Source organism: Felis catus, chromosome C2 (genome assembly GCF_018350175.1).
Source record: "Felis catus isolate Fca126 chromosome C2, F.catus_Fca126_mat1.0, whole genome shotgun sequence".
In the NCBI taxonomy this organism is placed as follows: domain Eukaryota; kingdom Metazoa; phylum Chordata; class Mammalia; order Carnivora; family Felidae; genus Felis; species Felis catus.
In genome coordinates this window covers 81,978,350-82,555,065 of record NC_058376.1, presented here as the reverse complement: position 1 = coordinate 82,555,065, position 576,716 = coordinate 81,978,350, and the positions used below count along the sequence as shown (strand labels likewise).

The 576,716-nt window shown below is 40.9% G+C and overlaps 4 protein-coding genes and 9 long non-coding RNA genes across 33 annotated transcripts in view; 7 read left to right on the top strand and 6 right to left on the bottom strand.

The window, feature by feature from the left end:
• The window catches only part of LOC123380003, a 9,916-nt gene extending 1,243 nt beyond the window's left edge, over positions 1-8,673 (top strand). The window contains exons 1-2 of the long non-coding RNA XR_006585202.1: positions 1-3,074; positions 8,136-8,673. The exon at positions 1-3,074 is cut by the window's left edge and continues 1,243 nt beyond it. This is a non-coding gene — a long non-coding RNA (uncharacterized LOC123380003). The remainder of the gene's footprint in view (positions 3,075-8,135) is intronic.
• Positions 8,674-14,363: 5,690 nt separating this feature from the next.
• LOC123380002 lies at positions 14,364-35,379 on the top strand. Its single transcript, XR_006585201.1, has 3 exons — positions 14,364-14,467; positions 19,794-19,972; positions 34,047-35,379. It is a non-coding gene; the product is annotated as an uncharacterized LOC123380002 (long non-coding RNA).
• A 6,124-nt stretch (positions 35,380-41,503) lies between these two features.
• MAGEF1 (MAGE family member F1) lies at positions 41,504-43,217 on the bottom strand. Its single transcript, XM_011286042.3, has one exon. The coding sequence runs from the start codon at positions 42,950-42,952 to the stop codon at positions 42,002-42,004; it is 951 nt and encodes a 316-aa protein (XP_011284344.1). The 5' UTR covers positions 42,953-43,217; the 3' UTR covers positions 41,504-42,001.
• Positions 43,218-72,061: 28,844 nt separating this feature from the next.
• On the bottom strand, positions 72,062-78,204 carry LOC109491712. Its single transcript, XR_002145177.3, has 2 exons — positions 77,858-78,204; positions 72,062-73,564 (listed from the first exon to the last, which is right to left on the bottom strand). It is a non-coding gene; the product is annotated as an uncharacterized LOC109491712 (long non-coding RNA).
• LOC123380001 lies at positions 76,100-95,903 on the top strand. 2 transcript variants are annotated; one of them, XR_006585199.1, is made up of 3 exons: positions 76,100-76,448; positions 76,749-76,928; positions 95,410-95,903. It is a non-coding gene; the product is annotated as an uncharacterized LOC123380001 (long non-coding RNA). The 2 variants fall into 2 exon arrangements; XR_006585200.1 differs by lacking the exon at positions 95,410-95,903 and adding an exon at positions 85,653-85,764.
• A 34,042-nt stretch (positions 95,904-129,945) lies between these two features.
• Positions 129,946-382,461, top strand: VPS8 (VPS8 subunit of CORVET complex). Of its 16 annotated transcripts, XR_006585191.1 has the most exons (51): positions 130,599-130,622; positions 139,623-139,876; positions 140,699-140,767; positions 147,784-147,914; positions 153,221-153,314; positions 157,359-157,391; positions 158,333-158,387; positions 161,672-161,677; positions 166,517-166,641; positions 167,213-167,299; positions 170,075-170,142; positions 171,385-171,538; positions 171,636-171,695; positions 173,210-173,317; positions 176,950-177,030; positions 180,458-180,628; positions 189,398-189,472; positions 190,350-190,385; positions 191,522-191,612; positions 192,005-192,051; positions 193,917-194,006; positions 209,389-209,435; positions 216,523-216,745; positions 220,709-220,798; positions 223,748-223,799; positions 233,256-233,298; positions 234,741-234,813; positions 235,147-235,266; positions 249,105-249,176; positions 254,597-254,716; positions 256,031-256,087; positions 259,909-259,991; positions 260,736-260,820; positions 261,606-261,704; positions 272,968-273,057; positions 276,758-276,804; positions 292,011-292,158; positions 297,048-297,137; positions 300,536-300,578; positions 305,266-305,369; positions 310,621-310,702; positions 311,025-311,107; positions 321,096-321,176; positions 323,002-323,171; positions 325,222-325,387; positions 344,759-344,812; positions 367,499-367,579; positions 378,812-378,892; positions 379,110-379,223; positions 380,065-380,199; positions 381,747-381,883. XR_006585191.1 is itself a non-coding variant. In XM_045037181.1 (50 exons), the coding sequence occupies exons 2-50, from the start codon at positions 139,724-139,726 to the stop codon at positions 381,894-381,896; spliced, it is 4,482 nt and encodes a 1,493-aa protein (XP_044893116.1). In that variant the 5' UTR covers positions 130,599-130,622; positions 139,623-139,723; the 3' UTR covers positions 381,897-382,461. The 16 variants fall into 16 exon arrangements, 12 of the variants coding, with proteins under 12 accessions (XP_044893113.1, XP_044893116.1, XP_044893112.1 ...); XM_045037181.1 differs by lacking the exon at positions 380,065-380,199 and having other exon boundaries at positions 381,747-382,461; XR_006585192.1 differs by lacking the exon at positions 379,110-379,223.
• On the top strand, positions 236,327-238,399 carry LOC123379998. The gene is made up of 2 exons (XR_006585195.1): positions 236,327-237,075; positions 237,326-238,399. It is a non-coding gene; the product is annotated as an uncharacterized LOC123379998 (long non-coding RNA).
• LOC123379999 lies at positions 373,038-377,949 on the bottom strand. Its single transcript, XR_006585196.1, has 2 exons — positions 376,980-377,949; positions 373,038-374,943 (listed from the first exon to the last, which is right to left on the bottom strand). It is a non-coding gene; the product is annotated as an uncharacterized LOC123379999 (long non-coding RNA).
• On the bottom strand, positions 381,488-392,855 carry LOC123380000. Its single transcript, XR_006585198.1, has 2 exons — positions 392,707-392,855; positions 381,488-383,823 (listed from the first exon to the last, which is right to left on the bottom strand). It is a non-coding gene; the product is annotated as an uncharacterized LOC123380000 (long non-coding RNA).
• Positions 392,856-395,224: 2,369 nt separating this feature from the next.
• LOC123379997 lies at positions 395,225-398,159 on the top strand. 2 transcript variants are annotated; one of them, XR_006585194.1, is made up of 3 exons: positions 395,235-396,463; positions 396,700-397,152; positions 397,753-398,159. It is a non-coding gene; the product is annotated as an uncharacterized LOC123379997 (long non-coding RNA). The 2 variants fall into 2 exon arrangements; XR_006585193.1 differs by lacking the exon at positions 397,753-398,159 and having other exon boundaries at positions 395,225-396,463; positions 396,700-396,917.
• Positions 398,160-399,263: 1,104 nt separating this feature from the next.
• Positions 399,264-488,564, bottom strand: CC2H3orf70 (chromosome C2 C3orf70 homolog). Its single transcript, XM_011286039.4, has 2 exons — positions 488,215-488,564; positions 399,264-403,223 (listed from the first exon to the last, which is right to left on the bottom strand). Exons 1-2 carry the CDS (start codon positions 488,408-488,410, stop codon positions 402,667-402,669), a joined length of 753 nt encoding a protein of 250 aa, XP_011284341.1. The 5' UTR covers positions 488,411-488,564; the 3' UTR covers positions 399,264-402,666.
• Positions 488,565-509,479: 20,915 nt separating this feature from the next.
• LOC123379995 lies at positions 509,480-526,559 on the top strand. 4 transcript variants are annotated; one of them, XR_006585189.1, is made up of 7 exons: positions 509,480-509,617; positions 510,905-511,083; positions 513,893-514,026; positions 514,981-515,112; positions 516,135-516,322; positions 517,216-517,332; positions 526,423-526,546. It is a non-coding gene; the product is annotated as an uncharacterized LOC123379995 (long non-coding RNA). The 4 variants fall into 4 exon arrangements; XR_006585190.1 differs by lacking the exon at positions 517,216-517,332 and having other exon boundaries at positions 509,481-509,617; positions 510,905-510,958; positions 526,423-526,559; XR_006585187.1 differs by lacking the exon at positions 517,216-517,332 and having other exon boundaries at positions 509,482-509,617; positions 526,423-526,559.
• Positions 525,405-570,020, bottom strand: EHHADH (enoyl-CoA hydratase and 3-hydroxyacyl CoA dehydrogenase). The gene is made up of 7 exons (XM_003991838.4): positions 569,862-570,020; positions 567,421-567,524; positions 561,859-562,031; positions 555,970-556,081; positions 547,073-547,177; positions 535,128-535,469; positions 525,405-527,778 (listed from the first exon to the last, which is right to left on the bottom strand). Exons 1-7 carry the CDS (start codon positions 569,933-569,935, stop codon positions 526,517-526,519), a joined length of 2,172 nt encoding a protein of 723 aa, XP_003991887.1. The 5' UTR covers positions 569,936-570,020; the 3' UTR covers positions 525,405-526,516.
• Between the last annotated feature and the right edge of the window lie 6,696 nt (positions 570,021-576,716).

Below are 576,716 nucleotides of genomic sequence, written 5' to 3'. Positions count from 1 at the left end.
GTCTACTCTCAGGATTGTTAGTGAGGGAGTGCATGTAAATGCCTGACATAGAGTCAGAGCTCGGTCAATTAATGCTAGGTTGTTGCTGCATACAGGCTTGAGGATTTGTACCATGTGTGGGCTGATGTTGACTGAATCAGGCCTGGGCCGAAGCTATGGCAAACTAGTCAGTATTTTGTGAAACCCTTCCTGAAGGCACTGGTCTTTTGGCTCAAAGAGTTCCAGTCCTCCTGCTCAAGTCTGGTCACTTTCCTCAAAGTCAGGTTGTCCCCCACCACCAGCCCTGCTCTGTCCTTCCTGAGACCCTTGGCTACCAGGAGGGGTCTCGGAGGCAGCTCCACTGGGGGCCCAGGCAGAGGAGCTACAAGCCACCTAGCCTCTGAATTTATTCTCCTGGCTTTGAGTTATCAGCTGGCATCCAACAGAGCAAATGGCAGCAGCTTTTGGATTTCTTTTTTTAAAGTAAGAAGCGAAGGGATTTAGTCCATCTGCATTAAGGAAAGGGAATTCATTCCTCCCCCCACCCCACCCTGTGTTCTGAGATAAAATGGTTCATTTCCATGAAAATTGAAACTCAGAGAAGAATCCTTGTTGCAGTGCCTCTTGGACTGTGAGCTAAGGGGGGTGGAGTGATGTGGACAGGATAGAGAACCGTGCCTTTCGCCATCTTCTGTGGGCACTACAGAGGCCCCCGGTGCATGGGCACTGGCTCCTAAGTGGCCCTTGTATTGTTCTGAGCCTCTGTGCTGGTGGCTGTACAGGAATATAGGTGCTGGCTTAGATTAGAATGTTTCCATAACCCTTTGGAAATTGTATTCAGCCTCCTGTTCCCCATCTTCTGTGGGAACCAGCCTATTACCTGGGCCACTATCCCTCACCCCCAACCCCATATCATTCAAGCTTGCTTTTCTGCTTCTGACCTAGCCACCACTTAGGCCTTTGCATGCCTTGTGGCCACGTCCTTTCAGGGCCTTCCCGTGGAGAATGGACAGGGACAGAGTGGGCAGGCACTGATCCCAGCAACTAGAATTTCCCATGGCAGTCTCCTCACCCTGGGACTTGTCCACAACCAATTCTCACCCCTCAGTAAGGGTGCCTGGCCCCCAGCACCATCTCAGTTAATCGCCATCCCCACCCCCCTGCTTTCTGTCTTTGTGGTTTAAATGGAGCTCAGGATAAAGCCAAGCCTGGTCATCTCGGGGAAGCATTGTTCGTGGTTGGAAATCATGAGTAAATTTTGAAAAATAGTCAAAGAAAATCCTGCTTAGGAAAGCAAGTTTCCCAGCAGGGGGAAAAAAAAGCCAACTGGCAAAGTCCAACAGGAATAATCAGAAATAGTCTTTGGATTATTCACCTTTGGTATCATCCACCCCCTCCCCATCCTTCCCTGAAGCATGGGTAACCAAGAGATACCCACATTAAGGTGATTGTCTAGGAAGAATCAACTTGGACATGAAGCCAAATTCCTGAGCAGTTTCCCCTGCAATCCAGATTCCCTCACACTGCCTTCTCCAACTCCTTCTTCATCCAAATGCAGTTCACATTATGCATCTGCTACCTGGGGGCTGTTGGCCCTGGCAGATGTTTGCGGCAGAACCCTGGGACTGATCCAAGGGTTAGACCTTCTGGGCCCTGCGTGGGGAGGTACAGCTTAAAGGTGTAGGTGGATTTATCTCATCGGCCAAGTATTGCCTGAGTGAGTGTCTGCGAGCACAAAAGGACAGTGAACTCCTCTCACTTAGCCTTGCAAATCAGTCCCCCAACTTTCCCAGCCCATGTGGGGGTATTTTTCTCCCCTAGGACTCAGTAGAGAATAAATGAGGCAGCAGCTCAGGTGGGAGGTGGGGGACCTGGTTCTGAACTGGCTGAGTCATCCCTCTGCTCTTCCCCCTTCTCCCCACCCTCTACCATAGCTTTTGTTCAGCTCCATCTTCCCTTGCCCCAGGGGACCAGCCTCCCTGCCTCCACTCTCCATAGAGAAGCCTTCTTCAAAAGCAAATCTGAGCATGCGAATGGCCTGGGACTTCCAAGGTACAACCAGGTACGGAGCTCTGTGGAGGCCTGGAAGGGAGATGGTAAGGGATGGCTCAGTCTGGGTTAGGCCCCTTTCTTAGTCTAGTGGGGCCAGGGGACTTTCTGTTTGCAAGTGTGAGTTGGTCCCTGCTGGTCCTGCTTCGGGAGACTCTTCTCCCTCAGAGAATGTTACCACCAGGGGCAACACCTAGGCCCCGTGCTTCTTTGACCACCCTGGGGGAGGACAGTGCTCCTTTCTGAACCCCTCCAGTGCCCACTCTGCTCCACGGGACATGGTCCCACAAGGATGCCTGTGGAATGACTCCGGGGCATCTGGAATGCAGCAGGGTCCGGGCAGCTTTGGCAGGGGGTGAAGGTAGATCATGTTTCTCTCACAAGTCCTCCAACTCCTTGGGACCCAGGAGTGGCAGGGCCTCTGAGAGTTGACAGGCTTATTTTTAGTTTGGATTCTAGCTCACCAGCCCAATTGTTTTTCAGTTTTGCCTAATTTGGGCCAGGTCTCGATGGTGTCTCCTAGGACCCTGGTTTGGGCCGTTGAAGGTCTGCAGGACACGAGCTGTCAGGGCAGAGAAGTCCCGCCAGCTTCCCGTCCCTGGGCATTGGCAGAATACAGCCTACGCAGCCACCCTGGGGCCAGGACCAGCCGCTCCAGTTGGAGGAGGAAGGAACCTGGGGCCTCCCAGCACTGAGCCTTTGGTGATTTGGGGTGGGAGGGGTGTAGACTTAACATCCTGTTTAAATTTGGCACTCTGTCGCATTTTTAACAGGGGTTACGACCCGCCCTCCTCCCTTTCCCAGGCCTATCCTTACATATTCCTCTAATCAATTTTTCACTTTTGGCTCTAATTCTGCTCTTCACCTTGGAGCTTTGGGCCCAACTGAGGGAGGAACAGAGTGATCAGTGTGATGTCTTGAACGCTGCCTCTGAACAGAGCTGACCATGGAGAGAGGCTGCCGGGAAGCCCAGCATCAGCCGGGGGGACAGAAGATAGGCAAGAGGAGAGGAGCGTCGAGAAGGGCGATAAAGAGGAGAGGAGAGGGTATGTATGGGTGGGGACTGTATCGTCGCATGTATGTTGGGGCTGGAGCTGGTGGTACAGGAGGTCTGGGAGGAAAGGCGGTAGAGAGGGGGAAATGCCTAATGGCAGGGAGGCACAACTGCCCCTGAGCCCAGACCCCAGCCCACCGGCCCTGTGAGCAGAGGCCTGCCGAGCAAACACCCAGCCCCTCCGTGACTCCCCGGTGGAGGAGCCCACATTCCTGCCCAGCAAAGACCGCTTTAATCAAGGCTCCAGATCCTTCCTGCAGCCGCCCGGGGGGGACTGTAACGCTAAACACATTAGTGTGTGAGATTGAAAGGTAACACATTCTCATGGAAGCCCCCGGAACAATGGGCCTCGGGTCTGGGTTTCATTTGGAAGAACCGTGCGGTGGGAATTTCTCTAATCAAATAAAAGGAAAATGAAAAACTCTATCGTTTGCAAACTTTAATGCTCTTAATTGCATTAATTTGAAAAACATACAAGGTCTTTCTGAGTGTGGTGTTGGAGCCTGATAGGAAAGGAAGCTCGGGGCCTGGCTGGGGAGACGCAATGGGTCTGATGGCAGCAAAGGGTGCCTGGGAGAGGTGGCCCACCCCCCCCCCCCATCTCCTCTCCCAGCCCTGGTATTTCCGGGGCCTCTGTGGTGGCTGAAGAGCCCCTGAGAGCCCCTTCAGGCCACTTGGCTTGGACCTGCTGCTGTCACTCACTCCTCATCTGCCCCAACCTGAGGGGGAAGGGCAGATCCTCTCTGCTCTGTCAGCACCCACGGCCCAGGGCCAGCTGCTCATCTCACAACACACCCCACCCTGGATACTTCCAGAAGCCCAAATCCCAGTCTGCCCCTTCATTTCCATTTCCCCTATAACACCCGCAAGAGCTCACCAGCCTCTTGCTCTGCCTCCATGGAGGACGCAACAGAAACAACCCACGTGAGGGCACTGAGTCTGTCAAGATGTGACGCGAGTTCCCTGAAGCCTGAAGGACTTCTAGCCTGGAGCTGGTAGGTGCTCAGGTGGGCCGCATTTCTCACTTGGAGTTCAAGGGTCTCTCTGGTGTCGCAGCTGCGGAAGGTTGTGGAGCCTGGAGGTTCCTAACCATGCTGAGGTGTGGCCCTCCTTGAACAGCTGGTGAGAGCTGGAGGCTGCTCCTCAGAAAAGTGCACATTTGTGCATGCATGTGCACATGCACACACACACACACACACATATGGGCTTGCACCCGATTTCACAAGTTTCACAGACACAAACGCCTGTAACCCATGTCCATGTCAGAGGAACCAGTTTAAGTCCTGCTCCTGAGTTTTGGCAAGGACACTGACTTGGAGGTCCTTCCAGGGAGTGGGGTTCAAGGCACGGAGGCCAGGGGTGAGGACAGCTCTCCGGATGTGAGGAGGACCTGAAGGAATGATGTTCAGGCCTGTGGCTCACAGAGAGATGTCCCGGGCCCTGGGCGTGTTGGGGTTTCATCCCAGCGCCTCCATTCTCAACCTGCTTGACCTGAGGCAATTAACCTTTGTCTGGAGAATAGTGTCAAGCCCAGCAGGGCAGTGGGGAGGATTAAACAAGGTATGCTACATGCAGGGCAAGCCGTGGGGCTCCGTACACGTTGGTTCTCCTCAGGCCCCCAGTCCTTGGGTGACAATGGGGGAGTGAAGACTGTGTGTACATAGAAGCTTCTGGGTTTTGTGTTTAGTGGCCACCAGACAGGATCCTCTTTATCCGTCCCATACTTTTCTCCCTGAATCACTGTCGTCTTGTGGCTCCTTCAACCTGAGATTCCTGTCTCACCCTTGAACTTGTAGTAAGCTCATCTCTTCTCTCAAGTGTCACCTCCTCTGTGAAGCCCTGCAAAATCCCTGGGAGAACTGATTTCCCCCGGGAGGTAAGCTGGGGATGTTATTGTTCCTATTCTCCGGAAAACGGAGACTCTAAGAGGTTTGTTGACTTGCCCGAGGTCACTCGGTGGCAGAATCAGGACTATTATACCAGATGATGGCCCCCGCTGTCTAGCACGTTCCTTGAGCCCAGCACTGTGCCGGTCACTTTGTATATGTGAGCTTGTTGCATTTTACAGAACCCAAGTGTCTTGGCTCCAGATCCGCATTCTTTCTCGGCACCACACTGCCTCCCAAAGACAAGGATGGAAAACCAGGAGGCTTCCAAAGCTCTTTTTAAATCTTCCTTTGTGAAGAATTCTGTCAGCCATCAGCCAACACCACTTACTCAGAGCTCTGGGTGTGGACTAATGAGGGACACAGTTCTTGCCCGGATGGAATGCAGGCTCCCAGGGAGGCCAGACCTGCAGCCCTCCAGGGGGAAACAGGAGAGAGAGGACATTCTGTGTCCCCTAAGAGTCCCACTCTCATTTCTGCCACTAACCAGCTGTGTGACGTTGAATACGGGCTGCCTCCTCCCGGCCTCAGTTTCCCTGTTTGTACCGCAGGGAGCAGAAAGCATAGGCCTCCAAGGACATCCCCAGCCATAGGATTCTAGGATGCTGTGACTTGTGAGAGTGCCGTGGGCTAGCCACGCCTGGGCGCAGGGAAGCAGTGATCAGCGGGCGTTCTCGCCAAGGTGCGTTGGTCGGCTCTAATCTTGCAGCCTCATTGTCTGCCAGAGCTCAGACTCGGGAGGAGGGGCTCATCTGGGAGAAGGGGAGCCCTGGTTGAAAATGATTTACAAAAGCAGGATGTGCTCAGGTTAGCAGGGCCTAATGGTGTGTCGGGGAACAGACAGATGTGCTCCCTAGGCTGGCAGATGTTATTTTTTAAGAACTTCTGAAGGCAGAGTCCTGGGGGGAGGGAATCTTGTGGTCTCATCTCTTCTGTGCCCCAGCAAATGCTCAGTGACTTATGAACATGACCTGATTTAATTCTCCCACCCGATCTATCAGGGAAGGATATTGCGCCCCACCCCCCTCCCAGCTCCATCCTTCCGAGCTTTGGCTCAGAGGCCAAAGCAGACTGTAAGGTGTGTTATCCGGCTGGGAGCTGGTGGAAGGAGATTCAAACCCAGGCCCCGCTGGTGCCAATGCCCAGGTACCGTGCACTCCACCATGTTGCCCTGCATCCCCTCTCCACTGGGGAGGAGTGCAAATGACAGGGCTGGCAGTTGAATTTCAACACCGTGGATACTCAGAGAAGGAAACCTCAAATGAAAGGGTTGCAAACTGAATACTCGTGAGCCTCAGTCTAAGCAAATCTAGTATACCCAGATCTAAAAATAGCTCCTTATATTGGAACTCTTTCCCATATGAATTCATTCCCATATGAAAAAGAATCACTGGTTCTTTTCTTCAAGAAGCCAACTCCATTAGTGCATTAAAAATACGACTCAAGTTGCCAAATGTGATTTCATATGCAATCCCCTCTCCCCACCCCCAGCCCCAACATACTTCTCACTCCTGATCCCAAAGGAGTACTCCGCCTTGCCTAAAGAGAGGTTTGCCTACAGTGAGGGGGGCTGGTAATCAACATGGCAAACACATGTCCTGGATTTTCTGAGACTGGCTCACTTTCTAATATTAGGTTTCCATTGTCCCATGAGAACACTTGGAACTATCAGGCGTTGGGGATTGATGCTTTGGTTTGTAAAATGTGGTCACCACGGAGGACACTGTCCTCTCAAACCCATTTTCCAGCCCGGCAGGGCTGAAGGATAGGCCTGGTCAGAGAGGGGGTGATGTGGGGCGCCCAGAGCCTAGCCTATGAGGTGGGGTGGGGGACGTTGGGTACAGGGTGAGTCAGCTGAGAGACGGCCCCCTGGGTTCCTGGGATCTATTCATGAGCATGCCATACAAAACAGGCAGGCTGCAAAGATCCAGGGCTCCCTTCACAGGCACTCCTCTGCCTGGGAAGTGGGCGGGCGGGACCTGGAGGGTAGCCAGGGAAGAGCAGCTCCATGATTAAAGGGTTGGAGACCAGGACTTTTGAAGCAAGACTGGGAAGGCTGGTTATTTATGCATTCAGCTCTGGGCCCTGCCTCTACCCCACCCCACCCACCACCCAGCCACTCTGACCCGCAGCCTAGCCCTGGGTTGCACACTGGGCTCTGGGAGGGTGACAGGGAGGGCAAAGATTTCCAAAACCTTGACTGAGGACTTGGAGTGTGTTGGCAGCGGCTGTAACACACATGCATCATGAATCTTCCCAACAAGCCTTTGGGATAGTGGTTACCAGTCCCATTTTACAGGTGGAGACACTGAGTTTGAAATGCTTTGCTCAAGGTCACGTAGCCAAGTGGAACAAGGATCCAGGTCTCCTTCTTCTCCTTCTTCTTCTTTTTCTTTTTTTGTTAAGTCATTTTTTAAATTCCAGTTAGTTAACATATAGTGTTATATTAGTTTCAGGTGTATGCTATAGTGATTCAATAATTCTATACATGACTCAGTGCTCATCACGGTAAGTGTACTCTCTCTCTCTCTTTTTTTTTATTATAAATGTATTCTTTAATTCTCTTCCCCGATTCCACCCACCTCCCCTTTGGTAAAGTATCAGTTTGTTCTCTATAGTTAAGAGTCTGTTTCTTGATTTCTTTTTTTTCTCTCTCTCTCTTTTATTTATTTATTTATTTATTTATTTATTTATTTTTGGGACAGAGAGAGACAGAACATGAACGGGGGAGGGGCAGAGAGAGAGGGAGACACAGAATCGGAAACAGGCTCCAGGCTCCGAGCCATCAGCCCAGAGCCCGACGCAGGGCTCGAACTCACGGACCGCGAGATCGTGACCTGGCTGAAGTCAGATGCTTCACCGACTGCGCCACCCAGGCGCCCCTCTCTCTCTCTCTTTTTTTAAGGACCCAGCTCTTCTGATTCCCTCTCATCTCAGCAAAAACAGACACGGCCAAGGGTGAGGATAGAGAAACCTGACTAACTCCCTCCAATGACTGGGTTGTTCCCCAGCACTGTTTACGTGTGAAAATAGGAGTCCTTAAAACAGTAATTACGAGGAGGTTGCTGTAACGTACCACTTATTGAACAGCTACTACATGCTCAAGACTACTGCATGTAATCCTTACGACGATGCCCAAGGTAGGTATTATAATCCTTGTTTTGCAGATGAGGAAACTGAGGCTTTAAACATTACCTGACGTGTTCATCGTCCTAGAACCAGTAAAAGGCAGAACCAGGATTTCAGCTTTGGTTGTTTGGTCTTCAAAGCCCACAATCCTTCCATCGTCCCATGCTCCACATGACACAAATGTCATATGGCTGGAACTGCTGTATCCATGGAAAGAAAGTTTGGGCCATGACTCAGGAGCATCTTGGGAGCATTCTTAAAGCCAAGGAGGGTTATCCCAGAAGCTGCTGGCTGATTAGCTGTTTTCTAGCACCCGACGCTAGCTCATTCCCATGCTTTGGCTCGTGCTGTTTCCTTCCTGCTTTAAAAATGTTGTGTGTTTAGGGGCGCCCGGATGGCTCAGTCAGTTAAGCATCCAACTTCGGCTCAGGTTATGATCTCACGGTTCATGAGTTTGAGCCCCCCCGCATTGGTCTCGCTGCTGTCAGAGTCAGCTTTGGATCCTCGGTCCCCTTCTGTCTGTCCCTCCCCTGCTCACACACTCTCTCTCAAAAATAAATAAAACATTTAAAACATTGTGTGGTGTGTGTGTGTGTGTGTGTGTGTGTGTGTGTTTATATGTCAAATCCTACCTGTCCTTTAGGATGAGCTCCAAGGGCTCTTCTTCTATGACTCTTCCTTGATCTCCTAACCCTAGTTGTGTTTTCCCTCTCTGAACTCTCTCTGGCTTTTGTGTAGTGGGTAGGACACTGAGCCTCCTCTATTTATCTGGCCCAAATGGTTGGGAGACTTATGTTTGAGGAAGGGCTTCCTGGAATATAGAGTTCCAATCTGGGAGCTTGAGTTAGTCTTGGTGAGGTGGGTGATAGGGCAGCGAGGACCACCTCTCACAGCAGCAGGTGCAAATACAGCTCTGATCATGTCTCTGCTTTCCTTCACGTTCCTTACCAGTCCTGTGTTGCTCCTTTGCATTTGGGTGTCTGAGGTTTCCTGGCAGGCACACCATACCCTCCCTCTTAATGCTACATAATCGTGGTTCCATCACGGTGTTGTAAAAAGAACTCAGGACCGGGAGTTCCACAGGCCTGGGGTTTGGTGGTCTCGGTCATAGATCCCTATGTGACCTCGGACAACTCAGCTGCCCTCTCTGGGCCTCAGGACTGGCCAGTGAGCTTTCCACTAGATCCAGGAAATTCAAGGGTCAATAACAGAGGGTCCCTGCCTTCAAGGAGCTCCCGGTCTAGAGAGGAATATAGTCAGGTAAGTAGATCTGTTGTAAGTAAGGTGGTTAGTTCTTTGGTGGAAGGATGGATAGCACATTGAGGGGAAAGAGGCAAGAACAGAGGGGAGAGTGACGAGCCCTGCCTGGGGGAGTCAAGGAAGAGCTTACAGAAGAGCTGACCTCTGAATAAGGATTTGAAGGATGATGGGAGTTGGTCAGGCAGATGAGGGGGTGGAGGTACCCCACTTTGGGGTTTGGTGACCTGGTTTCATCACTTCAGTTTTACTCCTGAATTCCAATAGTGATGTGCCCCGGGTCACTACTTGGCTGGACATAACTTGTCACGCTTACAGAGACCTCAGCTTAGCCACCATTTAAATCCTGGTGAAACTCAGGAAGAAAGCAGCTCGCAAAGGTGGTAAGACTGGAGCAGAAACCAGAGAAGCAGGCCAGAGGAGGGAGTTTCAAGAAGTAAATATTCAAAAACATTAAGCGCCGCAGGGATCAGGAAAGATGAGGGTGGTAAAAAGTAAGAAAACGATTGGAATAAAGAAAAAAAGACTAGAAGGAAGTATGCCAAGGTGCTCATAGTCCTTTGCTCGCGGTAGTGCGATCCTGAAAGGGTGATCCTTTTTCTGCTCCTCTGCCCTACTCTGTACTTGCCGTTTTTTCTACGATGAAGTATTTATATGATAACCAAGAACTAGAACAATTGAAACTTGTTTGGAAAAGAAGTCACTGGTGACCTTGGCAAGAACAGCTTCAGTAGAGTTGTTCCGCCAAGCCAGATTGCAAGGCATTAAGAAAGTGGCAGGGGGTGAGGAAGCGGAAGAAGCATGCGTGGAACGCTCAGAGAGGTTTGGCAGTAAATAGAAGGACGGGGATGATACCTGGAGGCAGCAGGGCCAAGCAAAGATGTTTGCTCTTTATTTAATGCGGGAGGGACTTTTAAAGGTAATGAAATTTCTTGAGTTAAAAAAAAAATCAAGATCTTATAAAGGACTTTTGTGTTTCTTCTGGATATAAGAGACAGAGGGAGAAAGTGTATCGGAATTTCTGGGACATTTTTGTGGCTTGTGGGGACAACAGACAAAAATGATATGAAACTAGGATTGTCCTGGAATGCAGGCTTAGTGGCTGCTGAATATTGTGTGGGTTTGGGTTTCCAACTGGAAAGGAAGGAAACAAATAAAGGTGAAGATAAAGAGGATGCTAAGAAGTGGGGGATACCCGTGTTTATAGCAGCATCACTCACCATACACAAAAGCTGGATGCAGCCGATGCGTCCACTGACAGGTGAAGAGATTAAGTATGGTATATAGAGATGATGGAATATTATTCAGCCTTAAAGAGGATGGAAATTCTCAAACATAGATGAACCTTGAAGATATTATGCTAAGTGAGATAAGCTGGGCACAAAGGACACGTAGCGAATGATTCCACTTCTGAGACGTTCTTGGAGTAGTCAAACTCAAAGAGACAGACAGTAGGGTGGTGGTGGCCAGGGCCTGGGGGGAGGGAGGAATGAGGTGTTGTTTAATGAGCACAGAGTTTCAGTTTTCATGAAAAAAGTTCTGGGGATGGGTAGTGGTGATGGGTGCACACCAGTGTGAATGTTCTTCGTGCCACAAAATTGTACACAGAAACGTGGTTGAAATGGTAAATTGTATGCGATATATATTTTACTACAACCTTTTAAAGTTAAAAATAAGTAAAGGAGAAGAATTATGAAAGGAAGAGGAGGAGGAAAGAAAGTAGGGGAGAAGGGGATTGCAAGGACTCCACGTAGGCAGAACTGGGGGCCTGGTGTCCTAATGGGGATGCTTTTGGAAAAGTGTGAAGGACATTTCGTATTCAGAGCAGAGCAAGTGGGAAGAGTGGACAGAGAAACAGAGGTGTGATGGAATCGGGGATGGGGACAGGTACCCGGAAGGAAAATCTGTCCCCATCTGCTATGGCTAAGATTTAGAGAGCAGGTTAGAATTATTCATTCATTCATTTGTTCCACAAGAGTGTGCCTCTCGCACCAGCAGGACCCTCAGCATATACACAGCCCCTTTGTGTGAATTAGAGAAAAAGCACTCCACCTCCTTCCCCGGCAGATACAGCCTCAAGGGTGTAGGGCTTAGGAAGTAGACAGTATCTCTGAGGGAATTGGGATTTCAACCCCTACCTGGCCACAGGGCTGAATGTCTTTACATTGTAAATGGCTTCCCCAAATATACCCATTGGCTTATGTATCAGGTACTGTGCTCGACCCTATCGAGTCTTCTGAGCTATGGAAGTCCCAGCCCATGCTCTGAAATATCCAATATTGTGAGGGTTGAGGGAGCAGAAGAAGAGAGGAGAGGCAATCAGTTAGACAGCACAACCTTGAACTCCATGCACTTTGCTTCTGCAGGCCTTTAAGCCCAGGAAGCAGGGATGTGAAAGGTGACAGGAGTGATTGGTGCTGGGCACCGGCATTGCAGACCCAGTGCAGGTTGAAGGGGCAGGGACATGGAAAGGACCACACTGAGGTAGCTGACCTGAGGTCCAGACTTGGGAGGCAGCCTGGCTTGACTGGAGAGCAAGGATCCTGAGGAGAGCGAGTTTGCACGAGGCGCTCAGTTTGCTTATCGCCTGGAGGAACTGGCTGGTAAGACTGGGCACCCTTAGGCAGTGATGCTTCTCTGTACTAAGCTTGGTACACAGAGATACATGGTCAGCAGCAGCTTCTGGATCATCCCTAGGGCAGGATGCCTACAACCAATTTTAATTAGAGGTTGTCTGACCTGCCCACTGCATCTGGTATGTTCTGCTTTTTTCACTATCAACACAAGATAATGATCTTCAGCCTATATGTGTCCTGAGGTAACAAATTTTAGGGGTTGGGGAGACCAGGGTTCAAATCCCAGCTTTTAGCTCTATAATTTGCAAGGTATATAACCCTGGATAAGGGTCAAGTTTCATTATCTGTCAAATAAATTCAATTATACCATGCTCCGGGGTTTATGAAGATTGAATGTGTGTGTATATGTATGATGTGTGTGTGTGTGTGTGTGTGTGTGTGTGTGTGTGTGTATCAAGCACCTAGCACAAGGACTGTAAAAATTAGTAAATGTTCAGTAGATGTCATTTCCTACACATGTGTATGCATGGGCATGCGCACGCACACACACACACACACACACACACACACACACACAACTCTTTCTGGAATGTCTACATCAGAAAGGTCAAGGTGGCGGGGCTGGCTCAAGCTTCCTCCTGTGGGCATACAGAGACCCATTCTGTTTGATTTGTCTTGGGTCTCTTTTCTCCCTCTGGTTCCTCCCCCAGCGAGCTTGGAGCTTGAGCTCCAATGAGCTTGGAGATAAGGTTGCCTCTGCTGACCATGGAGGAGCCTTTCAGACTTTAACACCATACCTTGCACTTCTATGGTATTCGTGGTGACGTATGATGTAGAATGCCTACTGCTACACGGTAGAAAGGTGGAGAGTGCTGTAGGGAGGTAAAGGTTCCTGTGATGAGATGGTACGCTGGGGGAGATGAGGGATGCTGTGATGAGGTAGGGATAGTGGGGGAGGTGAGAGACCCTGTGATGAGGTGGGGTACACCGGCGGGGGGTGAGGGACCCTGTGATGCGGTAGGTAGGGACAGTGGGGGAGGTGAGGGACCTTGTGATGCGGTAGCATGCACTGTGGGAAGCTGCTGGTCACTGAGATGATATGGCTATAGTGGTAAACTGAGGCCTGCTGTGGGGAGGAGAAATGCTCTGGTAGGGAAGTGTGGCCCTCCACTTCGCAGTCCTATTTGTCTTCCCATGTCTACTCTTCGGCTCTTAGACTTCTTCTGGACAGGCTCCCTTCCCTAATGAACCTGTAAGTACTGCTGCCCAACAGACACTACCCTAAGAACAGCCCGGTGACCTCCTGCCCATTCTCCTCCCTGCCTTGCTGCAGGGAGATAGTTTGCTCTGTTCAGAGCCCACTTACCATGTGTCACCCTGATACCTAACACATCTGGCAGATGGATGAGACCATTAATGAGTACGTGGGGGTCAATTCTGTGCACACTTACTGAATCCTCCCAGGTGTCACCCACTGTGTTAATCTCTGGGGATTCAGACCTGAATCAAAACTGGTCTCCATACCAGGAGCTCAGTGGGGCAGGGGACACGGACCTCCTAGATTCACCTGGACTTCAAGTGCTCCCAGAGGCTTGAACCACATCTTCAGATCAGAAAACAGGCAACTAGCTGTGCCGAGGAAAGTCTGATAAGGCTTCCCAGAGGTGGTGACCTCTGGGGTGGTTTTTGAAGGAGGGAGAGGAATAGAGAACCAGGGACCAAGCATTCCAGGCCAGTGCTCGGAAGTTCTGGAAGGTTCTGACCAGTGAGGGGGGTGAACCCACAGAGGTTGTCCAGGGACCTCCAGTGCCGTTTTGATTTGCTGAAACCCACAGGGACGTCAACAGGGTGATAGGGCTGCAATGGGGTACAGCTGTTTCTATTTAGAGGGAGGCAGGAGGGGGTTCGTCAGAGAACGTGGCTGTATCCATCTCTCCCAGTTGTAATCCTTTCATTTCCAGTCAAGGAAGGAGGAAGGTACGGAGGAAGGGGAGGCGCTGGGTGGGCTGGGCCGGACTGGCCTGGCACTGGAGGGACTGGCCATTGGGAGGATGATGTTTATTTGACTATGATGTATATTTAAAGGTCTCAGTTACAATGGGCCCCGGGCGCTCTTTAACAAGCTGCAGCTGTCCGGTTGCTCATTAGCTTTCCTGACATCTTCTCCGGGCTGTTCCTGGGGGAGCAGCCCCCCGGGCTGCTCTCTGTGGGCCTGGGCCTTGGAAAGCTGACATTTTGCCCCCAGCCCCAGAGCCACCATGATGAATGGCGCTGCTGCCCCATGCAGACAAACGTCTTCCTGGAACAAACCCTGTTTGTTTAAGACAAACAATCCGAATTGATTCTGGAGAAAACCCTTGGTGGGAGCCCCAGCCTCACCTGCCGTGACCTGCCACCACCAGCCCTTCTGCTCTCCGCACCACCCCCCCCCCCCCCCCCGCCCCGGAGTGGGAAAAGACACATCCAGGCTGGGAGCTCTGGGCATTGTCCTCAGATGGGCACAGAGCTGGATCTCTAAGGATAGCACATCTTCGGAGGTGAGTCCAGAGAGAACTAACCCTACACAGAGAAGTGGGTAAGCAGGCAGGCACCATGGGAAAGCAGGGGTTTTGGGAGCTTGGTGTGTGTTCTCTTCTGCTCTCTACATGTGTCTCTGCTTTGTTATACCTCCCTTGGCCTCAAGTCCCTCAAACACAGAATAGGCCAGTTTGTGAGATCAATGGTTCTCAACCCTGGCTGCACATTGAGGTCACCTGAGGAGCTCTTAAGAACTATACCCAGGCCCTACTCCCAGAGATCTGCTTCAAGGGGGTTTCGGAAATCTCCATCCCCCCGCCCCCAACGTCCTCTAATGATTGTAATATGCAGCCAGGGTTCCAAGCCATTGCTTTGGGTGGTTCCCAAGGTCTGACTCTATGGCTTATTAGGCTTTCCTTGAAAATTCCTGGTTCCTTAGCAACCACCTCCAGGAAGCCATTAATTTGCAGAATGTGAGCCCCCAGATGTCCCTGCACCAGGAGTTCCTCCTGAACAAACCCGCACTGGACTGGAGTAGAAAGGGACCTCAGAACTGGTCCAAATTGGTTTTAGAGATGGCAAGCCGGAGGAATCCTCTTCTCTGTGTGAGCAAGCCCAGGCCCCACGGAAAGTGGTTCGTATATGTAAAGCATCAGCAAGTTGGGAGGTTATTCTCATTACAGATGGAAATAGTTGAGGACAAAGAGCAAAACTGGAGCCTTGGAATTATAACCACTCCCTGCCTTCCCACCTTGTAAGCCCCTTAAATGCAAGGGTCAGGTCTCCTGGTTTGGTTTGTTCTTTTGATATCCTCCTCCTGACTTGGCACTAAATGACTGACAGATAGATGGACGAATGGATAGATGGGACGAATGGGCGGAGCCATCCTTGTTTGGGGCACTTATCAGTAGACTTGACTGTGGGTCACTTGGACTGCCATCTCCGCCGTCACTGCTGTGAATAATGGAGGAGCAGAGACTGAGGGGAAACTGTTAGCCTTGGGACGAGGGAGAGGGCTGTTAATAAGGAGTAAGTATCCAAAGCTAGTCTTAACAGACTTGCTGTGAATGGCAAAGCCAGATTACATGCCCGTTATACTCTGCTGTGAATCCACAACATCCAAAGCCCATGACACAGCACAGCCAGGAGTTTCCCATCCTCAAAGGCCATTTGGCCAAAAAAGCCACTTCTGCCAAAGGAAGAGTGTGGTCCTACAGGCATGAGATGGAAAAGAGAGGGGCCCAGTGTGGGCTGAGGACAAGAGTTGGAGTCCTGCATTGGGTCTGTGTAACCCACAATCTCTTAGTTCCTCAAAGTACTGCTCTACGCTCAGCCAGCCCCCCTTAGCGATCTCCCCCTTGGGCGGACACTCTGCTCTGCTGAGGGTAAGAGGTAAAAGATACAGTCCCTGGCCCCAAGGAACTGACAGTCAAGCAGTGGAGACGGATAGGAAAAGAGCAAAATGCTAGTGAACCACTGAGGAGGAAATGCCTGACAGGGTGGGGACGTTGGTGAAGGGGCACTTTACCCTCCGTGGGAGTTCTTCAGGGTGGGTCCTGGGAATCTGAATTCTTTTAAATATTCATCAGGGCGTTCTGTTGTGCAGACAGACTAGTGGTTGGTGGGGAAGGAATCCTAGAGGGGACTGCACGTGCAAAGGAAGGCAGGCAACCCAAGGGCACACAGGAAATGGCAAATAGTCAAATGGGTCTGGAAACCAGTTTATTTGGGGGAAAGAAGATGTGACTAGGGTGGGAGAATGGGCTCCAAATGCCTTTTTTGTTAAAATAGCTTAAAATAATTCCCCCAGGAAGCAGTAATCCATTTCAGTCCTCCTCATGCGGTGCTGATTTGCCCAAGTTGCTGATTTGCCCGAGTTGCGGGGAGATCTGGTGCCGATTACCAGGTTTCGCTGCATTAAGTAATGCAACAATAAAATTTGGGTCATTGCAGCACAAAGTCCCCTTTATTTTGACAAGTGTAGTTTTTACTCTGAAGTGTTATCGTAAATAATTAAATTAAACCAGTAAATGGCTTGTAGTATGCTTTGCTGGAGTAACAAAGTCCTTGTAACCCCAGACACTGAGCCACTCCTTTGGGGGGTTCTTGGCTCAGAAACATTTGGGAATTTGTCAGAGCTCAAGAGTATTTGAACTCATCAAGGGAGAGGGCAGAACAGAAGGCTCATCTCCTTTTCCTGCTGGCCCCCTTTCCCCGCTGGTGCGGGGTCATCTCTGTCCCTGCCTGTCGTCCGACCTGTTGCTCTCAGCCCTGAACTGGCCAGGGCTGGAGGAGTCAGGTGGCCTGGTGCACATACTGAGAAGTCTTTTTTTTTCTTTTCATAATCTTGCCCAGGCTGTCAGTAGGTAGGTGCTTTAGATCTTAGAGGGGAAGGGCCTGCAGGGATTCTCGGGACAGTGTAACTCCCCACCCTTACCTGCTCTTCCCTGATAGACAAGGAAACAGAGGCTCAGGGAAGGGAGAGGATTTGCTCTAGTGTTTGTTGGCTGATGGCCAGGGACAAGCAACATGCAGAGTGAGTGGAGAAGACTCAGACCCAGAGGGAGAGTGTGTTGGAGGGATAGGGGCTGGAGGGCAGAAGGCGAGGAGAAAGCAGGAAAAAAAAAAAAAAAAGCAGCAGGGAGATTCGTTGGAGGGTGGAGAGCATTGAGCCAGGTTCTCCGGGGACATCAGGATGAGACCCTGAGGAACAACCGCCAGAGTCCTCAAGCATCCAGACCTCTGCTCCCTGCATCTAGATAGTTCTTACATAAAGCAAGAGGGAAGCCAGATCTTTCCGGTAGAGAGGGAAATAAAGGTGCTGAAGAGAATACCCAGAGGCAGAACATGCTTTTCCCCTGAGGGAGAAGTTTCCAGACCCTCCTCAAAGTGAGCAGATGGCCTTTCTCCTCTTCTCCACCCACTCCATCCCCTACCCGTAATCTGCCAACATCCTGCCTGTGGGACATCCAGCATCAGCTTCCTTCGTCCTCCCCAGGGTCCTCAGGAAGGTGGCAGCTGGTAGCTGGGTTGGAGGGGGATACATTCCCATCACCTCCCCTTTTGGTGGATCCTAGGCCTGTAGGACCCCATGCAGGGATACTTCATTCTTAGAGCCAGAACCCCCGGTAAAGGTTCCAGAACATGGGCTCCCTCAGAGTCCCAGGCCACTTCCAGGAAATGGAAATCCCAGCACTGGGGCTGAGCCAGCTCTGAGGAAGGCATCACAGACAGGTATTCTGCACCATCAGAATGAGGTGCCCGACAGCACACGTGGCCTTTCCAACCATCCGCCTCTCCCCTCAGACCGGGTGTTTTTCATAGCGCCTTTGGTGGGAAGGAAAGCCTGTTGTCCTAACTCCATGGAAGGCTGAGCTGTGTAAACAACACACCTGGAACTTGGAGCGAAAATTACCCACAGGGCAGACAGAGCCACACCAGAAATCCCAAAGAGGAGGTGGCAGAGGCTCCAAGTTTCCACAGTGGCATTTACCAGCACACACACTCAGACGTCGGTGAGGTGCCCGGTGGTGTGGGCTTTTGCCCCGGGGGTGCGGAGGGAGGGTGTTGGAGGCCCGGTGGCCCGAGTGGCGGCCCCTTCTCTCGCCCTGCCCTCCAATGCATCCTTCGCAAAGATGTGGGCAGGGGAGGAGAAGTGAACTTAGTTGACCCAGAAACCCTGGCCAGCCCGGGCCAGCGGGGAAGCTGTCAGGTGCTGCCCGGATCCCTGGTTCTAGGCCATCTCTTGAGCAGTGGCAGTGGCCAGAACAGGGATGGAGAGGGAAAGGTGACTGCACACAGGTGGGTCTGATGCTGCCCCTGGAAATCCACCACCAAGCTGGGTCCTCAGGGGACTCCTTCCGAACTGTCCTCCCCTCCGATAGCCTCTCTCTCCCTCCTCAGAGTCACCATCTATTCCAGAAGCTCACTCTGAGCCCCAAGGCCCAGCTGGGTGCCCTCTTCTGTGCCCCACTGCACTCTGTCACACTCACACCTTATCATCTCAAGTCTTTCTCCTTAAGGCAAGTCTGTATTTGACTTGTCTCTGTGCTCACCGCCATACACAGTAGGTGCTCAGTAAATGCTTGTTGAACAGAACAAGGGCATCTCTAGACCAGGCCTGATTCATGGGACCTTGGCCTGGAGGGAGCAGTTGGCCGAGAGGCCAGGGAGGTCGGAGCCCTGTGCCCTGCCCTCAGCCCAGTCACCCGTCTGTCCCCTGTCACAGTCAAAGCCTGTCTCCTCTTCTCTGAGTAGGTCTGAGGCTACTACATTCCCTCCCTGTTGAGCACGGCGTTGGATGTGTGTGGCCAGGTGTTGGGGGGAAGCCCACGGCTCCAATCAGTGCCAAGGCTCACTGCACCCCTCCCCCCTCCCCAGACAGAGGTGGCCTGGCTGGACCATGTGACAAGGAGGCAGCAGAATTCATTTAGGGAAAAAGGATTTGAGGCTTTGCCTCACTCCTTCAGCCAGGCCAGGGAGCGCCTGGGTGCCCCTCCTGTTCTCCCTCCCCTTGGGCCTTTCACCCCCTAATCCACAGAGTGGGGAGCGGTCACGTGGACCCCCAGCTCTCGACAGGAAGCTGTCGGCACCACTGACTCGCAGGGCCAGCTCCCTCACCGCCTGGAAGGCAGGCTGCCTTCCCCCAGCCCGGCTCACTGAAACCCAACCCCTCTTTCCAGCTGCAGCAAGAAAGAGCCCCAGGCCCAGCCTTCCCCCGGGACCCTGCAGCCTGTAGATCTCACGGTCAGGGAATTTTCTCTGTGCAGTGTTCCAAGCCAGCAGAGCCTCCAGCACAAAGGGCAGGGAGAGACAGCAACCGTCTTCCCCGCTTCACCAACCTCCTCCCCCCCAGTCCGGAGGCAGGGGAGACCCAGTGGACAGAGGCTGTTTCCTGGCTCTGGGGCAAGGGAGACCCAGAGGACAGAGACCATCCTTTCCGGGGAGGTTGGAGCCTTGGGAAGTGATGCCTGGAGTGGCCTGGCCCGGATCCGTTTGGAGCAGTTCCCATTTCTTCCAGCTCTTCCCCCCACAGGGAGGAAACGCACCTACCCTGGTCCTGACATCCCAACAGCCACGCTTGGTAGATGACCTGTGTTACAGTCAGGCCTGCTCAGAAAGGCCTCCCGTGCTCTAGACAGAAGGGGACTGGGGGTGGGTAGTGGAGAGCCACTGGTTCCAGAACTCACTGTTGCCCTTACCTGGAGAAAAGTCTATTTATACAAGAAGAATTGGGCTTTTTGTTGTTGTTCCTAAAAACAGACTCCTCCTCAAACTTCGCTGTCCAGTTATAATCCTGATGACAGTACAGGGACTACCCCTTATTCACGGTTTTGCTCTCTGCAGTTTCGGTTGCCTGAGGTCAGCGTGCCTGGTCTGAGAGCAGATGACCCTCCTGACTGTCATCGGAAAGTGAGTCGTAGCCTGACACTATGTCACAATGCCTACAATGCCTAAATGCCATTCATCTGGCTTAATCTCACCGTGTAGGCATTTTATCATCTCATACCATCACGGGAAGAAGGGTGAGTACAGCCTACTAAGATATTTAGAGAGAGAGACCACATTCACATAACTTTTACAGTATGATTGTTCTGTTTCATTATTAGTTAATGCTGTTAATGTCTCTAAATTAATGTTGTGCTTAATTTAGAAGTTAAACTTTACCATAAATATGTACATACAGGAAAAACACAGTATCTATAGGCTTTGGTTCTATCTGCAGTTTCAGACATCCATGGGGGTCTCGAAGTGGAACCTCTGCAGACTACTGTATAATAGAGTGGAAAGATCCAGAAAGCAAGGGATGGCTTAAACCACAGTTTTACTTACTAACCGTGCTACAATGTAACTTACACCCCAAGACACATTATAAAAAAAAATGGAGCCTCATTTTTCTCACCTGGAATATGGGACCGCTATTATTTGCCTCCATTCACCTAGCAACCATTAAGTGCCTACTGTGTGCCAACCCTTAAGTCAGTTCCTGGAGACTGAAAAGTAAAAGGATTTCCACCCAAGGGGTCACGTCAAATAATGTGTATGAAGGTGCTTGGAAAACTGAAATGTTGAAATAAATAGATGAGGACCAGCTGTAATGATCTCATTAACGTTCTGTGAATGAGGCTGCTAAAGCAATTCTTACAGTCCTTAAACACACTTTTAAGTAAACCAGACTTGTCTCTGTAATCTGGCCTGCACTATTTATTTGCTTAGCAAACCATTTCTTCATAGATAGTGCAAGACGCAAGTCTTCAGACCGGCCTGAGGCCGACTTTATCCCAAATTCAGAGTCAGTGGGGTCTGAATTAATTAGGTCTTTCTGTAGCTTAATGTATAAACCTGGGCTCAGGAAATTTGGCCTTTAAAGCAGGTGCCCTTTCAAATGAGGTGGGTTTCATGTAACTATTTTAACTTCAGCTCCATTACCCTTTATGGGCTGCAGGGCTGCGGGGGAGGAGGGGAGGATCTGGTGTAAGTCTGCTTCCGTGAGTGGGGAACCAAACCAAAAGAACTGTAAAACAGCGGTAAATTCACACTTGCAGCTCCTGCCTGGGGTCTCCTCCAGGCCCTTGAGGGCAGGGGCCAAGGTTCCCAGTCCTATTTATGGGGCTAGCCGCCTGCTGGGGTTTCCTTCTTCTTTGGACTTTCCCCGCAGCACAGCTTTATTGAGGTGTGATTCACAAATAAAATTGTGTGTATTTAAAATGTACAATATGAGGATCTGATATCTGTATACGTTGTGAAACGATTACTACAATCAAGTTAATCAACAATACAACCATCACCTCACATAGTTTCCCGCCTTTTGTGGGGTAAGAAGGGCTAAGATTTACTTTCTTAGCAAATTCCTGGGACGTTAGATCCCCAGGACGTACTCGTAACTAAACGTTTGTACCCTTTGATCAACACTTCCCTATTTCTTCTACCTTCTAGCTCCTGGCAACCATCATTCTACTATTTCTAGGAGGTTGACTTTGTTTTTAGAGTCCACCTATAAGTGATACCATTCAGTATTTGTCTTTGACTTATTCCTCCTAGTATAATGCCCTATACTTTCATTCATGTTGTTGCAAATAATTTCCTTTTTTAATGGCTGAATAATATTCCATTGTGTATGTGTGTGTATATATGTGTGTGTCACATGTTCTTTATCCATTCATCTGTCAATGGACACTTGGGTTGTTTCCGTACCTTGGCTACTGTGAATGATGTGGCAGTGAACATGGAAGTGGAGATCTCTTTGATGTAGTAATTTCATTGCCTTTAGATATATAGCCAGAAGTGGGATTGCTGGATCAAATGGTAGTTCTGTTTTTAATTTTGGGGGGAACATCCATACTGTTTTCCATGATGGTTGTACCAATGTGGGTTGTGCATTCCCACCAACAGTCTGCAAGGATTCCCTTTTTGCCACATCCTGACAACACCTGTTATCTCTTGTCTTGGATAATAGACAACCCTAACGGTTGTGAGACGGTATCACATTGCAGTTTTGATTTACGTCTCTTGGATGTTTAGTGAGGTTGAATATGTTTTCATATAACTGTTGGTTATTTGTATGTCTTTGGAAAAATATCCAAGTCCTTTGCCCAATTAAAATTTTTTTCTAATATTTATTTATTTTTGAGACAGAGAGAGAGAGGGAGGGAGGGAGGGGCAGAGAGAGGGAGACAGAATCTGAAGCAGGATCCAGGCTCTGAGCTGTCAGCACAGAGCCTAATGCAGGGCTGGAACTCATGAACTGTGAGATCATGACCTGAGCTGAAGTCAGATGCTCAACCGACTGAGCCACCAGGAGCCTCTCCTTTGCCCAATTTTTAATTGGGTTACTCTTTTTTTTTTTTTTTTTTTTTTTTGCTATTGATTTGTGAGAAATATATGTGTATGTGTGTGTGTGTGTGTATATGTGTGTGTGTATATATATATATATATATATATATATGCATATATATGACTCCTTTCTGGATGTAGGACTTTCAAATATTTTGTCCTATTCTGTAGGTTGCCTTTTCATTTTATTCATTGTTCCCTTTGCTGTACAGAAACTTTTTAGTTTGATGTCATCTCATTTGTTTGTTTTTGCTTTTGTTGCCTGCAAGGTTGGTGTCCAATCCAAAAACTAATTGCCAAGACCAATGTCAAGGAGCTTTTCCTTTAGGTTTTCTTCCTGGAATTTTATACATTCAGGTCTTATGGTTAAGTCTTTAATCCATTCTGAGTTGATTTTTGTGTATGATGTAACATAAAGGTCCCATTTTATTCTTTTGCATGTGGCTGTCCGGTGGGACTTCTTGTTCTGGCTTGTGGGTCGTCTCCAAACTCCCCAGCCATCAAGTGCCATCTCAGTCACCAGGTCCCAGGACACACTCTTGCTTAAGAACCTCTTGGCTAATCCCGAAAGTCCTCAGCCCCCACCCATAGGTCTTTCCCACTGCCTCTTACTATCTGCCCAGGGGGATTCCAGGTCAACTGTCCCTTTAACCAGTCCAATACTGTAGCCACTAGCCACATGTGGTAAGTTGAACACTTGGGGCTAATCCAAATTGAGATGTGCTAGAAGTGTAAAATATACACCAGGTTGTGAAGACTCAGTCTAAAAAAAGTAATGTAAAATATCTCCTTAATAATTTTTATTTTGATTACATGTTGAAGTAATATTTTGGATATACTGAATTAAGTAAAAAAAATCATTAAAATTTCTCCTGTTTCTTTTTAATTTTTTTAAAAATGTGGCTACTATGCATAAAAAGTGTGCTGGGTAGTGGGCAGTGACCTTTCTAAACCTATGCTTCCCTTTGTCATGATCTGACAGTTTGTGAGTTCAAGCCCCGTGTCGGGCTCTGTGCTGACAGCTCAGAGCCTGGAGCCTGCTTTGGATTCTCTCTCTCTCTCTCTCTCTCTCTCTCTCTCTCTCTCTCTCTCCCTCCCTCCCTCCCTCCCCCATTTGTGTGCATGTGTGCTCTGTCTCTCAAAAATAGATAAATAAACTTAAAAAAAAAAAAGTACCTGCTTTAGATGATTCTTGGGAGAACCTAAATTAGCCAAACTGTGCAAGCACCTAGCTTATACAAGTGAACTCCATGCATGTCGGTTACCTTATCTTTCCTTTCCAAATCCCATTTCAAACACTCCCTGGAGCAGTGGTTCTCAACTCCGGATGCACACAGATCCACCTGGCCAGCTTTTAAAAAGTACACCCAGCCCTGGGCCTCATTTCAGGCTTTATTGGTCTGAGTGGGGCCTGGCTGGGCATCTATATAATTTCAAAGCTCCCCCAGGTGATTGTTATGTGTAGCCAGGGTTAAGATCCCTGCCCTGGATGAACTCTTCACTTCATCACCCTTCAATGCTCTGACCCCCTTGGTCTATGAGGCATCTTTTTAGCATCTTGTATGTGTTTTGTGCTACTTTAAGTATAAGCAACATTTCCGGGAGCCCACCAAATGTCTGGCCCTTTACATATATTGTCTCTAATCCTTACCACAACTCTGCGAGGTAAATTAGATTAACCCCATTCTGCAGATGAGGAAGCTGGGGCTTAGAAAGGTTAAAGCAACTTACTTGTTCAGTAAGTGGAGGGGAACCACGGGGATGCACTCAACCCAGCTAAGTCTGACTCCAGACTGTGAGCCATTGGCCACCTGTGTGGCCTGACTTCATTTTAAATTCTCCAGTAACTAGAATATAAGCTTCTGGGTGCAGGGATGGTTTCTTCCTGTTTGCAACAGGACTCATGATTCGTTCAGTACCCCTTGATAAATACTGAATAACCCTCAAAGTGTCTGCTTGAGAGTGTCCCTGAGCAAACTGGTGGACTGGGACCCACCTGGAGATGACTGGGGTCTGTACTCTGCTCCAGGCAGTGGGCCACAGCATTCAGGACTGCCTACCCCAGGCAGGCCCTGAAAGCGTGCAGAAAGGCTCTGGAAAAGACAGCAGTCCCAGGCGCCTGGTTTTTGTGCTTCCTGGGTTGCTGGCAGGTGGCCCAACCCCACCCCAGCTGTGCCTCCCCTACTAGAAGGACCCCTCTCCAGTCTGCCACAATCAAGGGCTGCCTGGATTTTCTGGACCACCTCTGAGTCCATATAATTTTATTCTTCTCAAAATAGGTGGTTTCTGAAAGGCTTGGCTAAATGTGGTTCAAGTTCTCTACTTTTGTATGACTGCAAATACAAACACTCTTAAATCAGATGGTGAAAGCCTTTGTCTTCACTCACACGATGGACTCACGGGCAGCCGTGCACAGGAGGGCAGGCCTCCTGCATGGTGACGTGGAAAGAAGATTGTAATATCGTGACAAGTGGTGGGAAAATCCAGATGCACGTTCTGGAAATGGCATAATTACAATTATTAAAAGTCTTAAAAGAAGTGGGAGATCAGGGAAGGACTCGCATGAAAATGTTACCAGTGGTTGTGTTGTGGTGGTGAAATTACAGATAGTTCTTGTATGTGCCAAATTTTCTGTAGTATGTCCAAACGACTTTTACAATAGATGGAAAGAAAAATTCCTTTGGGGTGACGCATCCCAAAAGAAACCATAAGATTTGATCTGCATTCCTTCATCTTCTGGCTCAGCCCAGGCCACCTCATCCCTACCCCTTCCTGGGAGATGACAAGAACAGAGCTGGGGGGAACTCAACAGGGCACCCTGGAGAGCTGGCCAGCACCTTCCCTGGGATGAGGGCTTGGGGCACTTTTTTGCACAGCCTGTCTGGGAGTCGAAGTCTGAAGGGCTGTGTCCTCCTCTCGGAGAGCAGGGTCCTTTGGCCTCCATAATCTAATTCCTGTTGTTCTGCAGGAAGGGAAGTGGGAAGACCTCCTTCTGGAACCCGCCAGTGCCTCCCCTACGTTTGGAGTCAAGTGCCGGAGCAGGCCACCCTTGACACTTAAGCCAGTCAGGCACAAGGGCAGGGCCACCCCGTGGTCTGAGCCCGGTGCGTGCAGGGTGGGTCGGTGTCCAGAAGTGCAGTTACTGAGAGTGAACAACCTTCCTTTCCACTTAGGCTCCCACCCTCCCTGGTGTGCCCGGGGACCCCGCCCGGAAGCTAGCCCAGCCCACCCTGCCATTTGGGGCCAGCCCACAGGCAAGCAGGCAGTGAGTACAGTGATTCTGAGCTTTGTACCCAATTAGACCTTGTTCAAATCTTGACCAGTTTCGCCACTAACTAAATGAGCAATCTCAGGCAAATTACATGTGATCGGAGCCTCATCTGAAGAATGGCACCCCGTCTGGTGGGGCTATGATTAGGGTCAAATGAGAGAAAATGGACGCCAGGCACTTAGCACAGGCTGAACAAACAACAGCTGTTGTTGGAGTTTCTGTCACCTTGGCCCCTCCCAAGCTGAGCTCTTGGGGTTTGGGGAGCACCTTGGATTTGATTTTAGGGATCAGCCCCTTTTGATGGTTTGCTCTTAGGGCCCTGCCTCTGGGGCTGGCTTTGGGGAAGCTGCATGACTTAAGGCTGGTTCCTGAGTCCCCGCTTCTCCCTTTCTTTATGTCTACTTGGCTCTGGGGGAGTGAGGCAGTCCCTGGGGGAGAGAACCTCACTCCGTTTGAGGGCGTTACAATCACGGTCCTCTTGCCGGAGGTTGCATGATGATGGTGGCAGGGCTGTCCTCACCCTGCCCCGTCCTGACCACCCCCATGCTCACCCTGGCCACCCCCCACTGTGGGATTGGGCAGCAAGACACAGACACTCCAGTCTAGAAACATACACAGGCTTTGGGGGTACTGCTTTGTGGGGGTGGGGGGGGGGACAGTGGCTGTTTTTATAGTACTTGCAGTTCTGTCATATTAATCACAACAATTTGTCGTGTGGCACTCCAGTTTGCAACGCACTTTCTCATGCCTCCTCTTACTCCTCTCGAACAACCTCGTGGGGTGCTATTGTTATCTTCATTTCACCAATGAGCCCCTGAGGCTCCAAAGGAGTAAATAGTGAGAACACACAAGTGATAAAGTGATGTCTCCTGACCAAAAATCCTGGACAGTAAACAGGGTAAATGGAGGTTGGAGATGGGGTGGGGGCAGTGTTCAGTGACAAGTCCCTGGGGTTTCTCCTTTTGTTTTGACTCCCTGCACACACAGAAAGGAGATCCCTTCTGTTCTCCCTTCAGTAGAGAAAGTGTGAATCCGTTTTAAGTGGAGGTGGGGAAAACAGAGGGGGAGGGGAGGTAATTTTCCCCAGGTGCTGGGTGTGAAATTAACAAGCTGAGAAGGCAGATGCCTCCCTGCCATGGGTGGTGTTTCAAGGGGGGGGGGGGTTAGGTGGCCCCACAGGGACACGCATGACCAAGTCCTTCCTACAATGCAGCCACATCCTTGGAAGAGAACAAAAGTCTCCTTTCTGGTACACCCCTGGCCATGGGGGACGAGAGATCCCTGGAAAGCCCTCCCAGAGGGCAAGACCCCCACAGTGCTCAGAGGGGTAGGAAATGATCCCCTTCTTCCAGTTGTCCTGCGCCTGGGTCAGCGCCCATGTCACCGACCAGCTAGAAGGCGAGGGATGGGGGCAGACTCGCTAAGGCCTGGGAGACGGCTGCTGGCAGCTCGCCAGGCCCCATTCCCCGCCTGCAGAGAGAGAGAGAGAGTGGTGGCCTAGGATCCCACCACCTGTGAGGCCCAAACCCAGTGACGAACACTTGCCTTAAGAGCCCTGGACTTAGACATTGCTGTGCGCTGCTGGGGGGGTGGGGGGTGTCGGGGAGGAAAGGAAGACCTGGGAGAAGTGTCCTGAGGCCAGCAGTCACTTCACTTTGGCCACTGCCGGGTCCTCTACCTTTGTGGCCGGCTGTGTGGTGCTACTATTTTCAGCAGGAGCAGCAGGAGCCCAAATGTCCTCTGCAGTCGGCCAGCTTCCCGATGTGAAACCCTAGCCCGGAGGTCCGGGCCCCTTCCCGGGCCGGCAGGCAGGCAGGGCCTCTCACTAGTTCCTGGAAACTTTATGGCCCCTCTCCCTGCTCTGCTTCGTGCCTCTCCAATAATAAAATAAGGCATTATAATAACAGTTACCGTTTATTGATCACCTACCATAAGCCAGACGCTCCGCGAGGCGTTTCATTTATATTATCTCATTAGTTACCACCTTGTCCTGTTTGTGCGATACCCTGCTTTAGAAAGAGGTATGCGATATACGGAACAGGTATACGGTTTCTAGTCCATTAAATTTGTTGCTGGTGGATTAGTCTTTATATCTATTAGTCCCTATTTTCATGGGAAAGATAGACTTCCTTTATATTGTTTCGCTTTTCAGGAAACTTCCAGAAACCTCAGTCTCAGCCAGGCTGCTGGTGTCCACAATGGGTACGACCTCTGCAGATATGTCATCTACAATTCACAGGCACCCTTCTGGCCCCACCTGTTCTTCGCATCAAAGAGGCTGTATTTTACATGTTTCCCTGGCCTCTTTTTTTCCCCTTGCTCACAACCGAGGCCTATCCTATCAGAACTGGGGGGTGGAAGTTCTGGGTCCAGCTACAGACCGGTGGACCATGGGGGCCTTGGCAAGCCCCTCTCCCAGCCACTGGGGTCCTGGGACACTGCCCCTGCAGGAGCTGACAGGAGAGTGGAGGATTTGTAGGGAGGGCTGTTGGTGAAGGGTGAGAATGGGGAAAATTCCTCCAGCTGGTGGCAGGAGCTGGCTAGCCAGAGGCCTTTTTTCACGGCCCAATGCAGCGCAGCTCTTGTGTTTATGAGCTTTGTGAGATTTAGATCGCTCTGTATTAGCCACAGGTTTTTTTGGGGTCACATCAAAGGTTAGAAAGCCGTGGAAAGAGTTCTTTCCCCATGAATCACACTTCCCAAAAATGTAATTCTCTGAAAGGAGTCAGCTTGCTTTATAGAGCTAATAGGAGAAAAGGGATAGCAGGGGCTCCTGGGGGGAGTTTCCCCGAATAAACCCTCTCTGGAAGACTGGAGAAAGGAATTCTCAGAGAGGAGGGGAGTCGGAGGAGGAGAAGAAAGACCCAATGGGGCCAAATTGATGAACTAGCATTTGGGGATTGAAGGTGGCAGCAGGGCTTCAGATGCTGCTGTCCTAGAAGGACGGGGCCCCTGCATTGCTCAACTCCAGGGAGCACTCTGGCTTGTACGGTGCAGTGCACAACCTGAACAGCCACACATGACAGTCCTATGTTTCCTTGCTCCCTCCTACATGGATTGGTTATCTCTTTAATATGCTGCCATGGAATCCTCTAGGTGGTCACAGATTATAATTATCCATGTGTTTATCTGTACCCCACTCCCAGTCACTTCACAGTTACACTTCTGAGGACAAGGCCCATATATTTTTAGCTTTTGCTTTGCATTCTGCCATGTAGTATATGCTCATTAAGTGCTTATGGACCAAATAAATAATCATTGTTAAAAGAGTTCTTCTAGCACTCGGGGATTGGTATGGCTGACTAACTCAGGCACAAAGAGCCAAGAAGAGCTTGGTTTTGATTTCTTTGAAGAAAAGGTACTATCCAAATACAGCAACCCTCTTTAAGACCCAGATCGACCGCCACCTGCTTTAGGAAACTCCCTTGGTGAATTTTTGTTCACTCAGTCGTCCCTCCTTCATTTCTCAAACACTTAACCAGCCCCTCTCTCAGACACACGATGGGCTGCCCTTGAGAAGCTCACAGTCCTGGTGGGTGACAGATACACGTGCTGGTCGCTGGTCGTTAGAGTTGAATGGTCAAAACCGTGGGCACATTTGAGGCATGAACAGGGGCTACGAGGCACCAGGAAGGGAGTCGCTCATCACTGTCAGAATGGCAGGCTTTACAGAGGGGGTGAGGGGCAGGGGCTTGGAGGAGGGTCTGGAGAGCAGACACGGAGGGAAACTCTTTGCTCTGCTCCTCTCTAGTCTTTGGCTCTCTCAAGCACAGAGAGGTTAAGGAGCTACTCCAGGGTCACGTAGCTAGTAAGTAGGTCTCAAACCTGATTCTTTGGCTTCATATCCTGTGACACACCGCCATCTTGCTTTCTGTGCTGGAGGCTAGGCCTTAATAAAGTGTCCATCTGAAAGCCCTCATGGTCTCACAGAGCAAGCGATGTAAGTGGAGGCCTCTCCAGTGGCTATGGAGTTTATTTCTGCACCATCCTGGTGACCTATGTGGGCCTCCTTTTATCTGTTAATAATCCAGCTTGTTCCCAGATTCTCACCTGTCTCGCTCAACAGTTTGATGCTCTGCTGACCTACTTAGCAGCTCTCATGCTCCCCGCTTTGTTCCCCAGGCCCTGTCTGGCTATCTCCCTCATGGTGGCTTATATCAGTTTTGAACCCTTGGGCGCCTGGCCTCAGGTTGTCATGGGGACACTGGGGGCTTTAGTTCCTCCAGGTCTGGGTACCTCCCTCCACTAAGCCTCCTGCAGTGGCCAACCCCAGAGCCCCAGCCCGCTGCTTCCTGATGTCCCCAGTGGTCTCTTCTGCCAGGACTCAGTCTCCTCTCTCAGCTTCCCAACTGTGACACTGCCCATCCCTGCCCACTAAGTTGCAGTAGGAGAGAGGGCATGGGTTCCACAGACAGATATGGTCCAAGTCCTGCATCTGCCAGCTTTCAGAAGTTCGTTAACTTTCCTGGGCCTTGTTTTCCCATCGGTAAAATGGGAATAACACGTCACAGAAATATATGGACAGGTATGTGAAAATGCTCATTTCTGTACCTGATACATGGCTTAGGAGTGAGAGTTGGTAGCAGTTACTGCTTATAAAAGCTTTTTAGGCGCCTGGGGGGCTCACTCAATTGAGCATCTGACTCTTGATTTCAGCTCCCGTCATGATCCCAGGGTCATGGGATTGAGCCCATGCTGAGCATGGAGCCTGCTTAAGATTCTGTCTCTCTCACCCCCTCTCCCTGACTTTCACATGCTTTCTCTCTCTCAAATTAAAAAAAAAAAAAAGCTTTTCAACAGCTTTTTACCTAGGCTTTGGTTCTCTTAAGCACAGATGGTTTAGCTGTCTACTCCAAGGTCTCCTGGCTAGTAAGTAGGTGATTCTCTGACTCCATATGTGGTGACCAACCACATCTTGCTTTCTGTGCTCGAACCAAGCCTTGATACCCTGTCCATCCCATCAGTCTTGTTTGATCCTGAGCCGTGCAGAGAGAGCTTGTATTAGCCCATTTTACGGTGAGGAAGTTTGGGCTCCATGCACATAAGTGAGTTGCCCAAGTTTGTACTACTCATCGGGAGACAAGTGGGTGGGGATGTGTTTTAGTTCTGCGTTCTGTGGCCTCAAACTAAATCTCTCCCACCTTGCTTCCTTCACTGTCAGAGCATCCCAGCCGTCTTCTGAGAAAGTCCTCTCTCCCCCTGCACAGAATACCAGTGAGGCTGGTCTGGCTCTTTCTGTGGGCCTAAGCAGAGAACAGTGAGAAGAACACTCTAGATATGTCTTGAATGCTGGGGCTTTGGGAACTAAAGAACACAGTGCCTGGAGCTCTGGGAAGGAGGATGCTGGTTGAGATCCACTCTTCATGCCCATGAGTCAGCCCAGACTCTGTTCTTCCCGCACCCCAGTCCCCGGCCAGAGCAGCCCTGTGGCCAGTCGGTGGCTGCCGCCCAGACCCCAACCCCCCCCCTCCCCCCGGCCTCCAAGGTTGGCAGCCTCGTGGCCACGCTGCTCGACTCTGCGCCTCTCCTCCTCAGTTTATTCCTTCCAGATACACAGTTGCTGCTTTTTATTTGGATCGCTTTTCTGTGTTATGGTATTTCGGTTGTTTTTCCAATCCCTCCCCCACCCCCCTGCCTTTCCCCGTGGCAGGATTCCTAAGAAGACTAGTTTTTGGAGAGAGCTGTGAGCACATCTGCTCTCTAGCTGCAGCATTCCAGGAGGGCCCTGTCAGGGGCTCAGGTCTCGGGGAGCCAGGACACTCTGGGCAGCGGAGGCTGGCGCGCAGGGTGCGGGGCCCCCGGCAGTTGAGGCCTGTAGTAGGCACACGCATTGCAGCAGGCGGGGCTGAGCCTCAGGGCCTGCGGGTGCTGCCAGAGCCCTGGAGCCGCGGTTCGCCAACGCCCTGGCCCTGCTGGCTGTGGCTGCTGGCCGTCTCGGCTCAGTCTCGGCTGTGTACGCCAGACTTGGGGTGGGAAAGAGACCGGGAGCCTTCGAAAATACCCTGGCCCCAGTCTCCTCTCGCCTCCGGCTCTCAGGAGTGAGGGTCCTGTGTGTGGTCGGTGTGGGAGTCGGTGGGGGTGTGGGAGTAAACTCGCGTGTACTGGAGAGAGCGTGTCGGTTACCCTCAGGCACCCAGGTCACAGGGCGGGGCTCGATTCTTGGCTTTCCCACCCATGGCTGTGCCCCCTTGCGCAGGTTAGTGGGAAGGGTGACGCAGTTCCCTCACAGCACTGTTGTGAAGGTTAACTGAGTTGATATGTGAAAATGCCTCCTGGCGTTTAGTAGGTGCTCAATAAATGTTTTAGCTATTATTACATATACGTGAGGATAGGTACGGAATGTAGGAGATTTGGAGTGGTGCTTCTTGGACTCTGGAGTGTGAGAATTGCCTGGGGAGCTTGTTCAAAGTGCTGGACTCTGGGCCTCACCTGCAGAGATTCTGATTCAGCTGGTGTTGGGCAGGCTCAGAATTCACATTTTAATTCAGAGGCCTGGTGATGCTCATGCACTAGTCTGTGGTCTGATCTGGAGTCATTTGAGGTATCTGGATAAATCGATCCTTGGAATCTTGGGCTCTGGTACATCAATCAGAACAGCTTTGTAAATGTTGCTGCAGACCAGATGAAGGGGTGGAGTGGGATGAGGCCGAGAGGTAGTCAGGAGCCTTCCCAGGCAGAGCCCTGAGACTCTAAGGAATTAAGGTCGTTCGGGTTTTAATCAAGGGATTTACGCAGGCCTACCGAGTAACTTGGGTTGGACCAGCCTGGTTTACAAACCCAGGGCACAGCAGATGGCAAGGAGGGTGTAAAATTGCAGTTCGCCCAGGGCCAGCGTGGCAGAAGGGTCTGTGCCCCGACAGCAGAAGAAGCAGTATCTGGAGGAAGAGAGAATCCCCCAGATCGAGCATCTGTGCCAACCCCCTCCTCCCCCGGGCCGGGCGTCTGAGTCGTTGGCATCCGAGCAGGGCCCAGGCTCCGCGAGCCGACTGCCTCAGCAGCCGAGCCGGGCTGAGGCCAGACTGGAGGGCATGGCTGAGGATAAGAATCTGGCTCTGTCGACTCCTCCACTCAGGACCTTGCAGTTTCTTGATTTATTGTTCTCCGCTTTCTCTCTTAGCAGAGATCTTTTAGGAAAATTCTTTGTTTTGACTGAGCTAGGGAGAGAAGGACGTGGGCCGTGCTAACGCCAGTTGCCTGCTCCGGGGAGGAGACTGGGGAGATGATGAGCTGTGGGCTCGTGAGGCCGAGGTCACCCCTCCAGGAACAGGCCTGCCAGGCAGCTCTGAGCGCTGGGTCCCGCTTACCTGGGATCTCCTTTCAGGTGGTGAATTTAATGTGTCTATAAGTGTATGTGAAGGGGTGTGTGTGTGTGTGTGTGTGTGTGTAGATGTGCATAGGTGAGTGTTATATATGCATATATTCATGTAATTCATTTGACAACAGCCACAAAATATTTCCTGAGTGTGTACTATGTGCCAGACACGGTCCCAGATGCCTGGGATATATCAGTGAGCAAAATGAAGATCCTGCCTCCAAGGAGCTTACATTCTATGGGGATTTTGTAGTGTAGAGGGGCTGAGTGTGTTTGTGTGTATGATCCTGCTGTGTCTACCTCTGTGAAGAAGGAAGAAGAATAACACATGAGTGGACAGGCAGACGTGGGTCAGGAACCATCCGCCATCTTCTTTTTTCAATTAAAAAAAAAATGTTTATTTTTGAGAGAAAGAGAGAGCACAAACAGGCAGGGGCAGAGAGAGAGGGAGACACAGAATCCAAAGCAGGCTCCAGGCTCTGAGCTGTCAGTGCAGAGCCCGATGCGGGGCTCAAACTCACAGACTGTGAGATCATGACCTGAGCCGAAGTCAGACGCTTAACCGCTTAACTGACTGAGCCACTCGGACGCCCCCATCTGCCATTTTCCAAGTATGTGATCCTGGGCAAGATGCTTAATTTTTCTGACCCTCAGTTTTCTATAAAATGGGAAAACAATCTCTGTCTCATAACTGTTGTGAGACTAAATGCGAAAATACTTGGAGGGCTCTAGGCAAAGTACATGGTATATGACGGTTGCCAAATGGTATTTGTTCTTCATTTCTTCTATGGAGTCGGAGGAGATATATTTACATGTGTGTGCCAAGTTCATGTTTGTGTCTGGGTGAGGTCTGAACATGTGGGTTCTCCTTGAGTGAGAACCCCTGTCCTTCAGAGTATATCTTGTGCTGTGGAGGTGTCTCAGGTCTGATTAAAGGTGATGGTGTTGCCTGGAAAGTTCCTTTCTAAGCAAGAAGGCCTGCTATAAGGCAGGGAGAGAAAGGCCACTAAGTCTGGAGTCCCAGTGCATTGGCTGTTTAAGCCTTGGCTTGGGTCTGTCATGAGTCTTTCCAGCTGCACTGTGACTCTGTTGTTTGAAGTTCTGTTTCTAGTGTCCACAAAGCATTGTGGCCGCCCCTTCGTTGACACCCAGCTACAACAAACTGCAGCTTCTCTTTCCCCAGCTTCATGACTTCCTGGCCACGCGGAGACCTTCATCTGAGCCCGCGGATCATTTGTAGAAGTGAATCTAGAAGATGGATCCAGAAGCAGGCCCCAAAGCCATCTGTGGGGGCAGGACTGCATTTCTGTGTGATCTGTTGGGGCTTCCAAGATCCTCGCTTTCTCGCCCATGACCGGGGGAGAGGTGGGTCAGGTTTCTGGGCTAGACACTTCCCCACGCAGAAAGTCTGGTTTGGGCTATGTGCTCTGGGAGGCTGACTCAGAGCGCCTACCTGCAGCCTCAGTGTCCCTCCTCTGCTCCATCGTTAAGTGTCCATTGGATATCCAGCTGAGCAATCGAGACTCAATGTACCTGAAGCCACATCTGTCTCCTGACCCCTGGCCAGCTCCCTCTGGGCATCCAGCTGTGCTGGCGAACAACTCCGGTTTCTTCCAATCACGCCAGCTTGAAATTGCTGAGTCGTGCCTCGCATGTCCCTCTGTTTCATTTCCCACAGCTAACCAGTTATCAAATCATTTCAAGTTAGTCCCCCAGCCAATCAGGCTGTTATCAGCTCCTATTTGGACTATTGCCAGGGTCTCCCCTTTGTCCTCTCTGCCTCCAGCTACCCCCTCCTGACCAGCCAGTTCACCTTCCTAGAGTACTGCCATGTGCTCATTGCCCCCCTCGGCCACCCCCCACCCCTCTTTGTTGCTCCCTTCAGCCACAGCTCCCTCTCCTCTCTTCCACAGACTCTGCTCCAACCTTCCGGTCCCCTCTCAGTTCCCAGGACGCTGTGCACACTCCTGCAACCGTACCTTTGCTGGGATGGTTTCCCTTGCCTGGAATCCTTTTCCCCATTCCAAAGTTTTACCTAAACCCTAGCCGTCTCTCACACCATATAACACTCCTGGTTTTGAAAACATGCTGAGCAGGTGGGAGAAGAGGGGAGGAGGGAGCTAGAGTTGTTAGCAGTTTGCTAGAGGTAGAGAATTTAGTTCACCTTTGGGGTAGCCTTTTCTTTGGGGAAAAGCAGCGTGAACCTGAAACCATGTGGTCATCATCAGCCTGAATGTTGTGGTTCAGCAATGTAAATAGCCATCCCTAGGGAGAGAGGGAGCGCCTTTACATTCCTTTTTCTCCTAAGGTTTGAGGGGAGGAATTGTGGAGGAAGGGGAAGCCTAGACTGGTCCCTGTGTAGGTGACTTGGCTATTTTCAGCTCAAGTTTAGAGAGTTATTTGCGGGGCGCCTGGGTGGCGCAGTCGGCTAAGCGTCCGACTTCAGCCAGGTCACGATCTCGCGGTCCGTGAGTTCGAGCCCCGCGTCGGGCTCTGGGCTGATGGCTCAGAGCCTGGAGCCTGTTTCCGATTCTGTGTCTCCCTCTCTCTCTGCCCCTCCCCCGTTCGTGCTCTGTCTCTCTCTGTCCCAAAAATAAATAAACGTTGAAAAAAAATTAAAAAAAAAAAAAAAGAGAGTTACTTGCAAGAGATCGCAGGCAGAGACAAGCAGGCTTCCTGAGGAGGTTGGAGAGGGCCTGGCACTGTTGCTTTGGGACCTGGGTGACATACCTTAGCTAAGAGTGGGGGAGAAAGATGCTCTGTCCACCTCTGTCTAGACGCAGCAGCTCTCCAGAATCCTGGGGGCATCACAGGAGGCAGCAGCCATTGATGCGGGGGGACACCAGAAGGAGCATCTCCAGCAGAGGCTCCTTTCATGGGCCTCCATGAGCCCGGCATGGTGACTGCTGTGGACAGATGATTTGTGACGTCATCAGAGAAGACACTGGGAGCTCCCGAAAATATTTGAAGGAAATGTTGCAAAGAGTAAGGCTCACTGTCATTGTAACTCATTGTTAAAATAGCAACAAATCATTTATACCCTTGGCAGGTGAAAACCAAATACCGTAGTGATGGATGTAAAACCATGCCACCCCATTAACCACAGGTGCCCCCTGGGTGCCAGTATTCCTGAGGATGTGTTTTCTTCTTTATATTCTTATGGAACTTTCCAAGTTTTCAACTATAAGCATTTGTAATTAGAGAAACAAAAGCTATGGAGGGAGAATATTTTCTCTTTCCTTCTCCTTCTGGGCCCAAAGGACACCTCGGCCCAGCCTAAGGTCACGGTGCTCTCTTCCCCTGGTGAACTCCTATGGTGACGCTTGGGTACAGATCCATCTTCATTCATTGTTTCAGGCACTTGTGCCAAAGGAACTCGCATGACCTTCTACTTGACCCCTCCCTCTCGGCTCACTCTGCTTTGGGAGCTGCTTCTCTGAACCTGCCTGGCCTGCTCCCACCTGAGCCCTCACACTTGCTGTGCCATCTGCCAGCACCCCCGTTCCACAGTCCCCCCCAGAGAGCTTGTGGGCTTCCTGCTTATCACCTACAGTTTTGACTCAGATATCATTTCCCAGAGAGGCTTTCCCTAATCAGGCTATTTTATTGTAATGATTCTTTTATTTTTTAAAAAGTTCATTTATTTTGAGAGAGAGAAAGAGAGTGCAAGCAGGGGATGGAAAGAGAGAGCGAGAGAGGGAGAGAGAGAGAGTCCCAAGCAGGCTTTGCACTGTCAGTGCAGAGCCCGATGTCGGGCTTGATCCCATGAACTGTGAGATCATGACCTGAGTAGAACTCGAGTGGGCTGCTTAATTGACCGAGCCATCCAGGAGCCCCTAACCAGGCAATGTGAAATTGCACACCCTTCCAGTACCTGTTCCCTGGTCCTATTTCATTTCTCCCTAGGACATAGATCTCCATCTGACATGCTGTGTGCTATACTTCTTTACCTTATTCTCTGTCTCCTAATACTAGTATGTAAGCTCTGTGAGCACAAGGATTTTTGTCCCTTTTGTTCTTTGCTGTAATCTCACTCCTTAGCATCTGTGTCTAACATGCCTAACGTGTAGAGAAGATGCTCACAAAATATTTGTTGAACGAGTCAATACCTTTCATGATAACAGTTGTCACCATGTGCCAGATACTGTGGCAGGTGCTTGGTAATGCCCTCATTCAGTTTTCACAGATTTTGAGGTAGGAAGCCAAAACTCAGAGAGGTTAGGTAGCTCAGGTGGCAGACAGTGGGACTGGAATGCAGGTCCGTCTGCTTCAGGGGCCGGGAGCTTTCCATCTCAGGTCTCCTCTGTCCCCGTGGGTCCAGGGGATGAGGCCACCGCTCACTGTGCTCGACACCCAGGAGGGCTCCTGAATAGTTTCAGGCTGAGGCTGCTGCTTCCCTTGCACTAACTCCCCCACTGTGGGAAGCACAGAACTGGTGCTTAGGGGGCTCATTCCTCAAGAATTCCTCTCCCTTCTTGTGACCAAAGGCCCATAACCCTACAACCAGAGAAGTCCCCTTGCCCCTCTCCCTCATCACTTTACTCCCTAGCTTGAGTGCTCTAGGTTATGGTATAACTGAGCAGGATGAGAGCTTTTCTTTCCATTTTCCCAAAGGGGGGTTCGTTGCTCCCCAAGAGCCTTCCGAAGACCAGAAGGGTAGAATGCCCACAAGAACCCAGAACGTTTAAGTTCAAGTTCTAGATCTGCTGCTCACTAGCTATGTCATGAGCTTGGGCAAGTCATTTAACTTGTGCATTGACAGAATGGAAGGAATTATTCCTTCCTTATGGTTTCCCTTATAGCATTGTAATATTGAGGCTGTTGTGCAGATGCGTGAGACAAAGCAGTTTTCATCCTTAGCATCATGCCTGATGCTGGTTAGGCTTAATAAATGCTGGCCGTTACCATTGTCGATCACGACTGGCTTGGGAACTGGGCAGGGTCTGCATTCAGTTGGTAGAATGTGGTGTGGGGTGTCGATTGTAGCTGACCACTACTCCCATCACCCCCTAAACTTTTTCCTAGAGTTTCAGTCTTCTGAGTTTGGAATTCCTTGTTCAAAGGCACATAGTCATGATTTTTAAAAGGCCTTGATTAGGACACTTTTCAGAATACCTAACCTTAGTACACTCTGTTTCTGCTGGGAGATGATTGTTACCATCTCTGCTGGGCTGCACAATTTGAGGAATAATTTGTACAAGCATCAATTGCCACCATGACCAAGGCAAGGAGCATAATTATCTCAAGTGGAAACTGTGATTGAGCCTGTGAATTGAGGCCTGATTTACAGGGGCTCTAGAGGAGCTGCCTGCCACCTCTGGGGCACTATGTGCCTGCTACATGTTGGGGCTGTAATCAACCCGAGCCTGTTTCCAAACACCCATTCTCCAAGTTCCAGTGGGTCAAAAGTCCCCACTCTGGCGAGGGTCAGGATCTCTGCTGAGGCCGTGGTTGAACTGAGAGCTTCCCATTGTTCAAGACATGATTCACAGTTTTCAAGGAAATTTCCTTCACTGGCTTTGCTTCCGAGTTGCAGCGTGATACGTATGGTTTGGAATAATCCAATGGTCACCACTCCCCCCCCCCCCCCAAGCAATGCCCTGTTTCTTCCGCCACCGTTTCACCCAGCAAACGTTAGTTCTGCTTGTGCCTGAAGGGGGAGAGGGGGACCCAGACCATTTTTCCCCTTCATGTGAATGACCGTAAGCAACAAGAGACGTCATCTCTTGCCCTCACTATGGCCAATGTCTGCTCTACACATGCGCCCAGAGGCCATGTGTACTTCTTGAGAAGCTGATGATGACATATGTGACATGGGAGATCTTTCACGCTGAGGCAAGGGTACGAGTTCTGGCAGCCCTTTGTACCATGTGGGAGCAATGCTGGGAATCATATTTGCAGGTCCACAAAGGTTACTTGCTTGTTCCCTGGCATGGATGTCTTAATTTGAGGTGTAGTGGAGAGAACAGACTAAACAAGACTGAGGTAACATGGCCTGTAAAGGGCAAAACACGCTGACTTTGAGCACAGAGACACGTTCTACATGTAGTCGATGCTCAGCACACTGGGGAGAGAGTGAGCAGAGCTACAATCGGTGTAACAGATAACCCCTCGACTTTATTTTAGCTTCCTTTCTACCCTCCTGCAGGCCAGTGTCTTGTCATAATTAGCCTGGCTACATAATCCTTGTTTGTATCTCCAGAGAGGCAGCAGTGTTTCAAGGAAAAACATGAGTCCAGAGACAGATGACCCAAGCCTGGAAAGACTCCCAAAAAAGAAGGAAATGTAAAATAGTGACCAGTGCTAGCTTTTGACTCAGACTTCAGTGGCAATCTTTGTTATACACTGTGAGAGCTTTCTAGCTTCTCTAACTCTCTTTGCTTCGTGCAAAATGGAACAGGTATCTACCCTGTAAAGTTGCCATTAATTGTTAAAAGTGTTAAAAAACAGGCTTCTCGGGGCGCCTGGGTGGCGCAGTCGGTTAAGCGTCCGACTTCAGCCAGGTCACGATCTCGCGGTCCGTGAGTTCGAGCCCCGCGTCAGGCTCTGGGCTGATGGCTCGGAGCCTGGAGCCTGTTTCCGATTCTGTGTCTCCCTCTCTCTCTGCCCCTCCCCCGTTCATGCTCTGTCTCTCTCTGTCCCAAAAATAAATAAACATTGAAAAAAAAACACACACAAAAAAACAGGCTTCTCTTAGGTAAATAATGGCAAGGATAAATGGCAAGAATTACCATCTTTACCATCTATAAAATGGAGGTATTTAGTAATACCTACTTTGCAGTATGGTTGTGAAAAGCAGGGGGGAAATGCCTTTAGCCTATATTAGATGTTTAATAAATGGTACTATTATTAGTACTATCTTTGCTAGGTGTTACATGTCTGAGTTTCGGCAGTCACATCTGCTACAGGTAAAATGGGGGAGTGTCCCTATGCTAGGTCACTGCCATAAAGACTACCATGGCGACTGGAGATAATTATACAGGCCCCGCCTGTGTTTTGGAATTGTGATAACTAAAACCATGCACAACATACTGGAAGCCAGGAATGGAGAACAATGTGCTAAAGTGAAACACACTAGATTGGGGGACTGAGCGCTTGGGGTTCTAGTCTTGGTGCTGCCTTTGGCTGACCTAGAGACCTGAGGCAAATCAGCAAGTGATCTGCCCCTCAGGTGCACACATTGCTGGTGAGAAAATGCAAATGTGAGAAATTATCACCGTCACTGTTCCTCGAGGGCCAAGCCAGTCTTCCCAAATGAATCTTGTAACCCGGCAAAGTCCTCAGCATACAGTGGGCACTCAATAGTTCTGTTTAGTGAATTATGAACTGTCCAGAAGTCATCTTTTGATTCACTAGTACACTTTTTTTGTCCATAAACTTGGAGCTTTTGGTCTCCATCTGGTTTGCTGGATCTCTGGGCCTGTGTCCCAAAGTTATTTGTATTCCACACCAACCTTAACATACTCAGAAATGTTATCTGAACACAGCTGAAAGCAGGGCAAACCGGCAGTAACGAGAAGAACAGCAGCTCTTCTGTCCATGGCAGCTGCAGGGGGGCTGGTTTCACGGTCCCCTCTACACCCATCTCTGGTTTGGTTTCTACTCTCCCTGTTACTCTATGTATCTTTTCTACAGGACTTACCCCCAGGATGAAGGTGGCAGGCATTGCAGAGGCCCCCAGCTGCTTATGTAGATGACCCTTCATGGCTAGTTAACAATGTGAGCACTGCTGGGGTGCCTGGGTGCTCAGTCGGTTAAGCTTAGTTAAGCTTCTGATTTTGGCTCAGGTCATGATCTCATGGTTCAGGAGTTTGAACCGTATAGGGCTCTGGGCTGACAGCTCAGAGCCTGGAGCCTGCTTCCAATTCTGGTGTCTCCCTCTCTCTGTGCTCCCTCCTCCCCCATTTGCACTCGAACTCTATCTCTCTCAAAAATAAACATTAAAAAAAAGAAAAAAAAGAATGTGAGCAATGCTTTACAAGTCTCCTCCAAATGGGAGGTGGCAGGTGGAAAGCAGCAGGTGGAAACAGGGATGAGGGCCCTAGGCTTCCTAGTGGCAGGGGAGAAATCTTGAAGTGGAACTTCTTGGGGTAGTAGGGGATATCACATGAACCCTCCACCCACATATTATTCTAGAATTGTTACAGTATTTGATCTCTGACAGCTTTGGTAGAAGAGGGGACCTTGTAGAGGTTGAGAGAAGGGAGATGGAGAGGACCAAAATGCTAATAGTCACCATCACTGTTTGTGCACTGTAATGAGTTGCCCTGGAACAAGAGCACTGTGGAAGGTAGGGTGTTCTTCAGCTCTGCTACGTATCAAGTTTTCTTCCCATGTTATTGAGGAGTACCTGTGACTTTCAGTTCTTTTAAGCAGTCCCATTTCCCACTCCCAACTTCTTTCTCTTTTCCTTTCCCTCCCCTCCACATGCCCTATCTTTCCCCTGTACCCCTAAAGTCTGACTACAGGTAATTTCAGGCAAGCCCAATCATCCAGCTGGGTTAGGGGTCCCTCTGTAGCCTTCAACCAACTGCACTGTAACTTCTGGTTTATTTACTTCCTTTCCAGTTCTGAAAAGTAGGACCTTTATCTTGTTTAGCATGCTATCCCCAAATGCCCCAAACACCACACAGAAGCAGATGCTCAACAAATGTTTAATTTATTAAGTGTACCAGGATAGACTTCTAATTTACTGCATTTTCATTTTTCTCTAGGTACTAGAATAGCTAAGCAAATAGAGGTACATGCTAGTCTTTTTTCTTTATACAATATAGACAAAAAGCATCGGGAAGCTAGATACCAATCAGCTATACTGCTGAGTTCCTTCAAATCATTAACGTACAGCATTACAATGCTGTGTAATTTGTCCAAGATCACACAAGAAGATGTAAAGTTTTCAATCCATTTTACAAAACCAGCAAAACTCTACAACAAAATCCTACAGGAAAAAGTAGAACAATCTCATTTATAAACATCAGTGTAACGGTATGTAAAATGTAACAAAACATAGCAAGATACAAAACGTAGTTACACAAATTCAACTTCTAATTAACGGCCTACACCCAACGATACTACTTATGACTCAGACAGTAGCTTTCATAACCAGGAGGACCCTGCTGGCCACCTATCCACTGGCCCTCACCAAGGGTGGATACCAGCCCTTTGATTGGCTCTAGCCCTAGCCCTCATACTGGCCTCAGCTCTGGCCTTGGCCCTGGCCCTGTCGGCTTCGTCTGCCAGGGCCTCACGGTACTGCACTGGCCAGTGGTGGGGTTCTTTCTTATGGAGTTTGGCCACGAACCCCAGGACTTTCATCTTGCTGATTTCCAGGTTGCTCCGGGGACCCCAAGAGAATTCACATTCCGGCGGATTGGTGTGAGGCACCTGCCTGTAATTGAGGTATCGCTGCTGCACGAAATCTTCCAGAATAAGCCTCTTCGGGTACCCAAAGAGGAAGTGATACTTTGACGGACGCATCCCCAACCGACGCAGCATCTCCCAGACCTGTGTCTCCCTGGCACTATTACCTTTCATGTAGATAAGGCCCAAGATCATTATTAAGAGCCCCAATCTGGGGCCATCTCCTCCCAGATCCTCCTCCTCCTCCTCCAGAGGTTTTAGTTTGTTGATCAGGATGTAAGTGTGGTGCTTGCGGCCAAGCTGTTTTAGCTCGAAACCAAAGGCATACCGCAGATGTTCTGCGGCCCTTGCGATGATCTCAGGGAACAGATCCTTCAAGTCTCCGATAACGTATTTCACCATCTCGGAGCGAGTGATGGGACTCTTCTTCTTGTCCTTCACCAGCAGAAACTGCACCAGCTCGGCCACCGTCCGATCCAGACGGCGGTAGGCCCTGCGCCGGGCCAAAGCTTTGGCTGCCAAGGTCCTCGCGCCTTTTGGGGTGAGGGCGGGCTCCGCAGCCCCCTCCTCCCTCCCGGCGCCAAGATCCTCCTTGGAGCTCTCCTGCAGGAGGGGACTCGGGGCCTCCTCCTGAGAGGCGGTCAGGGCCTGGGTCTCACCGTCACGGCCGCCATCCTTCCCCTCGGCCTGAGGGATGGGGAGAGCCCCGCTCTCGGGTTTCTGCAACATGTTTTCGGGAATGCAGGTGCAGAGCGCGTACACGGGCCGAGGGGTGTGCAAGCCGCTGCGCAAACCCCGGCGGAGGGGTGGGACAATGGCTGAGGCGGCGGGAGGAGGACTAGGAGAAAGGTCAGAGGGGGCTTTCGGGCTGCTGGGCGGCACAGCAGAGGACTCGGGACGGTCGCCGCAACGCCGCGGCACAGAACACCTACGGCGCGGCCCCGGCGCAGGCTCAATGCGCGCTCGCGCACCCGTTCGCCCGGCCACTTCCGGCCAGCTCGGCCAAGATGGAGGCCGCGGGGCCGCGCGAAGCCCCTCCCCTTCCGGCTCCCTCTGGGTTTGGATTTGCGTGCAAGGGAGGTGGGAAGTGTGCATTCTGCGCTTTTAGGCTCCAGAGCCGGAGGGGCTAACTAGGGCTTTTTCGTCCAAAGCACGCAGAATGGGAAATGTTTCCATGGACAAGGTTGAAATAGGGATGGAGTACCAACCACGTCTTTTCAGCAAGTGCTTATTTATAAGTGTGTGTATCAAGGATTTTCAGCGATTTTACTGGTTCAAGTGCATAGTGCAGGGAAGTGAAGGCTGGGAGATAAGGCTGTGGGGGCCAATTAGTGAAGAGCTTTGCAGAGGACACTAGGGATATTGAAATTTATTCTAAACACGATGGGAAACACTACAGGGAGTTTAAGCAAGGGAGTGTTGGGGCCAGATCTGTATCTTTGCAGTTTGCCCGGTGGCAGTTTGCAGGATGGATTGGAGTAGGGACACCGAAAGCTGAGAATCCAGTTTGGAGTATTATTATAGTGCAGAATAGGAACTGAGACTTGGCCTGTCTTGTTCATTGGTGTATTACCAGTGCCCAGAACAGTGCCCGGCACCTAGAGGCTCTCCATAAATATTGTAAAATGGATAATGACGGAGTGAGGATAGCATATTATACAGGGATGAAAGAAAAATGATAAGAGATATAATGAAGTACAGCTGGCAGAATTAGCCACTGACTGGAGGAATGGGGAGATTCTTTGACCTCATCAAACTTAGCTAGTCCCATTACTTGTTCTCTTTTTATCCCCAGTTTTTTCCTTTTTCAAATTTTATTTGAGAAACAGAAAGAGCACGCATGGGAGGGTGGGGGGGGGGTGGTGCAGCGCTGGAGAGGGAGAGAGAGAATCCCAAGCAGGTTCCACACTCAGCATGGAGTCTGACCCCACAATCTTGAGGTCATGACCTGAGCTGAAATAAAGAGTCCCACACTCAACCAACTGAGCCACCCAGGTGCCCCGACATACCCCCAGTTCTTTCTCCTCTCTCTCTCTCTCTCTCTCTCTCACTTTTCCTTCCTTCCTTCTTTCGTTTCTTCGTTCGTTCGTTCGTTCCTTCCTTCCTTTCTATTTCAGGGCTCAGCTTAAATGTCACCTTTCCAAAGCCTTCCTTAATCTCCATGTGTGGAAGTTATTTACTGCCATCTCTCAATCACCATAGCAATTTACATTTATTTAACATCCACTTATATAGACCTTGTTATGTACTAGGCTCTAGTCTAACCAGTTTTAAAATATTAGTTTAATTCTTATTAAGGTAAGTACTATTGTTATCATCATCCCCATTTTATAGATCTGTCTCTCCTCTGGCATTTGCTACTTACTACCTATGTAATCTTGGGCAAGTTACCTAAACACCCTGCCCCTCAGTTACCTTACCAGTAAAATGGATATAATAGCTGTAACGGTATTATGGAGATTATGTGAAGTGACGCATATATTTAATGCAGTGCTCTACACATATTGAGTGTTCCATAAGTGGAACTATTAGCTATTACTTATTGCATATTTTAGTGTGTGATACTGTGCTAAGTATTTACATGTATTAACTCATCTAGTCATGACAGCCCTGCCACAGAAATGGTATTATCATTTCCATTTTATGAGCGAAGTAGCACACAAAGACGTTAAGTAACTCCCCAACATCCCATGACTGAGATCTGAACCATGGAGTATGACTCTAAAGACCATGCTCTTAGCCACCATATTAATCGATGTTAATTATTGTTGACCATACTGTGCTTTGTATTATTATTATTTTTGTGTTTACCTTGTTACCCTTTAAAACCAAACATCCTAAAAGCTAGGGCTATGTCTTTAACCCTTGAAGAACCCCTCAGAATCAGCATTCACTACGTAATTGTCACTGAATAAGTGACAGAAGGCTTTACTTGTTTCCATAGGAAATAACATTTACTTTAAGTAAATATCTGTTTGGTTTTTCTACATATAATCATGAGCTCTTTGTTTTAAAGACTTCTGAAAATATATATCCACTAATACTATATGATAAAAATGGAAAGTGTGTGAATGAAGAGAAGGATGTTTATTACAGCCTAGCTTGAGGCTGTTTCTTATGAGTTTCCATTGTGCCAAACGTTTTGTGTACAATATAATTTAGTCCTCACAAATCCCTACTAAGAAGATATTATTATCCTCATTTTACAAATGGGAAAATAGTGCTAACCAATTATCCGTGAAGAGCTGGACCAGCCACAACCACCTAGATCTCTCTATTCTGAAGACTGTACTCATGACTGTCTTCATGTACTCCTGCTAGACTGCCTGGTTATCTGTTTCTCCTGAAGGTAGAGAGAACCACTCCCACCTGGAAGGACAGTGCTAGAGATCCAAGAGGCCATTTCCATATTTCTTTCAATTCAAGAATTGCCAAGGAGATAGGCAGGAGATGTATGCATGGAAAGGAGCATTCAGGAATTACACTGAATGGAAAGAATTTTGAGGGACAAATTAGCAGTAATATGACTGGGTTTTAAAAACTGAGTAATGTAATGCTACCCATCAAAAAAAGGAGGAACCACTGAAGCAACATGGATGAGTCTGGCAGACATTATGTTGAGTGAAAGAAGAAAGAGACAAAAGATTACATGCAATATGATTCCAGTTAATTGGATGTTCAAGACAGGTTAACGTAATCTATGGCAATAGAAATTGGAACAGTGGAGGTCTGGAGTGGGGTTGGCTGGAAAGTGGTATGCAGGAACTTTCTGGGAGTGATGGAAATATTCTGTCTTGATTTGGGTGTATTTGTCCAAACTTACCAAACTGTGCCCTTAATTTCTTTGCATCACACAAAATATAAATTATACCCCAAAATTATTTTTAAAAATATTTTTAAAATACCAAACGAATAGGGCCTTTGGGTATAAGAGGTGGGGGGGGGGCGGTATAAAAAGTGTATGGCTTTGTTTAATCATTTGCCAATCCCTGGATGCTACAATGTTCTACAGTGTTCTAGGTCAATGTTCTACAATGACCTAGGCAGTCATTTTTACAGTTTCGATTGTGCCTGTCTTATATTGGACAGGCAGACTTTTAAAACAATCCTTACCTAAGCTATTACAAGGGAGGAAATGTATACATATTTGGTTGGGGGGTGGACAGCAAAACAAATACTTTGGTGACTACTACCTTGAAACCTTCATGAGGGATGATCTTTTGTAACCTCGAGTAGTCTAGGCTACTGTTTAGTATGCGGAAAGGGATAAGGGAGTTACACTGGAAAAGCAGAATTGCAGGATGAATTACCCTGGAAATGTCTAACACTCTGTGGGTGTAGGAAAGGTGTGTCCCAGAACCAAGCGCTGAACTAGATCAGAAGATCTGAGTTCTGGTGTCCCTCGTCACTCATTCTGTGACATCGCACAGGACACTTAACCTCTCTGGGCTACTGTTTCCTCATCTTTAGGCCCGACAACCCATGCTTTGCCTGTCCGCAGAGTTATTTTGAGGGTGAGATTATAAATGTAAACATACTTTTAAAGTGCTCTATCATTAAATATTAAATGTTACAGACTTTTTTTTTTCTTTGTAAGAGAAGTGGTAGAAAAATCTCTGTAATGAGTGTGACTCGTCTCTCATGCAGACATTTTGGAACGAGTTTACACATTCCTGGTTGAAAAAACTGTCTGGCCAAAAAAGATTAAGTACAGAAATGTCAAGTCCTGACACTCCTTCTAAGGCCAGCGAACGCTTTGGTGGACAGCCAGGGTTATCTCTCTGGATTCCTTCTAAACTTGGCAATAGAGTCCTCCAAACTCTTGAGTGCCTTCTTCACAGAGATGCTGAGTAACATGTCACCCCAGATTTGAGTGAGCCCCAGTCCGCACAGGTGCTTGTGTCTTCACTATTTCTCCTGACAGTTTTGACAGCCGCCCCGCTGATCCGGCTCAAAGACGGGATCAGAGGAAGAGCTTTGTCCTCTGTCCCCGGGCCAGGGGGAGAAAGGAGCCCAGTTTTGTCCCAGCAGAATGGGGAGAGCCATGGGTCCTGTATGAGCGGCTGGGATTGAGGCAGGATGGCTAGGCGGATGATTCGATCTGACTTGGGTAATGAAAATTGTTTGTTACTGTTTGAAGAGCAATTGTGTAAGCAACAGTGCTTCTGTGTTAGGCTGCCTGTGACCCACCAGTATCTGTAACATAACACCCACCCCAGAGGAGGAGCAGACCCGGGCCAGCCGGGGAGGGGAGAGATGCAGGAGAGGGGGGCACAGGGCCCCTTTCTCCCTCCTCCACTGTCCCACCCCCTCTCTAAACCTCGAAGGAGAGTTGGCGAGAAGGCATTTGCCACCTGGACACAATGAGGCCCAGTGCGAGGGGCAGGCGTGAGGCTGGCTGCGAGCCAGGGCCCCAGTCTGAATGGCCGTCGCCAAGGGGCTGCCAACGGCCCATCTCTATCCCGGAGAGGCCAGGCCAGGACCAAGGCGGGGGCCCTCAACCCCCACCTCCGAGGTCCAACTCGCGCCATTCGCTGGCCGTGATCAGAATGCGCGGGACCCACGGGCTTTGAGCAGCTGAACGGAGCCGTTTCCCCTCCGCTGGCCGCCAGTTCATTTGGATTAGAGCAGGCTCTCCGGAGTCCCTTTGTTGGCTGCTTGTTATTCCGCACGCACGGAGCACTGTGCATTCATCTTTATTAGTTCTAATTGCTTCCCTATTCTAATGGGATCTTGATATTCCCATACAATTGAAAGGAAATGTATTCATTAAAATAATTCTTCTCCTAACTGCCGCTTCAAGCTGCTCCTCTAAGTGACATTGTCTCTCTCGCCGTAGCCTGCTGAGGCCTCTTATTAAGACTCTAGTCAAAAGCCAACTTTGGGCAGCAAACTTTCCTTGCAGGAGTTTCCAGACACTGAAGAGAGGGCGCTTTTTAATCGGCTCACACGCTGAAGTTGGAGGCCAGCTGGTATAATTGGGGGTGCTGCTGCGGGTGGGTGGGGGGAGAAGGGCTTGCCTCCAGCTCTGCCTCCCATAACAATGACCCCTTTCTGCTCACCAACTGGCTAATTTCGAGAGGGCTTTCCCCCCCTGTCATCTGTGTGAAACTTCTTGTTTATGCCACAAGCAGTTACTAGGTGTGTTCTAAGTGCGAGGCTCTGAGCAAGGTGCCGTGAGAAGTGTGAAGACGGAGCTGTGGTCTCAAGGTGTTTATGGTCTCCATGGGTGGCTCCCGAGTCCCAGTCCCTAAAGTTAGGCAGGAGAGGAAAGGCTGGGACCGCTCTCAGTCTTCGAAAAAGCTTAATAGGATAGAGAACTTCGAAAAGCAGGCTGCTATTCCATAAATGTGTTTGATTTAATAACCAAAATCTTTCAAGCCATGAGATCGTGGGGGTAATACAAGAAGCTTCTTTGGGTCGTAGGGAGCCACTGATCTGTTTGGGGGAAAGAAGCCATTATAAAAAAAAAAAAAAGAATGTGTAAACTTACGTTCTTCACATGAGTAGTGTAAATAACATGCTATAGGAGTTGGCGGGAGGGGAAGGGAGCATGTGCTGGGCACTACGTTGTTGTTTGAATGCGCTTCAATCCCTGTAACGGCCCTGCGAGAGACGCGTGATTATCCCCCATTGTACAAACGGGATCTAAGAGGAGATCAGGCAGTTTGCCTGGTGTCGAGAGTTGGAGGCAAGATTTGAACCCCGGTCTTGTGATTCCAAAACCCAGGCTGTTCTCACGGGCGGCGTCATGCGATCTCTCATGCGGCATCTGTCAAGAGCCCTCAGAGGCGTTTCATGGGGAAGGTGGTGTTTGGTTCCCCTTGAGGCCTTTGAGGAGAGTGGGTTGTCAGCAGGTAGAGTGGGGTGCACTCCAGAAGGAGGAGTCTGGGCAGGAACACAGAGGCGGCGTCGGGGGGGGGGCACCTGGCATATCAGAAATGACAGCAGTCCAGGTGGCCCAGTGACTGGGGGGTGTGCGGAGGAGCAGTGGGAAGGCAGCCGAGAGGTTTGTGAGGGCCAAATTGTAAAGAGCCTCGCCCTTCGGGAGTTTGGATTTTAGGTTGTAGGTACTTCTCCAGGGAGGATACTTGAGCCTCCAGGTACACACAGTATTTCTTTCAGGAGCATCAGTTTTCCTTGAGGTGAATACATTTAAACATCTTCATAATAAGAGAAATTCAGATATATCATGGAATAGAATGTAAAATTCTCATGAATTTTTAAGAGAAAACAGAAGCCTTCAAAGAGCACTTGGGTGTGCTGGCAGGAACTTCAGGCGACGTGGTCCCCTGGGGGACCTGAAGGCATTTCTTTTGTCTGCTCTTGGTGCACTTCGGGGGGGGAGCGGGGCGGGGAGGGGAGTTTGAGAAGTACTGCCTTTGGATGAAATGTTTTGATCCCAGCAATAAAATGATTAGCTGTATTTTAAGAAGGGCGACAGGGGCTTGGAAGAAGGATCGGACAGGGCAGGGACTGAGGGCAGGAGTCCAGTGAAGAGAATGTTGTAATAAACTCTGAGAAGGCATGAAGGGCCTAGGGGGCTACCTGGGCCTCAGAGCCCACCTCTTTGCGTTGGCCCTTCTGGAGGGGACCGTCTGAGGGGAATGCCCACCCCCTACAACACACCTCCCCACAAGCCGCTCTTTCCTCTTGAGTGATTACTCTAGGATGGCCAGGGAGGTGGTAGCAGAAGCAGCCAAAGGAGGGCCTGGGCCAGGAATGATTCTGCACAGAGGACCTTCGTGCCCTGGTGTCACTTCACTGGCACACCGCCTGCCAATCACCTTCCAGCCCAGCAGGTTAACCGCTTAACTGCCGGAAGGCAAGTGGTTGGACCAATGATTTTCTGGTAGGGGTGGGGGCAGATAGGTCCTGCCTCCTCTACCGGTGGACAGGGCCTTTGTGCCAATGTGGTGGCCAACACCCAGTGGTCCAGAGAGACTCAAAGGGAGGAAGGAGAGAATATGGCCTCTCGGTTTAGGACCAAGGCCAAGCTTTACTTCTCCCTATCATCAGTAGCTAGAGGTAGCCCACACCTTAGTTAGCCAGTCTCTCCTTTTGGAGGGGTGACATTTTTTAGATAGTTTAGAATTTGCCTCTTTCTTTCTTTATTATTTTTTAAATTTATTTTTCAGAGACAGAGAGAGACAGAGCACAAGTGGGGGAGGGGCAGAGACAGAATGGGACACAGAATCTGAAACAGGCTCCAGGCTCCAGGCTCCAGGCTCCAAGCTGTCAGCACAGAGCCTGACGCGGGGCTCGAACCCACAAACCATGAGATTATGACCTGAGCGGAAGTCTGGCACTTAACCGACTGAGCCACCCAGGCGCCCCTAGAATTTGTCTCTTAAAGAATTCTTCTTTTAAAGCATGCAAACATTTCTTGGTGCTTTATTTTTTTCTCATTTTAGAAGGGTTCATTGTAGAGCATTGAAAAACCCCTGAACATCCAAAAGAATAAAACAAAAAACACTTATAATTCCGCTACCCAGGGGTAACCACAGTTAACAAATACCTTGGTGGGTATCCTCTCCCAATTTTTCTAAGCATATACATTTTTTAATGGAGTTATAGCATATACTGCTATATGTACATATAATACATACTTCTTTACAAACTGTGCATCTTTCACACTAATAAATATTTTTCTATAACAATTATTTGTGGAGTCCACAGACTCCCTGTTGCCTTTAAAGCCTATTGTTACATACTTAGGTTGTTTTCAGTTTTTCTTTACTAAATACAATGCGATGAACTTACTTGTGGCTAAATCTTTCACAAGGCAATATTACAAATAGTATTTACTGGGGCGCCTGGGTAGCTCAGTCGGTTAAGCGATTCAGCGTCTGACTTTGACTCAGATCGTGATCTCACCGTTTGTGAGTTCGAGCCCTGCATGGGGCTCTGTGCTGATGGTGTGGAGCCTGCTTCAGATCCCTGTCTCCCTCTCTCTGCTCCTCCCTCCCTCCCTCCCTCTCTCTCTCTCTCTCTCTCTCTCTCTCTCTCTCTCAAAAATAAACATAAAAAAACACACATTGTATTTACTTTTATTTTATATTATACAAATAACCATTTCATTGCAGAAAAATGGAAGTTGAGACAAAAAAAAGTAAGCACCTATATTCCTACCATTCAGACATCATACCTATTTATCTTTCAGAGCCTGTCCTTACAGATTTTATTCTATGCATATATTTATATGTGTACCCAAATATATGCACCCAGTAAAGTCTGTAAGTCCGGTATAAATATATTTTTATTAAAATAACACTATTTGGGGCGCCTGGGTGGCGCAGTCGGTTAACGTCCGACTTCAGCCAGGTCACGATCTCGCGGTCCGTGAGTTCGAGCCCCGCGTCAGGCTCTGGGCTGATGGCTTAGAGCCTGGAGCCTGTTTCTGATTCTGTGTCTCCCTCTCTCTCTGCCCCTCCCCCGTTCATGCCCTGTCTCTCTGTGTCCCAAAAATAAATAAAAAACGTTGAAAAAAAAATTTTAAAAAAACAAAAAAAATAACACTATTTGCCAGCCTGCTTTTCCTTCTTAACATATAATGATTATCCTTACCACTTAACAGTGTTCAATATTATTTTATTGCTTTCCAATAATACATTGTATAATTATATATATATATATATATATATATATATATATATATATGTTTATTTATTCTTTTGTTTTTTATTTGAATTTTTTCTGGAGTATTCTTTTTTATTATATTTTTGAGAGAATTCTTTAAATATTAAGGATATTAAAATTTTTGGAATTTTACAAATTTTTCCTGGGTTATTATTTTTCCTTGAGGCTTGTCTAAGGCAAGTCTTTTTCCTTTTATTTTGTGATTATGGAAATAAAACATGGTGATTGTACAAAAATTAAAAAATGTAGATAAAAATAAAAAAATTAAAACTAAATAATCCTAAATCCCCCAAGTGAAGGTAACCACTGCTAATATCTTATAATCTATCTTTCTAGATTTTCCTGTTTCCATATATATATATATATATATATATATATATATATGGATATGACCATATAGATAATGATTATTTTAAAAACAAAATTGAGATTCTTGTATATATATTTCTGTAACCTACTTCATGCACTAAATTCATTTAGAAAATCTTTCATGTCAACACAAATGAATTTGAACCATCATAAATTAAATTAATTTTATTTTAAAAATAGACCATATTTAGGGCACCTGGCTAGCTCAGTCAGAAGCATGTGACTCTTGATCTCAGGGTGCTGAGTTCGAGGCCCACCTTGGGCATAGAGATTACTTAACAACAAAAAAAACACCTTTTATAAATAAGAAAATAAAATAGATAATACCTTCACATAGTTCAAAAATCAAAGTAATATAGGGTGCCTGGTGGCTCAGTTGATTAAGCATCCAGTTTTGGCTCAGGTCATGATCTCACAGTTCATGAGCTAGAGCCCTGAGTCTGGCTCTGTGCTGTCAGCAGAAATTCTCTCTCTCTCTCTCTCTCTCTCTGACCCTCCCCCATTCTCTCTCAAAATAAATAATAAACTAAAAAAAAAATAAATAAAAACAACATAAAAACAACATTGAGAATTCTTGCTTCCATGCATGTCCTACTTCACCTGGTTTTCTTTCTTTCTTTTTAAAAAAAAAAAACCACACAGGGTTTTATTAGTTTCAGGTGTACAATATAGTGATTCAACAATTCCATACATCACCCGGTGTTCATCACGACAAGTGCACTCCTTAATCCCCATCCCCTATTTCATCTGTTTTTCTGATTTCCCCTCCCATAGGTCATTGCTTTTAATAGTTACAATGTTCCCTTTTGAAAATACAAGCAAATGTAATTATGTATGCCATGCCCTTTCTTATACAGAAGTTGCACACTCCTTACTTAAAACAGAACTTAATAGTGTGTAACATAGACTTTTCCTTATCAGTACGTAGAGAGTTTCCTGGTATATCATGGTGTAGATGGACCCTAATACCTACGCAATTTCGTATAATTGGGCATTTTGGCTATCCCCAAATTTTCAGTATCACGAAGAATGCTATAATACATGCAAATGTAATTTCTGTATGTGTGCTAATATATTTGCAGGAAAAATTCTCAAAGTGAGATTGATGAGTCAAGGGGTAAATATATTAATAATATTAATAGAAAATGCCAAATTGGCCTACATAGGGGTATACCATTTTGTATTCCTACCAACATTGTACGAGAAGGCCTTTTTCCTACAACTTCCTCCAATCAAGTGTATTTTGGATATGAACAGATCTGCTACATGAAAAATGGGTATATCATTGCAACTATAATTTGCACTCTTCTTATTATTAATGAAGTTGAATGTTCTTTCATGTGCTGAAAAGCCATCTGGTTTTTTTTTTTTTTTTTCCTAGAGACATTATTTTTTCTGTTGGGTTGTTGGTCTCTCCTTGATTTACGAAATAAAGTATGTATTATAGTGATTGACCCTTTGTGGAACGAGTTGTGATTTTTTTCCCTCCAGTTAGTCATTTACTTTTTTTTTTTTTTAACTATGGTGCTTTTATCATACAGGAGTTTTAAGATTTTTATATTGCTATATTAATCAGTATTTTATTTCATGATTTCTGGATTTTTAATCAATTAAAAAGGTCTTCACTACTCTAAGATTATAAAGGGGTTCTATTGTTTTTCTAGTAATTTAAAAAAATAATGTTTTAATTTGTGCATTTGTGTTTAGTGGATCAATCCTTTCCCTTGGATAAATTTTATACATGGAATTACTGGCCAAAAGGTATGTGCCTTCTTAGACTTTTTTCATACATGTTGCCAAAATGCCTTCTAGAAAGATTGTACCAATTTACACTCCCTCCAACGATGTACAAGTGTTGATTTCCCCTCACCCATGCCAACTCTCAGTATTATCATTCTTTTTAATCATTGCCAATCTGATCAGCAAAAAAGGGAAAAAAAGGGCTCTCATTGCTGTTTTAATTTGCTTTCTTTGAATGCTAGTGAGGTTGAATATTTTTTCAATTTATGGCGGTTTTTGATGTACAGAAGTTTTTAATTTTTTATGTAGTCAAATCTATCAATCTTTTCCTCTATGGTTTCTGCTTTTGTTGACATATTTAGAAAGTTCTTCCCCATCCTAAGATTATAAAATATTCGCTTATTATTTTCTTCTAGTACCTTTATGGTTTCATTTCCATCTTTACCCATCTGGTATTAATTTTGATAAATGGTGTGAGCTGGGAAATACCTTGTATTCTTTATTTATTTATTTCCCAAATGGATACCCTGTCCTTTCATCACTGTTAAAAGGCATATGTGTGTGTGTGTGTGTGTGTGTAACTATTCCTAAAATGAACATCTTGAACAGCTGGATACTGAGGGTAGTACAGCTCTAGATTTTGGGTCATCATTGGAAATATCAGTTATCATACCAAACAGGCAGATATGGGACTTACCAACATATGTGGGCTTTTGAGTCAAACTAACCAGCATTTGACATTCAAATCCTATCATCACATCTCCATGCTTGTGCAACTTTGAGCAAGCTCATACTCCTCCTTGAGTCTTGGTTTCTTCATCTGTAAAATGGGGTAATAACACTTATCTTACAGGGCTGTGATGAGAATTAGATGAAGTAACATTTGTAGCAACAGTTGACGTATGCCTTACGTATCACGGTCAACATACATCATTTGCCCTTCACGCTGTAACTGTCTCATGATCTCCTGCAGCCCTTACTGTAAATAGGATATGCTGGAGAGGGGAGGGGTTAAGTGCTGTGTGTGCTTTTTATAGGTTTTCTATCTTTACACTTGTGATCAGACTCTCATTTGTTATGTCTTGTTGCTTTTAGTGTTTTTTTTCATTAACAGCCTTTCTCTCCCCTTCTAAATATGCTGCTTTTAATCTTATACCAGCTAGGAAACCAGACAACTGGATTATTAGAAGTGTATATAAATTAAGAGTAACTGGGATCTGAGTGAGGGCCTGAGGGCCTCTCCTGTTGTATAATGTAGTGGTTCACAAGTCTGCTTGCACATTAGAATCACCTGGAGAGTTTTTAAAGCATATCCACGCCTGGGTTCTACCCCAGACCAATTAAATCAGCATCTCTGGTGGTGGGGCCCGGGCTTGGGTGTGTTTAAAAAAAAAAAAACTCTGCAGGTGATTCTAACTTGTGAGCAGGACTGAGAACCATTGGCTGAGTGCACTGGCTTTGTGAGATCTGTATTCACACTCAGTGGTCTTCCATTCTGGCTCTTTCCCAAAATGTGCATAAAGTTGGGGGTTGGCGGTCACTATAGAGCAGAAGGCTAGATGGTGGAGATGTCAGAGATGTTCCAGAGGCTGTTGCTGGCTGAGTAGAGCAGCTCCAATTCTCAGGTCTCTGTAGCCCTGAAAGTCACATTCCTCTGGGACGTTTGGAAATGGTGTTGGCAATTTTTCTTCAAAAAAAAAAAAAAAAAATAGAGCTATCCCAGTCCCTTCCCTCATGCCTCCTGCTTCGAGGGGCTTCCTGGGACCACACTGGTTTTGACTCCTGAGGAGAGTGGAGGTGATGAGAAACAAACTTTGAGAAAATACCTGTAGATTTATTTCTATTTTGTTTATTTGCTTATGTGTTCTCTTTTCCTCTTGAGCCCTTCTCAGTCCAAAACACATGTAGATGATACATGTCAAGCCTGCTTGGTTCCCAGCTTCAGTGGATCTGTTCTCTTTTCTGTTCTTTCTTTCTTTCTTTCTTTCTTTCTTTCTTTCTTTCTTTCTTTCTTTCTTTCTTTCTTCTTTCTTTCTTTTTTTTTAGAGAGAGAGAGAAAGAGTGAGCAGGGAGCATGGCAGAGGGGAAGAGAGAGAATCTTCAGCAGGCTTCATGCACAGTGCAGAGCCCAATTCAGGGCTTGATCCCAAGACCCTGGGATCATGACCTGAGCCGAAATCAAGAGTCAGACGCTCAACCGGCTAAACCACCCAGGCATCCCTCAGTGGACCCATTCTATCCATGGATGAATCCACTTTCCCCAAAGGCAGACTCACCCCCACCAACTATTGGTGGACCTACTCTGCTACTTGGTGAAATAGATACAAGTGTGCTCAATACAGCCCACAGGACATCCTAGCATCATGTCTTTTTGCTACAAGATCAGTCTTCATCTCATTCTCCAGTTTTGATAACCTGACTGTGGGCTTAGCCTATGGGCTTGAGTCCCCTTCTAGATCTCTCACCTGCTTCCACCAGGCCCAAGGGGAAGAGTCACCACCTTTCCTAATGAATTAAAACCAACTCCTCCAAGCTTAGCCATGAAGGGAGAATCTCTGTGGAGAGAGGTGACTGGACTTTTCCCCTGGGGTTTCTCACTCATCATGGACACTAGTCAGTGTCCCCACCCTCCAATACACATATACACACACATAGGATCCATAGACTGGATCCTTCAGACCAGCCTTTATTGCAAGTTGGGGATAACAAAAGAGAAACGGAAAGAGTAACATGACTTCATATAATCTCATTTACAAGACAGGACTTGATCATGAGGGCTCAGGGCCTGCCTTCTCCTAGTGAGAGGGATGCCCCTGTGTGGTCAATACCATCACAGCAGCCCTGGTTGTGGGGCAGAAGCCTGGACAGCTGCCCTCTTGAATGTTCAGATGGATCCACTAAAAGAATGAAGCCGGGGTGCCTGGGTGGCGCAGTCGGTTAAGCGTCCGACTTCAGCCAGGTCAGGATCTCGCGGTCTGTGAGTTCGAGCCCCGCGTCGGGCTCTGGGCTGATGGCTCAGAGCCTGGAGCCTGTTTCCGATTCTGTGTCTCCCTCTCTCTCTGCCCCTCCCCCGTTCATGCTCTGTCTCTCTCTGTCCCAAAAATAAATAAAAACGTTGAAAAAAAATATTTAAAAAATAAAAAAAAAATAAAAAAAAAAGAATGAAGCCAAGAAGGAGATGAGAGTTCCCCTTCTGCCGGGTGCCACTGTCTGAATTTAGTTTCCTGTCTGAGGAGCTGCCTCTTCCTGGGAGAATTGACATGATTGCCTCTTTTTGTGGGAAATGGGACCTTGGATTTAAGTAAGGTTTTACTGATCATCAAGGCTGCACTCGGGAAGGAATGGAGTGGGCACACACCAACTCACCTAACTGCCTTGACTGCTAGGAGGGTGGTTTATAGCCACCAAAGACAATGTTGTTGTTGTTTTTTTTCTTTCTTAAGATACAGTCGAGAGGCATAATGTCACAACATTGTGAAATACTCTGTGGTGTTGATTCACGATAGAGACATAGGTGAGCACGCCAATGGTTATTTATAGAGTGCTGATGATACACTTTTCAAAGAGATTCCAATAGTTGTATAGGGGGAGAAAAATACAAGTGTCTTAGCAGTTTGCTGAGACTTTTTCTCTGTCGGGTAGTCTACCAGTCTACCTGGTATTTATGGGTGACAGAGCTCTGCCTATTTTCGCGTTGATTTCTTCTTCACACTCAAGAGAGACCTCACCCCCCATTGGGGAATGGCGTTAGCCTACCGCCCCAACGAAACGCAAATGTAGCGGGATACAACAAAACACTGGGGTCAGAGTGTGATGTGCTGATAGGCTACCTAATGCTGTCTGTCTCGTTTGTGTTCCTGGAAGTTGTGTGGCTATCATTCTTTGGTCCTTATCATTTGGATAACCCCATAAACTCTGGCCCAGTGATCCTCAGTGGAGTCAGTGCTGCCGCCTAGAGGCGCTTTATACATGTGTGGTGTGTTTATGTTTGTTAACATTTGCTGACCGTGCACGTCTTGGGGAAGGCAGAGGGAAGCAGACTTCTTGCCTTAGGTGGGGCAGTTTTGTTTTTCTGTTTTTTTTTTTTGTTTTTTTTTTTTTGTTTTTAATTTTTTTAAACGTTTATTTATTTTTGAGACAGAGAGAGACAGAGCATGAACGGGGGAGGGGCAGAGAGAGAGGGAGACACAGAATCAGAAGCAGGCCTCAGGCTCTGAGCCATCAGCCCAGAGCCCGAAGCGGGGCTCGAACTCACGTACCGTGAGATCGTGACCTGAGCTGAAGTTGGAGGCTTAACCGACTGAGCCACCCAGGCGTAGGTGGGGCAGTTTTGTACAATGAAGATTGTCCTGCCCTTCATACGACTTTTGAATGCTCCACCGGATATTCATATAGGTAGAAAATCTCTACGTTGGTCTGAGCTTAGAATGTCATTCCATTTTGTATGTAAAAACAAAGTACTTTTTGTAGTTTTAATATACACTGAATTTTTCATAAATGCTAACATCATATAAATCCAGAGAATGCTGTGTTTTATGCTGCCCAGGAGTTGTTCACCAGGTCAGGAAACCACAATACCAGTAGCAAAGTGCTCATGGTATTTGAGTTGCCAAAATAACATATCTGTATTCATACATAACTGCATGAATATATAGCACTTATTTAGTTTTGTTTCAGAACGTCAATTACAAAGAAGTACCCATAATGTTCCAGTCAATGTTTTTTACTTCTCTTAAATTCAAACTTATTCATTATAAGTGGGTATAATCGTCTTATATCTTCTAGTGTAGTTATACTCAAACATTTACAGATTAAAATGCATATTATCTTATTCTGAATTATTTCCTTTTCATTCTTTATCCCATAGTTATAGCAGTACATTTATTCTTTTAAAAATTATGTGTGTAGGTGGGTTATATTATCTCTAAATTTCATTTCAGCATAGTAAAGATGGTCTTATTTGCTATAAAATATTTGCCATAAAAGGGAGCATCAGGTCAGCTAGGATTGGGCCCCCCTGCTCTAGGCAGCCTCCTGGAGGGTATTTTGTTTTATCTAATTTTCTTTAAAAAAATTTTTTTTTTCAACGTTTATTTATTTTTGGGACAGAGAGACACAGAGCATGAACGGGGGAGGGGCAGAGAGAGAGGGAGACACAGAATCAGAAACAGGCTCCAGGCTCTGAGCCATCAGCCCAGAGCCTGACGCGGGGCTCGAACTCACGGAGCGAGATCGTGACCTGGCTGAAGTTGGACGCTTAACCGACTGCGCCACCCAGACGCCCCTATTTTATCTAATTTTCACAACAGTTCTATGAGTTTGTTCGTGTTATGACCACCATGTTGCACGGGAGGAAACTGAGGCACAGAGACGTGAGGTAACTTGTCCAAGGTTACACATATTCTAGAGCCCTCTCACTATTCCAGTTCACTATTCTGCCTTCCACCCACTATGTCTGCCCCGTTCACCTTGATTTGTCCAGGTGACCGAGGCCTTTCTACCTGGAAGTCCATCCTCTGACCCTGCCAAGCCTCTTACAGGGCTTGGGACACAGACTGGAAGAAAAAATGTCTTTTCCCTTTTTGGTAGAATCCCTACAGACTAAATCAAAGGGAAGTGTTTTTCATAGAGCAGACCGCTAATGAACTTTGTTGAGGGAAGGGAATGAATGAGTGAGTGATTTGGTGGTATTTTGGGGAGAGTGATGCAGGGTCCTTCGGAACAGCCCTTGGACTTTTAATAACTTATTTCAGTAAGTTGATATGAGTTATCCAGGGGTTGGCACTCAAGGACAGACAGCTCAAGGGTGGACACTTCCACTGTCTCCCCAGGGCTGAGGAAGGCTGGTCACTCTCCCCCCCACGCCACCCCGGCCCAGGAAACACAGCTGTTGAAATAGGAACCAGCGCAACTTTCTCACTCTTTCCCCATAGTCATTGACATGGGCTCCAGGCCCTGGAGGTGGGTGTTTTTAAATAACAGCCTTTCTTTGGGCCCTTTGGTCTGTGATCTGACTCTGGCTCAGGGATGCCAGCTCCTACAGCATGGGCAACACACAAAGGGATGCTGTTTCTTTTCTTTTCATTTTTTTTTAAAGTTTATTTATTTATTTTGAGAGAGAGAGAGAAGGAACGTGCACACAAGTGGGGGAGGGGCAGAGGGAGAGGGAGAGAGAGAATCCCAAGCAGGCTCTACACTGTCAGCATGGAGCCTGATGCAGGGCTCAAACTCAGGGACCATGAGATCTTGACCTGAGCAAGTCGGTTGCTTAACCGACTGAGCCACCCAGGCGCCCCTGCTCTGTGTTTCTTATGGATCTTTGGCAGGGTCTCACTCTGTGCTTCTTTATTTCTTCATTCAGCAAATATTTTCTGAGCTCTTGCTTTGTGCCAGCTACTGGGGTGCAGGAATGAATAAACAACACATGGTCCTCACCCTCCAGAGGCTCAGATTTAGGACAAAGGACTGACTTTTGCAATAAAGTGTGGACTGAGTTGTGACAAAGGACTATACAGAGGCTCTGGGAACCCAGGTCTGACCCAGACTGGGGAGAAGAGGGAAGCCTTCCTGGAGGAGGTGTTGACTGTGCTTAGTCCTGAGGAAAGGTTATGATTTAGCAAAGACAAAGGATGACCATATTAGGATCCCAACACACTTAGTTCGGATAATTTGAGAAAGGTTTGTGTACAAAGGGGTTATTTGCAAGGGTGTAGGTAGGGGATAGGGAATGTCACAGGTAGCACAGAAACCCAGGGGGAGCAGCAGCAGAGTTATCACCACCTTTAGTCCAGAAGAAGTGGGGAGAGGACCTACTGTACTCTGGGAAGACGCAGTGTAGTATAGGCCACCTTGGAAGAAGGAGTGACCTTCCATCTGGGACCAGCCAGCCTAATACGACCTTACAGGGAGGCATTAAATGCCCTATCCTCCCTCTTTTCTAACTTTGAATCTCTGCTGGTACTCCCTATTGGCCAAACCCAACCAGAAGCCAGAGGGCCCTGGGGTTTGTTGATGTGATCCTGCAGGGCAGTCTCTGGGGGCACCGAGCAGGGCAGAGAGTGCATCTGAGAAGCAAACAGTAGACACGGGGCGTACTGAGTTAGGGAAGGCATCGCCAAGTAGAGAACTGTTTGTGAAGTCCCGGAGGGGGGCAGACCGCCAGTTGGGAAAATACATTCTTTAAAGCTAGGGCCATCATGAATGGCCTTCCGTGCCCTTCTGAGGAGTTTGGAAATTTAACCCAAAGGCAAGGGGATCCCTGAAGAGTTTGGGCGGGAGGTGATGTGATTACAATTGCGTTTTTAAATGGCCACTCTGACTCTGGTGTGCAGATGATTTGAAGGCATCTCTTTGGACTAGAGACAGTGAGGCCTGAACCAAGTCAGGGGCACTGGGGAGAAAAAGAAGTGGATGGATTTTAGAAACTTTTAGGAAGTAGACTCAAAATGTGATGAAGAATCAGATGTCGTGGTTGAGAAAGAGGGAGGTGTCAGGACAATGCCCTGGGTTTTCACCTGAAGCTCAGGCATGGGAGGGGGCAGTGTGGCTGTCCAGCCGTCTCCTCCTTGGCTTGGCTTTCTGGATCCAAGGGAAGGCTTCGATTGGCCCTCACTAGCAGGACCTCGGGCTTTCAAGGGGGATTTGCAGGGGCTTCCTCATCATGCCACAGGTTGGCCTCACTTCACCTGTTCCAGGAACAAACTGGCGTAGAGAGCATTTTTTGCTGCAACCCTGGGGTCTACTGAGCCAGGACCTGCTCCCCTCCAAACTCCTGCCCTTCCCATCTGGAGAGAGGATGTGTTTTCTTTTAATGCGCTTCATTGCAGGGGCAAATGAGGCCCAGCTGAGGGGAGGGAGCCAGCAATGACGGCAGAGTACAGCTTTGCAAGCAGGGGCGAACGCTGGGGTCCCGTCATCCCCAGTTTCCTTCCCCAGCTTTTCTGAAGGCCCCGTCCCCGGAGGCTCATATTTCATCACTGGCAACTCTGAAGAACCTGCTATCCAGTAACAGGTCCCATTCCTTGGAGTTCTCTGCCCAGAAACCTGGAATAATTTTCTTTTGTTTTGGAGGGAAATGCTGAGGTAGTTCTTTCATGTTCTAAGAACTTGGGTAGTCATGGCAACATATAAGGGTGGGGCGAGTGAGGTGGGGGCTTCTTAGCAGCACTTCGTTTCAAATGCCAGATTAAAGGAAAAACTTCTTTGGAGTTTGCCTCATTAAGACATAGCTGGATGCGGGCTTGCTGGATGATTTTCTGGTTCGTGATTTTGCACATTACATTTTGCCTACGTTTTCTCACCTGATGGGCAGTCTTCTGGGTCTTCTCCCTGAGAATTTTGGCTCAGAGACTTCTCCAAGAATTTCAGCTCATTCCTGGCAAGAGAGCTGGTGGGAGGGTTTCCTTTGTTCCTATCTGGGGTCGTGTCCTGTCAGCCCCTTGCTTACAATGGGGCTGCCACTTAAAAGGGGGAAAAGGTAAGGTGTCTACTGAGGTTTTTGTTCAGTATAGGGAAAGGGAAGATGTTCACTGAGCAGCCGTTTTGCTGTGTTCTACTCTTTGGGTCCAGGATCTTTCTCCCAGAGTGTGGGACCAAGGACTACCTGGGGTCCAATGCTGGCTCTGGCTCTGGGGTCCTGGGGGATTCCTTCCAACTGCTGTCTGAGGGAATCTAGGAGAAAATAAAGGTGGAAACATTTAACCCAGAGACTGAACTCAAGTGCTTTTTTCCTAAACGGCACCGTATATCCTGGCTTGAGGTGATTTCAGCATTCTCCTTTGCTGGGACTGGATGCCCCATCCCACTCCAGTCCAAGCCTTCTTTCCCAGCAGGGAATTCCAATTCTGACCCCTGAAGATGCTTGATCACATTACACTTGTTCACGTGTGAGCTAAGCTATTTCCCACGCCCTGACACCAAGTCTTGTCATTTATTCCTGCAAAGTATTTCCCAGATTCACCTTGTTATTAATGTTCTTATTAACAACAGCCCCATTTATTGAACATTTACTGACAGCCAGGATTTCTGTGTGTCAGTCACCTAATTTAAGAGTCACCACAGACCCTGCGGGGCAGGCACGATTATTCTCATCTTACAGAGAAGGGAACTGAAGACCCAGAATGCTAATAGAAAATACCTCTTTCCTCTACCAGTCCCTCCCTTATTCTCTCTTTTTTGGGTGCTTCCCAGCTGGAGCCACCGCTACCCTCCACCGTCAGACATGGCTTCCCAGGTTCCCGAGCCAATCCTGTCCAGGCAGGTGGAATCCTGTCAGAGCATCAGAGTGCATTGGCAGGATCCATTCCTGTGGAGCTCCCCTCTAGTTCTGGATGCTTCTGCATCTGCAAGGAAAAAAATCTTTTCTGCTGTGACAGATCCAAGCCCCAGGGTGCAGGGGGTGAGTCCTGGGCCCCAATATGCCCCCGGGTCCCATCCTTCCTTACCTCCCTCACATATCAGCCTCGCCGATAGGGTAGCCATTTATTAAGCACCCACTGGGTCAGGCGCTTCACATACATTATCACATTTAATTGTCATAAAAACTTCAAAAGACAGATATTAGTACATCCGTGTTACACTTGAGGAAACTGAGGCTTGAAGAGATTACGTCACTTGCTACAGGATTCACAGATGGTTGGGGGGAGGGAGGATCTGAACAGGGTTCATCCGAGATTGGAGGCTTTGTGATTTTCCCTTCGCTGCCCTTCCTCCCAGGGGCTGGGCTGATGTCACATTCTACCCATCAAAACTCTAAATCCCTCTTCGTTTCCTGGGAAGCTGACAACCTCAGGGGCTAATAATCATAGTTAGAACAGGTACAAGTTTGTGAGCATCTACATGTGCCAGAAGCCCCACAAATGACCTTATTTGATCTTCACGCCTGTGAAGGGCAGACAAGGACCCTGAGAGATGTGGATACTGCCTCTGATCATATGTCCACTCAGGTGAGGGAGCTGGGATGCAAAGCAGGGTTGTCTGAGCCCAGAGCGCATGTGCTTCACTGTTCTTGCACGAGCTGGCTGACGCTGCTTTCCTCTCCTCACTGAGGTCCAGCTGCCCCCCAACCAGCTTGCCCCTGCCTTTCAGCCTCTGGACTCCTGCTGTCTACCCCACCTGCCTAATGGACCATCCTTCCAGCTCAACTCCAAGTGAGCTACGTCCGCTTGCCCCTCTGGGCACGGTGCTTGGTGCTGCTGGCCAACCTGGAAGTCATGTCAGTCGCTTTGGCCTAGCTTCCTCCATAGCCCAAACTCTGCCCTCACCTGTGTGTGTGTGGAGGTCCCTGTGTGATTCTCACCACCCACCATGTCCCCACAAGCTTGACGGGCTACGATAACCTGTTTGTGCACTTCATGGCTTTCTAAGGTGGCTCGAGTGAGTCCAAACTCTTCTGCTTGGCTTCCTGGGCATCATATAGCTGCCCTGCTTCTATCCACCAGTGACAACCTTTCCCTGTGGCCCTGGGACCCCCAAATTCTCAGGTCAGTCCCTATTCTTGGCCGAGCCTGGCTCAGGGCTTTCTTGGCATTGGCTTACGCTCCTTGCTGGGTCCCAGCTCCCTGCTGACCTGCTCAATGCTGATTCTGCCCTGTCTGCCATTTGATGCCCGCCTGAGTCTGTGTGCATTGACTCCTGCCCCCTGTCTCCCTCTGTCCCCAAGGAGCACATGCCCCAAAGCCTCAGCGTGTCCCCACAGGCCTGGGTCCTGCCTCATGACCCCTGTCCAGTCACTTCTCCTGCCGCCCTTGATGGGACATTATCCAGCCTTTTTTTCTCAACATCTTCCAACTTGGACTCTGCTCCACTTAGAGCAGAATCAATCACTCAACTAATAATTTGTGCCGGCGGCCCATATGCAAGACATTGTGTGGGGCACTGAGACCTCCCAGCTGCCTCTTGCTCCCAGACTCACTGCCACGTACCCTTTGTGCCAGGTTTTTTGCTGTTCTACTGGATTCCACTACAGCAGACCCCCCTCCCCTGTCCCCACCTCACCAAAGGCCTCATATGCTCTGGAGCTTTCTCTGAGGATATGAGGCAGGGCTTTCCAGGGTTCTTTGCACACAAAGAAAAGGACACTGTTTGTGTGGCAAATTGGGGTACATGGAGGAATGGCTGGCAGCCCAGGAAAAGCTAGCTGGGAGGTCCAGACACCTCAGGCTTGGTTCCAGCGGCTACAGGGATGGATGAGTCCCTGCTCACCTGGAACCCATTCTGTTGAGAAGCTCACCTCTAAGCCATGGCAATAAAAATAGTAACTCCTTTTTATCGGGCGATTAAAATGTGGCAGGTGGTAGGGTAGGCATTTATATTGCCTCTGGTCCTCTGAGGTAGGTCACCATTGTCCCCATTTTACAGATGAGGACCAAGGCAGAGAGACTTTCACCAGCTTGCCCAAGGGCTTTGCCTCTCTGAGCCTCTAATGTGCTTGATGTCTGAGTCATGTGACTGACCCCACAGCATCCTTTGTTTCCCCAAATGGGGACCCGTCTTGCCCCGAAACCGAGCTGTTTGAAAGCAAAGCTGTGTCTGACTCCTATCCACATCCCCACTGCCTGGCACGCTATAGGCGCTCCATGCTGCGCTTTCTCCAGGTCTTTCTGGGAAGCCCAAATGTCCTTAGGCTCCGTTCTCACTTTGATCCCAAAGGAGTAAATACAACGCCTTGCACGAGGCAGGGCCAGACCTCTTATCTGGGGAGGATGTTTGGGAAGGGAAACCGAGCTGCCACCGAGTGGCTTGGTGGCTGTGGCCCTCTAGGAGTAGGGTGTTTCCAGGTCAGAGGCTGTAGGAGCCCCTATGTCTTTGCTCCTCCTCAGCAAGGCCTCTCCGTATACTAATGTCTCTGGTCGTGGCTTCAAAGAATCTTTCCCACTTCAGGTGTTGAGAAATCCTAGCTATCTCTGACTATAAGGATGATCCTGTCTTTATACCCGATTCCTCATGGCAACCCCTGGCAATCCCTGAGAGAGTGAGAGGGTTGGAGCATGGAGAAGTGGGTCCTGTTACCTCACTCCTGCCTCTCGTCTTTTTGTTTGTTTGTTTTAATATTTATTCATTTTTGAGAGACAGAGAGAGACAGAGTGTGAGAGGTGGAGGGTCAGAGAGAGAGGGGGACACAGAATCTGAAGCAGGCTCCAGGCTCTGAGCTCTCAGCACAGAGTCCGACGCGGGGCTCGAACCCACGTATCATGAGACCATGACCTGAACTGAAGTTGAATGCTTAACCAACTGAGCCACCTAGGCACCCCTCCTGCCTCTCTTCTATCCTGTACCATAGACAGTGTGAAGTCAGTGTGACCCTAGGAATTGCTGAGCTCGTCCAGTCTCTCCATGTATAGATGGTGAAGCCAAGGCCAGAAGAAAGGAAGTGCATCCTGCAAGGTCACATAGGGAAAAGAAGTAGAAACGCCTTGACTCCCCATCCCATCCTCTTCCCACAGAGTGGTTGCTCCAGCATCAACTCTGTTCCCAAAGCACTGCCACCCAGTTTGGGGTTCTGGAGTTTGTTGATTTTCCTCGGTTGCTTCTTGGTTGGAGGACTTTGTACCTCACCTCTGGGGAGTGGGCATTGGCGGGTAAGACCACTTAAGGGCAAAAATTCAAATGTGCCCTATGGGTCCTTTTTGGCCCTTGCAGCTTGACAAAATGGCGGTCTGTGCTCATGTTGCCCACACTCCCTCTGTTCTCATTGTCTGGAAGCCTCGTGGGAGGACACTTGCCTCTATTTTGAGGACTCTCGTTGCTATGGGCCCATTACTGGTGCAGACTTTCTGTCGAGTGGAGGTATGCGCTCTTTGGCCACGCCAACAGTCTGACTATTCTTCAGCCTGACAGGACCAGTAGGGTTAACAAGGAGCCGCTCTCCTCTTTGTCGTCACAATTTCTTACCGAGGGAAGGAGCAAGCTTTCTGCCATCGACATATTTTCAGCTGAGTTATATTTTGCATAAAGTAAACTTAGCAAACAGAGAACACAGTGAGAATATATTTGGCTTTGAAGCGTCAGTGTTCTGACAGGCATTTCCTATTAGCTATCTCTGAGCCGACCAGCCGGGCTGGGTTTTGCTTAAGTGGCATAATTCTCCCGCAGTGGAGACAGCTCATTCATTAGTCATTCCAAAAGCCAAATACAAAATATCCTTCTCTAAGCCAACTCCACCAACCAGCTCTGCAGCCGGGTGGAACAATGAAACTATGTTGCTTACCGGGCCTGGCAAAGGTCAGCCTGAGAGCCACCTGTCTGCCTGGCTGTGGAGGATGGCTTTGGCTTTTGGCTGGAGTTCTTCATTCCCTTTGGAGCAGGAAGGACACATCTTCCTCCGGGTGGCAGAGGCCTGGGGAACCTTTCAAAGGGTGGGCTCCGTCCCATTTCACTACTGAGTCATTTGCAACAGCTCAAAGCCCTGGTCGAATGCATTCTATTTTGTTTATGTTTTTTTCCCCTAGGTCCTAGAAGCTAAAGGTCCTGGTTCTAAGAGGAAGCACAGGAATGTGTCCCTTCCTGCTTGAGGCTCTCAGCTGAACTTAGCCATTCCTTGATTGGCGTCTTGCGTGTTACCTCTTTTAATCCCCGTGCAGTGAGGGCTGGGGTCCCCATTTTACAGATGAGGAAACAGGAGCTCAGAGCAGGGAAACAACTTGCCAAAGGTCACACAGCCAGTGTTCAAAACTGTCAGGCTCCAAAATGAATCGTCTGTCTTCTCTTTCAGGAAGCTTCCTTGGGGATGATTATCTGAGTTGAAAATGAAAATATACGTGGGGGCAAGGATCTCCTCTCAACTTTGGAAGAACTAAGCATGCCCCTGTATTCCAGGCACCGCCAGAGTAGGGTGAACTGAAAAGCCAACCAGGAAGAAAGCAGAGAAGGCATGTTGCTCTAAAAGGAAGATTGAAAACGTCCTAGGGTGGGAGTTGGGGCTGGGTAGTTTTGGTTTTGATGGGGGCAGAGCTTGGCCTGAGGTGGGCCAAGAGCTGGGACCAGAACAGGGACAGGAAAGGGGTTGTTGCGGTTCCACGGCCCAGCTGGGGATTCCACACACGCCCCACTGAAGGGGCCATCTAACCAGGCCTGACCAAGCCGAATGCCAAGGGGTAAAGACTCCATTAACATCCAGTAACGAGGGGAACACCAGAGGAGTGCCGAGAAAGTTCCTGTGCAGAGGTGAAGAGCTGGAGGTTGTGACCACAGCTGGTGGTTGGTGTGAGACTCCCCGGAGGGCCTAATTAGAACTGCAGGTGGACAAACACATTCACAGGTGCCCAGGCCAATGTGGAGAGTTGGGGGGAGGGTGGGGGAGTCAGGCCAAATCAGAGGTAGAATATGTATCAATAAGCTAGGAATGAGAATCGCAGAGTTCTTCCAAAGCAGACATCCAAAGCTAAAACTCTCCAGCGGTACCCTCCTTAGCCTGGCAGTAAGACCTTCCTCAGGCGGGCCTCGAATTACCTGTGTAGCATCATTTTCCATCCTCCCCTTCACCCCTCTACTTTCTGTCTCGAACTATATACACAAAACCAGCTGATCTAGTAGCTGGCACATATTAGACGTTCACTGACGGGTAGCTGTTGCTGTGGTTTTCCAGGGACTCAAAATGGATTTAGAGGAGTCCATAGAAAGCATACTGACTGTGGAGTCAGGGCTACAGCTGTGTGTCTAAGACCCCAAACGACTTCGGACAAGTCATTTCAGCCTTTCCAGACTTCAGTTTTCTCATGTAAAGAGTGAGGGATATAACTAGATGTCCTATAATTGGGTCCCTTCCAGCTTTAAAAGAAACCTACACAAAACCAAAGCACATATCACTGATAGAGCATAGGGATTCCAGCTCTGGTCTTCCTGGTGTGAGTGCTGAGCAGGAACCAGGGGATCGGCCCTGACCTTCATGGCCTTCTGGGAGGTGTGCTCTTCTCCCAGGCAACGCCAATCCTCAGGGAGACAGAAACTCCCTCTCATCCACCTCCCAGCCAGTCATACTTTCTTTAACATTCTGGAGAGGGAGGGAGACAGTCTGTCATGGAGCTTGTGGCAAAATCCCTCTTTCTCCCCCAAACGCCAGCTATGATTAGCTGTGTCCTCGCCACGAAACTGCAGGGGTGTGTGCGGGCGAGTCACAGCTGTTCAGTTCACATTTATAGAGTGCTTGCAAGTGGGGGGGGGGGTTGTTGTGTAGCTGTCAGAAGCACCCCAGTTCTCTTTCTCTACTCCAGCAGTTGTTGAGAGTTTAGAACCCTGGTATTTGGGTTACAGCATTTAAGAACCATCCTTGATGGACCCGTAGTTTCTAGGCAGCTCCTTATGCCAGAACTTTGCCACACAGAGCACGTCCCCTGGAGGTGGGCAGGGACTTGCCCCTCATATCATGTCTCCACCCCACCCCACCTGGGAGGGCCGTCACAGGGTCAGACTGAGGCCTGGGCGCCCTCTCTCTTGAACCCCTCTCTCCATGGTCCCTGCCCTCCTCAGGGCTACTGCACGGGAATCAGGAGATCTCTCCAGGAGTTGATGGTTTGAACCTTGCAACATTTAGACGCTCCTGCTCCTACCACCCCACCCTACCCTAGGCTCATCTTGTGGCTGTTGATGTCAGGCAGGGCTGCAGCTAATGGGACGGGAGCTGGGTACTCGATTCCCAAAGGTGACCCCCCCATGCTCCCTTCCCATCCAGCGATGGAAGACCATGAACTGCCAACAGGAGCTGGGAAAGAGGTGGAGGCCTCTTGGGTGAAGGCATCCTGGCAGGCAGGCAAGTCCCAACAGGCTGACGAGGGCTGCAGCGTGCAGACAGTGAGTCACCCGGGTCCCCGCTGCTTACTGGACAGAGCCCGAATAATGACAATAATAACAGAGATCCAGGGTGCTATTATTAACTCCCACCTTTGCTCCCAGGGTGGTATCTCCTCCATCCATCTGACAACCCTGGGGGGCAGGGAGGAGCTGAGGGCAGGGGTTTTATTGCCCTGTCTCAAATAGGGGGAAACTGAAGCCAGAGTTGTTCTCCAGGGTAGACCTGAGAAAAAGACACCGGCAAAGCTCTAGGCCCAGAAGGGGAAAGAACCTTCCCCTTCCTGTTTGTAGTTCTAGAGTCTGTCCTCTAATCCTTACTTACATTATCCCTAGGGTGAGGGATGATTATTATTCCATTTTAAGGATGAGGTACCTGAAGTTCACAGAGCTCCCATGGTCGAGCAGCAAAAGAGTGGCAGGGTCAGAATCTGAACCCAGGTTGTTGACTGTGCCTCCTCGGCCTCCCGTGCAACTGTGCCCCCCACACTCAATAATCCCAGGGTCTCCACGGCTGGCTTCCTAAGCCTTTGGGCCTGGCCTTTCTCCATTGCCTGCCTCTTCTGGACTCACTCTATCTCAAGATTAGGGCTCTTCCCAGGGATCCCTGGAGGCCAGCTTTCATTTTCATCTTTGAGCAGCCGTGGAAAAGTAAAGACTCCACACTTTAATTTTGGGGTCTTGGTAGTTATCTGGTATCCACCACCCACTCAACTCTACCCACTAGTTATTATAATAACAACAATAATAATTTAGAGAAGCAGTGATGATGTGCCCAGCATTCACTGATCCCCCTTCGGAGGTGGACACAGGTAGATATGGCCTCGCCCTCTTTCAATTTCAGAACGGTCCTGGATGTGGGAGCCAAGAATATTGCAGCCCAGCTTTAGTTCTGGCAAGGATGCCATACACCGTGAGGCTGTGTGAGCCCCTAAATCCCTCTGTACCTCGTTTTCTCTCAGTAAGATGGGGTTAATAATCTTGCAAGATGGTGTGCTTTAAGCGTCTTGAAAGTATGTCATAATAAGAATTTTTTCTTTAGGCATCACCACCCCATATTGGCCACCAAAAAGGACCCAGGAGTCTGATGCCTTCATGAGGCATTATCTTCATGTTCCAGTCTCTCACTGTTCTGGCTGCCCACCCCTTGGGAAGGGTGCTGGGTCGGGGCTGGGAGCGGGGGCTGATCCCCTGGCTGCAGTGGGAGTCTCGCTTTTCCAGCCCTCATCCTCAACAGCTGCCTCTGCCAAGGCCCTGGAGCTAGAAAAAGCAAGGCCATTGCCTGCGCGCAATAAATGCTTTTATTAGTCCTTTTATTAATGATGGTTGGTATTTGTCGAGAAGCTGGGACAATAGTTATTCCAGTAAGAGGATATTAAGCTCCTGCGGACAGACCCTGTATATCTAACATGCTCTGGCCCCCGCCGTCCCCAGGCACTGCTTTATTACAATGCAGCACACCCCTGGCCTCCTAGCAACTCCAAGGGAGAGGAGGGGTGGGGGAGGTAGGGATAAGCTGGCGTCATTAAACACACAGGCCTTTTCAGAGGTTACCGTAAGCCAATAGCAGGAAGCTTTTGCTTCCCCCCTGAGAGCTTAGGGAGACTGTGATTTTTCTATTCTTTTTTTTTTTTTTTTTTTTTTGCCACCTCTGGGCTCTTGGCTATTTTACAGCTAGAGCTGCTAGTGATGGTCGGTAAAGGAGGAAGACATCCGTGAACTGTTTGTTAAATTTGAGACCATTCCTGTTCTCTGTTTTCAGCCATTTTACGTTATTTTTTTTAAACAAACACAGTCCTTACTATATGCCGGCAGTGTTCTGAGTGCTTTTCAAATACTACTTTATTTAATCTCCGTCATGTCCCTCTGGGGCAGGTACTAGTATTATCCCTATTTCATAGATGATGAAATTGAGGCCCAGAGAAGTTAAGTGACTTGTCCAAGGTCACACAGCTAATAAGTAACAGAGCCAGATTTGAACCCACGCAGTCGTCTCCAGAGTCTGTGCTCTTTATCTGAAATTTTATTTTTTTAATTTTTTAATTAAAAAATGTTTTAATGTTTATTTATTTTTGAGAGAGAGAGAGACAGAGTGTGAGTGGGGGAGGGACAGAGAGAGAGGGACACACAGAATCCAAAGCAGGGTCCAGGCTCTGAGCTGTCAGCACAGAGACCAATGGCTGGGCTCGAACCCATGAACCGTGAGATCATGACCCAAGTGAAAGTTGGACACTTAACCCACTGAGCCACCCAGGCGCCCTCTTTGTCTGAAATTTTAAAACTGAGTCTGAAAAGAACTGGGAAACCTTTCCGAAATTCATCAGCTTTATTGCATTAACAAAGGGAATTTGATACTTTCATGTAGGGGACAGTATAATAAATTATAATAACAATCCCTAGAGTCAGAGTGGCTGTGAATTGAAAGGATCTGAACTACTCCTCGGACGAATTCGACAATTCTCTCTTTAGCATCCCTCATATGTGAACCTCCAGCTTTTGCCTGAATACCTCAAGTAATGGGGAATCATTACCTCATCCGGCAGACCATCCTAGCTTTGGACAATTCTCACAGTTGGGAATGAAAATTCTTCTTCAGGCCAGACTGAAATTTAGCTCCCCAACTCAGAGGACCTACTTTGTCCTCTAGAGTTGGGGACAGGGAAGCTTTATCTCTTGTGTACAGGTTAGTCGTTAACATACTTGAAAAACAGCTTTCAGGCCCCCTTAAATCTTTTTCCTCTTTGGCGTTAAACTTCCTTCGTTCTTTCATGGTCCTTGCTTGTTATAGTTTCCAGATTCTTTGTCTTCCTGTTTCCACTCCTCTAATACAAGATAGTTTTTGTCAGTGTTCATCCTGGAGTGGTGTCAGAAGGGAAACACAACACGTCAGGTGTGGCCCAGCAGAGCCGAGAAGAACGGGATCATCACCTCCTTCTCTTGTTCTTGACATTTCTGATGATGCAGCCTAAACTTGCTTTAGGTTTTTTGAGAGTCACGTTGTGCCCTTGACTCCTACTGAGCTTGCGGGTCAATGTGTAGCTCTGTTAGTTCTATCTTTCAAACTCTGAAATTATATAGCTGTGCTATTTTGGGGGCACTTTTCATTGACCACTAGTAAATGTCATCTTGTTAAAGTCGAGTCCTGTCGAGGTTGACTTGGAACCTTACACCTTTACCCTATTTTTAGTGATTCCATTTTGTATCGTATGAAATTCTGATAAATAGGCTATCTCTGTTTCCATTCAGGTTATCATTCATTTTTTTTTAAAGCCGAATAGGAAATTTTCCAAGGTTGGGCTTGTGGAGAAAGAGGAGGCAAAGCTGGGGTGACGTCAAAGGGCTGTTTTCTGTTTGGATCAATATGAGTGACCAGCGTGCACTTTCTGGGGAGGTGAGTGGGGTAACCAGGCAGACTCTTACAGCATCACTTCTGCGTCAGAGCCTATGACCCATGACGGGGCAGGAAGGCAAATATTGATAGCTTGGTTCGTAGATCTGATTGTTTCCTACGTGTGTATCCTCTGCTGACAAGTATGGAGAGTTGGAATGGAGGATGTTATGAAGTGGAAGCAAGGCCCTTGGTGAGGAGACAGATATGACTTCCAGACCAGAAAAAGCCAGGTGATTGCTGTAAGCATCAAGACCTCCAGAAGTAAAAAGAAAAAAAAAAAAAAAAAAAAAAAAAAAAAGACCTTCTCAGAGCAAAAACAGAGCTAACAAAAAAAGACCTTTCGCAACACTGCATGGAGTTTGAATACATTCTTCTCAGCTCAAAAATCATTCCCTTCTGTCATTCCTTGGAGGTCACACCTAAAAGCCAAAAGAATCAGATGGAGGCCACATCATTGGGGTTCACAGCAGGGACTCTCTGCTTATGCCAAAGGGTGTTGGAAATCAATTTAATGTTTCAATCTCACTCCAGTAGCCCTTTAAAGAACCCAACCCACTCATGCCACATGCCACATGCCACATGCCACATGCCACATTTTTAACTCTCTTCCTAATATTCACCCAAACCATTCTCCTCCTTGCCCATCTTGATCCACTCCTTCTTCCCCACAAGCCCCCTCCCTACCCCCACTAGGAGTCTGGCATGTTGTGGCGTCCCAGACACTTGAGTTGGATGTAGGGTCTGAGGTAGATTTTGGTGCTTAGAGGGTAACTGTTGGTGACTGAGGTTATGGGATTTCCAAGACAGTCATGAAGCGGAAATGGAACCAGGCTGCCAAGTCCCAGGTACGGCAAGCCTGGAAAGCTGAACTGAGAGACAGCCTGGGACTGTGAGAAGTAAGGGAGATGATTCATTTTCAGAAATACCAAATAGAAGCCGTGCTGTCTAGGTAACAGTAGGTTTACAACCTATTGGAAGAATGTAAAACTCCCCCCCCCCCAAAAATGGAGCCCCCAACCTTTAGACACTTCACTTCCTGGTTCTTCTTCCCCTCTCCATTTCGTGGGCTTATTTTTGCAGGATTTGCGATGAGCATATGCAAAAGAACAAAGGGAGGAGGGACTGAAAATCCCTGGGTCACCTCAGGGAACGTACACTTGTTCCAATCAAACTACTTTTTGCCTTATATGGGCATAGACGACTTCCAGGTACGTCTGTAACCTGTGTAGTTCTCAGCCAATGAGGAATCAGGGGAGGGACTTTCATGGTAGGAGATAAATTATCTGCTGTAACTGCCCTGAGTGTGCTTGTCCATCAGACACCTGCTCTCGCAAGACATTGATTAAAGCCTCGCTTCACTGTGCTGAGTTTCCGCATCCCTCATTTGAGTGGGCTGATGGGCTCATTTCTTTTTTTTTTTAATTTTTAAAAAAAAAATTTTTTTTTTCAACGTTTATTTATTTTTGGGACAGAGAGAGACAGAGCATGAACGGGGGAGGGGCAGAGAGAGAGGGAGACACAGAATCGGAAACAGGCTCCAGGCTCTGAGCCATCAGCCCAGAGCCTGACGCAGGGCTCGAACTCACGGACCGCGAGATCGTGACCTGGCTGAAGTCGGACGCTTAACCGACTGCGCCACCCAGGCGCCCCGATGGGCTCATTTCTAACAGGACCAAGTGGGAGCCAATGTCTGGGGCAGAACCGAGCTATAGACACTGAACTAATGAGCAGGCAGGGTTTTTATGTGGCTCCTGTGGCCCAAGCAGAAGCAAGCTTCTTGGGGTTAAGTCCCAGGCTAGGGGAGAACCTCCCCAGCTCTGTGACTCCCTGCTACGCACTCCAGCCCTCACGACCACCTCAGACTCTATCTCACTCCTGTAATGCTCTGAGACTCTGTCTTAGTCTGTTGGAGCTGCTCTAAAAACACCACCATAGACTGGGTAGCTTAAGCAACCGTTACTTCTCAGTTCTGGAGGCTGGGAAATCCAAAACCAAAGGACCAGCTGATTCAGTGTCTGGTGAGGTCCCATTTCCTGTTTTGAAGATGGCTGTCTTCTCCCTGTGTCTTCTTGTGGCAGAGGGGTGAGAGAGCTCTCCAAGGTCTTTTTTCTGAGGGCACTAATCCCATTCATGAGGGCTCCATCCTCATGACCCATTCACCTTCCAAAGGCCCCACCTCCTGATACCATCATATTGGGGACTGGATTTCAACCTACAAATTAGGGGTGGGCAGGGCATGGAATTTAGTTCATAATAGACCTCTGCATCAGTTTGTTGAACTTGATGTGCATGGCGCATTCTCAATGGGGTAGGTACATCCAGCGCCCATAATTGTGGTAAGAGTTGTTCCTTGCCCCCTGCTTCAGCCCACTGGAGCCCCACGGGGTGGACCACCCTGCCTGGCCTCTCTGCTTGGCTGGTGGGCAGTGGCAGGGGTACGGGACACTTACTGGCATCAGGCACTGTGCCTAGTAAGATCTGAGCTCAAACAGGGGGAGGCCAACCTCAAAAGGATGGAAACTACTTACCTGCACAGAGCCAACATTTCCAACATTTATTAATTTAATAAACGGAGACCCTTGTTCAGTTATTAAAAAGAAGGTGGAAGCAAACGGAATCTGTTCTTTGGTCATACACATCAAGGGAGCGCACAAACAAACACCCAACCCCTACAGACTTTACCATTTGTCTTTTGGTCACACCAATCCAGTCTCTGGCAGACCATAGACCTTATTTGTTGTTACGGTTATTTGCTACTATTAGACACATTCTTCCCTGCTTGTGGTCTGCTTCTTTCAGGTCCAGGCTTGTGGGCCTATGTTAATTTGCAGGGTTGAGTTATTTACACTGTGTTATAATCTAGTCTATCAGTTTCCTGCATTTTCCTCCTCAAGATGATCACTAGTTCAAAATAAATGAAATCCCTAAATGCAGGGGGCGGGGGCAGGCGGGTGGAAAGGGGGCAAAGCAGGATTTGAGAGGAACTGTAGCATTTTCTCTGTATCTTGCCTCAGTGTCCTAGACTCCAAAGGCAGGAGAAAGCGGGTAGGTATTCCCACTCTCTGCTCACTGCTTCCGGCTCGGAAGCAGAGGGAAATGGGGAAGATAACACAGATAAAAACAGCAACTCCACCCAAATGACTCAAATGAAGGCACATCTCTGAGTCTTTGTGTTTTCCTGAAACTCCAGGCCTGAACCCAGGAGAGAACTGTCCAGCTGTCTGTGCTCTAATGGGAACCATAGAAGTCTCCAGAAAGCCTCCGACCTGCTCTCTTCTCACTCTGGCTCTGTTTCCTTCTTTGGTGAGGGTCCCTATTTGTCAGAGCAGAGGGGAATTGCGTCAGTCCGTTTTGAATCAGACAAAACAAAAATAAGTGGGCAGCCCTCCTTGGAAAGCAAAAACTGGTGGTGATTTTTTTTTTAAACCACCCCTGGCTTGCTAGGCGACACCAAGGATATTATGGGGGGGGGCAGGATTTCAGGTACATAGGGGCAAGAATGTGATCACCCAATGGGATGGCAGTGGTGGGGGTGGGGCAGAGGGTGTTGGGTAGGAAAGTAAGGATTGGATTCAACCTCATGGTTCCCTTCTCCCCCTACAGGTGAGAAGACACACAGGACAGACAGCAGCAGAGCGGCACAGGGACGTGCAGGTGTGGGTGTGTGTGCAGGAATGTTCATGTACAATCCACACTGCTACAAGGAGTAGGCAGAGAAAGGTGTCCAGGAGAAGAAAACAAACGGGGATTGAAGCTGCATAAGAAAATACTCTGGGCAATAATGTAAGAACCATATGCTGCTTTCATCCACTCAATAGGTATTTATTGACTGCTGCTCTGGGCAGGGCATGTTCTAGGCTCTGGGGTTACAGCCGTAGGTGAAACCAAGCCCTTGCCTTCAGGGAGCTTATGTGCTAATGTAATGCATGTCAGACACTGACACACATTATCTCATGTATTGATCCTGTGAGGTGATCACTATCATCCCCATTCTACAAATGATGAAACTGAGGCCAACAGAAGCTTTAAATACTTGCCAAATCTCAAGCTGAGCCAGACTTTGAACTCAGGTCCATCCCAGTCCAGAGCCCCTGCTTTAAACCCCTGGAACGTGATAGACTACCCTACTGGGGCATCCAGAGCTAAATCCCCCCCGGCCCTGCCTTAGTTATTAGAACTCACTGGACAGACCAGTTTTCCTCCCTGAACCTCAGACTATCCTGTAAAAAAAGAGGGGTTGCATTAGTAGATCTCTGAAATCTCTTCTAGCTCTAGAGTTCTATTATTATGGGAAGAACATGCTATACTGGTATCTCCCCCCTTCCCACCTCCATGTACTTCTTGTGGAGATGAGCAGACACTCAGGAGATGTTCAAAAAGAGACAAAATACCCAGAGACAGTAATATTTCCCACACTGGGTTCCAAGGATTTCTTTCTAGGGATTCTGGAGTTTTCTGTGAGAATTTTACTTTTGTGAATCAGATTCCTTGAGGGAGAGAGAAACTCCAGAGGGAAGCAGCCCTGGGGTTGCCCTCCAGCCCTGCAGAAGAGGGAGAGAAAGGGGGTGGGAGGGAGGGTGGGGAGCAGGGCCCGCTGGAGGTCAAGTCTCAGCTAGGCCAGGCAATTGTCTTTCTTCCTGGAGGTACAGGGCTGGGGCAGTCCCCAAGTAGTTCCTTTTTTGTTTGTTTTTTAATACCTAGCAAGTCCATACCTTGCTCCGATCAGTCTCACCTGAGGCTGGGGTGGCAGAAGGCAGTGGGCCCATCTGGGACCGGAGGGACAACGCCTGGGAGGGCAGGTGTGGCTCAGGCTGCACCCAGGATTCTGTGAGGATCGAGGATCCAGCTAGCATGTTTGAGGGAGGAGGGACGGGTTGCCAAATGGTAACATGTGACTGAGCAAGGTGAGCCTGGTCCCAGCTCTTCACCTTAACCCTGACTCACCTCGCCTGACCAGTCAACCGCTCTAATGTGAGCTTTGTTGACTGGGAAAGTGAGGCGGCAGGAGTCTGGCTCACCCAGTGGCTAAATGCAGCCCGGGTCCCCCTGATAAGCTTAGTCAACTTATTAAATTACACAGGAAAAATCGAGATGGAATATTAATTCTGCACACCTCTCCTCTCTGCCTGGGGAAGCTGCCTTCCTGGGTTTCACTTTTCAAAGGCTGAAACAGATACGGAGATTTCGCACTTAATTAAAGGAGAAGGGTGCTCACTTCAAGTCTTTTCAAAACCATTTTGGTTCTGAGCTTAGTGGAGCCAGTGGAGACCCAGTCACCATCTGGCATGAAAGGTGTTAATTTGGAGTCTCTGGTCAGCTCTAGACATCAGATTCAGAAACAAAGAGAATTAATTTCAGAGGCCCCCTTGGACAGCCCCTCCACCTCCAGCCTGTAATTTGAGAGCCGATGTATTGCCTTGCTAGGTATTAAAAAGTTAGGTCTGAGAGGTCACCTGCAATGCAGAACGCCAGGTGCCAGAACTCACCCCACAGGGCAGGATTATCTTATCAGCCAGGCTGATAAAACCCAGGAAAGTCTGGCCATAAGGAACAAATATTTATAAGCCCAGCACCTTTCAGTCCCTAACAGATTAGGTACAGAATGTGAACAGGAACACAGGGTGGGTTAGCAATTGACTGTGGACATTAAAGCCTGGTTTCTGATCAGAACCTTCCTGGCTTGTCCCGGCTCATTAAAAAAGCATGTTGAATGTCGAACTGTTTAGAAGGCACTTTCACATCCATCACCTCACATGAGCCTCACCACAGCCTGGTGAGACCTGTTACTAACCCTTTTTACAGTTGGGGAGACTGGGGTGCAGAGGTTAAGTGATTTGCCCATTTGCACAGCTAGCAGGTGGAACTTGAACTGAAGTCTTCTGATTCCTGATCCTGGGTGCTTTTCATGCTCCCATGGTGGCCTTGACTGGGTCTCATCTGGTCCCAGGCCCTGCTCACTGGGCAGATGACGCAGACCAGAATTCTATGAAAAGGTAAAAGGAGATGAACGCCCCCATGGGGATACTCGAGGGGTGCTATAAAATAGCTGTTGCCCCCGAATACGTAATCCCTCATGGTCTCTACTGGGGCTTGGAATTCATTCCCTTGGGTCCCCAAGTCTTTTCTGTTTATTCATTCTCCCTTCATAGAAGTGATTAAATGATTAAATGCAGATGAATTAGAATGAGAGGCACTTGGTGTCAGAGGAGGAGTCACTGATTGGAGGGTCACCGATTTGCCCAAGTATGCAGAGGGGTGGGTGGGAAGCCCCTTCCCTCTGGGAACCCAGGTTTCTCCTCTGCCAAAGGCGAAGTCACTAGATGATCTTGGACAACCTTACTGCTTAGACCTCTCAGGGGAAATCCCCCAGGGGCGAGGAGCCCCTTATATTCCTCTTTCCATCCTTAGCCAGAGGGTGGGAGTGTTCTGGAGAAGGCAACTTCTAAGCTAAGAGAAGAGGTGAGTAGCTGGGGTCAGGACCAGCCGTGCAGAGGCCTGAAGGTGAGCACAGATGTGTGTGTCTGAGTAACCACAGGCCTGACTTTAGGTTACAAGAAGGTGAGATGTGAGACTCAGAGATAAGCAGAAGCCTTGTAAAACCAAGTCAGGGAGCTTGGGCTCTATCCGAAAAGCAATAGGGAGCCAGAAAAGGTCTAACGCCAGGAAGTGGCATGACAGCATTTGTGTCTCAGAATGTTGCCTCTGGTGCAAACGTGGAGAATAAATTGAAAGGAGGGCACAGGGAAAGCCAAGGCAGACGAAGGGCTCCAGGTGGACTTTCTTCTGCTTCCCCTCCCCTTTCCTCTGCCCTAGACTGGACTGCTTGTATTTGCCCGTGGTAGTAATGGCCAGCATTTATAGATAGATGCTTACTCTGCGCCAGGTGCTGTGCACGCTTTGTCTCCTTTAAGCCTCCTAATAACCCTATGAGGTAGGAAGTAAAACCACCCGTATTTTACAGAAGAGAAAACTAGGCTCAGAAAGGCCAGGTGCCTTGCCCTGGGTCACACAGCTGGTAATCGTAGCAGCAGAACACAGACAGAGATGTGGCTCATTCCAAAGATCCTGCTTTTAACCACTGGATGCCCTGCCCCCTGAGGTGGCCGTCACGGCGCAGTTGGTCTGCACTCTCCGATGGCAGGATGGAGCCCTGTTGGCCAGATTCCTGCAGCAGAGGAGAAGGAGAGCAGCCATAGTTGGTACAAAAATGATTTGCCGTGGCTCTCCTTTGACCAGCCTGCGGGTTGTGTCTGGAGAGGGTGCGAGGTCTTTGGGAGTCTTGGGGCTCCCGAGGCTAGTTCACCTTGGCCTTTGGAGGAGAAACAGAGCTGAGGATGGGTCAGGCTCTGGTGCTAGTGACCCTGCCCTTCATCCCCCTTTCATATGAAGGGGTCTCCTCTCAGAAGCCTTGGGGCTTCTGTGTCATTTCCCAGTCCAGAGGGGAGCCAAGAAGTCACGCTTCCCAGAGGCTGGAGACCACAGAGGGAGAATGGCCACCATCTCTTTCGCGTGCTGCCTCTTTCTAAAGGAGGAGCAGGACTCCATGTCTGGGTCAGGGAGGCCTGAGGGGTCTCCCGAGGTGGTTAGAACGGGGCAGTGCTCCCAAAGGCTGGACTAGAGAAGAAGATCAGACTGTCACCTCTGAGCCCTCAAATGGAGCAGTAAAATTCACCCACTTCTAGCCAGTGGTAAGGAGCAGGGAGGCTGCTTACTGAGGGCTTGAAGTGCAGGCTTCTGAGCCAGACCCACCACGAGGAGCCGGGCAGCCTTGGAATAATCCCTCCTCCACTCCCTGCACCTCAATTTTCCCCCTGGATGAGGTATACCCTGCACCCACCTTTTCCCCAGCTCTGGAGTCTGAGTATCCAGGGCCTGGATGAGGCCGTGGTCCAGGCTGGCTGCCTTCACAGCCGTCTCCAGCCGTCAGGGTCCATCCTCTCTGAGGGCCATTCTGGAGCCAGGCTGGGCAACAGGCGGCCCCTGGGGCCTTCCACAGCCTGGGGAAACACTGCCTGCCCACTGTGGGCCAGCACCCTGCCCATGCCCCACTCTCCACCCCCTACCCTGTAAGGAAATCAGCCCAAAGGGATTTGCGCTGGCAGTTGGAAGACAGGGCTGGCTTACACCTGCAGCAGGGCACACTGATTAATTTATTTTGCATCATTTTGCATTACCTGGCTCCAGGGCCTCTAGCTTGACATGCAGATTTATGTAAAAGAGTCCTGACATGCAAATGAGCCAGAGCTGCCACTCGTTTTAGTAACAGGCAGGCCTGCATCACTGGTCCCCAGCCCAGCTGTTCTTCCCATGGCCCGCTGGTTCTCACAGGCCAAAGAGGTCCATCCCACTCTGGGCAGCCTCTGCTCTGCTCCCAGCCCGGGCCAGATGAAAAGTCAGCTTGACGGCGAGGTTAGAAGGAGGAGGCTAGAAACACTGCTTCCCAGAGGAGTTCCTGGCTGAGTTCCTTGTTGAGAGATGGAGAGCCGCGCAAAACAGAGAGAGGCAGACAGGGACTCGGAGGGGCTGGGAGACAGAGCTGCGCGTAAAACAGGCACAGAGAGGGACAGACAGATGGACAAAGAGCAGACAGAGGTGGCACAGAATCAGGGAGGGTGACCACCAAGGAGAAGCAGAGGCAAGAGAGGAGAGATGGGGGAGGCAGGGGAGACAGGAGAGACAAGGAGGGGGATGCCAGTGGGGGGTGGGGGCGGAGACCAAGAAAGGAACAGATTTCGGAGTTGCTGTGGAGGAAAAAGTGAAGATATAGCAGCAGCCTGGCTTCGGGGAGGAAAAGCGAGGGAGGAGATGGTGCGACAGCTTGGGGTGGGGAAATGGGGAAAGGAGTCACGGGCGGAAGTGACAGGAAAGACCTGCAGGGAGAGACACCGGAGCTCCCCTCTTAGAGGCACTGGCAGCAGCCTGGCAGAAAGCATCGCTGCCACCTCGTAAACCCTTGGTTTGTACCCATCTATCTATATTTATACACATAGCTATAGACACATACGGATCTAAACCACACAGGCACGCATGGGCTAGCGTGCATTCTGGATCCATCAGGCTCCAGAAGCCAGATTGGGAGGTTATCTAGGACAGCAGCACGCAGTCCTAGAACAGAGGAAGGTTATCGCTTCATCAGAGGGCCAGGGGAAAGTTCACGCCCCCCACCTCCCAGCTGTCCTCTGTGGCGGCCAGTACCCCTGGTGCCAGAACGCTCCTTCTGCACCTGTCTGAGCCTGGCTCCCCAGCTCTGTCCTTTGTTTGAATGTGCTCAATCTGAGCATGAAAGCAAGCAGAAGAGTGGCCAGGTCAAAAAAGAAAGAGGAAAACCTTGTTCCCACAGCCCGTTTTGTAGGGAGATTGACTTTGTAAGAGAAGAGGGCTGTGTGTAGACCCTGGGCGGGTGGTCTTGAGGCACACGGGAGAAGGCTGGGAAGGCGCCCTGTGGCTCTTAGATAATCTCCACTTGCCCCACACAAGAGCTCCAGCAAGGGGACAGGAGAGGGTACTTAAATTTCCAAGATGGCGCCCCACATCATCATTTCCCGGGAGAGGGAGCTGTGACCCAGAAAGGTCCTACAGCTTGGTCAGCGCAGAGGTAGGCAAGGGGCCTTTTGCCAAGCAGCTATCATTTCCTCCAAACAGTCCCTTGGTATTGATGACCTTCCCCTCTCTTTTTCTGTAATGGCTCTGACTCACCCACATCAGTGCTGAACACGTGTGCTCACAGCCCTTGGAAGACAGGACACTATTCGTTTTAAGTTTATTTTATTTATTTTGAGAGAGAGAGAGACAGAGACAGAGACAGAGAGAGAGAGAGAGAGAGAGAGAGAGAGAGAATCCCAAGCAGGCTCTGCACTGTCAGCACAGAGCCTGACACGGGCCTCAAACGCACAAACCGTGAGGTCATGACCTGAGCCAAAATCAAGAGTCGGACGCTTAACCGACTGAGTCACCCAGGCACCCTGAGTGGATGCTGCTTTTATTCTGAGACAGATGAACTTTGTACATGTTGTGAAAGTTCTGTGCGCAGACCCTCCTATGCACTTTTCACTGAAGCCCCAGGAAGACCTAAGGGCTTGCTTTAGCAGTACTTGTTAGGGCTGCAGTAGACAAAGCCAAAAACTAGCTCAGCCCAGGGAAAGCGTGTCACGTGCACCCCAGGATTTCACCTGGCAGAGATCAGCTTTTCTATGCGGTCTCCACGAACCCAGCTCATCTCTGGGGACCCCCTGACCCCTGTCCCCACGCACTCACCTAGAAGCAAAGGTCAGCTCCTCAGACTCGCGTTACCGCCTGAGCCTGATCCAGTCCACTTGGTTCAGCCACTCTGGCCCAGTTCTTTGGGTCACCCTGGCCAGCTTCAAGTGTCACCTTCATGTTAATCTCTAGTTCATGGGTTGTTAGCCTCATGGAGTGAGGAATCCTTTTGAGAACATGATTAAGGTCATGGAGGTTCTTATAATAATGCCCATATTCACAAAGATGTTGCATGGTGTCAGGGGATTCATGGACTCTCTGAAGACTGGCTGAAGAGTCCTGACATCTTCAGGCCTTAGGAAGCCAGTTCCAGGGGTGGAGGTCCTAAGACCCTACCCATTTCAGAAGGAAGCTGTAGCCCTGATAAGGGGGCATTCTTGGACACTTTCTACCAAATGTCTTCTTTTCCTCTTTCTGTCTCAGAGATTCCTCTCCAGGCAACTATTTCTTCCATGTCAAAAGTCAGATGTAAGCTACACTATCCCCTAGCTACATGTCAGACAAGCTCGGATGACACATAGTCCAAAACTCATTGCTACTTTCCCTTGGACTCTGTCTCTCTCTCCATCTCCCCTCCCAATGGCCCTTCCTCACTCAGTCCGTGATCCCGACTCCTTTTTGCCGGGACTCAGATGAGCACCAGATCCTGACATGGCTCAAGGAGATGAGCAGTGTAGGTGACTCATGTGCAGAGCTGAAAGCTGGTACATCTTGTCCCCTCCTCAGCCATGGGAGACCATGGATGGCCACGTTCTCAGAAAAAGGGCCTCCGAGGGCAAGAGCGGGTGGGAAGAGCAGAGAAGCCAGAGGAGAAACTGGGTGGAGGAGGGGAGCTACTGAGTGAGGAGTCTCTGCAAATTCCAGCCCCTGAGCACTGCCCCCCACCCCTGCTGCTGTACTCCTTTCCCAAGAGCTGGTGAGAGTAGGTGGTGGGCTCCAGGCCTTGGGCCCAGGCAGGAGGAGCTGAGAGGCCTTTGTGTGGAGGGGAAATGACAGGAAGGCTGGAGTCTCTGGGGGGCCAGGGCAGGGTAGGGGCATGGGAAGTTCCTCATGGAAGGCCCAGGACTCAGGGTGGGCCGAGGCTCAGAAGAGTGAGGGCAGGCCTCTCACCGAGGGGGTCCAGCCAGCCTGTGGGGTGGCCCAGGCATCCAAAAAGCCTTTAGATGGAGAAAGCTGCTTAATCTTCCCCTGGAAATCAGGAAGTTGGAACCCACACAGCTGATTAGGGGGCCAGAGGAGCAATTTCAGAAAAAAAGATTAACAGAATTAAAGTTGGCTCATGGGGGGAGTAGAAGAGAGGGTGCCTGGGGCAGGTAGGGGCTGAGGGGGTGGTCCGTGAAGCCCCTGCACCCTCAGCCCAGCTGGGAGGGGCTTCTGGGGAGGAGGTGAGGACCCTTGCTGGGGTGGGGTGTATGGGAGGGTCAGGCCTGTCATCTGGGGGGGCTCCAAGGGGGTGAGAGAAAAAGTAGACAGGGACTATGACAGGGGTCTGAAGATCATACAAGAGCTCTGAGAGGGGGTAGCAAGAGGTCAGGAACAGAGCCCAAGTCGGACCTCCAGTCCAAGCAGGGCCACTGTGGGGGCAGCTCTGTGGTGAGCGCTTGGTCCTCTAAAATGTCCCTTTCCCACCCTAGCTCTTCTGGCTATGCAGGAAAGAAGGGCAAGAAAGTCTATGGTGGGTGGGTTACTGTTGGCAGAAGATGTCCCCCAGGCCATCCTGGGGCTGGGGGTGGGGGCGGCAGGTACAGGGGCTGTGGTCCCAGGAGACCCTAGGTGGCAGGACAAGGACAGTCCTGGACAATGGCCTTGTCCCGCTTCAGGTCTAGACGGGAGAGCTGGGGCCGGAGGACAGCCAGGGTCTGCTCCAGTCACACGTGCGCATGCACACACACACCCACTCAGCCATACTTGCTCGCTCTCACATTCCCTACACCCTCCCCCCCACCTCCACGCATGCACACTTAAACATACATTTAAATAACTTGCAGACGTATATTAGCAAAAATATTCCATCTGGGTTGGGATTTCTCTCATTGCTTTGAATTCCCCTGGGTTTTAACTTGAAAAAAAAAAAATGGGAAGAGGCAAAGATTTGACTAATGTTGGGTTAAGGTTTTTTTTCTTACCCCTTTCTTTCTTGGTGAGTGACTGCCAAGAATTTATGTTTGTAAAAGGAAAAGAATTAACTGTGTTGATTAAGAGGCAAACTCCCTGGAAATGTTCTTTCTTAACCCTTTGGTACCTTTTCAGTGAGAGATCCTGGGGCTTTCTGGAGCAGGGCTTGATGTCCGTCCCTCGGCTGGAGGCCCAAAACCTTCTGAGGGGCTGATCTTCCCCACGGGGGACTCACAGAACAGAGGCAAGCTGTGCGCTCCTAGTGCTCGAGTGTGTGTGTGTGTGTGTGTGTGTCTACGAGCAGATGCATGGCTAAGGGGGGTGAGAGGCTGTGTGTGACTGAGTTCTGTGAGTCTGCATGTGGGAGAGGAGTGTGTGCACATATGTGAGCGTGTGTATGCGGTGACTGTGCCCCAACAGCAGGTGTGGGGTATGCTGGGAGTCTCTGCAGCCTGCTGGCTGCATGGTAAAACTCCAGGAAGGTGAGGGGACCTTCACCTTGACCAAATTAGCAGGAAATGATTTGGCAGGAGCGGAGCCCTAGGGGACCAAACATAGAGCAGAGAGGCCGAGGGCTTGGGGGTGGGGAGGCTTCGACTGAGGAAGCAGGTTTTTTCCTGCTATCTAGCAGCTGTTACCATGGACTGACCACAACCCAAGGCTAACCCTGGCCATTGGTCAGTGTCCTTTCATAGGGAGCAGGGGGTGGGAAGTTTTTCCCTTTCCGGCTCAGCCTAAGCACCCACCACGGGTCTCCCCCTTATTCCTTTGGCAGCTTCCTAGGAGTCTGGATTGCATGACTCCAAACTAGGGCACCAGAGGGGCTGAAGCCTCTGGGAAACGGGGGAGCTGGAGCTGGGGTTTAAGGATTTGACCAGAGATAGGATGTTGGAGAGAGAAAGAGAAAGAAGAACTTTCCAGAAGCTCAGAGCCTCATGCATATGCATCCAGAATTACAGAACACTTTCGAAGTTTCTGAACCCTTTACCTGGCCTCACTCCTCCTGGACTTTGCACAGGCTGTTTCCCTCCCTCTGGGCAGACCTTCCTATCTTTCCTTTGTTTAGCCGATTCCTACTTGTCCTTCAAATCTTGATGTCACCTCATCCAGGAAGTCTTCCTTGCTACATAACGTAGTTGTCCCCCTCTTACATAATAGCACCCTGGGCACACAGGTACTTTTCATATGATATAATCCTTACATTTCTTGTCCGACTTTCCCACTGGACCCCATATTCCCTAAGGATAGAGACATTGTCTTCTTTATCCTGAATCCCTGGTGACTAGTACTGTGCCTGGCACACAGCATGGGCTTAGTCAATGCTTGCAGAATTGGGTTTAAGCCCTTGACTGCTGAAATCAGTGTTAGTCACTCCATAGGCTGTGATCTAGAGTACCTTGTATACGGGCCCCCATATAATACTTCCCACAAGATTAGCTGCACATATATTGAGCCTCTCAATTTTCCGTGAGTTCTCCAGGACAGGAGTTAGGTCATAGTCATCTCTAGAGCCCACACAGTGTAGGACAAATAGTAAATGCCCAATAAATGTTGAATGAACGAAAAGAGTAACCACCACATGATAAATTCCCACGAACATACACAGAGTAAGCTAATTTTGGCTGGAAAGATTGTTGAGGGCTGGAGGACAAAGAGAAGGTGCTATCAGAGCAGGGTGGAGAGGAGAGAAGGCCCCCAGCACTGCCCCCAGCACTGCCCCAGGCCTCGAGGGGGGGGGGGTGTTATTTTACATTATCTTCTCCTTCACCCTGTGAGGGAGGGGTACCTATGTCATCTAACATATCAGGAAACTGAGACTAAGGAAGGTTAGGTAACCTGCCCAAGGTCACACAGCTGATAATAGGTTAAGCTGGTTTGTCTCAGCCCAGAGGTTATGCTTCTCTGAAACACTATGCCATGTTTCATGAAAGTCATGAATTTTGAGCTTATAAAAGATGAGAGGGGCACAGCTTCATAGAGAAGGATCTCAAGCCCAGGCAGGTGAAGAACTGAGGGTTTCCAAGAAGGATGAATGGTGGCTAGCTTGTCCCATGAGCTTACATAAGCTACTATGTGACCAGGAAGTCAGGAGAAAACCAATATGACAAGGGACAGTGTCACTGTGGAGGAAGGTGCAGGCCAGAGAGAAAAGAAGGCCTGTAAAAGATAGATCAGAAGCCCCATCTTGAAAAGGCAGTGGAGGGTGATTTTCCAAAGGAGCCAAGACAAGAGTGCTTACTGGGTGGCAAGCCCTATGCTGAGCCATTTAATACATTTAATTCTTATAACAAAGCTTTGAGGTGCGTCCCACTATTATTCCCAAATATTGATGAGTTAGTGGTGGCCCAGAAAGGTTAAACAAGCTGCCTAAGTTCCCATAGCTGGTTAGGATAGACCTGGGATTTGAACCCAGACAGTCTGATTCCCAAGCCCATTCTCATGGCCACTACACCAAGGAAGGAGAGCATGGTTATGGAGGGTCCTTAACATGGAGGGTCAGACTGGCAGTCTAGGAGTATGATCAGATCTGGTTTAAGGGATAGGAGCCATCAAATTAAAGAAAAGACTTAAACCCCAGTCTGATAGGTTAGGAAATCATTTGAGGCTGGGGAACCCTTAGAAGTCAGGGGCAGGGGCAGAGCCTTTATAGTCCAAACTTTCTCTGTGCATTGGAGAATTTGTCTGTGTTTCAGGGACTTGGGGGTTCACCAATCCATCAACCCTGTCCTACCCCCATGAGGAGGTCCCAAAGGGTTCTTCCTAAGCTACTTCTCCTAGAGAACACTAACCTATTTCCTCTCCCTTCCCAGCCCACCTGTAAGGAGGGGATCCAAGCCAGAGACAGCAAGCAGGCTCTGCCCTTGGCCTTGCCCTTGTTCCTGCTGGATGTTTGCTGTCCTGGGAGGACTGGGTACTTTTCTGCTGAGGACATCTTCCTTTCTCCATTCAGGGCAGGCCCCCCAACACAGAAAAGGGACTTAAAGCCTCTTGGTAGCTCAGCTCTGACTTCTCCCTAGTTAAATGGAGACTGCCATCTCCCAGCCATGTTCCTTTGTGGTCTGGGTGGGTGGATGTCACTGTGTCCGGCCAGCTCTATGCCTCTGTGCACAGAGTCCAAAGACACTTGAGAACAGCCAAGCCATGGGCTGATGGAAGGTGATGACTCCCATACTGTCCTGGTCTTATGGTTGGGTTTTGGGGATTTTTTTGGGGGGGGGGCAGGGTTGCTTTATATCAGAACACCAAGAGAGATTCTCTTGGACACCACCTTCAAGGGATACTTTCTTTTTTTTTTTTTTTTAATTTTTTTTTTCAACGTTTATTTATTTTTGGGACAGAGAGATACAGAGCATGAACAGGGGAGGGGCAGAGAGAGAGGGAGACACAGAATCGGGAACAGGCTCCAGGCTCTCAGCCATCAGCCCAGAGCCTGACGCGGGGCTCGAACTCACGGACCGAGAGATCGTGACCCGGCTGAAGTCGGACGCTTAACCGACTGCGCCACCCAGGCGCCCCCAAGAGACACTTTCTACCCAGCTTTGGAACTTTGAGTCTGGAGGGAACTGACACTCTGGGGTCCCCACAGCTTTCCTCATGGCCTCTAGGCAAAATCACCCCCCCCCCCCCCCAGGCAACAGATAATCTTATAACATAGCCTTGAAAAATCCACTTAAATAGCCCTTTACGTTGGTACAACACGTTATTGTCACCAAGCATTCTTGCATCCTCAGCCCAGGGGACCCTCTTCACATCAGCCCTGTAAGGCAGATAGCTCAGAGAAGCTCAGACCCATTTTACAGACGAGGAAAATTAGGTCACATGGTTGCTGAGTCACACCGACTACGCTGTTAGATTTCTAGGTCATGGGACCAGACATGGGCTAGGGGTGGCCTCTGGATCGAGGTAGATGGAAGGAGATGGAAGAATTAGAGGGGTGAGTGATCATAGGTCCTCTGTGCCCAGAAAGTCCCACCTTGAGTCACCTGCCTTTCCCTGACCAACACACCAGCAGCCTCCCTGCTGAGCGGTGGTGACTCATCTCCCTTTTGCCACCTCCCCAAGGTACTCTCAGCCAGGCCCTCCTCCTGGCTTTCGCAGGATCTGACTCAAGGTCCATTTCAGGTAGGCAGTATCTGTGGAGCCTTCTGGTATACATCCACGTCTAAACAAGAGGAGTCATTTGAGAATTATTCATGAAGAACAGAACACCATGAACGGTATTTGGGCTCTTCAGGGAAAAGAAAGACAAGGCTACAGGGGTGGTGGCAATTGTAATACCAATTACATAACAGCATCAACAATTACATCTTGTCTTTCTTTAGCACCTGCTTCCAAAGAGCTTTAAGTACCTTCAGGTTTATTAGGTTATTTTATCTCATAAAAGTCCCACAAATGGATGGTGATAGTTACTATTCATTTTATAGATGAGGAAACTGAGGCCCAGAAAGGTGTTAAGTGATTTGCCCAAGGCCAAGTGAGGGATAAGGCTGGGTCTGTCCTATTTCGAGAAGTTTCTCTAGGTGTTTCATGCATGGGACTCCTTTTTGGTGTCTACATTCCTATGAGGTAAGGTGTGCACAGAGGAGGTGACTGACAGCAGGCTCAGAGGGTTGTGTACAAGGTCACTCAGAAACAGTGAGTCAGGCACACTATGTTGAGGTTGGTTTCCTCTTTCACTTCCCCAAACTATAGTTGGGGAGCGAGCTCACTTGTTGCCTATCCCAAGATCAGGAGATGAGTTATTTGCACAGTTGCCCCTGAAGGTTTTAATAGTGGTGATCTGAAAAAGAAGTCAGCACTCTTACCCTGGGACTCCTGCTCTCCTGACCCAGCAATGCCCCTGCCAGATAGGGGTGTCCTCTCTTGCCCTGTCTATTAGCACAGGCTCTGTACTGATTTCTTGACCTCTGGTGTCATTCTCATTCAATTCTCTCCATGACTGATTTTCCTAAAGCTCTTCTCACCTCTCATAAATAGTCAGTGGAACCCCATTACTTCCAGCCTCAGCTTGACATTCAGGGCCCCACCCAATCAGGTCCCAAACTGTCTTCCCAGGCTTGGCCCCTCCCCCTCATCCTCCTCTGCAAAATCCTGTCTTGAGCCAAGATTGTAGGACTTGTCTGGGCATGCTTTGTGTTTTCCCAACTCCACAGTTGACCGCCATATCATGCCTTTGGCCTAGAAATCTACTCCCACCCTCTTTGCCTGCTGGATTTTTATTCATCCTTCAAAATCTATGACAAATGCAACTTCCTTCATGAGGACCTCCTTGATTCCACCACCAGGAAATGATCTTTCCTTCCTGGGATGTCTGACTTGTTTATATACGTCTCTACACAAGCAATTCTTGGATTGTGTGTGCTGTGGTGATGGTGTAAAGCTTCGGAGGTTTGTAAAACTCCAAAGATTGCAGAATTCCACAATGTTGTGTGTGTGTGCATGTGTGTGTGTTTATGTTTTGGTATGAGGGGTGAGCACAGCTATGCAGAACACCTGAACACAAAGAAGGGATTGGGCATTTACTGGGTGTGGAATATGTCAATCACTTCTGCCCTACCAATGAACAGAGAGCCAGATGTCTCCCTCAGAGGAGAGAGAGAACATTCATTATAAAACTTATAAACATACTTGGAGGAAGGAAGAATAGAGAGAGGAAGGAAGTGAGTAAGTGTGTATGGATCATTCACTATATTCCAGGCACTATGTTGGAGAGGAAATGTCATGTGAACAATGAGCTCATTTAACCCTCACAATAGCTCTGAGGGGTAGGGATTATTGCCCCCATTTTGTCGATGTATAGTTTTGAGAGTCAGGTTCTTTGGAAATGGACTTCCAGAGGAAGACCTGAATGCAGAAGGTTGGTTGGGGAATGCTCATGGAACAACTCCTATAAGGGAGTCATGGGAGCCAGACTGGGCAGGGGGAGCGGTTAAATGGCAGTGGGGTTGCCAGGAAGCCTCAGCTGCTCCCATGGGGCATGCTGAAGCTTGGGTGGCCCTTCAAAGAGGTTTTCCCATCGAGGCCATGGGGCTGGGTCATTGTACCCTCTGGGCATCGCTTAGGCAAGACAGCTAGCTCCCTTCAGCTGAGGGCAGTTCCTGGGAAGTCCACACACACTACACACACAACCCGAGCCCCGAGAGGTGCCTGTCTGGCACGCACACAACACTGCCGGCCGGTGGAAGGGTTAGGGGCTGACCTCGGGCCTGTCTTGGTCCTGAGGCACCATGTGGCTTTCAATTCATCTCAGAAGATAGCCTGGCTGCTCTGTGCTCAAGATGCATCTTCGGAAGGCCATGCCCAGAACGTTCCCAATGGAAATCCCCTCATGAAGAAAACGGTCTCCCCTTTGTATGAAAGATCTTGAGTAGATCTGGTGTCAAATAATTGCAGTGAGAAGGCAGGTTTTGCTGATCTAGTTACTGAAGTTTTCTGTTACTATTTGGCTCTTACTCTTTGGAAACTTTGATGGTGGAATCCAAGTATGATATTCAAAACATTTAACAACCAGTAACACAACCTGGACAGTTTAAGTGAGTGTAGGCAGTATGTATCCTGGGTGGACATGAATCAGACCTGGTGGGTGCTGAAGGACAAGGCTTCCCATGAGTGCCATGTACTGAGGAAGAACCCAGGAAGGGCTTTCTGCAGAAAACAGAGAGAGGTGGGTTTACTGATGAAATAGGATGTTTTGTTCAGAGGTATTAATTTAGTCTGTAAGCTTCTCCATTTTGCAAGGATTGTGTCTTACTCCCCCATACCTAGCATAGTAAAATTCGTTCCATGAAATCCATACGGCTCTGGACAAGGCACTATCCTGCTCTGTGCCTCAGTGTCCTCATAAGATGAGAACTTTCCACACCCTGTTTCTCCTTGAACAAGAGAATCTGGTGAAACCCCCGCAGGAGAAGGGAGGTGAGCAGGCCAGCCCCAGGGCCTCCTGTCCTATTTTCACCAGAGCAACTGTCCTTGTATTTGTTTATGCTTCCCTATGGCGCCACTTAAACCAGCATTCCCCAGTTGAAAACAAAGCCTAGGAGCTACTGGGTTGCATTTGATATCTGAGGTCCTTACATACAGCTCTGACATGCTTAGATATGAGTGAGCAAATAGACAAATGGACAAAGGAAGGAACAGAAGAATGAATGAATGAATGAATGAATGAATGAACGAACTCTGCGCACCTATCTAATGCAGGCCTGTCCCTGGTCACCTTGTTTTGGATGGCAGAGGGCTAACTATGCTGGAGAGTTTGGAAATCTACACAGGGTTAGATCAGAGCTCTCCCGGTGCACTGTTAATCCCGGGATTCTGTCTCCGCCCCAACCACCAACAAGGCCTCCTCCCTCCAGGCGCCTGGGATGCCACCAGGTCTGAACTGCGCTTGTCTTCTTTGACTCTCCCAGTAGGTTGACTCAGCTGAAAGAGATACTGACAACAACAGCAGGAGTCACTGGCAGGTTTGGCAAAAGAATCATTGGGTTTTCTCGGTGTGTGTCCCGGGGTGTGGCACCAGGTCTGGCTTGCTTTGGTTCTCTTCCATCACAGGGAAAGGACTCTCAATTTTGGGCTTGCCTTCTGTGCCTTCATATTCCCTTCCCTTCATTCCTCTAAGGCAGTGGTTCTCCACCTTGGCTGCACTTTGGAATCACCTAGGGAGACTTAAAAATTACCAGTGCCCAGGGGCGCCTGGGTGGCTCAGTTGGTTAAGCATCCGACTCTTGGTTTCAACTCAGGTCATGAGCTCACGGTTTGTAGGTTTGAGCCCTGTATTGAGCTCTCTGCTGTCAGCAAGGAGCTTGCTTGGGATTCTCTCTCTTCCTCTCTCTCTGCCCTTCCCCCACTCACACGCACACTCTCCCTCTCAAAATAAATAAATAAACATTAAAGGAAATTACTGGTGCCCAGAGATTCTGATTTCCTAGTGTGGGGTGTAGGCTTGGCCATAGGATTTGGGAAAAGCTCCCGAGGTGATTCTAATACGCAGCCTAGGGTGAGGCCTGCTGGTCTGAGGACATGTAGTAGGGAACCCAGCTCCAGCCTAAACCATTTCTACCTGTGGGATTCAGATGTGTCTGCTGGACTGGGGGAAAGCCTGGGGCACAGGCATTTATTAGCAGGGAGGGGAAGGAAAGAGAAGTGGAAGGGGGTGCACCTCACTGCACCCCTGCCTCTACCTACCCTAGCATCTCAGCCCCGTGGAGAGAGAGGCCTCAGAAGAAGCCAATGGGGCTACTTCCTAGAGGCTCCTGTAAGACTCAGGGAGGGCAGTGGTGTTTGGTGTCCAGGTGACAGGGTGTGACAGAAGCGGGAAGGGCGCAGGACACCATGAGGCTCCAGTGCGCCAAGGATAGCAGGTGGGCAGCACCACCCTTTTGAGGAGCTTTGAGACGAGGCACTGGGCACGGGCAGCAGCATTCTTACAGGCCAAGCCAGCAGCAAGTGACGGTGGGCCACATGGCATCAGAGAGCAAAGAGGGGGGAGACGGTGAATGTTTGGCAGGATTTGGTATCCACTCTCGATGGCATCCTATTCACGAGCACATGCGGGGCACCTCCGAGGAGTCCTGCACATCACAGAGCGAGCCTGTGGCAGGTGGGGGCAAGCGGCCGCGGAATGGGGTGATTTCACTGATGGGAGCCCGCTGGACTTACGGGATTGGTGAGGTCTGTAAACACCTGGGTGGCAGATACAAGGCACAGTCACGAAACTGGAAGTGGGGCTGGGGTGATAAGGTACCACAGGGGTGTGCCAGAGAAGCAGACATTTGCCAGCCTGCTCTGAGATGGCCTCCAGTCAGGTCAGTGCCCCTGAAACGGCTTTCACGCCACGTGCTCACCATCCAGTCTGGGCCCTCGCAACTCAAGGCTCTTCTGCATACGCGTTCTCAATGTGAATTATGTGCTTTACTTCCTGTGCAAGTTCTTTCTCTTTTTAAATCACATTTTCTCCTAAATTAGGAAACCTCTTTAATTGTTAGCAGGAGCTGGGGTTCCGCTCCTTTGCATGGACAATATCATTAAACATTGGAAAATAAACAAACTGGGAAAGTTTAAGACATTTTCAAACCCTTTGCTTCCCAGAGGGCGTCTGGGGCCCTGGGCAGGACAAGGTTCTGCTGGCCTGGGTTTATACTGTGTTGATGGCTTGACCCCTCCAGCTGTGAGAAGCCAAACTGACAGCAGGGTTGTTTTTACTAAACTTCGCAGGATTGCAAACTTGATTTGGGAAGCATTTGTACTGATTTGCGCTGAGGTCTCCAGCGGCTGCTCCGAGCTTCCTCCTCGGGCAGAGTGCATGATGGGAGTGGGCCAGTGGCTCTCGTAGCTGACAGCTGTTGTAAACCATCTCTGTCCTCCAGAGTTATTCCACAGGGCTGGGGGAGGAGAGGAGAGCCGTGGGAGGGGGTGGTGTGTGAGAACATTTCTTTCCATCTTGCTGAAATGTGAGTCTAATGAAATGATAATGAGGTTGTGGCCTTTAAGCTCCATTGAGCTTCTTGCGCATTGTAATTTTACCCAGAGTGGGCCTAGTTTTTGAAATGATTAAAACTATGGATTCCTAGGCTTGTGTGGCTTGAATTGGAATTCATTAGAGGCCCAGAGGTGAGGGATAAACATTTCTCCCCTAGTTCAGCCAGGAGACAGACCTTATCTTGTGTGACTCTCCTGCCTGCCCACCCACCTCTCTGGCAGGACCCCTGGCTGCACCACCGGCTGGTGTGGGAACCCCAGGCGGTGCTGGCAGAGACAATAAATAGCATCTAGCATCCACAGCGTGACAGGTTATAAAGGTCCCGACAACGCATCCCAGCCCATTTTCCTGGGACCTCTCCCTTGTGTCGGAGAAGGGAAATTCTCAGTGTTTAGTCTTGTTCTTATTTTCTTACAGGCATGTTAAGTGAAATGCCTTCTCTGTGAAAAGAAACACACAGAAATACAGACATGCTCCAAAGTGTGACCCAGAAGAATGCTGGAAGGAGAGACTCCAGCTGGGAGAGGTGGGTGGCTGACAACGTGGCCTGAACTTGGATCTCTTGAGCTCATCTTTCTGAGAATAGAAGACATTCTCGCCTCCGATTTTTGTTGTCCCCACCGTGCAGGCTCCCAAGGGTGCAAGATCACTCCTTTCAGGTTCTCGTTCAGGTTCTCTGGGGCGGAGACTGGCATCTTTAAAAATAACGCTACTTTGAAAACAGTATGGAGGTTTCTCAAAAAATGAAAAAGAGAATTAGCAGCAAGTTCTCTTCTGAGTATTTACCTGGAGGAAATGAAGACAGTAACTCGAAAAGATATTTGCACCCTCCTGTTCATTGCAGCATTATTTACAATACCCAAGGTGTGGAAGGAACCTATGTTTATTAATGGATCAATAAATGAAATGTGAAATTATATATACAAAGTATATATGTTGCACACACACATAGGAATATTATTCAGCCATAAAAAAGAAGGTAATTTTTTTTTTTAGATGTTTTATTTATTTTTGAGACAGGGAGAGACAGAGCATGAACAGGGGAGGGTCAGAGAGAGGGAGACACAGAGTCTGAAACAGGCTCCAGGCTCTGAGCTGTCAGCACAGAGCCCACGCGGGGCTCGAACTCACAGACCGCGAGATCATGACCTGAGCCGAAGTGGGCCGCTTAACCGACTGAGCCACCCAGGCGCCCCAAAAGAAGGTAATCTTGCGGTGCCTGGGTGGCTCAGTCAGTTGAACAGTCAACTCCTGATTTTAGCTCAGATCATAAGCCCAGGGTCATGAGATTGAGCCCTGCATTGGACTCTGCACTGAACGTGGAGCTTGCTCAAGATTCTCTTTCTCTCTCTGCCCCTCTCCCCCACTCATGCTTTCTCTCTGTCTCAAATGAAATAAAATAAAAGTTAAGAAAAAGGGTAATCTTACCACTGTGATAACATGGATGGACTTTGAGGGCATTATGTTAAGTGAAATAAGCTAGAGAAAGACAAATACCGTGTGATCTCACTTTATGCTCAATCTAGAAAACAACCTCCCAATCCCCCCCCAAAACAAAACAAAAAAAACCACCCACATTGGGTAAAGGGGGTCAAAAGATACAACCTTCTCATTTACAAAGAAATGAAGTCATGGGATATAATGTACAGTGTGATGACTGTAGTTAAAATAGTGAATTGCATATTTAAAGGTTGACAAGAGAGCAGATCTTAAAAGTCTCATCACAAGGAAAAAATTGTAACTGTGTGGTGATGAATGTCGACTAGACTTATTGTGATCATTTCCCAATATACCCCAATATTGAGTCATGTTGTATATCTGAAAGTAATGTAATGTTATGTCAATTATATCTCAGAAAAGAAAACGCTTACTTAATATCAAAGGAGGCCAAAAAGAAAATAATTCCGGAAAACGTTGACAGCATAAGGATGGGCATGTTTCCAAAATATGGGTGTCTTGTTCTACCTTAGCTTTGTTCTTAACTCTGTTCTTGCGTTAGAGGGCCGAAGCAATTTATATACACTTGGCCTGGACCCCTGCTGTGTTCATGTGGAGGCCACCATGTTAAAAATGGCCAATCTCCCATCTTAATATCTTCTCTGACAAGCCTGAAAGATGACATTCTAACAGCCCACCTGGGGCTTCTTGTTCACATCGAGGTTCTGGTCCGAAGAGCAGGCTTTATCTGTAGCAGACTGGAGGTAGTGTAAATGACTTAAGGAGACAAGTTGCTGTCCTCCACATGGGGCAAAGCTGCCTGGCAAAAGTCCCCCATTGGCTGCCACCCCTCCTTCTTTTATAGCCTCACCGGGCAGTCATGGTCATAAAACGTGCACAGCAATAGTTATATTCAGACTGGAGCATCGAGGTCCGCCTCCAAGGTCATATACACCGTGATCATGTCCACATTTTGGAAACGATGTGCTATATCTTCAGTTTTCTTGCTCACCTTTCGCAAGTCACCTCAGACATCACCATCCTGAAGCCATCTCTAAACAAGGTGAGTGGGGTGCCTTTGCTCTGGCTTTCCAAAGCACTGTGGACATCACTGCATCATTATTCCTATCTAATACTCTTTGTGGCTCCCACTAGACTGTGGGCTCCTTGAAGGCAGGGTTTACTTTTTATTCTTTTTTGTGTCTCATTACCCAGCACAGCGTCTGGCCCATAAATAGACTGGGTGGATGACTGCTGGGTGAGTGAGGGAAGGAAGGAAGAGATCCATGATGGATGTCACTTGATTCCCAGGACAACCCTGGGAGCCAAGGAGGGCAAGAATATGAGCTCTGATTTCCTGGGGGAGGGAGGGGGGCGGGTAAGGAAGTAAAGGAAAAAGAAAAGAAAAGACAAGGAAAGAAGAGAAAAGGAGCCTCCAGGAGGGTAGGGTCCTGCTTAAGGTCACCTGATTCCTGGAGCCGACACCAGGGCTGTGGTGCAGTCTGGATGCACTGACAGAAGTGTGCATGTTGCTACCCACACCAGCTCTGATTCCCTTCAGGCACTTTGCTGTTTGAGAGTCTCTCCCGAGGTGCCCCCTACACAGGTGGTTCCCAAGCGGTTCATATCAAGGTCCCTTTTATTTTCTCCCCCTGCCCCACCCCCAGCACCTGGGCTTTGAAAGATTTGGCCTAGCAAATGAACTGCAATTATGCGGTAATAATGACTCCATTTTCTCGTTTTTATTAATAAAAGACATATGCGACATGACACTCGGGGCTTTCTGTTGAGAGAAAACGAGTTCCCCCCACTAGGTGAACAGAATTCCGCCCAGAGGCAGACGGTTAACAAACCACCTTCTCTGGCTCGGGCTGGGAATCTCAGGGCTGCACTTGGACAGCCTGTACTCCATTCAGCCGGCCGCCTGCCCTCGGTCTCTGGAGTCAGAGGAGACAGGGGCCGTTTCAGCTGCTCCCAGCTTGCCTTCCCGTCCCCGCTGGAATCAGCAGACCCTGACTTCTGGAGAAGCGTTACTGCGATGTGTCAGCTGCTCTGGGAAAGCCCGAAGTGATGTATTCCAAGACCTGTCAGGAGAAAGGGTTTACGGTCAGTTAGGAACTGTAAACTCCTTCCCATGGAATTGTCGGTGGAATTTTAATACTCTGTCTCCCTCTGTCTGGGCACTTCCTTCCCCTCTTGGCCGGCTCCTCGATGCATATGGAGCAGGGCTCGTGTGTGAGGGTCCCCAGGGACAGCACGCAGCTTCACTTGGTCCAAGTGTCGCGGCTGACTATGGGAGGTGAAATTCAGAGAGGATGCTTTCCTCCCCATTCCTGGGCCTTGGCAGGACCCCCTGCGGCTCATTTCCCTGGTGCTCCCTTTCCTTTTCAGAGCAGCACTGAGGCCCTGCACAGGCCTGAAGGGAGGGAGAAAAGGGAATGCTAGCCTGGTCTCATTCAGGCAACAAACACCGAGGCCCTCTGTACTGAGGGCCCCCTATATGCTATTCAGTTCTGATCACCTTGCAGGCCAGTTAGGAACAAAGAGGAAAAAGGGAAAAGGGGGAAAGTAAGAGAGAGGAGGTGGCCAGGAGGAAGGGTTGTGGTCAGGAATGACCTCGGGAGGCAGTGAAATCGAAAACCGGGCTCTACGAATGATTTGGAAGCCCACATGACCCCCTTCCTGCAAAATGGCTCCCAGCCCTCCGCTCCTCTCTCCAAGTGGCTTGTCCACCACATCTATGCTGATAACTCCCAAGTCTCTGTTTCTCACCAAAAACTTCGCTTTTGAGTGTCAGATCCCCTCTATCCAAGTAACTTTACCTGGAGGTCCCAGAGGCAAACCATCCATGACGGAACTTATCATCCTCCATCAGTTATTTCATTATAATCTCTGGTTTCCTCCTCCTCCTCCACCAGATCACTAGCAATCTGGGGCTAGGCCCCATGTCTTGGTCACCTCTGTGGCCCTAGCGCACAGTATAGCCTCTGGCACATGGTGGGTGTCCAGGAAAATTTGTTGACAAATGACCAGTACCACTTCATAGAGGAGGCAGCCCCTGCAGGATTGGTTTCCCTCCTTTCCCCCTGAAACCCTCACATCTGTTTCCCAAGGACACAGACCATCCCAGGGCTACGACTCTCAAGTAGAATTAAAGTGGGAATGGTGACATATCTTCGTCCCACTGGGAATGCTTTGACCAATTTGGGGGTGGAAGGAGATTGTCAGGACTTACCTTTCTTTCTTAAGTCATCAGCACAGGGTTGGATTTGCATATGTTAATGTGGAGAACTGTAGCGATTTAACGAGAAGCAGTGGGCCATGTGGGTGAGGAGAATTCCTCAGATATTTTTTTCAGATGTCTTAATTCACTCTCTTTGTTGTGTTTCGGCAGATCCAGGTGTTTGGATTGAGTTGGTCCTGGTCCCCTTTCCCCTCCCCCAAACCTCTGAAACCACAGATCTTTCTAGATGCCAGGCTCAGCCTTATGTCCGGAGGGTGATGGGGGGAGCATTCTGCCCACCTGGGAACAACCCCAGGGAGTTGGCCCCAAGGAGCCAACCCCAGGCCAGCAAGCCCAAGCCCAAGCCCAAGGGTTGGGGGTGAGGGGGTTGGGGAGGAGAGGATCGAATTCCAGAGACAAGAACCCTCTATGGAGACAGCCCGCTGGGCTTCCAGCCCTCCATCTGGGTTCCACTAAAAACACATTTTGCGTGTTTCTGTTGTTCTTAAGTCTGGGTTTATTTCAAGGGGAAAATTATAAAGAAACATCTCTGCCTTTATTTCAACAGCAGCTTGTGCTTGGGTAGATTTTCATCTGTCTGGCCTGTCCTGCCTGAAGGTAAAAGGAGGGAATAGGGTGGGGTCCCAGAGAAAACAGGCCCCTCGAGGCCCCCAGACACCGAGGCTGTAGGCTCTGCTTGTTGTCAGTGTCCCAGACTAGTGGGTCTGTCACCGATTCTCACCTGCCCAGCAGATAGCAACATCGATGGCAGAGGAGAGTGGTGATGGTTTGAGAAGTGGGGACAGGGGAAGCACAGGGCAAGGGGAGAACTGCTGGGGCTATCCCACCTAGGACACCTCCACAGACAAAGGCAAGTGACAGCATCCCCACAGGTATTCAGAAGGCTTCCCCTCTGAGCCCCACCTGAGTGGGCAGGTGACCACCCAAATGAGTCTGGGCTTTGCCCTGATAGGAAGCCAGAGGTGGTAGAAGCCCATCCTGAGAATTCAGGTTCTAACCCAGTCTGAGTATCCCCAAGATTACCCAGAGTCCCTGAACTTGAATCATCCCACACCTTAGAGATACAAAGGATGAATGTCAGAGCTAGAAGGGCCCTTAGTTACCTAGCTGGGTGCTTTCATTTCACAGGTGAGGAGACAGGGCCCAGGGAGGGGCAGCTACCTGCTTAGGCCACACAGTGGGTCAGCAAGTGGACTAGACCTACTTCCCAGGCCTTGGTGCTATCTGACACTGCAGTCTGCCATGTTGCTTATTAGGGTAAGTGAATGGCCAGATCTCCACGGAGCGGCCAAGAGCTCTTATAACCATGCCATGCATGGACTTACACGTATATGTGCACACAACATGTACACTGTCCCTCGGACTTTGTCAGCAGAGCTCATCTGGGTGGGTGGGTCCAGAACACCTGGGCCCCAGAACAACCTGGGAGGCCCCAGAACAACCTGGGCCTCTCCTCTCAGAAACTCAGGCCCCAGGCAGAAATGAAGACTCAGAACACCTTGGTAAATATGGTCCTGTCTTTGCACAGAGCTGATGTCAGTCACAAAGAGGGTAATTCTCGGTGCAGGCCCTAGGCCCTGGCCTTCACCCACCAGAGAGCAATTCTTGCAGAGCTCGCTCTCCCTCTGAGAAGAGCCTCTGCAATGACTCAAGTTGACCTGCTTAGGAAGGATTTGATTGCCCCCTGGTGGCCATGTGTGGCATCTTCAGCCCCAGTTCCCCAGGGCCTCAGTCTACACAGTCATCAAACAGGCAATGAGCTCCCTGCTGTGGGCCAGGGAAAGGAGTGGCCAGTAGACTGTAGGAGATTGATATGCAAAGCAACAGCTTCAATGCAGGTTGATTGATGCTATTATAGAGGTAAGCTTAGAGTACAATAGAAGCTAAAAAAGAAGGGGGTGAGTAGGTAACATCCCAGCTTCCAGGCGAAGGAACCCAGGAAAGATTCAGTCAAGGGGTGTGGGCTGGCAGACTTCCCAGGCTATGCATCAACAATCGATTATTAACATTCATTTGTCCTGGAGTTTACGGTTCACAAAAAAAGTGGCAGTTGCATTTTCCAGTTTATCCTACTGATAGTCTCATGAAATATATATAATTGTCTCCATTTTACAGATGAAGACACTGAGGCTCAGAGACACTAAATGATTTACTCCAAGTCACAGTCTTGTAATTGACTCTTATTTGATTAGTACAGTTTGCAAGCACTCCAACTAGACCAGACAGCCTATAGAGAGGTGGGTACGCCAGGCAGGGGTTGAGGCGGGGGGTGACCACAAAAAGATTGGTAAGTTAGGGGTTTGAACAGCTAAGCAGCCCTCTCCCATCCTCCAGGGAACAGGGTTCTCTTTCCCCAGAGATGCACAGTGATGCCTGGTGGGCCTCAGGGGGCTAATGAAACTGAAGAATCCTGGGCCTGGTGGATACATCACATGCTCCTCACAAAGCTAGACGTGATGGACACGAGAGTGATGGTTAGTTTCCTCTTCACTGCCTGCCGCTGCGCGTGTGGTTGGATCAGAGCTCAGGAGCAGGAGCTGAGCACAGACGCCTTGCTAGAACCGTGGTAAGGTTGGCCGGCTTCGGGATAGGGCACAAAACCCCTAGGAGGATCCTCATCTTCTACACCCCTCCACTGCCAATGACACCCTGCAGATCCCACTGGACTCCTTGGTAAAGAAGGAACAGTTCAGTTCAGCTATTTAAAAGCAGGTGGAGTAAAATGGCCGACAGCAGTTGGGCACAGCCCTGGCGGTAGGGGGAAATCATCCACCACTATCGGCCCTGGAGACAGAACTTGTACTCCCGGCTGATGGGGCTGGGGGTCCATTTAGGCTCCCCTCTCATCCTCATGCCTCAGAACTAGTTCATCAAGGGGTCTTGCTGACTCCTTCCCTAGAACGTTCAATAACCCCACTGCTGGCCTTGCGTCCAGGGCAAGTCCCATCACTCTCTGCTTGGAAATCCAGTTTGTTCCCCAACTGTTACTCTCTCTCCTCCACACAGCCTCCCTCCTTTGCCTGGGTCCCATCTGCTGGAGTCCCTTAGCATGCGTGGTCTGAGCCCCAGGATGTACAAACATGCCGTAGGTGTGGACGTAGTGCTGGGAAGGGGCTGGAAAAGGCTGACGAGAAAGAGCAGGGCCAGAGTGGGGTGAAGAGACCATCGTGTGGTAAAACACCGTGGTGGGCTTGACTGAGTGGCTGCGTGCAGCAGCTGGGCTGACCAAGGTGAGAGTGGCACATGTTAACATTTAGGTGAGAGAGGATGTTAAGCCCCTGCTGGGGCTCCCAGTGACTTGTGCTTCCCCCAGGATTCTAGGCCATTGTGTTTTCTAGTGAGCTACAAAATGGTAGTCCTAGGAACTGGTATATTCTATAGGCAGGACTCAATGAAGAAGGTCCTTTGGACCAAAGAAATTGGCAGGGAATGAAAAATATAGATTCAGTGAACCTTCACTGACAGCCTACTATGGACCCAACACTGTGATAGGCACTTGCTCATATTTAGTCTCATTTAATCCTTACCACAGACCTATAAGGCAACGAAACTCAGAGAGGTTAAGTAACTGGCCCAAGGTCACAAAGCAGGAAGTGACAGTACTAAGATTCAAACCCAGACCCTCTAATTCCCATGTAGTTTGTTACAAGAGCATCTTTGGACTTTGCTAATTTCTGGACATGCTGTGGAGACTTCCACGAAAGAGTCAAATATTCGGGAAGCCAAACATTCAAGAGAGGGAGTGCCAGGTATTTTTATGTAAGCAGATTGCCCCTGCCGTGGAGTCTAATTTCCCTGCCAGCTCTGCCCTATCCCAGGACACATATTCTCTGGCATGCATCTGGTTTTGTCAGTGCTCTGTGGAACTGCATTTTCAAGGACTCCATCACTCCCCAGGCATACAAATGGCTCTCTCCTTCATTTTTCCTGTTAAGCAGATTTAAAGAATGAACTAAGAATCTTGGTCACCATTAATTTCACAGCCTACAATTATTTGCATCCTTTTTTTGCTTGAGTCATTTTAAAAAGCCCTTACGATTCCTTTAATCCCCTTTGGTAGAGCGATTCCATTCTCTTCTCCCTTAACCTCCTCTCTCCTGAATGTCCCTCACCCCCCACCCCCACCACAGAAAGCTTTAAATAATGCAGCAAATTCTTGTTTCATTTCCTTTTCTCTGTTTCCAGATGGATTTTTCTCCCCAGAACGTCCCTGGGAATCATTTCTGTCAGATGCTTCATTGGGTGTCCCTTGGTTTTTATACTCATCTCTCCTCTTCCACCCTCCCCCCATCACCCTCCCCCCACCCCGAAATTGCAATTTGCTATTTTAATTATAGCCTCTCTTGTCACACTTGAGGGTTTTTTCTCTTTGCCGTCCTCTACCTTGCTTAGATTCTAATCCTTTCTTCTAGTGCAGAGAATTCATTAAGATTTCTAGATTCCTCTGAATTTGCTTCCTTGACTGTGAATAATTCTACTTAGTCTATGCGTGATTCTGATTGTTCAGATGCTGAATTAAGTTGCTGAGCAGTGGGGTCACGGTGGCCTGTGTGAATCAGTGGCCCCATCCAAGGGCAGATTGAATCACCACTCTGGAGATGGGGTGTCCCTGGGTCCGTCTGGTCCTTGGAATCCTGGGGCTGACCACCTATAAGACCTGATGGTGACCCTAGGGCAGCTGGCCACATGCCTCTGCCTCCCTGGCCAGCTGGTGAGAACTCCTGGGACTATATGTTTTTGGGTTTCATGAGTTGCTCCTTGTAGTCTGCACTGGGCTGGCCTTGACCTCAAGCCATCTGGGTCACCTGCCATTGTTTCCCAGGTGCCTGCTGGGCCTGTGGGCTGAGACTGCAGCTGGAAATGAGTCTGGGCAGGAAGTGAATGGGGAAGTAACCTGTGTCACTAGGAAGTTGATGAGGGGAAGACCGGAAGGCAGTTCTCCAGCACATTCCAGGCATAGAAACTGAGCTACTCACCACAAAGAAGAACCACTTGAAAGCTACCACCCATCCTGTTTGGGCTCACAGACCTGTCCCTGTTCTGTCCTTCAGCCAAGTATGTCGGTCAGTACGAGTGAAGGTCATTTACTGTGGGATCCTGTAAACCTCAGTTTTGAGCCTGGCTCAGGCAGAAACACGGGGTGCTCCAGGGTGGCCTAAAAGTCCCTCGGAGAGGGTGATACTCTCATGGCTGCGTAACCTCAGGGCTAATGTGATGTGATGTCTGTGAGAGGCCACTAAAGGGCAACAATGATATTGTTTCACAGGTGAGGGCATGAGAGACACATCATTCTCTTGTTCGTTCATTTCCTACCTCATTCTACAAGGGATTTGAGGCAAGGGGCCCCGACTGGAAAATGGACAAAGGAAAAATGACGTTGAGATCCTAAAGTATAAGATAATGTCTGAGATTGTCTCCAGTGGGAGTAAAGGAGGTAAACAGGAGGTTGGCACTGTAAGGCTCGGTGAGTAGGGAGGACACAGAGGTGGAGGCCCTGGAGGGCCTGGTGTGGGATCCTCAGGAGCAGCAGAAGAAGCAGATGAAGCTGTATGCTCCTAGTACACCAGACCTAGAGAGCTGCTGCATTGGAAAGCAGCAGGAACAGATCTTCTAAGACATCTGGAAGACCAAACAAGATGGCAGAAAATGAGGCCAATAAATGGTTCCAAAAGTTGGGGTCATAGCTATACCTAATTGTGACAGGTACTAGGTGCACTTTATATCTAACGGTTTTACATACAAAGGATCTGTTTGCAAATCACCACCCCTCCCCCCCCCCCCCAAAAAAAAAACACTAAATAAGGACAGTGCTTTTTGGACATAGGCAGTCAATGTCTTCTTAGCCCATTAGAAAAGTTGCTATTTTTATTGATCTGTAAAGAATCACCTGAATGCCCACCACAGCTCTGAGACAAGTCCCCAGTTCCTGCTACCAACCAGACTGCTGTTTCGAAGTTCAAGGGGCACTCCACAATGCACCGGATGGAGTAAGGGCTGGCGGGAAGGAGAAGCTCAGAGCCGTCTGGGGCCATCAGGGATGAGTTCATGGCCCAATAGGGATGTCAGGCAGGCAGGATGCAGAAAAGGCAGAGGTACACTTCCCTAGGGAGGAGGGCAAGGGTGGTGGTGGGAGTCTGGCTGTTTAGGGGTTGGTCTGTCAAAAGGGAAGGTATCTGGAAAGGAGAAGTAGAAGATGAAGCTGAACAGATGGTGTTGCCAGACCCAGGGAGGTCTTGAGTGCTGGATGAAGGAGGTAGGTCCGTGTCCTCGAGCAGGGCCCTCCACTGAAGGTTTCCAAGCCCAGCAAAGCTGGAGTGAAAATCAGATTGTAGGCACATTGGTCATATGTAGGATAAACTGGCCAGTGGGACTGGCCAGTGAGGTCTTGAAGGAGGCTTTGGCTCTGAGTCCAAGGGCATAAAAAAAAAAAAAAAAAAAAGGTGAAGCGGAGAGAAAATGACAATAGGAGAGGACAGCCCAAGAGGGGGAGGGTTTGAAAAGTCATGAAGAGGAAAGTGCCAGCAAGAGACAGGGGTACCTTATGGTCCCAGATGACTTGCCGGGAGGGGCTGATTAGTTAGGGTAATTACTGCTGTCCATCACTTGCTAATGTGTGCACAAGAGCATTCCACAGACTTTCCCCAAACCTCCCCCAGGAAAGCGGCACATGGAGGCAAGTAGGGGTTAATGTGGTCTGCAAATAAACTGAAGATTAATCCTCAACAGTACTTAGTGCGGGGTAAAATGTGATAAATTATTCACATCGTACAGTGTAATAGGCAGGTTGAATCTGTGGCACTAGGCCTCTTGAGCTGTATTTTACACTTAGGTCCTACTTTTATTCCTCTTATTTAATCATTTTCAGAACACCTGACTTAAATAGGTGTTTCAGGTCCCATTTTTTCCCCTGCAAAAATAAATTATGTCATACATTCATCTCATGACATTCTGACATTTACCATATTCTTACATTAAAATAAAAACGATTAGGAAGAAATGAGCTTCGTAATTAGGCACAGGAGGATGCTGAAACACAGTTTTCCTAAGGTTATCCCTTCCGGCCTTCGTGGAAGAAGAAGGGCTGTTCTATAGAGAGCCTTCAGAAAGCTCGTTTGCATATGGGATACTCCCAATTTATGGTTAATCTGAGGGAATTAAATCTGTTCCTTTAGAGCTGAAAAGGATGCTGTCTCCTGCAGAGTGGGGTGTCTGGGTAGAGGTTCTCATAGCCCTCTGGGTGTCTACAAAATGTACTATCGCGAATAGGGCTTTTGTAGCCAAGAGCCTCCCGCTCGTGGGCAACCTTTCAATGAATCTAGTCCATGGTGGCTAATTGCCCTGAACAATGGTGGACTTGTCTTCTTCAGGCAGTCTCCCCCAAAAGGACACAAGCCTCTATGAGTAGAAGTTACTTGGGGAGGGTCCACTTCCTTCACAGTTCCACTGTCTGGAACTTAAAGTCGGAGGGAAAGCACTAAGAAACCACAGGAGCAAGAGGGGAAACTAAGGTATGGCTGAGAGATGGGGGACAGAGCTTGGGAAGGAGAGGGGAGAGCTGGCCAGGAAGTGGCAGACTGAAGAGTCAAGTTCAAGGAAAGAAATGGCCCCTGGAGAAAGGCAAACCGAGGTGGAAGGCGAGGGACAGGGAACAGCAGGGTGGGAGAGAGAATGAGGCTCTCCGAAAGAAAAAGCAGACAGAAAGGAGGGACATGGGAAGAGGCCACCAAAACACCAGGAACAGCGTGGGAGGCAGCGTTCCTGCCCAACCGTTCCGAGGAACCAAGCAAAGGGTAATTTAACTTAGTCGTCATCTGTTCTTATCCTTAGTCTGCTTCTTTCTGCATAGAGCCGGACACAGACACACACGCATGAATAGTTCCTGATTTGTTCATTGCATTACTGTCTGTAGAGTACTTGGCAAACTCGAGCTGTTTCCTTCTGTCCCTACCCAATGATGTTCTTGGGTATGCTCCTCTCCTTCACTTCAATAGGCCAGGCTGAGCAGGGCAGTTTTGATGTTTAATTGCAAATACGAGACAGATGGAAACTAACAGGGTCTGAAAATGCTAACAAAGTGGTGGGCTCTTTATGTCTCAAAAATGGGGTTTTCGTGCCCTGGGCAGCCCGTTCGGCACACCCTGTGAGATGTGACGGGGGCTCCGACCAGGACTTCTTTCTGAGGGAGGGTCTGGCATGGATAGCAGGGGCTGGGGCAGAGCGCTGGGAGCCTTTTCTTGCAAAGGAAGAACAGTCAGCAAATGTTTAGAAGCATGTTTCTTCTGGACATTCAGCAATGACGGCAGAAATTCCAGATTGGTGTGTGTGTGTGGGGGGGGCAGTTGTTCATTTGTGCTGTATTATATAAGAAATCAGAGAGAGACAGAGAGAGACAGAAATGCAGCCCACATTTCCCAAAGGCACGGAAAGGTGAAAAGACTGATTTTTGCCACTAAGGTGAGAGGTACCTGATGTTCAATAGTGGTGTATACCAAGAGAGTAGGGAATGAGTGAAGGAAGAAACCCAGCATGCTTTTTGGGAGGCTGGCTGTCAAAGCCCTAAACAAGGAAACATCTAGCTGCAGCCCACGCGGGGGCTGCTCGGAGCACGAGGAGGGTGTAGCTGTCTGTGTGCTCCGGGTCTGGACCCCTCACAGTCCTGCTTCCAGGCTCCCAGGCAAGTTCATCGGACGTTCCCTATTAGCGGTCCTTAGCAGTAGATGGTGAGCCCGGATGTCACCACCAGGCCCTGGAATGCTGCCTGTATGCCATCAGCACAGAAGAGAGGCCTCCTGCCCAGAATCCCTGGCGCAAGACAGTGCTGAGGACAGCCAGTGGCAATGTGGAATGCTGAGACGGGCACCCTTAGCCATGAAGGCTGCCAGGCCCCCATGGAGCACAATCGGTGCAACACAGCCATGAACTGGAAGAAAAAAGTTTGCAACATTCCCTCTTGGCACAACCCTTCTGAATGTCTTGCTTAAGGTTAGTCTTTATTTCATTTGGTCAAGTAAATGGAGTCAATTTTTACTGAGCTGACATGTAAAGACTGGCCTTCAAGGAGCTCCCAGTCTAGTAAGTCCTGTCTGAGGGGCAGATGAGTGTTCTGTCATCTCTCATCATGCATGACAGCCATTTGAACAAGGTACAAAAATGGCATAGAAGAGGGAAGAAAGGGTTTATTTAAGGGACACCTAATTAAAAACCAGCAAGCATTTGTTAAGTATTTACCATGTTCCAGACACAGTGCTAGAGTCTTCCATCAATTAACTCCCTTAACAATCAGAAAAACCCAATGAGATAGGTTCTGTTAGTATTCTCATTTGACAGAGGAGGAAACAGAGGCGCAGGGGGTTTAGAAAAGTAACTCAAGTTGACATAGCTAGTAAGTGGGAAAGCAGGATTTGATGCCCCTACGTTCCGCTGACTTCCTAAGATATTAAATGAAAAAGGAGTTTGCCTGGGAGAGAAGGCATAGGAAAGCATTGCAGGCAGGAGGAAGAGCATAGACAAAACAGGGGAGCTTGAGGTCCCACAGCATGTCCTAGGAATCATATGCAGCTTGGTTTCCGCAGAAGCAAGAAGTGTAAGCACAGGAAGGAGTGGAAAGTGAGGCTGGAGAGGCAGGCAGGGGCCAGACCATGTGGGTCTGAGAGCTTAACCTTCACCCCCTTGTCATGAGGCACCCTTAAAGGGGATCTTCGGGGATGGTGACAAGGTCAGATATACTCTTAACAAATACCACTCTGGCCACTGGATGATTTGGGTGGTAGGAGAGGGCAACAGTTGGGAGGCTGTTGTCACAGTGAACAAGTAAGATGATGAGGAACTAAACTAAGGCAGTGAAAGTGGACAGCTTTTTGAAAATTCGTTTAGAACATTGAGTCGACAGGCCTCGGTGGTTGTTTGGATGTGGGGTTGGGGGAGGAAGGAGTGAGAGGTGGTGAGGACGAGCCCTAGGTCTCTGGCTTGGGAACTGCTATGGCCACCAGTTGGGATAGAAAAAGCAGGTTTGTGGGAGGGTGAAGGTAGGGAGCCAATGAGTTCAATTTTGGACATGATGCATTGGGGGTGCCGAGGGACACCCAGGTGTGGAGAGGGCAGCAGGCAATTAGATACATGGATCTGGATGGCCTTGGCCACCATTCTATCTTCTCTGCCCCCCGTCCTTCAGACAGCTCTTCCTCGGGAACACAATGACAGGACACTTTAGACGGCGGGATCTGGGGCTGGCAAGGCTAAGCATGATTAATGCAGAAGAAACGAAGTCAGTATTGGATGGCAACAAACCCAGACTCTGTCAGACACAGCAGAAAGTGATCAAAGAGGACAGGATGAAGGTGGCAATGGATGCTCAGAATATTCACTCTACCAGACAGTGGGAATCCATGAGAGATTTGGAAAGAGAATTCAATGAAGGTATGATTCTCTTTTCTTTTTTTGGGTCAACGTTTAATTCAATACAACGAAAACCTGTTAAACGGCCATCCTATTCACTGGTTTAACATTTATTGAGCACCTACTTTGTGCCAGGTGCCTTTATAAGAGGCTGGGGATATAGCAGTAAAGAAAACAGACAAAAATCCCTGCCTTGTGGAGCTTACCTTCTGGTAAGAGAGGATGGGAAGACAAATGATAAGAAAAGAAATAAAATATATAGTATTTGGGTATCCACAAGCTTATACAGCATCTTCATGCAAGTTAGGGGAGAGTCACTCCTCTGGGTGTGAGAGGCAACTCTGTGCCTGGGTGTGCAGCTTAGTGTACAGAGCCCGAGCCCACCCTTGCTCCCTCAGCCAGGTGTCCAACCTGCGTACCTTGACCCGGCAGACCTAGATAGAATGCCAATTGCATGATGGAAATATGTCAACTAAGGGAGACCGATGGTAAAGGGAAAGGGATGTTGCAATTCAAAAAATTAGACTCCACGAGAAAATGACACTTGAACAGAGACTTGAAGGGGATGAATTAACAAGCCATGTGGCTCCTTGAGGGAAGAGCATTCTCAGGCTCTCGGGGAACAGGAAGTGCAAAGGCTTGCGATAGGAGCCTGCCTGGCATATCTAAGGAGCAGCATGGAGGCCTGAGGGCCTCGGAGAGCAGGGAGCCTGGCTGGAGCAGGGAGAACAAGGGGAAAAGTGGGGCGACTGGATCAGGAAGGCAGCTGGGGGCCAGATATTGCCGAGTAGGGCCATTGTAAGGACTTTGGCTTTCACTCTGAGTGACATGGGAAGCCTTTGAAGGGTTTTGAACAGAGGAGGGACATGCTTTGACTTATTTTTAATGAGCTCCATCTGGCTGCTGGGCTGCGAGTACAGTACAGGAGGGAAGAGCAGAAGCAGGGGACCATTGAGGAAGCTACTGCAGTGGCCACGGTGAGAAGAGATGGCAGCTTAGAGCAGGGGGGCAGCAGGCGAGGTGAGGAGCAGTGGTCAGATTCTGGATGTATTTCTTGAAGCCAACAGAATTCGCTGGTGGATTGGATATGGGGGGCGGGGAGGAGAAGAATGACTCCAAGCTTTCTGACCTGAGTGGCGGAAGGACAGAGTCCCTACGTATTGAGACAGAGTAGGCTGTAGGAGGCAACATGATGGGGCAAAATGTCAAAACTTTTCATTTGAGTGCTGGTGGGAATGTGCAAACGGCCCTCCCCTGGAATGGGTCCTGACCCTTGCCACAACCCCAAATTACCAAGGACAAAACTGAGATCCAGAAAAATTTGCCCACACCTTGCCCAGCTAATAGGTACTAGGACAGTACTGGGACTCAAAGGGATCTGTGTGACTCTGACACCTGTGCTCTTCAGCCCATACTACATGATCTCAGAGAATCTCTTCTCCACCGGGGGCCAGGCAGGAGCCAGACTGAGCTACTCAGGAGCCAAGGCTGTCTCTCTCATTCACCTGGATGTCCCCAGCACGGGATTCTGTTGGAGGAGCCAACTTGGTTGTCCTCTCAACTTGGTTTTGGGACCTGTTGAGAATCACACAAATAGAAAAATCAGCTTTATCTTTGGTAAACTTGGGATAGAAAATGAGGCTGAATGCATGGACACAGTGGACTTTCTGATGTGGCTCCCTGAGCTGAGCTGGTGGAGCTTAGACACTGCAGGCCTCTTCTGGAACCATCACCTGAAGGGGCAATCCAAATGTAGGTGTTCTGCAGACAGACTGGCTCCAAGAGAGAGAAATGGAGAGTAAGGGGTTGAACTTGGTATGCTCAGGTCTTTCTCTCAAACTTGCTCTTAAATAAATCACTTCACCTCCCGTAGGGAGCATGGAAATGAGGTACCCACCCCCTAAACCTGGCACACAGTAGGTGCTCAGGAAGTGTTTATGGATTTTTTTTTTTGGTTTAGCTAAAATAGGAGCAAGCACTTTTATTTTGCAAAGACTGTAGAAGGCAATTTACACGCACACATTTACTCCTCCTTATAAGCCTCTGAGGTAGGCACTGTTTTTATTTCCATTCATTAAATGAGAAAATGGAGGCATTGAAAGGTTAAGTACTTAACCTAGTACTTAAACTAAGCAGTTTGTCCCAGAGTCAGACTGTGGAATGAGCACATTGAGTCCCCTCATGTGCTGGTAAGAACCCAGGCGATAAGGGTGTTATTAGACATTAGTATGAAGTGTGCTGGGAATGCAGATGACTGAGCAGTTAACTCTGCCTGGAGTTAGTGTGGGAGGCAGAGGGGGTCATGAACCGTCACAGAAAGAAGGTGACAGCTGACATGGGCCTTGAAAGATAAGTAGGGATTTGTCAAAGGGACAAGATGAGGTAAGGGAGGAAATGATGTTCTAGCTGGAGGGAACAGTGTGAGCAAAGATCCTGAGACTTGAGCTATATATGGTGTGTTTGGGGAATAATGAGTGGACCAGATTGCCCAAAATAGAGATCACAAAATGGCAGCACCACCCCCCCCGCCCCAATTCAACCTGAAAATATGAGTTGTTTGGCTTGTATTAGATATAGATATATAGATACAGATGTAGATATATAGACATAGGTATAGAGATAGGTATAGGGATAGATAAAGATGTATCTTTTAATTGTCCCAACATTTAAAAATGGAGTGATTTTGCATAAGACTCTGGACTTTTGGGTCTTTTTGAAAAAGCAGAAGATAACCCTAGGTAACCCTACGCTTGTGTTCACATACGGCCACCTTGGCTGGGAGCTGGAAAGCTGCAACCTCCTTCAGATGGACAGCCGTGCCATAGGTTGCTGTAACCCTTACCACTTCCTTGCATTCCTGGGCCTTGGCCTGCTTCATCCATTTATTTAAGTAAGCTACCTGGCTTCTATGGGCCTTTGAGTTTGCAACCATTGGACTAGACGATCAGACTTAGTTTCGAAGGGCCCAGTGTTCTCTGTCAGGGTGTAAATTTTATTCTAAAGGCAATCAGTCAGACGTCTTTGAAGGTTATTAAGCAGAGGAGCGCAAGATAAGAGGACTACAGAAGACAGGGTAGATGGGAGAGGGATGGAGGCAATGTTGAAATTATTAGGCACGAGGGTAGCGGTGGATCCCCCTGGAAAATTCCTCTTTTGACTGAAGCAACAGTTGTTCCAGGAGAGTCATTGCTGTGGGCTCTGGACTTGGAGTGAGAGGATCTGAATTTAAAAAGAAGGGCCTTGGGGCGCCTGGGTGGCTCAGTCGTTTAAGCGTCCGACTTCAGCTCAGGTCACGATCTCACGGTCCGTGAGTTCGAGCCCTGCGTCGGGCTCTGGGCTGATGGCTCAGAGCCTGGAGCCTGTTTCAGATTCTGTGTCTCCCTCTTTCTCTGCCCCTCCCCCATTCATGCTCTGTCTCTCTCTGTCCCAAAAATAAATAAACGTTGGAAAAAAATTAAAAAAAAAATAATAAAAACATTAAAAAAAATTAAAAGGCAAGTACTATTAAAAAAATAAATAAAAAAAAATAAAAAGAAGGGCCTCCTTCTTTCAAAACTGATACTCGCCCCTCTTTGCAGTAAATGCTGTCTCCTTAGTAAAGAAGAAGAAAACAAGCACAAACCTGGGTCCAAGTCTTGGCCCTGCCATTTGCTCCCTGGGTATGTCAACTGGCAAGTCTGGCAAGTCTGGCAAGTTGTCTGGCAAGTCAACTAACTTCTCTAAACCTCAGTTTCCTCAACGGTAAACCAGGAATAACATTACCCCATTTGCAGGGTGCCTGTGAACATCGAATGACGAAATGTGTTTGAACATGTTTGTAGAGAGAGGGTAGAGGTCCTAGGGAGAGTAGAGGCCTACTGGGATTGATATTACAGGAAGCCGCCACATGTGGGGTTTGGCTCTAAGAATGTCAGACATCTAGAGGAGGCCCAAACGCCCAGATAGCTGGATTTCTGTCATCCGGGGGCTTTTACCAAAGATAGGCCACGTGAAGCTGCATGAACAAAAACATAGGCATAAGAACTTACATCCTCTGCTTTCCCCACCCTCCACACACACACACACACACACACACACACACACACACACACACACACACAAAGCTTGGTGCAAGAGCAAAAGCCCAGCAGATGGTCTGAGCTGGATTTGGTATGGGGGTTGAGGGTGGGGGATTCAAACCCCCTGTGTCCTGCATACAAAGTCTCTATGACTTAGGGATGGAGGTGGTACAATCAGCCTGGTTTCAGCCCCTCCCTTCCTCTCTCCCTTCTCTGCCCTGCAGCTCCCTCCTTCCCCTCCCCCTCACCGTCTCTGGCCCTGCAATTCATCACAGCTCTGTGTCTATGCCCTCTGCGACCGCATCTCTCCGCAGCACTACTTTTGCATTTTGATGTTAAAACAACATTTTAGCCAATATGTGGCAGCGCTTGGAGGTTGTGCAAAGGCCTTTCACATCTGTTATTTCATTTGATCCTCCCCAGGTCACCATCAAGTAGGCAGGGAAGGTATTATTAGCAGGGGTGATAGTTAAAATATTTAGCAACCAATATAGTATGGGCCCAACCGATTGGAACGGGTGCAGGTCATAAGGCTGCGAGAGTGTCCTCCCTTGGTGGAGGAAGGTCTAGGAAGGGGAACGGTCCCAGCATAGGGACCGGGAATGTGGAGGCAAAGCAGGTCACATCTGAAGGACTCAGGGAAGTGGCTTTTTACCAAGCAGTCTGGAAGCATTTCTGTCTCCCAGGCGTGTGTAACTCCTGCAGTGCTGCCCGTGACTGTCAGTCCAGTTGTGCTGATGTGGGAATTGAGATTCAGGGAGATAAGTAACTTGCCCAGGGTTAGAGGTGAAAAGAGGACCAAAAGTGAGGTCCCCTGACTGCACGGGCAGAGGTTTTTCTACCACCTCAGAGCACATGCTAAATACAAGAGCTTTTGTTTGTGTTTCATCCTCCCAGATGACAGCACAGCAGCCTTGAACACCCATGACTGCGGCTCTTGAAACTTGATCTCTGACCTCATACTTCTCTTCACATGTCTGTCATCACGTCTTCTTATCTACTCACCATCTCCTCTGTCTCACCCTTGGATGTGTCATGATTCTGTCCCTGAATTCCCACACTCGACTGTCGCTTGGATGGTCTTCACTGGTCCCCACACCATCTGCTATTATCTGGCTCAGAACAATTACCCAGAAACTTCCTGAGGCCCTCATTCCTCTCCTGAGCTGGCCGATGGACCTCTCCCCCAGGTATCCTCCTAACTACCCCACCTCAACATATCCCCAGTGACCTCACCACCTTCTCCTCCCAAACTTGCTTTCAGTGCCTATAAATGACAGCACCATTTTCCCAGTCACCTGGACCAGACAAGAGTCACGGGGCAGAATACCCATGGGCCAGTGCCCCATGATAGCCATCCTCCTGCTAGCACCTGATGCTCTCAGAAACCCTGAGGGAAGCTGAGTTCAGAAGTCAAGGCTGAGGCTGGTGTCTGATCTCCTGCCACCCTGTCCCACCCTGGGATCGTGATTCCATTTTCCTTTGCACTGGTCTGGTAATTTTTAGGTTAATGTCATTTGAATTTTCATTAAACTACTACAGTGTTTAAAAGGTCCTAACTTTAAAAGTTAAAAATAGCCCTACTATGTATATAATGCAAAACAAATTGCTCCTTGCTTCATTTCTCCCCACTTCTGATTCTGACTTCTCAAAGGTAGTTGCTTCAACATTTATTTTTCTTCAGGTATTTACCTTCATTTGTCTGATGGAGGTAAAGGCTTGCATTGTAATTTTAGATGTTTCCAGTTTAGACATTATCTATAGACTTCTATTTCAGATGCTGTCAGTGCCCCACTTGTACCCCTTAGACCTTCCCGTGAAGCAGACTTCCTCACCTCCAGCTGCCAGGGCCTGTATCTCTGTGCCTGAAGGTTTTGGGGCTCTGTCCTCACAGGCGGCAGACTGACATTCTAGGAAACATGTGCGTGTACACGCGCATGCTCTCTCTCTCTCTCTCTCTCTCTCTCTCTCTCTCTCAAAATAAATAAATAAACCTAAAAAACATGCATGTGGGATTAAGCCAGACACCACTGTGAGTGATTAGAACTTAGTCCCGCCGGGAAGACCCTGGGAAATGGGACAAAACACACCCCCCAGAATTATTCCCCCTGAGAGGGAGGGAGCAGATGTATTTATACACCAACCCCTGAGAGTCATTAGTTGAGGACTGCAAGGTAGGGGAAATGGAATATTCATTTCCTAGAATGTCAGTTCACTGCCTGAGAAGTAGAGAGAGCAAATCTCAAGCAGGCTTCGCGCTGCCTGACGTGAGGCTTGAACCCACAAACCTTGAGATAATGACCTGAGCCAAAACCAAGAGTAGGACACTTAACCGACTAAGCCACCCAGGTCCCCTCTAATCCCACACTCCTTATTTGTTGTTTTCCCTTCCCTGTGTCACCTTCTCTGAGTGTCCCCTGCACTGCCCAAATAAACTACTTGTCGGCAAATCATTGTCTCAGGGTCTGCCTCTGGGGAAATTCAAACTAAGACAACTTCCATAGGAAGATGGGGATTTATTTCTCTTATAGGCCCTTTGCCTGAACTCACTCTCTCTCTCTCTCTCTCTCTCTCTCTCTCTCTCTCTTGCTCTCTCCCAGTATTGTTGAAGTATGATTTTTAGTTGAATCAAGGTTCAGTATTTACGTTATTATGACTAAGTAAACATTGCTCACAGCTGAGTGACATTATAAACTATGTGTGATTACATTTATTTTTGAAATAATATTTTCCCCCTAAGGTTGATACTTCTTTTTTTTCTCTGCTTAGTTTTTTTCTATGTACTTATCACTAATTCATCCCCAGTCTTTCTTATAGGCTAGAACTCTCTCTCTCTCTCTCTCTCGCTCTCTAGTCAAATGAATCAGGTTATCTATACGTATGTTGCATTATTTTCTTGGAAACTTCACTCCTGTAGCCTGAAGATTTCCTGCTTCAATCTGGATTGGTTTCTTTCCTCGTTTCCTGCACGAGTGTCATCCTGGAACTTCCCTCATCATCTTTCTGGAAAGTTCTTCAGTCTTTCTCCTGTATTAGATTCTCTCTTTTTCTTGTGTCCTATGTTTTCTTCCTTGGTTTATACCTCATTACATCCTTTAATATCTTTATGAGAATGGATACATCAGAGACCAAGTTTTTGAAACCTGACATGAAATGTGAACTTACTTCACATTTTATTGACACCTTGAATGGCTAGAATATTCTAGATGTAAAATAACTTTCTTTAAAAATTTAGAAGAAATTGCTCAATTGTCTTCCAGCTTCCATCCAGCATTGCTGTTATTTGTTTTTGTTTAACTTTATATAGTAATTTATTTGAATGATATGTTTAATATTTATACATGAATTGTTTTAGTAGCCATTTTATAATATGCTTATCCATTTTTATATTTGAAATGCCTTATATATCAACCTACAGTTTTTTATTTTGTGAATTCTTTTTTGTGATAATATTGAGCTATATTTTTGGACTTAGAAAATTTACCCATTTCAAGTGTGTACTTTAATGATTTTTATTATATTTACCAAGTTGTACAACCATCATCACAAACAAATTTTAGAACATTTTCTTTAAAAAAATTTTTTTGAATTGACTTTGAGAGAGAGAAATTGGGTGTGAGCAGGGATAGGGGCAGAGAGAAAGGAGAGAGAACCCCAAGCAGGCTCTATGCTGTTAGCCTAACATGGGGCTCCATCTCACAAACTGTGAGATCATGACCTGAGCTGAAATCAAGAGGCAGATGCTTACCTTACTGAGCCACCCAGGGGCCCCAGAACATTTTCTAAATGCATATTTTCTAGAATACCCCAATAAGATTCCTCATGCCCTTTTAGCATTGCTTTTGACAAGTCTGATACATTCTGAACCCTAATCCTCTGCATGTGGCCTGATATTTCTATCTAGAAGCTTTGAAGATCTGCTTTTTATTTCTGATCTCTGAAATATCACAATGATGGGCCTAACTGTCCTAGAAAAAAATGTTAAGTCATTTCTTTGGTTATTATTTCCCCAATTTTTCTCAGTTTCCTCTTTCTGGAACCCCTGTTTTAGTGGTGAGCCTTCTGGAATAATCCTTTAGTGTTCTTGTCTTTTTTCTCTTATTAGTTCTTTTTTTTAAAAAAAAACAAAACAAACAAACCTGTAATTGTTTTACTTTTGGGAGATTTCCTCTAATTTTTTCCTGCAAACCTATACAATTTAAAATTTTTAGCTATGTTTATCTCCAAGAGTCTTAAAAAACAAACAAACAAAAAACTAAGCCTCTAAAGTTTCTTTTTTCTATAGCTCCCTAATCTTGTTTCATGGGTGCAATGGTTTTCTTTCCCTCTAAGGATATTAATGTTTCTGTTAATTAAAAAAAAAATCTCCTTAAATTGTCTGTTTCTCCTAAGTACACTAAAATCTCTTTTGTGTGCACAGGGCCAGTCGAGTGGTGGACTATACTTCAGGATTATCTGGTAGGAAGCTGACCTTTTTACTGGACACAGTCCTCCACCCCCAACCAAATGTCAGTATCAGTAGGTCATTCTGTAGGTTCAGCTGGCTTACCCCACAGCCCCTTCCCTAATCACTTTCCCCTAGAATGTAAGCCAGGTTTTCAGTGTTCTGGGAGCTCAGCACGGGAAGAGGTAGGTGATCACACTGCTCGGGATGAAGTTCTCACATAATGCCCCTGTTTTCAGTACGGTGATTGACATCTTCCATCTGCGTTGCTTAGTGTCTTCCCCAAGTCCAGACCTCTCTCCTTGACCTCTCCAGAGAGTATACCTCCTGTATTTTGCTGGGTGGGTAGAGAAAGCCATGTGGATACAGGGCTGGGTCAAGGAATTGGACTTTCAACTCATACTGATTTTTTCAGTCCAGCTCCATCCCATCAGCTTTAGGGTTACCTGACACCTCTATTTTCTAAACATTTCTATTTGTTTTCGTTTTTCATATCAAGTTGGCTTCCTTCTTGAAAACTTCTCAGCCCCCTCCCTGCCCTGTAGGCAGCTTTCTTGTCTTTACTAAGTCAGTCAATACTCATCCAACTGCCATTCATCTTCTAATTTTTGTTTTTGACATCTCCCACCAGCCATTGTCTCTTCTCTGTTCCTAGAGTTCTTGTGGGTTTACACTTTATCCTTTACTGTCATTTTAGGAACGGAGTCAAGTGCATACGTTTAATGTGCCAAGTCTAACCAGAAATTCCCTTCTCGTTCTGCTGCTACACTCTTAAACCTGACTCATACTTCCAGTCTGAACTGCTTACTACTCCCCAAACAAACAGGCTCTTTCTGGCCCCCTTACTTTTGCTAATAAAGTTTATGGAAGGCTCTCCTCACCTTCCTTGCTTCCTTCAAGGCTATTCTTCAGTATCATATCCATGAAAATGTCTCCAGTTGTCACTGCTAGAAAAACATCTTGGCCTCCTCTAATGACGATTGCATGTTTCACCTCTCCCTAAGGCACTTTCTACCGAGTGGTATGTACATCCATCACCTCTCTTCTTCTTTGAGGGAAGGGACAATATCTTAGCATCTTAAATCCCCTTCAACTAGCACAATATATATTTGTTGAGTAATGAGAATTGTAATAATCAAATGTCTGCCCTACTGTGTACATTTTTTAAATGTGCATTTTAATCACATTGTCTTCTAATGCAGTAATTCTGCAAAGTAGAGTATTAGCTTCAATTAAAAAAGTTTTTTTTAATGTTTTATTTATTTTTGAGAGAGAAAGCACAAGCAGGAGCCAGGGAGGGACACACAGAGAGGGGGGACATTAGATCTGAAGCTCTGCGCTGGTAGCAGCAAGCCAGATGTGGGGTTCAAACTCACAAACTGTAAGATCATGACCTGAGCCGAAGTTGGATGCTCAACCAACTGAGCCACCCAGGCACCCCTAGCTTCAATTTTTAGATGCAGAACCTGATGCTTCAAGATATTGAACAATTTGCCTGAGGTCTACCAAGAGGCAGGATCAGAATTCAAATTCTGTTTTTTTTCTGTGTCTAAAGTCTAAATCCCACCTGCTGTGTTTGAGTTATCTTTATTTTTTTAATTTTGTAGGTTACTTTTGTATTATGAACGTGGGTACTTAGCATTTTTCTTCCAACTGTGTGTTACTCCCACCATTCTGGAAATGTAGGCACGTTATGGTTATCTTTCTCTTCTAAACCCTTGTCCCTCAAGCCTGAGTTCTCAGCTTGGCCACTCTGGATCTGTATCTGTCATTTATTGGGTATTTAATCTCTGCCAAACAATAAATAAAGTTAAGGGCACGGGCTCTGAAGATAGGTTTAAATCCAACTCCTTAACCGATAGCTATGAGAATGGGCAAGCTACAACCTCTCTGTGCTTCAGTTTCTTCCTCTGTAAAATGGACCTAATAATAGTAGATACCACATAAGGTTATGGGGAGAATTAAATGTTATGTATTATGAATTAAATGATTCATTTAATTCATAGTGTTCCCATAATGATTAAATCACTTAAATTAAATATTAAATATTATGTATTAAATGAATAAAATACAGTAGAAACTTGGTTTGTGAGCATAATTCATTCCAGAAACATGTTTGTAATCTAAAGCACTTGTATATCAAAGCAAATTTCCCCATGAGAAATAATGGAAACTCAGATGATTTGTTCCACAACCCAAAAACATTCATATAAAAATGATTACAATACTATAATATAGTGTAAAATATAAAGAAAAATAAACACATTAACCTGCAATTACCTTTTAAAACCTTTGTGGCTGGTGTGAGGGAGACAAGAGAGAGGAGGGTCATTGTATAGAATGACTTTCACTATCGCTAATGAAATCACTGCTATCTATTGGCTCAATGGAATCTTTTTATGCAAGGGGGCCACTGTATACACTTGTATGGATGTTGACAATAGTACAGTATTAATAAACTCTTGTCGTATACTGTATGTAATGTAACTGGCGATAAGGCAGCAGAAGAAAGGGTCTATATCTGCAGGCAGCCTGACCTAGAATGAAGCAAAGCATTCCTAAGCTTACTCTTGTATGGAAAAGCAAAGGACTGTCCATAGGTGCTTTAAAGTGACAAAAAATACATTAGTGCCAGTTGTGGGCACCTTCCAATGTTCTGAAAAATCACTGATTTCTGCCAAACACCATGGCCTGAGACTAAGCATGTGAGCATGGGAGATGATCACCCACAATCCTGCAGTGAGAGAGAGAGAGAGAGAGAGGGAGAGAGAGAGCGAAGAACCACTGGCTCAGTTGTGATCATGTGACATTTGGCATCATGTACTACTCATTTTGCAAGACATTGCTCATTTACCAAGTTAAACTTTATTAGAAATGTTTGCTTGTCTTGCGGAATACTTGCAAAACAAGTTACTCACAATCCAAGGTTTTACTATGTATGTAAACTATATATGTAAACTGCTTAGACAAGTATGGACTCCTTAATGTTACCTATTATTTTCACATATTTTATCTCATTTAACTTAATTTCACATCAACCCTATCAGGTAGAAATTCTTATCCCAACATTGCAGTGAGGAGCCTGCTGCTATACAGATATAAATGGAAGTCTGACTCTTAACCACTATGCTACATAGCCAGAGAGATAGATGATGTTTGTGGACATTTTTTAGGCTTTTAAAATTTGGTGAATCCATGAACAAGAAGACAGTAGGCATCTTTGGTCTCCAGTGCAAGTCTAGAGAGAATATAAGACCATCATTAATGTGTAGGGATAAGAGCTACCCTGAGCTGAGAATCAAGAAGCCTGGCCCCAAGCCCTTATTGCAATGGAACACTTCCCTCCCCTGCTGACAAATCTTTCCCCAGTCTCAATTCTCTACTCTGTAGGATGAGGGGTTTGCACTGGCCATCAGGGGCCCTTTGGTGCTCCTCCATAGGCTCCCAGAAAAGCCAGGGTGTTATCTGCTGAATGCCAGCACCATCTGGTGGCCATGGGCCATAACCTAAGCCCATTACCTCCCACTGCCACCTGGTGGTCACTAGTGCCACATTAAGTTTGCGTGCAATTAAAAAAAAATCGATAATGTTCGCACACATTATTTTTACAGCAACCTATTAAGATAGGTAGGGCAGATGTTTAGTACTGACTTTTAGCGACAGGGAGCTTGTGCCAGAAGGAACAAGATGAATGGCATGGAGTCACACAGCAAGCTGGTTCGCTGTCAGAGCCTGGCTTAAGAGTTTCTGGGAGATTAAGCTATCTCTGAAACAGATTTTTAGCAGATAGTTATTGAGAACCTACCTAGTGCAAAATGTTTCACATAGGTCATTTCATTTAGTCTGAACATAGAAATGAGACTCGGTGTGGTTAAGTAATTCACTCAGCATAGGGTGTGACACAGGTAGGATTTGAACTCTGATTCTATAATTCTACCCAGCCATATTTATCCTCCTCCTCAATACCTGTGGCTGCTGCATGGAATAACCAAGGCTTCTACTCTCTAGAATTCTGTAACTCCTTTTCAGGATTGAATCCCTAATTTTCAGCTGGGCTGATAGTCACCCAGAATAAAGACTGTATTTTCCAGCCTCCCTTGCAGCTAGATGCGGACAGAAGTGGTAAAGGCAATTTCAGGTAACCATCTTTGAAGGGAATGGGCACAATTTTCTTTGGTGGAAGCTTCTAAAATTTGGCTCCTAGTGATCTCACTTTCTGGAAGTCACATTCTTGTATGATCCCCTCCCCTTGAGTGTGGGCTGGAGCTAGTGCTTCTAACAAATAGAATGTAGCAAAAAGTGATGTGGAGTCACTTCCAAGATCAGCTTACAAAAGACTGTGACTTCCATCTTGCTCACATTCTTGATGGCTCTTCTTGTTTGCCTACTTGGATGAAACAAGTTACCATGTTGTGAGTTGCCTTGTGGAAAAATCCAGGTGACAAGGAAGTGAGGGCACCTCTGGCCAAAAACCGGTGGGAACTGAGGCCCTCAGTTCAATGGCCTGCAGGGAAGCAAAGCCTGCCTTTACTCACGTGACCTTGGAAGTAGCTCCTTCCTAATTTGAGCCTTGAGATGTCTGTAGCCTGAGCCACTACCTTGATTGTAAGCTTGTGAGAGACCCTAAGCCAAAGGATTTAGCTAACCCACACCTAGATTCCTGTTCTACAAAAACTGTAATACATGCTGCTGCTTCAAGCCTGTAATTTTTAGAGTAGTTACAAAGCAGTAGATAATTTACATACCTTCTCCCTTCCTTTTCTCTTCCCTGACAACTGGAAAGTGAATGTGACGGTTGGAGCTGATGTCTTGGACCATGAGATGGCCTTGGGAATTGAGGCTTTCCATGGTAGAACAGTGAGATAGGAATCTGGGTCCTGATATAGCGGAACATTGCTATTATTTTGAATTTTCTCTCATTCTCAGCTGAGCCCAACTCTTCCTTTGTGTGTGTGTGTGTGTTAAAGAGATAGTTTGTGTCCTTCTATAGTTTGTGCCCCAAGACTATACCCGTGAAAGATGGTGAAATAGGTCAAGTTTACCTTTGATGCTTTTGTTGTTTCTGCATCTTCTTTATTCTCTCCTTGCTCTTTCCCTGGTCTAATGCCCAGTCCTCTTCAGGGCCTGCCCAGGGTTCCCTTTTCTATACCAGGTTCCAGTCCTGGACCTCCCTTTCCATCCATTTTTTGCTCATGAGTTCCAGCAGGGCTCCTGTGATGGCAGTCCTCAGTTCAAAAGACTGATATGCTGTGCTTGGTTTTTGCAAAGTATAGGTGGGGCTGGAAGACATAATAAGCAGATTTCAAGTGATGGCATTTCTGGAATTGTGAAATTATAAGAAGGAGAAATGCTTTTAAATAGTGAGACCTTCCAAGTGTCTCTGAACTGAATGCACATGGGCTGCTACATAGTCCAAAGCTGAAGGAAAGAGGGATATGGGAGGGCACTAGAATGAATGGGTGAATGGCAAATGGAAGGCAACTTGTTGTCGAGAATACAAAATGGCAGAAAATACAGCTATTATTTCTTTTATGACTTTGGGGAGCAATTTATTACTCCTGAGTCCCCTACCCATTTCCCCCGCCCACCGCTTCTTTTGTGATTGTTGCTATTCTAGTAATGTTTGGATCTAAAATCTGATTCTTGCTAAAGGTCAGAAGCATTTGGCCTTTGAGCTCTCATAATTTATTTCTATTATGGATCTTAGTAAGTATTCCATTTTTATTGTTTCTTTCTGGCCAGATACCAAGGACTATTTCTCACGTCTGTGTTCCTGGCACCAGGCATGGTGTCTGGCACATAGTAGGTACTCAATACATGCTTCTGTATGCTGTAAGGGGGTTCTTTATTCCTTAGGAAACATCCTCAGCTCAGTGTATGTGATACCCTTTCCACATACAAATATAGACTGTCATTGCAGAATCCATTCATTCGTTTAATAAAAAATTATGGAGCTCCTACCATATGCCAAGTACTGTCTTGGATGCTAGGGAGAAAACCATAAATGAAGAAGACAAAAATTATAATTTTCATAATGCCCATGTACCAGTGGAGAAGACAGAAACTTAGTGGATGAGTAAAATACATAGCATGTTGGACTGTGATAAGTACTATAGAGAAAAATGAAGCCTAAAATGGTGGTAAGGGAATGCTGGGGGAGGTAGGGGTAGTCAGGGAAGACCTTATGGAGATGACCATGGAAGAGACTGCATGCACTCTGCAGATATTCTGAGGGCTTCCCGATACTTCTTGGCCTCCCTTGTAGTAAAGCAAGGCCAGGTGGCGGGTGCTGGCCAATGGACTATGAGCAGAAGGGGCACATGTCACTTTCTGGCCAACGCAGTTGAGAACTAATGGGCCTTTTCCATCCCCCTGCCTTGGAGAACTTGGAGGCCATGTGTTCAGCTGAAAGCATCACCCGATGGAAAGAAGCTGGGTCCCTGAGACCTGGATGGAGAATACTCCTCTGCCATCTGCCTGTATTTATTGCCCTGACTAATGCAGTGGCATTTGAGCAAAGCCCCAAAGAAGGCAAGGGAGTGAGCCATGTGGTTATCTTGGAGGAGAAGAGCATTCCAGGCAGAGGGCACCTGAGAATGACATCTGGATGAGCTTGAGTAACTTACAGACACCCAATTTCACTTCTCTTGGATATTTTGACTCCATTAAGAATCCTGTATATCAGGCTCCTTATTAAAAAAGGAGAAGAGCCCAATTTATCTTGTGATTGTGAGCAAAGAAAAAAACGACACAACCCATCTCCTAGTCTCTGCCCCTTGTTACCAGGAACCAGCCATTTTTACCTTCAGGATAAATGTGGCTTACTCATGATGCAATGTTAATAGCAGTACCTGGACCATGCTCTTCATCCTTCCTGTTGTGAGGAGAGCTGGAGGACTAGGACTGTGTACGGGGACATCATCCAACAGCAGGAGCCCTTGGCTGCTGCTCCCTTTCTAGCTCCTGGCCATCAGAACAGCCAGCCTTTGCTGACTTGCATGCTCCCAGGCTGTTACATCACACGTGAGTTTTTTGTCTCATTAGTTAAATTTCTTCTAAGACCAGTTCACAGAAGTTCCATTTTCATTACCAACTGCTCAACTGTTTTGTCTTACTTAAAAAGACGAGTTTAATAATTCAAACATTCTTCTGTCTAGGCCTTACCTACACAAAGTTAACTTTGACAAATGGTACATATTAAGCCAAAACATACTCTCTGAATGCTAAACATAGTTAACTTTTGGTGCTGTTTCCAAAGGCAAGAAAATTATCACAATATTCCATATAAAAAATTCTGGTATAAAACCTGACACCATTTTTACCATTTTATTTTTTTATTTTTATTTTTTTCTTCTGGTTTCTTTTTTTAAATTTTATTTTAATTGTAGTGCAGTGAACATACAGTGCTAAAATGTTCCCTTTAAAAAAAATTCCAGGGCCTATGTTTAGATCATTACGAATGAAACTTTAAGAAACCTGCTAAATCAATGTTTCTCAAACTTAAATGATGTTCAGATTCCTTGTAAGGGAAAAAGATTCTCCCAGATCTCTAAAGTCAGCTTAAATTATTTTTTATCATGTCGCCTACATATGTATATGTATACCTATGGAAACACAAAACTAAGGAAAAGCCTCCTTATTTTTGTAGATTTTATGTATCTATAGAACCAAAAACAAATTTATAAATTAAATACAAAGAGGGACGCCTGGCTGGCTCAGTCGGTAGCACATGAGGCTCTTGATCTCAGGGTTGTGAGTTAGAGCTACATGTTGAACTTACTTAAAAAAACGAAAAACCAAAACTACCAAATGAGAAAATTAAAATTTATAATGTTGATTTAACATAAGGAATGCTATCTTGCTGAACCCAAATTGCCCCTCACCACATGAATATTTTACCGATCACAAGAGCACAGCCGTATTTAACCACATACCTTCTGATGACTCAGTTCTACTAACCTTTGTTTATACGGTATACCACAATATAATCCAGCTATACCTTGGTGTGACCACATTATTTATTTTTAAAGTTCTTCTCTCTTTTTTTTTTTTTCCTCATAAGTCTGCAACAATTCACTCAGTACTATTTGGTAATCACAAATCCAAACATAGGCAGTGAAATTGCATTCCCAGAATAACTATAAAGGGTTGATAAATTTATAAACATATTCCATCTTGCTAGTAATCCAATACAAATTAAAATGCGAGGCCATTTCCTCTATCAAATTGGGAAAGCTTTTTTGAAAAGATAAAATAAATGCTGATGGGTATGTGTGATGGGCACCCTTGAGTACTTCTGGTGAGAATGAAAACTGGCCTGACCTTTCTGGAAAGCAATTTGGCAGAAGGTATTCACAGAATGAAGAGCTTTCAAAGTCTCTGAGTCTGTAATTTCACTTATAGGGTTTCTATCTTAAGGAAATAATTTTTACATGGGGGCAAAGATTTCTGTATAAGGATATTCATGTCAACGTTCTTGTTAACAGTGAAAAAATAGTTAACCCCCGAAATGTCCACAAATTAAGAAATAAACTATATTATCAACAATTATGCAGCCATTACAAAGAATATTTGTGACAAATTTTAATAACAGTGGATGGTGCTCAAGATACAACACTGAGCCAAAAACCAAATAAAAACAAAAAAAAAAAACTGGTACACAGAACTATATATTTATACAGTTCTATTATGTAAAAGACTGTAAATGTGCAAAGAAAAAGACTCAAAGAAAATAAGCCAAAAGTGCTGTTTCCTGGGATGTGGATAATTTCTGCTTTACTTTTCATATTTCCTGAATTTTCCAAGCTTTATATAATAAGCATATAATATTTTAATTTTTTAAAGTTTATTTATTTATCTTGAAAGAGAGAGAGAGAGCATCAGCAGAGGAGGAGAAGAGAGAGAGGGAGAGAATCCCAAGCAGGCTCCCTGCTGTTAGCGCAAAGCCCGACAATCTCATGAACTCATGAACTGAGAGATCTCATGAACTGAGAGATCATGATCTGAGCTGAAATCAAGAGGTGGATGCTTAGCTGACTGAGCCACCCACGTGCCCTACAATATTTTAATTTAATTAATGCAAACAGCCTGTGTCAGTTTAGACTGCCCTAAAATAATTCTTATTGTGATTTGCAATCATTTCCCTATAACATCCAGCAAGGGTCCTAGATTTACTCCCTAGAGTTACACAGAATACTTCTCCAACTGCTGTACAGATTCAGAAAGGTCAGGGAACAACCTTCCCCACCCCTCAGTATCATAATCCAGTCCCCCACTTCTGCCAATTTCCTTTCTGCCCAACACTTTTAACAGTTCTCTGTTAGACAGAGTTTCTGATCTCACCAGCCTGCTGACTCTCTTCTAGCCAGGCTCCTGTTTAATAGTTTTCCTCTAAAAATGTGATACTGAGAACTGAAGGCAGGTCTTCAGACTTCTAAGGCACAGCTATAGTCATGCCATTTTAAGCAGTTCTCTGCTTAAGAACCTCCAGGGCCTCTTACCAGAAGAGCAGACACCCCCAGCTTGGCATTCAATGTCCTCCTTGGATCTGGGCTTTGTCTTTCCAGCCTTATATCCTGTTGTACCTTTAACATATTCCATGCTGTACTTTCAAGCTATGGGTTGCTATGCATTAGTGAGTCATGAAATCAATTTAGTAACCAGCATTAAAAAAAATAGACTAAAATATAAAATGCCGAGTTGTATTGCACATGCTAAAGGTGATTACTGTCTAGGATTTACACACAGTGTGTGTGTGTGTGTGTGTGTGTGTGTGTGTGTGTGTGTATACATGCATAAATGCATAGTGTTAACCTGAAAAATACAAGTTTTTACCAGCAAAAATGGGTCTATTAGGCAATAACCAAGAATTGCATTTCCAGACAAGCAAGCTGTGGCAGAACTATAGGCAAGTCCACCAAAGCCAAGGAACTTATTTAATGGAGAAGAAGTAAGTTGGGAGGGGTTGTTTTGAAGGAAAATCCATTGGTGAAAGCAGGGATTCAGATTGTTCATTGGCTGAGTCCCAGGGGTAGTTGATTTCTCGGAGGAAATGCAATGTACATCTTTCCCTGTTGGGTCCTGTAATCCATGATTCGCTCTGTTGAATATTCTTCTGTTGGGGTCTGTAATTGACAATTCTTCCTGTAATTGACATTGAGTAGTAGTTGGTTCCCCCTTCCAACTTCTCCTTTTAGCTTCCTGAGGCCCACCTCAGGAAAATAGTTCCACCATTTTTCTTCATCTGTGTCCTAAAGTGATGGTCTCTTACCTTTCTCATACCACTTAAAAGAGCCTGACTTGCATTACAATGCACTAGCATTGTAGCTAGGTCCCTATATGGAGTTCTTAGCCCTGGGGGCAGGGCTGTGTCTCACCCACCTCTGAGCCCTTCAGAGGCTCAGAAGTGTAGTGTGCCTAGTTGCTGTGCAATAATATCTTCCCAACTGAATATTTTCGAAATCTCCTTCTAGGAGCATCTTCTGTTCTTCCTCCTTCCATTTTCTTTACTATAGGCCCCAGTAAGCATAAGATCTGTGCTTTGGGGCTAGGGTTAAACACAGTGGTGGCTCTAAAATCCAGTCTGTCCTGAAAGCTTTCATCTTTCTCCAGGAGGAATAAGAGAAATAAACATACATTTTTATCCATTTAAAAGATATCTCCTTTATTTGAGAGTGTCTCTCCTATACGTTTGGTGTTAAGATGTATTTTTTGTGGATCAATGTTGACCATAAGTTAGAAAATAATAGTTGTTTTTTAGTGTGGATTTATTGTCCTTACTTGGCAAAATAAAAAGCTGGCAATTCTTTGTGCGTCTTTAAAAAGATTTAAGTAAAAATTTACCGGTTACAAATTCCAAAAGTCTGGAAATCAACTACCTTTCTTGCCTGGCTGAGGTAGGGTCTCTTTCTTTTTTTTTTTTTTATTATTTTTTTAAAATTTTGTTTTTCAACGTTTATTTATTTTTGGGACAGAGAGAGACAGAGCATGAACGGGGGAGGGGCAGAGAGAGAGGGAGACAGAATCTGAAACAGGTTCCAGGCTCTGAGCTGTCAACCCAGAGCCCGACGCGGGGCTCGAACTCACGGACCGCGAGATCGTGACCTGGCTGAAGTCGGACGCTTAACCGACTGCACCACCCAGGCGCCCCAGGTAGGGCCTCTTTCTTAAAGGCCAGATGAATTCATTGACATAGGGCTGGAGGCTTTTGTCTTCGCATTTCAAAGACTTGTAGGTACCGGTCTGCGCTTCACTGACGTTTCCACTCTCCTGTTCCGCAAGATGTTAATCGCCCATTAAGTCCCTGATGTGAGACATTGAATCTCTGGCCCTTTAAATGGGGGCGTGGTGTAGGGGGGCGGACCGCCCAGGAGTGACAAGAGTGCGGGGAAGAAAGCGGAAGCGTGGCCATCAGTGGTGTAGACTGCGCATGCGTGAGGCTGGAGCCAGGGGGCGGGGTCACGTGGGCCGCGGGTCCTGGGCTGGAATGGCCGCGAGCTCAGGTAAAGAATCTCCTGGGAGCGGGCCAGCGGGGTGGGGACTGTAGTGAGGGGCTGTCCCCCGGGCGGGAGGAGAATGCGCCGGGTTTCTGAGCCTCGGCCCTTTCCCCCGCGCGGTGGCGCGGCCCTGGAGTGACTGACGGAGCAGCCCCAGGCTGACTAACTGGACTGGGGCCCACGAGCTCGGCAGGGTTGACACTGGGGTGGAGGGGCGTGTCCGGCGTTTGGCCTAGAATTGGCTTAGGCGGTTTACACTTGTTCCTAACAAATGTGAGGCCGAGGGTCAGGTGCACCCGCTTCTCCTGATTGTGAGACTAGGCGGCGGGTGATCACCCTCCCCCGGATGAAACAGATGTGCAATCCGCCTTTCAGGCCCCTGGTACAGGTGTAGGCTACTTTGTCTCTTGAAGGTCGGGACAAGTGCGCTCCCCAAGTGTGGGGCCAAGGCTTAGATGAGGTGTCCACCTCTTAGGATTGATGTGCACCCTGTGAGGCTGGTTCCAGTTTGTCTCTGCCTGCAAGTGTGCTCCAGAGTGAGGGCAGCAGGAGGACAGGTGGGTCTGTAAAGTTTGAGGCCACTCCTGTGTCCTGTTGTGTTCTCCCAAGTGTGGTATCTGGGGAAAGAGGGAAACAGAGCTGCCTCAAATGTTTGGGTGTGCTTCAAAGGGAGGGTAGGGTGTGATGAAGTAGGGTCAGCTAGGGAGGTTCCATGGCCGTGGGTTGTCAGGAAGAGCTGGGAACCTTCTTCAACTAGGCATGCCTCTTCCATAACCTCCTAATATTAGACTCATACTAGACATGGACAGAAAGGCTTGTGTCCTCTGCATGCCCACCGTCTACCACACTCTTCCCTCCCCCCTATAAAAAGAAAACACAAGCAAAACAATCATGGAGGTTGACTTGTGGCACCACCTCTCCTTCAGATGTCTGTGATTGAGAGGTAGTTAATTACATGTCAGGTGTGTGTGTGTTTGAAGTCTAATACAAATGGGGATGGAGAATCTACATGTTTGTGGAAGACATGGGTTTGCTTATGGTTAACTTTAAGGAGAAAGTAAATGGATATTGAATCCTCTGTCAACAGGTGACCTGTTCCATAGAAAGCATAATAAAAGATAAGTGGGGTGGGGTGGGGGAATTCTGGTTGAACTATTGGGCTTCATATGTTAAAGAGACATGTGAAAAAATTCTAGAGTGCTAAGATAATAGTATGTTGATTATCCTTTATATATTTTCTTTGCACCTGGACCAGCATCAGCAGATGGATGTTTTTTGTCTTCGGAATATTGAGGCTTCTTGGCACTTTATAACTGTTTGTCACTCTTTTATGGAGATGTCAACCATTGTGATACCAAATGTCAGTTATGTAGGTGAATTAAAAGTAAGGCGTTTTCAACTTAAGGAAGTATGTTTAACTTTCCATCTGTTTCTACTTTTCACAGCGGTTAGATAGTGTCTTGATTCACAGCGTCAGGTGTAATCTATATATAGATATAGACTCGAACTGTTCGAGTCTTAATTGAATCTTGAATTAATGTTTTAATTATCTTCATTTCTGTGTCACAGCCCCTGTGTTAACATCTTCCCAGAACAAAGAGAAAACTCCTACCTTCAGTATTTACAGATTCCAGGGAAGGATAGTGATTGGCTGAACGGGTACCAGAATGTCATGTCCTACTCTTCTGGCTAGGTTGGAGTGTAGGACGAGCAGTTTTCCAAAGGAAAGATGTTGAAGGGATGTTTTAACCATAATCAAATTTGTTTTTCTTCTGTGGTTCAGTAAGAAGTTTCCTTTTGCTCTTAAAAAAAAAAATCTCTTGTGACTCCACATCCTTCTCGACCCCCTAACCAAGAGAAATTGAGATGACAATTAATTGGGAGCTAATTAAGATGAGTGGGAAGGCTACCATCTACTCAGCCTACAACTGAATGGAATCCTATCTTCTGTGCATTTAACTGAAAAGAATTCACTCGTACCAATTTAGGGAAGAAGAAAGGGGAATATATTTCAGTCTACACAAAGCCCATGTACTTCTTAGGAGAAGTTCTCTAAGGGTGGGGTGGGTCTTTGAAGAGTAATTCTTATAATACTAAGGGCCTACTGGAAGCTGGAAAGAAGTGATTTTTTTTCCTGTCTCATTTCACTTATCACCTCTGTACACATTGATATAAAATTGATGAATAATATTAGGATTTATGCATAATATAGATGTTTGTAGACATGGATCTTACCATTATTTTGTATATTATGATAGGGGTTAGTTTTTTCTTTTTTATTTATTTTTTTTAAAGCTTTTCATTTTTTTTTTTTTAACGTTTATTTATTTTTGAGACAGAGAGAGACAGAGCATGAACGGGGGAGGGTCAGAGAGAGAGGGAGACACAGAATCTGAAACAAGCTCCAGGCTCTGAGCTGTCAGCACAGAGCCTGACGTGGAGCTCGAACTCACAGACCGTGAGATCATGACCTGAGCAGAAGTCAGATGCTTAACTGACTGAGCCACCCAGGCGCCCCAGTTTTTTCTTTTTTAGAATGTGGCACCCTGAAGGTTGTGCCTGATGGTTCATAGCAGTAACTTAGCACCATGCTCAGACAGAGCGTGAGCAGGGGAGGGGCAGAGAGAGAGGGAGACACAGAATCTGAAGCAGGCTCCAGGCTCCGAATTGTTAGCACAGAACCTGATGTGGGGCTCGAACTCACAAACTGTAAGATCATGACCTGAGCCGAAGCCGGACGCTTAACCGACTGAGCCACCCAGGTGCCCCCCTCACTTTTATTTTTAACATTTGTTGTTCTATATGTATTTCCTAAGTTTTAAATAACCACTCTTCTCAGCCATTTACCAAGAGAAGAGAAAGGGAAACAGGTTTGGGCTTTTTCATAGTGGCTGCTCTGAGCATTGTGGGCTTAAATGTGCCTATTCTTGGAAAGAAACTTGAGCCAAATATGCATCTCATCTGAGTGTATAGTAGCATTGTGTCTAACAGAGGGTCTGTTTCTGAAGTCCATGAGTAAGGTGAAACTTGAGTACTCCTGAAAAATACCTGGGAGGGAGTCTCCCAGGTTGGAGACCTGTCTCTCAGGAAGTGCAACGCAGCCAGTTTTTCCTCCATGTTGGAACAGCATGCTATTTGTTATTTTGGGCACAGATGAAATGGATCACTTATGTACAAGGCATTCAAGAACTGAGACCAAAAGGGCAGCAGATATCCATCTCCTGTCGCGTGCTCACCCTGAAGTGTATAGTATTGGGTGGAATGGTGTGCAGAGTCCCCATGTATTTGTGAATCTTTTTTTTCTTTCTCTTTGCTGAAGATAATAGTTGAATTCCTGTAAACAGAATGGACATAGGATGCATCTCCATTGTTTTCATCTTGGTTTTGTAGTCTGAGTTAATGTAAAAGAACACAAAACATATGAAATTGTGGAGTTTGTGTCATGTTATACATGAACTAAATGATCATTTTTTAAAAAACACTGTTATGGATTTTTAAAAATCTCACCTAGATGCAAAGAATGGAACTTGCAAGGTGGGAGGCTTTGGGGGTAGAATGACTAACCATATCTTATTTTGAATGACCAGAACTGCTGTTTGGGGCTGTAGAAGCCAGTGAGTGATGCAGTGTTGCTTGGCTGCTTATTGGCCGGAGGGGGTGGGGGGGTGGGGGGGGTAGGGATTGAGGAGAGGAAGGAAGGATTGATGGGTTGATTAGCATTGGGAATACATTGGTGAGCAAGGTAGATCTGGTCTTTGCTCTCCTGGAACCTGAGGGAAGGGAATCACGGTTCAGACACTGAAACAATGATTGCAATGTGACAAGTTTAGTGAAAGAGGAGAACAATGTTATAGGTGCATATTAACAGGGAACCTGGTTTAGTTGAGCAGGACAAAAAAAGTCTTTTTGAGGAAGCAACGTTTTAGCTGATATCTGAGGGATGAATATGATCAACAGTAGTTGACAAGCCTGATTACAGAAAGGTAGAGCTCAATTATAACTTGGCTTACTATGGCACAGATTCCTATAGGCTGTGAGTCAAATAACAATTATAGGTAATAAAACTGATACATTTAATTTGCAACACAGGTGTTAGTCCTGTCTTCCAATTCTTGTGTTAATCAGCAAATATTTATTGAATGTCTACATAGCTATGTAACTCAGTGAGCCTACTGATGTGGAGTATACAAAGAAGCCTGGCTTCATTTCTGTTGGGGACAAAAGACATAGTCACATGGTAAGTTAATGAATCAATATGAGGAAAGTGCCAAGGCACTGTTGTAAAGAAGACATGGATTCTGGATTCAGAGGTTGCTTAGGGAAGGGAGGAAAGAAGGAACTTAGATAAATGGAGAGGAAAAGGAAAGGGCAGGTGAACTAGCACGAGCAGACATGGAGGAAGAGGGGAAGCTCTTCTTGAAGGACTCTGAATACAAGTTACCTTTTGTTGTAAAGGAAGGTAGGGTCAGCTCATGTGATATCTGGAATCCTAGGCTTAGATTTTGGAATTTCATACGGTAGGCATTGGGGAGCTGTTCAGAATGAGTCCATTTACTAGAGAAAGAGCACAGAAAACAAATAGAAGTTAATCCTCTATTGTATTTTTCTTCACAAACAAACCACAAGAAGACAAAGCAAAACAAAGCCATGGAAGAAGAGAAATACTTAGATTGGGAAAGCTGGAAACAAAGTTGGAATGTAAAATTGTTTCCATACCATGATTTCGTGATACCGTTCTGGGGCTACAGTAAGTTATAAAAAGAAAACAGAACTTGATTCGATTTCATCATAATGTGAAAAGTGTCTCATATGACACTTTTAGGAGGAAAGGAATGTCAGTGAATTAAATAGGATCCTGGAATTTGAAAACAGTTGGGAAGGTCTGCCGAGGTGAAAACAAAACTGTGACAACAAAAAAAAAAACTGGTCAAAGAGTTTCATAGTCACCCTGCCTAATATAGGTTACATTCTAGAGTTCTTACTCAGTTAACCAGGGTTGAAATGGGGTCATTGCTGTTTATATGATACATATATTTATTTTTAAATGATCCTTGAATCTATTATTACTTGGTAGGGAATAACCTTATTAGTTAAGAGGGAATAGCCTTGAGAACTGTCAAGATGTCAGATAATCTTAAATCAGAACTATTAAAATGTTAGTTTATCAGGACTCAGAAGATGACAGCATACTGGGTAATCATGATTTTATGATATTTCCTGTCAGAGTAATGTGACTTCATTCTGGGGGAGACTAAGAAACAATTGATTTTACCTATTGTGTTGTCTGCAGGTACTGTCTGACTTGGCATCTCCTTAAGAGCTATAGAAACACTAGATAGCAGGATGGTTGGGTGGAAAGCTAGTTGTAGAATTTAGTCTTGAAAGGAAATTATCAGTAGTACTGGAATATCACTTAAGTGATATCTGTAGGCAGTGTCTGCATCATGTGTAATAGGAAGCATCGTATATTAAGCATTTTATCATTGGTCTGCATATTGGAATGAAGAGCTTTCTCAATAAATATTTGGGCACACAAACTCATGAGGGAGGGATTAGTATTTCAGAATATTGGCAATGTGACCAGAAACAAAATAGTTGAAGTTTGATAGTATTCATTTCTTTCTTTCTTTTTTCTTTTTATTAAAAAAAATTTTTTTTTTTTAGTGTTTATTTATTCTTGAGACAGAGACAGAGTGTGAACAGGAGAGGGGCAGAGAGAGAGGGAGACACAGAATCTGAAACAGGCTCCAGGCTCTGAGCTGTCAGCACAGAGCCCGACACGGGGTTCGAACCCACGAACTGTGAGATCATGACCTGAGTCGAAGTGGGACGCTTAACCGACTGAGCCACCCAGGCGCCCCTCTTTTGTTTAATTTTTAAATGTTTATTTAATTTTGAGAGAGAGAGAGAGACAGAGCAGGAGTGGGGGAAGAGCAGAGAGAGAGGGAGATACAGAATCAGAAGCAGGCTCCAGGCTCTGAACTGTCAGCACAGAGCCCGATGCAGGGCTTGAACCCATAAACTGTGAGATCATGACCTGAACCGAAGTCAGCTGCGTATCCAACTGAGCCACCCAGGCACCTGGATAGTGTATTCATTTCTTATTCCTGCTGTAACAAATTACCCCAAATGTAGCTTAAAACACAGATTTATCATTTTACAGTTCTTTAGTTCACAAGAGCAGCACTGCTCTTACTAGGCCAAGATCAAGCTGTGCAGGGCTGGGGTCCTTCTAGAGGCTCTGGGAGAGAATCCATTTCTGCCTTCTGCAGCTTCTAGAGACCGCCTAAATTCTTTGACTGCTGGCATCCTCCCTCCTCCTTCAAAGCCTGCAACACAACGTCTCTGTGACCCTGCTTTTATTGTCTTATCTCTTTCTCTGACACACTCTTCTGCCTCCCTCTTCCACTTTTTAAGACCCTTATTGAGCCAACATGGCTCATCCTGGATAATCTCCCCAAGTCAAGATCTTCATTTTATCACCTCTGTGAAGTTCCTTTGGACATTTAAGGCCATTTAAGGTAACAAGCTGGAGATCAGGACAGACATCACTGGGTATTTTACTTACCGCAGGTAGATTCAAGCACAGCTCAATTTCTAAAAAATTGGACTCCTTTTTTAAAGAAAATCTGAGCATGGTGACCTTTTGTTTCCTAGGTCTATTTGGGTTGCATAAATTTGCTCACTAACATAAAAGTGTAATTGCTGGTAACTGATAAAAGAGGAAGTTGATGTAAAAGCACAGATTTATTGATTTATTGATTTATTGATTTATTGATTTATTTGAGAGAGAGAGAGAGCGCCTGCAAGTGAGTGTGAGCTGGGGAGAGGGGCAGAGGGAGAGAGAGAGAATCCCAAGCAGGCTCTACACTCTACACAGCCTGATGTGGGGCTTAATCCTAGGACTCTGAGATCATGACCTGAGCTGAAATCACGAGTCGGATACTCAACCAACTGAGCCACCTAGACACCCCTAAAAGCACAATTTTAGAATGAATTAGTAGTATATGACAATTATAATAATTAAACGTTTTTCCTGAAGGGTCTCTGATGCTTTACTGGGGGCTGTACTAGTATTAGATAAAACCCTTAACGTTAAGCTCATAAAGAAACTTCTGAGAGCAGAAGTAAGTGTACTCTTCCAGTAAGGTATCCTTATGATAAGCTTAACACTGGCCAGACTGTTACAGAAGTACTGGATATTGTTTCAGGATGTTTAGCTCTGGAAGAATTTGGAAATCTTGAGGAAATTTTAAATGATAATAGCTAGTATTTCTTGAAAACCTATTCTGTGTCCAGGCATTATTCTAAATGCTTTATAGTCATAATCTAATATATTCCTCACAGTAGTTCTGCAAAATAGGTAGCTGCATTCCTAAAAGTCAGGACTCTCCATTGTGAGTTAAAAAAAAAAAAAAAAAAAAAAAAAAAAAAAAAAAAAAAGAGTTGGGAGAGTATGCTGGCTTATAGAGCCAAACCACCAGAAGACTGTGGCTAGAGCGAACATCATACAAGACTGGAATAAGGGGGCCTGAGTGGTATCAGGACACCCCTTCCTCATCTTCTCTGGTTCTTTTTGTAGGTTGATTTTATTGTTAGAGAATCTGTTTCTAGGATGTAAATTGAGTCCATAGTGGTGGATCTCCAGTGGCATTTATAGTATGTGTTTAGTTGATACGTATTGAATAAATGACCCCCTTTTCTGCAGAACAGGGTGGGGTGTAGGGTGGGGGTGCTGCTCAGCCTTACTATTCATTGTTTAGAACACAGTGGAAGCAGATTTTCCTCACCGGTTCCATTTTAATGAATCTCCCTGAAGCACTCTGGCTACATTATGCAGTCTCTGTTACTAGGGGAGTTTTGATTGGCAGCCTCCACAAGAACCACATGGTTTGAAGGAGCCCTTCCTCCAACAAGAGGTGCTGTTATGGGCAAAACATATATGGCCACAATATTTCATCTTCCAAGATATAGAAATAGAGTGGCTCAGAAAGGGTAGACAAATTAGCCAGGGTCACAGATTGGAGCTGGTAAAGCCCAAAGTCAAACCTGATTTTAATGGACTGTTTGGCTTATGTTCTTTCCACTTTGCCAGCATATCACAATAATAGGAACTTGGTGAAGTGAAGGTTGAAAGTGGAGTAGAGTAGCATGGCAAGATGGTACTCTTTGTTTAAGGGATGATCACTTGAAACTTCTTGAATGTTGTATTGGTGTTCATAGATGCTGAGCTGCCCTGAGAACCTCTTAACTAATACCAGATAGGAGATATAAAAAAAGAGCCAGAAAAAAAATTGTTTTCCTTTGTGAGTTGTTTTAGAAAGACGAATGTGAAGAGTGAAATATTTTAGGTTATTAAATCATTTAAATAAAAGTGTTTTTTTTTGGGGGGGGCTATTGTGGTCTTTTCCATTCTTTTTTTTAATGTGTAAGGATAAAACTTAATAACTGTCCTCAGGAATCACTGAATGTGTATTAGATTGTGCATGTTTGCGAACATTCCTTGACTAATTGTAATCATTTTTCCTAAGTGGAGCAAATACGAGAGAGCTTTATTAACAAGGAATTTGTCATGAGTCAATTCAGTGCTCTTCGAAGAAAGTCATATTATTGTTAATATTGCTTCTGCCCTTGGCTCATTGCAAAAGGGGAAATATGTTTAGTACCTGAGGTTGGAAAGCTACTTTCAAATGTTGCCAGATACAGAGTGCCCTCACTTATGTCTTCTAGGAATGTATTTGATATCATGTGTTTGTAGAACAGAGCTTTAGTCTATCTTCTGTAACATGTGAAAGAAATTAGTCTGTATTTGGTAATATACCAAATGTACTAGCAAGAAAAATTGGTTTCAGCTCTTGAAAAATCTGTCTTCATGAGTCTACATGTCTTACATATAGTAGTTACTCGTTTCTTTTAATCTGATAAAAATGAAACTTGGAACAAAGTGAAATTCATCATCAGTACTAAAAAACAATGAGCCTAGTTGGATAAAATTGTCAGTGAATTTTAGGCATTAAAAAAAACAATAACAGCAACTAATTTTCAACTGTATTTTATTTTTTTAAAAAGCTTATTTATTGGGGTACCTGGGTGGCTCAGTTGGTTAAGCCAACTGTTGACGGATGCCAACAACAAAACTGATGTGTATGCTTTTCTCCAGGGGAACTGGAGTTTTTTGGGGTTTAGGAGTGTAAGGTGGGGGGGGGGGGCGGTTAATTGCAGTTCTTGGCACCAATTTACCCTTATTCTCTTAAAACATAAATCTGTTTGGTCCCAAGTCTAGTGGCTGAACTTATCCCAAGTCTATCACTGTCACCAGACTTAATGACTTTGGGTGGTGGACCCCTTCCCAGACTCTGTAGTGAGATATGTCTCCTCTGTGCTTCCATAGAAGCTCTTTCCCAGTATCATACCTCAAACCGTAGGATTGATTTCTCTTTCCTTCACAGTCAGGTGATTGAATGAAGAATCCATTTCCACACAAGTCTAACCAAGTATGTCTTTGAAATGTCCAATTGATGAAATCTAAATGATGTATATTTTTTCTTTTTAAAAAGAGATCAGATCATTCAGGTCATCATGATCTAAGGCCAAAAATCAAAACAAAACAAACAAAAACTTGCTTGGATTGACTGAACTACAATTATTATAAGTAAATATGGAAAACGAACCAGACCATGAAAATGTGGAACAGAGCCTTTGTGCCAAGACTACAGAAGAAGAACTGAATAAGTCTTTCAATCTTGAAGCTTCGCTTTCAAAATTTTCTTACATAGATCTGGACAAGGAACTGGAGTTCAAAAATGATCTGGTAAAAATTCAACTTTTGTCAAATGATGTTATTTAACCAGAACGTTGGTTAGAGTTAGAACCTAAAGACTTTTTATCATTTTCACATGAATTAGTAGAAGTCTATGAACAGGTTTATGAGATCATATCAGTCTTCATTTGTGTACATTTACCATTTATGAAACACTTTTAATATATGTTCTCATTCGAGCTTCACACACTCTGATAAGCCACTTCATAGAGGAAGAAACTGAAATACAGCTGACCATGTTAACTAGATGCTCAAGGTCACAGAGCTAGTGGTAGGTTTAGAAATCTTATGAAGTGACTTTCCTCCCATCGATTTGATATTAATAAGTTTTTGTGACCAGGAGAATATTTAATGGCAATTTGTTTGACCTAATCATTTCTCACCATAATTTATGAAATAACTAAGAAATGCAATGTCAGACCTTTGTATATTGCTTATGATGTTGTACATTGCTCTGTATATTGCTTTTTACACTTAGAAAATTGGGGCTTGTCGTAAGACATGCTGTTTTATACTATTTAAGAATGCAGATGCCTGAATCCTTGAACAGAAGCTTTCTGGAAAGGGCTGTCAGGATGTTGCAGTTACTGCATATTTGTTTTTAATAACCACTGAATATGTGGATAGGAGAGGAAACAATTCTGTAGTCTTTTGACCTTATTAACGTGGACTATTGGGTTGGTGCTCTGCGTGATCAGTTTGTTGGTATGTTTATCTCTTTAATTGGTAATGGTTCTAATAAATTAAAGCACTCCCACAATTCTAAGAGGGAGAGCAGCATTATATGAGCATTAGTTTCTTTTCTCTATTTAGATTGATGACAAGGAATTTGATATTCCTCAAGTTGATACGCCTCCAACACTGGAAAGCATACTCAATGAGGTAAGTATGTATTAATGATCATTGTCATTTTATGGAATTGATTTTAATGCTTTTGGATTAATTATAGTGTATGTATCTAGATCTGCACTGTCCAGTATGGGAGCCACTAGTCACATGGAGCAATTTAGATTTAAATTAATTATAGTTCAATAAAAATGAAAAATTCAATCTCTCAGTTGTGCAAGGTGTATTTTAGGTGCTCAGTTGCCCCATGTGGCTAGTGGCTACTAAGGTGGACAGAACAGATACAGAATATTTCCATTGTTGCAGAAAGTTCTGTTGGACAGTGCTCACCTAGATTATGAACTTGTCAAGGGCAGAAGCCGTGTCTTTTCATGCCTGTGCCAAGTACAATGCCTCATACTTGGTAGATTTGAAAAAATGTTTTATGAAGCAAGCTAAAATACTAAATTCGTGTCACTCTGGAGCTTTGTATAATGTTTCGATAATGTCCTCTCTATGAGTGATACTCAACCCATCCTCTGATAGTAAAGAGCAGCTGCAGCCTTGAAATGCACCTCATCACTCTTCTGTGTAAAGAAAACAAAACTTGCACAGTTTGTCTTATGGGTGCCATCTTTGTTAAAAAGTTGGTCAGAGTTTTGAAATGATGTTACTTTCTGAATTAGTGGATCATAAAGACTTTATAAAGGAGCTTGGTGGCAGTAACATGTTGGTGAAGTATGTGAGTTTTTATGTACCTTGTGTCTGCTGACAGTTCTTTAACTCTGTCTTCTTGATCTTTTAAAAACTTGCTTAAGACTCCTCTCGGAGGTTTTAGGTTCTAATGCAAGAAAGATTTTTTAAGTGTGTTAATCTACTTCAGATCCATAGTTTTCTAAAAGATAACGGTGCATAGGTTCCCCAAAAGAAATGCCCACTGATCCCATAGCTTTGAATAAGTTGAGTCTTGGTTTTTGTTACTTTTTTACCTATACTTTTGGGGTTATAGGCAACACTTTGTAGGATGTGAACTACTTTCTCTGTGAATTGTATCTTTTATTTTTCTTGTATGACTTTGATATCTATTTTTTGCATCAGTTTGATATTGCTGTTACTTTGAATATATTTTAACTTCAAAAATGTATGATCTGTGCTAAGACTTAAACATTTTAAATTTTGACAAGGCTTTGGTAAATGAAAGATTAACCAATTACAGTGATATTTATTGCTTTCTAATAGGAAATCTTTCATTTAGAGATGAAGAGTGTAATCTTAGTCATTTTTGTTAACATCTTAATCACATCCTCATTTCACTAAGTGTGAAATAAAAGTAATATTAGAACGTTGTGTATAAAGCCATATTTAATCATATTTGTGCACAAATGGTGAAGAAAATGCTCATGAATGAAACAGGTTCATAATGAAGAAAAACCATCTTTGCACAATTTACTTATCTATAAGTAACAGTAAGTACAGTCATTAGTGGCTTACTGAGAAGATAATACTGTTATCATCCTCAGTAGTAATTTGGGTGCCTCAGGTATTTGGGTCATAGTGTTACATGCCAGGATTATAAAATGTTGTATGACTGTCTCTGACTTTGGGAGAGACATAGGACTGCAATTTGGCTAGCCTTCACACCTCCAAGGAGCTAGGCAGGTGGATAAGTGAAAGTAAAAATAAAACTTAAGTTGTAGAACATTATGAAGACTACAGGGGGAGAAAGTATTAAAATGATTTTAGAAAAGGACAAAATGGAAAGGGCAAAAATGCAAAGTGTAAGTAAGCACTTGCTCCAGGATATGTGATATGTGGGTGTACATATTCAGTAATGTTCATTAATGTCAACCTGAAGAGAAGCTGGGAAGAAATGGGCATCCAAGATATGTTATAGGATGGAAAGTTAGAGATTATTGAGATACCCTAAATCTCAGAATTTAGGGTATGAAATAACGTTACTAGGCCTTGTCATTATTTGAAACTGTGCTACCTCTGAGGTTTTTAATTGTGAAATTCCATTCTTTCACCATAGCCGCCTGCCCACCTCCCCACCTCCCCACCTTTTTCTTCCGTTAAACCTATTCTTTGGCCTAATCAGGACCAAGTCTCTTCATCCTTCCTAGTCTTCCAGTCTGGGAAATTCCTGCTTCACTTCATTACTACTGTGCAGCCAGAAATTTATTTTGAACTTTTTATTGAAGTGTAACATATATATAGAAAAAGTGCACAAATTGTAAGTGTATAGTTTGGTGAATTTTCACAAATTGAATACCCTGTGCAGCTAGAATCCAGATGAAGAAATAAAACATCACTAACACCCCAGAACCTCTTCTTGTGCCCCTTGAGTACCGAAGCCGAGGATAATCACAGTTCTAACTTCTAGCATTGATCAGCTTGCCTGCTTTGAACTTCATATAAATGGAATTATACAGTATGTGCTTTTGTGTGTCTGATCTGTTTTCCTCCATATTTTATTAGATTCACTCATATTTTTGTATGTAATTATTCATTCCCATACATAAAACTATATTATGTGTATACCATTGTTCATTCTACTTTTGACGGGCATTTGTATAATATCTAATTTCTGGCTACTATGAAAATTTGCTGTGAATATTCTTATTCATGTCTTTAGGTATGTTTATACACACATATAGGGGCGCCTGGGTGGCTCAGTCGATTGAGCGGCCGACTTCGGCCCAGGTCATGATCTCGCGGTCCGTGAGTTCAAGCCCCGCGTCGGGCTCTGTGCTGACAGCTCAGAGCCTGGAGCCTGTTTCAGATTCTGTGTCTCCCTCTCTCTGGCCCTCCCCCATTCATGCTTTGTCTCTCTCTGTCTCAAAAATAAATAAACGCTAAAAAAAAAAAAAATTTATACACACATATATACACACACATTTCTGTTGGTTATATACTTAGGAATAGAATTTCTAGGTTGTCAGATACAGGTATGTTCAGCTTTAGTAGATATTGCCGCAGGTATTGTTTTTATGTTTATTTCTTTTTGAGAGAGAGAGAGAGAAAGAGAGAGAGAGAGAGAGAGAGAAAGTGGGGGAAGGGCAGAGAGAGAGAGACAGAGGATCTGAAGTGGCCTCTGTGCTGACAGCAGCGAGCCCAATGTGGGCCTCTAACTAACAAACTGTGAGGTCATGACCGGAGCCGAATTTGGACACTCAGCCCACTGAGCTGAGTGCCCCGCCTTAGGTTTTTTTAGAGTGGTTGGAATAATACATACTTCCAGCAGCAGTATATGAGAGTGCTGAATACCATAGCCTCATCAACTTTTGAATTTTCTCTTTTTCACTGTATCCATGTACAGTGGTATCACATCATTGTTTTAATCTGAATTTCTCTCTTTGAAGACTGATGAAATTGGGTATTTTGACATAGGTTTTGGGCTTTTGGATATCTCTTGTGAATTGCCTTTTCATGTCTTTTGCTCACTTTTTTTTTTTTTTTAAGCTTACAGGAGTTCTTTTTAAAGTTTTTTTTAAAGTTTGTTTATGTTGAGAGAGACAGGCAGCATGAGCAGGGGAGGGGAAGAGAGCGAAGGAAAGAGAGAGAATCCCAAGCAGGCTCTACCCTGCCAATGCAGAGCCTGATGTGGGGCTCGAACTCTTGAAACCGTAAACTCATGATCTGAGCTGAAACCAAGAGTCAGATGCTTAAACGACTGAGCCTCCCAGGCACCCTGTAGGAGTTCTTTACATGTGATGTATATAGGCCCTTTATTAGGTATATGTATTACAAATATCTTCTTCCATTCTGTGGGTTACTTTTTCACTCTTTTAATGGTTTCTTTTGATGAGCAGAATTTCTTAATGTAGTTCAGCTTATTTTGGTTTTCTGTTATGGTTAGTGTTTTTGTGTGTCTTGTTTTGAGAAAATTTTGAAAATTCTGAGGTCATGATGATACTATCTTGTTTTAATATCTTTATTGTTCTACCTTTTAAACTTTGGTCTGTGATTCATGTGGAATTTTTTGTGTGTGATGGTGTGAGGTATGAGCCAGCACCATTTACTGAAAAAAAAAAAATTCTTTTCTGTGGTGTCACTTTTGTTTTAAATCAGGTGATCATTTTTGTGTGGGTCTGATTCCATTGGTCTTTCTATACTTGCCCTAATACCACATTCTAATGTTTGTTATGATAGGTCTTGATAACTAGTAGTTTCAAATCTTTGGTGTTGTTCTTCAAGGTTGCCTTGCTTATTCTTGGTCTTCTGCATCATGTAAATTTTAGAATCACTTTATTAGTTTACACATACAGACACACAGACACACAATGAAATTTGAAAGGATTATGTAGATTTTATGCATCAGTGTGGGAAAATTAATATCTGCTGTGTAGCTAGTAGTTTTAAATTCAGCCTTATTGATAAGCTCAGTTCTCTTCTTTCATTTTTTCTTTCATGTGTTTTGTAAGTCCTCAACCCTGGCTTCATTTAATGGATCTGTTTTCTTTAATTACATCCTCAGGGTGCTTAAGAAAATCAGGTAAGATTCTGATTAGCCCTCTTGCTTCTTGGTGCTGCAGTTCTAATTTTTGAGTTCTTTCCTTTCTTTTCCTAAGGCAGTTGTCCCACCTCTGTCCGGCTCTCAAGAGACCGTCTCTCCTTGTGGTTCTAATCTTGTTCTTCGCAGGTGTGTGTGTATGTGTGTAGATATGTGAAAAGCAGTTGGCAATATGGGCCTGAACCTCAAGAGAAATGTTGATACTGAAGATGCAGATTTTGGAGTCATTAGCATGACATAGTACTTCAAGCTATAAATATGGATTAGCTTGCTCATATAGAAAGTATGTGAAGTAGGAAGAGAGCTAAGAATATAATCCCAGGGAATAGCATGATTTAAAGGTTTGGCTGAGTAGAAAATAGAGAACATGACTGGTAGAAGAGGCCTCGTAAGTTGGGAGGAGTAGCAGAAAAGGGATGCACTGGAAGCCAAGGGAAGAGAAAGTTCCAAGAAGTAGGGAGGGAATGGTTGTAGTGTTAAATGATGCCAAGGGGACAAGGGCACGTTACCTGAAAATAGGCCTGTGAATTTGGCTGGTAACTTCAGCAAAGGTAGTAGTGGCTAGCAATGGTGGAGAAAGTGGAGATAATGAGTTTTAATGGAAATGGTAAGGCAGAAACGTAGTCCAGCTGAAAGAGGAGTATGATCAGAACATTTTTCTTTAATGTCTGTTGCTCAGAATCAACCTGTTCAAAGCTGAACTCCTCATTCTGCTTTATCTGCTATTCTGCTTTTTATCTCAAAAGTATTACCTTTTGCCTAGTTGTTCAAGCTAGAAACCTTGGAATCCTCTTTGATTTCTCCCTGATGTCCCCACCTCCCATCCCCTGCCATTAAATAGTAGTGGGGAGGGGGGGCACCTGGGTGGCTCAGTCCGTTAAGCATCCAGCTTTGGCTCAGGTCATGATCTCATGGTTCATGAGTTCAAGCCCTGCATTGGGCTCTGTGCTGACAGCTCAGAGCCTGGAGCCTGTTTCAGATTCTGCGTCTCCCCCTCTCTCTGACCCTCCTCTGCTTGTGTACTCTCTCAAAAATAAATAAACGTTAAAAAAAAAATGGTAGCCAGGGACTTTGGGTTTTCTCAGTAATGTCTCTTTCATTATTCCTTCTCTTGACCTCTTCTGATGAGTTCTTAAGCTCCACTCCCCACCTTTAAAAACATTTTTTTAATGTTTATTATTTATTTTTGAGAGATAAACAGAGTATGAGTGGGGCAAAAGTGGGGCAAAAGGCGCCCTCCTCTTTCTTTTCCCTTGACACTGCAGTAGCTTTGTTACTGGTTCCTTTTAAATTATTTTTTATTTTTGAGAGAGAGAGAAAGAGTGCGTGCGTGTGCGTGGGGGTAGGGGAGGGGCAGAGAGAGAGGGAGATACAGAATCTGAAGCAGGCTCCAGGTACTGAACTGTCAGCACAGAGCCCGATATGGGACTCGAACCCAGAAGACACGAGATTATGACCTCAGCTGAAGTCAGATGTTTAACCAACTGAGCCACCCAGGTGCCCCTACCTTGTTACAGGTTCTTAATAGTTTCTTTGTCTCAGTTTCCCTGACTACACTCATCCATCTTCCTGCTGCCCCATTTATCTTTATAAAACGTTGGTCCCATCATGTGTGCCTACTTCTTAAACATCTCGGTTTCCTTCCTATTGTCTACTCTATACAGTACACTAATTCAGTAAATGAATGAGTAGTAATTATATGCCAGGCATTGTACCGGGCAGTAGGGATATAGTGGTAGACAAGGAGGACATAGGCCCTGCTGTCACTTGGCTCATGGAATATAAAGCTTTTTATAATTTGGTCCTAGCTTATCTTTCTAGGATCATTCTAACTCCTCATAATATTCCAGTCATTTGGGACTTCTTCCTTTTCTAGGAGTAAAATTCACCTTATGAAATCACTGTGTTTGCAGATGCTCGCTCTTTTTTTTTTTTCCACACTGTTTTATTTTTATTTTATTTTATTTTTTTGTTTTTTGTTTTGTTTTTTTCTTTAATATGAAATTTATTGTCAAATTGGTTTCCATACAACACCCCGTGCTCATCCCAACAGGTGCCCTCCTCAATGCCCATCACTTATTTTCCCCTCCCTCCCACCCCTCCATCAACCCTCAGTTTATTCTCAGTTTTTAAGAGTCCCTTGTGGTTTTCCTAACCCAGAATGCTTTTCTTTTGTTTGTCCTATTTCTCATGGTATACTATTTGTAGTCAGGTGGTATTTGTTTTCGTCTAATTAGCTACTGGCTGTTAGTTAACTAGTAAAGCTTATTTACGGGTTTGAATTTTAAGAAGTGTTTTGCTGCTAACAATAATTTGCATAACTGCTTCTGCTGCTTCCTGCTACAAGGAAGAAATTTTTGGAGCGAACTCTTTGTAGAGACAGATATCTATCTAGATTTGGAAATTAATTTTCTATGCTTCTCTAGTCAATAACAATGCTTGGAAAAGAGATGAAAAGCAGAAATAAGCATGTGAGCATTTTAGAGAACACATTTATGCTTGTCTGACTTACAGGGTATTTGGAATTGTGAGTTTATTGATCCATATTCTTCCAATTTAGACTGATGATGAAGAGGAGTCTTTTGTTCTGGAGGACCCTACATTGTTAAACATTGATACTATTGATTCTCACTCCTATGATACTTCGTCTGTGGCAAGTTCAGACAGTGGTGACAGGACCAACTTAAAAAGGTAGGTATTCATGTAAATCACACTGGCATATGGTTGAAATATTTTATCATTTAAAATGTAAATCTCTCTTTGGTGTGGTATGGTCTGCTGAAGCCTTTGCATAGGGAATGGAAGGCCCACTTGGGTGGAAATAATATGCTTATTAGACCCTAAAGATTTTGGCACTACTGAGGGGAGAGAATAATGAAAAGGTGCATGCCATGACCACTGTCCTCTGCACCCCCAGCAGGAAGCCATAATAACAGCCAGGGACTTCCAGAAGCAGTAGAGCCTTCGGAGGAAGCATTGGTCAAACTTGGCACTGTGTCTGTGGTGGAAACATGGAGCTAGGTTCATTTCGTCACCCTGTGCTCTCTGCACTCCCCGCCCCCTTCCTCCCACTCTCAGGTCAGCTCCAGCATTCCTTCATTCCTTTGGAATGGGTTCAGAGGAGAATCACAAAATGATTCAAGATTTGGGAAAAAGATTTCTAACCCTAAATAACTTCATTTTGGCTGCTTTTCACCTTCCAAATTCTTGGAGAGCACATGAAAAGGAAAGAGAAGTGGAGGAAGCATAATGTAAATACTTTATTGAATTCATGTGTAACTTTAATGTTGATAAAGTCATGTGTATTTTTCCTTTCTTAAATGTTGCCTGTATTAGTGTTGTCTTCTTTAGGTTGTCAACTCTTGTTGGATAGGGACCATTGCTGGATATATTTACCTGTTCATCACTATCTCCTACAAATAGATAAATGTTTTTTTTTCCAGCTTTATTGAGATATAACTGATGTATAACATTGGTTAAATGTAACATATACAATGTGATTCTTTGATATACTATGTATTGTGAAATGATTACCACAATAGGGTTAGTTAACACCTTTATTACCTCAGATAATTACCATTTCTGTTGTGGTAAGAACATTTAAAATCTACTCTTTTAGTAATTTTCAAGTATATAATACATTATTGTTAGATAATGCTGTTACATCATGCTGTACATTACATCCCCAGAACTTATCTTACAAGTACAAGGTTGTACCCTTTGACCAACATCTACACTTTTCCTTCACTCCCCAGCTCCTGACAGCTACTGTTCTATTCTGCCTCTATGAGGTAGGCTTTTTAAAATTCCACATGTTAGTGAGATCATATAGTATTTGTCTTTCCCTGTATGACTTATTTCATGTGGCATAAGGCCCTCGAGGTCCGTCCATGTTGTTGCAAATGGTAGGATTTCCTTTTTTTTTTTATCATGGCTGAATAGTGTGTGTGTGTGTGTCTGTGTCTGTGTCTGTCTGTCTGTCTGTCTGTCTCACCTCTTTATCCATTTGTTTGAAGGTGGACACTTAGATTATTTCCATATCTTGGCTCTTGTGAATAATGGTGTAATGAACACAGCAGTGGAGATATCTTTTTGAGATAGTGATTTTTTTTTTTTTTTGATATATCCTCAGAAGTGGAATTTCTGGATCATATGGTAATTTTATGTTTAATTTTGGGGGTAACCCCTATATTGTTTTCCATAGTGGCTGCCACCAGTACACAAGGATTCTCTTTTCTCAAATCCTCACTAATACTTGTGATCTCTTGTCTTTTTGATAATAGCCATCCCCATAGGCAGTATCTCATTGTGGTTTTGGTTTGCATTTCCCTGATGGTTAGTGATGCTGAACATTTTTCTATATGCTTTTTGGCCACCTGTGTGTCTTCTTCAGAAAAATGTCTGTTCGGATCCTCTGCCTGTGTTTAACTTCAGTTGTTTGGGGTTTTTTTTGCTGTTGAGGTGTAAGAGTTCCGTATGTAGTAGTCTTCCTTTTCCGCTGAGACTACATTCCAAGACTTCCAGTGGATGCTTAAAACTGCAGATAGTACTGAATCCTATATAAACTATGTTTCTTTTTGTACATACCTACGATAAAGTTTAATTTATAAATTAGGCACAGTAAGAGATTATATATAATCAATCAATAATAAAATAGAACAATTATAACAATATACTGTAATAAAAGTTATGTGAACATGGTCTCTTGAAATATTTTATTGTACTGTACTCCCTCTTCTTAACAATGACTTGAGATGATAAAATGCCTCTGTGATGAGATGAAGTGAGGTAAAGGATGAAGGCCTGACATCAGGTTAGGCTACTGTTGACCACCTGACAATACCTCAGAAGAAGGATCATCTGCTTCTAGACTGTGGTTGGCCACAAGTAACTGAAACCAGATAAAGGAGAACTACTATATATTTTGGATATTAACCTTTTACAGATAAATGGTTTATAAATATTTTCTTTCTCTCTCTCTCTCTCTCTCTCTTTCTTTCTTTCTTTCTTTTTTTTTTTTTTTTTTTTAAGTTTTAAGCACTTTTTTTTAAGTGCTGTGAGCTCAGAGTCTGATGTGGGGTTGGATCCCACTAACTGTGAGATCATGACCTGAGCCAAAATCAAGAGTCAGATGCTCAGTAGACTGAACCACCCAGGGTGCCCTGGTTTACAAATATTTTCTATTCCATGGGTTTTTAAAATTTTGTTGATTTTCTTTTGCTGTGCCAAAGCTTTTTAGTTTGATATAGTCTCATTTATGTTTGCTTTTATTGCCCCCCCCCCTTTTTTTTTCTTTTTTCTTTTTTGGTGTCATATACAGAAAACCCATTGCCCTCAAGACCAAGGTCAAGGAGCTTTTCCCCTATGCTTTCTTCTAGGAGTTTTATGGCTTAAGTCTTATATTTGAGTCTTTGATCCACTTAATTCATATAAAATTTGTGAGTGATATAAAATAGGGGTATAGTTCCTTTTACATGTGATTACCCAGTTTTCCCAACACCATTTATTGGAGACTGTATTCTTTCCCCATTGAGTGTTTTTGGCTCCTTTGTCAAATATTAGTTGGCTGTATATATAACTATTTATGTCTGGGCTCTCAGTTCTTTTCCATTGGTTTCTGTGTCAGTTTTTATGCAAGTACCACACTGTTTTGGTTTTGACTTTGTAATGTAGTTTGAAATCAGGAAGTGTGATGCCTCCATCACCAGTTTTCCCAACACCATTTATTGGAGACTGTATTCTTTCCCCATTGAGTGTTTTTGGCTCCTTTGTCAAATATTAGTTGGCTGTATATATAACTATTTATGTCTGGGCTCTCAGTTCTTTTCCATTGGTTTCTGTGTCAGTTTTTATGCAAGTACCACACTGTTTTGGTTTTGACTTTGTAATGTAGTTTGAAATCAGGAAGTGTGATGCCTCCATCTTTGTTCTTCTTTCTCAAGATTGCTTTGGCTAATTGGGGTTAGTTGTGTTTCTAAATACTAACAATGAGATATCTGAAAAAGGAATAAAATAATTCAATTTATAATATTATCGAAAGCAAGAAAAAGGAATAAGTTTAACCAAGGACATGAAAGAGCTATACACTGAAAATTATATATAAGACATTGGTGAAAGAAATTAAAGACACAAATAAATGGAAAAATATCCTGTGTTCATGGATTAATATTAAGATGTCCATATTTCTCCAGACCATCTGTAGATTCAGTGCAATCCCTATCAAAATCCCAGTGGCACATTTCATAGAAATAGAACAAAATCTCAGTATTTGTATGGAACCATGATAATTTAAATTATTTTTTTAAGTTTATTTATTTTGAGAGAGTGCGCGCACGTGCATGTGTGCTTGTGAGTGGGGGAGGGGCAGAGAAAGAGGGAGACAGAGAATCCCAAGCAGGCTCTGCACTGTCAGCACAGAGCCCAGCATGGGGCTTGAACTCCTGTACTGTGAGATCATGACTTGAGTCAAAATCAAGAGTCAGACGCTTAACCAACTGAGCCACCTAGGCGGCCCTATGATATTTTTAAATGAATAAGTCACAGGAATAAAAGGCACAGGATAAGGAATACAATCAGTGATACTCTAATAACAATGGAATGGGACAGCTGCTAGCTATACTTGTGAACATAACAATGTATAAAATTGTCAAATAACTAAGTTGTACATCTGAAACTAATGTAACATTGTCAACTATACTAAAAAAGAGTGTGTGTGTGTGTGTGTATATATATATATAGTCATATATATAGTCATATATATATATATATATATATATATATATATATATATATATATATAGTCTTTATTTTTTGGTCTCATTTAATGTCAGAACTCTTTTGCGTAGCGTTAGTCTGGACCCTGCTCACTATTTTGACCTAATCTCTAAGCACCCCCACTCCCATCCTGCTGGTCAATGCCTTTTGGGTACTTACATTCCCTCCACACACAGCACACATTGACATCCTCATATTTCTGTTTGTGCTTTTTTGTTGCCTGCCAGACTCCTGGTTGTCTATCAAGGCTAGATCAGACATCTTTTTTTCTATAGTTGTCCCTGATATCCCCCCAATAAATAGGATTAAACTCTTCTTTATTTCATTTCTGTAGTGCTTTATCCATTGTTCTTTTCTAACATTTTTTAAAATTTTTTTTTAATGTTTTATTTATTTTGAGACAGAGACAGAGCATGAGCAGGGGAGGGGCAGAGAGAGAGGGAGACACAGAATCCTAAACAGGCTCCAGGCTCTGAGCCGTCAGCACAGAGCCCAACGCGGGGCTTGAACTCACGACCCGTGAGATCATGACCTGAGCCGAAGTCGGACGCTCAACCGACTGAGCCACCCAGGCGCCCCTCTAACATTTATCTTTTAAGAGTGAGTTACTTATTGGTCCCTCTAGCTATGCCGTGAGGTCCTTGAGAGTAGGAACCTTGCCTTATTTTTGTATGCCTGAAGCATACTTTTAGTCACATGATGGAGGTGCTCAGTGTTTGGTAAAGGATGATATTATTTTTTGAATGCTGATGAGTTGGGTAAGCGAAAGGAACTATTAGTAGGAGCAGCAGAGAGGACTGTGGAATTTGAGGTGCTTGGTTGAAGAATGAGAGAGGGCAGTTACAGATAGAAAGGCCAGAAAGGTGGGCAAGGGTGGAAGGAAGGGAGAGGTAATGTAGACAAGTAGGGCAGGGCAGGCAACCTTCTGGTGAGGAGTAAAACCCCTTGCCATATTTTAGGTGGGGAAGGAACAGTTTGAATCAATGAAAAAGGAGTGATGGCTTTATTCACTTTCCTACTTGTGCTTCTCTGGGGTTCAAGGTGGGTTTAGTACAACATCTTAATTTAGGACTGTCAGGCTCTCAATACCTCTTTGCAAACAGAGCTACAAATTACCTTCAGTGTTGTTTTCTGCTTTCCTTATTTTTATGTGTTTTTTGGTCTTTCAAAAAAGACTTTTTTTTTTTTTAATATTCTTAAATGCTTCCCCCCCCTTCTTTTAGGAAGAAGAAATTACCTGATTCTTTTTCACTCCATGGGTCAGTTATGCGACATTCACTTTTGAAGGGAATTTCTGCCCAGATAGTGTCTGCAGCTGTAAGTATTTTGTTCTCTTTCCCAGCTTTGTAACCTGCAATGGCATAATGAAGCAGGAATGAGCATAAAACAAAGCACAGCACTTCTCTTGGCCCGAGGCTTAAAAAAAATAGAATCTGGCTTTCATGGGTTTTGTGTGATTGTTTTTGACTCATAAGACATGGCTATACATCTTGACATAGAAATTAGTGCAGCCATGAAATAAAGGTCTGCTCAGAGTCTCTGGTGTGCCTAAATGAAATATGGCAGCAAGCCTAAAAGGAACACTATCTGCCTTTTCTTTAAATTCCTTTTCAGTTTAGTTGCCATCTTGTGTATTTGGTTGAGTTAGAGTGCTCGTTGTTTTTTTTTTTTTTTTTTTTTTTTTTTTTTTTAGTCTTTTCATATGGAGAGATGATTGATCAGAATCTTTTACAACTGAGTGATTTTTTTTTGTAATTCACAAAACTCTTTTCATGTACCTTATTTTATTTACTCTTACAACTTTGAAAGTAAGGAAAGCCATATCCTGTTTTACAAATGAGAAGAGAGACTCAGAAAGGTGATCTATTAACTTGTCTTACATCATTGAGTTTGGAGATAGCAGAATAATTACTCAAAATTGGGGTTTCTGGCTCCAACTGTAGTGCTGCTTTGTTGTGAAATGGGGGTGGTATTGGTGAATGTGGCCAGAGTATAATGGTTAGAACAGAGCATCTGCGGTCTTTTTTGAACATTTTTTACAGCACTGATTTCATGCAAAAATATTTAATAGACCATCAAGACAATAGATGATGATTCTGGTAGGCTTTATCAAATTTTTCTTTGACCTCAGAGCCTATAATTTTATGTAGTCTTTCAATTTTAGTTTTCTGAATTCATTGTATAGATCTTATGTATAATGATGATGATGATGATGATGATGATGGCGACCACGGTGACATATTCATGTCCCAGGAACTTTGACGTTTTTAATGTTTTTATGGAGTTTAATTGGTATTTTGCAAATTCAGTTTGGACAAAATTTTGATTTCCCAAAAGGGTAAGAAGAGATTGATACAGGAGTAGCATCACAACATCATAACTGCATTGCAATTGTCATATTTATCAGAGAAAGCTCGTATAAAAACCAAACCAAACAAACAAACAAAAAAAGAAAAAATAAGAAAAAGTGTCCTCTGTGGGCAGTTGGTATACCCCGACCTAGCTTATATATCATGAAGTCAATTTAAATAGATAGTCAAGCAATGGAGGAAACCTGGGCAATTGTCCTTCCTCTTTTAGGTGGAGAGTAACTCATATTTGCTAGAATGGGAACCACCTGTTGAGGATTACATTTCCATGACGTTTTCTGAATTTAATCCTTATGTAGGTGATGAAATTCATTCCTTTCAAGATCAAGATGAACCAGAACAGTCATTTGACCCACCTGTGCAGTTTTAAAAATATTTTGAATAATGGAGACTGAACTAAAACTCAGACGCTGAACATTGATTAGATAAATCTGTTATTTAAAAGGGTTTCTTCTCCCTCTTGAAGAGGAGGGAAAAATTCTAATAAATCCCAGAGTGTTTGCATTCTGTTCTTATTTCATTGCTATGGCTGAGCTCCTTTGGTCTTTTAAAATGAAAACTGCTTTTCCTATGACAGTCTTCATACTCTGCCTTCCTAATTTTGGATTACCAGCTCAATTTAAATTGTATGCTTTTCTGTGATGTTCGGTGTGTTAACATGTAAAGCTAGTTTTATTTTTGGGCATCTCTCCTGAATAGTTGTTCAATGATGCCTTCAGCCATGTGGATAGTGGTGTTATTAGGGCTGCCTGGGGCCTTGCTCACAATGGCTTTGTCGTCCATACGCATAGAGAACAGTTAGGAGAGATGGAATTTTTGGAATTGTGAACTTCTGATTCACAAATGAAAGTAATATGACAGATGACTGTATTTTAAATTTGTTTAGACTAATTTCAAAGGGTATTTATCACTTTTATGATCGCCTAAGGTAGTAGAGATGCCTTAGCACAGTGTTTTTTCCGAAATGCGTCTGTTGTGTAAGAATCTCCTGGTACTGATTGAAATGCAGATTCCTGAGCACCCAAACGTGCTTAATTGGAATCTTAGTAGTATAGCATAGGAAATCTGTGTTTTAACAGTATAACAGGAATCTGTATCTTAGGTGATTTCAAGGTAGCCTGGCTTTTGAGAATCATTACCCTAAGATGTTGCCACACCAGTACTACAACTCTGTAATCTCTTGTGCTTCGCATATGTCTGTTTCTTTGGCTTAAAAAATTTTTTTAATTTATTTTGAGAGAGACAGAGCTAGTGGGGGAGTGACAGAGAATCTCAAGCAGGCTTGTGCTTGCTTCGGCAGCACATAAACCAAGCAGGCTCTACACCGTCAGCACAGAACTTGATGCAAGGTTCGAACCCAAGAACTGAGATCATGATCTGAGCCAAAACCAAGAATCGGACACTTAACTGACTGAGCCACGCAGGCACCCCTGGTTTTTTGGCTTTTAAAGGAAGCTCACTTTTCATTTCATTATTCAGGTTCCATTTTGAATATAGTATGCTTTTTATCTGCTCTTTCATTCTTTTTCCCTATCCAGGACACAAATCAATCATTCATCAGATATTTATCGTATGCATCTTAATTGTCAAGCATGTTAGGTGTACTTTACATACACATATCCATACAGAGTGGGGTATATCCTCCATCCAGAACATTGAACATAGCAGCCTTGTGATTGTTCTTCCTCATACTCCCATGCACTAGAGTAAGTTTCTTGAGTTAGTTCCCAGGACACTCTGTAAAGTTGGATAAAATTGATTCTGCCTTCTGAGAGATTATAATAACTAATTGACCACATTGACAGGGACAGACATAGAAAAGAACGATAGAAATGATATAAAGAGCCAGGTCTGGGAACTGGAAACTCTGAGTTTGAGACATACTTTTCTATCACTTCTTGAATAATCTTGGGCAAGTCAGGTACACTTTTTAAAACTTCTGTTTTCTTAGTCTGGAAAATCAGAATAAGGGGCGCCTGGGTGGCGCAGTCGGTTAAGCGTCCGACTTCAGCCAGGTCACGATCTCGCGGTCCGTGAGTTCGAGCCCTGCGTCAGGCTCTGGGCTGATGGCTCGGAGCCTGGAGCCTGTTTCCGATTCTGTGTCTCCCTCTCTCTCTGCCCCTCCCCCGTTCATGCTCTGTCTCTCTCTGTCCCAAAAATAAATAAACGTTGGAAAAAAAATTAAAAAAAAAAAAAAAGAAAATCAGAATAATACATGTTTTATCTATCTCTTGCAGATTGAGAGTCAATAGTGTAATACATGTACATGAAAGCTCTTTGCTACTATGGTGCTAATTATTGTAAGCTCTTACTATTTAAAGCTATAGAAGCATTAAATAGATAACTGGACGTTTATATGATACTTTACATATAATTTGTACCTCAGGACAAATTATTGAGGTACATAGGGCATTATTTGCTATTTCCTTTAACAGATGAGGAGGCTAATACCCAGAAGGTTAGGTGACTTTCCCTAGGTCATAGAGTTACTGGTATGGAGCTGGGACCAGCACTTAATTTTTAATTTTCTGATGCTTGCTTGAACTGACTGAATACACCCAGCTTGGGTTTTATTGAAGGATTATTAGATAATTTGCTGGATAGGAAGCTTAGAGAAAGAATATCTGTAGCATGTTTCCCTTTTCTAAAATCTTTATGTACTCCTGTCATTGTAACCTATACTACTTAGAGTGTATCCATGTTATTGAAAATAGGACTTCTTTCCTCTCTCTCTCCTTACGTTTTCATTTATAATCATGCCTTTCTTAAAGCATTTGTTACCGTTAGTAAAATAAAATGATCCACTTTCATGCTCTTTATATTTTCTTGGTCTGTACAACTTTTGTGGTTTCTCTTAGTTGGGGGCAAAAATGAGGATCCCATCTCTTATCTGAATTGATTTGGATTAAAGTTTATGTAAAGAGAGGGGCTTATATCATTTTCTGTTTAAAAATGAGAGTATGTTTTCAAATACTTTTTTAATTTCACTTAGGACAAAGTTGATGCTGGCTTGCCTACAGCAATTGTAAGTACACTTTAAATAATCCTTTAAAGGTAAGCATTCTATTTCATTGGGTTTTCTTAGATTTATTCTTCTAATGTTCAGAATTATTGCATAAATTATTATGATAATAAATTCATAAGTCATTTACTGCCAGTAATCAGGTTTAACATTTTTCCATATTGAATGTTCTCTTTCTAGTGTATTGTTATTCTTCCATATAATGGAATAATGGTTAGCCTTTTCCAGGTTTATTTATATGTGGTCCTCCCATGCCCAAGTAAATTTGCTCCCTCTGTGATTTGGCCTCCCTTTGGTTACAAGGGAGTGGAACACAGCATTTGGTGAAATCACTTTGTGGTAAATAGTACATTTAATAGTTCTGAACTCCATTGCCAGGCCTGCCAAATAGTAAATCTGTGGTGCGATTATAGAGAACCGGGGATATTGAAAGCACACTAGTGCCCTCTTTTCTTGAATACTTCCAGCTGCCTCCTGTAGCTTTCTTATTAGTTAGTTAATCGGTGAGGAAGTGGGCTGAAATTTGAATATTTCTGGTGCCTTTTAGCTCCTGTGAATAAACTGAAGGGCTTTATCAACCCCTTTCCCACACCTCGTAGCTGGCTCTTGGTTGGGTAGCATAAGTGCCTCCTACTTTGTCTGGACCTCTGAGTTTTGTTTTTTTTTTAAATTGCTTTAGAATAGAAGTGGTGTGTTTTTGCCTATAATGTTGAACATATGATATTTTGATATTGTTACCCTTAGAGTAAATTTAGAGGGATTCCCAGAAATAAAAGGTCCTGAGTTTCATTTCCCCTTTTGCCTCCTAGATGAAATTCTCCTTATTTATAATAGTTGGTATGTCATCTGGTGCCTAGAGGAAAGAAAACCAACAAATTCAACTCGCATTGTTTCAAGATCCTCGATGTAATGTCTCAAAACATAATCTTCCCTTTTGTTCTCAGGCAGTGTCCAGTCTGATAGCAGTGGGTACATCTCATGGATTGGCTTTAATATTTGGTAAATTTTCTAAGTACTTTCTTTATTGTGAATCCTTTTATATTTTATATCTTTTAATAACAGTTTAATTGTAAACTTTATATTCTTGTAAAAAAAACAAAAACAAAAACAGGAGGACTTGAAAAGTAGCAGTCAGTAGTTTTATAGTTAAAATTACTTGACCCAAGTTCATTTTGTTGCTCATTGCAAGTTGATTTTCTTCTTTAAGAATTTATAAGTTATCATATCATATCTTTTGATTCTACAGACCTAGACATAAAGAATATAAAGTTGAAAGGGACCTTGGGTTGTCATCTTGTCTGCCTCAGTTTGTGGTAGTGGTGATTTTTGATTCTAAATCATATCCTAGCAGATCTTCAGGAAAAGAGATTCACAGGCTTTCCTAGTAACTCAAACTGACAATAAGTTCTTTTTCATTTACATTGTAAATTCCTCTAAATTGAAAATTTTCTAGCCCATAATCACATGTGTTTGTTGGTTGAGAATATAACATTCATTCATTTGTATGTTAGATGATAGTCTTAAGTATTTTCTCTTTCTTTTTCTACCTGAGACGAAATAACCCTAGTTTCATTACTCTTTGCTTTTGAATTTAGTACAATGAGCAGTACATTTTCTTCTGTTTTTTTTTTTTTTTAATTTAAAAACTGTTAGATAATATTTGTCTGGCAGTTTTAATTGTTCTCTTCTGAATCTTAAGTCTTTTGCATCTCTCCTAAATGGAATTCCCAATAACACTGTATTTTATTAAGGAATCTACAGGATTTGTAGAAGGATCACTTGGGAATACTTTAATAACAGTACTGCAATTTGATCTCTGTGGGGCTTACAATCATTTACCGTATGAATGAAAAACTGGTTATTTTCCCTTGTTTTCGAGCAATTTTTGAATTCCTACTTATAAATACTGAATTCATATTCATAACAATTTGAATTCCTGTTTACAAATAATCTAAATTATCATGCGATTTTTCAAAGGTGATTGATTTAAATAGAGCTTTATTGTTTGGAGGTAGGAGGAATGGACACAAAAATATAATTCTTTTGAGAGTACTTTAGAATTGATTCTTTCAATAATTTTTTTCTTATTTTATAATTGATCCGTGTTTATAGTAGAAATTTGAGATGAGCAAAAGATTAAAGATATAAAATAGCAGATTCCAGCATCCTGGAATAATCCCTGACATTTCTATATGGCTCTTTAATCTTTTATTTTGTACATGTGTGTGTATATGTACACATCTAAAATGGAATCATGTGAATTTGTAACTTGCTTTTTGTTATAATGAACATCTTTCCATGTAGTTATATATTCATCTCTAACATCATCTCTAATGGCTACACAGTATTCTTTTAAATGGATTCACCACAATTTACTTAACCATTTCCTACTATAGGTTGTTTCTAAACAAACAGTATAGCAATGAACATCTTTGTAACTGCATTTTTGTGCACCTGATTACTTCTTTAGGACAAATTCTTAAAAGTAGAATTACTTAAGGTCAGAACATTTTATTTTTATTTTTTCCAGGTTTTATACATTTAATGAATGAATGAATGAATGAATTAGGGTATGAACATTTTAAACACTTGTGATATAACCTGATTGCTTCTGGGAAGTTTTAGCCACCTGCTGTCCTATCAGGTGTAAGAATGCTTATTTTCCTTTGGGAGCAGAATTGGTGTTAGATCAAAAGAGTTTGGGGAAAGGATCTTACTTTTTAGGTCGGTCCTCTTTTACATGAGGTGGGTGAGAACCAGAGAGGTTAAGCGATTTGTACAGAGCCAAGTTCAGAATTAAGAAACACTGAATCCTACATCAGTGCATTTTCACCATTCTCAGCAAGTCTGTCCTGAGAGAAAAGGAGGCAAATTCCAAGATATATGAAGAAAAGAATAGAAGAACTAAGATGAATGAGGATCGAGTATAATGTGTATGTTTGTCTGTCAGCAGAATGCAAGTTGATTTTTTTGTTCTTGCTTACTAATGCTCACTTTTCCTCAACTCTGTCTACTTTGACATCCCTTCCTTACCACAAAGTTATAGGAATATGTGTCTGTTTATAAGCAAACCCATGTAAAGCTACTGCGACAAATTAAAATGAATACTTTAAAAACCAACAGAAAAGTATGTGATGTCTTTTGCTACTGTCTCCTTAATTTCCTTGGGCCTGCTTCTTAATTTTTTTAGGTTTCAACAGCTTTCTTTCTTTTTAAAAAAATTTTTTAATGTTTATTTATTTTTGAGAGAGAGAGAGTCAGAACTCGAGCAGGGGAGGGTCAGAGAGAAAGGGAGACACAGAATCCGAAGCAGGCTCCAGGCTCTGAGCTGTCAGCACAGAGCCCGACACGGGGCTGGAACTCGGGAACCATGAGATCATGACCTGAGCTGAAGTTGGACACTTAACTGACTGAGCCACCCAGGCGCCCCTCAACAGCTTTCTTGTAGATATGATGAAACAGTAATCTTTCTCTACAGTCTCATGCAAGAGAAAATATGCCGAAGTGAATATTTCGAGAAAGAATGATAATATTCTGGTTATGCTTTGGGGTTTTAAGCATGCAGTTATTAACTTTTTGTCATTATTTTTGTAGAATCAGATTATTTGGACAGTGAGTTTTAACAAATGGATTGAAACTCATTTTAATGGCAGTAACAAATGTCAGAATAATGATATTATGAAGTGTCTAGATTAGAGGTCGGGTTAAATCTGGTCTTGTTTAAATATCTTTGGTGATTGTAGGAAAAATGTAGCAGAAGAATTATGTTTGTTTTAAGTAACATTAATTTCTTTTTGGACTAGAGGTGGGTCATTAAAATAGTGATAATTATAAGCTTCTTAGAGGTGATGTATTTTGCCTATTCTTACGGACTGTAGGTATATGATATTTATTATATATCTTGGTTCTTATCTATTATACAAGATCTCAAAAATTCAAATCTTTGTAAAGATGTGTCTCTATTCCGGGGCTCTTAGTTTCCTATTTTGGGGGATTGTTAGTATACTTTCATAGATTATCTTTTTGAAGTTGTTTTTACTTCTACCAAACTTACTGGACTTGGATTTACTTATTGTACTATAATTTGAATATTGTGCATTTTCTCTTTGCCATAACCAATATCTGAATGTAATCGTAAATCAGTTAATCACATTTAGTATCATTCCCAGAAATAACTAAAGGTTGTCACTTATACTTTTGAAATTTTGCCTGTCTTTTCTCTGAACTTTTGACTGATTTCTTGCTTTTCTCTTTCTTTTGATCTTTTCTCCATGGATTCAAAGGAAAAGGTATAGTAATTTTGGTTTGCATGAGTGACTGTTTTTCTTTTGACCTTTTTAGTGTTGAAAGAGAATGCTGTCAGTTACAGTTGGTGCCCTTTTATGAACTGCTTACTAAAAAAAATCCAGCTAACAAACTGGTTAGAGCAGGGATTTGTTAAAAATTATAAAGATATGTGTACCTTCAGTGTTTTATTTTAATTGAAAATATACAAATATTCATTTTCTCCTTAATCCTTTGATAGAGTCCAAAGACTTTTCTTTGAGTTTGTATCTGCCAGTTGGAAGTCTGCGGCTCTTTTTTGGAATAACCTGCATTAGTAATGAGTCATATAAAATTTGCACTTTTACTTAAAAGAAGAAATGGTAAAAGCTTAGGCACCTGTGAATCAGTTGAGGAGTGAAAAATTACAGATTTTTACAAAACAACTCTTTAATCTTCTCCAGTTGTCTTGTCCACATCTTATTACGGGACAGATTTTCAAAGAAACACCTTTACCAAGTTTTTTTTGTGAGCATTAATTTACTTTTCATGGAAACAACTTTTTTTTTGGTCACTGTATTTCATCAGTTAACGTATTGTTTAATTTTTTAAAATCCAGGAACATTACGGTGGTATGAGCAGGTTTATAAATGAACACTGCTAACTTATTTGTAAGCGTCATCATTCTAGATGATAGCCAGTTAGCCATGGGGTTTCTCTGTATCCTGGGCTTCTTTCTTTCAGTGAGCTTTCCAGAGGGGATGAGCACTCCCAATTCTGTGTGTTGGTTAGGTGGAGGACAGGTAAAGTGCTTCACCTGTTTTGCGATCATTGATGAAACATATTTTATAATACCTCCTCTCTTTTCTTTTGGTCTTAGAGAATATTTTAATATGCACAAAGGGTAAGAAAAGAGTAGTATTAAAGAATGATGAATGCTGGCAATAAGAGAGCTCTCTACACACAATTAAACTTGATTTCTTCTAGGATCTAGTTATTTCCTTCTTTGAAGGTCTTTGGGAACTAGTTAAAACAAATTAGGGATGGAGAAATAGAGGATGGGGTCAAGTTTGGTATATGGAAAGAGCAGAAATTCTCTTGAAGTATGTTCAGATTTAGATTTTATGGCTATTACAGACTTTATACATTACTTGTGGCTTTTCTTTGCTATTTAGCACGTTAGTCTTAAGCCCAGAATATGCTGAGGAGATCTGCCCTAAGCAAAGTATACTTTGAAAGATATACTAATAAACAGATATAATTCATTGCAGTGTTTGTGATAACTAGACTTCACGTTGTCTTAATTGGCAAGCTATTATCATTCACAATAATTCCTTGCATTTGTACCATTTGATAGTTTTCACATTTTTCACAGGCATTTTCTTATTTAAACTCTGTGCCAACTCTGTGAAGTTTATTGGAAAACCGATAGTCTCATTTCATATTTCTTGCCTGGAGTTATTTGCTTTATAAGGACCCACTCAAGTTTTTTTGAAAACTAAGTTGAGAATGCCAACCAAATGTGATTTTATTTGGCTCTGTAAATGAAATTAGATGTACTGCTAATTTAATGGTTTCTCCCAACAATAGGCAAAGCAGACTCCGCGAATAGGGAAAAATAGAATTTTTCCTTAAAAATTAAGGTGATCAAGAGCCCCCCTGGGGGAGTGCAATATGGAGAGCTCTGATTTTCATCTCTTACTTCTGTCCAGATCCTTCTGTTCTTTCCATATAACTTTAGAATTCAAGTGTTTGGAAGAGGTTTTATGTTTATTTTTACCAAATACCTTTTCCCAGAAGTGTCCAGAATAATCTGGGATAAAGAATGTTTAGTTACCTCAGTAGAAGAAACCTCTCCCATGAGATTCGCATTTCTTCTTTACACAGAAATTCTCCCTTTTCTGAATTTCATCTAAATTGCTTGATAGGTTTATTACTTTGGTACCACAAATATAGAAAGTATAAAGACAGCAATATGAACTAATAAATATCTTTGTGGAGTTAAAAACCAGGTTACATTTTATACACTATCTCCTCACTGCCATGCTTACCATATAAAGGAACATTATGAAGATAATGAATATGTTGTAAAAATCAAGGGAAAAAGTTGAGAATGCTTTCATTAACACAGTCCTGTGGGATGCAAACTTCATACATACTTCAGGAATGACCAAGTTTGATAATTTGGTCCCCTTTCTTAGCTGGTTTTTAGTATGCAGGATCCATAGTCAGGAAAGGAGAGTCCTGTTTGGGTTTTTTAATCTAGAAGTTTTTCTTTCCCTCTTTTTATTTCCTCTCTTAATGGTATGGTAATTCTTTATCGTTTTCCTTAATTTTATTCTTACCCTCCTTGAGTTATAAGAATACTTAAAATAGTCTAATGTGTGAACTTTGCTAAATCTGAAAGCAGTAGTATCTTTAAGTATTGGTGGATCAGAATGTGTACAGTTTGGATCTCAAAGCACAAAGGATCCCAGCAGGATGCTATTCAATCACTTTTCTGTACCTGGAAGGCAGGTAGCCCAGACTTAAGGGGCTTCTTTGTGAGGCTGATAAGGAATGTTTGTCTTTGTCTTCCTTTCATTCCGTCTGTTGCCTACATGCAGGACCCAAATAGGGTGTGTGTGTGTATATATATATATATACACACTGTTCTATATATATATATATATATATAGAACACTGTTGCCTAACCATCCTGTCTTGACAGTTTGCAAAATAAGATACATGGATAATCCACTAACTGTAAAAGGCAGCCCTGACAAGATAAGATCATGGAAAACACTATTTTAGGCAGGCAGTTTCAGTAAAGTAAAATAAAATGAGGTGTCATGTTCAGAGTTGGGAAAACTGAATAAAGGACATTTTAATAATTTGCATCAAATTGGGAGAGAGAGGAAAAGAATTTAAGTAAAGAAAAAGTAAGGGGAAAAATCGGTAATTATAATAATTCTAGATGTGGGTAAAGATAATGACTTTTTAAATACATAAGACCTTGTATATTTATGAATTTTATTCCTTTTTGAATATTCATCTTAGAAGGCTGAAATCTAAAATAATTTCAAGGGTGCCTGGCTGGCTCAGTCGGAAGAGCATGCAGCTCTTCAGTTCTGAGTTCAAGCCCCATGTTGGGTGTAGAGATTACTTAAATAAAAACTTTCAAAACATAAAAAAATAAGATGGTTTCAGAAAACACTGAATATTTTCTGTATGTCAGATATGATACATCCATTAATTGTGTCAGAGCTCCTTTGGTAGGTGAGGATTGCTATTTGCGCAGTTTAGGAACACAGAAAACTGTATAGTATTCACTTTGGACAAGCAAAAGGTCTACATGGTATTACTACCTAGATCTGAGAATGAGTATCTTTAGGGTCTTTCTGGTAATTAGTTTTACCCTTACAGACAGAAGATTTGCAAATGTGGAAGCTATTCAGATGATTGTCAGGTGCCTCTTGAGTGCAAGGCACCAGGCTTGGTATTCTGGGAATGTTAATTCACTCATGATCTTAGCCGTTAGAGAGAACATAGTCTAATAGTGGAAGTAAGACATACTTATCTCCAGAGAGTAGCATGTAGGTAGTTAAGGGAGGCACAAGCAATTGCCAAATGAGGTCATAGAACTCCATACTGTGCAAATATGGTGAGTTTTTCCCCCAAACAGTTAAAATTTGTAGATATGTCTTTTTTTTTTTTTTGAGAGAATGAGCATGTGGGACCACAGGTACGTGTGGGGAAGGGGGCAGAGGAAGAGGGAGAGAGAATCTTAAGCAGGTTCCACGCCAGTGTGGAGGCCCAGAGGGGGCTCGATCCCATGACCCTGGGATCAGACTTGAGCCGAAATCAAGAGTTGGACGCTTAACCAACAGAGCCACCCAGGCGCCCCTGTAGGTGTGACTTCGTAAATTTTTTATTTCATTGTTTTCAAGTAGGTACAATAATGAACTCTATACAAAATAAGCATTGCCTATGAGAACATTAGAGGAATTTCTTTTAATTATTAAATAATAAATTTAAGTACCTCCTGGAGAAAATCAGAGGTGATTGAGGCAAGATCCTTGCCCTTAAGTAACTTAATCTAGTAGAGATTTGAATTATTTGCTTTTAGCGTATCAAATGTTGGTGCTTGAAAAATAAGTAGTTTAAATGTTTACCCTGTAATTTTCTTTGCATTGTTAATTTCCTTAGGAAACCTTTTCTTCATGGGTAATATAAATGTAAATTTCAGCCAAATTCCAAATTAATAAATTTTGATATTTGAAATTTTAGAGCTACTTTAAAAGATGGTATTCTCTGTAACCTCGCATCCTGAAAACAGCAGGAAATACAATTGTAGAATGAGACAGATGAAAGATAGTTGGTTTGTTCAAAGACCTACAGATACTTATGGATTTTTTCACTTATTGTTAGCATGTTCTACATTATGCTTATTTGTAGATAACTGGTTTTTTCTTCTTTTAAAAATTGTTTTAACATTTATTTATTATTGAGAGACAAATAGGCACAGAGCATGAACAGGGGAGGGGCCAAGAGATGGAGAGACAGAATTTGAAGCAGGCTCCAGGCTCTGAGCTGTCAGCACAGAGCCCAACATGGGCTCAAACTCACAAACTGTGAGATCATGACCTGAGCCAAAGTCGGATGCTTAACCGACTGAGCCATCCAGGCTCCCCTTTGTTCATTCTTAGTGTCTAACTCAATGCCCAGCATCTAGTAGACACTCAGTAAATACATTAAAATGAATGTAGCTTCATCATATGGTTCTTGTGATTGTTGCTACCTCCCAAGTCTTTAAAAACAAGCTAATACTATATTTTTTTTCAATCTTCCATTTCTTTCACCTGATTTTATATGTTGTTTTTTAGATCAGAATCAAGCTTTGCGACTCTGTCTGGGGAACACTAGTGTTGGAGGTCAGTATGGAGCCATCTCTGCCCTCAGTATCAACAACGACTGCTCAAGACTTCTCTGTGGCTTTGCTAAGGGACAGGTAAACGTGAACTTTATTTTATCCATATTTACAAGTAAATAGCTTTTATAAACCAACCTGGCTGTGACACCAAAATTTACTTCCTTAGAGTAGTGTAGATAGTTGTTGCTGCTTTTTAAACATACTATATTCTGCTTTCTGTCTTCTCATCGCTGTGTTACTGGATAGCTCTTTGGGTATTGCTTTCTACTTATGAAACTAGCAGTAAGGTTTGGCCTTTCTCATCTTCTGACTTATACATCACTAGTTAGTTTGGCAGTAAGCCTTTCCTATAAGGTTTACCATTGCTAAAGAGATTGACTCATTAAAGAAGTTTTTTACTTGTCTCAGTATAAGAGCAATATTTGAAATCTGAAGGGAAAAGTAGGTTGGGCAGGATGAAGGGAAGATGAAGACAGAACAAAGGCCCTGTGCTTTAATGGATCTGCAATCTTCAATTATGTTTCAACTTCATAGTTCTTTGCCTGCAATGTTTATAGACCAGGGATGGATTATTTCAGCCAGAAGGCAGGATACTTAAGTCCAAAAAAGAGCAATAAATTGGTTTTTGAAGCATTTAGTTGTCTTGTAGATCACGATGTGGGATTTGGCCAGTGGAAAACTTCTAAGATCAATAACAGATGCTCATCCTCCAGGAACAGCAATATTGCATATTAAGGTAATATCTTTGCTTACTTTGTCTGATCATTTTAGTTATTATGCTTTTGAATGCATCTTTAAGCACATTTCTTTATAAACAGAATCCTTGAAAATGAAGTTTTTTTTTACTAGCCCAATGGGATGTTTTCCAGGTTAGAACTGAAGATGGGCTAGCCTATTGTATAGATGAGTAGCAGAAAGAGAACATTGATGTGATCCTGGACCACAGGTTGTCAGTAGACAGGCATTACCCTGCTGAAAACTCATGGGGAGATTTAAAAAGGTCTTTTTACCCACCAGCATTGCTCTGTGACACTTGGTTGAGAATTACCCGAGGTTCAAGGCACCAACTGTGAAAGAACCAAGGTTCGCATTATGTTTAAAAATGCATCTGTTGGTTTATTTTCTTTCAGGCCTCTAAGGGAAAAGCATTAAGATTTGCATCTTGGCTTTCTCCTTACAATCTGAAAAAAATAAACCAACCTAGGTAACAGATTTCATTTATAAATACAATGTGAACTTTGGATTTTGTATGCTGTCAAGCCCATGTTCAGAAGCATAAAAGGTAAAGGACTGTAACTAGGGAAGTCTAAAATCAGATCTTCTAGATTTTAATCATGTACACATTTGGTTGCTTAGCTGAGCAGACCTCTCTTATCCATACATATGCTTTTTAAAGTCTGTAAGCATCTGGAGTTTATGTGTCTGCATCTAGGTTAGTTACATAAAAGTCTTTTGTGACAGAGCAGCATTGAAGCATTTAGTAACAACGAAAACAACCAGACCAGTAAAAGTAGAATTTCTCCTCTTTCTGAACATCATGGCAATTTTTCTTGACCTCCTTTCCTATGGTATGTGCCAACTTCTAAAATGTTATAGTTGTTTGTTTTTATGTCTTACATCCTTTAATAGATGAAGATTTTTGAAACTAGAATCTGTTTCTCATTTATTTTTGTGTTATGCATGGTAGCTGCTCAATAAATGTTTGCTTGAAGGAATAACTAATTGGTGGTGTTTGTAAAAGGATAGTCCATTTACAGCAAAAAGCAAAATCCTTGAGAGAAACAATAGGAAACAGAAGAGATACAGGCCGACAGGAAAGAGAGGAATACAGCCGAGGTGAAAAGCAAAGAAGTCAGGAGTACCTGGCTCAGTTGGCTGAGCATCCAACTCTTGATTTCAGCTCAGGTCATGATCTCACAATTTGTAAGATTGAGTCCCACATCAGGCTGTGTGCTGACAACATGGAGCCTGCTTGGGATTCTTTCTCTCCCTCTGTCTCTTTCCCTGTCCCATTCACACACGTAGGTGCACACGTGTTCTCCCCACCCCCGTCTCTCAGAATAAACTTAAAAGCACAGAAGTAGTAGCCATTGTTTTGCTTGAGATTGGACATTGCAGTAAGAAGTAGCAAGTGATGTATATGGTTGAATACTTCCTGGGTCTTGGATTGACAACGGCCATGTGTGCTTTAGTACTCTTACTCATTGTTCTCCAAACTTAACCCTGTGTACCATCAATAACAATTTGGGATTACATCCTTTATATATATATATATATATATATATATATTTTTTTTTTAAGAAATATTGTGAATGTACTACTGTACTAATATTTAAGTACATTACAAAACACATACATATAAGTAGAAGACTAATAAAACTGCAAGTTCAACTGCTTTTCCTACATTCCAGGTATATACCTCCCACTCTGGCAGTTGCTCAGCTAGGAGAGTTGAGAGCACAGGTGTGGGTCTTCTTTGTTATGGTTGTGTGTGGGGTTGAGGAAAAATAATTTTACAGTAGCCTCCGGTACCTCAACTGTCCCTGACTTAGAGGATGAAGACATGCGCTTTGGGATGGCTTACCAACCTATGGGGTTAGGGAGACTAGTTACTATAAATGACTCAGGTTACTCACTTTTGTATCATACAGCATTCATATTTACCATACCTCATAAGCCCTTAAGGCTGTCATTGTGAACATTATTCATTATTTTGGGTTTTCCAGAGTAGGTAATAATAACTGAAGCATACCCTGTCAAAGATAGGTGGAAGCACATTTTTGGTAGAGTTACATAAAAAGTTCAACTATTTTAAATGGGTTAATTCTTCAGTTATATAGAAAACATATTCAAATTTATTTCCCAAAGATAGCAAATATCTTTCACTGTGTCTTTGTTCTTGGAAACTAGACAACTGCAAATGTATCCAGTGTATCCTATTCAGTTTAATAGCATGTTAGAAAAAGTTAGCATTAAGAAACCAAGTGAAAACTTTAGGGCTTATATGAGTCATAGTTGTTTTTTTTTTAATTTTTTTTTTTTTACATTTATTTATTTTTGAGAAACAGAGTGAGACAAAGCGTGAACGGGGGAGGGGCAGAGAGAGAGGGAGACACAGAATCTGAAGCAGGCTCCAGGCTCTGAGCAAGCAGTCAGCACAGAGCCTGATGCGGGGCTTGAACCCACAAACTGTGAGATCATGACCTGAGCTGAAGTCGGGCACTCAACCGACTGAGCCACCCAGGTGCCCCTATGAGTCATAGTTTTTATTTTTCTTTTATCCTGATCAAAGGTGTTTTTACTTTTTTAAAGCCTCAGTTTTTTGAAGACAGTGAGTCATTTTTATTCTGAGTATTTAGGATGATGAGCTAAATCAAGTTTAGGTGATTTCAAATGCTATTGAATATGTTTGTTTTTAGATTTTTAAAATGTGAAAGTTTTTTCCCTTACCTTTTTGATACTTGACTGTTTGTTGAAAAATTTGTAAGAAATTAATTTCTTCTCTGTTTAGTTTACAGATGATCCAACTCTTGCAATTTGCAATGACAGCGGAGGCTCTGTTTTTGAATTGACATTTAAGTAAGAGACTAATGGACATTTGTTGAGAAATGAAATCAAAAGACTAACTCTGGTTTAATGACTTGAAGTTAAACATGAAGAGGTCTGGAAAACCCATGTGATTGAAAATAGGTTATGTCTGTATATTATCGTGACCTGGGAGGCATTTGGAGCTCCAGGCCTGGTGTCCCAAAATTCTATCTCAGTAGGTCTGAGTTGGGATGCTGAACTCTTCCCCAAGGAATTCATATGAGCTGTCAGGCTTAGGAAGCATAATTCTGGAGTATGTCACTAATTTTGGTTTAGGCTTCAGGTCTAGGTGATTATAACCCTAACAGACAGGTGTAGAAAGGTTTTTATTACCTTCGAATTGCCCTATTTCTCTTTAAGAGTAAAGACTGTTTGGATACATGGGAGAATAATTATAAGGCAGAGTTTTAAAAAAGAAGTAGAACATAAAATTCAATGTGTACTGTGTTTCCATAAGTTTTCAGAGTAAGGATTATGTTTCTTATATTTCTTATACTTTCTAACACTGCTAAGCACAAGGTAATTGCTTACAAAGTACTGTTAATTCTGCTAATATTTGTTGAGCATCTCCTATGGGTGGACATTGTTCTAGGCACCAGACTTGCAGCTGTGAACCAGACAGGGTTGCTCCTCTGATAGAACTTACTTTCTAGTTGGGGCTGGGGGGTAGGGATACAGACAATAAATGAACACATAAATGAGGTAAGTTCAGATAGTTATGAGTGCTGTGAAGAGAATAAGACCAGTCAGCTTGCTGGAGTGCACCTGAAGATAATTCAGGAAGGTGACACTTGAGCAAAGACCTGAATGATAATCTGGTCAACAAATGCAAAGAAGTGTTCTAGGCAGAGGGATGTTTGAGCACAAAGGCTTGAAGCAAGCGCAAATTTGGCTTGCTAGAACAATGGGAAGAAGGCAGTTGTGGCTGGAGCGTGACTTTGGCAGTAGTGGGAGAGCAGTGAAGGTAGGAGCCAGATCATACAGGAACTTTTACAAAATTGTAAAGAGTTTGGATTTTATTTTATGTACAGCGGCCGGGCATTGGGCTGTTTTTAGGAGAAGAGTGATAAATCTGACTTCTACATTACAGAGATTGTGCTGCTGTCTTACGGAGTTAGATTGTTGGAGGCAAGAATAGGAGTTAGGAGGCTACTGTAATAGTCCATGCTTGAGATGGTAGTGTCTTGAATCTCATTACTAAATCAATTCTGAATGTTTTGGTTACATTTGCAGGAGAGTGATGGGAGTGAGAACGTGTGAATCTAGGTGTCTGTTCAGTGGTTCCAAGGGTGAAGTTTGCTGTATTGAGCCTCTTCATTCTAAGCCTGAGTTGAAAGATCATCCTATCACACAGTTTTCCTTATTGGCCATGGCATCCTTAACAAAGGTCAGTGTGTTTAGAAGGTGAAACTCATAACTTTTAGAGGCTTTGAATACCCAAAATAGAAAATTATAAACATTAAAAATAAATTTTTCTTCTAAAGATACTGGTCATTGGATTGAAACCATCCTTGAAAGTGTGGATGACTTTTCCCTATGGACGGGTGAGTAAACCTCTCCATCTTATTAGCAAAAAGACCAATCCAGGAGGGGGAAAATGACTTGTATGTGGTGAATTTTGTGAGATTGTTAGAAAATGAGGTAGAATGGAAGTCACTGCTCCAAAGATCATTTGTCTGGACTTAACCTTCATGTGACCAAAGCAGCATAAACTGGTGACTAGAGCGGTGTTCTGGGATCATGAGACTTTTAATTTTCTACCTTTATTGTTTTAAGTTGTTCTCTCATAAACAGCTGCTGCTTTGCTACTGAACTACAGATAGAGAACACCCCATCGTAAGATCTAGCATAAATTGCTACTACTTGTGCTTTCTTTGGCTTCTGCCTAGTATTTTACTTTGGGGGATGATACTTCCCAGAATCGATTATGCATACCCCAGTTTCCTTTTCTTTTCCTGCTTGGTTGTTTTCAGAGAGTTGTGATCTTCCAGTGTATATGTGAGGAGAGGTATTGATAGGATGAGATGGAGAACGATGGTACAGAGCCAAGACTAATTGCAAACGCAGTGCCAATACTGAGGGAGATCACTCTTCTGTTTGTTTGTTGGTACTCTGTATCTCTGGGTCCCTGGGGAAGCAGATCTGCTCTTTCAGATGGTGCAGCTAGCTTAGATTGTCATTAACATTTCTTAAACCTAAGAAACCTAAGCTTCCCTGGCTAAGTGAGGTTTATCATGGTGGTATGTGTTTGCATCTTCCTAATGTCTTTTATCGTTTTTACCAATGTTAACATTTTCAAAAAAAGAAACAGAATTTTACATTGAACACCTGTATACCTACTATCTAAATTCTGTTATTGATAGCTTACTTTATTATATATTTAGCCATCTCTCTGTCCACCCATCACTTATTTTAAATGTATTTCCAACTGGGGCGCCTGGGTGGCGCAGTCGGTTAAGCGTCCGACTTCAGCCAGGTCACGATCTCGTGGTCGTGAGTTCGAGCCCCGCGTCAGGCTCTGGGCTGATGGCTCGGAGCCTGGAGCCTGTTTCCGATTCTGTGTCTCCCTCTCTCTCTGCCCCTCCCCCGTTCATGCTCTGTTTCTCTCTGTCCCAAAAAATAAATAAACGTTGAAAAAAAAAATTTTAAATGTATTTCCAACTAAATTGCAGAAGTAAACACTCTTTTGCCTAAATATGCAACATGCATTATTATGTGTAGCTAGAGTTGAATATTTGTTTCTCCTTTGGTGTAGAATTTACTTGCAATGAAACGCATACATCGTGAATATACATTTGCTGAACTTTAACAAATGTATATACTTTTGTAGCCCAAACCTCTGTCAAGATTAGCATCAACCCAGAAAGTACCCTCATGACGCCTCCCAGTCAGTTCCTGCTTCACTGGAATTGTAATGAGAAATTGGGAGATATTTTATCAAGGAACAGTAGTCAGATGCTGTTTTTAATTAATTTTCTCTTTTTCTTGCTGTCTGTTAACTGTGATGGTTTGTTGTTTTTTTTGTTTTTTTGTTTTTTTTGGCCTTCTCTTCACTTAGATGGATCCTTCCAGTGTTCCATTGCTGGCCTGGCACTTTGTGGCAGTACATAATTACGTGAATCCCATGCTTGCCTTCTGCAGAGGAGATGTTGTTCATTTTCTGTTGGTAAATCCTGATATGATACTAGATTTGTTAAAAAGTCTTTTATCATAATATTTTTTCCTGATTTACCAGTGATTTAATATTGATTGTGTCAAAGAAATATGCTATTATAATTCTTTGGAGAGAGAGTGATCATTTATTTTAATTTAGGGCTTTAGTGATTAACACAGAAAACAACTGATCACCTCAGCTCCATGCCCCTTCATGGTGTATTCCTCAGTTCCAACTCCTTTGACCAACAAATAATGGTTTATGTGTATGTATAAATATATGAATGTACATGTGTCTATTAAAGGCTTACCTATCTACATATGCTGTATTTATTAGACAACAGGTATCATTGGTCACGTTCTGTGTTCTCTACACTGATGGACATAGAAACAGTTGAAGGAAGTCTCAAACATTTCTTCTTTCACATAACTTCAAGTATTGTTTGAGAGGCAAAACCAGTATGCTCATTACTACTAGGGAGACCACTATGTTTAAGGATTCAGCTATGTGATGAGAACTAAAAGTTGATGTAAGTTCAGAGTATGGAGAGATTTGTATGGACTGGGTAGGCCCTGTTAAGACTCTATGAAGGATATATGGCCAATATCACAGGAGGGGTGGGTATGCATATTGGGAGAAATAAGATGAACTGAAGTTATAGAGGTAAGAATGTCTGCATAGTCTCTTCTTGGGTTTCCTAGCTCAGTGAAGCAAGGACATAACTGTTCACCTAGTTTCTCCAGCTAGAAACCTAGGGGTTGCCTTTCACTTCCCTTTCTCCTTTCATTTCTGCTTCTTCACTGCTTCCTTTTGACTCTGTCTCCAACATCTCCTGAATTTACTCCCTTTTTTTTTTTTTTTTTTTTACTCCCCCATGGCTGCTTCCCTAGCCTAAACCACTGACATTTCTTTTAGCTGTGGCTCTGGCAGAGCTTTCTAACCAGGTGCTAGCCTTGGTGTCTTTGCATATGCTCTCACCTCTGCCAGGGAAGCTATGTGCTTTATCCTACCTAAATAATGATTAACATTGTCTTCCCTGACTTCCTGAACTGTTCCCTGCTACGTACACCCATAAGACCTTCTGTGTTCTCCTTTGGTAATATTCAGCACTTTTAAAATTACATGTCTAATATTTTTCTTCATCATTAGAGTGAAAGCTCCATAAGTCTAAGGATTCCAGCAGTGAGGATAGTGCCTATATGTAGTCGATGCTTAATAAAAGTTTAATGAGAGTGAGAAACCTGTGGAAAATAAAGTTGAATATATGGTGTAGATTTTTATTCGGTGTGGCAAACAAAAGCCTGTGTACCAAATCTGGCCAACTGCTTGATTTTTTAAATAAAGTTTTATTGGAACACAGTCATGCCCATTTGATTATGTATTATTTGTGGCAGCTTTCACACTACAGTGGCAGGAATGAGCAGTAGTTACAGGACTGTATAGTCCACAGAACCTAGAATATTTATTACGTGGCCTTTTACAGAAAAAGTTTGGTGACCCCCTGATCTAGTTTACATAATTGGCCTAGATTGGTAATGAGGAGTTGTCACAGGTTCTTAGGTAATTAAAGAGATAAAGATGTGATTAAAGTGGTATTTTAGGAAGATCAATGTAGAAGTAGGAGAAAGAATAGATTATAGGTGGTAGCAGGTAAATGGAGGGTTTTGTTCTTGTGTCAAAGCAGGTGTGAGGTTTTTAGACCAGGATGCTTGGTTGCAGTGAGAGTTAGAGATGACATTTTAAAGGAAAGATGAAGCTTCTTATCTTACTGCATCTGGAAACTGAAGGACATGAATGAAACATTGTGATTCTGACTTTGCATTTTAGAAGCATGAACTGTTTGAAAGGTTAGGGTTACAGAGGATTTGAATGTATTGAGATAGAAGTGAAGGTGTGATTCTTAAGTGTTCTCTCAGGGAATGTCCTCTGGGCAGATGGCAATCCAGGTCTGCAGTGCAAGTGAGAATTTCAGAATAGAGATGTAGTTGAAGCTGTGAAGATCAAAAGCCAGAGCATACATAACCTTGGTGGGCACTCACAAGGGAAAGGAAAAAAAAAAAAAAAAAGTCAAGAAAGAATGTTCCAATAAAGGCACCCAGAGGTAGAAGGGGAAGTAAGATGGTATGGTGTCACACAGGAGACATAGGAAAGGTTTCTGGACCATGTCAGTTTCCGGGTAATAGCATTATTAAATAAAGATCAAGGGGGAAGACTGAAGATAAGAACACTGGATATGCAAATGTTCTTGATTAGAAACTTTTCAGAGGACTGAATATCAATGGAACGGAGGTGGAAGCCACAGTGTAGAGCCTTGTTAAAGAAATGGGTGTGTAGGAGAACAAATTCACATAATCATTGCATTTAGCCAAAAGAGGAAAGACAATGATTAAATGTCTGTAAGAAACAAATCAAGGAAAGGCTTTTTTGCTTTTGTTTTTTAATTTGAAGATAGAAAAGTCAGAAACATGTTGGATAGCAAAAGGAAAAGGGCCCTTTAAAGGGAGTGTGAATGAATATGCCAGCAAGGGAGGGGTAATATTAAACAGTGATGGAGGGGGTGGGATTTAGAGTGTATAGAAATGAAGGGATTTTCTTTAGCAAGGGCTCCAGTGAATCTTAGGAGAATAGGTAACGTTGGCATTATTGTTTGTTTGTTTGTTTGTTTGTTTGTGAAACACTTTCAGCATATGCCAAATAGGGAACAATTTGGTGCTTATTTTCATTTTTCAAAGGAGGAAACTGAGAAAGAGTAAGTGATTTGGCCCTCGGTCACACAGCTATAATAGTGGAGCTGAAACACATTCTCCTTCTGCTAGAGTATCATTTCTTACAGGGGAAGTGACTTAGTGAACCAAAGATAAGAGAACATGAAGGGCCTGCATTAAGAGGTCTCAGTTGTTAAGGTGTCTGGAGAGGTCAACACTGTAAGTGATTGGAGCAAAGAGACATTGGGGCTTAAAGGGAAAGAGAAATTGGGGCTTAAAGGGAAAGGAAGACATCTAGAACACTACTGTGGGAGAGTGTAAGAGAACCCAGGTTGGGTGGGATGTCATGCATTTCAGGAGGATTGGATTACTACTGTGTCTCTTTTTCAGTGCTCTGTCACCTTGGAGTAGAAATAGAGAAAGCAAATTATAAGGATGATTAAAGATTAGAGACTGTATGTACACATACGTAAATAAAATATTGACACTTGAGCTTCTCTTGGGAAATTTTGGGTCTATTTGAGCTGTAATAGCATACTTCAGAAAAGTCTAGTTTTGTCACAGCCTCCTTCTTGTTTGTTTTTTTTTTTTTAATGACCTGTTTGACTATCACGCCATGTTGTCAATCCCATTTTATGCTTAACTCTAGCTAAGTACAGTCACTGATGGGATGAAGTTAGTTTGTTCTGAATTATAGTAGAGTGAAAATACATGAAGTACTGACAACTAGACCACTGTCACATATGCCTTGGATTTCACTACAGATCATGGTGTGAATGTTTTTTTTCATTTGCATAATAGTTTCTGTAGTTGCCAATATTTCTGGGCTTATCCATAATGTGAATGGAAATCATTTTCTAGGTGGAGTATAATTAAGTACCTAAAAACAAGTCCCTCAAAAAGCAGCTGGTGTTTAGGTGGTTTTTATTTCATCATCAGGTGAAGAGAGATGAGTCTGGAGCAATACATGTTACTAAGCAAAAGCATCTTCACCTCTACTATGACCTCATCAACTTCACTGTGAGTATTATTCACATTGATGTGCCCCATTCATTTCATGTAATTGTTTTGAGTCCGTGGTGTATTTGAACTACCAGGATTTCTGTCATGAACCATGACCTTTAGGATTATGTAAAATATGGACAGAAGTGAAGTTCTGTTTATACTGAATGGAGTCTGAGTTTGGTATGATGCCATCATATTTTTAATTGCCTTTCAGCCTTATGTCCTGTTGAACACCGACAGGATTAGGAAAAGTTTTCTTTGATGTCCTGATTAGTTCAAAGGGGTGTTCAGAAGAATTTGGGTGGATTTCTTAAAGATCATTGCCTGCCTTTCTTGGAAAACACACTTTTGTACTTTTGGGCTTGTCCTAAGTGGTTCAGGAGTTTATGTAATTCTTTTTTCGTGGCTAAAAGCTTAGCAGAATTTTCTCTATACGACACCTCTCAGTCCTTCCTGAGCAACTTGTTGGTTTAAAAAAAGAGAGTGTGTCTTTTTTGTATCAAATTTTATCTTTTCTTTTTCAAATGGTGTGTCCATTTTGTAAGTAGTGTAATTATAATATTTCTAGGTTTCTATCATTAATCCTTTTGGCATATCAATATCCAGTGAAATATTCTATATATGCATGAATATAGGCAACCTTAGATAAGAGACGGTGCCTCATTTTTCTAATAAAACGGCTAAAAAAAGTTACTCCCCTAACTTGATGATATGTAACTTTTTAGGATATAGATGAAATGATCTTTTCTTTATAATATACAGTTTATTAATTTAGTTGCACATTGTCTTTTCATCTCACATATAGACTATAAATTTAGAAATAATACTTTTTTCCATACTCATTTCATAAAGTAATTTTGTTCAAGTTCTTCTCATGAATGTAAGACATCAGTGTCTTTGTCATCACCAGAGCCCCTATTGAATTATCTAACAGTTTCCTAGAATTCTTCATCATTACTTCTGTTTAAGATATTTGAGATATGGCACTTCTAAAATCTGTGTGTAATTCTGTCCCTGGAAAATTTTCCCTCGACCACAAGTAGCCATTCTCTGAATAGGAGGGCAGTAGGTGTTTTCATTTGTCCTGTGGCTTACCCATGATGCGACACTAACTGCATTGCTTTACAAGTTACCATTAAAAGGCTTGTTTACAACAATGTCAGCAGTTGCAGTCGTGAGGGTCTAATCTTTGAAATAATTGCTATGCCTGCTGACACTCTTTGTCATTCTCTCTGTTTTAACCAGGTGACCTGTGAAAGCATCTAATATGATGTGATTAAAATGACACTTTATTTCTATGGTCTTCTTTCCAAAAACCTATATAACTCGAGTCTACTCATGAGAAAAGCACTAGACAAATCCTGAATGAATTACATTCTAAAAAATACCTGACCAGTGCCCTTTAAAACTGTCAAAGTTGGGGCACCTGGGTGGCTCGGTTGAGCATCCAACTCTTGATTTTGGCTCAGATTATGATCCCAGGGTTGTGGGATCGAGCCCCACATCCGCTCCACAGAGTGTGGAGCCTGCTTGAGACTATGTCTCTCTCTCCCTCTGCTCCTCTCCCCTGTTTGTGTGCTCTCTCTCTCTAAAACAAAACAAAACAAAACTGTTAAAGTTATCGAAAACAAGGGAAGTATATAAAAAAAAAAAACTGTCATAGTCAAGAGGAGCCTAAGAAGATGTGACAACTAAATGTAATGCAGTTCCCTGAATGAGAGCCTGAGACAGAAAAGGGACATTAGATAAAAATGAAGGGACTCTGAATGAAGTATGGATCTCAGCTAAAACTATGTATCAATATTGATTTTGGCTACTGTACTGATACAAGAAATTAATAGTAGGGGAAACTGTGTGCGGGACCGTAAGAGAAATCTCTGTCCTGTCCTCAATTTTTCTGTAAATCTAAAACTGTAGTAAAAATAAAAAGTTTATTTTAAAAAACAGAATTGTGAACATGGCTAAAACTTAGCCAAATCTATTATTACTGTGATTTGTTTTCATATTTGATGCTGCAAAGAGTTCCAAACCTGTCTGTAAAAATTCAAATAAGATATTTTACAGATAAGTGGTAATCTGGATTCAGGTATTCTTTTTCTCCTGTATTCTGTGAAGATACCTAAGTAATTTTTGACTTGAATTACCTAGATGATGATCTTGCTTGTATTTGTGAAAGGAGCCTATCTTTATAAAAATCCAAACAAAGAAGATAGCAACACTGGTTCTGACTGATAAGTGGAATGGTAAATAAAGAACAGATGTATACCCTCCTTAAAAAAAAAGGATGATAAATATTTTTCAAAACTGATGATCTCTCTGTAAAATGTATGACCGTTAGATTTTTCTCCCTGTAAAAAATAAAAAAATAAAAACTAGCACTAAGGTTGTATAAGGCTAATAATGTGTCTTTCCTAAATGATACTTTGTTTTTTAAAATAATGAAGAGAGCACCTTGTAAGTGCTCTTTGTAAAGTCTTGAGTATCAAACTCCCTGTTGTGTGAGAGATAATTTTTGGGGGGGAACCAAAACAGAGAAACACCCTTCCCTTACAGTAGCCACTACACGGTGACAGAATGCATTTTCAGCATGTTAAAATGTATCCACTTTAACTTGGTTTTTTTATATGGCATTATGCAGATAATCTCTGATGACATGGAATAGGTCATATAAATAAAACAACATGAATGCCAGAGAGAGTGTAGGAGAAGCACTCTATTCTGGCTTATTTAGAATTCTAATTGAGCAGCTTTTAAAACTCCATTTATTTCCTGGGGAAGGATTGAAATTAAAAAAAAAAAATCATTTTGAAAATAAAAAATCTTATATAAAACCCAAGAAATTTATCAAAATGGCATCCTTCAGAAGATTTTTAATATTATTATTAAGTTATTCTAAAATTATAATAGTACTTATTAAAGAAAATTTGGAACATAGAGAAATAGAAATAGACTCTCCCATAATTGGTAGGGAGGTTTTAAAGGAAATGCATGTTTTAAACAGCTTCTGTTTTAAAACATATATAAACGCTAACAATCATTTGACCCCCTAGGTTTAGGAGGTTTGTTTGCCCTTTTTAAAAATTAATATCAGACACACAAGAAATGCATATTTTGTCATTTTCCTTAAGTCATTTGTGCCAGTGTACCTTATAATTGTACTGAAACTAACATATCCTGTAATATATCTGTTAAAGCTCTTAGTTACCTTTTTTAAATACTAGGAGTCATTTTAACACCGTGAGACTCAATACCGTGTTGTGCACTGTCACCCACCACAGTGTGGCCACTACTGTCACCAGAGTAGTTCTTGCTGTGATTGTTATCAAGTTACTGAATGGATAAAATCCTCAATGTAATTTAACCTGAGTGGCCAGGCTTCCTTTTTGTCTTGAATGATGTGGGATGGGCCTCACGTTTGTTTTGTGGTGTGCTTGATTTGCAGTGGATAAACTCACGTACAGTTGTGCTCTTGGACAGCGTGGAGAAGTTGCATGTGATCGATCGGCAGACTCAAGAGGAATTAGAAACAGTGGAGATCTCAGAAGTTCAGTTGGTCTATAACAGCAGCCATTTCAAATCCCTAGCCACCGGAGGAAATGTTAGCCAGGCACTGGTAAGGGCAATCCATTATCTTAGTACTGCTTTGATAAACTTGGTATTTTGTTGTTGTTTGTTTTAGAAATAGGAACTGAGGAGTTAGTTAGATGTTTCTTTAAAAGCCACTAGATTGAAGTGGATATGGGTGTGTTTATGACTCTTCAGGGATGTAAACTAAAACAGTAATTCCTGTTGTCTTCTATTAAAAAAATGTGACGAATATAATACCAAAGAATTTTAACTTTTATACTAAAATAATAAAATGAAATTGAAAATTTATGAGAAAGAAATTATAAAAGCAGAATATTTTAGGAAGTTTAATATGGTGGCAATAAGCCTGATAGATTTAAGGGCTGAATGACTGGAGACAGATAGCCTGTGAGGCTTTGGAAATATTTGGGTGATTGGTAAAGGCTTTAGCAGGTGTGGTGGCTGTGGGAACTAAAAGGTAAAGATGGCTCTGAGAGGAGGAAAGAAGGTTCTTTAGAAACAGGTATATGAAATGTAGGAGTCGAGAGAGAAGGAAGACACAGAAGTATGATCTTAGTGTTAATTTTACTGTATTTTAAGCAACCACAATGATAGCCTTTTGCTAAAGGCAGTTTTACACATGCAGTTTACAGTTAAATTTCTTTGAATTGTGATCTCTTGTTTCCAAAAGCAATAATTTCTAAGCAGGAAATTTAGAGGCTTTCCTGGTTAATTTCTTGGAAGAAAAAAGTAATGATGTTCATACTTAATGAGCATTTACTGTGTGATATGCAGCCATTGGTCACATCTCGCTGAGATATTAGGACTTCAGCGTTTAAAAAATATGTGAAAGGGTCTTCCATCCTCAGAATTTAGAAACGAAGAAAACCCAGACTAAGAAATGGTAATGCAGTAGAGTTCACTAAAGACTAATTATTATCCCACACTTACGTATTTTCTTGTGTTAGAATGGTTATTAAAAATGGTGTTTGACTTTGAACTTGTACTTTTGGCCAAGATGGATTAGTGGGCACTGGATTACTCTCCCGTATAGAAGAAAGAAAGAAAAAAAAAACTTTTCAAGATACTGGCTACCAGGTAGTGAAGGCCAGCAATCTCTGACAAAATGGGAAACAAATGACATGAGCCCTGTTATTATCCTAGCTTCTAGCCTAGAGAGAGTTTCTAGGCTGCAGCTCAGGGGTGAGGGACCCACTTGGAGTCCAAAGGACTCTATAAACTGAGACTGTGGAAGACTAAGGTGGGTTCAGTTTACAGGACAGTGTAGGACAGACAGCACCATACCTGTGGTTCCCTTTGGGTATTCAGCAGACAGTTGATCAACAGATACATATGACGGAACTCCAAGAAATATGTGATAGGTTTGGAAGGAACTGTATCCAGTGCTCGCACTGGCTTGTTTATACCAGCCAGAATGGAAAGCTTCATGATTTATAGGGCATTGGGTAGAATACTCAGGTTATATCTTGGTTCAGTAGTGGGTAATAATTAGGACCAGAATAAACACTGCTCTGGTCCCTACTACAGATCTTAAAAGCAAGACCAGAAAGAATCAAACTGTTTCCACATAACTTAACTACCTCACAAAACAAAGCACAAGAATATTTTTTTTGTAATGTTTTATTTATTTATTTTGAGAGGGAGAGTGAGTGTGAGCATGGAGGGGGCAGAGAGAATCCCAAGTAGGCTCTGCTCGGTTGGCACAGAGACTGACACTGGGCTCCATCTCACAAGCCACAAGATTGTGATCTGAGCCAAAATCAAGAGTAGGACGCTCAACCAACTGAGATACCCAGGGCCCCCCCAAAAGCACAGGAATATCAATAGGAAAACAGAAATGTCCAGAACCCAACAAGATAAAATTCACAGAGTCTGCCATTCAGTCAGAGATTACTAGGCATGTAAAGAAGAAGAGAAACACAATTTAGAGTGAGGAGACAAATCAATCAAAACTGACTTAGACCGGAAACAGATGTTAGAATTAGCAGACAAGGACATAACAGTTATTATAACTATAGTCCGTATATCCAAAAAGTTAAGTAGTGACATGAAAGATATTTAGAAAAGTACAAATCTAACTTCTAGAGATAAAAATTACAGTGCTTGAAATGAAAAATGCCCTGGATGAGATTAATGTTAGAGAGTAGACATTATAGGAACATTAGTGAACTTGAAGATAGAGCAATAGAATTTATCCAAAATGAAACACAGAAAAAATAATTAAAAAAAATAGTTGTGACCTGTGAGACACATTGAGTAGGCTAACATATGAGCAGTTGGAATCTCTGAAGAAAAGGAGAGGAGGGGCGCCTGATTAGCTCAGTCGGTTAAGCATCATATTTCAGCTCAGGTCATGATCTTGTGGTTTGTGGGTTTGAGCCCCATGTTGGGCTCTGTGCTGACAGCTCAGAGCCTGGAACCTGCTTCAGATTCTGTGTCTCCTTCTCTCTCTGTCCCTCCCCCACTTGTACTCTGTCTCTCTCTGTCTCTCAAAAATAAATTAAAATGTTTAAAAAAAAAAAAAAGAGGAAAAAAAATGGAAGAAGGAATGATCAAAAACTTTCCAAAACTATAAACACAAATTTTCAAGAAGCTCAGTGAACCCCGGACTTTAAGCTGTATTACAAAGCTGTAATCATCAAGACAGTATGGTACTGGCACAAGAACAGACACTCAGATCAATGGAACAGAATAGAGAACCCAGAAATGGACCCACAAACGTATGGTCAACTAATCTTTGACAAAGCAGGAAAGAATATCCAATAGAATAAAGACAGTGTCTCTTCAGCAAGTGGTGCTGGGAAAACTGGATAGTAACATGCAAAAGAATGAACCTGGGCCACTTTCTTACACCACATACAAAAATAAACTCAAAATGGATGAAAGACCTCAATGTAAGACAGGAAGCCATCAAAATCCTAGAGGAGAAAGCAGGCAAAAACCTCTTTGACCTTGGCTGCAGCAACTTCTTACTCAACACCTCTCCGGAGGCAAGGGAAACAAAAGCAAAAATGAACTATTAGGACCTCATCAAAATAAAAAGCTTCTGCACAGTGAAGGAAACAATCAGCAAAACTAAAAGGCAACCGACGGAATGGGAGAAGATATTTGCAAACAGCATATCAGATAAAGGGTTAGTATCCAAAATCTATAAAGAACTTATCAAACTCAACACCCAAAAAACAAATAATCCAGTGAAGAAATGGGCAAAAGACATCAATAGACCTACAGATGGCCAACCGACACATGAAAAAATGCTCAACATCACTCATCATCAGGGAAATGCAAATCAAAACCACAATGAGATACCACCTTACACCTGTCAGAATGGCTAATATTAACAACTCAGGCAATGACAGATGTTGGTGAGGATGTGGAGAAAGAGGATCTCTTTTGCATTGTTGGTGGGAATGCAAACTGGTGCAGCCATTCTGGAAAACACTGTGGAGGTTCCTCAAAGAATTGAAACTAGAACAACCCTACGACCCAGCAATTGCACTACTAGGCATTTATCCACGGGATACAGGTGTGCTGTTTCGAAGGGACACATGCACCCCCCCATGTTTATAGCAACACTGTCAACAATAGCCAAAGTATGGAATGTCCATCGATGGATGAATGGATGAAGAAGATGTGGTGTATATATATACAATGGAGTATTACTCAGCAATCAAAAAGAATGAAATCTTGCCATTTGCAACTACATGATGGAACTAGGGGATATTATGCTAAGCGAAATTAGTCAGAGAAAGACAAATATATGACTTCACTCATATGAGGATTTTAAGATACGAAACAGATGGACATAAGGAAGGGAAGCAAAAATATAAAACCTGGGAGGGGGACCGAAACATAAGAGACTCTCAAATATGGAGAACAAACAGAGGGTTGCTGGAGGGGTTGTGGGAGTGGGGGTTGGGCTAAATGGGTAAGGGGCATTAAGGAATCTACTCCTGAAATCATTGTTGCACTATATGCTAACTAACTTAGATGTAAATTAAAAAAATAAAATTAAAAAAAGCTCAGCAAACCCGAGCACAAGTAAAATAAAACCATATATAGATTGTTCAAAATAAGTAAAGAGAAAAATATTAAAGCAGCTAGAGAAGAAAGGCACATTAAATGCAGAAGAGCAACAGTAAGTATGAAAGCAGATTCCTCATCAGAAACACTTTGAGCCATCTCCAAAGATATATAGATGGTCAATAAGCATAGCCAAGATGCTCAGCGTTGTTAATCATTAAGGAAATGCATATCAAAACGCAATGAGATACTCACTTCATACCCACTAGGCCAGCTGTAACTAAAAACGTAGACAGTCATAAATATTGGTGAAGATAAGGAAAAAATGGGACTGTTATATGCTGCTGGTGGGAAATGGTACAGCTGCTGTGGAAAACATTGTGGCAGTTCCTCAAAATGTTAAACATATTCATGAGGATTCATTTGAGCAATTCTCCTAGGTATATACCCAAGAGAAGTGAAAATATGTCCACACAAACACTTGTTCGCAAATGTTCATGGCAGCATTATTCATAATAGCCAAAAAATGGAAACAGTCCAATGTCCACCACTTGGTAAGTGGATGAATAAAAAGTGACATAGTTGGGGCGCCTGGGTGGCTCAGTCAGTTAAGCGTCCGACTTCGGCTCAGGTCATGATCTCACGTTCCATGAGTTCGAGCCCCGCGTTGGGCTCTGTACTGACAGCTCAGAGCCTGGAGCCTGTTTCAGATTCTGTGTCTCCCTCTCTCTGACCCTCCCCCGTTCATGCTCTGTCTCTCTCTGTCTCAAAAATAAATAAACGTTAAAAAATTTAAAAAAAAAAAGTGACATAGCCATGTAATAGAATACTGTCCCACAATAAAAAGGATGAACTACTGACATGTGCTACAACATGGATGGATGAACCTTTTCAAAAACTATGTTAAGTGAAAGAAGCCATATGGAAAGATTGATTCTGGGAGATGTCCAGAAAAGCCAAGTTTACGGAGATAGATGTAGAGTAGTGGTTACTTGAGAGTGGGAGTGGGAATAAGGGTTGACTGGAAATGAATACAAGGGGTCTTTGTGGATTGATGGAAATGTTCTAAACTGGATTTTAGTGATGGTTGGGCAACTGTAAATGTATTAAAATTATTGAATTTTACATTTAATGAGTAAATTATGTGGTATATAAATTATACCTCAGCACTGTTATTTAACAAGAGCTATTGACTGTTTAAAACAAAAATAATGTAATGTTTATGATAATGTGGAAGTAGTGTGTATGATGAAAATACTGCATAGCAGGGAGTGGGGCATAGAAGTATATCATTATAAGGATTTACATTATACATCAAATAGTATGATATTACTTAAATGTAGATAGAGATGAGTTAAAGTTACATGTTGTAAACACTAGAGGAATCACTGAAAAAAAGATGTGTAACTAAATAAGTTAATAGTAGTGACAAAATGGAATGTTAAAAAATATTAAATTCAGTGAAGCCTAAAAAATAGGAACAGACAATACAAGTAGAAAAAACAGTTAATATGATCATCAATCTAAAGCCAACCATATCAATTACAGCAAGTGGAAATAGTCTAAAGATTTCAGTTAAAAGGTAGATTGTCAGACTGGATAAAGAAATTTAAGAACCAAATCTGTGCTGTGGACAAAACGCGTGAAGTACGAAGACCTAGATAAATTAAAAGATGATAGAAAAAGACATACCCTGCAAACTCTAATCATAATCACTAGATTTCAGAGTAGGAAATATTGTCGGAGATAAAGAGAAATTTCAAATTGGTAAAAAGAGGTTACAAGAAGATAAACCATCTTAAAGATTTAAGCACCCAATGTCAGACCTCCAATACATGTGAAGCAAACACTGACAGAATGGAAAGGAGAAACTGACAAACCACAATTACACAAAACTCCTTTCGGTCATTAATAGAATTAGTAGACAGAAAATCACTAAAGGTGTGGAAGACTTAGACACTATTGATTGACCAATTGACCTAAGTGACATTTACAGAATATTCCACCAAACAAAAGCAAGTTACAAACTTTTTTCAAGAGCACGTGGAGTATGCACCAACATAGGTTATATGATAAGCCATAAAACAAACTTTCATAAATTGTTGAAGGAATCATCAGAGTAAGTCTGGGAAGAACCCAAATATTTGGAATTAAAAAATTTTTTTTTTCAACGTTTATTTATTTTTGGGACAGAGAGAGACAGAGCATGAACGGGGGAGGGGCAGAGAGAGAGGGAGACACAGAATCGGAAACAGGCTCCAGGCTCTGAGCCATCAGCCCAGAGCCCAACGTGGGGCTCGAACTCACGGACCGCGAGATCGTGACCTGGCTGAAGTCGGACGCTTAACCGACTGCGCCACCCAGGCGCCCCCAAATATTTGGAATTTAAACCACACTTTTATAAATAACCCATGAGTCAAAGAAGAAATCTCAGAGGAAATTGGAATATATTTTAAACTGAATGAAAATGAAATTACAACATATCAAAATCTGGGGCCTACAGTTAAATCCGTTTTTAAGAGTAACTTACAGCATTAAATACGTGTATTAGGAAAGAAGAAAAATCTCAAATTAATGCCCTAAGCTTCTACCTTAATTAAGGAAATAGAGAAATACAACTTAGATTGAAGAAAGAAATAAAAAGGTGAACACAAATCAGTTAAATAGAAAATTGACAGACCTTAGAGAAAATCAAAGGAATCAAAAGCTGTTTCTTTAAAAGAGAAATAAAATTGATAAGCCTCTAGCGAGACTAATTAAGGAAAAGGGAAGACACAGTTACCAGTATCAGGAATGGAAGAGGTGTCATCACTGTAGAGAGTATAGATATTAAAAAGATAATGTGCATAATTTTATGCCAATGAATTCAACAACTTTAGGTGAAATGGAAAAATTCTTTGGAATGCACAGATTACCAAAGCTGACTCAAAAGCAATAGAAAGTCTAAGTCACTGTACATCAGTTAAAGAAATGATTGATTCTCTATAGAGAAGCCCCAGGCCCAGACAGCTTCACTGGTGAAGTGTGTCATATTTAAGGAAAAAAAAAAAACTGTACACAAAAATCTTTAAAAAATGGAGGAAAAGGGAGCATGTAACTCTTTTTATGAGATTAGATTGACTCTGATGATAAAATCAGACAAAGGTACTACAATAGAGAACACTACAGATTAATATCCTCATAAGCATAGAAGCAAAAATACTCAAAATATTAGCAAATAGAAACAAGCAATGTATAATAAGAGTACTAACATGAGCAAATGCTGTTTATCCAAGGCATGCAAGGGTGCTTAACATTCAAAATCAATATAATTTACCGTACTAGTTGATTGTAAAAGAAAAACCATAATATCATCTCAGAAGTAAGTATTTGACAAAGTTCAATAGTCATTGCTGAGAAAATTCACGGCAAACTGGGAATAGAAGGGAACTTTTTCAACCTGATGATCAAGGGCATCTACAAAATCTTAAAGCTAACATCATACTTAAAGTAGTATTGCCAAAAAACCCCCCAAAATCAAAGATGCTGATTCTGATCAAACATCTTCTAGAGAAAATATGGAAGACAGAGGAACATGTTAAAAGATTCCATGTGGATGCAGTTAGCAAAATCCAGATAGTGGGAAACTATGTTCCAGTTTCTTCAACAGTTAACTTCAAGGAAAATAAAGGTTTGAGAGAGATGGAATCAAAACCTATAAATTAAAAGAAAATTAAGGGACCTATCAGCCAGCTCCAACATGTGGCCTTTCATTGATCTTAGATTTAGTCAAATGAAATGTAGAAAAAGCAAAAACAAAACAACAAAAATCTCAACAACATTTGACATTTATGAGACCATTTGAAATCTAAACACTGGATATTTCATACTAAGGAATGATTGTTAAATTTTTAAAAATATGCTAATGAAGTTGTGGGTATGTTAAAAAGGGCTAATTTATGCATATGCTGAATTTTTATAAATGAAATACTCAAAGTCTGAGATTCATCTCAAAATTATACTATGTATAGGGGAGTCAGTGGGAATATAGGTGAGACAAGATTGGTGATGATATTGGTAATTAATGAAGCTGATTAATGGATGAAGAGTATTCTCTCTACTTTTGGATATATTTTTAAATTTCATAGCTTAAGTTTAAAGGTTATCCTAGTTATCAGTTATTGGCCATTTGCATATTTTGGGACATTTATAAATGTTAATATATTTAAGTTTCATAGAAACTGCATGGTTTTTCAAAGATGAAAAATGAATGTCAGAAGTTTGAAACATGTTTAGGGTCATACCTTAAGTGACCGAGCCAAAATTGGCAATCCAAATTTATCACATGGTAAGTTTCATTTCTCTTTTGCTGGGCTATGCTGACTTCCATATATTATTCTGCTTTGTCTTCCAGTTTCTTCTTGTGTTTTATATTGGTGTTTGTTTCAAAGAACATGGAGGTGCCATTTTCAAACAGCCCTATTCTTTGTCAGAAGCAGTGAATACCTGTCTTCCAGTAATGGGCAGGTTGCAGCATTTTCCCTTTAGATTTAGAAAGTTGGCTTATTCTTCCCATTTTTGTATTATTCTGAAAAATAAAAAGGCCGTGGGTAGGCAGAGAATTAACTTTTTGCACTTTGTCTTTTCTGCCACTTCACTGACTGGCGCTTGACTGACATTTTTCCCTCACTAATTTGTGGGATAAAACTGTTGATCTAAAATGTCTGTGTAATTGACATTCTTTAAAATGTCAATTCTCTAATACATGTTATTTTTACTTTTTTTTTTATAGGCTTTGGTTGGAGAGAAGGCTTGTTATCAGTCCATCAGCAGTTACGGTGGTCAGATCTTTTACTTGGGGACAAAAGTAAGCTCTTCCACTCTGACTTGACATTTGTTTGTGCCAGGGTAGTTGCGGCTGAAGGGGGTTGCTGGTACAGAGAGCAGTGCGTTACAAAGTGCATATTCATCATCAGGAATCTAACACTTTTAGGGTGTGTGTGTGTGTGTGTGTGTGTGTGTGTGTGTGTGTGTGTGTGTGTGTGTGTATTTTATTTTTTTTAAGGGATTTATTTTTTAAGTAGTGCCCAGTGTGGGGCTTATACTCACAACACTGAGATCAACAGTTGCATGCTCTAATGACTGAGCCAGCCAGGTGCCCCTTTCAGGGGTATATAGTTACGATTTTTAGCTAATTTATTTTGCCTTTCAGACATTTTTACTTTCATTTAGGTTCTAGGATGCTTATTTTCTTGATTCAAGGATATACTTTCATAATCTTTACATTTATGGTTTTCAAGACGAGGAAGATAGCTTATCATGTATATTTGTCATGTCCTTTAGCTTAGATCAGCTTAGGATATATTAAAATGCATTGAGGTATTTGACTTAAAATAGAATCACTGGAATAGGAACTTGTTTGTGTATCAATTTGTTCCTTGCTTTTTTTTTTTAACTTAGAGAAATATTCATTATTAAAATTCAAAATATTACAGGGATTTGGGGCATTCTTTGTTTCTTGCCTGTGGAATTAATTCCTTGGACTGTAGACTTAACTTTAAATATTTGTTTGATTTACTCTTTAATGTGGGCCCTTGAAAACCCTTTAGTAAATACTTATAATTGTACTATGAAATATTTTTACCTAAAGAGATGTAAAATGAGATGCAGGACTGGGACAAATGTGTCTCCCAAACTAAGCTGTTAAAGATGATCATTTTAATTATTGTTTCTTTATTTTCTAGTCTGTTTATGTGATGATGCTGAGAAGCTGGAGAGAGGTGAGTTCAAAGTAATTTTATACGTTAGAGCTGTTGAATTGATTAGCATCTTAACATTCTGTTTTGACTTTGCAGGAAAAGATTATTTGGATTTGTGCTTTTTAATTTCAGAAGTATACATCAGAATCTTTATAACTATTAGGTACTTGATTTGCTAATACTGACTATAAATTAGGATTAGATTTAGCTACAAAAGTCAGGAAATTTAAAATAACAGTGGCTTCAATAAGATTTCTCTCTAATGTAAAAACAGTCTGGAGGTAGGTAGTCTGTGGCTAGTGCGGCAGCTCAGTGGTCTTTAGTAGACTGTCCTATTCCACCATTCTTGTGTGTGGATTCTAGTCTCAAAGTCATTTAATGTTCCAGTGTGGCTGACGGAGCTCCAGCTGTTAAGTCCACATTCCAGGAAGGAGGAAGGGGAAGAGAAGGGCTGGCGCCTGCCTTTTAAGGTTATCCCCAGGGAAGGCCAAACTTTTCCACTTATTTATCATTGGCTAGAACTTAGTCACATGACCCCAAGTGGCTACAAGGGAGTCTTAGAAGTGTCCTTTTGCTGGTATATTGCTGTCTCAGGTAAACTTGGGATTTGTTACTAAGGGGGAGGGAATGGAGGCACCTGGGTGACTCAGTCCGTTGAGTGTCTGTCTGACTTCGACTCAGGTCATGATCTCACGACTCCTGAGTTTGAGCCCCGCGCCAGGCTCTGTGCTGACAGCTCAGAACCTGGAGCTCACTTCTGATTCTGTCTCTCCCCCCACCCCCGCCCCTCCCCACTCACGCTGTATCTCTCTTTCTCCTTCCAAGATAAATAAAAACATTAAAAAATTTTTAAAAACAAGGGAGGAGGGTGTGAATGGATGTTGTGGTAAACAACTAACCTTTTCTGTTACAGTGACATTCCAGCTGTTTCCTCTTTTCATATTTAGGCCTTGTGGCTACCTGTATTAGCCCATACAATCACTGTACTATGTAGTGCTTTAAGAGATTGTTTTCATAGAAATAAGATAGTCACATGATTATTGGAATAATTTTAGCTGTTAAGCAATAACGTCTGAAAAGGTATTAGGTAGAATAGGAATTCTACCTAGTAGTTGGTCAGACAAAGGGGTTTAGCTTCTCTCATTTACTCATTTTAGAGAGTGGATCATCTTCTGAAACAAGATTGTCTTACAGAAGCCTTGGCTCTTGCATGGTCTTTCCATGAAGGAAAAGCAAAAGCAGTAGTGGGTAAGTTGACAGAATACCAGTGTAGTAGACATTGTTTTTCTGGAGTAGGGAAAATGAATACTAATCACTCATAGGACATTTTTTACCATAGCGTTCAAATATTTTCTAAACAAGATGTCATCAAACCTTACAGACTTCTAGTGAAAAAGGTTAATGACAAATACAGGACATAGAATTTTAAATATTGCTTTTAAAATTCTTTAATTTCATAAGGAGAATTTATAGTTGGAATAAAAAGAAAGTACGTTGATAGGTTATCTGATCCAATAGATGTGAGATGCTCTTACTATGGCATATTAGCCAATATTTTGACATCTAAGGATTGTTATAATTATGTCTTTTGTTAGCACATTATGGATTTTGTTTTTATGCTGAATTTTGCTTCTCTGCAGGATTATCAGGGGATGCCAGTAAGCGAAAGGCTGTTGTTGCAGATCGGGTGAGTATTTTAGTAGGGGCTTTACTAGGGTACAGTACAGATTTGCCTTTGGTATCAGCTAATAATTTTGGGGCATGATTAGGTAAATGGCTACAGTCAAGGAGAGAGTGTGTAAAAAAACAAGTGTATAATTCCCTGGTGTCATCTTGAATTCTTTTAAACTTTCTTCTTATCACCTTTCTTTTTTTCCCTTGCTCACTCCCTTATGACGATGATAAAATTGTAAAACAAAACAAAACAAAAAAAAGAGCCAAAGGACAGCAGAAAGGAGGACGGAAAAACTCAGGGATCTGGATTATTTATGAGTATGATTATATATAGCCCATAGAAAGTTGACAATTGTTAGTTTTTATGAACAGATAAGTAATTATGAGAAATACTACACATGCAAGTGTTTGTGTTGCCTGAGGTAACAGAGATGGCTGATTTTATTATTATTAATTAGCATTAATATGATAAATGCCAATATTTAATGTTGACTTTGTTTTCCTAATCTAGACCTGGTTGAATTTAAATTCATTTATTATAGTCATTCGTCTCTGTTTTTATTGTGCAAGTGCATTGGTAAAAATTACATTCCAAAATAAGTGTAAGCATATAGAAAACATGAATAGAAATTGGTCACTCTTCAGACTCATGAATGATTAATTGTCTCAGTATTAGTTAAAATAGGAATTTATGTTCTGTCTGTGTTCTCGAGGCAAAGACCTACAGCAGAGCTTTCTGAAGACCTTAACTTCGATTTTTCATTGCCTGAGCAACAGAGGTACTACTGAGTCTAGAACCTGGAGATTAGCAAATCAGTACTAGCCCTGAGGCTGCAAGAAATTAGTCTGAGGTTAAAAATATTGGGAAATAAAGCCACTGAATTTTTTTTTTCAGTATATGAAATTTATTGTCAAATGAATGCAAATTGGTGCAGCCACTCTGGAAAACAGTGTGGAGGTTCCTCAGAAAATTAAAAATAGACCTACCCTATGACCCAGCAATAGCACTGCTAGGAATTTACCCAAGGGATACAGGAGTACTGATGCATAGGGGCACTTGTACCCCAATGTTTATAGCAGCACTCTCAACAATAGCCAAATTATGGAAAGAGCCTAAATGTCCATCAACTGATGAATGGATAAAGAAATTGTGGTTCATATACACAATGGAGTACTACGTGGCAATGAGAAAGAATGAAATATGGCCCTTTGTAGCAATGTGGATGGAACTGGAGAGTGTGATGCTAAGTGAAATAAGCCATACAGAGAAAGACAGATACCATATGTTTTCACTCTTATGTGGATCCTGAGAAACTTAACAGAAACCCATGGGGGAGGGGAAGGAAAAATAAAAAAAGAGGTTAGAGTGGGAGAGAGCCAAAGCATAAGAGATTCTTAAAAACTGCCACTGAATTTTTTAAATTATATATATATATATATATATATATATATATATAAAACATGTAATTATATGTTTATACATATATATTATATATATATATATATATATATATTTTTTTTTTTTAAATTTTGTTATATCTTTGGGGTGCCTGGGTGGTTCAGTCGGTTGGGTGTCCGACTTCAGCTCAGGTCATGATCTCACAGTCTGAGTTTGAGCCCTGCGTCAGGCTCTGTGCTGACAGCTCAGAGCCTGGAGCCTGCTTCAGATTCTGTGTCTCCCTCTCTCTCTGCCCCTCCCCTGCTCGTGCTCTGTCTCTATCTATCTCAAAAATAAATAAAAACATTAAAAATTTTTTTAAAAGTTATATCTTTAATAAAACTCAATTCTGTATTATTTAGGAGGACCTACATATATTAAGTATTGAAAAATTTTAGAGATATATTTTGATTTTCTATACAAGGCTGTTTTCCTTACAGATGGTAGAAATCCTATTCCACTATGCAGATCGAGCTCTGAAAAAGTGTCCAGACCAGGGAAAAATCCAAGTGATGGAGCAGCATTTTCAGGTACACCTTTGCATGTGCTTCTAATAGACATTGCTATGAATAGGTCTAATACTGCTCTTTTATATTACTTGAGAATAGGGCTTTCATGTTTTGGTTAAACATTTTCAGCATTCAAAACTTTATTGCAGGGCTTTTGGAGCATTCTAAATGATGAAATTTTGAAGTAATAGGTAACATGGGGATAGATGGTACAATGTGGAGTGTTGATGCTTAGCTCTAGTGCCGTGTGGATGGCAAGGATGTGTACATGAGGGTATATACCTCATATATACCTATAGGTATATACCTATGAACTGACACCTCCCAGTGGCTGACACCTGGCTGATGACTAACATTTATGTTAACTAGGCTAGTTGGAGAAGAGGTGTACCACCAAGGTTTAAATTTAGTTTTCCTAGGAGCACCTGTGATTCAACAACAGCTTGGTCACCTAAAAAACAAAACAAAACAAAACAAAAAGATCTCTAAAACATGCAGGTGAAAGATCTTTAGTTTTTTCTGGAACTCATTGAAAATGGAAGTCAAGGAACAGTTTAAAGACATGTACAGTTTTTGTTATGCGAGTTTTACTGTTTGTAGTGATCACCAGTTATATTTATTGCAAATTTCTGTTTGTCCTTCTCCATTTTTTAGAGCTCCCTCACCTCTCCCTTCCCTGCCTTCACTTGTAACAAATATTGGAGGGTCTAATACAGGAGTCAGCGAACATTTTCTAAGAAGGGCCATGATGGGCAAATTTAGGCTTTGTGGGGAGCATATGGTCTGTGTCATATGTTCCTCTTTGTTTTCTTTCTTTCTTCTTTCTTTTAAACAACGCTTAAAAAATGTAAAAACGATTCTTAGCTATGAGCCATCCAGAAACAGGCTGTGGGCAGGACTTGGTCCATGGGCCAAAGTGTGCACCTTCTGGTCTTACATGTACTAGGCACTGGACATACAGTTTGTAAAATAGACATGGTCCTCGCTGTCTTAAAGTTTGCACTCCAGTCAAGGTTATTTTTCTTGTTTACCTTAATGGAAACATTTAAAAGACATCTAAGGGTTTTGAAGTTCTAAAGAGCAGGCATAGCTTATCTATTTCTGTGTCTCCATTTGATGCTAGTAACTTTGGAAGACAAGGCTAGAGATGGAAGGTATGAGGGAAGGATTTGGTTTCTTGAGCTGTACTCTTTAATGTCATAGTAGTGGGCTTCTGGCAGGGTAACTTTTATTACTATTTGACTGCAAGCTCATTACATTTATCAATAAAATAGAGAAATGAGCCCCTATAAAATTACGGAAAAAGATAACTTAAGAGGAAGGCGTACGGCAGAAAGAAAGCACATGGGGACAGTACTGTTTGGCAGCAATATCTTGTATATAAATTTTGTATACCATTGCAGTGTAAATAGAATACAGTATTTTAACGAGGGGATGTCTATTACCTTGAAGTGATGAGATGGTACTTATGAAAGAACTCTGGCTATTGAAAGGTACACCTTGTTGAAAAAAAAAGAAAAAAACCATAGGGAACACTGGGAGGGGCTAATGAGGGGTGTGTTTATGTGTGATACAGAAACCACAGTGCTGGGGAAGGATATGGCAGAGAGCTATAAAAGAAAGGAAAAAAGGTGATGTTCTGGTGGAGAAATATGAAAGAATCTTGGCATGACAGGGACTATAGATGATTGTTTCTTTTCTTTTTCTTTTCTTTTTCTTTTTTTTTTTTTTTTTTAAATTTCAAGAGCCTGAGTGAGGGAGGGGCAGAGAGAGAGAATCCCAAGCAGGCTCTGTGCTTTCTCCACAGAGCCCAACACGGGGGTTGATCTCACAAACCATGAGATCATGACCTGAGCTGAAATCAAGAGGTGGATGCTGAAACCACTCAGCCACCCAGGCGCCCCTATAGATGATTGCTTCTAATGCAGTTTATAAAATTTACAGAGAAACAAACTGTAGTAGTAATGTGTTGTTCAACTTCTAGATATATGTTGGAAGTTTCATTCTGCTAAAAGAATATCTCCTAAAATTTTTTGATTTATTAATGATTTAGTCTCATAGAAGCTGAAGGAAACAATGGTGAACCATTATTCTGGATTTACTTTTTACCAGTAATTGGGGGAATAGAGTAGATAGACTCCCAAGGGAAAAAAATACCACTTTATTTTAAAGATTGTAATAATGTTGCAAAATAAGCTCAGCTTGAATCCTGTGAGAAAGTACATGTTTCAGAAGAAAACTATGGGCACAATCTCATGGTTATAGGCCTCAAAATACAAATGGATTCACAAAGAACAGGAAATTCTTAAATTTTGACATAATAACCACAAAAATTCAAAGAGAATTGAAATGGGGACGAATGTTGAGACAAGTATCTGTCTACAAAGCACAGAACAGCTACAAAAGATGGAGAGAGGCAGATAAAGATCTATGTAAAAAGCAGCATGAACCTGTAAGACTGTCAGAAAGGAAAATAGTACCTGGATTGTGCCTACTAACATGCTAAGGGTTACAAAATAAGGATTGTGACCAAGATTCACTGAGTATATTCTACATGCCAAGCACTGTGTGAAGTTTTTTGTATTTAATTTTTATTTAATTCTCACAACAACCCCATGGAGATTGATACTGTTTTTAATCCCAATGCACAGATGAGGAAAGTTAGGTTGGGAGAAATTAGGTGATTTTCCAAGGTAACATTGCTGGTAAGTGTTGGGGTCTGTACTCCAATCCAGGCCTTTGTGACTTCAAAGCCCAGCTCTTACCTAACTAGTGTTCTGTATGGTTATTTTCAGAACAAGTGCAAGGAAAAGATCGGTGAGAAAGGGGTGATGTTAATAGATGATCAAGGATGAGAATGACAGCAGACATCTAAGCCATTTAATGCTTACTGTGTGGCAGGCACTGTTAATAATGCTTTACATATATTAACTCATTTAATTCTTTCATAACTGTGTAAGATGAGTCCTGTTCTTATTCATATGTATAGATGAGACTGAGGCACAGAGAGGTTAAGTAACCTGTTCCAGGTTACACAGTTCATAAATGATAGAACTGGGATTAGAATTCAGGAAGTTGGGCTTCAGGGTCCACATCTGGATTGCTATACTGTACTGAAGAAGAACACTTCTTATTTTGCTCCCATTTTCATGAGCAAAGAGAATGGTCTTTAAAGTGGAAAAATCTAGTTAAAAATATATTAAAAAGCTGAAGCCCAGCATATGTGATATATAGTTAGTTGCATAATGATTGTTTAAAACTCAAAACTCAGTAGAATTATAACCCAGGATACTGCTTGAACAGTCTGTGTCATTGTTCATAATTTTTAAGTACCCTTGGATTGTTTTTTTTTTTTAAATAAAGCATATTCAATTAAGCATGGATGCTTCAGCAGAGGAGACACAATTTATTTCACTCAGGAGGACAATTTTCTTCTGAAAAAGATGATCTTCAGCCCATTAGGATGAGTGAAATCCATGTATGGTTGGCTATGAATCTGCCATTTTAAGTGTTTGATCTTAATTAGTCAGTCATGAAATAATTAAATAAGTTGGCTCTTAGAGTTTTTTTTAAAGGAAGAGTGGACTTAAGAAATTATCCACTGATAGTTCCAGTGTGGTGTATGAATGTTTTCTGTGAACTTGCTTGAAATTGACCACGTTAAACTCATAAATTGCCGTTTTGAAAAGGAATTTGAGGACAGCATATCCATGGAATGCCTATTACATAATGTCTTGATTTCATTAAAGCATTTGTCTAAATTTTCCATTATCCTAATGGCTGAAATAGATTGATGAGTAGTAAATAGATAAGTAAATAGTAGGTAGATTTGTAGCTAGATAAACATCCCTACCCAAAGAGTATTCTTTGGTGGCTTGGTATTAATTACATGTTAGGGCTCTTTACTGTGCAATTTTTTTATTAATTTTTGTTAACGTTTATTTATTTTTGAGACAGAGACAGACAGAGCATGAACAGGGGAGGGGCAGAGAGAGAGGGAGACACAGAATCTGAAGCAGGCTCCAGGCTCTGAGCTGTCAGCACAGAGCCTGACGTGGGGCTCGAACTCACGGACCGTGAGATCATGACCTGAGTCGAAGTCGGACGCTTAACCGACCCAGCCACCCAGGCGCCCCCTTGTGCAATTTTTTATAATTGATTTGGGGTGACGATTTAGTGAGTGACTTGTCAAATATAGGTGGGTGGCACCAGGAGTCTGAGTTCAAAATGATCTTGACAAAATGGAACCAAATTGTCATGAGATAAAATTCAACAAGGATGAACATCAAGACTGCATTAGATCCAAATAATTTAAGTACATGAATACTGGTTTGGGAAGATCTAGCTGGATAAGATTTCAGTTGACCACAAACTTAGTATGAGTTAATAGTGTGTTAAGGCCCAAGATAAAGGTAAGGAATAGTTCCATTGGGCTATTGGTTGGAAATAAAAGCTCTGAGGTATTTATGGACTACTGACAGATTAAGCTACATCCACAACCAGGATGGTGGGAGATTTAAAAAATGAGTGAAAAAAATATAGTGGGGTTGTTTAATCTGAGGAGTAAGCAAGTGGAAACATGTCTGCCTTCAGTTGATGATGGGCTGTGAAATAGGGGTTTACTGTATTGCAGCAAAAGGAGGGCTAGTATAAGTGGGTGGAAATTAGGATGTGTATTTCAGTCTAAAATTACCCAGGGATAATGTAAAAATGCTCTTGGATTTATGTGCCTCCTACTGTTGAATTTATTGAAATGGAGGAAGACCAGCTGACTAAAGACATTCTTTGTCAGGCAGGAAGAGCTGATATTCTGTATCAGTGTGAAGAAATGATTGTTGGAAACAGATGACCTCTAATCTAGTGAGTTGAAATTTCTAGTACAACTGGTTTCTATTTCAGTCAAAATACTGAGAATTTCTATTTTACCAGCAGGTGGCACTCATGCTTGCTGTCTCAATTTTAATTTTTACCTTTGATGAAGAGCCTCACCTTTTCCTTGGAGTCAGGATATATAATACCATTCAATATTTTTGCTTTTCTCCAAAGATCAATCAATATTTTATTCTTTCTTAACTATAGAAAGTAACTTTTGGATCTCATAGTAACTTTTTGATAGGCTGTGGCTTTTATTTATCTGGGAAAATATTTGAACCTTTAACTATATTTGTATAGTAACTAGTTGGATTAAAATGAATTGGAGCCACCACTGTTTTCCCAGCATCTGGTTTAGTGCCCTTCAATTTGAGAAATATTTCTTGATGGATTTTTTTTTTTTAAATATGTGTTTGTATTGTATATAGTGCTTGTCTTGGGCATATGTAGTTTTTTTGGTTTGTTTTTAAGTAGTCTCCATGCCCATCATGGAGCTTGAACTCATGACCCTGAGGTCAAGTGTCCCATACTCTACCACTTGAGCCAGCCAGGTGCCCCTTGGGCATATGTTTAAATCTAACTCTGGAAGGTTTGAACTGAGAATAGAACTTAGTACAATCACACAGATGTTCATAATCATGACAAATATTATTATGTGCTATGTGCCTGGCAAGTATCTTATTTAATCTTCATAATATACTTGAGGAGTAGTTATTATTTATCTCCATTTTACAAATGTTTGCATGTGTACACAGACACACAGAGGGTTGAATAACTTGCCTTATGTCATACAACCAATAAACAGAATCACAGTAGGCACCCAGGCTGTCTGGCACAAGGAGCTTTGAGCCTACAGTCTGCTTAGGTTTCATGCACATTTCGTTCTTTGATACTCTCAGACCAATATGTTGTTAACTGGCTCACTTTGAAACAGAGAGGACTAAGTAATATATAAATTTTAGGAAGATATTGAAATGTATAAAAAAATACAAAATTTTATTCTTCATCTTTATTCTTTATTCTTCATCTTTATTCTTTATTCTTCATTTTATTCTTCATCTTATTGGTCCTCCATAGCATTCAACAGTTAACGACTTCTTGAAACTGTCCTGTTGTCTTTTCTCCTATCAGAATTCTCTACTAACTGTTCTAAACTCAGAAGCTGGTCAGTTAACTATGGAAGCAGTTTCATGTATTTTGGAATATTTTATCTTATTATAGTCATGTTTGTTTAATAGGTAGAGGTATAAATAAACATGGGGAATTTTAATAATATAAATCAAGCTAAAGTAATTTGAAAAATAATATAATTTTAAAAGCTCTTAAAAGTAAAGCCTTACATTAATTGTTCTCACTCTCCTTTCTGCTTCATTTCCACCTCCATGAGCTGCAGATCATTCAAGGCCATTGTTATAGCAGCTGTTGCCATATGTTTTTGTATCAGGAGTTCATGCCAAATAGTGGACAGACTCTAAAAGCTAAACACAGAATGAAGCAATAGGAGCCTTCTTTGTCTAATTCATGTTTCCCTGAGATGATGTGAATAATAAGTATTGGTGTCTAGTACATCACCTTATTCCTGAGGCTTGATTAGAATGTTGGTTCTGGGGAGTCAAGTCTTTCCTAGAAGATTATTTTTTTGTCATACCTGTGAGGAAAAAAAAAGGAAAAGTACAAATATACACATACAGAGAAATACCTATATCTACATAGCTACTCATGGTGTCTGTGTACTAATACAGGAATACAGCTGCCTAGTTTTGATAGCCCACAGAGAAAGATCTATTGATCTGTGTATAGGAATGTTTATGTACTTTGGTGTGTGTATGTGTGTGCATACATATACATATACATATACATATACATATACATATACATACACATATATATGTATACATATATATGAATATGTATTCATTGTAGGGTTTGTTAAAAATTTGAATCATTTTCAAATAATGCAGTTTTCATTGCCTGATTGACTTCTAGAATATAAATTATGAGAATTAATGCTGTTGTTCCAAAAAGCAAAGGAATGTGTCTGCTCATTTCTTCTCACATCATCCTTATGAAAGAGGGAAAGCCAGAGATTATATCTTCAGTTGGCAGATGGTAAGATAGTCACAGTGCAATAAAATGATCTATTCACTCATTCAGACAATTGACAGGCTTAAATATAGATTTTCTGTCAGTTCAGTGTTTTATTCACATATCTATATTGCTTCTTTAATTTTAAATTTATACAAATATCTAACAAGAGAAGCAGTTCACCTAGGCCAGTTGATAGGACTGTGCATTGAAGAAGAGATTAGAGAAATAATTGCTTTTTCTTTTTTTGATTTTAATTTTGGAGACCAAAAATTCAGACATTTTTTTTTAGAGACATTCTGCAAGTTTTTGAGACTAAGAGGAATATTCTTAAAGCAGGTATTGGTTCACTGTGTTTGCACTGAAAGACTTCAGGCACATAGCCATAAGCAGCGCATAGCACAGGCTGTACTTAATGGCAGAAGGATCAGAAGTTTGCATGTAGGCCCTTGATCTCTCAATATCCTGTGGAGAGGCATGTGTCTCTCCAGACCAGGTCTGGCTGGATGGTCTGAAGGTTTTGCTTCAAGAGAGGGACCTGTCCTTTTCCGCTCTCCTTTCTTTTAGGGCTCTTGTGAGAGCAGCCTTCTAAATGGGTTAAGCGGAGTGATCATCTTGGGCAGCAACTGCTTAAGGTGATTGTAGACTAGTCTTGGAATGTCTTCTGCCCAGTTTTGCCTACAGATCCTATGCAAAGTTGAGTCTGCGCTTAGTCCTTGCAGTTGGGAGGTAGAGATCTTACTGGTCCCACCTAACTTATTTTCAGGTGTCTAGGAGATTGCCACCAGGGATAATACACTGGACAACCTGCCTTGTCTCTCCATAATTAGATTCTGGAAAGGAAGGCTTAATATATGGAAATAGATTTGGCTTTAAGTAGTATTTTATCTTGTTTATAGTTACAAATGTTCAAAATTGATAAGGACCTGGTTTCTTTAGGAAGCTAGATTGAAAGCATTACCTTGAGTGATTTAGCTCTATTTAAGTGAGTTGAGAACAGCTAGGGGCAGGCATGAGAACTGTGTATCCTCTTTCTTTTTTCTTTTAATTAGTTTTGTTTGTTTGGGGATAATTGTAGATTTACATTCAATTGTAAGAAATACAAAGAGATCCCAGGTACCTTCAACTCCGTTTTCTCCAGTGGGAACATCTTGTAAAACTGTATTACAACTGTATAACCAGGATTTTGACCAATACAGTGGTCATTTTGGCCTTTTATAGCCACACCTTCTTTCCTCCCATCCTTATCCCCTCTTTAGGCCCTGCCAACCATTAATTATTCCCATTTCTATGATTTTGTCATTTCAGGAATGTCATGTAAATGGAGTTATATAGTATGTAGGCTTTTGGGATCGGCTTTTTTTTTTTTTTTAACTCAGCATAATTCCCTGATGATTCATCTAGGTTGTTGTATTCCCTTCCTAATCTTCATTTAGAACCACATCACACAGTACTGTAATTTTACTTCAACCATAAAACCTAAGAAAACTTAAGACAAGGAAAGCCTATTAACTTTTACCCTTTATTTTTGCTTATCACCTTCTTTCAGTGTTCCAGGGTGTCTATTCTTTTGTTTCCTTTCTGATTAGAAAACCTTCATTATCCATTCTTTGGGGGTAGTTTTGCTGGCAGTAGAGTCTTTTCATCATAGAATGTCTTGATTGCCCCTTCATTCTTCAAGGATATTCCAATGAATTTAGTATTCCAGGTTGACACTTACTTACTTTCAGCACTTGAAAAATACGGCTCTGCCACTTGCCTTGGCCTCCATGGTTTCTGATGAGAAACCCAGTCATTCAAATTGTTTTTCCCTATAGCTAAGGTGTCATTTCTTTCCTGCCACTTTGAAGATTTCTGGGGTTTTTTTGGTCTTTAGTTTTCAGAAGTTTGAAAATGTATTTGGTGTGGATTCCTTTACATTTGTAATATTTGCATAAATCTGTGTGTTTATGTCTTCTGCCAAATTTGGGATATTTTTGGCCATTATGTCTTTGAGGACTTTTTGAGTTCTACCTTCTATCTTTTCTCCTGAGACTCTTATGATACATTAGGTCTTTTGTTCTAGCCCCACAAGTCCCTGAGTGTCCCATTTTTTTTTCAGCCTGTTTTCTCCTTCAGATTGGAAATTTCTGTTGTTTGTTCCTTTCTTCCTGTTCATTCATTTTTTTTTCCCCTCTGAACCATCTATTGTGTTGTTGAGTCCTTAGAGTTTTTTAAACATTCAGTTACTGTATTTTTCAGTTCTAAAATTTTCATTTGGTTATTCTTTATATCTTTTTCTATTTCTGTGATGAAACTTTGTATATTTTCATTTGTTTCAAGATTTCAATTACTTATTGAGACAACTTTATCATAGCTGTTTTAAAAATCATTGTTAGATCATTCTGACATCTCTGTCATTTTAGTGTTGGCATCTATTGACTACTGCTTTTTAATTCAGTTTGAGATCTTTTTGGTTCTTGGTATGATTTATGATTTCCTTTTGAAATCTAGACATTGTGGATGTCCAGATCTTACTGTGAGACTCCAAATCTTATTTAAACTTTCTGTTTTAGTACAGAAAGTTTCTGTACTGGTACTGCTTCTGGTACTGCTTCTGATACTTCTGGTACTGCTCTGATAAGGGAAGGGGTCCTACCTTCTTACTGTTAGGTGGGGGCAAAAGTATAGGTTCCCCTCTCAATCTCCATTAATACCTGATAGAGGGTGCTCATCCTCACTGCTGGACAGAGATGGGCGTTCCTGCCCCTTACTAGGCCTTCTCTGGTACTTCACTGACTAGTTAGGGATAGGAATGTCTCAGTACTGCTCCCCATGTGGCCTCCATTGACACATGGTGACACATGCTGGATTGGGCATTGCTGAAAATTCTAATTATTTTGTAAGTCTCCTCTGACACCACTCCATTGGGCCTCATTACATGAATTCCACTAGCAGTCTCCATGTGGGAGGAGTAGGGGTTTGTTACTGCACTCTTAGAACTGAAAGTCCCGACTTTCATAGACTTCTCTGATAACACCCTGCTCAGCAGAGGGAGGACTGTGATACCTTGTTATGTGCTGTGGAGAGTAGAAATCTAGGTTTTCCACACAGCTTTGGCTGGCATGGGTGAGTATATTAGTCAAGGTTTTCCAGAGAGACAGAACCATTAGGGGGTATAGACATGTCTCCCCCCTCCCTCTCTCTTTCTCTCTTTATGTGTATATAGAACCACATCACACAGTATTACAATTTTTGCTTCAACCATAAAACATAATTATAAATATATAAATAAAGAGATTATAAGGAGCTAGCTCACTGGATTTGGGAGACTGAGAAGTCCCAGTATCTTTATTTGGCAAGTCAGAGCCCTGGGAGAGCTAATGTGTGGTTCCAGTCCAACTCTGAAGGCCTCAGAACCAGGAGAGCCAGGGATGTAGTTGCAGCTTGAAAGCTGGCAGGCTTGAGACCCAAGAAGAACAGATGTTCCCTTCTGCATTAGGGAGGGCAATCTGCTTTACTGAATCTGACTCATATGTTAATCTCATTTAAAAACATGACACATCAGACACAGCAGAATAATGTTTGACCAAATATTTAGGCACTTTGTGGTCCAGCCAACTTGATATATAAAACTACGCATCACAGTGGGTGTGGGGGCACAGTTTTTTTCTGTGGTGTTTGACCAGAATAGAGCAGATACTGTTACAAGGGTTGTTGGGTTTTTGTTTTTGTTTTTTTCCCCCCCGCTAGATTCTTTCTTTTCTGGTTTTTTGGCTAGAGAGAGTAGCTTTCGTTGAGCCTTTTTCTATATGTGTGCCTGGGCATTTCCACCTTGCCAGTCTTCTTCACTTCTAAGTCTGGGATATATGATAAAAGGGAACCGGAAAGCTCACCACTGTGTTGTTCCTCAGGTCCTGAGATCCCTGGTAGGTCCGCCATCTTCTTCCACCTTGCAGAGTCTTAGGTTTGTGTTGTATATATTGTCCAGGGATTTTAGTTATATTAGTAGGAGAGATAGGGAAAAATATGTCTGGTCCACCTCCCTAGAAGTGGGAGTCTCCTATGTGTACTCTTTTCAAGGCATTGCAAAGTTCATTGGATAAAGAAAGAGAAGGGAGTGAACAGAAATTTGGAATTGGAAAGAGGTTAGACCAAGAGAACTAAGAAGTGCTGCAGGGAATGGAAGTTGGCGAGCGGCATATAGTAGAGACTTGCAAAGAAGTAATTAAAGTCTACACATGTATTCTGAGACTCTAAACCACTTGTAAAACTGCCCCAATTCTTAAATTTTTAATCTTCTCTGCTTAAAACCCCTTCAGTGGTTTTCCATTATGTTAGAATAAAGTCCAGGATCTTGCACATGCCCCTTTGCATCTACTGCCAGCCTTCTTTTTCCATGCTCTGGTCGTACTGTCTCTCTCAATCCCCAAGGTTCTCTGCTGTCTCCTATGTCTGGACTCCTGCAAGTTACTGTTCCCTCTCACTGGATGGCGCGTTCATCCCCGTAGTTGGCTTGGTCACTGCTGTCTGTCAGGTATTCACTTAAACATCCCATTCCAAGGAAGGCAGACTTAGGTTAGTTAGGCCTCCTTCCTAACATTCATGCCCTGGCATTTCGTATTTCCCTTCTCATAACTTTCATCATCCTTCGTTGTTACTTTTTAAACATCTTTGTACCAGACTGTAATATATGTCTGTTCTGTTAAATCTGTATCATTAACACCTAGCAATGGCCCTGGTCTACAGTAGATGCTTTATATAAATACAGTTTACATAAATATGACTTATACATATTTGTGTGTGTCCTCTTAATGTTCTAGCCAGTTATTTCTGTAGTGTTGAGGTCGACTATACATAGGTGTATTACCTGTGTCATTCATTTTTTTGTATTAGTTATATATTTGTATAATTTAAAAATCAGAAAGTATAGGGTGCCTGGGTGGCTCAGTCAGTTAAGTGTCTGACTCTTGACCTCACCTCAACTCAGGTCATGATCCCACAGTTCATGAGATCGAACCCCACATCGGGCTCTGCACTGACAGTGCGGAGCCTGCTTGGGGCTCTCTCTCTGCCCCTCCCCTACTCACTCTTTCTTTTCTGGTTCAAAATAAATATTTAAAAAAAATTTTTTAAATTGCGAAGTATAAAAATGTATACAATGAAAAGTCTGCCACCTTGATGCCATCTGCCCAGATTCCACCTGCCTCTCACCATTGTTACTAATTTTCATGTAGATTTCCAGATTTTCTTTACATAAATACAAGCAAATGTACACAGTTGTAACCACCCACACATTCATATTTTTTTCCTTCTTTAACACAAATTTTTTCCTTGTGATTTTGTATTGTTTTCCTACTTAATATATCTTGGAAATCTTTTTATACTGGTTCACAAAGAATGTCTTTTTTTTTCCATTTTGGTAGTTGCATAATATTTTTTTTTTGACGCTAATGGTATTTTTTTTTTACTTCTGTTTCAGCTTGTTTCTAGTATATAGAAATGCAAGTGATTTTAGTACTTTGATCTTCCATCTTGCAACCTTGCTAAGCTTGTTTATTCTAATTTTTTTTTTGTATATTCCACCAGATTTTCTACAAAGATAATCATGTTGTCCACAAATAAAGACAGAATTATTTATTCTTTTCCCATCTGGCAGTCTTTTATTTCTCTTTCTTGCCTTATTACACTGGCTCCAGTATTACCTCCAGTATTAATGTTGAATAGAAATTTTGAAAATTGACATCTTTGTCTTGTTCCCGGTGTTAGTGGGAAAGCATCAGTCTTTGATTTATAAATATGATGATAGCTGTAGTTTTTCAAAGATGCTCATTATCAGGTTGAGGAATTTCTATTCTTAATATCCTAAGAAATATAAATGTTGTTGGCTTTTGTCAAATTGTTTTTCTTTGTAGAGATGATCATATAGTTTTTCTTTTTTTATTTGTTAATATGGTGAATTATGTTGATTGGTTTTTGAAACCAACCTGGCATACCTGGGAGAAAGTCATGTGGTTATGATGTATAACCACATGACTTTTTTTATAAGGACATTTATGTTCACTCTTACGTATTATCCAAAGGATAGAAAAATATTTCGAAGGGGCACACGCACCCCGTATTTATAGCAGCATTATCAACAATAGTAGGAGCCCAAATGTCCATCAACTAATGAATGGATAAAAAGGAAGTGTGTGTATGTTTGTGTGTGTGTAATAGAATCTTACTCAGGCATCAAAAAGAATGAAATCTTGGCATTTACAACACTGTGGATAGAGCTAGACTGTATGGTAAGTGATATAAGTCAGAGAAAAATAAATACCATATGATTTCACTCATATGTGCAATTTAAGAAACAAAACATTTCATAGGGAAAGGGAAAAGAAAAGAATGAGGCAAACCATAAGAGACTCTTAACTATAGAGAACAAACTGAAGGTTGCTGGAGGGGAGGTGAGCCGGAGATAGGCTAAATGGATGATGGGTATTAAGGAGGGCACTTGTTGGGATGAACATTGGGTGTTACATGTAAGTGATGAATCACTCAACTCTACTGAAACCAATATTACACTATATGTTAACTAGAATTTAAATAAAAACTTAAAAAGAGTTTGTAGGACGGTTTTTAACTACAAATGGAGATTTTTAGGAGGTTATGTATTTCTTCTGTTTCTGGTATTTTCTCTCTTTAAAGAGATTTGGCCATTTCATCTGAGTTGTCACACTTACTGGGTAAAAGTTGCTCATGACATTTTAATTACCCTTTTTATATCTGGAGAATCTATAGTGATGTCATCTCTTCAGTCTTTATTTTGTTAATTTCTGATTCCATTGTGGTCAGAGAACGTAATTTGTATGACTTAATTCTTTTTAAATTTGAAACTTGTTTTATGGCCTAAAATACATTATCTATCTTAGTAAATGTTCCATATACTTGAGAAAACTGTATATTTTGATGCTGTTGGAGTGTTCTAAAAATGACAGTTTACAGACGTAAGGCTATCAATTCAACATGTATCACTTTTATTATTGTTTTTATATATAATCTTTAGTTTTGGTAATCTTTCTTTAAAAATTTTTAGAGAAATCTTTCTGGCATTAAAATCCAAGCTTTTGATGAGACCAACAAATGTGTAAGACAGTCTCTGTGACAATTTTGGGCTTATGGCTTTGATTTTCAGTTCCCTTTTCACTTTTCGACTCCTGAGTATTGCCCTCACTTTCTTAGGAACTCAGCTGTGTATTATAAGGAATGTTTATTAAAAATTTCCCCCAGAATTTCTAGGGAGATTTTTTTTTCTCTCCAAATTATTTGGCCCACTGTACTCTCATGCAGGGTTGACAGTTGCTGTAGCATTAACACTTTTCACATGATTTTAATATGATTTAACACTTCTCTGTGATTTTAGTTCATGTTTTTCAAGAATCTAAATAAGATTTTAAATCTTATTATAAGGAATATTGGTGACTAAAGGAAGCAGAATGGATGGGTCAGGTATAGCCCCATAATCCTTTTAAGGTTGTTAAGTCCTTCTGATACCTCTCTCAAATGATAAGGGTTCCTCAGTTCTATTTGTTTTGTCAAACACGTGTTAGCATATAGTATTCTCTTCTTCACATAGTGCCTTCTTCCCTGGTGGGATTTTTTTCTACCTAGAATCTAGGCCTTCTTTTTAAAGGAAACCATTTCCCTGCAGCCAGCAGAAAATGAAAGAGTGCTACTGAAATCTAATGCTTGGTTACTTGACAGTTTCCACTAATAATAAGGTTCTGTTTCTCCCTCAGACTGTTTCTCTTGAAAAAGGCCAAAATTATGGGTTGCCATTCAGTTGTACAAGTCTGTACAAGATGAATTTAAAGCAATCAAAATGTTATGAAACCGAGAAGTTAAATCAACCTTGAAATAGCTGGTTTGGAGGCTTGTGACAAAATATGGACAACCTTAATCAACTGAACCACCAACAGGACCAACTATATTCTATTATCAATTTGATGTATTCTCTTTTTTCTTTTCCTTTGCAAATTTTCTTTATAAGGTTGGGAGATAAATACATATGGGTCACCTAATATTTGTTATGTTATTATAAACTATAAATTTGTAATATCTACCTAATATTTTATTTAAAAGACAGATTTACTTAACTGTTTTCCCATGTTGTATGTGTATTTAATTGCAATTTCTTCCTGTCCTCCCTCTTTTCCTGTTGCTTCTGATATAGGGCTGCACAGTGAACACCTTAATGCATTCAACATTTTTTTCTCAAATGTATTCAGGATAAATTTCCAGACAGAATTACTGGGTAAAAGTGTTTTCACATTTTTAAGATATGGCATAAAGCACAGTATAAAGTTATATTCTCCCAACATTCTACCAGTGGTCTTTAGCAGACCACTTTGAGTATGTGTTACATGTAACCAAGGGACAAAGGGGACAGAGTTGTGATGCTTTCTTTATGGTTTCTCTTAAGGACATGGTGCCTGTCATAGTTGATTACTGCCTGCTGCTAGAGCGAAAGTAAGTATACATTGCCTGTCAGATTCAATTATTTTGAACCCACAGTGCCTGTTGCTTATATGGTAATTTACTGTTGTGAATTCTATGAATTTGGATGTATTTTAGTTTAATTTACAGAAATTTGATTCTTTAACAATTTTCAGTGCATTTACCAGTAAAACTAACTTTTCCAAAATAGGTGGTGTGGGCGTATCGTCTGTTTGTGTGGCCTGATAGTGGAGGCAAACGTGGCTAACAACAAGGTAGTCTTACTACCTTGTCCTTCATATATATATACATATATATGTTCATGTTCATATATACATATATATGTTCATGTCCTTCATATATATATATATATGTGTGTGTGTGTGTGTGTGTGTATATATATATATGTATATATATATATATATACTCTTTCATGAACTAGCATTAAAGCACAGTATTACAGGGGCGCCTGGGTGGCCCAGTCGGTTAAGCGTCCGACTTCAGCCAGGTCACGATCTCGCGGTCCGTGAGTTCGAGCCCCGCGTCAGGCTCCGGGCTGATGGCTCGGAGCCTGGAGCCTGTTTCCGATTCTGTGTCTCCCTCTCTCTCTGCCCCTCCCCCGTTCATGCTCTGTCTCTCTCTGTCCCAAAAATAAATAAAAAAAAAAAACGTTGGAAAAAAAAAAAACACAGTATTACATACCACCCAAAACAGGGCAAAATTCAAATTCACAGTGCCTCTGGAGTGTTGGTTTTTAGAGCCTTTTGTCAAGGAGAAATCAGTACATTTAAATTAACCCATCTTTGCTAGTTCACAGTTTTTCACACTTAAAATAATGGCTTCCCCCATGCCAGGTATTGTTCTAAGCGCTTTACATTAATTTGTCTAATTTTGGTAATAGTGAGGTAGGTATTATTTTCAGCTCCACTTTCCATAGGTGGTTCCAGAGACAGAAAGCCGTTAAATAATTTGCCAAAGCTAACTCACACTTCTTTTGAGGAGCGAAGATAGGATTCCAGTACAGGCAGTCTGGCTTCTGAGTCCTTGCTTTTAACCACTAGTTTGTTTCTGAGTGGTAGAGAACAACTGAGGACCCAGTGCAAAACCTTGTACAACCTGAGCTGATGCATGGATTGATATGTAGGTAGCCTGCATCATGCTTTAGAAAGTATGTATCAGTGAATGTTATCAAGAGGGCAGTTATTTGCTAGGTCAGACCTTTAAGTCATGAAGAACTATAGCTTCTGTTTACTTAAGTTCATTCCAGTGTTTTAGCTATACAGTGTTATATGTAATTATCCAGTGAAATACGTTGTGTTCATGATTGGGATATTGTTGAAACATGGCTTTATGTTACACATTTTCTCTTCTATGAGGGCCTATGGGAAAAATTTCCCTCAGGTCTGAGTGCCAGAAATATGTGTACATTTCCTGAATAGTATATCACGGCTCTTAGCTTTCTAGAAAACTTAAATTATTTATACAATTTGCTGTCCATTAGCTATAAGTATAAGGAACTGTGGGGCTGTTATACTAGGCATTGGGTCAAATGTTCCCTTTTGTGTTCTAGATGGTATGCTTTTATGCTTGCTTACTTCTCACCATACTGGCTTTCTTTTTCATCAGAAAGATTCTGTGTATGGGGTCAAATAGGCCAGTTGATCAACTTTGATTCTTTGTGTCTAGGTCATCTTTCAATCTCCTTCCATTCCAAACATGCAGTGATTAAAGGTGGATTAGATATAAAAATAGTTCAGTGTCATCACTCTCAAATGGTAGGGTTTTTGCAATTTTTTCTTAGAGTTGCCGTAGACAGTCAGGCTAAAAGTACTCAGTTCCCTAGGATAAATTGAAGCAGTAATTGTAAGATGTATGTAGCTTCATTCCAGTATGACATCTTTCTTCCTAAACTGCACTGTCTCTTTATGCCATCTTCTTTGATGTTTGGTTTCATTTCTCTGTAGGGTCTTATCTTTATGTTCCCAGATTTCTGAAGTATCTGTGACCTTAAGATGGCTTTAAGGAATGCTTAGGTTGTGCATAACACAAATACAATTTTACAAAACATAATGTAGTACTCAGCTAATTTCAGGTAACTTCTTCTACTTCTAGAGTCATCACTCAGACATTCAGTCTGGCCCCCAGAAGCTTTTTATATTAATATCCTCTGGTAGAGTACATTGTTTTTATAGTTAGTCCTTTTTCACATGCTATTTCTTGTGTGAGTCAAATTATAGACACAATACATATTCTGAATTGATTTTGACTGAGTACTATGACCAATACCCTATGATCACTGTTAGTTACTTCAGTATCATAATTCATAGAAGCCTATCCATACCCAGCAGTAATACTAATTGAACTAGTGTGTGTGTGTGTGTGTGTGTGTGTGTGTGTGTGTGTGTGTATGTATATTCCCATTCATACTTAAGAATTCTTTTATAGTGTAAAATCGTTTTACTGTGGCAGGAATTACACTTCTTTTTCTCTGGAGGACATACCGACCAATATGTTACAGACATCTTTTTTTTTTTGGTTAAAATTTGGCTTCATAGTCTTTTTGTGAATTGTTTAAAATCAGAAGTGACAGGAAATTCTGTTTCTGAAGACTCATACTTTTATTTTCATAATTTGATTTCTTTTTTATTTATTAAAATAATTTTTTTCTTTTATTTATTTTGAGAGAGAGAGCAAGCAGGGTAGGGGCAGAGAGACAGAAGAGAGAGAGAGAGAGAGAGAGAGAGAGAGAGAGAGAGAATCCTAAGTAGATTCTGCATTGTCAGTACAGAGCTTGACGTGGAGCTTGAACTCCTGAACTGCGAGATCATGACTTGAGCCGAAATCAAGAGTCCAACGCTTAGCTGACTGAGCCCCCCAGGCACCCCCATAATTTGATTTATTTCACAATTTCACTTCAGTTTGGCAGTGTATATTTTCTTTTTAGTATTAGACAAAAGATACATCTCAAGGCTTTTTGTAGGACCTTTAATGATTTGTAATTTTGCTTATACAATAGTAGCCATTATTTCAATTTATTTTGAAAATAGGTCCAGAGTTTACTTGAACTATAAGCATAATTTTGAACATTGTTTAAAAATAGGTGCTATGGGGGGGGGGGGTGCCTGGGTGGCTCAATCAGTTTAGTGTCTGAGTCTTGATTTCAGCTCAGGTCATGATCTCGTGAACCGCGAGATTGAGCCCCTCCCCGGGCTCTGTGTTGACAGCGTGGAGCCTGCTTTGGATTCCCTCTCTCACCCTCTCTCTCTGTCCCTCCTCCCTTCATGCTTGCTTCTCTTCTCTCTCTCTGTCTCTCAGACTCTCAAAATAAAAAAACATTAAAAAAAATAGGGGCGCCTGGGTGGGTCAGTCGGTTAAGCGGCCGACTTCGGCTCAGGTCATGATCTCGCGGTCAGTGAGTTCAAGCCCCGCGTCGGGCTCTGTGCTGACAGCTCAGAGCCTGGAGCCTGTTTCGGATTCTGTGTCTCCCTCTCTCTGACCCTCCCCCGTTCATGCTCTGTCTCTCTCTGTCTCAAAAAATAATAATAATAATAATAATAATAAAAATAGGTTCTATCTTATGTGAATTGTATCTCAATAAAGCCATTGTAAGACAAAACCAAACAGGTGCTGCACGTACATGATCTTGACCACTTTGAGCGTATGTCACTGTAAGCCGATATCCAAAAAGAAGCCATTATTCAAATGACTTGAATTATATATAAATCTGAACCAAAAATATTTCTGTTAAATCTAAAGTGAACCTGAAGTGGTCTTTTGATAGCCAGGGTGTGTGTTTAGTCTTGTTCAACATCAGTATTATTGTTCGAGAAACAGAAAGATCTTAATTATCAAACATAGTTGAGGAACTAGATGTTTTAGATCCTGTTTTCCTGACAACTGCATGTTAATATTTTAAGCATCAAAGCTAGGGGAAAAACCTTTTCTATTTTATAACAGCTACATCGAACTATATAATTCATACCACAAAATTCGCCCTTTTTAAAGCGTACAATTCAGTAGGTTTTAGTATATTCACAGAGTTGTACAACCATCACTAGAAGTAAGCCATGCCTTTTTAAAGAAAATCTTTACAAACCGTGATCCTTGTATCAGAAAATAGAACATTTTGAACATAATTTCTTAAAGTTCATTTGAACTTTGTCATTACTTTTATAAATAAAGAGAGCAGCCCAAACCAACTTTGGATTCAAGTCCTACTTAAATGTAGTGGGGATTTGTTTATTTAGCTCTGGCTGGATGTGTAGTAAAGACTGGCAAGTGTTAAGGGTTGACGTTCTTGCTCTGTTTCTGACAGTCTGAGTTTGTACTTACAATCAAAGCTGAGTTCTTCTCATTTTTTAAATTGCAAAATTGATAATGCATGAAGTGAATTTGGCCATTTTCTTAATCAGTTTGAAGCTATGAATGGTAAACCCCCAATAATGTCTTTAATATGATTATTAACGTAAAGTGAAGCTACATGGAAAGACAACCTCTTTGGTCCTCTATTATTCAGAATGGATTTTGTGTTCTACTGGCTACAGGGTGGCTAAGTTTGAAGTGATAAAAAACAGTTTTAAAGTTAGGACTTCCAAGTAACAGAGTCAGCACTCTGGAGTATCATTCCTAAATATAGAAGGAAACACAGGAGCTGAACACTTTTTTTTTTTTTTTTTGGTATGTGCTTTTCTTTCTTCCTTCTTCCCTGATGCTCTAATAAATATTCTTCCAAAATGATGAGAACATGTCTTTGTATTTTGTTTTATTTTTATTTTAAATGTAGAGATAGCAATAAGAGTTGCTGAGTTTTATTTTTCTTGCTTCTTTATTTATAGCCTCTGACTGGTTAAGAAAGAAATATATGGTTTTGCCATTAATCTTACCAGCAATTCATGCTGCTGTTTGTCACCTTTAATGCTCTGTTTACTGAATTTTCACTGTTTAATTTTCCTCTCCAGGGCTTTTGGTGTTGAACTAAAATATATAATTGTCTTCCCTAGCATGTTGTTTTTAACAACGCATTACAGAGTGGAAGGGCTAGCAAATACGGCATTTTCTTTATATTCATTAGAGTTACGTGGTAACTCTTTGTAGCAGTAAAGTTTTATTAATCTCCGTGACTTTTACTTGGTTAATAATTGGTAATCACAAAAATGTGATGGACTATTGATTAAAATGAAACCAACATGAAGAATATGCAGCAAGGGGAAAACTGTTATAAAAATTACATTTGTGGATATGAGAAAAAACAATAAATGGATATGGATTTCCCTCCCAGGACATTGCAGGAACTGTTTACTGAAGAGTGGTATGTCGTTCTGGTGCATTTGTAGCCAATTCTCTTATCATCTGCTGTCTTCCAAGACTTCAGATGAGGCAAGGGCCCCCTCCTACCGGGGGCCTTTTTGTGGAACTGTCATGAAAGACCACACTTGTAGATGAACCAGCTACCACTTTTCACGAGCGACATGACACACATGTAAAGAAATAACATTTCTAAAAACATTTATTTTCACATTTAGTAAAAAATAAATAGTCTTAAGAGATAAATAGAACTAGCACAGTTCTTGTATTAAACAAAAAAAGGAAATGAATGAACCAGGTGAACGAAAACAAAGCAATACAATGTATGAATGGGAACATGGAAAACACTTAATTTTGCCAGTCATCAAAGAATTAAAGACAGCAATATTATTTAATTTACACTTATTAAATTATCTGGTAGTAGAATCAAACACAATTGTCTGGTGAAAGTGTATAATGCTACATTGCTGGTGGCAGCGTAAATTGGTGCTATGATACTTTTTGAAGATGATTTAGTAATTTCAAATACCACAAGATTTTTCTTGTTTAATTTTTTTAAGTGTTTATTTATTTTTGAAGGAGAGAGAGGCAGAACGTGAGTGGGGGAGGAGCAGAGAGGGAGGGAGACACAGAATCGGAAGCAAGCTCCAGGCTCTGAGTTGTCAGCCCAGAGCCCACAGTGGGCTCGAACTCACGAACCGTGAGATCGTGACGTGAGCCGAAGTCAGATGCTTAACGAACTGAGCCACCCAGGTGCCCCACCACAAGATTTTTCATATCTTTTGATTTAAGATAAATTTCTAAAAGTAGAATGACTAAGGAATTAAATCCCCCAGATGGGAAAGAGTGTATATGTAGATGTTCATTGTGTCATCATTCATGATAGTAAAATACTGGAAGTAAGTACAGGAATACTTAGGTAAATTCTAATATTTCAGCATGTTGAAACATTGTGAGTGAGACAAAATGGTAAATATAAGGGTAGGTAGCATCATAGAATGATGTGTATTATATAATGTTGCATGAAAGAATTTGGAATTATATCTACAATGAGTATAACTCTAAAATTACTCATGGACTACTTGCAGAAGAAATATGAAATAAATAAAGTATAATTATTGAGTGTGGTGGCATTTAGATTAATGAAAAAATTTTGTTTCTGCAATAAAATAAATTCCAGATAGATTTTTAAAATAGTGAATATTTTCTTCTTCCTTTCTTATCAGTAATCCCTGCCTAAACCCTTTGGGAATCAAGGGGTAAGAGCTAGATCAGGAAACATATTGGCTTTGTATATGAGCTGGGAATATTTAGATACCAGGAAAGGGGAAAGGATAAATTAGGAATAGTCCTGTTTTGAGTAATTTCTGCACCCAACATGGGTCTCAAACTCATGACCCCAGGATCAAGTGTTGCATGCTCTGCCGAGCCAGCCAGGCACCCCTAGGAATAGTCCTTTTTCATATTTTTTCTACTCTATCATGTTTACTTTATTACCCACTGCCATATCACCATCGCTTTAAGAAGCAGTGTGCCATAATAGACTCAACACAGGATTTAGGTCAGCAGGCTGAGTTCGAATTCTGACTCCATCACATGTTGGCTATGTGACTTATAGCAAATAATTTAACTTATTCAGCTTTTCTTGGTTGTAAAAGTATTGGGAGAATTGATTGAGACTCTTGTTGTTACTGTTTTTGTTAAGCTTGTTTTGTTAAGCTTTGTTGAAATAGGAAAACGAGGACATATAGTTAGCAGGCTGAATTTAATGGATGTTCAGAATATTTCTGAAAGTTTTTTTCTTTCTCTGTTACAGGGATCTTTTATTTAGCCAGATGTATGACAAATTGAGTGAGAATTCAGTGGCTAAAGGAGTGTTTTTGGAGTGCCTTGAACCATATATTTTAAGTGATAAATTGGTGGGGATGACCCCCCAGGTAATGAAAGACTTGATTGTTCATTTCCAAGATAAAAAGTTAATGGAAAATGTGGAAGCCCTCATTGTACATATGGATATCACCAGCCTAGATATTCAGCAGGTGAGTTTATACAAACTTTACTAATATATGGAATAAACAACATTCCTTTATTAATTATACTTACCTGACTGATTGGGCCTCACTGTGCCTTCTATCAACCCCGGTTGTTTACGGAGCGCTTTTGGTAAGATGTCTCTTAAACTTGTCTTTGTCAATATTTCTTAGGACTGGTCTTTAGTGAAAGCTAGGATATGAACTCCTGCAAGCCAAGAGTCTTCTGTTTCTTTGAAATCCACCAAAGCACTGAGCATAAAGTTCACATTTGGTAGTTGCTCAATAAATGCTTATTGACTAATCCTTCTTCATCCATTTGCTTATTCACTAGTACATTTTTCATCCTACAAGTGAATTTCAACTATGAGTACTTCCACGCAAATAATAGAATATTTTTACTTTTAAGAATATGATGCCATTTTTCAGAAAGGTACTTTATATGTCCAGTGTTCATAACTTTCATACATTGAGTTTTGAAATGCAGAACACAGTATAAGAAGCAAATTACAGGATGTCTTAGCTTGACCAGCCAGCCCATTGTTTGATAATCTATCTCCAAGTGTATCTGAGGTCTCTACAGTAAGTTTTCAGTCCTAAATTGAGGAGCATTATATATTTTGGCCTTAGACATTTCACTCTTTTTTGAGACAGAGACAAAGCATGAGCAGGGGAGGGTCAGAGAGAGAGGGAGACACAGAATCCGAAGCAGGCTCCAGGCTCTGAGTTATCAGCACAGAGCCCCATGCGGGGCTCGAACCCACGAACTGAGAGATCATGACCTGAGCCGAAGTCGGACGCCTAACCGATTGAGCCACCCAGGCGCCCCAGTCTATTTTTTTTTTTTAATGTTTATTTATATTTGAGAGAGACAGAGTGCAAGCAGAGGAGGGGCAGAGAGAGAGGGAGACACAGAATGGAAGCAGGCTCCAGGCTCTGAGCTGTGAGGACCCAGCCCTACATGGGGCTCAAACTCACAAACCACGAGATCATGACCTGACCCGAAGTCGTCTGCTCAACTGACTGAGCCACCCAGGCGCCCCTAGACATTTCACTCTTAACTGTTCAGTTCCATATTAGCCCTAGTAATGAGCATGCCACTTCTGCAAAGGTACAAGGTCCTAATAAGTAAGCAAGCCCTATTGAGCTAAAATATGATGACTTAAAGATCTTTGACCAAAAGTACTTTTTTAAAAGGTGCAAAGTCACACAGAAATGAAGGGCTTGGAGAAATAGTTATTGTTTTCTTCCTGGAAGCTCTTTATGAATGGCTGTGAGTTTGCTAAGTAAAGCCAGATACTCTTTTATGTATGCCTTTCTGTTGTGTGGGTAATTTGGCAGAGTTTTCATGTCAGATAATAGTTAAAGTGATTTGAGAGCATGTTATCAATCTAGTTTGATTTACCCATATTAGTTTAAGAGAAATTTCTCATTTCTTATCTTCCCAATATTTTTAGCTTTTCCCCAGCACTATGTAAATATAAATATGCTCTAGTGTTTTTTATGTTAAAATAACAATTTAAAAAATCTCTTCAGTTTCCCTTCTCTTCATATCAAGCCTTCTTTCCTTCTTCCCCATAGGTTACTGCCCCATGTCCCTCTTCCTAGTCATAGCCGAATGTCTTGAAAGCATCATCTAGGTTGTACTTCCATTTTTCCCACATCCTAATAACTCTTCAACCTTGCTTTTAGTGGATCAGCTATGCCCTCCATGTTCACTATATCAAGTCATATTTTTCACATTTTACTTACTCATTTGTTATTAATTCGAGGGGCATTGAGTATAAGGCTCCGAGGATGCTTCAGTGACCCTAGTGGATAATGCTTATCCTCTCAGAGGGTTACATTTTAGCCAAAAAGTTTGACAACAAACAGATAAACCAGAAGTATAAAAAAATAAGTGTTATGTTAAAAGTCAGTCAATATGGTAGAGGATGTGAGGCTACCTTATAGATTGGTTAACTGTAGAAAATCTCCCTAAGGAAGTAACATTGAGTCTGGAATCTGACAAGAAGGAATCAGCAATGCAGAGATCTTGGAGAAGATTGTTCCAGGCAAAAGCAACAGCTAATGCAAAAAAAAAAAAAAAAAAAAAACCCAAAAAACAAAAAAAACCCTCATGTTAAAGTTACAGATAAAGGGCAAATAGACTTGGAGCTTGGTTGAAACAGAGAGGTAGTCCTTTCAGGGCAAGGTCCAGATTTTTCCATTTTATTCTGAGTGCTCTGGGAAATCATTAAACGGTTTTAAGCAAGATGACTCTGGTTTACTTAGGTATAACAGAATGAAGGTGGGAGTCAAGATCAGAAGAAGTAAGATTAATTAGACACTGTTTCAGGAGGTGGTCTTGACCAGAGATGGTTGCAATGAGATGGAGAGAGATGGCCTGATTTTGGATATGTTATGGCAGTAGAATTGATTTGCTAATGAATCAGAGGCAAGAGTGTGGAAGTGTGGGAAAGAGAGAATTTAAGGATGACACTTAGTTTTTTTTGGCTTGAGGTAAATGCAGGTAGTGATGCCTCTAAGAAGACTGCATAGGTCGAAGTTTGAGAGACAAAATCAGGAGTTCTGTTTTTATTTTGAGATTGCTATTAGATATTCAGGTGAAGATACCAAGTAAGTGGTTGGATATATGGATCAGAGGGGAGGTAGGGCTAAAGCCGTAAATGTGTTAATCATCAGTACAGAGATGTATGATCACAGCATGGGCTCATAGGGTGGTTAGTGAGAGAAGAGGTCCCAGAACCTGCCTCAGTCTCAAAACTCTCCCATGACACCTCACTCTGTTTTTCCTCTTAATTCTCTGGTTGGTCCTTATCATTCTCCTTTGCCAACTTCTGCTCTTCTAACAGCCCTCTTCCCTTGTCCGTCGGGAGTGTAACTCTCATAGGAACAGAATATAAAGTACTATACACTGCAGGTCACCACTGTTCCTCTTCTGAATATTTTCACAGATCAGTTCTCTCCATCCTTAAACACTTCAAGCTTCTTTCTTCTGTAGACCTTCATCCTTACTGCTTCAGCCCACATAGTCCCTAGAGTTCATCTCTGCTTTTGCCTCTCATTATATGCATCCTTTAGGTCCTAAGTTAAATATTGCTTCCTCAGGGATAACCTTCTGAATACTCTAGAGCACGTCAGGTTGCTTTGTAACACATCACATTTGTAAATGAATTATTTGTATAATTGAGTAACTTCCCCAGGTGTAACTCACATATCATTTTCTGCCCCTCCCTTCTTTTGTTAAGTGTCCAAGATGAACAGTAGTTCTGTAAGGGTAGAGACTAAGTTGAGATTTGTCTGATCTATCACTTTATCTCTGATGCCTAGGAGTGGGCCTGAATGAATATAAGTGTTCAGTAAATAATTTGTAGAGCTATTGACCAAGGGCAAAATGAGTATGGAAAGGGGGAGGATGGAGAGAAAAATAGACATTGGGGATGTTTGAAAGTAGCCATTGTACAATTAAAAGTAGTATTGAACCTACAACAGCTGTTACCCTGACACTGTGTTTGAGTACTGTTGATCCTTGAACAACAGGATTTTGAACTACACAGATATATTTATATGTGGAATTTTTTCAATTAATGCAAGCACAGTACTGTAAATGTATCTCCTTCTCTTTATAATTTTATTAATAACATATTTTCTCTATCTTTATTGTAAGAATACAGAATATAACACACATAACATATGAAATAGGTGTTACTTGACTATGTTATCAATAAGGCTTCTGGTCAACTGTAGGCTATTCATAGTTGAGTTGTGGGGGAGTCAAAAGTTATATATGGGTTTTTGTGTGGGGGTGAGGAGGGGTTAGCGCCCCTAACCTCCACATTGTTCAAGGGTCAACTGTACTTCAGTTTTTTTCAGAGAAGGACTAAGATAGATAGGGAAGAGTATTTAAGATCTTCTCCATTGTTAAAGCTTTAAGGAAAATAATTGGTGAGACAACTCTTCTTTTTACAGGTAGTTCTCATGTGTTGGGAAAATCGTCTGTATGATGCTATGATCTATGTTTACAACAGAGGCATGAATGAATTTATTAGTCCAATGGAGGTAAGATATTTCCTAACTTGGACACACATTTGTCTATGAATGGCTTTTTTCCTATTCATTTACTTTGAATAGATTCTGTTTTCATCCAATCATTGTTTAATTTCTTGTAGATATATTATTAGACTTGCACCCATTTTAGCTTGGTGCATTAGGTGACCTTGAATTTCATACCTTCTGCCATTGCTTTCTTTTTTGTCTGCATAAATAGGTATTTAAATCCCAGGGAGCAATAGATAAAAGTAATGCCTGCCTGTTAGACTAAGTTGGTTTGTTTGTTTAAGAATTTTTGATATTATAGTAAGTTTTCCAAAAGGTATAAAATATTCATATACTTACTGTGTGTAGTAAATGTACTATTAAGAAATATTATTTGTAGATATATTGTGCTGGGGGAAGGTCCTCATAATGGTGGAATATCTTTATTTGTCAATTGCTAATATGTTGCTTTTTCCAGTTTAGCACTTACAGCATGCATTATAATTTATTCTCCTAATCACTAAAAAGCATTTGGTCTTATTTTAAAAAGAACCAAATGCCGTATCCACTTTGTTATTTGCCTTAAATTGAGGACAGAATTGTAGATAATGGATTGTGGATATATGTAGCACCCTGTGAGCCCATTGTTTTATTACAATGACTAATTACCTGGCTTAGAAGAGCCAGGCATCTGTGGAAGGCATCCAGTCAACCTTTTTTTTTTTTTTTTTTGCGTATTTAATGGCTATCCAAAACTGTCTTTGGTATTGCTAAGTCAGCAGTTGTCTTGTGATATTTCATGCTTTCTTAAACACCCTTAGCTTTGTAGGTAGGTGACTATTACTCTAATTCAAAACTCCTCCAGTTTTGGTTGTTCCTCTCTTCTCTTGGTCAGTTTCCAAAATGTGCCACAGCCCTCTTCCCCTGGTTTTGACCCTGATTGTCTGTGTGTCTAGTAAGGATTTTTTTACACTTGAACATCTCTCAGCTGCTTTCCTCCGAAGTCCAGTACATCCCTGGAAAGAACTGTCAGCTCAGTGAGATCCAGGACCTCCCTACATGCAAAAAATGTTTTGTCTCACTCTTAAACCACAGTTAGGAAGAATTAATGCAGTTTCTGTGGGATCCTCCAATTGGATGGTCCGCGGAGGGAAAGCCCCAAGAAATTCCCAGAGAATCCGGGGAGAGCTCCAGGCCATCAGAGGGTCTCATTTGGGCCACCAAATGTTGGACATCCCAGTTGCAAATGTGGGGCGCTCTGATCACATGGGGGCTGGTGGCACAGGTGGTGAAAGAATTCACCCAAGGCAGAAAAAGAGATAAAAGTTTACTGAATACACCGCAAAGGTGTGGAAGGCAGGCAGGACAGCAAAGGAGAGACAGCAAAGGCAGTGGTGAGTGGCCACAGTTACAGGGTGAAGTCAGGGAATATGGGAAAAATGGAATTTTCTCTTCTTTGGTAATCTTAGGAACTGTGTGTGGTTATAATTGGTCAGTTAGGGACTGTGGCTATTTTGAGGTGGGTCGCTCAATGAACCTATTTGAATTGCCTGTTTGCTTTCAGCTCCTTGGTCTTGGTTGCCGTGGGCCCTTTTACCTTGATCTGGTTTCCATTGCCCAAGCCCGTTCTCTAAAAGCGGCCTCTACAATTCTGCCTTCTCTCAAAAATAATCCTTAGAAACAGATTCTAATTTGATATATTCTATGGTGATAAAAATGATTGCTGGGTTTTTGTTATTGTTGCATTTTAAATTTTAGTTTTGTGTGTGTGTGTTTTAATCCTCAAAATCTGTTTTGCATTTATATCTACACATCTCAGATGGGCTGTGGGCTATTAAGGTTGCCTTGTTTTGTGTTAAGAGAGGTTTTCAAGTTTAATGGTTTTCAGAAAGAGCTTGGTATTTGTTATTAGTCATTTGGAGAGTTTAGCAATGGGAGGTTAGGTAGGTGTGTTCTGTGATTCCGTATTTGTAACTTTCTGCTCACAAGGAAATCACTTGTCATTATTTGAAGTTTAATTATTTTAGTACTTAAAGAGGTCTAAATTAAAAGGTCTCCTGCCTCTTGAGAATTTCTAGATTTTCTGGAATGACAGCGTCATCATATTTGAGATGACTACCAGGGTCTCTGAAATCTTTCCTTAGTTGTAGCTGTGGCTGCTTCTGAGGTAAAAGTAGTGCCTTGTGTTGGGAGGGAAAGAACTTCCTCTAGGAATTTAGGTCTCAGTGGGGGGAGGAGGGCTGCAGATTAGCTGACAAAAGACAGATTAACAGGAGAAAAGGAAAGGTTTATTCACACAAGTACTGGGAGCACTTAGTAATGAGGACTTTACTGACTGGCGGGAACTAAAGGTTTATATACCTGTTTAACAAAATGTTGGTTAGCGGGGAGGGAGGGATTTAGGGCCTTCCTAGGAAAATAAGGATTGGTTTTTTTTTTGGCTAATGAACAGTTTGATTTGCAGTTCCCAGTTCTAAGGGCCTGTCCTCTCCCAAACAGGAAACTCCCTCTGAGGAAGGCCAATGTAGTTTTATCATTAATCTTACTGTGTTTTCAGAGGCTGTGTTTAAATTTAGATAATGTTTCCTTTTGTGTCTGCTGTTCAGATGTTTTCAGTTTAAAATAATCTTCATTGCCATTTTGGTGGGCTATTAATCCCTTCACTTTTTTTTTTTAATCATTTTGATGAGCCTAAGGATATTTATGTCAGAAATTACAACTCAACAAACACCTTCACCTAACTGGTATTTACTAAATGGTCTCTTTCAGTGAGGAATATGATAACAGTTGTTTCCTAGTGATTCTTGAATAATAGTTTGTGTCCACCTTAAAAGTTTTTGTATTTAATCCCAATAGCAAATAACTGATTTATTCAGAGAAAGGTGATTAATAGTAGAAGATTCTTGATTGTTTTTTGAAAATACAATTTTTTTAAAAATGATGGTGATTGTTTTATTTTTAATTTTAATGCAGAAACTTTTCAGAGTCATTTCTCCTCCTCTGAATGCAGGAAGAACACTAACAGGTATTACTTTTCTAAGTCTTAATTTTTTTCTCCTTTTTCTATTTTAAGATACTTAAATTTCATAAAATTCAATTTTATGTGTGCAGTATGAATTTTGATAATCGTATATAATCATATGATCACCACCATAATCAAACGGTAGAAGGAGCTAGAGTTCCTTCACACTAAAAAGTTTCCTCCTGCCCGTGGTACTCAAGGTTTTCCTCCGGGCTGACCTCCATGCAATCACTGATGTGCTTTCTGTCACTACGTTTCTTGTAAGTGGAGTCATACAGTAGGTGATCTTTGGTGTTTTATTTCTTTCACTTAGCTTTATTTCTTCACTTTTACTTCACTTGTTTGTAGAGATACATCCATCTTGTTGCATGTGTTAATATTTTGTTCACTTTTACTTCTGAGTAGTATTTGATGGGTTGGATATACTGTCATTTGTTTATTCACCAGATGATGGACATTTGAGTTGCTTACAATTTGGAGCTGTTCTAAGTAATGCTGCTACATTAGTGAACAAGTTTTGTTTCTAATTAAACTTTTTTTATGAGGAAATTATAGAGTCACGTGCAGTTGAAAGAAATAACACGAGATCATGTATTCTCTTTACCCAATTTCCCCCAGTGATAACACCTTGCAAAACAAAAGCACAATGTCAAAACTGGATATTCACACTGATAAAGTAGAGATACAGTTTTATTAACCACAGGTATCCCTTATATTGCCTTTTCCCCCCATCACCCTTAGATATGAATAAGTTTTTGTGTGGGCAAGCGCCCAACCTATTTTGTCCCCTCAGGTGGCTATTAGGTTGCTGATTTGTACAAGGCTTTTGGTTTTCAGAGCTCTGGTAAAGCTGGGGAAAGGGAGATGGGACTAGGTAAAGTTAAAATGCCACAAAGCTCACAGAAATGAAGAATGCCTTTGATGGGCTCGTTAATAGACTGGACATAGCTGAGGAAAGAATCTCTGAGGTTGGGGACATAACAGAAAAGTTAAAAAAAAAAAAAAAACACCAAAAACTGAAAAGCCAAGGGAAGAAAGACTGAAAAAAGCAGAAGAGAACATCTAAGGCCTGTGGGACAAGTACAAAAGGTGTAACTTACCCATAATGGGACTGCCAGAGGGAGAAGAAAGAAAGGAACAGAAGCAGCATCTGAAGCAATAATTACTGAGGATTTCCCCAAATGTATGTCAGACATCAAACCACAGATCCAGGAAGCTAGGAGAACACCAAGCAGGATAAACAACAAAAAACCTCAAACCTAGGCTATTATATTTAAATTGCAGAAATTAAAGCTAGAGATTCTGAAAGAGGCCACACGGAAAAAGAACCTTACTTACAAGGAGCAAAAATGAGAATGACATCCAACTTCTTAGAAACCATGCGGAAAGAAGAGAGTGGAGTAAATATTTAAAGTGTTGGGAACAAATACTTAAAATGTTGAGAGAAAAGCCCATCAACATAGAATTTTGTATCCTTTGTAAAATTATCCTTCAAAAGTGAAGGGGAAGTAGACTTTCGTAGACAAACAAAAATAGAGGGAATTTGTTGCCAATAGACCTGTCTTACAAGAAATATTAATAGAAAATCTTTAGAGAGAAAGAAAATAATATAGATAAGAAACTCAGATTCAAGAAAGAACATCAGAATAAGTGAAGGTAAAACAAAAACTTTTATTTTTCTTATTCTTTTTTCCAAAGAATTGTAGAACTCACTGTATAAGAATTGCTTTTCAGAATGCCATCATTGCCACTAATGATTACGGGTACACAACTGTCAATTGGCATCCAAGTACAGATTCTTATGCAGCAGCAACACACATGCTGCTCCCAGCACCATGGAGAGTTTTACACGAGTTTAACTTGAACAGAACTTGAGAAACAGGGCTGTAAAGGAGAGCAACTCGAATGCCACGAATGGAACATAAAAGCGACGCCACCATGGAGTCAGGCAGGCAAATGAGAACACATGTCTTTCTGGGCTCTATGGTACAGCAAAATTTGAAGCAAAATTTCCAGGAAAAAATAAAACAAAACAAAACACATTTCCCCCCCTTATTGTTTTATCGATCTGGACGCTTTGTGTTGCGTGTAGAAAAAAATTTCTGAAATTCAGTTCACAGAGGAGAAGAGGACCGGGAATGGGCTTGATTCTTTCCCTGCTCTGGTGTTCACTAGACATGGGCTGGGGAGGGAGTTTGAGCTCTCTTCAAAAAACATTGGCCTTTGCCAGGACAGACATGCATGGCTGTTAGTGCCCCTTGCTAATTGGTCTGCAGAGACCTGGGCTTTGTGAGGGAAATGATCTTCCTCAGGAGGAAACTCAGTTGACAAGCAGGGAAACTGTGAGGAGTAGAGAAAGTGCAACTTGATTCCCCTCTAACCAGCCACTGCTGAGTTCTCCAGACTTTTTACTGGGAAAAAGGGGCTGCCTCAGTGATGCGCAGTCTTTTCAAAGACAGTGGCATGTCAGCCAACATCTAGGGGACTGAGTGTACCCCCCAGAAATCTGTGGTCCAGCAGAGAAACCAAGAGCTTAGCTCCAACAGTAGTTTCCAGAAACATACTGCCCAGTTTTCTCAGGATGTACCCCGACTTTTACAAGCTGCTCTGCCATGAGCCTCTGCAAATGGCGTCTTCTGGTCATGGAGTCTAGGGATGTTGCAATGTTGAGACCTGGACTGCAGTTCTGGGGTGTAATTGGAGTGGTGTCCTCTACCCCGAGGCCAGCTGAGGTCAGGAGCCCACTCCCCTGCTTCCTTCCAAACACAGCATATATAGACCACACCACCAAGCAACAAGATTCAAACAGCTTGGCTTAAGAAGAACTCTGTTTTTCTTATTCTTAATTGACCTGTCAGGTAATAATAGTTCAAGATAATAATAACAATATATTTGATTATGTGTGTACGGATGCTTGTGTGTTTTATGTTTATGTATAAATGAAATGAATGGGAGCAAGGACACAGGAACAGGAGAGAAGAATTAAGAGTATTTTGTTAGTGTAAGATACTTCTAGTACCTGTGAAGCGGTATAGTGTTACTTGGAAGTAGATTTGGATTGTAAATCTATTTGGATTGTAAATCATTAGTAAATTTATGTTGCAAACTTGAGAGCAACAACTTAAAAAAGGATGTATAATTGATATACTAGGAAAATGAAAAAACAGAATTATATAAAATGCTCAGTTAAAACTTCAAAAGGCAGAAAAAGTGTTGAAGACAAAACAAGAATAAAGAATAAGGACAAGAAATAGAAAACAGTAAAATATGGTAGGCATTGATCCAACCTTATCAATAATCATTTAAAATGTCGATAGTCTAAATACACCAATTAAAAGAAAGGGATTATTAGAATGGATCAAAAAATAAGACTCAACTAAAAGTTGTGTATAAGAAACATTTTATTTTTAAGTTAAATTTTAGTTAACATACAGTACAATATTGATTTGAGGAGTAGAATTCAGTGAATCATCACTTATACAATACCCAGTGCTCATCACAGTGCCCTCCTAAATACCCATGACCCATCTAGCCCATCTTCCACCCACCTCCCTCCATAAACCCTGTTTGTTCTCTATCATTAAGAGTCTCTTGTGGCTTGTCTTATTTTGTTTCCTCTCCCCCCATATGTTGTTCCCCCCCTCTTCCCATATGTTCATCTGTTTTTGTTTCTTAAATTCCAGATGTGAGTGAAATCATATTTGTTTCTCTTATTGACTTATTTCACTTAGCATAATACATTCTGGTTCCATCCATGTCATTGCAAATGGCAAGATTTCATTCTTTTTGATGGCTGAATGATATTCCATTACACATGCATGCATACACGCGCGCACACACACACACCCCACATCATCCTTATCCATTTATCAGTTGATGGACTTTGGGGCTCTTTTCCATAGTTTGACTATTGTTGATAATGCTGCTATAAAAATCGGGGTGCTTGTCCCCTTTGAATCTGTATTTTTTTTATCCTTTGGGTGAATACCTAGTAGTGCAATTGCTGAACCGTAGGGTAGTTCTATTTTTAGTTTTTTTAGGAACCTCCATACTCTTCTCCAGAGTGGCTGCACCAGTTTGCATTCCCATCAGCAGTGCAAGAGGGTTCCGCTTTGTTCATATCCTTACCAACACCTGTTGTTTCTTGTGTTATTAGTTTTAGCCATTCTGGCAGGTGTGAGGTGGTATCTCATCTTTTCATGTGTTGGTTGGTCATCTGGATGTCTTCTTTGGAAAAGTGTATGTTCATGTCTTTTGTCCATTTCTTCACTGGGCTATTTGTTTTTTGGGTGTTGAGTTTGCTAAGTTCTGTATATATTTTGGATGCTAACCCTTTACCAGATACATCATTTGCAAATATCTTCTCCCATTCCATAAGCTGCCTTGTAGTTTTGTTTATTGTTTCCTTTGCTGTGCAGAAGCTTTTTATCTTGATGAGGTTCCAGTGGTTCATGTTTACTTTTGTTTCTCTTGCCTTCGGTGATGTGTCTAGTAAATTGCTCTGGCTGAGGTCAGAGAGGTTGCTGTCTATTTTCTCCTCTAGGTTTTTGATGGTTTCCTGTCTGACATTTAGATCTTTCATCCATTTTGAATTTATTTTTGTGTATGGTGTAAGAGAGTGGTCCAGTTTCATTCTTCTGCATGTCACCATCCAGTTTTCCCAGCACCATTTGTTGAAGAGACTGTCTTTTTTACATTGGATGTTCTTTCCTGCTTTGTCAAGGATTAGTTGACCATACAGTTGTGCATCCATTTCTGGGTTCTCTATTCTTTTCCTGTGACCTATGTGTCTGTTTTTGCACCAGTACTATACTGTCTTGATGACTACAGCTTTGTAATACAGCTTAAAATCTGGAATTGTGGTACCTCCAGTTTTTTCTTTTTCTGGATTGCTTTGGCTATTTGGGATTTTTTGTGATTCCATACAAACTTAATGATTGTTCATTCTAGCTCTGCGAAAAATGCTGGTGGTGTTTTGATAGGGATTACATTACATTTATAGATTACTTTGGGTAGTATAGGCTTTTAACAATGTTCTTCCAATCCATAAGCATGGAATGCTTTTCCATTTCTTTGTGTCCTCTTCAATTTCTTTCAGAAGTGTTCTATAGTTTTCAGAGTATAGATCTTTTACCTTTTTAGTAGGTTTATTGCTAAGTATCTTATTGTTTTTGGTGCACTTGCAAATGGGATCAGTTCCTTGATTTCTCTTTCTGTCGCTTCATTATTGGTGTATAGGAATGCAACCGATTTCTGTGCATTGATTTTATATCCTGTAATTTTGTTGAATTCATGGATCAGTTCTAGAAGTTTTTTGGTGGAATCTTTTGGGTTTTTCATGTAGAGTATCATGTCATCTGCGAAGAGTGAAAGTTTGACTTCCTCCTTGCTGATTTGGATGCCTTTATTCCTTTGTGTTGTCTGATTGCTGAGGCTAAGACTTCCAATACTATGTTAAACAACAGAAGTGAGAGTGGACATCCCTGTCATGTTCCTGATCTCAGGCGGAAAGCTCTCAGTTTTTCCCCATTGAGGAAGATACTAGCCGTGGGTATTTGGTGTATGGCTTTTGTGATGTGAGGTATATTCCATTTATGATTACTTTGTTGAGGGTTTTTATCAAGAAAGGATGCTGTATTTTGTCAAATGCTTTTCTGCATCTATTGACAAGATCATATGGTTCTTATCCTTTCTTTTATTAATGTGGTGTATCACGTTGATTTGCAAATATTGAACCAGCCCCACATCCCAGGAATAAATCCCACTTGATCATGGTGAATAGTTCTTCTAATGTACTGTTGAGTTCAATTTGCTAGTATTTTATTGAGAATTTTTGCATTCATGTTCATCAGGGATATTGGCCTTGTGGTTGTCCTTTTTAGTGGGGTCTTTGGTTTTAGAATCAAGGTAATGCTGGCTTCATAGAATGAGTTTGGAAGTTTTCCTTCCATTTCCATTTTTTTGGAACAGATTGAGAAGAATAGGTATTAACTCTTCTTTAAATGGCTGGTAGAATTCCCCTGGGAAGGCATCTGGCCCAGGACTCTTGTTTATTGGGAGATTTTTTTTTTTTTTCTTTTTAAATCTTTATTCACTCACAGAGTGCGAGCAGGGGAGGAGCAAAGAGAAAAGGAGACACAGAATTTGAAGCAGGCTCCAGGCCCTGAGCTGGCAGCACAGAGCCTGACGCGGGGCTCAAACTCACAAACCATGAGATCATAACCTGAGCCGAAGTTGGACGCTCAACCAACTGAGCCACCCAAGTGCCCTGGGAGATTTTTGATTATTCATTCAATTTGTTTGCTGTTATGGGTCTGTTCAAATTTTCTATTTCTTCCTCTTTCAGTTTTTGTGGTATGTGAGTTTCTGGGAATTTGTCCATTTCTTCCAGATTGCCCAGTTCGTTGGCATATAATTTTTTTCATAGTATTCTTTTATAATTGTTTGTGTTTCTGTGGTGTTGGTTGTGATCACCCCTTTTTCATTTGTGATTTTATATATTTGGGTCTTTTTTCTTATAAGTCTGACTAGGGGTTTATCAATTTTGTTAATTCTTTCAAAGAACTAGCTCTTAGTTTCATTGATTTATTCTATGGGTTTTTTTTTCTTTATCATTTATTTCTGTTCTGCTCTTTATTATTTCCCTTCTTCTGCTGGTTTTAGGATTCTATTTGCTGTTCCTTTTCTAGCTCCCTTAGGTGTAAGGTTAGGTTGTGTATTTGGGTCCTTTCTTGCTTCTTGAGATAGGTCTGAATTCCAGTATACTTCCCTCTTAAGACTGTCTTTGCTGCATCCCAAAAGTTTTGGACTGTTGTGTTTTCGTTTTCATTTGCCTCCATGTATTTTTTCATTTCTTCTTCAATTCCCTGGTTAACCCATTCATTCATTAGTGTGGTGTCCCTTTTTTTTAATGTTTATTTATTTATTTATTTATTTATTTGAGAGAGATAGCAAGCCTCAGAGGGGCAGAGAGAGAGGGAGAGAAAAATACCAAGCAGGCTCCGTGCTGTTGGCTCAGAGCCCGACATGGTGCTTGAACTCACAAACTGTGAGATAGGGGTTGATGAAAAGGGAGAGATGAATAGGCTGAGCACAGAGAATTTACAAAAGTGAAACTATTCTGTACAACTGACAATACTGTAATGGTGTTCATATGTCAGCATAAATTTGCCAAAACCCATACATAGTATGCACAACATTAAGAGTGAACCCTGATGTAAACTATGGACTTCATGTGATGATGTGTCACTGTAGATTCATTGATTATAAGAAATATATTACTCTGGAGCAGATGTTGATAGTGGGGGAGATTGTGCGGTGTGGGGATAGGGGATATATGGGGAATATCTATACCTTTCTCTCATTTTTGCTGTGAACCTAGTGAAACGTCTCTAAAAAATGAAATTAATTAAAAAAATTGGAATTGAAGCATATTATAGTTACTCATAATTTCAAGCAATTCAAGTTTATTTGCACTTATGACAACACAGATCTGGAGTACAGTAAAACCTTGGTTTGTGAGCATAATTTGTTCTGGAAACATACTTGTATACCAAAGTGAATTTCCTCAGAAGAAATAATGGAAACTCAGATGATTCGTACCACAACGCAAAAATACTCATATAAAAATGATTATAATACTGTAATATAATACAAAATAAGAAAGAAAATACAATATAGAAAGGAAAACATTAAACTGCACTTACCTTTGAAAACCTTCATGGCTGCTGTGAGGGAGATGAGAGAGGAGGGTTATTGTGCAGGACGACTTTCACTATCACTGATGGAATCACTGCTGTTTATTGCCTCAGTGGAATCTTTTTTGTTTTGTGCAACTTTAACAAGGAGCCTATCCAGTGACGCTTTCTTTTGCCTCCTTTTGAGAATTTTGTGGAAATGTGACATTGTATTGTTTTTAAATAGATTCATTGCTCTCACTGCTACAGCCTTATTTGGGTAGTGCTTTTCTACAAAATTTTGTACTTTTCCCACATTTTATACATCTCCCTAATCTCATTTGAAGTGAGGGATTTCTCTGCCTTTTTCTCCTCCTTCTCTGCAGGTGAGATGTAGACACAGACTTCTTATAAAATCTTGCAATATCGGCCACTTGCATACCTCATTCATACTTCGATGATTTCCTTCTTAACTTCCATTGTAATCATCTCCTTCTTACCGCCTTTCTTTTCAGCCTTTTTCTGCATGCAGTCCATTGTATATGCTCGCATGGATGTTGGCTACAGTACAGTATTAATAAACTCTTGGCATATACTATATTTAATGTAGCTGGCAGCAGAGGAAAGGGTCTATATCTGGAGGCAGCCTAATCTAGAATAAAGCAAAGCATTGCTAAGCTATTGTATGGAAAAACAAGGAACTGTCCATAGGTGCTTTGAAGTGACAAAAAAATACACTAGTGCCAGTTGTGGGCACCTTCCACCGTTCTGAAAAATCACAGATTACTGCCAAACACCGTGGCCTGAGACCGAGCATCTGAGCAATGGGAGATGATCACCCACAATCCTGCAAGTGAAAGAGAGAAGAACCACTGGGTCAGTTGTGATCATGTGACATTCAGCATCTTGTACTACTCATATTGCAAGACATCACTCGTTTATCAAGTTAAAATTTATTAGAAATGTTTGCTTGTCTCATGGAACACTCACAGGACAAGTTACTCACAATGCAAGGCATTATTGTATTTAGAAAGGATTACTGATTAAGAGATGTACACTTGCTTACATTATGCTCACTACTCATATACCAAAAGTAGAAATTGCAGTTTATTATAACCAATCGCAAATTCCTATAATCTGCACACCGTAAGAATTACTGGTCATTTCACCACTCTTGAGGCTCTTACTTTATTGTCTTGTTGCCCTTGACCCCTTTGCCTAAAACTGATATAATTATATTTCTGATTTCTTTTAACCAAGAGATAGACTTATATTATCATGTGACAGAATCTTACTTTTTAGATGTAACTTAGAATAAAAAGGGTCCTAAAGATCATTTTATCTAAGTCTCTTATTTTAAACATTTGTGAACAGTGGCCTTCACAACCCTAGAGCACAGTGGGTGGTAAGAGTCCATGTTATAGATGAGAAGACATTATTAGTCCTTAATATTGCTTAATTGGTCATGACCTTTAACTCATCAACTAACTGCCTGCTCTACACTTTACCCTGGTCCCAAACTATTGGTAAAGCCAACAATATATGGTTCTCTACCCTCAGATGTATTCCTTCTTCTGTATGCTTCATTGACTCATTGGTTTTTTGTCTATGAAAAGAATCTAATGGAAATTCTAAAAACAAGAATTGAGGTGGTTTTTTTCTCTATGTATTCTTTAGGAAGATACTTAACTCAAATGCCAAGTTTTATTTTTTGTTTCCACATAAAGATTTTATTTCTGAAAAGGTTTTGAGAGAATTGCTGAAGATACTTTTTCTGTTTTAGATGAGCAAGTTGTTATGGGCAACAAGCTGCTTGTATATATTAGGTAAGAGATTTTTTTTTTTTTTAATTTATCTACGTGTACTTTTTCTATAATTCCCCCTCCCCCCGCCCCGTATTCTTAGAGGTACTGTCATGTCTTATGTGTATAGTGCTTTTCATGTTTTATTGCTTGTACAGTAGTGGTTTTCAACCATGGGTGATTTTGTCCCCCATTGGTACACCCCCCCCCCCCCGCCCTGATCTTTGGCAATGTCTAGAGACATTTTTGCTTGTCACATTTGGGGCTGGGAGAGATATGCTGCTGGCATCTAATGGGTGGTGGCTAGCGATGTTGCTGAGTGCATAGGGTAGTCCATACAACGAAGAATTATCTCTGTCAAAGTATCAATAAGGCTGAGGTTGAGAAAGCCTGGTGGTAGAGTATTTTATTTTTAGCACTGGAAACTCTGTGGAATATGTGTTCTCTCTCTTTTTTATAAAAGGGCAAGAGATGTGTTTAGGTCATGAAAAAGTTAGTGACAGAGGTTAAGCTGTGAAATGTTTATCTCCTCTCCTTACTCCTCAAACAGAATTCTTTCCACAAACTATGGAGGCTCAGAATTATGTCCCAATAGAACTTTTGGACAGATAGCTGGCTGTCAGACTGGCAGGGCGGAAGGTGGCAGAACCTGCCAAAGCATCATTTTAGCTGCTATCTAGTGCCAGAGTTAACTTTGAGACCTGTTTCACACTTGTTACATCGATTCTTTAGAAGAACATATGCATCATCTCCCTAGTACTTTATTGTCTGTACTTGAAATTTCTTAGAATATGCTGTCTCTAATCCAACATTCAAAATTGATGGCTAGTTCAAAGAAGTTTAAAATTTGTGCCTTTCCCCCCAGAATGAGGACATATTCAGAAGACATCTTTATAGTTGAACCCGCAAGGCATAAACCATAAAACATTAGCCATAAGGAAGGTCTATTTGGAGGTAAAACTGTATAATTAATTTCTCATCAGTTTCTCCTCTCCCTGAAGACTTGTTCTGTTGCAGACATTTTCCAGACCTTTGTTAGACTAGCTTGTTCCCTGTCTTTAATCACTGTTCTTAGAGCCATTGGTTTGAAGTTTGTGAGAACATTAGGCTTTTCACTGGTAAAACATAGCGTAATGGTGCCATTAGGTATTTTTCTGGTGCTGAGTATGAGACTTTCAAATAGTCTGTTCTCATTCCTTCCTGTCCACTTAGCGTGGCATAGGTTTCTTTTAGGAAAAATAAGAAGAAATGAAAGTGCTTACTCTGTCACGGGATGTGTTTATTTCACCACCATCCCTGTTGCTCACAATTTCTGAACTGGCTCTCATCTTGATCAAGTTTGAACTTGATGTGACAAAAGCCGAGTGTGCTTAAACACCAAATGAGTATCTTGGGTTTGAGAAACAATGTGTTACCTGGAAGTTAGCCCATTACAAGTCACCAAATCTATTCTCCTTTTCTTCTAGCTGTTGTCTAGCAGGCCGAGCCTATCCCCTTGGTGACATCCCTGAAGATCTTGTTCCCTTGGTTAAAAACCAGGTTGGTGCTATTTCCACACCTCTTGTTAATATGTACTATATTATGATCCACACCTCTTGTTTTATGATCCACACCTCTTGTTAATATGTACTATAGATGAACTGTAATTGAAGGTTACACGTGAGTCAGGAGCTATCTGCTATGGTAGGAGAGAACCTACCCACCATCACTACAGCCAGTAATGATAGCGGAATCAGGTTAGAGAAGTTACAGCATGGTGGCAATTTAAACTAAATTCCACCTGCCTTTATTTTGTCCAACTGGCAGTTGTTGCTTCAGCAAGATACTTTGTAAGGAGAGAAGATCGTCAACTTTTTTTTTTTAAACTTGAAGGTTTTTGAATTTCTGATTCGCCTGCATTCAGCAGAAGCCTCCCCTGAGGAAGAAATCTACCCCTATGTTCGGACTTTGCTGCATTTTGACACAAGAGAATTTCTAAATGTATTGGCACTGGTAAGAGATAATATGATTTTAAGATGTTTTTAGAGGAACCAGGGTAATAAATTTTTTTTAATGGAAAGAAAGATGTGTATGCAGATACAGTTTTGATACCCTGACAGTGAGCAGTAAACATTTCAAAATGTTTAATTTTGTTGTGCCACCCATATTTTATAATTCTTTATCTCCCTTCCTTTCCCCCTCGTCCTTTTGTCCCTTCTTCTCCCCCCACTCCCCTGTGTCTCTCTGTCTCTTTCTAACACATCCTTATCAAAAAGCTAAAGCAGAATTAGATGTGTGGTACATTTTTGGTTTCATAAATTATATTATTTCATATACTGAATATGGAAGAAGGTTGAAGGACATGTAGTGGTGATGATAGTGGAAATAACTGGAATTTAAAAGGAATCTGGGAGCTTCGTGCTGAAAAAAAATCCTTATACATGTTTAATTAAAGATGGATTTGGGTGAGCCAGGTTGTCTATGAAAATGCCCCCAGGGGAATAATTATATAACACATAATATATCATTCCAATTAAATAGTATTGTAGTTGTTTTTCAAAAAGCTTTTGATGATATGGATAGTGCTTATATTACAGTGGTTAGTGAAACAATAGACCCACAAATGTATAAAACACACAAATGTTGCATATGCACAATATTTAGAGAAAAAAGACCAGAAGGAAATAAGACTTAAATATTATTAGTGATTGTGAGATGGGGCAAATTTCTCTAATGAGGCATACAGTACATTTATGAATTGAATAATGTAATAAACTTAAATAAAAAGAAAGCCTATGAGAAAGTTAAGATTCCCAGTTATATTATTCTTTTAATTAGTTTATTTGAATATTTGGCTTCAGAAGTAGTAATTTTAATTGCATAGGAAGAAGGGAAAAGAAACTTAGAACTGGAAGTCAGATCTGATTGGTTTAAGAAACCTTGGGGTGCCTGGGTGGCTCAGTCGGTTGAGCGTCCGACTTTGGCTCCGGTCATGATCTCACGGTTGGTGGGTTCTAGCCCCGCGTTGGGCTCTGTGCTGACAGCTCAGAGCCTGGAACCTGCTTCACATTCTGTGTCTCCCTCTCTCTCTGCCCCTTCCTTGCTCATGCTGTGTCTCTCTCTGTGTCAAGAATAAATAAACATTAAAACAAATTAAAAAAGAAAAAAAAAGAAACCTTAAACAACCTTAGAGAACATAAGAATACTTGGTCTCCGGCATGTAGGAAAAAAGAAACAAAGTGATGAGGCAGGGGGTACAGAAAAAGTAGTAGAGAGCAACAAAGAATTTTAACTAATTTTCCTTTTTTTTTTTTAAGGGCTCTGGTAGCGTTTGGAATTGTGCTGATATCTGAATTGAGGATTGATTGATAGTAAGGTTGCAGTACAATCTCATTTGCATAGCAAATATGAGCACCTAGTATGCCACATGTACTGTACTAACTGGGAGTGTACCCTTGGCTGACAAGATATAAACCCTGCCTTTGTGGAGGAGAGCTTCTAGACTTTTAGATAAGTAATTATAGCAAAGTGTAGTGTGTGCCATTGGTGAAGTGCAGGATGCCATACACACACCTAAGAGAGGAATCTAATGGAAGGTTAAGGAAGGTTTCTTGTATGAAATGATGTTCATGTTGAGTCTCAAAGGATGGATAGAAATTAGGTTAGGATTAGGGAAAAGTATTCTAGGTAGAAGGACAGAATATATAAAAAGGCCTGGAAACAAGACAGAACAATGTATACTAAGGAATTGGAAAAAAAAAAAATCAGTATGACCACATCTTGAAGTGTAAGGAAGCCTATAGTGAGAAACAAATCGAAAAGGTAGGAAGAGGGGCGCCTGGGTGGCGCAGTCGGTTAAGCGGCCGACTTCAGCCAGGTCACGATCTCGCGGTCCGTGAGTTCGAGCCCCGCGTCAGGCTCTGGGCTGATGGCTCAGAGCCTGGAGCCTGTTTCTGATTCTGTGTCTCCCTCTCTCTCTGCCCCTCCCCCCGTTCATGCTCTGTCTCTCTCTGTCCCAAAAATAAATAAACGTTGAAAAAAAAAATTAAAAAAAAAAAAAAAAAAAGAAAAGGTAGGAAGAGACTGAGTTTTTTAATCCATGGTGAGAAGTTTAGACTTCTACACTAGAGTAGTAGGTAGCCACCGAAACCTTTTAAGTAGAGGAATATCATGATTTGTAGTTTAGAAAAACTCCCCCTAACTGTTGTATGAAAATGGGTTGTAATAAGACAACTTTGGAGGCAAGAAGATATGTTAGCAAATTTTTGTAGTAATCTAAAGTATAGTATAGAGGTGGCTTGAATTAAGGCTGTGATACCAGGGATAATAAGATGTGAAGGGATTTGAAAGATATTTTAGGAAGCAAATTGGCCTAAAACATAGGGCTTATTGTGCCACTGGATGTGAAGGATAAGACAAATGGGAAGTGTCAAAGATTCCTAGATTTCTGACTTGGTTAATTGGATATATGGTGGTTTATTCATTAGGGAATCAGAAGAGAAACTGGTTTCTCAGAAGATGAGGGGTAGGACGAGGTTGTGGTGAGCGATGGGGAAACATCTAGATATTAATTCTCTTTTGGACTTAATGAATTTGAAATGCTTGAAAGGCATGTGGAGGTTTTCTTACATGCTTGTATCATGTGTTGGCTGCATGCCCAAGTACCAGAGCTGGAGAAATTGACAAGACCTAGGATCTGAAATCCTGGACTTACTAGCTGTTTTGCCACGATTGGTTCATCATCCAACTTTCCTAATTCAGTTAATATATCTTAATAAAAAACATTTTCAGGGGCTTGTAATTTATGTGACAGATTTTTAAATCCCATTTTACCACTTTTTTTCACTTTGGAATATTTTTTAAAGTAAGGTTTTTAAATTTAGCTTCCTTGAGGTATAATTTATATAAAATATAGTATGGTTCATCCATTTCAAGAGAAGAGTTTTACAAATGCATACGGTCTTGTGACCACTCTTACAACTAACATGGAACATTTCCATCACATCCTAAATGCCAGCCCCTGGCAATTGCCAATTTGCTTTCTAATACTGAAATTCTGCCCTTGCCAGGATGTCATATAAATAGTATCATATGCTTTGTAGTTTTTTCGGGCTTCTTTCACTTAAAATAATGCTTTTGAGATTTATCAGTGCTGTTGCTTGTATTAATAGATTGGCCCTTTTTTTAATAAGTTTTTATTTAAATTCCAGTTAGTTAACATACAATATAATATTAGTTTCAGTTGTACAGTATCGTGATTTAACATTTGCATACAATATTCAGTGCTCATCACATGTGTACTCCTTAATCCCCATTATCTATTTAACCCATCCCCCCCCACCTCCCCTCTGGTAACCATCAGTTCTCTATAGTTAAGAGTCTGTTTCTTGGTTTGCCTCTCTCTTTTGTTTTCCCCTTTGCTCATTTGTTTTGTTTCTTAAATTCCACATATGAGTGAAATCATATGGTATTTGTGTTTCTCTGACCGACTTAGTTCACTTACCATAGTACTAACTCCATCTGTGCCATTGCAAATGGCAAGATTTCATTCTTTTTTATGGCTGAGTAATATTCCATTGTGTGTGTGCGTGCGTGCGTGCGCATGCCGTATCTTCTTTTTTTTCTAATTTTTTTAAAGTTTATTAATTTTTGAGAGACGGAGAGAGGAGAAGGTATAAGTGGAGAGGGGCAGAGAGAGAGGGAGACACAGAATCCAAAGCAGTCTTTAGGTTCTCAACTGTCAGCACAGAGCCCGATGTGAGGCCCGAACCCATAAACCTTGAGATCATGACGTGAGCCAAAGCCAGACGCTTAACCAACTAGCTACCCAGGCACCCCCACCATATCTTCTTTATCCATTCATCAATCAGTGGACACTTGAGCTTTTTCCATAATATGGCTATTATAGATAATGTGGTTGTAAACATCAGAGTTCGTGTATCTCTTCAATTTATTTTTGTATTCCTTGGGTAAATACCCAGTAGTATGACTGATGAATCATGGGGTAGTTCTATTTTTAACTTTTTGAGGAACCTCTATATTGTTTTCCACAGTGGCTACATCAGCTTTCATTCCTACCAACAGTGCAAGAAGGTTCCTCTTTCTTCATATCATCACCAACGCCTGTTGTTTCTGTATTGTTGATTTTAGGCATTGTGACAAGTGTGAAGTGAAATCTCATTGTAGTTTTGATTTGCATTTCCCTGATAATCAGTGATGTTGAGCGTCTTTTCCATGTGTCTGTTGGCCATCTGTATGTCATCCTTTGGAAGAATGTTCAAGTCTTCTGTCCATTTTTTAATTGAATTATTCATTTTTAAGCTATTGAGTCTTATAAGTTCTTTATATATTTTGGATAATAACCCTTTATCAAATATGTCATTTGTAAATATCTTCTCCCATTCCATAGGTTACCTTTTTAGTTTTGTTGATTGCTTCCTTTGCTGTTTTTATTTTAATATAGTTCTAGTAGTTTATTTTTGCTTTTGTTGCCCTTGCCTCAGGAGATATATCTTGAAATAAGTTGCTATGGCTTATGTCACTGTCTATGTTCTCCTCTAAGATTTTTAGGGTTTCAGTTCTCACATTTATGTTCCTAATCCATTTTGAATTTATTTTTGTGTTTGATGTAAGAAAATAGTCCAGTTTAATTCTTTTGCATGTAGCTGTTCATTTTTCCCAGCAGCATTTGTTGAAGACACTGTCTTTTTCCCATTGCATATTCTTGCCTGCTTTGTCAAAGATTAATTGACCATATAATTGTGAGTTCATTTCTGGGTTTTCTATTCTGTTGTATTGGTCTTTGTTTCTGTTTTTGTGCCAGTACCATACTGCTTTGATTATTACAGCTTTGTAAGAAAACTTGAAATCCAGAATTGTGATGCTCCCAACTTTGCTTTTCTTTTGTCAAGATTGCTTTGGGGGTGCCTGGGTGACTTAGTTGGTTAAGGGGCCGGCTTCAGCTCAGGTCATGATCTCGTGGCTCATGAGTTCGAGCCCCATGTTGAGCTCTGTGCTGACAGCTCAGAGCCTGGAGCCTACTTTAGATTCTATGTCCCCTTCTGCTCTGTCACTCTGTCTCTCAAAAATAAATAAACATCAAAAAAAAAAAAAGTGCTTTAACTATTTGGAATCTTTTGTGGTTCCATACAAATTTTAGGATCATTTGTTGTAGCTCTGTGAAAAATGCTGTTGGTATTTTGGTAAGGATTACATTAAATCTATAGATTGCTTTGGGTAGTGTAGATATTTTACAGTATTTGTTCTTCTAGTGCATGACATGGAATGTCTTTCTTTCTTTTTGTTTTTTTAAAGTTTATTTATTTTGACAGAGAAAGCACGAGCAGGGGAGGGGCAGAGGGTGAGGGAGAGAGAGAATCCTAAGCAGACTCAGCACTGTCAGCATGGAGCCCTATGCAGGGCCAGAACTCAGGAACTGCGAGATCATGACCTGATGTGAATTTGGACATTTAACAGACTCAGCCACCCAGGTGCCCTTGGAATGTCTTTACATTTCTTTGTGTCATCCTCCATTTTTTTCATCAGTGCTTTATAGTTTTTACAGTACAGCTCTTTCACCTCTTTGCTTAGATTTATTCCTAGCTCTCTTACTGTTTTTGGTGCAGTTGTAAGTGGGGTTGATTCCTTGATTTCTCTTTTTGCTGCTTCGTTATTGGTATATAGAAATGCAATAGATTTCTGTATGTTGATTTATATCCTGCAACTTTACCGAACTTGTTTATCAGTTCTAGCAGTTTTTTGGTTGAATCTTTAAGGTTTTCTATATATAGCATCATGTCATCTGCATATAGTGAAAGTTTTACTTCTTTGAAGTTTTTACTTTACTTCGATGCTTTCAATGCCTTTTATTTCTTTTTGTTTGATTGCTGTGGCTAGGATTTCCATTACTATGTTGAATAAAAGTGGTGAGAGTGGACATCCCTATCTTGTTCCTTACACTAGAGGAAAAGCTCTTAGTTTTTCCCCATTTAGGAGGATTTTAGCTATGGGTTTTTCGTATATGGCCTGTGTTATGTTGAGGTGTGTTCCCTCTAAACCTACTTTGTTGAGGGTTTTTATCATGAAAAATGGTATACTTTGTCAAATGTTTTTTCTTCATCTATTGAAAGGATCATATGGTTCTTATCCTTTCTTTTGTTAATGTGATGTATCACGTTGATTGGGAATATTGAACCACCCTTGCAACCCAGGAAAAAATCCTACTTCACTATGGTGAATGCTTTTTTTTTTTAATATATTGTTGGATTTGGTTTGTTAATATTTCATTGAGAATTTTTGCATCTGTGTTCCTGAGGAATATTGGCCTCTAGTTCTCTTTATTTATTTTTTATTTTTTATTTTTTTAACGTTTATTTATTTTTGAGACAGAGAGAGACAGAGCGTGAGCAGGGGAGGGTCAGAGGGAGAGGGAGACATAGAATGCGAAGCAGGCTCCAGGCTCTGAGCTGTCAGCACAGAGCCCAACGCGGGGCTCGAACTCACGGACTGTGAGATCATGACCTGAGCCGAAGTCGGACGCTTAACTGACTGAACCACCCAGGCGCCCCTCTCTTTATGTTTTTTAAGTTAATTTATTATTTTGAAAGAGAGAGAGAGAGAGAGCAGATAGGGGAGGGCCAGAGAGAGGGAGAGAGACTCTCATGCAGGCTCTGTACTGTCAGTGCGAAGCCCAATGTGGGGCTTGACCTCATAAACCATGAGATCATGACCTGAGCCGCAGTCAGAGGACACCAACTAACCCACCCAGGCACCCCTTCTTTTTTTTTTTTTAAGTTTATTTATTCTAGTTATCTTTTTTAGTGGTGTATTTATCTGGTTTTGGTATAAGGGTAATGCTGGCCTCATAGAATAAATTTGGAAGTTTTTCTCTCTTTTCTGTTTTTTGTAATAGTTTGAGAATAGATATTAACTCTTATTTAAGTGTTTGGTAGAACTTACCTGTGAAGCCATCTGGTCCCGGACTTTTCTTGTTTGGGAGTTTTTTGATTACTGTTTCAATTTCTTTGCTAGTTATTCATCTGTTCAAGTTTACTGCTTCTTCCCATTTCAGTTTTGGTAGTTTATATGTTTCTGGGAATTCATCCATTTCTTCTAGGTTGTCCAATTTGTTGGCATATAGTTTTTTATAATCTCTCATAATTGTTTGTATTTCTGTGGTGTTGGTTGTTATTTCTCTACTCTCATTGTGATTTATTTGGGTCCTTTTTGAGAAGACTGCCTAGGAGTTTATCAATTTTATTAATTTTTCAAAGAACCAGCTCCTGGTTTCATTCAGCCCCTGTTCCATTTTTTAGTTTCTGTTTCATTTATTTCTGGTCTTATCTTTATTATTTCCTTCCTTTTACTGTTTTTGGATTTTGTTTGTTCTTTTCCTAGCTCCTTTAGTTGTAAGGCTAGGTTGTTTATTTGAGATATTTGTTGCTTCCTGAGGTAGGCCTGAATTGCTATAAAGTTTTGGACTCCTTTTGCTGTATCCCAAAGGTTTTGGACCATTGTGTTTTCATTTTCATTTGTGTCCATGTATTTTTTTCATTTCTTCTTTGATTTCCTGGTTGAACATTCATTGTTTAGTAGCATGTTGTTTAACCCTCCTGTATTTGTGGTCTTCCCAAATGTTTTCTTATGGTTGACTTCTAGTTTTATAGTGTTGTGGTCAGAAAAGGTGCATGGTATGATTTTAATCTTTTTGCATTTGTTGAGGCCTGTTGTGTGACCTAATATGTGACCTATTCTAGAAAATGTTCCATGTGCACTTGAAAACAATGTGCATTCTGCTGTTTTAGGTTGGAATGTTCTGAATATATATTTAAGTCTATCTAATCCAGTATATCATTTAAACCCATTCTTTCCTTGTTGCTTTTCTGTTTAGATGATCTGTGCATTGATCTAAGTGGGTGGTAAAGTCCCCTACTATAATTGTATTATTATCAAGTAGTTCCTTTTTGTTTGTTACCAATTATTTGATATATTTGGGTGCTACTTGTTTGCTGCATAAATATTTACAATTGTTATGTCGTCTTCTTGCTGGATTGCTCCCTTTATTATTATATAATGCCCTTCTTTGTCTCTTGTTTCAGTCTTTGTTTTAAAGTCCAGTTTGTCCAGTGTTAAGTATTGCTACTCTTTCTTTTGGCATCCATTTGCATGATAAATATTTCTCCCATCTCCTCACTTTCAGTCTGAAGGTGTCTTTATATCTGAAACGAGTCTCTTGTAGGCAACATGTAGATGGGTCTTGTTTCCTTATCCATTCTGACACCCTATGTCTTTTGACTGAAGTATTTAGCCCCTTACATTCAAAGTTATTCCTGATAGATATGTATTTATTTCCATCTTATCACTTACTTTGTGGTTGTTTTTGGAGATTTTCTCTGATCCTGTCTTTCTCTTGAGTTTTGCTGATTTTCTTTAGTGATATATTTGGATTTCTCTTTGTTTGTTGCATGTTTATTAGTGGGTTTTGATATATGGTTACTATTAGGTTTGTATAAAACCTCTTCTGCAAATAATAGTTCTTATTAAGTTGATGGTTGTTCAACTTTGTATCCATTCTCTTCCCTTTTGTGCACATTTTGGGTATATGTTATTGTATTTTATATCCTTTTTCTTGTGTGAGTTGTTTGGCTGAATATTACAGAAATACTCATTTTTACTGCTTTGTGTTTTGTGCTTTTATACTGTCACTTTTGTCCTCTCCTTTCCGCTCAAAGAGTCCTCTTTACTATTTCTTGCAGGGCTGGTGTAGTGGTCACGAACTCCTTTAGTTTTTGTTTGTCTGTGAAGCTTTTATCTCTCCTTCTATTCCAAATGGTAGCCTTGCTGGATAGAGTATTTTTGGCTGCAGATTTTTCCCATTCAGCACTTTGAATATATCAAACCACTGCCTTCTGGCTTGCCAAGTTTTGTTGAAAAATCTCCAGATAGCCTTATGGATTTTCCCTTGTAAGGTAATGACTTCTTTTGTTGCTTTTAAGATTCTTTTCTTCATTGCTATATTTTAAAAATTTAATTACAATATGTCTTGGTGTTGGCCTGATTTTGTTGATTTTGATGGGTGTTGTGTGTGCCTCCTGGATCTAGATGTCTGTTTCCTTCCCTGGATTAGGGAAGTTTTCAGCTATTATTTCTTTAAATAAATTTCCTGCCCTCTTTTCTCTCTCTTCCTCTAGGGCTCCTGTAATATGAATGTTGTTATATTTGATAGAGTCCCCGAGTTCCCTATGTCTGGTCTTAACATAATTCTTTCTCTCTTGCTCAGCTTCATTACTTTCTTTTACTTTTTCTCTGGGTCATTAATTGATTCTTCTGCTTTTCTAGCCTGCTTTTCATTGCATCAAGAATGTTTCTAATCTTGTTTGTTGCCCTCTTTGTCTCTGATTGATTCTTCTTTAACTCTTATCTTTGTGGTAAGGGTCTCACTGATGTCTTCTTTTCTCAAACCCAGTGAGTATCCTTGTGATTGTTGCTTTAAATTCTCTGTAAGGCATGTTACTTATATCACTTTCACTTCAATCTCTGGCTGCGGCCTTATCGTATTCTTTTACTTAGGATAAATTTCTCTGTCTTTGCATTTGTCTAAATCTCTGCCTTATGTGTGTTAGAAATGCTAGTTATGTGTCCTGCTCCTGAAAGTAATGGCCTTAAGGTAATGTAGTGCCCGGGGCCCACCTAGTGCTTCAGGGAATGTATCTAGTGTGTGCTTGTTTGCTCTGCTGTTGTTTTCTGGTTGCTCTATCCTTCAGGCCAGTGGTCTTAGAAGTTCTCCTTGCCTGCCATAGACAATGTTTGGTCCTGGCCTGCATGTGGGCAGTTTTAACTAAGTGTGCTCTGATCTACTTGTGGAATGAGACCTGTCACCACCTCCACTGGAACTGAGGCCTTGCAAAACTTTCTGGTCGGGAGATGTGGTATGGGCAGGGGGTTTGTGTTGGTTTTCTAAGGGGGGGCCCACTGTGCTGGAACTGATGCAGGCGTGACTGAGAAGGGCAGTTCCACCAGAGTACAGAGGGGTGGGGCTTGTTGTAAGCAAGTTAGGCAGCCGGTGTCAGAACTGCACTGCTTCCCACACGTGGCTCTGTGTTTCTGCTGAGGGGCAAGAGAAGAAAATAGCACTAGCCAGCTCCTTTGTTTCCCAAAGAGGTGTGGTGTGTCCATGACTGCTGCCTCTCCAGGAAGAGTTCTGAGAAGAGCAAATAATGTACATCCCCCCCCCCCCAGCCCACTGCCGTGTGCCTCAGCCACTGTTGAGATTGCTGCTTCCACACTGTCTGCCCCCAAGTGGCTTGCTTACCTTCTCTCCAGGAGCCCCTCAGTGCCCTCCAGCTCTATCACAGCTAAGCCTGTGACCTTTAAAATTCCAGGCTTCCCACCCCCATCAACCTTCAGTTTCTTTTCAGTCTTTAAGAGTCTGGGGAGGGTGGGTGATGTGTATTGAGGAGGGCACCTTTTGGGATGAGCACTGGGTGTTGTATGGAAACCAATTTGACAATAAATTTCATATTAGAATAAATAAATAAAAATAAAATTCCAGGCTTTAAGCCCTGCTGATTGCAAGAATTCGTGAAATTCAGCCCCTCTTATTTTCCAAGCTAATGGCTTTGGAGAAACGCTCTCCTTGTGCTTTCCCCTGTGTGCTCCTTTCTCTCTCATTCTTCTCCAAGACTATGGCTCCCTCCCCTCCAAAGGAGCTGCTGTTTCTCTTCTAAACCATGTCTCCACACTTTCCACCATCTTCAGTGTGGCCTCTTTTCTCCCTTTAGTGGAGTTTGTTCAGTCAATCTTCAGGTCAATTTCTGAGGTATGTAGGATGATTTGATAGGTATCTAGTTGTATTTATGGGACTAGGTGAGTCTAGGATCCTTCTACTCTGCTGTCATATTCTCCTGAACCAGGTTGTTCCTTTTTAAGGCTGTGTAATTTTCCATTTTATGTGTGTACAGTTTGTTGATCTGTTCACCAGTAGATGGTTCTTGGTTCTTGTTTTGAACACCACTATTATGAACATTTACATATGGGTCTTTGTGTGGACATACATTTCTTGAGTAAATACCAAAGACTAGAATTGCTGGGTCATTTGTTAAGTGTTTTATTTTACTTTATAAGAAACTGACAGGCTGTTTTCTAAAGTGGTTCTACCATTTTACATTCCTGCTAGTAGTATAGGTATCAGTCTGTTCCTTCATCTCACCAACACTTGCTATAGTTTATTTTTTTAAATTGACCATTCTAAAAGGTGTATAGTGGTATCTAATTATTGTTTTAATTATATTTTCCTTTTAACTAATGTCAGTAAAAATCTTTTCATTAAAATATATTAGCAGAGAAGACATGTTTGTCATCTGTATATATTCTCTTTGGTGAAATATCTGTTCATATTTTTAAAAATTCTGTATTTTATTGCTAGGTTTGAAAGTTCTTTACAAATTTGAAATACAAGTTCTTTGTCAGATTACATAAGCTTAGCAAATGTTTTCTCCCAGTCTAGTTTGTCTTTAAAGACTGATAGTTTTACTCTAAGATATCACTCAGAATTGACTTTTCTGGGTCATACCATGTATACTATAGGCCTGTTCAATGTGTGAATTCAAGTCCTTTTATTTCAAGAAAGTCTTGTTGAATTACAGATTTAAATGCTTCTTCTACTTCATTATTTTGTTTCATCTTAAACTACAATTATTTGTATATTGTATTTTCTTTATCTTCTCTATTTGTCATCTTTTCTCTGATCTCTTTTACTTTTTTATTTAAATTTTATTAGTTCTCTTCATATATACATTCGATTTCTCTTACTTTACTTGTGGTCATGTCTGTGCTTTTGGGTGGCTTGTAGGTCTTTGTGCTTCACAAACTGTCATTCTCCATTAGGACATGTTATTCCTCCAACAAGCATTGTATAATTGGAAGCATCTTCAATGGAGTGATAATGACAATGACATGCCATTTTAGTGGCAGCTGTAAACTACAACCAAAATATGTCATATATATCATAATATTCATACTATAGTATATCACCACTTAATTATGTTTATACAAGTAAACTTTCAATATGTTTCAAAGCAGTGAATACATGCTGCCAAAAGGAAAATGTATAAGAAATTCTTTTCTTACTAGCTGTCACTGCTGTTGTTTTTAATACATATGTTAATTTCTCCATGATTTTTAGTTAAATAGCACTTGTAGCAGATAGTACCTTTTTTTTTTTTTAATTTTTTTTTTTCAACGTTTATTTATTTTTGGGACAGAGAGAGACAGAGCATGAACGGGGGAGGGGCAGAGAGAGAGGGAGACACAGAATGGGAAACAGGCTCCAGGCTCCGAGCCATCAGCCCACAGCCCGACGCGGGGCTCGAACTCATGGACCGCGAGATCGTGACCTGGCTGAAGTCGGACGCTTAACCGACTGCGCCACCCAGGCGCCCCAGTACTTTTTATTTGTACCTGCAGAGTGACATCTCATTTTGGCAGGCTGAGGTGGGGGTGGAGGTATGTGTTTGTATTAGTGTGTATTAGTGTGTTCATAAGCCTGAAGATAGAACTGAGAGACTTTGTAGTTCATCTTTCTGTCTTCAGGCAGGGTAAAATTTAACCCACTTAAACATTAAAATATGTTCTGTTTGAGTTTACAGACTGAGAGTTCCTGCAGTCTCCTTGGTAACTCATCTCAACTTTTCTCAACTAACTGGCAGCAAAGCAGTCTCGTTGAAGAAAGAGCTTTAAAAAAAGAAAAGATTTTATTTTTCTGTCATTAAGTAGACAGATGAGCATCATTTGTTTAAAGCACTTAGTGTGTGTCAAGAGAGGAGAAGGAAGGGCATACTCATCCAAAGTATTATTGCAGAAGTTGGGGAAATTTAGGGCCTACTTAAAGAACAGCAGTATTTTGGTTTGAATGTAACCATAATGTAGTCTTGAAAGTTCATGGCTTTAAAATTCCTTTTTTTAAATCTCTTGGGACACTATGTGGTCTATTTTATTGTTTCAGGAAAATAAGCACTAAATTACTGCTGTATTTCTAAGACCCACATGTGCTAAGTGCAAACCACAGGAAAGATCTTCAAGTCTTTCATCACTTTTATTATTCAATAAATATTTTTGTTTTAATTTTTTTGGTAGTGAAAACAATTTTAATTCCTTCATATATGCATTTTATAGGTACTAGGTATTTTCAGAATCCGATGCTGTCATTTACTTTGGTACATGTTTTGTTCTAAATATATCTGGCTCTACTTGTGCAAGGACATAAGAGTGCTGTACTTGGTGTGTTTTGAAAATGGGATACTTAGCCCTTATATGTAGGCTTGAGGATTTTAACATTGTGACAGTTTTACCATAATTAAAAAAAAATCTGTCATTGAACATCATTTTTTTTAGTTTTAATGAAAATCATGAAAGTTATTTTTCATGAAAGTTAATAAACTGTACTTCAGTTATTATTTCTAAATAGCATAAATGGAATGATGGCTGAGCATGTAACATGTATTTTCTCAAGCCCTTGTTCATAAATTTGCCTCTTACCCTTAGTGTTTCTTCTTTTTCATTGCCTGTAAACTTTGCCCTCCTTTCTGAAGTCACTCTTTGGTTGTATGATAGTTACTATATTTTTATACTTGTTATCTGGTTTTAAAGTCCTAGAATACCATGCAGCATTAAATGCTATAGCTCTCTGGCTAACTTACTAAAAACAACTTACTATTTAAAGGTATAGAAGGAAAAACCTGATGAGGAATGGTTATCTTATTGGGGATTTTACCTGCCTATTAGTAAGAAATTAATATCTTGTTTCCTTCAAATTTTACAAATAATAATTATTTTTAAAAATTTCTTCCTGTTAGACTTTTGAAGATTTTAAAAATGACAAGCAAGCTGTAGAGTATCAACAACGAATTGTGGACATTTTGTTGAAAGTGAGTACTCAGAGAATAGATGTCTTAGTATTAATGTTTAAGAAAGTTGAATTGTTTTATAGCAAAAATAATCTTATTTAATAATCTTATTTAATAAAGCAGTATGTCCAAAGAAATTTTGTTGTGATGTCTTTGTCTTCCAAACCTGAGTGAAAAACTAACCATTAATTCAAAAAAAAATTGTTACTGTATCTCAGCTGTAGACTTGCTACTAGGATACAGGGTACTGCCCTTGAGAGATGCATTTTGTGGTAATTACTATATTAATATGATTTTGTGAAATAATGGTGACTGACTGACTTCAGAATGCTTTAAGAAAATAATTAATGTGAAGAATCTTCTTCTGTCTCAGACCAGCATCGCTGTGTTGCTGTAGTTTGACCGTGGCACTGAGATGGTGGTAACACTTCAGAATGATTAGAGGCACAGAGAAGATCATCTAAGTTTAAATCTAACTAAATTCAGTCCAAAGCTATTTTGAGATCCATGCTGTTGCTAATGAATGAATGCAGAGACAGATGCTTTTCCTTTCCATCTGCACAGTTTGAACCAGGCCAGTTTCTTGTAGTTGAAAGCTTAGAATTTTCATCCTGTTCATTTGGCTGTAGAATGGAGATTTCTTCCTCTTAGGGAGTTTTCAATTATTTTGGACAAGATACCAAAACTAAATGTTCTCTAATTGTGTATGACATTAATGCATTACATTTATAATAGTTCTTTATAATTTTCAAAGCACGTTTATATACATTATCTTAATTGAGCTATTTATTAACCTTGTAAGATAGGCAGTGATGAATATGAGAATAAGCTTGCTAAGCCCCCAAAGAATGCCAGTTTGATCCAGGTAGGTAGTATGGAGAGTTTTTACCTGGAGTTCCTAAATGGTCTCTCAATACCTAATCTTGTCTTCCTTTCATTTGTGATCTTGCCTTTCCTTTATTCTTCTCTGACTCCCTGTTGGATCAGTTGGAATTGAGTTCGGCTGTGAGAGAAAATACAAAATAACGATAGTTTAATTGTGATGGGAATTTATTTTTCTCCGTGGGAGTCTGCAGGTAGGCAACCTGATCTGGTAGAGTGGCTTCACAAACTCATTAGGGATGCAGATGCCTTCTGCTTTCACTGTTACTATTCTCAGTACATGGTTTCTGTCTTTTGGTCCAAAATATCTGCCTGGGTTCCAGCCATCACCTCTACATTCTAACCAGCCTGAATGCAGAAAGAGATGAAGAAAGGAGTTCCCTCTCTTTAAGAAAACTTTTTAGAAGTTGTGTACTACAATTCTGCTTATAACATGTTGATCAGAACTTAGATATATTGCTTCTCAGCTGCTAAGAGAGACTGAGAAATGTACTCTGTATTGTGGGTTACCATGTGTTTAGCCTAAAATGAGGAGTTCTGTTTCTAAGTTAGGAAGGAAGAACAGATGTTGGAGCACAAGTACTAGTTTCTGCCATACTCATCTAAAGCTGTTTAACATGACATCCAAGATCCTTCTATATTTTCTGGTCCTTGACTACTTCTCTGTAACTTTTCTCTCCTATCTCCACCACACCGCCTGCAGCACACTCTCTATATTACAGACTTCTCAACTATATTAAGTTATTGCAATTCATGAGCTTTCTGTGTCATCTTTATGTCTTAAGTTCTTTGTGTAGTTTTGTTTTATCCCATCATGCCTTTCCTTCCCTTTCTCTGCCTGGCAGATTCCTAACCATTGTCCAAGGCATAACTCAAATATCATCCATGAGAAACTCTTTTAGAATCTAGAATCCTCTTCCATATTTCCAGTTGGATTAGTTGCCCCTTCTCTGTGTTCATACAACACTTTATACTATACGCGGCGCACTGTATGGTAATTGTTTACATCTATGTTTTCCTGCCTGGGACTGAGTTTCCTATAGATAGAGACTGTGAAGATTATTTTTTTTATGTGTATCCTTGTTGTAACGTGTCCAGCGCAATGGAAGCTAGTAGATGTTCAAGGCATGTTTGCAAGTTTATTGAATTGGAATTTGAATTTAAAACTATACTAAGTTGGAGGAATGATCCAAATGAAGAGCCTGACGCTCCATAAAGTACTTAAACTATTAGAGTTGGTGAATTGCTATCCTTGTATATTGTTTTGGTAGTATTTATCTTGTGTCAATGAAGAATGAACTTTTGAGAGTTTTTTTCTCATTTTTGATGAAAGAGTTGCACTAACAAGTGTAGTACTGATGGGGCCAGCGAAAATAGGAATGTAGGCAGTGACCAGGGACTGGATGAACATTGAATGTAAGGTGATATGATGTGTGCTGCATGACTACAGACGTAGAAGTAAAAAGCTGTTAATTTGTGACTTTGTATAAGATTACTCAGAATTTTTGTAAGCATGGCCCCTGGAATAGGTAAGAAAGGAAACACAGAGGGGCCAGAATTTCGAGGATGATAACCAGTTAGACGCTTGCTGAGGTGGCAAGGGAATTGGCTGAGAGTTAGAACTCTTTTCTCAGGAGTTATTTCTAGGATCATATAATTAAGGAGTTCACACCCAGAAACCAGAAGAAAGGGCTAAATAAGCAGAGAGGAGCATTGGCTGGGCCCAAGAGTTGAGTCCCAGGAAAGCACCTGTACACTGAAAGGGAGTGATGATTGAGTATTTTAAAGCTGGAGAAAGCTCTTTGAATTATCTATTATCAATTAGAATTTACAGATACACATACACAGATTATAACTTGAAATATTCTCATACTCTGGTAATGCTGAATTATGCACTTGAACAAGCTGTGTTTGCTGGACTAAAGCAAGGAGAGTTAAAGAAAGGGATACACTGCTAGCAAAGTAAAAGGAGGTAGGCCAAAAGCTGGGCCCCAAGGGAATGTTTTATAACAGGAGGAATCTTACATTTTATCTTTGAATGAGAGTGGGAGAGGGGACTTAGGACTTCGGATAGATAAGACAATTTATTGTTTAGCTAATTCAAAACAATGCCTGATCTTCCTTCCCTGTCTTCTGTATTCTCTTTCTTTGCTAATGGCATCATCGTCCTACCTGCCTGTCAGGCTCAAGGTCTGTCATTGTTTATTCTTCCTTTTTAAAAGCCACACATTTCCCCACAGATAAATCCTTGTCCTGTTGCCTCTTTCCGGTGGCATCTTTTGCACCTGTTCCTGCTTCTGTTTTCATGATCACTGCCCTAGTTCGGACCCCAATTATCCATTGGAGGAGAGACTCCATTGCAGTCATATGCATCGTGCTTGGGCTCCCTACCTTTTAATTCTTCCTTGTGTTACTTCGCTCTGTTCTCCAACTAGATAATCTTCCTAAGCCCAATCCTGATGATGATAAGCTCTCATGGTTGAACATGGTCAATAGAGCCCCAGTTTTTTTATGGAATAAACTCTAGATTCCTTAGAATGTATTCAAGGCCTCATCTTTTCAATCTAATATCTCCCTCCTCCTCTTGCATGTGGCTGCACTCTAAAGAAACCCAGTTTCTTTGCATGCACTTGTATTTTCCAGTGTCCATGCTTTTGCTCACAGTCTTCTCTCTGTTGTGGGTTACTCTCTCATCTCACATTCCCCTACTTTCTCATTTCTTTTCAAATTCCTTCTCTCATTTTCCCTACTGTGCTTTTGTAGCCATTTGTTCCTTTATGACAATGTTAGTTGCATTGTACCTTTTATTTAAGATTTGTTACCTGTTTCACCTTGCGTTCTTGCTCATAATTTCCTTGAAGGTATTTGCTATACCATCTCACTCATAGGAGGTACTCAGGAGATGAGAGCTCACCTAAAGCAGAGGAACGATTATGGTTTGATAACTGTGTGTGATCATAAACAGCCTGTTATATGAAACCATCTGTTTAAGGAACTGCACTTCACTGATTGCTGGGCTAGCTGACGTCTTTTTTGGGATGCCTTCACTCTCTAGTTATCTTACTTAAAAAAGTGTTTTTATTTAAGAATAATTGACATACAATACTGTACTAGTTTCAGATGTATAACATAGTGATTTCAGTATTTACATACATTATGAAATGGTCACCACAGTAAATCTAGTTACCATCTGTTACCATACAAAGCTGTTACAGTAGTATTGACTATATTCCCTATGCTGTACATTTCCTGTCTGTATCTTATTTGTTTTATAACTGGAAGTTTGTACCTCTTAATCCTCTTTACCTGTTTTATTCAACCCCCTTCCCCCACTCCACCCCCCAGCAACCCTCAGTTAGTTCTGCATCTGTTTCTGTTTTGTTTTGTTCTTTAGATTTCACATAATAAGTGAAATCATATGGTATTTGTCTTTCTCTGACTTATTTCACTTAGCATAGTGTCCATCCATGTTGTAACACATGGTTAAGATTTCATTCTTTTTTGTGGCTGAGTAATATTCTATTGTATATAAATACCACCTCTTCTTTTTTTAAAAAAATTTTTAATGTTTATTTTTGAGAGAGAGCGCACACATGTGCAGGCAAGCGAGGGAGGGGCAGAGAGGGAGCGAGACAGAGGATCCTAGCAGCCTCACCCTGTCAGCACAGAGCCCGATGTGGGGTTTGAACTCACGAACTGTGAGATTGTGACCTGAGCCAGAGTCGGATACTTAACCAACTGAGCCACTCAGGTGCCCTGTAAATACCACATCTTTATCCATTTATCTATCGATGGAATTTAAGTTGCTTCCATATCTTGGCTGTTATAAGTAATGTTGCAGTAAACAGGGATGCATATATCTTTTTGAATTAGTGTTTTTGTTTTCTTTAGATAAGTACTTAGAAGTGGAATTTCTGGATCAATACTATTTTCAGTTTTTTGAGGGACCTCCATACTGTTTTCTATAGTGGCTGCACTGATTTACATTCCCACCAACACTGCATGAGTCTTCCCTTTTCTCCACATCCTTGCTTACACTTGGATTATTTATTTTCTTGATACGTGCCATTCTGACAGGTGTGAGGTGATACCTCATGGTGGTTTTGATTTGTATTTTCCCGATGATGAGTGATGTTGGACATCTTTTCCTGTGCCTTCAAGTTACCTTAGTTTTAAACCCCAGAATGACTTTGTTCTGTGTTGGTAGGCAGCTTTTTGGTAGGTTTACTTTAATTTAAATTTAACTTTAGTAGGATTCTCTTTTAAGAATTCCAAAGGGAAACATGATTATTATTTCTTTGAAATCACCTCTCTTGGAATTCAGTTCTTATCCAAATTGTGCCTAGAAATATGCCAAAAAATCATGAAAATGTTTTCCTTTCAGAATATGAATAGTTTTTGCTCCTTCTCTAAATGACATTGAACTCAATCGTTGCATAGCCTATAAAAGAATCTTTCCATGAGTCTCCAGTAATGAGGCTCCATCTTCCCCTTCTAATGGTATAATTTTGTGTCAAACCAGTTGATGTATTGAATAAATGGTCTCTTTTGCTCATTAGGTTATGGTGGAGAATTCAGATTTTACTCCTTCACAAGTAGGGTGTCTCTTTACATTCCTTGCCCGGCAGCTTGCAAAGCCTGACAATACCTTGTTTGTAAACAGAACCCTTTTTGATCAGGTGAGTGTCTTTAATGATGAGAGCTAGAATTGTTTTTATGCTGTTTGCTGTTCACAGAAAAGTTCACTGGACTATATAGTTTCTTTTTTTTTTTAATTTTTTTTTTCAACGTTTATTTATTTTTGGGACAGAGAGAGACAGAGCATGAACAGGGGAGGGGCAGAGAGAGAGGGAGACACAGAATCGGAAACAAGCTCCAGGCTCTGAGCCATCAGCCCAGAGCCTGACGCGGGGCTCGAACTCACGGACCGCGAGATCATGACCTGGCTGAAGTCGGACGCTTAACCGACTGCGCCACCCAGGCGCCCCTATATAGTTTCTTAATATAAAAAACTAGATAAATATCTTATCAGGTAGAAACCTGTTAAGGTTTTAATTTGGATTAAATTGGTTGTTTCTTTTAATGTTGTGCCTGTGTAGTATGACTTTTCTTAGTAACTTGGTATCATGGGGGGTATGGCTTGTGGAGATTGGTTTATAGAGATTTTGTTCTTTTAATTGTGTTCTCTGAATTGCCTAGAATTCTTTGCTCAAGAATTTTTCAATTTTAGAAGTCACCTATTTCATCGGTAGCAAGTCTCTGATGTTGATCATCTGTAGGAGAGATTTCTTTTAGAAAGTCTCAATGTCCCCACAAATGACTTTGACTTTGAAGATCTCTCTTAATCCCAGTTAAATAGCTCCTGCATATCAATACATGGGTGGCCAAAAAAAACCAAACCAAAACAAAACAAAACAAAAAAACACTTTATCTCTGGAGAAAGTTGCCAATAATGACAAGCATTTATTGAGCACTTTATAACACCAGGCTCTCTTCTAGAGTTTTATATGTGTATGTTAACTCAGTGCTCCCCGAGCACCCCCATTCTGCAGATGAGGAAACTAAAGCCTGGAGAGGTTATGTCACTCATCCAGGATCATACTTAGTAAGTGTGATTCTTAGCAATAAATACTATTATTACATGTTAATAAAGTTGAGACTGAAATCCAAGTGGCCTGACTCTGAAGTCCATGCTTTTCTTGGTCCATGGTATCAGGGATCTTAAGGTTAAGGTGTGCTGGTAGCTCTGCCTTCCAGCCATGTTTCTGAACAGTAAAGATAAGATACATATTAAATTGATAGCATACTTGAGCCTGTGGTGCCATGTAATAGGCCAGTCAGTTGGGAAGACACCATATATCTGTGGTATTTGTTATGACTGAGTATGGATGAATTGATGATATAGAAGGGGTAGTTATTGTTGTTTTCATTATACAGTGTTATGGCATGCATGCTAGTCTCCAATAAAAAAAAAATACCTTTCCTTTGACCAGGTCCTTGAATTCCTCTGTAGTCCTGATGATGACTCCCGACACTCTGAAAGACAGCAGGTATGAACCCCTGGGACTCTTATTGCTCAAGTATGGGAAAGAGGACAGAATAAGCTGGAAAGAACCCTTCTGTGCTAGACCTCATGAAACATAAGGGGGGAAAATTGTGCCAAACCCTAATACTAAGCTAGATAGTGGCAACTAGAAAATAGTGCAGATGGTTGTTAGGAGTACATTTATAAAGAATTCACATCAAACTAAATTCCTAGGAAGACTGGACCTGTCTTGCATTCAGCATGACTCACAGGGAATACTTCATCCTTCTCCATTAAGTAGCAACATTTGGCACCTGTTGTATCCTGCTTTCCACTAGGGCCATTTATCTGATAACCACTTGTAGCTGCTATGGTTCTGAACCAGAAAGGCTGCCAGATCTTGAGTATTGGGACATTGAACTTTGGGAGTACTCTATAGCCCCACTGCATTAGGGCTAAACATTTCTGGAGACTAGAATCCATCTGTCCTTCCACTAATCACTGTGAGATAGTAACTGTTGGATTACCGCTTTTTTCTACTTAGGCCACTTTCTCGAGAGTCTCTTCTAGGAGTAGGATTCTTTCAAAGTTTACCCACTATAAGTGTGGGCACTAAGAGAGTCATCCTATTTAAAAGTTATGGCTAAAAGCATAAGAGACTGTTAAAAACTGAGAACAAACTGAGGGTTGATGGGGGGTGGGAGGGAGGGGAGGGTGGGTGATGGGTATTGAGGAGGGCACCTTTTGGGATGAGCACTGGGTGTTGTATGGAAACCAATTTGACAATAAATTTCATATATTGAAAAAAAAATAAAGTTATGGCTAGACTTTGTCAGACAAGCAAGCTACAAAATATAAGTACTGTGAAAGCTACGCTGCTCTTTTTTATGGTAATAGTGCACAGCTGGGAGGTTGAGACTCTTGAGACTTGGCTAAAGAACTTAGGATAGCAGCAGTGACCCTTTTCTCCTCACAGCTGTGGCCCAGTGACTGCTGCAGACTGACTATTTTAGGAAGATAAGACAGCTGCTAGAATTTTGATTATCTCAAATTATATTGAATATAAATAATGTGGACCCCTCACTTTGCCCCTATCTCTCTATTGGCAGGAAAAGTGGATCTTGGTGTTGCTATGTACAATGATAAAGAATTTTAATATAAATAACTAAAATAAATAGAAATAGAAATAAAAACCAAATCTAAACGTACAAGTCAAACCTTGAAAAGTAATCCTTGTATAGTAATGTTCTATTATCGGGAGTCTCCTTTGAGACTATTAAGGTTTTTTCTCGATTCATTTGAGAAATACAGAAAACTGATGAAGTAAATTGCTCAAGTTCAAAACTAAGATTAGAACCCAATTCCTTCCGTTCTAGTCCGGCACTCTTGTACTCTATATGTAAAAATTTTTGCATGCAGTATTTTTTATTGTTTTCTGGTGGTATACTGATAAAATTTTAACAGCTGGTTCCCCAGGTGTAATTCTGACATGAATGTTAGTTGATATTTTCAATATTTAAGTGAGTAAGATGAAAGTACAGGAGTGAAAGCATGGCAGGACTTCGTACATTCATCGGTGATGTCTTTGCTGAATCAGTTCTTAAATACTGGAAACATATAAGGCCTTAATTTTCTGTGCTATGTGCAGTGTGATGATTGTGACAAGCACACTTTTAAATTTGATGGCCTTATTAACCTTGTTTCCATCACTCTCTTAGCCAGGGATTGGCAGGTTTTTGCTTTTTTTTGTTTTTGTTCTGTAAAGGACCAAAGAGTAAATATTTTAGGCTTTGTGGGACAGATAGGTTCCATGTCACACATGTGTCTTTTTGTTTATTTTACATCCCTTTAAAATAAGTAAAATATAGTAACCCCTGATTTTTATAACATGTGTCCATTTCCATAGTGTAAGTACTCCCACCATGGCTGATTTCAGCCTACCAACATGATGTCACTGAACATGGAATTGGGAAGAGATGCACAGTGCCACACCCTGGTATAATATTTCCACCACATAGATGCAGTAACAAACCTCAAGAGCATACACAGTAAAATGTAGTAAAATAATTAGGAAGTAGTGAATTGTATTAATTACCTTTTTAAATTTAATTAATTGTAAATTTGTATAATTTAATTTTTAACAATCACTATGTTTAACAACTGGCTTATACAGTTCCTGAAAACTTAATTCTACTGAATTGTTAAGACTGGCTCAAGCGATGGCATTTCTATTATATTATTCCAAATTGAGGCTCCCAGTAGATGAGTTCACTCCATAGTTCTATACTACAGTATATTATAATGCTCAGAATGGACTCAATTAAGGTTCTGAACAGTAAGTTTTAGATAGGTTTTATTTCTTTTCTGCTTTTTTGTCTTTTCTTAACTTGAAAGTAATCAATTTCCTGGGAGTGCCTGGGTGGCTCAGGCGGTTAAGTGTCCAACTTCGGCTCAGGTCATGATCTCACGGCTTGTGAGTTTGAGCCCCATGTCAGGCTCTGGGCTGACAGCTCAGAGCCTGGAGCCTGCTTTGGATTCTGTATCTCTGTCTCTCTCTGCTCCTCCCCTCCCCTGCTCACTTGCTCTCTTGCTCTCTTGCTCTCTTGCTCTCTCTCTCTCTCTCTGTCTCAAAAATAAGCATTAAAAAAATCTTAAAAAAATTATCAGTTTTCTATGTTAGAAAAATATTTGTTAAATGGTTTCCTGAAGTTCTGGGAAGGGTCATGTTACTCTGGATCTCAAACTTAAATATAAGAGAGAGCTTTCTCATATTGTTCTAATGACTGTATAATGTTTCTGTTGTATTTTGAGTTTTATTTTAAAATATTGATGAATCAACCTCAACATCCTATTCACTTTTTTATTCAGCTACCTGGTGTGGTTAAAGCTTAATTATATGAACCCCAGTGTTTTATGTGTGTGTGTGTGTGTGTGTGTATGCCATAAAATTGATTTTAACCACTTTCAGTGTACATTTCAGTGGCTTTAAGTATATATGATTGTTGTGCGGTAATCACCACCGTCCATCTTTAGAACTTTATCATGAATTCCTGAACTGAGCCTCCCCATTAAGCAGTAAGCATTAACTCCCCATTACCACCTTCCCCAGCCCCTGCCAGCCACCATTCTACTTTCTGTCTCTATGAATTTGACTACTTTGGGTACCTCATATAAATAGAATCATATAATATTTATCCTTTTGTGACTGGCTTGTTTCACTTAGCATAGTGTTTTTAAGGTTCATCCATGTTATTTCATGTGACAGAATTCCATTCTGTTTTAAGGCTGAATAATATTCCATTATATGCATATACCATAATTTGTACATCCATTCATCCATTAATGGACATTTGGGTTATTTCTACCTTTTGGCTCTTATGAATAATGCTATTTTGAAAAACCCTAATGTTTAAGTAGAAAAATTAAACATGTAAGCATGGATACTACCTATGGACAGTAGATTTTAAAGAACCGTGAGACATGAAAGCACCAGACAAAAATTCACTTCTTGAAAGAATATATATGGACATTTTTGGCTTAGTGGAGGGTCAGATATTAGAATACTAGATATTCTAATAAGGATTTACTTACAAACACTGTGGCATTTCTTCCATGTTTGAAAAATAGAGCCATTTATCTTTTTGTAAGACTTCATTACAATGTGATCAACATAAAGGTACCTCCTGGTACTTCGTATATGGGAAAGCCAAGTCAAAACATCAACTAATAAGACCAAAAAAAAAAAAAAAGGAAAAGTTACATTTTGTGTGGCTGAATGGACTCTTAGAGAGTTAGTAAATAAAAGTAGATTCCAAAGTGTTTTACTCATTTATTTTAAATATTCAGGTCCTTTTAGAATTGCTGCAGGCTGGAGGCATAGTTCAGTTTGAAGAGAGTCGGCTCATCCGTATGGCAGAAAAAGCAGAGTTGTAAGTTGTTTTTAAGGCATACATCAGTCCCCATAGAATTACTAAGTGAAACTTCTGTACCTGGAAGCCTGGTTTATTGGTAAATTACCAATTTTTAATTGAGAAAAGCTATGCAAATAACAACAAAAAAACCTAAGTGCAAAGTTTTTGTCTTTCAAGTCTAGAAATGAGTAGGTAACATTTGCAAAAATTAACAACGAGTAAATTTGAAGTGTTTGTACATTTGTTTTAGTGTGAAAAAGAAACATCAGTCTTATGATTTATAATTTTAGTTTTATTTACTTAAAGTTTCCATCATTTTATAGATTTTTGAGTTGCCTTATTCATACATATTCTAAACAATGCAGAATTTAACATAGCAAATGAGATATGAGGTGTTAACACTACTATTTATCTGGTTTGTTGAATATTTCATTTGACATATTTAATTGTCAACAGAGAAAATTCATATAGTTAATTGATAACTAATATTTTAACTATTTTTTGTGTGACACATTATTGCTTTAACATTTATTTTGTACCCAGCTTTGAAATTTCTTATAAACTGAGTGTTCAGCAGCATCTTAAACCTGTATTTAGAGGAATGGCAGATACTACTCTCCCTTAGCTACTGTAACTTCATTTCACAGTAGAAATCAAATCTGTATTCATTTTTCTTAATACCAACTTCTATGAGCAAACTTCTTGAAACAATAAGCTAATAACCACCTGTCTGTTTGGTACTCTGAACTTTTTATGTTCTAGCTATCAAATTTGTGAGTTTATGTATGAACGAGAACACCAGTACGACAAAATTATTGATTGTTACTTACGTGATCCACTGAGGGAGGTGAGTTATGAGACTACTTTACCCTTTTGTCTTGCTCAGTCTTCCCCTCCCCTTATTGAGTAGAAATAACTAGTAAGTAGGTATAACTATTCAGTACACCTATTGGGACATGTTTGCTGATTCAAGGTTTTTTTTCATTTATTCAAAAGATTTTTTTTTATCAAGTGCCTACTATTAGCCAAGTATACATTGATCATTAAAACATATATTTTCTATAATTTTAGAACTCAGAGTTTAGTGATGGAGACTGACCATAAGGAAACCATATATGTAATCACAGATTGTGATGAGTGCTAGGAAGGAGAAAATGGGTGCAGCTTGAGAAGATGTTGGGGGAACTGACTTACACAGAGCAGCCAGGGAAGGAATCTCGGAGGAGGTGACACACAGACTGAGTTTTGGAATTTGAGATGAAGCCAGTCAAGCAAAGAGCCAGTGGAAAAAGTATTCCAAGATAGGGACAAGGGTAACACAAAAGGGCAGGAATGGTGTGAGATTGAATTGGGAATGTGGATAGAGACCACTAAAGACAAAAGTATGATATTCTTTCATTAGCTTAATGAAATGGGGACCAAAATTAATTGGAATGGATTTGCTCCTGCCAGGAGTCTATCCTAAACTTTAAACAATGACTCCTTGTCTTTAGTGTCAGTTTCCCAGCAGTTTATCTACAAGTGGTTTTCCATCTCCAAATAATAGATACTTACCAAGACAGGTACAGATAGTAGATAGTGACTCAATATTGCTTCAGTGAATGAATGAATATATTGCCTTGTGTTTTTCAGGAAGAAGTCTTTAACTACATTCACAATATCTTATCCATTCCTGGACACAGTGCAGAGGAAAAGCAGTCTGTATGGCAGAAAGCAATGGATCATATTGAGGTGCTGAGCCAACAAAGTTTCTTAAACTTCCCCATTTGGATGGATATCTCCCAAATTAAGTGTATGCTAACTAAGCAATAGCAGGTGTCATATTATTAAGTTGATCTAATTGAAAATTAACTTTTTTCACATAATTTATTTTACCTCATATTTGTATTCATAAAGTCCATGTCATATACAATGTATTATATCATAACTTCTGAAAATAACCTAAGTTCAATCAGCTGGTTGACAAACTGGAATATTAGTGGGTTCTTAACAGCCTTCTTAGAATGATTCTGAGAGTAGTACTTGTCTTTGCACCTGATAAGTGATAGGGAGCCATTCCCCCCAGTCACCCAGTGGACTTTTAGAAACATTACTGCAGTACATTATTCTCTCTGATGCATTTCCCTCTCCGTATGTAACAGAACAACGTTTCTGATTTTCTTTATGCATGCTGTTTTACAAGAATACAGGAGTTGACTTTAGAGCAAGAACTTTTTTTTTTTTTAATGTTTATTTATTTTTGAGACAGAGAGAGACAGAGCATGAACGGGGGAGGGGCAGAGAGAGAGGGAGACACAGAATCGGAAACAGGCTCCAGGCTCTGAGCTGTCAGCAGAGAGCCCAACGCGGGGCTCGAACCCACGGACCGTGAGATCATGACCTGAGCCGAAGTCGGACGCTTAACCGACTGAGCCACCCAGGCGCCCCAAGAACTTCTTTTTAAAAAACAAGCTTATAGATGCTTAAGTGGAGAGACTAATACATGTGATCACGATGAATCTGAAGAGAGGTCCCAGAATCAGTCCTCACGTTCATTTCCTTAGGTTCATCATGTACACAACACCTCAGAAACCAACAGGTCTATGGGTTTTTTGAATCTATTCTGTTTTATGGATTACTGGTAATTGAAAAAAAAAAAAAAAAACTATGACAAAAGATGCTGAGATAATCCTAGTTTTGGAGATAAGAGATTACAAAGTTTTTCTTCCTGTAGCAAGGGTCAGCTGATGGGGGAACTTCTGGTGATGGGTTTAGAGATGTAGTGAAAGATATGATTATTCAGTATCTTTAAAAAAAAATGTCATCCTCCAAAAATAAATAAACGTTGAAAAAAAAATTTATAAAAAAAAAAAATGTCATCCATATGGAAAATGATAAGAAAGGATGAGCTCTGAAACATTGCTTGTGATGTGAATTCTTTGTTCTAGTTCCCAATGGTTATAAAGTTTAGAGAGATCAGAAATGTGAACAGCGTCTTATGGGAAACATGTGGTGTGCAAGGTGGCTCAGTCAATCACCAGATATGTGGTCTGAAGTAATTGCCACACTTTTTTATCTGTAGGATTGAGAACATATATGTTATTTAATGTTACCATATTCCTGCTAACAAGATGAATGAATATATCTTGGTGGAAAGAACTCAAGAAAACCTTTCCCTATTTTCAGTTGTATCTTTTTTCCTTTAATCATTTTGTATTCTTTTTCCTTTCATCATCCCCTTTGTCCCCATAGTTACATTATGGCTCATTCTTCATTTCACTTCATCTGCATTATGCAGTGGTTTGAGCACATGGACTCCAGACATCGGAAAATGGAGCTATGTCTCTGCATAATGTGAAACGTGATGAATTAATCAATGAGCAAACAAATTACTCAGCAGAAAACTCATATTGGAGAAACTAGAAGGGTTTTTGTTGCACAACAGTTATTTCTGCTGACTGTTTTCTCCACATCTGCACATTTTTTCACCTTGAACTTTTTAATATCTCTTAAGGCCACAATTACAAACATACAGATTTTTTGTTGAAGGACTTCTGTGGCTGCAGTAATGTGAATAAAGTCAATATTCAATGTGTAGGGGGAAACATCCTCATCATAAAATTTTCTGACAGTATACACAGTGTATAGATTTCTTAATACTCTGGAGTTACAGACCTCTTGTGAGAATCTAATGAAAGATTTGGACCTGTGGCACATAATATTGTGCATGTGCACAGATACATAATTTTGTTTATTATTGCAGGGATCCATAGACTCCCTAAAAGGCGTTCTTAGATTGGGCCTGTGGATTCCAGGTAAAGAATTGCTAGTTTCGATGCTTTTTCCAATATGGACAAAACATGTCTCGTTAGATTTTTTAAAATATTTTTCATTTTAAAATATGTAAGCATCCCCAAAAAGTTCATAAAACAAATGTACAACTTAATAATACATTTAAAAAGCAAACGTCCCAGGCCCAGGTCAAGAAATTGAATTACTTCCAATACACCAGACCTTTTTGAGTACCCTTTCCTGATCAGAGTCTCTTGCTTCCCCTAATATGCCCAGGATCCTGATAGTCCCAGGTTTTTCTGATAATCTCCTGCCTTTCTATATATTGCTACTGTACACGCCTGCATCCCTAAAAAGACATATGTTTGTTTTGCCTTTTTCTGAACTTCAGTAAATGAAGTTCTACTCTATGAAGTTTGTATATTCTGTTGTAGGTAGCTGTGGTTCATTTTAATTCTTGTGTAGTATTCCATTTTACAAGTATATTACAATTTATTCATTTCTACTGTTAGTGAACATTTCTATTCTTTCTAGTTTCTATTAAAAATAGTCATTCTGGGGGCACCTGGGTGGCTCAGTCGGTTGGGCGGCCGACTTCGGCTCAGGTCATGATCTCATGGTCCGTGAGTTCAAGCCCCGCATCGAGCTCTGTGCTGACAGCTCAGAGCCTGGAGCCTGTTTCAGATTCTGTGTCTCCCTTTCTCTGACCCTCCCCTGTTCATGCTCTGTCTCTCCCTGTCTCAAAAATAAATAAAAAACGTTAAAAAATTTAAAAAAAAAGTAAAATAAAAATAGTCATTCTGTGATCATTATACATGCATCTTAAGCACAGCATTTCTTGAGAGCAGCCTAGCATTACAGCATCAGCTGAGAACTTGATAGAAAGGTAGTTTCAGTCTTTGCTCACACCTAGTGAATCAGAAACTCTGGAGTTGGGGCCCAGCATTATGGTTCAATAAGCCCTCCAGGTGATTTTGATGCATGCTAATAACATTTGACAATCTCTACTCTTGGGCCTATAATTGCCAGTTAATTGGGATAAGTATATTCAACTTCACCAGATGCTGGCATTGTATGAGATTTTCCATTAGCTCTTTATCCTTGTTAGACTTTAAAATGTTGCCAATCTAGGGGCGCCTGGGTGGCTCAGTTGGTTAAGTGTCCAACTGTTGATTTTGGCTCAGGTCATGATCTCATGGTTCCTGAGTTTGAGCCCTGCATCGGGCTCTGTGCTGACAGTGCAGAGCCTGCTTGGGATTCTGTCTCTCCGTTTCCCCTGTCCCTCCCCTGCTCTCTCTTTGTCTCTTTCTCTCTCTCTCTCTCTCTCTCTCTCTCTCTCAAAATAAGTTAAAAAAAAAAACTAAAAAAAATAAGATTTTGCCAATCTAGTGCATGTATAAGGATATTTTATTATGTTTAAAACTTGCATACCCTTAATTACTAATGAGATTGATAGCCTTTCATTGTTTATTAGCCATTTAAATTCTCTTTCTGTGATGTGTCAGTTCAAGTCTTTGGCCCATTTTTCTATTAGAATGTCTCTTGTACTTATAGGAGAATTTCACGCATCCAGGATATTAGTCTTTTTTCAGTGATACGTGTTATAGTTATCTTTCACTCTGTGGCTTTTTTATGTAGTTCTTTTTAAGAAAAGTTTTTTTTTTTAAGTAATCAAATCAGTTTTTTCCTTCTAGACTGAAGGAGAAATTCTCCTATATTATTGTCTAAGAGCTTTCTTGTTTATTTTGGTTTTGTTTTTGTTTTTTTGTTTTTTTTTATTTATTTTTTTTATTTTTATTTTTTTATATATGAAATTTATTGACAAATTGGTTTCCATACAACACCCAGTGCTCATCCCAAAAGGTGCCCTCCTCAATACCCATCACCCACCCTCTCCTCCCTCCCACCCCCCATCAACCCTCAGTTTGTTCTCAGTTTTTATTATTTTTTTATTTATTTATTTTTTAAAATTTTTTTTTTTCAACGTTTATTTATTTTTGGGACAGAGAGAGACAGAGCATGAACGGGCGAGGGGCAGAGAGAGGGAGACACAGAGTAGGAAACAGGCTCCAGGCTCTGAGCCATCAGCCCAGAGCCCGACACGGGGCTCGAACTCACAGACCGCGAGATCGTGACCTGGCTGAAGTCGGACGCTCAACCGACTGCGCCACCCAGGCGCCCCTGTTCTCAGTTTTTAACAGTCTCTTAGGCTTTGGCTCTCTCGCACTCTAACCTCTTTTTTTTTTTTTTTCCTTCCCCTCCCCCATGGGTTCCTGTTAAGTTTCTCAGGATCCACATAAGAGTGAAACCATATGGTATCTGTCTTTCTCTGTATGGCTTATTTCACTTAGCATCACACTCTCCAGTTCCATCCACGTTGCTACAAAAGGCCATATTTCATTTTTTCTCATTGCCACGTAATATTCCATTGTGTATGTAAACCACAATTTCTTTATCCATTCATCAGTTGATGGACATTTAGGCTCTTTCCATAATTTGGCTATTGTTGAGAGTGCTGCTATGAACATTGGGGTTCAAGTAGCCCTATGCATCAGTACTCCTGTATCCCTTGGATAAATTCCTAGCAGTGCTATTGCTGGGTCATAGGGTAGGTCTATTTTTAATTTTCTGAGGAACCTCCACACTGCTTTCCAGAGCGGCTGCACCAATTTGCATTCCCACCAACAGTGCAAGAGGGTTCCCGTTTCTCCACATCCTCTCCAGCATCTATAGTCTCCTGATTTGTTCATTTTGGCCACTCTGACTGGCGTGAGGTAATACCTGAGTGTGGTTTTGATTTGTATTTCCCTGATAAGGAGCGACGCTGAACATCTTTTCATGTGCCTGTTGGCCATCCGGATGTCTTCTTTAGAGAAGTGTCTATTCATGTTTTCTGCCCATTTCTTCACTGGGTTATTTGTTTTTTGGGTGTGGAGTTTGGTGAGCTCTTTATAGATTTTGGATACTAGCCCTTTGTCCGATATGTCATTTGCGAATATCGTTTCCCATTCCGTTGGTTGCCTTTTAGTTTTGTTGGTTGTTTCCTTTGCTGTGCAGAAGCTTTTTATCTTCATAAGGTCCCAGTAATTCACTTTTGCTTTTAATTCCCTTGCCTTTGGGGATGTGTCGAGTAAGAGATTGCTACGGCTGAGGTCAGAGAGGTCTTTTCCTGCTTTCTCCTCTAAGGTTTTGATGGTTTCCTGTCTCACATTTAGGTCCTTTATCCATTTTGAGTTTATTTTTGTGAATGGTGTGAGAAAGTGGTCTAGTTTCAACCTTCTGCATGTTGCTGTCCAGTTCTCCCAGCACCATTTGTTAAAGAGGCTGTCTTTTTTCCATTGGATGTTCTTTCCTGCTTTGTCAAAGATGAGTTGGCCATACGTTTGTGGGTCTAGTTCTGGGGTTTCTATGCTATTCCATTGGTCTATGTGTCTGTTTTTGTGCCATTGGTTTTGTTTTTGAATCTTAGGTGCACTTGAAAGCAGTTTTTGTACAGATGTAAGGGGGGTGTCCAATTAGTTTTTAAAATATGGATGTCCAGTTTTCCCAGCAACACTTAGCTATTTTAAAAGGTTACCTTTCTCCATTGTTCAACAGTGTTACTTTGTCAGGAGTATATCAAGGATGTATATGTTTGTTTTCCAGCACTCTCTTCTGCTTCACTGCTCTATTTGTCTCTGCATTGGTACAGCACTATTAAATATTACTGCTTTATAATTAATCTTGACATCTTTAAGGGAGTGTTGGCTATTTTTAAAAATTTATGTATTTATTTTGAGAAAAAGAGCAAGTGAGCATATGCGTGGAGTGGGGGAGGGGCAGGGAACAAGAGAATCCCAAGCAGGCTCTGTCACTGCTGAGCTGAATGTGGGGCTTGAACCCACAAACAGTGAGATCGTGACCTGAGCCAAAATCAAGAGTTGGACATTTAACCACCTGAGCCACCTAGGTGCCCCAAGAGTATTGGCTATTCTTGACCTTTTATACTTTTATTTCTTAATTTCTAAATTTTAATTCCAATATAGTTAACACACTATATTATATTATATCATGTGTACAATATAGTGATTCATCAGTTCTGTACATTACTCCATGCTCATCGTGGTAAGTGTACTCTTTAATCTCCATCTATTCCACCCATCCCCCACCCATCTCTGTTCTGGTAACCTTCAGTTCTCTATAGCTTTTTTAGTTTTTTGGCTTGTCTCCTTTTTCCTTTGTTTTGTTTCTTAAATTCCATATGAGTAAAATTATATGGTATTTGTACTTCTCTGACTGATTTATTTCACTTAGCATTATACTCTCTCCATGTTGTTGCACATGGCAAGATTACATTCTTTTTTATGGCTGAATAATATTCCAGTGTATACCATCTTTTCTTTATCCATTCATCTGTCAAAAGACACTTGGACCTTTTCCATAATTTGGCTATTGTAAATGAGGCTGCAGTAAATATAGGGGTTCATATATCTTTTCAAATTAGTGTTTTCATCTTCTTTGGATAAATAACCAGTAGTGGAATTACTGTATCATACAGTAGTGCTATTTTTAATTTTTTGAGGAACTTCCACACTATTTTCCACATCAGTGTGCATTCCTACCAACAGTGCACTAGGGTGCCTATTTCTTTACATCCTCACCAATGCTTGCTATTTCTTGTGTTTTTGATTTTAGACATTCTGACAGGATGAGGTGATACCTCATTGTGGTTTTGATTTGCATTTCCCTGATGCATTTCCCTGATGATAAGTGATGTTGAGCATCTTTTCATATGTCTTTTTGCCATCTGTATGTCATCTTTGCAGAAATGTCTGTTGATGTCTTGTGGCCATTTTTAATTGTATTATTTGTTTTTTCGGTGTTGAGTTATACAAATTTCTTTATGTATTTTGGGTACTAACCCTTTATCGGAAAAGTCACTTGTAAATATCTTCTCCCATTCAGTAGGTTGTCTTTTTGTTTTGTTGACTATTTCCTTTGCTGTGCAGAAGCTTTTTATTTTGATGTAGTTCCAATAGCTTATTTTTGTTTTTGTTTTTCTCTTGCCTCAGGAGACATATCTAGGAAAATGTTGTTATGGCCAATGTCACAGAAATTACTGCCTGGGTTCTCTTGTAGGATTTTTATGGTTTCAGGTCTGACATATAGGTCCTTAATCTATTTTGAGTTCATTTTTGTGTATGGTATAAGAAAGTGGTCCCATTTCATTCTTTTGTGTGTAGCTGTCCAGTTTTCCCAGCACCATTTGTTGAAGAAGCTGTGTTTTTTCTATGTATAGATTTCTATATATAGATTTTGTATCCTGTGACCTTACTGAATCCATTTACCCATTCTAGTAGTTTTTTGGTAGAGTCATTAGCATTTTCTATAATATATAGTATCATGTCATCTGCAAATAGTGAAAGTTCTACTTTTTCCTTACCAGTTTAGATGCCTTTTATTTCTTTTCCTTGTCTGATTGTTGTGGCTAGAACTTGTAGTACTATGTTGATTAAAGTGGTGAGAGTGGACATCCTTCTCTTGTTCTTGATTTTAGGGGAAAAGCTCCCTGTTTCACCATTGAGTATGATGTCAGCTGTGGATTTTGCATCTATGGCCTTTATTATGATGAGATATATTCCCTGTAAACGTACTTTGTTGAGGGTTTTTATTATGAACGAATGTTGTACTTTAAAGTGCTTTTTCTGTAGTTATTGAAATGGTCATATGGTTTTTATCCTTTTTCTAGTTGATGTGATGTATCATGTTGATTGTTTTGTGAATGCTGAACCACCCTTGCATACTGGGAATATAATATACCCCATTTGATTGTGGTCAGTGATGTTTTTAATATATTGGTAGGTTCAGTTTGCCAATATTTTGTTAAGAATTTTTGCATGTGTGTTTGTCAGAGATATTGAACTGTAGTTCTGTTTTTCATTGGGTCTTTATCTGGTTTTGGTATCAGAGAATGCTGGAATGAATTTGGAAGCTTTCCTTGCCCTTCTAATTTTTTTTTTAATGTTTATTTATTTTTGAGAGAGTGAGAGAGAGACACAGCAAGATCAGGGAAGTGGCAGAGAGAGAGGGAGACACAGAATCCGAAACAGACTCCAGGCTCCTAGCTGTCAGCATAGAGCCTGATGTGGGGCCTGAACTCACAAACCGTGAGATTGTGACTAAACTGAAGTCGGATGCTCAACCAACTGAGACACCTGGGTGCCCCTTTCCCTTCTGATTTTTGAAATAGTTTGAGAAGAATAGGTATTAACTTTTCTTTAAATGTTTGGTAGGATTCACCTGTGAGGCCATCTGGTCCTGGACTTTTGTTTGTAGGGAGTTTTTTGATTACTGATTCAATTTCATTGCTGGTTATTGATCTGTCCAAATTTTCTGTTCCTACCTAATTCAGTTTTTGGAGATTATATGTTTCTAGGAATTGATCCATTTCTTCTAGGTTGTCCAATTTGTTGTCATATAATTTTTCATAATATTTTCTTACAGTTTGTTTTTCTGTGGTGTCTGTTGTTATTTCTCCTCTTTCATTTTTGATTTTGTTTATTTGAGCCCTCTCCATTTTTTTTTCTGTTTTGTTTTTTGGATGAGTTTGACTTAAAGTTTATCAATTTGTTGATTTGTGTCAAACAACCAGCTCCTGGTTTCATTGTTCTGCTCTGTTTATTTTAGTTTCTATATCATTTATTTCTGCTCTGATCTTTATTTCCTTCCTTCTACTGTTTCGGGTTTTCTTTGTTGTTCTTTTTCTAGCTCCTTAGATATAAGATTAGGTTGTTTATTTGAGATTTTTCTTGGTTCTTGAGGTTGGCTTGTATTGTTATATGCAACAGCTTTTGCTGCATCTCGAAGCTTTTGGACCTTGTGTTCTCATTTTCATTTTCCATGTTTTTTTATTTACTCTTGTTTCTTGGTCGACCCATTCATTGTTTAGTAACATGTTATTTAACTCCATGTATTTGTGGTCTTTCCACACTCTTTATTTTGGTCGATTTCTAGTTGCATAACATCGTGGTTGGAAAAGATGCATTTCAATCTTTTTGAATTTGTTTAGACTTGTGGCCTAACATATGATCTACTCTGGAGAATGTTTCATGTGCCATTTGAAAAAAATGTGTATTCTGCTGTTATAGGATACAACGTTCTGAATATATCTGTTAAATCTATCTGGTTCAACGTGTCATTCAAAACCACTATTTCCTTGTTGATTTTCTGTTTAGACCATCTTGTCCACTAATGTAAGTGGGGTGTGAAATTTCCCTATTATTGCATTACTATCAGTTACTTTCTGTTTGTTACTAACTGCTTTATGTATTTGGGTGCTTTCATGTTGCTTGCATAAATATTTACAATTGTATCTTATTGGATTGTTCCCTTTATAATTATATAGTGTCTTCTTTTTTTTATTTTTATTTTTTGGTTTCTTTTTACACTCTTTGTTTAAAGTCTAGTTTGTTCAAAATAAATTAAAGAAAGCTACCTCAGCTTTCTTTTTACTTTTATTTGCATAATAAATTCCTTTCTATCCCTTCACTTTCAATCTGCATGTGTCTTTAGGTCTGAAATGAATCTCTTATAGGCAGCATATAAATGGATCTTGTTTTTTATCCATTCTGTCGCCCTGTGTCTTTTGATTGGAGCATCCAACCCATTGCATTCATAATAATTATTGATAGGTATTTACATACTGTTGTTTGTTATGCATCTTATGGTTGTTTTTGTAGTTTTTCTCTGTTCCTTTGTTCTAATGCTCTTTTCTTTCATGGTTTGTCGACTCTGTTTAGTGATATACTTGGATTCCTTGTACTTTATTTTTTGCATACCTATTACTGGTTTTTGATTTGTGGTTACCTTAGGCTCATATGTAACATCTTATGCACATAGCAGTCTATGTTAGGTTGATGGTCACTTAAGTTTGAGCCCATTCTTTAGTCCCTTCCCTCCCAGGTTGTAAGTATATTGTGTCAGACTCTGTATCCTTTTATTTATTTTACGGAAGTCTTCTCTTTCTGGTATGCTAACAGTTTTTTCATGAAGGAATTTTTCACCTTTTCTTTCTTATTCTATATTTATGGTAAATCTTACTGATATTAAATCAGACTTGAGTTCTGTGGATAAATGCAACTTGATCCTGATCTTATCCTTTTAAATATTATTGGATTTTGTTTTGTTTTAGGATGCCTATATCAATGTTCATGATTAAGACTGATCTGTAGTTCTCCTTTCTTATATTGTCCTATTGGGTTTAGGTATCAAAAATTTTGCTAATGTTATAAAATGTGCTGAAGTTGTTGTTTTTCCTGTTCTCTGTAAGAGGCTAATTAATGTTGGAAATTGTCTCTTCCTTAAATAGTTGCTCGAACTCACCAGGGAAGCTGTTTGGGCCTGGAGTTTTCCATATGGAAAAATTTTGAGTATTCATTCAGTTTCTTTAGTAGCTAAAAATCAATGTAGGTTTTTTCTCATTGCTAACTGTTAATTGACTGTTACTGCAGTCACAATAACTTGTCTAATTTTTATTTGACAATTTACCATGTTGATCTCTAGTCGGTGTTTGCATTTTATCAATGTGAACATGCAATTGGAATGGTAGATGAGTAGGTTACAGAAAACAAGTTAGAAGAGAGTTTCAGGAACATAAGTAGCCAGTAATGTCTAGGAAGGTTCAAGGAGGGGGCAGATTGGAAGTCTTAAATTTGACAGAAATGGATCTTATTAACAGCAGTTAATAAACAGCGGTCAACCTCTTAGTCTCATTTAAGACTTGTGAGCTTACATTGTTTTAAGATATTCCTTGTTTCAAAATCCACTGGCATCAGAAGTAAAGTTTTCAAATTCGTAGCTAGAAAATTTGCACCTATACTCTTTTTTCCTTGTTTCAAGTTATTACTTTAAGCTCCAGGGTGAAATTCACCGGCAGGAAATTTAGGAAAGCTTTTGTTCCTTCTGTTCATCCTCTAGATATCAAGGCTTACATCCAGAGTTTTAGTGCTTTCATTTACTAAACATTCTGATTACGTTTTATATCAAAATGTAATTTTTTACATGGCATATTTCTAATTTTGTTTATTTGCAATGTGCCTTTAAATTGAGACCTTATAGTGAGGTCTTCTGAAGTGCAGTGTAGAAGCTCTTGAAAATGCTGAAGTACGTAATCGTGCTTCACATCTATGGAAATTCTATTTAAACTTAACATTAAAGATCATTTTCTCTTTCTCTTTCACTTTAGGAACTTGTATCCCTGAAGCCCTGTAAAGCTGCAGAGCTGGTTGCTACTCACTTTTCTGAACAGATTGAAATAGTCATTAAAAAACTTCAGGTAAATGTTGCAAAAATATATGGGGAAGAAACATGTAGTAGAAAGACAATTATTGAATATCCACCTATGAGCTTTTGATTGTGGTAATTTCTTCAATAGATAGTTGCCATTTAAGCAGTTTCTGCACTGTGTATGTGTATATTTGGGAGCAGTTGTGTGATAATCTCTACATCTGTGTGATAATCTCTACATCTAGAAACAAGGGAGTTCATCTTTCTGCATATTAAATAGTAACATCACAGAAACAGAACTGTACCCTATACTTATTTTAGAATTTGTAATCCACAGAAGATCCCCCCTCCCCCCCCCCTTTTTTTTGGCTATAGGAACTATAGCTGTATTCTCTTTGAGGCTGATGTTATTTATTGTTCATTCAGATGTGTAATTCTCAAAGTGGGTTAATGCTGACTATTTAGAATTTTTCTTGGAAAATCTTAACTACAATACAGTTATATTAATGTCGAATATTGAGATGCTCAGATTGAAATACTATTTAGTGGACTTACTATTCCACTTGTCACTATCATTGCAGTGCTAGTAGTGAGTTTTGTTCATTGTCATTATGGCCTCAAGTGATAGAGGTAGACAATAGGGCAATGACAGCAACATAAAGCATGACCCAGAGTCCCCAAGTGGCAGTGATTGTAGGAGGGGATAACTCTACAAGATGAAAACCAAAGCAGTGAGGGTGGGGGCAGCTGGCATGAGAGACAAAGATGGAATTTATTAACTTAAACACTTATGGCCCCACGATGTACCACAGTATGGTAGGCCTTGGGTGACAAATAAAAATGCAGTCTTTTAATTTTTCTTGTGGAGGAAAGAAGCACTTATATAGCCAAAATGCAAGGTTATAAGTGCTACACCAGATACAGGGGCAAAATACTGTAGGAACACGAGGAGTAAGAGGAGACCGCCAACTGTGAGGTCAGACAAGAGCTCCCAGAAATGCCCGGGCTGGGTCTTGAGTGATTGGCATCAGTTTTCTAGGCAGAGAATTGAGAAGCACTTTCTAGATAGAAGGCCCTGGGTATGTTAAGACTTGAAGGCACAAGGCAATATGTATATCCAGATAACGGCCAGGTCTTTGTGAAGTATGACATGCTGGAGATGATGCCTGGAGGAGCATTAGGTTAAGCCAGAAAAGGTCTGTTGGAGGGAGGAGTTAAAAGTATTGAGGCCAGAAAATAGAGTTTGGGCTCTGATACTGAACAATTTTATGTGTAGTGCTAAGAAATGATACTGTGTCTTCTGTGTCCTAGAGAATTACTCAAGTTTTTCAGCAAAAGAAGGCCATCACTAGATTGATTTTACAGAAAGTTAACTTTGTAGTGTATGGAACAGACTAGCAAAGAGAGGATGGAGGACAGAGACCATGTAGACCAGTTAGAAGGTGAAAGTTCCAGGCAAAAGATGGTGAGGAGGGGTACTAAGTCAGTGACAGTGGTGTGGGTGGGTTCAGGATGTGTTTGTGAAGTAAAACATGTGGGACTTAGAAATGAATTGAAAGTGATGGGAGAGTTTAAAGGTGACTCCCAGACATCAGGCTTGGCTGCCCAGCATGATTAGGTTCATTAACTCAAGATAAAGACACGTCCATGAATTCAATAAATATTATGTACCTGCTGTGGACCAAAAACACTGTTAAGTGCTGAGGAAAAAACATAAACATGTATTCCTGTGCTGAAGGAAGAAGAGAAGCCAAAAGACAGTTGCAGAATAGTTGGACTTGAATGATATAGAGCATTGCCCAAGATACTGAGGAAGTACATAGAGAGTCATCCTGTTCATTCTAGTGGTGGGGACAGGAGGACACTTCTGATAAAACTCTTCTCAAATCACAGAGCCACCCCCCCTTTAAAAGTCAGCAGTTTCTTTTTTTTTTTAATTTTTTTTTGAATGTTTATTTTATTTTTGAGACAGGGAGAGACAGCATGAACAGGGGAGGGTCAGAGAGAGAGGGAGACACAGAATCTGAAACAGGCTCCAGGCTCTGAGCTGTCAGCACAGAGCCTGACGCGGGGCTCGAACTCGCAGACCACGAGATCATAACCTGAGCCGAAGTCGGATGCTTAACCGACTGAGCCACCCAGGCGCCCCTAAAAGTCAGCAGTTTCTAATGTATTTCCTGACCTTTAGTGTTGTTACTGTCATTTAAAATGTAAGGTTATCCAGTGCCGGATTTTCTATTTCTCTTAGTCTCTAACGATACTTAGAGGCAGAGAGACCAAGTAAATATAATGTCACTCATCAGGCAAACCTATAAAAGCTGAAGGGTCATAGATTTTAAAAAGGGTGGCTATTTGATTGTGGACTGTTTGTGGAGTCTTCACATGTTTCTTTTAAAGAAATGAGGTATTTTATTGCAGTGCTTTACTGAATATGAGAGAATCCTACACAAATTTTATAAAGCACCTTTACTTTTGGTGGCAAGAGATAATGCTTCTGACCACTCGTTTTCAGAATTCTTGAGATGAAAAAAAAAAAAAGCCAGAATATTAGGTTATAACCAGAAGGAAAGTCATATAAAATGAAACAAAATTATAGACTAGGAAAAAGATAGAAAATCAAAGACTGATAAATGTATTTAAAATCTCATACTCTAAATCACATTGATCCTTTCTAGTTTGGAGACTCCCCTGCTTTATATACGTGAAGTTTGAATGTATCAAAAAGAAAAACTAAGCTATAATAATTTTGCTTAGCTTTCCTAAGAACTTAAAACATTATTTATATTAATTCATTTATTTTATTTTATTTTATTATTATCTTTTAGAGAGAGAGAGAGAGAGAGCATGTGAGCAAGGAAGAGGGGAAGAGGGAGAGGAAGAGAGAATCTCAAGCAGGCTCTATGCTCAGTACAGAGCCCAACAAGGGGCTCGATCCCATGATCCTGGGATCATGGCCACTTGATCTCACGACCATGGGATCATGACCTGAGCCGAAATCAAGAGTCAGATGCTCAAACGAATGAGCCACTCAGGTGCCTCCATAGTGTATTTTAAGTGTATCTCATTTAATTCTCTACACCTTGTGCAGAGGAAAGAAAAGATACTGTCGTTCTCTTTTTTCACATACGTAAACTGAATTGCCAAGAGAGTCAGTGACTTACACAAAGTCACACAGCTAATAAGTGGAAGAAACAGCACCCAGATTTTATGGCATGTTAATTGCTAAAATGTTGCAGTGTGCCATCTCTTCTGTAGTTGATTACATTGGGGAGTTGGATTTTTTTTGGTGGTGGTTGTTATTTGGGACTCAAGCTCCTACCCTACTTAGATTAATTGCCTTGCAATAGGCCATTATCACAAGGAGGCCCAGGTGAAGCAATCTGAACCCGTCCGTGTAGCTAGAGCCCACTATCTGCAGAGTAGTTCAGAGCATCTGCCGGTCTCAGGGTCCTTGTGCTGAGAACTGCGAGGGGGTATATGCCTTAATAGAAGGCTTTTTTTTTTTTTTTTTGCAATAACAAGGCATTTGTGTTTCTTCTGCACTCAAAATGGAATGTGTGACAATGATTTGAATTACTGAGAGGAAATGACCTCCAAATGAGTCCTTAGAATTTCTTAGATCTGTACAGAAGACTTAATGGAATTGTGTGCACTTTAGAGATTTTTTAGAGTCATTCTTTACCATGGCATAGTTTGAAAATATGTTCTTTAATATTTAATTGTATTTTTAATTGTTTTTTTTCATTCAGAACCAGGTTTTGCTTTTCAAGTTTTTGAGGAGTCTTCTTGACCCAAGGTATGTTCATAAATTTGTTTTTTTTTTTTATGTAGATGAAAAATCAAAAGAAATAAATTGAGGTGAAGAAACTGGCCCATGGCATCCAAACAGTATAATTAGCTTTTGATTCTTAGTGTTAGTTTTTGATTAACAGTTTCATAGATTATACAAAATATATGATGAATATCGATTATATCTTGAGGGAATACTTTTTTCTGTTCAAACATGAGCATACATGGTGAGTTGTTATCAGTGTAAAAAAAAATCATGAAAACATGTTTCAGGAGGAATCTGATGACCATCTAGCTTCCCCTTTCTATTCCTGACTTCACTTCTTCCTGTTCTTTATTCCATACTGCTGTGGATTGATAGTTTTACTTTGAAAGTAAACACCTAGTTCCCAGCTCACCTCTGAATTTATTACCTCTTAAATACTTATTTCAAGTGTTAGTTTTTAATAACTTCATGTGGTGGTATGAGAAGCAAAGTTTAATTTTTTTTTTAAGTGCTGCTGTGGTACTCATCAAATAAAAACTAACCCAGGGAGATGATGAGATTAGTAATGGATTTGTAAGCAAAGCAGCTTTATGTGTGAGATCTTAACATTTTGCTGTGACTAAGCGGAGTGCATTGGGAGTTGAGTGGAATAATATTTAACATCCTCTAAGACAGTCACTCTGTCTTAAATGGAAGTATGTGTCAGAATCACCTAAGAAACTTGTAAAAATACAGACATCTGGGCCCAAACTCACAGAATCATTGTGGGTGGGGCTATTTTTGATGTACACCCAGAGTTAAGCCTCAGTGGCATAAGTATAATATTCCAGTATGACATAGTTTTCACACGAGACATACAAACTTTTATGTTGCATTAGAACGTACACTAGTCATTGAAAACAGACATTTGCTTTAGTCTTCATGTCAGTTTGGGTTCTTCCAGTATTCTGTGCTATCTTTACATACCCAAAATGCCAGTAGTTTTGTTGATTGTGTACTAATTTTTGAAATCTCAGTCATTTAAATCTAGAGCATGCTATGCTGCATTTAAATTCAGTCATCCAAACGTGCATATGCACGTTTAGAAAATCAGTCTGACTGTGTACCCCAGCACCCCTGTTCAAGACATTTTCAAATTATCTACGTTTTGGTGGTGGTGGTGGTGTTTTTTAATTTAAATTCAAGTTAGTTAACATACAGTGTGGTATTGGTTTCAGCAGTAGAACCCAGTGATTCATCACTTCCATATAGCACCCGGCGTTCATCCCAACAATGCCCTCCTTAATGCTCATCACCCATCTAGCCCATCCCCCCACTCACCTCCCCTCCAGCAACCCTCAGTTTGTTCTCTGTATTTAAGAGTCTCCTGGGTGCCTGGGTGGCTCAGTTGGTTAAGTGTCCGACTTCGGCTCAGGTCATGATCTTGCAGTGTGAGTTCGAGCCCCGCATCAGGCTCTGTGCTGACAGCTCAGAGCCTGGAGCCTGCTTCAGATGATCTGTCTCCCTCTCTCTCTGCCCCTCCCCCGCTCATGCTCTGTCTCTCTGTCAAAAATAAATAAACATTAAAAAAATTAAAAAAAAAATAAGAGTCTCTTATGGTTTGCCCCCCTCCTTATTTTTATCTTACTTTTCCTTCCCTTCCCCTATGTTTATCTGTTGTTTCTTAAATTTCACATGAGTGAAATCATATGGTATTTGTCTTGCTCTGACTGACTTCGCTTAGCAAAATACACTCTAGTTCCATCCATGTTGTTGCAAATGGCAATCTTTTTGGTTGCCTAGTAATATTCCATTTTTCATATATACATCTTCTTTATCCATTCATCAGTCGATGGACGTCAAATTACTTATGTATTAATTCCCTGTTCTCAGAATATCACTGAGGCTAGATAGCTTTTTTTTGTTAATTTATATTAATCATTTGGCTCTCCCTCAGAGCCAGTATGGGCCCAAGTCTACTTCTGGAATTCACTGATGAAAACATCTTATGTCAGAGTTGGGGGTTGGTGGAAAAAAGGATGGGAGGAGCTGGGAACAGAGATGTGAGAGAGAGGTGGGAGTTCTGGGCAGGCTGAGGAAGGAGGCATCCAGTCCCAGCCCTTTCTTTGGGGCCTGTGCATCCCTTTTCCCATGGCACAGTTCCTTCTATTCCTCTCTTGTGTCTGATCTGTTCTCCTAGCACCTGGAGCCTCTTCCCGTAGGACAATTTATTTGATCAAGTCCTTTTTCCCCCAACCATCCTACCTGAGGAGACTCAAGCTAGGAGGACAGAGGAAGTTCAGCTTTGAGCTTGGCCTTTTCTCACATGTAATAAAATATAGAAGATGATATTTACCAAATCTTACTATTTTTAAATAAAAAAATACCAGTATTAGGTAATATGAATATCAACATAGTCATTACTCTGAATGATTGTCCATCACATTTTAGCCTTTTTAAATAAGTATGCTTGTTGACTAACCTGAAAAACAAAAGGCGGGGATTAGGGTCTTGTCACATTCTGGGAAACAAGGGACTATGGAAAAGATACTTAGAGGAAAAAGAGCATCAAACATAAGTAGACTGGCCCTGACTGGCATTTTTCACTGGCCCACAATGGAGGCTGTTTTTGCCTTTGATTCTTCCCTTTTTGTTCTTAAGCAACAGACTTTTTTTTTAACAACCAGGTTCTCCTTCTATCACTCAGGAAGCTCTTTTAGCAGCATTCTGGCAAGTAAGGAAAATGAAAGAAAACAGTCATTTTCAGATGAAGACTGTACATGTGTGTGTCATGTCAGAATATTGCTTGTTTTTACTTTTGCCCCCCAAAACCTGAGTTAGTAGAATCCTCATCGATGTGTGTGTGTATGTGTGTGTGTGTGTGTGTGTATAGAAATATATATATAGTTTATGCATATTTGATATTTATTGAATTGTTCTGGAGGGGGTAGATTTTTATTTCGTCAGTAACATTTTTAAAGGGACAAATCATCTAGTTGAATTCTTAGGTATATTTCTCTTCATAAATTGTCTTTATTCAATTTCTTTATGTTATCTTTACTATGTAAATAATGTCCTCAGTAGAATTAATTGACCTATAAAGATATTGGTGGCATCTGTACATAGAAGGATTAGATAATTTTTGGTGGGGGAGTTAATCCTACTGAAACAAATTACTTGCCTGAATTGAGGCCAACAGCTTGGGAGAGAAAGGATTTGCATTCTCTTCCAATTCCCTTCTTTGGGACAGCTGCTACATAAAGCCCACCCCACCCCCACTCACTGTGTGCACTCCTGCTTGCCGAGAATTCTCATGGGAGTTCTCCTGATATATTTACATCCAGATGTAGGCCTTTTGTGCAGTGGGAATGCTTGAAGGATAATACAAAGGACACTGATGGTTTTTGTGGGGCTATGAGCTTACATAAGGAGTAAAGAAAATGTGCAAGTATATTTATATTCACAATATTTTCCTCAGTACACTTCTCTTGGTAATGTCAATTTAGCCTTTGTTAACCATCTCCTGGAGACCTCTGAAATATATGGTATGACTTTCTTGTAGGAAATAAAAAAACACATAAAAGTCACATTGTATTTCTAATATTTAATCAAAGTAAAGTAAAAATTGAGCATTGCTAAGAAAATGAGTAGCTTTACCAAGGAGCAAAACATAGATTATGGAAATGGTTATACATTGGATTAAAGTTGAACCTGTCAGTGTTTCTATGGATAATTTTGAGGGGACATTTTAAGATGTTGACTCTCTTGGCGCCTGGGTAGCTCAGTCGGCTAAGTGTTCGACTTCAGCTCAGGTCATGATCTCACGGTTCATAAGTTCGATCCCTGTGTCGGGCTCTGTGCTGACAGCTCAGAGCCTGGAGCCTGCTTCAGATTCGGTAGTTTTCTCCCTCCCTCCCTGTCTCCCTCCCTCCCCCCCTCCCTCCCTCTCCCTCCATCCCCCCCTTTCTCTACCCCTCCCCCGCTCACGCTCTGTCCCTCTCTCAAAAATAAACATTAAAAAAAAAAGATGTTGACCCTCAGTGTTGAAATAGCATATTTCAAAATTAGAATAAAAAATTAGAACATTATGTTCATGAACTTTGACGTAGGAAAATTCATTTCTATTTCATTGAGTGCCTATCAGCTTGGCTGGGCATACCACCAGATATCATATTGTTAGGGTGAATTTTTCTCTACCTTTCAAAGGTTCTTCTGGCTGGATTAAGAATCAAATTGAGATGAGACAGATGAACACGAGAAAGTCCGATTTAATTTCATATGTATAGAACCCCTACATACATGAGAGGTTCAAAGACAGAAAGGTAAAGTGAGATCTGTATGCCATCCTGAACTAAGGAATGGGATAGGGGCCTGGGGCTTCAGCAGGGAGGAGGGCACTTCACAGGGCAAGAAGAAGAGCAGATGTTGGGTATTTAGGTATTTGCCCTGCCATACTTCAGAGAAAATTGATCTCTGATAATAACTCTTATTCTGGGAAAAGCTCCAAATTTAGATTCTTTTAGATAGTTTATGATGTGGACAATAAAGGCAAAAGAAAAAAATCAAATTTCCTTACAACTTACAGCCCATTGACCAGTCCTTGAGATGTGCCTCAGTGTTCATATTTTGCTGAGGGCAAAAGACAACCTTATCTTAATATTAACCCAACCTCCAGGATCCTGTAAGTCACCTTTAACAGGTAAAAATTCCTTTGGAAACTTCCTTTATCTCTACCTGTCCCTCCTCCCCCCCCCCCCCCCCGAGAGATGCCAGCAATCATCCTCCAAGCATATAGCCCACTGAGATACATTCTAAGGATCTCATGACTAGGGTTTTACTAGACACTGGTAAGTGACCTTTCCTAACAACAGCTAGCCCCCCAAGGTCCTGGAAGCCTTGCTTCCAAGTTCCTTGGAGATTTATGCTATCTCTGACTCCCTCCCAATTTGAAAGTATGTAATCAGCCATCCCTCACAACCCACTGCAGCTCTTTCTGCCCATAGGTCCTGTCCCATGCTTTAATAAAACCCTCCTTTTTGCACTGAAGACACCTCAAGAATTCTTTCTTGACCGTTTGCTCCAAACCCCAACATTTTCACATCAGTTAATGGAGGGGCAAAGGTTTCTCTTGAACTCACAGGGTCTTGATTGCCATCAGCTCAGAACAGTCCATATGCCAAAGTGGCACATTTTGAGGAGACTTGTTTCAAACCCTTTAGTGTCTTTGGCTAGTACTTTGCCAGAAGCTCAGATTAAACCTTTTAAATCCTAACATATCATTTCCTAATGTCCAAATCTTTTCAGCTAGCTAGCTAGCTAGCTAGCTAGATATAGAGGGAGGTAAGGAGGAAAGAAAGAAAGAAACAGAAAGAGAGAGAGAAGGAAGGAAGGAAGGAAGGAAGGAAGGAAGGAAGGAAGGAAGGAAGGAAGGAAGGAAGGAAAAGAAAATAGCCTGCCTGCATTTATTTCTTTATTCCTATAATCAGTACTTCTTTGTAATGAAATTGCTGTCTGCTAAGTACTGTGCTAGAGGTTGAAATGGCTCAAAATTATACTCACATGTTCTCAATCCAGACCTGTTTCTTCTTTTTTATTTTCTCTCCTAGCAAATGGCATTCTCCACCCATTTATTTCACTTAACAATTGACTGAGTAACTACAGCATGCTAAGCACACTGACAGGCATGGAAAGTAAAATAGTGAATAAGATGCCCTGCCTTGACAGAATTTACATTCTAATGAAGGAAATAGACAAGCAAGCAGGCAATTATGTTTAAGTGTCTTCAATAAAATTTTGAGAGTGATGATGGATTCTTCACTTTGCTTTACCTACTCCATTCTGCCTTAGCCATACCACACAGAACCAGTCATGACATCAAACTCTTGGATAGCTCCGTACATATGGGAGTCCTCCTCTGTTCTGTTGCCCACTGCCCTGGTTCAGGCACACAGTGTCTCTCTCCTGATCCCTCCTGCTGGCCTCCTAACCACCCTTCAAAGCTCTCCTTCTCAGAGTTCTTTCCATTCCCATTATCCAAGGCCAAATACAAACTCCTCACGGCCTTTCTGTCTGGCTTCATTTGCTTCCTTTCTCCCATTTCTCTTTGCCCCTTTATTCCTCCCCAGTTCTGACTTGTTTGATTAGAGGAGGCACTATGTGCTGTCATTCCTTCCTTTGCATATGTGTTTCTCCCTTAGTCCACTTTGTTTTCTTGAGAGCAATTTAATGTATGCACTTTATGTATGTGTGTGTGTGTATATATATATATATATATATATATATAATTAGTTATTAAGAGCTCTAAAAGTTATATATGTGCTTTGATCCAGTGTTTCAATTTTGGAAAGTATTTTAAGGAAATACTGTGAAAAAAATGTGGCTGATATTAAATTAACTGTATTCGCATTTGCATAGTGAAAAAGCTATTTATAAAAGAGGATGGGGAGGGGCGCCTGGGTGGCGCAGTCGGTTAAGCATCCGACTTCAGCCAGATCATGATCTCACAGTCCGTGAGTTCGAGCCCCGCGTCAGGCTCTGGGCTGATGGCTCGGAGCCTGGAGCCTGTTTCCGATTCTGTGTCTCCCTCTCTCTCTGCCCCTCCCCCGTTCATGCTCTGTCTCTCTCTGTCCCAAGAATAAATAAAAACGTGGAAAAAGAGGATGGGGAGGTGACTAAGTAAATACTAAGGTATATGAGCAAAAGTGAATACCAAATTGGCAAACATGGCAATGTGAATGTAAAAATAATGCTAAACTGGAAAAATACGTTAACAAGAAGTAGTTTGCATACATACTGTATGTGTATATGATTGAATGATAAGAGGACATGTACAGATGTAGACAGATCTGTAGACTGGTAGCTTAATGTTCACTATATTCTTTGGCCCCATAGATTTGCTTATGTTAATAATAAATATGAGAGCAATTATAAGTAGTTTGGAAGGGTCTGCTCTTTGCTTTTAAATTTTTTGAAACAAAACTAAGATATAAGTGCCACATATTAAAGTTTTTTTTTTTAATTGCTTCATGTGTATTTAAAGAAGTCTTTCCAAACACCTGTTTTTGTTTTCTATTTTCAGTGAAAAGGACACATTTTAAGGTTCTGCGTGATTTTTGTAATCCTACCCTTTCTTTTCTATTTATGTTGCTATTTTTTATTTGTTGCTTTCATTGTCTTGTTTTTTTGTTTCTTTTTTTTTGTTTGTTTTTTGTGGGTTTTTTTTTGGTATTCAACTTTTCTGCCTTTGGTTTTAATTGAGCATTTTATATGATTCCATTTTGTCTCTTAGTATATCGATTATATTTCTTTTTTTACTTCTTTTAGTGGTTGCCCTTCAGTTGGCAGTGCACATTTATAACTAATCCAAGTCCAGTAACAGATAACACTACAGTGCTTCATGCGTAGTATCAGTACCTTATGATAAAGGATTCCTAATTCCTCCCTCTTATCCCTTATAATATTTGCTGTCATTCACTTAACCATAAACCATAATCACTGAATACATTGTAACTGTTATTCTTTTGGACAAATTGTCTTCTGTATATGTGCCGCGGAAGTGAGCACAGGACAAATTGTTTTCTGTTAGATCAGTTAAGAATAAGAAAAATAAAACATTTATTTGACCTTAATTTATTCCCTCTCTAATGCTCTTTATGTAGATGCAGATTTATGACCTATATCATTTTTCTTCCTTCTGAAGAACTAACATTTCTTGAAAGGCAAGTCTACTGATGACACATTCTCACAATTTTTGTTTGTCTCAGAAAGTATTTCCCCTTCACTTTTGAGAGATAATTTTCCTGGATACACAATTGTAGGTTGGTGGGTTTTTTCTTCCAAGACTTTAAATATTTCATTCTGCTGTCTTTTGCTTGCATGGTTTATGGAGAGAAGTGTAGTGTAATTCTTAGCCTTGCTCCTCTGTAGGTAGTGTTTTCCTTCCCTCCGACTTCTTTTAAGATTTTCTCTTTGTCTTTGATTTTCTGCAGTTTGAATATAATATGCCTAGGTATAGATTTTTGCTGTTTGTCCTCTTTGGTGTTCTCTGGGGTTCCTGAATCAGTAGTTTGATATCTGTCATTAATTTGGGGAAATTCTCAGTCATTATTGCTGTGCAAATATTTCTTTCCCATTTTCTCTTTCTTCTTATGGCCTTACCTTTTATATTTGTGCCACAGTCTTTGGATATTCTGTTCTGGGTCTTTCTGCCCTCAAGTCTCTTTTCTCTTTGTGCTTCAGTTTGGGAATTTCTATTGACGTGTTATTGACACACTTTTAAACTCACTGATTCTTTCCTCAGCGGTATCCAGACTGTTGATGAGGCCATCAAAGGCATTCTTAATTTTATTTCGTGTTTTTTTCATTTCTAGCATTTTCTTTTGATCCTTCCTTAGAGTTTCCATTTCTCTGCTTACTTTACCCATCTGTACTTACATGTTGTCACTTTTTCCAGTAAGAGCCCTCAGCATATTGATCATAAGTTTTAAGATCCCATGTAATAAATCCAACATCTCCGGCATATTTGAGTTTGGTTCTGATGCTTGCTAAATCTCTTCAAACTGTATTTGTTGTTGTTGTTTTTTATGTTGTCTTGTAACTTTTTATTGAAAGCTGGAGATGATGTACTGCATAAAAGGAACTATGGCAAATAGGCCTTTGGTGTGAAGTTTTATGTTTATCTGGTTAAGCGTGAGGCTTTGCTTACTGTTTGCTGTAGCGGTAGTTGTCTGACCCTGAAAGTTACTTCGGTGTCCATGTTTTTCTCTCCCTGGTTGTCTTTAGATTTCCCTAGAGACTTTTCGTAAAGTCTGAGCTGTGTAGTTCTTTCGGTTCTTTTCCCGTTATTATATAGGCATGCCCTATTGATGTAGTGGTGAGGTGTGGTGGAGGAGAAGCATTCTTTAGTCCTGTGATTAGTGTTCACTCTTGGTGAGTTGTGTCTCTGGCAATGACCCTCCCAAGTACTTCTCAGTAACCCCCTTGTACCCCTTTAAGTGAGACAGGAAGGCTAGAGAGGGCTGGATGTGGTTATTTCTCTTCCCTCAGCTTGGTTAGTCTCTGATAAAATAGTTTCCCTTGAGGGCAGTTGTATTACTTTGCAAGGCCTGCCTTCACAAAGTACCACAACTGTGTGGTTAAACAACAGAAATTTATTGTCTCAGTTGTGGAGACTGGAAGTCCAAGATAAGTGTTGGGAGGGTTGTGAGAAAGAGTTCCATGTTCCTCCTCTACTTTCTGGTGCTTTGCCGGCAATCTTTGTCATTCCTTAGCTTGTGAAAGCATCACCCTGATTTCAACCTTCATTTTCACATGCATTCTCCCTGTATGTATGTTTATGTCAAAAGTTTCTCTTCTTTTAAGGACACTGGTTATGTTGGATTATGAATCCACCTTACTCCAGTATAACCTCATCCTAACTAATTACATCTACAAAGTCCTGTTTCCAAATAAGGTCACATTGTGAGATATCGGGAGTTGGGACTTCAACGTATGAATTTGCAGGGGACATAATTCAGTCCATAGCAGGCCTTGTTAAGAAGAACAAAATGCTCTGGATATATATTTTAACGGCCACTTTTCTCCTCTCTGGTACTGGAAGCATGACTGGAGTTTTCTCCGGTCTTCACAATGAGAACCTGGTAGCTCCTCAAGATAAAATCCATGAAAGTAGGGAAACTCCCCCAAGACTCGGCCCCCTAGGATATTTAATTCTTCGGTCTGTCCACACCGAATCTCTGGCATTTTGTCATTGACGGCTGAAGTTTTCCTACCCCAGTGTACCAGCTCCAGCAGTGGTGGCTTCTGCTCCAGTAGGCTGTGATCATTTATACCCACCTGTCTGTTGCTCTCTAACTCAGGGGTGGCAGCTGGCCCCACCACTTCAGCTCTCAGGTAGATGGAACAAGAGTTGTTGATTTTCTGTTTGGTCAGCATTTTTCCTGAGAGGATGGAGGTGTTAACTTTCAAGCTCTTTACATGCCAGACCAGAAACTAAATGTCTTTGTTCTCTATATGTTCAGAATTATATGTGGATATCAGATTTATGTAGTCTGACCCAGCATCAGTTCAAACCGTACTTCTGAAAACTGTTGAATGTCTCTGCAGTGGGGTCACAGAACTGCATCTCCTTTGTCTCTCTAGTTCCATCTATCACTTTGGGGAGAGAATGGCATCAGGCGTCTCATCCAGACCTACAAATGCCCCAATTTAGGTATTATGCCGAGGTGGCAGGACCTGCCCCTTCCCAGTCTTTCTTTGAGTTAGGCCACGTTAAGACAATCCTTGCTAGTGGGATCACTGGCATATTTCAGTGTTAGGGAGAGCTTTGCAGTAGGAAGAAAGTACACATTACAAATAACCTCAGCATTCTTCTTATTACCATTTTTAATAGTAGTATTTTGGAAAAGTTGTTTTAGCTTACCCTGTGAGATTTAATTGAAGTCTGTACAACATTGGAATGATCCAGATACACTTTTTTTTTAATGTTTATTTTGGGAGAGAGAGTGTGTAAGTGGGGGAGGCGTAGAGAGAAGGCGAAGACTGCCAAGCAGGCTCCACATAATCAGTGCAGAGCCTGACCCCACAATCTGCGAGATCATGGCCAGAACCAAAATCAAGAGTTGGGCGCTCAACTGACTGAGCCACCCAGGCATCCCCAGGTACTCTTTATACCTGATGAGGTTATGGAACTAAATTATTTTTCTATGAAAATCATTAGGCTCTTATTTCTGTTAGCTTATAAAAGCCATTTTTCTTCTTTATGCAGGAGAACATTGAAAACAATACACTTTCTCTTTTGTGAATATCAGAAAGAGAACAAAAATTCTATTAAGTTTTGGGAAGGACATCTTTGACACTAGTATCAGACTAGGGAAATGGAAAGTGAACAAGTCCCCTGAAGACCTGAATTACATCTGCTGTTACATTGATTTGATGTGGCAGAATCTTTGCCATTAGACAGAACGGTGCCCTTGTCTGCTTTGGTCTGCGCCTCATAAAAGTTGATAAGGAAGTGTGGCTGTTCTGTATGAGGGATACTGTCATCTCTGCCTGACTTAGAGAGCCATCATGGAGAGCCACACTTACTATGTTCTTTCTTGCAACGGATGGGTTTCCACCTAAGCCAGTCTCCTGTCTGGTTTGTGAGGCATTACTGTTGTTACAATTCCATGCGCGTTTTGTGGGTATTGTCTTTGCTGCCTATAATAATGCTTCTTAAAGTGTTTTTCAGGCAGATTGGCACATTCACTTATGTTTTGTTCAAAGGACATGGGATTACATTGTGGCATTTTTAACATGGAATGTAAAATGGAAAACTGGAAGCTCAGCTTAACAACCTTGTAGAACAACTTGATTAGAATGATAACTCCATGGACAATAATTGTCTTCACTCTCGTGTGTTGTGAATGATGTATTTGAGTTTTCAGTCTAAAAGGTACCAAGCAGTCATCAGTACACCACTACCTCTAAGGACTGGTTATATGGGGATGAGCAGAGAATTCAAGTAGTCAGGATTTAGAGGTGGCCCTAAGTTGTCAGCACAAGTTACAGGGAGATTGTGAGATTCTCTCCCTCAGAAATGTAGAGTAGTCTAGACTGGCCTATTTTTGTGCAATATTTAGAGTGAAGGGGAGAGACCAGACCAGACTTTTTTCATCTCCCTGCAACATTTATTTTCTTTGTCAAATATTTTTATCAGAATTTTAGAGTCATTTTAATGACGTCATTTATTCAAAACTGAAGCATAGTTTATCCTTCCCAGTAACAGCCAAATATACAAGATCATAATTTTAAATTATTTTCACAACCTGAGTAAGTGTGAATGTTTTCCCCAACCTGAATTTTTGGGTATGGTTGGTGTGCATGTATTTCACAAGGCATATAAGTACTCTCCTTTAAAACAACACAGGAAACAACGGGTATTGGTATGTGGAGAAAGGGGAACCCTCTTGTACTATTGGTGGGAATACAAACTGGTGTAGTCACTGTGCAGAACAGTATGGAGTTTCCTCAAAAAGTTAAAAATGGAACTACCCTATAACCAGCAATTACACTACTAGGTATTTACTCATAGGCTACAAAAATACTGATTTGAAGAGGCACATGCACCCCGATATTTATAGCAGCATTATCAACAATAGCCAAACTATGGGAAGAGCCCAAATGTCCACTGATTGATGAATGGATAAAGAAGATATGGTATATATACACAATGGAATATTACTCCGCCATCAAAAAGAATGAAATCTTGCCATTTGCAATGATGTAGATGGAGCTAGAGTGTATTATGCTAAGCAAAATAAGTCAGAGAAAGACAAATACCATATGATTTCACTCATATGTGGAATTTAAGAAACAGAACAGGTGAACATAGGGAAGGGGTGGGGGGAAAGAGAGAGATGGAAGCAAGCCATAGGAGACTCTTAACTATAGAGAACAAACTGAAGGTTGATGGGGGGAAATGGCAGGGGATGTGCTAAGTGGGTGATGGGTATAAAGTAGGGCACTTGTTGGGATAAGCACTGAGTGTTATATGTAAGTGATGAATCCCTAATTCTACTCTTGAAATCAATATTACAATATATGTTAACTAGAATTTAAATAAAATTGAAATTTAAAAAAATGACAAGAGAAAGTCTAGTGTATGCCTTATAAAAATCTACCTTTTATATATACTTAAGTGTTTATATCTTATATGTCATTGCTATGATTAAAATAGAAATTCCCAAAAGAATAGATAAGGTTTAGGTTTAAAACATATAGTTTTGATACACTAACGTTAACAGTGGCAAAGCAGATAGCTAATAGAAGAGTAACAGAAGTAGCTTTGAGAAGGGAATATAACAATTTGTATTTATGTGCAAGACTGTGAAGCAGCAGTCAGAAATGGGTGTAAGTGCATACGTGTTAGTTTATTAAAGTTTTCATTATGTTGATGTTGCCTGATCATTTCCCAGCAGACATATTATTTCCCTCACAAATGAATGCATCAGAATCTATTCATCTGAGTGATTTGCTTGGTTTGATGCATATTCACATCCTTAGTACTTGTAAAGAGTTTTGTCAATAAGTGTTCTGGAAAGAATTAAATACTGGGATTTATTGGCAGATGCTTATGTCTAGTCTTAATTTGCTCCATAGTCTTGCATTTATAAGACATAGTAACAGAAGTGTGGCATAGATAAAATATTAACACTACCTACAATATGACATAAACATCTGAGAAGTACACCAGCTCACCTTAATGTTAACGATCATCGATTAGCATTCCCTTTTTCTTTTACATGGGCATATTCTGTTGGGACAAAACGTTGATCTTACATGAAGACCCATCATTCCCCCTGTGATTATCATGTGCATTTTCTAGTTGGTCCGTGTAGAGCTTTCTGACAGCATTCATTCACAGCTGAATCTGATTTCATAGCCCTGGTCCTTGTCATTTGCACCCCTCTATCCTGTATTTGGTTCCCCTTTTTTGAAGGCAATCCAGCACATTATTGCCTGTCCAGTTCAATTCAGTGTACATTTACCGAGTGCTTATTTATTATGTGCCAAGACTGTGTGAGTGCTGGGAGACATTGAATGCAGCAGTCTTTGCTCTCAGAGTTTATAGTGTAGTTGGGACCTAGACACTTAAGAAGATAATTTTCATGTTACATAGGAAGAACTAAGGTGATGCTGTACTTAAGGAATAACCAGTTACTTACCTAAATCCTGCTTTAAAGGCAGCTGTGAACTAACGAAATGAAACTCGAACTTAAGAGATTTACAGCCAATTTGAGGACATACCGAATTAGCCCATCAGCAAGTATTGACAGCTCCAAGCAGCAGAGCTTAATTAATGAGTTCATCAGTCAACCTCTGGTAGGGACTGAGTGTCACAAAACTCTTAGTTTAGGAAAGATTTCCTATGTCTAAATATAATTTCTCTTTCTGTAGCTGAAGGCTCTTACTGGTAAAAATAGGAGGGCTATTTACCATTATTTATAGGACCTTTATAACCTCAAATTGTTCTCTGCGGAGTCAGATTCCCACCTATGACCGTTGGTGTGCTGCACATGGGTCACAGGTGTGCCTAGAGACGGATCCCCTCAGCTCTTGGGGTGGATCTTGGGGCACCCATAGTCCCCTGTGATCAGTCTTACTTTGTTCTGAGGGGCCCTGCAAATGCTGTCCTTCTCTGTATGCGTGATGTGAGAAAAGCTGGGAGATGTTGCTTTAAACCATCTGCCTTAACGTTTCTTCACAAAGCTAGTTTCCCAAGCAGTTTTGTATCTTATTAACCCTATTCCAGTTCTTTATATAAGGAGCTTTAGTTGAGGTGAAGAAAAGATAGGGCTCTCAAAAGGAACTGACTTCTTTTAAAGACGATTTGTATGTCTGTAATGAGCAGTAGTTGATTTTCTAAATAATTTCTTTTGGCCACCAGTAGTTGAGTGTCCACTGTGATAAAACTAATTCTGTATTTCTCTAGCTTTTTTTTTCCTTTTTTTTTTTTAAAGAAAGCTCTGCATCCAACGTAGGGGTTGAACTCATAACTTTGAGCTCGAGTCACATGCTCTGCCGATTGAGCTACCCCGGCACCCCAGTATCTCTAGCTTTTGTTGTAGGTATTCTGAATAGTGGGCTTTGGTGACTAGCTGACATACAAAATAAATGAACACATGAATATTGTGTGTCCTACTATTGATCCACTTTATAAATTTGTTTTAGTAGCGTGTAAATAACTAGCCCGTACAACATGCAGGGTACTGTTGCAGGCTTTAAGAATTCATTAGTGAGAAGATACCTGGTACCTATCCTCAAAGAGTTTATAGTCTTTAGATAAGAAAGATAATTAAAGAAGTAGTTACAACATGGTGTGATTGGTGCTACCAACGAAGTATGGTAGGGCCAGTTGTTAAAAGTGGAAGATGGTTTACTATATATAGTTACTCGTGGATCATTGGTTAATTTTTGTTTCTTCTAGAGCAACAGTACAACTTTGGTATTTATTTAGAGGAGCTTTCCCTGAATATTATTTCCTTAATTATTCACTATAAACTGAGAACTGTTGTGATTTAGACTGTGTCTGATATAATACACAGCTTACCCTAACACCCTAAGTAAAAGTGAGACTTTCAATTCACGATTTTATATCACCAGAAGGGAGTTTTGCTTTTAAGGTTGACGTACTTTTTACCTGTCATTACATACTTAATGACAGATGTGATGAATTAATGCCGTTCTCTTTCTATTTATGTTTTCAGGGAAGGTATTCATATAAATCAGGAATCGCTGCAGATGCCTCCCTCTGTTACGGAGCAGTTCATTGAGCTGTTGTGTCAGTTCGACCCAAACCAGGTTATAGAGACGCTGCAGGTCCTTGAGTGCTACCGCCTGGAAGAAACCATCCAGGTAAGACCTGGAATGCAGAGCGGATGTGAGTAAACTCATCCTAACCATTCACCAGTTTAAACATGAGCAAAAGGAAACTAACATAACATAGCCCCCGGGATCGAACCCAAATAGTCTACCTCCACAGTGCCTGCTCTACATTGCTGTGGTAAACTGCTGTCCCTTTATTCCAGTAAAGTCAGAAACAGCACATGTCCATCGCTGTCACTAATCAAGTTTCACAGACGTTCTAGCCAACACACAAGCCAAGACAAAGGAATACAATAAATATATTAAAAGGAGAGGGGCGCCTGGGTGGCACAGTCGGTTAAGCGTCCGACTTCAGCCAGGTCACGATCTCACGGTCCGTGAGTTCGAGCCCCGCGTCAGGCTCTGGGCTGATGGCTCGGAGCCTGGAGCCTGTTTCCAATTCTGTGTCTCCCTCTCTCTCTGCCCCTCCCCCGTTCATGCTCTGTCTCTCTCTGTCCCAAAAATAAATAAACGTTGAAAAAAAAATTTTTAAAAAAAAAAAAAAAAAGGAGAAACCAAGCTCTTGTTTGTAGGCTCTGATGGTTAGATAGCTTGCTGGGCATAAGACAGGCTCAGTGGCAGTCAGTAGTCTCAACACGGTCATTGCCTTGGGTCCCTTCCCTTGTTTTCTCCTGTTTCCACATGAACATGACTATGTGCATGTGTGTGTGTGCATGCGTGTACGTATACACACATACATATTCTAATCAATAAGAGGCTAGTATTTAAAATTTATTTTTAAACTACTGTTATATATCCTTTCCTTTATTATCAATACTTATGAAACAGTAATCTGTATTCCCTGTGCCACCTTCTGAACTACTCACACACTTTAAAAATTTTTTAAGTGTAAAATATTTAAAGTATATAGAATTGTACAGAATTTCAAATATCAATGTACCCACCAACCCAGTTTTATAGATGTTCATGTTTGACATACTGGGTTTAAATCTTTGTTGTTTGTTTTAGAAATCATCCTCTTCCCCCCCCCCCCCCACCGCCCCCGAGGTTACCACCAACCTGAAGATGGGAAGCATATTCTTCCCATCTATGTTTATTTTTCCTATAAAATGCATGATACAGCAATAGCACTGCTAGGAATTTATTCAAGGGATACAGGAGTGCTGATGCATAGGGGCGCTTGTACCCCAATGTTTATAGCAGCACCTTCAACAATAGCCAAATTATGGAAAGAGCCTAAATGTCCATCAACTGATGAATGGACAAAGAAATTGTGGTTTATATACACAATGGAATACTACGTGGCAATGAGAAAGAATGAAATATGGCCTTTTGTAGCAACGTGGATGGAACTGGAGAGTGTTATGCTAAGTGAAATAAGTGATACAGAGAAAGACAGGTACCATATGTTTTCACTCTTATGCGGATCCTGAGACACTTAACAGAAGACCATGGGGGAGGGGAAGAAAAAAGAAAAAAAAAAGAGAGGGAGGGAGCCAAAACATAAGAGACTCTTAAAAACTGAGAACAAACTGAGGGTTGATGGGGGGGTGGGAGGGAGGGGAGGTTGGGTGATGGGCATTGAGGAGGGCACCTGTTGGGATGAGCACTGGGTGTTGTATGGAAACCAATTTGACAATAAATTTCATATTAAAAAAATAATAAAAAAAATAAATAAAATGCCTGACACAGTCTTCCATGTTTATAGAATTTGTAATAATGGTATCATATAGAACATATCCTATTGCAAATTGCTTTTTTATTAAATTTTTTAAATTTATCAATTGTTATACATGTAGAATTAGCTCATTCATTTTAATGATCATATATCAATTGAATGAGTATGCCACAGTTTATTTCCCTATGGATAGACATTCAAATTGTTTCCACTCCTTCACATCCTAAACAATGCTACCTTATACATCTTTGTATGAACCTTCTTATGTGCCCATGTGAGCTTTCTCTAAGTAATTACCTGGAAGTGGAATTACTTAGACAGTAGACTAGCTTATTCTATTGTTACTGCCAAGTTGATCTCCTGTTTGTTTCTATTCTCACCATCAATGTTTTTGGTATTTGTTATTTTTCCACATTCTAGTTGATTCCTAACATTTTTTGGCTTTTTTTTTTAAAGTTTATTTATTTTTGAGAGAAAGAGAGAGAGAGCTGGGGAGGGGCACAGAGAGAGGGAAAATGAGAGTGAGAGTGGGAGTGAGAGAGAGAGAGAGAGGGAAAATGAATGAGAACCCCAAGCAGGATCCACACCCTCAACGCAGAGCCTGACTCAGGGCTCAAACTTATAAACTGTGAGATCATGATCTGAGCAGAAATCAAGAGTCAGACACTTAACCAACTGAGCCACCCAGGAGCCCTACACTCTTAGACTTTTAATTTTTACCAGCATGATGGGTATCATTGATTATTCATGACATTGAACATCTTTCCATATGTTTAATGACTTTCAGGTTTTTTTCTCTGAATTATCTGTTCCTATCATTTGCCCATTTTTCTACTGAGTTTTTGCCCTTACTGATTTGTAGAAATTCTAATTTCTGCATCTCTAATCCTTCACTGATTTTATATGTTGGGGATGCCTTCTTCCAGTGTATTGTGGCACGTTTCTTTAATTTGGTTTCTAGTGACTTCTATTTCATCATTCTTTTCCTTTAAGGTTTAAATTTTTGTGTGTGAGTCTTCCTTTTCTACCTTGATGGTATAAAAGATATCCTCTTATACGAGTTTTATACCTTAGCTTTTTACATTTAGGCTTTTAATCCATCTGGAATTAATTTTTGTAAACAGATCAAGGGAGGGATTTCTGTATTTTTTTTTCCCCTGTGTGTAACCGGTGGTGTATGTGGTATTTCTGGTATCCTTTCCTCACTGATTCATAATGCCATTCTGCTGTATACTGAACTCTCAGATATCCATGGATCTTTTTGTGGAATCTCTTCTGCTCGTTTGGTCATGTCTTTCCTTTTACTGTTACCACATATTTTAAATTTTTTTTTTTTCAACGTTTATTTATTTTTGGGACAGAGAGAGACAGAGCATGAACGGGGGAGGGGCAGAGAGAGAGGGAGACACAGAATCGGAAACAGGCTCCAGGCTCTGAGCCATCAGCCCAGAGCCTGACGTGGGGCTCGAACTCACGGACGGTGAGATCGTGACCTGGCTGAAGTCGGACGCTTAACTGACTGCGCCACCCAGGCGCCCCATGTTACCACATATTTTAAATAATATAGCTTCACAATAAGGCTTATTATTTGAAAGAAGAGTCTTCCCTCCTCATTGTTTTTCTTTAAAATTCATGTGTACTCTTAGGCTCTTACTATTCTACATCAAATTAGGAATCATGTTGTCATCTTCCTTTAAAAAAACAGAAAACAGGGGCACCTGGATAGCTCAGTAGGTTAAGCGGCTGACTTGGGCTCAGGTCATGATGTCACGTTTCGTGAGTTTGAGCCCCATATTGGGCTCAGTGCTGACAGCTCAGAGCCTGGAGCCTGCTGCTGATTCTGTGTCTCCCTCTCTCTCTCTGCCCCTCCCCCACTTTTGCTCTGTCTCTGTTTCTCAAAAATAAATAAACATTAAAAAAAATTAAAAAACCAACAAACTTCCGGCATTTTGATGAAATATATACAATGAATTTATAGGTTAATTCAGGGAAGATTGACATCTTACAACATAGAGTCTTCACATTCAGGAACATGGTTGTCTTTTTAAAAGCCTTTTACGTTCTTTAGTGAGGTTTCAACAACTTTTATACGATCTACGAGGTTCTTGCCAATGTTATCTTAAATTTGTTCCTAGATACTTACACTTTTTGTTAACAATGTGGAAGGAAAGTTTTTGAAATGACATCTTTGTTGATTGCTGCTGCTGTATGTTACTAATTTTTATACATTGTTTTGTATCGAAAAGAATCTGAATTCTTTCTTCATTTAAATAGTTTCTAGATTTTTTTAATGACAATACTATTTTTCAAGAATAATGGTAGTTTTTCTTGTCTTTAGCTTTTCTTTCTTTTCTTTTTAAAAAATCTTTTTTACATTTACACTGTTTTCTCTCTCTTACCAGATGTCTAAGAGCTCCAGGATATTATTTAGAAACAGTGATAGTATGCAGTCTTGCCTTGTTTCTGATTTTAAAGGGAATGGGTCTAACATTTTACATTAAATATGGTGTTTATTTTAGGATTTTGATAGATAATTTTTAATAAATTAAGAGTTCATTTCTCAGTTTAGGTAAGAGTGTTTTGTTTTTGCTAAGAATGGGTACTGCATTTTATCAAATACTTTTTCCTGCATTTATTGAGATGATCACACTTTTCTCCTTTGAACCTGTTTATATGCTAATAATGTTATTTGTGCCTCTCTTTGTTCTTGCTGCTAAGAAAGTTTTTTGTTTTTTGTTTTTTGTTTTTGCTGCTAAGAAAGTTTTATTCTACTTTATTAGTCTTTTCAAAGACTATTTTGGGGTTTGTTGAAACTCTGTGTTGTTTCTCTGTTGTTTCTTTCCCATAGCATTATTTTCTGCACTTAATATCTTTCATTTATCTTCTTAGTTTACTTGGTATTTCTTTTTTACTAATTAGAAACTTTTAGTTTATTGATTCTTATTAATATCTCACTTATACATATGTGTTACCTTTTTTCCAGTGGATATACTCAGTCAGGTAAATGAAAACTTAATTAAACAATAGTGAAGAAAAAAGTGAATGAACATGGTTTAGTTAGAACTGCCAAGATGGGCAACTTGTAACACTAGAAAGTCCAATATTTCATATTACACTGGAAAGTAATGTACTACTGAGGTATGATTTCATTATTTACTGTCATATTGTTTTCATCTTTAGTAGGATCCTCTCCACAATCAAGATTTGTGAACAAAAATCCTTATCATTTCTTCTTTCCTAGATTACCCAGAAGTATCAACTTCATGAAGTCACTGCCTATCTATTAGAAAAAAAAGGAGATATTCATGGGGCCTTCTTAATAATGCTAAAGGTAATATTTTACTATATTTGCTTTGTCATTTTCTGTCCACGCCTCCATTCATCAATCTGTCTTTTTATTGAGATATAATTGACCTGTAGCATTGTGTAAGTTTTCATCAGTTCATCTTCATTTCTTGTGTGTCAAAGTAAGTTGCAGACAGTATTACATCTTACCACTAACTATTTTTATCATGACTAGAGTTTAGTCGTTGGGCAGAACATTTCTTTCTGGTATACTTTTAAGGTGAAATTTATATACAATAAAGTGCACAAGTCTTAAATGTGTCATGTACTGAGTTGTGACAAATGCATACACCTATGTCCCTAGTCCCTAACAAGATAGAGAACATTAGCTTCATCAGAGAAAGTTCCTTCATGCCTCTTCATACGCATTCCCACTTTTGTCCCCCCACAGATCATCATTTTTCTGATCTTTTTTTTTTTCACTGTGAATTAGTTTTACTTATTTTATGCATTCATGCATTCATGGGTTCCTCCCTTAGTAGTCTTGTATAATTCTCCTTTCACCATATTTTTGAGATGTATCAGTAGTCCGTTTCTTTTATTGCTGAATGGTATTGTACGAATATACTACTATTCATTCAGTCTCTTGATGATTGACACCTGGGCTATTTCTAGTTTTTGGCTATTAAGAGTAAAGCTACTACGATCACTTTTGTACACAAATATTTTCATTTTCACAGGAAAATGTCAGTACCAAGGACTGGAATCCCTAGGTCATAGGATAGGTCTAGGTTTTAGGTCTATAAAATATTACCAGACCTCTTTCCAAAGTGATTATTCCATTTTACATCCCCTCCAATAATGTATAAGAGTTTGGGTTGCTAATTCTCACCAACAGTTGATGTTCTATCAGTTTTTCACAAAAATTTTTATCCATTTTTAAAATTGTTATACCTACAATAAAAACTTACCATTTTGGTGGTATTAAGTGTAGTCACATTTTTGTGCAATCGTCACCACTATCCCTCTCCAGAACTTTTTCAACTTCCCAAACTGAAACTCTATACCCATTAAATGGTAATCTCCCATTCCTCTCTCCCCACATCCCCTGGCAGCCCCCATTCTTTATGACTCCATGAATTTGACTACTCTACCTCACATACATGGAATCACACAGTATTTGCCTTTTTGTATACATTAATCATAAAGTCTTAAAGATTTACCCATGTTGTAGCATGTGCCAGAATTTCATTCAGTTTTAAGGCTGGATAGTACTCCATTTTATGTATATACCAAATTTTGTTTATTCATTCATCTGTTGGTAGACACTTGGGTTGCTTCTGCCTTTCAAACTTTGTGAATAATTCTTCCACGAACATGGGTGTACAAACATCTTTTCAGGACTCTGCTTTCATTTATTCTGGGCATACAACCAGAATGGAATTACTGAATTAAATGAAAATACTATTTTTAATTTTTAAAGAATTGCCATACTGCTTTCCATAGTGGCTACACCATTTTACATTCTCATCAGAAATGCACAAAGCCTTTTAATTTCTTTACATTTTCTCCAACACTTGCTTTTCTCTGTTTTCTTGTTGGTAGCCATTCTAATAAGTGTGAAGTATTGTATCAGTTTTTTAAATACTGTTCTCTAGCTAAGGAATAGATTAGGGATATCCTCTCTTCCTATATATGTATGTATGTGTATCCAGCACACATGCAGCAACATGCAGAGGAGTGGAACTGGACCACTTTCTTACACCATACACAAAAGTAAATTCAAAATGAATGAAAGACCTAAATGTGAGACAGGAAACCATCAAAATCCTAGAGAAGAATACAGGCAGCAGCCTCTTTGACCTTAGCTGCAGCAAAAATGTGACTATACTTCTTACTAGACATATTTCAGGAGGCAAGGGAAACAAAAGCAAAAATGAACTATTGGGACCCCATCAAGATAAAAAGCTTCTGCACAGTGAAGGAAGCAATCAACAAAATTAAACGGCATCTGACAGGTCAGATTATATGGAAGTGATGAATCACTAAATTCTAGTCCTGAAACCAGTACTACACTACATGTTACCTAACTTGAATTTAAGTTAAAAAAGATGTTTAGAGCAAGGAAAAAAAAAAAGAATTTCTTTATTGGCTTCTAGTTTTTCTCTAGCTGTGTAATCATAAAACAGGCCAGGAAGGATATTCCACAGAGGTTTTGTGTAAGCTCTCAACCTCTTTTAATGTAGAAGTTATCCCTACATCTCTTTTTTCCTTGTCGTCTATTTGTTGAAGATATCGTGAATCTAGTTTTAAAGGATAGTTAAAAGTATTCCTGGCACGGATGGGGGAAAGAGAGGCAGTATATCCTTGAAGGGAATAACACCATTATTTACAAAAGCATAGGAGTACAAAGAAATACGAAAGACTGGGAGAGCAGCCAGCATTTTACTAGGGCTCCACTATCCATGTATTGGCAGGCTAGAAGCAAAGGCTGGGTGCAGATCTGGGAAGATTTTGTAGGACACCCTAAAGAATTAGGACAGACTCTGTTGTTCACACAAGATCAACTAAAAGTTTATAAGCGAAGGAACTGATACAATGTTGTTTCATTAAGACTGCTCTGGTTAGGTAGGAGACTGAGGGGCAGGTAGAAAAGGGGGAGGTTCATCTTAGGGAGGAAGCAGAGAGCACTTGGGAAGCTGTGTAGTGTGGGTGTGAATCTGTGAGGCTTGAGCTGGAGGCGGTGGTGGTGGTGGAGTGGGAAGAGGATTGGATTTGAGAACTTTTGATCTTTGAATATAGTATGGAGGAAGTAAGAGGAAGTGGTTGACGCCAGTTGTATGATTTTTAGCCTATAAGGGACCTCAAGACAAAGAGCAAATTTGGAGTAGGAGGGATATATTAAAGGTCACTCTCAGTGTATAGTAATATCTGGAATATCAGTAATGCTGGAATATCAGTTAATGCTTTCTGAGGATCCTAGTATTCGGTTAGAGCAGTGGACACTGCAATTGCATATTTAGAGGTGCCACACTCAAGGCTGTGCCCTCTGCTGTGCAGACAGTCTTGTATGTTCTTTCTTATTCCCTCTAACCCCTTTTTCTCATAGCCCAGTGTGAATTTTATTCCCTTATACAAAGCTCGGATAAATCCTACTCCTAATTACCCTGCTAGAGAATGTCATTGATGACTGTATGGTGGTACAACAGAAGCAGAGTGGGTCAGATTAAGTAACACTTGATATTTTGGGTCCCCTTCAGTACTGCTAGCTCTGCTTTCTATATACACAAGAATTCTCTTCTAAATGACAGTAAGGGTCATTCTTTATAACTTTGTTGTTTCTTTAGGTTTTTTCTTGTAAAATATGTAGTTCAAATATTTGTGGATTAGGTAACAGTGTTCCTCTTACCTCCTGTGTTTTTGTTTTGTGTTTTTACCTCCTAGAGACTACAAAGCAAACTTCAGGAGATAACACATCAAGATGAAAGTAAGTTCCTGAGTATAATTTACAATTATTTCTTCCCATGGACCCCATGTTTTAAAAGATGTTGTCTAACAAACTGCATTTATTGACTAATAATTATGTCGATCCGCATAAATACTTGAACACTGATCCCAATTTTAGCTTGTTTTCAAGAGCTCCTAATAGGAAATCATGTAAACCATTGTGGCTTTGTGGTGCCATCAGTGGAGTTCAGGGTACAGAAAAGTAGGCACTTTTCACTGGTATTACTTTTTTGATTATATTTCTCTGCCAATTTTTAGTTCTATATAAATAAGGTGCATAACTAAATATTACTGTAATACCTAAATATTACTAAATATTACTAATATACCTAAATATTACTGTAATATGGTAAGCAATAGCAAATCAGAGCTTCTAATGAGGAATAGGCAGTGTTTTCTGCACTGAATATATGTAATTTTTAGCACAAAGCAGTAAAACTTGACAGTATGGAATGTTAAATGGCCTTGTCACAGATAGATACAAAATTCCCATTATTTTCCTAGACACTTGAGTGGGTTTTTAAAAAATGTTTATTTCTTGTGAGAGAGAAAGCGAGAGTATGCGAGTGGGGGAGGGGTAGAGAGGGAGGGAGGGAGACAATCCCAAGCAGGCTCGGCAGAGTCTGATGCAGGGCTTGAACTCAATGAACTGTGAGATCATGACCTGAGCCAAAATCAAAAGTTCGATGCTTAGCCAGCTGAGCCACCCAGGAGCCCCTATATTCCTGGACATTTTAGAAACTAGATTTATTTTTTTTTTAATTGTGGTAAAATTCATAGCACAAAATTTACCATCTTAATCATTTGTAAATGTACAGTTCAGTGGCATTAAGTACATTCACAGTGTTGTGCAACCATCCTCACCATCAATCTCCAGAAGTTTTTCAACTTCCCAAACTGAAATTTTGTATCCATTAGACAATTACTCCCGTTCCCTGCCCCCCCCCCCCCCCCCCCCCCCCCAACCCCGGTCAGTCTCTGGCACCTACCATTCTACTTTCTCACTCTGTGAGTTTGATGAGGTATCTTATAAAAGTAGAATTATACAACATTTATCCTTTTCTAAGTCTGGCTTACTGGCCTAGCATAATGTCTTCACAATTTACCCATGTTGTAGCACATGTCAGAATTTCATTCCTTTTTAAGGCTGAATGATATTTCGTTTCATGTATATATCAACTGCATTTTGTATCCTTTTGTCTGTCAGTGGACACTTCAGTTGCTTCCACTTTTGGCCATTGTGAATAATACTTCGGTGAACATGGGTGTACAGGTATCTTTTTGAAACACTGCTTTCTTTTCTTCCGGGTATATACCCAGAAGTGGAATTGCTGGATTAAATGGTGATTCTGTTTCTAATTTTTGAGCAACAGTTGGGTTGCTTTTTTCTACAGTGGCTGCATCATTTTTACATTCCCATCAGCAATACACAGGGTTCCAGTTTATTTAAGTCCCCACCAACACTTGCTGTTTTCTTTTTTAAGTTTATTTATTCTGAGAGAGAGAGAGAGAGAGAGAGAGAGAGAGAGAATGCATGTGGGGGAGGGGCAGAGAGAGAGGAAGAGAGAGAATCCCAAACAGGCTCCATGCTGTCAGCACAGAGCCACATATGGGCTCAATTGCAAAACCGTGAGATCATGACCTCAGCCTGTATCAAGAGTTGGATGCTTAACCGCCTGAGTCACCCAGACGCCCCTCTGTTTTCTTTAATAGTAGCTATCCTCGTGTGTGAAGTAGTAGCTTATTGTGGTTTTCATTCGTATTTCCCTGTTGAGTAGTAATGTAGAGTGCCTTTGTTATGCCCAGAATTCGTGATCCCCAAAGACCACCAGGGAGCCGAGTCCGATGCAAAAGCAAAGAGCCTTTATTGGAGCTAGCTTGAGCTCAATCCCCTACCTGCACCGACGCAGCGGTGAGATACTGGAGAGAGAGAGTGAGTTTCAAAAGCACAAAGGTTTTATAGGAGTCTAGGGGCAGTTGGTGAGGAAGGGTTGTGGCCTCGGCCGATTGGCTGGGGAAGGGTCGGAGTCCTGTTACGCAGGTCACCGGGCATGTTTTGATCTGGAAGTTTGAAGGGTGGGAGGAGGCGTGGTCTGAGGTTTCTGCGATTTTCCTGGAAAGGGGGCACATAGGGGACATAGTCACTCAAGGTGGAAGACACAGAACAAGATGGAGTCGGCTGGCATAGGTCCACCCTTTCACCTTTTCATGTGCATATTGGTTATTTGTGTATCTTCAGAGAAATGTTTACTCAAGTTCTTTGCCCACTTTTGAATTGGATTATATGTTTTCACATCACTTGACATTTTCAAAATAACTCTTCCAAAGTTCATTTGATAGGCGATTTTTAGATTGTCCTAAGTATTTAACAATCAGCACTTCTTTTGGAGCCCGTGGCCCACACATTTCCTTAAACACGTTTACCCTAATTCTTTATAAATTACTTATTTATCTATATTCTTTATGGTTAGATCCTAGGTGTTAGGGTCTGTGTTGTACTGGGGTCATTTGCTGTTATACTGAATCTTTTTGGAACCTCGCATACAATTGAGTGATTTTTCCATATTTAGTTCAGCTAAACATTTAATAATTATTTTTGTGCTGTCAATCTCTGTTCAGTCAGATTATGTGAGATTTATTGCATTTCTGATATTTTCCTTGTTAATAATTTTTGCAGACATTACATAAAAGATTGAGGGAAAAGTAAGAAGAATGTTTCCCTAAAATCACTGCAATGATTTGCAAGTGATATGTATAGAGAAGCTAGTTCTTTGAATTTTAGTGAAAATAAATTTCTCAGTAATGGTCTCATGTCCACTATTTACTTTCAGATTTAATATTTTTCTAGATACTTAAGAATTTGGGAGGTTCTGCTAATTGCAAGACATTGTGCTAGTTCCTGTGGATTATACACAGATGGCTAACAGCCGTCATCCAAAGAATTAGCATCTTGTGAAGGACACAGGTAAATGAAAACATCAAATGCTAGAAGAATCAAGTATTATAAAAGAGGTACAGTGAGAGTGGCAAAGGATTGTGGAAACTTAGGGAATGGTTTGAAACTGATGAATCAAAAATAGTTTGTGAAAGACATGACCTGTCAAGTAAGAGTGGAATAGTGAATAGAAGTTTGATAGGGAAAAGCAAGGAAAAAGCATCTGGGCTAAGGAGCACATCATTATGAAAGTGCCTGGTCAGGAACCTCAGGAGTAAGACCTGGTGCAGTGACCTAAGAGCACAGAGGGCGAGAACCTGAGCCAGACCGTTACTATGTTTAGTTAGGGTCAGAGGTTTATTTATGTTCTGTTTTTAAAACTTGGAAGTCTTTAATGATTTTTGTGGATAGAATCGATGTGTTTGTGACAGTATAAAGGAGAATGAGGGAAGCAAGATTTGGAAGTCAGAAGTTTAATTAAGAAGCTTGCAGTTGTGAACGTGAGGTGAAGAGAGCCACAGGGCAGAAGTCATGGCATGTGAGGGCACAAAAGTAAAATCAGCAAAAGTGGCAATTTAGTTGGACATGTGGGTGAAGGGGGGTGGGGCATCAGAGATGACGGAGATTTATAAACTGACTTAGAGGTGATGGTTTCATTAACTTAGTTTGGGAAGGGGGAGGAGAAGATTTGAGGTGGGAAAAATGGGTTGGGTTTTGCACATACAAGTTCAAGGTGCTTGTAGTCATCTATTAAGCAGAGTCTGACAGAGTCTGTCAAAAATTCACCTTGCAGATTATGAAAAGAATAAGGGCTGGAGGTGTATGTTCAGAAGTTATTAGTGGGGCATCTAGGTGGCTCAGTTAAGCGTTTGACTCTTGATTTTGGCTCAAGTCATGATCTCAAAGTTTGTGAGTTCGAGCCCTGTTTGGGGCTCTGCACATCAGTGCAGAGCCTCTTAGGATTCTCTCTCTCCCCTCTCTCTTCCCTCTCTCTTTGCCCCTCCTTTGCTCATGCACGCATGCACTCTCTCTCTCTCTCTTTCAAAATGAATAAATAAACTTATTTATTAGCAAGGACCTAAGAGTCAAAACCATAGGAGGGAAGGAATTATTGAAAAATGAAAAGGAAAGGGCCTAAGATATTAAACCTACACTTAAGAAATGGAAGGGGCGCCTGACTGGCTCAGTCGGTTAAGCGTCAGACTCTTGACTTCTGCTCAGGTCATGATCTCATGGTTCGTGCGTTCGAGCCCCACGTTGGCGTGTCACATGCCACCAGCACAGAGCCTGCTTGGGATTCTCTTTCTCCCTCACCCAATACCCCTACCCCGCTCACCTACACATGCTCTCTCTCTCAGAATGAAGAAATAAACAAACAAACAAATGGAAAAAGAAATGGTAGAGCAAGAAAGGTGAAAAGTAACCTTTCCACTAACCCACAAACAGAGGATTGGGACTTTAACATAGCCAAAACATATTAAAATGTTAAGTATGATGTGCTTTATATGTGCTGTGAATGTCAGATGTTTACATGGAAAACTCCTCTTACGCTAAATTGTCTGTTTTTTAATCTAAGCCTTGGTATCATTCTTATGGAAGAATGGTATTATATAAGAATTATATAATGGAAAACTAGGGCTCTGCAAAGAAAAAATAGTTTAATTTTTTCCAGAAGCTCTGAGATTATCAGTAATGTATCCTTAAGTATTGTTAACAATTTTTCTGAATCTAGAGGCCAAAGAGGACCTTTCATTGAAGGATGTTGAAGATACCATGGTAGAGACAATTGCCCTTTGCCAGAGAAATTCACATAATTTGAACCAGCAGCAAAGAGAGGTAGGAGAATGACTACTTAGGCATATTTAAAAAGTCTGTTTTGGTCTGAAACCCGGAATTAATTCTCTTTTCCCTGCCCTCTGAGCCACCTGAGTTTAATTCAGCTGGATTTTAATCACTGTTTAGTGCTCCCAGGAGTACAAGCCTCCTAAAGTTATTATGAGAAGTGTCTGTCCTCTTTGTTCTCACAAAAAGCTTTATATTCCTAGATCTGGCTGTGCTGCAGAATTTAGGTGCATGAATACGAGATGTCCTTGTTCTCTTTGGACTGAGATTTTGTGTATTCTGTGTAGTGATACTGTTGGATGTGTCCTCATTTATCATCTCTTCTATCCCCTGTGGAGGAAAGTGAGCATGAGGAACTGGAGGGAACCCCTCCAGGGACACAGAGCTGGAAAAGGTCAGAGAAGGCTGCGATATGGTTTCTCAGCCTTGGCTGCACATTACAGTGACTTGGGGAGCTTTGAAAAATCCCAGCACTGAGGCTGCACCCCAGATCAAGTAAATTAAAGTCTCTGGATTGGGACCCAGTTGTCAGTGTGTTTTAAAGCTTCCCACATGATTGCACTGTATAGCCAAGACTGGAACCATTGCTGTAACAGATTCAGACTGCCACAAGGAAGAGCACAAAACGGAAGGAGGTAGAGTTGAGCACCTGGTGCAGGTGGGAGTTAGAGCAGCGAAGCAGAAACTAAGGGGGCGAGATGTGACTTGACAGCCAAATTCTGCTTCAGTTTTAAGAAGTTAAGTTACGGTGTTGGGGCGCCTGGGTGGCTCAGTCGGTTAAGCGTCCGACTTCAGCTCAGGTCATGATCTCACAGTCCGGGAGTTGGAGCCCCACGTTGGGCCCTGGGCTGACAGCTCAGAGCCTGGAGCCTGCTTCGGATTCTGTGCCTCCCTCCCTCTCTGCCCCTCCCCTGCTCATGCTCTGTCTCCCTCTGTCTCAAAAATAAATAAAAACATTAAAGATAAATTTAAAAAGGAAGTTAAGTTACAGTGTGATACGGCATCGTGACTCCTCTGTGCCTGCCTCTCCAGGCTGCAGCCTCTGTCTTGACACCACCTAGCCCCTTTCTCTTACTGGCTTTCCGAAATGGGAAGTAGGAGAAATTTTTTTATGTATGTCTAGCCATACATGTTACAACGAAAGTAATAAACTTATTTTTGTTTTCTGTTCTTATCAGTTGGGTAAATTTCTGCTTTACATTTTTGTTGAGGATTTTTTAATTAGGCCATAAATTTTGAAAACCTTTTAGAAGATAAATGTGTACAGCAAACACATTTACATAATAGATGTGATTTTTGTTTCTTTATTAAAAAATTTTTTTATGTGATATGATACATATTCATCATTTTTTTAAGGGTTTATTTATTTTGAGAGAGAGCAAGAGAGTGCTTGTGTGCAAGCAGGGGAGAGACAGAGAGAGAGGAGAGAGAGAATTCCAAGCAGGTTTCACACTGTCAACATAGAGCCCAATGTGGAGCTCGAACTCACAAACTGAGATCATGACCTGAGCCAAAACAGCAATTGGACACTCAACCAACTGAGCCACCCAGGAGCCCCAGTAGTTATCATTTTTAAAAATCCTGCAATCCAGAAAGTTACATAGAAGAATGTTTTTTTTTTTTTTTAATTACCCTTTAAGGGTACCTCAGTGGCTCCATTGGTTCAGTGTCTGACTCTTGGTTTGGGCTCTGGTCATGATCTCACGGTTCGTGGGTTCGAGCCCTGTGTCAGCCTCTGTGCTGATAGTGCTGAGTGTGCTTGGGATTCTCTTTCTCTCCCTGTCTCTGCCCCTCCTGCTCCTCCTCCTTTGTTCCTGCTCTCATTCTCTCAAAATAAATAAATACACTTTGACAAAAAATTACCCTATAAAATCCTATCACCCAGAAACAACCATCATTATCATTTGGTGACCATCAGTCTAGATATTTTTTATCTGCCTAGGTTAACATGATTGTAGAAAAACTGGATCACGTAATACTTGCTTTTATAAATAAATATAGTGTCCAACTCATTTAGGAAGCTTAGGTAAAACTGAGGACTTTCTGAATTTCAAACAGTATTTCAGCACCATACTATCTCTTAATAAATATCACTACAGCTTAAAAAAAATCTGAATATGTAAAAAAATTCTTTAACACATTCTTTTCTGTATCCAAAATTCCCACAAATTGTTCAAACTTTTTTAAATGGATGATAAGCTTTACACCAGTCCTTTTTGCCATGATTTTTCCATTCCTAAAGTTTTTATTTTCATTTATCTTTTGGTTAGCTGGCTGTATTTGGACATGGTTATATTTTGGTGGAGAACATAATAGGGTAGAATTCTTAAAGCTGTGTTCATATATACTTAATTCTAAGTCTTTTTCACTTTTCAACCCTCCCATCTCCTCTCCAGTATCTTTTTTTTTTTTTTAATTTTTTTTTCCAACGTTTTTATTTATTTTTGGGACAGAGAGAGACAGAGCATGAACGGGGGAGGGGCAGAGAGAGAGGGAGACACAGAATCGGAAACAGGCTCCAGGCTCTGAGCCATCAGCCCAGAGCCTGACGCGGGGCTCGAACTCATGGACCGCGAGATCGTGACCTGGCTGAAGTCAGACGCTTAACCGACTGCGCCACCCAGGCGCCCCTCCAGTATCTTATTTGAGACTCTCGCAACTTCTCGTGGACAGTTTAAGCAAAAAACGATGATTATGTCTTTTAAGTAAGGCTGTTTAGGTTCACATAAGCTGAAAATATGTCCAGATTCACATGTATTAATGGTAGAATTAGTTATAAAAATCCATGCCTCCAGAACTCTAGGGATTATTCTGACTGTATTTGAACTCCGTATCTCTTAATCAGACGGGAACAATGCTTCCTTTGATGTGGCCAAAGGAAAATTTATTCTTTTTTTTTTTTTTTTGTCTGAGTTGGAATTTGTTTTAATAAAGGTATTAGATGTTAGACTTCTTCCTATCCTTTGAAATTTTCATTCTTTAAGACTATTATTATACCATTCACTGGCTGCCTGTAAGAAAAGTCTGTCTGTCTATCCTTGTCTTAGACACACACACACGCGTGCGGACACACACATGCTCACTACTCTCTTTATGACCCCACTCTCCAACAATTGGTTTCTGCTTCATTTCTGAACAAGTTTTATGACAACAACAAAAATATTTGAATGTTAATTTCTTACTTTATTGCCTGAAAAATGCTAGACTGATTTTGTGTGATACCAAAACATTAAGTTTGGGGGATTTTCATGGTTGTTTGCCTTGATTCTCTTTGCTTTGTTTTTGTTTTGTTTTGGAGAGAGAGAGCAAAAGCTGTTGCCACAGACACTAAACTAACTAGAAAATTTGAAGTACTCGAAAGTTTAATGATGAACTGTTTGTAGTATCTTTTTCTAAAAGTTGTCATCACAAGATTTAATGTTACGAGTATTTGCGTAAAAGTCAGACTGCAGGAAGTTGGGCTGTTTGTCCTTTCTCAAGTTGAATCTCTACCTGTCCTACCTTTGTTCATCTGTTTACAAGGCTTTCCTGATACACATATAATAAAGAATCTGGCTTTGTTGTGCATATAATTCCCTAAGAAGAAAGCTGTTTATTACATAACATAACAAAGGAATTCAAGTTTAGTTGTGTTGCTTTCAGGGGATGGTTCATGTGGAGATTTAGTTAAAGAAGAATAACTCCTGGAAGTAGGGTGTGAACACATTTCATGGCTATTACCTCTTACAACCATGCTTCCCCCCAGGCTGCCATTTATACTCATTAAACAACTAATCTTTACAAAGGTATTTCTTCTAAATTGTCTGGATTAAATAAGAAAATTTAAAAACCAAATTTATAAACATAATAAATATAAAAAACAAGGTAAAAATTTTGCCATATACAATTAAATTACACAATTAAAATACACAGAAATAAATGATGTGGTTATAAAAACAAGCTAAAATAGGCAACTAAAAGGTAAGCTAAGTAAAGCTATCTCAGAATAAAATACAAGATTAAAAGTTCATGAGTACTAGATAAAATAAATTAAAATTTCAATAAAATAAAAACCAAGTTAAAACCAGTATCTTAAGAACTGGAATGCATGAAAAGTCATCAGTATAAAATCTTAGCTCTTCAATAGAGCTCTTCAGTTGGGAGGTCACCCAGTGGGAAAATTGCTGGACCCTCAGCCTGTCTCCTTTGCCTTAAGGGGCTCCCATATCTCCACTGCCATAGGACTTGTACAGTGTCAGGTAATGGGTGACACATTTCCCTTCTGTATTTACAGAGCTTCCTGGAACCACTCTTGTTCTGCTCTGACCTTTCTTCATGATTCCCAGATGTTTGCAGGAATAGGTTCCTCCCAAGACATAGAGTTAAATAAAGCTTTTGTAAATGATTATCCAACAAGAAACCGTAGTCGAAGTTTTGAAATGTATTAGTTTGATTTTTGATGATAAAGATTTTTCCCAAGGCTTAGGAAAACACAGATTTTGGAGTCACAGCACCAGTTTACTGACGGTGTGATTTTGGCAAATTACTTTCCTAAATTTCAGTTCTTATCTCAAGTGAAGGTCATGCTTACGGTGTAAGGCTGTTACAAGATTGAAATGAAAAAATTTGTGTAAATCATTTAATAGAGCACCCAACATAATAGGAATAAATGATGATCTATCTACTGATGTGGTTGGAAATGTTAATTGAAATAATGTTAACTTCTACTTCTTGGTCTGTGATGACTAAGGAAATACAAAATAATGCTTGAGAGTGGGAACAAATTTTGGATAACCTTCATTGATTGATCTTGCTTGACATCGCTAAAGAGAAATGGGGGAGGGGGTGGAGATGAGGTAGTGGAGGGGGCTGTTCTCTGTTCTCTCCTGCAGTACATAGGGTTATTTAGACTTGGTCAGTGATGGTTTTATAGCATAGTATACAAGAACCTGACTGGAGGCTCTGCCGTGTCTGCTTTGAACCTACCTTCTTCCGAGACACAGGAGATTATAGTTCCAAGGTCTAGACTTACTGACTTCAGTTTCTTTATTTTCCCAGGGTGCATGGTAAAGACATCTGTTTGAGCTATGGTCATTGTTTCTTACTGTCTTTTCTCTTCCCAGTCAAGTGTTCCATCTTTTCTTTAAAAAAAAAAATTTTTTTTTGCAAACAAATGTATGTCAGAGGCACATTTCAACCTGTAAAACACTATGCTGATGCTAATCTTAAAAATAACAGAGCGCTGTGGTTTCTTCTGACATTATAGGCACTCTGGTTTCCATTATTGGAGGCAATGATGGCCCCTCAGAAGCTGTCTGGTTCAGCTGCACCTCATCTACACCCTGAAGGTAGGTTTATCGAGTCCACCTACACCATCGCCAATTATTATCTGCTAAAAATTATCATTACTGTTTTTCTTAATGAAATCATAGTGTAGTGTTAATCTCCCCTTTTATATTCAGTTTTTTCTATGGCACCAATTCTGTCATTTGTCTTGAATAACAGTAGCTTTGTTACTTACCAACAGTAACTTTAAAATATCCAGCTGGCCCTGGTTAGCTAAGTTTCTAGGAAGCTAGGTAAATCCACTATTTTTCACTAACTTATAGGGAAAACCAAAACCTCTTATTTTAAACTAACCTTAATGTTAACATTTTGTTACTGTAACAGCTCTGAGATCTCTGACCATGCAAGTTCTAAACAGCATGGCAGCTTTTATTGCCCTTCCATCCATCTTGCAAAGAATCTTACAGGTGAGTTAAAAGGGGGGCGGGATTCAGTGTTGATCAACTTCAATGAATATTTTAGTTATGTTTAAATAACAGTCAAATGAAGCTAATGTTCACATGGGTCTCTAGAGTAATGCAGCTGATTTTTGGCATTGCTAAATATCTAACTTAGGACAGACGTCCTTGAACCTTTCCTCGTGCTCCAGGAGGCTATGTTTGCCTGGCACACACCCATGAGCTTCAGTTAGGGTGTGCAGCCTTCAGATGTTCACTGTTATCTTGGGATTCAGATGTACAAGCTTCCTATTCATATGCTAACTGGGAGAGAATCACCATTTATTTGCAGCTAAATATGCTTTTTAGATAAAAAAAAAAAGATAACTTACAAATGAAGTTAATATCAGCATTTCCTAATTATTGGTTGTAACTTAAATTTTCTAGCTCATCATAAAAAATGTTGTTATGTTCAAGATTTCATCCCCTGTTCTAGATTCTAGCCGAGTTTGTGTCCAAAGCCTTTGTAGGAAACATTATTTTACCCTGTTTTCCTCAGCAAAAAGGGCTGAACACTCCCAACATCATCAAAAGAACGCTAAAAATACCCTATGATATATTTTGTGAAAAACCTGTGAACATTTTGGGGGAAACAGTGGGAATTATCCTTGGAATCCATTTTGTCTTCTTTCATCTTATGCAGCATGAGACACGCCAAGAAAAAGAAAAAGAGAAAGAAAAAATCCAACAGCACTGTGATACCATTGGTCTTTCTAATTTTCAGATGATTTTTCTCCCATAAAGAATGTCCCTGTCAGCTCTCTTTTAAGGCTCGCCAAGCTCTACTTCAATCTGGTATTAAGTGTCTGGGCCTCTGCGGATACAGACTGCTGCGTCCGTAGTCTCTCATCACAGCTTATGTATCTTTACATGCATTATCTCATTCGGTCCTTATCATGTGTTGGATAAGTCTTTGATATAGACTGCTTCTCTTATATCCATTTTGGAATACTTTAGTCATAATGTTTTTTAGTCATATATAAAGTAATATTTTCATAAGGCAGGAATACTTTACCAAGTAAATCAGAAAAAATGAAATCTTAAAGCCGAAAGTGGCTCCTCTCTCAGTGTATGCATTTTGCTTTATGTTGAGCTGTAACCACACTTGATGATACATGAATTATAATAAATAAAAATCAATTTTTCTCTTGGTGATTTTAAAAATTTTGTTTTTCAAGCTTCCTGACTTTGAAGGCTTTTGATATTAGAAAACCTTCCCTTTATTTTGAGCTATATTGGCAGTCATTTCATTTTTTTTTTTTTTTTGGCATTCATTTTAACTGCGTTCTTATCATATTTCTACCTTCAGTAGTAGAAAAAGTACCTGCCACCTTCTACTCCCATTAATAAGGAGTGTATGCTATTTTTTATTTTATTTTTTATTTTTTTTTCCTTTTAAATTTGTTGCAGGTTTTTTTTTAATTTGTTGCAGTTTTTTTTAATATGAAATTTATTGTCAGATTGGTTTCCATGCAATACCCAGTGCTCATCCCAAAAGGTGCCCTCCTCAATACCCCTCACGCACCCTCCCCTCCCTGCCACCCCCCATCAAACCTCAGTTTGTTCTCCTTATTTGCATGCTGTGATTACTTTAATAGTAACTCTACCTTACATTTGTATGGAGATTTTTATTTTTTCAAGGTGTTTTCACAAATAGTATCCCCTTTGAAACTCACAACAACCTCTTGAGGTAGAGAGGGCTACTACAGAAATTTCTTGATGAAGGAAGAAACTAAAGTATGGAAAAGTTAGTACGTGGCCCGCCGTTAGTGGCAAAACCCAGGCTACCACTGAAGTCTCTCACCTCCTAATTTATTCTCTTTCCTATTATGTCATATAAGCTTTTCAGTTGTTTCACTGCCTGGTCTTTTGAGGAGTTTAATTAATTATTCGTTTATTATATGTTTCCCTGTTTGGTCTTTTCCTGTGTAGATGAAAGGCTTAGCTCCTGACCTAGAAGAGCCCAGTATCTTCATAATAGTTTTGTTTTTTGAATAAATTAGAATGAGTTGAGTTTCTACATAACTTTAGCAGAGGAGTACCAATGAAAGTACATCTCTGGGGGCGCCGGGTCACTCAGTCGGTTGAGCAGCCAACTCCTGGTTTCAGCTCAGGTCATGATCTCAACAGTTCATGAGTTAGAGTCCCACATTGAGCTCTGTGCTGCCAGTGTGGAGCCTGCTTGGGATTCTCTCTCTCTCCCTCCCTCCCTCCTTCTCTCCCTCTCTCTCTGCCCCTCCCATGCTCACTCTCTCTCAAAATAAATAAACTTAAAAAAAAAAAAAAGAAAGAAAGAAAGTTTATCTCTGAAACAGATTGGGTAATTTGAGAAGATTTCCTGGAGGAGGAGATGTCTGAACTGAATCTTAAATAGCCTAAAGGAATCAGGGGGAAAAAGGAGATAGCACTATTCTAAGCGGAGTGAACTATATATACAAAGAATGTGAGGTAAAACATGGTACATTTGGGGGAGTTGCAAATGTTTAAGTATGCTTGGAACATAAGACAAGAATAAAGGTGAGTCACGGAGCTGAAATTTGAGACTTGCAGGGATTGTGCCTTTAATTGCTTTGTGAACCATAAGGTTGGACTCTGGATTTTATTTTAAAATTTGTAGATTCTCATCAAAGGATTTTAAGCAGAGGAATGATGGAATGAGGTTTCTCTTTAGAAAGATCATTCACCCTGTATGTTATATAGGATAAATTGGAAGGGATCAAGACTGAAGGCATAGAAATACCTAGAATGTATTAGGTACTCAAAGTTTGTTAATTGAGTTACGTAGAATGGCTAAGAGAAGATGAATTTGGAAATTAGTAGAATCCACTTGACTTTTTGATGTTTAGAGGTAGGGAAATTTAAGAAGAACTTGTTAGTGTGATTGACTAACAATGAGCCTTGGGAGAATACAAGACTGGAGTTTATAGAAAAAGATAAAAGTGGAGACATAGACTTGGAAGTCATCAACACAGAAGTAGTAGTTCAATACTTGAAACTAAGTGAACTTTAGGAGGAAGTGAATTAGCAAAGAAAGCAGAAGGCCAAAATTGGAGTTACAGAACATCTAAGAATCAGGTCTATTTACCGATTTTTTTAAGTTTGTTTATTTATTTTGAGAGAGAGAGAGCAGAGGAGGGGCAGAGAGAGAGGGAGAGAGAGAATCCCAAGTAGGCTCCACGCTCAGCACAGAACCTGATGGGGGGGCTCACTCTTATGACGGTGAATTCATGATCTGAGCCAATATCAAGAGTTGGACTCCTAACCGACTAAGCCAGTCAGGCGCCCCTATTTACTGATTTTTATTTACCATTAGAACAGAAGGGCTTGGGAATAAGACTATACTTTGCTAGTACTCTGTCACCATCACCTAGCTCAGAGGCACCTGGCATACAGTAGGTACTTAATATTTTTAGAGTGGATAAAAGGTCAAGGATGGAAGAATTCCACTTCTGGCCAAGATGGAGTAACAGAGGCCCGATTTATCTCCTTTGCCTGAAACAACCCAAAAAATGGACAAAGTATATGAAATAGTTTTAAAAAAACACTGAGTATCAGGCAATGAAGGTCAGTGATACCTGAGGGACAGGAAACAGAGTAAGCCCTGTGTTTGCCCCAGCTTAATGTCTTGAAAGACTTTCTAGGCAATAGTGCAGGAAGGGGTATCACAGCCAGTTTCCAGTATATTCATTGCTTTGAGGAGATGGCGCTGAGAGTCAGGAGTCCAAGATGCCCAGAGTTTTCAGGCAAGTACCAGGCAAAAGAACTCTGGAGATAGACCAAAGGCCCTCCTCAAAACGTACACAATCTCAGGAAACTAGGGAGGCCAGGGAAAGAAACACATGAAAGGATCAGAGGAATTATACTTGTACTCACACAAGACCAACAACAAGACTAGAAGGAAGAAGACCTCATAATTCACCAAACATTGGGTGAAGTACTCGGAACTACTCAGTAGTAGGAAACAGCCCTAAACTACACATAGCTCCAGCCATGCCTTGCAAATCTTAAAAGCAAGACCTGAAAGGATCAAACTTTCCGAGTAATTTAATTGCCTCCCAGAACAAAGGTTAAAAATGCTTTTAGGAATAAAAAAATATCTAGGTCCCAATAGCATATGACACTGAATCAAAAATTACAAGGTGTGCAAAAAAGTTGGAAAATGAAACCCAGATATGACATTGGATGTTAGAATTAGCAGACAAGGACACCAAAACAGAAAAAAGATAAGTGAATTTGAAGACATAACAATATAGACAATCCAAAATAAAAGTAAGTAGAATGAATTGGAAAAAAAAATGAACCAGAGTTATCAGCTGTGGGACAATTTCAAACAGCCCAAAATAAAATGGAATCCTGAAAACAGGGAGTCAGAACAGAAAAACTACTTGAAGAAATACTGGCTGCATATTTTCCAGATTTATGGAGAACTGTTAGCACACAGATCCATAACCTGAGCAGCATGAGGAAAACTACCAGGCGCATCATGATTGCTCAGAATCAGAGATTAACAGAGAAGCTTAAAAGCAGCCAGACAAAAAAGGTAGAGGACCAAACATAAAGATGACAACACCTTTCTGCTGAACAATTTTAACTGCTTTGACCTAGTTGACATTTACATATCAATTACAACACATTCTTCTCAAGCTGTACATGCAATATCTATCAAGACCATACTCTGGGCTATAAGGCAAGTGTCCATAAATCCAGTGTTTTGGATTTTAATCATTCTAATAGATGTGTAGTGGTCTCTCATTGTTTTAACGTGCAGTCCCCTAATGAACTGTGACATTGAACACCTTTTCATGTTGCTCATTTGCCATCTGTGTCCCCGTTGGTAAGGTGTCTGTTCAGATCTTTGGCCCACTTTTTAGTCGGGTTTGGAGGTTCTTTTTATTGTTGAGTTTTAAGAGTTCTTTGTATATTTTTTATACAAGTGTTTTGTCAGATATGTTTTGCCCTTGTTTCTCCCAGTTGGTAGCTTGTCTTTTCATGCTCTCAACAGATCTTTTCATGAAGCAGTTTTTTAATTTGATTGATTGATTGATAAATTTTTTAATGTTTATTTATTTTTGAGAGAGACAGAGACAGATCACAAGCTGGGGAGGGGCAGAGAGGGAGAGGGAGACACAGAATCTGAAGCAGGCTCCAGGCTCCGAGCTGTCAGCACAGAGCCCGATGTGGGGCTTGAACTCACGAACTGTGAGATCATGATCTGGTCCGGAGCTGGACACTCAACCGACTGAGCCACCCAGGCGCTCCAGAAGTTTTTTAATTTTAATGAGGTCCAACTTTTCAGGGTTTTTTTTCATGGATTGTGCTTTTATTTATTTATTTTTAATGTTAATTTTGAGAGAGAGAGCATGCACATGTGTGCACACGAGCAGGGAAGGGGCAGAGAAAGAATCCTAAACAGGCTCCACACAGCGCAGAGCCCAATGCAGGGCTCAACCTCACGAACCATGAGATTGTGACTAGAGCCTAAATCAAGAGTTGGATGCCTAACCAGCTGAGCAACCCAGGCACCCTAATGGATTGTGCTTTTAGTGTTGTATCTAAAAACTCATCCTCAAACCCAGGATCACCTAGATTTGTTTCTCCATGTTTTAGAAGTTATAAAGTTCGGCATTTTACATTTTTGGTCTATGATCCATTTTGAGTTAATTTTTGTGAAAGATAGAAGGTCAGTGTCTGGAGTTCTTTTTCTCCATGTGGATGTCCAGTTCTTCCAGCACCACTTGTTGAAATGACTGTCCATTTCTTCACTGAATAGCCTTTGGTCAGTTGACTGTATTTATGGGGCATGATTTCAGAGTCCTCTATTCTTTTCCAGTGATCTATTTGTTTAGTCATTTGCCAGTGTGACATTGTCTTGATTATTGTAGCTTCATAGTAAATCCGAAAGTCAGATAGTGTCAGTCCTCTGATCTTGTCCTTCTTCAGTATTGTGTTAGCTATTTTGGGTTTTTTGCCTTTCCATATAAACTATAGAATAATTTTGTCTCTATGTGTACAGTAACTTGCTAGCATTTTGATAGAGATTGTCTGGTTTTATCTGGGTAATGCTGGCCTCATCAAATAAGTAGAAAATGTTTTCTTTTCTTCTGTTTTATGAAACATTGTAGAATATTGATATAATTTCTTCTTAAATATTTGGTAGAATAAACCAATGAAAAACCATGTGGGCCTGGTGCCTTCTGTTTTGAAATGTTCTTAATTAAGGATTCAGTTTGGTTAAGAGACACAGGCCTTGTTTATCTATTTCTCCTTGTATGAGTTTTGGTAGATAGTGTCTTTCAAGGTATTGATCCTTTACATCTAAGTTATCAAGAACTCTAACCGGAATTTTTATGTTCTTAGGATTTGGGGCATTTTTTGTTTCTAATGTTTGTTTATTTTTGAGAGACACAGAGTATGAACAGGGAAGGGGCAAAGAGAGAGGGAGACACAGAATCTGAAGCAGGCTCCACGCTCTGAGCTATCAGCACAGAGACCGATGCGGGGCTGGAACTCACGAACCCTGAGATCATGACCTTAGCCAAAGTTGGAAACTTAACTGATTGAGCCACCCAGGCATCCCCGTTTTTTGTTTTTTTTTTTTGAAATCTTGTCCCTTACCATTTTTTTGTCTGCCCCAGTTTTTAATGCACTGTAAGTTTTCTCCAGTAGAATATTTTCTAGAACATTTCCTATGTTCATAGTCCATACTCAACAAATATTAGTTGGCTCAATCACCTCATGTTTTGGGGTAGTTCTAAGCAGTTTATAAAGCACTTTTGTGTTCTTTATCTCCTTTGATCTCTGTATACACTAAGCTGGGGAAGTAGTGATATCCCCATGTTTCTCAATAGGAATGTGCTACTCACATTAACTAACTTTCCTTAGTTTACTCCCTTATTAGGTGGGCATAGCTAGAACATTAACTGAACTCCAAATTTTAGGCCTCCCATACCTAACACCAGCCCACACCAGCCCTGGTGTACTTCAGATCCACCTCCCTTTATCAGGCCCCTTGGAGAGAAGAGAGGGAGTGACAGTTATTTAGACGAGCAGTTGCTCACATAATTAGTTTTTCCAGAGGAGATGTTCTCATGATAAGAGGTTCTCAAAGATCTTCTTGACCTCTAAATGTTTATTCAAACTGATGCCTGGCACCTGAATTGTGCAGGCTTCTTCCATGAACATTAGATGGTAAGTTAGTGTTTTTAAGGGAACATGTTTATGTTACATATATTCTGTCTTCCCCGCTTGGTTTTATTGATCTTTACTCTATGGCAAAAAGTAATTCTTGTGTTCTGAGAAGCTGTTTATGACTGTCTTACTGAGGAAATTAAAGCAAACAAATGATTTAAATGCTAACCTGCTGAGGGCATTATTCATATTTTAAAGTAATGCTTGATTAGTAACGATTTTAATTATAAAACAAACCACATACATGCTACAGTAGGTTCCAGAAAAAGCAAGATGGAGGAAAGTGGTCATCACATCTTTTGCCAAAGAACTTTTTAAAAAATGAGTTGAAGAGAAACCTCAGTAGTTATTCATTGCTAAAGAATCTAACTGACATCTTTGGGAAATAATTGGAAAAGCTAGTGGATTGTGTACATGCTGTGCTAGAAGCCTTGAGCTCCCTTTTGCATTCTATAATTTATATGTTGCCACAGCATGAGGTAATTTTCATGATTTTGCTTTTAAATTATGCATATTAAAGTGAAATGTACTGATACAAATATAGACATGACCTATAAAGATTTTTTCCTTTCCTCAGAATTTAACCTTTTAAAGACCTTTTTATTCTCCAAACCACCCTTGTCATAAACAAATGACAAAGCTTTTCTGTGCTAGAGCTTATTAGTGTGTTGGATGTATATAGTATGGTAGATACTGTAATACATATTTTTGTAAGAAAGTATTACACTGTCTCTTGATACTTTGAGAAATAGGTGTATTTATTAAGAGCTTGACCAAAAGCATAATTGAGTATAAGCTTAGAAGCATTAACATGTATCTATTTTTATGCAAAAAAAAAGAAAACAAAAAATTATCTGGTGAGTATATGGCCTGAGTTGTTTTTCTAATAAAAGATTAATATCTTGTGCTGCTCTCACCCAACTGAAAGTACTGAAAAACAATCTTGGTTAGAAACTGTGCCCACCCAGTCTTCAAGAGCCGTCATCGGAGCCTAGAAGAGAAAAGGAAGCAAATACTCAGACTATGTGGTATAAGAGCAGAAAAACAGTTTCTTCTCACATTTCTGAACTTCTCTCCAATGTTTTTCCTGTTTCACAGTCTTTTCTTAACATCTAAACTCCGAATTACTCTTAATGCACCAAGATTTTAATAACTGCCACTCTCTAAGAAGTAGCCAGAAATGTTACCTACATTTTCCAGCAAACATTAGCTTATTATTTAGTTTATCAGTCTATGTATCTACTTGGGAGACCAGTATAACATATTAATTAAAAACATGGTTTCTGAAGTACCTAGGTTCAAATCCCAGTTTATCTGTGTAATAGTTTTGTGATCTTGGAGAATTTTACTTAACCTTTCTGAGCTTGAATTTCTTCATTTATAAATGTTCTGGAAGGAGTGTAATGATATGGTACATATAAAAAGTACGGAGTATTGTGCTTGGCATGTGCTACCCACTTAAATAAATAGCTATATTCATCATTACTGTATGGTTGGGCTCCCCTGTTTGGCATGGGAGAATCATTTATGTCAGACATAATCCCATATTAGAGTAAAGTAATAGATTTGACATACTCATTTATTAGCAATGTTTTAATTATAATTCTGGGCCTAGCCAAAGGTGCGGTAAAATGATCACTCAAATAGGCCGATGGAGATAAAAGTTGCATAATACAACTTAGCGGTAGAGCAATTTGGCAGTATATATCGATACCCATAAAAACCCTCTTTGAATCTGTAATTCCCTTTCTAGAAATCTCTAAAGAAAGAATGAGAGATTTAGACTAAAATTTACAGCCACCAGCATTTGACAATTGTGAGTGGGAGTTAGGAAGGGGGAGGCAAACTTACATGTCCAGCAGTAGAGAAGGGTTGAATGACAAGTGATATTTTTACATGATTCCTATTCTGTAGCTGTTATGAAATATTTGATATGGGAAACTTCTCACAATATACTGTTATAAAAGTATGTAAAATGCTCAAATTTTGTACACTAAGAAATACATCTCTCCCTCTTGCCCTTTGTGTCCTTTCCCAGAAACAAGACTGGAAAAATGTGCATCAAAATATCAACAGTGTTTATCTCTGTGTGGCTGGATTTCAGTTTTTTGTGTCTATTTTTTGAATTGTTTTTATACATTTCAGTTTTTTTTCCAGATTGTACCTACTAAACATGTTACTTGGCATACCTCATAGGAAAAGCAGTGAAGGGGAGATTGGGTGTCTGAGTACGTGTTGTTGATCAGTAGTGACTTTATTGAAAAAAGCTTTAAAAAACTGAAAGTTGCCCCTTGGATCCAAAAATTAATCTCCTAAACTGAAACGATTTAGTTGGTGGGAGCCAGGAGGGGGCCAGGTGTGGGTCATAGAAGGGGTTGTTGGACAGATTCTGGCATTCAGGTGGATGTTGGTTTTAATGTAGCAGATAAATAAGAGCTCAAAGAGGCATGGGTGATGTTTAATATAAAGAAGGAGAGGAAGCTTCTTGCAGAAACAAAACCAGGGCGAACTTTAATTACACTTGCAAAAAGATTATTAGGTAAGGGGCTCATATCACTTAAATTTTATTTTATCTTTTTTTTTTTCAAAATATTTATGATGGACAGAGGGAGACTGATACACATTTCTAGTGGAAGGTTCATGAAAGAATAAATATTTTGTGACTGTAGAAAAGTACTTGAGTGTTTGGCTCTTTCTGATAACTTATATATTAAAGTGATTTTAAAATATCAAGAACAAAATTACACGTTTGCAACTTTTTTCTAATTAGGATCCAGTTTACGGAAAAGGAAAACTTGGAGAAATCCAGGGACTCATTCTGGGAATGTTGGATACCTTTAACTATGAACAAGTAAGCTTTCTATTTCTGAGGCTGCCCTAAGGTAAAAAGAAGCTATTTCTTTTTTCTTTGCACCCATACTTTTTCTTTAAAAATTCCTATTTAATGGAAGTTTGGTAGATTGAAGTGTATGTTTTTAAAAGCTTATAAATCTCTTGGCCTTAATTAATATGTGTATACACACACAGAGATATTGTAGAATGTGGAAATGTATCAAATTTGGACTCATTTTATTCATTGGGAATGGAACAGTTCTTTTTTTCTAAGTGAAAAGTGTGAGAAATATTCTGGAAAATAATTGAATGGAAGAATGTAACCATGAAAAGGAAGAGTCAGCATGAGTATAGAAATTGCAAAATAAAATTAAATGAATTTTCTTTCAAACGTTCTGAAGCAGATGATTGCCACTAACCAAAAGTGGTCGTTAGTCTTTGTTTAACTCAAAACTGCCTATAGCATTGATTCTCAGTAGGAGCCACCATGGTATACAGATTTTTTCTTAGTATACTTCAAAGTGACTCATGAACCCATCTAAGAAAAGCACCATTTAGGTATGGCAGATACAGTATCACCTTCTTTAATAATCTGAGAGAAAAAAAGAAAAATTGGGGTGACAGAGCTTTTCTTAGGGTGATGAAGAACTACAGTTTTGCCAAGCATAGCCCAGTGAAACAGATACCCCTGCAGGCATGCACTCCGTGTTGGCAGAAGGGAAGCTGAGAACAAGGCAGAAAACGTTTGCAAACTTTGGAAGAGCAGGAAAAGATAGGGCTGATTGGAAAGAATTACAGTGGTAAGACTGTTAGACCTAAAAATTCTCCATTACAGGTAAAATTAAAGGACTAGGCTTATAGCAAGGAGGATGGGCAGTAGGTCTACCCCTTTGGGACTGACAGAAAAGAGCCCAGCTGCACATCTGAATGATAGATATGAATGTTGAGAATTAGAGTACGTAAGCAACATAAGCACACAAAGTATTAAAATGACTTAATGTGATAGCTATGAAAATGTCTTTATGTGACTTACTGACAGATGTCACAGTCTTAAGTAGATTCAAATGACTTGTAAGTGCTAATCAGGAAAATGTGATCTTTCTGCCCAAGGGAGATGAAAACTGAGGAACGGCCATTAGCTTTTTCAGTGAAAGGTTATTTGAAATATTGCCATGGATGCAGTTTCTATTAAAAAAAAATCGGAGTTTTTGGTGTTTGTTGTAACACTTTGAGCCATTCAGAGGGAACTTATTAGAAAAACGTAATTAAAAAATAGGTTTGTATTTATCTAGTCATTCGAAAGCCATCAGTGCTGAGTTAAGCCACAGAATGGCCGAGCACACATTTCTCAGTAGAAACTAACGATAGCCTTTTAATAAATATTTTGAGACTCTAGATGTATGCCCTTGTCATTTCTTGCACATTAAAGTTAACCACTTAAATTTGGGAGTATTTGGGGTTTGTTTTTATTAATGTTATGCCTTCATAGTATATTCTTTTTTTTTTTTAAACATTTATTTATTTTTGAGACAGAGAGAGACAGAGCATGAACGGGGGAGGGTCAGAGAGAGAGGGAGACACAGAACCCGAAACAGGCTCCAGGCTCTGAGCTGTCAGCATGGAGCCCGACGCGGGGCTCGAACTCACAGACCGCGAGATCATGACCTGAGCCGAAGTCGGCCGCTTAACTGACTGAGCCACCCAGGTGCCCCAGATAGTATATTCTAACTTCAGTTGTTTGTGGTAAAAAACCAAACAAGTGTCTCTCCTCATTCACCTCCTGCCATCTCTTTCACTTAAAGAACCATTTTTGTGTGTTTGGTTTCTGTTTTGGTCTTTCCTAGACTCTGCTGGAAACAACTACTAGCCTTCTAAACCAAGATCTCCATTGGTCATTGTGTAACCTGAGAGCTTCAGTCACCAGAGGACTGAATCCCAAGCAGGATTACTGCTCTATATGTTTGCAGCAGTACAAGAGACGCCAAGAAATGGCAGATGAAATCATTGTCTTTAGGTAATCAAGGAAAGGAAATGTTACACATACAGCGTGCGACATGTATGGTATTACCAGGCAGGTATACATGTGGATACACAGCTCTAGTCAGTCTTTCTAGCAGTGAACAAAACAGGGCAAAGTTCCGCCCTCATAGACCTTACATTCTGCTTAGGGTTTGGGAGAATATATGGGGTAAAGGCAATAAAAGATGGACTCTGGAACCATGCTTTTTGAGTTCCTATCCTGTTTCTGCCACTTGCTAGCTGTGAGACTTTGAACATGTTATTTAATCTCTTTACATCTTAGTTTCCTTATCTGTAAATTGGGATAATAATGGTACCTTTTTCTTAGCTTATTGCGAATATTAAATGAGATAAATTACATAAGACACTTGTAATCGTGTTGACATAGCAAGAGCTATATAAGTGTTATAACTTCTATTAGTACAGACACAGGAAGATTAGCAGATTTGGTAGTTGGAAGGGGAAGAAGCTCTCATCACACAAGAAGCCCACAAAAGAGTGTTTGGTGGGGGAAGACATTTTATACAGAGAAGTCTTGGAAGGCATCACTGTTAAGGTGACTTAATAACAATTTAAAAATTAATAAAAATGTAATAATTATCATGAATAAAATAAAATATGGTGTAAAGGAATGTTGGGAGCTACTCATTTCTAAAGAGTAACTAGGGAAAGTCTCACTAGTTTAGTGACATTTGAGTAGAGACCTAAGGGAAGTGGCCGTGCAGTATCAGGGGGGTCCCCAGGCAGAGGATCAGCAAGGGCAGACACCTTGAGGCTAGAGCTTGGTCACATACTTGGAGAGTAATGAGTGAGTAGGCTTGTGCTGGCGAAGCAGAGAAGGAAAGGGAAGATGATAACAGTTGACTTCAGAAGAACAGAGGCCAAATTATATAGCAACTGGGTCATTATAAAGGGTTAAACTTTTACTCTGAGATGAGAAGCCATTGGATGGTTTTGAGGATAGGTTTGACATCTGGCCTGTGTCTTAAGGATCTCTTTGCTATGTTGAGAATGGACTACAGAAGTTCAAGGGTGAAAGCAGGGAAACCATTTAGGTTATTGCAGTAATCCAAGTGAGAGATGGCCCAAGGTGGTAGTAATGAAGTAAGAAGTGGTAGGATTCTGGACGTATTTTAAAGGTAGAGCTGGTAAGATTTGTTTATAGATTGCATGTGAGGTGTGAAAGAAAGAGAATAGTGAAGGATGATGCCAAACTTTCTGGCCTGAGAAACTGGAAGAATGGAGTTGTTGAGGTGGGAAAGGTTGGATGAGAGCAATGCGGTTGGGGTAGAGCAGAATGAAATCAAGAATTTGGTTTGACACATGTTAGAGTTAAGATGCCTGTAAGATATCCCATCCACACATAGGTGGCATTTTAAAGCTGTGGACCTGGAGTAATCACTGAAAGAGCAAGCGTAGCTCTAGAAGAAAAAAAGTAGAGAAAGACTATAAAGACTATAGAAAAGAATTGACTTCTGAGGTAGTCCAACATTTCAGGCGGGAGAGTTGAGGAGCAATCAGTAAAGATGACAGAGAATTATACTCAACACTCACTTTAGGGAGGCTCACTTAGCAATCAGCAGGGAGTTTCTTCTTAGGAATAGTGTAAGAATTACTGCAGCCCTGACAGTTTTGTATTAATCAAATCACAACTGTTGCCTTGGATTTGATAAGGCAGACCACTCATGTTGTTACCAAGCTACTTAAATCATTAGGGCTTTCCCCAATTGCATTTTTTCATACTTGCTAAAAACATTTCATAGTTTGAGAAATGAACAGAAGTTCAAGCCATCTCCCACGTGGTTTGTAGTCAAGAGAATTGTGATTCTGTTCCTGCTCCCAATGTAGGTGTGCAAATACGTGAGTCTGGGTTTTAAAAAAGAGAGGACGGCAACAAGTAAATTTCCTTTCTTCTTAACTATACAACAGTCAGTGTATTACAACTTACCGGAAGTCTTTGCCACTTATAAATACACTCTAGCATAGCTTATGTTTGGAGATTTTATGTTAAGGAAAAGTGCAAATTGGTTGCCTTTATTTTGCAGCTGTGGCCATTTGTATCACTCATTCTGTCTGCAAAACAAAGAGTGCACCATAGAAACTGAGGGGCGGACAAGATGGACATGCTACAAATGCAGCTCAAGTAACAAAGTAGGGAAATTAAGTGAAAATTCATCTGAAATTAAAAAGGGGAAGACAGCCCCGTCACAGGTAAGACTTGTTTTCACGGCAAGATGGAGATAGTCTTTTCTTACCAGGGTCTTTAGGGCCTGGCCTCGTTTTTCTTGTAGACCTCAGCGACTTTACCTCGTTGGTATCTAGTGCATGACGCCTTCTGTTCAGTTCTATTTAGTATTTGAAGAACTTCTCCTCCTTGCCCTACGCTGAAAATAGGGATTTAAGACATTTTAAAGGCAGAAGACATTTTCTTCTCTGAAAAAGTTTAAGATCTACTTGAAGGTGGGGGGTGGGGGGGGGATGTACATACATGAGCCTCCTTAAGCCTTTGACAAAGTAAGAAGTCAGCAAGTACTGATGGCTACCTGTGTGCTCGAGAGCAGAGCTGTCCCTCTTCAGTGGGACCAGTGGACAAGCTAAGTGCACATGTGCTCTGTGCGTGGCTCTCTCAGCTGGGTAACTTTCTTCAAAGAACTTGATGCAGTAGTGTTCATTTGAGAATTTGTCATTGCCTTTGGAGTTCGACTCATGGACTAGGTACAACTTTTGTTCATTTGACAGCCTTTCTTTTTTCCTTCTTAAGCAGGCAGTGGTGCATTTGAACTCTGCTGCTTAATAACTTTTGGGAGAACAGAACTTGACAACACGAGGGGCCCAGTGTGGAGGAGGAGCCGCTGCTAGGACCAGCACTTGATCATTATTCTATCCTCAATTTATTTCCTCTTCGGAGTGAGAAGAGGTGTCACGGTTGCCATTTCTTGCTCCTTCCTCTGTGCCCCCACCTTGTAGTTGACCTTAACATCACTTAGTGAAAAGTGGAACCTGTTGATCTTCTGTCCTTGTTCTGTCAGCTTTCAGTGCTGCATCAGAGGTAGACCCAGAAAAAAACTTTGACCTAGTTTCTCCCAGATAACAGTTCAGAATTTTTATACTCTGGTGATAGACGTTCATTTATATTCATCAAGTATGTACAAAACAGCCTGCCAGGCACTGTGCTAAATACTGGGGGTATAGTAGTAGACACGAATTTGTCTCAGGGAGTACACAACCAATGAAGTTACAAACAGACTTTGAATAAGTATTCTCAAGTTCTTTCTGGCACCAAATGCGTGGTATCTTTTCCAACACCAGGTCTGACACTAATTCTGTCAGTACTCTGCACACCAGCTGGGTGTCCAGTGATTCAATTCTGACACTGACTATCAGGAGTTAGCCTCAGATTCCACAGGTTCAAGGGCTCATTCACCTGAGCCTACCCTTACTTCAAACATCAGTTGTAAATGGAATGTCCAGTTACCTACCCTTCTGTCTGACTTGGCAGAGTCAGAGGTTCCCGTGATCAATCCCCCTGCAGTTTGACAATGCACCAGGAGCAACTCCTGGAACTTTATATTTGCCTGTTTAGAAGAGGATCCAACTCAGGAACAGACATGGGAAAAAATGAGCAGGGCAAGGTATGGAGGGAGAAGGGTGCTTCCTTGTCCTCTCCCAGCACACTACCCTCCCAGTACCTCAGTGTGTTCACCAACTCAGAAGCTCCTTGAACCTGGCTGCTTCAGGGCTTCTGTGGCAGTCTCATTATGCAACCATGATTGATTAAATCATTGGCCATTGGTGATTATACTCCATCTCTAGCCCTTCTCCCCTCCCTAGAAGTTGGGGATGAAGGGCAAGCAGGGGAGGGTAGAGCCTCTAAGCATGACCTGATCTTTGTAATGACCAGCCCCCAACTTGAAGCAATCTAGGCATCTACAGCTACCAGTCATCTCATTAGTATACAAAAGGCACTCTTATCACTCAGGAGATTCCAAGAGTTTAAGGAGCTATGTACCAGAAACCAGGGACAAAGACCAAATATTTATCTTTTTATTGTGCCACAAGTACTTGGAGATGAACTATGCTGTAAGAGCAGGCAATGAGTGGACTTAGTCGGCATGAAAAATCATGGAAGGCTTCCTGGAAGTGCCATGTTAGCTTCCCCTGAAGGAAAAGAGACATAAGCTAGACAAGTTTAGGTGCAATGGTGGGTAGAAAGAGGGATACTCTAGACTGAGGGAACCATATATATAGAACAGACATAACCTCTCTGCTGTGAAGCTAGACATTGAGCATGACTGGATCAAGAATATGAGAAAATGAGTGGTATGAGGTGAGGCTGCTGTAGTAAACAGGGACCATATTAATTACTTTGATGTTTGTGCTAAAGAAAGTGTATTAAGGGGTTTTAAGGAAGGAATAATATCTGATCAGAATAGCATTTTTTTTTCAGAGCGATATTTTTAGAGCACTCTAACTGCAGTGTAGAAAATGAAAGGGAAGTAAGAACAGATGTAGGGAGACCCAAGAACACTGAAGTAATTTGGAGGAAAGAAGTGGTAACTTATACTAGAATGATAGACGTTGGGATGGAGAAACTAGTACCTATTTGAGATGTGTTTGAGATGCGCAGAGACATCAGAACAGTTAACATGGTCCTTGCTTACCTCACCAGCTGCATCTCAGACCACTCTCTTTCACCCTGTCATCCAGTCACGTTCAACTTGCAGTTCCATGTTCTTTTCTGGTTTATAGCAGAGATGCTATATTTGAGGGATAGAATTATCAGGAGTTGGTGATAAAACTGTTGGATGGAGCAGGTAAGACAGAGGGAGGAGTCAAAATTAGTACCCAGATTTCTTACTTGAACAACCGGTGGATGATGGTACCATTTACTGAGGTAGAAAGCAATAAACAAAGAACGTACTTGGGAATAAGAGAAGTCATTGTTGAATTTAGAGACTTTGGCAGGACATTACAGGTAAAGATGTTCAGTATGGTTTCCAGATTGAAAATTTCATTAACTAGTCATCTAAAATGCTTCCTTGTTTGCATTTAGGGAAGGAAAGACAGATCTTACGATTTCCACCCTGTTTCCAAGCTGCATCCAAATGCAGATGAGGGAACCTTTTTTATGCAAATACCTAAGTCACATCTTGGGGCACTTCAGTTTTTTTCCTCTTTCAGTTTTATCCTGCTCAGAAACCAACTTGTGATTGTATGCATATAACTGCTTGGATATTACCAACTAATGTCTTTCTTTCTAGATAGTCCTCAGCTAAAATAGACCATTTTTTCCTTTTTTAAAAAATAGTTATGTTTTATGCTGTTATTACGTATTTTAATGCATAATTTACAAGTAGTAAATTTACCTTTTGTGAGTTTTGACAGCCACCTTTTTTTTATCTTTAGCTATTTTTTTGTATTTTTTTTAATATATGAAATTTATTGTCAAATTGGTTTCCATACAACACCCAGTGCTCACCCCAAAAGATGCCCTCTTCAATGCCCATCACCTACCCTCCCCTCCCTCCCACCCCACATCAACCCTCAGTTTGTTCTCAGTTTTTAAGAGTCTCTTATGCTTTGGCTCTCTCCCACTCTAACCTCTTTTTTTTTTTTTTTCCTTCCCCTCCCCCATGGGTTTCTGTTAAGTTTCTCAGGATCCACATAAGAGTGAACACATATGGTATCTGTCTTTCTCTGTATGGCTTATTTCACTTAGCATCACACTCTCCAGTTCCATCCACGTTGCTACAAAGGGCCATATTTCATTCTTTCCCATTGCCATGTAGTACTCCATTGTGTATATAAACCACAATTTCTTTATCCATTCATCAGTTGATGGACATTTAGGCTTTTTCCACAATTTGGCTATTGTTGAGAGTGTTGACAGCCACCTTTACAATCAAGATACAGAGCAGTGTTATAACCGACTCTCAAAAGTCCCCCATATATCTTTGTAGTCAGTCTTTCCCCCTACTCTCTATCCCTGGCAACCACTGATGCACTTTGAGTTAATTTTTACTAGGGTACAAGATAGGATTGAAGTTCATTCTTTTGCATTGAATTGACTTGGTATCTTAGTCAAAAATCAGTTGACTATGTATGTGCAGGTCTGTTTTTTGACTTTCTCTTCTTCCATTGACCTATTTATCCTTTCTCCAATATGGTAGTTTTATAGTAAATCTATCAGGTATTATGAGTCCTCCAAGTTTGTTGTTCTTACTAACATTTGGCTGTTCTAATCCCTTTGCTTTTCCATATAAATTTTAAAATCAGCTTGTCAATTTCTACAAAAAAAGTCATGCTGGAATTTTATTGGGATTGTGTTGGATCTGTTGATCGATCAATTTGGGGAGAGTTGATAGCTTAACAATATTGAGTCTTCCAATCCATTAACATGGTATATCTATCAATTTATTTCAATCTTCTTTGACTTATTTCACCAATGCTTTATAGTTTTGGGCATGTAAATCTTGCATGTTTTGTTTCTAAGATTTATTTCTAAGTATGTAGTTTCTTTTGATATATATTTTACAGTTTTATATTTCAATTTTCTAATTGTTCATTGCTAGGATACAGAAATACAACTTCTTTTCATATATTGATCTTGTGTCCAGTGACCAGTGACCTTACAAAGCTTACTTGTTAGTACTAATATTTTTCTTATAGCTTCTTTGGTATTTCCTACATAGATAATCAGATCATATGCAAATGAAGACTTTTATTTCTTTGTTTCCAATCTTATGCTTTTTATTTCTTTTCCTTTCCTTATTACATTGGCCTCCAGTACAATGTTGAATAGGAATGATAAGAATAGACCTGTTTGCCTTGTTACTGATCTTAGGGGGAAAGTGTTCAATTTTTGATCATTAAGTTTAATGTTAACCACAGACATTTAGTGTGTAACCTTTATATCATGTTTTAGGAAGTTATTTTTTATTCCATGTTTTGCTGAGAAATTTTTCCTAAATAGGTGTCGAATCCTGAAGCCATTTATAGTACATTGGTTGCCTTGTACCAGCGTCCCCACACCTCATACGGTGAAGAAAGATAGTAATCTATTTCATTGACTTTCCTCCTGCCTTCTCTCAGAACATCTAGAAAAGGTAAATTATCTTGAAGTTGTACCTACATGTCAAAGGCAGCTTTACTTCTGAGGCTGTATGAGGCAATCCCATTCTGGAAGGGAAGAGAGATGACTCAATTTTTTCATTGTTCAGGAAACTCCAGTAAGATTACTAGTCAGATCCTCTTGAAAATCTTTCGTTGGGGCTCCTGGGTGGCTCAGTTAGTTAAGCATCTGACTCTTGGTTTTGGCTCAGGTCATGATCTCATGGTTTTGTGAGTTTGAGCCCCATATCAGGCTCTGCTGATGGTGCAGGGCCTACTTGGGATTCTGTCTCTCTCTCTGCTCCTCCCCCACTCCCGTTGTCTGTCTCTCTGAAAATAAATAAACTTCAAAAAAAATTTTTTTAAATCTTTGATACTTGCTAATAATGAAGCAATGATTCTCAAATCATATGAAGCAGTAGTTCTAGAGTAAGAACTCTTTGGGACTTCTTAAATTTTCTTCTAGCTGTCTGTGTTACTAGGATACTGTAAAAAGATCTAGTGGATTGGTAACACAAGAAGGAAAGAGAAAATTAAATTTATCAAATATATGCTGAAGATGTGTTTATGCTAGTTTCCACAATTTTATGAGAGTGATATATTCCCTATTTTATAGGAACTGGATGTAGCTCAGAGAAGGGAGGCCAATATTTGAACTCAAGGTTTTATAGAACCGTTATCACCCCCAATTTTCCTACCTCCAGCCTGTTCCTATTTTTAGCATTCTGACTTGATTGAAACCTGGGAAAGCTGATTTTTAAAATACATCCATACCATACTGGCTGTGCTAATTAAGATTTCTTACCACATGTGAGCCATTCCATTTTTAATTATAAGAAAATTTTAAATGAAAATACTAATTCTGTCTATGATGGTTTTTATTAAATTGCATTTTATGAAAGTTGTACTTCGTGCACTTTGTGCTCTCGATTTCCTTTGAAAAATGTCAACCCTGGTCATTAAGTTCCTAGCCAGTGCAGGGAGGATCACAGAGGTGAGGGCCCAGTGACTCCAAAATCAGGTTGAGATTGCCAGTTTCCACGTGTCGCTCTCTACTCCCAGTAGATACTGAATGCATTTGAACCTTCTCGCTGCCTCTATGATCCTTCAGTCAAATCCCTTTTTGTTTCATTCTTTTCCAAGACCTAGGATAATTTTTTCCATGGTCATTTTCTAACTCTGGCTCAACAAGATGGAACAGTTACCCTGAGAACTGTATTTTTGGTGGAGAAGGCCTGTCTTCTTCTGCTCCTTACCTCATGTCTTTTTTGCACAACTGGTCAGTATATATAAGCAATAACTCTGACAGATTGGTTGCCTCCAAACGGGTCGGCACAGACATGAGGGGAGTTATTCCCCCAGGAAGCCTGCTCTCCTATGGAATAACTACTTTTACTCTTTACAAGCCAGAAAAATGACTCCATCTTTTCTTCCTTATCTCCATCATTGCCTCAGGTTTACAAAGCTTAGTCTGAAGTGTTGAGGTCCACAAATAAACCTTGTAAGTCTCTCTGATTCGCCGTTTTGTTTTCTGTGTGTATTACCCACAGATGACATACATTGGAGAATTAATTTCAACTGAAGTACTTATCATTCTAGTATATTTTCTCAACAAATGGTATTGCTATATAATATAATAGTTTTCTTGGGTTATTAAATTTTCTTTTCCTATTCCTTTATCAAATTTATAGTAGCAGAAAACCATCTTCATTGGCACTGATGAGCAATAGAAGAAATTAACTTGGTATTCATTTTTAAAATAATTGTTGATCAACAGACAACATGCTGCAAATTCAAAGAAACATAATTGAAGATTTACTAGATTGTATGCTTAGAATTCTTGAGAGCTGGTAGTAAGCTAACACATTTTACGTGCCAGCAACATTTAAAGACTTACCAGAAAGTTTTATAATGTATTGCTTGATAACTTTTCAGAGTTGGATAAATCATCTCTTACTGATAGAGAGGCAGGTACATTAGTCAAATATCAGAGGTGGGTTTTTTTGTTTATTTTTTTTTTATAAGAGGTAAATACATGAGAAGAAGACTCGAAATAAACCTATAACTGCCTATTTATTCTTTAATCATCAGAACAGAAAAGAATTAAATGAAATAAGCTGATACTTTTCTTGGTACTTGGGGTTGGTTTTATATTTTGATTTGTAGAGTTGTCTAAGAAAATGTTTTGTCTTTTGGGGTAAATTTATAAATAATGTCAGAGGAGAGTATTTACAACTTCAAAGAAATTACTCAGTACATGACATTTATTTGGGCTCACTGGTCATAATTTTCTATTAACCATTGTCCAATTCTTATTTAATTTGGATTCCCACTATAAATTGAAGATTTGTTTTACCAGCTGCTTAATGAAATCAGAACACTGGTATTAATGCCCTGTGTTCATCTGTCGTTTTTAAAGAGTGTCAATTCCCCATTATAAACATTAGATTCCAATTAAATGCTAAACAATGAAATTTCAGTATCTGGTGATAGCAGCATTTCTCAAAAGAATATCCTGTAACTTAAATTTACAAGTTAAATGAGGGTTAATGTATCTTAGATGTGCAGAGAGGTGATAAATGATTCTAATTTAAATGAATCTCTTTGAGGAGACTTTTGCCCATTTTCCAGTAATCTTGTTATTATACCCTAGTATTAAGTGATTCATTATTTCAGCCAGTATTTAACGTATGCCTACCTTGGGCCAAATGCTATATTTTCGGGACTGAGTATACATTACTGAACAACAACAACAATAAAAAAACCTGAAAACGTATTTCCTACCATTACGTAGCTTACCATATAGGAAGAGAGCTAGACGATAATTAAATTGTAAGCAAACTGTAATTGCATGTGTAACTCCAAATTGTGATAGGTTGTAAGTGCTATCGGGAAAGAATAGAATGTTATGGGAAGAATAGCATGAGGGAAACCTACTCTGGAGAGTGGTCCAGGAATATCCGTCTGCAGAGGTGATATTTAAGCTAAGATCTGAAGGACAGGAAAGTACCATCCATGTGAAGAATATTCCAAGCAAGAGAAGAGCAAGCACAGAGGAACTGAGGAGAGGGTTGACTTGTTCAAGGAACTGAGAAAAGATCAGTGGGTGAAACATAGAAACTAAAGAGGAGTGTGGCAAGGAATGAGGTTGAAGAGGTAGGCAGGGCCATGTCCTGAATAGCCTGGAAGATCTGGTGAAGAGTTTACTTTTTATTCTTAAAGTAGTAGGAAACATTGAAGGGTTTGAAACAGAGGACACATGTAATGTATTGACTGTGGAAAATGGATAGACAGTCACGTCTCTGTGAGCACCTCCCTTGTCACCACTGCCAGAGTGGTTTAACAGATGCTTAAAGCCCTGAAAGTTTGCACCCTTCACTTTGATCCAGAAAAGGCTTATGTCCAAAAGACCAGAGGATAACAATAGTACCCAAAAAGTGTTTACAGTATTTATGTAGAACTAAAGCTTTGATGGGAATGTGGGCAAGTGACATTTAAAAATAATAGTGTTCAATGAAATGTGAAAAAATGTTCAACTTCATTACCAGTGATCAAAGAAATACAAATTAAAACAACAATATGCCGTTTTTTTAAGTTATTAAACTGGCTAATTTGTAAAAATACACAATAAACTGGCACACATTTCAAAATAGATACACATTTATATTGTTAAGGCTGTGACGAGGCAGACACTTTTTAATCATTAGTAGTGGGAAGGTATGTTTGTACAAGTGCACAATCCCTTATCCAGATCCCTTTGACAAGATAAGTTTCAGAATTGAGAAGTTTTTTTATTTAAAAGGTAATACAGGGACTTCAATTTCTGACAGGATGCATTTGGAGTTCTTGGGCGGAAATAGACAACATTTATAAACAGTGGTTCTCAAGACATTGGACATTGAGCAGTGAAGAAGTGTGGCCCCTGAGAGATGAGAAACAAATAACGTAAGCCCTAGGATCATCCTTAGTATACTGCTAGCAGAAAGGTTAGCCATGGCACAGGGAAGAGGAAACCGAGGCAGAGCTCACCGGTCTCTCCGAGTTGAGGAGGCAGAGCTGGAGTCCAGAGAAGGCGAGGTGGCTTGAGGTTGCCGAACAGAGTATGAACAGGAAAGAGCTGCACAGGGAAAAAGCCCCAGAGACCTGCATAAGACAACCTTCAGTATTAAGTTGAATATTGTCCACTCATGTGTGAGGAAGCAGAACACTCAAGGCCTGAAGAAGAACCACACAAAAGGATTAGAGGTAGCAGTACCCCCAGATTGACATACAGCCAGGAATAATGCCAGCCTGGAACACTGCATCCTTCACAGGGCAGCACTGAGTACTAAGTCAAGTCTTGACCATCATATTGAGGGAAAAGTTAACCCTAGACTAACGGCTGCTTTGATCCCATCTCACAAAACTTAAAACCTGAAAAAGATCAAATTATTTCCAAGTATTTATTTATTTTTTTTTTAGGTTTGTTTTTTTTTAGTAATCTGTATACCCAACATGGGACTCGAACTCACGACCCCGAGGTGAAGTCACATCCTCTTCTGGCTGGGCTAGACAGGTGCCCCAAATTATTTCCAAGTATTTTAACTACATCCCAGAACAAAGTTCAAGAGTATGGTAGGGATTACAAAAATATTTTACCCAACAAGGTAAAATTCACAATGTCTGACATTTGATCAAAAGTTACCAGGTATGCAAGAAAGCAGGAAAAATGCAAGTCATAAAGAGGAGGGAAAAAATCAACTGTATGACATTCTGAAGAAGGCAAAGCTGTGGAGGCAGTAAAAACATCAGTGGCTGCCAGGGGCCAGTGGGGAGGGGGGATGAATAAATGGAACACAGAAGACCTTAGGGCAGTGAAGATACTCTGTGTAATATTACAGTAGTGGACATATGTCATTACACGTTTGTCTAAACCCATAGAAGGCAACAACACCAAATGTGAACCCTAATATAAACTGGGTTTATATCACTCTGGGTGATAATGATGTGTCAGTGTAATGTGTCATCAGTTGTAACAGATGTACTGCTGTGGTGGAGGATGTTGATAAGGGGGAAGGCTGTGCAGATGTGGGAGCATGGGATGTATGCGCTATTTTGTACCTTCCTCTCAATTTTGATGCAAACCCGAAACTACTCTAAAAATTTTTCTTTAAAAAAAGCAATCCTTAATACTACCCAAAGCTGTCTACACATTCAATGCAATCCCAATCAAAATTGCACCAACATTCTTCTCGAAGCTAGAACAAGCAATCCTAAAATTCATATGGAACCACAAAAGGCCCCAAATAGCCAAAGTGATTTTGAAGAAGAAGACCAAAGCAGGAGGCATCACAATCCCAGACTTTAGCCTCTACTACAAAGCTGTAATCATTAAGACAGCATGGTATTGGCACAAAAACAGACACATAGACCAATGGAATATAATAGAAACCCCAGAACTAGACCCACAAACATATGGCCAACTAATCTTTGACAAAGCAGGAAAGAACATCCAATGGAAAAAAGACAGTCTCTTTAACAAATGGTGCTGGGAGAACTGGACAGCAACATGCAGAAGATTGAAACTAGACCACTTTCTCACACCATGCACAAAAATAAACTCAAAATGGATAAAGGACCTGAATGTGAGACAGGAAACCATCAAAATCCTAGAGGAGAAAGCAGGAAGAGACCTCTCTGACCTCAGTTGTAGCAATTTCTTACTTCACACATCCCCAAAGGCAAGGGAATTAAAAGCAAAAATGAACTACTGGGACCTTATGAAGATAAAAAGCTTCTGCACAGCAAAGGAAACAACCAACAAAACTAAAAGGCAACCAACAGAATGGGAAAAGATATTTGCAAATGACATATCGGACAAAGGGCTAGTATCCAAAATCTATAAAGAGCTCACCAAACTCCACACCCGAAAAACAAATAACCCAGTGAAGAAATGGGCAGAAAACATGAATAGACACTTCTCTAAAGAAGACATCCGGATGGCCAACAGGCACATGAAAAGATGCTCAATGTCACTCCTCATCAGGGAAATACAAATCAAAACCACACCCAGATACCACCTCACACCAGTCAGAGTGGCCAAAATGAACAAATCAGGAGACCATAGATGCTGGAGAGGATGTGGAGAAACGGGAACCCTCTTGCACCGTTGGTGGGAATGCAAATTGGCACAGCCACTCTGGAAAACAGTGTGGAGGTTCTTCAAAAAATTAAAAATAGACCTACCCTATGACCCAGCAATAGCACTGCTAGGAATTTACCCAAGGGATACAGGAGTGCTGATGCATAGGGGCACTTGTACCCCAATGTTTATAGCAGCACTCTCAACAATAGCCAAATTATGGAAAGAGCCTAAATGTCCATCAACTGACGAATGGATAAAGAAGTTGTGGTTTATATACACATGGAATATTACGTGGCAATGAGAAAGAATGAAATATGGCCCTTTGTAGCAATGTGGATGGAACTGGAGAGTGTTATGTTAAGTGAAGTAAGTCATACAGAGAAAGACAGATACTGTATGTTTTCATTCTTATGTGGATCCTGAGAAACTTACCAGAAGACCATGGGGGAGGGGAAGGAAAAAAGAAAAAAAAGAAAGGTTAGAGAGGGAGGGAGCCAAAACATAAGAGACTCTTAAAAACTGAGAACAAACTGAGGGTTGATGGGGGGGTGGGAGGGAGGGTAAGGGGTATTGAGGAGGGCACCTGTTGGGATGAGCACTGAGTGTTGTATGGAAACCAATTTGGCAATAAATTTCATATATTGGGAAAAAAAGCAATCCTTAGGGTGCGTGGATGGCTTAGTTGGTTGAGTGTCCTACTCTTGATTTTTGCTCAGGTCATGATCCCAGCGTCATGGGATCAAGTCCTGCATCGGGCTCCATGCTGAGTGTCGTGCGTGCTTAAGATGATCTGTCTCTCCACCTGCCCTTCTCCCCCTCCTCATGCGAGTGAGCTCTCTCTAAAATTAAAAAAAAAAAAAAAGGCAGTCCATTGAAACAGACCCAGAAATGGCACAAATGATAGAATTGGTAAATAAGGACATTAAAACAGTTATTATAATTGTATTCCATATGTTCAGGAAGCTAGAGGAGAGACTAGACCTGTTCAATAGAGTTATGGAAATTATAAAGAGGCAATAGAACATCTAGAGATTAAAACTACGGTGTCTGAGCTGCAGAGCACAGTGAATGGGGTTAACAGCATAATGGACATAGCAGAAGAAATGATTAGTGAACTTGAATACATAGCAACAGAAAATATCCCAAATCAAAGAGGAAAAATGAATAAAGCAGCAGTGAACTGTGGAACAACTTCAGGTACCAAAAGACAACACCTGTAATTAAAGTCCTGGAGGAAGTAGAGGCAGGAATCATACAGGAAGAGTATTTAAAGAAATGTAATACAAGGTCCAGTTGTAGTAATGGTAAGGGTTACCTATATTGAACAGCCTTTCTGCCAAATAGCCCTAGCTCTAAACAAAATGGGAAAAAATGTTGTTTAGAGAGCAAGCAGAGGTTTCTGATGGCTGACTTCTCAAGAAACAAAGAAACAATAAAATGCCATCCTTGAAGTGCTAAAAGAAAAGTAATACAGTATATATATTGTATATTATGTAACATTCCCAGTAGAGTCTAGGACAGCATCCCATAATCAAACACTTATGTGGGAAAAATAAAGACTATAAATAGCCTTACTTCACTTCCAGTTGGATTTTGCTGTCAGTGCCAAAAGTTTAAAAACAAAAAAATCTTTTTTGTTTCAGAGTCTTTGGATTTCAGAATTCTAGGAAGCAGGTTTGTGGATCCATCTTCCTTGTCAGGAGAAAAACCGGCAGTATGTGTTTTTGAACATCTATGCCCTTTGAAGCAGGGACTTAGTAAATATATATGCAATAGAAATAACACATCAAGAGTATGTGTCAAGATGTTTATGACAACATTTTCTTAATTAAAAAATTTTGAAAACACATGTCCTAGTAACCTCCAAATAGTCGGTGAAGTTAGTCACAGCATATCTATACAGTGAATGGACTGCTTCATAGAAAAATCATAGAAGAATACTGATATGGTGAAATAGACACTTTCAACATGTAACATGAAAAGATCACAAAACAGCGTGATTCCAAATGTTAATAGTGGTTGCTGCTGTGTGGTTAGATTGTGATTTTTATTACCTTTGTTTTGCTCTTTATTATTTTCTAAACTTCTATTAGTGAACCATGTATTCCTTTAGTAATCAGAAAAACCAAGGCTTGTTTAACAAAGTGATAAAGAAGGTATTCATATTGCTATTAAACTTCAGATCAGATTGCTTGTCTAAGTCAGAAATCATTTTAACAAAAATCAAAAAAGTTCAGCATTTAAAAAAATTTTTTTAAATGTTTATTTTTGAGAGAGAGAGAGAGAGAGAGAGACAGAGCGAGCGCGCGCGCACTAGCAGGGGAGAGGCAGAGAGAGGGAGACACAGAATCCCAAGCAGTCTCCGGGCTCTGAGCTGTCAGCCTAGAGCCTGACGCGGGGCTCAAACTCACGAGCTGTGAGATCATGACCTGAGCCAAAGTTGGATGCCCAACTGACTAAGCCACCCAGGTCCCCCACAGTTCAGCATTACTAAGGCCATAGCTTAATACATCATCCATATCCCCAGATCTGGTGTCTGCACACCTGGATTTAAAGTGTCTCTTTGAAGCTGCATTGCCTGAGGCATTTCCAGAAGGAATCCTGTTAAATGAAAAATAAGACCTTTCATGAGCAATGCTGAACCATTTCTGTTGCCACTTCAAACACTCTCTAACTTAATCTCCAGAGAACAGCTTTCACAGATAAATTGTCCAGCATCACATCTAGTTCTTGGCTTGTTTTTAAAAATCTGCAGATTCTTTCATGAGGTCATTTTTTTAAGCTTAAATACCTACTTTGCTTTGAAAATCTATTTTCTCTCTTTTCAAAAAGAGCATACCCGTAGTTAAAATTGGATAACGTTTAGCAAGCTATATCATACATCTGTAGTGAATTCCAGAGTATTAATGTCATGGTACGTTAAAGCAAAGACTGTCAAGTCTAATTTTTGCAGACCTGCTGAACGACCAGACTGAAAGGAAAGTCTGAACAGCCAGCAGTTTTGACCCCTGAGCTGAGGTTATGTTTTCTAAACTTATTCTGAAAGTCAAAGGGGAAAGGCAAAAAAAAAAAAAAAAAAGAAAGAAAGAAAAGAAAAGAAAAGAAAAGAAAAGAAAAGAAAAGAAAAAAGGCTGCAGTATGGTCCTATTTGAATAGCCTGATGGCACAGTGATAAGAAGTATCTTTAGCATGTATACTCTTAGAAGTAGACCATCAGAATTGAAAGCGCTGGAGAACTTGAATCCAGTTGCTTGTCTAATACTTCTACCTCTGTGGCATCATCCTAGACAGATCGTATCTACTGTCTGTTGAACTACTTACAATAAGGATTATATTTTTCCTTGTAAACTAACAAGTTGATGTTCTAATTTTATATTAGTACAGATTAGTCTCTGTGTACTTCATATTTGCTAGAATTCACTGCTAAAAGCATGTGGACTTGGGAGTTTTCCTTAGGAGAAGATTAGATAACATTTAATTCTTTAATAAATATAGGGTTATTCATATTTCCTGTTTCATCTTGGGTCCATTTTATTGAGTTGCTTTTCAAGGAACGTGTTCTAATTTGTCAAATTTATTGGCATAAAATTTTTCATAATAGCCTCTTCTAAATGTGTGTAAGTATTGTAGTATGTAGTAGTATATCTTTCATTACTGATATTGTTGATTTATATTCTCTTGATCAATCTAAGAGTTTATCAGTCTTGTTGATATGTTCAAAGAACCAACTTTTGGCTTTGTTAATTTTCTCTGTTATTTTGATTTCAATTGTGTTGATTTCTGTTCCTTATTTCCTTCCCTCAACTTAGTTTGGTTTTACTTTGATTTTCTTTATCTCACTTGCATAGGTCCTTCGTTTTAAACCTTTCTTATTCTCCAGGATAGTATAAAAAGCTATAAATTTCTTCCTCTAAGCACTGTTTTAGCTTTATCCTATAAATTTCTTTAAATGCTTTATTAAAGTATAATTAACATAAAATACACTCATACAGATTGTACAAATACAGCATGTATATATCCTTGAATCCATCACTACAATCAAGGTCATTTTGCAGACCTGTTACTACTCTCACTACTAAAGTGAGAGTGACCCTCTCACTACTAAAAACTTACTCAGTTCTTCCATTCTCTTCCCCAGAAGGCACCGACTGGCTTTGTTACAGTAGATTATTTTGCATTTTCTAGAATTTTAGATCAGTAGAACCATCAAGGAAGTATACTTTTTTGGTCTTTTTTCAATTAGCATAATTAAGATTCATCCATATTTTTATAAGAGTTCATTTCTTCTTACTGCTGAGTAGTGATTTGTTCTAAGGATATACCATTACTTATTGATGATTTCACCTGTTGATATTTGCATTTGTCCAGTTTCTGGCTGTTACAGATGAAGCTGTTTTGAAAACTTGTGTACAAGTCTTTGTGTGGACATATACTTTCATTTCTCTTGGGTAAATACGTTTGGAATGGAATGACTGACCCATATGGCAAATGTGTGTTTATCATCTTAAGCTACCAAACTGCTTTCCAAAGTGGTTGTACCATTTTACTCTCCTACCAGCATTACATGAGGGTTCCAGTTCTTCCACATCCTTGGTGTAGTCAGTCTTTTTAGTTTCAGCTGCTCTGGTATGTGTGTGATGATATCTCATTGTATTTTTAATTTGCGTTTTGTGAATGACTAATGATGTGCATCTTTTCGTGTGCTTATTGGCTATCTGTATGTCTTTAGAGAAATGTCCAAGTGCTTTGCTCATTTTTGATCTGGTATTTTGGTTTGTTATTGAATTTTAAGCATTCTCTGTATATTCAAGATATGAATCCCTTATTCTGGATATTTGTCATGTGGCATTTGCAAATATTTTCTTACATTCAGTGACTTGCCTTTTTACTCTATAAGTCCTTTGGTATGCAAAAATTTTTAATTTTGATGCAGTTCAGTTGTCTACTTTTTTGTTAATTGTTGTTTGTACCTTTGGTGTCATCTTTAAGAAATCATTGCTAAATCCAGTGTTATGAAATTTTCCCTGTGTTTTCTTATAAGAGTTTTATGGTTTTAGCTTTTGTATTTAGGTCTTTTTGATCCACTTTGAGTTAGTTTTTATATTTGGTGTAAGGTAAAAGTCTAACTTGATTCTCTTGCATATGGATATCTGGTTTTCCAGTACCATTTATTGAAAAGACTGTTGTTTTCCCCTTTTGAGTGGGTCTTGGCACCCTTGTCAAAAACCATTTGACCTTATCTGTGAAGATTTCTTTCTGGTCTCATTATTCCATTGGTCTGTATGTCTTTAGCCCAGTAGCACAGTTCTGATTTCTATAGTTTTATAGAATTTTAGAAACTAGGAAATATGAGACCTCCAACTTTGGTTTTTTTTCAAGATTGTTTTGGCTATTTAGAGTCCCATGAGGTTCCATGTGAATTTTAGGATGGATTTTTCTATTTCTGTTATAATGTGGTAGGGTCCCCTCACTAAGAAAAAAAAAAAAAAAAAGAAAACCTCAAGGCAACCTGGCTATAAGCATACGTGACAACATCCCTCATGACCTTGTAACATGAGACCACTTAATCAGACTGCGTGTTTGTCTGTTACCATATATGGGAGACAAAGAAGTAAAAAATGTGTACAAAAACTACACCACGTGGTGCTTGGGGCTCAGTTCTTCTGTAGGAACCAAACTGAGCAGTGACAGCACGAATAAAGTTGCTTCCTGGGAAGAAAAGCTTCAATGTCATGACTCTGTGCAAGATTCCTGCTACAGTAATGTCACTGAGATTTTGATAAGAATTTCCTTGAATTTGTAGATTGCTTTCGGTAGTATGGACATCTTAACAATTCAGTCTTCCAGTCCATGAATACAGGATGTTTTCTTTTTATCTTTGTCTCCTTTAATTTTTTTCAGCAACGGTTTATAAAAAGTTTTCAGTGTACCAGTCTTTTGCCTCCTTGGCTAAGTTTATTCCTAAGTATTTTATTCTTTTTGATGCTGTGGTAAGTGAAATTGTTTTCTTAATTTCATTTTCAGATTGTTCATCAAAAACACACTGATTTTTATATGCTGATTTGTGTCCTTTATTTGTTTATTCTAACTGATATTTTTGTGGATTCTGTAGTTTTATACATACAATATGTCATCGGCAAATAGAAATAGTTTTACTTTTCCCCTTTCCAATGTGAATGGCCTTTATTTCTTTTTCTTGCCCAATTGCTCTGGCAAGAATTTCCAATACTATATTCAGTAGAAGTGGTGAAAGCAGGCATTGTTGCTAATTTTAGAGGAAAAGCTTTTAATGTTTCATCATTGAGTGTGATGTTAGTTGTGGAGATTTTTTTATACATGGCCTTTATTATGTAAGAAGGTAGGTATTATGTAAGAAGAAGGTAGTTTCCTTCTAATCCTAGTTTATTGAGTGTTTTTATCATGAAAAGGCAAAGAATTTTCCTGCATCAATTGAGATGATCAGAGTTTTTTTCCCCTTAATTCTGTTAATGTGACATATCACCTTTATTAATTTGTATATGTTAAAACATCTTTGCAGCCCAGGGATATATCCCACTTAATCGTGTTATATGGTCCTTTTAATGTACTGTTGAATTCAGTTTGCTGGTATTTTGTTGAGGATTTTCCATCCTTGTTTATCAGGGATATTGGCCTGTAATTTTCTTGTAGTGCCCTTTTCTGGCTTTAATATCAGGGTAATGCTGACCTCCTAAAATGAGGTTGGAAGTGTTCCCTTCTCAATTTTTTGGGAGAGTTTTAGAAGGATTGGTGTTAATTCTTTGAATGTTTGTTAGAGTTCATCAATGAAGTTATCTGGACCTGGGCTTTTCTTTGTTGGGAGGTTTTGATTATGGATTCAGTGTCCTTACTACTTATTGGCTGTTCAGATTTTCTGTTTCTTCATGATTCATTCTTGCTAGGTTGGGTGTTTCTAGGATCTAATTTCCTTTTGATTTCTTCTTTGACCCATTGGTTATTTGGTTAATAGTTCCTAAATATTTGGGAATTTTTTTTAGAGATCTTTCTGTTACTGATTCTAAATTATTTCCATGATAAATTGTTATCAGAGAAACTTTTTAGTATCACTTGGATCTGTTTACGTTTGCTGAGAATTGTTTTATTGGTATAAAATAGTCTATGTGGCTTGTAAGTTGTCCGCATGCACTTGAAAAGAATGTATATTCTGCTTTTGCTGGGTGGAGTGTTCTGTTGATGTCCAACTGATCGAGTTAGTTGATTGTATCATGTAAATCTTCTAAATCCTTGCTAATTATCTGCCTATTTGTTCTCTAATAATATTGAGAGAGAAGGATATGGAAATCTATAACTATAAAATCTTGTTCTTTCAATTCTATCAATTTTTATTTTATGTATTTTTAAGCTATTAGATGCATGGACATTTAGGATTGTTACATCTTCCTGATGAATTGGACCCCTTTATTATTGTGAAATGATCTTCTTTATCCATGCTAATAGTCTTTGCTCTGAAATCTAGTACTGTCTTTGCAATCCCTTTGCTTATAACCTATTTGTGCCTTTATATTTAAAATACGGTTTTTGCAGGCAACGTGTAGTTGAGTCTTGCTCATTTTTCTAATCTGACAATCTCTTTCAACCCTCAAATATTTCAAGATATCCCTATACCATCAATCTTCTTTTCCTTGAGCTAAACATTGTTTTATTATGGTTTGGCTGATACTTCTTCTAAATCTTTCACTATTTTATCAAACTCTTTTGTGCCTGTTTTACTTAAAAAGGGCTATTATATCACAAAGAATGCTTTGAGTTGGCCTCTGCAAGAAATGCTGACTATTGCATAGTGTGTCACTTGGTTAACATTGTCAACAAAGATCTGTGTCTATTTGGTTCCCCACTATTTGGTTAAAACCAGTCTGGACCATCTGTTCTACTTTTCTTACACTAATCATATTTTAATCTTGGCTAACTACTGACTTTTGATCTCTGGAAAAGTTTCATAGGGACTTAAAAAAATCTCTTCATTGTTCCCTGAAAAGGTCTGTTTTATCTCGGTTATACCAATTCTAGTTGAGTTGTTTTGAGTGTGGGTCAAATAAAACTAGATTATAACCAAAAGTGTATTAAAATATTTGCCTTTGGGGTGCCTGGGTGGCTCAGTCAGTTAAGCATCCAACTTCGGCTCAGGTCGCGATCTCATGGTTCATGAGTTCGAGCCCCACATCAGGCTCTGTGCTGACAGCTCAGAGCCTGGAGCCTGCTTCGAATTCTGTGTCTCCTTCTCTCGCTGCCCCCACCCCACCCCCCGTTCTTTGTCTCTCTCTCTCAAAAAAAGCATTAAATAAAATAAAATGTTTGCCTTTTTTTTCCAGGTAAAAATGTCTCCTCCTTGTCCTCCATCCAAAGGGGATCCTGCTGTTAAGAAGGTAAGTGAGGGTTTTTTTTAATTTATTAAATTTTTATTTTGATTCCAGTATAATTAACATACAGTGTTATATTAGTTTCAGGTGTACAATATAGTGATTCAACAATTCCATACATGGCCCAGTGCTCATCACAAGTGCCCTCCTTAATCCTCATCACTCATTTCACCCATGGTACCCCACCCACCTCCCCTCTGGTAACCATCAGTTCGTTCTCTATAGTTGAGTCTGTTTCCTGGTCTTTTTTTTCCTTTGCTCATTTGTAGACAGTGAATTTTAAAGGCACAAACCCACCTTCCTCCTTCTGTGTGTTTATTCTCTGTTGAACAACTTTCTCGAAATGACACTGATTTTTAATCATCTCAATGCTGTCAAAAGTTTTTTCTGATTAAATACCTCAGTGACATGTCACCAGAATTCCTTGGCTTTTCCAGAGAAGCCAAGTGGGGATTTGGGCCTAGCATCAGTCTCCTGCCAACTAAGAACTTTAATTGTTCTAGAATTAGCATTTGCTTTACCAGGCAAGTATTCTGATCATTGAATGGTGCATATGAAAGATATTCTAAGGAGGATGGTTCAAGATACTCTTTCCTTACTGATGTGCTTTCCCTCCAGATAGCTGTGCCTATAGAAAACTGGCCCAAGATGTTAACATTTCAGCACGTACTACATAAGAAGGTGCTCAGTAAATATTTGTGGTATTTACGTATGCCACTTCAATCCCTGACTATAAAATTTGCAGCACAGATAGGGTGTGAGTCTTTCAGTTGAGCAATTCTCAGATGATGTCAAGAGAACCACTTAAAATCTTTTTCTGTGTACAGCTGCAAGAGTGCGGTTGAAATGTGGTAAACAAGCTGACATTTTTACTGTTTTCTTTTACTACTTTTATTTTTCTGACAATTGAAGTGTCCCTGGATGTAGGTTTTCTTTCCTTGCCCTTTTTTATAATTTCAGCCAGCATCCATGTCAGTGAAGAATTGTAGAACAAAAATAACAACTTGCTGGCTCTGTTAACTAACAGCAGGTTCTAGCTTCAAAGCAATGTGCCAAAAACGGATCCCTCTTCTCTGCCTGCAGAATCCCCTGAGACGTTTTTAAAAGAAAAAAAGAATGAAAAGAAGATATGTTAGGTGAAAAGCCCTGTCACATGCTGCACAGGAAAATCTCTTCCATTTTTGTCAGGACAGCAAAGGCAGGCAAGATTGAGGCTTTGGTTGTCGCTGCCTGGAACCGCCACACTGTAACCTGAGGAGTGGAGAGGGCTGGAGACGCTTGGTGTCATTCAGTAAACAGATGAGGAAATTGGAATCCAGAGGGAGATTTTTTTCACCTAAGTTTTCAAGTGTGAGCTATGGAACACACTTCTAAAGTAGAGGTTAAAAATGTGCTTTAGATTCAGCCAGATTTGGGTTCAAATATTGACTCTTCCTCTTACTTATCTGAATAACTTTCTTAGCCAGTCTCTCTGCTTCCTTTGCTGTAAATGATGGTGCTACCTCTCAGAAGGATCCTGAAGATTAAATGAGATACTATTTAAGCGCCTAACCTGGTAAATTATTGACATAAGAACTCAGCTGTTGCTAAAACTAGTGTTAAAACACAAATCCCCCCATCCTAGTTAGATGTCCTGTCACTCTGTTACGCTACTTTGTATTATTGTCCATCCAACAGGTGTTTCTTTATGTAGATGCTGAGCTAATAAATAAGCAAGGGGCAACAGAGATGAAAAATAGCCTTTGTTCTTAAGGACCTCAGCATTTAGTGGGGAAGGTAGACATTACCATACAGTTTGACACATGCCATGGAAGGTGCGCAGGGTACAAAGAGCAGAGAGGAGAGGCTGGTTGGGGATGACTAGGTGGATTTACTACAGCTCTTATGCTCTTTATGTAAAAATCCCAATGAAAAAGTTTGAGAAATACTTAGCTGCTCCCTTAGAGCTATATTACTAGATTATAATGAAAGCAAATTCTGCCATACTTAAAGATGTTTATTAAATATTCATTTAGAAATTGGTTCCTGTAACCTATATTTTAAACTTGGGAATGTCCTAGCTATCTGTCTAACCACTGTCAGAGGTGTAGCAATGTTACAGAAGTAGGATTCTCATCCTCTTGTAATCAGCATCAGACAAACAGAAACTTCCAAAGCCTAGAATGACTGGACACAGGTGGCCCCCGGTGGCATTCCTAAGTGATCAGGTACAGACTCACTCTCCATTCAAGAATCGGGACTATTTCTAAAACATTTTATTCAATGCATAAAAATATATATGAATACCTTTTATGTTAGCAATGACAGTCTATCATAATTATCATTCTGATTACTAAGACATTAATCTCACCAACAGAAAAATTTCTGCGTATTTTTGTTTGTTTTTGTTGTTTTGTTGTTTTGTTTTGTTTTGTTTTGTTTTTTGTGAGGTAATGAGCAAAGTCTTAGGTGTTGGTGAACAGCTATGGACAGCTAAAGGACTTTTAATAGATGCTTTTGGGAATTCATGTTAGCTAGCAATCTCTGAAGTATGGATTCTAGGTTGGGGCCACTGAGTGTCCCTAAATTGAACCCTAAACAAAATAGCACATACTTAATATCACACTGTTTATGATGTCTGAATTAATGCTAAAATACATCAGAACAGTTGCCTCTCTCAGAATAAGTGGTCAGGGAAGGTTCCCCAAAGAAGATAAAGCTTGATCAGCCTTGAAGCACAAGGGAAGAGATATTTCGGGTAGACATGGGTGAGTACAGGACACTTCAGAAATGGTTCTGTATGCCTTAAATATAGGAGCGTGCAAAAGCCTGGTGAAATAAGTGGGAGATCACAAAGAGCCCTAGTGTGTGAAGCTCGCTTTTTATCTTGAAGATAAAAGTTTCTGTCAAAGGTGAGATTCAAGGCAGAAAGATCGATCAGAAGAATAGACCGTGTCCAGGCAAGAAAGAAGGTCCTCAGTCTGTGCTGTATTAATGGAATGAGAAGATGAAATAGATTCAGGTCTTAGGTATTTTTCCCCCCAAAACTCTTTCTGACACCTTAAGTGTGAGCTAGGTGTCTTTCCTTTATTGAGCTTTCCCTCATAGCGCCTGAACTGGTCCCCACCTACCAACATGTTTACCTGGCTATGTTGAAATTGCCTCCTTATCTATATGTATCCCCCATTGGAGACTGTATGCCTCATGAGGGCAGGAACTACGTCGGTCTTGCTTGCTGTTGAATCCCTTAGTGTAGAATGAAGTCGTCAATCAGTAGTTGTTGAGTGAATGAGAGGTACATGAAAGAGATTCCATATATGGGAAGTGAGGGGAAAAGAAGTTTCTGGGCCTGAATAAATAGAGAACGAACAAATGAATCATCACTGCTGTGCTAGGCTTATATTCCCAGCATGGTCAGTCCCTTACTGTTTGAGCTGTATCGGCAGCATTTGAGAGAGCACACTGTGAAACTGAATACCTAATCGGTACTTCCCTAGTTGTGTATGTATTTTTGTTTGTGTGTGCGTATATATGTACACCTACATGTATATTCTGGTTATCATCCTGGAGCTACATTGTCAAAGTGGCATTGGCAGATGGAGGCACCAGCAGTGTCTGTTGAGCAGTTGACTGCCAAAAGTGACATGTGTAAGAAACACAAAGGAGCAATAATGTTCTTGATTTGAGCCAAAGAGCCTCTGTTGACCAATAACTGAAGAGAGTGTTTGTGACTGTGTTGTCAATATTGGCTCTGTCAAGAGCTGGATTCAAGTGCTGAGGAAATAGAGGCATGTTCTGTAGGGTTCTGCTGAACTTCCTGAGGTCGTTGTCTCATGTAGGAGTCGCTCTTCACTCTGCTGCCACATGTCAGAATCTGCAAATTCCATGCATATATGTACATAACATCTGTTTGCAACATGAGCATTTTCATTTTAGATATTTTTTAAAAATGCATATGTATATGGCATATAAGATTTGTGTGTAATATCTATCTTATGTATATAAAATTTCTTCCTCAGAAGGTCTGATAACCTCAATGAAGTTGGATACACATGCTTCCCTAGGACTTTCTCAGTGTTTGATCATGGATGGCCAGAAATTTAAAGACCAGGCAGCATTTTCCTAAGATAAAAATTACTGTAAAAGTCCCTTGCAATTAACTCACTAGAAGAGATTAAAATTGGAGGTGTTGAGAATGTTTGAGGTGATAAATGAGTTTGGAGAGTTAGTTGAAGGCAGCATCAAAAACCACTCAGCTTTGATGGATCTTTTCTTGAGTATTAAAGAAACACCAACTAGGAATTTGTGTAGCAAGGTTGGGATTATTACACGCACAATAACCAGAGAAAGCAATTTGTCTTACATCTCAATCACAAAAGCATGGTTATATTCCCTGAGCCATCTCCTGTTTGAGATGAGCTGTCTCTGCTGGTGTGTTTGCAGAAGTCTGAGGGACCAGGAGCTCTGGCTAAAGAGTATCCTCAGGCTGGTGGAACCCACTGGAAGAGTCCACAGTTGATGGTGTCTCCAGAGTGACTTACTCCAGTTAGGAACAAGGTACTGGGAGTGGCAGAGTGGAAGGCCTTTCTGATAGGCCTGGGTAAATTTAGTCAGTATTCAACATGCCTCAAGATGCCTGATCTTGGAAGGACAAAAGTCAGTGAAATGTAGTTCTTTCTGTCAACACATTTACAAGTTAATATTGCTAAACTGTTGGATTTAATAGCCAAGCCTCCTAGAAATTGATTAGCAGTTTCTCAAGTATTCAAGTATATTATAAGAATTTGGAGCAATTTTTTTGTTTTGTTTTGTTTGTTTTGTCCAAGTGTTCTGGTGGGTTAAAATTTTTATAGTCTGTTCCCAGTCTTGCCACTCATGTCAGGAATGTGGACGACTGTACTCACTCATGATTTTTATTGAATCATTGGAGGGGGGAGACTGAGGGGTTATTTTTAAGGGAAAAAGCCTCTCACAGAGGCACTGTTTCCATAACAACAGGAAAAGCTGGCTGCAATGTCTCAGCTGACTGGACCCTCCTGAACAAATAGTGATAGATAGCCCTTGCTGGATGTGTGCTGCCTCTTTCCTAATTTTTCTTAGTAGAACTTAATATCCAAATGTGACTTCCATGCCTCTGCTGATTTTTAAAAGGGGGTGCGTGGGTGGCTCAGTTGGTTGAGCATCCAAATCTTGGTTTGGGCTCAGGTCACGATCTCATGGTTCATGGGTTCGAGCACCACGTCAGGGTCAACACAGACGGCACAGAGCCTACGTGGGATTGTCTCTCTCCTTTTCTCTCTGCCTCTCTCTCTCTCTCTCACTCACTCAAAATAAATACATAAGCTTTAAAAAACATTTTAAAAATTTCTTTAAAATAAGCAAACTGAGGACAAGATTTGGTCTTTTTTTTTTTTTTTTTTTTGGCGTAGACAGTGGACGGTCTCTAGGGCCAGGTGCCTTGTTACGCCGATGTGAAGTAGATGAGGTGCAGCTGCCTTCAGACAGCGGAAAGATTTAAAAGGAAACATAGGAATTCTGTGTAGTTCAGAGGACAGAACTGGTGCCTGTGGGTCACAGCCACGGAGATGGAAATGTCAGCTTAATTATGAGAATTTTCTAATAGGGGACGAAGTTACCTTCTGAGATGGCACATTCGTTATCTGTTAGTGGAGGTGTTTGATCCTTGGCAGGATGTCTGCCACTCAGAACTCCTGCAGAGCTTTTCCTGCCATGGGTGAGAAGTTGGGCTGCTTTTCTGAGCCTACGGTTGCATAAAACTCAAGTGACATTTTCATTGATGTGCTGGGTGATTTCAGCTGGACCCTAACATCTAGCCTGAGCTAATAGAGTATATTGTCTATAAAAAAAATAACAAAAACAAAAATGTTGACTTTAGTCAGGGGAGACTTTATTCAAAAGAATCATTGCAGTAAAAGGAGGGGCTTTTGCCATTAGGAGAGTAGTCCGACCTTAAGATTACAAGCGTGTCAAAAAATCAGGCAGGGGTGCCTGGCTGGCTCATTTGGTAGAGCATGCGACTCTTGATCTCGAGGTCATGAGTTTGAGCCCCACCCCACGTTGGGCATAGAGATTACTTAAAGAGAAAAAAGAAAGAAAGAAAGGCACAAAGGAATTTATTTACAGGGGCTAGTAAACAGGGCTAGAAAGAATCAGATATGAGGGAGTCGGTGGTAGAATCAGATAGTTAACTAGAAGTGTTTCCTTACAGTCAGCCTATTCTCAGAAGGAACCATTGAGGGGTTGTAGGCTGGCTCAGGTTGAGGGTGTGTCAAAGGCTTGGGGAAGGAAAGAAGCTTAACTAAAGCTTGGTCATCAGTTAACATTTTGTTCCCTGAATCGGGACAAACAGTTCCATTAGTCTTTTAGGAGGTAAAGAATGGAAATTTTGTGGGTCTGTGTCTGGCTTTGTCATAGATGAACTCGGTAGCATGGTGGATTTTGTCTCAGACTTAGGGCAAAGGAGGGCTCTTTGCAGTAAGCTGTTTCCCAGAACAGGGTATGATGATTTCCTTAACTGTAGCTGTTTTCCAGGAACTGTGGGCTCACGTGAAGTTTAACACAGTCCTGGGCCTTCCTGCTGCTGCCGTGTTCTTTTCTTATTCTTCTCCATGGTTATGGTCTGCAGTCCATGGCCTGGGCCTTTCTGAAACCTGCTCATGAGTCCTCCTGCAGAGGGAGAGAATGTCAGCTGGAAATACTTACAGAGAGGGACACTGGGGATGATTTGTTTCTGGTACTGTCTTGCTGATAATTATGCACATCTTCTGGCCTAAAAAGTAAGACTAGCTGAGGGTTTCAAAGGATCTCAGAGATCTTACCCAGTATGCAAATCAATGCCTCACCCATTTCTTTTGTATTAAGTGAATATTTTCTAATGTAGCATTTGGATTTCTTTAACGAGTTCCTAAATTAATGGGCTATTTTTCAGAGCAATTTTAGATTTATAGAAAAATTGAGCAGAGAGTACAGAGTTCCCATAAATTTCCCCTCCACTTTACCCTGTCATTAACATCTTGCATTCCCCTGGTACATTTATTATAATTGATGAGCTAACACAGCTACATTATTATTAATGAAAGTCCATGGTTTGTATTAGAGTTCACCCCTTGTGTTGTACATTCTGTGGGTTCTGACAAATGTAGAATGAAATGTAGCCACCATTACAGCATCTTGCAGTAGTTAGACTACCCCAGAAATCCCATGCTCCACTTATTCATCCTTCCCTCCCACCACCCAGACTTTCCGGCAACTGCTAATCTTTTTTATACTGTCTCCCTAGTATTGCCTTTTCCAGAGTGCCATATAGTTGCATAGTATGTAGCCTTTTCACATTGGTTCTCTTACTTCAGTGATACCCATTTAAGGTTCCTCCATGTCTTCTTGTGTCTTGATGTCTCATTTCTTTTTAGCGTTGAATAATATTCCATCATCTGGATATACCACAGTTTGTCATTCATCCATTCACCTCCTCAAGGACATCTTGGTTGCTTCCAGGTTTTAGCAGTTGTCAAAAAGCTACTATAAACATCCATGTGTACAGGGGTTTGTGTGCACATAAGTTTTCAGCCCATTTGGGTAGATACCAAGGAGCAACTGCTAGATTGTATGGTTAAGAATGTTCAGTTTTCTGAGAAGCTGCCAAACCATCTTCCAAAGTGGCTGCACTATTTTCGCATTCCCACACAGTGAATGTGAGTTTCTATTACCCTACATCCTTGCCAGTGTTTGGTGTTGTCAGTGTTTTGGATTTTAGCCATTCCTATTGGTGTGAAGCGGTGTCTCGTTTGAATCTGCATTTACCTAATGACGTATGATGTTGAGTATTTTTTCATACACTTATTTGCCATCTCTATATCTTCTTTGGTGAGATCTTTAAATGTTTTTGAGGGTTTTTTTTTCTGGTTTTTGGTTTTTTTGTTATAGTGGTGCTCTAGGGTTTACCCTATACAGCTTAACTCTTCGGATTCAGCTTCTGGTCTAAACTAGCTTAATTCCAGTTGTATAGAGAGAATTGTTACTCCTATTTAGCTCTATTGCCTTTTCCTGCATTCTGTGATATTTTTTATACATAATACATGTATTAGTGTTACAAACCAAATAACACATTGTGATAATTACTGCTTTATAGTCTGTAGCCATTTTCTTAACCCGGTAAAGCATTTGCCCCTACTCATCTCCTTTGTGCAAATATATTATGCGTCACATGTATTGCATTTCTGCATGTTATAGGCCAACATTACATTGTACAATGTATGCAATTGTATTATTATATAATTGCCTTATAAAATCAGTTTTGAGAAGGAAGAAATACACTTATTTGTACTGTGTATTAAAATTACATAATTATATTTACCAGTTCTCTTTTGTATTTTCTTATGTGGATTTGAATTGCTTTCCACTAGTGACCCTGTGAACAGTGACTGGTGAATTTACATTAGTATTTTTTATAAGGTGAGTCTGTTAGCAACAAATTCTCTCAGTTTTTGTTCACTTGGTTAAGTGTTTATTTCATCTTCATATTTGAAAGATAGCTTTACTGGATATAGGATTATTGATAGACAGGTTTTTTCTTGTAGCACTTTGACTGTGTTATCCCATTGTCTTCTGGCCTCTATTGTTTCTGCTGAGAATTCAGCTATTAATCTTACTGGGGTTCCCTTGTAAATGACTAGTCTTTTTTCTCTTCAAGCTTTTTTCCAGGACTTTGACTCGTGGCATTTTTACTGTGAGGTATTTATGGATCTCTTTGCCCTTATCCTGCTTGGAGTTGTTAAGCTTCCTGGGTGGGTAGGTTACTGTTTTTCAGTAAATTTGGGACTCTTCAACCATAATTTCTTCAAATATTTTTTCTTCTCCCTTTTCTGTCCTCTCATTTTGTTCTTCCATTACATATTTGTTGTTGTACTGATGGTGTCCTGAATTTCTCCGTCCAGTTTCATTGTTTCATTGTGTTCTTTAGCTTGCATACTCTGTTTTTTTTGTGGGGTTTTTTTTTGAAGTTTATTTATTTATTTTGAGAGAGTACAAGCGGGGGAGGAACTGAGAGAGAGAGAGAGAGAGAGAGAGAGAGAGAGAGAGAGAGAGAGAGAGAATCCCAAGCAGGCTCTGCAACATTATCTCAAAGCCCGATGTGGGGCTTGAACTCACAAAGTATGAGATCTGAGCCAAAATCAAGAGTCGGACACTTAACCAGCTGAGCCACCCAGGTGCCCCTTGCATACACTCTCTTGATTTATCTTCAAGTTCATTAATTATTTCTTCTGCCAGTTCAGATCTACTGTTGAGCCCCTCTCCTGAATTTATTTTAGTTATTTTTCAGCTCCAGAAGTTTCATTTGATCCTTTTTTGTAGTTTGTTTCTTTATTGGCACTCAGTATTTGGTGCAACATTGGCATCATACTTTACTTTTAAAATCATGCTTTCCTTTGGTTCTGGAAGTATATTTATAATGGTTGGTTTGAAGTCTTTCTGTTAAATGTAACATCTGGCTACTCTCTCAGGCAGGTTGTGTTTGTTTGCCTTTTTTCCCCTAGTATGTGATCGTACTTTCCTATTTCTTTACATGCCTTGTAATTTCTGGTTAGAAACTGTAATTTCTGGTTAGAAACTCTGCATTGATTCTCCCACTCGTGGAATTATTCTTTTTTTTTTTTTTTATTAAAAAAATTTTTTTTCAACGTTTATTTATTTTTGGGACAGAGAGAGACAGAGCATGAACGGGGGAGGGGCAGAGAGAGAGGGAGACACAGAATCGGAAACAGGCTCCAGGCTCTGAGCCATCAGCCCAGAGCCCGACGCGGGGCTCGATCAAACTCCCGGACCGTGAGATCGTGACCTGGCTGAAGTCGGACGCTTAACCGACTGCGCCACCCAGGCGCCCCGGAATTATTCTTATTTGATCCACTCCACTCCAGACTGCTGCAGCCCAAACTATTACTTTTAGTGACTGGCTAGGTTATTTTAGTGAAGTCTGTGCCTCTGCTCATCCCCAAGTGTTAAGCCTCTCATATTGCTCCTTAGGAGGTATGGCCTTGGGTTTACCCAAAGTCGCTGGGGGGATGGCAGTGGTATTGGTAGGGCTCTCTTTCTCTTTTTCCTTGACCACACCCAGCCATTAAACTCCACTGATTGCTCTGTTGTTTTCAACAATGTCCTGGCTGCAAAAATTGCTCTACACAGTCATCCAGTGAAATTGTGACTCCTTTGAAAAGGAATAGTTTCTGAGGTGTGTTTTTGATACTTGTTTTGACCTTGTTAGGGCTCCTCCCAGCTATCATTTCTGTCAGTTCTCTTCTACGGAGTAGCTCGTCTAGTCTAGGTTGTGTCTACATTAAATCCATGAATCTCCTCCCAGTTGCCTTTCACCACACCCTCCACTGTTCTTATGATACACTTAGGTTTGAACTTCTCCACACAGTTGAGAGCCAAGTCAGTTCCTTTGAGAAGAGTTTAGGACCTGTTGTACTGCGTGCTTCTTCCCCAAGGAATAATCTGTGAACCAGGACTCTTTCTGGAAGTAGGTACAATGGCAAGATTCTCTCTGAATGGCAAGCCCACTGTGGGATTTATATTCTTGTTGCAAGGGGGAAAAGCCTGAGGTCTGCTTGGCTTGCCTTTCCTGTCATGGAACCACTGCTTCACAGACTGGAACAGGGCTGATCAGAGAGCCAGTATTTTCAGTGGACAGCACCCAGGATAAAGCCTGTATTCTGTGAGTGGAGTGTGGGTGGGAAAATGGAGCCCCAACACTCCTTGACTATGCTTGCCTAATTGGCCTCAGCAGCATGTAGTTAAAGGCAGGATGAGAAGTGCTAAAGTCCAAAGCCGTCCAGCTAGGAGCTTGGGAGAGAAGGAGCCGGTGTTCTTGGCTGCAACACTCTGCAGTAGAGTCTCTACCTCATTAAGCTGAGGTGGGAGGAGGGAGAGGTCTTGGTTCAGAAACCACACACTCCACTTTCTTACTGAATTTACATAGATTTTTTTTTTTTTGAAGGAGTTATTTCTTCATTTGCTATTTGCCCTTAGGACAATTTCCAAGGTCTATAAATGGTTGATTTGGGATGGATGGATGGGTAGATGGATAGATAGATAGACAGACAGACAGGTGTAGCTAGCTAGCGTCAGTGCTGAAAAGGTCATCAGAGTATCTCATACTGTCATGCTAGTAGGAGTTGATCTCTTTCCTCATCCATTTCTAACAAGCAGTGTCCTGCATCTGATTGAAAACCACCTCCTGGGCCACCTGGGTGGCTCAGTCAGTTAAGCATTAGACTCTTGATTGCGGCTCAGGTCATGATCATGCCGCTTATAAGAATGAGCCCCATGTCTGGCTCTGCCAGGATGGAGCCTGCTTGGGTTCTCTCTCTCCCTCTCTCTCTCTGCTCCTCCTCTGCTCCAAATAAACAAACAAACAAACTTGAAAAAAAAAAGAAGAAAGAAAAGAAAACCACGTCCTAAGGCAGGACGTTCCATCTTTGAAAGTTCTTCCTTATTCTGGGTGACACCTTGCTACCCTTTGATCCTGGCCCTGCCTCTAGAAGCCATCAAAAAGATGTCTAAGTCCTTTTTTAGATAGCAACCATCCCAGTGCTTTATGTAATTGAAATCATGACTCCCCAGCCCCTAGTCTTCTCCTGTCAAGGCAGAACATTCATAGTTCTGTTCCTTACTCACCTCTACCGTCATACCTCATCTCCAGCCATCACCAAGGTGCTTCAGGAGGTCAATTTAGAGCAGAATGAGATCATCACTTTCCTCATTCTAGGCTCTATGAATGAAACCAGAAGCATATTAGCTTTTTTAGCAGCCATTATATTTATCGCAAACTCCTGAATCTGTTCACACATGGTACTGATCCCATCCTATGTAACTCCTGTTGGTTTGTAGAGCCAAGTGCAAGACTCTTATTGTTTCAGTTTATCCCTTTGGGGATCACGTGTTTTCATTCCGTGTCACTGATAAAATATTTGTATAAAACAAAGCCAAGGGTAGAGACCTAGATAGTATTATTTATTAGTCACCATGCTATGTTAATTAAGAGTTAATGGGTGTGATTTTTCTGCTTCTAATATGACACTCCATCATCAACAGTTGACAAGATTGTTTTCACTGAATGGAGTCAGATCATAAGAGTTTCTTTTCTCCCAATGGGATTGTATTTGAGACTGTGTCAGGGCCAGTGGTGGTTCTTTACTCCATCTTGGTACCCTCTCAGTGTATGGAAGTGAACTCCCTTATCAAAAGAAATGATGTCATCATGTCCACCATCTCCTTGGACTTTTGGACCCTACTGAAGTTAAGAGTATTGATCGAGTTACAAATGGGCCTTTCCCTTCCAACAGTGTTTCCAGATGAAGCTTTTAGGAATTTCCTACAATACGTGGCAGGTGTCTTTTTTTCTCTTCAGTATATTTGACAGAGCAACTAACAGCCTATTATTTTGCATTAAAACAACTCAGTAGGCCATTCTTAATTGCACTGTGCTGAATGATCATCCATTTGTAAAGGTCATAGAATCCAGACAGCAGAGCTTTGCAGAGTTTGAGCTGCTCTAATGTATGTGTTGTTCTTGAGTGTCTGATAGACTGTTACCATAGAATATAGCTTTCTGTCTGGACTGCTGTTCCGAATCAATGAATGTGCCATTCCTGAGAGCTTATACTCCTTTCATGTAATATCAGAACACGGGTTGAGTATGTTCAAGAAACAGTGAGAAATCATTGGTTAAAGTAGAAGGAAAGGAAAAGATGCAGATGAAATGTAAGCTGGTCCTTACTACAGTCTGTTCTATCAAAAGCGACTGCCCTGGGTCTTTTGTGTTTTGTTGTTTTCTGCACTTATTCTAGGGGCATTCTAGTTGCAATTTACATTGGCTCTTCCCCTGTGCCATAAATAAGCCGTAGCTCCCTGTTTTGCAGTGAAATATCTACTAATGGTAGATATTATTTCAGATACAGCATATTTTTAAAAGGAGAGACTCCTCTCTATAGGCTTAAGTCACATCACTTTTTCATTTATTGACTCAGTTTATATGGCACTAAATGGGACAGTCCATGTCTGTCTCTGGCAACTTCATAGCAATATAAAATAAAATTATACAGAAATGTCTTTGCATTCCTTGGAAGGAAGAAATTCTCCAGTTACAGTGCCCTCTGTCTGCATTCACTGAGCTCCCAGAAGCTTTCTATGCTTCCCAGTTACCTCCACAGTGTCTTCATCCCCAGTCAGTGTGTACCTCCACTGTTCCAAAAGTCTTCATCGACCCCACAGTCTCTGTCTTCTGGGGCTCCAGTTCATTCTCCACCTCTTCTAATGCTTGGAAAACTTCAGTGGTGCCCCATCGCTAACAAAGTTAAGTCTAAATTGGTTTAGATTGACAGTGTCAGCTTTTGATGCAACACCAGCCCACGTATCTTAATCTTCTTTTCTTTCTTCTTTAATCAAAGGAAATTTCTCATGGTTTCCTAAACATAACCAATACCATGTCCATATATCTACTCTTCCTTGCCTTTTCATAATCTGGTGTGTCCTTCCTTCTCTCCCCTCTTAGGTAATACTTTGTTTTTAGCCTCCAGTTCAAGTTCTGCTTCATTCATTCAAAAAATATGTACTGGGGGTGCCCAATCAGTTGATCACCCGACTCTTCATTTCAGCTTAGGTCATGATCCCAGGGTTGTGGGATCGAGCCCTGTGTCGGGCTCTCTGCTGAGCATGGAGCCTGCTTAAGATTCTTTCTCTCTCCCCCTCTGCCCCTCTCCCCTGCTCCCACTCATGCTCCAGCTCTCTCCCTCTCTCTCTACAAAAGCAAAACAAAAAACCAAAAAATATGTATCAGGCACTTACTATGTAGCAAGCATGGGTCTAAGTGCCAGGGATCCTGTAAGAAACAAGACCAGTCTCTGCCTTCACAGAGCTCCCATTCTGGTGGCAGGGGGTAGATATTAAACAAATGAAGATATGATATGATATGATATGATATGATATGATATGATATGATATGAAGATATGAAGGTATCTCAGATTTTGATAAGGCTGTGGAAGAAAAGCATGATGAGGGAGATAAAAAGGATATTGCTGTTTTATACAGAGTGGTCATGGAATGTTGATAGGTCATATTTTCTGTCTAAAAACTGTGAAGTTACAGTCGATGTGAACATGAGAGGAAAGAGCATTCCAAGCAGAAGGAACCGCAAATGCAGAGGTCTTGAAGCAGGAGAATTCCTGATGTGTCCCAGGAATAATGGGACCACTGTGCATGGGCACGCAGCCTGGTGGGTGTGGTGGTGAACACTCTCGGAGGTTCTCTTCATCCTTGTTTTCTAGTTCACTGAGAGAATAGAAATCTGTGGAAATAATTGAGAATGTGGGGGGGGGGGGGCGGTGAGAAATGTTGGAGGTTTGAAGAGAGAGGTCAAGATATGAACTAAGCACCTGGCATAGTGGTGGAGTGCGTAGACTAGGAAGTCTCAGGCCACTTGCATTTCAGAGTCATGAATTAAATGGCTTTGAACCGATCCCCTCCTACTCTGAATTCTTGCAGCAGTCGTTGCCCGTTCTTCATTTGGCACTTGGCGTGCACTTCCTTCTATTACAGGTTTGGTGTCTGGACTAAGTTTCTAACTTGTGATTTGTTGTTTTTCGTAAATGTTACACCTCACCTGGCTCCTCTGCTGCTTTAAGGCAGCTTTCAATATGCACACAGCAGAAAAGGACAAAAATGAACAGTTGAAGGTGTCAAAAAAATAATGAAAATATATCTGAGTAGAATTCAGTAATAGCTTAACGTATTTGGGGTGGAGGAATCTTGAATGAAACTTTGTGAAATCTCCAATACCTAAAACAGACATTTTATTGAAATTGGAAAATCTTCACAGCATTCCTGTAACATTACAGTGAATGAAACCCACATTTGCATTGCCTCAGTTTTTGCCCCTCACATTCACCTTGATTCCCAGGGAAAATGTTTTATATGTACTCAGGATAGTGATTCCTTACAATTTACACTGTCGTGTCAGAAATATTTGGTAAGGACTACAGTGATTGCCATGAAACTTAGAAGAGCATGTGCAGAGGCCTGTGTGCTGGGAGTAAATGTCTGGCACAGTTTACTCACAGGCCTAGGAGTCCTGGACAGGCACTACAGGACCAAGAATCTCCTGAGCCAAAGTGCAAGTTCATCCCACAAAGGGATCTGTAAGGACTTTTCTCCTCAAGAAGTTTTTATTGATTGTTACTTGAAAAATGTCCATGATGATCACATTATATATTTTTTTCTTTCAGCTCATGTTAAAATGCTGTTCCACTGTCTCATGATTTGCATTGTTTCTAATAAGTCATTGGTGGTAATTCTTACTGTTATCTTCTTTTGGTTGCAATGACACCTTCTTTTCCCATCTTTCAGGAGAATGAGAAGTTCTCCTTCCCTTTGCTGCTGGGAGTTTTAGCAACTGATAGCTATCAGCTCTTCCTTCTCTAGGAATTGTCCTCAGCTAAAGAGATCTACTTTGCCAACAATGACAGCCTCTCTGCCTGAGAGCAGCCAGCATCTGATGACTAGTCATTGAAGACTTAGAAAGGGCAGAACCCCCTTAATTAATTAATGCAGGACAGTTCTTCAAGGCCATCTTAGCTCCAGAGCTCTCCTTGGGATCACCTGAGGGCCTCTGTGGTAATCGCATCGCAATAGAACTTCTCCCTATGCCTAGTTCTGCTTCCTTTACTTCTCCGTAGGTTTCCATTCCAAGTGAGTAAGAACTTACCCACCAGTAAGTTCTGGCACACAGATCTCCACTTCAGAGTCTTTTTTCCAGGGAAGCCAACCAATAACACCTTGTGTGTTTATAATGCATCTTTTCCCCCATCTTTTGTATCTTTTGTATTTTTTGCTTTATCTTTTGTTTTCATCAGTGGTATGACTAGGTGTGGTTTTGTGTTCTTTCTTGGTGTTCATTAAATATATTGGATCTGTATGTTTATGATTTTCATCAGATTTGGAAAACAGTTGGCTGCTATTTCTTTGAATATATTTTCTGCCCCAAGATCTCTCTTTCTCAACCTGTAATTACATGTATGTTAGTGTAATGTTCCACAGATCACTGACACTTTTTTCATTATTTTTACCTTATTTTTTGTCTGCTTAAATTGAATAGTTTCTGTTGTCTTCAAATTCACAGATCTTCTCTTCTGCATTATCAAATCTGCTGTCTAGATCATCCGCTCAGTTTTTCATATTACATATTACACTTGTCCTTTCTACAATTTCCATTTTATTATTTTGTCTTCCTTCACTTATGGTTTAACTTTTTTTTTCTAGCCTCCTAAGGTGGAGACTTAGGTCATTAATATTAAGCCTTTCTTGTTACCCAATATGAAATTTTTAAGCTGTAAATTTCTGTGTAAGCACTACTTTAGTTCCATCCAACAAATTTTGCTAATGTTGTATTTTCATTAGAACTCACCTTGAAGTATTTTCTAATTTACTTTGTGATTTATTTCTCTCACTTATTGGTTACTTAATTTCTAATATTTGAGGCGTCTTTGGATATCTTGTTAAGAATTTCTATTTTAATTCTGTTGCGGTCAGAGAGCATGCCCTGTATGATATAATTCTTTGGAAAGTCACTGAGACTTTTTTATGGGCAAGCATACATTCTACCTAACTGAACATTATTTGTGCACTTGAAACAAACTGTAATATGCAGTTGTTGGGTATAATTCCTGTAAATGTTAAGTGAAGGCAGTTGTTAGTATTACTCAGATCTTCTGTATGCTTATTGATTTTTTTTATCTAGTTATCTTATTAACTACTGACTGAGAATGTTAAAAATCTCCAACTATGACTGTTGATTTGTCTGTCTTTAGTTCTTCCTTACCTCTAGTAATACTCCTTGTATCAAAATCTATTCTCTATACATAAGCCATTCAAGCTTTCATGTGATTCATGTTTTGATTATATATCTTTTTTCCATCCTTTAGCTATTTATTTTTGTTTTTGTATTAAAGTGCATCTCTTGAAAACAGTATATAATTGGGTCTTGCTTTTTTTTTTTTTTTTTTTTTTGAGAGAGAGAGAGAGAAAGCAAGAGAGAGTATGAACAGGGAAGGGGCAGAGAGAGAGGAAAAGAGAGAGAATCTCAAGCAGGCTTCATGCCTAACGTGGAGCCCGATGCAGGGCTCAATCTCTGTGACAACATGACCTGAGCCAAAAATCAAAAGTCAGACACTTAATCAACTGAGCCACCCAGGCACCCCTATAAAACAGATATTTTAAATTCCTTGTTTGCTAATTCAGTACCTCTGTCCTCTCTGAGTCTGTTTTTATCAATTGCTTTCCTGGTTATAAATCATGTTTTCCTACTACACGTATCTAGAAACTTTTGATTGTGTGGTTGGCATTGTGAATACAGTGTTGTTGAGCATCTGGATTTTGTTGTCTTCCTTTAGAGACTTCTGAGTTGTGTTCAGGCAGGTCTAGAATACCCCTGCATCTTGATGGTCTCATTGGATACCCAGAGTGTTTTTCAAGGTCCTTGCACTCTGCCTGGTTAGTATTTTCATATCTTCTAGGACTTTGCAACCTCTAGAATCTCCATTTAACTCATAGCTCTCTAGCACCTGTTCTCTGCAAGGCTTCTGGAGTCTTGCCCATATATGTGCAGTTGAGTATCAGGCCATAAACTTCAGAGGACTCCTATATAGATTTTTAGCTCAGCTCAATTTCAACTCAGCTTCCTCCTCTTCAAATTTACCTAATTCCTATCCCCAAACTCCTATTTCCTCAGCTCAGCAAGACTTCCATGGTCTGCTTAGGTTCTCCCTCCCTGTGCCACAATCCAGAAAGTGTCTCCAGATACAATTCCAAGGAAATCATGGGACTCACTTTGAATGTTTCTCTTCTGTCAAGGATTATAGTCCTTTTCCGCCTTTTGTCCAAAGTTAGAAAACAACAGGTATATGTATTTTGGCTGGTTTTATATTATTATGGGAGAGCTAGGCTAGTTCAGCACCATTACTTTATAATGGCAAGATTTGGAAATCTCTGCAGTTTGGGGGGAGATTTTTAAGGTACAGTAAACAATAATTTATTAATTTCACTCAGTTTCCATATTATCACTTCACTTCCTGCCCTTTTCCTCCCAACAACCAAGTTCTACAGAGAGAAATGGTCCAAAAGTTTTTCTCTCTTTTCACCAGTGAATTGACATCTAAACTAGGTAGAGTACAACCACAGGGCATCAGTGCTCTTTTTTTTTTTTTTTTTTTTTTGATTTGTAATTACATTGTGAACTTTTATTGGGTTTTGCTAATTTCAGGGTTAAATGTGCTTTTCCATATGATTCTATATTCCTCTTGTTAGGTAATCATTTTTTAGGTCTATCTAGTTAAGATGGGCAGGAATACTAGAACTGAAAATGTTCCAGCAATCATGGCTGTGATAGAAAATCATTAAGGACCCTGCCCTCAGAAGAGCTCTTTGTCATAATTGCTATCCCACAGTGACATCCATCAAGATAATTGTTCAACTTTCTTCTTAAGTAGGCAATAGTCAGTTAGATAATCAAAGGGTAGCAGGCCTTAATTACATATATGAAGTGAATGATTTCCCTGTTTCTATTTTTTTTTAAAAAAGGTCAATGATAAGACAAAGGAGGATTTCTGATTAGCATTAGAAAAATGCCACTCCAAATGAAATATGACCTTTTGTAGCAATGTGGATGGAACTGGAGAGCATTATGCTAAGTGAAATAAGTCATATAGAGAAAGACAGATACCAAATGTTTTCACTCTTATGTGGATCCTGAGAAACTTAACAGAAGACCATGGGGGAGGGGGGAAGAAAAAAAAGAGAGGGAGGGAGGCAAACCATAAGAGACTCTTAAAAACTGAGAACAAACTGAGGGTTGATGGGGGGTGGGAGGGAGGAGAGGATGGGTGATGGGCATTGAGGAGGGCACCTGTTGGGATGAGCACTGGGTGTTGTATGGAAACCAATTTGACAATAAATTTCATATTAAAAAAAAAAAGAAAAAAATTCCACTCCACTAAGAATCTTTCTTTTAACTCTAGTTACCATAAAAATAAATCTTACTAGACTTTTTTTATTTTTTAATTTTTTAATTTTTTTTAATTTTTAATTTTTTATTTATCATAAAAAAATTATCAATTTTTTTATTGCCACATACCGGAAAGTAGGTAAATATCCAAATATAGGAGATCAAATAAATAAATCGTGGCCCATATACACAATGAAGTACTATATACAACTGTAAAAAAAAAAAAAAAAGGAAATAACATCTCTGTAACATAAAATTATTTTCAAGGTATATTGTTAAAAAAAAGCAAAACACAAAAGAGTAGTATACTATGCTACCTTTTCTGTAAGAAAGAAGAGATAAAAATATGCATATATATGCAAATTTTTTTAAAGAATAAACACAGGATGGATAAGCCAAAAACATTTGACAGGCAATAAAACAGAGAGAAATCTTCTGCATTTCAGAAAGCTGGGGACTCAGCTTCTGAGAGATGTCTGAAAACTTGCCAATATTCAGATACTAAGCTCTCCAGACAAGAGAATCCTGACACCACCTTCAATATATTTGCAGCCAATGGTGAAATGAAATTAACTAAGCAACAATAAAGCCCTTACTGGACTTTTTTTTAGATCTTCCTCTGCTGACAAAAAGGAAAGACCACAGTACACCATGAAGCAAGAACCTGAGTTTGCACAGGACAGTTCTCTCAGGAAGGAAGGAGGTGGGGGTCCTAGCCCAGTTGTCAACCATTTTATTTCCCAGTATTGCCTTTTTTTATTTCTGCTTATAATGCTGCATCACACCGGGGGCAGCAACACCCAAGCAGTTCTTCTTTAATGTGTTTGGGAATTTGAGTTTCCCATGCCTCTGAGTTTCCCATGCCCGTGAGGCATTTAAACTAAGATGACCAAACTTTTGTAATAATTATAATAATCCCTGTCAAGATAATTGACAGATTTTAATGAATTTGACCCAGGAGTGATACTAGTTATTTAAAGTTTAAAACTACATTCTTCAGTTGTCTAAAACTTTTTAAAAGTCCATTTTTTTAGGTATAATGAGATTTTCAGTTTTTGCCACGGCAGATTTCCCCAGGTTGTTGCCTTTTAAAGCACATTAGGCAAGGAGTAGGCAAGCATGAACAGGTAGAATGTTCAGGTATCGGAGACTTTATACCCAAGTGGGGACAATAATTTTTGTGAGGAAGCAAAAAGGATAGACAAGCCGAACAAAACTTATCACGTTCCTTTATTTAATGATGCAGCATGACATGGTGCTAGTGTTATGAGTCATTCCACCAAGGATCCTGATGGGTATTCAGGTAAATGCACTCCCGGCACACCGAGCAGCTGAGATGGTCCATGGGAAGTCCCTAACACCTCATACATACATAGCATCTTACATTTGTCACCAACATGTGTATAGTGGGTTATAGGTCATCAGGAGGTAATTTAACATGTGCCTTACAAGCTGTAATTTTTGACATGTCTGAACCTCAGTTTCCTCACATGTAAATTAGAGACAGTAAGGTCTACCTCATTGGGCTAATGTATGCATTAAACATGAAAGCAGCTAGAGTAAGGCCAGAGACTAAAGGGATGACAGGAAATGTATTTTCTCCATTTCCCCCTCCCCACTTTGATCCCTACAAGAGCCTCATGAGGTAGGCTATGCAGATATTTTCTCTGTTTTATAAACGAGATATTCTAACATCAGGGATATCAACACAACTAGTTAGTGTCAGAGCCAAGTTCAGAATTTCTTCTGTAATGGCAGAAAATATTCATGAGCACCTAGTGTGTGTACAAAACTGCCTTCTCACTGTGTGTTGTGTCTGAGATCTGTCAATGAAGAATTTAGATTGTTTTTTTTAATTCCGGTATAATTAACATACAGTGTTGTATTAGTTTCAAGTGAACAATTCTATACATTACTCAGCATTCATCGTGATAAGTGTACTCTTAATCCCCTCACCTATTTCACCCCCCCACTCCCCAACCACTTCCCCTCTGGTAACCATCAGTTTGCTCTCTATAGTTAAGAGTCTGTTTTTTGGTTTGTCTCTCTTTTTCTTTGTCCATTTGTTTTGTTTCTTAAATTTCATATATGAGTGAAATCAGATGTTATTTGACTTTCTCTGACTTACTTCACTTAGCACTGTACCCACTCGATCCATCAGTGTTGCAAATGGCAAGATTTCATTCTTTTTTTATGGCTGGATATTATTCTGTTATATATACACACCATGTCTTTATCCATTCATCTGTCAGTGGGCACTTGGGTTGCTTCCATAATTTGGCTATTGTAAATAATACTGTGGTAAACATAGGGGTGCATATATCTTTTTCAATTAGTGTTTTTATATTCTTTGGGTAAATACCCAGCAGTGGATCATATGGTAATTCTATTTTTAATATTTTGAGGAACCTCCATACTTTTTTCCACAGTGGCTGCACCAGTTTGCATTCCCACCAGCAGTGCTCAAGGGTTCCCTTTTCTTCACATCCTCACCAATATTTGTTTCATAAGTTGTTTACTTCAGCAATTCTAACAGGTGTGAGGTGATCTCTCATTGTGGTTTTGATTTGCATTTCCCTGATGAGGAGTGATGTTAAGCATCTTTTCATGTCTGTTGACTCTCTGGATGTCTTCTTTGGAAAAATATTTGTTCATGTCTTCTGTCCATTTTTTAATTATTTGGGGTTTTGTGTTGTATAAATTCTTTATGTATTTTGGATACTAACCCTTTATCAGATATGTCATTTGCAGAGTCTTCTCCCACTCTGTAAGTTGTGTTTTAGTTTTGTTGATTATTTCCTTTGCTGTGCAGAAGGAAATTATTTGATGTAGTCCCAATAGCTTTTTGTTTGTTTCCCTTCCCTGAGAAGACCTATCTAGAAAAACGTTGCTATGGTCAATGTCAGAGAAATTACTGTCTGTCCTTTCTTCTAGGAATTTTATGGTTTCAGGCTCACATTTAGGTCTTCCATCCATTTTGATTTTGTTGTCGTGTATGGTGTAAGAAAGTGGTCCAGTTTCTTCCTTTTGCATGTTGCTGTCCAGTTTTGTAAACACAATTTCTTGAAGAGAGTGTATTTTTCCCACTGCATATTCCTGCCTCCTTTGTCAGAGATTAACGGACCATATAATCATGGGTTTATTTCTTGGCTCTCTATTCTGTTTTACTGATCCCTGTATCTGTTTTTGTGCCAATACCATATTGTTTTGATTACTACAACTTTGTAGATATACTACAAAAAATCTGGGATTGTGATGCCTCCAGTTTTGTTCTCCTTTTTAAAGATTGCTCTGGGGGTGGGGGATCTTTTCTGGTTCCATACAAATTTTAGGATTGTTTGTTCTAAAAACTTCGCTTAGTTCTTAATATTGTCAGCTTTCACTGGTCTTCTGCAGCTTACCTCTCCAAAATGTATTTTTAAGCGTGACACTAATCATTGTAGCTCATTGCATCAGCTGCTCTCCCTCCTGGTTCTTTTATTAAGACTTTGTAGGCCCAGTTTCCTTAACTAGAAAGCAGAATCATGAAAAATCCCAAAGAGGTCAGAGGCCATCAGTGTTTTAAGAGCATGGGATAGGCATATTGGTCCCCAGTTGGTCCTGCTCTGCTCCTGACACCACCTTTTGTGTCCCTTGAAAGGGACTGTCTGACCTCTTCCAGACTGATGCCAAGAGCAAGGCAAATGAAAGAAACTTCTGGAATTGGACTGCCCAAATTCAGGTGTGAGTTCCACCACCAACCACAGTGACCTCAGGCACAGCGCTGCACCCCAGGACCTTATTTGCTTTAACTGTAAAATAAGGGTAAAGTACTGGCCTCATAGGGTTTTTGTGGTGATTAAATGAGATAATACATGCACAGTATTTGGAACAGTGGCAGACAGTAGTGATTGCTCCATAACTTAGCTGCTGTAGTAGTGGTTATTGTTACTCCTTTCGTATCCTAGCTGACTCAATCCAGCATTTTTTCCTACTGCTGAGAAGTCACTATGTTGTTTCTTTTTTTTTTATTGTTTTATTATTTTTTTTTTTATTGTAGAGATCCAGCATGCCAGTAGGAGAGGGGCAGAGGGTGTGAGAGCGAGAATCCTAAGCAGCCTCCATGCTCAGTACAGAGCCTAAAACAGGGCTTAATCCATGACCTTGGGATTGTGACTTGAGCCAAAATCAAGAGTTGGGTACTCAACCAAATGAGCCACCCAGGCGCCCCTGTGTTGTTTCTCTTTAATTGTAGTATTAAAGGTTTTGGGTTCTTATGGGTATTTTCTAGTCAGATATTCATAATTTCCGTCTCCCACCTGATGCACTCTCTGCCCGAGAGCTGCTCATTCTAGAGCAAGCTATGGTTACTACTCTAAGTGAAATCTCCTTAAGAGAGATTCTGCCAGGTGTTTCCCTCCTCTCTCCATTCAGCTCAGCAACACACGTGCTTATTTTATTATTTTCGTTACCTAGTTCATTATTAATTGTGACCTATTGAGAGTGTTGTGACCTTAGGAAATAAAGATGAGTGAGAGGTGAGGGTTCTGTCTGGAGCAATCTGTGCTGGGGATGGGAATTTTAAGGGTGTTTCCTTTCCTGTTTGCAGGGAGAAAGGAAATGTGGCTTCACTCATACGTATCTCTGAGGCCAGGGTTTCATTGCAGGCAAAATATTAAGGACCTCTAGTTTGAAACAGCTTAGGTTGTAGCAAAAGTCTGACTGAAGCCTGTAACAGAAAGATTTAAAAGCGAGGCCAATAGCAGGCAGGGAGGGAGAGAAGGGAGAAAATACGATTCTCATTCCACTCGTCCTACTCCACCTCCAGCTCCACCCCTACCAGCACGTTACAAAAATGCCAGAAGTTTCCTGGAATGCAGGAAAGACAAATAATTTGTTCCAGAATCATATCCAGCATCCCACATCTCTGGTAAACTAGGTTTGGCCTGATTGTGTGCTAGTGTGGGAAGATGCTTAGGAGAAGAAATGTTGGGGTTTTGATTTCATGACCTTAATTATTGTAGAGATTCTGTGACTGCCCTGGCTTCATGTGTGATTTGAAAGCCTTTGTATCCAGGATCCCTAGTATTATGTTATCCCCATTCCTAGGAATCCAGCCTTCAGGGCGACAGTGGATCATGGCGGCTTTCCTATAGTGAAGCTTGATGCTCTAGTTAAGTCTGTGGATTCCTGAAAGTCTTAGGTTGTTTTCCTTCCTTCCAGCTGAGGTAATTAACAGCTCTCATTTCTACCCCATGTGAGTCATTGAGCCTCTGACATGTGCTGGCACACTATCTTAGCCCAGTGTCCTTCTGCCCAGGGCTTTCCTCCATCATCGGGACCTCATTTTCCACCAGATGTACTTTAACACTGAGTGTTACAAGGTCATTTCCAGGGCTGTCGCCGTTTATCCCTCTCATGTTTAGCTGCAGTTTAATTTTCAGCTTTTGTCACTATATTACATGGGAAGAAAGAAATGTGCTCTGGCAGATAGCATCAAATGTGTTTTTCCTTCTCTTCCAATTGGAAAATCACTCATAATCAGTCCTCTGCTGGGGGGTTAGATGGTCTGGGAACACTGGGAAGGGTGCTTTGTGTTTATAGATTTGCCATACTGGGATCGAATTCAAATCTGCTTGCTCCCACTTTGATTTTGTGCATGACAGTGATTTGGCAAATCACATTCTCTGTACAGCTTCTTAGACTAAATCTGTTATTCCTCTTCAAGGCTATCTTGGGTCTTTGTGACAGTGTCTCTAATGCCTGTAGTTGGTTGCCCTAGTTTGCATATAATTGTGCAGTAAAAGCCACGAGTAATTTCAAGAAGAATGTGTATTCTGCTGCTTTAGAATGAAATATTCTAAATGTATCTGTTAAGTCCATCTGGTCCAGTGTGTCATTCAAAGCCTAGATTCCTTGTTGGTTTTTCTGCTTAGATGATCTGTCCATTGCTATAAGTGGGGTATTAAAGTCTCCTGTTATCATATTATTATCAGTAAGTTTCTTTATGTTTGTTACTAATTGATTTATATATTTGGGTGCTCCTAAGTTGGCATAGATATTTACAATTGTTAGATCTTCTTGATGGATAGACCGCTTAATTATGATGTTACGCCCTTCTTCATCTCTTGTTGCAGTCTTTATTTTCAAATCTAGTTGTCCGATATAAGTATAGTTACTCCGTCTCTCTTTTGCTGTCCTTTGGCATGATAGATGGCTCTCCATCCCTTCACTTTGAATCTGCAGGTGTTTTTAGGTCTAAAATGAGTCTCTTGTCGGCAGCATCTAGATGGATCTTGGGGTTTTTGTTTTTGTTTTATTCTGATACCCTATGTCTTTTGATTGAAGCACTTAGTCCATTTCCATGACTGAAAGATATGAATTTAGTGCCATTGTGTTGGAGTTGGTGTTTCTGGTGATGTCCTCTGGTCCTTTGTAGTCTTTGCTGCTTTGGTCTTCTTTTTTTTTTTTTTTTTCCTCCACTCAGAGTCCCCCTTAAAATTACTTGCAGGTCTGGTTTAGTTGTCACGAACTCCTTTCGTTTTGTCTGGGAAACTCTTTATCTCTCCTGTTCCGAATGACAGCCTTGCTGGATAAGAAGTCTTGGCTGCATATTTTTCCCCATTCAGCACATTGAATATTTCCTGCCACTCTTCCTGGCCTGCCAAGTTTCAGTGGACAGGTGTGCTGCTGACCTTACGTGTCTACCCATGTAGGTTCAGGACCTTCTGTCCCTAGCTGCTTTCAGAATTCTCTCTTTATCTTTGTGTTTTGCTATGATATGTCATTGGTGCTGACCTGTTTTTGTTGATTTTGAGGGGGGTCTCTGTGCCCAATTTCCTTCTCCAGATTAGGGAAGTTCTCTGCTATGATTTGTTCAAAAATAAAACTTCTGCCCCTTTTACTTGCTCTTCTTCAGGACTCCTTTGATAACAGATACTGTTTCATTTCATGGAATCACTTAGTTGCTCTAAGTCTCTCCTCGTGCTCTAGTTATTTCTCTTCGCTCTTTTTTTCAGCTTTATTATTTTCCATAATTTTATCTTCTGTTTGACCTATTTTCTCCTCTGCTTCCTCCTCATTCTCACTGTATCCAGTTTATTTTGCATCTCAGTTATAGCATTTTTTGTTTCATCCTGACTAGTTCTTAGGCCTTTCGTCTCTGCAGCAAGGGTCTCTCTGGTGTCTTTTATGCTGTTTTCAAACCTAGCCGCTTGTCTCACGACTGTTGTTCTAAATCCTTGTTCAGATATATTGCTTACATCTGTTTTGAGCACGTCCCTGGCTGTGATTTCTTCTTGACCTTTCTTTTGGGGGGAAATTCCTCCGTCTTGTCATTTTGACTAAGTTTCTATCTTGTGTGTGTTTTAAAAGCTTGCATGTTTCCTGCACCTGAGCGTATTGCTGTATCAAAAAGGGGTTGTACACTGTCCAGGGCCTGCCTGGCACTTCAGGAATTGTTTCTGGTGTATGCTGTGTGCACTCTGCTGTTGGGTTTTGGCTGCCCTTTGCCACTGCTCAGTCCTCTGCAGACCTCCTCCTTGCTTGCCATGAGGAGTGTTTGGACCTTTTCCTAAGTGTGCTTTGATTTGTTTGTTAAAATAATCCTGGAAAAAAGCAGGGGAGCCAGATCCCAAAAAAGGAGAAAAGGGAAGAGAACAAAAACAAAAACAAAACAGAATCAAAAACCGTAAGGCTGATTCCAAAGACAAAGACAAGAAACAAAAAAAGAAAGAAAGAAAGAAAGAAAGAAAAAGGAAAAAAAGCCTGATCAAAAAAAAAAAAAAAAAAAAAAAGAAAAGGAATTGAAAAAAACAAACAAGAAACTCTGAGCTTGATTCCAAAAGAAAAGAAGAAGGAAGAACAAAAGAAAAAAGAACTGTCAGTGTCATTTTGAGGCACGATTTTCAGTGCACTTAGGGCATAGGGAATGCTGCCCATGCTGGTCTTTGGAGGAGAGGTCCCCTGCGCTGGCTCAGAGTCCTTCTTGCCCTAGTAAATGAACAGTTGTCAGGCACGGGTTGGGGGGAGGGTGTTTGGTGTAAGTAGGTCCCACCTTCACTGGGGCCACTGTGGTGTTCTCTGAGGTCCCACCATGTTGGTATTGGGGGAAAATGGCACCACCGCAGTCTCTCATCCTGGACCGACCAAGGATCTCAACCCCTGCTGTCAGGCCCCCCTCACAGAGTAGCAAGGGCACTTAGCTTGCCCTGTGCCACAGATCTCCTGTGTTTTTTCTTTGACGTGTGGCTGGGATTCAAAACCCAGGCTTAAAGGAGCCGGCACCACATGGATCCTCCCCCATCCTCCAGAGTAGAGGCTCTCCACCCTACTGATGAAAGGCCTTTGGCTGGCACCTACAGGGTCTTTTATCCTAGGGGAGGCAAAAAACCCTCTTCCAAAAGTACTCTAGGAAGGGGAATGTTCTTTCCCAGTGTGCCCCAGAGATCTCTACACCACCCTATGCTATGCTGTCTAGGCCAGCTCCCTCCTGCCCAGGAGCACATGCCAAGGCTCCATTCTGGAAAAAGTCACGCACTTCCAAAACCTTGGATTTTGAGCTCCAAACGCTGTTTGCAAAAAAGATCCGGGACACTCAGTACTTCTCGCTGCCCAGTCTGTGGTCCACAGAGGTTTTCCTCTTGTGTGAATCCAATGCTGCACTTTCTCAACCCTTTTCTTTTTTCTTTCCCTTTTGTCTCTCCACGGAAGAGTTCCCTCCGCTCTGCGGCAACACTGTTTTTTCTCCCCCATTCGTATCCACACACCGTGCACCTGCCACCTGTCTCCCTCCAACCGTAGAGATCCTTCTGCCACTCTGCAGATCAGTTTCCTGGGTGTTCAAGTGGTCTGACCTCAAAACAGCTCTGTTTGAAGGACAAGGAAAGCCCAGGGTCCCCGTGTTTCTCCACCATCTTAACTCCTCCTTTGCCATGAGTAATTTCAGTAAATGTTACTTACTTACTTACTTGAAACCTTTGTGCCCTAAATGCTTATTATCTCATGGTAATCTCTCCCTGGTGGTAGAGAGTGGCCCCTGGTGACCTTGCCTCTTGATCAGAATATAGACCCGGGGGAGTGCCATGACCTGCCCAAGTTATGTAAGGGGCTGTGACAGAATTAGAGCCCAGGGCTCCTGAGTCCCAGCCCATTGTTCTTTCCCCCAGGCTCTTCTCCTGGGAGTATAGATGACACAGTTGCAGTAATCACTGCCGTTTATTGAACATCAAATAGGCACCAGGCCCACATGTTACCTCCGGTCCTCACAACAGTTCTGCAATGTAGAGTTTACAGATAATGACAGAGACTGAGAAAAGCTAAATAAGTTGGCCAGAGGCCCTCGGCTAGTTGTTGCAGAATCCTGATGGAGCCCAGGTCTGCCAGAGTCCGTGCCTGTGTTCCTGCTGCACCGCAGAGGGCTTGAGAAAGCTCCTGTGAGCATGTGACCAAGAGAAATGCTTGCTTGCCCTTCCCGTCCCTTCCTGCATCTCACCCGCAGGCAATTATTTCACACATGCCAAATCCAGTGCGGGTGCCTGTAAGCAGGAGAAGACAGAGGCCCCGTCCTTGGGGAGCTCTCCTTTTTGTAAAGCTTTCCCCCCACTCCCTCTCTCTGACACCCCTTCCTTTGCCACCTTTGCCACTTTGGACTGCACTGCGCTCTATGTCTGCTTTCTTTCCCTTTCATTGGCCACATTAGGAGGAGGTGTGCACGACCAGAGTCCCGTGTTAGACTGACTCTGGGTGTGGTGGTACATGCAGGGCCCTTGTGTGCCTCGTCCAATAAATAACCCCAAATGAGAACTTACAGCTCCCTGGGCATTTCCCAAGTGCTGTATGCATCACTTCCCAATCCCAGCCACCTTCTGTGGCACAGCTATTAGCTTATCCCACATTACAAAAGAAAAACGAAAAAACCAACCAGCGCAGAACAGGTAACTTGTCTACGAGTGTAGTCTGGTGGCTGGCGATGTCAGGTTTGGGCTTAGGCAGATGGCTTCAGTGTGTAGGCTCTTAACCACCAGCCACACATGGGGAGCAGGCCCGGTCTCCCCCCCACAGGCCACAGTCACACCAAGTGGAAGGTCTGCCCTCGGAAGTACTAAGGCAACACCAGAAAGAGGCTTTTAACTACAAGTCCCCACTTGCTTGGTAAATTTTCCTACCTCTTAAAAGGGTTGATACCTATATTTTTGATATTTTAAAAATAATCCTTGCTCCGAAAGCGAATTAGATAAAATGAAATTGACGTCTTCTCTGAGATATAGGGCAGATATGCCAGAAATCACAAAAAATCTTTACAGGTCCCGAGTTCCTGAAACAGGAAGACAAGGGCCAGTGATTTCACATTGGACCAGGAGAGCCAAGCGACTGTGGGTTCAGACACCTAAAATGGACAGTTCCAAATAGACCAGAGTATGTGGTTGTTCGGCAGCGGTTTCTTGAGCGTTTGCTGGATATGGAGCATGGGGGACAGAAGAGTGACCAAGACACCGCGCCGGTGTTCAGGTAGCTCACGGTCTAACAGAATCACACCACCGTGAATGTGACACAGCGGTTCTGCAGGGTTCACGCGGAAGCTTATCGGTCGACACGACTGAGGCGCACGGAGGAGGCATTCCGGAGAGCGTGCCGACCTGACGCTTCCATGTCTCATGTGCAAGGGTGTAATCTGGGCCCCAAAATGTTGCAATAGCAGGGACGTCCTGTTGGTTTATGTAGACGATGTGAGAGCATGTTGCAAACGAGGCCTGCCCTGGCTAATAAGCAGAGCTTGAGAGGCTGCTGAGGCACAATAACAACCATATATTATTTTATCAGCACTGGAGAAGGTGAAACCTTTTTGCGGGGTTTTCATGCCCCACAGATGCTGGGACGTTAGGCTCTTCTTGTTCATCTTTGTGCCTCAGGCCTGATAATAGCAGGGACTCCAGAGATACTTGTTAAACCGTAGAACTGGGTCTTCTGCTCACGAGGCCTGGAGGTGATAGGGCAGGAGCCTGCATAGGCAGGGCACAAACCAGCTAAACGGGTCTTCAGCGCACAAGCTGCCATCCCAGAGGCCCTGTCCCTCCTCTCATCGTCTCCCTATCCCACTCTTCAAGCCTGCACCAGGAAAAAGAGTACAGAAATGCTTGCCTCAGTGATTGACTAGTCATTTCCTGAATGCTTCCTTTTTAAAAGTACTGTCTTATTCTAGGAAGGCCTTTAAATCAGGTGAACGTCTACTAGGTCCCGGGCACGTCTACAACCAGTTCTCCCATTTTGCCTCAAATGACTTGCCTTCACTTTATCGCAGTGACAGCGTTATGGCCCAGGCAAGAACAGGGCGTCTCCAACCTGCAGTGACTTTGCTTCCAGGGGGTTCCAGGGAAGCCCCAGCAGTCACTCCTTAGTTCAGTCTCTGGTTGTCCAGGATGATGGCTTGCAGTGTAAGATAGGACCTGTAATCCTCAGTTATTTCACACCCGTGGAACAACTGCATTTTTCAGTTTCTGAAAGATGCCATTGTTGGAAACTCCTTCTTTTGGTATTTCCAAGGAGTTTAAGGGCCTCGAGGAGGAGTAAGACCCTGACAAGCCACCACTGCACACTGATCTGGGCATGTCATATTGTTGGAAATTCTGAGTCTGTGTATGTGTGTGTTTATGTGTTCTCCTAGCAAAGGAGAACTAGAGTTTTGTTTTTGTTTTCAAAATCATGGTTATTTTATTGAAGTGTTTCACCATTTGGAGTTCTAAGGCTAAAATAGGACTGGGGTGCCTGGGTGGCTGAGTCAGTTAAGCATGTGGACTCTTGGTTTCAGCTCAGGTGACCCTCTGCATTGAGCTAACCTACCAGAGCAGTGCCCGCTCGGGATTCTCTGCCCCTTCCCCCCCCACCCCCGTTCTCAAAAGAACCTGAACTAGGACTTAATGTAGAATAAAGGAGGTTAAGGCATTCCCAGATGTCAGAGGGAAAACCGGTCCTTGGTTTCCCAAGACTTCCCGTGGACGAAAGGCTGCGCAAACACTCCATGAGAACAGAGAAATGGCTGTGGGGGGAGCCAGTGTGCAGGAGGGATAGCAGGGCTGGAGGCCGCAGCTTAGGTCCACAACAGCGGGCTGGGAAGAAGTCAGTACATTCACCAAAAAGCACTTGCTTTCCAGGCTCTAGGACGCTGAGGATTTCCTCAGACAAGGGGAGAACTAGGGTTAATAAGGTAAAGGCCCTGTTTATGGACCCTTAATTGGTTCTGAAATTTTTATTCATATTAGGCAAGTCTCCTAGCCTTCTCTTCCTCAGTTTACACAGGTGTGAGCACTTACTTAGTAAAATAGGTGTAGGGTTTGCAGTTCCATAAGATTCAAAATAAAGCATGTGGCAGGAACATCCTTATTAAATAATTTTCTTATTATATCCAAGGTTGGTAAGGTGCGTGTGAACCTAGTAAGTGTTGAAAACCAACATCCCTAGTCTGAGTGCATTAGAAAAAAAGAAATGCTAATTGAGTCATTGATTTGGTACAGGTGAATCAATGGGGGGCAAAATACTCGTATCCCGAGAGCCTCCTGTTACCACAGGACTCAGGACGGGACGTCTCTGGCTGCCCTGAACTGTTCTTGCAGTACAGATTAGCACCTGGGCCCGGAAGTGCAGACTGACACTAGGTAGACTAGCTAGCAGTCTCAGCACTTCGGGGGCGGGGGGGGGGGGGGGGGGGGAGGAGATATGCTAGAAATCCAGAATCTCAGACCCCACCCCAAACCTGCTAACCAGACCTCTCAGTGATTATTATGCACCTTAAAATCTGAGAGGTACTGGCTCATAAAACATGAGCTGGACCGTCATTTTTGACTTTTGCACTTTCTGCCTCGGTGAGCAAATTCCCAGAGGCTGGAGCCATTTATTCTGTGCCGGGAATAGACTCTTCTGCCACATAGTATTTCCTGGGGGGCAGCGGGGGTGGTGAAAGCATGATTCTGTTTTTAGCAGTGGCATTTTCTACTTATGACTTGACCCGGCCTTCACTTTCCGGCCTCAATGATTTGAGTTGGTTCCAAAATACATCCATAAATGAAGTAAATAAATGAGGAAATTAGATTTAAAAAAAAAAACTATATGATTGAAGAATAATGTAAAACTGGGTTGTAATTGCATACATAAATGTGTGCCACCAAGTCCTCAGCAGTTGCTAGTCTATGCAGCTGACTCTTTAGCCCTGCGTTCCCTAGTGATAAAAGCAGAAAAGAAAATACAATTATTAGCAAGTCTGGGTCCAGTACAGCTCTTCTCAGTGCAGAGTCTGATGGGACGTTTTTCAGTGGATCGCTGTAAGTGGCCTGTACCATCCACACTTTTGTAGCAAGTACAATAGTACATTTCATGAGATTTTTTTCTTACAATATCCCTTCAAGGCAAAGGACTGTTTTATAAAAATACTTCTATAAGGGGAGACCTTTTCTGGCTCTTGCCGCTTGATCATATGCAAACTTGACATTTAAATCTTCTTTTTAATTAACTTGCCTTGCCCCTCACCATCACCCCCACCTCCCAACACCCTCCTCAGTCTACTGCTGACTTGTTTCTGGGTGGGCCTTCCTAGTTAAACCTTATTACAGAGTAACCAGGGAATAAGCACAGGTGAAATGGGGGTGGCTGGTCCCTTGTCATATGGACTGTGGCAGTGGCAAGCCCACAGCTGAGGTTTTGAATGGCTAATAAAAGGCATGTATCACCCTTGTCCTTAACCCACCCTGCTCCCCAGTTTATGCCAGTAATACTAAAGGGATTCAGGAAACCAGGTGGCAAAACCATGTTTTTCGTTGTTAAGTGTCTCAAAGATAATTATATTTTTTTCTTGTTTTGCTTTGTTGGAGCTAGGTGTATAGTCTTTCTTAGACTTACAGATCGTCTTTAGCTTGGATCTCCCCTGCGTATTTTACCTAGTGTTTGTCAGAAGTGTAACACTCCACACACTTTATCTCCAAAAATACGATATTTTTCCTACAAGAGCATCCAACTATTGATATCGACTCAGGTCATAATCTGACTGTCATGAGATTGAGCCCGTGCCAGGCTCTGCGCTCGGTGCTAAGCCTGCTTGGGATTGTTTCTCTCCCTCTCTCTCTACCTCTCCCCCACTTGAAGGTACGCTTTCTCTCATTTTTTTTTTCTGTTTATTTTTGAGAGAGAGAAAGAGCACAAGCAGGCAAAGCGCAGAGAGAGATGGAGACACTGAACCTGAAGCAGCTCCAGGCTCTGAGCTGTCAGCACAGAGCCCTATGTGGGGGCTCGAACCCACAAACCATGAGATCATGACCTGAACCAAAGTCGGTTGCTTAACCAACTGAGCCACCCAGGCACCCCTTTAAAAATAAATAAAAAGTGTCAAGGCAAGTTTAAACATTCTCATTAGAGAATGATCTCTCCATGTGTCTGGCAGACTCAGAGACATGGAACAGAATGAAAAACAGAGCCTCCATGGGTCCACTGTTCTCTTTCGGGCAGTTTTGGATCATACCGCCCCTCCCAGGATTTCCACTGAGCCACCTTGTCCTCAGCCATCCCCACACCACTGACAGCATCACAAGAACTAAGTGTTACTTTGGGGCCACAACTGTGGGATTCCAGAAGCGCATGAGGTGGGAGCCTCCTCACTGACAGCTACTCTCTAGACTGAAAACGAGATCCTTTTCACCCAGATAGGGGCTGAAGCGGTAACATAGTTCCACCCTAGGCTGGCATGAGTGATTTCAAGGGTACTCTTGCTTCCATTCTCTCTGAGCTCTTAGTATGTTTCCCCCCCAAAGATAGTAAAAATGTTGAGGAGGAAAAGATGCGCCCAATTCTAATCAATGTTCAGTAAAATCTGTTTGCTGGTGGCGTGGGTTTCCTCTGAAAAGCACAAAGGAAGACCGTATTCTGTTTCAGCATTGGCCACGTGCACAGGCCGCCCATGGGTTTTGTTTACCTTATCTTTTCTAATTTACAGGCAGCCTCAGAACCTGTTCTGGACCCACAGCAAATCCAAGCGTTTGATCAACTTTGCCGTCTCTACCGAGGAAGTTCCCGGGTAATGTTTATGTAGTGGTTTAGATTTGTATTTCCCTATTTATAGATACTGTTTGGGAAATGCAGTGTCCTCAGGTCCTCCCGCTGCCTCTTCAGTTTGGAACCCTGGTTAAGGCCATGTGGAGCCCCAGCCCCAGGGAGCATTCTGGATTTAGCAGAGGATACAGAGGCAGTGGGAACTGCAGTGGAGACTAGGAAGATTGGTCTTCATTCCAAAGGCCCTGGGCTCAAACTCTGAGTGCCTGTCTAGAACTGTAGAAGAGAACAGACTGGAAGAGCTGCTAGCAGTCATGCCCCAGCGTCCGTCTGGGTGCCCCACGGGCCCGTCCCAGGTGTGCTCAGTAACTTTCTCAGCCTGTCCTTCCTTGCCTACTGCCTATCTCCAGGTGGCCTGTCCAGTCACCCAGAGCAGAAACCCCACAACAGCCCTTTCCCCCAGAGATCGGGTAGGCATCTTTTTTTTTCCTCCTCTGTATTTCTTCCCCTCCCCTCCCCTCCAAACTGTCACTCACAGAGGCTGCTGCAGACCTTCTGTCCTTGCTCCATGCTGCTGTCTGGGTGCTCACTCCAGACCCCAGTGTCTTGTTACCCTCTTGTTTAAACACTTTCCTGGACCTCTGTAACCTGAAGGTGGAGTCCAGATTACCAGCTTCTCCACTCCCCAAGTCATACCTAAATTCCTGTCCCGCCAGATTTGTCCTCTGAGCTTATCCTGAGCTTGCACAGACTGTGTGTCTGCTTCTAGGCCTGGACTCCCTTCTCCCACCCTGTTCTTAGGCAGATGCCTGCTGGGTGGCTTGGTAGCCCAGAGGAAAACTTGTGTTCCTTCTTTGAGAGTTGGTTTTTATCCCAGGGGACTTCTCCAGGGGTCTCCTGAATGTGGTCCAGCAGCTTTATTGAACTGGCATCACCTGTGTCCCTTCTCAGCCTCAGCCAAGCTCTGCCCCAGGAGTTGGTTTTCTGGGCCTTCTCAGCAAGGTCCACGGCTTCAAACTGTTGAGCCGTTTTTCAGGACTCCTTGATTCCAGATCACAAAGTTACAGAAGTAGAACACAGAAATGTCTTCTCTTAGGAAATAGAAAATATCTTTGTGGTTGATCTTTCTACCTCACAGTGTCTGAATGTGAAAGAACTTTGAGTTTATGTAACATCTGTCGCCCGTTCTGTTCCCAGCACTGTACAGAATTGTTCTTGCGGAGAACTTCACAGGCCGATGGGCAGCTGAGAGGGTTGTAGAGGATAAGAAGTGGCACGAGATGGGGCTCGAGCAGAGCGAGGGACATCTCTCTGCAACCCGCTTGACCAGCAGTGCGTACACTTGAGCAAGTGTACCTCCTGTGTGTCCTTAGCTGAGTGACTTGGAGCTTCTGAGCCAGTGCTGTGAATTGGGCCCCACACGTGTCACTGGATTGCTTTAGATGAATTGGCACTTTGAACTTAGAGGTCCTTTGGGTGTCTCTCCAGTTACCATAATCCTGGTAGTAAGTTTTCAACAAAAGTGACAAATGAGACAGGCGAGTCTTGTGCCATTAGTGCTTGGATGGAGAGAGAACCCCTTGCCAGGATCAGAGAACAGCTGCTGGGTCAGCCAGAAGACCGGGTTCCTGGCAGGGTAGGTGAGTAGGGAGCAGGTGATAGACGAGTTACCTCTAGGGAAGGCACAACTGTCGGTGGCTCAGCTGAGCAGAACTTGCCACATGGACCTGAGTTTGAATCCCACACTACCATTTGCCACTCACCACAGAGTAACTTGGGGCAAGTTAATTTAACTCTTGGGGCTCTGGGTTTTTTACCCAGAGGGTTGTGGAAGATTAGAAATAGTACACATGTGGGGGCGCCTAGGTGGCTCAGTTGGTTAATTCTTCATTCTTGCTCAGGTCATGATCTCATGGTTTGTGGGATCGAGCCCCATGTTGGGCTCTGCCCTGACTGTACAGAGCCTGCTCGGGAGTCTTTCTCTTCCCCTCCACCACTCACGCACATGCTCGCTGTCTCTCAAAATACCATATTTTTTAATGTTTATATAAGTTTTTAAAAAATAGTACATATGTAAAGGACCTAGCACAGTGCCTGGCACCTAGAAGGCACTCATTACAGTTACCTTGGACTATCAGAAGTACCTGTGGACTTTGAGTCCAGAGCCTGACACAGACTTTGATGGCTCACTCCTCACAGCTGCCCTGTCCAGGTGAAGGACTTTGGGTGTAAAATTTGTCTCTTCTGTGACCATGAGGGCCAGGCTCTCTGCTCCCTACTTTTGCAGAAAGCCTTTGAGGTAAAAGGGATGGCCCTCGGAGTGACAGTCTGGCTTCCCAGTGGGTTGGTATTAACCTTACCTAATCTTTCGGAACAGAGCCACTAACAGAGGGTTTTGCTGGTGTCATTGGTGGAAGCAGGACTCTAAGAGGACAGGTAGAGTCCCTGAATTTAAAGTGGCAGCTGGACACTTGGAGCTATCCAGGTTGCAAAGGAGAGGTCAGAGGCAGAGTGTGGAACAAGCTCTGCTGAGAACCTCAGCTCAGGGCGTGTGTGGGGAGGGGGCGGCAGGGTCCTGTGCTAGCCAGGGTGGGAGTGCTCAGAGCAAGGGAGGTTCGGAATGAGACATCCCCAGTGCAGTCTCATCATTATTAAAGGAGGAAATTTGGGCCCTGAAAGTGAAATGAACTTGCCCGAAGTTACATTACTTGTTTGTGAGATGCAGCCCTGGGGTCTATACCCTGCAGCACAGTGCTGTCCCTTGTGTATTCAAGGCCAAGGAACTGAGGACCCTCCACTCTGTTCCACACCCCCTGCCAAACCCACCCACAGTGTCTTCCCCTACTCACCTTGGTTGATGTGTGTCCCCTCCTTTGCAGCTGGCCCTCCTTACAGAACTCTCCCAGAATCGCAGCAGTGACAGCTACAGGCCGTTCAGTGGCTCCCAGAGTGGCCCTGCTTTCAACAGCATCTTCCAGAATGAGAACTTCCAGCTGCAGCTCATTCCCCCACCTGTGACTGAAGACTGAGGCCTGGCACTGAAGACCAGAGACCATCCTAATGCAGCCAGGGAGGGACCCCCTCTCTAACTGGCTTGGCCCCTCCGTCTGCCCCCTTCTGAGCAGAGGTTCCGAGGGGGACATCTATGCCTGGGCCTTTCTTCCTGCCCCTCATTCCCCAGGGAGACTCCCTGTCTCTTCCAAGATGTTGCTGCAGCATCAGGTCACCAGACCAGTTGATTTTGTTTTGTTAAGCAACGGAATGCCCCATACTTTTGTCCAGCTTTTTAAGAAAGTACGCTTTGCCAGTTGGGACGTTTTCCAGTTTCCCTGAAGCTTAGAGAATAGGTGGGACTCAGGCAGATGGCATTCAGGAGTCTGTCCGGCCTCATCCCTTCTAGCTGCTGGGTAACCTGGAGGGACTTCAACTTCTGCTGCTGTTGGGAAGAGAACAGGGGTTGCCAGGCCACAGGATAACTGGAACCTGCACCATGGGGGGAGGTGGGGGCATCTCCCTTTTGATGCGTATATGGCAAAACCCATTTGAGTGTAAGATTTGCCCTCTCTGACAATAAATGCCTCTGTGTTTAAGTTCTGCAGGCCTTCTGGCTGGCTGTCTAGCTCTCAGTCTAAGTCACGAAGGACATTCAGAACCCTTGTTGCCACAATTGGTTCTATTAATTCAAAGTCAGGGACCCTGATTGTGGCAACCCTGCCTTTATTCACATGATCAGCTCCATCACAGGCTCCATTCAGAGTGGCCCAGCCACCCAAGTGCTCCTATGGCAGCGAGTAGGTGAGCCGGAGCAGTATTTTTCCATTCCTTGGCCCTGGGACTCTGGACATCCTTGAACCAACAGCCACAGGAGGTCACAACTGCAGAGACCAGGTTTCCACCTCACAGGTCGAGGTGCTCCTTTCATCTCTTCACTCAGGGATCAACACTGGCTTACGCTAACCAAGCCCACAGGAAATCGATACATTAACTAGAAGCAAATATGTTGACTTTGAATAGAAAATCGATCCTGCCATGTGCTGTGATCCTGAGCAGATCACTTCTCTAAGCTTCGACTTTAACAAAGCCATTGTGAAGACTGAATGAGACAATCCATGTTAACATTTAGCACGGTGTGGGCATATAGCAGATGCCCCCAAAATGTGAGTTTAGCTTTCATTATGGAACTCCTCCCAAGACCTGGCTGCACAGGCAGCTAGCTGCCTCATGATGGGGATGTGAAAGGAGGTCAGATTGGGGGAGGTGTTTGAGCATTAAGTGATCACCAATGGGATGCTGGTTACAGTTACATGACATAGTCTCAACCCTATTTTACAGATAAAAAAGCTGAGAGCCACACGATAAATAATTGTTATTACAAGGCAACACACTCAAGAAATGGCAGAACAGAGTTGGTCTCGAGATGGCAATGTAACAAGACCCTGAATTCACCTCCTTCCACAAACCAACAAATCTACAGCTACATATGGAATAATGCCCTCTGAAAGGAACCTGAAAATTGGATGACCAAAGCCTCCACGACAAAGGCTGAAAGGGTAACATCAGGATGGGAAGGAGGAGACACAGAGATGTGGACTTGCCAGGGGGGAAAACACATCAGCCATGGGGAAGCACAACTAGGAGGGATCTCAAAGGTATGGAACTTTTCCCTGAGGAGTGATGGATTTGAGCTCTACATCAGGCACCCCAAACCTTAGATCCTCCACAGGAGAGATGAGCTCCCAAAACACCAGGTTTTGAAACTCAATGAGGATTATGTTCAAAAAAACTATAAAACTGTAGAGAATGGAAAATGCACTCTTAAAGGGCTGAGTTGCAGACTCACTGTACCCAGAGACCAGTGCAAAAACACCATTTTAAAAAGCAGACCATAAGTAAAGGAGATCCATTTACTAACCTTAAAGCATCCGTCACAGCAGCGGGAAACAGCAGAAACTCCCCCTGGGGACGGAGACACTGGTATGAGCCACTTCTACAATCTCAGTCTACCTCAATAATACCAGTACTTGGGGGCCATCTTGGAATTCTCCCTCTAATCTGCTAGCCCCAGAAAGGGTATACTCCACTGACAGCCCCACCCAACACACTCCAGTAGTCCTAGATACACCCCACAGATGGGCCAGGGGCCAGCCCTGCCTACCAATGCACCACAGTCACAGCACACCACAATAGAAGGGAGCACACAGCTCACATAGAGGACACCCTTAGGCACCTGGCCTGGTGACAAAAGGAGATTGCCCTTCTGGGTCCCACAGGACATCTCCTACATAAGGCCACTCCTTCAAGACTGAGAGAGGTCACTGACCTACCTATAAATAGAAACACACACAGACAAAATGAGGGGGACAGAAGAATATCTCCAAACAAAAGAATAAGACAAAACCTCAGGAAAAAAGGGAAACAGAGATACACAAACTACTTCATAAAGAGTTCCAAGGAATGTCATAAAGATGCTCACCAAACTCAGGAGAAGAACAGATGAACGCAGTGTGAACTTCAACAAGGAGAATATATAAGACAGTACCAAACAGAAGTTATAACAACTAAAAAATACATTAGAGGGGTTCCAAAGCAGACTGGATGAAGTAGAATAGATCAGGTGAGCTGGAGGAGGAGCTATGGAACTCACCCAGACAAAGCAGCAAAATGAAAAAAGCATTAAGAAAAATGAAGATACCTTAACAGACATCAAGCAGAATAACAATCACATTATATAGATCCCAGGGGAAGACAGAAAGGGCCAGAAAAATAATTTGAAGAAATCCTGGCTGAAAACTTCTCTGGGAAAGGAATCAGACATCCAAGTCCATGATAAACACAAAGAGATCCACACCAATACATATTATAATTAAAATGGAGAAATAAAGAATAAAGACAAAATCAGCAGCAGGAGAAAAACAACTTATTACATATAAGGAAAACTCCATAAAGCTATCAGATTTCTCAGCAGAAACTTTACAGACCAGGAGGAAATGGCATGACATATTCAAAGTTCAGAAAGGAAAAAACTTCCAACCAAGAATCCTCTGCCCAGCAAGATTATTCCAAATTGGAGAGATTAACAGCTTTCCAGATAAGTAAAAGCTAAAGGAGTTCATCACCACTAAACCAGCCCTACAATAAATGTTTTAAAGGGACTTCGTTAAGCTGAGAAGAAATGGCACCAATAAAGTATAGGAAAGTAAAAATCTCACTGGAAAAATAACAAAGCCAGTGGATCAATCACTTACAAAGCCAGCATGAAGGTTAAAAGACCAAAGTAGTAAAATTAAGGGAGGTGGCCCAAGATGGCAGCATAGAAAGACCCTAAACTCATCTCTTCCCACTGACACACATATAATAGAGCAGTTCCTCCTAAGGAAGAAGTGAGAGCTGATTGAACAGTTTCTGCCCAACAAACAATAGAGGGACCACACAGAGAACAGTAGGAGACACGATACCATGAGAACCCCACCCTCAAAGCAGCAACCTGCAATAGGGAGAGATGTCACTTGAGGGGCCCAGTCCAGATTCATCTACCCTGAGGCACAGTGAAAAACAGGTTAATTAAACTATGAGCAAAGGAAGTCCGTTTACTAACCTTAGGGCATCCACCAAACTGGCAGGAAACTGCTGGAACTCTCCAGGATAGGAGGCACGGTGAATGTCATTTTTTACACTCTTCCTCCACCTTGACAGCACAAGCAGGAGCAGGGACCAGGTGCTTAAGCCAGCCTGTCAGGGCTGCCCCAGTGGACCCTGAACCCCACACCAGCTCCAGTCATCCCCCCAAGATAGCTCTGGCACAGTGCACTCTGGGACTCCTCCCTCCACCCCCAGCACACACCGAACCCAGTCATCCCACTGCTTGCAAGGGCAGCTCTGACATGGTGTGCCCCAGGATGCCTCTGGCCTGTGCCCATCTCACCAGGGTGGCCCTGGCATGAGTCACCCCAGGACCCCCAGCTTGCTCCAGCTCCAGCCATCCTGCCAGGGCAGCTCTAGGCAGGGTACTCAGGGACTACCCCACAAGATGGCCTTGACAAAGCACACCCTAGATCCCCTAGTCCATGCCACTCTGGCATCAAGGTGGCCCTAGCACAGTGCATCCAGGACTCCCTGGCCTATGCCCACTCCAGCTTCAACCACCATACCAAGTGAGTGCCCTGGGACACCGCACCCACCCCAAACCTAGCCCACTTGCTTAGCTCCAACCAACCTGCCAAAGCTTCCAGTCACAGTCTACACAGGATATGGTCCTGTACAGGGCCACTCCTTCAAGACCAGGACAGGTAGCTATTCCACCTAATTTATAGAAACAAACACAGAAAATAAAACTAAAATAAGGAGACAGTGAAGTATGTTCCAAACAAACAAGATAAATATCCCAGGAAAAAAAAAAAACCCTAAAGAAATGGAGGTAATTTATCTGATAAAGAGCTCAAAGTAATAGTCATAAAAATGCTCACTGAAATTGGGAGAATAGAGGAACACAATGAAAACTTCAACAAAGAAACTGTAAGACCTAACCAATCAGAGCTGAAGAATATAATAATTAAAATGAAAAATACACTACATGGAATCAGCAGCAGATAAGATGATGCAGAAGAATGGATCAGCAATCTTGAAGACAGAATAGTGGAAATCACCAGAACAGGAAAAAGAAAAAAGAATTTTGTAAAAACAATATTTAAGGAACCTCTAGGAAAATATCAAGTATACTAAATTCACATTATAGAGGTCCCAGAAAGAGAAAAGAGAGAGAAGGGGGGCAGAAAACTTACTTGAAGAAATAATGACTAAAAACTTCACTAACATGGCAAAAGAAATGGACATTCAGGTACAGGAAGCAGAAAATTCCAAATAAGATGAACCCAAAGAGAGCCACATGAAGACATAATTAAAATTGCAAAAGTTAAAAAGAGAACCTTAAAAGCAGCAAGGAAAAAAAAGTCACAAAGGAAATCCCATAAGACTATCAGCTGATTTTTCAGAAATTTTGCAGGCCCAAAGGGACTGAAAGGATGTATTTAAAGCACTGGGAGTATTCCAACCAAGAATACTCAGCAAGATTATCATTTAGAATAGAAGGTTCCCAGACAAGCAAAAAACCTAAAGGAGTTAATCACTTAACCAACCTTCCAAGAAATGTTAAAGAGTCTTCTTTAAGTGGAGGGGCGCCTGGGTGGCTCAGTCGGTTAAGCATCTGACTTCAGCTCAGGTCATGATCTCGCGGCCTGTGAGTTCAAGCCCTGCATCGGGCTCTGGGCTGACAGCTCAGAGCCTGGAGCCTATTTCAGATGCTGTGTCTCCCTCTCTCTCTGACTCTCCCCTGTTCATGCTCTGTCTCTCTCTGTCTCAAAAATAAACGTTAAAGAACATTTTTTTTAAGTGGAAAAGAAAAAGCTATAACCAGAAATAAGAAAACATTAGAAAAATTATCACTGGTAAAGGCAAACACATGATAAAGGCAGTGGATCAGTCACTTACAAAGTTAGTATGAAGGTCAAATGACAAAAATAATAAAATCAACTGTACCTATGATAAGTAGTTAAGAGACACACAAAATAAAAGATGTAAGGACATAGGAAACAAAACTGGGGGTGCCTGAGTGGCTTAGTTAAGCATCCAACTTCAGCTCAGGTCATGATCTCACAGTTCGTGAATTCGAGTCCCACATCGGGCTTCATGCTCAGCATGGATTTCTCTCTCTCCCTCTGTCTCTGCGCCTCCCCCACCAAATAAATTTTTTAAAAAACTGGGGAAGGGCAGTAAAAGTGTAGTGCTTTTAGAATGTGTTCAAATTTAAGCAACTATCAGTTTAAAATAGACTGCTCTGTGTTTCTTTGTGTCAATATATATGAACCCCATGGTAACTACAACCAAAAACCTGCAATAGATACACAAAAAAGAAGAGAGAAAGGGAAGGGAAGGGAGGAAGGAAGACATCAAACTGCAAGGGAAGAGACCAAGAAAAGAAAGAACAGGGAGAATCTACCCAAACAGCCAGAAAACAATAAAATGGCAATACATTTATACTTACCAGTAATTACATTCAATGTCAATGGACTACGTTCACCAGTCAAAAAATATAGGGTGGCTGAATAGACTTTTTTAATGTTTATTTTTGAGAAGGGAGAGAGATAGAAAGAGAGGGAGACAGAACCCAAAGCAGGCTCCAGGCTCTGAGCTCTCAGCACAGAGCCTGACGCGGGGCTCAAATCCACAAACTGCAAGATCATGACCTGAACCCAAACCAAGAGACAGAGGCTTAACCAACTGAGTCACTCAGGTGCCCCGTGAATAGATTTTTTTAAAAGCAAGAACTATCTATACGGTGTCTACAAAAGTCTCTCTTCAGATCTAAAGACATGCACAAAGTGGAGCAATAGAAAAAGATATTCCATGAAAATGGAAATGAAAAGAAAGCTGGAGTAACTATACTCATCAGATAAAATGGACTTTAAAACAAAGACTAATAAGAGAACGAAAAGGCATTACATAATGATAAAGGGGTCAATCCAGCAAGAAGATGTAACATTTGTAAATGTATATACACACAACATAGGAGCATAAAAGTATATACAGCAAATATTAACAGATCTAAAGAGATAAATTGAAAGCAATACAATAATCGTAGGAGACTTTAATACCCTACTTTCATCAATGGATAGATCATCCAAACAAAAAATCAATTAGAAAACATTGGCCTTAAAAAACACATTAGGCCAGATGGATTTACTAGATATATACAGAACATTCCATCCAAAAACAGATGTAATATACATGGAACATTCTCCAGGACAGTCGTGTGTTGGGCCACAAAACAAGTCTCAGTAAATTCAAGAAAATTTAAATCACATCAAGTACCTTTTCTGATCATAATGATATGAAATTAGAAATTACAAGAAGAAAATGGGGAAAACCACAAAAAAGTGGAAATTAAAAATTTTTTTTTCAACGTTTATTTATTTTTTTGGGACAGAGAGAGACAGAGCATGAACGGGGGAGGGGCAGAGAGAGAGGGAGACACAGAATCGGAAGCAGGCTCCAGGCTCTGAGCCATCAGCCCAGAGCCTGACACGGGGCTCGAACTCCCGGACTGCGAGATCGTGACCTGGCTGAAGTCGGATGCTTAACCGACTGCGCCACCCAGGCGCCCCAAAAAAGTGGAAATTAACATGCTACTAACCATCCAATGGGTCATCAAAGAAATCAAAGGAGAAATAAAAAATTACCTAGAGACAAATGGAAACTGAAACAGAACATACCAAAATTTATCGCATGCAGCAAAAGCAGTTCTAAGAGGGGAGTTCATAGCAATATAGGCCTACCTCAAAAAACAAGAAAAATCTCAATTTAACTTCACACCTAAGGAGTGAAAGAAAGGTAATAATAAAGATCAGAATGGAAATAAATGAAATAAAGACTAAAAGGACAATAGGAAAGATCAATGAAATTAAGAGCTGGTTCTTTGAAAAGATAAAATCCACAAACCCTTAGCTAGACAGCACAAGAAAAAAGGACTCAAATAAATAAAATCAACAATGAAGAAGTAGGCTCCTGGGTGGCTCAGTCGGTTAAGTGTCCGACTCTTGGCTTCAGCTTAGGTCATGATCTCATGGTTTGTGGGTTTAAGGCCTGCTTCAGGCTCCATGTTGCTAGTGTGGAGCCTGCCTGGGATTCTCTCTCTCTCCCTCTCATTCTTCTCTCTCTGCCCCTTCCCAGCTCACGCATGCTCTCACTCTCTCAAAATAAATGAATAAACTTTAAAAATAGACTGAAAGAGAAGTTGTAATTGATACCACAGAAATACAAAGGATTGTAAGAGACTACTATGAATAATTATATGCCAACAAACTTGACAACATAGAGGAAATGGATAAATTCCTAGAAACATACATTCTTCTAAGATTGAATTATGAAGAAACAGAAAATGTGAATAGTCCAATTACTAGTAAGCAGAATGAAAGAGTAATCAGAAACCTCCCAATGAAAATAAAAGTCAGGGATTGGATGGTTTCACTGGCAAATTCTACCAAACACTCAAAGTTTTACTACCTCTTCTTCTCCAACTATTTCAAAAAACTAAAGAGGAATGAAAGATTCCAAACACATTTCATGAGGCCAGCATTACCCTGATACCAAAACCAGATAAGGACACCACAAAAAAAGAAAATTGCAGGCCAATATCTTTGATGAACATAGATGCAAAAATTCTTAACAAAATATTAGCAGATAAAATCCAACAGTATATCAAAAGGATCATACACCACTGTCAAGTAAGATTTATCCCCAGTATACCATCCAAGGATGGTTCAATGTCTGCAAATCAATCAACATATGTCACGTTAACAAAATAAAAGATAAAAATCATATGTTCATCTCAATAGATACAGAAAAAACACTCGACAAAATGCAACATCCAATTATGGTTAAAAAAAAATCTCTCAATAGGGGCGCCTGGGTGTCTCAGTTTGTTAAGTGTCTGACTTCAGCTCAGGTCATGATCTCATGGTTCGTGAGTAGGAGTCCTGCGCCAGGCTCTGCACTCAGCACTGAGCCTTCTTTGGTTCCTGTGTCTCCCTCTCTCTGACCCTGCCTCGCTCACACACACACTCTCTCTCAAAAATAAATAATAAAACATTTTTTTTAATCTGTCAACAAAGTGGGTATCAAGTACCCAAGTGGGTACCTCAACATAATAAGTCACATATGACAATCTTACAACCTAACATCACACTCAATGGTGAAAAGCTGAAAGCTTTCCTTTAAGAACAGGAACAAGATAAGTGTGCCCACTCTTACCATTTTTATTCAACATAGTATTGGAAGTCAAATACTTCAAGTCCAATCCAAAGTACCTTGGAAGCAGTTAGGCAAAAAGAAGTTAGGCCAAAAGCAGTTAAGCCAAGGCAGGCAAAAAGAAGAAAAAACAAGCATCCAAACAGAAAGGAAGAGGTAAAACTGCCAGTATTTGCAGATGACATGATGCTCTATGTGGAATACCCTAAAGACTCTACCAAAAAAAACAAACAAACTGCTAGAACTGATAAATGAATTCAGTGAAGTTACAGGATACAAAATCAACATACAGAAATCTGTGGCATTTCTACACACTAACAACAAAACATAGAAATTAAGAAAACATTCCCAGTTATAACTGCATCTAAAAGAATGAAATACCCAGAAATAAACTGAGGAGGTGAAAGACCTGTACATTGAAAACTGTTAAGACACTGATGAAAGAAACTGAAGAAGACACTAGTGGAAAGGTATTCTATGCTCATGAATTGGAAGAATTAATACTGTTAAAATGTCCATACTACCCAAAGGAATCTACAGATTCAAAATACCAATGGAATATTCCACAGAACTAGAATAATTCTAAAATGTGCATGAAACCACAAAAGATCCCCAAAAGCCACAGCAATCTTGAGAAAAAAATAACAGAGCCAGAGATTCTGTACTCTCTGATGTCATACCACAAAACTAGAATAATCAAAATAGTATGGTTTTGGTACAAAAACAGACACACTCTGTCAGTGCACAGAGTCTGCTTTGGATCCTTTTTCTCTCTTTCTCTGTCTCTCCCCTCCCCCCATTAGCTCTCTGTCTCTCAAAACTAAATAAATATTTTTTTAATGTAATATTAGCCATAAAAAGAATGAGACCTGGCCATTTACAACAACATGGATGGACCTTGATATTCTTATTCACTTATGCTAAGTGAGATAGGTCAGACAGCAAAAGACAAATACTGTGTGATGTCACTCCTTTGTGGAATCTAAAAAAAAAAAGCAAATGAACAAACAAGATAAAACAAAACAAACTCATAGATACAGAGAAAAGACTCGTGGTTACCAGCAGAGGGGAGGGGAGTTGGAGGGTGAGCAAAATGTGTGAAGGGGCCAGCTGTTTGGTGATGTGCGGTGATCACTCTGTAGTGCATACAGGTGTTGAATTATAAAGCTGCACACATGAAACATATATATATATTTCAAGGAACAAATCAGGGATTTGAACTCAACTATGATTCCAGAGCTAGTGATGCTCCCTGCCCAAATTACCTATCAGAAGGTTTCTTGATGAGTCTAAAATTAAGGACAAAGGCACTTGATATTCTCAAAGCAAAATTTGGTGATTGCCCTTCTTCATTATATAGTCTAAAGAGCAAAAGCAGTTGGAATATCAGAACCTCTGTTCAAATCAGGGCCAGTAAACAGCAAATCACTCTTCTTTAGCCCCTGTCCTGTTCTATCAGTCCTTAGTTCTTCACCTTCTCATTCAAGTCACAGCACCAATGGATACATTACAGCATCTTTATATTCAGGTCATGCCTTCCTAAGAGTATACTCTGGATTGGATTTGAAGAGCCCTCTGGTCTCACCTCAGAGTAGATGAGAAACGGACTCTGAGTGCTGGGCAGCACTGGGCACTGGGGATGTGGCAGGCCTGAGCTGAGCCCCAATCCCTGCCATCTGGAAGCCACTGTCCCTGACCTCTCCCATGGCACTGAGCAGATGTTCTACCTTGCAGTGATGTCAGGTCCTGCTTCAAAGCAGTTCCTCGGGGGCAAAGATTTGTCTGGAAATCCTTCTAGACTCCAGTCAACAACAGCAGTGGTTCTGCTGACATCTCCATGGAGCTCACAGAGAGGAATGGAGGAACTCACAAGATCAAGGAGCAGACGAAGAGCAGACAGCTCTAAGTACCCCCCACTCCAGCCCTAGTGCCGAGCCCCAGCTGCTTTGCTCACCCCTTGGCTGTGACAGGCGGTAAAGGAAGGATCTAGGAGAGAAGGTTCCATAGACCCTTCAGCTACCATTTGGGGAGGGCAGGTACCTGGTCTAAACAGTCTCTTCTCATGCTGCTCCCTGTGGGGGCGGGAGAGATGATCCTCTGAAAGGACATTAAGGCCCTGATGGGAGAGGTTAGTGGATTCTCGTTGGTCAATAACACAGCAGTGTCCATCACAGTTTTCTTTCTTCCTTGTACCTGGTAAATGGTAAGTATTTGAATATTACTCTGGCTCACCTGAAAACGGTTACTTTCAACTCCCAACTTCCACTGAATGCTCCCCTTCCCACCATATTTGCCCCTCGCTCTTGCCATCAGGGGGACAGGGTCTCACTCAGTTCTCCACAAGAGCCAGAATGGACTACTAGAAAGAGCCCTGGGCTGCCAATCAGGAGCCTGGGGTTGCGGGCACAGCCCCACCATGGGCCCACTTGTCAGCTGAGGAAGGCTGTTTGCTCTTCTGAAAAATAAAAATAAAAGCAATCTGCTCCATCTATAGCAAAGGTCCAAGTGATGGGTGGGAAGATGCTTTACAAGGATAACATTGCCAACTAGAACCTTCTGTGGTGAGGAGGAGGGAAGGCATTTGGGGAAGAGGAGAGCCAACAGGGGCCTCATCAATGATGAATGCTTTAGTGAATAAATAATTCAGAGCTTTGGGGATCCTTTTAGAAACAGTATGTTTCCACTTAGCTCTGCCCACTGAAAATGTTTTTCTAAAGGTGCATCTCCAGAATCACAAGCCTGTGATGTGCCCAAAGATGCAGGGCAGGCCTGTGTGTGTTGTCCTCTGGGCAGCCCACAGCCAACTCCAGGCCCTGGGGAGTCTGAGCACCCCTGAGCTCCCAAAGGGCAGCCCTGGCTCATCAGGTTATATCCCAGGGGTCCCTCTTTCTGCCACGAGCCTCCTTCACACGTTGATACTCTATGAAGCCTTCCACAACTCCGTGAGGAAAATGGCAGTTTGACTTACCTTTTGTCCACACCTGGATGGCTTCCTGCCTGTCTCCATCACTCCTGAGAGCAGAACTGTGTTCTGTACACTCCCATGTCTTCCATAGCACAGTGCTTAAAATGTAATATGTCACATTTTCTTTCAAGTCACTTTTTTATGGGCCAAAAACGTTCAGAAACCCTATGTGTACAGCTGGATTAATTCAGTGAACACACCTGTATAACCAGCACCCAGATCAAGCAAAAAGAAATGACCAGCACCACAAAGGGCCCCTGAATTCTCTGTTCATGTCCCCCAAGTTAACCACTATCCTGACTTCCATTGGCATAGTTTTGCTTATTTTGAACTTTATAAAAATACATTATGTACTCTTCTGGATATGACTTCTTTCACTCCAGTTGTTTGTGAGAATTGTTATTCATTCTCATTGCTGTATAGTAGTCTATTATATGAATCTACCATAATTTATCCATTCTGTTGTTCGTGGGCATTAGGATTATTTCCAGATATTACCATTCTTCTTCCTGTCTTTTGCTGAATATATGTACACACTTCTGTTGGGTATAAGTTTAGGAATGAGTTTTCAGGGCCAAAGGGTACAGCTTGCCTGCATGAACTAACGAATGTCTACAACTTCGGGGGACCATGGGATAGTAAGACAGGAGATGTGCACACCACCCTTGCACAGTCCTTTCCTAAGCTTGGCTTTTGGTGCACAGGCCCTGACATCTACCTCCTGCCCCAACCAGGGGGTAGGTAGTTGGCTCAGGAGCCTGGCAGGATCTGCTTGTTAAGCTGCTGGTAGGGCTGGGCCTCGGCTTCACACTGGGGCACTTCTCCCTAACTGAATAGCCCGGTAGCCCCCATTCCTGCTTGACATCTGTTCCCTCAGAACTCTGTACCACATCCATCTCAAAGATCAGGATTTGTTCCTAATGGTCTGGGGGGCATGCCATGCCCCAGTACCTCATGGTTTGCGAACCCAGCCTCTTCTCCCTAGAAGGACATTGTTAGGCCATCACCCTTCAACACTCCCACACTCACCCTCACTTCCACCTGAGACGGTGATTTCTCCCTTCACCCTCCCCTTTGCTGACCTCTCTGTGACCCCATACAGCCTTCCTGAATGGCTTTATCAGACATAACATGGGGCCCACGTTATTTCCTGTTTGACTCCAGGAACATACTACAGCTCCAGGAATTCATATCCTGACTCTTGGATACATTGATTATGGGGTGAGAATAAATCCTTTGGGGTAGAACTGACACCTTTGGGAGCCCCAGTAATCTAAAAGGATGTTCAGTGAATTCTAGTTGGACCCAATGATCTTACACTGCCCTCTCAATGACCTATCCAGAGATGCCCACTGTGTCTCCCACATTTATCTAGGGCCTTGGGTTCCTTGGGAAACCCAAATCCCTGGTGTCCTCTCCATACACTCAGTGCATCATTGTGGTCACCTCTCATTATTCAAGGCTCTAAGGTTGGACAGGCTGTGTAGATCCCTGTGAAAATCCCATCCTAGCCTCAGCGAGCACTCCCTACAGACACAGAGCAGTTTCCCACCCAGGGTCTTCCCAAAATCTCCTGGCCTGTGTGGCCTCTTAGGCATTATGGACATACTGCAGTGGCATTTCCAGGTCCTTCTACAGATATGTGGATGTGTCTACATTTGCTCTGTGAATTTTGGCATCACAGTTCATACAGATTCTAAACTTGAAGGCAGAAACTTTGTCTACTGCATGGGGCCCTGTTTAAGCAGACATCAGATACTCATCACTGGGAATCGGAGTCAGTGTCTACACAGTCCTCTGAAGCAAACTGGCCCCAAGAGGCAAATCCAAAACAGGTGATGACTGAGGACATGCAATATCTAAGAGAGCAGTTGGTATCAAAGGTCCCTCCCTAACAGGGCTAGGAAGGGGGGAAGGCAGAAGCAGCTGATTAAAAAGTGCTACAATCTGAGGGCAATCCCCAACAGAGCTCTTAGATCCAGGACCACCCCTGAGCACACGTCAGTATCTGGGGTCCAAGGCCAGACCCAGGCCCAGGTCAAGCCAGAGTGACTTGGCAACAACGGCAACACCAGGCGATGCCCAGAGGGCTGAGATGTGGCTCGCTGATGCCTCCATCTAGAGCCAGGGCTGGTCCAGACTGTGGTAGGCCTGGGCGTGCAGTGAGGAAGAGACAGACAGGTGAGGGAGAGCAGATGGAGTAGGCCTGAGGAGGGTTTGACTGCACGGGCTCAACAAATGAGGAAGTCACCCCAGTTGGATTTGGAATCTCAGCAGACATTTGGAGCTCTAGCCCTGCCACTTACCAGCCATGTATGACTAACTTACCCACCTTTAGAGCTGACTTAACTATTGGTTGCTTCAGCCATAAACTCACAAAATTATCCTGTCCCTCCGACCACACAGAGTTACTGGGTGTGGCTGATAAGCTGACCTTTTGGGAAATGCTTGGTCACATCCCATTCTGATGTCGCAGTGCTTTGCTGATTCACGGTGCTGTGCGGTCATCATCTCACAATGACGCTCCAGATCTCTTTCTTGGGATAAATTATCTGGGGTCTTACACTAGATGATAAAGTGGGCTGAGGCTTCCCACCAAAGCCAAGCCTTCTGATCTGCCATCTCCAAATTCACACGCAGAGCTTCAGGCTGTGGACTGAGAAAGACAATGAGAAGCAAATCCTCTCCTCTTTCTCCAACCCACCAGTGCGAGAACTTTCCATCTATGGTTGGAGGGCTGGAATGGGGTCACTTGCCTGTGGAGGCCAGTTAGTTAAAGGACACACACTCCCCAGTCCAGCCTTTAGTCTTGTCCAGCAGGTGTCTGAGTAGGTGAGTCACTGTTCACACCTGCGCACTCTCCATTTCCACCCCACATACCCAGCAAACGCTCCACCTGTACTCACTGTCCTAGGACTCATCGTCCTCAAAATAATTTACTGGGATTCTGATTATAAAAGTAGTATCAACTCATTTTAGAGAACCAGGAAAATTCAAAAAAGCAAACAAAAACACCACTAATATCTGGCATACTTGCTTTGCCTTGTTTTTGCTTCTATTTCCAACAGTTCCTGTATCTGTCTGATTCCTGCAGAATTCCATCTGACCTCTGATTACACCTCCCTGAACTCTACTGCAACAAGCCTGAGTCCCTAGGTCCTGCCTCACTCCTTGCATTCAACGCAGAACTGAGGCAGCACAGCACAGGTTAAAGGCATTAGCAGTTCGCAATGACTGAATTGTAATGAGGACGAGATGCTAAATTAAAGTTTATTGCAGAATAAAAGTGTATGTAGTCAGCAGTTGTTTAAGAGGCTACAATGAGATGCCTTCTAGAACTTGGCAATACAATTATGTAGAGTTAAGTGAGTAAAATGCACACACAGATGAGATTAGCTGTCGGCAAAAGTCATTTTGAGACAAGTCATCTTTTGTGAAGGCAGAAAGAGCTAGAATGCTCGTCAAGATGTGATTAAACATGGAAGAAACAATAGCCTCATCAAAGCATGGAGATATTTGCAGTAAGTTGGCGTGTGTGTGTGCGCGCACACACGCGCTGGGAGGAGGTCTGTGTGGAGCACAGAAAAGGGGGAGGGAGGAAGGAATCTTGTTGGTATTTCTCCAACACCACCTGGAGAGCAGCCACACTGGGTGAGGAATGAGCCACCAGCCCGTGGGAAGGTGTTCGCTGGGTTAGGGACAGGGATGGAACACCCTCCATTCTGCTCCCAGGTTCACTAGCAGCCTCCTGACTCAGCCTCCAACTACCGTGAGGGTGGGAAGAGGTGCTATAAGAGTGAGCAACTCAGGCAGAGGGCCAAGAACGTGAGCTCTGGAGCCAAAGTAACTGGGTTCAATTCTGACTCCTACTACCTACAAGCTGTGCCATTTGGGGCAAAAATATTTCCTCCTTGAGCACTGTTCCTGATTTGTGAAATGCAGTACTGAAATGTCCCTCAGAGGGCTGCTTTAAGGATTACTTGTGGAAAGCAGTAAGGTTGGGCTATAACTATTAATAATATTAACAATGGCATTATTACTATTACTGATAAATGAATTTACTTAGCGGTCCCTAGTGAAGTTACTTAATGAAATCCAGCCCACAAGCTGCTCTTTTCCAGGTGTGAATTAAAGAACTGAGCTTCTGGATTTGCCACTCTGAGGTCTGGACCCTGAGCCTGGGTGACAAAGTGCACCGCCTGGGACCTGTGGGTAGAAGTGTCTCACACGGCACATATAAACCACATGCAAGCCTGTAGCTGTGTGTGAAATAAAGACCATGGGGGAATGTAAGTTTTATTTGCATAAACCTCATGTGGCTGATAAAAAAGTTCCTATTACAAAGTGTTCTGGGAGTCGTGGTGAGCAGTTGACCATGAGTGCCTATTATGGATAATAACACTTACCTGCACTTCATAGTTTTTATAAAGTCTAAGTGTGATAATGATGTAAACTGCTTACTTCTTAGCACAAACTAAGCACTCAGTATACAAGTTTCATGTTTTATAAATGCGGGTTGTTTTCTTTAGTTCACAATGTTATTTGAATCAGACAGAACCTCTCCAAAGGAGAAAGTGAGGGGGAGAGAATATTCCAGACTCCAAAATATCAGATTTGTGCTGGTACAAAAGAAAAAAATTACATTTATTTTACAAGTTAAGTATTTTCCTAAAGTATTATACATAGAGGAAACTTGAGCTGTCTTTAGGAAAACAGAATATAATTTTAGGAAATTACAGAGGGGTCAACATTGTGCTTAAAACTTTGAAATAGGTGAAAAAATTAGCACAGTAAGTGAATATTGCAAGGTATGAACAGCCTTAAAAAGTGTTATGTGGACACAACGATACAGAAGCTCAATATTAAAGCCTCTAGTGATGATCTGCTTTCAGAATTGTTCATACTGTGAAGAGAGCACTGCTTCAATCTTAACAGAAAAAGGAACTCAAAGCACTAACAGAAGCATGGCCCTTTCACAGTAGTCAACTCTCCAGTCTCTAGAGTAATGAAAGGGAGCAGTGACGTGACATTTTTAAAAGGTAATCCCAAAATTAATTTTGAGACGTGCCCTCGTAATTATGTTTGGATGTGAGAAATACCGACATCCCTGGAGTTCACGGCACTGAGACAGTGAGGACTCCCACCTCCTTCCCCTCTCCTCCCCTGTGGGAACAGACACAATCCCAGACTATTCAGACAAACCTAAAATGCAACTGTCCTCCTCAATTCTGGCCCTCACCTCCTGTGGAGAGGGGATAGGAAAGAAAACTGTTAAAATGTTGTTTCCCTCATGTGAAAGGCCAAAACATGTCAGTACAATTTTGCAAACAAGATGGAATAATCAAGAGCTGACATATAAATATTAGTTTAACTTGTGCTTTCTCCCCGACCCCCTGCCTAATAGTATTTATACCGCCAAACCTATCTGGGTATTTTGGCAGTTTTCTAAAATAGGTTGTGTCCTATACCCAAATAGAGAAATTTGTATAAAATGAGTTTGTTCTGATTAGTCTCAAAAGAACTGCTTCAAATAGGCCAGGAAGTAGAGGTTAAAAAATAAAAGCACCAGCCCCACAACAGTATCGAATCTGAGATCAAATCCAAAAGGTACTTGAGGACAACGACTTCACCGTTTGGTTTTAGTCTGGGTGGTTTATTTGGTTTTATTTTGTATTGTATTACCTTGAAGTACAAGTCTTCCTTTCCCAGGAAAGCAACCGTTTTTCTTCATGGTTTTCCTCAGATTCTTACTTCAAATCTTAAAAATTACAAGGTAAAAAATACCTAGGTTTGATTGTAAAAGCCTCATTTGTTAATGTACCAAATCGTTATAACCACAAAAGCATTTTAATTGCTTTGTCATTTCTCAGAAGAGTTAGAATATCTGAAACTGGAAAATTCCAAAGTAAGTCTTGGTTAGGTAATAAAGCTGAATTCCATACAGCACTTCTTTTGCATCTTCCACCCTAACAACTCTTACATCAACTTTCAGGAAGCGGGAATGGTGCCAGGCTTCCACACAAGCCCCCAAAGCACTTTCTCCATCCACACAGCCCAACCCTTCACTCCAAGTGAACTACCAGGTTCAAATTATTAAGTTTTAGTACCTGTCAACGTACAAGTATTAACCCAAAGACTATTTAACATGACTGTGTTCGATGTCTATAATACACATTGCAGTCTAAACATTTTCTAAAGTGCCTATAAATATGCTTATACAAATGAGCAATATAATATCAGGTTTACAGAGAAATTATTTTATCTAATATATAACAGATAGGCCTAGAATTTAAGTTGTAAATACCCATTTTCATATCCTTATCAGTTGTTTTTGGAATGCAAGCATTAAGAAACAATTCTGGTTCAATCATGTATGATTTTCAGAGAATTATTAACAGTGCTATGACAAAGAAACCCTTGCTTGTGCTTGTTTAGAAAAGGCTATTTTGAGATCCAGGAGCATCTGATATTTAGAATCCAATGGAACATCTTCAATTCTATAAAAGAGTAGTAAGTGAAGCTTAGTGAATTTTTAATTATAAAGAGATTGTGCAAATATTTAAAGTGATTATCAACCATTATTAAATCCAAAAATTTCATTAAAATCATGGGTAATCTGAATGGCAGTTCAGGAGTTTAAAAAACAGGGACCTAGGCAAAAGTCATAGATATTACAGATGAAGGCCCCAACCCTGACACAGTCAGCTTCAGAAACATGGCCCTGTGACCACGTATTTCCACAGCTTTGGAGACCTGGTGGTTGACTCTGACCAGTTTAATGAACAGGAATGTGAGCCCAGAGTACAGAACTGATAAAACTGTGCGGAGAAAGGAGACCCTCCATATGCCCACCCAGGGGCTTCACTGAGCTCAACCACAGGGTAGGTGCAGACAGGACCCTGGGGTCGCTGCTTCGATCCTGAGTACACAGTGGCTGGCTACACTGCTCGGCTCACGGGATTTGGGCTTCCATGCCTGCCTTCAGCTGGCTAGTAAATCATGGGAGGCACTGAGAACCTCAGACAGGCTCATCAGATGTCTGTCCCTAAGCCATCAGGCCAGGGAAGGTCCTCTCTGCACCCCCTCCTCCACCTGCCCTTTCCTGGAGCCTGCTGTTCCTGGAGCTCCTCTCACCACCTTACTGGTCTGACTTGTTGAGTCTTTACATTTCAGTCAGCGGGAACTTTATGCTGCATTCTCATCTAGCACAGGAAGCTTTAACTGCCACTGCTTTCAAAGGAATACGTGTACTCTGTTTTCTAAACCCTAGCGCTGTTTTGGGCACCTAGACCTAACAAAGTGTTCTAGCCAATCATTTGAACTACATGTACGACCAAGACAGCAGACTCTGCCTAGAATGATTTGTGAAGGATGCCAAATGGAGGCTTCAGGGTGGAACACAACAGGCCTCGTCTTATTTCTTAAAATACAAACTAAAGTGACACAGAAGAGATGTGCCAAAATGCGGACAGAGCACGAGATAGTGCCACGAGAGCACGCTCACAGAAAGTGAGGGCATAAGAAGTATTTCTCAACCTCCAAACTTTGGCAGGTGTATCAGGCTGTATTTTAAACTTCCTGAACTCTTAACTACGCCTCACAGAGAGGAGACGTGGAGAAATGGCAGATAAGCAACTCACACAATAACACCTTGTATAAAAGGAAATTAGGAGAATTCGGAAGAGAGCTAAGTAAGAAAGAATTATTCACTATTTTGTGTGTGTGAGAAGAGAGAACATGTACAACAGACAATGAATATTACTGTAGTAAAGTGAATGAATATTACACAAAATATCTTCTGACTTAGCAGCAAACTATTTCAACTGCTTTTGCATTTGCATAAAAAATCCATGCATCATACTGAATTCTAACCCATTTCTCACCTAAGCCATTCTAATGCTTCATACAACCAAATGAAGCAGAATTAATCAAACCTATTAGATTCATTCCTAATCCCTAAAGGACTGCTGTGTTTAGCATTTCCATGCTAACTAAAACTATTGATTTTTTTCTTAAGACGTCAGATGTGGCTGCCTCCTAAATATAATACCTATATAACTTCCTAAAAGTTTTCCCCAGATTTGAAAAACAATTAAGAAAAATGGGGAAATGTTGAGGAATCCACCCAAGAGGCCAGCTCAAACGTGGCAACACGTTCTCCAGCTGCATGCCTAGTACTCTCCTTCCCCTGGGTTTCCAGAGCATTCTGGGTACCATTACCCGCATGTGTTAGCACAGCCCTCTGCTGGACTGCGGGCCCCTTCCTGTAGGAGTCAGGTGTTACTCAGTCTGCATCCCACTGTGCACCCTGCAGAGCGTAGGCACGCAGCTAAAGGTGGATTGAACATGAAACTGAAGGCGTCATCTCTTCTTAAATGAAGGTCTGGCTCTGCCCCAGATCACGCAGGGTATGCAGACACTGGCCATAACTAGGGGTCGAGCGAACCTCCAGTAACCTCCCAGAAATAAACTGAGACAACAGGGGCCCAGACCGATGCAGGTGGTGAGAAGAGAAAAGAGACAGAATGGCATCTACAGTGCACACTCTGTTCCCCGCTCCTGAGCTGATTCCCATAGGAGACTAGCAGGGTAGGGGTGCCTGTGGGCACACCAAAAGGAACGCCAAGAGGGGGTGTGTGTGTGTGTGTGTGTGTGTGTGTGTGTGTGTGTGTGTGTCAAGAACTGGCTATGTAGAAAATACTGTCTCCTTCGCTGTGGGTAGCTCCTCAACCTGATCCATGATAATCATCACTTCACTGCTTTCAGAGTTCCCAGTGAAATTAAGGCTGGGTCACAATTCATGACACCAGATGCTACATAGAAAATAAGTCAAGATACAAAAGAAAACCATTTATAAGAAAAAGAAGGTCTTAGTTCTAAGACTAATTTAAGAGTGAAGCTAATCAACAGACCACTGAACCACTATGGTTGTCAGAGAGGGGTAGAAAATACCAACTGCAGTGGAAAAAGGATCCATCAGACCAAAGTACAAAAGCTCAGTATGGATCAGAGGCCGTGGCTTCCTGCTCGGACTCTCACACGGTGGTTTCTATTGTTTCAATCACTTCCAGATCTGACTGTGAAGGGGAGAGAAGGGTGCACTCATCCGGTTCCCAGCTGCTCTCCGGACTGTAATCTTCCTCTGAACTCAGTTCCGCTCCTTCTTCTGTGTCCTCATCACATGATTCCACATAGTGAGCCCCAATGGCATTGATCCCGGAGTCCTCAGAACTTGAGGGAGAAGAGCAGTGATCTATTTTTGGTGTACTGCTCTCTCTTGAAATTAAGGCATCATGTGCAGAGACCTCCTCAGGGCTCATTTTGTGGGAATGTGGCGCCGGCTGCTTCTGCACGTAACACATCTTCCCATTAATACATTTAACCTGATAGTTGTCGATAAAGAGGTCTGAGATCATACAGTACCTTGGTGAATCAGGGGGGAGGGGTGGTTGGAAGACAGATGCAAATTTCAAAAAGTGTTCAGTGAGTGAGACTGAGATCTGAATGGTGTTCGTGGGTTCCCGAGGCTTTGCAGGAATCTCAGTGCTTGGAAGCTGCTCCACAGGGGTCATAGGCTGATACACATATTTGCCTGTGAGGAACACAAAAAAAAGTGGTTGAAATCTAAGAGTATTACACAAAGTACATTAACACAGCTGTAATGGTTTCCTTCTGAGGATTCAGAATGTTTTTAAAAATATTTCACCATCAAAAGAAACCAGTAATAGAATCACTCTACATTGTTATAATCAATGAAAAATACAGCATGATACATAATAACATCATGGTATTTCCATCTAAGAAAACTCACACACTACAAATTTTAATTTATATTGATGTCTTTCTAGTACTTCTGAAGTGGGTATATACTAAAATTCTTATTTTAACAACAGTCTTAAATGATTTATCCCTTACACTAGAATAAAGAAAGCCCACAATATATGTATTGTAAGTATGGTAAAAACACACTGTAAAATAGCATACTATAAAATAATAATTCCATTTTATTTTTAATAGTTATATGCTAATATTTATGCTAATACATACATTTAAAAACTGGAGAAATATATACCAATTTATTATCAGGATTACAGAAGACTTTCACATCTTAGGTTTCTGTTTTAATCGGAATACATATACACATGCGTATTTAACAGGTAATGGCCTACAGGACTGTCCCAGCCACTGGCAAGGGCTGGGGTAAGGTATAAGGTGGGAAATGATCTCGTTCAAGGCCCAAGGGCATCAATGGCCTAATTAGGAGATGTTCTCCCTGACACCAGCTCCCTTGGTACTAAGCAGCCTAGGCCAAGCAGAAACAAAGGCACAGGTGGTGTAGGGGGTAACCTACCAAGTGTTTCTAGGAAACCAAGAAGCTTATCTCCACACCTTCCCCTCTGCTCTGAGCAGGGCTTCACACAGCACACCTAGAAGTACAACCTAAACAGATCTTGTCCTAATGTGTGTCTTTCTTTGTTCTTTCACTTCACTCAACATTTGCAAAGCCAGGATCCGGTGTACCAAGTGCTAAGGAAACAGAGATAGAGATGGAAATTATCCAGTCTGTAAATCTAAAATGATTTCAATATAGAAATCTGGAAGTAAAAAAAAAAATCCTGAAAAACTCAGAAACAGTGGCCACAACTGTAGGCACCATCTTGGGTTTCTCCTAATGTAGTTGAGAATCAACCAGTCCACACTGTATCTTCAGCACATAATTATGACAGGGCTTTTTAACCTAATGGCACTATTGCCATTTTGGACCAGACAATTCTTTGTTGTAGGGGGCTGTCCTATGCACCGTACGATGTTTAGCAGCATCCGTGGCCTCTACCCACTAGAAGCCAGGAGCACCTCCTCCACAGGTATGACAAAACTGTTCCCAGACATTATCATAGACCCCTAAGGGTCAGAATCGCCCTGGATGAGAACTACTGATTTATGATCCCGTCATGAGCATCTCTTTGCAAGCAATTCACTCATTGTGCATGCACCTGGCTCCTGTTTATTTCTCGGTCAGACTGGAAATTCTAGGACAGAAATCACATTTGTATGGAAAATTACCTTAGATTTTTTAACATTTAGGCCATGGAAGAAAAGCAATTTAAGATCAGAAAAGCAAACTAGGCCATAAATAGTACAACATCAGCAATCTATTAAGATCAATCAGCTTGCCTATATTTTTTTATTTCTGTTCCTGACTCTTGTACAAAAGTGTAGGCTTAGATGCTATAATTTCATTGTAACTAAATTACTCAAAAATATATTCAGTTTCATTCTGGAGTAACACATGGAAAAGGTACATTTAAAACTGTTAGTCCTTTGGGTTCCTAGGTCTGCTTCAAAGCATGGACATGTATCATGTAAACCCTAAATGGTCTGATAAAAACAGAGGTGAGAAGAATCCGTCACACCTGCCTGGGGGGAGTAGGTTTCAAATATGCCAGTATCTTTATTTCTCTGTTATCTGTAAGGAAGTACAGTATTATTTCTTTCAAGAAAAGTTCAAATCACTAGAGTTTGGTATAGTAGGACCTCTGCATCCAAGCACCACTGGCACTATCAGCTGAAGGGGCAAAGAAGGCAGAACTTCAAACCTCCCCTCCAATCTTCCAGTCCCTTATATTCACAGTGGTGAATAAATCATCTGGAATGGACATTGGTCTTTTCTATTCTTAGTTAGTGGACTGGTGGTTACTGAGTTCAGGAGGCTATGGATGACAGGCACTCAAGAAATGCCTTTTGCAAAATGCTGATTAAGTTTCTGGCCCAAATGACCTCTGGTTTAGTTATCCACTTGTCACAACTGTAGAAGTTCCTGAAAATTCTTACTCAGACTCACAGGGATCAGGGCTTTATTTAGTTCAAAGAAGGAGGAACTCCATGAAGACTGACTGTGGAACTTTTGTAACCACTCTGTCCTACTCTCACTTGCCCTCGACCCACCCTCCTTTCTCTTCTCCTCCTTTCTGCTTCTTCATAATGTCTTTGTTCTTTCTCTTCATCTCAGTTCTTCCACCTCTTCCTTTCTCTAACCCTGTCTTCTTGAAAACTCTGTTTTTCTTCCTTGAAGTGTAGTAAAAGAAAGGGAAATGCAGCTGGGAGACAAAGTATGCAGAATACTGTATTCTACTCTTCATTTGCTTCTATAAGTTGTACTTGTTAAATATGCTTACTCTGAGTTAGGTGACAGCCCATTTATCTGGTGCTTTGGGGACACAGATGTAAAGAGGAAGGCAGAGAAGAAAAATAGCAGAGGCAGCCAGATGAGAAACTAAGTTTAGTAAACATCTTTCAAACATCAATTAATTATATAAAACTATATTGTTTAATTTTCTTATAAATACATAATTAACAGGAGAAATCAAGGATTTAGTTTTATAAAGAATCCAGAGGGGTTTGTACTTTGCACCATTCCCCGGTAACTTCTGCCCTGTGGCTTACTATACTGTGAATCTATGTTTGTAATGATAGCCCCAAAGCATCACAAGATCCTGGATTATCAGAGAAATTCAATTATGTCTGCTATACTGTACTTACTAAGGGAATAAAATGAACTAACACACTACAATACCATGGACAAAGCTGGGGGGGGGGGTCCTGGCCAAAATTCCACAACCACTATACTTTATTCTCTGAACAGTCCTTTTAATTAAGAGTTTAGTATGTTATTTATTTATTTATTTATTTATTTATTTATTTTTAACGTTTATTTATTTTTGAGACAGAGAGAGAGCATGAACAGGGGAGGGTCAGAGAGAGAGAGGGAGACACAGAATCTGAAACAGGCTCCAGGCTCTGAGCGGTCAGCACAGAGCCCGACGCAGGGCTCGAACTCACGGACTGCCAGATCGCGACCTGAGCCAAAGTCGGACGCTTAACCGACCGAGCCACCCAGGCGCCCCTAGTATGTTATTTAAAGAAATAAGTAGTGGCACCTTGATGGCTCAGTTGGTTAAATGTCCAACTTTAGCTCAGGTCATGATCTCATGGCTCATAAGTTCGGTCCCCACATCAGGCTCTGTGCTGACAGCTCAGAGCCTGGAACCTGCTTCAGAGTCTGTGTCTCCCTCTCTCTCTCTGCCCCTCCCCTGCTCACACTCTATCTCTCCCTCTCTCTCAAAAATAAATAAACTTTTAAAAACAAAAAAAGAAAGAAGTAGATGAGAACTTTTAAAACTTAAATCTCTAAAAGGAAAAGACACTCAGAGATAGACAGGGCTTGAAGTAGAAAGTAGAGGGAGAATAAAAGAAAAATCTAGATATAATATAATCCAGCAATCCTACTTCTGTGCATATACTCAAATGAAAGCAAGGTCTCAAAGAGACAGCAGTTGCATAACCATGTTCATAGCAGCATTATTCACAGTAGCCAAAAGGAGAAAGCAACCCAACTGTCTATTGACAGATCAATGAACGGAAAAACAAGATGTGGGATATACATACAACGGAATACTATCCAGCCTTAGAGAGTAAGGAAATCCAGGATACAACATGGATGAACCTTGAAGCTATTACGCTAAGTGAAATAAGCCAGTCACAAAAAGACAAATACTGTATGGTATCACTTATATAAGCCACCTAATTTAATCAAATTCATATAGGCAGAAAATAGGGTAGTGATTGTCACGGGCCAGTAGATAAAAGAAACAGGAAGCTGTTTAATGGGTATAGAGTTTCAGTTTTGCAGGATGAAAAGAGTTCTGGAGATGGATAGTGGTGATGGTTGTACAACAATATGAATGTAGTGGATACCATGGACCTGAACACTTTAAAACAGTTAAGATGGTATATTTTATGTATATTTTAACATAATTTTTAATACTAAAAAAATTAGTATAATTCATTATATGGAGGGGAAACTCCGTATGATCCAGAATATGTAAAGAATTCTTACAACTCAATAACAAAAAACAAGCAACCCAATTTTAAAAAGCAGTGAAGCTATGCAAGAGCAATACCAGGAACCCTTGTCGTGATGGAAATGCTCTGTAATTTGACTACATCACTATCGGTATCTTGGTTATGACAATGAACTACTGTTTTGCAACTACAGTTGTCACTAGGGGAAAGTAGGTAAAGGATACATGAATCTCTGTATTATTTGTAAAACTACATCTGAATCTTAATTTTTTCAAACTAAAAAATATAATTCAAAACAACAGGGAAAAATCACTATAGAAGTGATGTTGTGCCCTTTCTGGTGCATTATTTATCAGGAGGTAACATGCTGTGGCTCCATCTCATATTAACTTTGAACACTTGTTTAATGTGGTATCTGTCCAGGTTTCTCCACTGAAGAGTTAGTATTTTTCCCAACAGTTATTTCCTATTTCCATCATTACTCCTATATTTATTAATAGAATTCCATGTAAGCAATTCCCCTTTGTTTATTTTTTCAATTATTTAAATTAAATATGATTCACAGCTATTTATTTTGTTCTATGGATTGTAATCCATTACTATCATTATTTACTTTGCTCCTCAAATTGTACCATATTTAACTGCTGGCAGCTCCTTCAAGTTAGCACCTGAGTCCTTTCAACGTGCCCCCATCATCCTTTTTTGAAGACTTCCATGCTTTCTGGCACCATAGATGTTACTGGCTTATCTGGTACTCCCCTGCCCCAGTCCAGGAATCAGTCATTTCTCCAAGGAGCCCTAGTCCTTCACTTACGAACTTAAACACATTCTTAAGTTTGTTCTCAAAATATTCCCAGGAAGCAGAGTCTTTGCTTGCTAATGACTCATTCCATCACTCACTAAACTCATCCAGAGGAAAGTGAATACTAAATCTCATTACAGTACTTAATTCCCATTAAAAATAATATAAAAAATTAATGTCACAAACCCATTAATTTATCTGGAATATTTTTCAAGGGAGCTGAAATCACTTTCTTAATAATGAAATAGACTATACAACAGCAAGATTAAAAAAAAAACAGTTGTGATCTGTAAGTGAAAAATAAATTTCATACATCTTGTTTCTTTTTGGGAACCTGGCCCAACACCTTCAGCTATTTCTCAACCAAGGACTGATCAAAACCACTACATAAGTAACTTCTAGTATTCTTTAGGAGTCTGAGTTCATAACTTTCCTTATCATTCTTCTCCTTTGGTGTTTAGCAATAATATATAGTACATACTTAAAAAAATTTTTTAATATTTATTCATTTTTGAGACAGAGAGAGACAGAGCATGAATGGGGGAAGGTCAGAGAGAGAGGGAGACACGGAATCTGAAACAGGCTCCAGGCTCTAAGCTGTCAGCACAGAGCCTGATGCGGGGCTCGAACTCACGGACCGCGAGATCATGACCTGAGCCAAAGTCGGACGCCCAACCAACTGAGCCACCCAGGTGCCCCAATACATACTTTTTAAACAATGCCTCGATGAGACACTAAAAAAGATTTATGTTCTCATCCTAGTTCTTTGGTTTAAAAAAAAAATGGAAGAAGAAACGTAAGACTTAATTACTTTTCCAACATCACGTAACACAACAGAAGTCAGTTCTAAGACCCAAGCCTTGTGACATCTGTGTTCTTCATGAGGGTACTCATTACTTCATTAATAAGGTTTAGATAATGCTCTTATTAGCTTATACTGTTGTTCTCTACCATTAACTACAGCTAATATTCCAATTTGTAACAGCAGATTGGGGCGCCTGGGTGGTTCAGTCAGTTAAGCGTCCGACTTTGGCTCAGGTCATGATCTCAAGTCTGTGAGTTCGAGCTCCGCATCAGGCTCTGTGCTGACAGCTCAGAGCCTGGAGCCTGCTTCGGATTCTGTGTCTCCCTCTCTCTCTGCCACTCCCTTGCTCACGCTCTGTCTCTATCTCAAAAATAAACATTAAAAAAAATTTAAAAAATAAACAGCAGATCTATTTCCTTGAAGGAGTTTCTTTCATTTGGTTCTAGAGCACAAAGGGAAGAGAAAAATAAAACCCCAGTAAATGTAAAAAATAATTTATATGCCCTGTTAAGCTACTGTATGCACTTTGTTAAACTATTTTTTAAAGAACAGTTGTGCATTTTGATTCTTAAAAAAGATCCTTTGGGAGGGAAATGAGCTTTTTGCTTTTACAGATAGTTTTATGACTATTAAATGTGTGTCCCCTTGACACATGAAGTACACTGCTCTCAGGGAATGCAAAGTAATTTTAAAATTAGCCTAAGCAAAACATAATTAGAAAGGTAAATCTACTGAAAAAAAAAATTGAGTGGCCTAAGGGAAATTGCATCCACAGTTCAGTTCTTTGATTTTATATAGTGAATCACAATTATGTTTATTTTATTCTCAAGGGCATTCATTACACTGAAAGTAATGTTAAATATCCTTATTCAGCTATTTCTGCAATATACATTTACTAAGTTGAGCAGCATATCACAAACTAAAAACAAAGGAACATATTTATTATAACCAACATTTTTTGTGGCCTTACCTTGTACCCTGCTCCACTGGCAGTCAATGTATCATATTTTTGTTTTACTTTATTTTTCTTAAGTAGGCATCACGCCCAGCACAGAGCCTACTGCAGGGCTTACACTCATGACCCTGAGATCAAGACCTGAGCTAAGATCGCGAATCAGATGCTTAAGGTGCTGGGTGGCTCAATCTGTTAAGTGTCCGACTCTTGATTTCAGCTCAGGTCATGATCTCACAGTTTGTGAATTTGAGCCCTGTGTCGGACTCTGCACTGACAGTGCAGAGCCTGCTTGGGATTCTCTCTCTTCCTCTCTGACCCTCCCCCACCAAATAAATAAACTTAAAAAAAAAAAAAAGGAGTCAAGGGGCACCTGGGTGGCTCCGTCAGTTAAGTGTCTGACTTCAGCTCAGGTCATGATCTTGTGGTTCATGAGTTCAAGCCCCACGTCAGGCTCTGCACTAATAGCTCAGAGCCTGGAGCCTGCTTCCAGTTCTGTGTCTCCCTCTCTCTCTGACCCTGTCCCCTCACGCACTGTCTCTCTCTCAAAAATAAAGAAACATCAAACAAATTAAAAAAAAAAAAAGAGTCAGACGTTTAACCAAGTGAGCCACCAGGTGCCCCTACCATGTATTTGTACTTCAATCGAGGAGAACACTGAAGTTCATATACTGCCCAATATGTTAAAGTCCCCAATGAGAACTTTATGCAAGATCGTAGTTTCTTCATTCTTCAAACTACATAACCGTTAGTGCAATGGAACTTATTAATGTGAAACAAAACCCTAGTGAGACAGAATACCAAAGGCATGAATTATTTATTCATTTAACAAACATTTATTGAATATCTACCAAGTTTATACCACTAAATCAGGTGCTACAGGGAAACAAAAAGAAATACAACATGTAGTGATGCTTCAAGAAGTTTCCAAACTAGGGTAGAAGATAAAAAGTAAAATGAAATCAATAACTGAGTAAAACTGTAAGAATATACAAGGGCATTCACCGAGCACCAGAATAGGATTGCAGGCTTCACTGAAGGAATTTACACGGCTAGTAAAAGATACGGACCTGTGGAGTAGCACATAGAACTGCTCCAGACCAGTTGCAGAGCTGGAAGGATCAGTTGGCACTGGAGGTTCACAGAGTCTACCTTTTAAAAGCTTTAACTCAGTGTCTGGCACACTGCAAACATTCTATTACTGGTGTTACTTACAGAAGGCAGGGGCTGCCTACCAGTCTCTAAGCCACTCTACTGGCTTTTCAGATTGCTACGTGGCCAAGCCCTGCAAAGCCCATGACCACCCCTAGTCCTCAGTTTCTACAACTCTCTGAATGCACCCAGTTTCCTGATTCAGTTTAGCCTGTAAACTTCTCTCTGACCACAGCTGTCTGCCACCCTACCTTCATCACCTACCCTACAAACCCTACAATCCACTTTTACATATGCTTTCACTTCTCCCTCAAACTAGTATTTATTAAGCCTCACTTGTGTGCCAGGCCTTAAATTAGGGGTCAGGGGGTTAAAGTAGCAAGAAGAGGGACCACATCCCTGCCCTTATGGAAGGAATATGTATATTTGAACATACAATTACAAACCATAGAAAGTGATAGACAAAAGCGATAGAAAAAGCAAAATTAGTGATTAGCAATTACATGTGGGATGCATGATTTGGACCAGGGGAGGGATGAGGGGAGGGTAGTGTCAGGCAAGCCATTCTTGAGATGACCATACATAGTAATGCCCCCTCAGGACTGAGTGGGGGTTACCAGGCAAAGAAGGAGAAGAGCCAGAGTGGCTGAAGCATGATGAATAAGAGGGGGCCAGACCATGTAAGGCCCTAGAGACCATGTTAAAGATTGGGGATTTTATCCTGCACGCTAGAAAGACACCACACAGCTTTAAGGAGAGAGTAATGTGACCAGCTTTGCCTTTCTACTCACTTCCATTTCTATCTGCTCCTCTCGCAGTTTGGCACAAAGCTAATCCAAAGCACTCAACAGACTTAACAATTAAGCTACCATCTTCTCTCCCAGTTTCACACTCAGATCTGGACTTCAGTCAAATAAGTGGGAGACGAACTGGAGGAGGTAGAAGAAATACCACTTAGCAGCTGGTACTGGGCAGGAGCCCTTTACCAACAGACTCTACAATCCACAGTGCTCTGAGCCACACTTCTGACACCTTGAGGTATGGGCAGGTGTTATAGTGAGACCTTCCCTAAAAATATCATTTCTGAAAGTTCCATAAACCAACAACAGAAAGAGAAGCTGTTTGCCACATTTATCATTTTATAAAGCAGTCAGTCTGAACAGAGGTATAGTGAAAGCTCTATACTTTTTTAAACCATGTTTGGTTCTACCTGAAGCCAATTCTTCTGGTTTAAGGGACAGTTAAGGACAGATCAAAGTAACACACTCTTGTGTATTTTAACAAATACCAAAACAAAAAAAAAAAAAAAGAAAAAGAAATAAAAACTCTACAAATACCTGCCAGTAAACAGCAAGGGGGAAAGAGAAGAAGTATAAAATTCATCCCTCTTACAATCTAGTTGGGTCATACAAAACATCCAAAACAGCACAAGAGGAAAGGTAAGTATTAAGCTGTGAAGGCATGTACTATACACAGTGTAGGACCGCAGAGAAAAGTGAGGGCTGGAAGGGCTTAGAAAATATGGAATGGGGGCACCTGGGTGGCTCAGCTGGGTAGGCATCCAACTCTGGATTTCAGCTCAGGCCACGATCTCACGGTTCGTGAGATGGAGCCTGGTACTGGGCTCTGTGCTGACAACACAGAGCCTGCTTGGGATCCTTTCTCTCCCTCTCTGCCCCTCCCCCACTTGTGTGCGCATGTGCATGCGCACATGCGTTCTCTCTCTCTCTCAAAATAACATTTTAAAAAAAAGAGACAGAAAATATGGAATGTAAACTGAAGAGAAGCTGGGACTCGGACCAAAGAAAGTGGCATTCCAAAAATCCAGGGGTGGAAAAAGTATGGGATATTGGAGGGATGGTGGGGTGACCAGCCTGACTGGAACACAAGGCTCTCCTATGACCAAGACCAGTCTCACCACCGAGATAATCTGGAAAGAGAGCAACACCCTTCCCTTGCCTTAGAAGACTATATACAATAGGAGATACTCTGCTAAGTAACCTGGCACAATGAAATTCCCTGGACTTGTAGACACAGATGATTCCAGTTGGGAAAGAGCCTCTTCTAAGGCTAGAGTTCAGAAACATCCTAACAGATAAGTCTGGCTAAAACAATCCACAGTTAAACAAAACAAAACGGGCAGAGAAGGAGAACTCTCGGGCTTCCATTTCCTTTTAGGTGACCAAATAAGGCCACAAACAAGGGACCATTTCCTTTTAGGTGGCCAAACATTATTTCACATGTAGGAGCGTATAAGGTCTACCTCTTTTCACTTAATTTGTAAGTCCTACTTATTCACTAGAGCTGCTCTGTAGAGCTTTTGTAAACATAGTAGATTGTTTAGAAAAAGGGACAGCTGAGGGAGTCTTCTCCCAAGGATGGGTCAGCCACGGACAGTGAGATGATGAAAATAGTATGTTCAAAAAGAAAAAGATGGCAGCTGACAGGGCACACAGAGACTCAACCAGTATGTATTAAGGGTCTGTACATCACAGTGCACGAAAACACTAATGAGCCTGATGGAGGGAAAGAGGAATTAATGAGAAAATGGCTAATTACGGATCATTACAAGGTAAGAAAAGCTTTATGAGTGCTACCCTTTTTTATCTAAAGATGGATGATCATAATAATAGTCATTACCTCTGATTTCTTTATAACAAGCCTTGACCTTATGGGCATTTTATGTGACCATCTCAGCCTCTTACCTTTTTCTGAAAAAACCACTAGTATATGGGCTGAGTTACCCAGTCCATAAACTGGGCAACAGATTTCTAAAACTGCAGTTAGAAAAATTTGAGAACAAAGAAATTCCCTAAGGAAGGCAGCAAAACTGGAGAGCTAGAACATGATGACCCTGGTGGGGCTTCTACCATTCTACTAGCATACAGCTATATAGTTCTACAGATCCCAAATAAGTTATTGGCAGCCATTAATTCAACGGACAGATATTCTTGACAGACTAATGCTAAGGGAAATGGAATAAGACATCTGTCACATTTATCTATTGATCTGGGGATGAAAAGTTCAGAAATTCACAAGAAAAGGATGCTAACCAGTTAACCTGATCTAAGAAAAATAAGATCTTGAAACATCTGAAGTATCTGCTTAGCACAGGGGCTCAGCAGGGATTCAGCAGATTTTTACTGAATTTTTGAAAATGTATCTTTGTTGTAGGTTATTTTTGTAGGGAACATGTAGGTACATACTCAAAAACTTAATTTCCAAATTTATACAAACCAATATGGCATTCTAGAACTTTCTTATTAATCACAATGAAATACATTCTAAATTATCAATGAGATGTAATTTCAAATCAAATTATTAATAATTATATACAAGAATTTATATTTCTTGATATATAAAAGAGAGTATGTTTTTTCTTTAATCAGTTGTAATGATTACCTTTCATTTCTCTTGGACCTGTGGTTAGGCCAGCTAATTTTACTATTATTTTCTTTTTAATTTGAGAGAGAGAGCGAGCGAGCATGCACATGAACAGGGAAGAGGGGCAGAGGGAGATAGCAAATCCCAAGTAGGCTCCATGCTCCTGAAGAGTGCGACACGGGATCTGACCCTGGGATCATGACCTGAGCTGAAATTAACAGTCGGACACTCAACCAACTGAGCCACCCAGGTGCCTCTAAGCCAGCCAATTTTAAAATCAGTGCCAATCACGGAATCCAAAGAGTTAAGGAGTAAGAAGTAACAAATTTGGTATTCACAACTAAATAGATCTCTACTTAACTATCCACTTAACTACAGGCATATCGTGGAGATATTGTGAGTTCGGTTCCAGACTACTACAGTAACGTGAATACTGAAATAAAGTGAGACGGGGCACCTGGGTGATTCAGTCGATTAAGCATTTAAGTGTCCGACTCTTGATTTCAGCTCAGGTCATGATCTCACGGTGGTTCACGGGATTGACCCTGTGCTGGGCGCAGACAGCACAGATCCTGCTTGTGATTCTCTCTCTCTTCTCCTCCCCCGCTTGTGCTATCTCTCTCAAAATAAACTTAAAAAAAAAGAAAGAAAGTGACTCAAAAGAATTTTTTGGTTCCTCAGCATATATAAAAATTATGTTTACACTATTCTGTGGTCTATCAAATGCGTAGTAGCATTAAGTCTATGCACATTATGCTAATGTACATACCTTAATTAAAAATACTTTATTGTTAAAAAATGCTAACCATCATCTGAACTTTCAGTGAGCTGTAATCACTAATCACAGATCAGCAGAACAAATACAATAATAAAAAAAAAAGTTTGAAATTCTGCTAGAATTACCAAAATGTGACATAGACACACAAAATGAACAAATGCTGTTGGAAAAATGGCACTGATGGACTTGGTGGACACAGGGTTGCCACAAACTTTCAATTTGTAAAACAGTACAATAAGGGAAGCAAAATAGGAAGAGATATGCCTGTCCTCCTGAATGGGGACAAGGGGGCTCAGATGATGGCACCAAAACCCAACTTGGAGCTGTGTTGTGGACTACTACTTCATGACAATAGTTGGGTTGTAAATATATGGAGGGAGTCACTCCCCACTTCACACTAATAGTAAAGAGGGGAAAAAGGGGTCCAGATTACAATGAGATTATAAATATGCTACCATGTCGGGGCACCTGCGTGGCTCAGTTGGTTGAGCGTGTGACTTCAGCTCAGGTCATGATCTCGTGGTTCATGAGTTCAAGCTCCATTTCCAGCTCTGTGCTGATGGCTCAGAGCCTGGAGCCTGCCTCAGATTCTGTGTCTCCCTCTCTCTCTGCCCCTCTCCTGCTCATACTCTGTCTCCCTCTCTCTCAAAAATATTTTAAGAAATGTGCTACATATCAATTAACTGCCTCTCGATTCCAAACATTCCCTTCAATATACACTCTGCTATAATGCACAGAATTGTTTTAAAAGTTTATTCTGAGAGACAGAGAATACCTGCGCACATGAGCAGGAGAAGGGCAGAGACAGAGGAAACCTCAAGAGAGAGAATCCCAAGCAGGCTCTGCACTGTCCACATAGAACCTGATCTGGGGCTCAATCCCAGGAACCATGAGACCATGACTTGAGCCAAGATAAAGAACTGGATGCTTAACCAACTGAGCCACCCAGGCACCCCCACGGCTTTTAATGCATTTTCCACTACAGTCGGCATGATGGTAAATTTCCTCAGGAGAGGGTACTGGAGGGACACTGCAGAAGTAAGGGGCTCTTCTACCATTTGCTGCACATGTGAGGGGTCAGACATGAAGAAATCTGTTGGAGCTCTGCCCTAGCCAGGCACTCAGAACATGCAGTTCCTTAGCAAATTTGCAGTCTTGGCCTGGCCTGGTGAGAGGCTTCCCATGGCCCTCTCCACATTGAAACCAGCATTCCAAAGCCCTCCTGCCCACCCAAGCCTCTACTCCCTCTACACACCCACACCCTTAACTGCTGATTGCCTGTGCCTTCCCTGCACTCCAGAGGGTTGCTTCCTGCTTGCCAAGTAACTGCATACCAGTAAAGCCTGGTAAAGCAGCAAGCTTCTCTGCTGTCCTGTCGGAGAATGACACTTTTTCCAACAGAGGGCTGAACCCCAACCTTGGGGAGGGTACTGCCTTCCACCTTTATCCTTCGTGGGTATTTTCCTTCAACCCATGGTAACCACACAGACTTTCCTTACATCTTATACTAACTTATTTCTTAGAGTTTAATAATTCTTTATATTAAACTTCCCGAGTAATCTATTGTGTGGTTTCCATTTTCCTGATTGGACTCAAACTGATTCAGTGATCAAGGTTAACGTGTGGGATTTCTGGTAGGTAGCACTTTCCTGATTTGTCTACTGAGAAAATATAAGCACGATATTAAGAAATTAAGTTGTGTATAGATTTGGAACCTAGACTATTAATAGATACTGTTATGTATTAATATACTAATAATTCTTTAGATGTTGAAAATTAGAAAACTGATAAACAATTAACTTTAATATAACAGAAGGGGATTTTGGAAGAATGCATTCTAAAACCTATTTTTTTAAAGAAGCACTGTTTTTGCTATATTTGCTTAATATTTCTATATCAATAATGTCAAAAAACAATAAAACAAAGAGAGCTTATTGAATATCCTTGAGTATGCTCCTCCATAGGAATGACATATAAAACTTATGAAGTAAAAGTGCTTTCCCTGAAAAAATAACAGGAAAGAATATTCTGAACCAGGCTTCATAATAGACCAACATATGTTAATCTTAATTCCAGACTGAAAAAAATCAATGGGTAGGTTTTCAGTAGTTTTATGAATGAGAACAGATCATCACTGTGGCTGGCAAAGTATAGTAATACAGCTCTTTTCCCTACAGCCTGGGATACAACTGCCTAGGAAGAGAACAATGGAGACGGACAAGGAGGAATCACCCATACCTGTAAAGTAAGGCAGAATCAACCACTTAAGAAAAGAAATTCTGATTACAGGTAAAGTAACAGACAAACTGGAGCAGCATATAAAAGAAGCCTAAGACAATCAGCACCATGATGGGCATTGTGGGAGCTGTTTGCCCACATTGTGTGTATGGTAATTTATGACCACAGCACATGTCTGTATGGTTTTAGCCTAGTGATACATCTATGAGATCTGATAATATGATAATGCAGATTTTCAAGGCCAAATAAGATTTCTATGGGTTTGATGAACTTTTTAAATTATCACTTGAAAATATAAGGAAACAAAGATACCACTAATACAAATAGGTCTCCTGCAGAAAAACAAAGCCACAGGCCTTTGACAGACAGGCTGTGGTTAAAAACACTTCCAGGGTCACCAGCCCCACAAGCAAGGATGAAGCATGTCCAGATGCAGTGGTTCTGACGTGCCTAGGATAATCTAAGCAGATAAAACCATCCTGGGAATTATCTAACTGTGCATTTGGCTGGCTCAGAGATCCCCAAATGTTCTTGATAGAGGCATACTAATTATGGATTTAAAAAAATATGTTGCTAATGAAGAACCAAATATTATTTCTGTGAATCCTTTGCAGACCATGAACCTAAAATGTTAGGTGGGATCTTCCTGATGGTGTCAAACAGAATAATGAGGCTATTACTGCTTCTGTCTAGAATACAAGCAGGCCACATTCTAACCAAAACAAATATCCCAAGAGTTCATTAATGATAATTCAGAAGATCTATAGTTTTCCCACAAAATGTCAAATGATTACAAAATGATGTGATAAAAGCAAATAGAATTTTCCTTTACAGTAAACATTTTTATGAACCCGCAAAGAAAAAAAAGATGCATTAATATAATGCCCGAGGAAACTGATTACAAAACTATTCATTTTGCCACTCAGTGGGTGCGATGGCTAATTTCATGTGTCAATTTGGAGGGTATTTTTGTATGAGATTAACATTTAAATCAGTGAACTCTGGGTAAAGCTTACTGTCCTTCATAATGTGGGTGTAGGCCTCATCCAATCAGTTGAAGGCCTGATTAAAACAAAAAGACCAGCTTCCCTGAACAAAAGGGACTTCTCTAGTAGACTGTCTTTGGACTTCATCCACACCATTGGCCCTCCTGAGACTGCAGCCTGCCAACTCACACTACAGATTTTAGACTCACCAGACTCCATAATGGTATGAGCCAATTCCTTATAATAAACCTTTCTATATACACACATATCCTATTTGCTCTGTTCTCTAGAGAAACCTCTAATGTAGTAGGACTCAACTTACCTGCAATGATAATAAGAGATTGTAAGATACTGGCATGGCAATATAATCAAATATGTTCAACGTGAATTTCCACTAATAAGGAAAAATACATACCCAACTCCTTATTCCAGTGCCCTTGTTTCTTGATACCACCCCGAAAGGGGATCTTCTACCTCATCAGTGTCTCTCTGCCAGCTGGTGAGAAGTAGCACTGAGAAGTCCCAATTTCCCTCTTTTAAGGGCATACATACATGTGTAACATATTTTTTAATAGATTAAATTATATACCTAGATCTAGTCTCATTCACATATAACAAAATGACAGAATTCATATACACTGATGGGTTATTTTCAGATTTTTCCATCACGTGTTCTAATATTGCTTGTCAGCATGATTTTTCCCCACTTACTTTGCCTACCAACAATGTAGATTCTTAAGTATTTTTAAATACCGATTTTTTCCTGACATTATTCTTTATGCATTATCATTCTGGTGTGACAGCGAATAAGGACAAACTGCATTCTGAGTATTATGTTCCAATCCAACGCTGTAAAATCAAATTAAAAGTATGTTAAAAGTACCTAAAATACTTTCAGTTATTTTACTTATTTTCCATTATTATGTTAAAGAATTTTGAGTTTTGATACTGTTCATAGGATTCTAGTTCAAATTTTGCATACTTTATCCTTTTCCTAGTTACAAAATGCCTATATAACTCAGGATTATTATTAAATGGCTGTCATTTCTATCTTGGATAACAGTCCAGAAATATCAACTGCACTACAATGTGGCAAGTGTTTTAATAGGATGATATATAGAGCACAGAGGAAGAGCAAAGAAAGAGGAGAGGAATCAACCACAGGAGGGCAGGTGGTTCAGGAAACACTCGTAAGGGGTGATGTCTGAGCAGAGTATGGTGGTTGGAGGCTTAGTGGGGCTAGGAAAGGTCAGACATTCCAAGCAGACAGTGTGGCGTGTAAAAGCACAAAGATGCACAAAAGCAAAGGTTTTCAAAGAATTAAAACACTTTAGTACCACTTTAAAGTCGTAGGTGTTAAGAAGGAAAAGAGTCCAAATAGATGAGCAAGGCCCTGATCACAAAAGGCTGTGTTAGAGCATGCTATAGAGACTGGGTATAGAGATTTTATCCAGAAGATAATGTGGAATCACTGAAGGATTCTAAATAAAGAAGAATGGGGCCAGATAATATTTATGTTTTAGACCATTCTGTCAACAGTATGAAGACAGACTAAAGGGTCAGGAAGACAACTTAGGTTGCAGGAGAGAAATAAAGAGATTGAATTAAGGCAATGGCAAAGGAGTAGGTTAGAAAGGGATAAATTCTGTGAGACATGCTAATTTGATGTGTAAAGGAAGGGAAAATGAAGGGACAAAGGTGATTCCCACGTTATTAGTTTTCACAACAAGATAACAAAAAACCCAACAGACAAAATACATGAAACAATGATTTTCAAGACAATGAACATCAGAGAACAAAAGACAATTATGCCAAGAGACAAAAAAAAAAAAAAAAAAAAGGTAAGCCTTACAAGTCCCCAAACTTACTGCCCTGAGATAATTTCCTGGCCACAGCACAGGGAAGGAGAAAATAGTAAAAACCTCAAAAAATTTCTCATTAATGTAAAAAAAACAAAGCTTAAAAGTCTCGGTAAACTAAGAAAGCTAGACTACCATGGAGGAGAGAGCTACATAGAGAGATAAGCCCAGAGACCTGTAGAGGGTCCCCTTGAGTATTCAATAGCATACTGATGAGGAAACTACCACAGCCAAGAAAAGACTGAAAAGGATCAGAGGGAACAGGGTCTCCTACTCACTTATAAAGAGCTGGCCCCACCAGGTAGATTAGAAAAATTCATAATTTTCAGGGCATTGAGGACAGTATTAAGGAAGGTCTTGCCTCGTACTAGAGAAAAATTAGCCCTGAGTGAGCACTGCTTATAACCTACTTAACAAATCATAAAAGCAAAACCAGAAAGGATAAAATTATTTTTTTATTTAAATTTTAGTTAACATACAGTGTAATATTGATTTCAGGAGTAGAATTCAGTGATTCATCACTTACATACAACACCCAGTGTTCATCACAGCAAGTGCCCTCCTTAATATCTATCACTTATCTAGTCCATCTCCCATCCACCTCCCTCCATCAACTCTCAGTTTTTTCTTTATAGTTAAGAGTCTCTTGTGGTTTGTTTCCCTCTCTTCTCTTCTTCTCCTCCAACATGTTCATCTGTTTTGTTTCTTAAATTCCACATATGAGCAAAATCATATGGTATTTATCTTTCTCTGATTGACTTATTTCGCTTAGCATAATACATTCTAGCTCCATTCACGTCGTTGCAAATGGCAAAATTTCATTCTTTTTGATGGCTAAGTAATATTCCATTGTGTGTGTGTGTGTGTGTGTGTGTGTGTGTGTGTGTGTACACACACACACTACATCTTCTTAAGTTTTTTTAAACATTTATTTATTTTTGAGGAAGAGAGAAACAGAGTGTGAGCAGAGGAGGGGCAGAGAGAGAGGGAGGCACAGAATCTGAAGCAGGCTCCAGGCTCCAAGCTGTCAGCAAAGAGGCCGATGTGGGGATCAAACCCACAAACTGTGAGATCATGACCTGAGCCAAAGTTGGATGCTTAACCAACTGAGCCACCCAGGCACCCCAAGTATGTATATATACCACATCTTTATCCATTCATCAGGTGATGGACATTTGGGCTCTCTCCATAGTTTGGCTATTGTTGATAGGATAAAATTATTTCTAATTAACTGACTTAGCTTCCAGAACTAAGCTCAAGAATATTTACAGAAATGCAAATGGTGCTGGGAAAACTGAACAGCTACATACAAAAGAATGAAACTAGACCACTTTCTTATACCATACACAGAAATAAATTCAAAATGGGCTAAAGACCTAAATGTGAGACCTGAAACCATAAAAATCCTAGAAGAGAAAACAGGCAGAAACCTCTCTTACATCGACCATAGCAACTTCTTTCTAGATATGTCTCCTGAGGCAAGGGAAACAAAAGCAAAAATAAACTACTAGGACTATACAAAAATAAAAAAGCTTTGCAGAGCAAAGCACAATCAGCAAAGCTAAAAGACAACCTAGTGAATGGGAGAAGATATTTGCAAATGACATATGTGATAAAGGATTAGTATCCAAAATATATAAAGAATGTAGAAAACTCAACATCCCAAAAGATGAATAATCCAATTAAAAAATGGGCACAAGACATGAATAGACATTTTTCCAAAGACGACATACAGATGGCCAACACATGAAAAGATGCTCAGTGTCCGTGGAGTCTCAGGATACAAAATCAATATAAAAAAATCAATATAAAAAATCTGTTGCATTTCTATATAATAGTAATGAAGCAGAATGAGATATTAAGAAAATAATCTCATTTACAATTGCACAAAAAAAATACCTAGGAATAAATTTAGCCATGGAGGTGAAAGACTTGTACTCTGAAAACTATAAAACACTGATGAAAGAAACTAATGATGACACAAATAAATGGAAAGATATTCCGTGCTCATGGATTGGAAGAACTGTTAAAACGTCCATACTATCCAAAATGATCTACAGATTTAATGCAATCCCTATCAAAATACCAATGGCATTTTTCACAGAACTAGAATAAACAACCCCAAAATTTGTATGGAATCTCAGAAGACCCTGCATAGCAAAAGCAATCTTGAAAAAGAGGAACAAAACTGTAAGTATCATAATTCCAGATTTCAAGATATACTTCAAAGCTGTAGTAATCAAAACAGTATGGTACCAGATCAGATAACATACAGATCAATAGAACAGAGTAAGAAACCCAGAAATAAATCTACGATTATATGGTCAATTAATCCTCAACAAAGGAGGCAAGAATATGCAATGGGAAAAGAGTCTCTTCAACAAATGGTGTTGGCAAAACTGGGCAGCTACATGCAAAAGTATGAAACTGGACCACTTTCTTACACCGTACACAAAAATAAACTCAAAATGGATCAGGGACCTAAATGTGAGACCTGAAACCATAAATATCCTAGAAGACAGCACAGGCAGTAATTTCTCTGATATCAGCCACAGCAACATTTTCTTAGATATGTCTCTTGAGGCAAGGGAAGGAAGACCAAAAACAAGCTATTGGGACTACATCAAAATAAAAAGCTTCTGTACAGCAAAAGAAAGAATCAACAGAACTAAAAGGTAACTTAGTGAGGGGGGGAAGATATCTGCAAATGACATATCCAATTAAGGGTTAATATCTAAAATATATTTTGGATATTTGGATAGAATTTACACAACTCAACACTCAAAAAACAAATAATCTGATTAAAAATGGGCAGAAGACATGGATGGACATTTGTTCAAAGGAGACATACAGATGGCCAATAATCACATGACAAGATGCTCAACATCACTCATCATCAGGGAAATGCAAACCAAAACCACAAGGAAGTGTGTCACCTCACATCTGCTGAAATGGCTAAAATCAAAAACAGAAGAAACAACAAGTGTTGGAGAGGATATGGAGAAAAAGAATCCTTGTGGAATGTTGGTGGGAATGCAAATTCTTATGGCCACTGTGGAAGAGAGTATGTTCCTTAAAAGTTTAAAAATAGAATTACCATATAGTAGAATTACCTCACTCTGCCCTCCCAAATAAATAAATAAACATTTAAATTTTTGTTTTGTTTTCTAGTATGGTGGTTTTAAAACTTTCTTTTGATTTGAAGAGTTTATTTTGTTTTGACAAATACACGAACAACTGTATTCTTCGCTTACACTGATGAAGAAACAAACATGTAATTTTATTAAAAAACTGGCTCTTCTGGCTAATGCCAGCTTCTCTGGTACTCCCTCTCCCTAATTTGAATTTGTAGCATTTAATTGGTTTGAGATTATTTGTTTCTAAAGCATTCATAGAAATAAAAGGCCTTAGATATAATCTAATTATCTTAATTTACAGATTAAAAAGTCAGGGTCCAGAAAAGTAGATCAATACCCACTTTCCTTGACACCAACAAGAAATCTCATGAAATCTGTATTAGCTTCCTGTAGCTGCCATAACAAATGACCACAGATCTCGTGACTTAAAACAACGGAAATTTATTCTCTCACAACTCTGGAGGCCAGAAGTCTAAAATCAAGGGGTCAACAGGGCCATCCTCCCTCCAGAGGCTCTAGGGAAGAATCTTTCCTTGCTTCTTACAGTTTCTGATGGCTCCAGGCTTCCCTGCCCATGGCTACATAATTCTAATCTCTGCCTCTGTCTTCACAAGGCCTTCTTTTGATGTCTTCTCCTCTTATGTCTCTTATAAGACATCCGTCATTGGATTTAGGGCCCATCTAGATAATCCAGGACGATCTCACCACCTTAAATGAATTACACCTTCAAAGACTCTTTTTCCAAATAAGGTCATATTCAAGGTTCCACGGGTTAGGATTTGGACAGTATCTTTGGGGAGCTACCATTCAACTTTGTAGAGACTAAAGAATAATCAATCAATTAGCAGTAAGTAATATCAGATTCTTTCTCTGTGACAGAGAAGGAGTGAAAAAACAAAGTGTAACTGGACAATAAAAGTAGAGACAGCGGTGAACACTGAAAGGAAGAAGGGAAACAAGGAGAGGCTACAGACCGAGAAGACAGCTTAAAAGGGCCTGAGGTACCTGGGTGGCTCAGTCAGATAAGTGTCCAACTTTCCCAGGTCCTCATCTAGTGGTTCATGGGTTCGAGCCCTGCATCGGGCTCTGTGCTGACAGCTTGGAGCCTGGAGCTTGCTTCCGATTCTGTGTCTCCCTCTCTCTCTGCCCCTCCCCTGCTCATGTTCTGTTTCTCTCAAAAATAAACATTAAAAAAGGAAGGAAGGAAGGAAGGAAGGAAGGAAGGAAGGAAGGAAGGAAGGAAGGAAGGAAGGAAGAAAAGAAAGAAAAGAAAAGAAAAGAAAAGAAAAGAAAAGAAAAGAAAAGAAAAGAAAAGAAAAGAAAAGAAAAGAAAGAAAGAAAAGGCTTCACAACTTTGTCAGAGATCGAACTTGAGATATCTGGAAACCATACAAAAATATAAACTCAAATTTCTCAAAAGGGAATTCAGTTCCCAAGAGATGTTTTAATTGGGACATCCCTGGAACCCGGCCAAGAGATAGTCTGGATGACTTCTCAAGAGCCTGGTAGTCTTCATTTGCCAGCACAGACAGCCTGAAATTTACAGCTTGGATTCTGACTCAGTCTTACTCCAAAAAGATGTGGAATTTCACATGTAGTGAAAAGTATTGATTTAAGCCTTTATGGAAAGCAACATGCTCAAGTAGAAGTTAAGCTTTTATTAACAAAAAATTCAAAGACGTAAGTGAAATTTATGTAGGTTTTCCTTTAGAAAAGTTAGGTCTTTGGTTTCCCTTACTCTCAAATTCCTCCCAGTCCCAAGACTTCAGCAGGTGTCACTGATGACTTTTGTGTCAAGTACACAGTCGTCCCTTATGGCTCATTTTGTGACAATATTCGGACTCACAAAAGAAACTGGTTGAGTCAATGGTCATTTGCCACCTGGCTCTCATTCCCTTACTTCCCAGCAAGCATCCCTTTTCTCTATTCTTGCTTTCTTTCATCCTGCCTGTTAGACTGGAAACACTCTGCTTATACTGCCAACTAATTCCAGTATTTTCAAATTTCACTAGAAAACTTATTTCTGTAAAGTTTTTCAATATATAATTCATATTAGTATCCCCAATAGGCTAAAAAAATTTACACTTATGGTGTCTGCATATTCAACCTATTTTCATCCAGTTTACTTTGAGCATTTTAAAAATAATCATTGGAAAATATTTGTCTTGCACAAAAGTATAAAGAAAAATATAAAGGACTCCCATGTACCCACCATCCAGTTTAAAAGATAAAACTAGCAATATAGTTGAAGTCGTCTCTGTTTATTCATTCTCAATTTCATTCCGCCCTCTCCCAACTCCATCACTGCAAGAGGTACCCCTTGCTTAAATTTTTATCTAATATATTTTTCATTGTATCTCTAGACCCCATATGTCTACAGTAATTAAAATATTTTACCTTTTGTATAGTACATACAACCAACTCTCACTATGTAATAAACCAACTCTCACTATGTAATAAATAATACTTAATAATGATCATGGTACTTTAGAAAAATTCCAGAAACTGCAAATTCAGGAAAAAACTCCTATGACATTGTTTCAAAACCCAAATCACTGAACAGGAGTTAAATTTTTAATATTTTTACTCCAAACTGATAATTGCCATTTGACATGCACACAAGTCCTATAGAGAATTGTAGCAAAAGTAAAGTAGCGTATCTAATATTTGTCTTCCCGTGGAAGCTTTTATCTAGACTAGAAAAAAAGGTACACAATATGTAGAAAGTTAAAATGAAAGACAAATGAGACTCCTGAAGAATGAACTGTGCCATTCTTTTTTTTTGATAGAATTATAAGAATAGGAGTTGAAAGAAATATGATCGCCTAAAGAGAGTATTCCTTTTTCTCAAACATGGCTGAAAATAGTAAGATCTTCATTCCTGCCTCACCTGAGATTTATGTAGAAAGAAGTTAGGAAAACCTTATCAAGTCATAAAATAATGGATAAGCATATAAATGACTATAAATAACACTAGTAGAACCATTTAATGAAATAATTCTATTCATTAGTCATAGTGACCTTCTATTACAATTCATTATCAAATAGTGCCAAAAGGAAATTCCAGTTTGTGATATATATGGAAAAACAAGACACAGTGGACTGTTAATACCAGAGTATAAAACAGTAATTAAGCCAACCACTTCTTAAGTGGCAGGGACAGAGCTATGTAGGTACAGAAGGGAGAAGTACATAACTTAATCTCTGGAATAGAACAGGCCCTGCGCTTAGAAATACAAGCTGAAACAATTAACAATTTAAATTTCAAACAATACTAAGTTGATTACTATAAAATGATGAAATGAACACAAAAATAACTAAAAGAACATAACTGGATTAAATAATTTTGTTTCAGGTTTTACTTATATATTGAGAAATATTAGGATTACATTAAAATGACTGAAATAATTATTCAGATATTTGAATACACCCAGACTTGGAAATAGCCAAGAAAAATTAGAAGCATTTTTCCTGATATTCTTTACCACATTAACATATCCCTAGAGGCTACTTCTACAGTAAACTAATGAAACAAATTAAAGCAGCTCAGATTTTCAACACATAATTTTAAGTGGTTGTAATATCTAGATTTTAATAATTATTTTGAAGATTCCCCATTAGCCCTATCCTAAAATATTTCAATTACGATGAGTTCATGTATATGAAAGCAGCTAGCATCACACTTGCTAGACACTGGATTCTTTTTTTAAATTTAATCCAAGTTAGCTAAAACAGAGTGTAACAATGGTTTCAGGAGTAGAATTTAGTGATTCATAATTTACATATAACACCCAGGGCTCATCTCAACAAGTGTCCTTCTTAATGCCCCTCACCCATTTAGTCCATTCCCCCACCCACCTTCCTCTAGCAACCCTGTTTGTTCTCTGTATTTAAGAGTCTCTTATAGTTTGTCTTCCTCTCTATTTTATGTTATTTTTCCTTCCCTGAGACAATGGATTCTTAGTAAAAGTTGAAACCACAATAGCAATTAACACCATCTAAGAAGCAATAAGTCTGTGAAACTATAGAAGAAGCACAGAGTTTCACTGACTAAAAAACCTTTGGAAATGATCTTGTCTAACCCCTTAATTTTAAAAGATAAAGAAACTGAGGCCAAATGTTTCAGCCAACTAGTGCCAGAGCCAGGATTAAAGCCCAAGTCTCCCAACATAAGACTAGTGCTTTTGTAAATTCTTTTGCTGAGCTAAAATTTGGGGAGGGAAAAAAAAAAAAAGGACCCACCAAAAGCTTTGTTTTCAATAACAAGCCATAGACTCTGAGGTAGAAAAAGCCCAGATTCTTACTCCAGCTCTCACTAACCATAGCCTTAGTTAAGTCACCAAAACTCTAGGATTCAGTTTTTATCTATAAAATGAGAAGGTTAGACTGGATTAGTGACACTCAATCTTGCCTACACAGCAGAATCCTCTTGAGTGGCCTTTTAAAAACAGCAACACCCAGGTCCTATCCCACACAGATTCTATTTTAAATGTTCTGGGATTGTCCGCTGGCATCAGTATTTTTTAAAGTTTCCAAGTGATTCTAATATGCAACCAAGACTAAGGCCCACTGACTAATATTTGAAGGTCCCTTTTATCATATAAAATTTAAATTTCTTTTTCCTTGTTTTGGTTGTAGGTTAACTAATGGGTAGACACCACATATGCACACAAGTCCAGAAAAAGTCCCTTTTAGACTCTGCAGAAATTCATGGTATGTGTAGATTCTATACCACTTGAGTCCTGTTATGAAGAAACCTTCCTCTTCCCTAGGGTACCTTTCTCTATGGAGGGAGCTCAATTAGTATCAAAGTCTTGGCCCTCTCTATCTATGTCTTTCTTCCCTCTATCCAAGGAGACAGAATGGTTTATTAGTTGGCAAATTTGGAGGAATAAACTGTATATGCTTGGCTCAGCTGCTTCCTTGTGCCTCCTGGGAAAGAACCAAGCACAGAGAACACAAATTCTGACCTCGTTCTCTAAGGACAGTCTCTGTTACTCCTCCCAGTCCAGTGCTGCTATGACTATGTTGATAAGGCTTCTGAGTTTCAGAATTTAGAAGCCCACCTGGCAACAAATATAAGCTGCATCCTCTAATTCACATTTTATTAGAAAGAGGGTAATATTTTGGTTCCCAAATATTTACTCTTGTTCTACTTCGCAACTGTTTTAGAATTCAGTAAATGAAGAGCAATGCTGTTTTATTGGGTCCTCCCAGATACCTCAACAAGGCCTACTCTGTATTTGACAATTCCACAGGAATACAAAGATAACGTGCTTATCATTTGGCAATGTTCAGACTGAGTGAATAAATATCGTTTTACAAACTGAATATGTCCTCCCAAAATTCACATTGAAATCCTAACCCCATTTGTGATGGTAATAGGAGGTGGGGCCTTTGGGAAGTAATTAGGTAATGAGGGTGAAGCCCTAATAAATGGGACTGGTGCCCTTATAAGAAAAGACCCAGAAGAAAAGATCTCTCTACCACCTGAGGTTACATCAGGAAAGTGGCCATCTATAAACCAGGAACACAACTGTGCTGGCACCCTGATCCTGAACTTCTAGCTTCCAGAACTATGAGAAATAAGTATTTATTGTTTAAACCACTATGGTCTATTTGTTACAGCAGCCCAAGGTGACTAAGACAACAGAAGAGATCTATTCAAAGACTATATTTTAACCAAAGGTAGCCTTAACAATCTTGCCTTAATTTAGGGTTTCTCAACCTTGTCATTATGTCATTTTGAGCTGAACAGTTTCTTCTTTTTCTTCCCCCAAAACCACTTTGTTGAAGTATGACTGACATACAAAAAGCTGTTCATGTTTGATGTACACAACTTGATGAGTTCAGAGAGAAGAATATACCCACAGAAACCATCACCATAATGTATTCCATAACTATATCCACCACCTCTGAAAGAATGGGCTAATGCTTGTTGGGGAGGGCTGTTCTCTACATTCTACTACGTTTAGTTGCATCCAGGGCCCTTACTACATCATTAGATATGAGTAGCAATTCCCCTAGTTCTAACAACCAAAAATGTCTCCAGACATGCCAAATGTCCCCTAGGTACCAGAATCACCCACTGTTTGGAATCAATGCCTCAATTTGGTGTGTCAGTACAGGAAAGCAAAAGTGTGACTACCTGTTGAAAAACCAAACACGGAATCATAGATTACAATGGCCAGAAAGGTCTTTACAGCTCAACTAGTCCAGCACTTTATAGAAGAGAAATTACAGTTATGGAAATATTAATAATTATTGTAAGTCATTCATTGAAGCAGAACCTCTTATGTTTAAAATCAGCAACCATGTCAATAAAAATGCAAACAGAAGCATAAGCTAGGTATTCCCTACTTGTTTTTCCTCCTAAAAATATTAGTATTATTTCTAGAGCTGTGCCATATCACTTTTAAATATATGAAATGCTTTTTCTCCAAATCTTGCTCTTATAAGACCTGTGAGAAATCTTTAAAAGCCATGCCTACTACTAAAGGTAAAAACCATGGTTCTCACCATATGTGTGTATATCACAAATAAAGACAGAAGAATAGCCACTAATGTGACAGAAATAAAGGAACTAAAATATTAATAAAAAGTATGATGTATTGCTTGACAAAGAATGAAGTGGGTATTAATGTAGTTTTGCCTTCTCTAACCTATCCTCCACAGTAACCTTTCTCAAAAAGATCCTTCTAAAACACAAATCTGATTGTTTCTTACAGCCTTGCTTTAAGTCCTTCAATGGTTCCTTCAATCCATCATCTTGAAGATAAAAACTGAACTTCCCAGACTGGTATGCAAGGCTTTCCATGATCTTGCTCCTGTGCACCTCTCCAGCCTCATCTCCTTTCCTTCTCCCATATGTACCCTAAATTCCAACCATTCTGTACTCCTTGAAGATCTTTACAGATACCCAAGAACCTATGTTTAACAACCACAGGAAAAATGAGATCAATACAACCGCGTGTAATGCTCGTTTACAAACCTATCCTTTAGTTGTCTGGTCTAATGTTACTTTTTCAAGGAACACTGCCCCAACTCCAACTCTATTACATGTTTTCACAACACCTTGGACTTCTCCTTCATTGAATTTATCACGACTACAGTTTCTATAAATTGTGTGATTACTTATCTCTTTTTCCTACAGACTGTACACTCCATCAGGGCAGGAAGTATTTTCTACTCTCCAATATGTCCCCAGTGCAGGTTTCACATAAGCTGGGCATAATACAGTAGATGCTCAATGAAGATTTGTCAAGTAAGTAAATGAGTGTTCTTTTATATCTACAAGTCTTTTCAGGGTGCTATTTTCTATCTGTAACAACTTTCTCTTCTTTATCTGGCCAGTTCTTGTTTTCCTTTAAAACGCAGCTCGGCATCATTTACTCTGGAAAACTAACCTGATCTCTAAGGCCAAGTTAGATACTCCACATCTGTGTTCTCACAGCATCCCGAATATATTTTTATACAGCATACACACTTGACTGTAGTTTTCTTTGTACTTATCTCTCCCTGTCTCTCCCACTGTGTCAGTCATCTGTATATACTCTTCAGGTAGCACAGTGCCTAACACAGAGGGGCATTCAGTTAATGTTTGAATGAGTACAGAGGTACATATGCTGCATTTTATTACACAGGTCCACACCTGTCTGCAGAAACCCCTACTAAGTGAAAACACTACAAAGATAAAAATAAAGCCTGAAATAAAACCCCAACATTTAAATTACATTAAAGCTTATCCAGAAAGGGCTGTGACCTTACAAAATTGCTTTTAAAACATTTTTACTGATGTTCTCTCCTTGGTGTGCTTTAAGAATAACAAAACTTAGGGGCGCCTGGGTGGCTCAGCAGGTTGAGTTTCCAACTTCGGCTCAGGTCATGATCTCACAGTTTGTGGATTCAAGCCCTGCATTGGGCTCTGTGCTGACAGCTCAGAGCCTGGAGCCTGCTTCAGATTCTGTGTCTCCTTCTCTCTCTACCCCTTCCCTCCCCCCTCTCTCTCAAAATTAAATATTAAAAAAACTAAAAAATAAAAAAAAATAAAACTTAAAAGCAGAAACAGAACACTAAATAAAAATTTAAAAATAATTTAAATAATAAATCAGTTCTAGGAAAATAAGAAAGTTGAAGGTTGCACTCAGTACAAGCTGACTCATTTTAAAATACTGATATCTCAAGAAGCACTCTACCATGTTATTCCATTATTGAAAGGATACTTTAAGGATTCCACTCTAAATGACGTTAACCCTTTATGGGCAACATAATGATGTCTGTAAATTTCTCCTACATCCTTATGTTGAGAGAAGAGTTGGTTGCTAATGCAACTTCATTTTTCTTAACACATTGTCTATCCCTCCAGACTTTTGAAACATTAAATGTTTTGCCAGTGATTCTTTTTTTTTTTTATGTTTATTTATTTTTAAAAGAGAGAGAAACCGAGCACGAGCAGGGGAGAGGCAGAGAGAGATGGAGACACAGAATTGGTAGCAGGTTCCAGGCTCCGAGCTGTCAGCACAGAGCCTAACATGGGGCTCAAACCCATGAGCCATGAGATCATGCCTGAGCCTGAGTTGAAGCTGAACGCTTAACCAACTGAGCCACCCAGGCGTCCCACCAATGATTCTTTAATAGACAATCTTTAAAACAATACAAGGATAGAAGTTTATATTATTTGGCTGCTTCTGTCACAGCTCATAAATGACTACACATTTGCCATGCTTATGAGCTAGTTTCTCCTTAACCAAGAACATGTGACACTTTCAAGAAATAAATAAAAGGCTAATGGCCAAAACACTACCCTTTTCTGTACCTTACAACTTTAATCAAAATACAATAAAACAAGGGGCGCCTGGGTGGCTCAGTCGGTTAAGCGTCCGACTTCAGCTCAGGTCATGATCTCACGGTCCGTGAGTTCGAGCCCCGCGTCGGGCTCTGGGCTGATGATGGCCCAGAGCCTGGAGCCTGCTTCCGATTCTGTGTCTCCCTCTCTCTCTGACCCTCCCCCGTTCATGCTCTGCCTCTCTCTGTCTCAAAAATAAACAAACGTTAAAAAGAAATAAAAAAAAAATACAATAAAACGAAAACTCAATGAAGGCAGAGATAAGACCTAAAAGAAGAATAATGGCAAAAAACTGAGTTTCATTCAAATTTGAATAGATAATCCATTGCCCAATCACTCTATTTTACTGAACAAGAGCAACAATTGGATTACACTAATTTAAAATTTTTTGAGTTTCTTTCTTGTATCTGATTTGATTCATGAGGTAAAAATACTCTTTAGGGGCCCCTGGATGGCTCAGTCAGTTGAGAGTCTGACTCTTGATTTCAGCTCAGGTCATGATCCCAGGGTCAGGGGATGGAGCCCTGCATTTGGCTCTATGCTGAGCGTGGAGACTGCTTAAGATTCTATCTCTGTCTCTGTCTCTCCCCCCCTCCCCCCGCCTCTCTCTCACTCTCACTCTCATTCTCTTTCCCTCTGCCCCTCTCCCCAACTCATACATGCACTCTAACATTAAAAAAAATTTTTAATAAGCTGTCTTTGTCTAGTTTCTACTTTTATATGCAGCCCATGACCTCCACTCTTATCCCCAGCCTGGGTTAAAACCCCAGAGGCCAATCTCCAGTCCAATTACTGTCTCATAGGCCTCTAGACTTTAACTTCCAATCTCTGAGTTCCCTCTGGCTCAAGGATATTTGCCTCCCCAGCCTTCAAACGTGGCTATACGTGAAAAGATTTTTTTGTTGTTGCTATATTTAATCCAAAATGTATCTGGGTTTGCAGCAGGAAAAGGACATTCCTTTATCTTTAAATTCCATTATCTCACCAGAAAATTCCTTACTACCATCAGTTACTCTTTAATATGTCACCCATAACATTAAAGTCTTCATTAATGTCCCTTAAAAATAGAAGTACTAATTACTTTCTAAGCAGACTTTGTCCCTCTTCCCACCACCAATGTTTGTTGATCCTAATGGACTAACGATAAATTAGCTCTAACATCTTACTACTAGTTTACTACCACTTTATGTTAGTTATCAAATGTCAAATTTAAACACTGCACCACATCTCATTACATATTCAAATGGGAAAATGAACTGAAAAGCATGTCTGATTATGAAGTTTTGAGTTAGGTTTTCAATTAATCTAATTCTGAATTTGTCATAAAAGTATATCACTTCTCTATTTTTAGTTTTGTGTCTCTTGGTTATGTCTGCAGTTTTTAGAATCTCAGGTACTTTTAGAAAAATGAAGCTAAGTTTTATAAAGTGTCTTACAAAGATCCTATACTTGGTCATATAATAGCACCACTACAGATTACTTGAGATGTGGGACAGCTAATATGCAAAGAGTAATTTAGCAAGTATAAACACAGTTCTGCCTAATGGAGGATATATACAATGAACCACACACACATACATACACACATATATATGAATGTATACACATATAAACATACACCATATATATGCACATGTATCATACACATACAAATATATATATATTATATAACTGCTAGAAAGAGCCAAATTTTAGAAATTTGTTCATTAAGTATATACTATATGCCAGACATTTTATTAGTGAATGCCAACCATTCAATGGAGAACAGATTAAGACCCCTTTACCTTCATAATATTGGCATTCCAATTGGAGATGGTAGACAATACAGGCATACCTTATTTTATTGCACTTGGATTTATTGAAATTCACTGATATTGCATTTTGTGCAAACTGAAGGTCTGTGGCAACAGACCTTTTTCATTTATTATATTTATTATACTGATCTATGATCAGTGATCTTTGATATTATTATTATAATTGTTTTGGGATGCCACAAACCACATCCATGTAAGGTAGCAAACTTAATCAATAAATATTGTGTGTGTTCTGACTGCTCCACTGACCAGCCGTTTCCCTGCTCTCTCCCTCTCTTTAGGACTCCTTATTCCCTGAGACACAAAACTATTGAAATTAGGCCAATTAATAACCCTACAATGGCCTCTAAGTGTTCAAGTGAAAGGAAGAGTTGTAGGTCTTTCACTTTAAATAAAAAACTAGAGATGACTGGGGCACCTGGGTGGCTGAGTTGGTTGAACACCTGACTCTTGATTTCAGCTCAAGTCATGATCCCAAGGTCATGGCATCAAGCCCCACATTGGGCTCTGTGCTGAGCGTGGAGCCTGCTTGAGATTCTCTCTCTCCCTCTGCCCCTCTCTCCTAATCAGCTCTCTCTCTAAACAAAACACTAGAGATGATTAAGCTTAGTGAGGAATGCACGTCAAAAGCTGAGACCGGTCAAAAGCTGGGCCTGTTGCACCAAACAGCGATCAAAATGGTGAATGCAAAGAAAAAGTTCCTAAAAGAAATGAAAAATGCTACTCCAGTGAACACATGAATGATAAGAAAGCCAAAACAGCTTTATTGCTGATATGGAGAAAGTCTGAATGTTCTCGATAGAAGATCAAGCCCGCCACAACATTCCCTTAAGCCAAAGCTTAATCCAGAGCAAGGCTCTAACTCCATTCAATTCTATGAAGACTGAGAGCAGTGAGAAAGCTGCAGAAGGAAAGTCTGAAGCTAGCTCAGGTTGGTTCATGAGGTTTAGGGAGAATAAGCCATCTCTGTCACATAAAAGTATGAGGTGAAGCAGCAAGTGCTAATATAGAAGCTGCAAGCAAGTTATCTAGAAGATCTAGCTAAGATAATTAATGAAGGTAGCTACACCAAACCACAGATTTTCAGTGCAGATGAAACAGCCTTCTATTGGAAGAAGATTCCATCTAGGACTTTCATAACTAGAGAGGAAAAATCAATACCTGGCTTCAAAGCTTCAAAGGACAGGCTGACTCTCTTGTAAGGAGCTAATGTAGTTGGTGACTTGAAGTTGAAGCCACTGTCCATTTACCATCCCCAAAATCCTAGGACCCAAAACTTATGCTAAACCTATTCTGCCTGTGCTCTACAAGTGAAACAACAAAGCCTGGATGAGAGCACAACTGTCTACACATGGTTTACTGAGTATTTTAAGCCTGCTATTGAGACCTACTGTTCAGAAAAAAAGATGATTTTCAAAGTGGTGTTGTTCATTGACAATGCACCTGGTTACTCAAGAACTCTGATGGAGGCAAACAATGAAATGAATGTTGTTTTCATTCTTGATAATACAACATTCATTCTGCAGCCCATAGATCAAGGAATAATTTTTTAGTTTTAAGTCTTATTATTTAAGAAATACATTTCATAATACTATGGCTGTCATAGACAGTGATTCCTCTTATGGGTCTGTGCAAAGTAAATTGAAAACCTTCTGGAAAGGATTCACCATTCACCATTCTAGATGCCATTAAGAAAATTTGTGATTTATGGAAAGAAGTCAAAATATCAACATTAACAGGAGTTTGGAAGAAGTGGATTCCAACCCTCACGAATGATTCTGAGGGGCTCAAGACTTCCATGGAGGAAGTAACTGCAGATGTGGTGGAAACAGCAAGAGAAGTAGAAGTTGAGCCCAAATCGCTGTAGTCTCATGATAAAACTTTAATGGATGAGGAGTTGCTTCTCATGGATGAGAAAAGAAAGTGGTGTAGTGAAATGAAATCTATTTCTGATTAACAGGCTGTGAAGACTGTTGAAATGACAACAAAGAATTTAGAATATTACATCAACTTGGTTGACAAAACAGCAGCAGGGTTTTAGAAGACGGACTCTAATTTTGAAAAAAGTTCTGTTGGTAAAATGCTTTCAAACAGCCTCACATGCTACAGAGAAATTGTTTATGAAAGGGAGAGTAAATCAATGCAGCAAACTTCATTATTGTCTTATTTTGCGAAATTGCCACAGCCACCCCAGCCTTCGACCACCACCACTATGAGCAGTCAGCAGCCATCAACATCCAGGCAAGACCCTCCACCAGCAAAAAGATTATAATTTACTGAAAGCTCAGCTGATGGCTACCATTTGTTTAGCTACAAGTATTTTTAATTAAGGTATGTACTTTTTTTTAGACATAATGCTATTACACATTTAACAGAGTGCAGTACAGTGTAAACATAACTTTTTATGTACTAGAAAACCAAAAAAAATCATTTGGCTTGCTTTACTGCAATATTCACTTTATTGCGGTGGTCTGGAACTAAACTTACAATATCTCCCATGTATCTCCCGTATGGTAAACAAACTGACATGCACTATTAGGAGTACAGCTAGAAGGAAATAAGCATGACTCTGTTACAGATATAAAGGGCCTGCTCTAGATAGGAAAATCAGGAAAGGTGTCTATGAAGAAGAGACTTGAAGGACAAGAAGGGTATTTACTAGAAGTTTACAGCATGGCATGGGGCGGGGGCTGCAGGGCACAAGAGTGGTAGGATAAGAATATTCAGGGCAGAGACAACAGCAAGAACAATGGTTTATAGCAAGAAAGCATGGTAGGAGTTCCAGAAACTAAATTAATGATAGTCTGATAGACAGCAGTGAGGAGAGAGAGTGTAATGAGATAGGTGAGACTGGAGAAACGACAAAGCCAGACCATGCAGGACAACCAAAGAAAGTCATGATGCCAAACTGCATAAAAAATGCAAGGCCCAACAATATGCTATTTACAAGAGACCCACTTTAAACATTAAGATATAAACTGGTTAAGGGGTGCCTGGGTGGTTCAGCTGGTTAAGCATCTGACTTCAGCTCAGGCCATGATCTAGCAGTTCACAGGTTCAACCCCCATAACAGGCTCTGTGCTGACAGCTCTTTGGAGTCTGCTTTGGATTCTGTGTCTCCCTCTCGCTCTGCCCCGCCCCCCTGCTCACACTCTGTCTCTGTCTCGGTCTCTCTCAAAAATAAATAAACATTAAAATTTTTTTTAAAGATATAAACTTATTAAAAGTAAAAGGATAAAAAAATATGCCATACAAACATTAATCAAAAGAAAGCTGCAATGACTATATTAACATCAAAGCAGACTTCAGAACAAGGGTTAAATTACCAAGGATAAAGAGGGATGCTACATAAAGTCCCTTACATAAAAGGACCAATTGACCAAAAAGACATAACAATCCTAAATACGTATAGACCTGACAACAGAGCTTCAAAATACATGAAGGGAAATCAAATCTCTCCAAACTGATCTGCAAATTCAATGCAAATCCAATTCAAATCCCAGGAGATTTGTTTTAAAATCGCTGATTCCAAAACATATATGGAAAGAAAAAGGAACTACAATAGCCCAAACAATTTTGAAAAAGAACAATAAAGCTGGAGGACTCACACTGCCTGCTTTCAGGCCTATAACAAAACCACAGTAATTAAGACACTTTGATATTGGTGGAACAGAATAGATGGCTCCGGCACATTTATGGCCAATAGATTATCAGCAAAGAGACTAAGGCAATTCAACGGACAAAGGAATCTTCAACAAGGGTGCTGATACAATTGAATATCCATGTGTTTAAAAAAAACCTCAACCAATATCTAGCACCATACACAAGGTATAAACTAACTTGAAATGGAAGAATCACATTAACTAAATATGAAATTTCTACTATAAAACTTCTAGAAGAACACATGGGAAGAAGTCTTTGTGACTTTAGAGTAGGCAAAGAACTATAAAAGAGAACACAAAAAGCATAAACTATAAAAGAGGGGCACCTGGGTGGCTCAGTCAATTAAGCATCCAACTTTGGCTCAGGTCATGATCTCAGGGTTTGTGATTTTGAACCCTGCATCAGGCTCTCAGCTGTCAGTGCAGAGCCTGCTTCGGATCCTCTGTCTCCCTCTCTCTGCACCTCCCCCGCTCATACTCTCTCACACAAAAATAAACATAAAAAAAAAGCCTATCATAAAAGAAAATATTGTTAAAATGGGTGTCATGAAATTTTAAAACCCCTTTCTAGAGACTGCAAGAAAATGAAAAGACAATCCACAGACTGGGAGAAAATATTTACAAACACATATCTGACAAAGGACTGATAACTGAAATAAAGAACTCTCATAACTCAACAGTAAAAAATAAATTATTCAAACAAATCATTAAGCAAATAATTTAACCATTTCACCAAAGATTATAACAGATGGCAAATAAATGCACGAAAAGATGCTCAATATCATTATTCATTAGAGAAATCATATTAAAACCACCATGAGATAATAGTACTCCCATATTTAAATGGATAATTTTTTTAAATTGACAACACCAAGTGCTGACAAGGATGCAGAGCGAAAGGCACACCCATTCATTACTGGTGGGAAGGCAAAACAGTGCAGCCACTTTGGAAGACACTTAGCAGTTCTGGAGAAAATTAAACATATACAATCCAGCAATCCCATTCCTAGATATGTACTCGACAGAAATGAAGATTTATGTCCCCATAAAAACATGCATGCAAATGTCTATATCTGCTTTGTTATTAATCAGCAAAAACTATAAACAACCTAAATGCCCAACAACTAATTAATGAATGGATAAAGAAACTGTAGTATATTAGTACAATGGAATACTAAACTGCAATATATGGGAACAAACTACTGCATCGGTAAACAGCATGGGAATATCAAGAGCATTATGTCAAGTGGAAGAAGCTACATATTATATAATTCCATTTATATAACAGTCTGGAATATTATAAAAAGTACACTAAAAAGGTTGCATATTGTATGATTCCATTTATAAAACATTTTGGAAAAGACAAAACTACAGGGAACAAAAACAGATTAAAGGTTGCTAGGGTTGGGACCAGGAATGGGGGATTGCCCACAAAGGGGCCTGAGGGAATCTTTTGGGGTGACAGAAATAGTCTACACCTTGATGTGGGGGTGGTTTTACAACAGCATATGTCTGTAGAAAATGCACAGAACTGTACACCTTAAAATGTATGAATTTTACTGTATGTGAGATATGTGTCAACAAGCCTGACTTTCTAAAAAAAAGAAAACAAAGGTCATGAAAGTACAAAAAGGGCACCAATGAAAAAATAAAGGTAAAAATGAGAAGTATCTTACAATTCTATAATGCTCAACTTCACTAAGCAGTTTCTTATATATTTTTATCATTGTAAAACCATCTTTAACTTAATTATTTCTTGATTTTAAAAAATACCAAATTACATAATATAGTAGTCTGAGTTCAGGCTGCCAGTGTCTTAACATAGCTAACAAAATCTGACAGCTGAAAGCTCTGGGTTGTTTTTGTAGGTAAAACAGCTTAGAGAATTTGTTGCAAGAAGATAGAAAGGATACGTGAGTCCCAGATTAAAGGAACTGTATTTTCAGGTAAGTGAAATTCAGGGATAAGTGACAAAATAGCTATAGAAAAGAGTCATTACTATTAGAGCAAGGAGTCCCAAATAACTTCTCTGGGTGCCTCAAGGTACATGCAGCTGACAAGAGAGACCCAGAAAATAACATAGGAAAGAGAACTCACAGCGCACTGGGGGAGGCTCAGAATGGACTTTCACATGTTTAACTCATCTTCAAACAGTGCTGGGGAACAGGCTACATCATCTACAGTTCCTAATGCAAAATGAAAATCCAGGAGACTTCCTCAAACTTTCAGAATTTCAAGATGACAACAGCAAATAATTAAACTGAGCACAAAGCCCTTCTAAGAGTAGGGCCTGTCCAACTGCCCTGTCACATGGCCACAAAACCAACTGCAGGGAGAAGGTACAGTGCACAAATTCACAAACATGCAAGAGATCTCTTGTCCATTCCCTTACTGCATTGATAACTATACCATTAAAATATTATTTTAAATCTTCACATTCAAATCTCCAGAGGAGATTCCACAGCTTTTTAAAAATCCATTTTACTGTGTCAGAAAAGTTCTCCAGGTATCTTTTATCTTTTCTATTGAAATTCCCCATCTCTTTTATCTCATACCCAGGAAAAACAGAAAATATCTTTCCATCACTGCCTATATGATGTCCCTTTTCTATGCTTGAAAAGCATTAGGGGCTGTCTATCCAGAACCACAGGATGTGATAATAAAAGTAAAACACCAATGCATTCTGTCCTTAAGCCTAAAACAAGCTAACTCTTCTGGAAAGAAATTAATCAGTTTAAACAGTGGATCTAAAAATGATATAATCAACATGAAAGTACTACTGAAAAGCTAAAAGTATGGTAGAACTATAAGGTTTTTATCATTTTTATCTCAATTTTTAAGAAAAACTCTAATTAACCTCCAACTCCTTGAAAAGATATGTAAGATCAACTTACAGAAAGGATCTAAGAAGATCTACAAATTATTCCTTATAAAAACACTTGTTTTAATGTACAAGTAAACTGAACCCCCTTCAGAAAATCCATATAACCGACACGTGGCAAACACGGAGAGCAGATCAACACAAGCAAAAAACATGAGAGACTGAGATTTTAATGAGTTAAGTCACATGATAATTTGCCCAGAAGATTTTCTGCTCAAGCTTCAATTATTTTATGAGTATGCTAACACTGAAACACAAAATTAAATATAAACCTCTTATGCTTATACCTCTTATACAACTTCAAAGCAGAAACTAATTTCCAAATGAAATATATAAGCAACAAAACCAATAATCGTATAATTAATTAAATTAATTTAATGTGACAAATAATACTGAGTTTTAGACAGTTAATTACTGCTTAAAACCTGACCATGATACTCCTGCCACAGCACATGTTCTTTGAGTGTGTCAGCTCTAAAAAGTGAAATTTTTCATCAAACAAGATGTTATACCTTTGTGATCAACAAATCTATGAAATACAGTTAAGAATGTAAAATTCATTTTTTGTTTTAATTTATATTTATTTATTTTAGCATTTTATTTTTTTAATATGTAATTTATTGTCAAATTGGTTTCTTTTTTTATATGAAATTTATTGTCACATTGTTTTCCATACAACACCCAGTGCTCATCCCAACAGGTGCCCTCCTCAATGCCCATCACCCACTTTCTCCTCCCTCCCACCCTCCATCAACCCTCAGTTTGTTCTCAGTATTTAAGAGTCTCTTATGGTTTGCCTCCTTCCCTTACTGTAACTTTTTTTCCCCCTTCCCCTCCCCCCTGGTCTTCTACTGAGTTTCTCAAGATCCACATATGAGTGAAAGTATATGGTGTCTTTCTCTGACTTATTTCACTTAGTATAACACACTCCAGTTCCACCCACGTTGCTACAAATGGCCAGATTTCACTCTTTCTCATTGCCAAGAAGTATTCCATTGTATATATAAACTACATCTTCTTTACCCATTCATCAGTTGATGGACATTTAGACTCTTTCCATAAGTTGGCTATTGTTGAAAGTGCTGCTATAAACATTGGGGTACAAGTGCCCCTATGCATCAGCACTCCTGTATCCCTTGGGTAAATTCCTAGCAGTGCTATTGCTGGGACATAGGGTAGATCTATTTTTAATTTTTTGAGGAACCTCCACACTGAGTTTGCTCCCACCAACAGTGCAAGAGGGTTTCTGTTTCTCCACATCCCCTCCAGCATCTATAGTCTCCTGATTTGTTCATTTTAGCCACTCTGACTGGTGTGAGGTGGTATCTCAGTGTGGTTTTGATTTGTATTACCCTGATGAGGAGTGATGTTGAGCATCTTTTCATGTGCCTGTTGGCCATCTGGATATCTTCTTTAGAAAAGTGTCTATTCATGTCTTCTGCCCATTTCTTCACTGGATTATTTGTTTTCTGGGTGTGGAGTTTGGTGAGTTCTTTATAGATTTTGGATACTAGCCCTTATCCGATATGTCATTTGCAAATATCTTTTCCCATTCCATAGGTTGCCTTTTAGTTTTGTTGATTGTTTCCGTTGCAGTGAAGATGACTTTTATCTTGATGAGGTCCCAGTAGTTCATTTTTGCTTTTAATTCCCTTGCCTTTGGAGATGTGTCAAGCAAGAAATAGCTGCGGCTGAGGTCAGAAAGGTTTTTGACCTGCTTTTTCCTCTAGGGTTTTGATGGTTTCCTGTCGCACATTCAGGTCCTTCATCCACTTTGAGTTTATTTTTGTGCATGGTGTAAGAAAGTGGTCTAGTTTCATCATTCTGCATGTTGCTGTCCAGTTCTCCCAGCACCATTTGTTAAAGAGACTGTCTTTTTTCCATTGGATGTTCTTTCCTGCTTTGTCAAAGATTAGTTGGCCATATGTTTGTGGGTCCAATTCTGGAGTCTCTATTCTATTTCACTGGTCTATGTGTCTGTTTTTGTGCCAATACCATGGTGTCTTAATGATTACAGCTTTGTAGTAGAGGCTAAAGTCTGGGATTGTGATGTCTCCTGCTTTGGTCTTCTTCAATTTTACTTTGGCTATTCGGGGTCTTTTGTGGTTCCATACAAATTTTAGGGTTTCTTGTTCTAGCTTCAAGAAGAATGCTGGTGCAATTTTGATTAGGATTGCACTGAATGTATAGATTGCTTTGGGTAGTATTGACATTTTAACAATATTTATTCTTCCAATCCATGAGCACGGAATATTTTTCCATTTCTTTGTATCTTCTTCAATTTCCTTCATAAGCTTTCTATAGTTTTCAGCATACAGATCTTTTAACATCTTTGGTTAGGTTTATTCCTAGTTATTTTAGGATTCTTGGTGCAATTGTGAATGGGAACAGTTTGTCTTTCTGTTGCTTCATTATTAGTGTATAAAAATGCAACTGATTTCTGTATATTAATTTTGTACCCTGCAACTTTGCTGAATTCATGTATCAGTTCTAGCAGACTTTTGGTGGAGTCTATCGGGTTTTCCATGTATAGTGCCATGTCATCTGCAAAAAGTGAAAACGACTTCATATTTGCCAATTTTGATGCTTTTGATTTCATTTTGCTGTCTGATTGCTGATGCTAGAACTTCCAACACTATGTTAAACAACAACAGTGAGAGTGGACATCCCTGTCGTGTTCCTGATCTCAGGGGGGAAGCTCAGTTTTTCCCCACTGAGGATGATATTAGCTGTGGGCTTTTCATAAATGGCTTTTATGATGTTTAAGTTATGTTCCTTCTATCCCGACTTTCTTGAGGGTTTTTATTAAGAAAGGATGCTGAATTTTGTCAAATGCTTTTCCTGCATCGATTGACAGGATCATATGGTTATCTTTTATTAATGTGACATATCACATTGATTGATTTGCGAATATTGAACCAGCCCTGCATCCCACTTGGTCATGGGAATGAATCCCACTTGGTCATGGTGAATAATTCTTTTTATATGCTGTTGAATTCAACTTGCTAATATCTTGTTGGGAAATTCTGCATCCATATTCATCAGGGATATTGGCCTGTAGTTTTTTTTTGTTTTTTTTTGTTTTTTTTTTTTGCTGGGTTTCTGTCTGGTTTGGGAATCAAAGTAATGCTGGCTTCATAGAGTGAGTCTGGAAGTTTTTCTTCCCTTTCTATGTTTTGGAACAGCTTGAGAAGGACAGGTATTATCTTTGCTTTAAATGTCTGGTAGAATTCCCCAAGGAAGCCATCTCGTCCTGGACTCTTATTTGTTGGGAGATTTTTGGTAACTGATTCAATTTCTTCACTGGTTATGGGTCTGTTCAAATTTTCTATTTCTTCCTTCCTGTTTGAGTTTTGGAAGTGTGTACGTGCTTAGGAATTTGTCCATTTCTTCCAGGTTGTCCAATTTGTTGGCATATAATTTTTCATAGTATTCCCTGATAATTGCTTGTATTTCTGAGGGACTAGTTGTAATAATTCCATTTTCATTCACAATTTTATCTGAGTCCTCTCCCTTTTCTTTTTGAGAAGCCTCGCTAGAGGTTTATCAATTTTTTTTTTTTCAAAAAAACAACTCTTGGTTTCACTGATCAGCTCTACTGTTTTTTTAGATTCTATATTATTTCTGCTCTGATCTTCATTATTTCTCTTCTTCTGCTGGGTTTGGGGTGTCTTTGCTGTTCTGCTTCTATTTCCTTTAGGTATGCTATTAGATTTTGTATTTGGGATTCTTCTGGTCTCTTGAGATAGTCCTGGATTGCAATGTATTTTCCTCTCAGGACCGCCTTCGCTGCATCCCAAAGCATTTGGATTGGTGTATTTTCATTTTAATCTGTTTCCATATGTATTTTAATTTCTTCTCTAATTGCCTGGTTGACCCATTCATTCTTTAGTAGGGTGTTCTTTAACCTCTATGCTTTTGGAGGTTTTTCAGACTTTTTCCTGTGGTTGATTTCAAGCTTCATAGCATTGTGGTCTGAAAGTGTGCATGGTATGATCTCAATTCTTTCATACTTATGAAGGGCTGTTTTGTAACCCAGTATGTGATCTATCTTGGAGAATGTTCCATGTGTACTCGAGAAGAAAGTATATTCTGTTGCTTTGGGATGCAGAGTTCTAAATATATGTCAAGTCCATCTGATCCAATGTATCATTCAGGGCCCTTGTTTCTTTATTGATTCTGTGTCTAGATGATCTATCCATTGTTGTAAGTGGAGTATTAAAGTCCCCTGAAATTACCACATTCTTATCAATAAGGTTGCTTATGTTTGTGATTGTTTTATATATTTGGGGGCTTCTGTATTTGGTGCATAGACATTTATAATTGTTAGCTCTTCCTGATGGATAGACCCTGTAATTATTATATAATGCCCTTCTTCGTCTCTTGTTACAACCTTTAAAGTCTAGTTTGTCTGATATAAGTGTGGCTACTCCAGCTTTCTTTTGACTTCCAGTAGCATGATAGATAGTTCTCCATCCCCTCACTTTCAATCCGAAGGTGTCCTCAGGTCTAAAATGAGTCTCTTGTAGACAGCAAATAGATGGGTCTTGTGTTTTTTTTTTTTTTTAATCCATTCTGATACGCTATGTCTTTTGGTTGGAGCCATTTAGTCCATTTACATTCAGTCTTATTAAAAGATATGTGTTTAGAGTCATTGTAATATCTGTAGGTTTCATGCTTATAGTGTGATCTCTGGTACTTCGTGGTCCCTGCAACATTTCACTCACAGAGTCCCCCTTAGGATCTCTTATAAGGCTGGTTTAGTGGTAATGAATTCCTTCAGTTTTTGTTTGTTTGGGAAAACCTTTATCTCTCCTTCTATTCTGAATGACAGATTTGCTGGGTAAAGGATTCTTGGCTGCATGTTTTTTCTGTTCATAACATTGAAGATTTCCTGCCATTCCTTTCTGGCCTGCCAAGTTTCGGTAGATAGGTCTGCTACTACCCTTATGTGTCTACCTTTGTAAGTCAGGGCCTGTTTATCCCTAGCTGCTTTCAGAATTCTCTGTTTATCCTTGTATTTTGCCAGTTTCACCTATGATATGTTGTGCAGAGGACTGATTCAAGTTGCATCTAAAGGGAGTTCTCTGTGCCTCTTGGATTTCAATGCCAGTTTCTTTCCCCAGATCAGGGAAGTTCTCAGCTATGATTTGTTCAAGTACACCTTCAGCCCCTTTCTCATTCTCTTCTTCTGGAATTCCTATGATATGGATATTGTTCCATTTGATTACATCACTTAGTTCTCTAATTCTCCCCTCGTACTCCTGGATTTTTCTTTTTCTCAGCTTCCTCTTTTTCCATAATTTTGTCTTCTAATTCACCTATTCTCCCCTCTGCCTCTTCAATCCGCACTGTGGCCACCTCCATTTTATTTTGCACCTCACTTATAGCATTTTTTAATTCATCATGACTATTTTTTAGTCCCTTGATCTCTGTAGCAATAGATTCTCTGCTGTCCTCTATGCTTTTTTCAAGCCCAGCAATTAATTTTATGATTATTATTCTAAATTCTTGTTCCATTATATTGCTTAAATCGGTTTTGATCAATTCATTAGCTGTTGCTACTTCCTGGTATTTCTTTTGAGGAGAATTCTTCCATTTTGTCATTTTGGCTGGTTTTCTGTGCTTTATGCATTTTAAAAGCTTGTTGTGTGCTCTGCACCTGTGAGCACCACTGTATTAAAGGGGGGTCATACACTGTCCAGGGCCTGGCCCTTCAGGAGGTGTCTTTTCCGAGACTGTTACTTGCTCTCTGTTGTCGTGACTTTGGTTATTTTATTACCCTACTCGTAGTGATATTTCAGACCCTCCACTAGGTGTACTTTGATTTGTTCCTTGGAGTAGCCCTGTAGAGGAAAACAAACAGGAGACAAAAACATGCAAACACACAAACAAATAACACAAACAAACAAAAACAAAAAACTAAAGACTAAAAACAAAAACCCAAAGACACTGACTACAAGTAAAGAAGAGGGTGGAGGCGGTGCTGATGGAAAAGCACATACAAAGAGAGAAATGATAGGAATGGGGGCAAGGGGAATAAACACTGATTAGGCAGAGAGACTAGAAGGCTTAACAGAGAGAGAAAGAAAGTAAAGGAGGCAGGGAAAATGAAACGAAGATAAAGTTACCCAAACTATGTGGCTTGATTATTTCAGAGAGAGACAAAGGAGTATAAAGAAGGAGGTATAGAACATGTATCAAGACAATGGATTAAATATGCCTGTTTAGACAGACCAATAACCAGAGTAACCAGCCTAGGGGAGGGAAGATATAAGAAGGAGAAATGGCGGGGTAAGGTAGAGTATATCTATATATCCAGAATTGACCTAGAGTTAATCCAGGAAATGCTGCATCGTTTGTAGGTAGTAGCTGTCCGCAGGGTCTGTGCCGCTCCAATGGAAACGCAGTTACCCAGTGCAAAGGGGCGTGGCTTGGCGTAATCTGAACCCACCTCTACTATGGGCCCTGGGAGTGATCCCTGAGGCCCCACCTTGGTGGTGGTGATGGGGGCAGGGGGTTGGAAACGGTGGTTCCCCAGGCTCTTCTCCATGGATCCGGACCCAGTGGACTGTTTGAGTCATCCTCACTGTGCTGTGGGCGCAGATGGGGTGGTCTTTCTCTCTCCACCAGCTCCCCTAACCCTGCGCTTGGCTAGGATTCAAAGTCCCGCTTCATGTGCTCTGGCACCAGGGAAGCGCCTCTTAGTGCGGCAATATGTGGTCCCGGCTGGCTTTGTCTGTGTCGCTGCACTTCAGGGAGGACAGCCTTCTCCTACTGTGGACTGAGCCGCTGCCCTCGCCACGAGCCCCTGGGATGGCGGACGCAGGCAGGCTTTGTCTTTTCCCACAGCACTACAGGGAGATGGCCTCCTTTTCCTCCTGCAGACTGCATCCTCAATCCAGCCACTGTGCCGGGGAGTGGTGGATGCAGGCAGGTTCTGTACTATCACGCAGCCTTCCAGGGAGGGAATCACTTTTTCCAGCTGTGGACTGAGCCGCTGACCTACCACTGTACCCAGGCCCTCCTCCCCAGGTGCACAAACAGGGAGCAGCTCCAGTCCGAAGAAGGCCCCCCAGTTAGAGATCGGATCCCTCTCAGTCTCAGTCCCAGGTCTTTCTCCTGTCCAGATACGGTCCTACACTTCCCTAGCCACTCTTTCTCTTCCTTTTGTCTCTCCGCAGAAGGGGGTCCCTCCCCTCCATGCCCACGTGGCCTTTTTTATCTCCCGCTTTCCCATTTTCTTCCTAGTAGATTCAGTCTCTTTTCCTCCCAGGCTCTGGTGTTCAAAGTCCTTTGGCTTCTACACTTCTTTGTTTGAGAGACGTGGGAAATATGGATTCCCTCTACTTCTCCACCATGTTGGCCCCTCCCCCTCAAATTCTTATTTTTAAAACCTAATCAGAAGTTAGTTTTAAATTATATTCTGTTGTGAATAAGTTATTCACAACACCTTTCATTTCTCAGATACTAAGCAACAACCGTAGTTGAAGAAACAATACTTCTAAAAACATTACATTTTACATTTTTAAAATAAGGTCATGAAACAATAGTGTACATCCATGTGGAAAAAAAGGTCTTTAATCTCAGAAATGATTTAATAATTTATCCCTACCCTATCCTAAAAATGCTTTAAAACAAATAAACAACTTGCAAATAAATCCCCATGTTCAATAACTTTAAAACAAGCAAGCAGAAATAACATGTAACCTGTCACATCTTTGAAATTAGGATATAAAATGTCAGAATAGAAAAAAATCCTATGCATGACATCAAAACAATAAAAATGGCTCAAAATGTATCTAGACACCAGGTAACTTCCCCCACCCTGCTAGTCTCTCTAAATTAATTTATTCCACTTCCCATTTTCAGGAGTAACAAATTATATCATTTCAGACCCAGATACAAAGTATCCAGCCAGAGAAATCTGCTGATTCACTTCATTGGTGGGCCAGAGTAGTAAATAATGTTTACACATTTTCAAAGAAAGGGAAGCAACTGTTTTTTATCAGATCTTCTCTTCAAGTCTCTGTCAAACCAGAATAACAAAGTACTGTGAAATTTTTCCTACACTGATTTTTACTTACATTGATATAGGATATGGATAATTGAGGTCATTCCTGATTGTGATAAATGAAAACAAAAAGTAAAACTCCAGGACAGACAGAGAAGGAGGTAACCAAGGATCTAGCACCCTCACAGCTTGACCCATTCAGTATTCTCCTTCAATACATTCTCCATTCTCCACTTACTAAATTCAATTCAGTTTGATAACTAGCTATTGAGTGCCTACTATCTTCCTACTTGGGGTATGAGAGCTACAAGATTATAAAAACATAGTATCTGCTTTATAGGAATTTGCCTTCTAGAATATCCCTTTCCCAAATGGAATTTCCCTCATCCATCTAGACCCAGATTAAGGACTCCTTCTAATCCCCAGTGCAGAACTAAGTACTCTCTCCTCTGAATCGCTATTAACTTTTTTTTATTTCTTCTAACAAAAGAAGTAAATTGTCCCATTGTCTTATATCAATGTCCACTAAAAGGTAAAGGGAAAGAGATAGTTGAATTCCAGTTCCATCAATTGAATAGCTATTTAACTTTTAAATAAATACTTAGTGCTTATTACATACCACATAATTTTCTAACCTCTTTGTTCATATTAATTTATTCAATCCTCCCAATAGCTTTATGAGGTTAGTTGTATTATTACATCTTACAGATGAGGAAATTGAAGTCCAGAGAAGATAGTTGGCTGGAAAAAGTAGTGTTGGGAGTCTGAATTTGAACCCAAGTAGTCTGACTGTGGATTCCATATTCTGAACCTCTATACTATCTACCCATTTACAGAGACTCACATAAGACAATGCATATGACAATGCATGTAAACAGCTTTCACTGTAGGTGAAATAGCTTTTCACTGTAGGTGCTCATTAAATGTTAGTTTTCTTCCATCTCTAAGAGACTCTAAATTCCCAAGAGAAGCAGCTGTTTCTTACTCATATTTTTATTTTCTAACAAATCTAGTACTGAGCTTGGTAGATAAATAAGTCTGGTGTGCATGCACTTGACACATAGGGACAAACTGTCCATATAAATGGATAGCAGAATGGTCTGTCTCTTCCAGAGACATAGGAGCCCATGTCCATAGGGCTCATAGAGCCCATCTTCCACATGGGCATGCTCTTTTATTTCTAATTTAAGGTACTACTGGCCTAACAAGGTTCTTTTCCTATGAAGATACAGTAAAAACAGAAGTATAAACCAGAACTGTTGTGGCTGAAGAGACAGCTTTTTAAAATTTTTAGTTAGTTAATATAAGGTGCAATATTGGCTTTAGGAGTAGAATTCAGTGATTCATCACTTATATACAACATCCAGTGCTCATCACAAGCGCCTTCCTTAACACCCATTACCTATATAGACCATCTCCTACCCACCTCCCTCCATTAATCCTATTTGTCTCTATCATTAAGAGTTTCTTATGGTTTATTTCCCTCTCTTCTCTTCCCACCTCTCTGCTTCCCACATGTGAAATCATATGGTATTTGTCTTTCTCTGACTTATTTCACTTAACATAGAATGAAATCTTGCCATTTGCAATGACATGGATGGAGCTAGAATGTGTTATACTAAGTAGATAGCTTTTTTTTAAAGTTTATTTATTTTGAGAGAGAGAGAGAGAGAGAGAGAGCGCACAAGGTGGGGAAGGGCAGAGAGAGAGAGAGAGAGAGAGAGAGAGAGGGAGGGAGGGAGGGAGGGAGGGAGGGAGGGAGGGAGGGGAAGAGAGAGAAAGAGAATCCCAAGCAGGCTCCATGTTGTCAGCGCAGAGCTCAAATTCATGAGATCATGAGATCATGACGTGAGTAAAACCCAGTGTCAGAGGCCTAACTAAGCCACCCAGGCACCTCAGCTTTTTAAATGGAAAATGCTGAGGTCACCCATTTCTGTTACAGTAAAACCTTGGATTGCAAGTAACTTGCTCTGCGAGTGTTCTGCAAGACAAGCAAACATTTCTAATAAATTTTAACTTGATAAACCAGCGATGTCTTGCAATAAGAATAGTACGTGACGCCGAATGTCACAAGATCACAACTGAGCCAATGGTTCCTCTCTCTCTGTCTCTGTCTCTCTCTCTCTGTGGGATTGTGGGTGATGGTCTCCCATGCTCAGATGCTCAGTGTCAGGCCAGTGTCTGGCAGAAACCAGTGATTTTTCAGAACATTGGCAGGTGCCCACAACTGGCACTAGTGTATTTTTTGTCACTTCAAAGCGCCTACAGACAGTCCTTTGCTTTCCATACAAGAGTAAGCTTAGGAATGCTTTGCTTCATTCTGGGTCAGGCTGCCTGCAGATATAGACCCTTTCTTCTGCTGCCTTATCGCCAGTTACATTAAATACAGGATATGACAAGAGTTTATCAATACTATAGTCAACAACCTTGCAAATGTATACAATGACCCCGTGCAGAAAAAGATTCCATTGAGCCAATATACAGCAGTGATTCTGTTAGTGATAGTGAAAGCTGTCTTACACAATAACCCTCTCCTCTCGTCTCCCTCACACCAGCCATGAAGGTTTTCAAAGGTAAAGTGCAGATTAACTTATTTTTCTTCATATTTTGTATTTTCTTTATTGTTTTGTACTATATTACAGTACTGTAATCATTTTATATGAATATTTTTGGGTTGTGGAACAAATAATTTGAATTTCCATTATTTCTTATGGAGAAATTTGCTTTGATATACAAGTGCTTTGGATTACAAGCATGTTTCTGGAACGAATTATGCTCACAAACCAAGGTTTTACTGTATTTTCCAACTTGCAGGTGAGAATAAAATGTTATATTCCATTTAGTAATCTACAATAAACTCTACTTATGAACATAAAGATATACAACTTTATAGTTCTCTTCACTCCCCATAAATGTTGAACAAAATAAACAGTATCAGTTTAGAAAATTGCTGAAGTAAAAGCCTTGTCAAGGCACCCATGTCCTTGGTTCAGGCTTATATAAAGAGATTCTTTCAGGAGCAAATACATAGCTATTGCTCTACAGTGCCTGGTTATCTGTTCTTCTTGCCCAAAGAACCCCAAGTTTAGGTATCCAGTATTAGCACAATAAAATCAACATTTGAAAATTTTTTAAGTGTTGAGTAAAATGTAATAGCTTTTTAGGACCCTAATTGCAAGTTAGAACAATGTTTCTAAGACAATGCTGTTGACATTAACCTGATCAATCTTTCTGAATCTAAAAGGCCTGACTAGCCTCCCCAAATGTCCCTTTATTGTCAGTACCTAGTCCCAATCCCAATGAATTGAATACTTAGATGGATATCCAGAAGCCTCTGAATCTTGGGGCCTAGGCCCTTGCCTTCCTATTGTTGCTGTCATTGTTGGCTATGAACCTGGATTATAAAGAATATAATGACAAGATAATGGTAGCTGCTGATGCTACAAAATATTACATTATTTCTAATTCTCACAATAACTCTACAATATAACTATTATCTCCAGTTGACAAATTAGTAAACTAAAGCTCATATAAGTTATTTATCCAAAACTGCCCAGCCAAATGAATATAAGTGGTAAAGCTAGAATTCAAACTCAGGTGTATCTGACAATAAAGACTATGATTTTCCCAAACTCTGTGCTTTGTATAGTATCTCTGTGATCATGTTATCCAAACATTAATTAAAAAAAGGAAATGTACACACACAGAAATTATCTTCCTAGTACCTAAGATAATACCCAAAGACGAGTATTTTCTAAATGACTATGATCTCATAATCTCATAATCAAAATTATACCTCATTGTTAATGACCACTAACTAGAAAGTCTAGAATAATAGGCATTTTTGTGTTTTGTTCACTGCTAAAGCCTCAACTTCTAGAACAGTACCTGGCACCATTAGGTATTCAAGAGCGATTTGTTGAATAACAAAAATGTCTTTTTTTTTTAATAATAAAAAGCACCATGCCTTCTACAACACACATTCTGTAAGTCTTTTCCAAGTCAGAATGCTACTAAAAGTGGAATATACACAAGAATCAACAAATCAAAGAATAGTTCTTGAAGTAATTAAAGAAAGAACAAATTCACAAAGGTAAGTAATATAAACTTTACAATATCTCCATAGTTCATATTTTAGGAAAACTGAAATAGAAAAAAAATACTTTAGCTTTGTATTAAAATTAATAAAATACTGCAAATACATATTGTCTGCCTTGCTGAGAGGTTGTACAAATATGACATTAAAGTTCAAGGAAGATCATAAGGGACACAGCCCATGTGTTCACTGTCATAGAGCAGAGACTCTCCAAAAGAACTCTGGGAAAATCCAGGGTATCAATATTTATATAAGACAAGATTGACTTTGTAAAACAAAGATGGTAACAAGAGACAAAAAAATACTATATAATAATAAAGGGAACAATCCAATAAGAAGATATAAAAATTGTAAATACTTATGCACCCAAGTATAGAAGCACCCAAGTATATAAAACAGTCAATAAAAAATATGAAGGTACTGACAGACAGTAATACAATAATAATAGGGGACTTTAACACCCAGCTTACATCAATGGACAGACCATCTAAACAGAAAATCAACAAGGAAACAGTGGCATTGAATGACACACTGGACCAAATGGATTTAACACATATTCAGAACATTCCATCCTAAAAGGGCAGAATACATATTCTTTTCCAGCACACATGGAACATTCTCTAGAACTGATCACATATTAGGCAAGTCAACAAATTCAAAAAGGTTGAAGCCATGCCACGCATTTTTTCCTGACACTATGAAGCTAGAAATCACAAGAAAAAATCTGGAAAGACCACAAATACATGGAGGTTAAATAACATGCTACTGAGCAATAGATGAGTCAATTAAGAAATGAAAGAAGAAATCAAAAATTACATGAAAACAAATGAAAATAAAATACAATGTTCCAAAACCTTTGGGATGCAGCAAAAGTGGTACTAAGAGGGAAGTTTATAGCAATACATGCCCACCTCAAGAAGGAAGAAAAATCTCGGGGTACCTGGGTGGCTCAGTCAGTTAAGGGTCCAACTCCTGGTTTTGGCTCAGGTCATGATCTCATGGTTTTGTGGGTTTGAGCCCCACATCAGGCTCTGCATGGACAGTGAAGAACCTGCTTGGGATTCTCTCTCTCCCTCTCTCTCTCTCCCCACCCTCTCTGTCCCTCCCCCACTTATGCGAGCGCTCTCTCTCTCTCTCTCTCTCAAAAATAAATAAACTTAAAAAAAAAAAAGCAAGAAAAATCTCAAATAAACAACCAAGCTTACACCTACAGGAGCTAGAAAATGAACAACAAACAAAACCCAAAATCAGCAGAAGAAAGGGAATAATAAAAATTAGACCAGAAATGAATGATATAGAAACTTAAAGAATAGAACAGATCAGTGGAACTAGGAGATGGTTCTCTGAAAAAAAAAAATCAACAAAATTGATAAACCTCTAGCTAGACTAATCAAGAAAAAACGAGAAAGGGGGCACCTGGGTGGCTCAGTCAGATAAGCATCTGACTTTGGCTCAAGTCATGATCTCACGGTTCATGAGTTCAAGCCCTGCATCGGGCTCTACACTTACAGTGAGGAGCCTGCTTGGGATTTTCTCTCTCTCTCTGCCTCTCCCTCCCTCCCTCCTTCCTTCCCTCCCTCCCTCCCTCTCTGTCTCTCAAAAAATAAATTAATTTTAAAAAAGCAAAAGGAGGAGGAGAAAGGGTTCAAATAAAATCACAAATGAGAGAGGGGAAATAACCAATACCACAGAAATACAAACAATTAAAAGAGAATACTATAAAAAATATGCCTATATTATGAAAAATTATATGCTAACAAATTGGACAACTTAGAAGAAATGGAAAAATTCCTAGAAACATATAATCTACCAAAACTGAAGCAGGAAAAAATAGAAAATTTGAACAGATCAATTACTAGCAAAGAAACTGAATCAGTTATCATAAGACTCCCAACAGACAAAGTCCAGGACCAGATGGATTCTCAGGCAAATCCTATCAAATGTTCAAAGAAGAGTTAATATCTATTCTTCCTAAACTTTTCCCAAAAAATAGAAGAGGACAGAAAACTTCTAAACTCATTTTATGAGGCCAGCATTACCCTGATACCCAAACCAGATAGACACCACCAAAAAAAGAGAACTACAGGCCAATATCTCTGATGAACACAGATACAAAAACCCTCAACAGAATAGTAGCAAACCAAATCCAATAATACATTAAAAGAATCATTCACCATGATCAAGTGGGATTTATTCCTGGGATGCAAGTGTGGCTTAATATTAGCAAATCAAATGTGACACATCAATAAGAGAAAGGCTAAAAAACATATGATTGGGATGCCTGGGTGGCTCAATCAGTTGAGCATCTGACTTTTGATTTCAGCTCAGATGATCCCAGGGTTGTGGGATTGAGCCCTGCTTCTGGCTATGCACTGGACATGGGGCCTGCTTGGGATTCTTTCTCTTCCTCTGCTTCCTACCCCTCTCCCCTGCTTGCACTCTTTGTCTAAAATAATAAAAAAACCCCAACCATATGATCATTTGAATATATGCAGAAAAAGCATTTGACAAAGTACAACATCCATTCATGATAAAAACCCTCAACAAAGTAAGTTTAGAGGGAAAATACCTCAACATATTAAAGGCCTTATATGAAAAACCCACAGCAAACATACTCAAAGAGGAAAAATTGAGAGCCTTTCCCCTAAGGTCAGGAACAAGACAAGGATGTCCGCTCTCGCCACTTTTATTCAACATAGTACTGGAAGTCCCAGCCACAGCAATCAGACAACAAAAAGAAATAAAAGGCATCCCAATTGGTAAGGAAGAAATAAAACTTTCAGTATTTGCAGATGACATGATGCTACATATAGAAAATCCAAAAGACTCCACCAAAAGCTATTAGGACTGATAAATGAATTCAGTAAAGTCTCAGGGTACAAAATAAATGTACAGAAATCTGATTCCATTTCTATATACTAATAAAGCAGCAGAAAAGGAAATAAACAAAACAATCCCATTTCAATTACATCAAAAATAATAAAGTACCTAGGAAAAAACTTAACCCAAAAGGTGAGAGACCTATACTCTAAAATGAAAACACTGATGAAAGAAATTGAAGATGACACAAATAAATGGAAAGGTATTCCATGCTCATGGATTGGAAGAACAAATATTGTTAAAATGTCCATACTATCCAAAGCAATCTACAGATTTAATACAATCCCTATTAAAATACTAACAACATTTTTCACAGAACTAGAACAAACAATCCTAAAATTTGTATGGGACTACAAAAGACCCCAAACAGCCAAAGCAATTTTGAAAAAGAAAAGCAAAGCTGGAGGTATCACAATTCCAGACTTCAAGTTATATTACAAAGCTGTAATAATCAAAACAGTACAGTACTGATACCAAAATAGACACACATATCAATAAGACAGAATAGAAAGCCCAGAAATAAACCCACAATTAGATGATCAATTAATCTTCAACAAAGTAGGAAAGAATATCCAGTGGGAAAAAAGTCTTTTCAATAAATGCTCTTGAAAAAACTGGACAGCTACAGGCAAAAGAATGAAACTGGACCACTTTCTTACACCATACACAAAAATAAATTCAAAAGGGATTAAAGACCTAAATTTAAGAACCTGAAACTGTAAAAATCCTAGAAGAGAGCACAGGCAGTAATTTCTCTGATATAGGCCATAGCAACAATTTTCTAGATATGTCTCCTGAGGCAAGGGAAATAAAAGCAAGCATAAACTATTAGGACTACACCAAAATAAAAAGTTTCTGCACAGCAAAGGAAACAATCAACAAAACTAAAAGACAACCTACTGAGTGGGAGGAGATACTTGCAAATTATATACCTGATAAAGGGTTAGTACCCACAATATATAAAGAACTTGTAAAACTCAACACTGCAAAAACAAATAATTCAATTTTAAAATGTGCAAAAGACATGAACAGACACTTCTCCTAAGAAGACATTCAAATGGCCAACAGACACATGAAAAGACGTTCAACATCACTCATCATCAGAGAAATGCAAAGCAAAACTAAAATGAGGTATCACCTCACACCTATCACAATGGCTAAACTCAACAATACAAGAAACAACAGGTGTTGGCGAGGACATGGAAAAAGAGGAACACTCTTGCATGTTAGTGGGAATGCAAACTGGTGCAGCCACTGTGGAAAACAGGATGGAGATTCCTCAAAAAGTTAAGAATAGAACCACCCTACAATCAAGTAATCATACTACTGGGTACCCCCAAAATACAAAAACACCAATTCAGAAGAGTACGTGTACCCCTATGTTTATAGCAGCATTATTTACAATACTCAAATTATAGAAGCAGTCCAAGTGTCCACTGATAGATGAATGGATAAAAAAGATGTGTTATATATGTGTATAATATATACATAGGGACACCTGGGTGGCTCAGTCAGTTAAGCATCCAACTTCAGCTCAGGTCATGATCTTGCAGTTTGTGAGTTTGAGCCCCGCATCGGGCTCTGTGCTGACAGCTCAGAGCCTGGAGCCTGCTTTGGATTCTGTGTCTCCTCCTCTCTCTGCCCCTCCCCCACTTGTGCTCTTTCTCTAACAAAAATAAACAAACGTAAAAAAATTAAAAATATATATATACATATATACATATATGTGTATAATATATACATATATATTTATAATGGAATATTATTCAGCTATAAAAAAGAATAAAATCTTGCCATTTGCAATGATGTGGATGGAGCTACAGAGTACAATGCTAAGTGAAATAAATCAGAGAAAGACAACCATATGATTTCATTTATATGTGAAATTTAAGAAACAAATGAGGAACACCTGGGTGGCTTAGTCAGTTAAGTGTCTGCCTTGATTTCAGCTCAGGGCATGATCTCATGGTTCTGTTCATGGGATTGAAGCCCTCATCACTATGAGTGCAGAGCCTGCTTGAGATTCTCTCTCTCCCTTTCTCTCTCTGCCCCTCCACATTCACGCTCACTCTCAAAATAAGTAAATAAAAGAAAAAAGAAACAAAACAAATGAGAAAAGGAAAAAAGAAAGAAAGAGAGAGAAACCAAGAAACAGACTCTTAACCACAGAAAACAAACTGATGGTTATCAGAGGGGAGAGCGGTGGAGGAATGGGTGAGATTGGTGATGGGGAATGAGGAGGGCACCTGTCATGATAAACACTGGGTGATGTATGGAAGTGTTGAATCACTATATGGTACACCTGAAACTAATAAAACAATGTATGTTGACTACACTGGAATTAAAATAAAAACTTAATAAAAAAAAGAGCTCTTAGAGCCAAAAGGCATTAAACATGTAAGTTAAAACGTCTTTGAAGAGTTAACTAACAAATGAAGGGACTTTGTAAGAAACAATAATGGTTGTACGTTTTAGAATACTGAGTATGGTAAGGGAAACAGAAATCCAAGAGGCAGTAAAGTCAATTACTTCAGCAATCACTGTACTCAAATCTGGTAGCAAACTTTTGGTAGAAATTCCTTTCAAAAGAGCCCAGTAGTAAAAAAAAAAAAAAAAAAAAAAAAGCCCAAAATAACCAGCTATTTTTAAAAATCAAACAGTATTCCTGGTTACAAGTTAAAAAGAAGAAGAGAGAGGAACAGAAAAAAAAAAAAGGATGTAAAAGAAATGTTAGTGGTGATACTATTATTATTGTACTTTGTTTATAAAATAAGAAGCCAGTATGCTTAGAACTTGATATAAAAAGTTTACTTTCAGGGCACCTGGGCGGCTCAGTCAGTTAAGCATCCAACTTTGGTGCAGGTCATGATCTCGTGGTTCGTGAGTTCGAGCTCCACATCAGGCTCTGCACTAACAGCTCAGAGCCTGAAATGTGCTTCAAATTCTGTGTCTTCTTTCTCTGCTCCACCCCACTTTTGTGCACAAGCACACGAGCTCTCTCAAAAATAAATAAATAAATATTTAAAAAATAAATAAATTGGGGCGCCTGGGTGGCTCAGTCAGTTAAGCGTCCAACTTTGGCTTAGGTCATGACCTCACTGTTCATGGGTTCGAGCCCCACATGGGGCTCTGTGCTGACAGCTCAGAGCCTGGAGCCTGCTTTGGATTCTGTGTCTCCTGTCTCTCTGCCCCTCCCTCACTTGTGCTCCTTCTCTCTTTCTCTCTCAAAAATAAATATTTTTAAAATAAATAAATAAATAGGTTACTTTCACATGTTGGAAGGGTGACCCTACTTTGTAGCATAATTTGAAAAACTCTGAAACATATGATCTCTGGTACTTTCTTTTCTACATTCTACAGAATTTAAGAGATAAGTTCTATCACACTATGAATGCATGGTATTTAATCAAGTAATTTAAAATAATGTTATCTGTGTTAAATCATTCCACAAATATTCACTGAGGGTCTTCCACATTGATTACATTTTTAAATTCAATTACCTGTTTTTCCTAAACAGAAAGTTTCTAAGTATATAAGCTTGATTTTTAAATTATTACATTTTTGAGAAATGCAATGATTGAGATTAGTGATTAAGCTACCGTTTTTACACACTTCTCAAAATAAAGGTCTATCAAAATGATAGTTGTACATAAAATAGATAGTTGTACATAAAATAGTTGTACTTTTCATGGAGGTTCCTATGAATCCATAATTCTGTTTAAAGTAAATCCAAATTTAAATACAGAAATTAACAACACTGATCATAGCCTGAATATAAAATATACAGATTAGTATCACCACTTTAGCAAATTTGCACAACTGAAATTCACATGCATGATATGAAATGCATATCAATTCTAAAACAGCTTCTCAAGCTGCTAGAAACTGTTAATAAGTCTTTGTTATTTAAATGAGGCTTGATATTGCTAAATGATAAAATAATAAAAGCACTTTACAGGTAGCATCAGTCAATATCAAATTAAACCAAATTATAATAAAACCCTTATTAGCTCTTTAATCCAAATATAATAATATTATCTCAAAAAGCAACCAACAAAACTAAAACAAAACTTCATTTTTGGTAACAGTGCTAATGTACTCAGTAGTTCTTGAACAAAAAGCCATTATAAATAACATCAGAGACTATCTCCTGTTATTGTGAAAACAAAACAAAAGACTAGCACCATTCAGAATCTATAGAAAAATAATCATTCTAACACTGGGACAGAAGAGGAGTCATCTATGGTTTGTACAATCATACCTTAGAGATATCACAGATTACATTCCAGAACACTGCAATAAAGTAACTATCACAATAAAGCAAATCAAATTAATTCTGGGGTATCCTGGTGCATATAAGAGTTATGTTTATATGATACTATATTAAGTGTGAAATAGCATTATGTCTAAAAAAAAAGCAATGTACATATCTTAACTTAAAAATATTTTATTGGAGGGGTGACTGGGTGGCTCAGTCAGTTAAGCATCTGACTTCAGCTCAGGTCATGATCTCACAGCTCGTGAGTTCGAGCCACTTGTCTGTGCTCACAGCTCAGAGCCTGGAGCCTGCTTCAGATTCTGTGTCTCCCTCTCTCTCTCTGCCCCTCCCCCATTCACACTCTGTCTCTCTCAAAAATAAACAAATATTAAAACAAAAAAAAAATTTTTTAATATTTTATTAGGGCACCTGGGTGGCTCAGTTGGTTAAACGTCAGACTTCAGCTCAGATCATGATCTTGTGATTCATGAGTTCGAGCCCCACATCAGGACCTGTGCTGACAGCTCAGAGCCGGAAGCCTTCTTCGATTTTGTCTCTCCCTCTCTATGCTTCTCCCCCGCTTGCACTGTCTCTCAAAAGTAAACATTAAACAAATTTTTTAATACGTTATTGCTAAAAATACTACCCATCATCTGAGCTTTCAGCAAGTCATTATCTTTTTGCTGGTGGAGGGTCCTGCCTCGATGTTGATGGCTGCTGACCAAGGTGGTGGCTGTGACAATTTCTTTTAAAAAAATTTTTTTGTTAATGTTTATTTATTTTTGAGACAGAGAAAGACAGAGCATGAGCGGGGGAGGGTCAGAGACACAGGGAGACACAGAATCCGAAGCAGGCTCCAGGCTCTGAGGTGTTAGCACAGAGCCCCGCCCCGGGGCTCAAATGCACAGACCGTGATATCATGACCTGAGCCGAAGTCAGATGCCCAACCAACTGAGCCACCCAGGAGTCCCAACAATTTCTTAAAATAAGAAAACAATGAAGTTTGCCACATCAATTGACTATTCCTTTAATTTGACATTTACAGACTACTGGAGAGTTATTAGTTGGCTTAACTTCAATATTGTTGTGTATCAGGGAATAGGGAGGCCTGAGGAGAGGGAAAGATGGATAGTAGGGACAGGTAGGACAAAGAGCAGAAATCAGAGGTGGACTAAGAAGTAGGACTTCTCAATTTAAGAAACAACTTGCTAATAATTATACTGCCAAAGATAGAATCCATAGCATCCTAAGCCTCTGTAGAGGCTGATGACCATTTTGAAAAAGGATTATAGAAAATATTCAAAGTAACAAGTTAAACTCAGATAGTTTAAGTTTCTCCAATTTTACATTCTTGTCAATATTATTCACAAATAATTAGGGCTCTCATATGTTATATACTAAATGATGAATTAACAGAATTATGACTATAAATCTAAAATTATTTTATAAAAACAGCCAGTATAGGGGAACTCGAGTGGCTCGGTCGGTTAAGCATCCAACTTCAGCTCAGGTCATGATCTTGCTTTTTTTGAGTTCAAGCCCTGCATTGGGCTCTGCACTGGAGCCTGCTTGGGATTCTCTTTCTCTTCCTCTCTCTCTGCCCCTCCCCCACTCATATTCCCTCCTGCCCTCCCTCCCTCTCTCTCTCTCTCTCTCAAAATAAATAAATAAACTTAAAAAAAATAGCCACTATATAACATAGGCAGAGCAACATGGCTAACAAGACAAACACTGTGCCATCCAACAAAATTAATAACAAGAGCAAGGTTAACAATTTACCAGGGCAAAAAGGTGGGGTGGAAATATAATGAATGTATAAACTTATTAAAGGTAAATATAAAAAAGGCAGTTATTTTAACAAATCTGATAATATTAATCTTCTTACTATTAAGAAGGCAATTTTAGACCTTTTCTATTACCAAAATATATAAATATTCAAACAAAAAATTTTAACACACTTGTTCATATTCTGAGTTAAGAGAAGCCTAAAGAGTAATAAAAGATATGACACCCAAAAAAGTAAAGTCTATATTAAGAATAAACAGATTAAAACAAAAGTAATATTTCTACCTTAGTTATACAATGAAAGCTAAATATCCACTGATAATTTGGTTTAGAGACATTCTCAAAGTGAGCAACTAAAATAGGAGCTGGCTTATCCTTCCGTGCACCTCTTAAAATATAACCTTTCAAGTGGGGCAACTGGGTGGCTCAGTCGGTTAAGCGTCTGACTCTTGACTTTGACTCAGGCCGTGATCTCATGGTTTGAGTTGGAGCCCCACAGCAGGCTCCATACTGACAGCACGGAGCCTGCTTGGGATTTTCTCTCTCCCTTTCTCTGCTCCTTCCCCATGTGCACTCACTCTCTCTCTCTCTCTCTCAAAAAAAAAAAAAAAATATATATATATATATGTATACACATACACACAATCTTTTAACTAAGATAAATTGACACTACTTAAAAAAACAACCACAAGAAACAAAACACACCCACATACACAAAACACATTCTTCCTGCTGATTTCTTCTTATGAAGTCATTTCATGTTATATAAATTATACAACAAAATAACCCTGTAAAAATATTTTCCTGAGGTTTGGGCTAAAAATAAATATAATGAAGGAAATCTGTTTCTCAATATAAGACATAAAATTAAAATTTTTTCATACAATTTTTATTCACATAATTCACACACTATAAAATTCATTCTTTTAAAGTGTATTAGCCAGCAGTTTTTTAGTATATTCACAAAGTTGTGCAAACATCACCATTATCTAATTCCATAACATGTTCATCAGCCTGAAAAGAAACCCCATACCCCTTAGCAGTCACTCTCTGTGATGAATTTTATGTCAACCTGACTGATCACATTGTGCCTAGGTTAAACAGTATTTCTGGGGCGCCTGGGTGGTGCAGTCGGTTAAGCGTCCGACTTCAGCCAGGTCACAATCTCGCGGTCCGGGAGTTCGAGCCCCGCGTCGGGCTCTGGGCTGATGGCTCAGAGCCTGGAGCCTGTTTCCCATTCTGTGTCTGCCTCTCTCTCTGCCCCTCCCCCGTTCATGCTCTGTCTCTCTCTGTCCCAAAAAATAAATAAACGTTGAAAAAAAAAATTAAAAAAAAACAAACAGTATTTCAGGGTGTGTCAGTAGAAGTGTTTCCAGATAAGGTTAGCATTTGACTAGATGGAATTAGTAAAGAAGATCCACCCCCTGCACCCATGTGGGTAATAAGCATCATCCAATTCTTTAGGGCTAAAAAGAACAAAAGAAAAGGAAAAAAGAACTCTTTCCTTTTTACTTCCTGCCTGCCTGCCTGCTTAAGTTGGGACACCTCATCTTCTCCAAACTTCAGACTGGGATTCAAACCATCAGCTACCCTGGTTCTCAAACCTTCAGACTCGAAATGAATTACACTACTAGCTTTCCTGGGTCTCTAGCTTGCAGATGGCAGACTGTAGGACTTAGCCTCCACAATCACATGAGCCAATTCATCATCATAAATCTTTTGTGTGTGTGTATATGTTGTGTGTTGTGTGTGTGTGTGTGTGTGTGTGTGTGTGTGTATGCACATCTTTTACAGATTGCTTCTCTGGAGAACCCTAAAACATTCTCAACTCTTCCCTCCTCCAGCTAGTGTCAATCACTAATCTATTCTCTGTCTCTATGGATTTCCCTATTCTGGGTATTTCATATAAAAAGACTCATACCATATGTGGATTTTGTGGCTTGCTTATTGTACTTAGCATAATGTTTTCAAGGTTCATCCATATTGTAGTCGTGTACCAGTAGTAATGCATTCATTTTTGCTGCCAAATAACAGTCCATGTGTGGATATACCACATATTGTTTATTCATTCATCAACTAACGGACATTTAGGTTGTTGCTACTTTTTGGACATGATGGATAATGCTTCTATAACATTTTTGGACACGTTTTTGTGTGGACATGTTTCACTTCTCTTGGGTATATATCTAGGAGTGAAACTGTTAAGTCATATGATAACTCCATGTTTAGCATTTTTGGTAATGGCCAAGCTGTTTTCCAAAATGGATACCACTTTACATTCCCAATGTAAAGTGCACGAAGGTTCTAACCTCTCTACATCCTTGCCAACATTTGTTATTATCTTCCCTTTTGTTATTGCCTCATAGTGGGTGTGAAGTGGTATCACACTGTGGCTTTAAAAAGTAATTCTTAAATGACCTGCTGGCCTAAAATTATAAGAAATCAAATGACTATTGCCTTACCCAAATCAAAATAATTTTACAGAAGTGATAATTTGACCCAAAAATTAACCACAGTTAAGTCTATGATCAGGTGATAATTTCTTCAATGTTTGAATGGAAGCACTTACTACTCCACAAAAGGAACCAAGTGATGATATTTTGTTATAGTTAGAGCTTGCCTACAGTCTAATGTCTGTTAACCAGATCATTATTATACTTACTGCCTTTTACTATAATGAATTCATATGGGAATGTATTTATATTCTATGCTGTTCCAAAAAAGCTTTGAAGCAACTTTTAAAAAGACATACCATATGTTAGGAATTTTAAAAATAGATTTGTTTCTGACTGTATGGTTTACTAGGCAACCAAACTAATCCTGACAAAAACAATTTTTAAACGCCAAAAAAATTTTAATATTCCCACTACGCTGATGAACTGAAAAAAGTATGGAATTATCAAGCCAAAATCTAATTAAAAGTAGAAATTCAGAAAAATGAGTGTATGAATGAACATGATTTTTACTTTGCAGACATTTGCAGAAACAGGTGAACTTGAGCTTTGGTTTATGACCTTTTGGGAGCTCGGGGTCCAAGAGACAAAGCTTAATTCTTGCCATAAATAGTCTAAGAAGAAACTCCCCATAAAGTTGGTATCAGTGTAGTAACAGTAAATTAGAAATAAAAATATTCCTGCAGGGATTTTACAAATCTGAAACTTAAGACATATGAAGAGAGAAGGAAGCAAAATAATATCTCATAAGCAAAAGCTGTCCTTCAACAGGTTTAACCAAACTTCATCCTCCTAAGTGGTCCAAATACATCAAGCTATTTGTTTAGTTTAAAGCAATCCTGTACTAATAGTACCCATATGACATCAGGGAAAAATAAACACAAATCCTGTCTGGAGGAATTCCTATGGGTAACATCCCAAGAAGGAGGCACTCACAGTTAAAAAAAAAAATCACAAAATATACAAATGAACAAGACTCTTAGGAAATCCAGTAGAATCAGATCTATAAAGTTTCAACTACTGGACCAATCAGAAACAATATAAAGTAAGTATACTTGTTATATTTACAGAAATAAAAGGAACTGAAAAGATGAATAAAAACAAGTTAACTATTAAATGAGCAAGTCTTTTCAAAATGATTATTCCATAAACTATCAAATAGAATGTCTATAACATAACACAATAAAGTAAAAAACTCAATGGATTAAACTAATAACAGCTTAAACCCACTTGAAGAGCTAGTGAGAGGCATATCTAAAGAAATCATTGAGAATGCAAGACAGAGTGACAAACGGATTCACAACATGAAGCCAAAGTTAAAAGACATGGATAAAGTGAAAATATAAAATTCAATTAATTAGAGTTTCAAAAGAAAATAGTGAGAATAGGGAAATCATAAAATTTGAAGAGTGGTCAAGCATTTTCTGAAACTGATGAAAGACATCAATCTACAGACTGAAGACTCTAAACAAATCCCAAACAGAATAAAGAAAAAGAATTCCACATATAGACACACAAAGAAATATAGAACACCAAAGACAAAGAGACTATCTTAAGAGTGAAGAAATAACTTTCAAATGAACAAACTGACAGCTGACTTCTCCACAATACCAATGAGATGAGAAGAAAGTGGAATGATATATTCAATATACTGAAAGTCTCTACTCAATGGAAATATCTTTGAAAAATGGGGGTGAAAACAAATATTCTCAACCTCACTCATAACATAAGAAATGAAAGCTAAAGCTATTAAAATGAAATACCATTTCTAACCAATCACACCAGCCAAAACTCAAAAGCTTGACAATACACACTACTAGAAAGGCTGTGAGAGAACAGGCAAGCAGGATCTCAAGCAGGATCCATATTCAGCTCACAGCCCAAGGCAGGGCTCAATCCCACTACCCTGGGATCATGACCTGAGCTGAAATCAAGAGTGGATGCTCAAAAAAACTGAACCACTCAGGTGCCCCCAAAATAAGTATGCTTATATGCTGCTAGCAAGAAGGCAAATGGTACAACCCACATGGAGCAAAATCTGGCAATACCTAAATAAATAAATAAATAAATAAATAAATAAATAAATAAATAAATGTGTTTATAATTGGTCCAGCAACATCACTTCTAAAACTTTAAAGAAACACCACCACAAAAATATAACAGTATATGTGCGAGTTATGCACTGCAACATTATTTGTAACAAAATATGACAAAAAAATATCCAGCAATAATAAATAAGTTAAAAATCTATTGCACATATAGACACAACAGAGCACTATACAGGCATAAAGAAATGAGAAGGATCTGGCTATGAAATGGTTTTTAGGAATAAATAGCAAAATTAAAAAGCACAATGCAGTAAATAATAAGAGTACATATAGGCTTTTAAGAAGGAGAAAAAAATATATATGTGTATATAAGTACACAAGTAATACAGTATGATAAGCCTTTGTTTAAGAAGGAGAAATAAGAATATGTATGCATACATAAATACACAAATGTATGTGCGCACTCATATAATACACATACTTCTGCAAAAAGAAACACAGAATACAACAGAAAATTAATAAAAAATGAATAGGAGGAGGTGAATTGGAATAGGGTTGAAGGCACAGAAATACAAATGAGATTTTTCTCAGTATTCTTTTATATAGTTTTGATTTTTGAATATGTATCCAAAAATTAAAATCAAATCAAGAAAATAGAAACAAATACTTCCAGCAAAATTAAGTAAACATACTTTTTCCTATTCTTCCTTACTAATAAGTACAACTAAAAACCCTAGACATTAAATATAAAAGACAGAATGTGACTCCTAACAAGGGAGAAAAGAAGGCTGACCAGTTAGTGACCTCAGGGCCCAAGCGTCCTCAGGGACTAACATGACAGTTAGTTCCCAGTTTCTTTGTGTGGGTTTATATGCCAGGGTTGGAGAAAATGTCAACCACAAAAAGCCAATGGAACCAGACAAAAGATACCCCAACAAATGTCTGCTCTCTCTGGCCAAAGGACAAGGAGCAGAAAACTTGAAGACAATTATCACTCTATTCCAACCAAACATCAGGGGAAAAAAACTGTGTACTCCACCCAATCCATGACAGCAAAGACCAAGAGGAGAGAAAGAATCTGGACTTCTAATCTGGAGAGAAAGGTTTCTCAACACTCCAGCCTGGTGGTGTCAGAGACCCAGTGGAAAGTCTGATAATGAGGTCATCTCTACTGTGGTGCCAGTGGAGACCACATGGAGAGCCAGAACCCACTCCCACCCACCAGAAACAAGGAGACAAGGAACACTCCTCTCCACTAGGTGTCAGTAAAGGCTGAAGGTGGTGCCTGGACTTCTACCTCTTCCTATCAGTAATGAGGCAGTGTCCCTTTCCCTTCATAGTGCACTGTCAAAAAAAAAAAATATATATATATCCAGTAAAAACTGAGGGTTTAAGATCAAGAGTCTTACAGGGCACCTGGGTGGCTCAGTCAGTTAAGTGACTGACTCTTGACTGGCTCAGGTCATGATCTCATGTTTCATGAGTTCAATTTCCACACTGGGCTCCAATGCTGACAGTGTGGAGCCGCTTGGGTTCCCCTCTCCCTCCCTCTCTCTCTCTCTGCCCCTCCTGTGCATGTGCTCTCTCTCTCTCAAAATAAAAAAACTTTAAAAAAAGAATCAAGAGTCTTATAAAAGTCCAGGTTTCAACTAAAAATCACTTGTTGCACCAAAAACCCAGGGAGAATGCAAACTGAATGAAAAATGACAATAGATGCCAACACTGAGATGGCAGAGATGTCAGAATTATCTGACAAGGAATTTATAGCAGCCATTATTTCAAAAAAAACACTTCAGTGAGCAATTATAAATATGCTTGAAGCAGTGGCAAATAAAGCAAGCCCCAGAAAAGAAACAGTCTCAGCAAAGAAATAGAAAAATAAGAACCAAACCAATATGAAAACTGAAAAACACAAATAAAACAAAAAGCTCAGTGGATGGGCTCAACAGAAGAATGGAAAAGGAAAGTTTCAATGGACTAGAAGATACAAAAGAAATTACCCAATTTGAACAACAGTGAGAATATAGACTTAAAAAAGGGATAAAGCCTCAGAAGCCATGAGATTATAACAACAAAATCTAATGTTTTGCATTAATGAAGCTGCCAGAAGAAAAAAAAGGCAGAGCTGAGAAACTATTTGAAGAAATAATGGCTGAAAACCTTCCAGATTTGGCTAGAGACATATTATACCAACTCAAGAAGCTGAGCAAACCACAAACAGGGTAAGCCCCCACAAATCCAGGCCAGGACACATCATATTCAAACGTCTGAAAACTAAAGAAAAAGAAAAAAAATCTTAAAAGCAGCCAGGGGAAAAAAATTCCTTACCTATAAGGTGAAAAAATACAAATGTCTGTGGATTTCTCATCAGAAATCATAGAGGCCATGGGGTGCCTGGGTGGCCAACTTCAGTTCAGGTCACGATCCCATGGTTTGTGAGTTTGAGTCCCATGTTGGGCTCTGTGCTGACAGCTCAGAGCCTAGAGCCTGCTTCAGATTCTGTGTGTGCGTCTCTCTCTGACCCTTCCCTGCTTACACCGTGTCTCTGTCTCTCAAAAATAAACATTAAAAAAAAAAATGAAGAAGAAATCATGGAGGCCAGAAGGAAGTAGCACAATTTTTTCAAGTGCCAAAAAGGAAAGAGCATCAATCCTGAATCCTATACCCAATAATAATAATAATAATATCCTTCAAAAATGAAGGAGAAATCAAGACATTCTCATGTGAAAAAAAACTAACAGAATTTGTCACCAACAGGCTTATTGTAAAAGAATGGCTAAAGGAAGTTCTATAAACAAAAAGGGAATAATAAAAGAAGAAACTTTTGAAAGGAAAAAATAAAAAACAATAAGCGAAATGTAGAAAAATACTTACCTGCTCTACCCCGAATTTTCTAAATTATATTTGACAATTAATACAGAAATTATAACCCTGTGTGACATGGTTCTAAGTATATAGAGATATAGTTATATTAAAATAGTTATATTATAAATGAGTGTAGGAAACAATGACAAAAAGGGAAGGTTTTTATACTTCACTCAAAATGGACACTAATACACTACGATAATCTACAGATATATAATGTAGTCACTACAGCAAACCTTAAAAAGCTACATAAAGAGAATATTCAGAAATATTACAGATAAATCAAGATGAAATTCTACATAAATGGCCAAGTAACTCACAGCAAAACAGGGAAAATAACGAGAAACAAAAAACAGGAAGACCAAATAAAGCAAAAAATTAAGTGGCAGACCTAATCCCTAACTTACCAATAATTACATTAAATATAAATGGTCTAAACACAGCAATTAAAATAGAAAGACTGGCAGAGTGGCTTAGAAAACATGACTAATATGGGGCATATGGCTGGCTCAGTGGATTGAGCATCCAACTTTGGCTCAGGTCATGATCTCACAGTTCATGGCTTTGAGCTCCAAGTTAGGCTCTGTGCTGACAGCTCAGGGTCTGGACCATGCTTTGGATTCTGTATCTCCCTTTCTCTCTGCCTCTCTCCCTCTTATGTCCTGTCTCTGTCTCTATCTCTCAAAAATAAATAAACATTAAGAAAAAAAATTTAATTATTAAAAAAGACATAACTAATATATGCTATATATAAGACAGCCACTTTAAATTTAAATGAGCAGCACCTGGGTGGCTCAGTCAATTAAGTGTCTGACTTCAGCTCAGGTCATGATCTCACAGGTCGTGGGTTTGAGCCCTGCATTGGTCTCTGTGCTGACAGCTCATAGCCTGAAGCCTCTTCAGATTCTGTGTCTACCTCTCTCTCTTCTCTTCCCCCTTTCATGTTCTGTTTCTCTCTCTCTCAAAAATAAATAAATGTTAAAAAAATTTAATTTAAATGAAAACACTATGATCTAAATTCTTTAGGATATGGCAAAAGCAGTTCTAAGAAGGAAATACAGAGTGACACAGGCCTAACTTGAGAACAAATAAAAGCTCAGATAAACAATCTAACCTTACACCTAAACAAACTAGAAAAAGAATAATGCATAAGGTGAGAAGTGAAACAATAAAGACCAAAGCAGAAATAAATGACATAGAAACTAAACAAACAAAAAAAGATTAATTAAACCAAGAGCTGGTTCTTTGAGAAGAAAAAAAAACTGATAAACTTTTAGCCAGATTCATGAAGAAAAAAAGAGAAAGAACCCAAATAAAGAAAATTGAAAACAAAAGAGAACAAGAGACACCACAGAAATACAGTGAATTATAAGAGACTACCACAAAAAAAAATTTATGACAGGAAATTAGACAACTTAGAAGAAATAAGTAAATTCCCAGAAACATACAGTCTTCCAAAAGTGAATCAGGAAGAAACAGAAAATCTAAACAGATCAACCACTGGTAATAAAATTGAACTGGTAATCAAAAAACTACCAAAAAAATAAAAGTACAGGACCAGATGGATTCACAGGTGAATTCTACCATTTAAAGAAGAGCTAATACCTATTCTCCTCAAAATATTCCAAGAAGGAGAAAAGGAACAAAGGCTTCCAAACACATTTTACAAGACCAGCATTACATTGATACCAAAACCAGACAAAGACACCCCCCCCACACACACACTCTACAGGCCGATATCACTGATGAACATAGATGCAAAAATCCTCAACAAAATATTAGCAAGTTGCATTCAACAATACACTAAAAGGATAATTCACCACAATCAAGTGAGATTAAATCCAAGGACACAAAGATGATTTAACATTCACAAACGTGATACACTACATTGACAAAGAATAAAAATCGTATGATCGTCTCAATAGATACAAAAAAGACTTTGACAAAATTAAATATCCACTGATGATAAAAACTCTCAGCAAAATGCGTTTAGAGGAAACGTGCCTCAACATAAAGGCCATATAAGAAAAAAAGGCAGTTCACATCATATTTGATGGTGGAAAACTGACAGCTTTTCCTCTAAGACGAGGAACAAGATAAGGATGTCCGCTTTTAGTCAGCACAGTACAGAAGTCCTACCCATGGCAATCAGACAAGAAAAAAAAAAGGCATTCATATTAGAAAGAAAGAAGTTAAACCATCACTATCTGCAGATGGCATGATACTATACATAAAACCCTAAAAACTCCACCAAAAAACTACTGGAAGTAATAAATCAATTCAGTAAAGCTGCAGGATACAAAATTAATACCAAGAAATTGGTTGCATTTCTATACATTAATAATGAAGTAGCAGACGGAGAAATTAAGAAAACAAATCCATTTATAGTTGCACCAAAAAGAATAAAATGCCAAAAAAACTTAACCAAGGGAGGTTAAAGACCTATACTCTGAAAACTATGAAACACTGATGAAAGAAACTGAAGATGACACAAATAAATAGAAAGATATCCCATGCTCACAGACTGGAAAAATATTGTTAAAATGTTCATACTGCCCAAAGCAATCTACAGATTCAGTGCAATCTCTATCAAAATATCAACAGCATTTTTCACAGAACCAGAACAAACAATCCTATTATTTGTATGGAACCACAAAAGACCCACAAAGAGACAAAGCAACCTTGAAAAATAAGAATAAAACTGGAAGTACCACAATCTCAGATTTCAAGATATACTACAATACAAAGCTGTAGTAATCAAAACAGTATGGTACCGGCACAAAAACAGACACAAAGATCAACAGAACAGAATATAAAAAGCCCAGAAATAAACCCACACTCAAATGTGTGAGTGTGACACAAATGATCAACTAATCTATGACTAGGTAGGTAAGAATACACAATGGAGAAAAGACAGTCTCATATACACAAAAGAATTAAAATGGACCACTTTCTTATAAATGAAAATAAACTGAAAATGGATTAAAGGCCTAAATGTGAGACCTGAAACTATAAAACTCCTAGAGGAAAACACAGGCAGTAATTTCTTTGACATTGGCTGTAGCAATATTTTTCTAAACATGTCTCCTAAGGCAAGGGAAACAAAATCAAAAATAAATTATTGGGACTACATTAAAATAAAAAGATTCTGCAGAGCAAAGGAAACCATCAACAAAATGGCAAGGCAACCTACTGAATGGAAGAAGATATTTGCAAATGACATACCCAATAAGGAGTTAATATCCAGAATATATAAAGAACTTATCCAACTCAACACCAAACCATCAGCATCAGCATCTGATTAAAAATGGTCAGAGGACCTAAATAGACATTTTTCCAGAGAAGACATACAGATATCAAACAGTCACATGGAAAGATGCTCTAATCATCAGAGAAATGCAAATCAAAAACACGTTGAGATATTACCTCACACCTGGTAGAATGTCTAGAATCAAAAAGACAATAAGAAGTGCTGACAAGGATGTGGAAGAAAAGGAACCCTTGTGCACTGCTGGGAATGTAAATTGGAAAACAGTATGGAGGTCTCAAAATATTAAAAACAGAAATACCGCATGACCCAATAATTCTATCACTCAGTATTTAACCAAAGAAAATAAAACACTAATTCAAAAAGACATACACATCCCTATGTTTACTGAAGTATTATTTACAGCAGCAAAATTATGGAAGCAGCCCAAATGTCCACCAATAGATGAATGGATAAAGAAAAAGTGGTATATATGTACAACAGCATATTACTCAGCCATAAAAAAGGATGAGATCTTGCCATGTGGGGTGGAACTGGAACATGAGAGTATTATGCTAAGGTAATAAATCAGTCACAGAAAGACAAATACTTTATGATTTAACTTACATGTGGAATCTAAAACACAAACCACGTAAATATACAAAAAGCAGAATCACACCTAGAAATTAAAAATTAGACTTAGAAACCTAGAGAATTGATGGCTGCCAGTGGGAGAATAGGCTAGACGGGTGAAGGGGAGTGGCAAGTACAGGCTTCCAGTTACAGAATGAATAAGTCATGAGAATAAGAGGTACAGGGGCGCCTGGGTGGCGCAGTCGGTTAAGCGTCCGACTTCAGCCAGGTCACGATCTCGCGGTCCGGGAGTTCGAGCCCCGCGTCAGGCTCTGGGCTGATGGCTCAGAGCCTGGAGCCTGTTTCCCATTCTGTGTCTCCCTCTCTCTCTGCCCCTCCCCTGTTCATGCTCTGTCTCTCTCTGTCCCAAAAATAAATAAACGTTGAGAATAAGAGATACAGTGTAAGAAATCTAGTCAGTGGTATTGCAACAGGTGGGGGAAAGATATATTATGGAGGCATACGTCAAAGGAAAGCAGTTATGTTATACCTATATCAGATCAAGTAGAATTAAGAGCAAAGAACATTACCAGAGCAGAGAGGAACATTTGATAATGACAATTCTAAATGTATATGCACCAAACAACAGAGCTGAAGCAAACACTGACAGAGTTGAAAGAAGAATACACAAATTCATAATTTAGCTGGAGTCATCAACACTCTTCTTTTGACAACTGACATAATACATAGACATAAAATAAGCAACAACATAATAACCAACAGGATCTAATAGACATTTAAAGAGAGAGTTTCACCCAACAAAAAAGCAGAATTCCCATTCTTTTCAATTGCCCATGACACCTGGGCCATATACTGGGCTATAAAACAAAATTCAACAAGTTTAAAAGAATTAAAATCGTACAAAGTACATTCTCTGACCACATAGAATCAAACTATAAATCAATTGACATAAAAATAACAGAAAAGTCTCCCAACACTTCTAAGGAATCCATGAGTCAGAAAGATGTCTCAAAAGAAATCAAAATATACACTGAACTGAATGAAAATGGAAATAAAACATCTCAAAATCTGTGATACACAGCTAATGCAGTGCCGTGGGAGGGATTTTACAGCAACAAATACATATATTAGGGGCGCCTCGGTGGCTCAAATTGTTGGCTACCAACTTCCGCTCAGGTCATCATCTCGCGGTTTGTGAATTCGAGCCCCATGTCGGGCTCTGTGTTGACAGCTCAGAGCCTGAAGCCTGCTTTGGATTCTATGTCTCCCTCTCTCTCTGCCCCTCCCCTGCTCACACTCTGTCTCTCTCTCTCAATAATAAATAAACATTAAAAAAAATTTAATGCATATATTAGAAAAGAGGAAAAATCTCAAACCAACAATCTTAAATTCTCATCCTCAAGAAGCTAAAACAAGCAGCATAAAACAAACCCAAAGCAAGCAGAAGGACATAATAAACACAACAGCAGAAATCAGACATTGAAAACAAAAACAACAGAGAAAATTAAGGAAACAAAGAACTGTTTCTTTGAAAAGATCAATACAATTGACAGACCTTTAGCAGACTGACAAAGAATAAAAAAGATACAAATTAGCAATGTTAGGAATGAAGTCAGGGGTATCACTACAGACCATGCAAACATCAAAAGTATAATTAGGAAATACTACAAAAACTCTACACATATAAATTTGACAACTTAGAATGAAATGAACCAATTCCTTTAAAAAATGAACTACCCCAATTTACTCATTAGTAATAATTTGAAGAACCGCTTAACTATTAAGGAAATTGAATTAGTAATTTAAAACTCCCAAGAAGAAAATCTCTAGACCTAGATGGTTGAACTAGAGAATTCACCAAATGTTACAAGAAAAATTCACATCATTTCTAAACACTTTATTTCAGAAAAAAGAGAGGAAAACTTTTCAATTCGTTGTATGAACCTTTATTACCCTGATACCAAAACCAAAGAGAATACAAAAAAGAAAACTACAGACCAACACCCATCATAAATATAGACATAAAAATCCTTACAAAGCTATTAGCAAATAAAATTCAGTAATACATAATAAAAAGAATTACACATATCTGATAAAGGATTATTATCCAAAATGTACAAAGAACTTTTTTAAATTTTTAAAAAATTTATGTTTATTAATTTTTGAGAGTGAGAGACACAGAGAGCAAACAGGAGAGGCGCAGAGAAAGAGGGAGACACAGAATCCGAAGCAAGCTCCAGGCTCTGAGCTGTCAGCACAGAGCCCGACGCAGGGCTTGAACTCACTGTGAGATCATGACCTAAGCCGAAGTCAGATGCCCAACTGACTAAGCCACCCAGGTGCCCCCCAAATACACAAAGAACTCTTAAAACTCTGATTTAAAAGTGGGCCAAAGATCTTAACAGACAACTCACCAAAGATGATATGCAGATGGCAAATAAGCATGTCAAAGATACTCCACATAGAGTATCCCACATCGTATGTCATCATAGAAACACAAATTAAAACAATGTGAGATGCCACTACACATTCATTAGAATGACCAAAATATGGAACCCTGACAACGTAAAATGCTGGCAAAGATGCAGAGCAATAAGAAATCTCATACACTGCTGGTGGGAAGACAGCTTGTCAGTTTCTTAGGAAACTAAACATACTCTTACCATAGAATCTGGCAATAATGCTCCCTCCTTGGTATTTACCCAAAGGAGGTCAAAAAACATCCACACAAAAACCCACATATGGGTATTTTCAACAGATTTATTTGTAACTGCCAAAACTTAGAAGGAACCAAGATATCCTTCAGTAGGTGAATAATAAAATGGAATACATCCATACAATGGAATATTATTCAGCATTAAAAAGAAAACGAGCTATCAAGACATGAAAAGACATGAAGGAACCTTAAAATGCATATGACTAAGTGAAAAAGACCAATCTAAAAAGGCTACTGTAGGATTCCAATTATATGACATTATGGTAAAGGCAAAACTATGGAGATAATAAAAAGATCAGTGATTGCCAGGGACATGTGGGAAGAAATAAAGAGGCAGAGCAGAAGGGATTTTTAGGGCAGTGATATTATGATGGATATAGGTCTTTATACATTTGTCCAAATAGGATGTACAATACCAAGATTGAGCCATAAGGTAAACTATAGTCAAGGTGATTATGATGTGTCAATGGAGGTTCACTTTTGGTAAAAAATGTACTGCTCTGATGAGTGATATTGATAGTAGAGTAGGGGAGGCTGCACATGTGTGGCAGCAAAATATGTGAGAAATCTCTGTACCTCCAACTCAATTTTTCTGTAAACCTAAAACTGCTCTAAGAAAGTAAAGTCCTAAAAAAAAAAAAAAAAAAAAAAGATAAAATGTATTTCACCAAAGAGGATACACAAAAGGCAAATAAGCACATGAATGTTAATAGGTAAATACAGATTAAAATCAAAATGAACTATCAGTACACACCTATCAGAATGGCTGAAATAAAAGTGAAATAAAAAGAGCAACACCACCAAATGCTGACAAGAATGTGGCGAAGAAACTGGATCACTCATACATTGTGGGTGGGAATATAAAATGGGGCAATCTCTATGGAAAATGGTTTAGCAGCTTCTTAAAAAACTAAACATGCAACTACCATACAACCCAGCAGTTGCACTCCTGGGCATCTATCCCAGAGAAATGAAGACTTCTGCTCAAACAGAAAATTGTACACATTTGTATATGTCAGCTTTATTTATAACTACAAACTAGCAACACAAAATGCCTTTCAATGTGTGAATGATTAAACTATGGTACATGTATGCCATGGAATACTACTCAGCAGTACAAAGGAACAAACTATTGATACACTCAACAGCGTGGATGAATCTTCAGAGATAATGCTGAGTGAAGAAAAGCCAATCCCAAAAGGTTACATACTGTATGATTTCATTTATAAAACCTTCTGGAAATGACAAAATTATAGAAACGGAGAACAGATTAGTGATTGCCAGAGACTAATGAGGGGCTGGGGCAAGAGGGAAAGTATGTCTATAAAAGGGCAACACCAGGGGCGCCTGGGTGGCTCAGTCAATTAAGCATCCGACTTTGGCGCAGGCCATGATCTCATAGTTTGTGAGTTTGAGCCCTGCATCATCGGGCTCTGTGCTGATAGCTCGAAGCCTGGAGCCTGCTTCGGATTTTGTGTCTCCCCCTCTCTCTAACCCTCCCCTGATCACCCTCTGTCTCTCTCTCTCTTGAAAATAAACATTAATTAAAGGGCAGCACGAGGTGTCTTGCAATGATGGAAATATTATTTTGGCTGTATCAATGTCAATTTCCTGGTTGTGACACCATAGTACAGTTTTGCAAGATGCTACCACTGGGAAACTGGATAAGGATATACCAGATCTCTGTATTATTTCTCACAACTGCATGTAAAGCTATAAATTATTTCTAAATAAAAAGTTCAATTTAAAAAAAATTAAAATGTGAACATGAAATTGATTAGAATCAGAAATCAATGAACTTGATAACACAGAAAAAAAAATTAACTCAAGAAACTTTTGAACAGAGTGCTCTGACTACACATTGTTCCTAGGATATAGCCTAAAGACCAAAACATGCAAAGATTCTTGAACTTTATTCATCAGTTTGTTGTTGGTAGTGGTACTAATGTACTAATCCCTACACTATCCTGTGTGTAGCTGAGAATAAAGGAAATGAGTAAATATTATGATGTATTGGAAACGAGGATTTTTACTCAGAGAGAAGCAAGGTACAAATATGTATTGGGGAAAGGTGATGGGAATGGGCAAGGGCAGACACACACGGACGGATGGACGGACGGATGGATGGACAGACGGACGGACACACACACACACCCCATCCACTGAACGGGACTAAATGCAGTAACATCTCAGGAGAAATAAGCACACCAAAAGCCCAGATAATGGTTTCCATGCCATTCATCACTAAAAGGAATCTGGGATCCTTAGAAAAACAATGCATTTCTGGTCTGAGGCACAGAAATTACTAGGTAAGCCTGGAACAATTTGTTCCAGAAAATAGGGAAGTACTCAAAAAACTGACAGGAACATGTCAAAAGGACACAGAAGCCAGCTTGAAGGGGCTCTCACTGACCAAATTTAAGACAGTTTGAGCATCAAGAGTTATGATGTTTACTTATAACAAATAAAAGAGAACCAAGTAATCTATAGTAATACTTAAAAAAGATGGTATGCAGGTAGAAAAGAAAACCCTCTTCTTTTTTTTTTAAAAAAGGTGTATTTATGTATTTTGAGAGACAGAACAGCGCATGCGCACAAAGAGGGGAGAGGGGGAGGGAGAGGGAATGAATGAATGAATGAATGAGAATCTCAAGCAGGCTCAGTGCTGTCAGGGCAGAGTACCACATGAGGGCTTGATATCACAAACTGTGAGATCATGACCTGAGCGAACAATTAAGAGTCGGACACTTAACCAACTGAGCCACCCAGGTGCCCCCCCAACCTCTTTTTTATAAAACAATTCCATCAATGGTAGAAAGAATGGCAGAATTAGAAAATCACTGTTATGCAACCACCAATGTAATAAGTGATCCACTTAAGACACCTCAGTCAATACTAAAATCACTAGGATAAAGTCTGTTAGAGAACAGAATATTCATTGTCAAAGTATCCCACAGATAGTATGCTAAAAACAAAAGGAATAAAAAAGGTTTTTAAAAAGAAAAACAATAAAGGGGAAATGTATCTTTATAAAAGACTTGTCAGTTACCACCTTAGCATTAGCAGTAGTGGAACACCTCAACATTCTATGTCTTCTCACGTGATAGGATACAATATCACCTCTGTAATAACTCAATGAAAATGTTAACCTAAATCTAATCATGATTAAACAATTAGGCAAACTTAAAATATGGGAAATGCTACAGGCAGTTAACTTGGATTGTTCAAAAATTTCAATGTCATCCCCCCAAAAGTGTGATTATTCTAGAATGATTAAAAGAAACTAAAACGATATAATAATGAAATCCGATGTATGAATCTTGATTGGACCCTGAATTTTTTAAAAAGTCAGCTATAAAAGTCATTTTTTGACAATTAAGGAAACTGTATATCAGATAGCACTGCTGAGTTCGTGTTAATTATCTTAGATGTGACTAGTATTGTAATTATATAGGAAAATGTCCTCATTCTTAAGGCATGCTGAAAATACCAAATCATTACACTCTCAGTGTTTTTATTTCACTAAAGTCTGTTGTAATGAGATACAGAGGAAGAAATACACATCTGTATCACACCAAAATAATCTAGTTTTATAAGCACTAGGCAAGTTTAAAGAATTTGTCCTGAAAGGACTGTTTTAGGGCATTGTGCAGACACAGCTGGAGGGATTTATTATATATTGTTGGCACTCCGGTACTGAACGTTTTTGGCAGTGTGCTTACAGAATATTGTTAACTATCAGAAAATTGAAGAACCAACAATTATAACAGGAGAAACACAGAATGAAAATTCTGTCAACCTAAGTAAAGTAATTTGCAAAGACTACAATTAAGTGTCCTTTGTCCAACATTCTAGCAGCCAGGACTACTGTATCAACTAGTACTTTGGCCATTTTTCCATATAAAATCAGCATTCCAAATGATGGCCAAGTATGACCACAGGATCCTAACAAAGCTTCTAAATCATTAAAATTAAACATGTTCATTTCACTTTAATACAATGTAACTTTTATAATATTCTGATCCTTTGAAACCTTCTGACCCTTATTTGCTATATATGAAAGCTATTAACTGGTATATCTAATAAACCAGAACCATCCATTGCTTAAACAATGGTGGAAAACAGGATGCAGGAGGGGCATGGGAGTTGGAGCACATTGTCAGATTTCATGACAAGAAGTAGATAATCATCACATAGTAACTATTACAAAACAGACCTTCCAATGGAGGGTAACAAAAAACTGATTAATTTCTAAATATATTTTTCACAATGTATATACTACCTTTGCTGTTTTGAGTGTTTAACTGAACAAATGAGTATGGTCACAAAGTGAATTTCAGATTAAACATTAAACATTTGTGGAAGGGAGAAGGAGCTGGAGACTGGCAGTCATTACACCATGAAACTGGTGCTATTATTATCTCTATATTCAAAGTGAGGAAACTGAAAGAGGTTAACTTCCCTCAAACCATATAACTGGTCAAGTGGGCAGATCCAGCATTCAAACACCAAGTCCAAGCCAGAGCCTGCCCTCAGGATGATTATACTAACTGGTATTTCTATATATTGTTTGTTTGGTTTTCTTGAGGAGGGGCTCAAGCCACTTCTACTAAATACTTGCACTAAGTATTTTGCGTGTGTCACTTAATCCTCACAACCACCCTGTGAAATAGGAACCTCTATTCCTGTTTTCCAGAGGGAACATTAAGACTGAGAGAGGTTGACTAACCTGTCCAAGGTCACACTGCCAATAAATGGAGGAACCATGATTCCAATTAAGGTGAATCAGACTCCATGGCCCTTGTCCCTTCTAGGATTACACTGTGCCTTCCTCATTTTATGTATAAACCATTCTTTATTTTTCAAGAAAGCAAATCTTCTACTAGACAACTTTTGATTGTTAAACATACGTTACTACTATTGTTTGGAATTAATAACATTTCTCTATAATATTCTTTTAATAAATGAAATTCCACAGTATGAGAGAATAAACCTAAACAAAATGGGGGTCTTGGAATGTAGGAAATTACCACAGAAACATCCTCAAAAGCTATCCAGTTCAAATCCCTAAATGCAACAGGCTTGGAAGCCAGCAATAATTAATGGTATGCATGCAAATCTAACAACAACCAAAAGGGTTTGCACCAGTTAGGGATCAGCTGAGGATATGAGGTGACTGAAGATTCATATTATACAATACACTGTTAAGTAGTTTTTAAAAGCACAGTTTTTATAGTGTTTGCAACCACTCTGAAAATGCTCATATTGCATACAATTGCCCTTCTTTTAAAATCAGAAACCCTTCTTATTTTACTTTATTTACTGAATTCCTGCTTATTCCAGAAAGAATTTAAAACAGCTGAAGGTCATCCTCACTGTACCCTGAGTGGAACTAAGTGCCCCAGAGCCCTGGTTGGCACTTGGTTTGTAAGATTCTGATGTACATTTGCCATATACAGCCCAAGCGACTACAGGTAACCTTCAGCAAGTTTCCTAATCTAAAAAATGACGGTAGTAGCAATACCTACCTCACAGGGTTGTTCTAAAGTTTAAGTGAGGTGACACATGCAAAAAGATGATGCCTGCAAATATAAAGATTGCATGCAAAAAGAGATGCCTGCCATAAGCACCGTTATTGTTATTGTTGAAGTTGATGTGTGTTATGATTGAAGCACCATGTGGATGGAAAAACACCCATCAGTTTTCTCTTTCTTTGAAAGGCTTTGAGGAATCTCACTCAGAACTTCATGTCACACTTGTCTTCTTAACTCCATATCCTCTTCCTTCAGCCACTAGACATGATAAGAAGCCTCATTCTTAGGGGGAAAAAAAAGCTTCCGCTGACTCCTTCATCCAATAAAACTACCACTCCATTTTTTTTTTGATAGTTTTCACCATCAAACTTCTTAAATATATTTTTCTGTAGCAACTGCTATTGATATGATTGAGATGCCCCTTAGGAAAACCAGCAGGCATTACCCTGGCTAAGTCAGAACTTGATTTTGTGGGTTTACCCTAAGTTGTGTAGAAGCAGGAAACCAAAACAAATACAATGACACAAAAACCACCATGCTAATACACTACCTAGTGGAGACAAGTATATTTGCTAAAAGGTCCTAAGAGTTAAATTCTCTAATCAGCTCCTCTCTCTACAGAAAATCTATAAATAGGAAACCAACTTATAGCCAAATATTTGTAGGACAGTCCAATCATACAGACCAGATAGTTAAGTTCTAGGCAGTGTTATCACCTTCTCTGAACAGTTCTGAAAAAAACACTTCCAAATTCTGCCTCTCCAATACCCATTTTTCTATATTTCCATGCTGCCCATCCACCTTCTGCTGCGACAGTCTTTCTTTAGATATGTTAATACCATCTATTAGACTACATCAAGTCCCACTCTTCCTGCTTTCAATCTGAAAAAGACAGACATCTTTTAAGATGTCTTCTGCAAAAAACTGAACTAATCTATTATGTGATTTTATTAAGCCAACTCTGAGTTCTGCTGGTGGCACCAACATCACACCACGTACACTACCCACCCACCCCTGTCACCTTCTAATCACTTTTTCTTCCTTAACTCTTAACTTAGATGTCATTCCCCATCACATCTCATGACCTCTTTACAGTTCTCATTCTTCTGTATTTCATTTTTGCAAGTGTTACAATTTTCCACTCATTTCTTAACAATTTTTCCCATCACTGGCTTTGGTGGAGCCAAAAACTGTTGATTTTGTGCATTAATTTTAAATTACTCTGTAGAACCTATGGTGGTTAAGAGTCTTGGTCCTAGAATCAGACAGGCCTGGATCCAAATCCAGGCTCTACTTTTACTAGCTTAACTTCCCTAAGCCTCCTTCCTCAATTGTAGAACGGACATAATGACATAATTGTCTATTTAGTGCTTAGCATAATAAGCTTACTCTGGTACAAAGTAATCACTCAATAAATATTAACTAATTTCTGTGTCCTAATTCTCAGCTCCTGTCATTCTATTCTTTTCTTTCTAGTTTGAAGAATTTACTGTCTCAAATAGCTTTGACTAATATGCAATTAAATATATTCTTTTTTTTAAAATGTTTATTTATTTTTGAAGGAGAGAGAGACAGAGTGTGAGCAGGGAAGGGGCAGAGAGAGAGGGAGACACAGAATCCAAAGCAGGCTCCAGGCTCTGAGCTGTCATGTCAGCACAGAAGCCTGACACAGGGCTCGAACCCAGGAGCCGTGAGATCATGACCTGAGCTGAAGTCAGATGCCTAACTGAGCCACCCAGGTGCCCCTGCAATTAAATATATTTTTGAAGTTACTGTTGTGAGACTAAACCTTTTACCCTCTTCTTCAGCAATAAAGAAAATCACTATTTGTATATTTTGCCAATTTCTAAGAAATAAGCTGCCGAAAACTGATTTAATCTTCATACTTTCTTTTTTTTAAAGATTTTATTTTTGGGGCACCTGGGTGGCGCAGTCGGTTAAGCGTCCGACTTCAGCCAGGTCACGATCTCGCGGTCCGTGAGTTCGAGCCCCGCGTCAGGCTCTGGGCTGATGGCTCAGAGCCTGGAGCCTGTTTCCCATTCTGTGTCTCCCTCTCTCTCTGCCCCTCCCCCATTCATGCTCTGTCTCTCTCTGTCCCAAAATTAACGTTGAAAAAAAAAAAATTAAAAAAAAAAAAAAAAAGATTTTATTTTTAAGTAATCTCTATACCCAACATGGGGCTCAAACTCACCACCCTGAGATCAAGAGCCACACACTCCAACTAAGCCAGCCAGGCACCCCTAATTTCCATACTGTTTCTTAAAACACTCATTTCCCTCTGCTTCTGCAATAAAATATGCAAAAAAATAACTTTCCATATTTTTCTTCCCTCCCGGACTCTGCTGCAAGCTGATCCTCCTGTACCCAGATATTAGTGTTCTAAATATTAGCATTCTAAAGGGAAAGCCTAAAGATTTTCATTTCTCATACCATAGTCCCTCCCTTGGTGATCTTCTGGCTTCACCATGGCCACAACTGTGATCTAAAAATAAGTAAATGACTTCTATTTTATCTCTAGTGAAGACCTCTCCTCTAAGTTCTAGATCCCTGCATCCAATTGCCTACTCACATTATTACTATGTGATGACAAGGCAGCTTAAACTCAATAGATCCAAAACAGAATTCCTGGTCTCCCAGGATTCATGATTCAAAACTGGATTCACAATCCATGCTCAGCCAAACCCTAGCTCTTCTTTAATATTTTCTTTTTGTTAGTGAATGAATGGCACTACCATCCATCCTATATGCATGAGGCAGAAGTCTAGAAGTTATCCTTTATAACTTTTCTCTTCCTCTATCTCCAAATTAATAATCTATTCCAATCCATTTATGGATATTACTGGATGAATTTCTATTTTACAATAATAACAAAATAATCTCCCTTGCTAGTTTCATTCCTCTACTGCCCATATCACTGCTATCATGTTAAGGTCTCTATCAACTGAAACCTCAGACTACCCACCTTCCCTGTTCATTTCAACAATTTAATTTGTTATACCTTCTACATGTTCTACCTATTCTCACCACAAAATCTACTTTTTATCTGCATGTGATTTATTCTTTCCCATTCCTCTTCCCTAGCCAAGCTATGTCTTTTTTTTCCTCTCAAAACTCCTCTTGGAATCCTTCACTCAGTAATTCCATCCAATATCGCTCTTTACTGGGGGAAGAAAAAAAGTTACACATTCAGGGCCATAGTTTCTTCAACTAAATAACCTATTTTTGATAGTGACACCTACAGTACGTATCATAGTTTTCCTCCCAGACATGATTCTCAAACTCTGCCATTATCCAAACGCTATTTCCTTTAATAATACATCAAGTACCACATCTATGAATATATACATGTTTATATGTCTTTTATGAACATGTATATATTTTTAGTCTTTTCTATCTCCTAAGGTTATGAATTTCACAAGTTTAACACGAACTATATATAACTGAACTTTCTTCATTTGTTCTGAAATTCCTCTCTCAAATATCAAAGTGGTCCTCTCATTTTACCATTTTCTGATTTGGTGAACAAGTTGATAGTTTTCTCACCCTTACCATTTATGATTTTATTTAAAATTTTTTTTTATGTTTATTTATTTTTGAGAGACAGAGTGCAAGCAGGGAAGGGGCAGAGAGAGAGGGAGACACAGAATCCTGAGCTGTCAGCTCAGAGCCTGACGCAGGCCCGAACCCATGAGCCATGAGATCATAACCTGAGCTGAAGTCGGACACTTAACCGACTGAGCCACCCAGATGTCCCTCATTTGTGATTTTAAAGGAATACAAAAATAAATATAGTATTAATCATGTCCTTATACTCTGCTTAAATGGCACGGTCCAGCTGTATTCATATTTATATCCCTAACTTCCATAATAATGTCTCACAAAGAAAAAAGTGCTCAATATACATTAAACAGAATTTAAAAATTCGGCTTAGGACTGACGCTGTAATGTTTGTGAGTGCCAAAAAGAAAGTAGAACTTCTCAAATGTGTGAGCTCTGCATCTTTTCAAGAAAAATGATATTTGGACTAAAAAAGGGATAGAAAGAATTGATTCCCAGTATAGGACAGAAGACTGTAACAAAGCACCTTGCTGCTGCTCTCAATGAAATGAAGCTTCCTGTGAATGTGATCACTGAATTGCTGCCAGTGGAGGAAGCATGGATACCCGGAGGGTTGCCAAAGACTGGAAACAAGCAAATAAATGTAGATCTGATTTTTAAAGAAAAGAACTGACGATAGTCCAGTAGACTCGACATCAATCCTTTCCTAATTCAGATATTTTATTTAAAAAATAGCTTCTAATCCCTAAGAAAAGAAAATGGTAAGCATTTGTGGAGCCAAACTAAATAACCAGACTAATCAAATTTCCTTTCTTGTTTAGAGAGTGTGTTTATAGATAGATCATGTATTAAAAAGAAGCAATATAAATAGTGTCAGATATCAACAAGGTAGGATTTCAATAAGGTATATGACCAGGCTCTCATTATACTACATGGATAAGATAAATACAATACTAAGTGGCTAGCTAATTATTTGAATGACCATAACAATGAGTGCTTCTTAATGAACTGCCATCAACTTAAAGGTCAGTCCTACCTGTGAGCTTCAGGATTCTTATATGTGGCCTTCTCCTATTCAACAATTTTATCGATTTGAATGAAGATGCAAAAGGTTACTATACTACTATTGGCATCCCATATATGACTCACATGAAACTAGGGGGCTCAAATATGGACTAAGAAAGAGCTGGGATCTGAAAAAACGATAAGCCAGATAAATGGATAACTCTAATGAAGATGAAATTTAATGGGGAAAAACATCTAAGGTATCAGAGTCCAAAGAAATCCATATATAACTGTGCAATGGGCAAGCATCATGACTTAACTGCCATGTATGTAAAACAAACAAAAAAGGGGCTTAATGTCTTTAGTCGACAGCAATCTTAGTTCAATCTGACAGCAGCAAGCTCAATATGATGAGGATATGAGAAAAGCTAATGTGCTGCTAGATGCAGCAGGAGCAGTATCTCACACACGGGAGACAGCAGTCCTGCTAGACTCAAATCACAATTGGGATATTACGTACCCTTCTAAGGGTCACAGTCTTCAAAGGATCATAACCATACTGGCACAAATTCAGAAAAGAACAACCAAGATGCTCTGGAGCCTGGATACTATTCCACACAAGGAGAGGCAGAAGGGACTAGAGATTTATAAATAGGACAAAACAATGCCCGAGAGGAAAACGATGGCTACTTTCATTCAGTCACTCAACGAACATGAATTTCAAATCTATTTCAGGCCAGACATTGTGACAATGGCTGGGAATACAGAGAGAAGACAGTCTATGTCTGTGGAATATTCATATGTATATCTGAAGGGCTGGAAAAAAAAAACAAAAAACCATGATCTAAAAAAGGATTAGACTGTTCTACATGATTTCATAAGGCAGAAATAAGACCAGTGGAAAGAAGTTAGAAAGTAACTGATTTTAGCTCCATATGAGACTATTTTTAAGAATCAAAGCTACCTGAGAAGACTGCAAGGTTCCCATCAGGAATGTTGGTACTTAGTGGAGAGACTGCTGAAATAAGACAGGCACTGACCTGACCGTCTTTAATGTTCCTCATATTCTGTACTATGATTCTATACCTCCCTAGAAAATGGACTCTCACCAGATTCATCGTACTTGTGCACTTCAGCATCACAGGTTTCTTACAGTTGCTACTTCCAACTTTGTATCCTGTCCCCCACTTTTGAAATGATGCTTTATAATGAGGAATGGATCTGAGAGCAATAGGAATAATGAAATATAGGAAGAACCTGACCCTTCAGCAGACAACACAAAAAAATCAATACTGTTCAATGTAAAGAAAAGGCAGGAATTCTCCTATTCTTCAAATCATAAATTCAATTTAAAATATCCCCCTGTGTTCAATTAACGTAAACAAGGACTTGTCAATGTACTGCATCTCTTGTTGGGAGCCATTTTTTCCTAACCAACAAGGAAAAAACAATTTTAACTTAAGATCACTTCCAGAATGTGTGTCCTGAATAAACACTCCAAAAACCTCTATTATAAGGGTATGTTGAAACTTAAGTTTATAACATATTCCTTTAAATGATGATTTATTGGATACAGCAGGCCTAATATCGTGAACTAATCAAATTGTGGAATTCTGATTAAATGGCTACTTAAGTTTAATACGTTTTAAAAATTACAGGCAGGATAACCACAGAGAAAAGGTCTAGACCAGTTAGCTCTGGCTTTTGTAAATTGGTTTGAGATTATTAAAGCTTACTTTCATTTATTTTATTTCGTAATTTTAAAACAATCTCATATATTGGCTCTATACGCTACAACTAGGCATTGAAGGAGTTCACCCTTCCAAACTGTTAATATTAACTTCTCGGAAGCTTTCTCTTACACTTCAGTGTTTTCTCAATTTGGATACAATAAATGGGCCACAATTCGATTTCCAAGGGCTCTTTCTTTTAACGAGCAGCCTGAAAAAACAAAAGTGAGAAAGAAAGGGGAGCATTTCCACTAGCCCTGAAAAAAGGCTTCCCCTCTGGCTGTCAACTCTGACGGCGCTCTACCATTTCTCAACACAGTGCCTGGTCATTTCAGATAAAAAAGCAAGGGGAAAAAAAAAAAAAAAACTCCAGTTTTCCTGGGACGGGGAGATCCCCTTTTGTAGAAGTGGCTAAAGCTAAGCTCCCCACGGGATTTCAATTCGTTGCCAAGGCAGCGCCAACCGAGGCGTCCGGCGCCTCGGGCAGCTCCCGCCTGCCCGCCGGGAGCCCAGGGTGGCTCCAGCTAGCAGCTGGATACCCCCGCCGAGCCGAGACCCGCGACCGCAGAGTGGCAACCGCGACCCGGGACACCGAGCGCCCTGGGACGGCGGCGGAAGGAGGGGAGACGCGGCTCGACTTACAGTGACACCATCCTAGGTGACAGCACCAGTGCAGCTTGAAGCACTTGCCATGGCTGTGCGTGGCACAGATGGAGAGCCCGTCGCACGGCTGGAAGTCGGGTCTTCGGGCAGCGCAACTCCGCGCCAGGGCCTGAGCCTCGTCCACTTTCTCGCTCTTCCAACCCCGCTCGGACGCCGACGCCGACGCCGCACTCATTTCCGCTCCCTCCGCGGAGCCGAGGCCGGGAGCCGGGAGAAGCGGCGTCTGGGCGGGCAAAAAGCCGAGCAGGCTGCAGACGTGGGAGGGCGCGGGCCGGGAGTCACGCCAGCGCGTGGCGGCGGCGGCGGCGGCGGTGGTGGCGGGAGCACGGCGGTCCCAGGCTCGCAGAGGAGCCGCCCCGGGCGCTGCGACCGGGGGCTGGGCCTGCCGCCGCCCGCCTCCCTCCGCCGCGGCGCGCGCCGCGTCCCCACGTGCACACGCACGCGCACACACGCGCGCGCCGACCGGCGCCGGCCGATGCTAGCCTGGCCTCTTCGCATACACTAGCGGCGTCCCCTCCTGTCACAGCGAGTCTCTGACACACACTCATTCATTCCTCCGAGACCGACCCCAACCGACGGACGGCCATTATGAACACACACACGCCTTGGCGGCTTGGTGTTCACACGCACAGCGGCTTGCGCGCGCGCTTCCCACACACACTTCCAGCCGAGCTGGGTCGTCTGGAGAACTCCATCGAGGGCCGGGCGCACCGAGGACACGCCCACCTTAACCGCTCGGGGGGCCGGTCCCTGCGCGTCCGCCAGCGAGGTTTTCTCGCACACACAGCGTCTCCCCTCGAGCGGCTCACGTTTCCCCCAGTACACACCTCCCGGAGGGGGCACAGAGGCCCCTCGGAGACGCGCGCACGTTCACGCTCGCGCGCACTACCCCAGGGCAAAGCCACCCGCTCCAGGTGCGGCCGCTCAGCCACGCCTCCGGAGCTCTAGCCGCCGGCCCCCGAGACCCCAGCCCCGCCGCCTCGCCGCCCGCGGTAACCAAGGCCCGCCGGCCCTGAGCGCGCCCGCCCGCCCCAGTCCCGCAGGGGACTGCAGCCCCGCCTTGCTGAGCGGGAAAGTAACCGGGGTGGGTGTGTGGGTGTCTCAGACACAGAGATGCATTTGTGGTGCACAGGACTGGTGTGTGGAATGTGTTGCATGGGGGTGTGTGTGTGTGTGATATGTAGGTGTGTATGGTTGCTATGCGGAGTATGTGTGGTGGGTATCTGTGTGTAGTTGGATGTGTTCAAGTGTGTACATGGTATGTACGGAATGTATGTGGTGTGCGTGATGCAACTGATATTACATGGTGTGTGATGAGGTGTGTGTATACAGGAGTATGTGGTATGGATGTATATGACCAGGGTGGGTTGTGGGTGGTGTGTGTGTGTGTGTAGTGGAGTATATGTGGTCTGTGTAGTATGTGCAGCTGTGTATGTGTGTGTATTTGTACACGATGTGCGGGTGGATGTGGTTATATACGTGTTGTGTATATGTGTATGGTGTCTGTGTGTCATTGTGGTACATGTGACTGGTATGTCAAGTGTGGGTACACAGTGCATATATGGGTAGAGCTGGGTATGCGTGATACATGCGGGTGTGGGCACACAAACAGGACTCCTGTTTGCTGTGGACTCTCGTGTGTGCCTTTGTGTGTTGATGCCTGCACTGGCCAGCGAGTGTGGCTGACCCGGATGGTGGCTGCGACTCCTCCGCACAATCAGCTTGCCTTCTTCCCTCCTGGGGACAAGTTGCTCCAAATAGATTTTCCATGCCAGGCTCAGCTGCTGAGAACCCACCCCAGGCTGGATTCAGTGAAGAGAAAACAAACCATTTGCTCCCAGGGAGCATAGCATGGTTAGGAATTAGTGTTTCCCTGCAACAAGGCCAGAACCTAGCCTTGAACACAGAATAGGAGGGAACCTACTCTCAGTATTTGCCAGACGTTTTTCCGAGCAAAGGAAAATGCCTGTAATTGCCAAGGTTCAGGGAACACCAACAAAGCCTTTCAGCACAAATGTTGTGTGGGAACATGTTTATGCCCAGGTCTGCTTTCTCCGTTACTTTATTCCTTTCCTGCTTTGCACTGACTGAGGAGACTCATCATGGTTTTGAAATAACGAAATTCATCTTCAAGCACTGAAAATCCTTGCTGCCATAAGCAATCTTTGATAATTTTCCCTTTTATTTAACCTTAGCTTGAGAAGGGAAATGTAATTTGCATATATCTGACTCTAGTGAAGTCTTCATTTATTAGGGGTTAGGGAGAGACTCAATTTGGTGGCAAAGGAATTTTCAAGAAAGATGTAAATCAAAATCACAAAATACGGTTCCCCCAATAACATTGAAACAGTTATAAATATGAAGCATCATCTCTTCAGCTTCAGCCCCAGGTGCCCCTGTCCTGAAAAAAATCCTAATGAAATACATCCCTGACTCATAAAATCTATCTATGCTCGCTATTAATTTCAGTCTGACCCACCTCAGAATAACATGAGTAAAAGGAAAACTTAATCAAATAAATCCTTAATCCAGTATTGTTGTAGCAAGCCAACCCAGAATTTTTTTAACAAAGGGGGATTTCCATCTCTTCTACCCTATTTTTCTCCTTCCCCACCCATAAGCTCTTTAATACTTCCCAGATTATATAAGGCCTTATAACAGAATCTTTTCAGCATTTTACTAATATTTAAACAGCATCCTCCCACTGCCTTTTACTCTAGGGTAAAAACCACGTTACAAGATTCTATTACATATGAAACCATACCATCTTAGCTAGTGACAAATGAGGATGAGAAATAATGCAATATAGCACCTTATAACCAGGAGGCAAGATAAATTACCCAAATATCCTTCTTTATGTTAGCCACAAGATTTGAAGCTGAGAAGCCTTTACATTTTCTGTAACACAAAACTCATTCCATCCCCTTGCCCTTAAAGATGCTATTAACCTCTACTCTGCAGTGGAGCAGGAGGAAATAAGTGTCCTGTGACCTCTCAAACATATATACATACAGCATTCAGGATGTGTTGTCACGATACAAGTTTTTTTTTTAATATTTATTTATTTTGAAAGGGGGAGAGGGACAGGGAGAGACAGAGAGAGAATCCCAAGCAGGCTCCACACTGTCAGCACAGAACCCGAAACGGAGCTCGATCCCACGAAACATGAGATCATGACCTAGCCAAAATCAAGAGTTGGATGCTCAACCGACTGAGCCACGCAGGCATCCCCAGATACAAGTTTTTAAAGTATTATTATGGAAAACGAAAAATACACAAAAATGTATTAATTAACTCATTCTTGTTTCATTTATAGCTCCACCCACTCCTGACCCCTATCCTGCCACTGGATTGTTTTCAAGCAAATCCCAGACCTCAAATAATTTCATCCATAAATACTTTTGCATTTGTCTCTAAAACCATAACCCATAACATCATTATTACATAATAAGATACAATTTGATCATAAATAGGAACTTGTCCCATATCTGCTGACCACCTCTCTGCCTCCTCTTTAAGAATGTCACCGTTCTACCTGGAATTTTCCTCTTTCCCTTTCTCTTCTGCCTGCCTCTTCAGCTTATGTGCCACTTTCTCAAAGAAGCTTTACTCTGACCAACCTAGTCTGTTATACACATTCTCCCTTAATATCACTTTAAACAAATAATTAAAGAAGGAATTATTGAACTAATGTCTTTCCCCATTCTTCCCCTCCCCTGCCACAAACTGTAAGCTCCTTAAGGGCAGGAAATCTGTCTTGTTCACCATCTTGTTCCCAGTTCTTTGCACAGAGAATAAATGTTGAAGTAGTGAAAATCATTCCACCTCAGACTCCCAAAGGCTGGAAAACTGTAGTAAATTGGTTGCAAATATGTGTGAATAGTTTATATAATTACTCTTCCTATAACCACACTGTTGGATACTCACCCTCCCTACTGACTCTGAACTTAGCTATGTGTATTAGTTATCTATTGCTATATAACCAATCACTACAAGGTTAAAACAACTCAGTTTCTGTGAGTCAGGCATAACTTAGCTAGGTCTTCTGTTTGAAAGTTTCTCACAAGACTGCAATGAAGGTATGGGGCAGGGCTGCGGTGTCATCTAGAGTTCAATGGGGGTTGGGTCCGCTTCCAAGTTCACTCACTCACCGGTTGTTGACAGGATTCAGTTCTTCAAGGAACTGTTGGATTGAGGGTCTCAGTTCGTCACTGGTTATTGGCTAGAGGGCTCTCTCTGTTCCTTGCCACATGGACCACTCCATAAGGCAGTACACACATGGCAGCTTGCTTTACCAGAGCAAGCACATAGAAAGAGTCAAAGAGAGTGTCACTAACCTAATCTTAGAAGCTATACCCCATCACTTTCATGGAAGCCAATCTTGAGGTCCAGTCTATTGACTTGAGGTCTAATGAATCTATTCATTAGAAGCCAATCTTGAGGTCCAGTCCTCACACAGGGGGAGATTACATAAGGACATGAATATCAGGAGGTAGGAATTATTGGGAACCACTCCACAAGCTGCCTGCCACATCATGTGACTGACTTTAGCCAATGAGAGAATACCAAATTTGGCATCACAAAGATTTCCAAAGAGCATGCTCCGTGGGGTTTCTCTCTTTTTGTGCGTAGAACCCTGAGAGCACCAGGTATACAAACTTGATCAAGTCTGCTGGAGTTTGAAATGCTTTGTGGAGGAAAATGAAGGTGCCCCACTTGATGAACAGCTGATCTCTAGCCAATGGTCTACCAACCCCTATCAGTGAGGCTATACTAGATCATCCAAGACCCACTAGTTAACCACAGAAGCATGAGCAAGTCCAGTAGAAATCGGCTGAGCCAGTCCTGACCTGAACAGCCACCAGGACACATTATAGAATCAGGAGCTACATAAAACAATTGTTGTAAAACCTGTTGTTTTGGGCTGTTTCTTACACAGTAAAAGCTAACTGATACACCCACCAACCAACTCTCTCTTGTTGTGGGAAAATTGAGGATTCAAGAGGCTAAGTGACTGGTCATTGTCACAGTGCAGCAGGCATAGTGGGAAAAGTTCTCCAGGACCTGGCATCAGAAAAATACAGATGGTCCAAGTCTGTATTTTCAGCTCTGTTGTTTTCTGGCTGGGAGACCTTGGCAAATCCCTTATGCTTTTTGGGCTTCCGTTTCTTTATCAGCAAAATAAAACAGAAGGTTTCCCAGAACATCTTTTGCACTCAAAGCTATGACTTGTCCAGTTGGTTACAGATCGAGCTAGGGTTAAAATCCTTTTGGTTCAGATGTCATTTGTGAAAAATCAGATATTGCCTTCCTATTCTATTGCACATATTTGTCTAATGCTAATGTAAGTTACATCTATTTACACCAACCGTTCTGAACACTTTGATAAATCAAGTCATTACAAATCAGTTACTTTTTGGTTGCTTGATTGAACCAAGCAACTAATTTCACTATGGTTATAAATAACCTGTTAGTAATTGGTCAATTTGTCATATTAAAGCAATTCGAATGATGAAGTAGTTGGAGAAGCTTCCAAATGAGGTACAATTAAATGAGGAGTCTTCTGTGGGGAGGGAGGGCACCTCTCTAGCATTGCCACTGGCATAATTCAGACCCTCACCATCCCCTTCAGCATAAAGGAAAGAAGGGCGGCTTTGGAATCAGGCAGGTGGAATCAATCAAAGCTCAGCTCCACCACCACCTCTAGCTGGGTGATCTTGGGCAAGTTACGTAGCCTCATTTCTTAAATGAGAATTAGAATTCATACCTCATACACTTGCAGTGAACACTAAATATGATAACATATGTGAAGAGCCTAGCACTGGATCTGGCAGATTGCAGATCCTCAATAAGTATTAGTTTCCCACTTCCAAGCATTCCAAATACCTTCCCCGTCAACAGACGCTCCATGCTCCAATCCTTCCTTCAGAATGCTGAGAAGAGAACTCTCTAAAATCTGATATCATATCTGGCCTTAAACACCCTTAACACTTCTCACTGCCTAGTGAAAAAGAATTCATACTTCTTTGTAGGCTATCCAAAGCCCTCCTGATGTCTTCTCCAGCTACTCTTCCCCATGCCACCAAATCTGTACCCTCACGGGATTGTTGTTTTGTTTCTGCACATGTAATATCCCCTCCTGCTCGCCTGTGTCGTCCCTCATTCTTCCCTCATCCTTTCCTTTGTCTTGAAGTGCCTAATCTTTTTTATGCATGCAATTCCTACCCTTCCTTCAAGTTCTAGCTCAAATGCTGCTTGAATCCCTTTCTTAGTTCACTCCTTTTTCCATACTCAACGACATGCTATGCCTACCACTTGGTACCTCAAATAGTATTGTAGGTACTGTGTATTTCCAGTGCCTGTCACTGTTTTGGGTACTAGGAGATTCTCAACAAATATTTTTGAATGGATACATTAAAAGATTTATGACTAAAAATTCATAGTGTAGAAAAGCAAAACATGTTTTCAAAGCTTAAGCCCCCAGAACTAAGAGATTCCTTTGAAACCTTTGAAATTAAAAAGAAGCCGAACTTAAATAAACTTGCTTACAATCTTATTGACTGTCTCACCTCTATAGGTGACCCAGGCTGTAACAACTGTAGACCCAAAGAGGTATTTTAGACATCGCAATAATGACAGACACATAATTGAGAAATATTCATGGTCCCTCTGTAACATTCTGATATGGAACCATGAAGGGCAGGTTTCCCCCAAAGTATCCCATTGTGCCACCATCAGTGGCAAAATAGAAAAACAGATGGACCCCAAACTGGTCCAAAGTAGCATTTCTCTTGTTTTTATAGTGGTGGGAGTGGTTATTATATGTGGATTGTCTTAATATGATTTTCAAAATTCACCATTTTATTCTTCAACTTTCATTTGAAAGGGACACGCCACTTTTGTGCCACTTTTTTTTTTATCAACTAGAGAAATCTTTTTATAGATAAAAAACATCTTAGTGAAAAAATAAACCTCCAGAGTAGGTTTTGAATATAAAGAGGGAGGGCAAAAGGCCAGTCCTTAACGTGCCAAGCAATCAGCCTCCTGTGGGCATCAGTAAACATCCTCTGTGTTCAAGCCCAATAACCACTGGACTTTTCCTGAGTGATGTGATGTGACACTAATAGAAGTAGGAACTGGGTCAATTTTGTGCTCCACACAACACAACCCATTCCTTACGCTCTGACAGTTCACACTTACTTCTGGATGCAATGGACCTATCATAATTTTGAAACAAGAACACTCCGGCTTGTTTTAATGGTAGGATAACACACACATTCTGCCATTTCCATTAAAAAAAATCTGATTTCTTGATGATTAGCAATTAAAATAGTTCAGCTTTAATTAGCTCACTTCAGTCAGTAGCTAAAGGCTAAAATGACAGTGAAGAGCAATCTGGAATACAATGACTGACTCATGGTTTATAAATGAGGCAGCTGAGATACCGCATGCATCCCGTGAAGATGCCAGGCTATGGTCAGCACTCCATCCACACCCAGGGCCCCAAGCACTTGGGCAATGCTGGGCTCATTGATCTCCACAGATAGCTATTAAGTGTCTCCTATGTGCCAGGCGCTGGGTTGGATGCTGGAGATAATTTAAAGGGGAGACATAAACCGATCATAAAAGAGTATAAAAGGTAATTGCTTTGATTAAGGAGTTTAAACAAAGCAAACTAGAAGAATAAGAAAGAAACAGCTAAGTCTGCCTGGAACCATCAAAAAGTACTTCATGGAAAGGGTGACTTAGTAACACCGGCAATGCAGACAAGCTGGGAGTGATGTATTATGGGAGAGAGAACAGCATGCATGCTAGCAAGAAAGGCAAAGGGCTGTTCTGGAAGTCTGTCTTGCTTGGAAGTAATGTGGGCTAAAGGAGCGGTCAGATAAGAGGCAGAATTGGTAGACAGGGGTCAAATCATGTGAAGCCCAACAAAGTTTCGATTTAGTCCTCTAAACCAGTAGTTTTTGAACAGCTCTAAGCTAGAGGCACTTTGTTCATTGGAAACACTTATCAGAAAGCATAAAAGAAACAGATTTGGGAAGCCCAGCTGCTCCTGTTGAGGCATGATATATGTTGGTGAGGAAACCTATGTGTTTGTAACCTCCACAACACCAAAGCCAAACCATTGCTTCGGGAGGGGGAGGTTGCGGTAGGCAGCCTCTACCATGGCTCCCAATGGTCACCACCTCCTGGTATTCACACCCTGCATCATTCCTTCCCTCCAGTATGGGCTGGATCTAGCAACTCCAGAAGTAGTCACAAAGTCACTTCTGAGATAAGGTTGCAAAGACTGTGACTTATGCTGCTTTCATCTCTCTCCCCGTCTCTCTCAGAGATCTCATTCTGAGGGAGCCAACTGTCATATTATGAGTGGTCCTATGGAAAAGCCCACATGGGAGGGAACTGACATCTCTGGCCAATAGCCAATAAGGACACGAAGACTGCCAACTATCACAGGAGTGATGTTGGAAGGAAATCCTCCCAGTTGAATCCTGAGATGAAACCACAGTTCTAGCCAACGCCTTGATTGGAGCCTTGTAAGAGACCTCAAGCCAGCTAAGCTACATTCAGATTCCTGACCCAAAGAAATTATGAGATAATAAATGCTTTGCTGTTTAAGTCTCTAAATTATGGGGCCACTGGTTATGCAGCAAGAGATAACTAATACGGGCACCACTGCAGAATTCTGAGCACAGAGTGATAAGATCAAATGTGAATTTTAAATGTGAACTCAGGAATGAGCCTGCAGGAGAAATTTATTGGGACAAGACCAAGATGAAGCATTTGCTAGCCCAGGAAGAAGATGAAGAGGGCCTGAGTAGTGGTGGTGGAAAGGAGAAGTGGTATAAATACTGAAGAGGTAAAATTAATAAAACTTGACATTATTTGGTTCTGGGGAGTAAAGGAGTTTCAGGGACAATGCCAGTCATTAGCTAAGGAATGAAGGAGGAGGAACATGTTTATAGAGAAAGAAAAAAAGTTTAATTTTGGCACGTGTGGAGATCAAAGTGGCTGAGAGTCATCCTTATGGGGAACACTAATAGTTACTTGGAGGCATGGTACAAAGAAGTCTGAAATCGGGTACTCTACGTAAGAAATTGTACTTACTCACAGAGGCTGCAAACTCCAGTGCCCTTGGGGGTTAAGAAAATAACATAAAGGAGGGAAGAGTTCTGGGTATAAAGTAATGGGGAACAGTGGAGACTGTGTTGAACTGCAAGGTGCCTGCCTTACTTAAAGGTATCAAAGCCAAACACGCTTGAACCACTGCTCTCTGGGAGGCTGAATTCAGCTTCAAGAGAAGTTGGTTTTAACAGAATTCCTGAGGAAGATATCACAACAGAGTGAAAAGGGCACGAGCTTTGGCATGAGTCAGGCAGCACTAAGTTCAAATCTTGCCTCTACCACTCACTAATTGGTGTCACTGGGCAGGTCGCTTATACTCTCCGAGCCAGCGTTTCCTTAGCTATATACAGGGTGAGGAATACCAATTTTAATGGAATTGTTGTGATTAAGTGAGATAATGATTTTTAATGCTAAGGACAGTTCCTGGCACAAAATAGGTACTTCAGAAGTTGTAGCTGCCATTATGCTTGTGATATATTAGTAGCCATTCTCTCTCACTGAAGGACACTCCAACATATTGAATGTGCCCACCATTCTGTTCAGAGAGCACAAGAGTCACCACAGAGCACCCACGCTAGAACTCTTAGTACTCAGTGTGTCCAGAATGGTGAGTGAGAGAGAGAGAGAGAGAAAGAAAGAGAGGGAGACGGAGACGGAGATGGAAAGGGAGTGTGAGTGAGTGTGTGTGTGTGTGTTGCAAGTACTTTAAGTAATGGAAAGTTCAAGGTCAGGAGGCACATGGTACAATAGTAGAAACCGAAAACAGAAGCCATGGTACATCCAGGCCCCCAGGAACTGGGGTTGCAACCAAAGCAGCCCTGGGACTGACAGCAACAGGGGTTGACAGAGCTTCATACTTGTGCTGTGGAAATAGGACTTTGCTGTTCTCCATGTGCGGGTGCTCACATTGCCGGCACATTTCTTTTTTCTACTTTTTGTTTGTTCCACCTTATAGTTTCTCTTCCCTCATAGTGTCTGTTTCCTCCTAACTTTGACCTATATAGTCCCAGGCCCACCTATTCATTTCCATTGTAAATCTTTTCTAATTCAGTTCTTGATAGACCTACCTTTTCCTCTTCCCTTGCAGTTTGAGAACAAGAATCTGTTTCAACCACAGTCATCTACAGCTGAAGAAAGAGAAGGGGAAGTCATGTGATATAAAAGCCACCTAGGGGCGCCTGGGTGGCTCAGTCGGCTAAGCAGCCAACTTGGGCTCAGGTCATGATCTCACAGCTTGTGGTTCAAGCCCCGCTTTGGGCTCTGTGCTGACAGCTCAGAGCCCGGAGTGCTTCACATCTTGTGTCTCCCTCTCTCTCTGTCCCTGCCCTGCTTGTACTCTGTCTCTGTCTCTCAAAAATGAATAAATGGTAAAAAAAAAAATTTTTTTAAGCCACCTAAGCTTTAGCAAGAGCTGTGAGTGGACAGTTTCCTGTAGAAGGGACTGTGGGCATGGAGGCACCATGACTGACATCCCTACTATAATGATGCATATGTGAGCATGTGTCTAGCACAGGCCAGGAGGCTGGATGACAGGGCAGATAAAAACTAGGATACTCTAATTTTATTTTATTTATTTATTTTTCAATGTATGAAGTTTATTGTCAAATTGGTTTCCATACAACACCCAGTGCTCATCCCAAAAGGTGCCCTCCTCAATACCCATCGCCGACCCTCCCCTCCCTCCCACCCCCCATCAACCCTCAGTTTGTTCTCAGTTTTTAAGAGTCTCTTATGCTTTGGCTCTCTTCCACTCTAACCTCTTTTTTTTTTCCCTTCCCCTCCCCCATGGGTTTCTGTTAAGTATCTCAGGATCCACATAAGAGTGAAACCATATGGAGGATACTCTAATTTTAGAAGTCAGTATGAAAATATTATTCAGCCATAAAAATAAGGGAAATCCTGCCATTTGCAACAACATGGATGGACCTTGGCAGCATTATGCTAAGTGAAATAAACCAAACAGAGAAAGACAAATACTATATGATCTTACTTATACATGGCATCTAAAACAAACAAACAAAAACCCCTGAACTCACAGAGAGAACATAGTGGTGGTTGCCAAAGGCAGGAAGGGGTGGGGGGTAGGGGAAATGGGTAAAGGTGGTCGAAGGTACAAACTTCCAGGTATGGGATAAGTCCCGGAGATGTAAGGCACAACATGGTGACTACAGTAAATAATACGGTATTGTATATTTGAAAGCTGCTAAGAGAGAAAATCTTAAAAATTCTCATTGTAAAAAAAAATGGTAACTACGTGTAGTGGTAGGTCTAAACTAGACTTACTGTGATCATTTCACAATATATACAAATAACAAATCATTCAGTTATACATCTGGAACTAATATAATGTTATATGTCAATTATGTCTCAAAAATAGTCAGGAGGAAATTAGTTACAAGAAGTTGACATGCAGTATGACAGCACTGTTAGCTTCTTCCAGGAGCCCTGCTTTTTTGCCCTCGGCCAATGCATCAGGTGCAAAGAATTACCAATGCAGTTGGCTCCAAGTGTAATGTCTGTGGTGGCTGCATTTAGGTTCTTTATATAGACATTTGGAAAATGAACCTCTGCTCTGCTCCAACGTCAAGGGCAAGGATAAGACTTGTTTTCTTTCTCTGCTCCTCATTCCTACTTGGCTGGGTGTGGAATCTGGGACATTACTGTTACTCCAGTCCTCAGCAGAGCTCATCTAGGGTGAAATAAGGGTAGGAGCAAGTCTTTGTCCTCACTGGGAGCTGGCTTTCCCCAGGCAGCTGTTGTCCCCCAGGATTTTCATCCTCTACTTCCCACAGAGAGGGCCAAGCCCCAGTGGCAGCTGTTGTGATTTCCAGAAAACACAGAACTGGGGCTTCCCTGCCCTCCCTGCATCTCCCATGGGTGTCCATCCAAACGCACACGTTCCTGTTGGGAAGCTGAAGGTGTGAGTAGCTTTGAAAGTGACTGAAAGGAGAAACGTGTAGATTCATAGATTGACAGAATTAGTTCAGTAAAACACCCCTTTTATTACTCAGGAAGTGGAGGCACAGAAAAGTGATGAGGTGACTTGCCCAAGGTCATAAAACTCCTCATTCTGCAATTTATTCCTGGTGGAGAAGAAATAAAAACCATATTTCATGTTTCCAAGGCTACTGCTCTTCCTTCTACCTTAGAGGTTTGAAGAGGAACTGGCTTCTGCTTTCACACATTTTAAATTCTGATTACTCCTGGGGTGCTGGGTGGTTCAGTCGGTTAAGCGTCCGACTTCAGCTCAGTTCATGATCTTGCGGTTTGTGGGTTCAAGCCCCGTGTCCGGCTGTGTGCTGACAGCTCAGAGTCTGAAGCCTTCTTCAGATTCTGTGTCTCCCTCTCTATCTGCCTCTCCCCTACTCGCACTCTGTCTGTCTCTCTCTCTCTCAAAAAGAAAATAAAAACACAAAAAAATTTAAATTTTGATGACTCCTGTTTGTTCTCCACCCACTATTCGTTATTAGAGTGATGTTTTGATTCTGTGTTATTATAGGCAAGGACCCAGCAATGCCCCAACCCTGCCTTGCCTCCTACTTCCCTCTCCTCTTCCCACCAGGCTCCAAGGAAGCTAAGCACAATAAATAATCATAGATTGTGAAGCAAAATACCTCTTTATTAACATGGCCCAGGCACACATACTCCAATGTATAGCTCTCTGGTAAAGTATTAAGTGCGGCTTTCTTCTTTTTGGGATATCGCTGCCCTCTGACCATACGCAAAAAGGAGGAAGCCTAAGAAATAGGGGAACTGTATGGCCAGGTTTGCACAACAGGCTTTGGCTTATTTGCTCACCCAAATGCACATTAGGAGAAAAGTAGGAGATGAGAAGAAACTGGCTAAGCCTGATCCATCTAGAAGTGATACAGGAAACACAAGAGAGGAACACAGGAGTTCACACCGTTGAGTGAATACAGCCCATATTAGTAACCTGACGCTGTGTAACAAATCAAAACTTGGTGACTTACAGTAATGATCATTATTATCTCCGACAACTTCTGTGGGCTGGGAATTCAGACAAGGCATTGCAAGGATGGCTTTTCTCTGCTGCACAATTTCTGGAGTCTCCACTGGAAGACTCAAAGACTGAGGACTGGACCTATCTGAGAAACATTTGCCTACTCACGTGTCTGGTAGTTAGCTGTCTGTCAGGACACTCACATGTGGCCTCTCTATGTGTCTTCCCCCAAACATGCTAAGTGTCCTGAGAGAGAGCTCCCAGGAAGTCATATTAACTATTACGATCCAGCTTCAAAAGTCTTGCAACATCATTTCTGTGACATTGGTGTAGTTGTGGCAGTTACAGAGGTCTGCCTACATCCAGAGGGCTCCCCCTGTTCTCCACAGACCCTGCCTCATGATGAAGCATGTCAATGTTACATTGCATGAAGACCATGAGAGACGAGACATTTTAGGAAAATACCATCTGCCACACGGTCCAATCAATGTCTTGGGCTCTGACCATTCAGATTAGAAACTTCCTTACTGGAGCACCTGGCTGGCTCAGTCAGTGGAGCATGCAGCTTGATCTTGGGGTTGTAAGTTCGAGCCCCACGTTGGATGTAGAGATTACTTAAAAATAAAACCTTAAAAACAAAAACAAAACTTCCTCCTTACTGAGTGGGGAGTTGGAAGAAGGGTGATCTGAGATAAGCCCAGATGGGAAGAGGGCCTACAATTTTATTTCTCACAGAAACACCACCGTATTCCTACAGATATTAATTTAGAGACTCCTATTTCAATCTCTTCATAACTCCCTTACCTTGGCCAGAAAACAAATTCAAACAAACTGTCCAGTTTTGACTTATGCATAGCACTGGGTCGATAGGTAAGAGGATATGTGGATATTCAAGAAGGACCCTTGCCCAGTCAACCCTCCTCCAAACAAAACAAAATAAAACCTAACACTATATCATACTGTCTGAGAAATCCATGGGAAAGTTAATTTGTCTTGATATTGTACCAAGTGTTAAATTCAAATACAATAGAAGTTCTATCTTATTAATCATGTATACCTTTTTTTTTTAATTTTTTTTCAACGTTTTTTATTTATTTTTGGGACAGAGAGAGACAGAGCATGAACGGGGGAGGGGCAGAGAGAGAGGGAGACAGAATCGGAAACAGGCTCCAGGCTCTGAGCCATCAGCCCAGAGCCCGACGCGGGGCTCAAACTCATGGACCGCGAGATCGTGACCTGGCTGAAGTCGGACGCTTAACCGACTGCGCCACCCAGGCGCCCCAATCATGTATACCTTAATGGAAGTTCATTTGGGTTTGAACTGGGGGAAAAGGGGAAAAGCAATGGATTGAGAAGCTGGTAAGGATAAGGCAGAGGAGAAAGGAAACGCAGAAGGAGTGGAAGCTATAGTTACTTGGAAATTGCTGTGTTAACATTTCACCACGGCCCAGTTCTGGAAAACATTTTACATGGTTTTCCAGCTGTAAACCCACAGTACTGGCTTGGGGACCATAGATCCTCCTCTACCTCTCCCCCAGAGACCAACCCTGGAGGCCAGTCTTCCCCTTCATCCTACCCCTCACAAGAAATGCCTCTTTCCTCTGAGTACTCCTACAGAAGGGACTAGGTAATTCATATTTTTAAATTAAAAGCAATAACTATCATACTAACATTGATCAAGAGCTTACTATGTGCCACATACTATGTTAAATGACCACAGTATCTTCAAATAATCTTTACAAAAATAATCTCTGAGCTAGGTGCTGGGAACCACCCCACCTTTACAGATGAGAATGCTGGAAGCACAGAGATGTTCAGTAACTTGCCCAAAGCAGCCCAGCTGATAAGGCCTAAAGCTGAGGTTTGAACACAGGCAGCCTTACTCCGGAGTCCACGCTCTTAACTATTGCATTATGATATAGGGAAACTTCATACAACCCAGTTATCAGGAGGAAAGATCATTAATAAAGAAGACCTTTATTAATAGTAAAGATGAACACAATAAACTAAAACCCTACATAAAGTATTTAGTGAGGGGAAAAAGTAGCAAGTCAGGAGTAGGAAAAAAATGAAACAAGGGGTCCCCGGGTGGCTCAGTTGGTTAAGCATCTGACTTCGGCTCAGGTCATGATCTCATAGTTCACAAGTTCTGGCCCCTTGTAGGACTCTGTGCTGACAGCTCAGGGCCTGGAGCCTGCTTCTAATTCTGTGTCTCCCTCTCTCTCTGCCCCTCCCCTGCATGTGCTCAGTCTCTCTCTCTCTCTCTCAAAAATAAAGTAAAACATTCAAAAAAATTTTTTTAATTAAACAAGTATATAAATAAAATAAAAAAACAAAAACAAATTAGTATATTACCACCTCACACCAGTCAGAATGGCTAAAATTAACAACTTAGGCAACAACAGATGTTGGCAAGAATGCAGAGAAAGAGGATCTCTTTTGCAATATTGGTGGGAATGCAAACTGGTGCAGCCACTCTGGAAAACAGTATGGAGGTTCCTCAAAAAGTGAAAAATAGAACTACCCTACGACCCAGCAATTGCACTACTAGGTATTTATCCAAGGGACACAGGTGTGCTGTTTCAATGGGGCATGTGCTCCCAAATGTTTATAGCAGCACTATCGACAATAGCCAAAGTATGGAAAATCAAAGCCATTGACGGATGAATGGATAAAGAAGATGTAGTATACATACACAATGGAGTATTACTCGGCAATCAAAAATAATGAAATCTTTCCATTTGCAACAACATGGATAGAACTAGAGAGTGTTATGTTAAGCAAAATAAGTCAGTCAGAAAAAGACAAGTATCACATGACTTCACTCATATGTGGAATTTAAGATACAAAACAGATGAACATAAGCGAAGGGAAGCAAAAATAATATAAAAACAGGGAGGGGGACAAAACATAAGAGACTCTTAAATACAGAGAACAAACTGGGGGTCGCTGGAGGGGCTGTGGGTACAGGGATGGGCTAAGTGGGTAGCGGCATTAAGGAAGACACTTGTTGGGATGAGGCCTGGGTGTTATATGTAGAGGATGAATCACTAGAATCTACTCCTGAAATCATTATTGCACTATCTGCTAACTAACTTGGATATAAATTTAAAATAAATAAATAAATAAAATTTAAATAGCAAACAAAAAAATAGTAAAAAGTGGTTTGTGTGTGTGTGTGTGTGTGTGTGTGTAAATGATTATTATCTCAATCAAAACAAGGGGATAAATATGAATTAATAAGATTAGAAATAAGAACAAACTATATTTCTGATTGTGTGCTTGCTTACAAAAATATAAAGCATCAAAAAGAAACATAAGCAGTTAGCCCACAAAGATGCCTGATCCTGGTGGACATGAAAATTTTCCAAACTTTCAAAGAACAAAAAAATCCCTATGCCACATAAACTTTAAATGTGTGAGTGTTTGCATGTGTATGTTGTAGCTTAACCGACTTATTTTATTTTGTTTTTTTTTAAACATTTTTATTTATTTTTGAGACAGAGAAACAGAGCATGAACAGGGGGAGGGGCAGAGGGAGAGGGAGTCACAGAATCTGAAACAGGCTCCAGGCTCTGAGTGGTCAGCACAGAGCCCGATGCGGGGCTTGAACTCATGGACCGTGAGATCATGACCTGAGCCGAAGTCGGATGCTTAACCGACTGAGCCACCCAGGCGCCCCTAACCAACTTATTTTATAAAGTGAAAATGATTGATTTCAAAATTTGAATAGCAAACTGAAATCAAATTATAGGTAAATCTCATTAATAAACAAAAACATTAAGATCGTATGTTAACAAAAGGAGAGAAAAATATTTTACATGTGCTAGTCACTATGCTTAATTCCAGAAATGCAAAACTTGTACAAAGAAGTAAAAACAATATAGCACATCATGTTGGATATATATGTTTTATCCAAAGAGATTTTAATAAGTTGTTGGCTATAATTCTCATCTCTTCCTGATGAAAAATTTTAAAATCAAGTGTTAATAATTTAGAGATTGCTTTTTTTGTCATATGGAATTTAGTTTAGTAATTTCATCAGAAAGGTGGATTTCTGGTCAGCATTGTTTAAAACCATTTCTCTTATATAAGAATATATCCTTTACTCTGGAGAAAGCATGTGCAGGAAGGAGGACTGGTAACAAGAAAAATATTAGCACCTCAGGGCAGGGACTCTCATATTTACAGATTGTGGCACTAGGGATCCAGGATCCAAGGAGAGATGAATTCAAGAGGCTCACATGTAGGAAATAACTTAGCAATGCCCAGGAAAAGGGAATAGGAACAATTGCTTCCAAATGCCCTAATGATATACTTTTTTTCCTTTTTGCTTATTTTTCTTTCAGCTGCCTCCAAACTATTTTTATCTTCAGCCATTCCAAACAGGAAATGAAGGCAATGTTAGCAATGTTGGATTGCCAGTCTAAACATGATGGAGTATGCATGGAAAAGAAAGAGTCTATTTTATTCTTAAAGAAACACACATTGGTTTTCTCAATCAGGATTTGTTGTTCTAGAAATGTTGTCAGTAGCTATCAAGAAGAAAATATTATGTATAAATGTTGGAAAGGAAGAAACAAGAGTGTCTATTTTACAGATGGCATGATTGCAGACCTAGAAATCTAAGGAAATCAACCAAAAATTACTGAAAGTAATGAGTTTAGCTACAGAACTGACACTAAAAATTTTGTATATATGTATATATAATATTTATGTATAGATTGCATTGAATTATATGTTCACGTCAATATATATGCTGATATAAAACCAGGGAATACAATAAAAATGGATTTCTATTGTTGCTATTACAACAAAAACAGATTAAATGCATGGGGATTGACTTAATTTGTGGCAAGGGTTATTCAGAGAAATTATAGAGAGCGTAACATATTGAGTGCTATGCCTGCTCCTAATTAGGAAAGTAAATATAATAGTATTTTCAAGGTTAGTCTGTAGATTTATCAAAGCCTCAGCAGGTTAACGTACCTAACAAACAAAGAGTACAATTCCTCTGGTATAATAACAAGAAAAAATCTAAAGAAGGGTTATTTTAAGAAATATAATGATTACAGACTTATCCTACTTTATATTTTGTGTTAGTACATTTTAAAACATAAAGTGCTAATCATGAAGGCAATAGGGCACAACATTGAAAACATAATTAAATCAGAAAAAAACAGATGTAATAGATTCATTCAAAGAGTTTGAGTATGACAAATCAAAAGTAATACAGTGAGGAAAGGAATCAGTAATAAATGCTACTGAGACAACCAGAAATAGGTATAAAAATCATTTACTTATGCGGTATTTAAGAACCAAATTGGAATCGCTTCATTTGCCAGACTATGGCAAGTCTTTAAAATTCCTAAGACTCCTTTTACTCTTGGTATGGTAGGACTTATAAAACCTATGTTTGAAGATAGTTTTGAGGAGTAACTTAATAATGTATGTAAAGCATTTAGCACAGTGCCAGGAACATAGTGAGTAATATTATCCTGAATCAGAGCGTTAAATACAAACTAGAACAAACTGGCTAAATGATCCAGAAATGTAAACAGGAAAACATTTATCCCAGTGGTGGAGAAGAAACAAATTTCTGATCATAGAAGCATGAAGAACATTATCAGAGACAAGATGGACAAACAAAAACTTAAAAAAAAAAAACTTTCAAACAGAATGTATTATTGAGAATAAATACATATTATTGAGCTCCTAAGTGAGGTGGCTTTGGAAAGAGTGTTGCCAGCCAAGGTAATGGGGGGAGGGTAGTGGGGGTAGGTGGGAGTGTGGGGGTTGGTGCTGGACTAAATTTGAGGATGGTCTGAAGTCTCTGTTTGTCAAAAAGCCCTATCCTAGGGGAGGGGTGTGCCCAGGGCTTTCTTTACATGAACCCAAAGGAACTCAAACCCAGCAAAGGTGGCCCCTTCCCTGTTCTAACACCTCCTTCGGCTAGGTTTATCCAGAGCCCTGTGGTCCCTTCTCCTACAGCTTGCGGTCCAGAGGGGCTTCGTGTGGGCAGGACAGGTTCGTGGTTCTCCCAGTTTGCACTGCCAGCTGAGCCCCTCTCTTTCTCCACAGAGGCTGCTCATCCGGCCCAGCTCCAGACAGTCCAGCTGCTTCTGCCAGCCTCCTCCAGCCTGCTCAATGGTCCCATCCGTGTCCTGTTTACCCCTCCACCCACCTAATTAATGTCATTGCCTCACCTTTTTTTTTTTTTTTTCTGCTCTAGTAATCCCAAATTGTATGTCATTCCCACATCCCCACCCCGACCGATACACCTTCTGTATTACTCAGGGTTCTTCAATACATGAAGAGATTTTTCTTGAAATGTTTATTTATTTTGAGAGAGCGAGTGAGCGAGCGGCAGAGGGGCAGAGAGAGAGAGGAAGACAGAGAATCCCAAGCAGGCCCCAGGCTATCAGCCCAGAGCCCAACGCGAACCCATGAACCATGAGGTCATGACCTGAGCCGAAATCAAGAGTCAGACATCCAAATGACTGAGCCACACAGGTGCCCTGAGATTTTTTGTAAGGAATTGGCTCACACAATTATGAAGGCTGAGAAGCCCAGACCCAAGAGAACCGATGGTGCAGTTCCAATGCAAGGAAAGCCTGAATGCAGAAGACCGATAGCCCAGTTCTGAGACATAAGGCAGAGAGAGAATCCTCTGTGCACTTGCTTTTTTCTTCTATTTGGGCCTTCATGGGGGAAGCCCACCCACAGTGGGAAGGGCATTCTGCTTTACTAAGTGTATCAGTTCAAATGCTAATCTTATCCAAAAAACACCCTCCCAGGCATACCCAGAAATAATACTCAACCAAATCTCTGGGCACCCCAGGTGGTCCAGTCAAGTTCATACAAAAAATTAGCCGTCACAGACTCGCTGCGCAGTTCATACCTCAAAGCCTTTGCCCAGAACTATTCCCTTTCTCTTCTTCATCTGGATACTTTATCCTTTATGACTCAGGTAACTCCTCCAGGCAGGCTTCCTTGACACATCCTAGCTGAACCAAAAGCCCTCTTCCAAGCATCATAGCAACCCACCTGTGCATTTCTCCCCGACTAGGTTGCAAATTTCTTGTGGGCCAGAGACAGTCATAGCTCTTGGCCATCCTTGTTCCTAGCACGGTGCAGGCCCACGCTCGTCCTGGGGAAGGTTTTGTGCCATCTGCTGCTGTCTATTTCACTGCTGGCCACTAGTCTGACATCACTGTTTGTCCTACTGAAGCTGCTCATACGATTTAGACAGCGGTTCTTAGCCCTGATGCACATGGGAATCTCCTGGAGAGCTTATAAAAATACCAGGGCCAGGTCCCCACCCAAAGCCAATTAAATCAGAATCTCTGGGGGTGGGCTCAAGTATCCATACTTTTTCAAAGTTCCCCAGATGGATTTGCCCATGCTGCCAGGATTGAGAATCATCAATTTAGGACATAATTCAGAGCTTCAGGGCCAAACTAAGAGATGATCGCAATTCTGAGTCTGACTGGGCAGATGGGGAAGGGCACCCTGCTGATAAGGTTGCTATGCAGGGATTAGGGAAGTCAGGAAGCATCTCAGCTCCCTGTCAGGGCCTCCCCCTCTTAACTCCACCCCCCCCCCCCATGAGGCTGAATGCTTATAGTTATCACTTTCACATGTTCTTGAAGGCTAGCTGTTTAAGCCCTGTCTCCTGGAGCTGGCTTTGAATGCTGCCTCACTCATTCACAGGCTTGCCTTTACTCCTAATGAGGGGGATGGGGCCCTTCATTTGGCATTACGGTACTTCATCCCTTGGGGCTTTCCCTCTAGAGCAGAAGGGTTGTATGGTAGTAATTAGAAGGAGGGTCCAACGTGAGCCTGAAATATATATAATTTTAGGGACCTTTTTAAGAAAAAGAATACAAATTTACAAGTCACAAAATTGCTAGGGCCTTCCCAAAGTTTGGGGAAGGGCCAGCGCAAGTGCCGCAACCTGAATTTTAAGCTTCAGCAGGTTCAGAGCAGACCTGCTTCTGAGACCAGTAGCTGTGATTTACTGTGTCAGTTTGCACCAGAGACTTTTCATCTATGGCTCTCTTTACAACAAACAAGCAAGGATGGGTTATCCCAATCTTACAAAGGAGGAACCCCTGGTTCAAAAGTGTTTGTTACTTATGCGGAAGTCACGTATGTGGAAGTCACATATGTGGAACTAGAATTTGATCTAGTCCTGACTGGTTTCTGGACCCAGACTCTTTCCATCACACCAGCAGATCTCAATATCTACAGAGGTTGTGTATGCCCTGGGGCCTGGGATCATCCTAAGAGGTAGGCAAATCTATAAGTATACCAAGTATTGTATGCAGGTTGAAAAATTAAGGTGGCTTGCATATGTATATGGAATGTTTTCTACATTATATAGATGCTGTTGTCGTTAGAAATCATTTAAAAGCACAAGTGTTACTTAATAGCCTAAATCGCAGTCTCCCTTCTCAATCAAGAGATGTGAAAAGTACAACTCTTATATGAGCACTTGCAGAACTTTTTGATTTTAAAAGGGATCCTGGTGCTGGAAAGGTTTGGAGGGACTCTTCTCAAATAGTGGTCTCTAAAATGAGAGATCACAAAACAGTCTGTTAGGGTAAAGGAAGACTATATCAGAAATTCTATCTATGTTTATTCTTACCCTTACCTTTAAAAATATCCATGTATGTTTATGTTTCATAAGGTATATACACGTTTGTAATTATAAATAAGTGCATATTGCATGACATAAAAGTTAAGAGCACAGACTCTGGGGTCAAACTGTCTGGGTTAAAATGTTGGGTTCGCGTTTGTATGTCCTTGGAAAAGAATATTTTCTGTGCTTCAGTTTCCTCACCTATAAAATGGAGATAATAATACCTACTGCATAGAGTTGTGAAAATTGAGTTAACGCATGCAGGATATTAAGAATAGTGTCCTGCAATATAGTAAGTGCTGTGGAAGTTTTTTTTTTCTGTAATTAAAACAATGATTATTATGCATATATTAAGGGTACATTCTCTCTCTCTCTCAACCAAAAAAGGTGTGATCCTAAAAGTTTGTCAATTACAGCTCTAACAATTCAACTAACTATTGTAGAAGCAGAGAAACAAATGAATCTGGGGCAGCAGATCAAGACCCCCCCCCCCCCCCCAAGCTGCCTCCTCCTGCTTAAGCCAGATTCTAGCTTTGGGATCTGGGCTAGCACTGCCAAACTGCCTAACTACACAAGAGTTAAAAGAGGCACTGATACGCTGGAATTATTTCTCTTTGTGTTGTTCTCCTGCCCAGGAATGGGAAACAGACTGCTACAGAGAGCTTCCCTCTGAAAACTGGGGGTGGAGAGACCAAATAACAAGGCTCCACTTACAGCAGCTTCCCACTCCCTCCTGGAAGAAGAAAGGGGTCTGTGTGCCGGGGGCCCCTCCCCTGGCAGAACAGCTGCTGATCCCCTGCCCTAAGATCCCTCTTGCCTCATCTCCAGGCTGAGGCACCGGGAAGTGGCAACATCAGCTTTAGAGAAAAAGAGAAAGAAGTACATTGAGTTTTGCTTATGCTGTTGACTTTTCTTTCCTCTTTTGCTCTTTCCAGGGACAATTTCACAGTCTGTAGCCTCCTGAAGCCTCAACGCCCTCAAACCAAGAGGTCAGCTGGTCTGGCTTTCCTGACTTCCCAGATGCTATCATCCAGATTCCCTTCCTCCTGAAGGAAAATCCCTGAAGACCCTTGCTAAGTCCCAACCCCCACTCCAGGCTCCTCTCTCTCATTGGGTCTGCCTCTCATTTACTCCAGATAGATTTATAACTTATGCAAATACATGTAGATGATTAGGCAAATGATTATGCAAATGACGCCTTTCCTTTTCTCCATCCCAATTCTGGTAACACTGGGAGAAAGGAACAATAGTGATTAAGTCCTGACATTCGAGACAAACATGGATAAACCCTGAGGGCATTATGCTAAATGAAATAAGTCAGACACAGAAAGACAAATACTGCATGATTTCACTTATACATGTGGAATTTTTTTAAAAAACCAAACGCACAGAAACAGAGAGTAGATTGATTGGTGGTTGTCAGGGGCTGGAGGGCAAAGGTGATCAAGGTTACAAACTTCCAGTTACAAGCTGAATAGCTTCTGGGGATCTAATGTACCGCAAGGTGACTATAGTTAACAATACTGTACTGTATATTTGAAAGTTGCTAAGAGAGTGGATCTTAGATGTTCTCACCACACATGAACCAAAGGTAATTAGGTGAAGCGATGGATGTTAACTAACATTATTGTGGCAATAATTTGTAATGTATGCATATATCAGATTATCATGTTGTAAGCTTGTATGATGTTATATGTCAGTTATTATCTCAATAAAGCTGGGGAAAAAAAGGATTGAAAGATGGGAACTAGAATCAACGTGTAAACAGCAAAGAAGCTCTAATTTTAATCTGGAAAATAAAACATAATGGCTATTTCACAGCAAAAATTTATTTCCACAGAGGATAAAATAAAGGAGGTCTTTGATCCTTAAGTTTCCATGAAAGCCACACATCTGTAGCAAATTATAGAATCTGGCTCCCTATACCCATTGCGTTTTCCCACTGAAATTAGTGATCCTTAGGAAATGGTCAAGGGGACTAATTTCTGTATTTTATCAGGACCTCATACTATTACATTGGTGTATTACACACTGAAAAAAATCCTGAATCTTCTGCCTAATAGACAAAATATCTTCATATAAAAAAACATAGGTCCAACTGTTCAATTTCTATTTTAAAAACTCTTGCCCTATTTTAAACAGTTAATAAAGCTGGCTTTTCATGAACCATATAAGAATAAGTAACCGTGTTTTTAAATTGACATGATATTATAATGCTCACTCTTATAGACTTAACAAAATCTATGATTCAGGAGTTCTGCTAAAACTTCTGGGAAAGGTTATTGGAAGCCAAGCACATGCTGACCGCTGGGAATTTAATAATTTCAAATGCTGTTGCAGCTGAAATTCTATCTCCAATTTCCACCTACTCAGATTGTCTATTATTTATGAAACTGACCCTCATCACGTCCGCACACAAGCCCTAGGAGCCTACAGAATACTTTGTCTAAAGTTATAAAAACAAATGTTATTAGAGAACCATCCTTAAACATATGAATTATATTCTATTGCTTAGTTAAAAGAGAACCCCTAAATTGGAATTTCTTAGAAAACTTCTTAGCAGCGCCATCTAGTGGGGAGTGCAGAAAAAAACCCAGTCTGAATACACCTAGTTCTTGGAATGATTTAAATTTTACTTAATGAAGCTTGTTCCATTTTCTGACATAGAGCCTAAATTATGAGATAGTCTTAAGGACTACTTGGGTAATAGAAAAAATAGTAGTATAGCAAAACTTAGATTTTCTCCAACACTTCAGATTTCAAATTTCCATATATTCTAATAACTATTCTTGAATTTTGTATTTCTTTTTATGTAATGTTATGGTCTTAAATAAAGAGAATTTGTTAGTTACACCACAAAATGTAATTTGGTTTTTAGTTCTTTGTAAGCATTCTTAAAATTTTTTTAACATTTATTCATTTTTGAGAGACATGTAATTTGGTTTTTAGTTCTTTGTAAGCATTCTTAAAATTTTTTTAACATTTATTCATTTTTGTGAATGGGGGAAGGGCAGAGAGAGAGGGACACACAGAATCTGTGGCAGGCTCCAGGCTCTGAGCTGTCAGCACAAAGCCCAACGTGGGGCTTGAACTCACCAACCGTGAGATCATGACCTGAGCCGATGTCGGACGCTTAACCGACTGAGCCACCCAGGTGCCCCTCTTTGTGAGCATTCTTAAATTTAAGTCTCAAATTAGGAAACATTTTATTGGATCATGTGTTCTAAAGTCAGGGGTGGGTAAACAAGGCAAAAGTTAGGTTACCAATGGAAATTTAGTTTTTACACATTATGTTAAGCTGTGCTAGACACTTTTTAAACAGACAATTGATCATCAATGTTTCTATCCAAAATGCCTGCTTTCTAGGAGCTTACATTTGGGGAGGGAGCAGAGAAAATAAGCAAAGAAATATATAATATTTCAGATGGTAATTTTGCTATGGAAAAAAATGCAATATTGAAGAAATAGGAAGAATAGGGGAAGGGAATTGTTGTTATTGTATGTGGTATAGGCAGAGAAAGATCTCACAAGGTGACATTGAAACAGCAAAAGAAGAGAGAGAGAGCAACCTATGCAGATAGCTGGGGGGAGTGAGTTTCCGGTAGACAGAATAGGAAGTGCAAAGGCCCTGGGGTGGGAGTTTGCTTGACATATTCTGAGAACACCAAGGAGACCAGGAAGTTATGGGGCCTTGAGGCATTGCAGATAATCTCATTTTTATTCTAAATGAGATGGGAAACCACTGGGGGATTTTGAATAGAAGAGTTGCTCTGGCTGTTGTGTCAGTAAGGGCATAGTAAAACAAAGGCTGAAGAAAGGAGTCCAGTTAGGGTGTGCTTACCCTAGGTGAGGAATTATAGCTTGGATCCAGGTGACCACAGAAGAACCAGTAGTAAGTACTTATATTCTGAATATATTTGCAGGTACAGCCACTAAGATTTGCTGGTGGATTTGATATGGAGAGTGAGATAGAAGAGTCAAAGATGACACTAAGGTTTACAATCTGAGTAAACGGCCGGATGGGACTGCTACTTACTGAGAATGAGACAAGCTTTAGGTAAAGCCTGTATGGGGGAGTGGGGGCTGACAGACATCAAAGAGCTCAGTTTTGAACATTCTAAGTTTTAGATATCTGTTAAACATCCAAATGTATATTTCAAGTAGACAAGACAAATGGGAGTTGTCCAGGCTAAAGGTGTGAAATTAGGAGTTTTCAGTGTGTTGATGATATTTAAAGTCATGCAGCTGAGATCATCAAGAGAGTAGATGTACATAAACGAAAGAAGAGCTTTAAAGATTGGGCCCCAAGGCCTTCCAACATTTGGAGGTGAGAGAAATAAAGAAACAGCAGTGGAAACCAAGAAGGAGGCTAGTGAGGTGGAGGAAATTAAGAGAGGGGTAGGATCCTGGAACGGGGGTGAAGCAAGCTTTGTAAGGAAGAGGGAATGATTGATGAGTCAAGTAGGATAAAAACTATGACTGACCATTGGACTCAGCAATAGAAGAGCATTGGTGACCTTGACCAGGCAGTATTGGTAGAGTGGTGGGGATATAAGGCTGATTAGAATAGGTTCAAGAGAGAATAAGAGGAAGGCAATGGGAAGCAAGGAGAATAATCAATATGGAAGTTTTACTATGAATGAAAGAAAAGTGTTGGGAGCTAGAAGGGGAGACAGGATCAAGATTTTTTAAGACAGGAAGAAGGTTTTTTAAAATATTTTTTAATGGAAAATATTACAGCTTGTTTGTAGACTGATTGGTAAGAAGCCACAGAGAAAGGGAAGTTGGGGCAGAAGAAAGAGGGAAGGGTTGCTGGGAGAACGGGTCTGAGTAGGTGAAAGGGGATGGGATCCAGAGCCGAGTGGAGGAGTTGGGTTTTGACAAATAGTTCGTTCACACAGAAATAGGAGGGAAGACAGGATACGTGAGCACAGATGCAGGGAGGTGGGTATATGTGTTGATGGCTGCCTGTGGAAGTTCTCTTCTGATTGCTTCTATTTTCTCTGGGAAGGAAACAAAGACATCAACTGAGAAGGAGGATGGAGAAGGCAGTGATGGAATTCAGAATAGGAGGCAGGAACAGTCAGCCAGAGGACTGGGGAAATGAATGGATGAGAAAATGTAATAGGATAGCTTCCTTGAGGTTAGTGGCATTAATTTTTTAGTCACCACCGCCTTCTCTGAATTCCAATACTAATGTTCTACATTATTCATTTCCCCATGACACATTTCATTCTATTACTGTTTATCTGATTTTGAGAGTCCTATCTCTTTTTTTTTTTTCCCAATTATTCCTCACCTGTTTGCAAAAGGGTCTGAGACAACTCACATGCCATACAGAATTATTTAAAACTATGTAACTGAGGGCTTCAGAAAAAAAAAAAAAAAAAGCTATACGTGTGGTCCAGTACTGCAGCCACTGTTTGGGGAGATCTAATTCTCAAGTACAGTGCTATCCAATCTGCAGATTTAACATACCGAAACCCACATCCTTCCACCTGGACTGTACCACTAATAAAGGTGATATTAGGCCCCCATAGTTACTTTCTGATTTATTCCTTAATTTATTTGGAAGCTTGCTGGTGAAGCCATTCATTGGAGACCCCCTTGAAGACCCTAAGAATTTAGGCCAAGGAGATGTCGGGATATTCAGAGAATATTTTGAGACTAGAGAAGATTCTGCTGATTGGGAATTGAGTTCCTTGAGGATTCAAGGGAAGGATTTGGAAAGCTGAGGAAGACAAGGCATCAGATAGAGAGATACACAGAGCTGCGTAGGGCCGAGAGTTCAGGGATGAAGTGAGAGGTGGCTGGGGGTTTGGGCTTTCTGCAGTAAATGACCAAAACAGGGATAAGGTACAATGAGAGTAATATGCATACACAGCAAAGCTGTGTATTGAATGCTGTGGTACACTGCCCACATACCTCCTTTTAGTACCAAGGCACTTACTCCCTTAGCCCCCCGGGGGTGTTGGCTGCTGGGAGAGGCCGAGGACCTGAAGGTAGATAGATACCTTGTTCAAGGCCATGCCTCACCGGGGACAACCCACATTCGAAAGCAAGTAAAGGCATGCAAATTCAGGAGGCCCGCCGAAGCTTTGCTGTACCTGCCTTGCAGTTCAACTCCTCCTTCAGCTGAGTCTTGCTTTCTTCATTCCTTTACAGATGTTGTTACCCAGAGCACTCAGCAGCACACCTTCTGCATGGAAATCTCATCACCAGAGTCTCTTTCCTGGGGATCATGGCCTATGACAGATGCTAACAGAACTGGTCCCAGGAAGCAAACTCTAAAACGGGATTTTGGAGCTGCGTTACAAACCAGGCAACTGACAATGAAAACGTCATCACTGGTGGTAAGTGGAATATCAAAAGCTTCTAGCATGCTGCAGCCGTGCGAAAGTTAAAATTTTCGTCAGTGGAGAAGTTGAGGTGGGATATCCACAGAAGGTAATGAGAGCAATATCTCAGGCATTTGAGAGGTTTATAGGAAGTTGTAATTACATGGAATCAGATGGCTGTTGCTGGGGGCTACTGCTGCTCTAGAGAAATACAATAAAAGGTGTGAAGGTCATTAATTACCAATGTAAGATGAACAGTGAGTGTCAGAGGCCTCCCCTGGCAGCATGTAAGAGACTCACCTCCTGTAGTCACAGTGCAGGAAAAACAGGATCTAGCCGAGGAGTACATTACAATGGAAATGGAGTTCCAGAGAGGGCTGGATTCTCATGGCAATTCTGCTTTGCCAAAGTTAGGGCCTTCATTGGGAAGAAAAGGGACCCTGTGACTTGGAATGGGGACATCTGGATCAATGAATTTGAAAACATAAAATTCTGTGGAAGAGAGCTGCCATGCTTTCTAAAGACTTGTGATTCCGCAACCCCCACCCTTTGCTCCAAGACAATTCAGAGGCTTCTGTTCTGCCAGACACATGCCCAACTCAGGAAATATCTTCCTTCCTGGCCACCAGAAAAATAATTAGAGTTAAGTCACAAAATAACCCATTCAGGGCAGTGCCGAGACTGAGGGAAGGTTTTATAACCCCAAGGATCTATAGGACTAGCCAACATGTATCAGCAGAAACCAGGAGAGTATGTTTGGGAGTGGGCCCTGAGTGTGCTGGATCAAGGTGAAGGCAGACATAAGCGTTGGTAAAGAGAGCTTATCAATAAGGAAGCATTCTCCGTGATAGAGAATTTAATGCCTAGGCAAAGACTCTGGGACACATTACTAATAGACTGCTAAGTAGGCTCTTGGAGGCTTGGAGAACGTGATGGCACATACTCAGTGAAGTAGAAATCCCAGAACCGTCATGGCAGATGGTGAAAGAAGAAGGAATCAAAAGACTCAAGAGAAGTGGCTTCAGGTAAGAATATATATGGGCAATGGCAAATTGCCAAATGGTCAGATGGTTGGTCAGGGCCTAGAAGGAAAAATATTGGAATATAAGAGACAGCAAAAACTGGGGAACTGAGGGATGGACCTCTGGGAATGGGTACAAAGCGTGAAGAGCTGTGTGTTAATATCATTCAGAAAACTTCTACCACAAAAGAGTAATCAAACAAACAAGTAGGTAGAGTGGCCAGGCCTGCTGTCATTAATGATCCAGTCCTTGCCCACCTTATTTCGGGCAGAACTAGCCTGTAAACAGAGTGGGCTTGGCGGTCAGGATGGAAGGTATTCATGAGCCCATCAGAATGGGCTCCCACTCACCAACGCTAATCTAGCTGCTGAACGTACAACTAGCACCAGACATTGTACTGTCCTTTGAGACCAACCAACCACTTGGTGCTAACCCGATTACATTGGAACTCTTCAGTCAGCAGATCAGTGATTTATCTTGACTGAAACTGACACACCCACGTGTGTGTTTTCCTTTCCTGATTACAGGGCTTCATTTTCCGAGGACTTAGAGAGGGTCTGAACCAGTGACACAAGAGCCCACATAATATTGCATCAAAGGACACACTTTAAAACAAAGGTGATATGGAAGTGGCCATTTGACCATGGGTTCCCTACTTTGGTTACATACCACAACACCCAGAAGCTATTAGCCTTCCTAATAGAATAACATCTCTTTGAAGTTACTGTTGAGATAGCAGCTCGGAGATGATAATCTGTGCGGATGGGGTATGGGCCTCCGGATGCAGTTCACACCCTAAATCAATAACCATTAATGTGGTGCTATGTTCCTAATAGGTAGAATACAAGGTTATAGGAAACAAAGAGTGGAAACCGATATGGCCCCATCTACCGTCACTGCCAGTGACCCACTTGGAGAATTTTGCTTACTGTATCAGCAACTAACACCGAGATCTAGAAGCCCTGGTTCCTAGAGAGGAAATGCTTCCACCAGGGACAGAGTAAGAGCCTTTTTACACCGTATGTGCACTCAGTCACTGTTGGTTCTTTGTGCCAAGGAAAGGAGTCACCACTGTGGCATGGGTAATTGACCCTGATCACAGGAGGGGGCACACTGCAGATAAAACATCATCAAGGTTAAATAGAAAATCTGACAAACAATTTAATTAACAACCTTGAGCTTACAATAGAATCCCGTATTTATCAAAGAATGCACATTCTTTTCTAGCACACCCAGAATATTTATAAAAAATGATGACATGTGAGATCAAAAGAAACCTATTAAATGAATACCAAGTAGCATGTGGATCAATGGTTTCCAAACATTTTGGATCACACCCCTTCATTGTCGTAGTTTAGATTGCCTGGGAAGCTGACTCTGTCATGGAGATTAGTGTGCAGAATGTTTAGGGAGTGTTCTTGGGATTCATACCTGTGAAGGAGAGAGGAGGAAGCAGGAATGAGGAGAGGGAGAACTTGAGCTTCAATGCCGTATGGATGACGGCCTCAGACCAATGCCACTGGGAGCTCTAGAGCTGTCAGACCTTCAGAATTAGGACAAGAGGACCAGGCACTTATACTCCTGCACTGAGCACTCATTGGATGCAAGACCCCTTTGGAAGATGTGACTTTGAGCAAGGCAATCCCCAAAGAAGGCCATTTTCTGGCTGCACTGCTGGCAGCTAGGAAAATAAATCTCTCATTCTTTTTTTTAAATTTTTTTTTTAATTTTTTTTTCAACCTTTATTTATTTTTGGAACAGAGAGAGACAGAGTATGAACGGGGGATGGGCAGAGAGAGAGGGAGACACAGAATCGGAAACAGGCTCCAGGCTCCGAGCCATCAGCCCAGAGCCTGACGCGGGGCTCGAACTCACAGACCGCAAGATCGTGACCTGGCTGAAGTCGGACGCTTAACCGACTGCGCCACCCAGGCGCCCCTAAATTTTTTTCTTATTTAACGTTTATTTATTTTTGAGACAGAGAGAGACAAGGCATGAACAGGGGAGGGTCAGAGAGAGGGAGACACAGAATCTGAAACAGGCTCCAGGCTCTGAGCTGTCAGCATAGAGCCCGACGCGGGGCTCGAACTCACAGACCGCGAGATCATGACCTGAGCCGAAGTCGGCCGCTTAACTGACTGAGCCACCCAGGCACCCCAATAAATCTCTCATTCTAAAGGAGGATCTGAGTAAAGGATCACTTACATCTTAGCATACATCTCTAACATGTAGGATGTTTGTAAATTGGATATTTTTGTTACTATATTGAGGTGTACACACATTATAAAACATGATAAGATAGAAATTTATAAGTGATGAGATAATGATGAAATAATGTTAAAACCTGTTTTAATAGGTGACGGTTTCATACTATTATTAACTAATACCATAGGACACAACACACACTTAGGCCAAGATTCATCATGAATAGTAGGTTATAAATCAACATTCCTAATAATTTTTTTGATCGTTTCAAAGCTCTTTGATCAACATCTTGCCAGATCTGACTAAATAATTCTACCTTGTAATGTACCTGACAAAAAGCTGGTATCAGACCTAACAGCTCTGGAGTTTTCTTGTCTACCTTTGTTTGTATTATTTGCATTATCTTTAATTGTGCTTTCTTTCAAGGAATCTTTTGTGAGGCTTCGTGTAGTTAGATTAAATAATTAAGTCTAAATATCCACTTACCCCAGCATACATATTCTGCAGTATTTCTTAATATGCTGACAGCAAATGAAAGAGGAGGAAGCCGCTGTGAACCTTTTATATGTGTTAGAACTCGCCCTCTCCCTGCAGGATACTTCACTCCTGACATAGGGCTGTCTGAGATGCAACCTGGGGAGGCTGACGGTGTCTACATGTGCATGAAATATTAATAACGATTAATTTGTTTTTAGACAATCCTATTTCTAGTACTTTCTGCCTGTACCTCTACGAGTCATCTGTTACACTTCCTTGGGTAGGGGCACTCCATTTGGAGGTCTCTGACCTACTGAGCAGGAGGTTTGTGTACTCCAGTTTTAGCACCTCCTTTGTGGTCAGTGCACAGAGATACTGCTTCTTAACTTACTCTTCTTTTCCTTTGTGCCATTGTCGATCCCCTTTCCTTCTGATAATGCAAACTTTCTTTGAGTGTTTTTGTCTCTAAGTAGAGTCCATTTGAGGTTCAAGTAGGCTTGTGAGGCTGTTTCCTACTGAATGTTGATTTAAAACCCTATTCTCAGTTTCTTGCTGGGCATCTCCATGAACTGCCTACAACAATTCTAAGTGAAACATAACATAAAAATTTATGGACAATTCAATATCGGGTTGAAAATCATATCACACTGGGAATTTTTTTTTTTCTTAAAACAAGACATCCTGTTTAATGAGACTGGATTCTCAATCCTGCCTGTGCATCCGAATTACCTATGGCACTGCGAAAAACAAAAACAAACAAACAAAAACAAAGACCCACTGATTCTTGGCCCTACCAGTAATAACGAAAGACCTGCAATAACACTGGCTTCTCTACACATGATAGGAATTGATTTCTCTCTTACATAAATGACTGTTGAAGTAGCAGCTCTGCTCCCTGAGGTCTTTGGGGACCAACCTCTTCACAGCCCTCCATTCTGCTATCCCTAAGGCATGACCTTTGTCCTCCTGGCCTAGCATAGTGGTTGGACTCCAGCTGTCACACCTGTGTTCCAGGCAGCAAAATGGAAGAGGGGACAAAAAAGAAATGAGCAAAGGAAGCACATCATGTGAATTTTAAGGGAGGTCCCCCAAAGCTCCCATGTGATGCTTCCATTTGCATCCCATTGTCTAGATCGCAGTCACATGTTCACAACTGGTACAAGAGAAGCTGACAAATATATTGTGTATTTTGAGCTATCAAATGCTCAACTAAAAAGCGAGAAGTTCGTTACTACAGAAGAAGAAAAACATTGGGGGACAGCCAACAGTCTGCCAAAACGTACAAACAAACAACTCTCTAGGCCTTGGTAGGCTTCGGGAATCCAAATGCATCTATGGTCGGGTTGGAGAAGGTTTTGCCCTACCCATCCGAAGGATTTCACATTATGGCTAGAATTAGCAACTGCTGCCTCTTAGAGAAGGTGGAATAACCCTAACTACAGTGGAAGATGTGCACGAGAGAGATTGCATCAGCTCTGCTCACGTCATCTTATTAGATGCTTTCAGGCACTCATTCTGCTAGGCTATTTTAAGTTTGGTGAAAGACAATAAATAAATATTACAATTGAAATGCCCTGGAATACCCTGGACAAGAATTAAGAGCTCTGCTCATCTCTCTCACGTTCCTCTTTGTCAGAATTCTAGAAGAAAAAAGACTAAGATGAACAGACAAGACGAAACCTTTGTAAAACTTTGGTTCCATTGGAGACACCAACCTAAAGAGAGACATTGCCTTTACTTTTGTCAACTAACTTTTGTTTAGAAAGATACTTAGAGCAGGGCGCCTGGGTGGCTCAGTCAGTAGAGCATCAGACTTCAGCTCAGGTCATGATCTTGCAGTTCGTGCGTTCAAACCCCATGTCCGGCTCTGTGCTGACAGCTCAGAGCCTGGAGCCTGCTTTGGATTCTGCGTCTTTCTCTCTCTGCCCCTCCCCACTCATATTCTGTTTGTCTCTCTCTCTCAAAAATAAATAAACATTAAAAAAATTAAAAAGAAAATATTTAGAGCGATAAACAGAAGAGTTTTTGACTTGAAATCTCTACAGAGTACCCTGGAAACAATATAGGGTGTTGCCCAACTCCAGGGGATGCTATTCACAGTATTTCTAGGTGAATGGCAACCCCTTGGAACACAGTATGAATGGTGTCCTCACAGTTGTATAATGTTGCTGTCCTGCTAGGAAGCAGCGTAACTTGTCTATTAATCTCAAAATTATAAGGTGGCAAGATAAGCAGATGGCATTGATAGTCCCAGTAATCAAAGTCTATTTTGTTCTCACAGAAAGCTATTATTAAACATAGTCCAGAGAACTTAGTTTCTATTCATCTCATCATTGGCTACCAAGAAGATCCAGCCAATCTAAGTAAACCTACAGTATTTCTGATTTCTAGGTGCCTATTTTATTTTATTTTTATTTTTAAATATTAATGTTTATTTATTTTTGAGAGAGAGGGAGAGAGAGCATGAGTGGGGGAGGGGCAGAGAGAGAAGGAGACACAGAATCCGAAGCAGGCTCCAAGCTCTGAGCTGTCAGCACAGAGCCCAATCATGAGATCACGACCTGAGCCAAAGTCAGATGCTTAACCGACTGAGCCACCCAGGTGCCCCAACTAGGTGTCTGAGAGACAAATGTTAGACCCTAGGAATTTCAGGTTCCTACCGTGCTGTGGAGTATGATTTGCATACACACTTCTGAAACATCATTAATCAAGGGAGTTTAGGATTCCACACCTTATCTCTCACACACACCTGTTCTTGCTAGAAATGAATAAGTAGATAGCAACTGCAGCTGCACAGTGGCTTTACTGATTTAAGGAACATCATTAGTCTCATCTTTAAAGCTGGAGTATTATGGCAAAGCTTCAAGGGTGCTTCTAATATATAGTTCTTTTCAGAGTCAATTGCCATTAGGACACATTTTTAAAATGTCATTCAGAAGCTGTTTTTTTTTTTTTTTTTTTTTTTTTTTTTTTTTTTTTTAAGATAGGCAGTTTTAAAGTTATCAACAGCAACAAAATAAGCCTTTTAAGCAAGTGCATTTTCAAGGATGAAATAGAATATCCTGGACAGGTTTCATCATATTAACCACTGTTGTATGTAGGACCCAACAAATTTAAATGAGGTTTGCCTCCTTTCATATAAAATAAGAAAAAATGAACTCCCATTTCTTCTTTCCACATTATATAGAGAATGTTAGTCCTTAACTTTTACTGGGTGACAGACACTTTGAGAATATGATGTAAGATAGGGTATGTCTTCTAAGAAAGACACTCAGATACATATACACAAACATTAGTGTAAATTTTTAGGGATTATTGACTCATAAAATCTACTCATAGACACTTTAGTTTCAAAGCCCCAATCTAGAGGGTAGTGTAGTTTTAAGAACTCAGAATAAAATCCACTTAGGGACACCTGGGTGGCTCAGTTGGTTAAGCGGCTGACTTCGGCTCAGGTTATGATCTCGCGGTCCGTGAGTTCGAGCCCCACGTCGGGCTCTGTGCTGACAGCTCAGAGCCTGGAGCCTCTTTCAGATTCTGTGTCTCCCTCTCTCTCTGCCCCTCTCCTCCTCGCGCTCTGTCTCTCTCTCAAAAATAAATCTTAAAAGAAAAAAAAAAATAAAATCCATTCAGTGTCTAAAGAAGAAAAAGTGTGTGTGTGTATGTGTGTGCATGCACTTTAACATTAATTTGAAAATAAGTCACCTTGCAGACCAAGCTGCAAGAAATTACAGAAATAATTTCTTTTTTTTAACGTTTATTTACTTTTGAGAGACAGAGAGAGAGCGGGAGTGGGAAAGGGGTGCAGAGAGACAGAGAGAGAGAGAGACAGAATCTGAAGCAGTCTCCAGACTCTGAACTGTCAGCACAGAGCCCAACGTGAGACCCCAATCCACAAACCGTGAGATTATGACCTGAGCCGAAGTCGGACGTTTAACCGACTGAGCCCCCCACCAAGGGTCCCCAGAAATCTTTTCCATTGTTGTCTTTTTTTAAGATTTTATTTTTTATTTTATTTTAATTTTTTTAATGTTTATTTAGTTTTGAGAGAGAGAGAGAGAGAGAGAGAGAGAGAGAGAGAATGCAAGTGGGGGAAGGGCAGAGAGAGGAGACATAGAATCCAAAGCAGGTTCCAGGCTCTGAGCTGTCAGCACAGAGCCCTACATGGGGCTCGAACTCATGAATAGCAGGATCATAGACCCGAAGTGAAGTCAGACACTTAACTGACTGAGCCACCCAGGCGCTCCTAAAGATTTTATTTTTAAGTAATCTCTGCACCCAATATGGGGCTCAAACTCACAACCCCAAATCAAGAGTTGCATGCTCTACTGATTGAGCCAAACAGGCGCCCATTTTCTATTGTTATCTTTAATTTCAAGGACCAATTTATATAAAAATCCAGCAACATACAATTGAAAAATTATTCTAAATTAAACTACAATTCAAGGCACACTCTAGGGTTTTTGTTTGTTTTTGTTTTTGATAACAGAAAACATATTCATTCCATATTTCTCTATCAGAACGTTTGATAATTTTATTTGGGTTCACAGGTGAAAATACTATGAAAGTTCATTTACATCACACTAAAAGACAACTTGAGCCCATTTGTTTATTTACTTATTTAGTGACAGTTCTGAGGAATAATTCATATACCATACAATTCACTCATTTAAAACTACACAACTCGGGGCGCCTGGGTGGCGCAGTCGGTTAAGCGTCCGACTTCAGCCAGGTCACGATCTCGCGGTCCGTGAGTTTGAGCCCTGCGTCAGGCTCTGGGCTGATGGCTCAGAGCCTGGAGCCTGTTTCCGATTCTGTGTCTCCCTCTCTCTCTGCCCCTCCCCCGTTCATGATCTGTCTCTCTCTGTCCCAAAAATAAAAAACGTTGAAAAAAAAAATTTATAAAACTACACAACTCAGTGGTTTTTAGTAGATTCACAGAGTAATGTAACCATCACCACAATAATTTCAGAATGTTTTCATCAACCCAAAAAGAAACCCTGTCCCCATTAGCAGTCACTCCCCATTCCCTAGCCCCTAATTATTCCAGTCTTAGGCATCCTACGATCTGCTTTCTTTCCCTATAGGTTTGCCTACTTTGGAAATTTCATATAAATGTCTATACAATATGTGGCCTTCTGTGATTGGCTTTTTTCATTTAGCATGACATTTTGAAGGTTCATCATGTTGTAGTAAATATCAGTACTTTGTTTCTTTCTATGGCCAAATATTCTATTATATAGCTATACTATACTTTGTTCATCTATTCACCAGTTGATGGAGATTTAGGTTGTTTCCAACTTGGGGCTCCTATGAAGAACACTGCTATAAACATTTGTGTACAAGTTTTTGCGTTGACCAGCCCATTAAAAGTATAAAGAGAACTCTTATAATTATAACAAAACTATACAGAATTTATTTTGCAGTCATGTCAGACTTTTCAAGATTCAACAATTTGCATATCCGGCATCACAAAGCTCATCATGACCGGGAAATTGGCATCATTACTTTATCATAGAATCAGAGGAGATTAGATGTTTTCTAAGATCCCTTCTTACATTAAATCAATAATGATTACTTTCTGTTTCATCTCCATGCACAGAAAAGAAAGATAGGTTGTAGGCATCTCCTGGTCCTGCGGAAATTATCAACAAACATTACTGAGCGCCTTACAAGCAGCAAGCACAACTGTGCACATGTACCTGGGCTGTAGATGGAAGTAATACACCAAGTATGACTTGCCAAGCTACTCTGAGTTCCCCATTCTAGTGTGAAGTACTTGACTCCCTCACTATTTCTCAACTGTGTTTTGCCCACTTTAATACTGTTATGCTTTTGACACTCTTCCTCTCTTTCTGGTAACTACTTCTGCCTCTCCTTGAGCAACTTTCCATTCTCACTCACAAAGACCCTCATTGTTGATTCGACCCTGCCAACTATCTCCACTCCACCTCGCAGACTATGGACTAAACTTCATCACAGCTTTCCATGCTGGATTAATGCCCCTCTGGACTCCAGGTTTGCCACATGCTGTGCAAGATGCTCAGGAGGTGCACAATGAATGTTTGTTGAACGACAGATCCATAAGATTTCCTACCAGTGCCACATGTGTGAGTTTTAAAGGGATAAAATGAATTTGTGGCTTAGTTGCATTTTTCAGTCATTAATTGATGACACCCTTCTCCAATGATCAAAGCACTTGGAAGCCTCAACTTATCCATGAGTCTCTTTCCTTAGCTATTTTGGTATTAACACAGTTTATTCAGTGGGATTGAAATAATTTACTCGATAGGGACAGATTCAGAGGCATAGGAAGCACACTCCTAAAGATTTGACCCATTAGAATAATCAGACAGAAGACCCAAAGAGAAGGTTTATCTAACCAATTATTTCTTTTGCTTTGTATTTCAGAGCAATCTTACTTTGGATTTTCAGATTTAATTTCAGTGAAATTCAGTGAGCATCACCTGATGTCAGCATGTGAGGCACAACCTGGAAGGCTGAATCACAATTTACTGCTAGGGGGTCCTGCCAAGCTTTGCCATTCTTTCAGAGGAGGGTTTCCTAAGGAAGCCAATTTTTTCAGATAGTCACAGGGCTCTAGTTGTGGAATATCAAGATTCTGCCTATAATATTTCTGCAACTTCTCTAGCACTGTCGGCAACCCAACTGTGGAGGCATAGAACATGGGCCCACCCACGTGCCTTGGCCATCCATACCCATATAAATAGACAACATCAATGTGCTCTGGAGTAGCAGCTATCCCTTCTCCCAAGATACGGAATGCTTCATTGATGAGTGAATATAAGCAGCGCTCAAGGATCTCATCCCGGCTAATGATGCGTGGTTCAATGTGATAGGTTTCTCTGTACTGTGACAGAAATTCAGAAAGCCAGGGATCAGGTTTGTGAATCCTACCCAATGGTTTATCATATTGGTACCAACCCTTACCTGTCTTCTGGCCAAATCGTCCTAATTCATAGAGCATATCGGGAATTGGGCAATATCTCTCATTGCCCCGCTTTCGGGCAGGAGTTCCTGGAGGCAACGTAGGTCCAGTGAGGCCTTCCCCTTGTCGACATTTCCAACCCACATCCAATCCAGAAAGATCTGACACTCTAAAAGGTCCTATTTTGAAACCAAACTCTTCTAGCACCTGGTCTATCTCTTCTGGCTTACTGCCTTCTTCTAACAAGAAATATGACTGATTGTAATAATGCTTTAACATTCGATTGCCAACAAATCCCTTACAGTTACCTACAACTACTCCAATTTTTTTAATCTTTTTTGATAAATTCATAACTGTGGCAATAGTAGTAAGGGAAGAGTATTGGCTGGGAATAATCTCTAACAACCTCATGATATGAGCTGGTGAGAAGAAGTGAGTGCCAATCACCAAGTGAGGGCGATCAGTGGAAGAAGCAATCTCATCAATGTCCAGGGTTGAAGTATTGGTGCACAAAAAAGTTTCTGGCTTGCACACAGCTGACAATTCAGCAAAGACTTGCTTCTTCAAGTTAATTTCCTCAAATACTGCTTCAATGACTAAATCTACACCACCAAGCTCTTTCATAGACGTAGTTAACCTGGGTTTTGGTCCTGACCAATGGTGGCTGCTATGCTGCATTTTGGATGCTTCCTTTTCCAAAACGGAGGTTATTATCCCATCGGCAGTCTCTAGCTGCTTCTTGTCCAATTCTACAGCAATCACAGGGATCTTGGCCTTTGCAAAAGAAATGACGATGCCTCGGCCCATTGTTCCCAAGCCTGCAGATAAGAGTCACGCAGAGAAAGAATGATTCAGTGATGTTGGGAACTGGAAAATACTCAGTAAATGAGAGGCTTCTGTGGCAATGGGGCATTTAAAGAGATCAATTCAAGGAATACAAATAGAAGCCGCATTCTTGGTTGAAGAGGACAACCTTCCCTGATACAGAAGGACTGTTCTTTGGTCAAGGGTTTATGAGTAGCTGCTAGAACCTCCAAACAAGCTCTCAAGAAATACAAATGGATTGAATATTAGTTAAGATTAGGCACTGTGTTAAGTGCTCCAGAGGATGGGACATTCAGTAATATTCACACACATACACACTATTAGAATTAATAAACAAGTTCAGCAAGGTTGCATTATACAAGATCTATATACAAAAATCAATTTTATTTCTATATACTAGCAATGAACAATCTGAATATGAAATTAAGAAAACAAATCTGCTTACAACAGCATTAAAAAGAATAAAATACTTCACAATAAATTTAAGAAAGAATTGTAAGACTTGTACCCTAAAAAACAGAAAACATTGTTGAAATAAATTAAAGAAGACCTAAATAAATAGAAAGACAACCCATGTTCATAGATCAGAAGACTTAGTATTGTTAAAATGGCAACACTACCCAAATTGATCTGCAGATCCAATGTAATCCCTATCAAAAATCCAACTGGCTTTTTGCAGAAATTAACATGATATCCCTAAAACTCATATAGAAATACAAGGAATCTAGAATAACCAAAATAATATTGAAGAGGAAGAACAAAGTTGGAGGATTCACTCTTCCCAATTTAAAAATTTATGACAAAGCTATGGTATTCAAGACAGTGTGGTATAAGGATAGACATAATAGAGCAATGAAATATAATTGAGAGTTCTGAAATAATCTCATAACTTATGGCCAATCAATTTTTGATAAGGGTGCCAAGGTAATTCAATGGGGGAAAGGATAGTCTTTTCAACAAATTATGCTGGGACAACAGGATATCCATATGCAAAAGAATGATGTTGAACTCCTACCTCACATCATTTACAAAAATTAATTCAAATTGGATCACAGCCTGAAGAGTTAAAACTATAAAACTCTTATTAGTAAATCTCCATGACCTTGGATAAGGCAATGGTTTCTTAGACATGATACCAAAAGCATAAGCAACAAAAGAAAAAAATAGATAAATTAGACACCATCAAAATTAAAAATTTTTGTGCTTCAAAGGATGCCATAAAGAAAATAATAAGAACCATGGAATCATATATCTAGTAAAGGACTTGCATCAAAATATATAAAGAACTCTAACAATTCACACAAGATCCCTCATTACTACCAGGATGTAGAAGATGCAGAGAACAACTGTAAGGCCTTGGAGGAGACTGTCGAGCAGGTGCTGGCAAACTATGGTCTGAGGGCCAAATCCATCCCACTGCCTATTTTAGTACTGCTGGTGAGCTAAGAATGGTTTTGTATTTCAAATAGTTGAAAACAACAACAACAACAAAAAAGAATAATATTTTCTTGGGGCGCCTGGGTGGCGCAGTCGGTTGAGCGTCCGACTTCAGCCAGGTCACGATCTCGCGGTCCAGGAGTTCGAGCCCCGCGTCCGGCTCTGAGCTGATGGCTCAGAGCCTGGAGCCTGTTTCCTATTCTGTGTCTCCCTCTCTCTCTGCCCCTCCCCCATTCATGCTCTGTCTCTCTCTGTCCCAAAAATAAATAAACGTTGAAAAAAAAATTTTAAAAAAGAATAATATTTTCTGACACATGCGAATTATATCAAATTCAAATTTCAGTCCCATAAATAAAGTTTTATTGGAACACAACCACACTAATTTGACTCCATATTATCTATGGCTGTTTTTGTGTGCAGAGTTGAGCAGTTGTTAAAGAGATGATATGGCCCAGAAAGCCTAAAATATTTATTATCTGACCCTTAACAAAAAAAGTTTACTGACTCTCTCCAAAGGAGAATGGCAGAGCCATTAGTTGGAAAAAAAAAAAAACAACCAGAAAACAAAAAAAAAACTGGTCTTAGATGACCATATGGAGCAAGCAGGAAATAAATCTTTATTGTGTTAAACCAGTATTATCTATTACAGCAGCAGGTTATCTGTTACCTAACCAACCCATTGTGGATGAAACCATTTTGTTGATGAAACCCATTGTGGATGAAACCCACTGACCAGCTTTGGGACTGGTTTTGAATACAGAATGCTATCAGTCATCAGAAATCATTGTTTCTCTGGGATATATTTAATTTTCAAATTATATTAACTTGCTTAATATAACAAATATATTACATTATTTGAAAACGTTTAGTTTTCCAAAATTAATAAACATCTGCCTTTCACTCAGTAGCAAGAAGGCTGGATAGCTCTCACTGCTATGGCAACTTGTATCCTAAACTTTAGCCTGGGTAAATAGGAGGTAGAGCATGACGTTCAAAACCCTGGCCTCCTGGCTCTCAGTCTCAAGCTCCACATAACATTTCTACCATTATAGAAATTATAATCTCACAGAGACAACAAGGACTAACAAGATGTAGCGTGCAAGCAATTTGTAAAGTGTAGCGTAAGGTAAGTGATATCTCAGGACTGACAACAGAGCAGGGAAGGAAAGGCAACTTCTGAAGGTATAGTTCTTTTTTTTTTTCTACTGTTTTATTTATTTATTTGTGAGGGAGAGAGAGTGAGCACCTGAGTGGGGGAGGGGCAGAGAGAGAGAAGGAGGCAGAGAATCAGAAGCAGGCTCCAGGCTCCAAGCCATCAGTGCAGAGCCCAACTCACACACCAGAAGATCATGGCCTAATCCAAAGTCGGATGCTTAACCGAATGAGCCACCCAGGTGGCCCAATCGAGTTCAGTTCTTCAGAGCTCATCTCTTAGAGATATGCTAAATGACCTTTGGCTACAAATCCACTCATAATCCAAACCATAAATGCTTTTTGTAAGTGTCCTAGCCATAATTTTAGATTCTCTTCATAGCTCGATGATAAACTGACACAGATCATTTAATCACCGAAACCAAAACATACATGAAAACACAATATGTATTTCTTTCTAAAAAGTTCTTAGCTCCTAATTTTTCTTTTCAAACTTGTGTCTCCAAGATCTCACAAACAAAGAGCTGAAAAGCCAAGCTTTTCACTGTTGGGAATTACCTTTTCAAACGTACATATTATATTGATATTGACTTTAGTTTACTAATTTTTCCTCATTAAACACATATAGACAGGAGCAAGGAGTCCTGCTTCCCTAACAACCTATTGTCTTTAACTGCCATGGAATTAAATCTGGTCAAGAACCTCTTCTTTTGACAGAAGTAAATAAAGAATAAGGGCTGCTTTCACTACTGGTTCTGCAGTTCTAGTCCACTGCAGTCTCCTCCCCTTTTGATGGCTTTGAGAGTGCCCAGCCCTGTTCTGAGAAGCCTGGAAATGGGCTCGTGGAAGTACACAGTTGGGGTTTTGCCAGAGGGCAGAGTGAAAGGGCGGTAAGTCATGGAGTGTTTGAAGTCACTGACAAGAGCGTGGCTGACATGATGACCCTGGAAATGAAATCTGAATGGACAAGAAAGTCAAGATAAGGGGAGCTGATCAAGGAACGGATGCAGTTGGAATAACCAACTAAAAGATGTGGGAAGATACAAGGTTGTGGGGTAAAGGTTGGATTTGGAATTTCAGAGGTGGAGGAATATTCAGGGTAAAGACAAGACCCATGGTAAAGGCATGAGTAGGGGTCATGGAATTGAAGTATATGAACATTACTGGATCTGAGGAGGCAAAGGCACCTGGAAGGAACAGGACTGGATGCATTGTCCACACGGATGATGAAGACAATCAGGATGGCAGCTGGATTTGGGAGAAAGTGGATAACTGTGAGCCAGGTACCAGAATTTTCAGCCAAGTGGAGGTGGGGGTGGGGGGCGCAATACAGTAATGAGGAGGCACAGAACGATAAGAGCAGATGGCAGAGCTACAGAGGAGTGTCTTGAAAGAGATAATGGTCTGAGAAGGGAATTGGGAAGTGCCACTGGGGCTCCTGGGCCGTGAAAGAAGCAGTAGCATTCTCCTGAGAGGGGTGCCCAGAGTAAGCAAGGTTTCAGGCAGGAGACAGACAAGGAGTCATTAGTGAAGCAGAAGAGGCTGTAGGAGCGTTCCAGAGGGCACTGGGTACAGCGGGAGGCTGAGTCACAATGAACAAGTACAGGGCAGTATGGGGACAGACATGAAGAAGGGGGAGATGACCAAACTCTCACTTTATTTGTATCCAAGTTATCATCTATGTATTTTAAATGCTTTTTCTTCAAAAAAAATTTTTAATGTTTATTTATTTTTGAGAGAGAGAGAGAGTGCAAGCAGGTGAGAGGTAGAAAGAGAGGGAGACACAGAATCTGAAACAGGCTCTCGGCTCTGAGCTTTCAGCAGAGAGTCCAACATGGGGCTTGAATTCACAAACTGTTCAGATCAGGAGCACAGCCGAAGTCGGACATTCAACCAACAGAGCCACGCAAATGCCCCTTAAATGCTTTTACAAATATTTTTCTGAACAATATGGGGTACACTTAAAAAAAAACAACTTCAGGGGCACCTAGGTGGCTCAGTCAGTTAAGCGCTCAACTCTTTATTTTGGCTCAAATCATGATCTCACAGTTTGTGAGATGGAGCTCAAATCATGATCTCACAAACTGTGAGATTGAGCCCTGCATTGGGCTCTCCACTCATAGCGCAGAGCCTGCTTAGGATTCTCTCTCTCCCTCTCTCTCTGCCCTTCCCCAGCTCTTTCCCCCTCTCTTTGACTCAAAATAAATAAACTCAAGAACAAAAACAAAAGCAAAACAACTTCAGACTTTTAGACATTTCATGTCAGACATGAATTTAGAATCTTTTTATAAAGGCTCACAACAAAGAACTAGGGAAACTCTCAAACAATGATTGACCAACACAATACTGATATATTTCACCTTTGCAATTGTATTGCATTAATTATTCTTGGCGTGAAGGAATATAGAGAAGAAGAAACAGGTTAAGTGAACATCGACTAGGAATAAATATTGGTGCTGCTGAAAAAACACACAAAAAAGGAACATTCATAGTTCTCTCTGTCTCACTCTCTCTATCCACCTTGTTTAAAAACTGTAACTGGGGGGTGTCTGGGTAGCTCAGTCAGTTAAGCATCCAACTCTTGATTTCAGCCCAGGTCAGGATCTTATGGTTCATGGGATTGAGTCCCATGTTAGGTCCTGTGCTGACAGCATGGAGCCTGCTTGGGATTCTCTCTCTCCCTCTCTCTCTGCCCCTCCCCTACTGTGAACATGTGCTTCTTGCTCTCTTTCTCAAAATAAATAAATAAGCATTAAAAAAAGTCAAAAGTGAGCAGAGTCCAGACTGGAAGGAGCACAGTGTGACTGATACAATAGGCTGAGAAGATGTTGAGCGGGCTCTTTTCCTCCAAACTGGGTTGGTGCTGGACAGCTGGGTGAGGGTTAAGAAAGCTGACACTTTCAGGAAACTATGGACTTCCTCCCCCAGAAGACTGTACATAAGCTGACACATATAACATTTTGCTTACCATTTCCGGGGGTTTAAAATCCACCAGAGACCCTTTATCCAATATGTCATTTGCAAATATCTTCTCCTATTCCATCAGTTGCCTTTTAGTTGGTTGTTTCCTTTGCAGTGCAGAAGCTTTTTATCTTGATGAAGTCCCAACAGTTAATTTTTGTGATGGAATAGGAAAAGGTATTTGCAAATGACATATTGGATAAAGGGTTAGTATCCAAAATCTATAAAGAACTTACCAAACTCAACACCTGAAAAAACAAATAATCCAGTGAAGAAATGGGCAGAAGACATGAAGAGACACTTCCCCAAAGAAGACATCCAGATGGCCAACAGACACATGAAAAGATGCTCAACATCGCTCATCATCAGGGAAATACAAATCAAAACCACCTTGCAACACCACCTCACACCAGTTAGAGTAGCTAAAATTAACAACTCAGGCAACAAGAGATGTTGGCGAGGATGTGGAGAAACGGGAAGCCTCTTACACTGTTGGTGGGAATGCAAACTGGTGCAGCCACTCTGGAAAACAGTGTGGAGGTTCCTCAAAAAATGAAACATAGAATTACCCTATGACCCAGCAATAGCACTACTAGAAGTTTATCCAAAGGATATAGAAGTATTGATTCATAGGGACACACGTACCCCACTGTTTGTAGCAGCACTTTCAACAATAGCCAAATTATGGAAAGAGCCTAAATGTCCGTCAACTGATGAATGGATAAAGAAGATGTGGTTTATATACATCATGGAATACTACTTGGCAATGAGAAAGAATGAAATCTTGCCATTTGCAACAAGGTGGATGAAACTCAAGGGTATTATGCTAAGTGAAATAAGTCAGTCAGAGAAAGACAGATATCCTATGTTTTTACTCATATGTGGAATTTGAGAACCTTAACAGACCATGGGGGACGGGAAGGGGAAAAATAGTTTCAAAGAGAGAGGGAGGCAAACCATATGAGACTCTTAAATACAGAGAACAAACTGAGGGTTGATGGGGGCGGTGCAGGAGAGAGGGGAAAATGGATGATGGGCATTGAGGGATGAGGCATTTGCTGGGATGAGCTCTGGTGTTGTATATAAGCGATCAAACATGGGAATATACTCCCGAAGCCAAGAGCACACTGTATACACTGTATGCTAGCTAACTTGACAATAAATTATATTTAAAAAATAAAAATAAAATCCACCAAAGACCATTCTTGGGTCAAGACTAAGAGCAAAGGAAGATTAGGAAAGTGGCACAAAGAAGCTAATCAGAGGGCTAGCTTCTGAGGAAAGAAGACGTTTTGTTTGGGAAAATCGCTGAGGGAAAAATTAAGGTCACTGTTTCAGGGTGCAGAGAGATTTGAGGAGAGTGATGTTGAATGACGAGAAGTAAATGGACCCAGGGACCAGAAAGGCAGAGTCTTCATTCCAAATACCTAGCTATAAGAGTGACAGACCATACCTTGAAATGTGGCAGAAGTAATAACCGTTGTTGGGAAACCCAGGAGTGAGAGATTCATGCAGGGAAGAGGAGGGGATGAGTAAAAAATGCCCAGAGTCTGGAGTCAGACAGACCGAATGTAGACCCTTACACCGCCTGTGTTTAGCTTACTGTTGAGAAGGTTGGCGTCTCTAGGCCTCACATGTAAAATGAAGATAATTCATGGGCTGGGGTGCAAAATAAGTTAGCTACGCAAGTAACGTGTTTAGCATAGAGTCTGATACCCAGTGGCCCTAAGCAAATGGTATCACTTTATATGTGCAGATTTGGAAAATGACTTTAACCACACTACGTTCTTACCGACAACACCAACTGAGGAGATGGGCTGCGCTGACGCCGTTTTACAGGATGCTCCAGAGGGAGCTGACCACTTATTTGCCTTCCTCTCAGCAAAGAAAGCATATTGCAGGGCTTGAGCCTGCCCTGATTTCTGAAGGTACATAAACAGCTCCTCTTCCTTCTTGATGCCCACCTCATAGGGATATTGTACAGCAGCCTGGACTGCACGGACACAAGTCTCCTGAGAAAGGCACCCAGGATGCTGCTTCCGCATCTTCAAAAGGGCTTCGCTGAAAATTTCGTCCATGTTGGGTAAGCTCTGAATTGGCTTGTTGCAGAGTCTACGGGATTCCAGAGATTGACCTTCCAGAAATAAGAAAGATAATCACATCTTTGGAAATGTTACTTGTACCAAGGGAATATGAGCAAATAATAACAATAATAATAATAATATAACTTATTCAAATTCAAAATACAAAATTAAATGCTATTCATCAAAATACTTAACGTAACACTAATATCAAAATATCTGTTATCTTTGCACCTTAGTCCTGCAAGATAGAATTCAACAGATTCAAAGTAATTTTCAAGTTACCTAATTTCGGCATAAAAATTGCATTTTCCTTCTGTTCCCAAACCGAGACAGTGTTATAGTAGATGAAATATTAAACTCTCCGTAGGTTTCAGGAAAATGTTTCTGAGTTAAGAATATTTTAAATCCAAAATAATCTTTTTTTTTTGTTTTTTTTTTTTTCAACGTTTATTTATTTTTGGGACAGAGAGAGACAGAGCATGAACAGGGGAGGAGCAGAGAGAGAGGGAGACACAGAATCGGAAACAGGCTCCAGGCTCTGAGCCATCAGCCCAGAGCCCGACACGGGGCTCGAACTCACAGACCGTGAGATCGTGACCTGGCTGAAGTCGGACACTTAACCGACTGCGCCACCCAGGCGCCCCTTAAATCCAAAATAATCTTAACTCTGTTCCTAACAGTAACACAAATTTAAAAACACCTAGAAAAGAAGGCAGTGCTATATTGGTGCAAGGAGAGACATACAAATCAGTGGAAGAGAACTGAGTGTTCAAAATTTAATCCTGACAATGAGAGCCAACTGATTTTCAACACAGGTGCCAAAACAATTCAAGTGAAGTAAGGAGAGTTTTTTCGATAAATGGTGCTGAAATAACTGGATAGCTACATGCAAAAAAAATAAAAAATAAAAAATAAATGGATCCTTACCTAGAACCATATACAAAAATTAACTCACAGTGGATCATAAATCTACATTGAAGAGCTAAAACTATAAAAATTCCTAGAAGAAAACAGAAAAGCTTCAGGACCTCAGGTTAGGCAAAGTATTCTTAGCATAATCCATGAAAGAAAAAAATCAATAAACTGAACTTCATCAAAATTAAAGACATTGCACTTCAAAGAACACCATAAAGAAAAAGAAATGATTGGGGCGCTTGGGTGGCTCGGTCGGTTGAGCATCCTACTTGGGCTCAGGTCATGATCTCACAGCTTGTGAGTTCGAGTCCTGCGTCGGGCTCTGTGCCGACAGCTCAGAGCCTGGAGCCTGCTTCGGATTCTGGGTCTCCCTCTCTCTCTATGCCTCCTCCGCTTATGCTCTGTCTCTCTCTGTCTCAAAAATAAATAAACATTAAAAAAGAAAAAGAAATGATAAGCCATAGACTGGGAGAAAATATTTGTATGGCAGGTAGAGTAATGCCCCCCTCCCCATGTCTACTTCCTAATCCCTAGAACCTATGAGTATGTAACCTTACATGGCAAAGGGACTCTACAGATATGATGAATGTTAAAGAACTTGAGATGTGGAGATTATCCTTTATTGTCTAGATGTTCCCAACTTAATCACATGAGTCCTTAAAAGAGGAGACCCTTTCCCAGCTATGTGGAGAGAGACACTGGTGAGGAGGAAAGGTAAGAGAGACACAGCATGGGGAAGATTTGACCTGTTGGTGATGAAGTGGCTTTGAAGGTGGAGGTAAGAGGCCAAGAATCAGGGAACTCAGTGGCCTCTAAGCCATTCATTTCAACTTACAACCAGCAAGAACTTGGAGATGTTGGTCCTATAACACAAGACACTGAATTGTGCCAACAACCTGACTGAGCAGGAAACAGATTTTCCCCTAAAGCTTCCAGAAAGGAGTACAGCTGCAGACACTGGATTTTAGGCCAGTGAAAACCTCCCACCACACATCTGACCTATAGATCTGTAAGATAATAAAAATTGGTGTTGTTTAAACTGCGAAACTTGCAGTAATTGTTATCAACAGAAGACTAGTATGATTTACAAATCAAATATCTAATGAAGTATTTGTATCCAGAGTATTTAAAGAATTCTTGTCTCTCAATAGTAAGAAGGCAAACAACTCAATTTTCTAAATGGGCAAAATTTTGAGGGATATTTCACCAAAGAGGATATATGAATGGCTAATACATATGTGAAGAGGTATTCAATATCATCAGTCATTAAGGAAATGCAAATTCAAACCACAGTGATAAAAAACAAACAAACTATAATGAATGTGGTAGGTAGTCTGTAAGTAATGTCATTTTTGAGATTAAGTTACAAAAAGACTGGCTTCAGTCTCATTCACCCTCTCTTGCTCTCTCACCTGTTCATTCTAATGGAAGCCAGCTGCCATATGTGAACTGCCCTTTGGGGAAGCTCATGTGGCAAAGAACTGAAGGAGACCTTCAGCCAACAGCCAACGAGGAACAGGGCCAACACACCCTATGGGACTGAATCTTACTAACAACTACTTGAATGAATTTGGAAGCAGATTCTCCCCCATTCAAGCCTTGAGGTGAAAAGAGCCAGAGGCAATACCTTGAATGCAATCTTTTGTGAAACCCTAAACCAGAGGACCAAGCTAACCACATCTACATTCCTGACCCACAGAAACTGCCAAATAATAAATGTTTGATTTTAAGCAGTTACATTTGGGGGTAATGTGTTATGTAGCTAGAGAGAACTAATATAGACCCACTAGAATGACTACTATCAAAAAGACGTCACTACCAAATGTCGGTGATGATGTGGAGTAACTGAAGTCCTCAGACATTACTTGTGAAAATCTAAAACAGTATACCTACTTTAAAAAGTCTCGTAATTTTTTGAAAAGATAAGCTTATTGTTCAACTGAGCAACTTCACTCCTAGGAATCTACCTAAGAAAAATGAAAACATATTTCCACATAAAACTTGTATATAAATATCCATAATAGTATTATTCATAATAGCTCATCAACTGATGGATGGATAAAAAAAATGATGTGGTATAGCTATACATTAGAATACTATTCAGCAATCAAAATACTATCAGCAAACTACTGATACATGCTACAATTTAAATGAGCCTCACAACATTATGCAAACTGAAGGAAGCCAGATACAAAAAATTACATATCATATGATGCCATTCACAGTAAATGTCCAAAAAGGCAAATCTATAGAGACAGAAAGATCAGTGGTTGCCTAAGGCCAGGGGTAGGAGGGGGGTAAGCTGCAAAAAGACTTGAGGGAAATTTTGGGGGTAATGACAAGTCCTAAAACTGATACATGGCGATGGTTGTGCAACTTTATAAAGTGAATTATGCATCACTAAAGCTGTTTTTAAAAATGCCTAGAAATGAATTTATCAAGAAATATACAAGACCTTTAAGAATGTAACTATACCATTTTATTGAAGAACATATAATAAGACCTTAATAAAGACAGACTCATGTTTCTGGATATAAACATTTAATAGCATGAAAATATAAATATTTTCCATATATATTATATATGAATTTCTCATTAGAACCCTTGTGGCTCTGTATTAAAAAAAAATAATAACTCAACAGGGGCACCTGGCTAGCTAGCCAGTAGAGCATGTAACTCTTGCTCTCAGGATCGTAAGTCTGAGCCCCACGGGGGTCATGGTGCCTACTTGAAATAATAATATTAATAAAAATAAAAATAATTTGGGGTGCCTGAGTGGCTCAGTTGGTTAAGCATCCGACTTCAACTCAGGTCATGATCTCTCTGTGAGTTCGAGCCCCGAGTCAGGCTCTGTGCTCACAGCTCAGTGCCTGGAGCCTGCTTTGGATTCCGTGTCTCCCCCTCTCTCTGCCCCTCCCCACTCACACTCTGTCTCTCTCTGCCTCTCAAAAATGAATAAATGCTAAAAAAAAATTTAAAAAAACTCAACAGAATGATTCTAAAGTTTGCATAAAAGAATAAATGTGTATGAAAACATTACATGTTATATATTAGAATATACTTACATAAAATTCCTAAAAACCTGTTATGTCCTGTTATAATGTTATCAGTCATAATTTTAACATGTATGTCACAGAAATAACCAAATTCTCTTGTCACCTGCAATATAATAAACTCTCTTGTCAACTGCATTATAAGAAACACATTATCAGATCTTGAAATAAAAAGAATAAACGTGTAACATATTACGAAAACTGTTGTCTAAACCACTATACCAGAGACTTTTTTTTAAAAAGTGCTACCAACTCTTCAAGGATACACCATTATATCAAGAAGGTACACTTCAGTTAATTAGACAGAAAACCTACCAGGCCTTATAAAGCAGTTTCACCATAAAAAGGTATATGAACGTGAACCTATCTGGCATTGGTGTGTTATTATGTGTGCAGGGGAGAGTGAGTAAGATTTGGATTTAACCATGTACGCATGTAAATTTATCTGTGAGGCATTGTATAATCTCAAAAAAATTTTGAGGCAACAATACTTCTTTAATGCATGATTACTAAGTAGAATTGAAAATAATGGATTTTTAAATTAATGCTTTCCCATATGATGTTAATAACAGGATTCAGGAAAGGAGGGGAAGACAGTGGATAGCATATGGTCCCTGTTTGCCCTGCTATTGTTGGAAGGACATGAACTCTACCCAACAGGTTTCCAATTATTTGCTCAATTATGCAATGTATTAGCCTGATCCTCAACTTATAGGAAGGCAAGCTTAGCAGAGAAGGATGGAGACCTTTCCAGGGCCTACAGTTGATTTAATTCCCGATGGCCCAAAAGGAAGACAGGAACGGTCAGTGGGGAGAGGAGGGAGAAGGGCCAAGTATGTGGAGGACAAGTGGAGGAGGAAAGGGGGCTGAGCTGTCAGTGTAATAGCACAAACAGGCAGCTGGGGCAGTCTGTGCCAGGGACAGGTATGATATTTTCAGTGTGTTTCTTACACACTTGGTAGTTTTAAAGTCTTGGCAATTTTAAATTCACTTAGCTGTACCTACATAGTCTGAGCGCTGGATCTCTGTCCTTGTGACCCTACCAGTGTTCCCGTCTCATTAGGACTGACTCCAACACCATAGTACTCATCAGAGTTATCCAAGAAATTTAAGAAGTTCAGATGCCCATGCCCCACTGCAGGCTCAGTTAAGAATATTTAAGGGTGGAGGGTGCCTGGGTGGCTCAGTCAGTTAAGCATCCGACTTCAGCTCAGGTCACGATCTCACAGTTCATGAGTTCGAGCCCCACGTCAGGCTCTGTGCCGACAGCTCAGAACTTGGAGCCTGCTTCGGATTCTGTGTCTCCCTCTCTCTCTGTCCCTCCCCTGCTCACATTCTATCTCTCTCTCAAAAAATAAATAAACATTAAAATTTTTTTGGAAAAAAAAGAATATTTAAGGGTGGGGCCTACACATGAATATTTTTTTTTTCAACGTTTATTTATTTTTGGGACAGAGAGAGACAGAGCATGAACGGGGGAGGGGCAGAGAGAGAGGGAGACACAGAATCGGAAACAGGCTCTAGGCTCTGAACCATCAGCCCAGAGCCTGACGCAGGGCTCGAACTCGAGATCGTGACCTGGCTGAAGTCGGACGCTTAACCGACTGCGCCACCCAGGCGCCCCATGAGTATTTTAAAAAATTCAACACTTGATTTTGAGGTGTAGCCTCTGGAAAGTCCAGGAGTAGAGCATTAGGTCAGCCACTGCGTATCCAAGATGGCTGCAGCTCCTGGCAAACTTTACCCCAGGCCAGAAACTGAAAAGGAAAGAAAGAAAAAAGAGGGAGAGAGAAGAAAAAAGAAAAGCCTGCTTAGTGGTGTGCAGTAATTACTGCAGTAATTATTGCTGATCAGCATAATGCTGTTATCCTGGGGATACTCAGAATCTCTCAGACTGCAGATGGGCATTCTGGGAACTACCATGGCACTCGTCCAGACCAGTCTAGGGCCAAGCTGAGCACATCCACTGGAGAGTTTTGGATCAGGGCGCAAATATGGATGCTTTTTCCCTGCTCAATTTCCTCTCTCTTTCTTGCTGTAACTATAAAGGAAGCTATTATCTTACAATTTTGTTCTATTAGAACAAAATATCTTCAGGATTTCCCCTTTGGGTCTACAGGTGTGGTGTTTTCAGTGTGTGTTTCTGTACACCTGGTTGTTTGAAAATCCTGGTCGTTTTAAACTCACTCAGCTGTGCCTACATAGTAAGAGAGGCAAGTATGGGCAGGACAGCACCAGCATTTGCTGCCCAGGAAAATGGGAGGGGAGGAACTAATTAGTGATTCAAATATGCTTATAATTGAATTATTTCCTTGACCCATTCACATTTTTTCCCTTAATTCTTTGAGGTATTCTAAGGCAGAAGAATATTCAAGTTGTGATTAAAAAAAAAAAAAAAAAGCAAATCACCCTCCTAAAGGAAAAATAAAGAAGTGATTATTTTCCCTCTTTTCTTTCCGGGAAACTGACAGAAAGATATTCTCCGCATAGTTTAAAGAGAGACACAACATGCAATTTACAGAAATGGTTACCTAAGACATAAAGGACTGACTCCTCCAATTCTGACAAACAGTAAGCTGTGTTTGTCACAGAAGCTCTGCAAAGGACAGACAGAACCACTGCACTTTTCCAGTCTTACAGGAGGTCACCCTCAGAACTTGGGTATCACAGAAAAAGGAAGCTCCATTTAGACATGTGCTTCAGCCGTCTATGTGAGGCAGGGTCACTCTGCTCTTGCGAGACATGTGTATATAAATGTTCACAGAGAGCAAAAAAAATTACAAAAAGCAGAAGATAAAATGGAGAAAAAGGCGATGAAACCAGGTAAGATTTGTTTAAAGTCACAAAATTGAAATGAATAAACAGACCAAAGTCTTTAGGCAGAATTAGAATCGCTAAAAATGGCTAACACGGTGCAGTAACAGTAACAGAACCAGGATTCATTACAGGGACAAAAACAGCATTAGGTTCCTGGGTTGAGGCCCCCAGCTGGATGTCCCCTGTGCTCATCTTTGAATAACAGCACACACTTTCAGCTTCACACCAGAAGCATGCACATGGGAACAGGGAATTCTTAGTCTGGAAATAAGCAGGCTGTTGGCCAAATGCAAGTGCAAATAAATAGCATTTTACAGGACCCTCTCTTCCCCAGTTTAGCAAAGCAATCTGGTTTGGCCAAGTAATTTGGAATTGCTCTGCTAAATCCATTGCACTGCACTGCAGTAGTCTGAGAAGCTTCATATAACAAGAGCATTAAGATGCCTGAAGCTAATTAACTTTCACAGTCAACTCTCCAGGATGCATGTTAAGTTTGCAGAGAAATTTGCAGCTACTTCCCAAATCATATTTTTAGATATATGCTAACCTCCTATATTCCCCTCCCACCCATAACTGGTTCCAAACTGCTGATTGTAACGTTGACCATTGGAAATTGAAACTAAAGAAATTCCTTAATGGTTTCCATGTTATTATTTTTAAATCAACGTTTCACCAGGGGAAGTGGGGGTGGGGTGAGGGTGGGAGCGTGGGGTGTGAGTTGCCAGGATGGAGTGGGAATAAGCTGTATTAGTGAAATAGTTTTACAAATGGGAAAGGAGAACTCAATCATTTCACATGTATTTTAAAAATTGAGGTATAAATCACATACCATAAAAGTCACCATTTTAAAGTTTACACTTCAGTGGTTTTTCTCATACTCACAAATACCTATTATAAAATATAAATATATGTTTATAAAAGATTTTTGTGGAGCCTCTCTTTCAAGTCAATCCACCATTTTTGTTCTGGCAAATAACAACATACTAATAGCTATATTTAAAAGCAAACAAAGACCCAAAAGAAGAAAAAGAAGAGGAGGAGGAGGAGGAGGGGAAAGCCTGGAACAAAAAGAAACAAGACCTTAAATGAAAGTGAAAGGCAAAATAAATAAGCCTCTCTAAGCTATGCATTTTGTAAGATAATGAATGGCAAATGTACATACAATTCTTTCAAGTAGTCCTTTGTTGATTTGCACTATTTCTCTACCTTGTATCTCTGGCATTTACCTATTACAGCAGCAGCAAGGAATCATAGGCTTCCAAACAGTGGAACTCATTCTAAAAAAACAACAGCAACAAATAGTAAAATTCCCAGAGTTTTCCATGGGATTCTAAGCCTTAATCCCCAAAAGACACACAGTGCAGCTGTCCAGGTTGTAGCAAGAACCAAAAACTGGAGCTCAACCACTGGAGCCTGGGAGGTCTCAGAACAGGATCTGAAACCAGCTAATTTTATTGAATCTTTTCCTTTTATTGATAAAGCCCAAAAAGCTAATTTACTAAGATCGATAGAAGATTGAGACTATATCATCCAGGTCTCCTGACTTCCTGTCCTGAGCTCATTTCTCTACAGAGAAATGCACCTCTTCCTGCATCTCCTCCACACTGGCCAGGCATCCATTTTTCCTCTGGGTAAATTTAATGACTCAGATATTAGGAAAAGATAAGCCTTTAAAAAAAAAAATCAGAAGTCTTCGTTACCTACTACCCAGTGATAAAAATTCATTACCTATCACAACCAGTGATAAAAATTTCTTGGTTTAGTTCCTCATGCAAATATGCACATGAAGACATAAACACACACATTTGTTCAATTTCCTACCTGGCTGTTGGGTTTTTTTTTTTTTTTTCCAACGTTTATTTATTTTTGGGACAGAGAGAGACAGAGCATGAACGGGGGAGGGGCAGAGAAAGAGGGAGACACAGAATCGGAAACAGGCTCCAGGCTCTGAGCCATCAGCCCAGAGCCTGACGCGGGGCTTGAACTCCCGGACCGCGAGATCGTGACCTGGCTGAAGTCGGACGCTTAACCGACTGCGCCACCCAGGCGCCCCGTGGCTGTTTTCTACTTAGCATTACATGTAAGCATTTCCCCAAGTTCTTCAAATTCCTTAAAAAATGGAAGTTTTAATGGCTGATTAGTTTGCTTCATTGAGATCTATCATCTTTTATGTAACTAATCCCCTAAAATTAAATTAGGTTTTTGAGTTGTTTCCAGTATTTTACGATGATAAACTTCAGTGGGTATCACTGTACACAAATCTTCGTATACTTCTGTGATTATTTCTTTATGATAACTTCCTAAGAATAGAAATACTAAGTCAAAAGATGTGAGCAAGTCTCAGTACCTAACTGCCAAATTGCCTTTAGGTGAGATGTATTACAAGCAGTATAATAAGAGCTTGTCTAAGCTCAATCTCACCATATTATTTTTCTTTTCCAATTTGCTTGGCAAAAATTAGCATCTTCCAGTTCACTAGTGAATTTTTCATTACCCATCAAGTTTAAAAAGCATTTAAGAACCAAATATATACTTACTATACAACTCAGTAGCATTATTCTTAGGTATTTACCCAAGAGAAAGGTAAATATGTCTACAAAGACTTGTGTAGGTCCAAAGTAAAAACAACCTAAATGTCCATCAACTAATAAATGGGATAAGCAATGTGCGGGAGGGACATCCATACTATGGAATGAATGCTATTAGGTAATTAAAAAAAATGAAATATTATTACATGAAACAACCTGGATGAATACCAAAGACATTATGTTACGTGAAAGGAGTCAGACATGACAGACTACATGCTATATTGTGATTCCAACTTTATATGAAATTCTAAAAAACAAAAACTATAGTAACAGAAAGTAGGTCATTGATTATCTGTGGCCAAGGGGCAGGGAAGAGAATCTACTGAAAAGAGGCATAAAAATACTTTTTTTTTTTTTAGGGTAATAGAACTATATACTGATTGTGATAGTAGTTACACAGCTACAAACAATTATAAAAATTCTTCAAACTCTATACTTGAAATGGGTAGATTTTAATGTGTGTAAAGTATACCTCAATGAAGCTGGAAAAAATAAACACAGAAGCAAAGATTCCTTATGAAATTTTTTGAGAGAAATTAAATTATTGTAATTTTTGCATATTTCCTTTACTTTTGGGGCTATATTCATACTCTATGTAGCTATAATTATAGAATATATGTAAATTTATATTTTGGACATTTTTATCCACAATGTTACATATTTTGGTATAGTTTTCATAATTATAATTTAAAATAGTTATACATAATTTCCCAAAGCCCCAAACCATTTCCCTACTGTTAACAGGTGAATTGCTAAATTTTAAAGCAGATGATTCCTAAAAAAAGAAGGAATAAAGAAAAATAAAATAAAATAAAGCACGGTTCCTTCTCAATATTTGGACGCCACCAAGTGGAAAAACTGTGCAATGTTACTGAGATTGAAAAGACCATTTTATAAATTTTATAAACAGTAATTTAATGCTTAGTTTTCTAATTTAAAATTTATTTTAAAAGTTAAATAAATTACAAAAATTAAAACGGAGCATTTTACAGTTTACTGTAAAAAGACCATGATCCTCATTTATCTCTTTTAGTGACTTAACTCTCAAATCTCAATCTAGGGAATTCAGTTAAGGACAAGAACTTCCTGTGGAAACCTAGTTCTTTACAACCTAAAGCCACAGGTGTAACTGTTAGACATGGGTCTATCATAAGCCTCAAGCCAAAAAATCACGAATGGATTTCCAAATGCAAATAGCCTTTGTTGTCAGCCGGGTGACTTCTAACGAAACTAACTATAAGCTCTGCCAGGAGGCACAATGAAATCAGTGATGAAAAGTTGGTGAAGACTGTTTGGAAGGCAGAGAAAGACACCAGGAAACTCATTCCCTTTTGGGCAAAGACTTGCTGATTCTCTTTATGAGTCACCAGGATTTTCTCTCCACGGTCCTGGACTCTCCAGTTCAAGCTTTTCCTGTTGCATTGAAACAGCAACTGGCTAGAGCCACAAAAAGAAAGATTATTTCAGGGAAGTGTTTGGTCCCTGCTGGGGTCAACAAAAGAATGACTTTTTCAAAGGAATGCCTTTGAGTGACACTGAGCCATTGCCTACCACCAAGCAGAAAGATGAACATGCTGCTCTATCTGTGACCCAACACTGCTCCCAATTATTTTTTCTGGCACTCTTTAACCCTCTCCATCTTGCCGCTGCTCTCCATAAATTGAAAAGGAATAGTGCCACTCCAGAGAACTTTTAAAGGGATGCCATGAACCCACAAAATGAGAAACCAGTGACAGAAAGAAAATACAAGCTCACTGAGACAAAACTACGGTTTTATTGCGGTAAATTAGAGAGGCTTGTTTCTAGTTGCTGAAATGTTTTCTTGTTTTCATTTTAATTATTTCTTACAGAAAATTCATTATTTCAAAACAAAATCAAAAGATACTAAACGGTAAACAATGAAAAGTCTTCTTCCAATGGCTTCCCTGGCTGACCAGCCCCATTTCCCAGAGGCAACCATGAACCATTTCTTGTGAATCTTTACATAAATATCTTATATGTAGAAGAACAGTTACATATACACATTCTCTCCATATAGACATTCAGTCCCATCCCCCTTTCCTTTTTGCACAAATGGCGAACCACTGTTCACAGTGACGCTTTTCACTTAAGAGTAGGTTAAATCATAGCATTCACACCAAATCAATACGTAGTTTGTCATTCATTTTAAAGTTGTATCATATTCTATCGCATGGATGTACCATAAGATATTTAAGGAATTCCTTATTAAAACGAAAGTTTAGCTTGCTCCCAAACTTGCGCTATTTTCATTCTTCTTACCAGAAATTCTCTGGGCTAATTTGATTGCTTCTTCAACCGGGTCTGAGTTCACCATTTCATCTAGAATGCCCAGCTTGAGTGCTTCGTCTGCCAAAATGTGTCTTCCTAGAACAAAACAAAATAAAACAAACCCAGAGAACTGTGTGAGATTAAAGCAAAAGCATTACTTTCTAGGGTAAGGAAGGTTATCTTTCCTGGATACAAACATCTATTCCTAAATGAAATAAGTAACCAGCACGGTAGAAAGTAGTAGACAGGTCACTGCAGAGGTAACCAGAAAACTTAGTTCAAGCTTCAGCTCTACCTTCTACTCTTTGTGTGATGATGAAGAATTGTAGAGAGACCACACCTTCCTCCTAGGTAAATGGGAAAAATTATGCTTACCTTGGTAATTCTGAGTATCAACTGAGAAGAATACATTTTCTTTATATTCTGTAAATCTCTATAGAAGCACTTTGTTAACTATAAGTCTCTATATAAGTGATGATTGGGTTTTTGCTAATAATAATAGAGGTAGTAACAGCAGAGCAGTAGCACTATCTATCTTACACCAACATACATACCAACACTGATTGCAAAAAACAAAAAACAAAACAAAACAAAAAAAAAAAAAACAAACACAGTCCTAAAACATAAATATAGCTGGGAAACGGGGAAATTAATGATTAAGTTGACATTATGTAAGTTATAATCAAAATTACACAGGACAAATGGGTGGACTTCTGTCATTTTTTGCCGACCCAGCATCTCAACCCCACCCTAAGTTTGTGGAATTGCTATTGTGTGAGCTTTGGACCCTGCCTTTTATTGCAGAAGCTAAAAGGGAAGCAGAAGTGATCAGACAATTGTTCCTTCAGGTCCACGCAGTTAGGGTGTGGCCCATGACCCCAAGTTTGGCGAAAGGAGTGCTCCATAGAGGGTTTTTAGCCTGGGGTAATGACACTAAGCGGCAACTAGCGACATCTAGCGTCTGGTGGTGGCACTGGCAGCCTCCAAGTATAGAATGGCAGCTTTAGGGTGTTAAGAAATTTGATGAGGGGCGCCTAGGTGGCTCAGTTGAACGTCTGACTCCAGCTCAGGTCATGATCCCCCAGTTCGTGGGTTTGAGCCCCATGTTGGGCTTTGTGCTGACAACTCAGAGCCTGGAGCCTGCTTCAGATTCTGTCTCCCTCTCTCTCTGCCCCTCCCCCACTCATGCTCTGTCTCTGTCTCTCAAAAAGAAATAAACATTAAAAAAAATTTTAAAAAAAAGTTTGATGAGCATCACTCCTGAGTTCTTCACCAGGTGTAAATATGTAAATTAATCTGAATATTCTGAAGTAGAGGGTTAAGGGATATAAGCATCCCTTATCACAGGGTCAAGAAGAAAGGCAACAATAACACCTGGCTTGCTTGCTTTCTTGCCAGTAACATCTTGCCTTGTGAAAGTGATCATCAGATCAGTCTTGGTGGCGATAATTCCACAGTCCTTGCTGCTCTTACAGTGTTAGTGGATGCCATCTTTGAGACAAACCCTCCATTCCTGGTTCTTAGTAGCGCTTCAGAGAGTTAGAAATGGGTTTTCTTGATTAGAGAGACAGTTCAATGATTTTTGGCAGGAGTCACTCTGCAACAACATTATTTGGTTAGTTTTCTGGAAGTGCCTTTGAAAACAGGCTCCCAGATTTCCTCCTGGGGTGAGACAGGCGGTGAAGAGTGGATGAGTGGCTGCGGGGGTCACATCTCCTGTGTAGAAGATCACTTGGGTGAGGGGTGAGTGCCCAGCCTGCAGCCTGCAGACAAAATGGAAAATGGAAACCTGAGTACTAAAAGGGTTTTGGGGAAACTGAGTAGGAAATGTGAGCTACCCAAAAGATGTACTGAAAATTCCTTCAGCTGTGATGGTCTCTTCTGGCCTGGATTTCACAAAAGTGCAGGTGTATCACTGCTGTTCTTAGAGTGTCAGTGAGATTCTAGGTACTTTTATTGTCTCAAGGGCCTAAAGATGCAGCTCTGTATATACAACCCACATCTTCAGGCTCAGATTTAAACTTGCTTTTTCTCTTTCTACTTCAGTGTAGACAACAACCACTGTCCAATGGACTTTAATAAGACCTCTGACTAGAGCTACTATAAGGAGACCCAGGGTAACCAAAGTTCAGACTTCTCTTCTTCAAAGTGGGCAATCTCAATTTTTTCCAATGTGTTTCACGGCTTCTTTTCCAACCTTTAGAACATTTTTGCCTACCTAGAATCCTTTCCAGATGTCATTTTAAAGTCCCCCTAAAATTGTACAGACAACGTAAAAAGATAGGTGTATGATTCTGTTAGTTTTCTTCCAACTCACTGTGACCTTTTCTATGCAAATCAAAATCCATCATATTCTTAGTTTTTACTTCTTCTCTTCATCAAGTTAAAAATAGTGATATTTCTATAAGCAGCAGTGCTTTGGAAAAGGCAATCCTAGTTCACTTCATTTCTTTTTGTCAAAGCAGCCAGATTTCTTCCTGATTTCCCCCAAGATACACTTGCCTTCCAGACTTAATGATAAAAACAGAGACACAGAATTCCTCAATATTCCCCCACATGCTTCAATTTTTGTAAACCTTAGGCTTTACAGACTCATTTCACACTATTATAATTTCCCCATATTTTCTTCTGCTTTGCTTCCTTTCTATTTCATCTTTTGCAGAATGAACTGTCTTCTGTGCTTTGAATTTCTGTAGTCTGTTGGATGATAAGCATCATCTTAGGAATTTTACATTTAGATACTTAACATACTGTACATTCTTAAAAGTGTACTTATCATAACATTGTAAATTAAAACAATTTCTACTTTAATTTATTAAAGACAAGAAGTTTAGTATATTTAGGTTTTCTAACTACCCTTTCATAAGATTTAGAACACCCCCCCATGATTTGAAAGAAAAAATAAGCCTTTTTTACACACAGAGACTCATATTATTTTCTAATTTGGACCACATATACACAGTTTTGTATTGTGGTTTCTGTGTCTAAGAAAAGAGATCTCAATTAGCAATTCTCAAACTTTTTAATCTTAGGATCCATTGCACTCTTAAAAATAATGGAGGACTCCAGGGGCACCTGAGTGGCTCAGTTGGTTGAGTGTCCGACTTCGGCTCAGGTCATGATCTCACGGCTTGTGAGTTTGAGCACGACGTCAGGCTCTGTGCTGATAGCTCAGAGCCTGGAGCCTGCTTCGGATTCTGTGTCTCCCCTCTCTCTGCCCCTCCCCCGCTCACGCTCTGTGTCTCTCTCTCTCTCTCTCAAGAATAAACATTAAAAAAAAAAAAAAACTATAAATAAATAAATAAATAATAATGGAGGACTCTAAAAAGCTTTTATATGGATTATTTCTTTTTTTTTTAATTTTTAAAAATGTTTATTTAAACATAAAGTCACCCAGGTGCCCCTATGTAGATTATTTCTATCGGTATTTACTGTATTAGAAAGGAAAACTGGGGTGCCTGGGCGGCTCTGTTGGTTAAGCGTCCAACTTCGGCTCAGGTCATGATCTCACGATTTGTGAGTTCGAGCCCCGCGACGGGCTCTGTGCTGACAGCTTGGAGCCTGGAGCCTGGATTCGGATTCTGTATCTCCCTCTCTGCCCCTCCCCTATTCATGCTCTTTCACTCTCTCAAAAATAAACACTAAAAAAAATTTTTTTTAGTTAAAACTGAGAACTTTAAAATGTTTATTGTATTACTTTAAAATAAGAACGATAAATGTTAACATTGATGTTAACATGAATAAATTTTTAATTAAAATAACTATTTTCAAAATTTTAAAAGCTTAGAGAGTGTCATTAGTTTACATTTTTACAAATTTCTTTCAAATCTGGCTTAATAGAAGACAGATGGATTCTCATTATCTGCTTCTTCATTCTATCTGTTCTGACATCATGTGGCATACAACAACCTCTGGAAAATTCTAGTATACATGTGTGAGAGAATGAGTGGAAAGGCAAATAATGTCCTATTGTTATGAAAGTAGCTCTGACTTTATGAACCGCCCCGAAGGATCTTAGGCATACCCAGGAGTCCCTGGACCACACTATAAGAACTTCTGATTTAAATTATCATTTTAAAGACTGTATAGAATCCTAGAATAGAATCCACAGTCTTTAAAATGATGATAATATATAACAAATGTATGACACATTCATGTACTAGGGTCGTGTATTATCTAATCTGATGTATGTTATTGCTGCATTGGAGCGTGGGTACCAGGATTGTATATGAATGTTCCATACATTTAGCATTTATTTGTGGCTGAGTGATTTTAGTTATTTTGAAAGTAATCTTTTGCTTTGTTTTATCCTTTGGAAGCTTGCAGGATCCATTTCCTGGAAGTTCAAAATCTTTACCAAAATACATCAGGGAATTGATATCTCCGCATCAGTTTTTCCAGGAAAATGGTGAGCCTGCTGAAACATGATCTCTGATTCCATTTCATATCTGAAGAGTTTCTTCTATTTTTTCTTTTGGTTACTGCTTCTCACATCTTTGCTTCATGCTTTGAGAGCTCTTATTATTCACAGCAGAGACTCTGATTATATACCTTCCATATCTGCCGCCTTCCTTTACATTTTATGTATCTTTTTGTTAAATTCTTCTGACTTCACAGAATTCCATAAATGTGCCTCTGTTTATCCTCCATGTTGCTGACTGAGTTGTCTGTTTGACCATATCTTCTTTTTGTTGCTTCTAAAAGAAGGTATTTGGGCAAATGTTTTGCTTCCAGATAGTGTGTTCTTATTTAACAAATAATAGATGTTCTTTTCTAATTTAGAATATTTTCTAAAATTGTCATTTTCTTTAATCTGTTTCATATGAATGTTTCACTCTTTTTTTTTCAATATATGAAATTTATTGTCAAATTGGCTTCCATACAACACCCAGTGCTTGTTTCACTCTTTTAAAGTCACAGAATGGGGCGCCTGGGTGGCTTGGTCGGTTAAGCGTCTGACTTCGGCTCAGGTCACGATCTCGCGGTCGGTGGGTTCGAGCCCCGCGTCGGGCTCTGTGCTGACAGCTCAGAGCCTGGAGCCTGTTTCAGATTCTGTGTCTCCCTCTCTCTGTGACCCTCCCCCGTTCATGCTCTGTCTCTCTCTGTCTCAAAAATAAATAAACGTTAAAAAAAAAAAATTAAAAAAAAAAGTCACAGAATATCTTTAGTGTTTAGTGTTAAGTTTTTTTTTGTTTGTTTTAGTCACAGAATGATACTTGCTGATATCTATTATCACTGCCTGGGAGCCCCGGCTACTAAAATTCACCCTCAACCTCTTGCTCAAATGTAGAGAAAACTCACCTGGACTTAACCCACCTGAAAGGCAGGTAGGATAAAGATGCCACTCACAACTTCTCCCCCACTATTCTAGATGGTAAGAGGCATCCCCTCAACGTCTAGAGCCTGAATGTATCCTTGTCCTGGGAATGACCATAAAGAAATTCATGGGCTAGAGCAAAGCTCTGAGAGAACAGAGCAGGGATTTTGTGTGCTGTTCAGTGAACAAGGAAGACGAGCCATAAAAAATGAAGCAGAAGCAAGAGCAGAGAACTGTAGTTCTTGTCACTTGATCGGACAGAGAACATCAGGGAATGAATTGCAAGGTGCTCTAGCAAATCTTTTGTGGTTACTGCTAAAGATTCAGCTGTTTCCGGGTAGCATTTTCAGGCAACTGTGGAAAAGCAACGGTGGCTGCTATAATTGCTCCACTTTCCAGAATTACCTCTCTAATGGTTTTCAGATCAGAAAAGGTTAGCTACTTACTTATTAATTTCATTTAAATCTGTTTACTTATTAACTTCCTATGGGGACAGTGCCTACAAAGCCGTTGTTTTTACAGCATTAACATCAGTAGGGGATCTTCAACTTTCAATAACAATTTTTTTAGCATAGTCGGTTAGGGGAAAAAAAAACAACCTTCCAAACCGAACAGCAACAGTCGTAATAGCATCATTATTAATAGCTACTGTATTAGTTTCTTATGCAAATTCCCATAAACAGAGCAGCTTAAAACAACATACATTTATTATCTTAGTTTAGGATATCAGAAGTCTAAAATAGGTCGGCAAAATTGTGTTCCCTCTGGAGGCTCTACGGGAGAATCTGTTGCATCGTTTTTGCCCGCCTCTAGAGGCTGCCTGCGTTGCTTAGCTTGTGGCCACTTCCTCCATCTTCAGAGCCAGCTGGTAGCATCTTGTCTCCTCTCTAACCTCCTGCCCTCCTCTTCTAAGTACCCTTGTGATGAACTGGACCAACCTGGAAAATCCAAAGTAATCTACCAGCTTAAGATCCTTAATTTAATCACACCTGCAAAGTCACTTTTGAATGTGAGGCATCATATTCACAAGTCCTGGGGATTAGGACACAGACAACTTTGGTGGGGTGGGAGGCATTATTCTGCCGACCACAGTTACCATTTATAAAATGTCTTCTATGTGTCAGGTACTGTACCAGAAGCATGTTATGTCATTTCATTATTCGTCAAGGCAACCATGTACTTGTTTTCTGTTGAGAAAATGGAGTCTGAGAGGAGATCAGAAGACCTCTCTCCTAAACTCCAGGCCAGTCTGTCCAACTGTCTACTTGGCGTCTCCACTTGGATGTCTAACAGACCTCTCAAACGTAACATGCCCCCAGCTAAGCACTTGTGATTCCTCCCTACATCCTACTCCGCCAGTAGCAATCTCCATCTCAAACATGGCACCATCTTTCCAGCTGTGCAGGTCATTAGAATCATCCTTCGCTCTGCTCTTCCTTGCACATTTCACTTTTTTGATAAATCACAAAATCCTACTGGCTCTACCCTCATAATATATGCCGAATTTGACCATGATTCACCATTTACATTGTTACCGCTCAGGTCCCAGCTCTCATCATCTGTCCCTTGGATGACTGTGGCAGGCGTCTAATCAGCCTTCCTGTGTCTGCCTTACCTCTAATTAATGTATTTTCAACAGCCAGGGTGATCCTTTAAAAAACAAATGAGAGCATGTGACTCTGCTCAGAACACTCCAATGCCTTTCTACCTCATTGAGAAGAAAAGCCAAAGGTCTTTGTACACTCTTCAAAGCCTTACACGATGTGACTTCATCCCCTACCTCTCTTTCCCTTCCTCACTTCACTCCAGCTGTATCCACCTTCTCGCTTTTCTTTGAAACTTCCAAGTATCCTGCTGCCTCAGGGCTTTGCATTTGCTATTTATCCATGTGGAATGCATTTCTCCAGATATTGGCATAATAAGCCCCCTCATCTCTTTCAGGTCTTTACTCAGATGTCATTTAGTAGGAAAGCCTTTTTAATCCCTCCATCCCTAACATTTTATATTAAAATATTACCTACCCCTCCATCTCTAACATTTTATATTCCCACTTTGTTTTGTTTTCTCCTTAGCACTTATCTCCTTCTAACTTACTATGTCTATACATAGTAATATGTAACTTACATATATATCTAACTTACTATGTATGTATATACATATTATATACATATATATATATATATACATAATAGATAGGCATATGTGTGAGTATAAAATTGAAGTAACTAGCCTCCAAAGTGGCTCCAGTGAGCTTCACCTCTTGGTGTTCAAGCCCCCTCCCATGTTGAATAGGGAAGACCTGTATAAATAATTTCATATATATATATAAATATATATATTAATATTCATATTCATATATTCATATATAAAATATGAAATATATATTTCATATATATATATAAAATACATAATCAATCAGAAAAAATGGTGCATAACTCCAAAGCTAGGTCCTAAAAGATATCGCAGCTTGCTCTCTCTTGGATCTCTCAGTCCAGAGGTAGTCAGCTTCCATATTGTGAAGACACTCAGGCAGCTTTAGGGAGAGGTCTATGTGGAGAAGAAATGCCAACAGTCAGCACCAATTAGCCATCCATGTGAGGAAGCTATCTTGGAAGTAGATCCTTCAGCCCTACTCAAGTTTTCAGACAACTACAGCTCTAATCAATGTCTTGATTACAACTTCATGAGAAACCCTGAGCTTAGAGTCCAACTAAGCTGGTCCCAAATTCCCGACCCACAGAAATATAGAGAGAAGAAACACTGTCAATCAAAACATGACTCTTTCTTCCAACCTTACTTCAACTGGAAATCTCTTTATAAGTCTTACAGGATTTGGTAAATCCAGGATCTCTAAATGTTTTCTATTGTTGCATTGTTCACTTTCCCTATGGAAAGAGAACTTTCATTTGTAGCTAATATCTTAATACTTGGAAAATGAAAAATTCAGTCATTTCCACACTATAACTTCAAACCTTTCCATGACAATTCTGGTTTTAATTCTCATGTACATTATAATTTCTAAATTGAGTCTGCATATAATACACCCTATGTGAATACAAGTGTTTATGCATGGACATGCGAGCTATAATAAAATCTTACTTATAATTAGTGCTCTGTAAACACTTTCATTTAGAAGGTACATGGGGTGCCTGGGTGGCTCGGCTGGTTAAGCGACCAAGTTCAGCTCAGGTCATGATCTTGTGGTTTGTGGGTTTGAGCCCACGACGGGCTCTGTGCTGACAGCTCAGAGCCTGGAGCCTGCTTCAGATGCTGTGTCTCCCTCGCTCTCTGCCCGTCCCCCACTCATGCTCTGTCTCTGTCTCTCAAAAATGAATAAACATTAAAGAAATTTTTGGGGGGAGGCACTTACATGCGATCTTCATGGTAATGTCTGAGAAGCTCTCAGGGAAAGTACTCCTTCCATTTTACAGATGAGAAAATTGATAGTCAAAGAAATTAAAGTATCCTCTTAAGATTACTTGAGTGGGTAATGGTCAATCCAGAATTTCTCTAAATCTTAAACCAGTTCCTCGCATTGCTCTAGACAGCTGTTGTCAGGGTTTGTACTGACCTGAGGTAATTAAATCGAGTGCAGCAGGAACTCCAATGAGTCTGGGGAGAAGCTGGGTTCCTCTTGCACCAGGAAGGAGTCCTAGTCTGACTTCTGGGAAGCCAATTTGAGCCTATTAAAGTTTGAAGGCATAAAGGTCATTAGAATGAGACAGCATGTAGAGTAAAGGGGAGGATTCCTCTGGATTTCCCACACTTTCAAAAACACTGTTTCAGGAGTTTCTGCAGAGCAATGCACACACACTCTCTCTCTTAAAATAAATACATAACAAAAAGCGAGAGTGCCTGGGTGGCTCAGTTGGTTAAGCGTCCGACTCTTGATTTTGGCTCAGGTCCTGATCTCAAGGTTCCTGAGATCAAGCCCTGCATCAGGCTCTGCCCTGACAGTGTGGAGCCTGCTTGGGATTCTCTCTCTCCCTCTCTCTGCCCCTCCCCCTACTCTCAAAATAAATAAGACACTTCAAATAAATTAAAAAATGTTTAATTTTTTTCATTTTTGAGAAAAAGAGAGAGAGAAAGACAAAGGACTAGTGGGGGAGGGGCAGGCTCCAGGCTCTGAGCCATCAGCATAGAGCCTCAACCATTGAAATCATGGCCTGAGCAGAAGTCAGACGCTTAACTGACTGAGCCACCCAGGCACCCTGACACTTTAAATAAATTAAAAAAAAAAAAGTTTTTACAGGGCAAATTAGTGCACACCCTCTACTTAGGTTAACAACATAAACAGAGCTGTGCTGTCCCTAAGTCTTCATGTTGAAATACATCTCTAACTTCTTACATATTTTTTTCTCTGACTCCATTGTGATCTGTTTCAGCCAACAAACGTTATATTGCCCAGAAACAGCTTTATGGAGCCCTAAAAGAGCCAGGAAGCCGAGAAATTAAAAGGAAAACTCACAGAATAGGAGAGAATATTTGCTAATCATGTATGTAGAATATATAAAGAACTTTTCACAACTCAGTAATAAAAAGACAATCCAATTAAAAATGGGCAAAGGAGGGGCACCTGGCTGGCTCAGTCGGTTAAGCATCCGACTTCAGCTCAGGTCATGATTTCACAGCTCATGGGTTTGAGCCCTGCATTGGGCTCTGTGCTGACAGCTCAGAGCCTGGAGCCTGCTTCGGATTCTGGGTATCCTTCTCTCTCTGTTCCTCCCCCACTCAATCTCTCTCTCTCTCTCTCTCTCTCTCTCTCAAAAGTAAATAAAAAACATTTAAAAAATTGGCAAAGGATCTGAATAGACATTTCTCTAAAGAAGAGATACAAAATAGCCAATAAGCACATGAAGAGATGTTCAATATCATTAGCCCATCAGGAAAATGCAAATCAAAACCACAAGAAGATACTATTTCACATCCAATAGGATGACTATAATAAACACACACACACACACACACACACACACACACACAACACACACAATGTTACACAAATTTTCCTAGCATCATTGTTCATAAAAGCCAAGAAAATAGAAACAATTCACGTGTTCATCAACTGATGAATGGATAAAGAAAATGTGGTATATCCATACAAGGAAATATTATTTGGCATAGAAAGGAATGAAGTACTGACAAGCTACAACATGGGTGAACGACGACAACATTATTCTAAGTGATAGAAGCCAGTCATAAAAGACAACATGTTGTATGATTCTGTGTATATGAAATGTCTAGAATAGGCAAACCCATAGAGACAGAGAGTAGATTAGTGGTTGCCTAGGACTGAGGGAGAGGGGAGATGGTGGGTTACTCCTAAAGGGTATGAATTTTCTTTTTGGTATAATAAATGTTCTAAAATCCACTGTGGTAAGGGTTACACAGCCCTGTGAATATGCTGATATACCATTCAGTTGTACACTTTATTTTTATTTTTTTAAGTAGGCTCCACATCCAGCGTGAAGCCCAGTGCAGGGCTTGAACTCACAACCCCGAGATCAAGACCAATCAAGAGTCAGATAACCAACTGAGCCACCCAGGCACCCCTCAATTGTACATTTTATTTTTAAATGTTTTTTTTTTAATTTTTAAAAATGTTTATTTTTGAGAGAGAGACAGCAAAGGCAGGGGAGGGACAAAGAGAGATAGAGACACAGAATCAGAAACAGGCTCCAGGCTCTGAGCTGTCAGCACAGAGCCTACCGTGGGGCTCGAACCCACCAACTGCGAGATCGTGACCTGAGCTGAAGTTGGATGCTCAACTGACTGAGTCACCCAGGCGCCCCTTAAATGTTTTTTTTTGTTATTTATTTATTTATTTTTGAGAGAGAGGGAGCATGAGCAGGGAAAGGGCAGAGAGAGTGAGGGAGACAGAGAATCCAAAGCAGGCTCCGAGCTGTCAGTGCTAAGCCTGATGCAGGGCTTGAACCCAGGAACAATGAGATCATGACCAGAGCCAAAGTCAGACACTTAACTGACTGAGCCAGCCAGGCACCCTCAATTGTACACTTTAAATGAATGTATTATATGGGTTTTGAATTATATCTCAATAAAGCTCTTACAGAAAAAAAATTAGACAGCAACCTCAGTCCAGGCAAGAGAATGAGTTCAAGCCCTTTACCACATGCCTCTCTTGGCTATTTAAAAGTGGCTAAAGTTCTGTTAGTTTTGTTACAGGCACAGGATGGGAGGAGGAGGGTGCTTTAATGCAGACTGTCATTTACCCACATTGTGATTCCAAGAGCTCCAGAATACCTGGAATATTTAAGCATTTCTCACACAAGGCATTCCTATCAGTCAGTCAAGAATTTTTCCATCACTGTTCATCCCCATCCCCTGACTTATCATTGCTTATAACTTATATCTACACTCAGTGTGCAGAAGGCATGGTGAGAGGGACACAGAAAAAGGAGCACTTAGGATATATATCTTTATTCATAAACCCTTATAAAAATTAAAATGCTGGGGTGCCTGGGTGGCTCAGTTGACTGAGTGTCCAATTTTTGATTTCAGCTCATTTTATGATCTCAGGGTTCATGGGCTTGAGCCCCATGTCTGGCTCTGTGCTGACCCTCATGCAGAGCCTGCTTGGGATTTTCTCTTTCCCTCTCTCCCTTCCCTCCCCTGCTCTCTCTCTCAAAATAAATAAATAAACATTAAAAAAATTTAATGCTACAAGGAAATGTTAAATAAATTATGGTATATCTATAAGACAAAATTATACAGCCATTTAAAATGATATGTTTAAAGACTATTTACAATAAGCTTAACAGCAGGTTTCTTGTCAGAAACCATGGAGACCAAAAGGCAATAGGTTGACATATTCAAAGCACTAAAAGAAAAAACATGTCAAACAAAAATTCTACATCCAGCAAAACTAGCTTTTGAAAATGAAAACAAAGGGCACCTGGGTGGATTAGTTGGTTAAACATCCAACTCTAGATTTTGGCTCAGGTCATGATCTCATGGTTCATGGGTTCGAGGCCCATGTCAGGCTCCACACTCCCAATCCTGCTTGGGATTCTCTCTCTCCTTCTCTCTGCCCCTCCCCCATTCTCTCTCTCTCTCTCTCTCTCTCTCTCTCTCTCTCTCTCAAAGTAAATAAATAAACTTTAGAAAAATCAAAACGAAGGCAAATTAAAGCATTCTGAGGTAAAAACAAAAATTGGATTTGTTGCCAGCATATCTGCCCCACAAGAAATCCTTCACAGTGAAATGAAAGGACACTAGACAGGAACTCAAATCCATGTGAAGGAATAACAAACAATGATAAAGGATCACTATTTAGGTAAATATAAAGGACAAATTAATATAAACTTTTCTGTATAATTCTTCTTTCCTATCTGATTTAAAAGACCCCTACATTAAGCAATAATAAAAAATCTATATGTTTTCACTCTTATGTGGATCCTGAGAAACTTAACAGAAGACCATGGGGGAGATGGAGGAGGGGGGGAAAGTTACAAAGAGGGAAGGAGGCAAACCATAAGAGACTTTTAAAAACTGAGAATAAACTGAGGGTTGATGGGGGGGAGGGAGGGGAAGTTGGGTGATTGAGGAGGGCACCTGTTGGGATGAGCACTAGGTGTTGTATGGAAACCAATTTGACAATAAATTTCATATTTAAAAAAAAATCTATGTTAATGGGCATACAAATGTGTAATGATACAATTTGTGACAATAACAGCATTAAAGTAGTGGGTAACGGAACCATATAGAAGCAAACTTTTTTGTATACTATTGAAATTAAGTTGGCATTAATCTGAACTAGATTGTTTTATTTATTTTTTTTTTAATTTTTTTTTTAACGTTTATTTATTTTTGAGACAGGGAGAGACAGAGCATGAACAGGGGAGGGGCAGAGAGAGAGGGAGACACAGAATCTGAAATGGGCTCCAGGCTCTGAGCTGTCAGCACAGAGCCCGACACGGGGCTCGAACTCACGGACCGTGAGATCATGACCTGACCCGAAGTCGGACGCCTAACCGACTGAGCCACCCAGGTGCCCCTGAACTAGATTGTTTTAAATTAAGACGTTAATTGTAATCACCAGGACTTTCTTACCACCAGTAAGAAAATAACTCAAAAACACATAGTAAGAGAAGGAACAAGAAAATGAAAAGGGTAATAGAAAATATCTATGTAATACAAATGAAAGCATTAATGGAATAATTGAGAAACAAAAAAGATAGAAGACAAAGGAAAAAAATAGCAAAATGGCAGAAGTAAGTACTTCCTTATTAGTAATTGTGTTACATGTAAATAGATTAAACTCTCTAAAACAGATTGGCAGAATGCATAAACAAATAGGCTAAATATGATATTAGTATAAAAATGGAGTACAAATGAAATACAATATAATTCCAAAGGTAGGTTTTGTGTGTGTGTGTGTGTGTGTGTGTGTGTGTGTGTGTGTTTAGTTCATTTATTTTGAGAGAGAGCACGTGGGAGGGGCAGAGAGAAGGGAGAGAGAGGATCCAACACTAACAGCATGGAGCCCTACTTGGGGCTTGATCCCACAGATGGAACCATGAGATCATGACCTGAACGGAAACCAAGAGTCAGACACTTAACCAACTGAGCCAACAAGGCGTCCCTGCAGGTGTTTTTTTTCTTAAAGATGGCAAAGAAAAAGAAATTTAAAAAAAGCTATAAGAAAAATGTATTACATAGGAAGAAGACCAAAAGAAAATAAAATAGAATATTAATAGTGGTTATTTCTGAACTGTGAGTTTATGGGGATTTTAGTTTACATCTTTATACTTTCCTGTATTTTTTAGTCTATCACAATGATCAACATTATCTTTATCATTAGAAAAATATGTTACTTACAAAATGTTACCATTCTGAGACTGATATCACAGACCTCATCTACATACCTAATAGCCCAAATTAAATCTATTTCCAGAAACAAATGGATTTACAATTTTGTGCTATTTTCAAATAGGAAATTGTCTTCTAAGGTACTAATAATTACAAGGGACCACAAAACCAAAACCTTTGAGGAAATAAAAATTTAAATAAGTACGCATACTCAGGGATGAGAGTCAAAATATTTTATACCTCATGCTGCATAAGCATGGCTCAGCGGAACATGACGTGGGTCATACTACTGGAGCAGAGTCGTGGGGGCCCTGTACCGACCCAGTAGTTCCCCTTTGGTTTGTGTTTTATGGGGAGACCCAAGGGCTAGGGCTAGGGAAGCAAATGGACAGTCATGGGGCTCAGGGTAACAGCTATTTACTCATGGAATGGACATTTTTCAACATGTCAACAACTACTACCACTGTGCTGATGCATAGCAACTGAAAAACCAGTGCTAAAAATACATAAGAGTTGTCAACCAGGAAGCTAGCCTTTCAAAATGATCACCACTGAGGCTTATACAACATTTAGACATTCCCTTAAGAAAAAGCCCCCCACACTGAGCCCCATATGGAGCTTTAGCGGTTACCTCTGCATGGGCAATCCTATAGTGACAGCCCAGGGCCAGCTCTAGTCCCCCTCCTAAAGCCATGCCTTGAATAGCTGCCACCACGGGCTTCTCATTTCTCTGTATTTCATCTACTACGTGTCCCAATACGATGGTGGGCTTTCTAGGAGCAGTGAAGCCGTGGATATCAGCACCTAAGGACACAGACAAGGAAAAAGAGAGGTGGAGAGACTTGGACTTTGTTATAGACAATAAGGTATCAGATAACTCTCAAGGAATTTCAGACCTTTTGGGACCACAAAACATTTAATTCTTTGGCTGGACACACAGTGAAGGAAAAATAACCTGGAAAATGTAGAACATTACAAGAGAAAATCCTCAAACCTTGATCAGGAATCCTGTAATCTAAAATCTGTCTTCCATATGATAGGTAGTAACTCTACCTGTAAAAAATTAAAAGCCTCAGAGAAGGGGGAATAGAGATTCAGAAGTTGAACCAGCCCTCCCTCCCCTTCTTTTTTTTTGTATAGTATTGCTCACCAACCTTATTATGTCTTTGTTAAGAGCATAAATCATTACAACATAAAACCTCAGCATAAAACACATACATATTTGTGAGTTATATGTTTTATGTTTTTGTAATAGATTGTTTTTATGATCAATAAAAGCAACATTTATTTCTTTTCCTAATTATAAAAATAACACATGCATTATAGAAAATTTGAAAAATACACAAAATAATAAAGAACATAAGGATCACCCCAAAATCACCACACAGAGATAACAATGTAATATTTTCATGAATTCTTGTTTCCCAATGCATATATGTAAATGGCTTTGTGGCCTTCAGTAAGTTATGCAACTTTTTTATCATAACACCTATCTTCAGTGACTTAGGAGAGAATTAGATGAAAGTTTGCTATCATATATATTTAACATTATTGAAAGCATTCTATAACATCATTTTTCATATTTTCCTTTTTTCACGTAACATTATACTGAACTCTTCCCCATAGAATTATCTACTCTTTGAAAACATTAAGCTTGGCAAGAGTTAAAAAGTTAAAGTAATTCTTTCATATCAACCTATTTAACTTTTCATTTCTACCTGTACCTTACCCAGCATCAATCCAAGATGATGATTTTTTTGCTCACCAATCCATCATACTCACACTCTCATCTAGTGTTATTAGTTATTATTTCTATTCCTTTTTGGCTCAAGAAAAACAAGATATCTCAGGCCTATCAATCCTGTAAGTTTAGATTTAAATGATTTTTCATGTCATAATAGCAATTAGTGCGTATTGGATAAATACTTTACATTAGGCACCGTGCTAAGTAGTTTCATATACTCTCTTATTTGATTTTCTTAATACGTAGGTTAAGTAGTATAACCATCTCCATTTCACAGGTCAGGAAGCTAAGGCTTTGAGATGTTAAGTGACTAGTTCAAACATATGACCAGTTAATTACTGGTAGAATGAGGATTTGAACTCAGTTTAACTACAGAGCCCACATTCTTAAACGTTATTACTACATTTTTCTACTTGTAGCATAAGGTTAGTACTAGTATCCCAATTTTACAGAAACCAAGGTACAAACAAGAGTACAGTGATTTCACTTTTTAACTGTTTATTTCTGGCATATAGAAATGCAATAAAGTTTTGGATATTGATTTTATATCTAGCAAAATTACTAAGTTATTAATTATAATACCTTTCTAATAGATTATTTTGATTTTTCTGCAAACTCTATCATATCTTCTGGATGATGAAGTTTTGTTTCTTCCTTTCCAATCCCAATACCTTTCATTTGTCTCTCTAGCCTTACTGGACTGGCCAGGGCCTAAAACACAATGTCAAACACAAATGGGGAGAGTAACTAGCCTCATCTTGCTCCTATCTCAGAAGGAAAGCTTTGTTTTGTTTTGTTTTGATTTTTTCATTTTTAAGTAATCTTTATACCCAACGTGGGGCTTGAGCACAAAACCCCAAGATCAAGAGTCTCATGCTCTACTGATTGAGCCAGCCAGGTGCCCCAGGAAGGCTTTCAACTTACCATTTTATCTGATGTTTTCTATAGGTATTCAAAAATGGATTAAGACATTTTCTTTTTATACCTAGTTTACTAAAAATTTTTATTTTTAATGCATGTCAAATGATATCAAATGTTTTTTCTGCAGTTCTTAAAAAATTCATATGATTTTTCTCTTTTAATCTTTTAAAAGAATGAACTACATTAATCTTATAATGTTCAACCAATCTGGAATTTCCGGGAAAAAAAAGTGATGCCTTCCACTTTTTATATATTGTTAGATTCAATTTTATGATATATTATTTAAGATTTTTATACTTATGTTTATGAATGAAACTTGCCTTTCATTTTGCTTTCCTTTCATTGCAAATTTCATTTGTAAGTTTTGCTTTTTCATACTGGCCTTGATAGGTGTTGGTATCAAGATTATGCTAGCGTCATGAAATGAGTTAGAAAGAGTACTGGATTGAATGGGGCCCACGCAGAACCTGTGAAACTTACCTTATTTGGAAATAGGGTCTTTGCAGATATAACTGAGTAAAGATGAGGTCATACTGGATTTGGGTGGGTCTATATAAGATCAGGGAAATCTGGACGCAGGCGAGAAGGCCATGGAAAGAGACAGGAGTGATAAAGCAATAAGCCAAGGAACACCAAGGATTGCCTGCAACCACAGAAGCTAGAGGAGGCAAGCAAAGAGTCTTCCCTAGAGCCTCTGGAGTAAGAATGACCATACAGGTACCCTGAGTTTGAACTTCTACCCTCCACAAGTCATCGGTTATGGCAGCCCAAGGAAACTAATATGGGAAGTGTTCCCTCTTCTTTTATTCCCTAAAACATTTATGTGAAATTCAAATAATATTTTCCTTGACTTTCCAGTTAGAGCTTGCCAATAAAGTCATTTGGGGCTGGAATTTACTCTGTGAGATTTTTGATTACTGATTCGATTTCTTTAATGGTTTTTTATTTCCACTTGAGTCATATTGGGAAGCCATAATATTTTCATTATCTTTTTTAATGGCTACAGTATCTGCAGTGATATCCCATTTGCCATTCCCTATATACATTGTGCTTTCCCTTTTTCTCTTGATCAATCTCTCCAGAGGTTTGTAGATTTCATTAGTCTTTCAAAGAACTAACTTTTGACAGTCTTGAATCGCATTTGTTTCTATCACAGTAATTTCTCCTCTTCATTATTCCCTTTCTTCTACTTCATTGGGTCTAGTAGTTCATTGGTTAGTTCCTTGATATAGATGCTTAACTCGTTATGTTTCAGTCTGTTTCCTTTTCTGATAAATACCTTTAAGGTTATAAATCTCCTGCTAAGTTTTGCGTTAGCTGTATCCTTCAGTTATATATGTTGCATTTTCACTATCATTCAGTTCTAAATATTTTCTAAATTCTATTATGATTTCACTTTGACTCAGGGATTAAGAAATGAACTTAATTTCTAAACATATGAGTATTTTTAGTTATATTTTTGTTATTGATTTCTAGTTTAATTGCATTGCTGTCAGAGAACATATTCTAAGTAAAATTTATTTATTTATTTATTTATTTATTAAAAAAATTTTTTTAAACGTTTGTTTATTTTTGAGACAGAGAGAGACAGAGCATGAATGGGGGAGGGTCAAAGAGAGGGAGACACAGAATCTGAAACAGGCTCCAGGCTCTGAGCTGTCAGCACAGAGCCCGACGCGCGGCTCAAATTCACGGACGGCGAGATCATGACCTGAGCTGAAGTCGGCTGCTTAACCGACTGAGCCACCCAGGCGCCCCAGTAAAATTTATTAAGACAAGTTCTTGTGGTCCAGTATCTGGTCAAATGTGTAAATGTTGCAAATTTGAGAAGAATGTATATTTTCCAATTGTTCTATATAAACCCATTAAGTCTAACCACCTCTAATGCTTTTCTAGGAGAATTTTTTTTTCTATCCCTGAGTTCTAACTACATTCTCCCTTTTCTACCTTCTTTCTTACAAAGAAATATTGAGTTTTCCATAATTGGGATCCCTCTCTCCATGGTGCAAAGTCACTATCTTGGGCTTCTGACCTGAAGTTTCAAAACAACAAGTAAGCCATTTCATAACTGATTAATGTTTGGCACATTATTTTAATCTCTCTCAGGCTCATCCTTATCATCTGTAAATGGAGATTGTAGGATTTACTGAGGATTAAAGTATGTGTAAAAATACTACTGTTTTCATTATTAATAAATAAATAACCCATATAGTACTGGCACATAGCAGGCAACATAAATGGTAACTTTATAATGATTATCATTTTTACATTTCTTTACTGTCATGATTCCAATATCTATTTCTTCTCAGGGTGCAATTAACATACATTAAATTCCATTGGCTACAGTAACTTTACACAGGCCTTCATATAGGACAAAAGGCATAATATATTCATTTGGGAAAAGAAGAAAAGCTACTACAAATACCACTGAATCACCATTTCAGATTCTTTTGCCATATGTTTTCAATATTTTTGCATCTTCATAGAATAACCCAATAAAGATAGTCATGGTCACTGAGATGGGTGACTATTAGAAGAAAAATGAACTCAGGGGTGCCTGGATGGCTCAGCCAGTTAAGTGTCTGAATTCGGCTCAGGTCATGATCTCGTGGTTTGTAGTTTCAAGCCTCACATCAGGCTCTGTGCTGACAGCTCAGAGCCTGGAGCCTGCTTCAGATTCTGTGTCTCCCTCTCTCTCTGTTCCTCCCCTTCTCGTGCTCTGTCTCTTTCTGTCTCAACAATAAATATAGGTTAAAAAAATTTTTTTTAAGGAAGAAAAATGAATTCAATTTCAAGTCTCTGTCAGAAAGAAATAAAAAATAACATTTATTTTTTTCTTTTTTTTTATTTATTTTTTTTCAACGTTTTTTATTTATTTTTGGGACAGAGAGAGACAGAGCATGAACAGGGGAGGGGCAGAGAGAGAGGGAGACACAGAATCGGAAACAGGCTCCAGGCTCCGAGCCATCAGCCCAGAGCCTGATGCGGGGCTCGAACTCACGGACCGCGAGATCGTGACCTGGCTGAAGTCAGACGCTTAACCGACTGCGCCACCCAGGCGCCCCAAAAATAATATTTATTGAACATCTTCTGATGCAGGCACTGCACTAGGGACTTTCAGATATATCTCATGTAACCTCACAAAAACCTATTAAGATAGATACTACTATCCACTTTCTAAACAGAGAAATTGAGGAGTTCAGGAGATTACAGGGATTCGTCCAAGCTCCCATAGGGTGGAGATATATGCAGAGTAGGTATGTACCAACAAGTGTATATTAGCAGGTATAACACCCATCAAGCCTGGGTGTCCTCCAAAGGCCCATCCAATACAAAAGAGAATCTTCTCTGGGTCTTTCTGCGTCTTTCTGTGACTCTTGTCTCTCTGCAATGTTTCCCATTCCCATTCAAGTCTCCCATATCCATTACCCACCCTACGGTATTACCCACAGGGACGGCTAAGGCAGCATCGGTCTCAGGCTGTGGTTGGATTCCAAAGATAATAAGAAAGAGTTAGAGACTGGTTACCTGCAGAGAATTTGCCATCTGCTCCACAAATCACAATGGCTTTTACTGTATGGTCTGTTACAGCTTTCTGCAGTCCCTCTTTTATTCCATGGAGTACAGATGTACTAAAAGAAAAAAAATTACAAGAGCCATTAGAATTAAATTTATACCATCTCAGACTTCTTTCCTAACAATGAAAATTGAAACACACACGCAATGTATAAAAACCCTAGTTACTCACTATTCAGTTTTCACTAATTTGATCAACTAATAATAAACATGTCAACTGTGAATTAAGCACTGGACTAAATAAATGAATACGCTTTTTCTTGTTTTTAAGTTTATTTATTTATTTGAGAGAGAGCAAGCGAGTAGGGGAGGGACAGAGAGAATCCCAAGCAGACTCTGTACTGTCAGTGCAGAGCCCAATGTAGGGCTCAAACTCATGAACCATGAGATCGTGACCTGTGCTGAATTCAGATGCTTAATTGACTGAGGCGCCCAGGTGCTCCAAATGAATAAAAAAAATTTTTTTTAAGTTTATTCATTTTTGGGACAGAGAGAGACAGAGCATGAATGGGGGAGGGTCAGAGAGAGGAAGAGACACAGAATCTGAAACAGGCTCCAGGCTCTGAACTGTCAGCACAGAGCCCGACGCGGGCCTCAAACTCACGGACCGCAAGATCATGACCTGAGCCAAAGTCAGATGCTCAACCGACTGAGCCACTCAGGCGCCCCTAAAATTTTTAAAAAATAATATTTTCCTACAGTTTGCTGTAACTTTGGCCACTTAGAAGCAGCACTAATCAATTTAAAAATATTATTGTACATCTTCTATGTATACTGAAAGGAGCTTATAACATCCTAGGAAATGACAAAATGTCACACTAAGATGAGTGCTATAATGAAAATACAAATAAAGTGATGTGGACATTCACAGTGAGAAGAAATTACTTTCAATTTGTCATATTGGCAAAATATAAGAAAACTGAAATAGTCTAAAAAAACAACCCAAGAGATGTGTCAAGGGCTTCAAATTACCCCAAATATCCAACCTTCCCCACTTTCTTCAAAATATTAAGCATCTAGTTTTTAGCTGGATACACGACTGCCCAAAATAAAGGTTGCATTTTCCAGCTTGTTATCCAGTAAAGTCAGCCTAAGGCATTAAGTTGTGGTCAATAGGATGGAAGCAGATTTGGTATATCCAACTTTGGGAAGAGTTCTTAAAGGATTGGGTATGCTTTTCTCTTTTCCTTTTCTGGCAGGAATGGGGATGTGATGGCTAGATCATAAGCAGCCATCATGGACCAAGAGGTGGAAGACCTGAAATGAGGATGGCAGAGCAAAAGATAAACAGAATTGGGAACCCTGATGATTGTGGAACAATCACATCATTCTAAGACACTGCTATGAAAGAAATCAACCTTATTTTGTTTAATCCACTACTCTTTTGAGTTTTCTGTCACTGACAGCCAAAGCTAAAACTAATTTAGGAGGCAGAGGCAAGATCTGGGGAAAAAAAGGGCATGCAGTAGATTTTGCTAAGTTTCAGTTGATGAGGGAGTCATCTATAAAACAGAGCTATAGGGGCGCCTGGGTGGCGCAGTCGGTTAAACGTCCGACTTCAGCTCAGGTCCTGATCTCGCGGTTCATGAGTTCAAGCCCCGCGTCAGGCATCTGTGCTGATGGCTCAGAGCCTGGAGACTGTTTCAGATTCTGTGTCTCCTTCTCTTTCTGACCCTCCCCCGTTCATACTCTGTCTCTCTCTGTCTCAAAAATAAATAAACCTTAAAAAAAATGTTTTTTAAAGAAAAAAAATAATAAAAGGGGCGAAGGTGCTCCATGATGAAATCAAAGAAGATAAACTGCACAGTCTACTCCATAGGCTACTTACTAGGCTTACTCCAAATGGATCCTCCACTACAGCACTAAAGCCTTTAAGTTTAGAACAAATCAGGAGAAAGAACTTTGCATTTCTGTCCAGGCCACAATTCACCTTTACTCACTGCCTTGGCATTAATAGGAAACTTTATCATCAGATTTCTAAATCTTATGAGTTACACTTTATTAGGGCAGCCTGTATTCGAGATTGGGAAGTAAGAGGTCAAGGTCTAGTGGGCATTGTGCCTTTAGAACAGAATGTACTCGTGAGAAGTCAAAGCTGCCAGCAAGTAGAAGAGCAGGAAACTGGCACGTATGGCCCGTGTTGGAGTCCAGCTCGCCCACTTAGAGGCCATCTGCCTGCCTCTGAGCCTCAGTTTCCTCACCAGTGAAACACCGGTAGGAGTTCGCTGCGAACGTTAACCAAGCTAACCTATGCACAAGGCCCTGGCATTCGCCGCGGTTGTCTGTGTCGGTGTCTCTCTGCTTTTAATCCAGCAGGGGAAAGTCAAAGCCTCGGAGCAGGCAGGCGGCGAAGGGCCCTCCGTGCCCGGGCTGGAGGCAACCCAGCCCGTTACCTGATGGCGTTGACCGGCGGGTTTCGAAGGCGGATCAGCGCCAGCCAGTTCTGCAGGCGCGTGTACTCGGCCATGTCTGCTCGGTCGCGGAGGTCGCTTGCGCCTCTCACCACTGGGCACTGCCGCTTTTCCAGCCTTCGCGGAGCCGGCCCCGCGAGGAGGGGCGCCCGCTGGGCCAATGAGAGCCCGAGCCCGGCGCCACCTCCCGCTGCGCATCCTCCCACACGCTCCTCCTCCTCCCGGGACCCTGGTCCCGCGCTCTGCAGACACTTGTGCTCTCTTTCTCCGGAGTGGTTCCCATCACAACCTAGGTCAGAGAGGACGGTGGAAAATGGGTGCAGTTGCCAGCAAGTCGGAGTTTACAACACCCTGGCCCAAAGAGGCTGCCTTCTCTGGAAAACTTCAGGGTTCACTAAGTTGGTAGAGCTGTCCTCATCAGTTTTCATCTTCATGATCCTTCTTAACAGGAATAGATACCTGGGGTCTTGGCAATTAGGTGACATGACACAACCACTTGGCACATAAAATACACGCACTGTGCGTTTCACCTAAATCTGTATGGTACCAACCACGGACATAACCATTAATGTTACCTGTCTTACTGTAACGGGGCAACCTAGTGAAATGCATGGGTATCTTGTCTGATAACCAAACCTTCTCTTTTTTTCTTTTTAGAACGTTTCCCCCAGTTTTATTGAGATATACTTGACTACTTCACTATGTAAGTTAAAGGTGTACAGCCTAATGATTTGACTCACATAGCTCATGAAATAATTGCCACAGTAAGTTTAGTTAACATCTAATCTCATATAGATACAAAAATAGACAAAAGAAAAAAAAACACCTCTCTTTCCTTTTTCTGTCATTTCTAAGGAATGTGATTTCTAGTACTTCATTCATTGTGAATTGCACACCTGTTATATGCTAGGACTAGGCAGGAGATTAAAGGCAAATGAGGCCCAGCCCCTTCCCTCCAAAAGTTCACCACTGAAACAAGGTTTTTCTAGATTCCATTGGCCTCTGGTGGTCTCCACAGTCCATCAAGTGGTCAGAAAGCAGTCTGGAAGTTTCAGAGGAAAAGAACACAATGGAATATCTTTGTTCACTGGGACTATTTTCATATTCTTTTGCCTCTTGGAAATAAAAACAGGTTCCAACTCCTAGGAAAGTAGGATTGCCTTGAAGCCCTGGAAACAGGCAGCAGTCTGAAGGTATCCACCCATCAAGGACAGCATAGTAAGGACAGCCTTCCCTTCCAATAGCCGGCCATTTACAAACAACCCAGTGCAAATGCCTCTGTCAGCCTTCAACAACAATCAGCTCCTACAGGTGACATCACTCTCTAATGCCCCTTAAAATTTGCCAGTCCCTGAATTCCACCTTGCTCAAAAATGATGTAAGATCAACAGTCTGCTCTGCTTGGAGAAACTGTGCATGAGGAGCATAGCTTTCCCTTATTATAAGAAGCAATAAATTCAGCTTTGTCTTCTCAATTCTGATATTGGCCTCTGGGGGAACAGCTCCGCAGAGGCATCCTAGCAATTTGGAATGCCTCCACAAAGGCTGTTGTAGGCAAGACTTAACAGTTCTGAATGGCCTGAAATTCTTCCTGGATCAAGGGGAGAGGAGCATGGTGTGGAGCTGTTTTGAGGCAGGTTCTCATCTCTATCTTGGAGGTGTTAGCTTTAGGTCATTTCTCATCTATTTCCCTGGTTTTGGTTGAATGCCAAACTTTCTGCTTGTGCTCCCCAGCCCCTTTGGTATGGCTACAAACTTCTTTGTAAATCTACTGAACTGCTTAATAATAGTTTAGAGTAGGCTCCTCAACAGGGCAGGGACCAAGGTAAGCCAGTGACACCCACTGGGCAAAATTTAAGAGGGCACTCACTGTCAGTGTCCTACAAGTGCCTACCCTGCCCTGCTCCTCCACAGCAGTTCCTGGGATCTGTCGTCTAGCCCCTCCTGTTCGGTGTCATCCTGTGGAATTAGGGATGCAGGGAGCTGATACCATGCTGATCTTTCTCTTACTATCTGTGTAAATAATAAATTGTCTAAATCTATTTGGTCTCCTTATAGACCAAATTTATGGGAATGTGGCAAGCCAGCAAGTGCCACCATGCTGCTGCTGACAGACTGTGTGACCGTTTGACAGTCTCTTGATCATTGCAATGAATTGTTATATTCTGAAGTTGCCTTCTCATTTAATTTGTCTCACTAAGTGCTACATAATAGCACGTCATTCCTCTTGGCTAAGGCACTTCCTTCATTTTGCATGCGCTTCGCTTATTATGTCATTTTCATTGTTGTGTTGCAACTTAGGAAAATAGATCGGTTAATCAGAAGAGGTTTTGTGTGTGTGTGATCGAGTGTCGCATGCTCTACTGGCTGAGCGGAAGAGGTTTTTAAGAAAAACAAAAGAATGTAAATGTAGAAGTTCATGTGCTAGATCACGCCTATGTGTAATCTTGAGATGACTGTGTAAACTTGGTGTTGTGCTGTGAAACTTTATTCAATAGTGCCATGAAGCCAGAGCATTCTCCGGAGAGCTAATCAGATTTTTCTGTCACAACAGAAAATATTGCTTTCCAGCTGCAGTGATACAATCTTTCACATGTTCTCTTCCAAGTCTTTTCCCCTTTCACTGTGGGATATAAATGGGCACTAGGCCTCAGAGAAGGATAGAGCCATAGACAGAAGAAGCCTGACTTTCCAAATGATTTTGTGGAGGAGAGCTGCCTGCTGACTAGAACCAGCATGAGAAGGAAGTGTGGGTCCGTTTGTTAAAGAATTCTAACCTGTCCTAACTAATACAGAGAAGAAATGGGCGGTGAGTATACTCTTCCACAGTGAAGTTGGCTGACAGTTGAGGAGAAAAGCTGCTCACATGAGTACTTGAAATAAGAGATGGGATATAAATAGTTTCTTCATGGTACCAATAATATTAGTAATGACAATTTCTATAATTTCAAGTGGCTTGCTCAAGTTTTGAGCCTTGGAGATATCACACACACACACACACACACACACACACACGCACACTCAAGATTCCTAAGGAAGTCCTAACTGCGCCCAAAAAAAAAAAAAAAAAAAATGACTCAGTCTTGTCAATTATCTTGACTGGTTGAAATGCCAAAGATCAATGATGTATTATTGTGCAGATTTAAAGCTCTTGCACATACACTGCAACCAAATCTGAACTGAATGTAGCCAAAAACTGAACTGAGAATCTATTCACTGCTCTCTCCCACATTTCAATCTCTCAGCTTTTTGGTGAGGGCTGCTTATGGCCTGGCATCAATCAGATCATATTCATATTTCCCAAACTTGTGTTTACTCCTTTTTAAATTGAGATATAACTCACACTCTATGCAATTTATCCTTTTAAAGTGTACACTTCAGTGATTTTTAGTATATTCACAAGGTGGACACCATCACCACTCCCAAATTCCAGGACATTGTAATCACCCCCAAATGAACCCTGTATCCATTAAGCACATTTGCCTACTCCACATATTTCATATAAATGGAATCACACAATATGTGGCCTCTATGCCTGGTTTTTTTCATTATAGCATAATGTTTTCATTTGTTTCAGGGAAGGGTTGGTTCCAGGCCTCTCTCCTAGCTTTTGGTAGTTCCCTGGCTTTGTGACAACATAACTGCAACCTTCAGTGGTGTTTTCTCTGTGTGGGTGTATCTCTGAGTCCAAATTTCCCCTTTTTATAAGGATATTAAATGACCCCATCTTAATTTGATCATCCACAAAGACCCTATTTCCAAATCAGGTCACATTCACAGGTTTTGCTCGTTAGGACGTCACATTTTTATTTTTTTTAACTTTATTTCTTTATTTTGAGAAAGAGAGAGAGCGAGCACAAGAGTGTGCGAGTGGGGGGGGGGGGTGGGTAGAGAGAGAATCCCAAGCTGGCCCTGCACTGCCAGCACAGAGCCCAACATGGGTATCACACCCACAAACCATGAGATTGTGACCTAGGCCAAAACCAAGAGTCTGATGATCACCCAGGCGTCTCATGGATTTTACAGCTTTTTGAGGAACACAGTTCAACCCATAACAGCCCCATGCAGTCACTGCAGTAGACGCCCTTTTATGGGGCAGAGCAACAAAAGTCAGCCTGAGTACCACAGGCAGCCAGGCAATCTTGGTATTTGAAGCCACAGAAATGGCAATGACTTCCACTCTTCTGAATCATAATTCATAGTTTACATTAGGTCACATTTGATTCTTTTTTTCCTAAAAAGTAAGCAAAACTGTCCAGAATGGAGAAATGTTAATGCTTAAAAAAAACCACACAAGCCAGATTTTCCATATGAATCACCATGAGAAGAAAGATTTGGGCATTAACAGCTACACCTAAAGGTTACTGGATATTTTATAAGTTAAAATAAACAGAAAAGATGCAGCCTCCACCTGACATTATTTTTCTGGGGGAGGGTGGACAAAGCCCTTTAAGTTGATAGGATGCACACCAAAGTAATAAAGGACATTTTGAAAAATGAGCTTTTGATGTTTCATAAGAAAAGGCTAAACACTTAAAATTGTGCAAGTTTTCTCCTTTGAAATAGGCAGGTAGAAAAGTTTTTTTTTTTTCTCATTTAGATGTTCTATAGAACATTGTCTTCAATTCTAACACCATATTGTGATTCAAGTGGTTTCTCCAGCTAAGTACATTTAGGATAATAAACACAATAATACAAAATAAAATAACTAATATTTCATTCTCTCCGTGTGCCATGCTTTGCCCTAAATGCTTTGCATGTATTAATACACTTAGTCCTCACCACAACCCTATGGATAAGGCATCATTGTTAGTCACCATTTTATAGAAGAGGCACAGAGAGCTATCCTGCCTAAGGCCACTTTGCTACTAAGAAGTGGAATGGAAGCGTGGACCCAGAAAGTCTGGTTCTGGAGCCTGTGTTGGCATGCTTTTAAGATTCATCCATGTTGTGGCATGTATCAGTACTCCATCTCTTTTTATGGCTGAATAATAGTTCACTGTATGTATATACCACATTTTATTTATCTAGTCATCAATTTATGGATATTTGGGTTATTTCCGTTTTTTGGCTATTGTGAATTGTGGAGGATAAGCTTAGGAATCCCCCGGGCTTACACCAATGGGTTAACAAGGCATAAGGAAATACAAAGCCACAAAATGCTCACACCCAAGTTTAGGTAAACCATATTGGCAGCTCAAGAATAGGGGGGTGCAAAGGTGCCAGGAATATGAAGGTGCAAATGCACCCCAAAATAGAGAAGGGGTGCAGAGCCCCCAGAATTGAGAGGGAGAGGCAAAGGCCTAAATAGGAACAGGCGCAAAGGTGCCCAATACATAGGTATAAGAAATAAACAAGGTAAGATATTCAGGGTAGAAGCACCCCCAATTTAGTACTATAGCAGAAAAGCTGCTTTCACAGGGGGATAGGGCCAGGTTAGGTAAATTGGGGACTTGGACTATGCACCTCTGTGCTGCAGGCAAAGCAGCCCAGGGCAGAGACAGTCAACAAAAAAAAAAGGTGCCTTGTCAACCCCGAGGTTATTTCCCCTATCTGTCTCATCCCCTAGGCTAGCTAAGTTAAACAGACACGGCACCTCCTGTGTGCCGTTAAAAACCATCTACCCATCTGTCTGGCGCCAGGATTTTGTTTTATATTGACCCAAACCCCAAACACTGTATATCTTCAAAAACCCCCTTTTTCCTCACATCCCCAAGTTAATATTCCCAGTTTCTTTGTCTCTTTGTACATGCCTATCACATTTGTAAGCCTTCTGATCTGAATAAATACAGGGCAAGAGCCCTTATTCGGGGCTCTTGTCTTTTCCCAGACATTAGCCATCTCTCGTTTTTGTTCCTGTGTCCCACTCTCTTGCTGGACAAGAGAGAACTTTAGATCCAGAGTCTACGACAGTGAATAATGCTGCTATGGACACTTCATGTACAAGCTTTTGCATAAACTATGATTTTAATTCTCTTTGGTATATACCTAGTAGAATTGCTGGGTCATATGGTAATTCTATGTTTAACTTTTAAAAACAAAATTTTCTTTATTGAACTATAATTAACATACAGTGCTATATTGGTTTCAGGTGTACAATATAATGGTTAAACATCTCTATACATTACTCAGTGCTCATTACAAATGTACACTTAATCTCTTTTATCTATTTTCCCTAACCCCCGTACACACCTCCCCTCTGGCAATCACCAGTTTGTCCTTTGTATATTTGCTTTGTATATTTGCATATGGGTGAAATCATATGGTATTTGTCTTTTTCTGTTTGACTTGTTTCACTTAGCATTAAACTCTCCAGCTCCTTCCATGTGTTTGCAAATGGCAACATTCTTTTTTTCTTCTAATTTTTAAAATTTATCTTTGAGAGACAGAGAGAGAGAGAGAGGGAGAGAGACAGTGCCTAAGCCGGGGAGAGGGGCAGAAGGAGAGAGAGAATCTTAAGCAGGCTGGGATGCTCAGCACGGAGCCCAACATGGGGCTTGATCCCCTGACCCTGGAACATGACTTGAACAGAAATCAAGTCAGATGCTCAACCAACTGAATCACCCAGGCACTCCAACATTCATTCTTTTGTATGGCTTAATAATATTTCAGTGTGTGTGTGTGTGTACCTCTTCTTTATCCATCCATCTGCCAATGGACACTTGGGTTGTATATGTCTTTTTTAAGGAACTGTCAAACTGTTTTCCAAAGCAGCTGCACCACTTGACACTTCCACCAGCAATATGTGAGTTTCCAATTTCTCCAAATCCATGCCAGTTCTTGTTGTCTATTTTTTATTATTTTTTTTGTTCATGAGTTATATTGTGCTTTCTTTGT

Coding starts and splice junctions, on each gene's coding strand:
- MAGEF1 (XM_011286042.3), bottom strand. CDS start 42,952: ATGTTGCAGAAACCCGAGAGCGGGGCTCTCCCCATCCCTCAGGCCGAG.
- VPS8 (XM_045037178.1), top strand. CDS start 139,724: ATGGAAAACGAACCAGACCATGAAAATGTGGAACAGAGCCTTTGTGCC. Junction 147,915..153,220: donor GACAGGACCAACTTAAAAAG/GTAGGTATTCAT, acceptor CCCTTCTTTTAG/GAAGAAGAAATTACCTGATT. Junction 273,058..276,757: donor TAGTCATTAAAAAACTTCAG/GTAAATGTTGCA, acceptor TTTTTCATTCAG/AACCAGGTTTTGCTTTTCAA.
- CC2H3orf70 (XM_011286039.4), bottom strand. CDS start 488,410: ATGAGTGCGGCGTCGGCGTCGGCGTCCGAGCGGGGTTGGAAGAGCGAG. Junction 403,224..488,214: donor TCACCTAGGATGGTGTCACT/GTAAGTCGAGCC, acceptor TGTTCCTCACAG/GCAAATATGTGTATCAGCCT.
- EHHADH (XM_003991838.4), bottom strand. CDS start 569,935: ATGGCCGAGTACACGCGCCTGCAGAACTGGCTGGCGCTGATCCGCCTT. Junction 547,178..555,969: donor ACTCGATTTAATTACCTCAG/GTCAGTACAAAC, acceptor GTTTTGTTCTAG/GAAGACACATTTTGGCAGAC. Junction 535,470..547,072: donor ATTAGCCCAGAGAATTTCTG/GTAAGAAGAATG, acceptor TATTTCTGGAAG/GTCAATCTCTGGAATCCCGT.